This window comes from Schistocerca cancellata, chromosome 4 (assembly GCF_023864275.1).
Source record: "Schistocerca cancellata isolate TAMUIC-IGC-003103 chromosome 4, iqSchCanc2.1, whole genome shotgun sequence".
NCBI lineage: Eukaryota > Metazoa > Arthropoda > Insecta > Orthoptera > Acrididae > Schistocerca > Schistocerca cancellata.
In genome coordinates, this window is record NC_064629.1 from 488550702 (window position 1) to 489127417 (window position 576716).

Sequence of the window (576716 nt, forward strand, 5' to 3'; positions counted from 1 at the left end):
GACGACGTGGCTAGAGATATTGCATGGCAGCATGTACTGAACCGTACAATCCCCATCTTTTCAGCAACAGCTATGAGATGTTTGTTACGAGATTTTGCAACACTGTACACATTTGTTACCGACGTATCGTTTACTCTTACTCGTGTCTGCTCCTTTTGATGTCTGGTTCTACTAGTCTTCTCCTTCAGTATATCTCTAATTGTCCTAATTTTGTTATGTCATATGGGTGTCTTTCTATGAAAATGCATTTGCTTTGATGTCCGTATTACTACGTTTATTATTTTGCAATATCTCTTGTATCGAGCTATAGCATCAACAAAAGGGCAGTTTCTGACTGACAGAGAGAGATTCCCCGTCTTTTAGCTTTCCAGAGTGTCCTAAAGTAAACAGTACTGGCTTACTGACTACCCTCTTGAACTATGATTAGTAGACTTTATATCATTTCAGTATTAACATTTAACGAACACACTGCATGTCATGGTCTGGGAGGCTATTTGTAAAATAATCTTGTTCATTAGACCATTCTATAATGGGCAGTCAAAAAGTTGCCTTTCGAAGGCTGTACAGCCCAGAATCGGTATCCCAGTCAGGAAAAATCGCCGTGAGTGTTGAGGCAATCATGCTATCGGCGCGCCAGCTTGAAAATACCCGTTTAGTAAAACATTTGCCTTTATCGGGGTAGAACATAACGATCGTTAATAGAATTCCGTTGGTCGTATTGAATCTGGCAAAGAAATCATTTCAAAATAATCCTATTTGAAATGAGAAAATTACACTGATCGTCATAAAAAAAGCTGCACCTAGAACTACATAACCGATCCATCACAAACTGTGCCAATGATTACTTTCGCACTCGGGTAGTGTGGGTGGTGCTGTGAAGTCGTGACCATCAGTCGATGTAAGAGTGTTCCAATCGGCCATGCTGACCATATGGCAGCAGGTCTTGAGATTAGAGCACCACCTGAATGTGTCCTATTCCCAGTCGACACGTTCGACAGCAAGGTGTCTAGCTACAGGAGTTCGAGAGGTGCCGCATCGTTTGACTGCCAGAAGCAGGGTGGTCCCATCGTATTACTGTACACCACACAGGTCGTACGGACACCACCACAGTCCGTTGTTGATGATGTGGGATACAGGGAAGCACGCAAGTACGCCATATAAGATATGGGCAACCAATTCACATGACAAGGTGGGTGGATCGACAGTTTGTCCCCCATACGTGAACAGATCCAACGGCAACGGCAGGAGCCATTAAACGAGCTATCGAGCCTTCTATGTAATATCCCGAAAGCATCATAACAGGTGACTGCATGACAAGGGGCTGTTCGCACGATGAGCGTTACGACGCCTGCCACTGACACCCCCAAACCTGCGTCTGACTCGCCTGATGGCAGCAGCGATGGCAGACCCTGAGCACTGGCAGCGAGTCATCTTTATCAGCCAGTCCCGCTGTTGCCTTGGAGACGACGACAACCTGATCTGTGTTTCGAGGCGTAATGGAGAGCACCATAAGGAGTCGTTTCCCGCCAGTCTGGCGTGATTGTCTGGGGGTGTAGTTCTATGGTGTCCATTTATCATTAGTGTTCCTAATGGGCTCCCTGACTGTCACCCCGTATGTGGAAGAGGTCCTGCAAACACTGGTTCAGGCGTTTGTAAACGCCCACGCCCATGCCATGCTTCAACAGGTCCTCATACAGCTGTCACTCCCAGTCATTCCTTGCTGTTGATGATACTCCACTGTGGATCGATCTCTCCCTGATTGAAAACGTGTGAGGTGCAATGGAGTGTTCCTGCAGGACTCCACCTCCACCCACCCATCTACGGGAACTGCGCCCTCAGGTGCAAACGCTATGAAATGGTCTATTACAGGACTACATTCAACAGTTTGTTAGAGGTCTGCTCCAAATTCCATATTCTTTAAAAACTGTCAAGTTAAAAATCACGATTTTAGTTATGCTGTTTCCTCTATTTAAATATTTATCTAAATCCGCAAACGAAATTTTCATTTAATAAAAAAAAATTCTAATACATTTTTTCTTTATAAATATGCTCTCAAGGATTTTGTTTATCTTTATCCATGAATATAATTTTCATTTATTTAAAAACCTGATAACTATTTTTCGTTATAAATAAGCTCTCCCAGATCCTGCTTATCTTTAATCCACGAATCAAATTTTTATTTATTTTAAAAAATAAAGATTTACTGAGTTTTTCTCTTTATAAATAAGCTCTATCAATCCTCATGTATCTATGCAATCGATTGAAATTTTAATTAATAACACAAGGGTACATTTCAACTATAAGGTTTTTAATTTTTTAAGAAGTTGAATCTTTTTCTATATAAATAAAAGCACAAGAAAATGTACTCAAAAGCTGAGTTATTTCAAAACTTAGAAAATTAAAATTTCTGCTTTCTCTTCTTTGCTTCGAACGGCGTTTCCATCTGAGTTCTTAATATTCATACAAGTTGTTCTCTTTTCTCAAAAAGGTCTCCTTAATTTTCCCGTAGGCTGTATCTATCTTACCCCTAGTGATATATGACTCTACATCTTCATATTTGTCCTCTACCCTTCCCTGCTTAGCCATTTTGCACTTACTGTCGATCTCATTTTTGAGACGTTTGTATTCCTTTTTGCCGGCTTCATTTGCTGCATTTTTTATATTTGCTTCTTTCATCAATTAAATTCAGTATATCTTCTGTTAACCAAGGATTTCTACTAGCCCTCGTCTTTTTGCCTACTTGATCATCTGCTGCCTTCACTATTTTATCTCTCAAAGCTACCCATTCTTCTTCTACTGCATTTCTTTCCCCCATTCTTGTCAATCGTTCCGTAATGCTATCCCCGAAACTCTCTACAAGCTCTGGTTCTGTCAGTTTATCCAGGCCCCATCTCCTTAAATTCGCACCTTTTTGCAGTTTCTTCAGTTTTAATCTACAGTTCATAACCATAACGGTACACTCTCGAAATGGTTGTACGGGAAAATATCCACTTCATCGCTATCTGTGAGATGCTGTTTCCCATCGCTCGTGCGCCGACTATAACACGATGTTCAAACTCACTTAAATCTTGATAACCTGCCATTGTAGCAGCAGTAACCAATCTAACAACTGCGTCAGACACTTGTTGTCTTATATAGGCGTTATCGACCACAGCGCCGTATTCTGCCTGTTTAGGTGTATTAGAATACGCATGCCTTTACCAGTTTCTTTGGCGCTTCAGTGTATTTCAAGATGCTCTGACTAATTTTATGGTGGTTAAACCCATTGTCGGGTGAGATGCCGACACAGTGGAACGAGTGGTGGTTGAAAAAATTATTCCGTCAGTATCGTCAAATGATATGAGAAGTAATTTCATGAGTGAAACCATGAAAAAAGTACGCAAGCTGTTGCATACTCAAAAGATTTAGAGCACAAGCTACCACCTTCATACAAATGGAGCCTTAGGAAGATCACATCGAACATAACGGAGATGTTGCTACTCTAGGTAAATAGAGCTCAAACAAATTGGGACAGCTGGGTTCCGTTTGCCGTTTTTGTGTTTAATCCGACGCCGTATAGTGCAGCAAGATACCCACGACATGAGTTAATTTTTGCAAGAACATGTAACATTCCAAGGTCACTGTGGACGATCTGGTTGGAATGAGGTATAAATGTCATGATTATATGGCAGACCTACAGGTGCGCATGCAAAAAATGCACCGATGTGCGAGAGAGCACAATGCACTTTGTAAATATGTAAATAAAGAGTAAGGAATGTTATGATAGAACACAGGAGCCAATGGAATTTCGCTAATAGGATAAGGTTCTTTTGTATGATGAAAGCATACGACGAGGCATATCGCGTAAGTTACAAACTTAGGCCGAACACAGTAGTTCGTACAAAGGGGCCTAATGTAGTAATCTGTCTGAAACCAAATAAGTATATTACGGTTAATGCCAACATACTAAAGTAATTTCTGAAATTCCAGATGTTGGCGTTTTACTGCATCGCCGGCGTTAACCTAATGCTCCTTGGAACTGAACAGACAAGACAAGTACCGTACACGAAAGTAACGAAGTTCCAGACGCTACGCGACCTGTGTTACGATAATAGAGGAAAAATAAAAAAAAATTGTAGAGTAGCTTGGAACATTACGAGTTATTTCAGTTTGATAGAATTGAAAGAGAAATTGGCACATACTGAAGTTCTCGCGAGGCGAGCAAACGGATGTTGTAAAGACAGATTGGCATTACCGAATATGAGTGCAGCAGAGTGTAAAAGTGGGGAAATTGCGTTAAAATGGCATATTGGAAGAAATGAAAATCCCGAAAGGTCTAATTGGATAGTTAGCATGGCATAAATCCCATATAAGGAAACACGGAATCTTAAACTTTGTGCACGAGGTCAATAAGATTTTTGTCCGGAACACAAGACGAAAATGACGCTACGTACCTGAAAGCGAAGATAAATGTCGTAGAAGAGAAACAGAAATACTCGCTCAGACTTTCGAAGGAGCAAGTGGCCATAGCTAAAGCGACCTTGACTAGTTTTAATCAAACGGAAAGCTTCATAGCGAAAAATAAAGAGGTTATCACGCATGGGATGATACAATTAAGCGGAAATTTCGTAGAATTTGAGAACAGTACTGACAAACGGTGCGGAGAGTAGTCATCTTGATCAATGTTAACGAACGATTGATACCTCTGAAAGGCATTTTCAATGAGCTAGAGAGGGAGGACGATAAGTTAATATCAGCAACTATCAACGTTCAGAATATCATTCTGGAGCAGCAACTGATCAGTCGTGTAGTACCTAGAACTCATAAAAGACGGAAAGATCTGTGGAAACATCCATGCGCGAAGCATACATCATCTACAATCGTCACAACTTGTCAAAAATCTATCAGCAATCCCCAGAAAATTCTGGTCATACGTAAAATCGCTAAGCAGGTCTAAGGCCTCCATTCAGTCCCTTGTCGGCCAGTCTTGTGAGCCAATTGAAGACAGCAAAACAGATTCAGAAGTTTTAAATTTCACGTTCAGGAAATCGTTCACACAGGAGAATCATACAAACATAACGTCATTTGACCCCCGAGCGGACTCCTGTATGGACGGCGTAGAAATAAGCTTATGTGTATGTATGTATTAAACCGGGGACCTAGAAACGACGGAGAGGCTTTGTCCCGCCGTAGCACTCACCGGTTCACAACCCCATAACAGGACACAGGACTTCAGCCACCTCACCGCCGTCACACACCGAACCCAGCGTGATAGTGCGGTCTAGCCCCCAGTGGAAGAGGGGAAAATAGTGTAAAGTGTTTTCTCTTTGCCGGCCGCGGTGGCCGTGCAGTTCTGGCGCTGCAGTCTGGAACCGCGGGACTGCTACGGTCGCAGGTTCGAATCCTGCCTCGGGCATGGGTGTGTGTGATGTCCTTAGGTTAGTTAGGTTTAAGTAGTTCTAAGTTCTAGGGGACTTATGACCTAAGATGTTGAGTCCCATAGTGCTCAGAGCCATTTGAACCATTTTTTGTTTTCTCTTTCATGTATTAAAATTATAATTATATTGTGAAGCGAACATCAGTGTATCAAGTAAAACTGATTGTAAAGTTAATTGTAAAATAAAAAATGTATACTTATGCTACCAGAAAACGAAATTGCGATAATGATATGAAATGTCCCATGTTGTAAAGAGAAATGGAACCTTATTTCAGACATCAGAATGTAACATTGATATAAAACATGAAATATAAAAATGTTAATGTATTCTGTTACAGGAAAAGATTGATTTATTTGTGTTACTGTTATGGAGGACGGTAAAATATTTGTGTATCCTTTTTGAGTATTATTGTAAGAGAAATGTGAAAGCTTCCTATTAACTGAATCAAACATGCGAAAAACATGTATAAAAATTTGTAGTCGCAGAGAGCGACGCGTACAAATTTTTTTCTAAGTGGGGGAAGTGTCGCATACTAAAAAATACAACACCCGAAAGGCAACAGTGCAGCAGCTAGAGCAAATAAACTCTCTAGGGATTACTCAGAGTACAAAGGAGATGCCACAGGAAGGGCGTTGGTTCGGGCGGTGGCCGGAAATGTTACGTAGACTCACGAGGTATCACGTGAGCTGACGTCGACAGCTGTGAGGCGTGGCAGTGCGTTGGCAGTGACCATATATGGCAACACTCCAGTGTCCTCAGGGCAGTGGCTGGGAGCGCCAACGTGGAAGCGGCGACGTGGCCTACCACAGTACAAGGGTGGAAGCGGTGGCGTCCGAAGGAGTGTGCAGTTCATACAGACTGCAGGGAGGGACTTCACTGCATATGATACCTGGGGCCAATACTTGTAGTATTCGCTCTGACTCTGCTCTGTTGTCTTTCAGACGTTGCATTTTTAAATATTTGGCAAGTGGTCCCGACTGTTTTCGGTTGCTAGAGCCATTTTTGCAACTGTGCACGCTGGTTTCAGTGGAGCAAGTCACATATGGCTGATGGGTGCCATAATAATAAAACAGAAAATAACAATATGTCTGCCATTATAAAAAGAAAGTAATTGCAAAACCAGCTTACCCAAACGTAAGGATATGTGCCATCAGAGGTCATATACACATATTGCGTAGGAATTTTCACTGTAAAGTAGAGGTATGAGGAAACTTTATAAACAAGTTAGTAGATATCACACAATATTCAAAGTTGTATTCACAAGGAAAAAAGCATCTCGTCTAATGCAGATAAAAAAATAAAGTTATGAACAAGTGTGCAAATCTGTTATTTCTTACGTTTTTCACTTCCAGATTTTCCTTACACAGGTGCAAGTCATTGTGCTTCTTACTTCTGTAACTTTTGTCTGGGATGTTCATTCCTTAGAGGCGAACAAAACAAAAATCACTGTCGCTAATTATCACTTTAATTCTTTTCCGAGCCATTCTTTTGAAGTAACCCAGTATTTCCAAAACAGACACTTACGCGTAGTCCTACAACTTACTAAATAAGGGCTGTGATATGATGCGTGATGCAGCCTTTCTCTTACGATCTTCTGTTAAGATTTCGTTACTGAATTTCGTTCTGGCCGTTTGCAAATCGATTAAACAAAACAGAAAAGTATCTTTACAAATACAGTTTTCTAGCGAGGTACGAACCGACATCTTAAGCTTTCAGTGTGTCAGAGACCGACATTGTTACTGCTAGACCAACAAGACACCGTTGCAGCATAGCATATCACGTTAGTTCCTTGGTGTCGTAAGTCGATTGTTCTGAAGGTACAGGAAGAAAGCAGCCGTAGAACTTAGGGGCGCCGAACTACCATCCTGGGTTCAAGGAATGAATTTTAAATACTCAGTGTTTCGCCTTAAAATGTAATCATTCCCGATACATCATCAAGATCACAAGGAAGTATCGAGTGAACGTAGATGGATAGATCATAGCTTTGCAAAACTTTTCCCAGAATGTTGTCAGTTACATTCTACACTAGTTTCCGTATCCAAACTGCCAGTACCAAACTGGCACTGAGAGTCCCGCGAAGTGGGGAGTGACCACAGGACAGCCGTAGGTTAATTTGAGAGCTGCTCACGCGCCGGGATAGTGCTAAGTAGCTGCACGAGTTTCCCACTGAATTTATTCCCATTTTAATGACTACGCTAAGAGCGTAAATTGTAGGCAGGAATATCGTTCTTGACCTGTGTAGCAGCCTACACCAAACATTAAGAGGAGGGAAATTTTTAGTTTGCCCTTCTATGTAGTAGTGTTTACAACTGCTTCCTTCCAACTTAAGCGTACTACAAATTGGCATGGTCTTTCAACAACTTTAAAACTACCCGAAAATTCATATTTGAAAATTTGAGATGTAGTTACCACCTGTTTAATGAGGGACGATTAAAAAATGTTGACAAGAACAATTTATTGAAGAATGGAAACATGTGTAGCAGTCGGTTTCGGGGAAGATCAGTTCGGGTTCGGGAGAAATATAGGAACGTGCTGAGCAGTATTAACCTGGTGACTCACCTAGAAAGTAAAGTAATGAAGGCCAGCCGGCCGGAGTGGCCGAGCGGTTAAAGGCGCTACAGTCTGGAACCGCACGACCGCTACGGTCGCAGGTTCTAATCCTGCCTCGGGCATGGATGTGTGTGATGTCCTTAGGTTAGTTAGGTTTAAGTAGTTCTAAGTTCTAGGGGACTTCTGACCACAGCAGTTGAGTCCCATAGTGCTCAGAGCCATTTGAACCATTTTTTGAAGCCCAAATCTACAATCACATAATATGTAGATTGAGAGAAAGCTTTTGACCATGTTGACAGGATCCTACTCTTTGAAATTCTGAAGAGAGCAGTAGTCAATTACAGGAAACGAAAAGATATCTACCACTTGTACAGAAACGTAAGTGCATTAATAAGCATTGAAGGACATGATAGAAGCAGTAGTTGAGAAAGGAGTAAGACAAGGTTGTAGCCACATTCAGACAGTACATTGAGCTAGCAGAAAAAGACGTTATGGGAGAATTTCATAATGAAATTACAGTTCAGGAGTGGGAATGACAACTTTGTGGCTTTCTGATGAGACTGTAATTTGGCTGAGATAGTAATCGAGTAGAAACAGTCGATGAACGGAATAAACAATGTATGGAAAAGAGGTTAAACGATTATTATCAACAAAGGTAATTTAAGGGTTATCGAATGTAGCCACTTACGTCTGGATATCCACCTGTATATAACACGTGGTCGCACGTTTAAAAATTGCAAAGTATACTATTGCTTCCATAAATTTGGATGAGCTAGTTTGCAGTTGCTCTCTGTTTATAACGGCAGGAGTATTGTCCTTTACTATTATACTGTTATGGCAATCATCACGGTGACATATATGACATATTCCACAGAAACCGATTTGTACAGGAGTGTAGATGGTTGTAGCGGCAGAGAATGGGCAGGACCACTTGAGTGAGTCATTTCCCTGCTACGACGGAAACAAAGAATTTACCATTTTCTTTGTTTAGCATCCCCGCCAGTGGACATCGCGATGGCGACAGACGAATTTCAGTGCGTAGCATAGTGGGATAGTGTGGAAACCCGCCATGGAGAGCGCACGCAATACTTAGTATGGGCAGATCGTCTGGCGGAGGTGTTTACCTGCAGTTGGTGGTAGGACAAGCGGACCAGTGCTTTCTCTTTAGTTCGACCACGGTGGATCCCTCATAGCGTATTGTGTTGCGCCGAGTGCTTAGCCGTTAGCCGTCTGAGCCAGTCACGTGAAGAATTCTACCCGTGTTCGTCTCCACGCGGGTGCAGATTCACTGCATCCCGTAGGACAAATTACACGTCGGCCTTGTTTCCCACCCTCGGGGTTCTGTTCCCCGGTTGTTACCGACCCACCGTAGGTCCTTGCACTACTCGCGCCGATCATGTAGTGAATAGACATTGTCTCACCCATGCACATAGTAAACCTTAATTACAACAATCTTTCGTAGCACGATACTTTAATAAGTGTATAATTCAACTGCATTTTATGGCACATTTTAATCATGATGATAGATTATATGCCTCAAAGATTCTCACGCTATATGCTGCAGGAGCAGTTGTTACTCGTCATAACCCTGTCCATAGAATATGTAGTCAGATCACCTATCTGCATTTCCATCTGAGACGCACTACTACCCTTTCACTCGATGTATCATAGACTTTATGCATGAAAACTCAAACAGCAACTATTTATTTATTTTATTTATTTCATTAACAATACAGAGTAACCCACCACCTTGAAATGCAAGGTGGGTTGGATGCCTCTGAATCTAACAACAAAGATTTCTCATTGCTACAATCTTATTGATATACACTCGTTAATGCTTTTTTATAAGTAATATAAATAACATTATTTATAAGGATTTCTCTGACGACACAGCGAACTGAATGCTTAACAGTTGTTAAAATAGTTCCATATAATTTGTTACTACCTAGTTGATGAGAATACAATTTATATAATGCAAATGTCAAAGAAAAATAAAAAAAGAAAATGGAATACTACGAGTGTGGTGAAAGTAATTTGCAGTATGTAGAGGGAATTGATATACTGTATTTGGATGCGTAACATAGTCTGAGTAGCATGTTGGTTCATAATGTCCTATTTCTACCTGTTTCAGATGAGAAGGGCTCGGTAGAAGCTCAAACAATTCTCATCTCAAATGGTTTGTGCCTATATATGTTACACAGATTATGCAGATTAAATTCTGATTGATCACTTCATATATGGCATACCTGAATTTTAGCTTTACAGGAGAAATACACTTATGTTTGTAATTTGTTAGTAGAAACAGAATGTAGTTCATTCCTAGTTGAATGCATTATTCCTTAAATAACTTAATACATTACATTTTAGTGCTATACATGCTTTATACAGGAAATACTTCTGATATATAAAATTCATTGATTGTAGCTTTGAATAGAGAAGGGAATATGCTTCTGCCTGCACACAGTAAGACGACCAATACATTATTGCTTGTGTGCAGCATGCCTTAAACGCTATGCAGAATGTGATTGGGAAGGAGGAGCCTCGAAAAATTCTTCGAGTCTTCTCCTCCCAAGAGACATTACCTTATTACTACAGTCTTAGTATGTGGTGTCATTGTTTGTTTGTTTTATTGTTATGTTGTTCCACGCCCGGGTTCCCGGGTTCGATTCCCGACGGAGTCAGGGATTTTCTCTGCCTCATGATGACTGGGTGTTGTGTGATGTCCTTAGGTTAGTTAGTTTTAAGTAGTTCTAAGTTCTAGGGGACTGATGACCATAGATGTTAAGTCCCATAGTGCTCAGAGCCTTATTGTTATGTTGTTTGTGACTGTGTTGTGGCATTGTTTGGGTCCCTTACATTTTGATTCCTTCTGAGTCATGTTCTGTTAGTGTTCCTTCCCCGGTTTTGGAATCTGTGGTCGTGCTTGTGTCCTCCCATGTGGTTTGTTGTGTTGCTTGTGCTTGCCTACGCGGCCTTCCATATGAGTTTTGGCGGTTGTATTCTTCGTGCAGAGTGTTCGATACAATATCGCTACGCTATTTATTGTGTTCCAGTCATCGGTATTACGTATTATTATGGCGATGTCATTGTCGTTCTGTGTACGTCTCACTTGTGCTAGCGTGTTGCATAGCAGTGTGACATATTCTGGTGTCCCAGTTCCTCCGCAAACGCACTGTTCATAGTTAGTTAGTCCCACGCGGTTTAAGTTTACCGGATACGGCCCGTGGCCTGTCAGGAAATGGAACATCCCCCGGCTTGGGCCTACATGTTTCAGTTGTAGTCTTTTGCGTATGTCAGGAAAGAAAGAGTGTACTCGGTGACCCTTGTCGGATGCATCCCACTCTATCTACCATGTTTGAATCCGCCATAGTTTCATTTGTGTTTTGTTGATAATGTTGGTTCCCGTAATTTCGGTGACTTTATCGAGCGTGTCCCTGTTAAGCTAGTAAAGTGCAGCTCTGTAACGTATTGTTATGTCTACGGGGCAGGTCTCCATCACAACTCAAAGTGCCTCAAGTGACGTGGGGTTGAAGTTTCCGCTCATTCTCAGGAGTACACTACGTTCACCTCGTCTTACAATTGTCTTGTTAGTTTGTATGTTCAGTCTGTGAGCCCAAGAACTTGGGGCGAAGCATGTAATGGATTCAAATATCGCAGTGTGGTAGGTCCTTATCGTCTTAATAGGTAGTTTGTACTGAGGTGATTTTAGTCTTGCTAGTCTGTGCATAATTTTCGAGGCTTTGTCAATTGCCAGTTAGATATGATGGTTGAAAGTCTGTTTTTCGGCAAGATGCAGTCCTACATAACGTGTACCTTGTTTCCACTGCATGCTTGTATTGTCTAATTTTAGAATTGGATTCCTCTTTAATGTCCCTGTGAGCAGTATGTATAGAGATTAGTTGGGAGGCTATTGTAGAGGGAAGCTGATAGCTGCATTTCCCTTAACCTGCCGAAGAGGGACGCCCACCACAAGTTGTCAAAACCCCTGCTATATCGATTAGTATGACGGCCACGTATTTGTCGCTGATGATATTTGTAACTGTCAGTACTTGGTTGACGGCGTCTTCTATTGATCTACCTTCGCAGAAGCCGAATTGATGGGGTGACAGGCCGAGGAGGCGTCTGTGCGATTGTAAACGGACACACAGGAGCCTTTCCTGTACCTTGCAGAGAGAGATCGGTCGGTACGTTTTGGGGTGTGTTGGCTCTTTGTCTTGTGATTTCCTGATTATTACTGCATTAGCAATTTTTCAGAGGTTTGGGATTCTGTCTGTTAGTATTGCCTCGTTGAACATGTTTGTAAGAAATGGTGTGATTTGTGTTACTGTTTGTTTTAATGTTTCTGAAAGTATTCTGCCTGGGCCGAGTGCTTTTCGGTTTTTAAGCCTGCTGATTACCGCCGCGACTTCTTCTCTCACCAGTGACATGGTTACACTGTCACTGATGTATGATTGCCTCATCCTCTCTCTCAGGTCAGCGTAGTGTTGCTCGTCTTGTGTGGGTCGTCATCTGGGAGGAGCCTGTTCAGGAGATATTTTGCTGTGCTTCTCCATCCTCTGCTCGTTGTGCTGTCAGCTTGTTTTGGTGTTGACAAAACTATCAGTGTCTTAACTCGTTCTGTCAAAGGTGCTGTTATCTTTGGAGCTAGGCAGACGCGCGTATACGAAGCTCTCGCTAAGTTAAGTGACTAATATTGAAATAAGAGCTAATTTAGTTAATATCACATTTTAGACTAGTGTATATACTTCTTCTCGAGGCTATCTATTGAAGGTTTCGCTTTTCTGACCGTATTTAGATCGAAAAGGTAATATTTCGTAAAAGGCCGGTAGTCGCTAGTGTCGTTTACGTTTTTTAGGCGTAAATTTCTGGCGAGTGCAGATTTTCTTTTTTGACTAGAGTTATCGCTTTAAAGTCAAATTAATTCGTGTCGGTCATACAAAGTTTAGGTGGTTAAAACTTTCGGAAGTTATATAATTGCGTAGGCTTCCGCGGCCAGAGTCAGTCGACATAAAAGTTTTCTGGGTATGGTACCGCGTCATAATGTAAAAAACTACTGCTGCTGGAGAAAAACCAACGTTCCGGCCACGATTGCAGCGGCCTTCTTCTGGGTCTAATGGTGCGTTCTAGTTATGCAGTGTCCTTTATATTTGGTTGTTGGTATTCAATGCGCATAAATGCAATATATATATATATATATATATATATATATATATATATATATATATATATATATATATAATCTTGTTTCATATGTGCATTTCTTGTCCACGTGACACGTTCCACATCATAACGGATACCGCACCGTGCGATTCATCAATGGAACACGCAACCAACTAACTAACTAACTAATTAACTAACTGACTTGAATGGTTGTCCCGAGATTTCGTTATGTAGCTGTGTTTTGGCAAAACTGGTCCAGCAGTATTGCCTTGTTGTCTTTAGTTTTTGGCATTTCTGTGTAGCGTCACGATACAGGTCAAGTCTTATCTATCTTTCAGGAGCTGTCGTTGCTTGTTGGTAGTATTTTCTCTTGTCCCGTGAATCCTTCCTTAGTCTTGCCATTTCTGTCGAACTCGGTTGTTCCTGTGCCCACCCAGATTTTTCCCGTGGTATAGCTGCTTCCTGTGTGCTTTGTAGTGCCTGTGTCAGAACATGCATTTTGTAATCTATACTGTCTTGAACAGTATGTAGTGATGACGCCTTAACAATAGCTCGAACTTTTTGCCAGTCGGCTCTTCCAGTGAGTAAATGATGCTGTTCATGGTCCATGTCATGTGTATTGACATATCTATCCGTGGTTATGACGATTGCGTTTTGGTCGCTATGTGTGGTTCTATCTAACACCCTCCATGTGTTCACTAGTGGAGGAGATTTTGCATTCCCTAGAGAAAGGTCTTCGTTTCTTACAACATCGGCGTCTCCACGGTAGGTAGGTGGCTCACCCTCCCTATTCTGTATGAAGAGGTTGCATTCATTTACCACGGCAAGCAGTAGTTGCCCTCTGTCGTCAATTCTATCTGCGTTTCATAAGGAGGATTTTCCGTTGATATCAGTTAGAATGAGCAGCCTTTTTCTTTCTGAGTGTCGTACAATGTCTTTTATTTTGTCTAAGAAAGATTCTGTATCATACGAGTACTGAGCGTAAATAGACGACATGAATCGTACATACAGTCCGTCTATGATTTCTGCTGTGACAATTTGTTCAGAGCAAAACTGGGTGATCTCTGTTATTATGAGGTTCTTATTAACTACTATTATTGCGACCTTTGAATTTGGTATTCCTGCTACTGTGATGTAATTTGAGGGGAGCCTTGAAATCATTCCGCCTCGCAGAAAAGGTTCCTGAACGCAGGCGATGTCTGCTTTTGTTTCTTCTAAGAATCTACCTAGTTCCATGTTTACTAGGGTACTGCCCAGGTAATTTAGTAGTGTTACTTTCAGAAGGGATATCTCGTGAAGGAAAAACACTTGTGTGTGGTTTCTTTAAAATCCAGAAACACACGTCCATGTGCTCTCACGGATTCCTTGTATACTTTCTCTAGGTTTAGGCAGGTTCTGAATAAATTAGCGAAACAGGAAATAAAATTTAAAAAACATAACCAGTAATCTAAAGCAAAAATGTGTGTAAATTGAATCCAGTCTGTGACACTGCCATATGGTGATTGAAACATGGGCTTCGTTAAGTCCCCAAGATTAACATAATGTTCGGTTGACGAGTTTAAAAGAAGAGAAGAAGGTGGATGTGACACTTATGGGGTCCACCACGTCATGCTCAGTCTGAGAGTCAAGCCAAAGTACCAGTATTTTATACATGCAATTTGAGAACACAGTGAGTTAAAAGCGAATACAAATACAGCAAAAAAATTGAGTTCCGATACAACATGAATGGCAATTATATTACAGTAAACAACACATTAGAAAACATCAGAACCATAATTAGCGTAAGCAAGGACGTAAACAAATGTTCAAATATGTGTGAAATCTTATGGGACTTAACCGCTAAGGTCATCAGTCCCTAAACTTATACATTACTTACCCTAAATTATACTAAGGACAAACACACACACCCATGCCCGAGGGAGGACTCGAACCTCCGCCGGGACCAGTCGCACAGTCCATGACATCAGCGCCCGAGAACGCTCGGCTAATCCCGCGCGGCGGACATAAGCAAATCGGTTATGTAACTACATACTGAATAATGATGTCAGTAACTTACAAATTGAACCGTAATTTCAAACGTTATCTTGAGTATTATAAAATCGTCATTAAGGAAGAAATTTGTTCGTGGCACCATTGTGCACGATTCCATACTTCACATAGGTAACACATTATACATAAGAGATGATAGAGGTGTAAAAAAATTATTTGAGAAAAAAATAAGTTTCCTTCGGATATGTAACGTATTATTCAAATGTTGATCGATTGTTGAAAATGTTTGTGAGTCGTTTCTATTGTAATGGTGCAGAATCAAAAAAATTAAAACAGATGATAAGCAAATCTTAAGATAACTCTTGGCCATCCCAAAGTGCCAATAGATCGACAAATATGGAAAACAGATAAATGTTGTGATGACTCAGTAAATGGTTCAAATGGCTCTGAGCACTATGGGACTCAACTGCTGAGGTCATTAGTCCCCTAGAACTTAGAACTAGTTAAACCTAACTAACCTAAGGACATCACAAACATCCATGCCCGAGGCAGGATTCGAACCTGCGACCGTAGCGGTCTTGCGGTTCCAGACTGCAGCGCCTTTAACCGCACGGCGATGACTCAGTACATTTAATGTCTATTTCATCATAACTTTTATTGCAACTTCGCTCATAGGTTTCGTTTACTTCGCACAGAAATAAGCACTGTTTTCACACTCAGACGTCCTTCTGTATTGAGGTCCATAGCAAGAGGAACGGGTTGTTTTGGCAGTTCATGGGGTACACTCTCAGTTGCTGCGTGCTATCTCGCTGCTTGCGTCGCCTCTGGCATCTGTCATGCAACTCGTGGTCGCGTGGTGCGCAGTCTCCTTACGTTGTCAGTGACGTCGAATTGTAATCCGCTTTCGGGCGTCTGTGGTATCTCTGCGCAAGGGAGACGCGAACTGGATTTTCTGTGTGTCGCCCCCGGCAGCAGAGATATCGACAGAGGTGCAGTAAACTGTTGACATTAGTTGTTTTGAGCGGCACGCTCCCTCGGTACAGAACGCGCCGAATTTGGGTGGGCGTGACCGCCAGTTTAAATCCCTTGCTGCGCACACCAGCACACCGTAGGCTTCGGCTCGGTGAGGTAGCCACAACCCTTTAGCCTGCCACCTTCGTTTGGTACTGGGAAGCAGGGGGAGGGGGGATTCGACTACCGAACTAAAAATAGACTAGCAAATCAAACGTATACATCAGTAACAATAGCTACACACCGCCACACATTAATACACTCACCAGCGCCAAGTCGCTCTTAAGAGCACCGTCTTCACTCACCGAAGGTCCAGTCCAGAGTGACGAGAGCACTCTCGCCCTGCAACGAACTTCCGCCAGGCTGCCGGAAGGGACCAGAGGGGTTCTTTCTGCCATCAACTGTCAAATGACTACCGAAAGGGTGCAAATCTCTTTGCCCTGACTAAGAAAGCTACGTTGGCTACATTGTTGCTACAAGAGCAGACGCCATATGCTGGACTGTACCATATACAGGGTGTTACCAAAAGGTACGGCCAAACTTTCAGGAAACATTCCTTACAAACAAATAAAGAAAAGATGTTATGTGGACATGTGTTCGGAAACGCTTAATTTCCATGTTAGAGCTCATTTTAGTTTCGTCAGTATGTACTGTACTTCCTCGATTCACCACCAGTTGGCCCAATTGAAGGAAGGTAATGTTGACTTCGGTGCTTGTGTTGGCATGCGACTCATTGCTCTACAGTATTAGCATCAAGCACATCAGTACGTAGCATCAGCAGGTTAGTGTTAATCACGAACGTGGTTTTGCAGTCAGTGCAATGTTTACAAATGCGGAGTTGGCAGATGCCCATTTGATGCAAGGATTAGCGCGGGGCAATAGCCGTGGCGCGGTACGTTTGTATCGAGACAGATTTCCAGAACGAAGGTGTCCCGACAGGAAGACTTTCGAAGCAATTGATCGGCGTCTTAGGGAGCACGGAACATTCCAGCCTGTGACTCGCGACTGGGGAAGACCTAGAACGACGAGGACACCTGCAATGGACGAGGCAATTCTTCGTGTAGTTGACGATAACCCTAATGTCAGCGTCAGAGAATAAAGCTGCTGTACAAGGTAACGTTGACCATGTCACTGTATGGAGAGTGCTACGGGAGAACCAGTTGTTTCCGTACCATGTACAGCGGCGTGTGCAGGCACTATCAGCAGCTGATTGGCCTCCACAGGTACACTTCTGCGAATGGTTCATCCAACAATGTGTCAATGCTTAATTCCAACGTGATCAAATTGTAAATTTTCACAATCAACATGTGTAGGCTGACGAGAATCCGCACGCAATTGTGCAATCACGTCATCAACACAGATTTTCTGTGAACGTTTGGGCAGGCATTGTTGGTGATGTCTTGACTGGGCCCCATGTTCTTCCACCTACGCTCAATGGAGCACGTTATCATGATTTCGTACGGGATACTCTACCTATGCTGCTAGAACATGTGCCTTTACAAGTACGACGCAACATGTGGTTCATGCACGATGGAGCTCCTGCACATTTCAGTCGAAGTGTTCGTACGCTTCACAACAACAGATTCCATGGCCTCCACGCTCTCCTGACCTCAACCCTCTTGACTTTCATTTATGGAGGCATTTGAAAGCTCTTGTCTACGCAACCCCGGTACCAAACGTAGAGACTCTTCGTGCTCGTATTGTGGACGGCTGTGATACAATACGCCATTCTCCAGGGCTGCATCAGCGCATCAGGGATTCCATGCGACGGAGGGTGCATGCATGTTTGAAATCACGCTGGTACGTTCTATTGCTGTGTGTTTCCATTCCATGATTAATGTGATTTGAAGAGAAGTAATAAAATGAGTTCTAACATGTAAAGTAAGCGTATCCGGACACATGTCCACAAAACATGTTTTCTTTCTTTGTGTGTGAGGAATGTTTCCTGAAAGTTTGGCCGTACCTTTTTGTAACATCCTGTATATGAGAAATTGAACTTTCACATTCATTCACACATTCATACAGATGATAAAGAGAGAAAGGAAACTTGGGAGTGCGAAATGTAGATAATGTACATAGGATTGGATGCATACTCGAAAAACTGACACTTTATTGAAATTGTGTACCCCTGAATGGGGAAAAACACATTGTGCAAAACTAAATTACAAATAATCGAGCGTGACAACACGAAATACTAGTAAAATAGTATGAATTGAATCTAACAGAGACGTTTCAGCATGCATAGTTTCTAATAAGGTGCTAACAAATAAAGTAATGCAATGCGATTTCTGATTTCAAATAATATTTTCCACGATTAATGTAATAGAATAATAATTTTATCTGGTAACTTCATACTGTGCAAAACCATTCCTCAAAACAAGAAATTTGTTGTAGTAGGTTAAATTACCAAATGGCTTCTAATCGGAACAATAATGGCAAGGAGCCTCTTTACATCCGGTTGACGTGAGACTAAAAGAATACTTTGGTTGTCAGAAGCTTGCTGATAACTAATCCTATAATAAACAGCCACTTTCGCTTCCGATATCTAATTTGTATGACCTTTTCAGTCATAGTCAAATTAACTGTAACCGATTAGAAATTAAAACCGCATAGAAGCTGATTTTAGCAGTTACTTCAGTAATGTATAAATGCCATCAAACTTTTGGATTTGTTGAGGTATTGAGCATATCGAAAATACAAACTGTGTAACCAAGGCATTTGGTGACTGTCGATGCCGTCGAACAACATTAAGCAGATTCAGACATTGAACGTAGTGAACAGTGTGGAATCCACTTTCGTGGATCAGACCACTCATATAAGGTTGTGCATCTTCCGCTACAACACAATCACGAGGGTGAAAAATGTGTGTGTCAGCGGTGTGATTGATTGATCCTACTGTCTGTCACTGGTTGCCGGCCAGTTAGCACCGTATGGAGCAGAGCGCTCGGGCAATTGTTAACGTCAACGACCGCTGCTTATTTGCAGGAGACGAGCACCTTCTGTGGCGAAGTTTAGTTGTGCGGTGTAGTTCACTGTCATGGCTACATTCAACAGAGAAAACCGTATTCACTGTGTATTTGATCCTAATGCCTTGCGGCCGACACCTTCTGAAATTCATATATGGATATTTGAGAAATTAAAGAAAGCCACAGGAAATGGTATGTACATCTCTGTTAGCTTGTGGTGTCACCGCCAGACACCACACTTGCTAGGTGGTAGCTTTTAAATCGGCCGCGGTCCGTTAGTATACGTCGGACCCGCGTGTCGCCACTATCAGTGATTGCAGACCGAGCGCCGCCACACGGCAGGTCTAGAGAGACTTCCTAGCACTCGCCCCAGTGGTCCAACCGACTTTGCTAGCGATGGTTCACTGACAAAATACGCTCTCATTTGCCGAGACGATAGTTAGCATAGCCTTCAGCTACGTCATTTGCTACGACCTAGCAAGGCGCCATCACCAGTTACTATTGATTATGACTAATGTACCGTCAAGAGCGACGTTCACCATTTATGGATTAAAGTTAAGTATTCCACCAGCTACGTCAGTTTTTTTGCTTAAGTCTAATTTCCTTGACCTGTTCCAGTCCTCACGCCAGCCTGCGTGAGCTAAACCGCGTGCCTTTCGGCTTCCTCTAGTTTACCGGGTAGGCTCTCTTGCCAACCCACAACATAGCTTTCATACGAGACTTATCCGTGAAATTCATTTGTAATGAAATTTTCAAGAAATTTATCCAAGAATGCGGCGTCAATCGAAAATTTCATCATGTTCATGGGGTTGTGAGCGATATTTAATTTGCGCAATCAGGTTATCCAGTCAGAAATGTGTGGGTTTTTAACGTAACACTTGAACAACACAGTGAGTTGGTTGCTATTGCCCCCTCGCAGTAATGTGTGATTTTGTCAGTCACTAACCAGAAAAAAACGTCCGCAAAAAAAAAAAAAAAAAAAAAGAATACCACTGTCATTAGCATAGGTAGCTCCCAGGTAGGTTACGTGCATTGAGCAACCACAAACCTGCTCAATTTGTCATTCCACTGTTCCAATGAACATTTAAGGGCAAACTGTGCCCGTCAACGCCCGATGGAGCTTAGTCAAGGGAATGCTGTTAATGCTGTTAGTGGTGGTGGGAGTTTTTTTACCGTTATTGAGTCGGGTAGTTGCTGTAACTGCGTGTCACAACCACCGTAGGAGACTGTAGTCCACGTTTTGGAACAAGCAGCTCAGGAACAAATCGGCACAAGTGACAGTCGGGAACAGATGGAGGTCACTCTATATCCGTAGTCCCTGACAGATCAGATTATCTTGGATAACGGGGATGCATCACTGCCTTCCGAAAGTGGTCCATGTGAGACGCAGCTAAAGACGGAAGCCACTTTCACTCCACCTTCTCGACTAAAAATGCTCCCGATAGAAAAAAAAAGAACTGAGTAAAAGTAAAAACAAAATTAAGAATAGTAAGAATCAGAAATTACACACTGGCGAATAAATCCATGTGAGACGGTGGCAGCGAAACTGAATCTAATAACTCGTCACCGCAATACTAGATATGTTAGCAAACAGAACACCTAAAGGTATTGCCGAACACCGAGAGAGAGCAGGCTTTGATAACGGCAAAGTCTAAAATAAACCGGCAGGGCGGCACGCGGCATCTCACAATCACTCGCTGACCACAGCATCAGCCCCATGCGGTGGACAGCCGGACGCGGCTACGTTGACCGACACGGCTGCCGGTGGCGGGCAGAGCGGGTCCTGCGCACAGCACACAGACAAACACGGGCCGTGGTGGCAGCAGGGGGAGCAAGACCAGCAGTAGCTGCCCCGTCTTCGTTTGTTAGAAAACTGCTGCGGAAGCATAGGGAACTTCACAGCAAACATAAACATAGCCTAAGCCTTGCAGACAAACAAAAATTACGCGAAGCGAAATGTAGTGTGAGGAGGGCTATGCGAGAGGCGTTCAATGAATTCGAAAGTAAAGTTATATGTACTGACTTGGCAGAAAATCCTAAGAAATTTTGGTCTTATATTAAAGCGGTAGGTGGATCAAACCAAAATGTCCAGACACTCTGTGACCAAAATGGTACTGAAACAGAGGATGACAGACTAAAGCCCGAAATACTAAATGTCTTTTTCCAAAGCTGTTTCACAGAGGAAGACTGCACTGTAGTGCAGTCTTCCTCTCTTCCTTCTCTAGATTGTCGTACAGATGACAAAATGGTAGATATCGAAATAGACGACAGAGGGATAGAGGAAAAATTAAAATCGCTCAAAAGAGGAAAGGCCGCTGGACCTGATGGGATACCAGTTCAATTTTACACAGAGTACGCGAAGGACCTTGCCCCCCTTTTTGTAGCGGTGTACCGTAGGTCTCTAGAAGAGCGTAGAGTTCCAAAGGATTGGAAAAGGGCACAGGCCATCCCCGTTTTCAAGAAGGGACGTCGAACAGATGTGCAGAACTATAGACCTATATCTCTAACGTCGATCAGTTGTAGAGTTTTGGAACACGTATTATGTTCGAGTATAATGACTCTTCTGGAGACTAGTAATCTACTCTGTAGGAATCAGCATGGGTTTCGAAAAAGACGGTCGTGTGAAACCCAGCTCGCGCTATTCGTCCACGAGATTCAGAGGGCGATAGACACGGGTTCACATGTAGATGCCGTGTTTCTTGACTTCTGCAAGACGTTCGATACAGCTCCCCACAGTCGTTTAATGAACAAAGTAAGAGCATATGGACTATCAGACCAATTGTGTGATTGGATTGAAGAGTTCCTAGATAACAGAACGCAGCATGTCATTCTCAATGGAGAGAAGCCTTCCGAAGTAAGAGTGATTTCATGTGTGCCCAGGGGAGTGTCATAGGACCGTTGCTATTCACAATACACATAAATGACCTTGTGGATGACATCGGAAGTTCACTGAGGCCTTTTGCGGATGATGCTGTGGTGTATCGAGAGGTTGTAACAATGGAAAATTGTACTGAAATGCAGGAGGATCTGCTGCGAATTGACGCATGGTGCAGGGAATGGCAATTGAATCTCAATGTAGACAAGTGAATTGTACTGGGAATACATAGAAAGATAGATCCCTTATCATTTAGCCACAAAATAGCAGGTCAGCAACTGGAAGCAGTTAATTCCATAAATTATCTGGGAGTACGCATTAGGAGTGATTTAAAATGGAATGATCATATAAAGTTGGTCGTCGGTAAAGCAGATGCCAGGCTGAGATTCATTGGAAGAATTCTAAGGAAATGCAATCCGAAAACAAAGGAAGTAGGTTACAGTACGCTTGTTCGCCCACTACTTGAATACTGCTCAGCAGTGTGGGATCCGTACCAGAAAGGGTTGATAGAAGAGATAGAGAAGATCCAACGGAGAGCATCGCGCTTCGTTACAGGATCATTTAGTAATCGCGAAAGCCTTACGGAGATGATAGATAAACTGCAGTGGAAGACTCTGCAGGAGAGATGCTTAGCAGCTCGGTACTGGCTTTTGTTAAAGTTTCGAGAACATACCTCCACCGAGGAGTCAAGCAGTATATTTCTCCCTCCTACGTATATCTCGCGAAGAGACCATGAGGATAAAATCAGAGAGATTAGAGCCCACACAGAAGCATACCGACAATCCTTCTTTCCACGAACAATACGAGATTGGAATAGAAGGGAGAACCGATAGAGGTACTCAGGGTACCCACCGCCACACACCGTCAGGTGCCTTGCGGAGTATGGATGTAGATGTAGATGTCGCTACACAAAATATTACTGCATTCCCAGTATACAAATAGTGACATCATAAAATTATTACGCAGTGCAACGAAGTTCCTTTTCTTTTTATTTTCTCTTACCAACTAATGCTCTTGAAGTGTGTTATGTATTTTCGGGAACTTCGATAGTGATCCTACTTAAAGTGAATGCCGGACAATACTTCCCAACACTCCGCCTTGCTCATCCGTTTATTGCACAATCACAAAACAATAACCATGCACAAATTCGAGCAGGTGATCTACAATTGCTGATAGAGTATTTAAATGAAGCACAGCACAGCTATCCACAGTGGTACCGAAGGGTCCGTAGTTTCTGACAGCTAATGACTGATAATCATACTTAAAATGTAACTACGATCAACTTGAAGAGAATCCGTGCGCTTATATGTTTCGTTTGCAGCACCAGTGCAGAAATGGTGCTTCTTTATGCAGGGGCATATGCGATCAGTGTGTCTGAGTTTGTCTCGATTACCAACACCAACAAAGAGGCCTCAACTGGCACTCTTATTTTATTGTGCGTAGCAATCCATTTTACGCATGTGAATCGATTCCTTGGCAGAAGAGAAATATCTTGCAGAGTTAACGATATGCTAATAGTAAGATGGCAACTTACGGCGCGAACGTTCTTCGTTAATGAAAAACGAGATACCAACAGTGCTTGATAATCCTGACGGGAATTTAACCATTGGCGGCGACTTCGACTGCGTACTAAACGGGAAAGACAAGTCACCGAATTTTAACTTATGTCATGAGCTACAACACCAAAGTTTACAACTCATTGATACGTTCTGAAAGCTATTCGATGAGGGCACTGCGTACACCTGTTTAGACAGACAGTCAGCTAGTCGCATAAACACCATTTATGTTTCGGCAACCCTCCGTCCAAGCGTAATGAACTGCGACATATCGCTAGTTGCGTTCTCTGACCATTGCGCTTACCAGTCTCGTATGAATCTCCAACCTTTTGATGGATATCGAGTATCAGGATATAGGAAGTTGAACATCAGTGTATTAGACGTCCGTGCACTTGAAGGAATACATGAATCCTGGTCCAATGTTGTGCGATATAAAGGTCGCTACGGTATTGCCATCCAGTGGTGGATACCTTGTGCAAAACTTAAGCTACGGAAAACTCACGTCACACACGCCTAACAGGAGCGTGCGCGAGCTATACCAAAGCGGTAATATCTATGGTGTTGATACGTACCGCTATATTTGGACGTGCAAGTCGAAAATTATTGTCTTTCGTGGAGATGATATACAAGGTACCATTGTCTCTTCGCGACGGACGAATCATGCGGAGGATGAAATTGCATCTCTTTTTCACATTCTGAGGTCGAAAATACGCCGCCATCCTTTGATATTGACAAATATATGATAGGTTCTGATATACTTCTGCAATGTATACAGCAAGAAGGAAATAAATTTGCCCCTTTGTGATAATGTGCTCAAAAAAGTAAGTCTCTGTATGTCTAGGGAGAAGACTGATCTTGGCATACCGTTCGATAGCCATGAAATTGATACTTCCGTCAACAACGCAGCTTAACAAATGTCTACTATTACTGACGGCAATTGTGCTGAATTATGGCAGAAGTACTGGAACACCCTAGGATCTGCCCTAACCGGAATGGCGAATGAAATGTGGATTGACGATAACATCCCACATGATCTTGAGAATGGTTACATTATTCTAATACAGATGAAAGGCAACAACAACAGGATTAACCAAGTGCACTCAGATGTACTGTTGAACTGTGATTTTAAGATCATAACGAGGCCGGCCGCTGTGGCCGATCGGTTCTAGGGGCTTCAGTCCAGAACCGCGCGATTGCTACGGTCGCAGGTTCGAATCCAGCCTGGGCATGGATGTGTGTGATGTCCCTAGGTTAGTTAGGTTTAAGTAGTTCTAAGTCCTAGGGAACTGATGACCTCAGATGTTAAGTCCTATAGTGCTCAGAGCCATTTGAACCATTTTTTTTATCATAACGAGGAGGATCAAGTTAGAAAAGCAAAATATTTTAAAGTGAGCCTGAGGACACATCAGCCTGGACGAAGCATCATAAGTGCTTGCAACGTCTGAACTGATAAAAATATACTAACGGAAAAAATGGCAGAACCAAGAAAGAGTCGTGTGACATAAACGAAAATTGGTAGTTATGTTTCTACATCTGAAAAATAACGTCTGTTCGGATTTGGCTCTACCCTAGTCATGTAAGAGTGGCGCTAGAAGCGCCACAATGATGATGCCAGCAAGAATTGCTATAAATTTAAGCTGTATGGGTCGTGAGCGTTAGTTACTTCTTAGACTGGTCGTAGTTAGTTGATATTAGTTAAGAATACCTGTAAGGCAACAAAGACGCCATTATTGCGCCTCAATGAGTTTGAATGGGGTCGTGTAATAGGGCTACAATAAGCTGAATGTTCCTTCTGCGATACTGCAGAAAGACTTGGCAGGAATGTAGCTCTGTACATGATTGCTGGCAGCGATGGTCACGAGAATATACGATCGCAAGATGACTGGACTCTGGACGATTGTGTGGCACTGCTGAGAAGGAAGATCATCGTGTTTGGCGTATGGCTTTGGCGAATCGTACTGTATCTGCAGCAACAATACGATCAGCTTTTTTAACCACAGGGATACAACGAACAGTTACAAATCGATTAGTTAAAGGACAGCTCCAAGCCAGACACCCTGTAGCGTGTATTTCACTGACTCTAAATTACTGCCACTTGCGCCGGCCTCGGTGGCCATGCGGTTCTAGGCGCTTTAGTCCGGAACCGCGCGACTGCTACGGTCGCAGGTTCGAATCCTGCCTCGGGCATGGATGTGTGTGATGTCCTTAGGTTAGTTAGGTTTAAGTAGTTCTACGTTCAAGGGTACTGATGACCTCAGATGCTAAGTCCCATAGTGCTCAGAGCCATTTGAACCACCACTTGCGACTTCAGTGATGTCAAACAAGAATTCTTTGGAGGTCAGGATGGACGTCTCTTGTGTTTTATTATGAAAACCGGTTCTTCCTCGGTGCCAGTGATGGCCGTGTATTGGGTAGAAGGGGCCAGGTGAGTGCCTCATGCGAAACTGTTCGAGGTCTAGACACAATGGAACTGGAGTTATGCCCTCCGGTACAATTTCGTATTACAGCAGTAGCACTCTCGTGATTATCCCACGCTTCCTGATTGGAAAACAGTGCGTCAATCTGGTGATTCGATCTGTTTTGCTGCAATTCACTTAGAGCATTCCAGAGGGTGTCTGTCAACAGGATAAGACTCTATAAGTGGGCTGTTTAGGTTTTCTTATTGGTAACGCCACGTAGCGCTCCGTATGAAAATCACTGGCTGTGCTGTGTGCAGTCTGTGGCTAGTTTGCATTGTTGTCTGCCATTGTAGTGTTGGGCAGCTGGATGTGAACAGTGCGTATCGTTGCGCAGTTGGAAGTGAGCCAGCAGCAGTGGTGGATGTTTGGAGAGAGATGGCGGAGTTGTGAGAGCGGATGATCTGGACAGAGACAGTAAATTTGTAAGACTGGATGTCATGAACTGATATATACATAATATGACTTTTGAACAATATTAAGGTAAATACATTGTTTTTTCTCTATCAAAATCTTTAATTTGCTAACTATGCCTATCAGTAGTTAGTGCCTTCAGTAGTTTGAATCTTTTATTTAGCTGGCAGTAGTGGCGCTCGCTGTATTGCAGTAGCTTGAGTAACGAAGATTTATGTGAGGTAAGTGATTTGTGAAAGGTATAGTTTAATGTTAGTCAGGGCCATTCTTTTGTAGGGATGATTGAAAGTCAGATTCCGTTGCGCAAAAATATTGTGTGTCAGTTTAAGCACAGTCATGTACAATTTTTCTAAAGGGACGTTTCATATGTCGACCCTTAGCCGATGATACCTCACTGAAATCTTCTGAATTTTTTTTGTAGTTTGTGTAATTAGTGTAGCTTTTGTTTATTGCTAGCGCGTAATTGTAGAGAGTCTTTCATTGTTGTACAGTAAAACAGTTGTGGCATGCATGAAGATTTGCACCAAGTATTTCGCAGCTGCGCTTGCAATTAACTAGATATTATTTTCAGTGCTATGTTAATGTGTTCTCTTATTTCTGCTATTCAAATTGTGCTTTTCTGTGTTATCGTGTGAAATAATGGCGTGTGAAAAACGTAACACTACGCTCCAAAGTAAACTGAGAAATAATAGTGACGACGAGCGTAGCTTACCAGCACCACTGTGTAATGAATTAACAGACATTCAAAGTAGTAATTTGGTAACTGTGCATAGGGAAATGGAGCGGGCGCCAAATAATGGTGTAGACAGTGAAACAGGTAGTGAACAGGGAATCATTATCGATCGATCGATCGGCAACAGTTCGCCTCAGGAATCGGGAATGACAGAACACAATATTGCAAATACTGTAGACTCAGGTTTTTGGTTCTCACCGTTTTCTCAAATAAGTCCAAACACATTTTCTGCTTGTCAAAATGTGAATGTTGCCGGTGAAAATGCACTGCCAAAAAGCATAGAGAAACAGATTCCATACACTAATACATTATTATTGCGATTAATGCAACAAATGGAACAAAATCAGAGACAAAAACAGCAAAAGCTTCAAAAGTTAGACACAATGGAACAAAATCTTAGGAAGTTAGACACCACGCTTGAACAAACACGTGAAGATTTAACTACTGAGCTACATAACATTGAATCGAAATGTCAAAAAGTCTGTAATGACGTAAAAACACAAATTTGTGAGCATTTTCAACCTATTTTTTCGTGGCATGAAAATGCATCACAGAATCACGAAGCAGCCATAAAAGAACTGCAAACTATTGTTCATCAAAATCATGAGACCTTGCAAGCTAAAATTGACTCAGTTGCATCTACCGATTCTGTTACGCAACTTGCAAAAACTCAGGAAAACTTAAAGGACACAGTAGATACTCTGAAAATTGGTTCAGAAAGACATATGGAGGAAATTAGTTCATTATCAGAGAAAGTAGTTGAACTTTCGGATCAGCTAAATAATTTATCTACGAAGGTAAATGATAATCTGAATGACACAAAACCGGTACTCTTTAATGACACAGAAGAGTGCGAACAAATTTGGAAATTCAAACAAAATCCAAATCAAATTAATACGCAACACCAAAGAGAAATCCGGGAAGAACAAGATCAGCTGACACTGGTAATACAAGAATTACGTATTTTAGAGGACACTCGCGCTCCAATACGGGAAGAGGGACACAGACATACGGAACAGCCACTAAATAATAACACGGGGTACTTCGGAAATTATGAAATAAATTGGCAAGGTACACCGAATTTTGAGATGGAACCGCCGAAACGAAGTAACAATGACCGATATGCGACTCGCCGACATGATGATTTTGACTATAAGCTGTTTATTACTAGACGTAAATTCAAAACATTTAAGAATTCCGGCAACGGCATCCACCACTGCTGGCGGCTCACCTCCAACTGCGCAACGATACGCGCTGTTATGTAAGTAGGCTATTTAGGTTTTCTTATTGGTAACGCCACGTAGCGGTCTGTATGAAAATCACTGGCTGTGCTGTGTGCAGTCTGTTGCTGGTTAGCATTGTTGTAATATTCGCCATTGTAGTGTTGGGCAGTTGGCTGTTAACAGTGCATAGCGTTGCGCAGTTGGAGGTGAGCCGCCAGCAGTTCTTCCTCGGTGCCAGTGATGGCCATGTATTGGGTAGAAGGGGCCAGTTGAGTGCCTCTAGCCAAACTGTTCGCGGTCTAGACACAATGGAACTGGAGTTATGCCCTCCAGTACAATTTCGTATTACAGCAGTAGCACTCTCGTGATTATCCCACGCTTCCTGATTGGAAAACAGTGCGTCAATCTGGTGATTCGATCTGTTTTGCTGCAATTTATTTACAGCATTCCAGGGGGTGTCTTCCAACAGGATAAGACTCTTCTAACCCAATATGTTCTACAAAGTGTCCACATATGGCCTTGGCATCCTCCATCACCAGATATGTCTCATGTCGAGCAGATATGGGAAATCATCAGACGACAACTCCAGTGTCATCCACAGCCACCATTAACCGTCTCCTTACTGACCGACCAAGTGCAACAGGTATGGAACTGGATCCCACAAACTGACGTCCGGTCTGTACTACAGAATGCATATACGTTAGCATGCTTCCATTCAACATTCAGGTGGTTACACCGGTTATTAACATACAAGCATTTCACATTTGGAATGGCTTATTTCACGCTTACATTAACCTGTGCTCTCGCAATTTTAACCACTTACATATGTTACCTAGACAAAAGAATTCCAAAAATTTCTTTACTCTGCAGTACTTAATTTTTGATGTTGCAAATTTTTTCCGTCAGTGTATGTGCATATTCTGAAAGAAAAGGAAATACAGTGGTAGACTTCTTACATTTTGAGACGACGTTGACCGAACAAACCATGAGCACTTAGTCAAGATGAGATTCACCAACCGCTTGATTTGTCTAAGAGTGAAATTAGCAATGCTTCGTCAAGAGTACTGATAAACGGACATAGAAGTAAAGCAGTTACCACTTTCTTCATAGCGTATGCCAATATATTCACTGGTGCGAGGAAAAGAACTGTTGCAAGCTTCTAAGACTCACTTTGAGATTGTGCCAGATAGGGTCTACGGCCGTAACTGAACAGAACAACTCAACAAAATGAGTGCCTGTCCTGAGATTCACTCCGATGGGGAACTCAGTCTCATACAAAAAAACCAAATGCTTAATATTTCATTCGAATGTGAAATGTACTACATGACACAGATTCTACCAATCTCACACAGCATAGCTGACAATAGTCTATACAAAGAACGCTGTGCTTTATCATGAGAGTCCACATTTTAAAAATACGATCTCATATCCTAACTCTGATAGTAACGAGAGGCCGATTGAATCTCACGAACATATGGCAGCGTTGCAAGGTCCTTCGGATCAGCCGCGGATGGAAGAGACTCCGTAGCAACAATCCGAGTGTGACTACGACTTTAGCGAAAAAGTGAAAACCAGAGAATTCTGAACTCCGTGTCAGTATTGCACAGATACCTGCCCGATATCTCCAACTAAAGATATACTACTGCGACATAAGTTACACAGACAAGATTGACCACCACTGACTAGAAAATTGCGTGAGCTCGTGACATGAAATGATGTCTGAAATCATGCAGAAAAAAAATTTCCGGATATGAAATGAAACATGGTTTGGAAAAACTTCCGTAGGGGCAACCTACCTTCCCAAGTAAGATTATAATGGTACCTCAATGTCAATGACTGAATAGGGGCAAGCGAAACAGTAAATAATATTTGTTTATACCCTACAAAGACGTGCGAAATATTTGGGCAGCTGCGCGAAGTGGGCGCACGGTTTAGGCACCATGTCACGGATTGCGCGGCGTCTCCCGTCGGAGTTTCGAGTCGTTCCTCGGGCATGGGGGTGTGTGTTGTTCTTAGCGTAAGTTAGTTTAAGTAGTGTGTAAGTTCAGGGACCAATGACCTCAGCAGTTTGGTCCCGTAGGAATTCAAACACATTTTGGTTCAAGTGGTTCAAATGGCTCTAAGCACTATGTGACTTGACATCTGAGGTCATCTAGTCCCCTAAACTTAGAACTACCTAAACCTAACTATCCTAAGGACATCACACAAATCCATTCCCGAGGCAGGATTCGAACCTGCGACCATAGCAGCAGCGCGGTTCCGGACTGAAGCGCCTAGAACCGCTCGGCCACAGAGAACGGCACACACATTTTGAACATTTGACATTTTGGGCAGGTGGATACCCTCAACCATAGATTTACATGTGACAACGCATTCACTATATTGAAGTATGTACTCCACAAAATAGCGTTTATGGATCGTAGAGCTCCCGATTTCATGAATTTAATGGCTCTTAATCATCCACAGAGATTGCCATACTCACGAACGGGAAATAACGCAGTGATATGTATAAGTGAACTCACTGTGAGTCACGTACTAATGAAACAAACTGCAAGACGGATGATTACCACGCGTACCTTGAATATGAACATTATAAAACAACAGGGAAAAAGAAATATATAGAAACGAAATATGGCAACATGTCATGAAGTACGAATGATGGCAGATTTTCTTCAGTATCCCAATGTAGAGAAGAGGAAATCATATAGTTATATTTCAAGAAGAAATCTATAATTTACGACAAGAACTTTATATTAGCTATGTTTCATGAGTATGTAATTTAATTCCGAAAACGGCTAGGAGTATTTCATTGGAGGAAAAGTTAAAAAGCCACGCAGAACATTTATTTTATTTTACATTTAGTCATTCCTGCTTATGAGTTTTCTATGTGCCCACGAAATCCGGATTGAGTGAAATTTTATTTCACCTTACACAGAAGATACCAGGCTGCAATGAACTTATAATTTACGTATTTTCATACGAGAGAGCAAATTTATTATTGATTTATAACATTTCCAAAACTGATACTTGTTGGTGAAACGCCCCAAAAGAAAACACAATATTCATTTTACCTTGGCTACCTTCAGTAAAGCACAACGTTTTATATCACTTGATACAAGATCATAGGTTTATATTATTTGGCATTCCGCTAGTTAAAACGAGAGTCCACTAAGCGTGACATACTATTACAAAGAAGCTCGCCGAAGAAAGTATTAACTGTAATGAGAAAGTCAATCCTATAAGGGGAGATAAGAAGGTAGAAAAAAAAGAAAAGATCCTACTTGGGTAAGGGTGGGGTAGGGGTTCGATTCCCACTTCCGGCAATAATTGTTAAAAGGCTCCAACAGTTCTCATTCTTACAAACCGCATTAAACAAGATGCACTAAGTGATCAAAAGTATCCGCACAACCCCAAAAACGTTTTACATATTATGTGCATTGTGCTTCCACGTACTGCCAGGTACTCCATATCAGCGACCTCAGTAGTAATTAGACATCGTGAGACAGCAGAATGGGCCGGCCGCGGTAGTCTAGCGGTTCAGGCACTCAGTCCGGAACCGCGAGACTTCTACGGTCGCAGGTTCGAATCCTGCCTCGGGCATGGATGTGTGTGATGTCCGTAGGTTAGTTAGGTTTAAATAGTTCTAAGTTCTAGGGGACTGATGACCACAGAAGTTAAGTCCCATAGTGCTCAGAGCCATTTGAACCATCTGAAGAGCAGAATGGGGCGCTCCGCGGAACTCAAGGACTTCGAATGTGGTCAGGTGATTGTGTGTCACTTATGTCACACGTCTCTACGCGAGATCTCCACACTCCTAAACATCCCTAGGTCCACAGTTTCCGATGTGACAGTGAAGTAGAAACGTGAAGGGAGACATACAGCACAAAAGCGTACAGACCGAATTCGTCTGTTGACTGACGGAGATCGCCGATAGTTGAAGATTGTCGTAACGAGCAATAGGCAGACATCTATCCAGTCCTTCACAAACGAATTCCAGACTGCATCAGGATCCACTGCAAGTCTCACGAGAGTTAGGCGGGAGGTGAGGAAACTTGAATTTCATGGTCGAGCGGCTGCGCATAAGCCAGACATCACGCCGCTAAATGCCAAACGACGCCTCGCTTGGTGTAAGGATCGTAATTATTGGACGATTGAACAGTGGAGAAACGTTGTGTGGAGAGACGAATCATGGAATACAATGTGGCGATTCGACGGCAGGATGTTGGTATGGCGAATGCCCGGTGAACGTCATCTGCCAACGTGTGCAGCGCCAACAGTTAAATTCGGAGGTGGTGGTGTTATGGTGTGCTCGTGATTTTCGTGGAGGGGGGTTTCATCCCTCGTTGCTTTGCGTGGCTCTATCACAGTACAAGTCTTCATTGATGTATTAAGGATCTTCTTGCTTCCCTATGTTGAAGAGCAATTCGAGGATGGTGATAGCATCTTTCAACACGAACGAGCACCTGTTCACAAAGGACGGTCTGTGGTGGAGTTGTTACACGACAATAACATCCCTGTAATGGACTGGCCTGCACAGTATCCTGACATGAATCCTATACAACATCTTTGGGATGTTTTAGGCCAGGCCTCACCGACCGACGTCGATACCTATCCTCAGTCCAGCACTTCATGAAGAATGGGCATCCATTCCCCAAGAAACCACGCAGCACCTGATTGAATGTATGCCTGCGAGAGTGGAAGCTGTCATCATGGCAATGGGTAGGCTAACACCATACTGATTTTCAACATTACTGATGGTGGGCACCACGAACTTGTACGTCATTTTCCGCAAGGTGTCCGGCTAATTTTTGTCACATAGTGTAAATAAAGAAATGCCACCTAGGAAGCATAGGCCGAAAGAGACAGAGTATGACGTCCCAGTTACTATGCCAGAAAGTGAATGAGAGAATTTCTCGAAGCACGTCTGAGGTTGCCTGAATGGCATGATTTCAGGACGTTGGATTGGAAGAGGAGGGGCAGAAGAAGAACGACATCGCCAGTGGCCTCTCATGTCTCCAGACCTCACACGTTGTGACTTTTATCTATGGGGTTACGTAAAATATCGCGTTTTAATTGCCGTTATGACTGAAACTCTTGAAAGTCTGCGAGATCCCATTGTTGAAGCTGTGAATTCGATAACAAGAGATTAGCTGCTTCGTGTGTGTCTGGAAATGAGCCACCGTTTTGATATTAGTCGTGCAACACATGATTGTCACACTGACTGCTTAAAAATTTGAAACTTTATCTTTTCAGGAATGTTGTAATTGTGTTTCTATCCTTTGTAGTTAGGAAGGAATAAATGTTTGAAATCAGTTCCTCCTTTCTGAATAGCACTGTGTACCGAAATTGGACTCAGAACAGTCATTCTATTCAGTTGCTCTAATCTCTCTTACCATGTTCCTAAGACCTATGTGTCAGATATACAATGGTAAGACAGAATTACTGTTCAGTCTACCATGAATATCCGTTCCATAAAATTATACAGAAGAGTTTATCGAGAACTTCGTTGTCATTCTTACATGTAATCCCATTTACTGCGGCGATGAGGAACCAGCTGACGGATTGCATACCCAAATGTCTGAACAACTCTTAAACCGTTCTAGGCCACAGGAAAATGGTTGGAAATCTCACACAGATAAGGCAATGTCTTTGTTTACAAAATAAGTGTTTTCCTACTACCAGTAATGATTTCCTTGTTTTAAATATGGTGTCAGACCTGTCTAGCAGACAAATGGTCATACATTCCGTACACGCTGCTAATGACTTTATTTATAATATTTTTCTACCGTCAATACTGATTTTTTTATTTGAAGTACAAGGTATTATTTGACCTGTAAGGTCATCCCATATGTGTACCAGTAGGTGTCTGGATACTTTTGATAAGGTGGTGTATGTGTTAGTGGAGCTTATATGGGTGCAGTTATGGAGCAGAACACAGGATGTAGCTTCCCGAACTTTGTCGTTTATAGGAAAGATGTCATTCTTCCTGTCCTATCCTAGTGGTGGTGCTAGCAAAAGAAATGTGAGAAATCGTTTATTCGTGGGATACTGGTGACATTTTGTGAAGTTTTGTGTTTAACCTGTAGTGTGTATACATACTTGTCTTTAGAAGTGCTCCTATTCGGATTTCCTTAATTTCCCACTGCTTTTATATTCCCTCAGTGATGTCATGTTTGTCAGACTCCTGTTAGGCAGTCTGAGACTCACGTCATAGAGTTACAGCTATTTTTAGGTTATAAGTTATAGTAAGTGCAATGCGAAGTATTTTAACACACTGATAATGAGGGAACAAGCTCCTTACATTTCTTAAAATTTTATGATTGTGCATTAAGACTGGGCCTGTGCGTATGTGGTAGATACTTACTATATCATGTGGAGTACACACATCCACTGTAATGTTAAATTGGTTGGGCAGATACGACGTTAAATTTGGATCGTAAATTATAATAATTAATATAATTCAGCCACTAGGAAAATTCTCTGAAATTTATATCACACACATCCTGTTGTGACTTGGCCAGACAACCAAGCCACTCTGAGGAAGCCGAAAGGCACGCGTTTAAGCTCAGGCAGGCTGGCGTGAGGTCTGGAACAGTTATAGGAGTTGAGTCTAGTAAACAAGGTACGTAGCTTCTGGAATACTTAACTTTAATCCATAATTGGTGTACATCGGTCTGATGGTAAATGCATCACAAGATAAATAGCAAATGATAATGGCGCCTTGCTAGGTCGTAGCAAATGACGTAGCTGAAGGCTATGCTAACTATCGTCTCGGCGAATGAGTGCGTAATTTGTCAGTGAACCATCGCTAGCAAAGTCGGCTGTACTACTGGGGCGAGTGCTAGGAAGTGTCTCTAGACCTGCCGTGTGGCGGCGCTCAGTCTGCAATCACTGATAGTGGCGACACGCGGGTCCGACGTATACTAACGGACCGCGGCCGATTTAGAGGCTACGACCTAGCAAGTGTGGTGTCTGGCGGTGACACCACACATCTGGTCTTGAGGAGTGAGGAGAACGGCTACGGGTGACATTTTGGGTATTACATTAAAACCATTAAGATAATTGTGTCGTAATTTGGACTTACATAAACATGACACAAAAGCACAAGTTACTTGTTTGCTTATATAATACTCTGTAATTACTCTCGGCCTTGTGGCCAGTTTTTCACATAATAAAACAATGAATACATTGTGCCAGAACCGGTACAGCCGTAAATAGTGTGTGAATTGCGAGCAGTTCTGTACTTAGTGACAGACCATACGGTATAATTCCCCCTTAAGATTTAGTACTGTCTGTCAATCCAGCCACTGCCTGAATTTGTACTCGCTTACTTATACCAGTTGCAGGCCAAGTGGATGTGGGCAGCCACAGTCGAAAATGAAGAGGCTTCCACATGACGGAGTAGCACCGGGAGCTGTATCAAACCAATATTCAGACTGAAGATCACAGCACCAAAATGTTCATTTAAGGCGTTTACATAGTTCTCGAAATAAATAACTGCTATGTCAGAGGACACATCAACCTCTGTACTAAATTTTTTCGTATAATAGAAATAAGAAATTTTGGTATGACCGTGAAACTGGTGGGAAGCTAACGTAATGAGGCATATAAATAACAGTAAAAGATTAAGATGTTGTAAACATGGGGACCCTTCTGCGGTTAGGTGATACGGTCTTCACATCATGGTAGAAAACTGGAAAAGAGTCATGCTAAAATAGTGGAATTATTCTAAAACCACATTTGCTTCGTCTTCTTTACTGTTCACACAAGAATTTACATTCGATACCCTCAGGGTTTGAGTGCCAGCGAAAGCATGTTTCACTCGATTTCATTTAAAGTCCTATACTTCCTTGTGTTACATACTTAGCAGGAATTGCACAACAATTACATGTCTTCACAACTTACGTTCAGTAGCAGTGTATGTCAGTTACGAATAATTAGACACTGTTCACTCTGTTTTTAGCAAATTTGATACCATTATGTTTTAAACATATAGAAAAATCATTTTAATTCTTAGTCCAATGAAGGATACTCTCATTTTACAACGTTTTGAATACTCACATCTATTTCAGTTCATGTACGCATTACGAGGAACACACTGTGACTTCACCAGGTAATGTCAACGCCACCTCAGTATAATATAAAAAGAATCTACATATAGACTCACAAACAACCTGTTACACCAGTAACATAGAAAGATGGGAAAAATTGGAAGGTTTGCATTTTCTTTTACGTTTGTGAAAAGGTTTCCGTCATTTACTGATATACGCCCCATTGATCGTATTGATTTGCACATCATATGTTAATACCGCTACATATTCTTTCTGTTCATGTTGGTTTGCTTGGTCACCGCGAGTGCTACGGTTATACGGAATTCTAAATTGTTGAAGTAACATATATGCCCTGTTTTTTCATTGCAATCTGCCCAGAACCTGAAGAAGGAAAACGCCAAACTCTGTATAACTTTACGGTGGTGACTTGATTTTCTTCATATTCAGATTCAGTCTGGACAAGCCTCTGAGAACGCGGAAAGAACGACTGCCGGAAAGCCTCCGTGTCCGCTCGAATCTCTCAAATTTTACATTCGTGATCTCCTCGGGAGGTATAAGTAGGGGGAAGCAATATATTCGATACCTCATCCAGAAACGCACCCTCTCGAAACCTGACCAGCAAGCTACGCCGCGATGCAGAGCGCCTCTCCTGCAGAGTCTGCCACTTGACTTTGCTAAACATCTCCGTAACACTATCACGCTTACCAAATAACCCTGTGACGAAACGCGCCGCTCATCTTTGGAGCTTCTCTGTCTCCTCTCTCAAACCGACCTGGTACGGATCCCACACTGATGAGCAATACTCAAGTATAGGTCGAACGAGTGTTTTGTAAGCCACCTCCTTTATTGATGGACTACATTTTCTAAGGACTCTCCCACTTGCAGACGTTCATGGAAGTCACGTTCCGAAATAACTATGGAATTTTTATATGGATGAAAATGTCCCATGTGACTGGACCATAACTGTTCGCGATTGGTTTGAAGAACATTTTCGACAGTTAGAGCGAGTGGTCTGGCCTCCCAGATCATCCGACATGAATGCCATTGATCATTTGTGAGACATAATCGAGAAATATTTTCGGAATTATGGACGGCTATAGAAGCAGCATGGATCAATACTTCTGCAGGGACTTCAAACGACTTGTTGATTCCAAGCCACATCGAGCTGCTGCACTACACTCGACAAAAGATCTATACGATATAATGAAGAATCATCATAATCATCATTGTCATCATCATCACCATCATCATTAGCATCGTTTTCCAACTTCAGTTTCCTGGGTGTGGTGTACAAACGCTTGCCATCTCCTCTCTTCATACATCTCCTGTTCGTGTCCTTTACCCTCCACATCTGATCTTCAAGCGTTTTCTTGGTCTTCCACGTGGTTTTCTTCCTACGAGGTTCAGGTTGAAACACTTTTTGGCAGGTATTTCGTTGCTCATCCTCATTATGTGCCCATACCACTGAAGCCTAAGTTTCTTTGTTGCTCTGATTACACGGGCGTCAATATAAGCTACTTTTCTATTCACCTCATTCCTATTTGTCCTTTCTATTTGTTTGATTTATACTTTCAAAGAATCTCATGTGTGTTGGCTGAATTATGCTGAGATCTTTATTAGTAGTGTACGTGCTTTTGTACCATGTGTAAGGACTGGTACGAAATAGGTGTGGTACATAGTCGCTTTTGCTTTTTGTGCATTTTGTCATCCCGACGAAGATTTATGATTTGACTGTAAAAACTGGACGCTTTTTCAGTGTAAAGCAAACTTTATTAACATTTTACATATTTGTTCTTCATGTCTACATATTTATTTCTCAATGAGCTCACCCTGGCGACGAACACATTTCTCCGAACCAGAGACCAGTTTGTTGATACCGTCACTGGAGAATGTTTGACTTTGTTGACGGAGCTGCAAGCTCATCTCTACTTTCACCCTTTCATTACTATCCAGGTGAAATCCTCGAAGGAGTTCATTCAGTTTCGGAAACAGATGAAAAATGGATGGGAATAAGTCGGGACTGTATCAATGACAATTAATCCAAGGTGTCGGACTGTTGCAAATATCGTAGCGCTCGTGTTCGGTCTGGCACTGTATTGCTGAAGGAGAGATTGTTCCCTATGTGAAAGAACTGCACGAATTAGAAACCTGATTACGGAATGCAGTTTCTCACGCCCCTTTGTAGTAACGTTACATACAGTTATGGTACACGCTACACATCGGAGCCCTCTAGAGGAAGAGCGCTGCAGCTCGACCTCGCCCTCCCAGAGTTCCATGGTGCCCAGTGTTCTCTCAGGAGTTGCTGTGAACGCGTCGAATACACTAGTATATATCGATCTGGTAGCATTAATGGAGGTAGTTGAGTTTTTTGCAACAGTCTTGTCGGCATCTGAGTAGCTGTTATATATCTTTTAGTAAAAGACAACATGAGGAATTGTGCACTATATAAAAATTGATCGCATATAGAAGCATGTTGATAGTGATTGTAAGTACGTTACCTGATAATAATTGTGAAGAGACCTTCAGGGAACAATACATCATTTCGTTATTAGAGGACTGAATAAAAGTTTCTTAAATAAAAAACTTTTATAAAATTAAAATTTTCCTGCTACACAAAACAACTCAACAAGATGAAGTACGAAGCTAATACATGCATTACTGTGTACCTTGACAACATAGTGAAAATGGCATATCTTACAATGTCTTTCCCTTCAGACAGAGTAAAATAAGTATTACAAGTCTAGACGGGCAAACTGACCATAAATAATACTAACGTTGAACACATTTGTCTCATTAACACTGTAGGGGGAGTCCACGTAATGTAGCAAGCAATAGGGTCGTAAATACTGTGGAATATGGAGGTTCGGATTGTTTCTGTGCTGGCATAAGCTGTCGCCAGCACACCAGGCGGCAAAGAGGAAGTGTGGAGGTCTATAGTAGGCGCTGGATCAAGCATGCCTATCATGACAGAAGCCAGAGACACATCGACAAGTAACAGGCCGCCAACGCCCTCTCTACAACATGTATTTAGGCCCCCGCCGCTGACTGCAGGGGCGCACTGACTCAGGGACTCGCTCATTCCATTTTAGCGTCTGTTAATTACTTGCAGAGCAGGCTGAGTTCATCACAGGCTACGATAGTACATAGCGACCGGATTAGTGACCATAGTGGGACTAGTAGCGAGATTACAGTCTGTAATAGCAAGATTAGCGATTTTGTGTGCAAGAGGACTATTACTAATGAGATCACAACTCAACACATGAACGCTATTCAAGTTAAGTAAAAGTTCATGCGAATAAAGAACGATATTGTTCTATGTGTTCATTTGTGTTGTAGAAGGAGGTAACTGGCCACTGGTAACAACATCCTCTCCCTTGCTTCCTTGCTGTACAAGACTCTACAGTGGCGACCGGGGATAATTCAATGGCGATCGAAGTTAATGAACTCTGCCAAAGATTTTGTTTGCTTCTTTTGTATTTTAGCTTGCAGGGCTGATAATATTCAAGTTTTCCTATTTTCTATATTGTTGTTGTGTTCTGCATGTGTTCCAGGAGGGGAACCGCAGAAGTAATAATATTGTTCTTTCCTGAGGCTTTGCTAGCTTTTTGAGATAACGTATTTGTGTAAACTATTAATTCCCCGTCTCCACCATCCCATGCTCACGCGCCTCAACCGCATACGGGCAATGTCACACGTTTTTGAGTTTCAGAACCAACAAATAGAAACCTTACCAACGACGGTGAAAGAACTACTGGCAGTTTGCAAAATGAAATTTTCTCTCTGCAGCGGAGTGTGCGCTGATAATAAACTTCCTGCCAGAATAAAACCGTGTGCCGGACTGAGACTCGATTTAGTTACCTTTGCCTTTCGTGAGTAAGTGCTCTACCAAGTGAACTAATGAAGCACAACGCACGACCCCTCCTCCCAGCTTTACTTCCGACAGTACCTCGTCTCCTACCTACCGAATTTCACAGAAGCTCTTCTGTGAAACGAGCAGATACAGCATTCCTGGAAGAAATGGTGTTGCGGAAACATGGCTTATCCATAAACATCAACTACTGGCTCCACAAGTTGCGTCGGTTGCACAACCACAACCGACCAACCAACCAGTCCAACAAGTGTCACCGACCAGTATACCACTGTTCCTTCAATTTAGGAAGAGGAATGGGTCAAATACCTGACAAAGCTCCAAGCACATTTCAAGTTCAACGTGTGCAAGATCCTGTAAAGTTACAATATTTCCTTTCGATTGCTGGGTTGTCTGTGTTCAGGGTAATACAAAACCTATTCCCAACCGAGTCTCCCGACGAACTCATCTATGTGAGACCAAGTAATCGCTGCATTCACTCAACACTACGACCAGCAAGTCCATAAAGCTGCAGTTAGATATCAGTTCATACGCTTGCAGTAAAAGCTAGAACAAACGTACCGCCAGTCACGGAGTGGGCTTGCACCCCTTGCTGTTTTGCGTGGCACTATCACAGCACAGGACTACATTAATGTTATAAGCACCTTCTTGTTTCCCACTGTTGAAGAGCAATTCGAGGAAGGCGGTAGCATCTTTCATTACCAACGAGCACCTGTTCATAATGCACGGACTGTGGCGGAGTGGTTAGACGACAATAACGCCCCTGTAATAGACTGGCCTTCACAGAATCCTGACGTGAATCCTATAGAAAACTTTTGGGTTGGTTTGGAACGCCGACTTCGCACCGGGCAAAACCGACTGACATCGATACCTTTCCACAGTGCAGCACTCTGTGAAGAATATGCTGCCATTCCCCTTCCAGCACCTGATTGAACGAATGCCTGTGAGAGTAGAAGCTGTCATCAAGGCTAAGGGTGGGCCAACACCATATTAAATTTCAGCATTCCCGATGGAGGGCGCCACGAACTAATGAGTCATTTTCAGCCAGGTGTCCCGATACTTTTGATCACATTGTGTATGACCAATTAATCGCTTCATTAACTCAATGCTATGACCAGCAAGTCCAAGTAGCTGCAGTTAGATATCAGTTCTTTCGCTTGCAGAAAAAGCCAGAACAAACGTACCGCCACTAGTACACGGAATTAACTGTAAGTTCAAGTGTAATTGTGGCAACTTTTACAGTCATTTAATGATACAGGATGCAATAACATTCAATGTCAAAGATATTAGAATACGGGAACAGATCTAAAAGTACTCTGATCCGTCAGTTCCCCAAGTACAGCAAATATTTGTGCAATATAATTCGAATGCCACAGCGACTGAAAAGTTTGACCAGGCCCCGATTTTTGGGATCTAGTCGCCCCTTGTTCGCGACCACTCCAAGAAGCCACAACAACGAGCGCGTACTGTGAATTTAGTGAAGTCTTGACCTAGATGTTTTGCTTGTCATAAAAGACAGGATGACGCGTCACGTAACGCCACGTATCACATGCGTGGGAAAAAAAAAATGCCATGTCCAAGCAGTTTGTTTGCAACGGCACAAAAACGCGTTTTGCCCGTTCCAAAAAAAAAAAAAAAAAAAAACAGGCTCGTCCACATGAAGTGAACGCTGTGTTTTCAAAACCTACAACAGTTCCTGACAAATGTAAGATTAAGGTTGTGTGTCTCCTTCTCACCCTAGTCCTGTGCAACGACTTTATTACATACTATTTGTCTCATTACGAATTTCTGGCCGTTGTGTGAACTTTCAGTTACATGCAGGTGCCTCAGTAACTTTGCTTAACCGTGCCACATGTGAGCAGTTAGGCACACCAACCCTTTCTAAATCCAGCAAGCACCTCATTGCTTACAATGGACAAGCAACTCCAGTGCCGGGATAGTGTAGTTTTTTTTTAAAAAAAATTCTTTATTTATTAACCCAATATCATACATAATTAACCCACCACCTGAAATCATTAGTGGGTCGAACTTTGCTACAATTTACATTTTAGCAGCATATTCTTTATCTATTATATTTTACTATTAGTATTAACTACAGGAGTTATGTCAATCTACGAGTTTTACATTATCTGTAGGTATCTATGTGGAAAAAACTATTAAGCAATCACACTATCAACTGTACTCTACTTTCCTACTAATAACTACTTCCTGCAGCGTTACAGGTGTGCCAGAATGTATTATAAACCTACTATTTTGTGGCCATGCCCACCGAGCTAACCCCAGTGGACGTGCCCCTGGCACTGGGCTGGCCTTCTAACAATCGCTGCAGGTCTAAGAAAAAACATTTCCTACAATCTACTTCTACAATTATAGTAATAATTAATATGAGTCATAATCGGTGTGCTTTAGTCTTAGCCGGTATGGTCGCACCCTCGCCCTGATCCTGGATGCGTCGGATCCCGATCGTCATTGACGGTCGGCCAGTACGCACCCTGGCGGAATGGGATGATGCGTTATGTCGAGAAAATTTGGATCCTATCTACTCTATCTCCCTTCTGTAATCTCTTAGGATCTTGGCAGATACCTCGCCAGCCAGTTTATTAATAATAGTGAAGGTGGTAGCGTCCCTAATGAGATGATAGGTGTCTGTACAAGCAACTCCAGTGCCGGGATAGTGTAGTTTGCCTGCCACTTACAAATCTCACTGTAGGACAGTGAATTTTACTGTGTTAAAATCAAGAGACAGTGAGAACATTCTCGGTTTTGATGCCTTTCATTTATTTGGACTTAGCGTCGAAGACAGTGAAATTTCACTGTCTGCATTTGAACAAAAAAAATTGAAGGTAGCTTAAGGAATTTCCTGAACTTTATTACGAAGGAATGAGAGAAGCTAATAACTTTTTAGTGCATCTTACATTGAAAGACAATGCACAGTTTAAGTTTCTCCGGGCTCATCCTGATCCAGTTGCATTAAGAGACGAAGTACCCAGTGAAGTGCAAGAACTGCAAGATAAAGGGGTAATTGCTCCCATTAAAGCTTGACAACGGGCAAGACCTCTCGTTTGTTACCTAAGCCTTCTTGTCGCGTTCACATTTGTGGTGACTTCAAGTCTACAGTAAACCCACAGACGGTAGTTGACACCTATCCGCTACCTCGCCCTGAGAAACTTAACGACAGGCATGCTGCAGGTCCTTACTTTTCTAAGATAGATTTGGGTGACGCCTAGTCGCAAATTCCATTGGCTGAAGAATCACCAGTGTGTTAGCTGTAAATATACATTTAGATCTGTTCGAATATTTGCGTTTGACCTTCGGTAGTGCTTCCGCACCCTCCAATTTTCGGCGTTACTTCGAACAACTGACTGCGAAAGTGCCATTTTGTTCAAACTGCGTTAACAATATTGTCGTCTCAGGTCGTACACCTGAGGAACACATTGCCAATTTGTGTACTCTTTTTCGAGAGTTGTCAGAAGCAGGACTCAAGTGTTGTCTCGAAAAGTGTGACTTTTTTCAAACTGAGCTACAGTTCTTCGGTCATGTAATAAACAGTCAGGGTGTGTACCTGTTGTGGGTTGGCAGGAGAGCCAACACCGGTATGAGAGGAAGCCGAAAGACATGCGTTTTAGCTCACGCAGGCTAGCGTGAGGTCTGGCACAGGACAACGAAATTAGACTGTAGAAAAAACTGACGTAGCTGGTGGAATACTTAACTTTAATCCATAAATGTGAACGTCGCTCTTGACGGTACATGTTTTACAGCATCAATAGTAACTGGTAATGGCACCTTGCTAGGTCGTAGCAAATGACGTAGCTGAAGTTATGCTAACTATCGTCTCGGCTAATGAGAGCGTATTTTGTCAGTGAACCATCGCTAGCAAAGTCGGTTGTACCACTGGGGCGAGTGCTAGGAAGTCTCTCTAGACCTGCCGTGTGGCGGCGCTCGGTCTGCAATCACTGATAGTGGCGACACGCGGGTCCGACGTATACTAACGGACCGCGGCCGATTTATAGGCTACCACCTAGCAAGTGTGGTGTCTGGTGGTGACACCACATTCCTCCCCCGCAAATGGGCGCACGGTTGTGGCAAAAGGCTTCCGCCCGCCGTCGGGAGGACCCCACGTTGACGTATGCGACGAGGTGGGGAGCCTAACAACAGGCGAGGCTGTGCCACCTGCACCCTGCCATTCGGAACGAGGGGAGCGAGGAACGCCTGAAAACCTGCTCCAGGGTGCACGCCAACATGCGGTGTATGCGCCCGTAGAGAGGCAGGAAGGGCCGAAGGGTCGACCTCCATCGGGCCGGGCACCCGACGGGCGAAGACGACATATGGTCCGGAGCGGGCAAGAGTACCATGTCGAAGGACAACTGCTCACGGGAAGCGAACGGCGGCGCGTGACCCAGGGAGGCGCCCGGCGGTTGCAGCGACGCGTCCACTGCGGGCGTCGCCGATGGGAGAACAGGCGGCGGCGGTGGCGGCGGCGGCGGCGCGTCGCCATGGGGCAAAATGGAAGGCAGCGTTGGTAACACCTGGGGCTGAGGCGAGCCAGTAGATGGGACCCAGGGCGCTGACCGGACGGCACCGTAGCTGAATGCAGACGGGGAGCGGCAGAGCCCGTGCGACGACAGAGGCGCAGCTGATTGAGATGCCGTCGCACCTCACCAGAGACCCCCAAAACCAAATACAGAGCGCGGCCGAGGCAGCGAAGAGTGCGCCCTTCGAGCCAACGCCGTGAACCTCGATAGTTGCGGTAGTAGACAACGTCGCCTGGGGCAAAAGCAGGTGTCTGCCGCTGCACAGGAACCTGATGCGGCGGATGTGGGAAAGACATCAAGGTGCGATGAGGGCGACCGTGGAGCAACTCATCCGGCGAGCGACCATCTCGGGGCTGAGAGCGAAACGAGGACAAAAAGAGCAATAATGCGTCCTCCCGAGAATGCGACTGTTTCAACTTCAACATCTGTGACTTGAAAGTCCTGACCAATCGTTCAGCGGCACCGTTTGATTGTGGCGAAAACGGCGCGGACGTCAGATGTCGAATACCATTGGCCTTGCAGAATGACTGAAATTCTGCGGACATGAATTGTGTGCCATTGTCGGAAACAATAGTCTGTGGAAGACCTTCAATGCAAAAGATAGCAGATAACGCTTGGCTGGTGGCAGATGACGTCGTGGAAGACATTCTGACAACAAAGGGAAAATTACTGAATGAATCTACCACAACCAACCATCGAGCATTCCAGAATGGACCAGCAAAATCGATGTGTAAGCGTTGCCAAGGGGAAGTGGCTTTTGGCCATGCAAAGGATTTCCGCGGTGGTGCTGATTGTTGTTCGGCACACACCATGCAAGAAGAGCACATATTCGTAATCGCGGCATCGATTCCCAACCAAGTACAGTGCTGACGAGCAAGTTGTTTCGTTCTCACTATACCCCAGTGTCCTTGGTGGAGAAGCTGTAAGACAGAGGACTGTAACGAACGTGGGACCACGACCCTGGACTGATCATTATCAGAACGCAACAGCAAAACACCACGTCGTACAAAAAGTCTCTCCTTGTGAGCAAAAAATCGGCGAACCAACGGATCCCCGATCCGTGACTTTCACAAGGGCCATTGCGTAGCAACAAAACGCGGAACGGTAGGAAGGACAGGGTCGGCAGCTGTGGCTGTAGCTACACGACGAAAATCAATCGGAAACGATTCGACCACATCATCGGTTTCCGAATCAATGAACATGCAAGCAAGTTCGGAGGAATCGAATGCTCTATCATCAGCAACAGGCAAACGGGACAACGCATCGGCGTTTCCGTGCTTAGCAGGGGACCGATACAAGATATCGTAGCGGTACTGCGAGAGGGAAATAGACGAGCGAATGAATTTCTGCGCTGTACGTGGAGGGACAGGCTTGGTCGGATGAAAAAGTGATATCAAAGATTTGTGGTCTGTGATGATGGTAATGTGACGACCATACAAGAAATCATGAAACTTTGTAACACCAAATACGAGAGCCAATGCTTCTTTGTCGATCTGTGAATAATTTCGTTGCGCAGACGAGAGAAATTTGGACGCAAAGGCAATAGGGCGATCGTGCGAACCATCTTTGTGCGCAAGCACAGTACCGATCCCGAAATCTCATGCATCCACCATCAACAAAAGATTATTCTGGGGATCGAATGGCGTAAGGCAAGTATTGGAAAGCTACGCCGATTTCAACCGGCGATAGGCGCGTTCGCATTCCGTCGTCCAGACGAACGGAACACCTTTACGGCGTAAGCGATGAAGCGGAGCTGAAATGGAAGAGGCGTGTGGGATATAACGGTTATAATAATTAATTTTTCCCAGCACACTCTGTAGCTGCTTCAAATTCTGCGGCGAAGGCAAGTCTTGGAAGGCACGGAGGTGCTCTGTACTGGGATGTATGCCTTGGGCATTGGGTACATGTCCCAGATAGGGTAAGTCACGAGCAAAGAACACACATTTGTCCTTCCGCAAGCGAAGACCATTTTGTCGCAAGACCTGATATATTGTTCTGAGATTGGCTAAATGTTCTTCTTCCATCTGTCCGGAGATCACAATATCGTCCAGATAGTTTGCTGCAGTAGGGACCGACGCACAAAAAGTTTGGAGATATTGCTAAAACAATGCAGGGGTGGATGCACACCCGAATGGCAGTCGTTTGAATCGGGACAAACCAAGATGCGTGTTAACCACCAAAACGCGCTGGGATTCTTCGTCCACCGGGATTTGCAAGTACGCATCTGCTAGGTCCTACTTCGAAAAATATTTACCCGGGCACAGATTGTCAAAAAGATCTTCCGGGCGGGGTAAAGGAAAAGTTGCAGTCTCTAGTTGTGGATTCACTGTTGCCGTGAAGTCCACACAAAGTCTCAATTTTCCCGAAGGTTTTGGCAAAATTACTAAGGGTGATGCCCAGAGAGAAGCCTGCACACGTTCAATTACACCTTGTGATTCCAAATCGTGTAATGTTTTTGCGACCTCATCACGCAATTCATGGGGAACATTGCGCGCTCTGAAAAATTTCGGTTGCGCGTTTACTTTCAGTTCCAAATGTGCGTTATAGTTCTTAGTGCAACCGAGGCCCGGTGCAAAAATGTCTGCAAATTCTTCACATAAACGAGAAACACTGTCTGAATGCTCAGTCTCGTTCACTGATAGGACCTGATTTACTATAGACAAGTTAAAGAACTGAAATAAATCGAAACCAAACAAGTTCACTGCAGAAGAAGAACGAAGGACGTAAAATGACACAAGTTTTGTTTGTCCCTTGTATGTTGCAAGAAGGCTGCACTGTCCTAACACAGGGATCTCTTGACCTAAATAGGTACTTAACTTAACATTTGCGGCACGCAACGGAGGTGTGCCCAGCAGTTTGTTAGTGTCTTGATTGATCAGTGAAATAGCAGCCCCGGTATCGAGATGGAATGGTATCACTTTGCCGTTAGTGTCCAAGTCCACAAAATGTTTATTGTCCTGCTGACGACAAGAGCGACTGTCTCGTGCAACGTGAACTGACACTGGTACAAAATCACTTGCGACTTGACGGGAGTGCTGGCGACGTCGACGCACACTATTTTTGGGACGAACACAGTCACTGTTAGAGAGACTGGCACTGGGCGGAGTGGCATGAATTATATGAATTTCCATGGGTGAAGTGTCGCGATCCTGAGTATCCTTGGTTCGATTCCGATTCCGGCGCGAAGCAAAGGGCCTGGAATGGGTTTGAGCTTCCGATCTGAGCTTTTTCTGGCAAACACTTTGAACATGTCCTTTTTTATTACAGTAAAAGCAAATAGCTTGGCGTGACGTGCAATTCTCACGCGAATGTGCTATTGCACATGATTTTAGCACTGCATTGGCTTGCCGGCGCGGGACACGTGGCTGAGAGCCAGGCGGCAGCGATGCGGTCGGGCGCGAAGACTGTTTACTGTTCCGTGCAGCTCGCCCGGCAGGCCGGGTAACCTGACACACGGGTGGCCAAGTTGCAAATGATTCCTGAGCAAAGTCAAGTGTGTCCTGCCGAAGCCGGCCGGTGTGGCCGTGCGGTTCTAAGCGCTTCAGTTTGGAACCGCGTGACCGCTACGTTCGCAGGTTCGAATCCTGCCTCGGGCATGGATGTATGTGATGTTCTTAGGTTAGTTAGGTTTAAGTAGTTCTAAGTTCCAAGGGACTGTTGACCTTAGAAGTTAAGTCCCATAGTGCTCAGAGCCATTTGAACCATTTGTCCTGCCGATCCAATATGTCCATCACTTGTTGAAGGGAGGGATTGACTAATTTAAAAATCTGTTCACTTACACGAACATCAGAAACGTTCTGTGCAATTGCATCACGCACCATAGTATCTGAATAAGGGAGTTCACATTGACACTCAAAAGGACAATCCCTAATAAGGCCTTGCAAGGTTGCAACCCACTCCCTATTAGTCTGACCTGCCGTACGTTTTGTACGAAAGAAGGGATACCGTTTGGCAACTACATTGACTGATTCTTTGAAATATGCATCTAATGTAGACAAAATTTCGTCGTAGGACAGAGTTGCTACGTCGCGTCGGGGAAATAATTTCACTATCACACGGTACGTGTGCACCCCGACGGAGGACAATAAAAAAGGCTGCCGCTCGTTACCTTGAATTCTGTATGCGGCGAGATGGAATCCAAATTGGCGTGACCACTCCGTCCAGCTTTCCAGTGCAGCATCAAACGGACGAAAAGTTGGTGCAACTGCGTGTTGTGGCTACGTGAGCGGTGGAGCGGCGGCTGCCGCGTCGTTTTGCATTGCACGTTGACCCTGGACGAGCTGTCCAAGGGCATCCAGTAAGGCATGCGTCGGCTGATTCTTTAAGCGATAAAATTCGGACAGTACATCTGGAGATGGTGGCGAAGCCATTACACAAGTAAATCAGGGCAGTACAATTAGAACGCGCTGTGGCCTCGTCGCCAAATGTTGTGGGTTGGCAGGAGAGCGAACACCGGTATGAGAGGAAGCCGAAAGGCACGCGTTTTAGCTCACGCAGGCTGGCGTGAGGTATGGAATACTTAACTTTAATCCATAAATGGTGAACGTCGCTCTTGACGGTACATGTTTTACAGCATCAATAGTAACTGGTAATGGCGCCTTGCTAGGTCGTAGCAAATGACGTAGCTGAAGGCTATGCTAACTATCGTCTCGGCAAATGAGAGCGTATTTTGTCAGTGAACCATCGCTAGCAAAGTCGGTTGGACCACTGGGGCGAGTGCTAGGAAGTCTCGCTAGACCTGCCGTGTGGCGGCGCTCGGTCGGCAATCACTGTTAGTGGCGGCACGCGGGTCCGACGTATACTAACGGACCGTGGCCGATTTAAAGGCTACCACCTAGCAAGTGTGGTGTCTGGCGGTGACACCACAGTACCGACTCCAGTCTCATTTGCTGGCAATCCGTGACCTCGAAATGTGTTTGAAATGCAGTCAGTACTAGGCAAGATGACATACTACTTTCGGTTCATAACAAATTGCGCTCAGGTCGTGGCTCCATTGCTACGTTTGCGCCGGAGGAATGTGCCTTTCGCGCGGACCAAAGAGTGTCACGACGCATTTCAGAAACTCAAAAATGCTTTGAACGGTGACTGATGTTTAGTACATTTTGATCCTGCCAAACCAGTTGTTTTGCAAGTCGACGCTTCTACCTACTGAGTCGATGCTGTGCTTTCGCAGAGAATTGGTGCACAACATAGACCTATTACTTTTGCCTCAAATTTATTAACTCAAACTCAGTCCAGTTATTCTCATATAGAGAAAGAGGCTCTCACTATTGTGTATGGTGTGACCAAATTCCATCACTATTTGTATGGTCGCAAATTCTTTTTAGTGACAGATCGCACACCTTTGCAGTCCTTGTTCCATCCGTCAAAGACGGTTGCTATACGCACTGATCAAAAACTGCAACGTTGTGCTTTGTTGCTCCTGCTGTGTGAGAATGAAACTGTGCACACGCCTAGTTCAAAGCATGGCAACCCACACGCTCTCTCTCGCTTTTCTATTGGCCCAGACTCTGATTTTAGTGCATCTGCCGCATCTTGTTGCCAAATCGATACGCTGGACGGTAAATTAATGGAATCTTTTCCTTCCACTACAGAAAAATAGCACAGCCCACGGAAGCAGATCCAGATCTCAAGATTTTGTTGCATTACATTCTCACGTCTTGGCCTCGTTCATTGAACAGCATCCAGAACTCAGTTGTACACCGATATTTTGCACATCGTCATAACCTTTAAGTTAAACAGGGTGTGGTTCTCATTCAAAATGACAGTAGAAAATCGAGTGTGCTTGTTTCCATAGCTTTGCCCCACTAAGGACATTAGGGAATTGTTCCCAATAAACAGTTAGGGCGACGATAATACTTGGCAGAGCATGGACGACTATACTGAACAGATGAGATGACAGTGTCGCGCATGTTCGGAAAACTAATCCGCTCCGCCACAGACATTCTTAGCTTGTCCTAATACTCAACTGCCATGGCCAGGAGTGCACATTGACATTTCAGGACAATTTTTTAACATTCATTGGCTCATATTGGTAGACTATTTTACCAAGTTGCCATTGCGGTGCCTACGGATTCTACCACATCACATAGCGCCATTCAATCGTTGACCACAATCTTTTGCATGGAAGGTTTCCCAGACGTACTTGCGTCAGACAACGGGCCACAGTTCACTTCGCGTGATTTTGAACATTTTTGTGAACGAAATGGCATTCATCATCTAACAAGTGCTCCGTTTCACTTCCGTTCCAACGGGGAAGCAGAATGCTTCGTACACACTTTTAAACAACATGTGGGCAAGCTTCGCACCACCACACATGGGAACAGGCGCTGCTACTCTTACTCGTCTCCTGTCGCTCCCATCCACGAGACAGTCGTTCACCTGCGGAACTTCTGCATGGCCGCCGCCATTGGACGCTGCTACACTTGCTACACATACCGCCGCAGTATCCGGCGCAACCAACGCTCCGCAAGTATCGCTTTGCGCAGCGCAATCTTGTTATCCTTAGGGCTTTATGGAAACCGGAAACCGTGGGCGCTGGGAAAGAGGAGTGATCCACGAACGCTCTAGCTCTTTTATGTACTTGATTGCAAGTCCCGATGGTTTGCAGTGCCGCCACCAGAAGCAAATTCGTCCGTGTCATTTGCCCAGTGATTCTGCTGCTTTTATTCCCCCAGATTCAAGGTTCAGGGGACGGCGCGACCTCGCAGCCGCCCGCTGATACCAGCAGGGCACCCCACAAGGAGCGAATGGACGATGTGCCCTCGCCACCGCCGTCCCTGCTGGGCGACCCAATATACGTGGACCAGTCGTTTCCGTCGCCATCGCCATCGGCTTCATCGCGTCAGGACCCGCTATCAGGCCTGATCATGTGCCCTGGCAGCAGTTTTCCGGAGGATGTTCCTGTCAATTCATAACCAGATAGCGGGGTACAGACGGGAGTACACCATCCTCCACAATCACGGCTCCCAGCTCATCTCTACGTCCAGCGGCAACCCTTCCTCTCCGTTGTCGTTCGCGTCCTGCCTACACGACAGTGATTTAAGATTTCGACTGGGCGTGAGGGGGGTGAGCGTGGGTGCAGGGGGGAGGAACGTGCTGGCGTAAGCTGTCGCCAGCACGCCAGTCGGCAAAGATGAAGCTCAGAGATCGATAGTAGGCTTTGGATCAAGCGCATCTATCAGGAGAGAGGTCATAAACACACCGACAAGCAACACAGCACGCCGTCAACGTCCTCTAGACAGCACGTACACTCCTGGAAATGGAAAAAAGAACACATTGACACCGGTGTGTCAGACCCACCATACTTGCTCCGGACACTGCGAGAGGGCTGTACAAGCAATGATGACACGCACGGCACAGCGGACACACCAGGAACCGCGGTGTTGGCCGTCGAATGGCGCTAGCTGCGCAGCATTTGTGCACCGCCGCCGTCAGTGTCAGCCAGTTTGCCGTGGCATACGGAGCTCCATCGCAGTCTTTAACACTGGTAGCATGCCGCGACAGCGTGGACGTGAACCGTATGTGCAGTTGACGGACTTTGAGCAAGGGCGTATAGTGGGCATGCGGGAGGCCGGGTGGACGTACCGCCGAATTGCTCAACACGTGGGGCGTGAGGTCTCCACAGTACATCGATGTTGTCGCCAGTGGTCGGCGGAAGGTGCACGTGCCCGTCGACCTGGGACCGGACCGCAGCGACGCACGGATGCACGCCAAGACCGTAGGATCCTACGCAGTGCCGTAGGGGACCGCACCGCCACTTCCCAGCAAATTAGGGACACTGTTGCTCCTGGGGTATCAGCGAGGACCATTCGCAACCGTCTCCATGAAGCTGGGCTACGGTCCCGCACACCGTTAGGCCGTCTTCCGCTCACGCCCCAACATCGTGCAGCCCGCCTCCAGTGGTGTCGCGACAGGCGTGAATGGAGGGACGAATGGAGACGTGTCGTCTTCAGCGATGAGAGTCGCTTCTGCCTTGGTGCCATAGATGGTCGTATGCGTGTTTGGCGCCGTGCAGGTGAGCGCCACAATCACGACTGCATACGACCGAGGCACACAGGGCCAACACCCGGCATCATGGTGTGGGGAGCGATCTCCTACACTGGCCGTACACCACTGGTGATCATCGAGGGGACACTGAATAGTGCACGGTACATCCAAATCGTCATCGAACCCATCGTTCTACTATTCCTAGACCGGCAAGGGAACTTGCTGTTCCAACAGGACAATGCACGTCCGCATGTATCCCGTGCCACCCAACGTGCTCTAGAAGGTGTAAGTCAACTACCCTGGCCAGCAAGATCTCCGGATCTGTCCCCATTTGAGCATGTTTGGGACTGGATGAAGCGTCGTCTCACGCGGTCTGCACGTCCAGCACGAACGCTGGTCCAACTGAGGCGCCAGGTGGAAATGGCATGGCAAGCCGTTCCACAGGACTACATCCAGCATCTCTACGATCGTCTCCATGGGAGAATAGCAGCCTGCATTGCTGCGAAAGGTGGATATACACTGTACTAGTGCCGACATTGTGCATGCTCTGTTGCCTGTGTCTATGTGCCTGTGGTTCTGTCAGTGTGATCATGTGATGTATCTGACCCCAGGAATGTGTCAATAAAGTTTCCCCTTCCTGGGACAATGAATTCACGGTGTTCTTATTTCAATTTCCAGGAGTGTATTTAGCCGCCGCCGCTAACCAGAGGGGCGCACTGAATCACGGACTCACTCATTCCAGTTTGGCGTCTATCAGTCACTCGTAGAGTGAGCTAAGTTCGTCACAGGCTACAACAGTACATAGCGACCAGATTGGTGACTACAGCGGGACTAGCAGTGAGAGTGAAGTTCGTAATAGCAAGATTACTGATATTGCCTTCAAGAGGGCTTTTACGATGAGCCTGTACCACAACACATGAACTCTATTCAAGTTAAGTAACAGTTCATGTAAATAAAGAACGTAATAATCCATGTGTGCATATGAGTTGTAGAAATAGGATACCAGCCAACCATAACCACATCCTTTCCTTTGCTTCCTTGCGGTACAAGAATCTACAGTTACGTGAAAAATACATGGATAGCAGAAGTTGTTAAGACGACCGCTATTGAAAAGTTGGAAATCCGTTTGAATTACAGCTCGGTACAAAATATCATGGGACACTAATAGTTTGTCTTTCAAAACATAATACACCTGATGCCAAAAAAACTCATAATTGGCGAATGTATTTCTTAATACTGAAAAGTGACAGAACGTTATAAATATATGGTATACTGGACCAACAACCACAATCTTTTTGTTGTAATTACCTTGCCTCAGATGGAACATCAAAATGGGGTGCTCAAATGTTCAAATGTGTGTGAAGTCTTATGGGACTTAACTGCTAAGTTTATCAGTCCCTAAGTTTACACACTACTTAACCTAAATTATCCTGAGGACAAACACACATACCCATGCCCGAGGGAGGACTCGAACCTCCGCCGGGACTTGCCTTACAGTCCATGACTGTTGCGCCCACGACCGCTCGGCTAATCGCGAACGGCAAAATGGGGTTGGATGCAGTTGTATGACATTACATCACGGTCTCTTACTGGTATTCAGGCAGTATATCATCAACTGCTGTCTCTGTAATTTTGGCAAAGGTGACCGTAGTAATACATGGAGCTATGCTAAAGGGACAAACATTTGGCATAGGGGGCCCATTTCTTTTAAATTGTTTTTAAGTCTTGAGAATAGTACGGAATATATGAGACTCTCAAGACTCAGGTATTCACCCAAAAAGACAATCCACTGTGGTTGCACATAATGTTGATACTTGTTGTCACTATGTACCACAAGTCTTATACCAGCCAGCAGGAAGCATATACTGTCGTATACTTCCATGTGAAGTATTGTATCCTCGCTAAGTAGCGACAGTTATATTCCACCAGCGGACAGCGATGTGGAAATGGAATAGATTGTCTTCTCGATAGGGAACGGAGCATAGTCATTGGCGCCACGCGGAAGCAGAGGTACATAAAAGCCACATCTAAGACGTGCAAATACTTTGGTTCCTGGTGTCTTTCAATAACGATGAACTACGTTCGGAAAGCAGTTCGCACACTACTTTCATGAAATATTCCTTTACGATACATAATAGTATCCTATTGATTTCTTCGCTTTGGACTTTGATTTAGATTTGGTTACAGCTGGGGCTATTTGAAGAGTGGAATTGGAAAACTTTCTACATACCAAAAGTCCCATTTGTCAGAAGATCAAAAAAACCATATATCTCTTTTCGTACTTCACTTACCTGTATCTAAAATATCTTTAAGGTATTCTTACAGCACATAATTTCGTTTCCCACCTCATCAGTGCGAACAGCGATGAGACAAGGCAGGAAATAAATTAATTAAGAACGTTCTAAGTTTCTTGCAAGGGAACTAGTACTCAGTGCCAATAAGAGAGTTTTCATGCCAAGTCCCATTAATACAGAGGTACTACGTTTTATTTGTGGCAATAAAGGGACAGAAATAAAGCAGTAATGTTTTAACTAGTAGGAATGATTTCAACAAATCCAGTTTCTCATTCCTTTTACGTTTCCTTACAAGTTAATGATAACATTAAATTTATGAAAACTTATATTTCTTACGCAACAGCATTCTTGACACCCAAAGTAACAATGCTTGCTGTAACTCTCTGTGGTGTTTAAAAAAAGTCAAAATGGTCATCCCATCTTCCCTTTTGGCAACTGAAAAAGATGGCATATGATTCATACGCATTACGGAATGACACACACTGATCTGCCAGAGCATTATGACGACCTACCTAATAGCCGGTTGTCCATCTTTGGCATAAATAACAAAGGCGACGCATCGTGGAATGGAAGAAAGGGGGCCTTGGTAGGTCGCTGGAGGGAGCTGGCACCAATCCGGTACACACAAGTCACCTAATTTCAATAAATTCCGGGGAGGGAGGGGAAGAGCTCTGACGCCACGTTCAATCACATCCCAGAGGTGTTCAATCGGGTTCAGATCTGTCAAGTTGTGGGACCAGCACATCAAATGGAATTCACCAATGTGTCCCTAAAACCACTCTATCACACTCCTGGCCTTGAGACATGGTGCATTATATTGCTGAAAAACGCCACAGCCGTTATGAAAGATGATCGTCATGGAGGAGTGTAAGTGGTCTGCAACCATTGTACGATGCTCCTTGGCCGTCATGGTGCCTCGCATGAGTTGCGCTGGAGTCATGGATGCACTCGTGAATGTTTCCCAGAGAAAAATGGAGCCGCCGTCAGCTTGTCTCCGTCCAACAGCACGGGTGTCAAAGAGCTGTGTCCCCTGGAAGATTACGGATTCGCACCCTCCCATCTGCATGATAAAGAATGTATCTGGATTCATCAGACCATCCGACGCTCTGACACTGCACCAACATTCCAGTCGCAGTTGCCGATATCGTAGTGTTAACTTGGCACATGTGTGGGTCGTCGGCTGCGAAGGCCCATCGTTAGGAGTGTTCAGTGCACTATGTCCAGCATTAAAGTGTAATGTTAGTTCCCGCACAGTTCGCCACCTAGCCTGTTTTACCAGTCTGTCCAGCCTTCGACGTGCAACATCTGTAATGAGGGGTGGCTGCCCAACCCCTTGACGTCTGGACGTGGTTTCACCTTGGTTTCGCCACATGGTGAAGACACTCACCACAGCACTCCTCGACCACTCGAAAAGTCGTGCAGTTTCCTAAACGCTCGTGCCCCCCCTCCAGGTTATCACAATCTGTCCTCGGTTCAAGTCAGATAGATAGCGCGACTTTCCATTCTACATATGGACTGTACGCTCACTGTTACTACATGCACCGAGCATGTATCTGATTAGCAGTTATTCCTCAACCAGGTGTCGCTGCTATCGCTAACCGATAGTAAGTCGGTGGTCATAATGTTCTGGCTGTTCACTATGTGTGTGTTTGGGAGTATGAGTGTGAGTGTGAGTCTGTATATTTCTGTTGTGTGTTCACATACAGTACGTGCTTATACATACGTACGTATAAACAGAATAACATTCACTGCTAACGTATCAGTTTCAGTAAATAACGGGAGACACGCCATGGTTTCGCGGAGGTGGCACTAATTGTGTGCGGCCGGATGACTTGCCTAGGGTAGCAGTTATGCATTATATACAAAAATCGTCCCCCTAAATGGGTCTTTCTGTTAGAGAAACCGTATCAAAATCTCTACAGTGGTTCCTGAGATTATTCTTCGCATGCAGGCAGAAAGCCGTAAGTAGCGACTATGCCACGAGTCCTCTGTTACACTTGCGAACTCGTGTACTCGCTCTGCTAATCACGGTGTCTCAGTACAGCTGTACCCGACAACAGACTCAAGTGTGGTGTTATCGGTTACAAGAGCAGCGGCGGATAGTGACGAGTGGAGTCTCTAAGCACATGGAGAAGGCGAGTTCTGAGATGACGTCAAAGGAGCCGCTGGCGAGATTAGAGCGAGTTCACGAAGTGCATTTCTGGGTTCTAATATACACTGAAGAGCCAAAGAAACTGCTACACCTACCTAACATCGTGTAGCCCCCCCCTCCCCCACAAGCTCACAGAAGTACCGCAACACGACAATGGGATGGACTCGACTAACGTCTGAAGTGGTGCTGGAAGGAACTGATACCATGAATCCTGCATGTCTGTCAATAAATCCGTAAGAGTACGAAGGGGTCGAGATCTCTTCTGAACAGCACGTTTCAAGGCATCCCATATATGCTCAATAATGTTCATTTCAGGGGATTTTTGTGGACAGCGGACGTGTTTAAACTCAGAAGAGAATTCCTGGAGCCACACTGTGGGAATTCTGGACCTGTGAGGTGTCGCTGCTAGAATTGCCTAAGTCCGCTGGAAAGCCCGATGGCCATGAATGGATGCAGGTGATCAGACAGGATGCTTACGAACGTGTTACCTGTCGCAGTCATCTCTAGACCCATCGGGGCTCCCATACCACTTCAACTGCACAGGCTCCACAACATTAAGGTCTCCACCAGCTTGAAGAGTCCCCTGCTGACATGCAGGGTCCATGGATTCATGAGATCGTCTCCATACCCGTATACATCCATCCGCTCGATATAATTTGAAACGACACTCTTCTGAGCAGGCAACATGTTTCCAGTCATCAACAGTCCAGTGCTGACGGGCCCAGGCGAGTCATAAAGCTTTGTCATGCAGTCATCAAGGATACACGAGTTGGCCTTCGGCCCCGAAAGCCCGTATCGATGATGTTTCGTTGAATGGTTCGTACGCTGGCACTTGGTGATGGCGAAGCATTTAAACAGCAGCAATTTGCTGAAGGGTTGCACTTCCGACACGTAGAATTATTCTCTTCAGTCGTCGTTAGTTCTGTTCTCATGGGATCTTCTTCCGGCCGCAGCAATGTCGGAGATTTGATGTTTTATCGGATTCCTGATTTTCACGGTACACTCGTGAAATTAGCGTACAGGAAAATCCCCAATTCATCGCTATCTCGGAGATGCTGTTGCCTATCACTCGTTCGCCGATTATAAGACCACCTTTAAACTCACATAAATCTTGATAACCTGCCATTGCAGCAGCAATAACCGATGTACTACATGCGCCTGACACTTGTTGTCTTGTATGGGCGTTGCCAACCGCAGTGGCGTACTCTGCTCGTTTACGTATCTCCATATTTGTATAGTTATTCCTATACCAGTTACTTTGCGCTTCAGTGTAGATCCTTTACCTCGTCATGTTGCTACAATACACCCTTGCGGCATTCGGTACCGTGGTGGGTAGTGGTCTTAATGTTTCTGACTCGTCAATGTAGTTTTCTTCCGTCTGCTGTGAGTCCATGGATCACGACAACGCGGTACATTTAGAAAGCCACAGGCCCTTTATCAAAATGAATATCGAGACAGGCGGTAGGACTGAAAGTTCGTATATCGTCTTTGAAGCCGGGCCACTCCTATTCACGAACAGAGATATTATGTTCACCTCGCTTTTCTCGACCCAGACATTGATTCGGAACGCTGTTTGGCTTTTGTTGTTATTTATGGAGAATCCGATCTCGTTCATCGGTATTGACTCACACGTGAGGCACTGAATTGAAATGACGAAAGGAGGAAATATAAAAATGCAGCAAATGAAGCAGGGAATAGGAAATAAAGACGTACAAAATATGAGACTGGGAGAAAATATAAAAAAAAAGAGAAGTTGTGAATGGTCAGAGGACAGAGGTAATGCGTCAGAACTATTAATTACCAGGGAACGGATGGTTGCTGACAAAGGAAACATAAAGACACTTTTGGACAAGAGGGTAGCGGCCATGTGAATATCAAGAGCTCCGATGTCAAGCTGGTACTAAGCTAAGAAGGCAAGGGTCCAAGGTTAAAGGACTGTGAAGAATGGCTTTACAAATGAAATGACCATGAATACAGTACTACAGGAAGGGAAGACTAGATAAATGTAAATGCGATGAGAGAAACGATACTGCGAGAAGAATCTGACAAAACTCTGAAAGACGTAAGGTGAAACGCGTCCTCCGCCGAGATTCATGAGAGAGCCGTCCACACACACACAAAAAGAAAAAAGAAAAGAAAATCTACGTGATATACAAGTTATAAGAGGCAGTGGGATCACAGTCAGACATCAGGAAGACTGTAATAACTACAATCCTGAAAAAGATAAATACTGAAGCGTGTGAACATTACTGAACTATGTTTAATCTGTCATGATTTCAAATCACTGATACGAATTAGTTGGAGAAAAGTGGAAAAACCGCTAGACACCGCTCTCAAGAAAGATACGTTACTCTGCCATACAAATTTGCACGCGAGGCCGTATTAATACTATGACGTATATCAGAAGGATGCATCACCAATGTGACCTCATATCTTCAAAAGATTTCAGCCCCAGCAATTGATCCCGTAAGAAAATTAGGCCCATAATTTTGATAGTACACAGTTATAACCTTCTGGACGTACAACTTATAAACTTTCGTGCGGATCGATCGTTTTACAGTGAAGTAACAGATTTCTGAAATACTTTTCCCAAGTTGGAAACAGGCTTTGTTCATTGCGTCGAAGTGTGCAGTTGCTGTCCTGTAGCTGGCACCAGAGATATCTTTGCTTTGAACATTCTTATGTTGGTATTCACAAATTGTGTACATATAATTGAAACGAATGAGTATGTAATTAAATAAGTAGCTCAGCGCTGCCATCTGCTATTAAAGCCGACCAACAGGCTACAGCAGGGATACCGACAAGCAACCACACTATCCTACAGACAAACCACCTACATTACCCTAGACTGTGAATCAAATATATGACCTATCGGACACAAAATGATGATGAACCTAACTGTGGCAGGTATTCTGACGCTGCCTAAAAATCGACACCGGCACCGAGCAGCAGTTGCCGCACAACGACAGAGGTATCGATCTGCATCATTCCCACTACCAACAAAGACTACCCTTGTATGACATGTCGCAGGCAGCAAGAAAACCACTACTGCTCTTACAGCCTGACCCAACTATCGCAGAGGTGTCTTTCCTTGGCTGTTGCCTTGGCACTTTCTTTCCTCTGCCCTTTAAACCACTACCCTTGGTTCACCTTTCGACATAGTCTATGTCCAGAAGAACGCGTATTCATGGTTAACCTTAACCAGACGGGTCGAAACATCGCAGTACCCGCATTCTGCGAAACCTCACTTTAGTGAACACTAATCATTATGCAGATATGGCAGTAGACCTTTTGTGTTAACCATCATGCCCTTGTGGGTTCAGAGGGCCTCCACTGCGTTATTCGTCAACGTGAGGGGCATGATGAGATTGTGAATCGAAAATCGTCACTTTTATCTCATACTAATTCTTCACTTGCTTCGGTTTATTCATTTTGATTTTGAGGCATATATATATCCAGAAATACAGCAGCAGAATATTATTAAAATAATACTGAAGTAACATATGCTTAAGGTTGACGTATTACTCACTCATATGACTAACAGTTTTTGGTGCAGAATAATAGCGTTCTTGTGGTGTCACCGCCAGACACCACACTTGCTAGGTGGTAGCCTTTAAATCGGCCGCGGTCCGTTAGTATACGGCGGACCCGCGTGTCGGCACTATCAGTGATTGCAGACCGAGCGCCGCCACACGGCAGGCCTAATCTAGGCTCCCTAGCACTCGCCCCAGTTGTACAGCCAACTTTGCTAGCGATGGTTCACTGACTACATACGCTCTCATTTGCAGAGACGACAGTTTAGCATAGCCTTCAGCTACCTCATTTGCTACGACCTAGCAAGGCGCCATATTCAGTAATTATAATGAATTGTGAACAGACAATATTGTGAATCATGTACCGTCAAGAGCGACGTTCATCTTTAATGGATTAAAGTAAAGTATCGAACTAATTACGTTCGCTTTCTGAATTCTAATTCCTTGTCATGTTCCAAACCTCACGTCAGTATAGTTCTTCCCTCCTCACGCCAGCCTGCGTGAGCTAAAACGCGTGCGTTTCGGCCTCCTCTAGTAACACGGTGTAGGCTCTTCTGCCATCATAACATTGGCGACGAGTGTAAAAACGGTGCTATTATCTATACTGGCCTGATTTAATTGTGTAACGGCTTCGCCACGATCTCCAGATGTACTGTCCGAATTTTATCGCCTACAGAATCAGCGGACGCAGGCATTATTGGATGCCCTTGGACAGCACGTCAAGGGTCAACGTGCAATGCAAAACGATGCGGCAGCCGCCGCTCCACCGCTAAAGAAGTCACAAAACGCTGTTGCACCGCCCTTCAGACCTTTTGATGCTGCGCTGGAAAGCTGGACGGAGTGGTCACGCCAATTTGGATTGCATCTCGCCGCGTGCAGAATTCAAGGTAACGATTGGCAGCCTTTTCTTTTGTCGTCCGTCGGTGTACAAACCTACCGTGTGATAGTAAAATTATTTCCCCGACGCGACGTAGCAACTCTGTCCTACGACGAAATTTTGTCTGCATTAGATGCATATTTCAAACAATCAGTCAATGTAATTGCAAAACGGTATACCTTCTTGCATACAAAACGTACGGCAGGTCAGACTAATCGGGAGGGGGTTGCAACCTTGCAAGGCCTTACTAGTGATTGTGCTTTTGAGTGTCAATGTGGATTCCCCTATTCAGATACTATGGTACGTGATGCAATTGCACAGTACGTTTCTGATGTTCGTATAAGGGAACAGATTTTGAAACTAGTCAATCCCTCCGTTCAACAAGTGATGGACATATTGGATCAGCAGGACACACTTGACTTTGCTCAGGAATCATTTGAAACATCGCCAGCCATGTGTCAGGTTAACCGGCCCTCCGGGTGAGCCGCACGGAGCAGTGAACAGCCCTCGCGTCCGGCCGCGCCGCTGCCGCCAGGCTCTCAGCCATGGGTGCCACGCTGGCAAGCAAATGCAGTGCTCAAATGATGCCCGCAGAGCGCTACTAAACATTCGCGTGAGAATTGCACGTCACGCCATGCTATTTGCTTTTACTGTACCAAAAAAGGACTTGTTGAGAGTGTTTACCAAAAAAATCTCGGATCAGAAACTCAAAACCATTCCAGGCCCTTTGCTTCGCGCCGGAATCGGAATGGAACCAAAGATACTCAGGCTCGCGAAACTTCGCCCATGGAAATTCATGTCTTTCATTCCGCTCTGCCCAGTGCCACTCTCTCTAACAGTGACTTTGTTCGTCCCACAAATAATGTGCGTCGACATCGCCGGAACTCCCGTCAAGTCACAAGTGATTTTGTACGAGTGTCAGTTCACATTGCACGGACAGTCGCTCTTGTCGTCAGCAGGACAATAAACTTTTTGTAGACTGCGACATTAACGGCAAAGTGATACCATTCCAGCTCGATACTGGAGCTGCAGTTTCACTGATCAATCAAGACACGAACTGCTGTGCACACCTCCGTTGCGTGCCGCAAATGTTAAGTACCTATTTAGGACACGAGCTCCCTGTGTTAGGACAGTGCAGCCTTCTTGCAACATAAAACTGACAAACAAAACTTGTGTCATTTTACGTCCTTCGTTCTTCTTCTGCAGTGAACTTGTTTGGTTTCGATTTATTTCAGTTGTTTAACTTGTCAATAGTAAATCACTTCCTATCAGTGAACCAGACTGTGCCTTCAGACAGTGTTTCTCGTCTATGTGAAGAATTTGCAGACACTTTTGCACCGGACCTCGGTTGCGCTAAGAACTGTAAAGCACATCTGGAACTGAAAGTAAACGCGCAACCGATATATTTCAGAGCGCTCAATGTTCCCCACGCATTGCGTGATGAGGTCGTAAAAATATTACACGATTTGGAATCACAAGGTGTAATTGAACGTGTGCCGGTTTCTCTCTGGGCATCACCCTTAGTAATTTTGCCAAAACCTTCGGGAAAATTGAGACTTTGTGTGGACTTCAAGGCAACAGTTAATCCACAACTAGTGATTGCAACTTTTCCTTTACCCCGACAGGAAGATCATTTGAGAAACTGAGCCCTGGCAAATATTTTTCGAAGTAGGACCTAGCAGATGCGTTCTCGCAAATCCCGGTGGACGAAGAATCCCAGCGCATTTCGGTGGTTAACACGCATCTTGGTTTGAATCAATTCAAACAACTGCTATTTGGGTGTGCATCCGCCCCTGCATTTTTTCAGCAATATCTCCAAACTGTTTGTGCGTCTGTCCCTACTGCAGCAAACTATCTGGACGATATTGTGATCTCCGGACAGACGGAAAAAGAACATTTAGCCAATCTCAGAACATTATATCAGGTCTTGCGACAAAATGGTCTTCGCTTGCGAAAGGACAAATGTGTGTTTTTTGCTCGTGACTTACTCTATCTGGGACATGTACTCAATGCCCAAGGCATACATCCCAGTCCAGAGCACCTCCGTGCCATACAAGACTTGCCTACGCCGCCGAATTTGAAGCAGCTACAGAGTGTGATTGGAAAAATTAACTATTATCGCAGATATGTGCCGCAAGCCTCTTCCATTTCAGCTCCGCTTCATCGCTTACGCCGCAAAGGTGTTCCGTTCGTCTGGACGACGGAATGCGAACGCGCCTTTCGCCGGTTGCTTTCCCATACTTGCCTCATGCCATTCGACCCCCGGAAGCCCCTTTTGTTGATAGTGGATGCTTCGGATTTCGGGATCGGTGCTATGCTTGCGCACAAAGTTGGATCGCACGATCGCCCTATTGCCTTTACATGCAAATTACTCTTGTCTGAGCAAAGAACCTATTCACAGATCAAGAAAGAAGCATTGGCTCTCGTATTTGGTGTTACAAAGTTTCATGATTCATTGTATGGTCGTCACTTTACCATAATCACAGACCTCAAACCTTTGACAACGCTTTTTCATCCGAACAAGCCTGTACCTCCACGTACAGCGCAGAAATTCATTCGCTGGTTTATTTTCCTCTCGCAGTACCGCTACAATATCTTATATCGGTCCCCTGCTAAGCACGGAAACGCCGATGCGTTGTCCCGTTTGCCTGTTGCTGACGATAGAGCATTCGATTCCTCCAAACTTGCTTGCATGTACATTGATTCGGAAACCGATGATGTGGTCGAATCGTTTCCGATTGATTTTCGTCGTGTAGCTACAGCCACAGCTGCCGACCCTGTCCTCGCTACTGTTCCGCGTTTTGTTGCTACGCAATGGCCCTTGTCAAAGTCACGGATCGGGGACCCATTGGTTCGCCGATTTTTTACTCACGAGGAGAGACATTTTGTTCGACGTGGTGTTTTGCTGTTGCGTTCTGATAATGATCAGTTCAGGGTCGTGATCCCACGTTCGTTACAGTCCTCTGACTTAAAGCTTCTCCACCAAGGACATTGGGGTATAGTATGAACGAAACAACTTGCTCGTCAGCACTGTACTTGGTTCGGAATCGATGCCGCGATTACGAATATGTGCTCTTCTTGCTTGCATGGTGTGTGCCGAACAACAATCAGCACCACTGCGGAAATCCTTTGCATGGCCTTACCCCGCTTTCCCTTGGCAACGCTTACACATCGATTTTGCTGGTACATTCTGGAATGCTCGATGGTTGGTTGCGATAGATTCCTTCAGTAATTTTCCTTTTGTTGTCAGAATGTCTTCCACGACGTCATCTGCCACCAGCCAAGCGTTATCTGCTATCTTTTGCATTGAAGGTCTTCACAGACAATTGTTTCCGACAATGGCCCACAATTCATGTCCGTAGAATTTCAGTCATTCTGCAAGGCCAATGGTATTCAACATCTGACGTCCGCGCCGTTTCGCCACAGTGAAACGCTGCCGCTGAGCGATTGGTGAGGACTTTCAAGTCACAGATGTTGAAGTTGAAACAGTCGCATTCTCGGGAGGACGCGTTATTGCTGTTTTAGTCTCTGAGCCCTGAGATGGTCGGTCGCCGGCTGAGTTGCTCCACGGTCGCCATCATCGAACCTTGATGTCTTTGCTACATCCGCCGCATCAGGTACCTGTGCAGCGGCAGACACCTGCTTTTGCCCCAGGCGACGTTTTCTACTAGCGCCACTATCGAAGTTCACGTCTTTGGCTCGAAGGGCGCATTCGTCTCTGCCTCGGACACGCTATGTATCTCATTTTGGGGGCCCCTGGTGAGGTGCGCCTGCATCTCAATCAGCTGCGCCTCTGTCGTCGCACTGGATCTACCGCTCACCGTCTGCTTTCAGCTACGGTGCCGTCTGGTCAGCGCCCCGGGGACCCATCAACTGGCTCGCCTCGGCCTCAGGTGTTACCGACGCTGCCTTCCATTTCGCCCCATGGTGACGCGCCGCCGCCTGTTCTCCCGCTGGCGACGCCCGCAGTTGACGCGTCGCTGCAACCGCCGGGCGCCCCCCTGCGTTACGCGCCGCCGATCGCTACCCGTGATCAGTTGTCCTCCGACATGGAACTCTTGCCCGCTCCGGACCATATGTCGTCTTCGCCCGTCGGGTGCCCCGGCCCGATGGTGGTAGACCCTTCGGCCCTTCCTGCCTCTCTATGGGCGCATACACCGCATGTTGGCGTGCACCCTGGAGCAGGTTTTCAGGCGTTTCCTCGCTCCCCTCGGTCCGAATGGCAGGGTGCAGGTGTTGTTAGGCTCTCCACCTCATTGAATACGTCAATATGGGGTCCTCCCCACGGCCCTCGGACAATAGACGGCTGCAGTCTGTCGAAACGCGTAACGATAATCGATGCGCGTGAAAGTTTAAAAGCCGTACTTTCTGATATTCCTATCTGCTCGCTACGAGAATAATGGCACAAATAATTTTCTGGATCGATCCTATGAGCGATAGAAAACTTGTGCTTTTTTATCCATACAACACGATGTCAAGTTGGTAATGCTTCCCTATTTGCAGATCGACTAAAGACATGAAAGCCAGAATTTATAACCTGTTTAGATTTGGAGAAAGCTAAGAACAATGTTTGCCATAATACACTCGAAATTCTGAAGGTAACAGGTATATTGAAAGGAGCGGAAACTACCTACAGTTTGTATAGAAACGAGACTGTCGTCACAAAGAGTGAGAGGTTTGAAAGCATGGCAAAGGTGGAGGGGGGAGAGAAACAAGATAAATGCTTCTCCCCATGTTATTCAGTCCGTGAATTCAACAAGCAGTAAAGGGAACTAAGCAGGAATTTGGCTGAGTAAATAATGTTCAGAGAGCAAAAATAGATATTTTCTTGTTTGAAGAGAACATTGTAATTCTTTCAGAGGCAGCAAAGGCCTTGGAGGAACAGTTAAATAGAATGGATAATGTTTCGAAGTGATGTATTAAGATGAGCATCGTCAAAAGTGAAACAATGGTAGTGGAATGTACTGGATCTCTATCGAGTGGTGCCGACAGAATTATATTGAGAAACTAAACACTAAAAGTAGTCGATGGGTTTTGCTATTTGCTTTACTTTTTGCAAGAAAAGTATTTATGAACAAGAGAAGCTTTTTAACATGAAACATAAATGGGAGATTTGGGAATTCTTGCTGAAGGTATTTGTAATGAGTTTAACCTATTTCGGAAGAGAAACTGCTACAATAAACAGCACAAGGAAGAATGGGATGGCAGCCTTTGAAACGAAGTGCTACAAAGTAACGTTGAATATCAGATATGTAGACGGAATAAGTAATAAGGAAGTACTGAATCGTATTGGGTAAAAAAGAAATTTCCGGTTCGGGCTGAACTGAAAGGACACACCCAGGTTTCAAAGAATCGTCAATTTGATAATGGAAGGAACTTTCGGAGGTAAAAACTGCACAGAGAAACCTAGGCATACATATAATAAGCAAGTTCAAATAGTAGAAAGTTGTGTTAGTTTTGCCGAGATGGAGAGGTTTGCGCAGGATAGACAGGCATGGTGAGCATCATCAGCCTGTCTTCGGAATCAAGGCCACTTAAGTGATTGCCACAATTCTCGTAGTAATGGTTAGGCGCTATATTGGTTGCACGTCTACAGACTCTCACTGAAAGATACGTTTGTGGTATTATTATAAGGATGTTATGAGCTGGCTTCACTAGTGCTGATTCCTAAAAGTGTTATCCAAGCGTTCAAGTGACATCTGTTTGCTGTCTGTTACTTACTGAAATCCTTAATGAAAAATAAAACTGAGCGCTAACTACATTCTGCTGAAAGACAAATGTGAAAATCCACTGTATCCGCCTGAAGATGTTCGTTCAAATTCACAAAACGCTTCGTGAATTTAATTTAAAATTAGACTAACTCTGAAGTTTTAAATATTTTGCACGACGGGCAACATTTCGTTGTGGACGAAATATGCAGTTCAGTGAGTATGAGTGGTATTGCTCATACAAGGAGAAAACTGAGGCTCACGAGAAACTAACTTTTAAGCGGAAGTCTCTATGAGACATCTGAAAAGAATAAATCATTACGCAACTAGGGCAATATTTATCCTAACTGCAAGTTTCTATAATTCCACTGTACCCATCGGTTCACATTTACGGTCGTGTGAGAAAATATCGGGCGCTCTGTGTTATTGTCCAGAGGATCATTAGATATCAAAATTCTAGTACGAGTGATCTGCTCTAGTAGTCCATACTCCTAAGTACGAAAAACTTTCATTCGGTTTGTGGCTGGTGGAGGGGATTTACGAAGCTGAATGAAGAATGAATAAGTAATTTGTTTGTCCCTTCACCATGTTCCCCTAAGAACCGGAGTATTAAATCCCACCTATAACTTTTCTGCTATCCCGACCGCGGCCGCCATCAGGCTCAATCACGTCTAGCTGATTGACTGATAAAGAAAGAACTACAGAAGGATTCTACAGAAAAAAACATATAGATATGATATGGGGTTGCATATATTGTGTCAAGATAATGTGTTAAACTAGAGGTAGACTGTTGCACGTGAATAATGGTTACTGTTCGCCAACAAAGCTAAGAAACTGACAAAACTCGTCTTGCTGCAGGTCAAGAAACAATAATAATCAAATGGTACAAATTACGAACATAATATTGAATGGTACAACCTCTGCAGTAAGAGAGCGTGTGTCGAGAGATAGCTGAGATTGCTTTTAGGGAAGCATGATATAATTCCAGCACCAACCGTTTGGTGAACACGTTATCACGTCGCGTCAGAATTACTACCGATTAGCACGCGGTAACGGAATATTGCCCTGCTATATTGTGCCGCGCGATCAATTGTCGCTACCGAAGTAACCAGCATCCACGTACTACTCGAGGAAAATGGTCACGAATTTGCACCTACTAAGAACTGGCTTCGACTTGGGTGTCTAGAGCGTCTCCTGTCACTTTATGTCCAAAGGCACAGTGACAGTGTCTGCCTCTGCCGACAGGAAGAGGAGCTCCGTAACCAACCTGACAGGTGCGCCTCTGGCGCATTCGCTCCGGCCCGTGAAGGCAGTGTCGACGCCATCACATTAGGGACAACTGGAATAGCTGATCTTCCGCAGAAAATGGGGGCGAGGAATGTGCCCTCCGCTGCCAGCGAAGAAGAACCGAAATTCAAATTAACGTCTACATTACCCATCAAGTAATACGCCATATTGTACCAACTCTATATTAATTAAACGAGGCATCAGAAAATTATATGTTCATGAGCCAGGAGTGCTGTTGTTAGGAATGCTTACGGAGGTCCCTAACTGCCGGCGAATTTCATTTGATATAATTTATTCGACAGTTAATGAACTCGACTTGTAAGCTACTGGGCCGATCAGCTAGTGACGTATATCAATCGACTAGTAATCTAAAGACGAATCTGTCATCAGAAGTATTGATTAAATGTTATTAGTGATCTCTTACCTTGTCAGAGCCAGGGCTGGTAGCTGCTTTGCCTCCCTGTATTCTGTAGTGAGTAGCAAAGTCTATCAGTGCCACAAGTTGGCTCACATAACATTCATCGTTTCTCCCAGTTACTGATAAATTGTTTTACTACGTTGCAAAAATATCAGACACCCATTCGGTATGTATATCGCCTTTCTCGATTCGTGACTACAGGCTTACGCATCTATTACCGTTCTGATTTTGTCATGTAGTGGTGGCCTCATGGTTCAACTCACAATAACTAATTTGTATGAGGAACACATAATCATGTATCTGCTGTTCGTTCAGTAATATACTCTACGGTTTTCATCATTTTCATCTCTTTCGCTTTCAGTTATATAATCTGCAGAATATTTGCCCCCATGATTGATATCAGCACCTAATCATTTACCTGTTGCAAATGAGGAATCATACTCTTGATGAAGATTAAAGAACTTTGGTCAAATTTCTGCTGGAAACACGCCATCCAAAACAATGAATACGAAAGCACTCATGCGGCATGACTATTTTAAAAGTTCTCCAACGTATCTAATTTTCCCATCAGATTTAAGTTCTACGTAACACCGAACAACATGCTCCAGAAACGCCTAAACAAGATTTCATTGGTATCAACACTGCAGCTAATCCGTCTTACGAAATCAATTTGTGAAAGTCTACCTGAGACATAAGAAAGGTGGTCACTAGCTACTACAGCCACATCACTTGTTCAACAAAATCACTGAGTGATAGATACCATCCGAACAGACCACGGAAGGCCAACTGGTACCGCATGACCGCCATGTCATTTTCCGCCGATAGGCGTTCTTTGATGCGGATATGGAGGGGTATGTGGCAGCACAACGCCTTCCCAACCGTTGTTAGTTTTCGTGTCTGGGCTACTGATTATCAGTCAAGTAGCACTTCAAGTGGCTTCACAAGGTCTGCGTACACCCTGCTTGTCAACAACGCTCTCTGGATCCCGATGCTCACCCATGCAAGTGCAAGCCAAGCCCAACAGCCCTTAAATTCGGTGATCTGACGAGAACCGCAGTTACCACAGCAGCTACGCCGTTGGCGTTAAACAAATTGTAGTTAAGAATTACTATAAGTACGAGGTAACCCTCTTTTATCTTAAATAGAACTTATTTAACACACTGTGTTTAAAGTTTTCCACCGATGTCTATTAATTTTTTCCCTGTTCCCAAAATGAAGGTTACTTCCGTCTAAAAAACATTTATTTCTTTTAAGTTTCATATCACCTGTTGGAAAAAAATTGGGAGGCCAGTATGAAAGAGAGCGAAATAAGAAATCACGAGGTTGATACCAACATTACTCGAGAGATGGAGCTGGCGTCTCTGCTGGAAGGGCGACTTCTACTCGCTCTCAGCCGGAGGCTCGCTCGCCAGCAGCCCAGTGACAACACAAACTCGCGTTATTCTCGAGCTGTTCGTTGTGTAGTGAAGACGTGATCTATTGCTTAGTGCAGGAATATTCTCGTGATTTGGCATCTGACTACAGATATGGAATTCCTCGCTTTCTTGCTATGTATTTTTGGTAAGTACCTTTACTCGAAGAATAACTTATTTCCGCTACACCAATTTTTATTTGACACCCTAAATTATTAGTTACTGTACTTCGTCTATAAAATGACTACAGTCGATTTATTAACCTGTTGCTGCATATTTCAGTTTCTCAAAATAATTTTAATATGTAATTAATGTATTCCAGTCCTCGTGACGAAGAGCTGCTATCGAAATGATTTTGAAACTTTCGTGCAAGGATCAATGATAGAGGGCTGAGAATAAAGCAGCATAAAACATAACGCCAAACTGACGTATTTAACCTATGCATGTGATGAACTCGTCGACACCTTAAACAAATATCTTACCCCATTGTAATATAGCTCAAGGATCACTGTAATGAGAAATGTTCTCATTTACAACTTCTGTTTGTTGGTACAAGAACACTGTGAACAACTGTTAGCGAAGTGAAACACAATACCTGATTTTCATTTCGTGTGGGTACTTACAGATTAATTTCTGTTTCAGTTTTTAGCGCTGTCCTAAAACAACCTACTACAAATTCTGGGAATTTCACACCTATTCTTCCTGGATATGAGCTGCCTGACCGTCAGTATGAGTAAGTACCACTATGTCCTTACTCTTTACTACTGTTGTACTAACCTTCACAGGTTTCCAACATTAATATATGGACATTAAGATTAAGTAAATTCATTTTTTAAGTGTTCACTATTGATAATAATATATTAGACTGAGACCTGTGCAAGGGCAAGGAATTATCTGTATATTTTTGTGCTATATTACCGTGTACATTTCAGTTATTTTAGTTTATTTACGAATTTCCAATTAGCTAATAGAATATAAAGCTACCAAGTTACAACCCCCTTTTACACATTAATCAGTGTTTCATGTTACATTTTTATAATTTAAAAACATCAGATAACTACAATGAGTCATACAAATTACAAGTGACAGACACATTAAGTCATCATTACTATTTGCTTTTGTAATATGTTGGGAATATTATACATCACCATTTTCACTTCTGTCTAGTATCAGGTTTATTTGCCTATTATTACAATGAACTGCACAACGAACTGTGTCTGACAGTCACAGTTGAAATAACAAAACTGACTGCTGCATGCAAGCACATATCACAATAATTATGGAAAGCTAAGTATGGGCATACACTTCAGTTTGTGCCACCTTAATACACAGGTTGGCATGCGTGAAGCTGTAGCTGTGAAATTCATTACCAGAATTTGTCTTAGTGTAGAACATTGATTGTGACAAATACTATTAATCCTGGCAACATATTTCATCGACTGCACCAAGATACTAGGTGTGACAGTTATGATGCTGACCTATAACTGTAGCTAAATTTGTGATACTATTCTAATGTAGAATGTATGGAACGACTGCATGGGCCTATTAATGATTTCTGCTAGTACTACATTAGTTTACAGCTACATTCCATTGTATACAGTAACTTCCATAACTAATGCATAAGCAATTCTGTTTTCTAATAGTAAATCGTTTTGGTTAATTTTAAAATTAGTATTAGCATCCACTGTTATTTATTTAATATCTTTCAGTAGCTATTATGTTTTTTTTTGTGCTGTGGCGTTAAATTTTGCTTTTCCTACTTTCAGGAAAGGTCCTGGATTCAGCCAAGTACCCACAGAGTCAGTGACAGTAGATAATACTGCATTATCTAGTGATATGGATGACTTCTCTGAGCCATATGACAAGGAGAATACTGATCTTGAGTCCATGAAGAGACTGCGATCTGGAATGGAAAACAAGGAGCGTATCCAACAGTACAGCACAGAAACAGCTCAAGCTGAAATGGAATATCTCGAACAGTGGTATGAGGAGTTCAGTGTCACAACAGAGCAAGCTAAACTGGACACACATACACCACAGTCAGAGAGCAATACAACAGTAGGGAATAACACATCGATTTTCTGGATGGAAAACATACCTTTGCCTACACCTACCGCTCTTCTCAAATTAGTTAAATTCATGCTAATACTAATCATAGCTGCTCTAATTACTACTTCCATGTGGTGTATGTTGAGACACCAATCTACATTCCTCTCTGGGATTATATACACAGTGAGGTACAGAAGTGCAGATTTCGTTACTGTCAAATACAATGATACATTTGCTATTTAGAAGGCTCCACACACATATCCATCATATACCCAGAAGTAACCAACCCTCGTCCCACACATAGTCAATTCTTGTTTCTTTCTAATCTTTTATCCTTCTTTGCTATACTAACTCTCTGAGTGATTCATTGCTGCATATGCACACACACACACACACACACACACACACACACACACACACACACACACACGAATATATAAAAATGGAAAATACTCTTATCACAACAACACAGTCATAGTGGACATAATTACATTCAATTATTTTGAGATTTGTACCACAGGAGACAATTGTGCTTCGGCAATCTATATTCTACCAGCAAATTTAGATGTATGTGAATTGAATTATAAAGTAGGTGTGATTACCTGGTGGTTTCACAAGAGGTTCCAAGTATATTCCCTTGTCAATATTACCACCTTCGCCTTCTTACATTATCTTTGCCCAATTTATGAATAATGTGCAAATAGATAAACTAACGGTTTCAGGTGATAATCAGATGGTCACAAAATGTGCCTAATAAAACAAATGACTGTATCACAAGATTGGCTAACACACTGTCCTGTAAAACTTATCGATTTTGCTTTTATATTCAATGTCTGGAACGTTTGTAGAGTTGCAAATGTAAAATTTATGACGTTATCTGTAATAATTTAATAATTCAGTATATTCGATTAACAGCTTCAGTGGAACATGAGACATTTGAAAAATTTGTTGTATAGAATAAAAAGCTGTTTTACAAGAGCACTAGCTAATGGTACCACTTTTGCTTCAATGTTTAATGTTTACGATGATTGTATATTTACAATTATAAATTTGTAGTGGTTCTTAATAAAAATAAATATTATCTTTGTGATGCTTTTGAATAACTTCTGTAAACCTGAATGTCTCATCCTACCTTCGTAGTACTGTCGTGGTCTGATTGGAGTTCTTAAGAAAAATATTGCCATTCCTCATGTGTTCCAATAGAACAGACACTAAGTGTGTAGTGAATACTTTTTATGAATTTTCCTGCATGAAGGAATATAACAATTTTCTCTAATTATGCATAGAATGGATATTGCACAAATCTTCAAATTACTCTACACAGCAGTGTTACATACCAGTCATAGTAAACAGTTAGGGGGAATGGAAGGTGAGATCATTGAGTTAAAGAGTGCGTGAGTGAGTGAGAGAGAGAGAGAGAGAGAGAGAGAGAGAGAGAGAGTTGTCACTGCTTAATGAACATATCAGAGTAAACAAGTAAAGTACAGCATTAAGGTCATCTAATTAATCCTTGGTTGATGTAGAAGGTATTGATGCCATCATAACCATCTACATTCACTGAAAGCACATTTGCTGAATGATTATAGTGCATAATTGTCACCAGATAAACACATGTCTAAGTACTGTTGGTACATAATAATTAATGATCAGTTCTAGAACGCAATCACTTGCTGCAGTTGCTTTTTCTAATGCAGTCTAAATAATCTAAGTTCCATTTATTTTATTATTTTGAAGACATATTAATTTACCTATACAATAATTCTCAAATGGGATTATTATATTTCTTTACAACTGCTGTTACGAATATACCAGTTGCATGTCAGTATTCACACAACCCCAGGAACTGTTTTCCTACTCTGTAATTTCCTACTTCTCACAGAATTACCAGTCCTTTACCTGCAAGAAAATTGAAGACATGTTGTAACTTTGTTTAACTTCCACCTTTGACACATATAGCTAAGCAATGAGGACCTACGTAGTTCCAGTGTGACAAGATTAAAGGAGAATTTTTTTAGAATTCACATAAATAATCCGAAATGTAACTGGAATGATAACTGAGAAATAATTCCAATAGGAGATATTGTAAATATTACTGTATGTTTAATGTAATTTATGTGATTTAGCCAATGGTATAGAGGGAGCTTTGCCGTAATAAGTAAATTGTTAATGTGATGGTCCAAAGCTCAGTGCATACAGATCCATACACAAAGAATTATTTAAAAAAAGATTCAACTGGCTCTGAGCACTATGGGACTTAACAAAAAAATGGTTCAAATGGCTCTAAGCACTATGGGACTTAACATCTTATGTCATCAGTCCCCGAGAACTTAGAACTACTTAAACCCAACTAATGTAAGGACATCACACACATCCATGACCGAGGCAGGATTCGAACCTGCGACTGTAGTGGTCGCGCGGTTTCAGACTGAAGCGCCTAGAACCGCCCGGCCACAGCGGCCAGCCAGAATCATTAAATTGATATTTTGTTGTAATATGATGATATAATAAACCATGAGGCAATAGTTATAAAATTCTTTTAATAATGACAGAGAGCTCACTTGGAAACTACTTAGTGAGCAATCGTATGCCAAATGCAGCTCACACTGACACCAATACTGGTAGATGTGTTTTCTAGGTTCTCTCCAAATCTGGAGTTACTCTCTGGGCGTTCACTCATTCAGAAAGGAATATGGGGGGAATTTATGCAATATCGTGTTGAAGTTGTTCAAATTGCTGTTTACTGACTTTATCTAGCACATTAGTGAAAAACGTGAACAATAATGAATTGAAGAGGGTCCCCCTCCTTCCAAGAACACAGTTGTTAAAATTGCTGTTTAGGAATCTAGAAACTGACTTTATCTAGCACATTAGAGAAAAACGTGAACAATAATGCATTAAAGAGGGTCCCCCTCCTTCCAAGAACACAGTTTTGTTCTCTTTGTTTAATCACAAGTTAGGGTTCACCAAATTTGTGTCATCTTCAGTAAATTCTCTCTTATATGATTTGTCTTCTTTATGTTTAACTTTATGTATGTTTTCTGGCTCCAAACAGAAAGCAGAAACAAGTCTACGTTAATACAGCATGTCATGAGGGCTCCATACGAGCTGTCCTGAGCTGTATCATTATTTCCCTGCTAAAAGCATGGTTATAAATTTTGTTTTTTAAAGTAACGTTTCCTCATAACCATCGGCTACTTCTGGATGTTACTTTCTTTTTGGGACTTAATGCACTTCTCACTATAGATCTGCATTTCGACAATAGCAATGAGGCAACATTGAGAACCTGACGATAATTATTACGTAACATCTCTTTGAACACCAAAATAATAACAACAATAAATTTATCAGATGAATAACAAACAAGTTATACTCAGGAAATGTCAACTGTGAAAATGATTTCATGCTCAATTCATATATACTTGAGCCTGATTTCTGTCTGGAGCCACAGGACACGCAATATGTAAAAGAAGAAACAATAAAGAAAAACGACCTTTTGAAAATGAAACAGCTGTGGTTAAACATGATTGAGGATGAAAGAAATTGAAAAATAATGTGTTCTTGCAAGAAGTGGACTGTCCTTAATTCCTTATCATTTTATGAAAGGGAAGGAAATGAGACTTACAGTCCGTCTGGAAAGCAAAATGTAAAGTGGAAAGTTCCGATTTTCGAATGTCCATTTATTTGTGAAGCTCCCATGAGGTAATTTTTTCCTTTTTTTTGTACAGCATGAATGGGCGGAAAGAGGGCACAGAAATATTTCTGCCTATTTTCCATCCACAAATTGTGTTTGTGCGTCAACAATACAGTGCATCAGGACGGTGAAAAGCTAGGCACCATGACAATGTATTCCACGTAATTTCCATCGGCCAAATGTCAAGTGAATGTACTGGTCACAGGTATTAAGTGATTGCCCGTCATATACAAGAGTCATACTAGAACCTTTCATGCTCTTTCATACCTAGACAAAACATGCTGAATTTGTGTACGATACCACTCTACGAAGCATGCTGCCGGTTTGCTTTGCTACTGTAGTGTCAAAGAAGTATCCATCTATGCTGGAGGACAAGTTACAGTGGGATTCGTCTAAATTTACTAAATTTCTTCCGCACTGAAAGTCAGAGACGATTTTCACATGCCCCTCAGATACCTGCATGTGGTATGTCTGCTCCTGACAGTTTTCATGACGTACTCGTTATAAAATCCGTGAAAGAAACCGTAACTAAATACATTAGGAGACTTCAAATGCATAAATATATCGGAACTAGCAAGTGTGGCGCTAGAAGTCGTTTGTGAGAAGATGTACATTCCCTTCTAAGACCTAAATGGAAAACTTCATAGATTTACTAACAAACACACACAGCTATAACACATACATGCTCAGCTAAATATCGAAGAAGTAAGAAGGAAACCTGCACTTTAGTTAACAGATGAACTAAAACAGCTCAAGAATTTCAGAAATACTGCACATTGGGCAAACAAACTACTCCCTGTACCTGAAAGGGTGTCACGTTGTCAGTTTTCATAGTTCGTTATTTGTACTACATACAAACAACGGGTGTTATCGATATGAATCTCACTGGGCAATGAAATGAAAACGAAATCCTAGACAGAAACAGACGTTTGCTGGGCAACAGCATTTGAGGCTTCAACTTGACATGATGCTGCTGACTTTTTACTAACGTCATAAACACAACAGACCGCGAGGTCTCTCCAACTTCTCTCTCACAGTAACTGTCAAGCACATGGCTAGAGATCTAGTACGGCGCGCCGCGGAATTTGAATCCGCGCCAGACGTCATGGACGTCGAAAACCCCTAGAAGTCTCTGCACCATTGCGCCGTAAGCCGTGTCGGTGAGCGCCCCCGGGCCCACATTAAGTGTGAGGGCGCCACAGTGGAACACTTTGTCCCAGCGGCAAATAGCGGCTCCTCCGATACTGTATTTAAGCGCCTGCCTCTCGCTCAGCCATCCTGCCGCCGCCTTGATCCCCCTCACCCCCTGGTTGCTCCACTCCTCTCCCATCCCCTCCCGCTGCCAGATCTTCACTGTTGTGTCCCTCCTACCCTTCATCTCTACACCCTTCATCTCCATTCCCAAGGTGGCTTCCATAAACTCCCCCTCCCAGATGATGCCCTCTCTCCCTCCATTTATCCCTCCTATCAACTATGATCCTCACCCCCCCTCCATTCCTCAATCCTTTTCCTGGGCTCCCTCTCCCCCCCCTTCCCCTTCCATTCTCTTTTTTTCCCCACCTACCCTCTGTCTGCCCCCATTCTCTCCCCTGAGTCCTTTTGCATTTCCATCCTCTGCCTTCTCCCATTCCCTCTCGCGTCTGCCCTGCCCCTCCCCCTCCTCCCCCCTTATGAGTCCTCTCCCTCCTTTCATTCCCCCCTTTCGTTTTTCCTCTCCTCCCTCCTTGTTTTCCCCTCCATCTGCCCAGGTCCCCCCCCATCTGCCCTCGGCTATGGTGTGTTATTTTTGTGCCGACATTTTAGTAAAGTGTTTACAGTGAATGTTCAGTGTCGTGTGTCTTCTCTGAAGTGTTGCGAACGGACATCATACTGTTGCTGGGGGTGATTTTTATATTTCTTGCGAACAGAATCCAGACTGTCGCCATGTTTTTTAATTGTCTGTCTACTGTGTTGCCTGTCTGCTTCCTGTGTATTTTATTAGCTTTGCCACCCTTTTGCTTTATGTTTTAACCTTCCACAATTTTCCGCCGTTTTACAATTTCAGTCACCGTCTTATCGCCTGCTTTTATTGTTTCTTTTCTTATTTCTTACGTTTTAAAAAGTCTGTAGTCTGCAGAGCAGCGTAATAAGCAGCTGCCAGCCCGTCCCCTTCGGGGGGAATCGAAATACAACAAAGGAAAAAAAAGGCTTAGCCAGCAAGTCTAATCGTTGCGTGCGTCTTGACATATCGCCTCTACAATAGACAGCGAGTATACCGTTCTTTGTTTTCTTTGCTGGTGAACGTGTTGGATTCGTTTGGTTGTCTCTGTCACTCCGTTGCTTCTTGCGTGTTGTCGTCGTAAGGTCTCTGTCGTTCGCCCGTCGTTGTTTCGTGTTCGTTCTTCCCGTTCGCAGGCCGCTCTCGTTTGGTTTCGCCGCGCTTTCTCGGACACCCTGCGACCGTTCCGGTCGCGATTACAACAAGAGACGCTATGGTAAGGTCTCACATAAGGAGACGGTCACAAACAGAAATATTTTCTACATTAGCAGCAGCTGTACTTGGTAGGTCAGTTCTGCTTCTTGTTGCACTACGCCTTTTCTGTGTGTTAGGATGTTAAGCGGACCTGGCCTTCGCCTTAATTTGGAAAATTTCGCAAATCCTTGAAGGAATACTAGACGGTGTGTTGCTACTGATTATACGGTAAGTTATTGGAAGTACCTCGGACTCGCTCGTATTCAGAAAACAGCTCATTATACAATTTACCCTGAGAGTTTCTCCATCGAGCGCAGCTTTCTGGGTTGTTACCAGTACAATTGACTAAGGAATGTTGATACTTCCAACATTGAATGTCACTTCCCACTTGTCCACAATACCTCGTGTAACATTTGCGGAATAGCCTGTTGTTATTCATATGTTGTTTCGGACACTTTGGTTGGTGTCCGAAACGCGATTCTACTACGAGCGTCTATATTAAATCGGAGATAAACATTTTTGCAGAGCGCTTATCTATGTGACCTGCCTCTCACGAAGCCCTATTGCGACTTATTCTTTTGGGCGCTCCAGCACTTTATCAGGCATTTCGCCCCCTCTGCCTCCCCCCCCCCCCTCTAACACAACTGAACATACGTTCCCGTTCTCATGAGTCATATTTGATTTACTCGCATTTGCAAATGAATACTAACTGCGTCAGACGAATCAGACTCATTACGTATTGTCTTCTGTTGCCTTTTTTACATTACTATTAGAAAGATAGTTCTAGAAGAAAGAATAATAAGTTCCATGAGTATTTTGATCTATAGCATAGCATACCGGTGCGGGGATTATCCTGTGACATCACCGTTCCACATGCTTTTAAAGTCACGGAACTTCCTACCTACGTGATAATTTTTCTGTAACATTAGAGACGTATTCTGCGTTCCCGTGACAATGCCACACCCATATAACTTGAGGCTGCGTTACTCGCGAACCGTTCTTTGAAACTCACCGCCTTCCATATCTAGCTTCCCAGAGTCGGCACGCCTAGTGTCATTTCAAGTCCTCCATCTTATATTAATTGGAGGACAAATTAAATATTTTATTCACGTCACATTATGGATGGACCGAAATGATCTTCAAATTCAGATGGAGCCTTTAAGTTATTGCTGTTGCTGTCAAGTGCAAGCGAAAAAAAATTGGTGGATACACTTACATATTACTACTTAATGTATTGGGTTGGTGCATAAGTTCTTATCGTTTTTCCATCCAGAAACGCTGTAGTCATCATTAATACATTCTCCTTCACTATTTACAACTGTCCACCGACGCTGGGGTAACTTACTGTTTCCGTGACTGTAGAAGTCAGGTGGTTTTGAGGCGAAGAAGTCATCGAGATATCTTTGGAGACAATATTTACCCGTAAAGGAAGTTACTTAAAAGCTGTTCGACAGAGAGCGAAAAAAGTGAAAATCTTAGGGAGCAAGACAGGGTAAACAAGCTGGATGTGAAGTAACTTCCTAATCCAACTCTTGTATAATGTTCTTTGTCAGTCTAGAAGAGTGCCGGCGGGTGTTATCATGGAGTAGTATTACCTACGTAGCCTTTCTGGTCGTTCTTCTTGGATTGCGTCTGAACGGTGTGTCAGTTTTTGACTGAAAATATCAGCTGTGACGCTTACAGCTCGAGGAAAGCGAATCGTAGCACACCACACCGTCGCTGTTCCACCAGATGCAAAGCATTTCTTTCGTGGATGCACACGAGTCTTTGTACGACGGACTGCTGCTTTGTTTGGGATCGACTATTCCTTTCTTTTCCTTTTTCGTGTTGTCCACGAGCCAATTGATGACGAACAAGCAGAGATGCACATATGGCCACTTGCAGATTTTTGTGATTGGGGTTTAGAGCATGCAATACCCAGATACCCGATTGTTGAACTTTCCCTATGACATGCAAATGTCGCACGATGGTGCAATGCTCACCATTCATCATATTTGCCTGTTCTCGAGGCCAACTGACGTGGATCGTTGTGGATTAATGCGATTAAACGTTCTTTATCAAATCCCAAAGATCTTCTTGACCGTGTGAAAACGATCGTCTAATGGCGTTATCCCTGTACACAGCGTTAATGTTTCTGGCTGCCTCCACAGCTGTCACCCCTCTACTGAATTCAAAGAATCCAAAGAATATACCGGAAGTGTTCCGATATCTCCACTTGTCACTCCGTTTTCTAGCTTCCACCGCTCTACACACTATCCCCAAATGACAATACATAAACTCAAATAGCAGCAGTGAACTTGAACTAAAAGATAACAATGGATAAATAAACCCAAAGCAATCAAAATGTCAACACGCAAAACAGAAGTTTTCCTAACTTATGTAGAAACCTAACGGATCTCACGTTGTAATTGGTTCACAAAATGCCGCTGAGAGGTGTGAACCATATGATGGTAAAGAATTTTGCTTCGCTAACAGGTACCCCAAGTGAAAGCATTCGTATTTGTTTCATGTCTTAATCGATGCTTTCATTTTCTCTACTGTAGAATCTGGAGAAAGTGATTGTAGGCCGAAAGCTGTTATAATTGTCATAAAAAGCGATTGTTTCAAAAAGTAACAGACCTTACAATAAATCAATTGCTAGCTCCTGAAAAGGACTGCAGTTTTTGCTAAATATATGACATATTAGACATGGAGGGTAATAATTCTTTTGGAAACAGGTGGTACTCAATCGCATGAAAGTTGTAACACTCTCGATCAAGTTTAATGTAAACATTAGTAATTAATGTACACATATTTTTCGATTTAACCTAGTCGAATATATAGTGAACACCTGGAGTTCTATCAGAAACAAGATTCTGCCTCTTCGTTAACACTCATAATTTCATACTACTATAGGTGTAACATTTCCACATGTTTACGAGAAATTTTTTTCAGAATGTTAAAGTGATTTTAGGAGAGTAGAAATCATAAAAAAATATTGTTTTAGAATTACTGTTATCCTTTAATAGTAATTGAGTGGAAGGTTTCAAATAGGCCGGGTGATTCCCCTACATGTGGGTCTTATTGTATATGTTCATTTCCTTCGCTTAAGTTAAAAACTGATGTCGTCAAAGGGTGCTGCTCCGAAATAGCATCAATCATAAAAATTTTATTCATTTTCCAACCTTTTCTACATTCAGATGCAGCTGTAGACTTCAAGTGAAAATGATAAAATGATCATAGCTGCAGCTATAATTTGCTTTTTTAGATATCTGAGTAGTGAATGACATCACCGTAAGGAAATGGTTTTGCCATTTTTACACTGACGAAAAAAAATCACAACGCCAAAAATAACTACTAAAGAATAATGAAACTTCGGGAATACATTTGTCTACATAATATATGTGATTAACATTCCATGATCACAGGTAATGTAAGTGCGAGATACGTCACTGCATAAGTGAAATGCTGGCACATTAATAAGCGATGTAGCCGCCAGAATGTTGAATTCATTGTGTTTTACAGGTGCTGGATATCAGTTTGTGGGTTGGAATTCTACGCCTTTTCACTTGGTCGAGGAATACAGAGACTGTTGATGGTAGTTGTGGATGACTCTGGAGTTGTCGGCCGATGATGTCCCACATGCGCTTGATTATAGACAAATCTGGTGACCGAGCAGGCCATGACAGCATGTCGACACTCTGTAGAGCATGATGGATTACAACAGCGACGTCTGGGCGAACGTTACCCTCTTGGAAAGCACCTACTGTAATGCTGTTCATTAATGTCAACGCAACAGATTGAATCACCTGACCGACGTACAAATCTGCAGTCAGAGTGCGTGGGATAACAAAGAGAGTGAGCCTGCTGTCATACGAAATCACACCCCCTACCACAACGCCAGGTATAGGTCCACTGCGTCTAGCAAGCAGACATGTTGGCAACAGGTCCTCAACTGGCCTCCGAACGAACACACGGCCGTCAGTGGCACCGAGGCAAAGTCAGCTTTTATCACGAAACAACAGCCCTACAATGAGCTTTCTCTTAACACCACTGAAGTCACAAATGGCGGTGGTTTGGAGTCACAGGAATGCACGCTACTGGTGGTCTGGGTAGGAGCTATCCTTGAAGTAAATGATTTGTAACAGTATATTGGGTCACTGTGGTGCCAACTGGTGTTCAAAGTGCTGCTGCAGATGCAGTATGAAGCGACTCAACCACATGCCGAGCACGATGGTCTTCCCTCTCGGTTGTGCCACCTGTCTGTCTGGAGGCCGGTCTTCTTGTGACCGTACATACTCGTGACCACCACTGCTAGATAACATGTACAGTGGCTACATTCCTGTCAAGTCTTTCTGAAATAAAGCAAAAGGAACATCCATCTTATCGTAGTCCTATTACATGAACTCGTTCAAACTCAGTAGGTTGTTGCTATTGCCATTTTAATTACCTTAAAGGTATTGTTGAGTTACATGATCTCACCAAGTCCAATCTCAAACATAATTAACGCTCACGACCATTACAGAGTGTATTTAAAGCAAACCTGATTTGCACCCTCATAGTATGGCAACTGGCGCCGCCCTTTCGCGACGGGTGTGAAATCTGAATAGACAACGGCTTTCAGTTGTTGAAACATGCCAACCACTTCCGTTTATGTCGCACAACTCTTTCTTAGTGTTGCTGTTTGCTTTTTCCTGACAGTGCATTTGAAACTTCATACTGTCCACCGGCGATTTCAGCGTTTCATCTGAAGGTGAACAATGAAACCATTGGGACATTCCCAGAAATCAATATGGCTCACGAATAAGTTTCCCCTTCTTCTAACATACGTCATCTGCATGTTGCTCAAATGCTTGTGTAGTATTCTTCGAGTAAAAACAGATAGGATGTTTCTCTGCTGGGAATTTAGATGAATTTTATAAATTTTCAAGTTTGATATGTTTACTTTATTGCAGTTACTTGAAAAGTGGAGATTAAATTTCTGTTTGAATGCAACGCCAGTATCACATACTTAGCTGTTTCAAGAGCTGTATTAGATATAATTTTCCCACAGCCATCAATTATTTTCTGGTGTAATACCTAATACCTAGACTCAAACAAAAACCATTTTATAAGATGTTCTACGATGATATGTGTGACTTTGAGAATGATCAACGTGTTGCCTTTCCCAATACATGTTCTCCAGTATTATTTTTGACTTTTTATGTGCACTATTTACGGGAATACAATTAACATTTTGTCTTCTGGGTGGTTATAATTCAAATGACAATGGCCCGAGTGCTGCCATGTGGGCTGTGTACATTGCATGAGGCTGAAACGTCGTAGGTATGTTCATTAATCAGTAAACTCACAGACTGTATTAAAAAAATAATAGTTCCACATTCTGCCAACAGCTGAATATATAGCAGTGTCTTAGGCCGAGTCCTGCATGAGCCACAGAAGCGACCGACAGCGAGCGACTTCTGGATACGCGACACTCCAGCGACAAGCAGCAACATCGGGCGAAAAGCTCGGGTGTCCTGTGTGCGAGCGACCACGTCGCACTACAAACGGCTGCTTAGAGCCAACCAGCTGTTTCTACAAAACGGCGCCCCTAAACTGTAGAACACTGCAGCTGGGGAGTAAGGCTACAAAATTACGTTTACTTACGAAAATAAAGCGAAAAGGATTGCTGTTAATGCAATTTACAAAGAAAGGAATCTCCATCGAGAATTTCGTAGATGTCGTCAACTACGAAGATCACCATACAGATTCTTCGAATACACATGAATGAGCAGAGGATCATTCAACTAAATCATCAATAAATTAAATGCTAATGTTTTTTCATGATTGAGAACTTTTAACAGCCGATAAATACGGAAGAGTGACTGAATACATGACGGACTACCCTAAATCCATATGGAAGTTCACAGAATGAAACCTTTAAACCAGGGCTTCACAACATACGTGCTCGCGGAGCAAGCTGTGAGCAGCAAGGCGCGAGCTCGAAGCAGGGCGAGCACGCTACTCCCACTACCGAACCAGAGCGGAGAGTGGGGAGAGTCACGTGGGGCGCACAACAGCTGCCGCCAGTCAATGTAAATCCGCGGCACTCATGAATTATTACTGTTACAAATGAAACAAATAAAGGAGAATGTACAGGTGCCACATAATTTTATTAGCTTAATGTATGCCTCTACATTCGTATTAATTTGTGAGCTGTTACACAATAAAACGTGTCACTGAAGTGTGGGATTCTCTGTCATCTTGTACTTTTTGCCCTTTGCAATTGCGTCTATGTTCGGAGTAATTGTTCTTGTGCATCGTAGGCGCAGTGTGCAGTTTAAATTTCGATCAGACAATGCGTTTCTCAGGCGCATCTTGTTACATTTCATTGCAGAGAACAGTTATTCACAAACATACATGGAACCGAACATTGATATTATTGTAGCCGCCAATTTGTGCAAATGAGGAAATTTATCATGAGGGAAGTGTCTGTAAAATTCCAAAATGTTTTTCTTGTTCTGAAATTTGTCTCTGTATTCTCTGTCACACTGCAGGTCAATAATTTCTAGTTGCAGCTCAGGACGAATCTCTTCAATATTCTCTGAATATGGAGAGGAGAACAGATCAGAATCACTGTCTTCTGCTGTCAGATCTTGAAAACGTTGATCAAATTCTTCCTTAAGGGCAACTAAACTATGTGAATAACGTTCACAGTCTTTGTGAACATCTTGCATGGATGATAATTTAGGAAAATGAGCTAGATTTCCTGTTTCCAGCTGACTCACCCAAAGTGTCAATTTCATTTTAAAAGCTCGTATTCGATCTATGAAATGAGTAATTAGCAGATCTTTACCTTGTAGTGAAATGTTCAAAGCATTCAGATGGCTAGTTAAATCTGCTAAAAATGCGAGATCACATTTCCATGAAGGCTCTTTCAATTCAGGAACACACATGTTAGTTATTTCCATGAACATATTTATCTCATCTAATAGGCAAAAATTCGATTTAATAATTCGCCACGACTAAGCCAGCGGACCTCGCTGTAGTAAGGCAGGCTACCATACTGGCTTTCTACATCCTCAAGAAAGCTTTTAAATTTTCTGTGTTGTAGCCCATGCTTCCTTATACAATTGGTTGTACGAACAACAACACTCATCACATTTTTTAGAGTGATACTCTTTGCACATATGTTTTTCTGGTGGATCACACAGTGAACGCCCCTTATTTCATTCGGCACGGTCAGTTTTTGCATTTTCTCCTTCAACAGCGCAACGAAACCTAATTTTTTCTCTGTCATAGCTGGTGCACCGTCTGTAGACACTGACGCTAAAGAATTCCACGACAATCCTATATTGTCAACACTTTCTTCAACACTACTTAAAATATCACCTCCGGTTGTAGTGTTCTTCATGGCTACTATATCGAGGAGCTCCTTCCTCACCTGAAGATCTCTATTAACACCTCTAATAAATATGGAAAGCAGCGCTGTTCCAGTGATATCAACACTTTCGTCCAGAGCTAGAGACTACGCCATAAAATCTTTATAGATATTTGCAAGCTGGCTCTGGACGTCGTCTGCCATGTCCTGTATGCGACGCATAATGGTCATGTCAGATAATGGCACAATCCGAAACTGTTCAAATTGAGATGGACACAAATGTTCCGCTGCAACTACCAAACATTTTTTATTAAATCGCCATCAGTGAAGGGGCGCAGGGATTTTGCTAAAAACAAAGCAGTTTTGTAGCTCACTCTGAGAGCTGCCTCAGTTGATTTTTCTTCGTCATCCTGATCTTCTTCGGATAGCTTCCTTTTAAGTTCAATAACTTCCTGTGCACGATCTGGTCTATCACATTTTCCACTTCCGTAGTGCAAATTAAATTTCCTAAAATAATTCAACTTTTAACGTTACACAGTCGGCGCGAATTCAATAGTCACGCTGCGGTCCTATTCATACCTTGCACCTGCTCGCGAGCACGTGCCTGAGCAGACGCGAGTACTTGCGCTCAAAACCGGTTAGTTGTTAAGCCCTGCTTTAAACAGTGGCCAGATGTGGTGTAGCAGTAGTGCTACAGGTCGTCATTGCCTGCTTCGTGAAGTCCTAGGTTCAGATCTGGCGTTATTTTGTATTTTAACTGACTCAGTTATAATTCTGTATACTAAGTCTTACGTATACTGTTTGCACTGCATCGGTAAGTATATTTTTAAGGTCTTGCCATGAACTTTATCTTAAGTTCATACACACCTATCCCAGTTTATCACACACACTAAATTCCTAATAAATTACAATGAATCACGAAATTTTACAGATATTTGATGTTGTGCACGTAATTCATTAGCAGTCGGTGTTAAGGCCAAGCGTTTCAATTAATCTAAATAGTCTATAAAATTAAACCATACAGAATTTTTGAAAAGAAAGCCTAACGTTTTGTGTAACAATTTTTCTAAAAGTATGAAACAGCCGGCCGAGCGGTTCTAGGTGCTTCAGTCTGGAACCGCGCGACCACTACGGTCGCAGGTTCGAATCCTGCCTCGGGCATGGATGTGTGGGATGTCCTTAGTTATGTTTAAGTAGCTCTAAGTTCTAGGGGACTGATGACCTCAACTGTTAACTCGCCTAGTACTCAGAACCATTTGAAGTATGAAATAAAAAATATTAGGGAAATGTTTGGTGCAACTCATTTTCTATTCATGATTTCGACCATCATTCAAAGGCACGTAGAGCGTTTCTCTGACCTACTTATTTCTTTTACACAAATCGTTTCATAAAATATTTGATTTCTTTAATTTTTTATTTTCAAGTTTTATTCAGAAAGCATGATCTTACTGACTCCTCATTGGCCTTCCTAACGTACATGGTTCGAAGGAAGCCTTTTTCACAATTATATACCGCACCAATGTATCTTTTTATGTGCAAAACAGCTAGGCCCTGAAGAGACGGAATTTTTGACACTTTATTTACATAACTTGGCAGCAGCTTTTCGTGAAATATTTCAATTTTTCCTCACCTCATTAATTAACTTTTCGTTAATTACCCTGATTACTTTCAAGCAGTTACATATTTTCATACAAAACTAGACCTCACGCTGGTCACTTTGATACCCCATTTACCTGTTTCTCTCCCTTTGTTTGCCTATGAAAATTCGGACAAATCCTCATGGTGTAATTTATAGGTGGTCTTGTTTACGCTGTACTCACGCGTTTACAAAAACGTATCGACTGTTAATCATACGATAAACTAGTCCTTTCTGCGTGCTGTGATTTCCAAAGATAGTCCTTCCACTATCTTCAACCGTTTATGAGATATGACGATTTTTATGACCACTTGATTCCCGAAGTCTAGGAAAGGTTCGGAAGTGCCGCGAGCTACTCGTCCCGGGATATTACAAGCAATATTTCAAGAATGAAAATAGATATCATTATGGTCTCAACTTTAAATACAAGTTAGATATAATGGTTACATTTCGTATGCAATAACGTATGGCCTTAAATGAACTATACGGGAAGTCTACGCAATTTGATTTTACCTCTGCAAATTCATAAAAATTTCTTGCAGCCATACACTCAATTTCGTGCAACACAATAACTATGACGAATAACTAAAATAAATTCAGAACTTTATTGTTTAAAGATATCAAGCTATAAGATGTAGCAGAACCAAATTTTTTCACCAAATAGTTTTCTTAAGATCGGTTGATAAATATTTCATAGCTCCCATCGCATCTGCTCCTCTGTTTTTCCGAGAAGACACATGGCTGTCGCTCTCTGTCGCGCGTGCTCCAACGACAAGATTTAAACACGTTTAAGTTCAAACGTTGCCAGTTGCAGCGGTAGACAGGCAGTGACACACATGTCGCTCACGTAGGACTCTTCCGTAACTGTACCTGCGGTTGTGTTTTGTCCCCTGAATCTGTCGCGCGCTGTTGGTCGCTTCTGTCGTTTATCGTTTACGTAGGATGCGGCCTTACTGTGGTGTGGGTGCAGGAAGAGGGATTGGAGGTAATCATACAAGTGGTAACGGTGGTTCTGGAACGTTTATTAGGAGTTGGTCACAAGTTACCAAATGTGTTCAGCATGGTCTCCCTAGTCAGCAACTTGCCCCATCCGTAGCACGGCACATTTGACAGTTACTCGTAGCATACCCTGTGTAATCAGAGTGGTATATCATTGTATGCTACCTCGCAGATTAGGCAGAGACCGGACGAATCCCTGACAGAAACGATCTTTGAGATATCCTCGGAATCAGAAGCCACATGGAAATAGTGGTGTAGACACAGTTGCAGTCTCGCAAAGCTGAAATCACTTGTTGCATAAGGAGGTCCTTATAACGTGCAGATACCACAGTACATCTAACGGGAGTAGGAGGTGTCATTTGCTTGAAGAAAAACGGACCGTGAATGAAGGATCTTGTGGAACCGCGTCACACTCTGACATAAGCTCAGTGTAGCGGATATTCCTGCACAGAATGTGGCGGAGTAGAACCCAGTGTGCGAGAGTCCTGAGCATTCACTGCATCATACGGAATAAAACGTGAATTCCGTCCAAAGAATATTCCCCGACCACATGTCATTCTTTTCTAAACGTGATAAAAAAAGAAAAAGAAAAGAAAGATGAAAGCAAAGTCACGGTGTTGGCTGTCTTCAGGATTCATTTGGTGCACATTCCGAATTTTGTAGGAATACAGTTGCGAAGTGTGCCACAAAATCTTTTGAATTGTTGACCAGGAAGAGTCGAGCACTGGCTGCGGAAACTGAGGAATATGATGCACGGTCGGCCATAGCTACAGCAACTTCTGCAACAAGTGCCTATTTCTTCAGATTTATTGATCATAATCTTAAGCCCATCTGTTGAGATGGGGCCTCTTCGAAGCTGTTCCTATCCACGATATCCCCGAAATGCAGTGCGGCAGTTGCTGACGTACTGATGAAACAGCTTACCGTCAGTGCAAGGCCTTGCTTATCAACAGTCCTTGCGTTTCGCTCGGAAAAATTCAACCATCTTAACTCTTTACAACAAGAGGCACTCCACAAAAGAAATCAACATACGTCGCCAAGCGACAGATAGCATACGGACGTCAAAAGAGGAAACATTTCACTTTCTGACTGCTTACAGTGCCATATATTCACTTTGTGGTAGAAGATTGAGCTATCGTTCTTCAGCATCCTCAGTGAGTGCTCCGGTTAATGAACATACATTCCTCGTTCCAGCGTCCTGCTATGTACACAGCCCGCACTGCAGCATCCGGAATGCCGTCAGTTTAACTACAACCAACTGCTACTACAAATCAGTAGAAGTTCACGGTGTACATTTAGAATTAATCATTTATATTTCTCTTTAGAGCCCAGTACCATTTAAAGCGGACTATAAAATCAATAGTTGCATCGCCATCGAGTATCTCTTTCAGGTCACTCTATCTAGCTTTCTATAAAGCATTTTCTTCGACTGGTGTAACATTACCAGTCCAGTGTTACGTACATGATAAATTATTTCGTTATTGGGAAGTTACTGAATGTCTGAAGAGAGGTGAGTTTCATAGTGAATAGTTATCTCAGTATCAGTAGGTTTCGCGTATTCTGCTGCATTAACTAGCCATTCTTCAATATCTAACCGAGTCTCGAAAGGCAACAGGTAAGTGATTTCACTTTGTTTAACGACTGATATGAAACAGCTCTGAGCAAAAGACACTATAAAAGGTATACACTAATGATACTGAAAGCGAGCAACAAACTCGTCGAAAAGTACTTTTTTTTGTAGCATTGTACATCCTTCTTGACTTTTGTTCTTCCTGTCGATCACACCCTTGGGTGTCAAAGACTCAAATGAGGGGTCGCACAGGACAGAATCAATATTTACAGCTCTTTTTATTCCAGTAATGACCATATTAGTCTAGCGTGAAGCGTCAAAATAGTTTTCACTTTTATCTTCTTTCCTTTTCTTCGTTTCTACGCTTTATAGTGTTGTGTGGCGGTGAGTTTCCTTCACGATAAGGATTTTCCCGATGATTTTTTTTTTTTTTTTTTGGTCATCAGTCTACTGACTGGTTTGATGCGGCCCGCCACGAATTCCTTTCCTGCGCTAACCTCTTCATCTCACAGTAGCACTTGCAACCTACGTCCTCAATTATTTGCTTGACGTATTCCAATCTCTGTCTTCCTCTACAGTTTTTGCCCTCTACAGCTCCCTCTAGTACCATGGAAGTCATTCCCTCATGTTGTAGCAGATGTCCTATCATCCTGTCCCTTCTCCTTATCAGTCTTTTCCACATATTCCTTTCCTCTCCGATTCTGCGTAGAACCTCCTCATTCCTTACCTTATCAGTCCACCTAATTTTCAACATTCGTCTATAGCACCACATCTCAAATGCTTCGATTCTCTTCTGTTCTGGTTTTCCCACAGTCCATGTTTCACTACCATACAATGCTGTACTCCAGACGTATATCCTCAGAAATTTCTTTCTCAAATTAAGGCCGGTATTTGATATTAGTAGACTTCTCTTGGCCAGAAATGCCATTTTTGCCATAGCGAGTCTGCTTTTGATGTCCTCCTTGCTCCGTCCGTCATTGGTTATTTTACTGCCTAGGTAGCAGAATTCCTTAACTTCATTGACTTCGTGACCATCAATGCGGATGTTAAGTTTCTCGCTGTTCTCATTTCTGCTACTTCTCATTACCTTCGTCTTTCTCCGCTTTACTCTCAAACCATACTTTATACTCATTAGACTGTTCATTTCGTTCAGCAGATCATTTAATTCTTCTTCACTTTCACTCAGGCTAGCAATGTCATCAGCGAGTCGTATCATTGATATCCTTTCACCTTCTATTTTAATTCCACTCCTGAACCTTTCTTTTATTTCCATCATTGCTTCCTCGACGTACAGTTTGAAGAGTAGGGGCGAAAGGCTACAGCCTTGTCTTACACCCTTCTTAATACGAGCACTTCGTTCTTGATCGTCCACTCTTATTATTCCCTCTTGGTTGTTGTACATATTGTATATGACCCGTCTCTCCCTATAGCTTACCCCTACTTTTTTCAGAATCTCGAACAGCTTGCACCATTTTATATTGTCGAACGCTTTTCCCGATGATATGTTTTCTAATAATGCATTGTTGAAAACAAGCCATAAGGGTTTTTAAATTACATTTATGAGCATCCATAAAACTGCCGGAAACTTAGTATTTCCAATCTACATTCCAGTAGTCCACTTTTAATCTCACCAGAATTGAAAATTCTAGTCATTCTCGGTTCTTTAAAGACGAGTAAGAAAATAACGACTAACTGTGAAGGTTCGATGTCTTTAGCGATCCAGAAGTTTTGGCCGTTAGATTTAGAGGTGTCCGACTCGCATTTCATGGCGGTGAGTTACTCTGTACTGTTAATGAGAAAAATAAATATAAAAGAAATAAATACCGTGTATTCAAAAACTGTGTTGTCCCATGCAGAAACAATCTTTTAAAAACAGCGCTTGACATCGTTCAGAGCCTAAAACTTCTCAGAAGTCCATTTTGTGTAATTTACTGTTATGAAACTGATTTATAATAATTCAAAGCACAGTTTGCTGCACACCTAAAAGTGGTAAATTATAATATAGCACTTATGACACTGATTTCGAATACGATAGGTAGGGCATAAATTACCTCAGACCTAAACGAAAAAGGCATTTAAAGTATTTGACGTCACGCACAAGTTCACATGTAAGGTACGGTTCAGACTAAGGCGATAAATACGGGATGTGACTCGCGATTTAATGCAGAAACAACCTGAGTCGGCGGAGCGGATACAGACATCGTTAAAGGGACCTAACTGGAAGACACTACGATGACATCGATACGATACTGACACCTATCTGTGTCGTGTCGCCTGGTGCAACCCGGATTGCTGGTCGCTCCAAGGAACTCGTGTCGTACTAGACACAGTGAGGGATAGTTCAAGTCATCCGACATGCCTAAAACGAATTGTTTACTTAAATAAAAGTAAGGTGTATCTTACACTGTACTTGGTTTTTCAGTATAGCTTCTACATTTTGTATAAAAAATTAGAAACCACGGTTTTTGGACTCGCCCGTGGTCTCCGCTACGCTATTTTTCTCGTTTGATTTTGAGGAGACCGTAAAGGAAAAAAAAGGAGTTCTCCGAATATTATAGTATCACATCATAGGTTCATAATAAGCTGCTTTTCTTTACGTTATTTCCCATAGCGATTGTCATACATTTCAAATAGAGAAACTACTGTGCGTATTTTGAAAAGTTTGTAATGAAGTACGTAGTCGCTGAGCAGTTTAAATTAGGTGTTGAAGTCACAGGGTCAGCACAAGGGCGATGTACTTGAGGACAATATTATGGGAATGGAAGAGGATGTAGATGAAGATGAAATGGGAGATATGATACTGCGTGAAGAGTTTGACAGTGCACTGAAAGACCTGAGTCGAAACAAGGCCCCGGGAGTAGACAACATTCCATAAAAACTACTGACAGCCTTGGGAGGGCCAGTCCTGACAAAACTGTACCATCTGGTGAGCAAGACGTATGAGACAGGCGAAATTCACCCAGTCTTCAAGAAGAATATAATAATTCCAACCCCAAAGAAAGCAGGTGTTGACAGATGTGAAAATTGCCTAACTATCAGTTTAATAAGCCACAGCTGCAAAATACTAACGCGAATTATTTACAGATGAATGGAAAAACTAGTAGAAGCCGACCTCGGGGAAGATCAGTTTGGATTCCGTAGAAATAATGGAACACGTGAGGCAATACTGACCCTACGACTTATCTCAGAAGCTAGATTAAGGAAAGTCAAACCTACGTTTCTAGCATTTGTAGACTTAGAGAAAGCTTTTGACAATGTTGACTGGAATACTCTCTTGCAAATGCTGAAGGTGGCAGCAGTAAAATACAGGGAGCGAAAGGCTATTTACAATTTGTACAGAAACCAGATGGCATTTATTAGAGTCGAGGGACATGAAAGGGAAGCAGTGGTTGGGAAGGGAGTGAGACAGGGTTGTAGTCTCTCCTCGATGTTATTCAATCTGTATATTGAGCAAGCAGTGAAGGAAACAAAAGAAAAGTTCGGTGTAGGTATTAAAATCCATGGAGAAGAAGTAAAAACTTTGAGGTTCGCCGATGACATTGTAATTCTGTCAGAGACAGCAAAGGACGTGGAAGAGCAGTTGAACAGAATGGATAGTGTCTTGAAAGGAGGATATAAGATAAACATCAACAAAAGCAAAACGATGATAATGGAATGTAGTCGAATTAAGTCAGGTATTGCTGAGGCAATTAGATTAGGAAACGAGACACTTAATATAGTATAGGAGTTTTGATATTTGAGGAGCAAAATAACTGACGATGTTCTAAGTAGAGAGGATATAAAATGTAGACTGGCAATGGCAAGGAAAGCGTTTCTGAAGAAGAGAAATTTGTTAACATCGAGTATCGATTTAAGTGTCAGGAAGTCATTTCTGAAAGTATTTGTATGGAGTGTAGCCATTTATGGAAGTGAAACATGGACGATAAATACTTTAGACAAGAAGAGAATACAAGCTTTCGAAATGTGGTGTTACAGAAGAATGCTGAAGATTAGATGGGTAGATCACATAACTAATGAGGAGGTATTGAATAGGATTGGGGAGAAGAGAAGTTAGTGGCACAACTTGACTAGAAGAAGGGATCGGTTGGTAGGACATGTTCTGAGGCATCAAGGGATCATCAATTCACTATTGGAGGGCAGCGTGGAGGGTAAATATCGTATAGGGAGACCAAGAGATGAATAAACTAAGCAGATTCCAAAGGATGTAGGTTGCAGTAGGTACTGGGAGATGAAGAAGCTTGCACAGGATAGAGTAGCATGGAGAGCTGCATCAAACCAGTCTTGTGACTGAAGACCACAACAACAACAACAAGTCACAGATATCTGCATACGAAGTATAGCTATCGCATCGACATTGTTTTTAACAGTGGAAGAAGAGCGGTAATTTTTTTCATTCAGGAAGAAGTACGTCACACATATTGGAGGTTGTCCTCTACGAAGTTGGCAAGTATGCGCCACACGCGATGCTAGTGCCGCCTGTTTTGTCCTGCTATGCAGCCACACACATGCCTCGTGTTTTTCTTTACTGTATGCTGCCGATACAAGCCGTGCTGGAAACGAAAAGCTTACTGACATGAAAACACATCAGCAGTCATCAGCTGATGAGATCTGAAAGCTGAATTCCAGTTACCTCTGAATGAGCAACCCTACAAAGCAGAGAAAGTCACAGGATGTCATTCTTATCATCATGGGCTTCTTCCGTTTCTTCAATCATATTGTGCACCCCTACTCAGAGTTCTCCACCTACTGCTACACCACTGATGCCCAATAATCTCACTTCAAATACAGCAACATTGTCCCTATCGCATATAGACCGAGTAAGGTAGCGCAGTGGTTAGCTCGCTGGACTCACATTCTGGAGGACGACGGTTCAAACCCGTGGGGAACGTGAGAGTCGTATCGATGCAAGTATCGTCACAAGAACTTTATTGTATTGTGTCGTTTTCCATATCCTGTCGTCTCAGTGTGGACCGCGCCTAAATGTTCTATAAACGTGAAATCATAAGATTTTCATGTTTCACTCTTAGATGTCTGTATACAGACGAACGAGGTTCGCTATTTTGGATGCTGTTAAAATCACAGTGCATTCCATCGGAAAATTCAGCACTAAACTTTTTGAAGGCGGCTCGCACTGCTGGCCAAAGATTTCAAGTGAATAGATTCTGAGGCAGTTCTGATGGTTCTTATTCAGGGTGTTTCGAAACTCTTCGTTCAAAATAATACATTAGTCAGAGAACATGTAAACAAACATATTCCGGTAAGGAACATACGGTCTCTGAAGTCAGCTTGTAACGTTAGGTAACATTTTGGCATTGGTACTGACGTAACCTATTGAGTCGGTGTCGCTGACAAATAATGGGTACTGATGTTAAAAAGTGATTTGTGTACAGATTGTTGTATCTGAGGTCTACCTGAAAACAAACCAATTCATTCCCAAGCATCACAGCCTTGTGACAACAACGGCGACTTCCACGTAAACACACCAGTTCAGTCGTATTCATTACTACCTTGTGACAGCAGTGCACATGCATCAGTTTACATCTGCTGAAAAGGATGTAATACATCTGGTGTACCGGTCTGTGAGCGGAAACGGACGAGCTGCAGTGATAGAGTATCGACAGCGCTTTCCCAGCAGATCGGGTCAACAAGATCAGACACCCGGCCGTCTGCATCACTTGCCACGTGAAACAGGTACTTTCTGAGCGTGTGTGCACGATGCAGGTCGGAACTGAACAGTGGAAACTCCCGAAATGAATTCTGCGACATGCTGAAGACACTGTATCTACAAGTATACGATGCACTGCACGCATCCTTGGTGTCAGTCTTAGCCTTGTGTGAAATGTTACACGACCAGCTGCTTCATCCTTTTCATCCTCAGCGCATGACACCGATATCGCCTCAAGAATGTCCACAATGTGGACAGTTAGCATAATGGATTTTGCAATAGAATGTACCTCTCATTTCCTCCCGAGGTCCTGTACATCGAGGAGGCTTTGTCTACTTGTGTAGACTGTAGTAGTATATCAAAGTGGCAATCAAGGAGTTTTGGTAGTACAGGTTGCCTACATCAGGGGCATGTGTGCACTCAGGGGCAAACCTATTGTTCTCCTTTGATTGAAAGGTACTTAACCTATTGTTCTGCTATGAGGATTAAGATCCCCTGGGGATAATCCACCATTCTGATTTACAGGTTATGACCCTCAGGCGTAATACACAAATTTGACTGACAGGTCCTTAACCTATTGTTTCCCCCTCACTCCACCTCATCCTCACCACCCTTCCACTGCCTCCGCCCCCATCCCTATGGGAACTCCCCTATTCGATACAGGCACAATTTTGATATCAATTTGATTGACTAATTAATTAAATCGTTCAATTAATTATCCACTCCCCCTATGATAAAACCCACAGCCCTCTCTCACCCCTCCACCTCCCAGAAATTGTCTGGATAAAGACTCAGCTGATAGGTCATTTGGAGGGAAATCGATTGCAGTGTATGGAATATGGTTTAAACATTTTAGACAGTGTGTGGAATACTGGTTACTTAAGCAGTTTATGGGGTATAAGACTGTGCATGGAACATCGTTTATTTATTTATGTAAAGAATTTGGCAGTTGTTTAAAAAGTTTAGACAATGTGTGCAATATTGTACATTTAAGCAATTTGAGAGGTATGAGACAATATATGGTATATGGTTTATTTATTTATGTAAAGAATTTGATCTTTGGCGGGAAATCGATTCAGGTGTATGGAATACTGTTTAAACAATTTAAGCAATGTGTGGAATATTATTTATTTAAACAATTTATGTCACATAAGGTGGTATATGGAATATTTAAACAACTGCGATGCTTTTTGATTCTCATCATGCAATACCGCCATGAGAAACCCATCACACGTAAATACACAGTTATAACTGTTTCGATAGCGAATCATGCACCACCCTTCGTCCCCTGTCCACTGGACCGCACCCAGTGCCGACTCGCGCAACTGCACATGCAGCTTGATTGGTGGTTCTGCAAAGCGCCACCGCGCCACGAGTTTCGCGCACGTACTCGCTCGGGCAACACGACTGACAGACCGGTTGTCATGCTAATCCTCAAATTCTGTCCAAGCTGCAGCTGCTTGTTTCACAGTGCACCGCGGCTCCCTGGAAGGGCGGTCAACGACGAGTCGACAACCAGAAGTACCGGATTAGCTCGGATTTTTACGTGTATAATTGATTAGTCCACTTATGGATCTTGGCAGCGTCAACGACAGCTGGCGAAGAGACCAGTGTGCTGGGTGAGCACAACAGAAGCGGACATCTGTATGTTACGTGAGAGAAGATTCAAAGTGATGGACATTAGCAGTGGACATATTGACAACACCCGAATTCCTGCCACTGCAATCATCCCCAGACACCGTTTATGGCCGGGAGTGGTGCACTCTGGCATGCACGCGCACCCACAACTGCGACTGCGGCCGAGGTGGAAATTTTCACTGACCTCTTTACACTTCCTTCGTGATCACGAGTCTGAGTGATCTTCAGAATTTTTTTTCACCAGATGTGTTTTGTAGAAACACTGAGGTGGAGGAGGTTGTGTACAAGACCTCGGATATATTTTGCGCTACGATTTATTTATCATGCAGATTTCATTAATTAATTTATATTATGTTTGTGTGTGATACTCAAACACTGAAAATATGTTTTACTGCGAAGAATGATCATTGTATGGTGGAAGAGAGTGCTTAAGTGATCTATTTGACTCCTGTTATTAATTCGACAGCATAGTTCAAATGGAATATTTAACTGTATTTTTGATATAGAAACTCTGTCAGCCTTCCCTTTGCCTCCAGCATTAGCCAATAGGAATACAACATTCTCAGGAGCAATGAAAACCTCCATCTTCATGTTTGGAGCCGTTGGTCCACACAGACAAGCATGGAGTGCCACCTTGGAAGCGACAGATCGGGAAACGTGTCTGCAATTTTCTGATCGGCAGAATGCTGACATTTGATGCTTTGTTTGGAGGTCGTGAGATGAAAGTAGGCCGATATCCGGTCCAGGGTCACTGGTATTTAGTAACGTGATCTGTAATTAGGACACTGAGCAGTTCGGACTTCCGTGGCGGCACCCTGACAATAGTCACACACGCGGGAGAGCCCCAACGGTAGCTGCTATATCGCACATTATCCCATTTAGTTGTGATTACATTTATTATGTCATGGGGTGGACGGTAGGGGGATGCAGTCACGATTTCTGCTTAAGAGAGGGACATCATATTCTGCAAAGTGATTAAATAAAAAATATATACCAGTATATTATTGACTTTGGTTTGAATTACGTGTCATAAGATCCTTCTTGTCCAGCACAGAGTTAATGTTAGGGGTGGAGATGGAGGGAGCGTGGGGTAGGGACGGTGGAACGTCCTCTGATGGTGGCACCATGCACTTTACACTGAATGTCAGGATGAACACACACAGGATAATTTAGAATTAAGACAACACCTTCAATCTGCCAAAGTGCAATTACATAATTAGGACATGTAGCTGCTTGATGTGAACTTTCCCCACCAAATAAAAGTAAGATCCAGCGCCTGCAAATTGAATTTTGTAAGTAAACAGTATATTCTATGCCATATAGTTGAATTTCTCGTATTGAGATCCTTTCTCTTCTGCATAGATGGCAGATTAGAGCTCATGGTGGAATCCCTTCTCAGTCAGCAATTTGCCTTGGAATGAAGGCATCTGGCGTGCATTGGTATTCCACAGGGGTTTACTGGGTGAATTTACTTTGTTTGCAGTCTGGTCTAACCGCGACAGACGGCGCATATAGGTCTAGCAGGACATGAGGAGAAACAGAGAAAGAGTACGTGTTTCGATTGGAATTTCTCGGATGCTTTTGTTCAAGAACTAGTATGACATCTGGTCAGCCATTCACGGTGCCCTAATGAAGACCTGCGCATGGAACATAGCGCTGCCGCGAGTTTCAGAACACTGATCGAGCTGCGTGTGCGGTGGCATAAGTCGGCATTGCGTGCGGTCTAATGCACAGGGGACGGTGGGTGGTGCCTGCTATGTGATCCAAAGGTTTTTAACTTTGTAATTACGTGTGGTGTTTGTTTCATGGTGTTACTCCTTGTGTAGTCAGGACGTGAAAGCATAACAGTTGCTTAAATATTTCATATATCATGTTTTTCACGTAAATTGTTTAAATAATCAATATTGCACCCATTATCTGAACTGTTTAAACAATATTCGTAACACCACATATGATTGCCTGCCAACTGCCAAATTCTTTACATAAAGAAATAAACAATATTCCATACACAGTCTCATATCCTACAAACTGTTTAAATAAACAGATTCCGCAAATTGTCTAAATTTTTTAAATGATATTCCACACCCTGCAATGGATAGAGGAAGGGTTTAATTAAATAATCGATTTAATTAATTAGTCAATCAAATTGATATCAGAAGTGTGCCTGTATCCCGGCGAGGGGTGGTCCTGGGGGGATGGGGGAGGAGGAGGAGGATGGGGGGAGGACGAAGGGGAAGATGGGGGGGAACAATAGGTTAAGGACCTGTCAATCAAAGTGTGGATTGTCCACAGGGGTTCATAACCTGTAAATCAAAATGGCTGATTATCTACAGGGTGCCATAATCGTATTAGCAGAACAATAGGTTAAGTACCTGTCAATCAAATCAGGCTTGTCCCTCAGTGCATACTTGCTCCTGATGTGAGAACTGACAGTAACAAAACGCCCTACATCCGCTTTGCCCTACTACTGACTGTTCCAGTATCCACAATTCACATGTTTCAGCACATGTGACTCCATAAGGTACTTGACCTCGCGCTAATCAACAGCGATTAAGTGTACTGTGTGGGCTGGCATTAGTTGATACACTGACTGGACCATATATTCTACCATTCCATGTCAATGGGTGGTGCCAGATGTACTTCCAGCACGATAGGGCGACATCCCCTTTATGCATTGCTGTCAGGAACCACCTGAGAGCTAACAAACGCAAATAGATAGCTCAGCCGACGTAGCCCTTTTGTATGGGTACCCAGCCCACCACACGTCACGTGTCTGAATTTCTTGCTCTGGGAGCATATAAAGTAGTTTGTGTACTATACCTCTATGGAACATGAAATGACCTAGAAGCCAGGATTGCTGTCGTTGCTGTTGTACAAACAAACAAATGATTTAAATTTCAGAAAAAATGGTCGCCAGATCTCTCCCCAGTTGAGAACGTTCTCAGTAATATGGGCTGGGTGCTCCAAGCAGCTCGGGATTTTGACGCCCTGACGCTGCCAACTAGACAGAAATTGGAGCGAAATCCCTCTTAAAGACCTACTATAACTCTATCAATTAATGCTTAGTGGAATAACTGATTGCATAAGTGCTAGAGGTGCAACAACGCGTTATTGACTTGCTCAATTTGTGAAGCTCTTTCTCTTAAAAAGGAATCATTTGTCTGTCAGTACATGTACATCACATCTACCGATTTGTGACCAATTCGGGGAATCCTTTGGTAACATGTTGTTTTTTTGTCTTAGAATGTATATTTGTTTAGATGTTCTGTATCTCCTATATTAATCTGAACGAATAGTTTCGGGACTCACTTTATATTCTCAGTTCTGCCCGCACCACACCTTGTAACTGAACGATCGCTGCTGAAAAGCCAGCGCCCTGCTTCCTTTCTCAAAACGCACCGTTTCTGTGTACCGAATTACTAATTAATTATCTAATTTGGATCATATCGCTTCTATAAATTCTCCTGTTATAAATCACTACCTATTGAACCTATGCTTTACTTTAGCTTTCATATCTTACTAATTGTGACTGTTGAGATTATTTCAGTAGCACCTTCAGTTGGTTCTACCCTCTGAAGTGTCCCTTTTATTATCGTTGTACCCTTGTAAAATCCATTAGGTTCACTGCAATATGGCACATCGTCATTATTATCTATACAGTATATTTTACTGTATTTTATAATCTCTAAGTTATGTCTTCGCTGCTGTGAAACAAATCTCTTCTATCGAACACGCGTCCACGGTTCTTGCGGTATGCGCATGTTTATTAAATTTTTTTTGGTTCATACTACCACCTCTGAAAATTACCGACCCTACACTCATAGCAACAACAATACTGGTGCTTGTGTTCCACTATTAGAGACATCAGGACGATTTTTGTGTATATCTTTCAACTCGGTCGTTTCTAGGCCGGAGTCCCTTACCTCACATTGACAGATTTACTTTTCTCCATGATCACTGAAAGTTTGTAACGTGATCACGGAATCATCCTCAATACGGAGCTGCCGTTACTTTTCCTGACTCACCCATGAAGTCAAACGAACGTGAACCTAACCAACTAATATGTGAAATGATCACATTATAAATATATTGAACGTTGCTCAGTACATTTTCACTGTTCAGTTATTTCGCGCTTTTAGTCGTAGATATTTTTCTGTCTTTAGTTGTCGATTGCTACTAGCATAATTTGTCCTTGGAACAGTCTTTAACCCTCTGACTTCTGGTTTAGCAGGTGAATCTGATAACAGCCCGAATTGCAGTGGAGCCTGGTTGGCATGTTTAAACACACTGTGGGTTTTGTCGAACCAAGATGGTAATATAAATTTGTGGGCCTGATGGTGTGGTTCGGTGTCCAGAGCACGTCAGCGAGGTTAGGGCAGTTTGACTATGAGCCGGTGGAGCCCATTTGCCAAACTAGTTTGTTACTCATTCATAAAGATCGTGTGATTCATATGTAATTATTTTATTGGTCCACATCGCGAAGTTTAAGGCACAGAATTTCAATGAAAATTTCATCACGCTAGAGCGTGTCTCCCGTATGGAGATATGGTCTTTGTGCCTTTGTAAAGATCATAGGTTTCAATGGGTGGTACGGTATTTGATTGCTGTTAATTCTTTAGAACAGTAGAACTCTTAAAAATTCAACACTACCTACAAAGAGTTAGCTTTGATGTCTTCCGCTGCACGGAGACGTCCTTTGTCTCAATTTCATCCTTTTTTAAAACTTGTGTAACACGTGATTAACGTGTTTGTGAGCTCTAACGTTGCGCGTGCTACTGTGGTTTAATTACTCTCTAGTGATATTCATACGTGTTTTATGTTCAAGTAATTGTCAAATAATTAATTTAATTCCAACCACTTTCGTGTTTAGACGGGCTTACGACTTTCCGCTCTTAGCATTTATCCCAAAATCACTAGATGCAACTGTACTGTCTGTACTGTACTGCCTCAGCTGTGGTAGTAAATTTCTAGAATTTTTGCTGCGATCAGCATTTATGAAAAGTGATGAACATTAATCACATGTGTAACAATTAACAAGCTTGGTGTGCTATTTTGTATACGTTAGATGTGTTGCTATTCCTGATGCTGGAATTATGTTGTGTGAGAAGTTTTGGATAAGTAGAAGGTAATTTTTGACTTTAAGATCATACTTCAGTGAAACAGGATCACATTTAAGCTTGTTAGTCGTATGCACTGTTGAGCCTAGAAGTTCTGTCTTGTGCAGTATTATACACTCATCTCAGAAAATACACTCCTGGAAATGGAAAAAAGAACACATTGACACCGGTGTGTCAGACCCACCATACTTGCTCCGGACACTGCGAGAGGGATGTACAAGCAATGATCACACGCACGGAACAGCGGACACACCAGGAACCGCGGTGTTGGCCGTCGAATGGCGCTAGCTGCGCAGCATTTGTGCACCGCCGCCGTCAGTGTCAGCCAGTTTGCCGTGGCATACGGAGCTCCATCGCAGTCTTTAACACTGGTAGCATGCCGCGACAGCGTGGACGTGAACCGTATGTGCAGTTGACGGACTTTGAGCGAGGGCGTATAGTGGGCATGCGGGAGGCCGTGTGGACGTACCGCCGAATTGCTCAACACGTGGGGCGTGAGGTCTCCACAGTACATCGATGTTGTCGCCAGTGGTCGACGGAAGGTGCACGTGCCCGTCGACCTGGGACCGGACCGCAGCGACGCACGGATGCACGCCAAGACCGTAGGATCCTACGCAGTGCCGTAGGGGACCGCACCGCCACTTCCCAGCAAATTAGGGACACAGTTGCACCTGGGGTATCGGCGAGGACCATTCGCAACCGTTTCCATGAAGCTGGGCTACGGTCCCGCACACCGTTAGGCCGTCTTCCGCTCACGCCCCAACATCGTGCAGCCCGCCTCCAGTGGTGTCGCGACAGGCGTGAATGGAGGGACGAATGGAGACGTGTCGTCTTCAGCGATGAGAGTCGCTTCTGCCTTGGTGCCAATGATGGTCGTATGCGTGTTTGGCGCCGTGCAGGTGAGCGCCACAATCAGGACTGCATACGACCGAGGCACACAGGGCCAACACCCGGCATCATGGTGTGGGGAGCGATCTCCTACACTGGCCGTACACCACTGGTGATCGTCGAGGGGACACTGAATAGTGCTCGGTACATCCAAACCGTCATCGAACCCATCGTTCTACCATTCCTAGACCGGCAAGGGAACTTGCTGTTCCAACAGGACAATGCACGTCCGCATGTATCCCGTGCCACCCAATGTGCTCTAGAAGGTGTAAGTCAACTACCCTGGCCAGCAAGATCTCCGGATCTGTCCCCCATTGAGCATGTTTGGGACTGGATGAAGCGTCGTCTCACGCGGTCTGCACGTCCAGCACGAACGCTGGTCCAACTGAGGCGCCAGGTGGAAATGGCATGGCAAGCCGTTCCACAGGACTACATCCAGCATCTCTACGATCGTCTCCATGGGAGAATAGCAGCCTGCATTGCTGCGAAAGGTGGATATACACTGTACTAGTGCCGACATTGTGCATGCTCTGTTGCCTGTGTCTATGTGCCTGTGGTTCTGTCAGTGTGATCACGTGATGTATCTGACCCCCGGAATGTGTCAATAAAGTTTCCCCTTCCTGGGACAATGAATTCACGGTGTTCTTATTTCAATTTCCAGGAGTGTATTACTAGACATACATGTGCGTTTTACCTATATTAATTGTGAGTATTTGTATGTTAATATGTGAAAGTGTTAGATGAAAACAGGATTATGGATAGACTCATTGCAGTGATATGAGTGTACTGAAGAATTTGTTTGTATTCTTCTTGTAATTAAGTCGGAGTTATTCTTTGTTTCATCTATGTCATTTTTTGACGGTAATTTGCCTTCGCATTCTGTGTTTCGTGGATTACAGTTTATGTACTCACTATTGAGACATTTTCTTCCTTGACAGACAATCGTGGTGAATGTAAAATTTTAGAATATAGAGACACTTGATACTAAAGATGTGAGAGTAGGTGATGGAAAACTGATGAGTTTTGCGAGTGTATTAACCTTGTGTCAGACACTGCATATGATATGCTTTCTATCCAGGTGATATTAACAATACCTTGTAGTACAGAGGACATGCAATTCTTTTTTTCATATATGTCAATGAAAAGTGAGCTACCATTTAGAAAGCGTGCTGTAGTGTTCTGTTTTGTTATCCTGAGTGATTGTTTTCTTTATAATTCCTGGAGTGTGAAGTAAGACGGTGTATTAAATGACTGTCTGGACTGTAGAGTTGACTGTTTTAATACCGTTATATTAGAATTGTGTCTGTGCAGCAGAGCATTCTTGTGGGTGTGTTACTCATCGTTTTGCAGCTGACGACTGTATAACTTTAATTGATTTGTTACTAGGGTTTGTTTGGCCTGTTGTTGTTGTTGTTGTGGTCTTCAGTCCTGAGACTGGTTTGATGCAGCTCTCCATGCTACTCTATCCTGTGCAAGCTTCTTCATCTCCCAGTACCTACTGCAACCTACATCCTTTGGAATCTGCTTAGTTTATTCATCTCTTGGTCTCCCTATACGATATTTACCCTCCACGCTGCCCTCCAATAGTGAATTGATGATCCCCTGATGCCTCAGAACATGTCCTACCAACCGATCCCTTCTTCTAGTCAAGTTGTGCCACTAACTTCTCTTCTCCCCAATCCTATTCAATACCTCCTCATTAGTTATGTGATCTACCCATCTAATCTTCAGCATTCTTCTGTAACACCACATTTCGAAAGCTTGTATTCTCTTCTTGTCTAAAGTATTTATCGTCCATGTTTCACTTCCATAAATGGCTACACTCCATACAAATACTTTCAGAAATGACTTCCTGACACTTAAATCGATACTCGATGTTAACAAATTTCTCTTCTTCAGAAACGCTTTCCTTGCCATTGCCAGTCTACATTTTATATCCTCTCTACTTCGACCATCATCAGTTATTTTGCTCCCCAAATAGCAAAACTCCTTTACTACTTTAAGTGTCTCATTTCCTAATCTAATTCCCACAGCATCACCCGACTTAAATCGACTACATTCCATTATCATCGTTTTGCTTTTGTTGATGTTCATCTTATATCCTCCTTTCAAGACACTATCCATTCCGTTCAACTGCTCTTCCAGGTCCTTTGCTGTCTCTGACAGAATTACGATGTCATCGGCAAACCTCAAGGTTTTTATTTCTTCTCCATGGATTTTAATACCTACTCCGAATTTTTCTTTTGTTTCCTTTACTGCTTGCTCAATATACAGATTGAATAACATCGGGGAGAGGCTACAACCCTGTATCACTCCCTTCCCAACCACTGGTCCCCTTTCATGTCCCTCGACTCTTATAACTGCCATCTGGTTTCTGTACAAATTATAAATAGCCTTTCGCTCCCTGTATTTTACTGCTGCCACCTTTAGAATTTGAAAGAGAGTATTCCAGTCAACATTGTCAAAGGCTTTCTCTAAGTCTACAAATGCTAGAAACGTAGGTTTGACTTTCCTTAATCTTACTTCTAAGATAAGTCGTAAGGTCAGTATTGCCTCACGTGTTCCAGTATTTCTACGGAATCCAAACTGATCTTCCCCGAGGTCGGCTTCTACTAGTTTTTCCATTTGTCTGTAAAGAATTCGTGTTAGTATTTTGCAGCTGTGGCTTATTAAACTGATTGTTCGGTAATTTTCACATCTGTCAACACCTGCTTTCTTTGGGATTGGAATTATTATATTCTTCTTGAATTCTGTTGGTATTTCGCCTGTTTCATACATCTTGCTCACCAGATGGTAGAGTTTTGTCAGGACTGGCTCTCCCAAGGCCGTCAGTAGATCCAATGGAATGTTGTCTACTCCGGGGGCCTTGTTTCGACTCAGGTCTTTCAGTGCTCTGTCATACTCTTCACGCAGTATCGTATCTCCCATTTCATCTTCATCTACATCCTCTTCCATTTCCATAATATTGTCCTCAAGTACATCGCCCTTGTATAGACCCTCTATATACTCCTTCCACCTTTCTGCTTTCCCTTCTTTGCATAGAACTGGGTTTCCATCTGAGCTCTTGATGTTCATACAAGTGGTTCTCTTATCTCCAAAGGTCTCTTTAATTTTCCTGTAGGCAGTATCTACCTTACCCCTAGTGAGATAAGCCTCTACATCCTTACATTTGTCCTCTAGCCATTCCTGCTTAGCCATTTTGCACTTCCTGTCGATCTCATTTTTGAGATGTTTGTATTCCTTTTTGCCTGTTTCATTAACTGCATTTTTATATTTTCTCCTTTCATCAATTAAATTCAATATTTCTTCTGTTACCCAAGGATTTCTAAGAGCCCTGGTCTTTTTACCTACTTGATCCTCTGCTGCCTTCACTACTTCATCCCTCAAAGCTACCCATTCTTCTTCTACTGTATTTCTTTCCCCCATTCCTTTCAATTGTTCCCTTATGCTCTCCCTAAAACTATGCACAACCTCTGGTTCTTTCAGTTTATCCAGGTCCCATCTCCTTAAATTCTCACCTTTTTGCAATTTCTTCAGTTTTAATCTACAGGTCATAACCAATAGATTGTGGTCAGAGTCCACATCTGCCCCTGGAAATGTCTTACAATTTAAAACCTGGTTCCTAAATCTCTGTCTTACCATTATATAATCTATCTGATACCTTTTAGTATCTCCAGGGTTCTTCCATGTATACAACCTTCTATCTTGATTCTTAAACCAAGTGTTAGCTGTAATTAAGTTGTGCTGTGTGCAAAATTCTACCAGGCGGCTTCCTCTTTCATTTCTTAGCCCCTATCCATATTCACCTACTACGTTTCCTTCTCTCCCTTTTCCTACACTCGAATTCCAGTCACCCATGACTATTAAATTTTCGTCTCCCTTCACTATCTGAATAATTTCTTTTATATCATCATACATTTCATCTATTTCTTCATCATCTGCAGAGGTAGTTGGCATATAAACTTGTACTACTGTAGTAGGCATGGGCTTTGTGTCTATCTTGGCCACAATAATGCGTTCACTATGCTGTTTGTAGTAGCTAACCCGCACTCCTATTTCTTTATTCATTATTAAACCTACTCCTGCATTACCCCTATTTGATTTTGTATTTATAATCCTGTAATCACCTGACCAAAAGTGCTGTTCCTCCTGCCACCGAACTTCACTAATTCCCACTATATCTAACTTTAACCTATCCATTTCCCTTTTTAAATTTTCTAACCTACCTGCCCGATTAAGGGATCTGACATTCCACGCTCCGATCCGTAGAACGCCAGTTTTCTTTCTCCTGATAACGACGTCCTCCTGAGTAGTCCGCGACCGGAGATCCGAATGGGGGACTATTTTACCTCCGGAATATTTTACCCAAGAGGACGCCATCATCATTTAATCATACAGTAGAGCTACATGTCCTCGGGAAAAATTACGGCTGTAGTTTCCCCTTGCTTTAAGCCGTTCGCAGTACCAGCACAGCAAGGCCGTTTTGGTTAATGTTACAAGGCCAGATCAGTCAATCATCCAGACTGTTGCCCCTGCAACTACTGAAAAGGCTGCTGCCCCTCTTCAGGAACCACATGTTTGTCTGGCCTCTCAACAGATACCCCTCCGTTGTGGTTGTACCTACGGTACGGCCATCTGTATCGCTGAGGCACGCAAGCCTCCCCACCAACGGCAAGGTCCATGGTTCATGGTGGGGTGTTTGGTCTGATGCAACAAATAACTTGAGGAAGGTGCAAATTCTGAGTTGAGTGGTTATACTCTTTTCTGGAGTGAAATAAAAGATGAGGATAGGAATGTGAAATGTTTTTATCCTCAGATCCTATGGAGAATTTGAGTATGACGATGGGTACAGTTTAGTGCACTTTCACATATCTTAAGGGTGCTAAATACACTGAAATACAGAGGTGTAGCGCCTTTATTAAATTTATTTGCTCACGAAATTTTTATCTCAGGATCTGAAACAAAGACTTGTGTCATCTGTAGAAATGAGGCACTGTGGGACAATGACTGATGAGAATTGAAATACTCTGATTTCTGGTACTGGTTGTCTGTTGATTGTGGTTAATATTTAGTCTGTGTGGGTTAAAAGCACTGGTCTACAAAGTTTTGCATTTTATTATTAAAGAAACGAAAGTAGAAGTGATTTATAGATTTAAATCAGCTGACACGAATTTTGAGGTTAAAATAGTCCCCCAGTTCAGGGTGACAAATAAACTAGTTGTCTACGTTTCACAGCCGGCCGGAGTGGCCGAGCGGTTAACGGCGCTACAGTCTGGAACCGCACGACCGCTACGGTCGCAGGTTCGAATCCTGCCTCGGGCATGGATGTGTGTGATGACCTTAGGTTAGTTAGGTTTAAGTAGTTCTAAGTTCTAGGGGACTTATGACCACAGCAGTTGAGTCCCATAGTGCTCAGAGCCATTTGAACCATCTACGTTTCACATTCGGACTTATGAGACATTGTAGGAGCTACGTGCAAAGGCATTGTGGCAAGGGTTCCTCTGTCATAAGTGAGTGAGTCGGGCACTTCCAGTACAATTTGGCATCACTGCCCTACATCACGACTTCAGTCACGAGAACATTGTGGAATTTAGAAACCAGATGAGATTTCTACTGTCGTTTGTCACGGCTGCTTTCTCTAGTGCTCCGTTAGTTCACTTGTTACTGGCACGATATCGTGGCAGTTGGAAGTGAATGCATGTGAGTACTGAACTTGAATGATTGTTCTATTGTGCACTGTAACAAAAGGTTGAAATGGCTCTGAGCACTATGGGACTTAACATCTATGGTCATCAGTCCCCTAGAACTTAGAACTACTTAAACCTAACTAACCTAAGGACATCACACAACACCCAGTTATCACGAGGCAGAGAAAATCCCTGACCCCGCCGGGAATCGAACCCGGGAACCCGGGCGTGGGAAGAGAGAACGCTACCGCACGACCACGAGCTGCGGACATGCACTGTAACCTTACACAAAAATATACCATACCTGCAGTAACAAACTTGATAACTGACGTTACATCTGGGCAGATGTTATTCGTGGTTAAGAAAGGTGGCCATTGACAAAACCAGCGAAATAGGTGTACGCCTAGTTGGAGACTAAGGTAAGTCGTGGGCTCTACACGTGTACTGCACGTTGTGTTCGTGTACATTGAATGGCTGGCTGCATAGTAAAAACGTTTCCATGAAGTTTGCTGCGACAGACACCTGCGTGAACCCACAAATCATGCATTAGATTGCTACTTTTGTGTGGTGCCTTCCTTGAGGAAAACGTCAATACCAAGAAGAAGAGAAATATTTAGCTTCCTGACACACCATCTGTCATTCGCCGTGTTGACCACATGTACCACCATCAAGCACGGATACATACTGCGAAATAGTACAACCATCCGCCAGTGACACTGTCTCTACATTTAGAAGAACATCGTCATCTGTAGAAACACACGAAATCTCACAGTGTGAATTCAGTGACATGATTCGATAGTTAGATCTTCCAGGCCGTAAAGCCGAACTCTCGGTTTCATGACTGCAGGAGTCGAATCCCCTCGGTGTGTCTATGTTTCTGAAGCGTTAGAGAAAACTTAAGTGTCATTTCAGTACTTAGGGCAACATTACACTCTGCAGTGACATTGACGGTTTGTTGGAATACTTGAATATAACGTATACGTCAGACATGTGGAGACTGTTTTAAGAGGGCTTCATAACAAATTAATTGTTGGTAAGGCGGGTGGCAGGTTGAGATTCATAGGGAGAGTCCTTAGAAAATGTAGTCCATCAACAAAGTAGGTGGCTTACAAAACATTCTTTCGACCTATACTTGAGTATTGCTCATCAGTGTGGGCTCCGTACAAGGTCTGGTTGACAGAGGAGATAGAGAAGATCCAAAGAAGAGCGGCGCGTTTCGTCACAAGGTTATTTGGTAAGCGTGATAGCGTTACGGAGATGTTAAGCAAACTCAAGTGGCAGACTCTGCAAGAGAGGCGCTCTGCATCGCGGTCTAGCTTGCTGTCCGGGTTTCGAGAGGGTGCGTTTCTGGATAAGGTATCGAATATATTGCTTCCCCCTACTTATACCTCCCGAGGAGATCACGTATGTAAACTTAGAGAGATTCGAGCTCGCATGGAGGCTTTCCGGCAGTCGTTCGTCCCGCGAACCATACGCGACTGGAACAGGAAAGGGAGGTAATGACAGTGGCACGTAAAGTGCCCTCCGCCACACACCGTTGGGTGGCTGGCGGAGTATAAATGTAGATGTAGATGTTGATGTAGAACAAGCCTTAAGGGATTACTGTTCCATAATACTAATGAAAGGCCATCCATCCTTGTCGAAAATGCTGTCTTAGCTAGAGAAAGGTATACCATGTTGAAATCCGTTGCCAACTATGTTATTTAAAATAAGCTTGTGTGTTTGGTTCATGGAGATTTCAAAGATATTGCAATACTGTTGAGATTGCAAAGAGGTTGTACTAAGTACTGCTGTCACCTGCGTCAGTGGGGCAGTCGCGCAAGAGAAAAACACCTCCAGTAACAGCTCTGGTGCCTGTGTCAAAATGTATTTCCGAAAAAATCTTTTGTGAATCATACTTAAATTTTTCACCTACTGTTCACGTTAAGTTAGGACTCATGACGGTATTTGTTAAGGCTGTTTACGGGACTTAAGCATCATTTAGTATCTGTGTAGGGAGTTTCCACTACTCAATTCAGAGAACATCACAAAACGATTTTCAGTTCGCGGATTCACCTTCCGTCTTTGTAACTAATAGATGGCAGTTTGTTTATTGCCATATGCGTATTGCTTCCTTTATTTGGGAAGCATCTTCAACGGCCTGCAGGGGCCACTGAAGATGCTCCCAAATAAAACAGGCGAAACGCGTATGACAATAAACAATCTGCCTTCACTTAGCTGCATAAATGGATGGTGGTGATGATTTATGGTGGAGGGCACTAAACGCATGGATAGAAGATACCTCCACGAATTTAAAGCAATTAAAAAACGAGGGAAAACAGAAAAAATGATATTTTGCAATTCTTGCGAAGGTACTCCAGCTATTGGGAAATCTACACTTCGTGTCCGCTCTAACTCTGGATCATCTGCTTGCGTGACACTGTGTTCCTAACAAGACAACATTGTTCTTGGGAAAGAGGAGAGTCGAAAGTTTCAGGGAACTTAAGGACAATGCCTGATATTTAACCCTGAAGATGAAATTTCTTTACTCCCACATCGATATGTTCCCAGAGAACTGTGGTGCATTCACTGTCGAGCAAGGCCAACGGTCCCTCGAAGGTATTTTACTCGGCGGAGAAGCGGCACACAGAATGATGGACTACTGCTGTGTTTGCTGATTTCTGCTGGATGCCACAAAGAGATGCTCCAGACGCTTCCCATATGAGGAAGGCAAAGAAGGGTCAAGAACACATTAGTTAATGGTTCAAATGGCTCTGAGCACTATGGGACTTAACATCTATGGTCATCAGTCCCCTAGAACTTAGAACTACTTAAACCTAACCAACCTAAGGACAGCACACAACACCCAGTCATCACGAGGCAGAGAAAATCCCTGACCCCGCCGGGAATCGAACCCGGGAACCCGGGCGTGGGAAGCGAGAACGCTACCGCACAACCACGAGCTGCGGACATACATTAGTTAAGTTCAAATAATGTATATACCCTTTCGATTACGGCAGTAACATACTTGAAACGTGAAGTCAAAGCTTACTCGTAACCTTGAGCTTGCAGACAATTTTAATCGTGATATTCTTGTTCAACGCATTGAAATATACGAAAACCGTCTACTCTGTTGTCTGCAGAAAAGTACACTGTGAACCACAACTTATTAATTTCTGTATGTGACCGAGGAGAAATCCGAACGTGCTTTTGTTGGAAGTTGATCTGGATTCCCTCTTAATTTTTGAATATGCAGCTGATTCTTGAGGACTAACAATGAGTGTTATTGTCTTATGTTGTTTATTGTGTGGTGATATACAGAAGTTTTAGTGACAAAATGGAAGAATATACGTGTATACACATTAATAGGCCGGTGTTTAACCTGTGATTTTTGTTGTGTTTGGAGTTAGTGCATTTGAGTTGTATAGTCTAACATTGAGATTGGTTGATCATTGCCTTGATTATTTCAACATTGCTTTCAAAACTGTAGTGTGCGCAGGGGGTTGTTTGAACTTCTGGGAATGCCAAGACATAAGGTGATCTTGGTGATAGACTAATTAAAGCCATAAAGATATGAGGAGTATCCTATTCTAAAGTAGTTAGCGAAAAAGCCGGTGTAATTATAGAACAACAAGTGGCCAGCGTTAAGAAATTAAAACAAACAAAGTTCTGTAAGGATATTTAAGATTCGGACCAGTATGTTAAAGAAGTGTTACAACGAAGGTGTAAAGGAATCTAAAGCCGTGACTAATCACACGAAGGGCAGAAGTGAATGTAGTGGGAGCGCTGTTCTTGAGGAGAAAAGGAGCTGTAGGCCACACGTAACTGCTGATAATTGTAAATTAATTGCTTTACTTGATACAACTGTCAATTATGAAGTTACGTACTTTAAGCATTGCAGCTAACAAGAGACAGAGCGCAAGTCATTTATTAGTACTTCTCTTGTAGGAATTAATAAAAGAAGTGAAGAATAGCTCTGATGAAATAATGACTAATCGTGTAGGACTAATGAAAGATGCTCTCATAACGAGCGAATGATAGCTGATTTTGAAATGATAGGAAAAAAATCTCTGATCTTCAGGAGTCATTAAGAGTAAGAGAAAGAGCAATCAAAAGATGGGACTAGGAAATTACAGTTACAAACTGAGGTGCGGAAGGCGGATACGAAAGTTAATGAACTTAACAACTATTGTAGCCCAGCCACCTGTTGAGCAGAACTCAGTTGGCACACTTCCAGCCAGTGTTTGTGATTCAATGGATGTCACAGCTTGCCTGGAGGAGACAGTGGCTAAACCTCTTGACCACACAATAAGTGCTAAACCAGAATTGTGAGTTAAATCTGAGTTAGCATAATGAACAATAGACATAGACCATAATTTATGTCTCATTGTAATCGTGTAGTAACAAGAGGGAATGAGTACAGAATCTACCAGTGACATTATTGAGAATGAGCTATCAGTACGCAAAGAGGTAACGAATGAAGTTTCAGAGAGGAGAAGTGAGTGGACAGCCTTTTTGATCCCTTTTGTTGTAGGTGATTATGGTTTCATAGGTACTGTTCCGGTTAGAGGTAACGTTTCCGTATACATAATGCCATTTTGTGAAACATGAACTATGTCTGTTCTATTTCCAGATGAATATGAGTCAGTGACTGGGTTGGATTTTTGTGGTGGTACTAGAAAAAGTGGAATTCTTATGTCTTTGAGAGTCAATGAGTCTGTAGTGAGTGGGAGTGGTTTTCAAGTTTTCAACAGGGCCAGCAACACATTTCAAGCCATGTAGTGCCATTAGTAATAGCTGTGAAAACCAAGTGGCAGTAAGTGAGGCGCATAGGCTTAAGAAAAACTGGAAATGTGTGGTAAGGTCTTATGGGGCCTACCTACTGAGGTCACTGGTCCTTAAGCCTACGTACTACTCAGTCTGACTTAAACTGACTTACACTATGGACAACACACACACCCATGCCCGAGGGAGGACTCGTACCACAGAGGTGGCAGGGCGCCCCGTGCGTTGGGTTTAAGATTTACTGAGTTCAGTGCAGGGTTCATGTCAGAAGATGTGGAGGTAACATACTTTCTGATTTTCCTGTATTCATTATAAAATTGGAATTTGTTCTTTTTACGTGCTAGTTAAATTTCTCCATACAATCAGGCGGCTTCAAATTTTTCTTTGTACCAGGCAGCTAATGTAGTTTTTGTAAGTTAACCTTCCTGCTGATAAGATTTTTTTCTATTAATAAGTAAAGAGTTACAAGTTAGGTAGGTTCCTGTATATAGGTGGCAATATGTTTTGAGGAAATTAGTATTCTTGAGGATAAAGTTTGATGGGAATTTTACAGTGATTTTTCAGTGCTACAATTTAATAAGCTGACATGGAGTGATATAGCAAATGACAGATTTATTATGAGTGTGATTGCTATGTGCTGTATGTGTTCCTACATGTGCAATCATCATTTAATAATAATAATAATGAGCGTATGGCATTGGTGGTCGGGAGACCCCTCGCGGGGTGGTTCGACCGCCGCTCCACAAGTTCTTTAACGCCACTACGGCGACTTGCGAGTGAATGAGGATGAAATGATGATGAAAGACACACAACACCCAGTCATCTCGAGGCAGAGAAAATCCCGACCCCACCGGGAATCAATTCCGAGGCCCCGTGCGAGGGAGCGAGAACGCTACCGCAAGACCACGAACCGATGTAATTTTCCTACATGCCTTTGGAAATTCCTTCTTTGTATTGCTTCCTCTTGTGGATTTGATGAATATTGGTTGTAGTGGTACTGGACGTATTTCGAGGTTGTATGATGCAGACCTCTGACGTAGGATAAGGATTTTTTGTTATTGTTTATTGTGACTTTTGAGCTGTGACAAGTGATCATGAGTGGGTGCGGTATGTTTATAGGCATAATCTGACATATGTGAAGCATCATGTTTTTCTCCATTTTATATTTTAAATGTATGCTTAATCAGTTGTTTGGATGTAGTGACGATCATGTCCGGCCGACCGAAGTGGCCGTGCGGCTCTAGGCGCTACAGTCTGGAGCCGAGCGACCGCTACGGTCGCAGGTTCGAATCCTGCCTCGGGCATGGATGTGTGTGATGTCCTTAGGTTAGTTAGGTTTAATTAGTTCTGAGTTCTAGGCGACTGATGACCTCAGATGTTAAGTCGCATAGTGCTCAGAGCCATTTTGATGATCATGTCCTTGTATGAAAACAAGGGAATTTTGATTTTACAACTAATTGCCTATCGTGTGACACGAGTATATGACACGGGGGATGTTTTGACTGTTCCATCATTAATTAATTGTTGCGAGTAACTATGAGGAAGAATGTTAATATGATATGAAGTGAGGCTACTCTCTTCACCCTGAGAGCGATATACTTCCTGCGCTTATGATGTCCCTGACAAACACAGGATTACTCCAGTTGAGGTCGGTCATCTGTGAAATAGTGTATATGTTCATGTGAAATGAAAGGAAAATGATTAATTCAGGTGGTGTGGGCCGTAACTGTTTGTGTGAAGTAAATGAATAATTGCGAGTGAGATGCGATACGGATTGTGTTCCAGAGATGTTAATTGTTTGATAGTGTGTTCTCCAGACTGTAAAGGTGACTAGATTCTTGAAAAGATATGCTGAAGAGAAGAAAGCAATTACTTCGTTTCTGGCTGTATCGTTTAATAATTATGAGATGATTTGAAATGATTTTCTGGATTTATAGGTTCCCTGTAAGTATTAAGGATGAAACAGTGGGATTTCTTGAGTTTTACGTTGTCTTAAGCAACACTGAGAAATGCTATGTGATCATTCGTTTCTCCACAAAAGGAGAGTGTTACTGGGCGATGTCTCTTGATATAGGCCTTAACTGATATTAAGTAGTAGTTCAAAAGATAGTTCTGTGTTCAGATCTATTCTAGATATGTAGGTTTCCGATTGACAGTGGCTGAAGGAGCAACACAAAGCCCGTGTGTATAGGTGGTGGTGACCGATGAAGAAAATACCTTTGTGGTGCCTAATTGGATAGAAGCTAACCCTTTTTCGAGGTCTTTTGAGCTATTTTTCTGATGTCAGAGGCATTGAAGCTATTTATTCTGTAAAGAGATTTAACGAGAGCTCAGTTGGTTGGTACCCTCTGTGTAATGTAGTCCGCATTAGAATTCAGGACGTTTGTATCATGATAAATTTGAAGGGTGCTACTGATAATGCACTTTACTGAATATGAGTGTTCATGGTATATTTTCTAATATGTCGATGTACAAGGGATCTGATGGAAAATGAAGAGTAGTCACCATAGGGCCACTTGTAGACGTACTTACTGGGAGAATAACGTTGATTATAGAGATGGAACTTGCAGTATAAATATGAAAATGTTTCAATCGTTGCTAAGCTTTCGTGAGGTAAGGATAAGTGTTTTGAAAATGAGGTGTTCATTGGTGAGACCAACGGTGAAAAACCTAAAGTTACATTCTTTGTAACTGGGATTTTTTAGATGTTATCAAGTGGTGAAATGGATGTATGTGATCAACAAAGCGATCTATTGAGATCGTTTTTTAATAGCTTTTTCCTCCTTACTGTGGTATAAATGTGACTTAATGAACAAAAAATTTAGTCTGTTCATACATTCCTGGTTTTCCAATGATCGAATGAAGGTTTCCATGCGTTATCATTGTTATTAATGATATGATAACGTTCTTTCTAGTTGAGCCGCCAGGTTTCTTACAATTATTTGTACTTATTTGTGCTTATGATTTGTTAGCTCAAGGTCTGAATTAACGTACAACTCAAAAACTTTCAGACAAGGACCTGCAAAACTACTGATTTGTTGTTTTTCCGCTTTCAATATGACATATGCCACATATGCAAAATTGCGACTCCTGAGTGCAATTAGTTTTGTGTTATGAAGTTTGCCAAGTGATTTTAGTTCAACGTGCGCTTCATTTAAAATTTAATGGTGATTCCCAATGTGAGAAAACATGCACCAATGGTATAGTCAATTCGAAACAACCACGTAAGTGTGTAAAAGGAAAAGCATAGTACTGCCAATAAGTCTATGTATAAGTTGTTGAACTTCACAGAGATGCTTAACTTAGAAGTCCTAAGAAGTCTATTCTGGGAGCAAATTTGTAACGTAAGCTGCCAAAGACGAGGATGTGGAAAAGTACGCTATAACTTTGCAAGTGCAGTTTTGCAGAGGAAAAATGACTTCCTTGATCGAGTTTTGTTCAGGCACTTTTCATCAAAGTGGGAAGGTGAAAACACCAATGTTCGTATCTTGGAGTCGGAACATCCTCATTAACCTGTAAAACAGCAAAGAAATTCCTCAAAATTAAAAGTTTTCTGCACTGCGCCCCGACATCAAATGTACGGACCATTTCTTTCGCTCACGCTACCATCACAGGGATAGTTTACCCGGATATGATGCAAGAATGGCTCTTTTCCCAAATATTCGGTGAACTTCATAACTATATTTGGTAACATGATGGAGCCCCTCCACATTGGCGTCCCTTTGTACGAGAGTGGTTGAAGACCTAAATCCCTGACAGATTGGTTTTACAGTCAACATGATGAGACTCTTATCCGCTTCCCTCCACATCCACCAGACTTTAACGCATCGATTTTTTTCCTTTGGAGCGTTATAAACAATCGAATCTACTTTTCCCCATTATCTACTTATTTGCCAAAGATGATACACACAACTGAAGAGGGTATTGCTTCCATTGCTCCGGACTCGTTAACAAATGTGTCGAATGAATTGAATTTTGGGTTCGATGTGGCTAAAGGCGCACATACAGAACACTTGGCTAGTTTCCCTTCAGTTTAATGAATGATTTGTTGTAAAAAAAATCTAAATTGAACTGTTATAATATATTTATGAAACTGAATCATTTTTTTATGGACACTCGGTATAATAATTATAATGTATAGCGTTTAACATACGCAATATTTCCATTTTTCTTCTCTTGGCAATATGGAAGGTGAAGTGATTGCGAGAGACGTGTACATGTCAGTGTCATAAATTCATATTTTTCACTTTTTCTACGAGAGGTAAAGGAGAAAGGTAATAGGCGTCATACATGTTAGATTCATGTCTGCAGCAAGCTGACAGAGGAGTGGAGAGTACATAGCTGTAGGCTCTGAAGTAGCAATGCTGTAGCATTGTTAGTGGTTTAATGTAGCTATTTGGTACCAGTCAGTAACCAAGATGCTCTGTAGTGAAGTATATTGTGTGTGGTGGCGCGCTGAGAAATGAACGGTCCTGTGACTTAATGTTAAAGCTGTTCCATGGATCGCTAATTGTAAAAAGCACGGATCCGAAGGTTTATAAGACTACGAGTGCTGAGCTGAGTTTAAACATATACTTTGTGAATGGTTAGAACCCATTTTCTAAACATGTACTTTGTGAATGATTTAAACCCATTTTCTTGTCACTGTAAATGTCAAGTACTGTCCGCAAAACAAAACCTGATACCAATTTAACTGTAGACAATGATTCAGATGTGTGGTCTGAAGAAGAAGGCACCGAATGCATATTGTGTATCTTTGGTTCTATACAGCTCACACTGGTGGTAACGCATCATTCGTTGGCATCGAAAGCAGAAATACATGTACCACACTGTTATCAGTGCGTCTGTTCCTTTCTTAATGTAATGATTTAACTTACAGACCGTTTTGATTTTCTGTGATTTTTTATAACTACCTCATATTCTCTTATATTTGCATTATAGCACGTACTTTTAGCTTCTACACTATGCGATCAAAAGTATCCGGACACCCCAAAAACGTACGTTTCTGACGTAAGGTGCATTGTGCTGCTACCTACTGCCAGGTACTCCATATCAGCAACCTCAGTAGGCATTAGACAACGTGAGAGAACAGAATGGGGCGCTCCGCGGAACTCAAAGACTTCGAACGTGCTCAGGTGCCTGGGTGTCACTTGTGTCATACGTCTGTAGGCGAGATTTCCACACTCCTAAACATCCCTAGGTCCACTGTTTCCGATGTGATAGTGAAGTGGAAACGTGAGGGGAAGCGTACAGCACAAAAGCGTACAGACCGATCTCCTCTGTTGACTGACAGAGACCGCCGACAGTTGAAGAGTGTCGTAATTTGTAATAGGCAGACCATTACACGGGAATTCCAATCTGCATCAGGATCCAATGCAAGTCCTATGACAGTTAGGTGGGAGGTGAGAAAACTTGCATTTCATGATCGATCAGCTGCTCATAAGTCATACATCACGCCGGTAATTGCCAAACGACGCCTCGCTTGGTATAATGAGCGTAAACACTGGATGTTTGAACAATGGAAAGAAGTTGCGTGGAGTGGCGAATTACGGAACACAATGTGGCGATCCGATGGTAGGGTGTGGGTATGGCGAAAGCCCGGCGAACGTCATCTGAAAGTAGTAAAACTGGGAGACGGTGGTGTTATGGTGTGGTCGTGTTTTTCATGGAGGGGGCTTGCACCTCAAATTGCGTGGTATCATCACAGCACAGGCCGACATTGATGTTTTAAGCACCTTCTTGCTTCCCACAGTTGAGCACCAATTCGGGTATGGCAACTGCATCTTGCCATAGATCGAGCAGCTGTTCATAATGTGCGGCCCGTGGCGGAGAGGTTACACGACAGTAACAGCACAGTAATGGATGTTTTGGAACGCCAACTTTGTGCCAGGCCTCACCAACCGACATCGATACCACTCCTCAGGGCAGCACTCCGTGAAGAAATTTCTGCCATTCCCCAAGAAACCTTCCTGCACCTGATTGAACGTATGCCTGCTAGAGTGGAAGCTGTCATGAAAGCTAAGGGTGGGCCAACACCGTACTGAATTCCAGAATTACCGATGGTTCAAATGGTTCAAATGGCTCTAAGAACTATGGGACTTAACATCTGAGGTCATCAGACCCCTAGACTTAGAACTACTTAAACCTAACGACATCACACACATCCATGCCCGAGGCAGGATTCGAACCTGCGACCGTAGCAGCAGCGCGGTTCCGGACTGAAGCGGCTAGGACCGCTCGGCCACAGTGGCCGGTGGAATCCCTGTAGGGAAGACGGTGTTCTTTTCGGGAAATACCATCAAGAAAATTTAGGGAACCGGCATTTAAAAGTAACTGCTGAATGATTCTGCTCGCGCAAACATACGTTGCGCGTAAGGACCAAAGATACGAGAAATTAGGGCTCATTCGGGGTTACACAGTTCCGCTTCGAGAGCCGAGCGGGAAGGTTCTTGTTGCCGGCCCCGTTGGCCGAGCGGTTCTAGGCACTTCAGTCCGGAACCGCGTGACAGCTACGTTCACAGGTTCGAATCCTGCCTCGGGGACGGAATAGTGTGAAGTCCTTAGGTTAGTAAGGTTTAAGTAGTTCTAAGGTCTATGGGACGGATGACCTCAGATGTTAAGTCCCATAGTTCTCAGAGCCATTTGAATCTTTTTTTTGGATCTTGTTTATTTCACCTGCCACAGCGTCGCTTGTGTGAAGTTTTCCTCGTTAGTGCTGTTCTGTCTGCCGAATGAGTCGTAGCGCTTCCGCTCAGCTGTATTGCCGGTCTGTGCTAGTCTACTTGCAGCTGCGTCGGCGGCTCCGCTATTGGTTCCATCGTTTCCACGTGTATTCCACGGAAAGGTACTGTGAGCTTTACTTTCGATAAAACAACGCGACAGGTGCAGCCAGGGTCTATACTAATCCACGATTGGCTTGTCGGTGCAATTCATTTGAACTCTGATCAGGTGCACTCAGCCCATTCTCACGCCGACGAGTACCTGCTTTACGTGAAATTTATTGATCGGCTTCACGTTGAAGGATTACACTCGTGGCATAGTACTCAAGACCCGTTCAAGCATCGCTATAATTCTGTTCGTATGGTGTCAGTCGCAGATGCTGAAATTGACTATACCAATGTTCGCGTGTTCACCCTCCCGCCGGAGGTAAAGCGAGAAACGTCCGTCACGAACGTTCGTCTACTCCACATAGATTATAGTGTTATGGTGCCATTTGTTTGGTGGAAATGCATGTCAAACGCAATATTCAATCATATTTTGAGTTGTATGGTTACAGGGTTCGTGTCCTGTATATTTGTCAAAAGGGGCACTGCGTCCCATGTAACGAATGTTTACACGTTCTGTTTAATTGCCTACTAAGGACTTTTGTACTAAAGCCGTCATTAATGCAGCGTCACAAATTGAGGCTAGCTGATCTTGTCACTTCCACTCCAGACGTCGGACATACTTCTGCTTCAGGTCATAATGAACAAAAAGTCAGTTCTGATAATCGTGTAAATGAATTTCCGCCTTTACCTTCGCGTCTCGTTCAGAATCCTCTTGCCCCCAGGACAGAACCTGTAACAGTGACAAACAAGCGACGTCGCACTCAAGATGGTGAGGATTTTGCTGTTCCTATCGCCCCAACCGCTTCCGCGTCGGCTGTCCCCTCTGCTCCTCTCGATACTACGATTACTCCCGTCCGTGGTACGTGAGTGGTGAAGAAGCCAACTCAAAAATACCTCCTACTCGCGAAGAGGCTCATTCGGAGCTACCTGTGTGTGGAGAGGGAGAGGAGTCCCCCCCCCCCCCCTTCGTCTTTGTGGCCTCTGCAACAGTCAGCGACAATTCAGTATCTTCCTGATCCTTCGTCTTCAGCCGTCCACGGTTTTCCGAATTTGCCGCCTACAGCAACTTCCAAGGAGAACAAAATCAGCCATCACGTATCACCTGCTGAATTGGTAGTTCCAGAGAATGCTTCATCCTTAATGTCTGGACTTGCTTTACATGTCCCTTGTTCTGAGTGGCAGGAAGCTGTGATTATGACCCTTCCTACACCTCCCTCTGCAGAGACCGCCATGCCACGTAGCCGACAGAAACAACGCATACAACCTGACTGTGTGGTGCCACGTAAGAAACCCTTGAAAAAAGGTTATGATGATGGGGGTTCTGGTCCACCAATGTCTGATTCCTCGATGGAGACTCCGCAGTGGACCTTGACGCTCAGCTGTCTACCTAATTCTGCTCGATACGATCCGTACATCTCTGTATAGCTGTGATCAATGACCCAACCCACACGTTATTTTCCTTCAATGTTAATCGAGTGGAATCAGAATTGTGATTGACTCCGCTGTGTTAGTTCATTTATGATTCATGTGCGACGTAGTGTTCTTACAGGAGGTGTTATTTTGACATTTCTGGGGACTGCTACGGTCGCAGGTTCGAATCCTGCCTCGGGCATGGGTGTGTGTGATGGCCTTAGGTTAGTTAGGTTTAAGTAGTTCTAAGTTCTAGGGGACTTATGACCTAAGATGTTGAGTCCCATAGTGCTCAGAGCCATAGTGCTCTGAGCCAGACATTTCTGCTTGCCTGGTTTTCGTATAATCTTTAATGCAGTACCCGAATATTCTACGGGGACCGCCATCTTCTTTCTCGATGGCATTCCTGTTGCTCAGGTGGAAACGTTGGATTCCGGTAGGGGCATAGGTTGTCAACTTTTCAATCTAGCCTTGGGTCTTCTATATGCCCCTTCTGGTACTGGTCGCAGAAAAGATAGTTCGCATTTTTAAAAAGAGAAAACTGTTTATCCGTTGCCTAAGGGCCCTCTTGATATTCTGTTGGCTGATGATTTCAACTGTGTGTCGCATCCTGCAGGTCAACTTCAAAATTTTAATTTCTCTCGTGAATTACGTGAATTGGTCCGCTCCTTACGCCTGAAAGACGTCTGGATATGTAAATAGCCGACGTTAGTTAAATTTACCCACTCTACTGCGACTTCTAGTAGCAGGTAGATAGGTTTTATTTATCAGACAGCCTGAACGATAATAATCTTAATATTGAAGTTATCCCAACTTATTTTACGGATCACTGTGCTGTGACTTTAACTCTCAATCTTGAACGGCAAGCAGTCGAAATGTTTGGCCCCCGTGGATGTGAAATGACGCTCACCTAGCTGACCACTCTCTCGATGACGCGATGCGAGGCATGTGGGAGTGTACTCTACGGCCCACTGGGAAGTACACTACCACCCTTGACTGGTGGACGCAGCTGGCAACACAGAGGCTCAGACAAACTTTGATACTTTTCAGTGCTGTCAAAGCGAGAGACTACCGGAGAACTTATGAATATTACTATATCATCCTGCGCGAACTGTATGCTGCTCCGGTTCGCGCTCTTAAGCGAATTGCGTATGATAGGCGTGTAAAGGAAAAATTGTTTAATTTGAAGAGAATACAAATGGAAGGTTTGAAAGCCGCGTTCACTGGTGACGAAAGAACTGACTTCCGTATATGATTTGCTTCGGCATCAGAACAGTCGCCGACGTGCTTTTATTCATTATTTGAAAATAATGGACATATCGTAATAGCGCAAGCTGACATAGAGCGTGTCTTACACCAGTACTATGTAGACACGTATGACGTCGATTAGTCCAATGAAACCACGGAAGACAGACTAGTCAGCATGTTGGATACGACAATCGCACCTGAACATAATGCAACGCTTTTAGCTGCCTTTCAGCCTGAGAAAGTTTACAAACTTTTTGTGGGATCGCCTTCTCAAAAGTCCCCGGGTGTGGATGGACTTCCCAAGGACTTTTACGTGCGCTTTTGGCCGTTGTTGGGTGCTATCTTTATGTCCATTTTGAATGAGGTGTCACAGGGTAGAGTAGTGCAGACCTCGTTGGACCGGCTTCCCCTTATAGCTTTCATCCAATTACTTTGTTAGACTTTGATTATAAGACTGGGGCGATGGCAATTAATAGTGGGATGTCGGCTGTGATGGAGACGGTTGTTGCAAAACATCAAAGCTTCGTACCTGGTCGTACCATACTTACTCCTATTGTCGAGGGTCGTGACGTGGTTTCGGTTGCTGCTGTACCGTCCGTCCGGTGTGCCCTTGCTTTTCTAGACTTCGACAAGGCATTTGATCGTGTTAATCACGACTTTCTGCAACGGATTCTGGATTCTGGTGGTTTTACTGTTGACACACGGCGAGTGCTCTCCAATCTGTTTACGGGTATTTCGGCTTCGATGGTTGTTAATGGATAACTGACGCCCACGATAAATATCCATAGAGGAGAGCCTCAAGGAAGCCCACTGCTAACGACTTTGTTTCTGTTGTCTCTAGAGCCCCTACTTCGTATGCTAGCATCCCAGCAGAAAGGTAGGACGCTTTCCGGCGGGACTATAGCAGTTCGTACATACACGAATGACGTGATATTTCAGCTTCGCAATCCTGCTGAGATACCCCGACTGAAGGCTGTAATCAATGAATATCGTCGAAGTTTAGGCGCCCTATTTAATGAATGTTAATACAGGCTTGTTACCTTGCGATGTTTGACGACGCGGTTGTTCCATGGGCTACTGCAGTGTATCGGCGTAAGTCTCTTTTATCATCATTGGTCGTTGTCCACTCAAAATGGCGACTCTCAAGTGGAGCTTTTTACGGAAAAATTTCAGGGAGCGATACTATAACTTTAAGGGCGTTCACTTACTCTGCTCCAGAAGGTCCAAATACTGGATACATATGTCTTATGCAAAGCTTATTTACGTGACCCAAGATTATTCGCTACCCTCGATGATGGCGAAGAAACTACACCCCTGGAAATTGAAATAAGAACACCGTGAATTCGTTGTCCCAGGAAGGGGAAACTTTATTGACACATTCCAGGGGTCAGATACATCACATGATCACACTAACAGAACCACAGGCACATAGACACAGGCAACAGAGCATGCACAATGTCGGCACTAGTACAGTGTATATCCACCTTTCGCAGCAATGCAGGCTGCTATTCTCCCATGGAGACGATCGTAGAGATGCTGGATGTAGTCCTGTGGAACGGCTTGCCATGCCATTTCCACCTGGCGCCTCAGTTGGACCAGCGTTCGTGCTGGACGTGCAGACCGCGTGAGACGACGCTTCATCCAGTCCCAAACATGCTCAATGGGGGACAGATCCGGAGATCTTGCTGGCCAGGGTAGTTGACTTACACCTTCTAGAGCACGTTGGGTGGCACGGGATATATGCGGACGTTGGCCCTGTGTGCCTCGGTCGTATGCAGTCCTGATTGTGGCGCTCACCTGCACGGCGCCAAACACGCATACGACCATCATTGGCACCAAGGCAGAAGCGACTCTCATCGCTGAAGACGACACGTCTCCATTCGTCCCTCCATTCACGCCTGTCGTGACACCACTGGAGGCGGGCTGCACGATGTTGGGGCGTGAGTGGAAGACGGCCTAACGGTGTGCGGGACCGTAGCCCAGCTTCATGGAGACGGTTGCGAATGGTCCTCGCCGATACCCCAGGAGCAACAGTGTCCCTAATTTGCTGGGAAGTGGCGGTGCGGTCCCCTACGGCACTGCGTAGGATCCTACGGTCTTGGCGTGCATCCGTGCGTCGCTGCGGTCCGGTCCCAGGTCGACGAGCACGTGCACCTTCCGCCGACCACTGGCGACAATATCGTTGTACTGTGGAGACCTCACGCCCCACGTGTTGAGCAATTCGGCGGTACGTCCACCCGGCCTCCCGCATGCCCACTATACGCCCTCGCTCAAAGTCCGTCAACTGCACATACGGTTCACGTCCACGCTGTCGCGGCATGCTACCAGTGTTAAAGACTGCGATGGAGCTCCGTATGCCACGGCAAACTGGCTGACACTGACGGCGGCGGTGCACAAATGCTGCGCAGCTAGCGCCATTCGACGGCCAACACCGCGGTTCCTGGTGTGTCCGCTGTGCCGTGCGTGTGATCATTGCTTGTACAGCCCTCTCGCACTGTCCGGAGCAAGTATGGTGGGTCTGACACACCGGTGTCAATGTGTTCTTTTTTTCCATTTCCAGGAGTGTATAATAATTGTCTGACCGTTTCTTATGGAAAAAAGATATGTTTCTCTTACGGTATGAGGTGATGACGAAGCCTCGTTCTTGTGCGGGGCTGGGCCTGACTGATATACGAAGGAAAACGCAGATGATATATGTGCGTCGTACTGTTTTGACGATGACTCAAGAAAATCACACATTCACGTCTCGTTTATTTCTCTGTGTCTGTCCTGCTAGTCTTTTACCCCCTATTGATGTTGGTGGCATAAATTATAAATTAAAACACATTCATGACTTCTTTCTTGCGGTAAGCTGATTAGGAGCGGTCATTTTATGGAGACCCGTCCTCACTATGAAATTCCTAAAGACTCGTTGGGAAGCAATCCCTTGCCCCAACCTCGTTGCAAGATAATAGCGGCAAACAACGTGGACGACAGTTTGGTTCATTATCTGTCTTCTGATTTTGTCGATGCGCCTACCAGCCGGCTGCTGTGGCCGAGCAGTTCTAGGCGCTACAGGCCGGAACCGCGCGACTGCTACGGTCGCAGATTCGAATCCTTCCTCGTTTATGGATGTGTGTGATGTGCTTAGGTTAGTTAGCTTTATGTAGTTCTAAGTCTAGGATACTGATGACCTCAGATGTTAAGTCCTATAGTGCTTAGAGCCACTTGAACCATTTTGATGTGCGTACCGTCCTCTTGGTATAAGATAGTAAAACCTTGAATCCAACAAATGAGCGACTACTCCGTATTGGGCTTAGTGACATCGAGATATGTTGTCGTTGTACGTCTACAGATACGAGGCGATACTGCTTTACTTGTGGAGGTCTTATGGCAAATTGGTCTAGTTTTAGGACAGAATTGTCCTTCCTTACTCGATATTTTGAGACTGTATACACTACGGACATCATATTGCACCCAGATTCTTCTTTCTTTCTACGGTCGGCAACCCATACCATTATGTGGTTGCTGGGACACTTCGTTCATTACGTTGTAGAAGGCGAAGCGGAAGATCACGTGAACTTCATGCAGTACATGATTACGGCCCATTTGGCAATGGTTGCGAATGCCTCGATATCGAGACCTCTTCATCAACTTGTTGAATCACGTTTTTAGTCGGTAAAGTGTTGGTTAGTTACGTTTTTCTAGTTACAGTTGTTATTCTTTGTTACGCATGTTCAGATTTGCTTTGCTTCAGATTGTTCTCTCCTAGCTTCCATGTTCGTTTTGTATTGTATTTTGACTCAGAATCACTCCATTTCTTGTGTAAAATGTGTATAGATAAAGTATATATATACACATGAGCGTATAGGATCCTTTCAGTCAAATTGAGATGTAGATATAGATAAATTATGGTTCTAGAATTAGTTGTTGTGTTCTACAATTTAGTAGTAATAGCAAATTTTCAAGCACAAAGCGGTCTAGTGTGGGGAGTAACATTAGCTACTTCAGCAACTCCTCATTTAAGTTCTTTAAGTGTGTAACACTGTTACTTATAAATCCTTAGCTACTAAGGACTTTATCGAAATCAACGTTCAGTATGTCTAATAATTGCGCATCATACTGCCGAGTGATGAAATCAGCGGACAAATGATTGATGTCTGGATAGGTTATGATTCCCGCGTGTGCGCAAACTAACGTTATGGACACCCGTCTGCCCAACCCAACACTTTACCAACAGCAAAATAAATCAGAGATTTTGTCACCCAGCTTACTAGGAGTGAGTTATCAGAGCCCAAACAATCTAAGCGACCACGACCTGCAGATCTGTGCTTATGCGTGGGCAGTTATCGCCACCCGAGGTTTTCTTCGTTACCTTTGGACTCATGCTTCTGTATTTTCCTTCTCGATATGGAATTAGTGTATTTACTTCCTCGTAACCTGCTTTTCTTATGCGTGATACACTACTAAAAAAACTGCACTTTAAATTCCAGTAATTAACTGCAAATAGATTCTACTTACATTTGGCTAAGATCAAATAGGCAGTTGTATTTTCGTCTCTCGCTTTGCGGTAGGAGTAGATGTATTCTTCAAGCACACCCATTTCCCGATGCTATTTTCTATAATTTTACCGTGTTTCTCCAAATAACCACATGTCCGTTCTATGTTAGCACAATTGTCCGCTACGCTAGTTCTCCCTCGTTACTGCCATGCACTCACACCTGCCCAGCTAACGTAGGCATTTCGCTATTGGAAGTACTGTGGTGTGCCAGTGAGCTGGAGGAGATAGTTACGACTTCTTGTTCCATACACCAGCTATTACAACAACAACAGCAACACCTGACCGGAAGTATCTCACACACTGCACTACCTCTGTGGTACTACAGTGAGCTTCTCTTTTGAGGCTGCGAGCTGATATGTAGCGTCACCAGCAATGCAAAAACAGGATCACGGTATGGATTAAAGCTATCAGTCGAGACATGTCTGCCGTCAGATAGTTCGTGGAATAATCAATACAGCTCCCCAGGCGTGTCCTCTCTCTCACTCTCTCCCCCCCCTCCCTCCCTCTCTCTCTCTCTCTCTCTCTCTCTCTCTCTCTCTCTCTCTCTCTCTGTGTGTGTGTGTGTGTGTGTGTGTGTGTATGTGTGTGTGTGTCCATGTTATTTCTGTCCCCTGGCACGCGTTTCCTTAGACGTTTTAACTTTTCAGAATTAGCTAGTGCATCTGCAGTCATTAGCTGTATTCACTAATTAAGCCTGCCCGCATGTGTCAAGGAACGTTAGTTAGAGAATGATCTTACTCAATATTACCTGCAGTTCTGGAACAGAATTCAGGATGTTACTTGCCAGAGATGTAACCAAAATACACAAATTAGTAAATAACGACTGACATTTACCGCCTTTCAGATACGAAATTGTTTTCAGAAGCATTATTAATTCGTTAAAATTCGTCGATTGTTCTTTCTTCAGAACGAACCACTTGAGTTTTCTCACTTCAAAAATGGTTCAAATGGCTCTGAGAACTATGGGACTCAACTGCTGTGGTCATAAGTCCCCCAGAACTTAGAACTACTTAAACCTAACTAACCTAAGGACATCACACACATCCATGCCCGAGGCAGGATTCGAACCTGCGACCGTAGCGGTCGTGCGGTTCCAGACTGTAGCGCCTTTAACCGCTCGGCCACTCCGGCCGGCGTTTGCTCACTGATGCAAAAATAAAAAAAGTGCTTTCACGGAATCTTCCCGCGAAATAATTTCTCTGTTAGCCATTTGCAAGTCCAGAGTATTTTGATTTCTTTCGTCCTGTGAGATTAAAAGTCGGTGGCGTGGTAAAGATTTGATGTTATAGTGTCTGTTTCCCAAACAATAACGTAAATCAATTTTTTCTTGTCCCACGCACGTAAGAATGATAATTATTAAAAACTCTTTCCGTAGTATTTCCCCAGTTTCATGCAGGTCATAATTTTTTTAAAAATTATGAGTAAACTCTGTTCTGAGGAAGCTGGCCAAATATCCTGGAAGTTTCTTATATACATCAGAAAACGCAAGGGAAAATCTTTTCTGACGTGTTTGTGGTATACTGTGAAGTAAGGCGTGTCTAATCTTCTACTGTACGGTACGTATTATGCCTCGATTTGTACAGGAGTCGATCGAAATTAGTAATGAGTACTATAGTGTCTGTCTGTAGTCCTTCTGCAGTTGGCAATACTTCGTCCACCGTCGAGAACTGTGCAAATATTTGGAATTTTAACTATGAAACGCAGAAAGAATACACGTTCGAGGGAGGAGGCTCTAATGATTAATTTATTAATGAGATTACTAAGACGAAAGTAATTATTTTCTGAATGGTTTTCATCACAGACATTGAAGACCCAAAGAAAGTGGTACACCTGCCTATAGTGCATTTAAAAGTAGTTTCGACTTTGACGTTTCGGCTGACCGGAGAAGGACGTGACGCCGTTGCCCAGGTAACACCAATGGTGAGCCGGCTTTCCCTACCATGCCGCCAGCTAATCAGCTGGTAACACGCCACTGTTGCCAGACCATGAATAAATAGAATGCAATACATGCATCAACGTTCGTCAGCTCTTGTTGTAACGTCGTGTTTTCTAGGATTGGAAGTGTTCTGTAGTCGTTAAGTATTGTGAACAAGTGTTCTCAGTTGGTGCTGTACTAACAACAGTGCAGTAATGTGAATACGAGATTTTCAAGAAGTGGAGCGCTCAACTGCGCGGTTATCAGAGCTCGTACAATGCCTTAACTTTTAGACAGTATAATTTTTTCACAATGCAATCTAGTCACTGTCACAAAGGATGAATATGATGAAATGATGAGGACAACACAAACACCCAATCGCCGGACAGGGAAAATCCCCAGCCCGGCCAGAAATCGAACCCAGGGTCACGTAATCCAGAGACACCAACGCTAGCCACTAGACCACGAGCTGCGAACTTCAATAAAAGTGTCGTCCGAGAACTCGTTCGTGGGCTGGGAAGATAACGTTCTGCTGCAAAACATTCCTCAGAATTCGACAATAGTAACGAGTAAAACGCATTATCACCCTGTTGTGATGCACAAAGCTCCAATAGTACAGTGAAGCAAAGCGGATATTTTGCGGGTACAAAGAAATGATCCATGTGATGAAGGTGAACTTCGCATGTATAAGGCGAAGGTAATCGAACTTGTAGTGCTGTACAAGACAAAACTTCACTTTACCGGATCGACGAACTGGCTAACGGTAAAGGGAATAGTTTAATCAGGCTTCCTCCGTATCATGCTTATTTAAATCCGACACAGTATATGGGCCTAGGTGAAAATTTACGCTCAGCGAGGCTGAAGTGGGGACCAAAGAAGCCACTGAAAACGTTGCACGACAGGACTGGTCTTGATTTGTCAACCATACCAAGAAGGCAGTTCGTGAGACATTGATTCATGAAGGGCTGTGACGAGTATTGACGAACACGTAACTTCTCTTGTTGCCATGTTAAAATCTGTTTCTTATGTGAAAACACAGCAGAGTTCAGAAATATTCATCTCATTAACATTCTATTGCAGTTGGAATTGCGACAGAATCCTGAAATAGCGTATTATTACAGTAAGAACTTACAGCTAGTTTGTCTATAGTTCATAAAAGAGCCCATTCTTAGAATAAAAATGAACTTGTAGTTTCTTCAATTATATTGTCATAAAACGCACAGCAGTTCTAATTTCACCAGCTATTGATTTCTCTCAATAATTGCATTATTTCATTGAAAAAATCTGTAGTCGTTTGAATATCGCGATAGATACGGAAGTTTTTCATATTAATCGTACGGCAAAACACTCTCATCTCGTCGAACTATCATGTGCCAAAATATTGTTTGGATATCTCAAACCATTTCTGTGGTCGAGGAATTTATGAAAATTTTATTCTATTTTTTTTTTCACTGACTCACGAGTTCGTCACATTTTCTCGAAATTGAAAACAGACGGCGATATCTTAAACATTTAAAAAATAATTCAATATATCATCTACATTTAATATGCAGCAACATATAACCTGTCACACACCAGACACAAATTCATAAAGATACCTATTTTTCACAGCACACTAAGAATTTATTGCAGTATTTTACGTACAATCGAAATATCACAATATCTATGACCATTAACGAAATGATAGACGGTTCATCAGGAAGCTGACCAATTAAACTATAAGATGTGCAAGAATTAGAGTTTATTGGCGAATAGTGTCTTTACAAACATTTGAGTAAGGTCGCAGATAGGTCACTGCGGTCACCTGCTGACGCGTCCAGCAAACGCCTGCATCTACGCTTCCCTCCACTCGCTCCGTAATGAACTGTCAAAACTCTCAACATCTTTTAAACGTACTATAATATCGTGTAGGCCACCGCGAGCACGCAGAACTGCCGCAACATGATGTGGCGTGGATTTGACTAAGTTCTGAAGTAGTGCTGGACGAAATTTACACCATGAATCCAGCAGAAATATCCATAATTCCGTAAGAGCACGAAAGGGGGGTGGGGGGAGACCTCTTCTGAATAGCATGTTGCAAAGCATACCAATTATCCTCATTATTAATTATGTCTGGGGAGTTTGTCGGGCAGTGGAAGTGTTTAAACTTAGAATACTTTCCCTGGAGCCACTCGGTAGCAATTCTGGCGTGTGAGGTATCGCGTTGTCCTCCTGAAATTAGCCAAGTTTGTCGGAATGCTCAATGGACATCAATGAACGCAGGTGATCAGGCAAGATGGTCACATACGTGTCACCTCCCAGAGTCGTATCTAGACGTATCAGGGCCCAATCACTCCAACTGCACAGGCCCCACACCATTGCACCATTGCAGAGACTCCAACAGCTTGAACAGTACCCTGCTGATACGCAGGTTTCATGGCCGAATTATGTTGTCTCCATACCCTTACGCATCCATCCGCTCGATACAATTTGAACCGAGAGTCGTACGACCAGTCAAAATGTTTCCAGTCATCAACAGTCCAATGTCGGTATTGACGGGTCCAGGCGAGGCGTAAAGTTTTGTGTCATTCAGTCATCAAGGGCACACGAGTGGGCCTTAGGCTCCGAAAGCCCATATCTATGATGTTTCGTTGAATGGTTCGCACGCTGATACTTGCTAGCGACGCAGCAATGAAATCTGCAGAAATTTGGGGAAGGGTTGCACTTCTATCACGTTGAACGATTCTCTTCGGATGTTGTTGGTCCCGTTCTTGTAGGATATTTCTCTGTTCGCAGTGATGTCGGAGATTTGATGTTTTACCGGATACCTGACGTTCACGATACACTCTTGAAATGCCTCGGAGATGATGTTCCCCATCGCTCGTGCATCGAGTCTAACACCGCATTCGATTTCACTTAAGTCTTGATTGCCATTGTAGCAGTAGTAACGAATCTAACAACCTCGCCCAACGCTTGTAGTCTTACATAGGCGTTACCCACCACAGCGCCGATTCCAACTGTTTACATATATCTGTATTTGAATATGCATGCTATACCAGTTACTTTGGCGCTCTAGCGTATACTAGTAAATAATATTCTGTACGATGAAATTGAAAAAAAAAGTATATGGATAAGGTTTGAATTCGTACCTCCAGCGTTCTAACCGCGAACGTTAGCTCCTGTGGCCTGCACTACGCTCGCTCGGTCAAAACATAATTAACGTTACACGTATAAGTGAAATATATATAACTTCATTATAGGTTTTCTCGGTAAACAAGGGGTCTGGACAAGAAAAACCGCTCGCCAGGTACTGAAGACCAGCCCCTGCAACATACCTAGGGCTCAGAGAAATCGTTGCTGCTTATATGACCTGTGATTAAATGAGATACCAGGAGACTGCGGCTGTATTTAATAGACAGCGTACCATGATTTTTTCGGATGACTAATAAGTTTTGAATACCTTTACGACCATTACATAAATGTCAATGTGTTATTGTAGACGGCAAACGCAGTGCAGATGTCTTAACTAGTAATGCAAGTGATGTTTTTCAATAAAATTCTGAAAGCATTATTGTTGCATATTTAAAAATGCAGTGCCTGAAAGGGAACAGAGACGGAGGCGGTGGAGCCTGAAAAAAAATTCAGTTCAAACAGCCATCCAGAAGAGTCATCTGTGCATGTCAGGAAAGGGGCTTGGACTGGTAGTAATCTCTCTGACTCGGCTCACATTTGTACTTAGTCGTGTACTTCCCTCCACGGATTTTTAACGGTCAAGAATAGTGTACTTTCACTCAGGTCACTTATTCAGTTTTGCCGGACAGAGTGGCCGAGCGGTTCTAGGCGCTACAGTCTGGAACCGCGCGACCGCTACGGTCGCAGGTTCGAATCCTGCCTCGGGCATGCGTGTGCTGTCCTTAGGTTAGTTAGGTTTAAGTAGTTCTAAGTTCTAGGGGACTGATGACCTCAGAAGTTAAGTCCCATAGTGCTCAGAGCCATTTGAACCATTTATTCAGTTTTACTCAGGAGAGCATTACAGATTGTAGGTATTCAGGTTTTGCCTGATTTTTCTTATATTAACCGACCGAGTTCGATAACTCCTTCAAAATATTCAGTTAGCTTTCTCCGTGTTATCTGACTGGAGGGACTATCCTCAGGTTCCTTTGCCATTAAGTTTCTATACAGCTCGCTGGACGTGACATTGCGACTTCTACATCTATATGTACATCTGCATTTACATGATTACTCTGCAATTCACATTTAAATGCTTGGCAGAGGGTTCATCAAACCACAATCATACTATCTCCATCCCATTCCACTCCCGAACAGCGCGCGGGAAAAACGAACACCTAAACCTTTCTGTTCGAGCTCTGATTTCTCTTATTTTATTTTGATGAACATTCATACCTATGTAGGTTGGGCTCAACAAAATATTTTCGCATTCGGAAGAAAAAGTTGGTGACTGTAATTTCGTAAATAGATCTCGCCGCGACGAAAAACGTCTTTGCTTTAATGACTTCCATCCCAACTCGCGTATCATATCTGCCACACTCTCTCCCCTGTTACGTGATAATACGAAACGAGCTGCCCTTTTTTGCACCCTTTCGATGTCTTCCGTCAATCCCACCCGGTAAGAATCCCACACCACACAGCAATATTCTAACACAGGACGAAAGAGTGTAGTGTAAGCTGTCTCTTTAGTGGACTTGTTGCATCTTCTAAGTGTCCGGCCAATGAAACGCCTTCCCCACAGTATTATCTATGTGGTCTTTCCAACTGAAGCTGTTCGTAATTTTTACACCCAGGTACTTAGTTGAATTGACAGCCTTGAGAATTGTACTATTTATCGAGTAATCGAATTCCAACAGATTTCTTTTGGAACTCATATGGATTACCTCACACTTTTCGTTATTTAGCGTCAACTGCCACCTGCCACACCATACAGCAATCTTTACTAAATCGCTTTGCAACTGATACTGGTCTTCGGATGACCTTACTAGACGGTAAATTACAGCATCATATGCGAACAAACTAAGTGAACTGCTCATATTGTCTCCCAGGTCATTTATATAGATCAGGAACTTCTTAAAAAAAATAATTCTGGTGCGAGTTGTGGGGTTGGTCGTGGATTAGCATGCACTTGTCACCCCACAAGTTATGGAAATAGGTTTCGGATATAGAACTTGCTCAGCCCGAAGTCACGTAAGATGACGGAACTGCTTTGGGAACCACTTTTTCTTCAGTTAATTAACCCGAGAAGAAGAAGACGGTCCCTATCCAGCTCCAAGGAATGCACAGAGCATGGAGAAGACAGAAGAAGAGACCGGGACCATTATAGAAGACAGACGGTACCAGGGGATCGAGTGGTCATCCCAGGAGGCAGTGCTTGAGCACAGGGGCAGCGTCCACGACTGGGTGGGTCACATTACCGATGTAATCCACGCTACCACTGATGCATCTATACCTAAATCTTCAGGCCGTCACAGAAGGCATCCTTTTCCTTGGCGGAACGCTCGTTGTCGTTGAGCTATACGTGGCAGGCAGGCAGTGCTGCCCAGGTTCCGCCATAGTCCAGTTGCAGAAACCCATCGAGCATTTCGGATAGCGAGAGGCAAACCCCGACGGACAGTGAAGGAGACCAAGAAACATTCATGGGAAGAGTTTCTTAAGTTCATAATCGGTCAACTTACGTCACTGCAGTAAGAGAATCCATGAGGAGGATAACTGGAAAAGAATTTCCTGGTAACTAGCTGCCGTAAAGGACAGCGGAGTCCTGAAAGTAGCGACCGCGGATATGGCTTGTCGCGATACTTTTACGATATTAACATCGTCTTTGAGTCCAGTTTCAGGTTTCCACGCCTATCACGAAGTTCGGGAGAGGAGACGTCTTCCTTTCATTTCCAGCAGTGACGAGACTTACAATCTCCCGTTCTCCATGTGGGAATTGGACACGGAATTAGCTGCAGCTCGTGAGACCGCTTCCAGGCCACACTTTATACATTATGGTATGCTATGGCACCTTAAGGCTGCATCTAAAGAAATCTTACTTCCTCTCTTTAATAAGCTATGGAGAGAAGGGTAATATCCCGTCTCTTGGAAGGAATCCATAATGGTCCCCATTCTTAAAGCAGGGAATGATCGCACACTCCCAGGCAGCTGTCGGAATGTCGCTCTTGTCAGCTGCGTAGGATAAATGCTAGAATGGATGATCAGCTCCTGCCTAGTCTGACTCTGGATTCTCAAAATCTCCTCAGACGTGTTGTCAGAGGGATACCACAAAGTGGCTAAATGTTGGCCCCACCACAAGGGACTGGCTACTGTACTGAATATTGGCTGCAGAGAAATCCAATATGGTCGTTGGCGCGAAAGAGGACAGTGGACAATGAGAGCAGATGAAGTATCCCAGAAAGTTTCCTCTTCCAAATGGCTGAATTGCATGTGGAGTTGCAGAGACATGGCAATAACGGTTGTAGAAGGTCGAATGGCACCAAGGATATATTTGTGCATCACGTAAGATGTCCTTCCCAAAATGGTCTGCTCTACGGAATATTTTGACAGTGTGGAGGTGAAATGCTGAAAGGAGACCATAACATATTCGGCTGAAAAGGCGGAGACTCCTTTTATTCGCCTCTTAGGACAGCGAGGAATACCTCAGGTCTATTCTACATCGCAAACCCGCAGGGGAGTCCCGTCGCTGCTCCCATAACATCATTCGTGCTTCAGTACAGAGAGAAGCTTCCTTGTGGAGATTGAGAGAAGGACTTTGTTTCTTGCTGCATTACTTGCAATTAGTCCTCGTATGCTAGGAAAAATGTAAGTAAATCTACTGTTTAATGTGATATCTCTTTCGATAATCATTTCTACTCCTGTCCAGCTCTTCGACGACGGCAGTTACTGCACCACTCAGCAGTGCGTACTCTTAGCAGTGCGTACGAAGTCGAACAAAACATAACGGATCTGTCATCCAGTCTGATGATTATTGGTTTTAAACTGGAGGAATATGACTGTCGAATCATGTACAAGAGTGGAAAAATAAACCAAGTCGGCAATGCCCTCTCACGAGTGAGAGAGATCAGTATGGCTTGTGCGCGATTTGGAGGCAACTGTAGCACAGGTTAGGAAATGACCGACGCTGAAGCTGTAGCGGGAGTTAGGGACCGGCTACATTAAAACATTACATTCGCAACTGTATATATGGAAACGAGAGACAGCTGAGTCGATAGCGGCGAAAGAAATAAGTGAAAGTAGAGAGTCCGCGATAATGCAACAGTTTCATGATTCTTCTACTGGAGGACTTCAGGTTATAGGAAGAACCTACACTGAAGAGCCTAAGAAACTGGTACACTTGCTTAATATCGTGTAGAGCCCCCGCGAGCACGCAGAAGTATCGCAACACGACCTGGCATGGACTCGACTAATGCCTGATGAAGTGCTAGAGGGAACTGACACCATGAACTCTGGAGGGCTGTCCATAAATCCGTAGGAGTACGAGGAGGTGGAGATCTCTCCCGAACAGCAAGTTGCAAGGCATCCCAGATGTGCTCGATAATGCTCATGTCTGAGGAGTGTGGTTGCCAGAGGAAGTATTTAAACTCAGAATAGTGTTCCTCGAGCCTTTATGAAGAAATTGTCGATGTGTGGGGTGGCGCATTGTCTTGCCGAAATTGTCGAAGTAGATCGGAATGCATAATGGATATGAACGGCTGCAGGCGAATTGACAGGATGATTACAATTGTGCCACTTGTCAGAGTCGTATCGAGACGTCTCACGGGTTCCATATTACCCCAACTGCACACGCTTTACACCATTAAGCAGCTTGCACCAACTTTTCAGTCCCCTGCTGACATGCAGGGTCCATGGAATCATGAAGTTGTCTCCATACCCGTACGCGTCCACCTGCTCGATATGACTTGAAACGAGACTCGTCCCACCAGGCAGCATATTTCCAGGCATCAACTGTCCAATGTCGGTTTTACGGGTCCAGACGAGGCGTAAAGCTTAGTGTCGTGCAGTCATCAAGGGTACACGAGTGGGCCTTCAGCTGTGAAAGCACGAATCGATGATGTGTCGTCGAATGGTTCGCACGCTGATACTCGTTGAAGACGCAGCATTGAAATTTGCAGCAGTTTGAGGAAGGGTGGCGCTTCTGTCACGTTTACGGCTTCAGCGCTGTCGGAAATCGGATGTTTTACCGGATTCCTCATGTTCATGATACAGTCTCGATATGGTTGGACTGGAAAATCCCCAGCTCATAGCTACCTGTGAGATGCTGTTTCCCATTGCTCTAGCGCCGACTATAACACGACGTTCAAACTTACTTAAATCTTGATAACCTGCCATTGTAGCAGCAGCAACCAATCTAACAACTACGCCAGACAATTGTTGTCCTATATAGGCGTTACCGACGACAGCGCCCTGTTCTGCCTGTTTAGGTGTATTTGAATACGCATGCCACTACCAGTTTCTTTGGCGCTTCATTGTATTTGAAGATGCTCTGACGACGTTTATGGTAGTTGAACCCATTGTCTGACCAGTTTCCGACACAGTAGCACGATTGGTGGTTGAGAAAATTATTCCGAGGTACCATCAGTATTGTCAAATGATATGAGAAGTAATTTCATGAGTGAAACCATGAAAAGAGTACATAAACTGTTGCATACTGAAAAGATTCAGAGTACCAGCTACCAGCCTCACACAAATGGAGCGTTAGGAAGGTCACATCTATCTTAACGGAGATGTTGCGACACTACGAAAATAGAGTTCAAACAAACTGGGACAGCTGGGTTCCGTTAGCTGTTTTTGTGTATAGTGCGACGCCGTATAGTGCGACAGGATACACACCACATGAGTTATTTTTTGCAAGAACATGAAACATTCCATGGATACTGTGGACGATTTCATTGGAGTGAGGTATAAATTTATGATTATATGGCAGAGGTAAACGAGCGCATCCAAAAAATGTACCGATGTGCGAGAGAACACAATGCGCAATGTAAATAACGAGTAGGGATGTTGTGATAGAACACAGAAACCAAAGGAATTCCGCCTTTGGGATAAAGTTCTTTTGTGTGATGAAAGCATACGACGAGGCATATCGCCTAAGTTACCAACGCAGTGACGGAAGCCGAACACAGTATTACGAACAAAGGTGCCTTATGTGGTAATCTATCTGAAACCAAATAAGTATCTAACGGTTGATGCCAACATACTGAAGGAATTTCTGAAATTCCAGATGTTTGCGGTTTACGTTTTGCTCGTTGGGACTGAACACACAAGATAAGTACTGTACCCGAGAGTAACGAAGTTTCAGACGCCAACCGGACTATGTTACGATAATAGAGGAAAAATAAAAATTTGCAGACTAACTTGGAACATAATGAGTTATTTGAATTTGATGGAACTGAAAGATAAATTAGCACATAAAGAGGTTCTCGCGAGGCGGGTAAATGAATATTGTAAAGACAGAATGTCATTACCGAGTATGAGTGCAGCAGAATGCAAAATGTAGAAACTGCGTTAAAATGCCACATAGGAATAACTGAAAATCCCCTACGGTCTAATTGGATAATCAGCACTGCATAAATCCAGTATAAGGAAGCAAGGGATCTTAAACTTTGTGCAGGAGGTCAGTAATATTTTTTCCTGAACACTTGACGAAAATGTCGACAAGTACTTGAAAGAGAAGATAGACGTCTTCGAAGAGAAACAGAAGCACTAGCTCATACTTTCTAAGGAGCAAGCGGCCATAGCTAAAGCGGCCTTGACTAGTTTTAATCAAACGGAAAGCTTCATAGCGAAAAATGAAGAGGTTACCACGCATGGAATGATACAATTAAGCGGACAAATTTGAGAATAGTACTGACAAACGGTGTGGAGAGTAGTCATCTTGATCAATGTTAACAAACATTTGATACCTCTCACGCTCATTTTCAATGAGCTAGACAGGGAGGACGATAAGTTAATATCAGCAAGTATCAACGTTCAGAACGTCAATGTGGAGCAGCAGCTGATCAATCCAGTTCACATCGTACAGTATCTAGAACTGATAAAAGACGAAAAGGTCTCTGAAATCATAAAACATCTACCATCGTCACACCTTAGCAAAAATCTGGCAGAAATCCCGAGAAAATTCTGGTCGTACGTTAAATTGCTAAGCTGGTCTAAGGCTTCCATTCAGTCCCTTGTTGACCTGTCCTGTCTGCCAGTTGAAAATAGGAAAACGAAAAGCAAAGTTTTAAATTTCGCGTTCACGATATCACACAAGAGAACCATACAAGCATAACGCCATTTGACCACCTAGCGGACTGCCGTATGGACGACGTAGAAATAAGCTTATGTGTATGTATGTATTAAACCGGGGTCCTAGAAACGATGGAGAGGCTTCGTCCCGCCTCAGTCCTCAGCGGTTCAGAACCCCACAACATGCCACAGGAGTCCACCCACCCCACCGCCGCACCACACCGAACCCAGTGGAAGTGCGAAAAATAGTGTAAAGTGTTTTCTCTTTCATGTAATAAAATTATAATTATGTTGTGAAGCGAACATCAGTGTGTCAAGTACAACTGATTGTAAAGTTAATTACAGGAAAAGATTAATCTGTTTGTGTTATTGTTCTGCAGGACGGTAAAATATTTGTGTATCAGTTTTGAGTATTGTGGTGTCACCGCCAGACACCACACTTGCTAGGTGGAAGCCTCTAAATCGGCCGCGGTCCGTTAGTATACGTTGGACCCGCGTGTCGCCACTATCAGTGATTGCAGACCGAGCACCGACACACGGCAGGTCTAGAGAGACTTCCTAGCACTCGCCCTAGTTGTACAGCCGACTTTGCTAGCCATGGTTCACTGACAAATTACGCTCTCATTTGCCGAGACGATAGTTAGCATAGCCTTCAGCTACGTCATTTGCTACGACCTAGCAAGGCACCATTACCAGTTACTAGTGATGCTGTAAAACAAGTACAGTCAAGAGCGATGTTCACCAGTTATTGATTAAAGTTAAGTATTCCAGCTGCTACGTACGTTATTTGCTATTATAATTACCTTATCCTGTTCCAGACCTCACGCCAGCCTGCGTGAGCTTAAACGCGTGCCTTTCGGCTTTTTCCTAGTGGATTGGCTGTCTTGCCAGTCCACAACAAGTATTACTGTTAAAGAAATGTGAAAGCTTCCTATTAACTGAATCAAACATGCGAAAAACATGTATCAAAATTTGTTTTCGCTGGGAGCGGCGCCTATAAATTTTTTTCTAAGTGGGGGAAGTGTCGCATATTATAAAATACAAGCCTTGAAAGACAACAGAGCAGCAGCCAGAGCGAATAAATTCTCTAGGAATTACTCATAGTACAAAGGAGATGGCACAGGAAGGGCGTTGGTTCGGGCGGTGGCCGGAAATGTAACGTAGACTCACGAAGTATCACGTGAGCTGACGTCGACAGCTGTGAGGCGTGGCAGTGCGTTGGCAGTGACCATATATGGCCACACACAAAAATCCTCACGGCGGTGGACGGGAGCGCCAACGTGGAAGCGGCGACGTGGCCTATAACACTACAAGGGTGAAAGCATTGGCGTCCGAAGGAGAGTGTAGTTCATATGATGCCTGGGGCCTGGACATGTAGTATTTGTTTTTCACTTCCAGATTTCGTTACTGCATTTCGTTCTGGCCGTTGGCAAATCCATTAAAGAAAATAGAAAAAGTCTTGAGAACTACAGTTTTCCAGCTAGATGCGAATCAACATCTTAAGCTTTCAGTGTATCAGAGGCCGACATTGTTACCGCTAAACCAACAAGACTCCGTTGCAGCATAGCATATCACGTTAGATCCTTGGTGCCTTAAGTCGATTGCTTTGAACGTCCAGGAAGATAGCAGCCGTAGAACTTAGGGGCGCCGAACAACCATACTGGGTTCAAGGATTGAATTTTAAATACTGAGTGTCTCGTCTTAAATTATAATCATTCCGAATATATTATCAAGATCGTAAGAAAGAATCGAGTGAACGTAGAAGGATAGATCATAGCTTTGCTAAACTTTTCCAAGAATGTTGTCAGTTACATTCATCGCTAGTTTCCGTATCCAATCAGCCAGTACCAAACTGGCACTGAGAGTCCCGCAAAGTGGAGAGCGAGCGCACAAGTGCTCTAAATTAATTTGAGAGCTGCTCACGCGCTAAGTAGCTGCACCAGTTTCCCACTGAGATTTATTCCCATTTTAGTGACTGCGCTATCAGCCTAAATTGTAGGCAGGAACATCGCTTTTGACCTGTATAGCAGCCTACACCAGACATTAAGAGCAGGTGAAATTTTTAGGTAGGCCTTCTATGGAGCAGTGTTTACAACTGCTTCCTTCCAAATTAAACGTACCTCAAATTGGCACGTTATTTCAAGAACTTTAAAACCATATGAATATTCATATGTGGAATGTTGAGATGTAGTTACCGCCAGTATAATGAGGAGCGATTACAAAATTTTGACAAGAATCATTTACTGAAGAATGGATACGTGTGTAGCAGTCGGTTTCGGGGAAGATCAGTTTGGTTTGGGGAGAATTATAGGAACGCGCAAAACATTACTAACCTGGTGATTCACCTAGACAGTAGAGTAAAGAAGGCCAAATCTACAATTATATAATATGCAGATTGTGAGAAAGCTTTTGACCATGCTGACAGTATCCCACTATTAGAAATTCTGAAGAGAGCATTGGTCACATATAGGAAAAGGAAATATATCTACCACTTGTACGGTAAACTGACTGCATTAACGGAATTGAAGGACATGATAGAAGCAGTAGTTGAGAGAGAGTAAGACATGGTTGTAGCCTCCCCCCGATGATATTCAATCAGCATATTGAGTTAGCAGTAAAAGACATAATGGAAGAGTTTCCTAACGAAATTAAAGTTCAGGAGAGGGAATAAAAACTTTGTGGCTTTCATATGAGAATCTAATTTTGACTGAAATAGCAATCGAGTAGAAACATAGAATATATGTAATCAGACCACCTGTCTGCATTTCTGTCGGAGACCCACTGCTACCCTTTCACGCGATATATCATAGACTTTATCCGTGAAAACTCAAATATCAACTACATATTTATTTTATTTATTTAATTAACAGTACAGAGTAACCCACCGCCTTGAAATGTAAGACAGGTCGGATGCATCTGAACCTAATAGCAAAGACTTCGCGTTGTTCCAGTCTTATTGGTATACAGTCGTTAATGCTTTTTTGATAAATAATATAATGAACATAATATATAATGATTTCTCTGAGATTACAGTGAATTTAATGCTTAACTATTATTAAAATGGTTCCATATAATGTGTTACTACCTAGTTGATGAGCATATAATTTATATAATGCGAATGTCAAATAAAAATTAAAAGGGAAAACGAAACACAATTAGTGTCGTGGAAAGAATTTTCAGTATGTAGAGTGAAGTGATATACTGTATTTGGATGTGAAATATAGTCTATTTAGCATGCTAGTTGATAATATCCTATTTCTACCTATTTCAGATAAGAAGGTCTCGCTAGAACCTCGAGATATTCTGATCTTTAATGATTTGTGCCTATGTATGTTTACACAGATTATACAGATTAAATACTAAGTGAGCACATCACACACGGAATACATAAATTTTAGCTTCACATGAGAAATTCACTTAAGTTTGTAATTTGTTAGTAAAAATACAATTTGGTTAATTCCTACTTGAATGCGTGATTCCTTAAATAACTTAATACATTATATATTTAGTGTGATACATACTTTGTACAGAAAATACTTCTGATATATAAAATTCACTGATTGTAGCTTTGAATGGAGAAGAAAATATACTTCTGTCTGCACACAATAAGACGAGCAATACATTGCTGCTTGTATGCAGTATACTTGAAACGCAATGCAGCGTGTCATTGGGGAGGAGGATCCTCGGAATAAAAGGTCTTCGAGCCTTCTCCTACCAAGCGACATTACCTTGTTACTACAGCCTTACTATATGGTGTCAGTATTCGTTTTATGATTGTTATGTTGTTTGTGACTGTGTTGTGGCATGCAGTATCATATATTGTTGGTTTAAGTCCCTTACATGTTGGTCGCTTCGGAATCATGTTCACATAGTGTTCCTTTCCCGGTTTCGGAATCTGTGGTCGTGCTTGTGTCCTCCCTTGTGATTTTTTGTGTTTTTTGTGCTTTCCTACGTCTCCTTACATATGGGTTTTGGCGCCTGTACTCTTCATGCAGAGTGTTCGATTCACCGGGATTACGTATTATTCTGGCGATGTCATTGTCGTTCCGTGTAGGTCTCACTTGTGCTAGCGTGTTGCATAGTAGTCTTACGTTAGTTAGTCCCATGCGATTTAAATATACTGGATACGGCCCGTGGCCTGTCAGGAAATGGACCATCCACCTGCTTAGGTCGCCATGTTTCAGTTGTAGTCATTCGCGTACGTCAGGAAAGTGAGAGTAATCGGCGATCCTCGTCGGAAGCGTCCCGCTATCTCTGCCATGTCTGAATCCACCAATGTTTCATTTGCGTTTTGTTTATAATGTTGGTTCCCGTAATTTCGGCGAATTTATTGAGCGTGTCCCTCTTAAGCCACTAAAGTGAAGCTCTGTAACGTGTTGTTATGTCTACAGGGCAGGTCCCCATCACAACGCAAGGTGCCTCTACCGACGCGGAGTTGAAGGCTCCGCTCATTCTCAGGAGTACACTACGCTGACCTCGTCTTAAAATTGTCTTGTTAATCTGTATGTTCAGTCTGTGAGCCCAAGAACTTGAGGCGAAGCATGTGATGGATTCAAATATCGCAATGTGTTTGGTCCTTATCGTGTTAATAGGTAATTTGTACTGAGTTGTGTTTAAACTTGCTAGTTCGTGATTAATTTTCGAGGCTATGTCAATTGTCAGTGTGATATGATGGTTGAAAGTCTGTTATTCGGCAAAATGCAGTCCTAGATAACGTGTGTCTTGTTTCCTCTGTATGCTTCTATTGTCTAATTTTGGAACTGGGTTCCTCTGTAGTGTTCCTCTGAGCAGTAAATATACAAATTTGTTGGGAGCTATTTTTAATTTATTTTCTTTGCACCAACTGAAAATTTTCTGAAGCAGATACGTGCCTTTTGTCTCTAGGGCTGCTCTCGAGTTGGCTGACACTAATACGAGCAGGTCATCTGCGTAAGCCACTTCACCTCTTACCCTGTCGTCACTGTCCAGGGTGTTCAGCAAGGACTCGATTTCGATTTCCCAGATAATTGATCCGCAGATCGATCCCTGTGGACATCCCTTTGTTATTCTCTGGACAACCTTCCTTGTACCAGACCTCCGCTCTGCCACTCTGCCTCTGCAGTAGTAGAGTAGGCTATTGTAGAGGGAAGCTGATAGCCTCATTTCCCTTAAACTGGCAAAGAGGGACGGCCACCACAAGTTGTCAAAACACCCGGCTATGTCGATTAGTATGGCGGCCACGTGCTTGTCGTTGATGCTATTTTTAACTGTCGGTGGTCGGTTGACGGCGTCTTCTATTGACCTACCTTCACTGAAGCCGAATTGATGGGGCGTTAGGCCGAGGAAGTGTCTGTGCGATTGTAAACGGGCACACAGGAGCCTTTCTCTACATTGGGGTGAGTGTTTAAGAGACAGTTCGGTCGGTGCGTTTTGTGGTCTGTTGCTCTTTGTCTTGTGATTTCCTTATTATTACTACATTATCAGTTTTCCAGAGGTTTGGAATTCTGCCTGTTAGTAGTGCCTCGTTGAACATGTTTATCAGAAAAGGTGCGATTTGTGTTACTGTTTGTTTTAATGTTTCAGAAAGTATTTGCTCTGGGCCGGGTGCTTTCGGGTTTTTAAGCCTGATGATTGCCGTCCCGACTTCATCTTGCGCGAATGGCATGGTTACAATGTCACTGATGTATGATTGCCTCATCATCTCTCTTACGTCAGCATGGTGTTGCTCGTCTTGTGTGGGGACGTCATCTGGGAGGAGCCTGTTCAGGAGATATTTTGCGGTGCTTCTCCATCCACTGGTCATTGTGCGTCAGCTTGTTTTAGTGTTGACAGAATTGTCGGGGTCTTAAGTCGTTCTGTTTCTATCTTGAATAGTTATCCTCAGATGTCGTTCCGTAGCTGTGTTTTGACAAAATTGGTCCAGCAGTTTTGTCTTGTTGTCTTTAGTAGTTTTTGGCATTTCTGTTTAGCGTCACGAATCAGGTCAAGTCTTATCTGTCATTCAGTAGCTGTCTTTGCTTGTTGGTAGTACTTTCTCTTGTCCCGTGAATCCTTTCTTAGTCTTGCCATTTCAGTCGATCACGGTTGTTTGGTTCAAATGGCTCTGAGCACTATGGTACTTAACTGCTGAGGTCATCAGGCCCCTAAAACTTAGAACTACTTAAACCTATCTAACCCAAGGTCATCACACACATCCATGCAGGATTCGAACCTGCGACTGTAGCGGTCGCGCGGTTCCGGACTGTAGTGCCTAGAACCGCTTGGCCACTCAGGCCGGCCCACGGTTGTTTCTGTCCCCATCTAGTTTTTGCCCGTGGTGTAGCTTCTTCCTCTGCTCTTTGTAGGATCTCTGTCAGTACTTGCGTTTTGTAATCTATACTGTCTTGAACAGTATGTAATGATGACACCTCAACATATAGCTCGAACGTTTTGCCAGTCGGCTCTTCCTATGAGTAAATGCTGCTGTTCATGGTCCATGTTAAGTGTATTGACATATCTGTCCGTGGATATGAAGATTGCGTTGCGGTCGCTGTGTGTGACTCTACCTAACACCCTCAATGTGTTGACTAGTGGAAGAGGTTTTGCGTTCCCTAGAGGAAGGTCTATGTTACTTACAACACCGGCATGTCCACTATGGGAAGGTGGCTGAACTCCCTATTCAGTATGAAATGATTGCATTCATTTACCACGTCAAGAACTAGTTGCCCTCTGTCGTCAATTCTATCTGAGTTCCATAAGGGGGATTTTGCGTTGATATCAGTTAGAATGAGCAGCCTTTTTCTTTCTGAGTGTTATGCAACGTCTTTTATGTTGTGTAAGGAAGGTTCTACATCATACGAGTACTGAGCGTAAATAGACGACATCCAGTCCGTCTGTTAAGTCTGCTGTGGCAATGTGTTCAGAGCAAAACTGGGTGATCTCTGTTACTATGAGGTTTTTATTACCTACTATTATTGCGACCTTTGCCTTTGGTGTTCCTGCTACTGTGATGTAATGTGAGGGAAATCTTGAAAGCATTCCGATTCGCAGAAAAGGTGCCTGAGAGCAGGCGATGTCTTCCTTTGTTTCTTCTAAGAGCCTACCTAGTTCCATGTTTAATAGGGTACTGCCCTGGCAGTTTAGTTGTATTACCTTCAGAATTGATATCTGGGGAAGGAAAAACACTTTGGTGGGTTCTTTAAAATCCAGAAACACACGTCCATGTGCTCTCACCTAGTCCTTGTATACTTTCTCTAGGTTTAGCCCCTCTCCCCTTCGCGCACTCGCGCACCTGCCTCCCCTAAAAGCTTACATAGTTCTTTGGGGTTCGTTGGCAGATTTTCAACTCTTAGGATCATCCTGTCAGTATGTTCTGTAGTTGGGAAGCAGATTTTAACCCCGTTTTCATTCTTAGTTCATATTACATAGCGAACAGCAGCTGGTATATATCCTTGTTTTCTAGTCTGCTAAGCTGTAGGTTAACTTCTCAGTTATCATAGTTTACGTAATTAACGGTATTCAGCTTGGGATCCTTGGCTGTATCTGCTTGGTGTTTTTGACTGTTTGTTTATTGCTCCGATTTCGAGTAATTTTGTAGTGCAGCACGTCTTTCTTGCTTTATGGCTTCTGGTAGTGTGGAGTTTGATGAGTTTTCGCTGATCATTTCCCCTGATAGTGACCTGTTCTTGATCTCTACTGGGGATTTGTTAGTTACTATTGTACGTCCGTTTCTGTGTGTGTGGGGGGGGGGGGGGGTTGGGGAGGGAAGGGGGGCGTTGTGCATGGTTTTGTGGCGGTGCAGGATGTGTCTTTCTGTTCAGCTACCTTTCTATTTTGTTTTTCGTAGTGACTCTGTGTGCTACCCCCGTAGACAAAACGAACTGGTGTAATATAGAGTCTACATTAGGTTCTATCATATTCTACTTGTTGCACTGGTAGTGTACAATTGTTGTGAACTTAGTGACATCTTCATTCTCAGGATGTTCAAGGACGTCGTTATATTTCTCTGAACTATCTCGCAGTATTTCGTCTTCCAGTTTGTCAGATCGTAAAAGGATACCAGCCTGGAAGATGGCCCAATCAAACATGAGATGTTTCAGGTGCCTGGCAACTTCATATTCAATTGCACGCTGCATGCAAATATCGTCTATATAGTCGGTAATACTGAAGTCTCTAAACTGTATTGTCTCCCAGAAGTGAGGCATTACATTAGTATTAGTATCAGCATTTGTAGGTTGTAATATCCACATGTGTTGCCGCCAGCCGCTCATCGTAGTCGACGGCGATTTGTACATTTGCCTGTTTGCGTTATTAGTTATGTCTGTTCCTGTGTGTGTTAGGGGGTGGGTTTCTGACAGTTATGGTAGGACTTCTTATTAAATGACGTTGTCTAGAACATCGTACTCGGTGCGCTCTTTTTGTCTTTCGTAGAGCTGTTTGTATGTGGGACAGTCTGTCCCCCTCCCCCACAGCCTTATCACATGTTCTGTTTCTGTGTTTGCATGAGGTACAGCCTACAGTATTCTCCTGCCTGCATTCTGACTCTCTGTGTCCCGGTTTTTCACATATCCCGCTTACTGGATCCTTGTCGCAACGCTTCAATGGATGACCAAAGCCCCAACAGTTATAACGTTTTCGTACATCTACATCTACATCTACATCTACATCTATACTCCGCGAGCCACCTTACGGTGTGTGGCGGAGGGTACTTATTGTACCACTATCTGATCCCCCCTTCCCTGTTCCATTCACGAATTGTGCGTGGGAAGAACGACTGCTTGTAAGTCTCCGTATTTGCTCTAATTTCTCGGATCTTTTCGTTGTGATCATTACGCGAGATATATGTGGGCGGTAGTAATATGTTGCCCATCTCTTCCCGGAATGTGCTCTCTCGTAATTTCGATAATAAACCTCTTCGTATTGCGTAACGCCTTTCTTGAAGTGTCCGCCACTGGAGCTTGTTCAGCATCTCCGTAACGCTCTCGCGCTGACTAAATGTCCCCATGACGAATCGCGCTGCTTTTCGCTGGATCATGTCTATCTCTTCTATTAATCCAACCTGGTAAGGGTCCCATACTGATGAGCAATACTCAAGAATCGGACGAACAAGCGTTTTGTAAGCTACTTCTTTCGTCGATGAGTCACATTTTCTTAGAATTCTTCCTATGAATCTCAGCCTGGCGCCTGCTTTTCCCACTATTTGTTTTATGTGATCATTCCACTTCAGATCGCTCCGGATAGTAACTCCTAAGTATTTTACGGTCGTTACCGCTTCCAATGATTTACCACCTATGGCATAATCGTACTGGAATGGATTTCTGCCCCTATGTATGCGCATTATATTACATTTATCTACGTTTAGGGAAAGCTGCCAGCTGTCGCACCATGCATTAATCCTCTGCAGGTCTTCCTGGAGTACGTACGAGTCTTCTGATGTTGCTACTTTCTTGTAGACAACCGTGTCATCTGCAAATAGCCTCACGGAGCTACCGTAGCTACAGTATCAAAGTCGTTGATATACAAAGATTAAAACTAAATAAAAACCCTTTCTTTTTGAAGCAGCAGTAATTGTACTCTGCGCGACACTTCTAGAATATTGTTTGCTATCCTTTTACCCTTTGGTCCCATTTTAAATTTTATTTTAACCTCGTTATGGAACACGCCTTTAGTAATGTGTTCACTCAGGTTTATTTCGTAGAGCTCTTCTAAGATTTCCTGGTCAGTTAAGTATGTTGAGACATGGTGCACCGCCAGCAGGGGTCTGAACTTCTTCCTTTCTTCACACCTAATGTACTTAAGCTGTGTTGTTTTTCCTAGTAGTTTTTTCTTGGCTACTTGTGATACTGTTTCAATTATTACGGTGTTTGCTATTGACCTGATTGATTTTTTAAATTTGTCTTGCTTCGGGTTACTTATTTTAGTGATAGTTTCTCCAATGATTCTCGCATATTGGTTGATTTCTGTTTTAAAGAAAAGTGTGCTGGACTGTTTAGCTTTGGTTTGCTGAATCCGTTCCTGTAATTTGCTTTTAGGATTTTCAATCGGCAGCCGCAACCGCTACAAATGGGAGTGAGAGGAGTTTATTTTCTAACTTAAGTCTCTGATTTTCGGATTTGAGTTCCGCTATTTCTTGTACCAGGTGCTGAATGCGTTCCTGGGTATCTGGTGCGTTTGCAACCGCTAGTTCTTTTATTAGTGTGGCGTTTTCAGTTTAAAGTTCTTCATTTTGGCCTTAAAACCTTGCTTGACCTAGTGCGAGTAACCCAATTTTGTCTGTAACCTGCGAAGTAAGTTTGGTTGACGCCCTTTTTTTGTTTTAGCCCATTCAGGAACTCCGCTAAGATCTCTTCTACTGCGCTTATCATTTTAGTTTCCATTTTCTTTCTTTTGGAAATTAACTCTTCGCTGGATACCACTCGTCTTATTGCCCCCGTGCTCCTGCCCGTCGGAGTCACGTCACTCTTTCGACGTACTCCAACTGATGTGTAGCTGACATTGACTCCGGGAGCACGTTCGGCATTTTCGAAAGTAGCAGCGCCTGCCGCCAGCGTGGACCACGTTGTATGCTCCAGTGTCCGCGTATACTCGCGGACGTGGAGCTTAACTGAATCAAACCCGGTGGACGCGTCCCAAATTCTTCCGAAAGTGATGTAAAGAGACCACGCACCAGACGAAATTTGCTGTACGGCAGCCGATTCCTAAATAATTGATCCGCTGCGCATGTAGTTCGTCTCTAAACCGAGTGCAACCAGTTTCGTCAAGGGCAGTACGCTCTGTGATTTGTTCCACTGTTTGCAGCGCTGTTACTCGGTAACGCCAGGAAATAAGAGCGACACGCCAGTTGACAGTACCTGTAGTCTGCAACTTTGAGTAGTATTACATCGCCCAGAAGGAAAGCAGGGAGCAATCACTGCGACATGTAGGGAATACATGGGTGGCTAGAGGGCCATTGCCAACAGCCAGTGCCCACATCATCTGTGTTGTGGGATGACAGAAGGGTACAATGGCGTTCAGAGCTGAGCTCCCAGCCTCGATCTCCATCACGACATTATTCTTGTGGAGTGCCAAAATGCGAAATTGTGGTTGTGCTTCCGTTAGACATGTAATTGTTGTATACATGCAGAATGTAATATAGTGTCAGACATCAACGAGCTTCCTAGCGCAATTTACTACAAACCTGTATCAACTTCTGCATACTTTAGTGTGGCCAGTTGTTGCATACTGACAGACACACAGGTCTGAGGATTGTTATCTAGCCCCATAACGGGTCTGTTATGTCTTAGCCAACGCCAAACCAAACACCCTTAGCCAGATCAGTGTTTGCTCCGAGGCGTATTGTTTGTCCCAAATGCCGAACTGCTTCGAATGCTGTCGAAGTTGAGTACCTTACAAGAGACATTTAGATTCACGTAGAGATTCATGTTATGGTTCTCCGGCCACTATACATGTTTAAAAAATTGTTATGATGGCACCGCAGTTTCATTAGTAAATATCTAATCTGTGGGTAGTGTGTTCGAAATTATATATTTCTACAAATTCTAATTCGTAGTATGAGTTATTAGTTTAGGGAACAAAGTCAGCTCAGGCATTCATCTATTCACAGTGTTGTGAAATGAAATATCGTGTGGCTAGGGCCTCCCGTCGGGTAGACCGTTCGCCTGGTGCAGGTCTTTCGAGTTGACGCCACTTCGGCGACCTGCGCGTCGATGGGGATGAAATGATGATGATTAGGACAACACAACACCCAGTCCCTGAGTGGAGAAAATCTCCGACCCAGCCGGGAATCGAACCCGGTTCCTTAGGATTAACATTCTGTCACGCTGACCACTCAGCTACCGGGGGCGGACTCACAGTGTTGTATACCATTGTCTATATAGCTTCCAGTGTTCGCTGTAGGAAGGCAAGGAGAAAATGGTTCAAATGGCTCTGAGCACTATGGGACTTAGCATCTGAAGTCATCTGTCCCCTAAAACATTGAGCTACTTAAACCTAACTAAAATAAGGACATCACACACATCCATGCCCGAGGCAGGATTCGAACCAGCGACCGTAGCGGTCGCATGGCTCCAAACTTAAGGGCCTGGAACCGCTCGGCCACACCGGCTGGCGAAGGCAAGGACAAACGTTTTATAAATAAACCTCCGTTTGGCTTTGAACTTTTAAAGAAATCTCTTAGAGAGTTCTAAACAATTGAATCTTCCTAGCAGATTAAAACTGTGTGCCGGTCCAAGACTCGAAATCGGGACCTTTGCCTTTCGGGTGGAAGTGCTCTACCATCTGAGCTACCCAAACAGTACTCACGACCCGTCCTCACAGCTTCATTTCATGTCTCACAATATACTTTCTTCCAGGAGTGCTAGTTCTGCAAAGGTCGCAGAAGAGCTTCTGTGAAGTTTTGGAGGTAGGAGACGAGGTACAGGCAGAATTGAAGCTGTGGGGAGAGGTCATGGGTCGCTCAGATGGTAAAGCACTTGCCCCCGAAAGGCAAAGGTCCCGAGTTCAAGTCCCGGTCCGGCACACAGTTCTAATCTCCCAGGAAGCTTCATATCAGTGTACACTACGCTGCAGTGAGGAAATCTCATTCTAAACAGTTGTTTGTCAATCGGTTAGTGCCCAAATTTTGCAGCATTTCATTGGTAAGTAGCAAATAAGGTGACTGACAAAATAAACCTCCCTGAAGGAAAGGAGAATCGGAATTGAATTTCTCACGTTGGGAGGACATGTAATTTTATTTCAGTGATTCCAAAATCAAGTGAAAGAATAAAAATCTGGCAGTACGAGTACACTGCAGTTATGACTATGATGTTGTACTGTCAGAGGAGTGGAATGATTCAGGACCATTAGAGGTCAGGCATACGCAGTGCTGTAAACCACGGGACTATTAAATTCTGAAGTTCGTAAGCATTTCTTGAGGACGAAATTTATATTACGGTTCAGCTATAGAGCCTACAAAGACAACTGCAAGTTTTTCTGCGAGAAAGAGCGCAGCAGACAGTCTTCGCTAAATATCATTACTGGAACTTTTGTTCCACATATCACAGTTTTGGTTAGTTACTAACTGAGACCGATGTGATGTTTCCAACTGAGCAGTGACCTGCTACGTTATCAATTTGGGTACCAAAATTAAACTAATTCATCAACAATGTGAACTGAACCACGTAGAATGCTCTGATTTGAGTTTATTTCAAAGTAAACCGATGAACTTTTGTTGAATTTTCTTCCTTATGCTACTTGAAACAGTCAACTTCTACCATGTCATCTGGAAACATGAACATGACATTTAACGGAAGACTTTAACATAATGTGGCTTTGGTCAGTTTTAGCGTGCTACATTAAATGGTTATTAATGAGTGAATGGTTATGTGTCGAGTGATTTGCAAGCAGAAACTGGGGAAGTTAGTCTGTGTGAAACTCTGCACTTTACTGTAAGTTTTGTATGGCACAAAATTTTTCTGGGTTGCCACCCTATTTAATTAAAATTGGTAAAATTTAATATAAGAAATGAGTTAATCACTGAACTGGTGAACATAACTAAGGTGTTAATATTAATAAAAGGATCCAAATGAAAGTATGGAATGAGCAAATGGCAACAATTTCAGTATAACCGTTAAATATAATAATTCAGAACAAGCAGGAGAATAAGCCACAACAAAAGGAATAAGACAATCAGACAAAGTCTACAAATATAAGATCTCCTTTTGTGCTACAGAAACGCCAGGCTGTAAGTCTTGAAAATAATCCTACAAAAGCGGATGGGTTTCTCTGAGAAACAGTCTTCGCTGTTTAACATAGTTTAATAATATAAAATATCATACTGAAAATTCACAAGATAATTCTAAACTATGATCTGTCTTTGCGCGTTACGTAATTTATTAACTCACGTATATTATCATTATATTGAGCGCTGTGGTACATTACAGTGATAAATAAAAGAAAATCTTAAGCGCGAATGAGAAAAGTTCACACAAACATACACGATTCACACAAAAGACTTGAGATAAAAAGAATTTTCCCCATCGCAGTAAGTTAGAGGCTCAGAGGTTCATCCCTATCGCTATGACTGAATTAATGTGAATAAGAGTTCTATGGAACACTTTCCGACAAAGAAATTTATATGCGTCACCTTGTATATCAAACTAAGCTACGCTCACGTTAAACACCCGCAAATGTCGAGAATAGCATAATTATTAAGACTCGACAAAACCTCAAGAACACAAATATAAATCGTATAGACACAAATAGCAATAAAATGTTACGCAGAATTAAGAATAAAACTTATTCAAGATGGTACTGAAATTACACACGATGTAATTACTACCACGTAGCATGAACAGAACTATCCAATCTTAAAACTAAAACGAGACGAAATGATAAATGGAAGAAATAAAACAAATACATACGAGAAAGGTTCGCCCGTACATTCCAATTAAGAGAAAAGTCAGACAACTGAATTTTAAATCTGTGCTGGAATAACGAACTTCCTTCACCACATGTTCTCGTTACACAAAGCAAGGATCGAGAAAACTTACTAAATACAGAAAAAATACTCGTGACTGCACTCTGAAAAATATAAAAATTTCACTATCGAACTCTAAAACTGACTAGCAAATCAAACGTTTACATCAGTTACAATAGCTACACACCATCACACATTAACACACTCGCCAACGCCAAATCGCTCTTAAGAGTACCGTCTTCACTCACCCAAGGTCCAACCCAGAGTGCCGAGAGCACGCTCTCCTTTCAGCGAAATTCCCCCAGGTAGACGGAACGGACCAGAGGGTTCCTTTCCGCCACCAACTCAATTACTTTCGAATGACTACCGAAAGGGTACAAATCGCTTTGCCTTGACTGACAAAGCTACGTTGACTACACTGTTGCTACAAGAGCAGACCGCCAGATGCTGTACTGCTATCAAATATAAGACCAATTCAACATACACACTCACTAATTCATGCAGATGATAAAGAGAGAAAGAAAATTTGGTAGTGCAAAATATAGGTAATGTACATAGGATTGGGTATGTAATGGAAAAACTGTTACTTTAATGTAATTGTGCACCACTGAATGAGGACAAAAACTAACTACAAAACTAAATTACAAATAATTGAGCGTGACTGTAAGAAATACGCTCCTGGAAATTGAAATAAGAACACCGTGAATTCATTGTCCCAGGAAGGGGGAACTTTATTGACACATTCCTGGGGTCAGATACATCACATGATCACACTGACAGAACCACAGGCACATAGACACAGGCAACAGAGCATGCACAATGTCGGCACTAGTACAGTGTATATCCACCTTTCGCAGCAATGCAGGCTGCTATTCTCCCATGGAGACGATCGTAGAGATGCTGGATGTAGTCCTGTGGAACGGCTTGCCATGCCATTTCCACCTGGCGCCTCAGTTGGACCAGCGTTCGTGCTGGACGTGCAGACCGCGTGAGACGACGCTTCATCCAGTCCCAAACATGCTCAATGGGGGACAGATCCGGAGATCTTGCTGGCCAGGGTAGTTGACTTACACCTTCTAGAGCACGTTGGGTGGCACGGGATACATGCGGACGTGCATTGTCCTGTTGGAACAGCAAGTTCCCTTGCCGGTCTAGGAATGGTAGAACGATGGGTTCGATGACGGTTTGGATGTACCGTGCACTATTCAGTGTCCCCTCGACGATCACCAGTGGTGTACGGCCAGTGTAGGAGATCGCTCCCCACACCATGATGCCGGGTGTTGGCCCTGTGTGCCTCGGTCGTATGCAGTCCTGATTGTGGCGCTCACCTTCACGGCGCCAAACACGCATACGACCATCATTGGCACCAAGGCAGAAGCGACTCTCATCGCTGAAGACGACACGTCTCCATTCGTCCCTCCATTCACGCCTGTCGCGACACCACTGGAGGCGGGCTGCACGATGTTGGGGCGTGAGCGGAAGACGGCCTAACGGCGTGCGGGACCGTAGCCCAGCTTCATGGAGACGGTTGCGAATGGTCCTCGCCGATACCCCAGGAGCAACAGTGTCCCTAATTTGCTGGGAAGTGGCGGTGCGGTCCCCTACGGCACTGCGTAGGATCCTACGGTCTTGGCGTGCATCCGTGCGTCGCTGCGGTCCGGTCCCAGGTCGACGGGCACGTGCACCTTCCGCCGACCACTGGCGACAACATCGATGTACTGTGGAGACCTCACGCCCCACGTGTTGAGCAATTCGGCGGTACGTCCACCCGGCCTCCCGCATGCCCACTATACGCCCTCGCTCAAAGTCCGTCAACTGCACATACGGTTCACGTCCACGCTGTCGCGGCATGCTACCAGTGTTAAAGACTGCGATGGAGCTCCGTATGCCACGGCAAACTGGCTGACACTGACGGCGGCGGTGCCCAAATGCTGCGCAGCTAACGCCATTCGACGGCCAACACCGCGGTTCCTGGTGTGTCCGCTGTGCCGTGCGTGTGATCATTGCTTGTACAGCCCTCTCGCAGTGTCCGGAGCAAGTATCGTGGGTCTGACACACCGGTGTCAATGTGTTCTTTTTTCCATTTCCAGGAGTGTACAAGTGAAATAGTGTGAACCGAATCTAACAAAGACGTTTCATAACCCCTATGTCCCGTGAAACAGACTGTGCAGAGAATGTCCTTGCCATGCTAGGGCATTATCAGTCTACTTTAAAAAAAAAGTTACAGAGGAAGGAAGAGAAAAATAAGGAATAAAACAACAGACCAAAAAGTAGACAAGTTCTGAAGAAATTAGAGAAACAGGAAATAAAAGTTAAAAAACACAACCAGTAACCTAAAGCTAAAATGTGTGTAAATTGAATCTACTCTGTGACACCGCAATATGGCAAATTAAACATGGACATCATTAGTTCTCCAAGACTATCATAATGTACAGTTGATGAGTTTAAAATAAGAAAAGAAGGTGGATGTGACTCTTATAGAGCCCACCACGTTATTCTCGGTCCGAGAGGCAAGCCAAACTACATGTGTTTTATATCTATAACTAGAGAACACAGTGAGTTAAAGGCGAATACAAACACAGAAAACAAAATTGAGTTCAGATACAACATGAATGGCAATTATATTACAGAAAACAACACATTAGAAGATATCAAAATCAGAATTGGTGTAAAGAAGGACATAAAGAAATCGGTTATGTAAGTACATACTGAATAATGAGATCAGTAACTTAAAAAATGGAACAGTAACTTAAAAGGTTATCGTGAGTATTATAAAATCGTGAGTAAGAAAGAAATTTGTTCGTGGCACCATTGTGCACAATTCCGTACTTCACATAGGTAATAAATCATACATGAGAAACGATAGTGGTGTCAAAAATAATTTGAGAAAAAAATAAGTTTACTTTGAATATGTAATGTATTTTGTTGCGCGATTGTTGCATTTTGTTGAAAATATTTGTGAGACGTTTCTATTGTAATGATGCAGAATCAAAGATCAGATAATGAGCAAATTTTAAGATATCTCTTGGCCATCCCGAAGTGCCCATAGATCGACAAATACGGATAACTGGTAGTTGTTTTGATGACTCATTAACGCCTATTTCATCATAACTTTTATTGAAAATTCCCTCATAGGTTTCGTTCACTTCGCACAGAAACGAGCAATGCTTCGTTAAAATGGTTCAAATGGCTCTGAGCACTATAGGACTTAACATCTGAGGTCATCAGTCCCCTAGCGCTTAGAACTACTTCAACCTAACTAACCTAAGGACATCACACACATCCATGCCCGAGGCAGGATTCTATCCTGCGACCGCATCGGTCGTGCGGTTCCGGACTTAAGCGCCTAGAACCGCACGGCCGCAGCGGACGGCGAAGAAAGCTTGTGCACTGTTTCCACACTCAGTCGTCGCACTGTATTTAGGTCCAAAGCAAGAGGAGCGCGTCGTTTTGGCAGTTCATGAAGTACACACTCAATTGCTGCGTGCGATCTCGCTGCTTGCGTCGCCTCTGGCATCTATCATGCAACTCGTGGTCGCGTGTTGCGCCGCCTCTTTGCGTCGTCAGTGACGTCGAATTGTAATCCGTCTTCGATCGTCTGTGGTATGTCTGCGCAAGGGAGACACGAACTGGATCTCCTGTGTGTCGCCCTCGGCAGCAGAGACATCGACCGTGGTGCAGTCACCTGTTGACATAAGTGGCTTTGAGTTGCACGCTTCCCTGGCACAGAACGCGCCGAATTTGGGTGAGCGTGTGTGCCATTTGACATCCCCTCCTGCGGACACTGCGCCACCGTACGCTTCGGCTCGGTGAGGTAACCACAACCCTTTGGTCTGCCACCTTCGTTCGGTACTGCGAAGCAGGGGGAGGGGGGATTCGACTACCGAACTTTAAAATAGACTAGCAAATCAGTTTCACTAGCTACACACCGCCACACATTAATACACTCACCAGCGCCAAGTCGCTCTTAAGAGCACCGTCTTCACTCACCGAAGGTCCAGTCCAGAGTGCCGAGAGCACTCTGAGCCTGCAATCAACTTCCACCAGGTAGCCGGAAGGGACCAGAGGGGTCCTTTCCGCCATCAACTTAATTACTGTCGAATGCCTACCGAAAGGGTACAAATCTCTTTGCCTTGACTAAGAAAGCTACGTTGGCTACATTCTTGCTGCAAGAGCAGACAGCCATATGCTGGACTGTGCCACATATAAGAGAAATTAGACTTACACATTCACTCACTCATTCATACATTATGAGAAAGGGAGAAAGGAAGCTTGGGAGTGTCACATGTAGGTAATGTACATAGGATTGGATGGATACTGTAAAAACTGGTATTTTATGGTAATTGTGTACCACTGAATGAGGACAACCACTAAATACAAAACTAATTACAAATAATGGAGCGTGACAATACGAAATGAATCTAACAGAGACGTTTCAACATGCATAATTTCTAGTAAGCTGCTAATACATAAAGAAATGCAACGCGATTTCTGATGTCAAGTAATGTCTTCAACGATTAATTTAGTCTTAATGTAACCAATGAACGATTGGAGATGTTCGACATGAAGCTGAAATCTATTGCCTAGAAGGAAAAGGACCCAAATAATTGCCTGTATTAGGCAACTGTGATATGTATGAAATGCTTCCTGCAAGCACGCCTGCAGCAGCTGAATTAAGAAAGTAATAGTAATAATCGTTTTATCTGGTAACTTCATACTCTGCAAAACCATTCCAGAAAATAAGAAATTTGCTGAAGTGGGTTCAATTACCAAATGGCTTCGAATCGGATCTATTATGGCAAGGAGCCTCTTTACACCCGGCTGACATGGGATTAAAATAATAATTTCCTTGTCAGAATCTTGTTGATAGCTAACACTTTAAACAGCCAGTTTCGCTTCCGATATCTAATTTGTGAGCTCTTTTCAGTCACAGAGTCAGAAATTAACTGTAACCGATTAGCAATTAAAACCGCATAGAAGCCGATTTTAGCAGGTACTTCAGTATTGTAAAAATACCATCGGACTTTAGGTTTTATTGAGGTATTGAGCATATAGAAAATATAGACTGTGTAACCAAGACTTACGGTGAATGTCGATGCCGTCGAACAACATTAATCAGGTTCAGAAAATGAATGTAGTGATCAGTGTGGAATCCACTTTCATGGACTCAGACCACTCACATAGGATTGTGAATCTTCCGTTACAACACAATCACGAGGGTGAAAAATGTGTGTGTCAGTGGTGTGGTGGATTGATCCTACTGTCTGGCACTGGCTGGCGGGCAGTGAACATCGTATGGAGCAGAGCTAGAGAGATATTTATGGAATTAAAGACAAAAAAAATGGTTCAAATGGCTCTGAGCACTATGGGACTTAACATCTATGGTCATCAGTCCCCTAGAACTTAGAACTACTTAAACCTAACTAACCTAAGGACATCACACACATACATGCCCGAAGCAGGATTCGAACCTGCGAACGTAGCGGTCGCTCGGCTCCAGACTGTAGCGCATAGAACGGCACGGCCACTCAGACCGGCAAAGCACAAGTTACTTGTTTGTTTATATAATACTCATTAATTACTCCTGGCCAAGTGGCCAGTTTGTTCATATACGAAAACAATGAATCCATTGCGCCAGAACCGGTACAGTCCAAATACTGTGTGAATTACGAGCAGTTCTGTATTTAGTGACAGACCTTACGGTACAGTTGCCCCTTAACATTTAGCACAGTCTGCCAATCCACCCATTGCCTGAATTTGCACTCGCTTACTGATACCAGTTGCAGGCAAAGTGGATGTGGGCAGCCACAGTCGGAAATGAAGAGGCTTGCACATGACAGAGTAGCATCGAGAGCTGTATCAAACCAGTCTTCAGACTGAAGATCACAGCACCAAAATGTTCATTTAAGGCGTTTACATAGTACTCGAAATAAAGAACTGCTGTGTTAGAGGATACATCAACCACCTTATTGAGTTTTTTCGTATAACAGAAATTAGAAATTTTGGTATGACCGTGAAACTGGTGGGAGCTAACGTAATGAAGCATGTGAATAACAGTAAAAGCTTAAGAAGTTGTAAACATGGGGACTCTTCTGCGTAAAAGTGGTACGGACTACACATCATGGTAGAAAACTGGAAAAGAGTCATGCTAAAATAGTGAAATTATTCTAAAACCACACTTGCTTCCCCTCCTTTACTGTTCACACAAGAATTTACATTCGAGACGCTCAGGGTTCGAGTGCCAGCGAAAGCATGTTTCACTCGATTTCATTTAAATTCCTATACTTCCTTGTGTTATACACTTAGTATGAATTGCACAGCCGGCCGAAGTGGCCGCGCGGTTCTGGCGCTGCAGTCTGGAACCGCGAGACCGCTACGGTCGCAGGTTCGAATCCTGCCTTGGGCATGGATGTGTGTGATGTCCTTAGGTTAGTTAGGTTTAACTAGTTCTAAGTTCTAGGGGACTAATGACCTCAGCAGTTGAGTCCCATAGTGCTCAGAGCCATTTGAACCATTTTTTTGAATTGCACAACAGTTACATGTCTTCACAACTTAGGTTGTCCACACCAGCAGCAGCAGTGTATGTCAGTTATGAATAATTAGACAGTGTTTACTCTATTTTTAGCAAATTTGATACCATTATGTTTTAAACATATTGAAAAATCATTTTAATTCTTAGTCCAATGAAGGATACTCTCATTTTACAACGTTTTTAATACATCTATTTCAGTTCATGTACGCATTACAAGGGACACGGTGTGACTTCACCAGGTAATATAAATACCACCTCAGTATAATATAAAAAGAATCTCCATATTGGCTCACAAACAACTAGTTACAACAGTAGCATAGAAAAATGGGAAAAATTGGAAGGATTGCATTTTTTGTTTTCATTTGTGAAAAGGTGTCTGTCACTTATTGATATATGCCCCATTGATCCTATTGATATGCAGCTGATATGTTAATACCGCTACATATTCTTTCTGTTTATGTTGGTTTGCTTGGTCACCGCAAGTGCTATGGTTATACAGAGTTCTAAATTGTTAAAGAAACATATATGACATGTTGTTTAATTGAAATCTAACCAGACGCTGAACAAGGAAATGGCCAAGACTCTGTATAACTTTACGGTGTCGACTTGATTTTCTTCATATTCAGATTCAGTCTGGACAAGCCTCTGATATAACATGTTCGGTTTACTATAGAACGGCGAGCAAGGTTAATCAGTTTAACAAATAATAAGGATTGTATGAGTCTAACAATTTGTTGACGTTGAATGAATATTAAATATAGTATCTAAATAGTACCATTTTAAAGGCTTCAAATTGCTATTGTGCCTTACGTATTAAGTGTGGAAAAAAACAAAATTCGAGTTGTAATCAGTACTGCGACACCTCTGTACACGCAAAGGATCGTAATCTACTAACGCATAGGTTCGTATTTATGCAGATGCTATGTATTGTCAGTTAAGGAGCTGAAAGAAAGAAAGATAAATTAGAACCGGAAGCTCCTGCGAGTTCCCTTCAAGAAACATCCAAACCAAGCAGACTGATAAGATTAGTGTTTCTCCACCTAAAATAACTGTCAACAAGAACAAGGTGGTAGATAGCAAACGAAGATTTCTAAACGAGTGGGTATTGGTTGCGACCACACACTGAAATCATGGTTCCACGTTTCACTCGAAAAGGCAGTGTTCACCACCAAAGAGTAATTTAAATATCATCAAGCATTCTCTATAGATGAAGGCACCATTACCATCAGGATTTACCGCGACTTAATGTATCCTATGTGACCAGACTTAAAATTGACGTAAAATTATACCATCGCTCTGAAGTAGAATATCTGTACTCACCACCTCATAGGATCCGAATATCTTCATAACTGCTCGCGTGCACCTTTCTAGTAGACGCAACTTCCAGCGTCCATATTTTTTGGAATGAGAAAAATGACCGATCTGCTCATTCGTGCTTCAGAAAGCGTGATGTTTTGTCGCTGTCAAGGAAGTCGCCGTGGTCTTCTTCCCGGACAGAGGAGAAGATTCGAGACCATACTAGGAGCTTCTACAAGAAAACCTGAAGCTTCACTGAAATGTATCCTTTTTAAAATAGGTGGGACGCTTCCTGTCTGCCATTGAAGTCTCGCTTCAAGTAGGCCGAATTCGGCGCTTAGATACTTTGGGAAGTGAGAAATTTATAGATGCATCAAACAGATATGGCATTAACATACTCTTTTCAACCAATTGATCAGAAAACTATCGTGTCATCATTATTCCGGTGTCAACGAATTGTAACTCTGAAGTCTGAGACCCGATGTTAGCAGCTACAAACTATGGCTACGTCGGTGCTCATATTCGTTACACTGGTAGTAGATACTGGCGGTTGCTTATACGAGGGGGCGCTGAAAAGTAATGGCTCCGTATTTTTTGTCTGAAAACTGTAAAATGTTCTCATTTACATTGCGCTGACAGAAGTCACCGGATAGCGATATGCACATACACAGACGGCGGTAGTACCGCGTACACAAGGTATAAAAGGGCAGTGGACTGGCGGAGCTGTCATTTGTACTCAGATGATTCATATGACTTCCGACATGATTATGGCCCCACGACGGGAATTGACGGTCTTTGAAGGCGGAATGGTAGTTGGGGCTAGACGCATGGGGAATTCCATTTCGGAAATCGTTAAGGAATTAAATATTCTGCAAACCACAGAGTCAAGAGTGCCGAGAATACCAAATTTCAGGCATTGCCTCTCACCACGGACAACGCAGTTGCCGATGGTCTTCACTCAACGTAAGAGAGCAGTGCTGTTTGCGTGGAATTGTTTGTAATAAAAGACAAGCAACACTGCCAGAAGTAACGGCAGAAATCAATGTGGGACGTATGATAAATATATCCATTAGGACAGTGCGGCGAAATGTGTCATTAATGGGCTATGATAGCAGACGATCGACGCGAGTGCGAGTGCGAACCGCACATTATCGCCTGCAGCTCCTCTCCTGGGCCCATAACCATATCAGTTGGACCGTAAACGACTGGAAAACTGTGGACTGGTCTGATGAGTCCCGATTCCAGTTTGTAAGAGCTAAAGGTAGTCTTCGAGTGCGGCGTAGACCCTACAAAGCCATGAACTCAAGTTGTCCACTAGGTACTGTGCAATCTGATAGTGGCTCCATAATGGTGTAAACTATGCTTACTTGGAAATGACTTGGTCCTCTGGAAGTTCGACTACTTAGAGACCAATTGCATCCGTACATGGACGTCATGTTCAGAAATAACAATGGAATCTTTTTATAGATGACAATGTGCCATGTCACATAACCACAACTGTTCGCGATTGGTTTGAAGAACATTCTCGACGGTTCGAGCGAGTGGTCTGGCCTCCCAGATCAACCGACATGAGTGCCATCGATCATGTGTGAGACATAATCGAGAAATATTTTCGTAATTATGGACGACTATAGAAGCAGCCTGGCTCTGTACTTCTGCGGGGACTTCCAGCGATTTGTTGAGTCCAAGCCACAAAAGCTGCTGCGCTGCGCTGCGCTGGGCAAAAAGACCTATACGATATAATGAAGAATCTTCATCATCATCGTCGTCATCATAATCACCATCACCATTATCATCATCAAAATATCCACAGGTGTACTGCCGGTCTACAGTGTCCAAGGGGCTCAATATTTCGGCGATCATACATGTCGCCATCATCAGGTGAACTGACGGACTGAGCACCTGTGAACGTGCCGGCACGTCGATCCGTACGCTATGGCTGCTCAGAGGGAACTGGGTTCAGTCGTGGCGGCGGCCGATTTAAATACCCTCCGCCCGCGGCGCACTCCCTCCGCTGTCCGCGCCCCACGTCACGGTCGCGCGGTGGAACAGATTGCGACGGCGACTGAGATGACGTCGGAGTGATGGCTCTGTCCGCCGTGGTCGTCACAACTACACGTTTGCTCGATTTACTCTTGATTAACCCAGTCGCTGGTTCCCAAGCCTTGCTAAGATTATAGCCACAGTCACGGTTTATGAGGTCGTCATTGGTGCGAATTTCGATGGCCTCTCTAACATCGCTGTCCCAGTATCTCGACGTCTGTACCAGAATCCTCGTGCGTTCATACTCCATAGCGTGATACTCCGACAAAGAATGTTCAGCGACCGCCGACTTGCTCGGATACATTAGTCGAGTGTGCCTCTGGTGTTCTCGGCATCGATCCTCGACGGTACGCATCGTCTGACCAATATACGACTTCCTCAAACCGAGGTCATCTTTGGCGTTCCCCACCAGTGAACGAGTTTTATTCGGAGGACAAAACACAGTTCCGACCCGGTGTTTCTTCAAAATGCGGGCTATTTTCCCCGAGAGTGCGCCTGTATATGGAATAAACGCTGTGCCTACCTCCTCCCTCGTGATTTCATCCAGCTCCAAAGGTTGTGCTGTAGTGGCTGGGCAGAGAGCACGTTGAATCTGCCACTCTGAGTACCCGTTTTTTCGAAATACAGTTCTCAGATGTTCCAATTCCTGGGGTACACTCTCTGCGTCGGAGATAGTGCGCGCCCTATGTACTAGAGTTTTAAGAACCCCATTCCTCTGTGAAGGGTCGTGCACATGCCGTGAACCCTGTATTTTCAAAACCTACAACAGTTCCTGACAAATGTAAGATTAAGGTTGTGTCTCCTTCTCACGCTAGTGCTGTGCAACGATCTTATTACATACTATTTGTTTCATTACGAATTTCTGTCCGTCGTGTGAACTTTCGGTAGATGCAGGTGCCTCAGTAACTTTGCTTAACCGTGCCACGTGTGAACAGTTAGGCTCGCCACCCCTTTCTAAATCCACCAAGCCCCTCATTGTTTACAATGGACAAGAAACTCCAGTGCCGGGACAGTGTAGTTTCCCTGCCACTTACATATTCCACTCTAGGACAGTGAATTTTACTGTGTTAAAATCAAGAGACAGTGAGAACAGTCTCGGTTTAGATGCCTTTCTTTTGTGTGGATTTAGCAACGAAGACAGTAAACTTTCAGTGTCTGCTTTTGAACAAACAGACAGTGTAGCTAGCTTAAAGAATTTCATGAACTATTTTCCGAAGGAATATTAAAAACTAATAACTTTTTAGCCATCTTACATCGAAAGACAATGCACAGTTTAAGTTTCTACGGGCTCGTCCTGATCCAGTAGCTTTATGAGAGAAAGTAGCCAGTGAATTGCAAGAACTGTAAGATAATGGGGTAATTGCTCCCATTGAAGCTTGTCAATGGGCAAGTGCTCTCGTTTTGTTGCCTAAGCCTCCTTGTCGCGATCGCATTTGTGTTGACTTCAAGTAAAGAGTTCGTCGTTCGTCGTTCTAAGCAAACAGTCTATAAAACCATCGAGAACATCGAATTCTCAACATCTGCTGCAGACAAGAAGAAGAATGCTGTGAAGAACATTGCCGCCTCTGCACTTGTCGACGGACCTTGTGTTTTCTGTGGTTGCAAACTTAATTTTAGTATTGATCTTAATGATACTTTTTCACATGGTAATGGTTGGCTTACTGTAGCCATTGTACGTGGTGGTAGTGGTGTACCTAGTGTTGGTGGACTGGAAAGTTTTGTTGATAGAGACATTATTGCCTACCGTGTTGACTTCAAGTATAGAGTAAACCCACAGACTATAGTTTACACTTATCCGTTACCTCACCCTGAGGAACTTATGGATAGGTATGCTGCTAGATCTTACTTTTCTAAGATAGATTTGCGTGATGCCTAGTTGCAAATTCCATTGGCTGAAGAATCACCAATGTGTTAGTTGTAAATACACATTTAGCACTGTTCGAATATTTGCGTTTTCCCTTCGGTAGCGGATCCGCACCTTCCATTTTTCGGCGTTACTTCGAACAGCTGACTGCAGATGTGCCATTTTGTTCAAACTACGTTGACAATATTGTCGTCTCAGGTCGTACACCTGAGGAACACACTGCCAATTTGTGTACTCTTTTTCGAGTGTTGTCAGAAGGACGACTCAAGTGTTGTCTCGAAAAGTCTGATTTTTTTCAAACTGAGCAACAGTACTTCGGTCATGTGATAACCAGTGAGGGTGTGTACCGACTCCAATCTCATTTGCTGGCAATCAGTTACCTGCCTCTTACTCACAATGTGTGTGGACTGCAGTCAGTACTAGGCAAGATGACATACTACATTCGGTTCATACCAAATATCGCTCAGATCGCGGCTCCATTCCATCGTTTCGGTCGGAGAAATGTGCCTTTCGTACGGACCAAAGAGTGTCACGACGCATTTCAGAAACTGAAAAATGCTTTGCCCGTTGACTGATGTTTAATACTTTTTGATCGTGCCAAACCAGTTGTTTAGCAAGTCGACGCTTCTACCTACTGAGTCGGTACTGTGCTTTCGCACAGAATTGGTGCACAACATAGACCTGTTGCTTTTGCCTCAAACTTATTAACTTTAACACCGTCCAGTTATTCTCAAATAGAAAGAGAGTCTCTCACTATTGTGTATGGTGTGACCAAATTCCATCACTATTTGTATGGCCGCAAATTCTTTTTAGTGACAGACCACACACCTTTGCAGTCCTTGTTTGATTCGTCAAAGCCGGTTCCTACACGCACTGATCAAAAACTGCAACGTTGGTCTTTGTTGCCCCTACTGTGACAGTATGAAACTGTGTACAGGCCTACTTCAAAGCATGGCAATGCAGACGCTCTCTCTCGCCTTTCTATTAGCCCAGACGCTGATTTTGGTGCATCTGCCACATATTGTTGCCAAATCGATTCGATCCACTGTGAATTGCTGGAATCTTTTCCCTTGCACTACAGAAAAATAGCACAGCCCACGGAAGCAGATCCAGATCTCAAGATTTTGTTGCATTACATTCGCACGTCTTGGCCTCGTTCGTTGAACAGTATCCGGAACTCAGTTGAGCACCGATAGTTTGCACGTCAGCATAACCTTTCAGTTCAAATTTCTCATTCAAGATGACAGTGAAAAACCGAGTGTGCTTGTTCCCAAAGCTTTGCAAAAGAATGTGTTGCGGTGGCTCCACCAAGTACATTAGGGAATTATTCGCAATAAACAGTTAGCGCGATGACAGTGTACTTGGCAGAGCATGGACGCCCATATTGAACAGATGAGATCACAGTGTTGCGCATGTTCGGAAAACTAATCCGCTCCGCCACAGACATTCTCAGCTTGTCCTAATACACAACTGCCATTGACTTCTCAGGGCCATTTTTAACACTCGTTGGCTCATAGTGGTAGACTATTTTACCAAGTTCCCATTTGCGGTGCCTGTCACTTCTACCATATGACATAGCGCCATTCAATCGTTCACCTCAATATTTTGCATGGAAGGTTTGCCAGGAGTATTTGTGTCAGACAACGGACCACAGTTCACTCCACGTGATTTTGAACAGTTTTGTGAACTAAATGGCATTCGTCATCTAACAAATGCTCCGCTTCACTTCCGTTCAACGGGGAAGCACAACGCTTCGTACACACTTTTAAACAACAGGTGGCCAAGCTTCGCACCACCACACAGGGGGACAGGCACTGCAACTCTTTCTCGTCTCCTACGCTCCCATCCACGAGACGGTCCTTCACCGGCGAAACTTCTCCATGACCGCCGCCATTGGATGCTGCTACACTTGCTACACATACCGCTTCAGTATCCGGCGCAACCAATGGTCCGCAAGTATCAGTTTGCACCGAGCAATCTTGTTTTGTATAGGGCTTTATGGAAACCGTGGGAACTGGGAAAGAGGAGTGATCAACGAACACACTAGCTCTTATATGTACTTGATTGTAAGTCCCGATGGTTTGCAGCGCCGCCACCAGAAGCAAATTCGTGCGTGTCATTTTCCCCGTGATTCTGCTGCTTTTCTTCCCCCAGATTCACGGCTCAGGGAAGGGCGCGACCTTCGTAGCCGCACGCCGGTACCAGCAGGGCACCCGACGAGCGGATGGACGATATGCCCTCTCCCCCGCCGTGCCTGTTGGGTGACCCAAGGGTAAAGATGAAGCTCAGAGATCGATAGTAGCGCTGGATCAAGCGCACCTATCAGGAGAGAGGTCAGAAACACATCGACAAGCAACACAGCACGCCGTCAACGTCCTCTAGACAGCACGTACTTAGGCCGCCGCCGCTGACCAGAGGGGCGCACTGATTCACGGACACACTCATTCCAGTTTGGCGTCTATCATTCACTCGTAGAGTGAGCTGAGTTCGTCACAGGCTACAACGGTACATAGCGACCGGACTATCGGTTATAGTGGGATTAGCAGTGAGACTGAAGTTCCTAATAGCAAGATTACTGATATTGTCTGCAAGAGGGTATTACGATGAGCTTGTACCACAACACATGAACTCTATTCAAGTTAAGTAAAAGTTCATGTAAATAAAGAACCGTATTAATCCATGTGTGCGTATGTGTTGCAGAAAGAGGATACCAGCCAACCATAACAACATCCTCTCCCTTGCTTCCTTGCGGTACAAGACTCTACACTTACGAGAAACATACATGGATAGCCGAAGTTGTTAAGACGACCGCTAGCTAAAAGCTGGAAATCCGTTCGAATTGTAGTTCGGCACAAAATTTCATGTGTCTCTAATAGGTTATCTTTCAAAACCTAATACAGCTGATGTCAAAAAATTCAAAATTGTCGAAAGTATTATTTAATAGTGATAAGTGACAGAACGGTATAAATATATGGAATACTGGACAAACAACCACAATCTTTTTGTTGTAACTACCTTGCCTCATACGGAACATCAAAATGGGGTGTGATGCAGTTGTATTGAAAGGGTACAGTACCGCCCGACGTTGAAAATAGGTACAACATACTTCATTATTTTTGTCAGAACAACACATTTTTTTTGTAAAATAACTCAATTTCAATTAATACAGCGAAGCCGGATACCAGTGTAGGAAGAATGACAATTTATTTATTTAATTTATCATATGTGCACTCCTACAAAATAAATCCCTACATCCAGTTTGGTGAGATCCTGTGAAATGAATGAATGTATGGTCGTCTGCTAACCGCAGATAGTGAATGTGAATATATGATCATCTTTGAGTCGATCCTTTGGCCACCTTTGGTGGGACCAAAGACATGAAATTTACCAGAGCTTTGAGCGCCTGAAATGTGGCTGACCAATAAGGTAGCAAGGTGCTTCTCCCACTTCGACAGAGGTGCGAGAGAACCTGAATACGGCCATGTTTCAGCACTCTGCCGCTGGATCCTGTGCTGTTAACACCTGTTTTAGATGTGCTCCGTAATGACGAAAGAGTGGAGGCATGGTATGCATGTGGAATATTTAAGAGTAGTTTGAAATAATAATTTCTCTATTTCAGGAACTTTTGTGGGGAGAATTAAATGTCAGGCAGGTAATATTAATGGGATTGTAGTAATCTTTGGAAGTGACCAACGGTCACAAAGAAACCACGTGTAGCAATAAGTTGAAATACTACCGTGTGCTTAAGTTAAGCTGAATCACTAGCGTGTGTACAATAAGTTGAAATATTTAAGAAATAGCGTGTGTACCATAAGTTGAAATATTTAAGAAATGGCGTGTGCAGGACTTGAAATTAGAGACGAGTACTTCCACGTGGTGAGTACTGAGTGAGGCTCAATCTGTGTATGAGACAAAGGATAAAGAGAAGTACTCGTCCATGGTATCAGTTGAGGACTCGCGTGTGTGATGAATACAGAAATATTACATTGCGTGTGACGCTAGATTCAAACTCTGAGAGAGGAGCAAGGTGAGTCGGCCGTCTATCCAGCAACGCCACATGGCTTGCATTGCACAGGAAGACGTGCATTTACCTCCAGAGTTCACAGTAGGAAAGTAGAATTACAAAGTGGGGCAGTGTCGTGTGAAACTGGGATCAATATTAATTGAAGTGGGAAAGCTGAAAGTGATAATGTTGTAACCATTCTCGGTGTAGTATTTCATATTGTTGTGTGCTGTATGTCATGTAATTTGGGTATGTGTGGTTTCCATGGGTGTGTAGCGAAGTAGTTTCAAAAGATTAGTGGGTTATGCTTGTTCCTTCTGTACCGCTCGGTCTGGAGGGAAGTTTCGTGATGATGATTGTGAGAGTCGAAGTGTGAGAGATAATAAAAGATCCACCATCCTATCCAGAAAGTGCACTGTAGCGTTAAATAAATTACAAGACCATAATATAGAGTTCACTAATGTAAAGCCATGCCCACTGGGCTGAATTTCTCATATGTTATTGTTGTAGATTATAGAATTTGTGTGTTTAGGTTAGAGAATTTATCGGAATAAATCAGATAGTGAAAAGAAAGAGATTGGTAGACTATTCCTTCAAACTGTATGTTGTCATAATGTCCCGAATTTATAATGTGTGCGCCATTCATATTCAGTGGGATGGCCACGTGTTAATAAAAGCCGTCAAATAAAAGACAAAAAGAAAATGTGGTACTGCTTGTGCGTAGTGTACAGTCAGAGTTCTGTAAATCACTGATAGTCAGAGATGCGTTTCCGTTGCGTAGTAATCATATAGGAGGATAACTTGTAACTTAAGTGTGAGTACTAGAGCTCATATTACTCGATAACTAAGAATGAATCCACTCGCTTGGCAGACCACTCATCTTGCAGGCCTGACTGCTTGATGCCACAGTATGAGCAAGGAATGTGGGTGCCTCTCATAATTTCGACCCTGCCAGGATATTTTTTGCAGGATATTTTTTGACAGGATGATTTGGCCAGGATATATTCTGCCAGGATAATTTTGTTGCCGGGATGATTTGGCCAGGATATATTTTGCCAGGATATTTTGTTGTCAGGATTTATTTTGCCAGGATATTTTGCTGTTAGGGTTTGCTGTTAAGATTTTTTTTGATGGAATGTATGGTGATAGCGCTAAGAAGTAAATTTTTTTTCTGTTTGCGATTTCTTTCTGGATTGGTGAGGATCTTTTATTTTTTTATGTAATTAATTGCTATATCGTCCTAGGCTGGAAGATCGTGGTATAATTTTTTTGCGTAATGTCCGTAGTAACTAGGTCGCAGTCGAAAAGTGTAGCCACCATGGAGAATTGCGATTCTGGGGTGAACGTAGCAGTGCAGCAGGAAGTAGCTGATGACCATGGGTTAATGAGCGAGAAAGACAAACAGTCGGAAGGGGCTGAACTGTTCAATGGACCGCCGCGGGGTGATCCTTTATGCGGCGGGCTTTGTCCACAAACGCGGGCTTTTCCCGACGACACGGGCGAGCCGGGATTAGGTCAGGTATGCAGTGAAAGTGCAGCTACCCTTAGCGGAGCTACGGTTTCTCAGGCGCACGAGGTGAGCGCGTCGAAAGTAGCAAATTACGATGAGCTACGGCAGTTTTTACAGAGGATGGATAGAGATGAAAGGTTGAGAGATAGGGTGATTAAGGAAATATTGGAAGTCATGGATAAAGGTTATAAGGAAAGATGGGAAGCAATGGATAAAGATAGTAAGGAAAGTATGGAGGCATTGGATAAGGGAAATAAAGAGGCAATGAGGAAGGGACACACAGTTATCGATGAGCGTCTGTCCGCAGTTAATAATCGGTTAGATGAGGGGGAGAAGAATCTGGGTGCGTTGAAGCAAGTATGTGACGCCGCGAAAGAAAAAGCTAATAATTTGGAGGTACAAGTATTTGCAATAGAGAATGATACTAATGAACGTAGGGACGTGTTGCCTGATGAGCGAATCAAAGAGGTAGTGGTCAGAAAGAATACGGTTAGTGCAGATGCAGAAAAGATCAGTACAAGAGGCGAGACAGGTCTGACAGTACGCAGCGAGAGGTTTATACCGATCAGGAGGAGATACAATCACCATTACAGTTTAAAGAGGCACAATTAGAAATAAGTGGGAAACATAGTGAAGAACTACCACAGTTGCAATTAGTGTGCAGCAGCGAAGGTGACACACCACCAGGTAGATTGCAGAGAGAGAGAGAGAGAGATAAACTCAAAAAGCGAAAATAGGAAGGAAGAGGAAGACGAATTCAGAGAGTCAGAAGAACGGTTGTGTCGGATAAAACAGGTAGCAAACCCAACTGGGTATAGTCCAAGGCTTTCTCAACTTCAAGATTCATTACCTTCATCGTGGGGACCGCTCCTCAAAACGAAGTTTGTGTATAACCATTTGAGGGACAAGGCTAGAGCGAAAATGCAGGAAGACATTAAAGACTGCAGTAGTTATTTAAATGAATTCTGGTCGAAAAGTAAGCAGGACCTGGTTAAGCAAAGCATATTGATGATGCCAAATTGTAACGAAAATGGTATAAGATATCCAGTGTCGTGCTGTCAGGAAATGCTGAGACGAAACAGGTATTTGGATGTGCCATACGAAACTGTGGAGTTCATTAGGATCTGTATAACGAAGTTGCCAGTGAAATTGCGCAGAGATATAGCGATAGCAGGCAGAGGCGTAGACGATTCTGCGTCATCTCAGCACTTGTTACAGGAACTGGGTAATGAGAGCAACATTGTGAACGGAGACACGACTCATGGGTCACATAGTGTCGAGGATAGGAACGGCAGAAACTATCAGAATGACAGGAGAGCATGGAATCCAGGCATTTCATTCTTGTCATAATGCATTGAAGGACAGGAGAAACTAATCCAACATATCAGCCCTTAGCATCTTGCCTTAAAACACATACAGCTGGCACTGAAAATTGGCTATGTAGCAGACATACTCTACTAATATGTAGGAGTGCAAATACCATACTTCTGATCAGGGAATAAAACACCAGTAATGGCATCTGTTAGGCTGGTCTCTCAGAGAAAAATTTGCAAATTTTTATTTGGAACACTAAAGTAAAAGGACTGTTTACTCAAAGAAACCAGTTGCTAAAAATGTTATGTAATAATGCCAATGAGTCCAGTTTAATTAGTGCGATTTGACTATGGCAGGTAATTAACACGTAATGTAAAAAGGCAACATTGTGATCGAAGTTTTTAAATTAGATGCCATCTGATGTCATTGTCGTGGTGACAGTTATACTGAAGTGCTGTGTATGGTTGTTCGGAATCGGGTGTTAGGGAAAGAGGCCACTAGCACCTAAGTTTCTAACACTTGGGCTGCCCATTTCTCCCAGCTTGTATACTCTCTGCACACATTTAATTTTCATGTAAGCTCAGATTCCTAACTAGCGAATTATTTACTGTGTACAGTGAACCATTTAGAGTGAGGCGGATTGTCCATGAAAATGCTGTACTGATTGAGACGATCAAGGGAAAACAATCGCGTGGGCTTCATCACATTTCTAACATCCAATTATGGAAAAGTGAAGGATAGATCGAAAGTAGGCAAGTTATGGTAGATAGTCAGTGTATTTATTTGTGGTGTGTAACGTTGTGCAGGGTCAAATCGAACATAAGAATTTTCAGGCGGGATGTCAGGAAGTATGACGGAATAGACTGGTCGAATGAGTCATGAACAGGAGTCGACAGAATGGTGTATGTACGTATTTTTTGTCATATGAATAAGGATCAAGCAGAAACGACGTGATGATTAATGAGTGGATAAAGATGGTAGATAGAGAAGCGACGTGATAAATAGTAGTGGATAAAGGTGATATTTAAGGAAAGAAGCAACGTGAAGCAGTGTGATTAATAAAAAGAGATTCGACGTGATGAAACAGTGGTAAATAAAGGTGAGTAGAATTAATAATGTGGAGATGTCTTAGATGTATGTTACAGAGAGGCCTGTGTATGCTGCAATAGAGATTGATGCCAATGGCGAAGGAAGACCAGGAAATGATGGAGTAATGGACGGACGGAGAGCCGAAATACGAATGAAGAGATGAGGACAACTGCACAACGTGAAAGGACAGAAAGGGAGTATGAGATCCAGATGGCGAACGTTGTGGAATACTGACGTAAGATGTAATATATGTGTAAATCTAATTCTTACCATAACATTTGCAATATTGCAAAAATAATATTTTTGTTGTTGTTGTTGAAGCCTGGTACCAGCATAACTAATCAAAACGGTACCAAGAATGTGTACAGGTATTTTGCAGGATGAATAATTTGTGTATTTTTTGTTCTTAGATGAAATGTCGCAATTCTAAGTGATGTTTAGCAGGAGGAATAATCGGTGAAGGGAATGCAGAGGTAAGCCGATGGAGAGAGGTGCCAGAGTGAAAGGACGAATTTGGAGACTGGAAAGCTATCTCCGAAACAGCTTCATGGGTTATGTGGTTGAGTATAAGGGAGCGAAGGTATGGTATGTTGTCGTGAGAGTGGTGGTGTTATGAGTATAAGGGAGCAAAGGTATGGTATGTTGTCGTGAGTGTGGTGGTGTTAAGGTTAGCTGACTTCTAGACCTATTCTGTTAGTGTATTAATGGATTGAATGAGAAGGAAAATGTGATGTCTGGTGAGTGAGAGTCGTAGAGTAGTGTGATCAATGCGCACACTCCTGTAAAGGGGATGCTACCGATCTGTAACTAAAACATTATTGTGTATTGTTTGATTTGGATGAACCTCGATGGCAGGTCAGGATCTGACATCATGTGGATGGTTCATACATGTCCTATAAATGTTGTTATATATAATAAAATGTAAAATATATAAAGAGATACTAACTTCAGTCTGTCACAAGCACAAAGGTGCATTGTATGTTGTAGATTTAGAATCATCAGTTTCTAAAATGTTTATTGTGTTAGGATGTTAAAGTAGTTTACTACTTAATAACATGTGATAGGTAATTGTGTGCTGTGTAGATTATTTCTTATTTTTTTTGTTGGAACACTTTCAAGGGGTATTAATTTCAGTCTGTCACAAGCACAAAGGTGCGTTGTATATTGTAGTATTAGGAGCAACAGTTTCTAATATTTTCACTGTGATAGGATGTTAAAGTAGTCTACTATTTGATATTGTAATTATGAGCTGTATAGATTGTTTCTTATTCCTTTTGTTTATTTTTTTTACACTTTCATGTTTTGTATGAGGGACGACAGGTACAATCAGTAGCACAAGTATGGGCTGTATATAGAAAAGGGATATGTTGTATGTGTAGAAAACTAGGGTGTATGATTTTATGTTTTTAGAACAAAGATTCTTTTATTACCAATGTATCTAATAGATCATACATGTAATCAATGAGTATTTAAATACTGTAAGAATATCCTTTTGTCTGTAATGTTGCGAGATGCACAGAAGGGTCAGACTGATTGGGTGTCGTAGCGCTGAGGGCTACACCGAACACGCCCGTACCACATAAGCCAAGCAGACGGCGGCGACAGAGCCGCGGCACTCCCTACTCCACTGCCGGTCGAGGTACCCTCCACGCGCCCGCTACAGCAGGTCAACGGCCTGGGGCGACACGCACGTACCACTGGCCATTCATAAGTTCTGCCACCCTTTCGACTAGGGAAAGTAATCCGCGGAGGCAACAGCGGGTGGTTTCTTCTGCTCAACGGGGCGCGCAGCGGTGCCACGGCAGAATGGACGACGCGCGGCAGAGCCCGGCGGGCATTTGTTACCAGCAACTATTAACTAGTACTGGACTGTGGAGCCGTGAAACAAGACGACTGCTCATATGTCTCCATAAGGTGGAAAGTGAAGGACTGGTGTTTCCACGTTGTGAGTGGTGGAAAAGATTTTGTCTTTAGCAGACAGGACGATCGTTTTGTTTTGTCTTGACCACTGAACGGTGGGATCTTTTGGCAGTGACTTGTTAAGTGTGCTTTGTGAATTGCATGTGGGACGCTTGGTATTCTTGAGGAGGACAGTTATCGTTTGGTGACTAATTATTGTATGAACGCAAGAAACTAAAGTGGGACACTGACATTTGCGTCTGTAGTAGGAGACATTTCTTTAATTGGTGCGGGAGTAAGTGCTGTTTGTTGGAACTTACGACTTTTAATTACACCATGAACTGTAAGGACAGAACCGTGGGTAATAGTAGTTGTAGGGCCATTTTTGGACGACCACATTCGTGTGGATGGTACGCTGAGAGTGACTATGACATTTGTGTTTAATGTGAGATACAGTTTACTGTTCAGTGCGTGTTCAAAATGCCGATTTGAGTGACTTAAAGACTTTCGTCCGGGTAACCATGGGAGAGCTTTGACACCGAGACAGTGTTTCTAGGAAAACTATCAGCAACTTTTTGACCCCAAGAAAATCACAGAATGAAATGATTCCGTGTGACTCGCAAGATAGGGAATAATGTATTTGTAATTGTGTAAATGTTTTTTTTATATGATTCATTCCTGAAGGGACAGCAAGTGTAATTGTATTTCATTAACATTTGTGTTTAGAATAGTTAGTGTTTGTTTTTTGTTTGTTCTGGGTTATCAAGTTCACGTAGCATGTTTATTAGAATATTTGGTACAATGATGCTTTCATTATTAGCCAGTGGCGTGATACTAACGTAGCGGCTCTTGTTGCATAGGTCAGTAAGGTTGTCACAGGGGACAAGAGGTTGCATTGCACAACAAAAAAATCGGAATTAATTGATGTATTTTGATGTTGTGGACAGCAATGATCTTGTTGGTGTGTTGACTGAAGCCACTTATTTTCATTATCACAGTGGTGACATTTCACATTAAAGTGTAACAAGGGCTAGTCGAAATGCAAGTTCTTGTCGTCTAAATGTGTGACAACAGAGAAATGAGCAGTAGAGTAAGATACAAGAGCTACTGGTGGATTCAAGCACTTATTGCTAAACTATTTACTGCGTGTATTGATCAAAGTTGGACTGACTGGCTCAGCAGCAGGTATTAGTACTGGTGGACAAGGATAAGGTTAAACTCACTGTCGAGTAGTTGTGGCAATTGCTTAAGTGATGATAGTTAACGAGGTATGACATGATGTCTTAGGTTGACTATATTACGTAACCAGTACGTAACTTGTGGTATATTTCATTGTTTTTCTTCTCAGTTTTATTTCTCTGTACGTTTGATGTATATTTTAGAGTAATGGTATGGAGCCTGACAGTCTACATGTAACTAGTGTACGAAATTTTTTCTTCTGTTGATTTTGTTTTGTATTTAGACTTTGCTGTGTAAAGGTTTTTACAACGAAATTTATGAATGTCAGATTACTTGTTCTGTGTTTGGACGGTGAGCTATTTAAAATTTCATGAGTACAATTAGTATTTTTTTTATTTGTCATAGAATTTGTGAATTTTGGATTACTTATAAAAATAACGAAGATCCCAGTAACTAAGCCAATTTTTATCTCACCATTATTTTTTATTTTGTATGATGTGATGTTTTATTTGTCATTTGGATTGTTATAAATATGTATGTGTACGTTACTCCGGATTGTGGAGAGTACAATAACGCAACAACTGTGTCAATAATTTGGTAATGTAACGACATTTGGTCGTCAATTTGAGGTCACCAGGGGCTAAGGTCTCCTCCTGGTTATTTTGATGACTTGCTATGTTTGTTCTAATACAGTTTTCTTTAAAAAAAATGTTCGGAACTACCCTCGCATTGCAAGGATAGTACCGTGCCATTTTTTTTCTGCATGGGTAGCCGGTAGTGAAAGGGTACAGTACCGCCCGACGTTGAAAATAGGTACAACATACTTCATTATTTTTGTCAGAACAACACCTTTTTTTTGTAAAATAACTCAATTTCAATTAATACAGCGAAGCCGGATACCAGTGTAGGAAGAATGACAATTTATTTATTTAATTTTTCATATGTGCACTCCTACAAAATAAATCCCTACATCCAGTTTGGTGAGATCCTGTGAAATGAATGAATGTATGGTCGTCTGCTAACCGCAGATAGTGAATGTGAATATATGATCATCTTTGAGTCGATCCTTTGGCCACCTTTGGTGGGACCAAAGACATGAAATTTACCAGAGCTTTGAGCGCCTGAAATGTGGCTGACCAATAAGGTAGCAAGGTGCTTCTCCCACTTCGACAGAGGTGCGAGAGAACCTGAATACGGCCATGTTTCAGCACTCTGCCGCTGGATCCTGTGCTGTTAACACCTGTTTTAGATGTGCTCCGTAATGACGAAAGAGTGGAGGCATGGTATGCATGTGGAATATTTAAGAGTAGTTTGAAATAATAATTTCTCTATTTCAGGAACTTTTGTGGGGAGAATTAAATGTCAGGCAGGTAATATTAATGGGATTGTAGTAATCTTTGGAAGTGACCAACGGTCACAAAGAAACCACGTGTAGCAATAAGTTGAAATACTACCGTGTGCTTAAGTTAAGCTGAATCACTAGCGTGTGTACAATAAGTTGAAATATTTAAGAAATAGCGTGTGTACCATAAGTTGAAATATTTAAGAAATGGCGTGTGCAGGACTTGAAATTAGAGACGAGTACTTCCACGTGGTGAGTACTGAGTGAGGCTCAATCTGTATATGAGACAAAGGATAAAGAGAAGTACTCGTCCATGGTATCAGTTGAGGACTCGCGTGTGTGATGAATACAGAAATATTACATTGCGTGTGACGCTAGATTCAAACTCTGAGAGAGGAGCAAGGTGAGTCGGCCGTCTATCCAGCAACGCCACATGGCTTGCATTGCACAGGAAGACGTGCATTTACCTCCAGAGTTCACAGTAGGAAAGTAGAATTACAAAGTGGGGCAGTGTCGTGTGAAACTGGGATCAATATTAATTGAAGTGGGAAAGCTGAAAGTGATAATGTTGTAACCATTCTCGGTGTAGTATTTCATATTGTTGTGTGCTGTATGTCATGTAATTTGGGTATGTGTGGTTTCCATGGGTGTGTAGCGAAGTAGTTTCAAAAGATTAGTGGGTTATGCTTGTTCCTTCTGTACCGCTCGGTCTGGAGGGAAGTTTCGTGATGATGATTGTGAGAGTCGAAGTGTGAGAGATAATAAAAGATCCACCATCCTATCCAGAAAGTGCACTGTAGCGTTAAATAAATTACAAGACCATAATATAGAGTTCACTAATGTAAAGCCATGCCCACTGGGCTGAATTTCTCATATGTTATTGTTGTAGATTATAGAATTTGTGTGTTTAGGTTAGAGAATTTATCGGAATAAATCAGATAGTGAAAAGAAAGAGATTGGTAGACTATTCCTTCAAACTGTATGTTGTCATAATGTCCCGAATTTATAATGTGTGCGCCATTCATATTCAGTGGGATGGCCACGTGTTAATAAAAGCCGTCAAATAAAAGACAAAAAGAAAATGTGGTACTGCTTGTGCGTAGTGTACAGTCAGAGTTCTGTAAATCACTGATAGTCAGAGATGCGTTTCCGTTGCGTAGTAATCATATAGGAGGATAACTTGTAACTTAAGTGTGAGTACTAGAGCTCATATTACTCGATAACTAAGAATGAATCCACTCGCTTGGCAGACCACTCATCTTGCAGGCCTGACTGCTTGATGCCACAGTATGAGCAAGGCATGTGGGTGCCTCTCATAATTTCGACCCTGCCAGGATATTTTTTGCAGGATATTTTTTGACAGGATGATTTGGCCAGGATATATTCTGCCAGGATAATTTTGTTGCCGGGATGATTTGGCCAGGATATATTTTGCCAGGATATTTTGTTGTCAGGATTTATTTTGCCAGGATATTTTGCTGTTAGGGTTTGCTGTTAAGATTTTTTTTGATGGAATGTATGGTGATAGCGCTAAGAAGTAAATTTTTTTTCTGTTTGCGATTTCTTTCTGGATTGGTGAGGATCTTTTATTTTTTTATGTAATTAATTGCTATATCGTCCTAGGCTGGAAGATCGTGGTATAATTTTTTTGCGTAATGTCCGTAGTAACTAGGTCGCAGTCGAAAAGTGTAGCCACCATGGAGAATTGCGATTCTGGGGTGAACGTAGCAGTGCAGCAGGAAGTAGCTGATGACCATGGGTTAATGAGCGAGAAAGACAAACAGTCGGAAGGGGCTGAACTGTTCAATGGACCGCCGCGGGGTGATCCTTTATGCGGCGGGCTTTGTCCACAAACGCGGGCTTTTCCCGACGACACGGGCGAGCCGGGATTAGGTCAGGTATGCAGTGAAAGTGCAGCTACCCTTAGCGGAGCTACGGTTTCTCAGGCGCACGAGGTGAGCGCGTCGAAAGTAGCAAATTACGATGAGCTACGGCAGTTTTTACAGAGGATGGATAGAGATGAAAGGTTGAGAGATAGGGTGATTAAGGAAATATTGGAAGTCATGGATAAAGGTTATAAGGAAAGATGGGAAGCAATGGATAAAGATAGTAAGGAAAGTATGGAGGCATTGGATAAGGGAAATAAAGAGGCAATGAGGAAGGGACACACAGTTATCGATGAGCGTCTGTCCGCAGTTAATAATCGGTTAGATGAGGGGGAGAAGAATCTGGGTGCGTTGAAGCAAGTATGTGACGCCGCGAAAGAAAAAGCTAATAATTTGGAGGTACAAGTATTTGCAATAGAGAATGATACTAATGAACGTAGGGACGTGTTGCCTGATGAGCGAATCAAAGAGGTAGTGGTCAGAAAGAATACGGTTAGTGCAGATGCAGAAAAGATCAGTACAAGAGGCGAGACAGGTCTGACAGTACGCAGCGAGAGGTTTATACCGATCAGGAGGAGATACAATCACCATTACAGTTTAAAGAGGCACAATTAGAAATAAGTGGGAAACATAGTGAAGAACTACCACAGTTGCAATTAGTGTGCAGCAGCGAAGGTGACACACCACCAGGTAGATTGCAGAGAGAGAGAGAGAGAGATAAACTCAAAAAGCGAAAATAGGAAGGAAGAGGAAGACGAATTCAGAGAGTCAGAAGAACGGTTGTGTCGGATAAAACAGGTAGCAAACCCAACTGGGTATAGTCCAAGGCTTTCTCAACTTCAAGATTCATTACCTTCATCGTGGGGACCGCTCCTCAAAACGAAGTTTGTGTTTAACCATTTGAGGGACAAGGCTAGAGCGAAAATGCAGGAAGACATTAAAGACTGCAGTAGTTATTTAAATGAATTCTGGTCGAAAAGTAAGCAGGACCTGGTTAAGCAAAGCATATTGATGATGCCAAATTGTAACGAAAATGGTATAAGATATCCAGTGTCGTGCTGTCAGGAAATGCTGAGACGAAACAGGTATTTGGATGTGCCATACGAAACTGTGGAGTTCATTAGGATCTGTATAACGAAGTTGCCAGTGAAATTGCGCAGAGATATAGCGATAGCAGGCAGAGGCGTAGACGATTCTGCGTCATCTCAGCACTTGTTACAGGAACTGGGTAATGAGAGCAACATTGTGAACGGAGACACGACTCATGGGTCACATAGTGTCGAGGATAGGAACGGCAGAAACTATCAGAATGACAGGAGAGCATGGAATCCAGGCATTTCATTCTTGTCATAATGCATTGAAGGACAGGAGAAACTAATCCAACATATCAGCCCTTAGCATCTTGCCTTAAAACACATACAGCTGGCACTGAAAATTGGCTATGTAGCAGACATACTCTACTAATATGTAGGAGTGCAAATACCATACTTCTGATCAGGGAATAAAACACCAGTAATGGCATCTGTTAGGCTGGTCTCTCAGAGCAAAATTTGCAAATTTTTATTTGGAACACTAAAGTAAAAGGACTGTTTACTCAAAGAAACCAGTTGCTAAAAATGTTATGTAATAATGCCAATGAGTCCAGTTTAATTAGTGCGATTTGACTATGGCAGGTAATTAACACGTAATGTAAAAAGGCAACATTGTGATCGAAGTTTTTAAATTAGATGCCATCTGATGTCATTGTCGTGGTGACAGTTATACTGAAGTGCTGTGTATGGTTGTTCGGAATCGGGTGTTAGGGAAAGAGGCCACTAGCACCTAAGTTTCTAACACTTGGGCTGCCCATTTCTCCCAGCTTGTATACTCTCTGCACACATTTAATTTTCATGTAAGCTCAGATTCCTAACTAGCGAATTATTTACTGTGTACAGTGAACCATTTAGAGTGAGGCGGATTGTCCATGAAAATGCTGTACTGATTGAGACGATCAAGGGAAAACAATCGCGTGGGCTTCATCACATTTCTAACATCCAATTATGGAAAAGTGAAGGATAGATCGAAAGTAGGCAAGTTATGGTAGATAGTCAGTGTATTTATTTGTGGTGTGTAACGTTGTGCAGGGTCAAATCGAACATAAGAATTTTCAGGCGGGATGTCAGGAAGTATGACGGAATAGACTGGTCGAATGAGTCATGAACAGGAGTCGACAGAATGGTGTATGTACGTATTTTTTGTCATATGAATAAGGATCAAGCAGAAACGACGTGATGATTAATGAGTGGATAAAGATGGTAGATAGAGAAGCGACGTGATAAATAGTAGTGGATAAAGGTGATATTTAAGGAAAGAAGCAACGTGAAGCAGTGTGATTAATAAAAAGAGATTCGACGTGATGAAACAGTGGTAAATAAAGGTGAGTAGAATTAATAATGTGGAGATGTCTTAGATGTATGTTACAGAGAGGCCTGTGTATGCTGCAATAGAGATTGATGCCAATGGCGAAGGAAGACCAGGAAATGATGGAGTAATGGACGGACGGAGAGCCGAAATACGAATGAAGAGACGAGGACAACTGCACAACGTGAAAGGACAGAAAGGGAGTATGAGATCCAGATGGTGAACGTTGTGGAATACTGACGTAAGATGTAATATATGTGTAAATCTAATTCTTACCATAACATTTGCAATATTGCAAAAATAATATTTTTGTTGTTGTTGTTGAAGCCTGGTACCAGCATAACTAATCAAAACGGTACCAAGAATGTGTACAGGTATTTTGCAGGATGAATAATTTGTGTATTTTTTGTTCTTAGATGAAATGTCGCAATTCTAAGTGATATTTAGCAGGAGGAATAATCGGTGAAGGGAATGCAGAGGTAAGCCGATGGAGAGAGATGCCAGAGTGAAAGGACGAATTTGGAGACTGGAAAGCTATCTCCGAAACAGCTTCATGGGTTATGTGGTTGAGTATAAGGGAGCGAAGGTATGGTATGTTGTCGTGAGAGTGGTGGTGTTATGAGTATAAGGGAGCAAAGGTATGGTATGTTGTCGTGAGTGTGGTGGTGTTAAGGTTAGCTGACTTCTAGACCTATTCTGTTAGTGTATTAATGGATTGAATGAGAAGGAAAATGTGATGTCTGGTGAGTGAGAGTCGTAGAGTAGTGTGATCAATGCGCACACTCCTGTAAAGGGGATGCTACCGATCTGTAACTAAAACATTATTGTGTATTGTTTGATTTGGATGAACCTCGATGGCAGGTCAGGATCTGACATCATGTGGATGGTTCATACATGTCCTATAAATGTTGTTATATATAATAAAATGTAAAATATATAAAGAGATACTAACTTCAGTCTGTCACAAGCACAAAGGTGCATTGTATGTTGTAGATTTAGAATCATCAGTTTCTAAAATGTTTATTGTGTTAGGATGTTAAAGTAGTTTACTACTTAATAACATGTGATAGGTAATTGTGTGCTGTGTAGATTATTTCTTATTTTTTTTGTTGGAACACTTTCAAGGGGTATTAATTTCAGTCTGTCACAAGCACAAAGGTGCGTTGTATATTGTAGTATTAGGAGCAACAGTTTCTAATATTTTCACTGTGATAGGATGTTAAAGTAGTCTACTATTTGATATTGTAATTATGAGCTGTATAGATTGTTTCTTATTCCTTTTGTTTATTTTTTTTACACTTTCATGTTTTGTATGAGGGACGACAGGTACAATCAGTAGCACAAGTATGGGCTGTATATAGAAAAGGGATATGTTGTATGTGTAGAAAACTAGGGTGTATGATTTTATGTTTTTAGAACAAAGATTCTTTTATTACCAATGTATCTAATAGATCATACATGTAATCAATGAGTATTTAAATACTGTAAGAATATCCTTTTGTCTGTAATGTTGCGAGATGCACAGAAGGGTCAGACTGATTGGGTGTCGTAGCGCTGAGGGCTACACCGAACACGCCCGTACCACATAAGCCAAGCAGACGGCGGCGACAGAGCCGCGGCACTCCCCACTCCACTGCCGGTCGAGGTACCCTCCACGCGCCCGCTACAGCAGGTCAACGGCCTGGGGCGACACGCACGTACCACTGGCCATTCATAAGTTCTGCCACCCTTTCGACTAGGGAAAGTATCCCGCGGAGGCAACAGCGGGTGGTTTCTTCTGCTCAACGGGGCGCGCAGCGGTGCCACGGCAGAATGGACGACGCGCGGCAGAGCCCGGCGGGCATTTGTTACCAGCAACTATTAACTAGTACTGGACTGTGGAGCCGTGAAACAAGACGACTGCTCATATGTCTCCATAAGGTGGAAAGTGAAGGACTGGTGTTTCCACGTTGTGAGTGGTGGAAAAGATTTTGTCTTTAGCAGACAGGACGATCGTTTTGTTTTGTCTTGACCACTGAACGGTGGGATCTTTTGGCAGTGACTTGTTAAGTGTGCTTTGTGAATTGCATGTGGGACGCTTGGTATTCTTGAGGAGGACAGTTATCGTTTGGTGACTAATTATTGTATGAACGCAAGAAACTAAAGTGGGACACTGACATTTGCGTCTGTAGTAGGAGACATTTCTTTAATTGGTGCGGGAGTAAGTGCTGTTTGTTGGAACTTACGACTTTTAATTACACCATGAACTGAAAGGACAGAACCGTGGGTAATAGTAGTTGTAGGGCCATTTTTGGACGACCACATTCGTGTGGATGGTACGCTGAGAGTGACTATGACATTTGTGTTTAATGTGAGATACAGTTTACTGTTCAGTGCGTGTTCAAAATGCCGATTTGAGTGACTTAAAGACTTTCGTCCGGGTAACCATGGGAGAGCTTTGACACCGAGACAGTGTTTCTAGGAAAACTATCAGCAACTTTTTGACCCCAAGAAAATCACAGAATGAAATGATTCCGTGTGACTCGCAAGATAGGGAATAATGTATTTGTAATTGTGTAAATGTTTTTTTTATATGATTCATTCCTGAAGGGACAGCAAGTGTAATTGTATTTCATTAACATTTGTGTTTAGAATAGTTAGTGTTTGTTTTTTGTTTGTTCTGGGTTATCAAGTTCACGTAGCATGTTTATTAGAATATTTGGTACAATGATGCTTTCATTATTAGCCAGTGGCGTGATACTAACGTAGCGGCTCTTGTTGCATAGGTCAGTAAGGTTGTCACAGGGGACAAGAGGTTGCATTGCACAACAAAAAAATCGGAATTAATTGATGTATTTTGATGTTGTGGACAGCAATGATCTTGTTGGTGTGTTGACTGAAGCCACTTATTTTCATTATCACAGTGGTGACATTTCACATTAAAGTGTAACAAGGGCTAGTCGAAATGCAAGTTCTTGTCGTCTAAATGTGTGACAACAGAGAAATGAGCAGTAGAGTAAGATACAAGAGCTACTGGTGGATTCAAGCACTTATTGCTAAACTATTTACTGCGTGTATTGATCAAAGTTGGACTGACTGGCTCAGCAGCAGGTATTAGTACTGGTGGACAAGGATAAGGTTAAACTCACTGTCGAGTAGTTGTGGCAATTGCTTAAGTGATGATAGTTAACGAGGTATGACATGATGTCTTAGGTTGACTATATTACGTAACCAGTACGTAACTTGTGGTATATTTCATTGTTTTTCTTCTCAGTTTTATTTCTCTGTACGTTTGATGTATATTTTAGAGTAATGGTATGGAGCCTGACAGTCTACATGTAACTAGTGTACGAAATTTTTTCTTCTGTTGATTTTGTTTTGTATTTAGACTTTGCTGTGTAAAGGTTTTTACAACGAAATTTATGAATGTCAGATTACTTGTTCTGTGTTTGGACGGTGAGCTATTTAAAATTTCATGAGTACAATTAGTATTTTTTTTATTTGTCATAGAATTTGTGAATTTTGGATTACTTATAAAAATAACGAAGATCCCAGTAACTAAGCCAATTTTTATCTCACCATTATTTTTTATTTTGTATGATGTGATGTTTTATTTGTCATTTGGATTGTTATAAATATGTATGTGTACGTTACTCCGGATTGTGGAGAGTACAATAACGCAACAACTGTGTCAATAATTTGGTAATGTAACGACATTTGGTCTCCTCCTGGTTATTTTGATGACTTGCTATGTTTGTTCTAATACAGTTTTCTTTAAAAAAAATGTTCGGAACTACCCTCGCATTGCAAGGATAGTACCGTGCCATTTTTTTTCTGCATGGGTAGCCGGTGGTGAAAGGGTACAGTACCGCCCGACGTTGAAAATAGGTACAACATACTTCATTATTTTTGTCAGAACAACACCTTTTTTTTGTAAAATAACTCAATTTCAATTAATACAGCGAAGCCGGATACCAGTGTAGGAAGAATGACAATTTATTTATTTAATTTATCATATGTGCACTCCCACAAAATAAATCCCTACATCCAGTTTGGTGAGATCCTGTGAAATGAATGAATGTATGGTCGTCTGCTAACCGCAGATAGTGAATGTGTATATATGATCATCTTTGAGTCGATCCTTTGGCCACCTTTGGTGGGACCAAAGACATGAAATTTACCAGAGCTTTGAGCGCCTGAAATGTGGCTGACCAATAAGGTAGCAAGGTGCTTCTCCCACTTCGACAGAGGTGCGAGAGAACCTGAATACGGCCATGTTTCAGCACTCTGCCGCTGGATCCTGTGCTGTTAACACCTGTTTTAGATGTGCTCCGTAATGACGAAAGAGTGGAGGCATGGTATGCATGTGGAATATTTAAGAGTAGTTTGAAATAATAATTTCTCTATTTCAGGAACTTTTGTGGGGAGAATTAAATGTCAGGCAGGTAATATTAATGGGATTGTAGTAATCTTTGGAAGTGACCAACGGTCACAAAGAAACCACGTGTAGCAATAAGTTGAAATACTACCGTGTGCTTAAGTTAAGCTGAATCACTAGCGTGTGTACAATAAGTTGAAATATTTAAGAAATAGCGTGTGTACCATAAGTTGAAATATTTAAGAAATGGCGTGTGCAGGACTTGAAATTAGAGACGAGTACTTCCACGTGGTGAGTACTGAGTGAGTCTCAATCTGTGTAAGAGACAAAGGATAAAGAGAAGTAATCGTCCATGGTATCAGTTGAGGACTCGCGTGTGTGATGAATACATTAATATTACATTGCGTGTGACGCTAGATTCAAACTCTGAGAGAGGAGCAAGGTGAGTCGGCCGTCTATCCAGCAACGCCACATGGCTTGCATTGCACAGGAAGACGTGCATTTACCTCCAGAGTTCACAGTAGGAAAGTAGAATTACAAAGTGGGGCAGTGTCGTGTGAAACTGGGATCAATATTAATTGAAGTGGGAAAGCTGAAAGTGATAATGTTGTAACCATTCTCGGTGTAGTATTTCATATTGTTGTGTGCTGTATGTCATGTAATTTGGGTATGTGTGGTTTCCATGGGTGTGTAGCGAAGTAGTTTCAAAAGATTAGTGGGTTATGCTTGTTCCTTCTGTACCGCTCGGTCTGGAGGGAAGTTTCGTGATGATGATTGTGAGAGTCGAAGTGTGAGAGATAATAAAAGATCCACCATCCTATCCAGAAAGTGCACTGTAGCGTTAAATAAATTACAAGACCATAATATAGAGTTCACTAATGTAAAGCCATGCCCACTGGGCTGAATTTCTCATATGTTATTGTTGTAGATTATAGAATTTGTGTGTTTAGGTTAGAGAATTTATCGGAATAAATCAGATAGTGAAAAGAAAGAGATTGGTAGACTATTCCTTCAAACTGTATGTTGTCATAATGTCCCGAATTTATAATGTGTGCGCCATTCATATTCAGTGGGATGGCCACGTGTTAATTAAAGCCGTCAAATAAAAGACAAAAAGAAAATGTGGTACTGCTTGTGCGTAGTGTACAGTCAGAGTTCTGTAAATCACTGATAGTCAGATATGCGTTTCCGTTGCGTAGTAATCATATAGGAGGATAACTTGTAACTTAAGTGTGAGTACTAGAGCTCATATTACTCGATAACTAAGAATGAATCCACTCGCTTGGCAGACCACTCATCTTGCAGGCCTGACTGCTTGATGCCACAGTATGAGCAAGGCATGTGGGTGCCTCTCAGTATGACATTACATCATGGTTTCTTACTGGTACTCAGGCAGTATATCATCAACTGCAGTCTTTCTAATTGCTGGGCGAGGGTGACTGTAGTAATACATGGAGAAATGCTAGAGAATCAAACATTCGGCATGGGGGGCACATTTCTTTTAAATTGTTTTTAAGTCTTGAGAACAGTACGGAATATATGATACTGTCAAGACTGAGGTATTCTCCCAAAAGGACAATCCACTGAGGTTGCACATAATGTTGATACTAGTTGTCACTATGTACCGCAAGTCTTATACCAACCAGCAGGAAGCATATTCTGCGGTAAACTTCCATGTGAAGTATTGTATCCCCGCTAAGAAGTGACAATTATATTCCACCAGCGGACAGCGATGTGGAAATGGAATAGATAGTCTCGTCAATAGGGAACGGAGCATAGTCATTGGCGCCACGCGAAAGCAGAGATACATAAAAGCCACATCTAAGACGTGCAAATCCTTTGATTCCTTGCGTCTTTCAATAACGGTGAACTACGTTCGGAATGCAGTTCGTACACTACTTACATGAAATATTCCTTTACGATACATAATACTATCTTGGTGATTTCTTCGCTTTGGACTTTGATTTAGATTTGGTTACAGCTGGGGCTATTTGAAGAGTGGAAGTATTGTATCCTCGCTAAGTTCTGTGCATATGAATGAAACGAATGAGTGTGTAATTAAATAAGTAGCTTCGCACTGTATAATTTTAAAATAACTGCAATAAAATTTTTATCTGTTTTTTAAAAATGGCTCTATAGAAGTCAACAAAACTTACAGGATTCTGCTAGGTATGGCACAACCTCCTCTGGGAAGCTAACATACATCCACAAACAACAACATCTGCAAGCTCTTACATAACAGCAACGTTTACTGGATATGCCATCTGCTATTAAAGCCGACCAACAGGCTACAGCAGAAACACCGACAAGCTCCCACACTAACCCACAAACAAACCACCAACATTACCCTAGACTGTGAATCTGGTATATGACCTATCGGACACAAAATGTTGCTGAACCTAACTGTGGCTGGTATGCTGACGCTGTCTAGAAATCAACACCGGCACCCAGAAGCAACCGCCGCAATAGTGGGTATCGATCTGCATGATACCCACCAGCAACAAAGTCTAACCTTGCATGATATGTCGCAGGTAGCAAGAAAACCACTACTGTTCTTACAGCGCGACCCAACTATCGCAGAGGTTCCTTTCCTTGGCTGTTGCCTTGGCACTTTTTTTCCTCTGCCCTTCAAACCACTACCCTTCGTTCAACTTTCGACCTAGTCTATGTCCAGATGAGCGCGTATTGATGGTTAACCTTAACCAGACGGCCCCAAACATCGCAGTACCCGCATTCTGCGGCACCTCACTTTAGTGAACACTAATCATTATGCAGAGATAGCAGTAGACCTTTTGTGTTAACTATTATGCCCGTGTGGGTGCAGAGGGCCTCAATTGCTTTTTTTTTTCGTGAAAAGGAGATGCGTTATTCGTCAACGTGAGTGGCATGATGAAATTGTGAAAAAAATCGTCACTTTAATCTCATACTAATTCTTCACTTGCTTATGTTTATTCATTTTGATTTTGAGGTATCCAGAAAATCAGCACCAGAATATTAGTAAAACAATAGTGAAGCTACATATGCTTAAGGTTGACCCATTACTCACTCATATGACTAACAGTTTTGGTAAAGAATAATAGCGTTCTCGAGCAAGATTTCAAAACACGTTGTGCAGATGTGCCCACATCCTCCCTACTCTTCCCTCGTCTTCAACGTTCCGCGAAGGATAGGGCCCTGGTAGTCACTCCGCTGTACAGTTCTTGGCCCTCGGGCAATTGGCGGCTGCAGTCTGTCGGAACGCGTAACGATAATCGATGAGCGTGAAAGTTTAAAAGCAGTACTTTCTGAAATACCTATCTGCTCGCTATGAGAATAATGACACAAATAACTCGCTGGATCGATCCTATGAGCGATAACTTGCAAGTGTGCTTTTCATATCCTTACAGCACGATGTCAAGTTGGTAATGCTTCCCTATTTGAAGATAGAATAAAGACATGAAAGCCAGAGTTTATGATCTGGTTAGATTTGGAGAAAGCTAAGAACAATGTTCGCTACAATACACTCGAAATTCTGAAGGTAGCAGGTACATTGAAAGGAGCGGAAACTACCTACAATCTGTATAGAAACGAGACTGTCGTCACAAAGAGTGAGAGGTTTGAAAGCATCAGCCTGTCTTCGGAATGAAGGCCACTTGTCAGTGATTGCCGCAATTCTCGTAGTAATAGTCAGGTGCTATATTGGTTGCACGTCTACAGACTCTCACTGAAAGGTACCTTTATGGTATTATTATAAAGATGTTATGAGCTGGATTCACTAGTGCTGACTCCTAAAAGTGTTACCCAAGCGTTCAAGTGACATCTGTTTGCTGTCTGTTACTTACTGAAATCCTTAATGAAAAAGAAAACTGAGCGCTAACTACATTCTGCTGAAACACAAATGTGAAAATCCACTGTATCCGGCTGAAGATGTTCGTTCAAATTCACAAAACGCTTCATAAATTTAATTCAAAATTAGACTAACTCTGTGGTTTATAAATATTTTGCACGAAGGACGAAATATGCAGTTCAGTGAATTTGAGTGATATTGCTCATATTAGGAGAAAGTTGAGGCTCACGGCAAACTAAATTTTAGGGTAAGTCTCTTGCTATGACACATCTGAAAAGAATAAAAGCTAGTAGCAGCATACTTTAAATCATTACTCCATAAGAGCAATATTTATCCTAATTACAAGTTTCCAAGATTCCACTGCACCCTTCAGTTCACATTTAGGCTCGTGTGAGAAAATATCGGCTGCTCTGTGTTATCGTCCAGAGGATCATTAGGTATCAAATTCCAGTACGAGTGATCTGTCAGTCGTAAAGAAATTGGCGACTGTTGCACAAATTGAGGTGATTTTTTTCTTTATGTGCTCTTGTAGTCCATACTCCTAAGCACGAAAAATTTTCATTCAGTTTGGTGCTGGTGGAGCGGATTTACGAAGCTAAATGAAGAATGAATAAGTAATTTAATTGTCCCTTCCCCATGTTTCCCTAAGAACCGGAGTATTAAATCTCACCTATAGTTTTTCTGCTATCCCGACCGCGGCCGCCATCAGGCTCTATCACGTCTAGCTGATTGACTGATAAAGAAAGAACTACAGAAGGGTTCTACAGAAAAAAACATATAGATATGATATGGTGTTGTATATATTGTGTCAAGATAATGTGTTAAACTAGAGGTAGACTGTTGCACGTGAATAATGGTTACTGTTCGCCAACAAAGCTAAGAAACTGACAAAACTCGTCTTGCTGCAGGTCAAGACACAATAATAATCAAATGGTACAAATTACGAACATAATATTGAATGGTACAACCTCTGCAGTAAGAGAGCGTGTGCCGAGAGATAGCTGAGTATCTAAAAGTCATAAGAATTGACGAGAACAGAGTAGGCAGGGGCGTTTGAGATTGCTTTTAGGGAAGCGTGATATAATTCCAGCACCAACCATTTAGTGAACACGTTATCAGGTCGCGCCAGAATTACTGCCGAATAGCTTGCGGAAAGGGATTATTGCCCATGCTGTATTGTGTCGTGTGATTAATTGTCGCTACCGAGGTAATCAGCATCCACATCTTACTCGCGGACAATGGTCACGAATTTGAACCTACTAAGAACGGGCTTCGACTTGGGCGTCTAGAGGGCCTCCTATCAATTTATGTCCCAAGGCCCAATGACACCGTCTGCCTCCGCCGACAGGAAGAGGAGCTCCGTAACCAACCTGACATGTGCGCCTTTAGCGCACTAACTCTCGCCCATGAAGGCAGTGTCGGCGTCCTCACATTTTGGACAACTGGAGTAGCTGATCTTCCGCAAAACCGGGGGGCGAGGCGTGTGCCCACCGCTGCCGGCGAAGAAGAACCGAAATTCAAACTAACGTCTACTTTACCCATCAAGTAATACGCCATATTGTACCAACTCTATATTAATTAAACGAGGCGTCAGGAAATTATGATATCTCCATGAGCAAGGAGTCCAGTTGTCAGGAATGCTTACGGGGGTCATTAACTGCTGGTGAATTTCATTTGATGTAATTTATTCGGCAGTTAATGAACTCGACTTGTAAGCTACTGGGCCGATCAGATAGTGACGTATATCAATCGACTAGTAATCTAAAGACGAATCTGTCATCAGAAGTATTGATTAAATGTTATTAGTGTTCTCTTACCTTGTCAGAGCCTGGACTGGTAGCTGCTTTGCCTCCCTGTATTCTATGGTGTGTAGCAAAGTCGATCAATGCCACAAGTTGGCCCACATAACATTCATCACTTTTCCCAGCTACTGATAAATTGCATTACTACGTCGCAAAAATATGAAACACCCTTTCGGTATGTAAATTGCTTTTCTCGATTCGTGGCTACAGGTTTCCACATCTATTACTGTTCTCATTTTGTCATGTAGTGGTGGCCCCATGGTTCTACTCACAATAACTAATGGGTATGAGGAATACATAACCATGTATCTGCTGTTCGTTCAGTAGTATACTCTACGGTTTTCCACAATTTCATCTATTTCGCCTTCAGTTAGATAATCTGCAGAATATTTACTTCCATGATTGAAGTCGGCATAGTTTTATCTATTGGAAATGAGGGATTACACTCTTTATGAAGATTAAATAACTTTAGTCAAATTTCCGCTGGCAACACGCCATCCAAAACAATGAATACGAAGGCACTCATGCAGCATGATTATTTTAAAAGTTGTCCAACGTATCTAATACTCCCATCAGATTAAAAGTTTTACGTAAAACTGAACAACATGCTCTAGCAACGCCTAAACAATATTTTATTGGTATCAACACTGGTACTAATCCAGCTAACGAAATCCATTTGTGAAGGTCTATCTGAGACATAAGAAAGGTGGTCACTGGCTACTACAGCCACACCATTTGTTCAACAAAATCGCTGAGTGACAGACACCATCCAGACAGACCCCGGATAGCCTACTGGTAGCGGATGACCGCCATGTCATTCTCCGCCGAAAGGCGTTATTTGATGCGGATATGGAGAGGTATGTGGTCGTCACACCGCTCTCCAGACCGTTGTTAGTTTTCGTGTCTGAGCCCCTAACTCTCACTCAAGTAGCTCTTCAGTTGGCTTCTCCAGGGCCGGCCACAGTAGCCGAGCGGTTCTAGGCGCTTCAGTCCGGAAAAGCGCGACTGCTACAGTTGCAGGTTCGAATCCTGCCTCGGGCATGGATGTGTGTGATGTCCTTAGGTTAGTTAGATTTAAGTAGTTCTAAGTTCTAGGGGACTAATGACCTCAGAAGTCAAGTCGCATAGTGCTCAGAGACATTTTGGCTTCACAAGGGCTGGGTACAACCTGCTTGCCAACAACGCTCTCTGGACCCGGATGCTCATCCATGCAAGTGCAAGCAAAGCCCGACCGCCCTTGAATTCGGTGATCTGACGAGAAACGGAGTTACCACAGCAGCAACACCGTTGGCGTAAACAAAATATTAGGTAAGAATTACGAAAAGTACGAGGTTACCCTCTTTTATCTCAAACAGATCTCATTTAACACACTGTGTTTTAAATTTTCCACCGAAGTCTATTAATTTTATTCCTGTTCCGAAAATGAAGGTTACTTCCGTCTAGAAAACATTTATTTCTTTTAAGATTTATATCACCTGTTGGAGAAAATTGGGAGGCCAGTATGAAAGAGAGCGAAATAAAAAATCACGAGGTTGATACCAACATTACTCGAGAGATGGAGCTGGCGTCTCTGCTGGAAGGGCGACTTCTACTCGCTCTGAGCCGTAGGCTCGCTCGCCAGTAGCCCAACGCCTCACTTTCCAGTGACAACGTAAACTCGCGTTACTCTCGAGCTGTCCGTGGTCTAGTGAAGACGTGATCTATTGCTTAGTGCAGGAATATTCTTGTGATTTGGCATCTGACTACAGATATGGAATTCCTCACTTTCTTGCTAAGTATTTTCGGTAAGTACCATTACTCAAAGAACAACTTATTTCCAAATTTATTTGACACCCTAAGTTATTGGTTACTGTACTTCGTCTATAAAATGATTACAGTCGATTTCTCAACCTGTTGCTGCATATTTCAGATTCTCAAAATTATTTTAATATGTAATTAATGTATTCTAGTCCTAGTGAAGAAGAGCTGCTATCGAAATTATTTTGAAACTTTAGTGAAAGGATCAATGATAGAGGGCTGAGAATAAAGCAGCATAAAATATAACGCCGAACTAACGTATTTAACCTATGCATGTGATGAACTCGTCGACATCTTAAACAAATATCTTCTCCCATTATAATATAGCTCCAGGATCACTGTAATGAGGAACGTTCTTATTTACAAATTCTGTTTGTTGGTACAAGAACACTGTGACAAACTGTTAGCGAAGTGAAACACATTACCTGATTTTCATTTCATGTGGGGTACTTACAGACAAATTTCTGTTTCAGTTATTAGCGCTGTACTAAAACAACCTACTACAAATTCTGGGAATTTCACACCTATTGTTCCTGGATATGAGCTGCCTGACCGTCAGTATGAGTAAGTACCACTATGTCCTTACTTTTTACTATTGTTGTACTAGCCTTCACAGGTTTCCAACATTAATATATGGACTTTAAGATTAAGTAAATTCATTTTTAAGTGTTCACTATTGATAATAATATATTAGACTGAGACCTGTGCAAGGGCAAGGAATTCTCTGTAAATTTTTGTGCTAAATTACCATGTAAATTTCAGTTATTTTCAATTTATTTACGAATTTCCAAACAGCTAATAGAATATAAAGCTATCAAGTTACAACCTCCTTTTACACATTAATCAGTGTTTAATGTTACATTTTTTATAAATTAGAAACATCAGATATGAAAGTTAGAGCCGGCCGCGGTGCTCTCGCGGTTCTAGGCGCGCAGTTCGGAACCGTGTGACTCCTACGGTCGCAGGTTCGAACCTGCCTCAGGCATGGATGTGTGTGATGTCCTTAGGTTAGTTAGGTTTAAGTAGTTCTAAGTTATAGGGGACTGATGACCTCAGAAGGTAAGTCCCATAGTGCTGAGAGCCATTTGAACCATTTTTTTGAAAGTTAGATATCTCCCATGAGTCATAAAAATAACAAGTGACACATTAAGTCATCATTACTATTTGTTTTTGTAATGTGTTAGGAAAATTATAAATCACCATTTTCACTTCTGTCTAGTATCAGGTTTATTTGCCTAATATTACAATGAACTGCACAATGAACTATGTCTGACAGTCCCAGCTGAAGTAACAAAACTGACTGCTGCATACATAGCACATATCACAATAATGTTGGAAAGCTAAGTATGGGCATACACATCAGTTTGTGCCACCTTAATACACAGGTTGACATGGGTTAAGCTGTAGCTGTGAAATTCATTACCAGAATTTGTCTTAGTTTAGGACATTGATTGTGACAAATACCTTTAATCCTGACAAAATATTTCATAGAATACACCAAGAAACTAGTCGTGACAGTTATGTTGCTGACCTTTAACTGTAGCTAAATTTGTGATACTATTCTAATGTAGAATGTATGGAACGATTGCATGGGCCTATAAATGATTTCTGCTAGTACTACATTAGTTTACAGCTACATTCCATTGTATACAGTAACTTCCATAACTAATTGATAAGCAATTCTGTTTTCTATATATTAAACCTTTTTGGTTAATTTGGAAATTAGCATTAGCACATCACTGTTATTTATTAATATCTTTCAGTAGCAGTAGATGTTTTTTTTTTTTTTTACTGCTGTGGCGTTAAATTTCGCCAGTTTTTCTCAACATTACTAATAATTTTGCTTTTCCTACTTTCAGGAAAGTTCCTGGCTTCAGCCAGGTACCCAGTGTGTCAGTGACAGTAGATAATACTGCACTATCTAGTGGCATGGATGACTTCTCTGAGCAATATGACCAGGAGAATACTGATCTTGAGTTCATGAAGAGACTGCGATCTGGAATGGAAACCAAGGAGCGTATCCAACAGTACAGCATAGAAACAGAAGAAGCTGAAATGGAATATCTCGAACAGTGGTATGACGAGTTCAGTGTGACAACAGAGCAAGCTAAACTGGACACACATAAACCACAATCAGAGCGCAATACGACAGTGGGGAACAACACATCTGTTTTCTGGATGGAAAACATACCTTTGACTACAGCTACTGCTCTTCTCAAATTAGTCAAAATCATGCTAATACTAATCACAGCTGCTCTAATTACTACTTCCATGTGGGGTATGTTGAAACAAAATTTTACTTTCCTCTCTGGGATTATATACACAGTGAGATACGGAAGTGCAGATTTGGTTACTGTCAAATACAACGATACATTTGCTATTTAGAAGGCTCCACACACACATCCATCATATACCCAGAACTAACCAATTCTCCCCCACACATAGTCAATTCTTGTTTCCTTATAGTCTTTTATCCTTCTTTGCTATTCTAACTCTCTGAGTGATTCATTGCTGCATATGCAGACACACACATTTACACACACATACACACACACAAACACACACACACACAAACAAATATATAAAATAGAAAATACTCCTATCACATCAACACACTCATGGTGGACACAATTAGTTTCAATTATTTTGAGAATAGTACCACAGAAGACAATTATACTTTGGCGATCTGTATTCTATCAGAAAATTTAGGTGTATGTGAAGTGAATTATCCAGTAGGTGTGATTACCTGGTGGTTTCACAAGAGCTTCCAAGTATATTGCTTTGTCAATGTTACCACCTTCGCCTTCTTACACTATCTTTGCCCAATTTATGTATAATGTGCAAGTAGATAAACTAAAGATCTCAGGTGATTATCAGATTGTCACAAAATGTGCCTTATAATACAAATGACTGTTTCACAAGAGTGGCTAACATACTGTCCTGTAAAACGTATCGCTTTTTCTTTTGTATTCAATGCCTGGAACGTTTGTATAGTTGCAGATGTAAAATTTATGAGGTTATCTGTAAGAATATAATAATTCAGTATATTCGATTAACAGCTTCAGTGGAACATAAGACTTTTAAAAAGTTTGTTATATAGAATAAAAAGCTGTTTTACAAGAGCACTAGCTAATGTTACCACTTTTGCTTCAATGTTTAATGTTTACAATGTTTGTGTAATTACAATTATAAATGTGTAGTTGTTCTTAATAAAAATAAACAGCATTTTTGTGATGCAGTTGAATAACTTCTGTAGACCTGAATGTCTCATCCTACCTTCATAGTACTGACGTGGTCTGATTGGAGTTCTTAAGAAAAATATTGCCATTCCTCATGTGTTCGAATAGAACAGACATTAAGCATGTAGTGAATATTTTTTATGAACTTTCTTGCATGAAGGAATATAACAATTTTCTCTAATTATGCACAGAATGGATATTGCACAAACCTTCAAATTACTCTACACAGCTGTGAACATACCAGTCATAGTAAACAGTTAGGGGGAATGGAAGGTGAGATCATTGAGGGAAAGAATGCGTGAGTGAGTGAGCGAGCGAGAGAGAGAGAGAGAGAGAGAGAGAGAGAGAGTTAGAGAGTTTTCACCGCATAATGAACATATCAGAGTAAACAAGTAAATAATATACAGCGTGAAAGTTATCTACTTAATCCCTGGTTGATGTAGAAGTTACTGATGCGATCATAACCGTCTACATTCACTGAATGTACACTTGCTGAATGATTATAGTGCATAAGTGTCAACATATAAACACCTGTCTAAGTACTGCTAGTACATAGTAATTAATGATCTCTTCTAGAACGCAAACACTTGCTGCAGTTACTTTTTCTAATGCAGTCTAAATAAGCTAAGTTCCATGAATTTTATTATTTTGAAGACATGTTAATTTACCTATACAATAATACTCATATCAGATTATTATATTTCTTTAGAACTGCTGTTACGAATATAGTAATTTCATGTTAGTATTCACACAACTCCAGGAACTGTTTTCCTACTGTGTAATTTCCTATTTCTCACAGAATGTGCAGTCCATTACATGAAAGAAAACTGTAGACTTGTTGTAACTTCGTTTAAATTACACTTTTGACACATATAGCTAAGAAATGAGATCTTACGTAGTTTCAGTGTGACAAGAGTAAAGCAGAATTTTTTGTAGAATTCACATAAATAATCCGAAATGTAACTGGAATGATAACTGAAAAATAATTCCAATAGGAGATATAAATTACTGTATGTTTAATTTAATTTATGTGATTTAGCCTATGGGATAGCGGGAGCTTTGGCGTGATAAGTAAATTGTTAATGTGATTGCGCAAAGCTCAGTGCGTACAGATGTGTAAGCAAAGAATTATTTAAAAAAAAATTCAACTGGCACTGAGCACTACGGGACTTAACAAAAAATAGTTCAAATGGCTGTGAGCACTATGGGACTTAACATCTTATGTCATCAGTCCCCTAGAACTTAGAACTACTTAAACTTAACTAACCCAAGGACATCACACACACATGCCCGAGGCAGGATTCGAACCTGCGACCGTAGCAGTCGCGAGGTTCCAGACTGAAGCGCCTAGAACAACGCGGCCACAGAAGCCAGCCAGAATCATTAAACTGATATTTTGTTGTAATATGATGATATAATAAACCATAAGGCAATACTTATAAAATTCTGTTAATAATGACAGAGACCTCACTTGGAAATTACTTAGTGAGCAATTGTATGCTGAATGCAGATCATACTGACACCAATCTCACTCAGAAAGGAATATTGGGTTAATTTAAGCAATATCGTGTTGAGGTTATTCCAATTGCTGTTTAGGAATCTAGAAACTGACTTCATCCAGCACATTAGTGAAAAACGTGAACAATAATGAATTAAAGAGGGTCTCACTCCTAACGAGAACACAGTTTTGTTCTCTTTGTTTAATCGCAATATTGGGTTCACCAAATTTGTGTCATCTTTACTAAATTTTCTCTCATATTATTTGTCTTCTTTACGTTTAAATTTATGTGTGTCCTCTGACGGCCAACTGAATGCAGAAACAAGTCTACGTTAATACAGAATGTTATCAGAGCTCCATACGAGCTATCCTGGGGTGTATCATTATTTCATTGCTAAAAGTGTGGTTATAAATTATGTTTTTTAAAGTAATATTTCCTCATAACCATTGGCTACTTCTGAATGTTACTTTCTTTTTGGGACTTAATGCACTTCTCACTGCAGATCTGCATTTCGACAATAGCAATGAAGCTACATTCAGAACCCGACAATAATTATTAGATAACATCTTTTTAAACACCAAAATAATAACAACAATAAATTTATCAGATGAATAACAAACAAGTTATACTCAGGAAATATCAACTGTGAAAATGATTTCATGCTCCATTCATTTATACTTGCGCCTGATCTCTGTCTGCAGCCACAGGACACGCAATATGTAAAAGAAGAAACAATAAAGAAAAACGACCTTTTGAAAATGAAACAGCTGTGGTTAAACATGTTTGGGGATGAAAGAAATTGAAAAATAAAGTTTTCAAGCAAGAAGTGGACTATCCTTAATTCCTTATAATTTTATGAAAACACAGGGAATGAGCCTTACAAAGTTCCGATTTTCGAATGTCCATTTACTTGTGAAGCTCCCATATGAGGTATTTTTTTACTTTTTTTTTGTACAGCATTTCTGAGCTCTCTTCTGATAAATTATTATTATGCCTATGTCTTGTCCACTGTAGACGTTTCAAAAATACGTTCTTCTCTGAACTAAAATATCATAATAATGAAATTACTTGATGTCAAAAGCGCAGTTGTACGAGTGTCATGTAAATGTAAATGGTGTCAGTAAGGAATCAGTACGGTATGATCCTGGAGTACCTAAATCGGCGAAAAAGGGCACAGAAATATTTCTGCCTTTTCTCCATCCACAAATTGTGTTTGTGCGTCAACAATACAGTGCATCAGGACAGTGAAGAGCTAGGCGCCAGAACAATGTATTCCACGTATTTTCCATCTCCCAAATGTCAAGTGAATGGACAGGTCAAAGGTATTAAGTGATTGCCCGCCATATATAAGAGTTCCTACTAGAACCTTTCATGATGTTTCATACCAAGAGAAAACACGCTGAATTTGTGTACGATAACACTCTACGAAGTATGCTGTCGGTTTGCTTTGCTACTATAGTGTCAAAGAAGTATCCATCTATACTGGAGGACAAGTTGCAGTGGGATTCGTCTAAATGTACTAAATTTTTTCCAGACTGCAAGTCAGCGACGATCTTCACATGCCCCTCAGATACCTGCATCTGTTATGTCTGCCCCTGAGTGTTTTCATGACGTACTCGTTATAAAATCCGTGAACGAAACCACTACGAAATACATTAGGAGACTTCAAACACATTAATATATCTGAACTAGCAAGTGAGGCGCTTGAAGTAGTTTGTGAGTGACTGTCAAGCACATGGCTAGAGATCTGGTACCACGTGCTGCGGAAATTGAATCCGCGCCAGGCGTCATGGACGTCGAAAACCCCTAGAAGTCTATGCATCTTCACGCTGTAAGCCATGGCGACGTGCCCCCCTGGCCCACATTTAGTGTGAGGGCGCCACATTGGAACACATGGCCCCAGCGGCCAATAGCGGTTCCTCTGATCGTGTATTTAAGCGCCTGCCTCTCGCTCAGCCAGACGCTTTGCAATATCCTCCTCTCCATTGGATTTTACCTCGACCTGTGGAAGACTTCCCGTGTCCTGCTGTTCACTAAACCTAACAAACCCCCTTCTGATACCTTCGCCGTGACATCTACCCTTCCTCCCAACTCTAACCTCATCTTTCTGCCTTCTCCTCAGGGCTCCCTCTCCTCCCCCTCCCTTCTCCTGAGTTGTTTCCCCCTCCTACTCCCTCTCCTTCTCTTGTGCTTCCTTTCAGTGTCTCTGCACTCCCTCCTGCCTTGTCTTCCCTCTTCATCTCTTGCCCCACGTGACTCCTGGCTCTTAGTGTACACGCTGACACCCTTACACTTTAATACAGCCGCCTCCATTGCTGCCCCTTGCTCTACCATCCTTTTGCGTCCTCTCTGACCTCTCCCTCGGCAGGTCCCACCTGGCAGTTTTATTCTTCATCATGTGTGCTCCAAGTGGGTTTTATGTGTGTTATTCTGGAGTGTTTTCAATACAGTGGCCGAGTTTTAACCTGTGCATGTGCATTCAGTGTCTTCTCTGTGTTTTAAGGATCGCCAACTGTGTTTTTTTAACTTCCTGGTGACTTTTTTAACTGTCCTCCCATGAACGTCTCCATGTCAGTGTATTTTTACCTTAATTTTCTCCCACGACTCTGTTTTATGTTCCCTTTTTTTATCGCCTTATATATATGTAACATTTTATTCTTGTTTTAGTTGTCATGTCACTTGGATGATGAGCGGCGGATTGTGCCGCTGACAGACCTCCCCTGACCATGTGCGGCAGGAGAATGAAATATGAAATCACAATTAAAAAAAAAAAGCTCAGCAAGCAAGCTTAATCGTTGTGTGCGTCTTGACATATTACCTCTACGACAGACAGCGAGTTTACCGTTCTTTGTTTTCATTGCTGCTGAACGTGTTGGATTCGTTTGGTTGTCTCTGTCACTCCGTTGCTTGTTGCACGTTGTCGTCGTAAGGTGTCTGTCGTTCGTCTGTCGTTGTTTCTCGCGCGATTGTTTGTTCATGGGCCGCTTTTCGTTTGGATCCGCCGCGCTTTCTCGGCCACCCTGCGACCGTTCCGGTCGCGGTTACAACAAGAGACGCTGTTTTAAGGTGTCGCATAAGGAGACAGTCACAAACAGAAATACATTAGCAGCAGCTGTACTTGGTAGGTCCGTTCTTCCTCTTGTTACACTACATCATCTCTGTTTGTTGGGATGTCAAGCGGACCTGGCCGTCGCCTTATTTTGGAAAATTTCCCAAATCCTTGAAGGAATACTAGATGGTGTGCTGCTACTGATCAGACGGTAAATTACTGAAGGCACCTCGGACTTACACGTTTTAAGAGACAAACTCATAATACAATTTACCCTGAAAGTTTCTCCGTCGAGCGCAGCTTTCTGGGTTGTTATGAGTACAACTGACTATAGAATGTTGATACGTCCAACATTGAAAGTCACTTCCCACTTGTTCACAGTACCTCGTGTAACATTTGCGGAATAACCTGTCGTTATTCAGATGTTGTTTCGGACAATCGGGTTGGTGTCCGAAACGCGATGGTAACTCGAGCGTCTATATTAAATCGGAGATGAACATTTTTGCAGAGCGCTTATCTATGTGACCTGCCTCTCAGGAAGCCCTCTTGCGACTTATTCTTTTGGGCGTTCCAGCACCTTATCAGGCATTTCGCCCCTTTCCCCCCACCCCTCCCACACAACTAAACATACGTTTCCGTTCTCGTGAGTCATATTTGATTTACTCGCATTTTCAAATGAATGAAAACATACTAATGGCGTCAGACGAATCAGACTCATTACGTATTGTCTTTTGTTGCTTTTTTTAGATTACTATTAGAAAGATAGTTCTTGACCAGAAATATTAAGAAGTTCCATGAGTATTTTGATCTCTAACATGGCATACTGGTGCGGCGATTATACTGTGACATCGCCGTTCCGCATGCTTTTAAACTCAGGGAACTTCCTGCCTATGCGACAATTTTTCTGTAACATTGAAGACGTATTCAGCGTTCCCGTGAGAATGCCACACCCATATAACTTTAGGCTGCGTTACTCGCGAGCCTTCCCGTTTATTGAAACTCACCGCCTTCCGTATCTAGCTTCCAAGAGTCGGCCCGCCTAGTGTCATTTCAAGTCATCCATTTTATATTAAATGGAGGACAAGTTAAACATTTTATTCACTTCAACTTATGGATGGAGCGAAATGCTTCTCTTTAAATTCAGATGAAGCTTTTAGTCATTGCTGTTGTTGTCAAGTGCAAGTGACGAAAAATTGGTGGATACACTTATATATTACTACTTAATTATTGGATTAGTATATAAGTTCGTATCGTTTTCCCATAAGTTCAGTAAACACAACAGAAGCACGGTAGTCATAAATAATATATTCTCCTTCACTATTTATAATCGTCTGCCGACGCTGGGGTAACTTACTGTTTCTGTGACTGTAGCAGTCACGTGATTTTGAGGCGAAAAAGTTATCGAGATGTCTTCGGAGAGAATTTTTATCCGTAAAGGAAGTTCCTTGAAAGCTGTTCGACAGAGAGCGAAAAAAGTGAAAATCTTAGGGAGAAAGACAGGGTAAACAAGGTGGATGCGGAGTAACTTCCTAACCCAACTCTTGTATAATATTCTTTGTCAGTCTAGAAGAGTACCGGTGGGTGTTATCATGGAGTAGTATCACTTATGCAGCCTTTCTGGTCGTATATCTTGGACTGCGTCTGAAAGACTTGTCAGTTTTTGACTGAAAAATCAGCAGTGACGGTTACAGCTCGAGGAAAGCGAATCGTAGTACATCACACCGTCGCTGTTCCACCAGATGCAAAACATTTCTTCTGTAAATGCACACGAGTCTTTGTACGAGGAGCAGCTCTTTTGTTTGGGATCGACTATTCCTTTCTTTTCCTTTTTCGTGTTGTTCACGAGCCTATTGATGACGAACAGGCAGAGATGCACATATAGTCACCTGCAGATTTTTGTGATTTGTTCTTAGAGCGTGCAATACCCAGATACCCGATTGATGAACTTTCCCTATGACATACAAATGTCGCACTATGGTGCAATGCTCACCATTCATCATGTTTGCTTGTTCTGTAGGCCAACTGTCGTGGATCGTTATGGACTAATGCGATTAAACGTTCTTTATCAAATCCCAAAGATCTTCCTGACAGTGTCAAAACGATTGTCTAATGGAGTTATCCCTGTACACAGCGTTAATGTTTCTGGCTACCTCCTCAGCTGCCACCCCTCTATTGAATTCAAACCAAAGAATATACAGGAAGTGTTCCGATATCTCCACTTGTCATTCCGTTTTCTAGCTTCCACAGCTCCACACACTAACCCCAAATGACAATAATGACAATACATAAATTCAAATAGCAGCAGTGAACTTCAACTAAAAGCTAACAATGGATAAAAAACCCATAGCAATCGAAATATAAACATTCAAAACAAAAGATTTGCTAACTTATGCAGTAACCTTACGGATGTCACGTTGTAATTGGTTCACAAAATGCCGCTCAGAGGTATGAACCATATGATGGTTAAAGAATTTTACTTCTTTCACAGGTACCCCTGGTGAAAGCATTCGTATTTGTTTCATGTCTTAATCGATGCTTTCATTTTCTCTACTGTAGAATCTGGAGAAAGTGATTGTAGGCTAAAAGCTGTTATAATTGTCATAAAAAAGCGATTGTTTCAAAAATTAACAGACCTTACAATAAATAAATTGCTAGCTCCTGAAAAGGACTGCAGTTTTTGCTAAATATATGACATATTAGACATGGAGGGTAATAATTCTTTTGGAAACAAGTAGTACTCAGTCGCATGAAAGTTGTAACACTCTCGATCAAGTTTAATGTAAACATTAGTAATTAATGTACACATACTTTTCGAGTTAACCTACTCGAATATATAGTGAACACCTGGAGTTCTATCAGAAACAAGGTTCTGCCTCTTCATTAACATTCATAATTTCATATTACTATAGGTGTAACATTTTCACATGTTGACGAGCAATTTTTTTAGAATTTTTAAGTGATTTTAGGAGAGTAGAAATCATAAAAAGATATTGTTTTAGAATTACTATTATCCTGTAATATTAATTGAGTGGAAGCTTTCAAATAGGCTGGGTGATGCCCCTCTGTGTGGGTCTTATTGTATATGTTCATTTCCTTTGCTTAAGTTAACAACTGATGTCGGCAAAGGTTGCTGCTCCGAAATAGCATCAATTATATACAAAAAAAAAACTTATTCATTTTACAACCTTTTCTACACCCAGATGCAGCTGTAGACTTCAAGTGAAAATGACAAAATGATCATAGCTGCAGCTATATTTTACTTTTCTAAATATCTGCGTAGTGAATGACAAGACAGTGAGGAAATGGTTCTGTCATCTTACACTGCCGGGAGAAAAGTCACAAAACCAAAAATAATTTCTACAGAGTAATGAAATTTAGGGAATACATTTGTCTTCATAACATATGTGATTAACATTCCAAGATCACAGGTAATGTAAGTGCGACATACGTCACTGCACATGTGAAATGCTGGCACATTAATAAGCGATGTATCCGCCAGAATGTTGAATTCATTGTGTTTTACAGGTGATGGATATCAGTTTGTTGGATGGAATTCTACGCCTTTTCACTTGGTCGAACAATATAGAGACTGTTGATGGTAGTTGTGGATGACTCTGGAGTTGTCGGCCGATGATGTCCCACATGCGCTTGATTATAGACAAATCTGGTGACCGAGCAGGCCATGACAGCATGTCGACACTCTGTAGAGCATGATGGCTTACAACAGCGACGTCTGGGCGAACGTTACCCTCTTGGAAAGCACCTACTGTAATGCTGTTCATTAATGTCAACGCAACAGATTGAATCACCTGACCGACGTACAGAGCTGCAGTCAGAGTGCGTGGGATAACAAAGAGAGTGAGCCTGCTGTCATACGAAATCACACCCCCTACCACAACGCCAGGTATAGGTCCATTGCGTCTAGCAAGCAGACATCTTGTCAACAGGTCCTCAACAGGCCACCGAACGAACACACGGCCATCAGTGGCACCGAGGCAAAGTCAGCTTTTATCACGGAACAACAGGTATCCATGTATCCCTCCTATGAGATCTCTCTTAACACCACTGAAGTCACAAATGGCGGTGGTTTGGAGTCATAGGAATGCACGCTACAGGTCGTGTGGATAGGAGTTATCCTTGAAGTACACTATTTGTAACAGTTCGTTGGGTCACTGTGGTGCCAACTGGTGCTCAAAGTGCTGCTGCAGATGCAGTATGAAGCGACTCAACCACATGCCGAGCACGATGGTCTTCCCTCTCGGTTGTGCCACCTGTCTGTCTGGAGGCCGGTCTTCTTGTGACCGTACATGCTCGTGACCACCACTAGATAACATGTACAGTGGCTACATTCCTGCCAAGTCTTTCTGAAATAAAGCACAAGGAGCATCCATCTTATCGTAGTCCTATTACACGACCTCGTTCAAACTCAGTAGGTTGTTGCTATTGCCATCTTAATCACCTTAAAGGTATTGTTGAGTTACATGATCTCACCAAGTCCAATCTCAAACATAATTAACGCTCACGACCATAACAGAGTGTATTTAAAGCAAACCTGATTTGCACCCTCATAGTGTGGCTACTGGGGCCGCCCTTTTGCGACGGGTGTGAAATCTGAATAGACATCTACTTTCAGTTGTTGAAACATGCCAACCAACTTACGTATATGTCGTAAAACTCATTCTTAGTGTTGCTATTTGCTTTTTCCTGTCAGTGCATTTGAACCTTCATACTGTCGACGGTGATTTCAGCGTTTCATCTGAAGGTGAACAATGAAACAATTGGGACATTCCCGAAACTAAATATGGTTCATGAATAAGTTTCCCCTTCTTCTAACATCATTCATCTGCATGTTACTCAAATGCTTGTGTAGTATTCTTCGAGTCAAAACAGATAGGATGTTTCTCTGCTGGGAATTTGGATGAATTTTCTAAATTTTCAAGTTACTTTATTGCAGTTACTTGAAAAGTGGAGATAAAATTTCTGTTTGACTGTAACGTGAGTATTACATACTGGAGCTGTATTAAATTTAATTTTCCCGCAGCCGTCAATAAATTTCTGGTGTAATACCTTATACCTAGACTCAAACAAAAATCATTTTATAAGATGTTCTACGATGATAGCTGTGGCTTTTCAGAAAGGTTAACGTATTGAATTTCCCAGTACATTTTCTCCAGTATTATTTTTGACTTTTTATGTGCACTATTTACCGAAATGCAATTAACGTTTTGTCTCCTGGGTTGTTATAATTCAAATGACAATGACCTGAGTGCTGCCATGTGGGCTGTGTACATCGCATAGGGCTGAAACGTCGTAGGTTCTATCTTTGGAAATGACACCACGAGGAAAGGGACTATTTCATCGTATGATTAACACTCGATACGTTTTTGTAAACGCGTGAGTGGAGCGGAAACAAGACCACCTATAAATTACATCATGAGAATTTGTCCGAATTTTCATAGCCAAACAAAAGGAGAGAAACATGTAAACGGGTTATCAAAGTGACCAGCGTGAGGTCCAGTTTTGTATGAAAATATGTAACTGCTTGAAAGTAATCAGGGTAACTAACGAGATGCTAAATAATGAGGTGAGGAAAAATCAAAATATTTCACGTAAAGCTGCCGCCAAGTTATGTAAATGAAGTGTCAAAAATTCCATCTCTTCAAGGCGTAGCTATTTTGCACATAAAAAGATACATTGGTATATAAATATCAAAAGGGCTTACTTCGAACCATGTACGTTAGGAAGGCCAATGAGGAGTCAGTAAGTTCATGCTTTCTGAAGAAAACTTGAAAATAAAGAATGAAAGATATAAAATATTTTATGAAATGATTTATGTAAAAGAAATAAGTAGATCAGAGAAACGTTCTACGTGCCTTTGAATGATGGTCGAAGTCATGAGTAGAAAATGAGGTACACCAAACGTTTCCCTAATATTTTTTATTTTCGCACTTCAAATGGTTCAAATGGCTCTGAGCACTAGGCGACTAAACAGCTGAGGTCATCAGTCCCCTAGAACTTAGAACTACTTAAACCTAACAAAGGACATCCTACACATCCATGCCCGAGGCAGGATTCGAACATGCGACCATAGCGGTCGCGCGGTTCCAGACTGAAGCACCTAGAACCACTCGGCCGGCTATTTCATACATTTAGAAAAATTATTACACAAAACGTTTGGCTTTCTTTTCAAAAATTTTGTATGCTTAAATATTACAGACTATTTAGATTATTGGAACGCTTGGCCTTAACACCGACTGCTAATGAATTACGTGCACAACATCAAATATCTGTAAAATTTCATGATTCATTGTAATTTATTAGAAATTTACTGTGTTTGATACACTGGGATAGGTGTGTATAAACTTAAGATAAAGTTCTTTGGCAAGACCTTAAAATATACTTACCGATGCAGTGCAAACAGTATACATAAAACGTAGTATACAGAATTATAACTGAGTCAGTTAAAATGTAAGATAACGACAGATCTGAACCGAAGACTTCACTAAGCAGGGAAGCACGACCTGTAATCCTACTGCTACACCACAGCTGGCCATCGTTTAAAGGTTTCATTCAGTGAACCTACATATGGATTTCGTCATGTAGTCAGTCAATCTTCCGTATTTATAGGCTGTCAAAAGTTCTCAATCATGAATAAACATTAGCATTTAATTTATTGATGATATAGTTGAATGATCCTCTGCTCATTCATGTGTATTCGAAGAATCTGTATGGTGATCTTTGTAGTTGATGGCGTCTATGAATTTGTCAGTGGAGATTCCTTTCTTTGTAAACTGTATAAACACCACTCCTTTTCGCTTTATTTTCGTAAGTAAACCTAATTTTGTAGTCTTACTCCCCTGCTGCAGTATTGTACAGTTTAGGGGCGCCGTTTTATAGAAACAGCTGGTTGGCTATAAACAGCCATCTTGTAGTGCGTCGTGGTCGCTCGCACACAGGACACCCGAGCTTTTCACCCAATGTTGCTGCTTGTCGCTGGATTGTCGCGTATCCAGAAGTCGCTCGCTGTCGGTCGCTTCTATGGCTCATGCAGGACACGACCTAAGACAGTGCTACACATTCATCGAACCTACACGTCAACTAATATTTCAAGAATGAAAAGAGATATCATTATGGTCTCAACTTTAAATAAAATTAAGATATATTGGTTACATTTCGTATGCAATAACGTATGGCCTTAAATGAACTGTACGGGAAGTCTACGCAATATGATTTTACCTCTGCAAATCGTTAAAAATTTCTTGCAGCCATACACTAAATTTCGTGCAGCACAATAACTATGACGAATAACGAAAATAAATTCAGAACTTTATCGTTTAAAGATATCAAGATATAAGATGTAGAAGAATCAAATTTTTTCACCAAATAGTTTTCTTAAGATAGGTTGATAAGTATTTCATAGCTGCCGTCGCGTCTGCTCCTCTACTTTGCCGAGAAGACACACGGCTATCGCTCTCTGTCGCGCGTGCTCCAGCGACAAGTTTTAACACGTTTAAATTCAAAACGTTGCCAGTTGCAGCGGTAGACAAGCAGCGACACACATGTCGCTCACGTAGGACACTTCTGTAACTATACCTGCGGTTGTGTTTTGTCGCCTGAAACTGTCGCGCGGTGTCGGTCGCTTCTGTAGTTTACGAAGGACGCGGCCCTACTGTGGTGTGGGTGCAGGAAGAGGGATGGAGGATAATCATACAAGTGGTAACGGTGGTTCTGGAACGTTTATTGGGAGTTGGTCACAAGTTACCAAATGTGTTCAGCGTGGTCTCCCTAGTGAGCAACGTACTCCATCCATAATACGGCACAGTCGACTGTTACTCGTAGCATATCCTGTGTAATCAGAGAGGTATATCATTGCATGCAATCTTTCAGACCAGGCAGAGACCGGACGAATCCCCGACAGTAACGATCTTTGAGATATCAAATGGTTCAAAAGGCTTTGAGCACTATGGGACTTAACATCTGTGGTCATCAGTCCCCTAGAACTTAGAACTACTTAAACCTAACTAACCAAAGGACATCACACACATCCATGCCCGAGGCAGGATTCTAACTTGCGACCGTAGCGGGTGCTCGGTTCCAGACTGTAGCGCCTAGAACCGCATAGCCATTCCGGCCGGCAAGCGACAGATAACATACGGACGTCAAAAAAGGAAAAATTTCACTTTCTGACTGCTTACAGTGCTATATATTCACTTTGTGGTAGAAGATGGAGCTACCGTTTTTCAGCATCCTCAGCGAGTGCTCCGGTTAATGAACATACATTCCTCGTTCCAGCATCCTGCTATGTACACAGCGCGCACTTTAGCATTCGGAATGCCGTCAGTTTAGCTACAACCAACTGCTACTACTAATCAGTAAAAGTTAACGGTGTACATTTAGAATTAATCATTTATATTTCTCTTCAGAGCCCAGTACCATTTAAAGCGGAATATAAAATCAAAAGTTGCATCGCCATCGAGTATCTCTTCCAGGTCACTCTTTCTGGCTTTCTACAAAGCATTTTCTTCGATTGGTGTAACATTACCAGTCCAGTATTACGTACATGATAAATTATTTCGTTATTGGGAAGTTACTGAATATCTGAAGACAGGTGAGTTTCATAGTGAATAGTTATCTCAGTATCAGTAGGTTTCTCCTATCCTGCTGCATTAACTAGCCATTCTTCTAGAACCGAGTCTCAAAAGGCTACTGGTAAGTGATTTCAGTTTGTTTAACGACTGATATGAAGTAGCTCTGAGCAAAAGCCAGTACAAAACGTTTACACTAATGATACTAAAGGTGAGCAACAAACTCGTCGAAAAGTATTTTTTTTTGTAGCATTTCACATCCTTCTTGTCTTTTCTTCTTCCTGTCGATCATGATGTCAAAGACTCTAATGAGGGGTCGCACAAGATGGAATCAGTATATACAGCACTTTTCATTCCAGTAATGACCATATTTGTCTATCGTGAAGCGTCAAAATAGTTTTCACTTTTATCTTCTTTCCTTTTCTTCGTTTTACGCTTTATAGTGTTGTGAACCCCCCCCCCCCATGAACCATGGACCTTGCCGTTGGTGGAGAGGCTTGAGTGCGTCAGCGATACAGATAGCCGTACCGTAGGTGCAACCACAATGAAGGAGTATCTGTTGAGAGGCCAGACAAACGTGTGGTTCCTTAAGAGGGGCAGCAGCCTTTTCAGTAGCTGCAAGGGCAACGTCTGGATTATTGACTGATCTGGCCTTGTAACACTAACCAAACCGGCCTTGCTGTGCTGGTACTGCGAACGGCTGAAAGCAAGGGGAAACTACGGCCGTAATTTTTCCCGAAGGCATGCAGCTATACTGTATGGTTAAATGATGATGGCGTCCTCTTGGGTAAAATATTGCGGAGGTAAAATAGTCCCCCATTCGGATCTCCGGGCGGGGATTACTCAAGAGGATGTCGTTATCAGGAGAAAGAAAACTGGCGTTCTACGGATCGGAGCGTGGAATGTCAGATCCCTTAATCGGGCAGGTAGGTTAGAATATTTAAAAAGGGAAATGGATAGGTTAAAGTTAGATATAGTGGGAATTAGTGAAGTTCGGTGGCACGAGGAACATGACTTCTGGTCAGGTGACTACAGGGTTATAAACACAAAATCAAAGAGTGGTAATGCAGGAGTAGGTTTAATAATGAATAGAAAATAGGAATGCAGGTAAGCTACTACAAACAGCATAGTGAACGTATTATTGTGGCCAAGATAGATACGAATCCAACGCCTACTACAGTAGTACAAGTTTATATGCCAACTAGCTCTGCAGATGACGAAGAAATTGAAGAAATGTATGATGAAATAAGAGAAATTATTCAGATAGTGAAGGGTGATGAAAATTTAATAGTCATGGGTGACAGGAATTCGGTAGTAGGAAAAGGGAGAGAAGGAGTCGTAGTAGGTGAGTATGGATTGGGGCTAAGAAATGAAAGAGGAAGCCGCCTGGTAGAATTTTGCGCAGAGCACAACTGAATCATAGCTAACACTTGGTCAAGAATCATAAAAGAAGGCTGTATACATGTAAGAAGCCTGGAGATACTGACAGGTTTCAGATAGATTATCTAATGATAAGTCAGAGATTTAGGAACCACGTTTCGAATTGTAAGACATTTCCAGGGGCAGATGTGGACTCTGACCACAATGTGTTGGTTATGACCTGTAGATTAAAACTGAAGAAACTGCAAAAAAGTGGGAATTTAAGGAGATGGGATCTGGATAAACTGAATGAACCAGAGGTTTTACAGAGTTTCAAGGAGAGCATAAGGGAACAATTGACAGGAATGGCGGAAAGAAATACAGTAGAACAAGAATGGGTAGCTTTGCGGGATGAAGTAGTGAAGGCAGCAGAGGATCAAGTAGGTAAAAAGACGAGGGCTAGTAAAAAACCTTGGATAACAGAAGATATATTGAATTCAATTGATGAAAGGAGGAAATATAAAAATGCAGAAAATGAAGCAGGCAAAAAGGAATACAAACGTCTCAAAAATGAGATCGACAGGAAGTGCAAAATGGCTAAGCAGGGATGGCTAGAGGACAAATGTAAGGAGGTAGAGACTTATCTCATTAGGGGTAAGACAGATACTGCCTACAGGAAGATTAAAGAGACATTTGGAGATAAGAAAACCACTTGTATGAACATCAAGAGCTCAGATGGAAACCCAGTTCTAAGCAAAGAAGAGAAATCAGAAAGGTCGAAGGAGTATATAGAAGGTCTATACAAGGGCGATGTACTTCAGGATAATATTATGGAAATGGAAGAGGATGTAGATGAAGATGAAATGGGAGATATGATACTGCGTGAAGAGTTTGACAGAGCACTGAAAGACCTGAGTCGAAACAAGGCCCCCGGAGTAGACAACACTCCATTGGAACTACTGACGGCCTTGGGAGAGCCAGTCCTGACAAAACTCTACCATCTGGTGAGCAAGATGTATGAAACAGGCGAAATACCCTCAGACCCCAAGAAGAATATAATAATTCCAATCCCAAAGAAAGCAGGTGTTGACAGATGTGAAAATTACGAACTATTAGTTTAATAAGTCACAGCTGCAAAATACTAACGCAAATTCTTTACAGAAGAATGGAAAAACTAGTAGAAGCCGACCTCGGGGAAGATCAGTTAGGATTCCGTAGAAATGTTGGAACACGTGAAGCAATACTGACCCTACGACTCATCTTAGAAGCTAGATTAAGGAAGGGCAAACCTACGTTTCTAGCATTTGTAGACTTAGAGAAAGCTTTTGACAATGTTGACTGGAATACTCTCTTTCAAGTTCTGAAGGTGGCAGGGGTAAAATAAAGGGAGCGAAAGGCTATTTACAATTTGTACAGAAATCAGATGGCAGTTATAAGAGTCGAGGCGCATGAGAGGGAAGCAGTGGTTGGGAAGGGAGTGAGACAGGGCTGTAGCCTATCCCCGATGTTGTTTATTCTGTACATTGAGCAAGCAATGAAGGAAACAAAAGAAAATTCCGGAGTAGGTATTAAAATCCATGGAGAAGAAATAAAAACTTTGAGGTTCGCTGATGACATTGTAATTCTGTCAGAGACGCCAAAGGTCCTGGAAGAGCAGCTGAACGGAATGGACAGTGTCTTGAAAGGAGGATATAAGATGAACATCAACAAAAGCAAAACGAGGATAATGGAATGTAGTCGAATTAAATCGGGTGATGCTGAGAGTATTAGATTAGGAAATGAGACACTTAAAGTAGTAAAGTAGTTTTGCTATTTGGGGAGCAAAATAACTGATGATGGTCGCGGTAGAGAGGATATAAAATGTATACTGGCAATGGCAAGGAAAGCGTTTCTGAAGAAGAGTAATTTGTTAACGTCGAGTATAGATTTAAGTGTCAGGAAGTCATTTCTGAAAGTATTTGTATGGAGTGTAGCCATGTATGGAAGTGAAACATGGACGATAAGTAGTTTAGACAAGAAGAGAATAGAAGCTTTTGAAATGTGGTGCTACAGAAGAATGCTGAAGATTAGATGGGAAGATCACATACCTAATGAGGAAATATTGAATAGGATTGGGGAGAAGAGAAGTTTGTGGCACAACTTGACTAGAAGAAGGGATCGGTTGGTAGGACATGTTCTGAGGCATCAAGGGATCACCAATTTAGTATTGGAGGGCAGTGTGGAGGGTAAAAATCGTAGAGGGAGACCAAGAGATGAATACACAAAGCAGATTCTGAAGGATGTAGGTTGCGGTAGGTACTGGGAGGTAGCTTGCACAGGATAGAGAAGCATGGAGAGCTGCATCAAACCAGTCTCAGGACTGAAGACATCAACAACAACAACAACAGTGTAGTGTGGTGGTGGGTTTCCTTTACGATAAGGATTTTCCCGATGATATGTTTTCTAACAATGCATTGTAGAAAACAAGCCACAAGGGCTTTTAAATTACATTCATGAGCATCCATAAAACTGCCGGAAACTTAGTATTCACAACATACATTTCAGTAGTCCACTTTTAATCTCACCTGCATTGAAAATTATACTCATTCATGGTTCTTTAAAGAGGAGTAAGAAAATTACGACTAACTGTAAAGATTTGATGTCTTTAGCGATCCAGAAGTATTTTCCGTTAGATTTAGAGGTGTCCGACTCGTATATCACGGCGGTGAGTTATTCTGTACTGTTAATGAAAAAAAAATTAATAAATAGAAAATAAATAAATTCCGTGTATTCAAAAACTGTGTGTTCCGCCGCAGAAACAATCTTTTAAAAACAGCGCTTGACATCGTTCGGAGCCTAAAACTTCTCAGAAGTCCATGTTGTGTAATTTACTGTTATGAATCTGATTTATCCAATAATTCAAGGCACAGTTTGGTGACCGGCTAAAAGTGGTAAATTAAAATATTGCACTTATCACACGGATTTCTAATACGATAGTCAGGGCATAAACTACGTCATACCTAAACGAAAAAGGCATTTAAAGTATTTGACGTCACGCACAAGTTCACATGTAAGGTACGGTTCAGAGTAAGGCGATAAATACGGGATGTGACTCGCGATTCGATGCAGAAACAACCTGCGTCGGCGGAGCGGATAGACACAACGTTAAAGGGAACTAACTAGTTGACACTACCATGACATCGATACGATACCGACACCTTCAAGTCATCCGACGTGCCTAAACCGAATTGTTTATTTAAATAAAACTAAGCTGTATCTTACACTGTACTTGGTTTTACAGTATTACTTCTACATTTTGCATAAAAAATTTGAAACCACGGTCTTTGGATTCGCCCGTGTTCTTCGCTACGCTATCTTTCTCGTTTGATTTTGAGGAGACTGTAAAGGAAACAATGAGTTTTCCGAGTATTATAGTATCACATCATAGGTTCATAATGAGCTGCTTCTCTTTACGTTATTTTCCATAGCGATTGTCATACTTTTCAAATAGAGGAACTACTGCGCATATTTTGAAAAATTTGTAATGAAGAACGTAGTTGCTGTGCAGTTTAAATCTGGTGTTTGAGTCACAGATCTCTGCATACGAAGTATAGCTGTCGCATCGACATTGTTTTTAACAGTTTTAGAAGAGCCATGTTTTTTCCATTCTGGAAGAAGTACGTGAGACATATTGGAGGTTGTCCTCTACGAAGTCGGCGAGTATGCGCCACATGCGACGTTATTGCCGCCTGCTTTGGCTAGCTATGCAGCCACACACACGATTTTTTCTTTCCTGTATGCTGCCGATACAAGCCGAGGCTTGAAATGAAAAGCTTACTGACATGGAGATACACCAGCAGTCATCAGCTGATGAGATCTGAAAGCTGAATTCCAGTTACCTCTGAATGAGCAGCTGGACAAAGCAGAGAAAGTCACAGGATGTTATTCTTATCATCATGGGCTTCTTCCATTTCTTCAATCACATTGTGCACCCCTACTCAGAGTTCTCTACCTACTGCTACACCATTGATGCCCAATAATCTCACTTCAAATCCAGCAACGTTGCCTCTATCGCATACAGATCCAACAAGGTAGCACAGTGGTTAGCTAGCTGGACTCATATTCGGAAGGACGACTGTTCAAACCCGCTTCCGGCCATCCTGGTTTAGGTTCTCCGTGAGTTCCCTATATCGCATAAGGCAAATTCCGGGATGGTACCTTTGAAAAGGCACAGCTGATTTCCTTCTCCACCCTTCCCTGATCCGAGCTTCTGCTCCTTCTCTAATGACCTAGTTGTCGACAGGACGTTAAACTCTAATCTCCTCCTCCTCTATCGCATATCATATTATAGCAATGGGAACGTGAGACTCGTATCGATGAAAGTCTCGTCGCAAGACCTTTATTGTATGACGACGTATCGTATATCCTGTCGTCTCAGTGTGGACCGCGCCTAAATGTTCCATAAACGAGAGATCATAAGGTTTTCAGGTTTCACTCTTAGATGTCTGTATACAGACGAACGAGGCTCGCATTTTTGGATGCTGTTAAAATCACAGTGCATTTTTCCATCGGGAAATTCAGAACTAAACCTTTTGAAGGCGACAAGCACTGATGGCCAAAGATTTCGAGTGAATTGATCCTGAGGCATTTCTGAAGTTCCTTATACAGGGTGTTGCGAACTCTTCGTTTAAATTAGTACAGGAGTCAGAGAACATGTAAACAAAAATATTTCGGTAAAGAACATAAGGTCTCTGAAGTCACCTTGTGACGTTAGGTAACATTTTGGCAGTGATACTGACGTAAGCTGTTGAATCTGTGTCACTGACTAATAATGGGTACTGACGTTCAAAAGTGCTCTGTGTATAGATTTTTGGCTCTGATGTCTACTTCAAAACAAACCGATTCATTCCCAAGCATCACTGCCTTGTGACAACAACGGTGATTTTCACGTAAACACACCAGTTCAGTCGCAATCGTTAGTACCTTGTTACAACAGAGGACATGCATCAGTTTACATGTACTGAAATGGCTGTAATACATCTGGTATACCGGTCTGTGAGTGGAAACGGACGAGCTGCAGTGATAGAAAATCGACAGCGCCTTCTCAGCAGATGGTTTCAACAGACATCAGGACGTCTGTATCACTTGCCACGTTAAACATGGACTTTCCGAGCGTGTTTGCACGACGCAGGTCGTAATTGAACAGTGCGAACTTCCGAAATGGATTCTGCGACATTCTGAAGACACTCTATCTACAAGTATACGATGCAATGCACACATCCTTGGTGTCAGTCGTAGCCTTGTGTGAAATGTTACACGACCAGCTGCTTCATCCTTTTCATCCTCAGCGCATGACACTGATATCGCCTCAAGATTGTCCACAATGTGTACAATTAACATAATGGATTTTGCAGTAGAGGGCACCTCTCATTTCCGCCTAGGTCGTGTACAGCCAGGAGGCTTTGTCTACTTGTGAAGACTGTAGTAGTACGGCAAAGTGGACATCAAGGAGTTTTTGTAGTGCAGGTTGCCAGCATCAGGAGCATGTATGTACCCTGGGGTAAACCTATTGTTCTCCTTTGATTGAAAGGTGTTTAACCTATTGTTCTGCTACGAGGATTAAGACCCCCTGGGGATAATCCACCATTTTGATTTACAGGTTATGACCCCCAGGGATTATACACAAATTTGACTGATAGGTCATTAACGCATTGTTTCCTCCTCACTCCTCCTCATCCTCACCACCCTTCCACTGCATTCTCCCCCGTCACTCTGGGAATTCCCCTATTCGATACAGGCACACTTTTGATATCAATTTGATTGACTAATTAATTAAATCGACCAATGAAAGATCTCTTCCCCCTATTCTAAGTCCAACAGCCCTCCCTCACCCTTCCACCTCCCGGGAAAAAGACTCAGCTGATAGGTCATTTGGAGGGATATAGGTTGCAGTGTATGGAATATGGTTTAAACAATTTAGACAGTGTGTGGAATACTGTTTATTTAAACAGTTTATAGTGTATGAGACTGTGTATGGAACATCGTTTATTTATTTATATAAATATTTTGGTAGTTGTCTAAAAAGTTTAGGCAATGAGTGCAATATTGTACATTTAAACAATTTAAGAGATATGAGACAATATATGGAATACGGTTTATTTATTTATGTGAGGAATTTGACCGTTGGCGGGAAATCGATTGAGGTGTATGGAATACAGTTTAAACCATTTAGGCAATATGTGGAATATTATTTATTTAAACAAATTATGTCATTAAGGTGATATATTGAACATTTAAACAACTGCGAAGCTTTTCCATTCTCATCGTGCAATACCGCCATGAAAAACCCATCACACTTAAATACAGAGTTAAAAATCTTTCGATAGCGAATCATGCACCACTCGTCGTCCCCTGTCCACTGGACTGCTCCCAGTGCCGACTCGCGCAACTGCCCATGCAGCTTGATTGGGGTTCTGCAAAGCGCCACCGCGCCACGAGCTACACGCACGTACTCGTTCGGGCAACACGGCTGACGAAATGGTTCAAATGGCTCTGAGCACTATGCGACTTAATTTCTGAGGTCATCAGTCGCCTAGAAGTTAGAACTAATTAAACCTAACTATCCTAAGGAGTTCACGAGGAGTTGACAACCAGAAGTACCGGATTAGCTCGGATTTTCACGTGTGTAATTGATGAGTACACTTGGATCTTGGCAGCGGAAACGACAGCTGGTGAAGGGTCCAGTGTGCTGGGTGAGCACAACAGAAGCGGACGACTGTCTGTTACGTGAGAGAAGAATCAAAGTGATGGACATTTGTACTGGACATATTGACAACACGCGAATTCCAGCCAATGCAATCGTCTCCAGACACCGTTTATGGCCAGGAGTGGCGCACTCTGCCATACACGCGCATCCACAACTGCGACTGCGGCCGTGGTGGAAATTTTCACTGACCTCTATACACTTTCTTCATGATCACGAGTCTGTTTGATGTTCAGGATTTGTTTTCACCAGATGTGTCTAGTAGAAACGCAGAGGTGGAGGAGCGTGCGTACAAGACCTCGGATATATTTAGCGCTACGATTTATTTGTGATGCAAAGTTCATTACTTGATTTACATTATGTTTGCGTCTGATACTCAAACACTTAAAATATGTTTTACTACAAATAATGATCATTGTATGGTGTTTAAGCGATCTATTTGATTCCTGTAAGCTGTTGAACAATTAATTTGACAGCATTCTCCAAATGGATTATTTCACTTTATTTCTGATATCGAAATTCCGTCAGCCTTCATTTGCCTCCAGCATCAGCCAATAGGAATACAGTGTTCTGAGGAGAAATGAAAACCTCCATCTTCGTGTTTGGAGCCGTTGGACCACACAGAAAAGCATGGAGTGCTTTGTTGGGAGCGACAGATCCTGGAAACGGGTCTGCAATTTTCCGATCAGCAGAATGCTGACATTTTATGCTTTGTTTGGAGGCCGCGAGATGAAAGTAGGCCGATAACCGGTCCGGGGTCAGTGGTATTTAGTAACGTGATCTGTGATTATGACACTGGGCAGTTTCGACTTTCGTGGCGGCACCCTGACGATACACAGACACGCGGGAGACACAAACTGTAACTGTTATATCGCACATCATTCCATTCCATTGTTATTACAGTTATTATGTCGTGGTGAGGGAGAGTAGAGGGATGCAGTCACGATGTATGCTTAAGAGAGGGACCCTGTATGATGCAAAGTGATAAAATAAGGAATGTGTACCAGCATATTATCGACTTTGGTTTGAATTTCATGTCATAAGATCCTTCTTGTCCGGCACAGAGTTAATGTTAGGGGTGCAGATGCAGGGTTCGAGGGGTAAAGAGGGTGGAACGTCCTCTGGTGGTGGCACTGTGCACTGTACACAGAACGTCAAGGTGAACACACACAAGATAATTTAGACATAAGACAACAGCTTCAATCTGCCGAAGTGTAATTACATAATTAGGACATGTAGCTGCTTGATGTGAGCTTTCCGCAGCCCCTGCAAATTGAATTTTATAAGCAAACAGTATATTCTATGCTAAATAGAATTTCTCGTCTTGAGATCTTTTCTCTTCTGCATAGATGGCAGCTTAGAGCTCATGGCGGAACCCCTTCTCAGTCAGGAATTTGCCTTGGAAGGAAGGCATCTGCCGTGCATTGGTACTCCACAGGGGTTTACTGGGTAAATGTACTTTGTTTGCAGTCTGGTCAAACCGCAACCGACGGCGCATGTAGGTCTGGGAGGACATGAGGCGAAACAGAGAAGAGCACTTGTTTCTATGGGAATTTCTCGTATGTTTTTGTTCGAGGATTAGTATGACACTCACGGTGTCCGAGTGGAGAACTGAGTATGGCACATAGCGCTGCCGCGAGTTGAAGAACACCGATGGAGCTGCGTGTGCGGTGGCATAAGTCAGCGTTGCATGCGGTCTAATGCACAGGGGACGGTGGGCAGTGCTTGCTATGTGATCCAAATGTTTTTAACCTTGTAATTACATGTGGTGTGTGTTTCATGGTGGTGCTCCTCGTGCAGTCAGGATGAAAAAGCGTAACAGTGGCTTAAATATTTCATATGTCATGTTTTTCACGCAAATTGTATAAATAATCAATATTACACACATTATCTGAACTGTTTAAACAATATTCTTAACACTGCATTTGATGGCATGCCAACTGCCAAATTCTTTACATAAATAAATAAACGATATTCCATACACTCTCTCATATCCTACATACTGTTTAAATAAACAGATTCCATACATTGCCTAAATTTTTTAAATGATATTCCACACCCTGCAATGGATTTCCCTCCAAATGCCATCAACTGAGTCTTTTTCCGCTAATTTCCTGGAGAGGGAAGGGAGAGGGAGGGCTGTGGGTTTTACCATAGGGGAGGGGTTAATTAAATGATCGATTTAATTAATTAGTCAATCAAATTGATATCAGAAGTGTGCCTGTATCGCGGCGAGCGGTGGTCCTGGGGGTATGGAAGAGGAGGGGGTGGAAGGGGGGAGGACGATGGGGAAGATTGGGGGAACAATAGGTTAAGGACCTGTCAATAAAATGTGTGGATTATCCCCAGGGGTTCATAACCTGTAAATAAAATGGCTGATTATCCATAGGCGGCCTTAATCCTGTTAGCAGAACAATAGGTTAAGTACCTGTCAGTCAAATGAGGGCTGTCCCTCAGTGCATACGTGCTCCTGATGTGAGAAATGACACTAACAAAACGCCCTACATACGCTTTGTCCAGTTACTGACTATTTCAGTATCCACAATTCGCATGTTTCAGCACATGTGACGGCATGAGGTACTTGACCTCGTGCTAATCAACAGCGTTAAGTGTACTGTGTGGGCTGGCATTAGATGATACGCTGACTGGACCATGTATTCTTCCATTCTATCTCAATGGATGGAGCCAGATGTACTTCCAGCACGATAGGGCGACAGCTCCTTTTTGCATAGCTGTCAGGAACCACCTGAGAGCTAACAAACTCAAATGGCTGGCTCAGCCGACGTCACGTGTCTGAATTTCTTGCTCTGGGAGCATATAAAGTAGTTTGTGTACTAAACCTCTATGGAACATGAAATGTCCTCGTAGCCAGGATTGCTGTCGCTACTGTTGTACAAACAAACAAATGATTTAAATTTCAGAAAAAAAAGATCGCCAGATCTCTCCCCGGTTGAGAACGTTCGGAGTAATATGGGTTGGGTGTTCCAAGCAGCTAGGGATTTTGACGCCCAGACGCTGCCAACTAAACAGAATGCGGGTGCGAAATCGCTCTTAAGGACCTACTACAACTCTATCAATTAATGCTTAGCGGAATAATTGATTCCATAAATGCTATAGGTGCAAAAACGCGTTATTGACTTGCTCAATTTGTGAAGCTCTTTCTCTTATATTGGAATCATTTATCTGTCAGTACATGTACATCACATCTACCGATTTGTGACCAGTTCGGGTAATCCTTTGTAAACATGTCGTTTCTTTGTCTTAGAATGTATATTTGTTTATATGTTCTGTATCTCCTATATTAATCTGAACGAATAGTTTCGGGACTCACTATATTCTCAGTTCTGCCCGCACCACACCTTGAAACTGAACGATCACTGCTGAAAAGCCAGCACCCTGCTTCTCTTCTCAAAAAGCACTATTTCTGTATACTGAATTATTAATTAATTATCTAATTTGGATCATATCGCTTCTATAATTTTTCCTGTTATAAATCACCACCTATGGAACCTACACTTTACTTTAGCTTTCATTTCTTGCTAATTGTGACTGTTAAGATTATTTCAGTAGCGCCTTGAGTGAGTTCTACCGTCTGAAGTGTCCCTTCTATTATCGCTGTACCCTTGTAAAATCCATTAGGTTCACTGCAATATGGCACATCATCATTATCACCTATACAGTATATTTTACTGTATTTTCTAATCTGTAAGTTATGTCTTCGCTGCTGTGAAACTAATCTCAACTATTGAACAAGCGTCCATGGCTCTTGCAGTTTGCGTTTCAAAGCTCCCGTTCATTCAACTTCTTTTGGTTCATACTAACACCTCTGAAAGTTACCGACCCTACACTCATAGCAACAACAGTTCTGGTGCTTGCATTCCACCATTAGAGACATCAGGACGATTTTCGTTTATATCTTTCAACTCGGTCGTTTCTAGGCCGGTGTCCCTTACCTCACATTTATAGATTTACTTTTCTCCATGGTCTCTGAACGTTTGTAACGTGTTAACGGAATCATCCTGAATACGGAGCTGCCGTTACTTTTCCTGTCTCACGTATGCAGTCAAATGGACGTGAACCTAACCAACGCATATGTAAAATGACCACACTATAAAGATATTGAACGTTGCTCAGTACATTTTCACTGTTCAGTTATTTCGCGCTTTTACGCGTGGATATTTTTCTGTCTTTAGTTGTCCATTGCTCCTAGCATAGTTTGTCCTTGGCACAGTCTTTAACTCTCTGACTTCCGGTTTAGCAGGTGAATCAGATAACAGCCCATATCGCAGTGGAGCCTGGTTAGCATATTTGAAGAACACACTATGGTTTTTGTCGAGCTCGGATGGTAATGTTAATTTGGCGGCCCGATGGTGTGGTTCGGTGTCTGGAGCACGTCAGAGTGGTTAGGGCAGTTTGACTACGTGCTGGTGGAGCCCATTTGCCAAACGAGTTTGTTACTCATTCATAAAGATCGTGTGATTCATATGTAATTATTTTCTTGGTCCACATCGCGAAGTTTAAGGTACAGAATTTAAATGAAAATTTCATCATGCTAGAGCGTGTCCTCCGTATGGAGATATGGTCTTTGTGCCTTTGTAAAGAGCATAGGTTTCAATGGGTGATACGGTAATTGCTTCCTGTTAATTCTTTAGAACAGTAGAACTCTTAAAAATTCCACACTACCTACAAAGAGTTAGATTTGATGTCTTCCGCTGCACATAGACGTCCTTTGTCTCATTACATCCTGCTTTGAAACTCGTGTACCACGTGTTTAACGTGTTTGTGAGCTCTAACGTGGCGAGTGCTACTGTGGTTTAATTGCTATATAGTGATATTTATACGGGTTTTATATTCAAATAATTCTCAAATAATTAATTTAATTCCAACCACTTTCGTATTTAGACGAGCTTACGACGTTTCGCTCTTAGCATTTATCCCAAAATCACTAGATGCAAGTGTACTGCCTTGCTACAATCAGCTTCAGTGGCATTCATTTATGAAAAGTGAGGAACATTAATCACATGTGTAACAATTAACTAGCTTGGTGTGCTATTTTGTAAACGTTAGATGTGTTGCTATTCCTGATGCTGGAATTATGTTGTGTGAGAAGTTCTGGACAAGTAGAAGGTAATTTTTGACTTTAACATCATACTTCAGTGAAACAGGATCACATTTAAGCTTGTTAGTTGTATGTACTGTTGAGCCTAGAAGTTATTTCTTGAGCAGTATTATACACTCATCTCAGAAAATATTACTAGACATACATGTGCAGTTTGCCTATAGTAATTGTGAGTATTTGTATGTTAATATGTGAAAGTGTTAGATGAAAACAGGATTATGGATAGACTCATTGCAGTGATACGAGTGGACTGAAGAATTTGTTTGTATTCTTCTTGTAATTAAGTCGGAGTTAGTCTTTGTTTCATCTATGTCATTTTTTGACGGGAATTAGCCTTCGCATTCTGTGTTTCGTGGATTACAGTTTATGTATTCACTATTGAGACATTTTTTTCCGCCGACCGGTGTGGCCGTGCGGTTAAGGGTGCTTCAGTCTGGAACCGCGTGACCGCTACGGTCGCAGGTTCGAATCCTGCCTCGGGCATGGATGTGTGTGATGTCCTTAGGTTAGTTAGGTTTAATTAGTTCTAAGTTCTAGGCGAGTGATTATTTCAGAAGTTAAGTCGTATAGTGCTCAGAGCCATTTGAACCATTTTTTTCCTTGACACACAATCGTGGTGTATGTAACATTTTAGAATATAGAGACACTGATACTAAAGATGTGAGAGCAGGTGATGGAAAACTGATGAGTTTTGCGAGGGTATTAACCTTGTGTGAGACACTGCATATGATATGCTTTCTATCCATGTGATATTAACAATACCTTGTTGTACAAAGGACATGGAATTCTTTTTTTCATATATGTCAATGAAAAGTGAGTTTCCTTTTAGAAAGCGTGCTGTAGTGTTCTGTTTTGTTATCCTGAGTGAATGTTTTCTTTATAATTCCTGGAGTGTGAAATGTGACTGTGAATTAAATGACTGTCTGAACTGTAGGGTTGACTGTTTTAATACCGTTATATTAGAATTGTGTCTGTGCTGCAGAGCTTTCTTGTGGGTGTGCTACTTATCGTTTTGCAGCTGACGACTGTATAATTTTAATTGATTTGTTACTAGGGTTCATTTGGCCTGATGCAACAAATAACTTCAGGAAGGTGCAAATTTTTAGTTGAGTGATTATACTCCTTTGTGGAGTGAAATAAAAACTGAGGATAGAAATGTGAAATGTCTTTCATCTCACATCCTATGGAGAATTTGAGTATGTCGATGGGTACAGTTTAGTGCACAATCACTTTCACATAATTTAAGGCTGCTAAATACACTGAAATACAGAAACGAAGCGCCGTTATTAAATTGATTTGCTCACGAAATGTTTATATTTGTGGGACATTGACTGATGAGAATTGAAATACTCTGGTTTCTGGTACTGGATATCTGTTAATTGTAATTAGTATTTAGTCTGTGTAAATTAAGTGCACTGGTCTACAAATTTTTGCGTTTACCTCTGAAGAAAAGAAAGTAGAAGTGATTTATAGATTTAAATCAGCTGACACGAATTTTGATGTTAAAATAGTCCCACAGTTCAGGGTGACAAGTAAACTAGTTGTTTACGTTTCACAGTCGGACTTACGAGACATAGTAAGAGCTACGTGCAAAGGCATTGTGGCAAGGGTTCCCCTGCCATAAGTGAGTGAGTCGGGCACTTCCTGTACAATTTGGCATCACTGTCTTACATCGTGACTCCAGTCACGAGAACATTGTGGAATTTAGAAACCAGATTAGATTTTAACTGTCGTTTGTCACGGCTGCTTGCTATAATGCTCCTTTAGTTCACTTGTTACTGGAACGATATCGTCGCAGGTGGAAGTGAATGCATGGGAGGTAAAGTACTGAACTCAAGGGATTGCTCTGTTGTGCACTGTAAGCTTACACAAAAATACACCGTATATGCAGTACGATACATCATAACTGAAGGTACACCTGAGCAGATGTTATTTGTGGTTAAGAAAGGTGGCCATTGAAGAAAGCAGCGAAACAAATGTACGCCTTGTACTTGGGATGCCGAGTTGGAAACCAAGATAAATCGTGGGCTCTACACGTGTACTGCACCTTGTGTTCGCGTAAATTGAATGCTTGGTTGCATGGTAAAAACGTTTCCATAAAGTTTGCTGTGCCAGACACTTGTGTGAACCCACAAATCATGCATTAGATTGCTACTTTTCTGTGGTGCCTTCCTCGAGGAACGAGTCAATACCAAAAATAGAAATATTCAATTTCCTGAAATCCTATCTGTCATTCGCCGTGTGGAGCAGCGGCACACAGGATGATGGACTACTGCTGTGTTTGCTGATTTCTGCTGGATGCCACAGAGAGATGCTCCAGACACTTCCCATTTGAGGAAGGCAAAGAAGGGACAAGAATACATTATGTAAGTTTAAATAATGTATATATCCTACTGATTACGGCAGTAACATACTTGAAACGTGAAGTCCCAGCTTACTCGTAACCTTGAGCTTGCAGACAATTTTAATCGTGATATTCTTGTTCAACGCATTGAAATATACGAAAACTGTCTACTCTGTATTCTGCAGAAAAGTCACTGTGAACCACAACTACGTATTTAATTTCTGTATTCGTCTGAGGAGAAATCCGAACATACTTTTGTTGAAAGTTGATCTGGATTCCCTCTTAGTTTTTGAATATGTAGCTGATTCTTAAGGAATAACAATGAGTGTTATTGTCTTATGTTGTTTATTTTGTGGTGATATACAGAAGTTTTAGTGGCAAAATGGAAGAATATACATGTATGTACATTAATAGGCCGGTATTTAACCTGTGGTTTTTGTTGTGTTTTTGAGAGAGTGCATTTGAGTTGTATAGTCTAACACTGATATTGGTTGATCATTGTCTTGTTTATTTCAACATTGCTTTCAAAACTGTAGTGTATCAAAGTGCTTGCGCAGGGCGCTGTTTCAACCTCTGAGAATTCCAAGACATAAGGTGATCTTGGTGATAGACTAATTAAAGCCATAATAATATGAGGAGAGTCCTGTTCTATAGCAGTTAGCGAATTAGCCGGTGTAATTACAGAACAAGACGTGACCAGCATTAAGAAGTTAAAACAAAGTTCTGTAAGGAAATTTAAGGGTCGGACTAATATGTTAAAGAAGTGTTACAATGAAGGAGTAAAGGAATCTAAGGTCGTGACTAACCACACGAAGGGCAGAAGTGAATACAATGGGGGTGCTGTTCTTGGTTAGAAAAGGAACTGTAGCTGACCAGTAACTGCTGATAATTGTAAATTACACTCCTGGAAATGGAAAAAAGAACACATTGACACCGGTGTGTCAGACCCACCATACTTGCTCCGGACACTAAGAGAGGGCTGTACAAGCAATGATCACACGCACGGCACAGCGGACACACCAGGAACCGCGGTGTTGGCCGTCGAATGGCGCTAGCTGCGCAGCATTTGTGCACCGCCGCCGTCAGTGTCAGCCAGTTTGCCGTGGCATACGGAGCTCCATCGCAGTCTTTAACACTGGTAGCATGCCGCGACAGCGTGGACGTGAACCGTATGAGCAGTTGACAGACTTTGAGCGAGGGCGTATAGTGGGCATGCGGGAGGCCGGGTGGACGTACCGCCGAATTGCTCAACACGTGGGGCGTGAGGTCTCCACAGTACATCGATGTTGTCGCCAGTGGTCGGCGGAAGGTGCACGTGCCCGTCGACCTGGGACCGGACCGCAGCGACGCACGGATGCACGCCAAGACCGTAGGATCCTACGCAGTGCCGTAGGGGACCGCACCGCCACTTCCCAGCAAATTAGGGACACTGTTGCTCCTGGGGTATCGGCGAGGACCATTCGCAACCGTCTCCATGAAGCTGGGCTACGGTCCCGCACACCGTTAGGCAGCCTTCCGCTCATGCCCCAACATCGTGCAGCCCGCCTCCAGTGGTGTCGCGACAGGCGTGAATGGAGGGACGAATGGAGACGTGTCGTCTTCAGCGATGAGAGTCGCTTCTGCCTTGGTGCCAATGATGGTCGTATGCGTGTTTGGCGCCGTGCAGGTGACCGCCACAATCAGGACTGCATACGACCGAGGCACACAGGGCCAACACCCGGCATCATGGTGTGGGGAGCGATCTCCTACACTGGCCGTACACCACTGGTGATCGTCGAGGGGACACTGAATAGTGCACGGTACATCCAAACCGTCATCGAACCCATCGTTCTACCATTCCTAGACCGGCAAGGGAACTTGCTGTTCCAACTGGACAATGCACGTCCGCATGTATCCCGTGCCACCCAACGTGCTCTAGAAGGTGTAAGTCAACTACCCTGGCCAGCAAGATCTCCGGATCTGTCCCCCATTGAGCATGTTTGGGACTGGATGAAGCGTCGTCTCACGCGGTCTGCACGTCCAGCACGAACGCTGGTCCAACTGAGGCGCCAGGTGGAAATGGCATGGCAAGCCGTTCCACAGGACTACATCCAGCATCTCTACGATTGTCTCCATGGGAGAATAGCAGCCTGCATTGCTGCGAAAGGTGGATATACACTGTACTAGTGCCGACATTGTGCATGCTCTGTTGCCTGTGTCTATGTGCCTGTGGTTCTGTCAGTGTGATCATGTGATGTATCTGACCCCAGGAATGTGTCAATAAAGTTTCCCCTTCCTGGGACAATGAATTCACGGTGTTCTTATTTCAATTTCCAGGAGTGTAATTGCTCTGCTTGATGCAACTTGGAATTTTGAAGTCACGTACTTTAAGCACTGAAGCTAACAAGAGACAGAACGCAAATCATTTATTAACACGTCTCTTGTAGGAATTAATAAAAGAAGTGAAGAATAGCTCTGATGAAATAATGGCTAATCGTGTAGGACTAATGAAAGATGTTCTCATAACGAGCGAATGATAGCTGATTTTGAAATGATAGGAAAAAAATCTTTGATCTTCAGGAGTCATTAACAGGAAGAGAAAGAGCAATCAGAAGATGAGACTAGGAAATTACAGCTACAAACTGAGGTGCGGAAGGCGGTTACGAAAGTTAATGAACTTACAACTATTGTAGCCCAGCCACCTGTTGAGCAGAACTCAGTTGGCACACTTCCGGCCAGTGTTTTTGACTCAGAGGATGTCACAGCTTGGCTGGAGGAAACGGCAGCTAAACCTCCTGACCACACAGTCAGGTGCTAAACTAGAATTGTCAGTTAAATCTGAGTTAGCATAATGAACAATAGACATAGATCATAATTTATGTCTCCATGTAATCGTGTAGGAACAATAGGGTTCAAATGGCTCTGAGTACTAAGGGACTTAACATCGTGAGGTCATCAGTCCCCTAGAACTCAGAACTACTTAAACCTAACTAACCTAAGGACATCACACACATCCATGCACGAGGCAGAATTCGAACCTGCGACCGTAGCGGTCGCTCGGCTCCAGACTGTAGCACCTATAACCACACGGCCACTCCGGCCGGCGGAACAATAGGGAATAGATACAGAATCTACCAATGACATTATTGAAAATTAGCTATCAGTACATAAAGGGTTAACGAATAATGTTTTGAGTGGAGAGGTGAGTTGACATCCTTTTTCACCCCTTTTGTTGTAGGTGAATATATTTTGATAGGTGCTGTTCCATAAGAGGTAACATTACCGTATATGTAATGCAATTTATGAAATATGAACTGTGTCTATTCTATTTCCAGATGAATACGAGGCCGTGACTGAGTTGGATTTTTGTGGTGGTACCGGAAAAAGTGGAATTCTTATGTCTTTGAGAGTCAATGAATTTATAGTGGGAGGTTTTCAAGTTGTCAAAAGGGCCTATAGCACATTTCAAGCCATGTAGTGTCATTAGTAATAGCTGTGAACACCAAGTAGCAGTAAGTGAGGTGCATAGGTTGAAGAAAAACTGGAAATTTGTGGTAAAGCCTTATGGGACCAAACTGCAGAGGTCATCGGTCTCTAAGCCTACATACTACTCAGTCTAACTTAAAATGACTTACGTTATGGACAACACACACACCCATGCCCGAGGGAGGACTCGAACCTCCGAGAGGGGGGGGGGGGGAGCCACACGAACCATGGCAAGGCGTCCTAGACCTCGCGGCTACCCCTTGCGTTGCGTTTAACATTTACTGAGTTCAGTGCAGGGTTCATGTCAGAAGGTGTGGAGGTAACATAGCTTTCTGATTTTCCTGTATCCATTATAGAATTGGAACTTCTTCCTTTTATGTGCTAATTAAATTTCTTCATACAATCAGGCGGCTTCATTGATTTCTCTGTACCAGGCAGCTTATAATTTTTTTTAGGTTTACCTTTCAGGTGATAAGATTTTTTCTGTTAACGAGTAAGGAGTTACACGTAGGTAGTTTCCTCCATATAGGTGGAAATATGTGTTGAGGAAATTAGTATTCTTGAGGATAAAGGTTGATGGGAATTTCACAGCGATTTTTCAGTGCTAACATTTAATTAGCTGACGTGGAGTGATATAGCACATGGCAGATTTGTCAGGATTGTGATTGCTACGTGCTGTACGTTTTCTTACATGTGCAATGATCATGAAATTTTCCTACACGCCCTTAGAAATTCCTTCTTTGTATTGCTTCCTCTTGTGCATTTGATGAATATTGGTTGTAGTGGTACTGGACGTATTTCGAGGTTGTGTGACGCAGACCTCTGACGTAGGATAAGGATTTTTTGTTATTGTTTATTGTGACTCTTGAGCTGTGACAAGTGATCATGAGTGCGTGCAGTATATGTATAGGCATAATCTGACATATGTGAATGATCACGCTTTCTTCCATTTTCTATTTTAAATGTGTGCTTAATGAGCTGTTTGCATGTAGTGATGATCGTGTCCTCGTATGAAGACAAGCGAATTTTTATTTTGCAAGTAAGTATCTCTCGTGTGACATGAGTATATGACACGAGGGATGTTTTGACTGTTCCGTCATTAATTAGTCATAGCGAGTAAATGTGAGGATTGGCAGTGCCTGAAGGAACAGCACAAAACCTATGTACATTGATGGTGGTGATCGATGAAGAAAATAGCTTTGTGATGCCTAATTCCATAGAACCTAAACCTATTTCGAGGTTTTTTGAGGTATTTTTCTGATGTCAAAGGCACTGAAGTTATTTATTCTTTAAAGAGATTTATCAAGAGCACATCTGGTTGGTACACTGTGTAATGTAGGCCACATTAGAATTCAGGACGCTTGTATCATGATAAATTTAAAGGGTGCTACTAATAATGCACTTTACTGAATATGAGAGGTCATAGTATATTTTCTAATATGTAGATGCACAAGGGATCTGATGGAAATTGAAGAGTAGTCACCATAGGGCCACTTGCAGACGTACATACTGGGAGAATAATGTTGATTTAGAGATGGAACTTGCAATATAAATATGATAATGTTTCCATCGTTGCTAAGCTTTGGGAGGTAAGGATAAGTGTTTTGAAAATGAGGTGTTCATTGGTGAGACCAACGGTGAAAAACCTAAAGTTACATTCTTTGAAACTGTGATTTCTTAATTTTTATCAAGTGGTGAAATGGATGTATGTGGTCAACCAAGCGATGACTTGAGATCCTTTTTGATTAATTTTTTTCCTTCTTACTGTGGTATAAATGTGACTTAACGAACAAAAATTTAGTCTTCAAAATTTCTGGTTTTCCAGTGATCGAATGAAGGTTTCCATCCACTATCATCGTTATTAATAATATGATAACGTTCTTTCTAGTTGAGCTGCCAGGCTTCTTACAATTATTTGTACTTTTTTATGCCTATGATTAAATTTTTGTTAAAAGAGTTGCCTTTAATGACTGTGATGCGATTTTCATGTGCTTTCCATGGTCATGCTCCTATTCTTTCATTTTTTCTTCACTATTCCAAAGAACATCTTCTGTTGCTTAAGTCGTGTTAGTTGTAAATTGTGTTTCTGAACCTTTTTACCTTGTGTGTGTTAACATTTGGTTATGAAGTACAGAAAATTTTTTCCTTGTTTGAGTACTGCTACTTACAGATACTGAGGTTATCAACATCTTGTGTTGATTGTTTACTGTTTGCTACGGGTGATGAGTATACCCACATGGTATGATTTGTGTTATGTGTGTAAATTAGTTACAGATGCTGAGACTGTGAGTCTGAACATTTTGTAGTTGTGGATTGAGTAGATAAGGGGGGGGGGGGGGTGTGGACCACCGCAGGAGTGGATATAATGTGCCATTATTTCATGTACGGTGTTTACGTTGGTTTTAATATTCTTCATGGTGTCCACCAAAGAATGTACCAGTTGCAAATTTTGGTAGTATCAAGTATAAGCGTCGTAGAGAGTTAGTTGAAGGTCTCAATTCAAGTGTAACTCAAAAACATTCAGTCAAGGACATGCGCTACTACTGCTTTGTTCTTTTCCCGCTTTCAACATATCATATGACACATACGCAAAATTGCGACCTCTGAGTTCAATGAGTTTTGTGTTACGCAGTTTGCCAAGTGATTTTAGTACAACGTGTGCTTCATTTAAAATTTAATGGTGATCCCCATGTGATAAAACATGCGCCAGTGGTACAGTCAAATCGAAACGCCCAGACACGTGTGTAAAATGAAAGGCATAGAACTGCCAATAAGTCTCTGAAGAAGATGCTGACCGTCTTAGAGCTTCTTACCTTAGAAGTCCGAAGAAGTCTATTGTGGGAGCAAATTTGGAACGTAAGCTTCCAAAGACGAGGGTGTGGAAAAGTACGCTATAACTTTGCATGTCAAGTGTTGCAGCGGAAAAAATGACTTCCTTAATCGAGTTAAGTTCAGGCACTTTTCATCAAAGTGGGAAGGTGAAAACACCAATGTTCGTATCTTGGAGTCGGAACATCCTCATTAACCTGTAAAACAGCAAAGAAATTCTTCAAAATTAAACGTTTGCTGCACTGCGTCCCGACATCAAATGTACGGTCCATTTCTTTCGCTCAAGCTACCGTCACAGGGATAGTTTACCCGGATATGATGCAAGAGTGGCTCTTTTCCCAAATATTCGGTGAACTTCATAACTATATTTGGTAACATGATGGAGCCCCTTCACATTGGCGTCCCTTTGTACGAGAGTGGTTGAAGACCTAAATCCCTGACAGACTGGTTTTGCAGTCAACACGATGAGACTCTTATCCGCTTCCCTCCACATCCAGCAGACTTTAACGCATTGATTTTTTTTCCTTTGGAGCTTTATAAAGAATCGTGTCTACTTTTCCCCATTATCTACTTATTTGCCAGAGATGATACACAGAACTGAAGAGGGTATTACTTCCATTGCTCCGGACTCGTTAACAAATGTGTCGAATGAATTGAATTTTGGGTTCGATGTGGCTAAAGGCGCACATACAGAACACTTGGCTAGTTTCCCTTCAGTTTAATGAATGATTTGTTGTAAAAAATTCTAAATTGAACTGTTATAATATATTAATGAAACTGAATCATTCTTTTATGGACACTCGGTATAATAATTATAATGTATAGCGTTTTACATACGCAATATTTCCATTTTTCTTCTCTTGGCAATATGGAAGGGGAAGTGATTGGGAGAGATGTGTACATGTCAGTGTCATAAATGCACATTTTTCACTTTTTCTAGGAGAGGTAAAGGAGAAAGGTATTTGGCGAGATACATGTTCGATTCATGTCTGCAGGAAGGTGACAGAAGAGTGGAGAGTACATAGTTGTATGCTCTGAAGTAGCCATGCTGTAGCGTTGTTAGTGGTTTAATGTAGCTATTTGGTACCAATAGGTAACCAAGATGCACTTTAATGAAGGATAATGGTGGCGTGCTGAGAAAAGAACGGTCTTGTGACTTAACGTTAAAGCAGATCCATGGATCGCTCATGGGCAAAAGCAAGGAAGGATCCGAAGGTTTAGAAGACTACGAGTACGGAGATGAGTTTAAACATGTACTTTGTGAATGATTTAAACCCGTTTTCTTGTCACTGTAAATGCCAAGTACTGTCCTCAAACCAAAACCTAATACCAGTTTAACTCTAGACAATGATTCAGATGTGTTGTCTGAAGAAGAAGGCACCGAATGCATATGCTATATCTTCGGTTCTATAAAGCTGACACTGGTGGTAACGTAACATTCGTTGGCATCGAAAGCAGCAACATATGTAGCACACTTTTATCAGTTTGTCTGTTCCATTCGCAATGATGTTCTGTGATTGTATATATCTACCACATATTCTCATATATATATATATATACATTATAGCACTTAATTTTAGCTTATACACTATGCGGTCAAAAGTATCCGGACACCCCCAAAAACATACGTTTCTCTCATTAGGATCATTGTGCTGCAACCTACTGCCAGGTACTCCATATCAGCGACCTCAGTAGGCGTTACACATCGTGAGAGAGCAGAATGGGGCGCTCCGCTGAACTCAAGGACTTCGAACGGGGTCAGGGGACTGGGTGTCACTTGTGTCATACGTCTGTAGGCGAGATTTCCACAAACCTAAACATCCCTAGGTCCACTGTTTCCGGTGTGATTGTGGAGTGGAAATGTGAAGGGAGACGTACAGCAGAAATGCGTACAGATAGACCTCGTCTGATGACTGACAGAGACCGCCGACAGTTGAAGAGGGTAGTAATGTGTAATAGGCAGACCATCACACGGGAATTCCAAACTGCATCAGGATCCACTGCCAGGCCTATGACGGTTAGGCAGGAGGTGAGAAAACTTGCATTTCATGGTGGAGCACCTGCTCGTAAGCCACACATCACGCCGGCAAATGCCTAACTTCACCTCGCTTGGTATAATGAGCGTAAACATTGGACGATTGAACAGTGGAAAAATGTTGTGTGGAGTGACTAATTGCGGTAGACAATGTGGCGATCCGATGGTAGGGTGTGAGTATGGCGAAAGCCCGGTTAACGTCATCTGCCAGCAGCGAAATTCGGAGACGGTGGTGTTATAGTGTGGTACTGTTTTTCATGGAGGGGGCTTGCACCTCATTGTTTTGCGTGGCAACATCAGAGAACAGGCCGACAGTGATGTTTTACGCACGTTCTTGCTTCCCACAGTTGAAGATTCTGGGGATGGCAACTGCATCTTTCAACACGATCGAGCAGCTGTTCTTAATGTACGGCCCATGTCGGAGTGGTTACATGACAATAACATCACTGTAATGGATGTTTTGGAACGCCGACTTCGTGCCATGCCTCACCGACCGACATCGATACCTCTCCTCAGCGCAGCACTCCGTGAAGAATTGGCTGCCATTCCCCAGGAAACCTTACAGTACCTGCTTGAACGTATGCCTGTGAGAATGGAAGCTGCCATGATGGCTAAGGGTGCGCCAACACCGTACTGAATTCCAGCATTTCCGATGGTTCAAATGGTTCATATGGCTCTAAGAATTATGGGACTTAACGTCTAAGGTCATCAGTCTCCTAGACTTACAACTATTAAATCTAACGACATCACAAACATCGATGCACGGGGCAGGATTCAAACCTGTGAACGTAGCAGCAGCGCAGCTACAGACTGAAACGCCTAGAACCGCTCGGCCACAGCGGACGACATTACCGATGGAGTGCCCAACGAACTTTTAAGTCATCTTCAGCTAGCTGTCCGGATTCCTTTGGTCGTATAATTTATATATTTACTATGTATTGTTTGGATACTGTATTTTAAACTGTTGGTGTTTTGTTAAGTCATTGTCTGTATGTTTATGCCTGCTACATCGGTAGGGGGAGTGAGGGTGGAGGTGTCCCGTCTGTCAAAGACCGTTTAGAGTACTTTTCATGGTTGTTGCTCTCTTGCAGGCCACTCCAAATAACTTTGTATCAAAAACAAGGTTACTACTTGACTCCGGCTGTCGGGCCACCAGGTTCCTGTTTCTTGACGATAATGTGTTTTAAGATATCCCATGAATACCACAAGTTAGGCTGTATTTAATGTATGGAATCGGGTGATCAAAAGATGGGGAGGACAGGGTTTGCTCTTGCTTTGTATATCACACGAACGTGATATGATGCCCATCGAGTGTTATCACAACAGAAGTTTCACCAACAGGGTTCACAAAGCTCACAAAATTGTGAGATGTCTTAGGAAAAATATGAGTCGGAATCCAGCTATTATGATGATAAACTTTAGATTACGACCTGAACTTGTACACCCATTATGTATATTCCTGTGCAGATCAGATATTACACTTGAAAATCTATTGCCCGGTATCGGCAGACAAACGTGATTATTATGATTACAATGCAAAGTTCCTTTCGACATGCATGCATGTCCTAAGGAACAGGCGCTGCAGCGACTACAGACGTTATGAATATAATAACTGGAAGTAGGAGCAGTGGGAGAAAAAAAAACAGTTCTACACCGTGAGGGGGACATAGTTTGGTTCACCGATGGGCCGAAATCAGACCAAGGAGTTGGGGCAGAGGTGTATGGGGTTCAGCCAAGACTGGAGGGCATCATCTCTTTAGGAACACTGGCCTCTGTGTTCGAAGCTGAAATGACAGCAATCAGGGAATGTGTGGAGGTGAATATGCGTAGACGCTGCAATGACCGTAGCATCTACATCTATTCAGCCACACAGGAAGCCCTCAAATCCGTGGCAGCTCCTCCAACAAGGTCTAACATTGTTGCAGAATGCCACAGGGCTCTGATGGAGCTAAGGGGAAGCAATAGGGTAAACCTAGTGTGGGTCCCTGGGCACTCAGGGATCTATGGCAATGATTAAGCCGACAGATTGGCCAGGATGGGGCAATGACTCCATTTATTGGACTTGAACCTGTCCTTACAATCACCAAGGCTATGATCAAAGAAGGTCTCCGGAACTGGCTTAGGAAACAGCACGAAGAATATTTGACCAAGGTTCATAAATAAAATGATGGTAAGGTAATGATGCCCAAGCCATGCTTGAAAAGAAGCTCTGTAATCCTAGGATTGAACAGGAAAGAGATCAAACTCATGACTGGGAATTTCAAAAAACACCAACGCACCGTGGGTATAACGGAAGAAAACCCTAAATGTAGGATCTGTGATGGGGGCGAAGAAACTGCATCACACCTAATCTTCGAATGGATCGCATTGGAGAGAAAAAGATGCAGAATCTTCGGGACAGCTAGATCTGAAGAAATTCTGTCTAATAAAAATCTGATAAAGTGACTCCTTGCACTATTCAAGGGTGTTGGTTGGCTTTACTGGATCTACAGGGAGCGATACCGCACAAACTCTGTTTCGGTGCGGGCAGTGGTGGGTTAGACCTAAGCTGTTTTAGCTTCCCTGTTAAAATCAAATCAAGTGCAGAAACTAATAGTTCAAAGAAAGTCTGTGGAGACCGTTGAGTAATAATTAATTGCTGTTCGTTGCCCCGGTGAACGAGGGAATTACTATCATCTGTCACGAAGGACGACCTATAGATATCGTGCTCCGAGGCAGAAGGAAGTTAAAATTTTAAGGTGAATGTCGTACATGTACGGTTGAAATAGAGAGACAGTCCATTCATGTAATACGAATTAAAGTCTCTAGTAGTGGCATTGTCCCAAACTTGAGCGTGGATATAAAGGCTGCATACTAAGTAATAGGAAGAATATAAGTGAATTTCAGCTAGAATTACCAATACAGTCTCCAGCTAGGGCTCTAGATAACCTAACAGTTGCAGGACATAAGCTAGATAAGATGCAAAGTGAAAGTGAGTACCAGGAGAGAACTGCCTTCAGGAACTTTAAGTCATTTCTCTTTCTCGAGTTTCATGGGCTCTTGTGTGGTGATATTAACTATTACATGTTGTCTACGTAAATACCGTAAATATTTCTGAGGCTGTTTTAAGTTTGTTTTCAAAACAGTGTGTGACGATTGTTGTACGAAAATATGTATTGCACTGTCTTAAATCAGGGACCAGGGAGAGATGTAGTCAGCAATCGTCCTACTAGAACGACATCTCCCGACAGTAAAGAGATCTCTTGATAAATCTCTGCTGCCTGTAGACACATGTAGAGCAATGTTAGAGGTGATGTTTATCAAAGTGTTCAAGCAAACACGGAAAAATGCTGAAGAATGATAACACTGGAACGAAGTGTGAGAACTAGTGTAAAGTGTTTTCTCTTTCATGTATGAAAATTATAATTATGTTGCGAAGCGAACATCAGTGTATCTAGCACAACTGATTGTAAAGTTAATTGTAAAATGAAAATGTATACTTATTCTACCAGAAAACGAAATTGTGATAATGATATGAAATGCCCCATGTTTTAAAGAGAAATGGAACCTTGATTCAGATTTCGGAATGTATCATTGACATAAAATATGAAATAAAAAATGTTAATTTATTGTATTACAGGAAAATATTGACTTATGTGTGTAATTTTTGTGGAGAACGGCAAAATATTTGTGTATCTGTTTTGAGTATTACTGTAAAAGAAATCTGAAAGCTGCCCATTAACTGAATCAAACATGCGAAAAACATGTATAAAAATTTGTAGTCGTTGGGAGTGGCACCTACAATTTCTTTTAAGTGACGGAAGTGTGGCGTATTAAAAGATACACCTGAATTTAACAGAGCAGCAGCTAGAGCGAATAAATTCTTTAGGAATTGCCACATGACAGGCGTTGGTTCGGGCGGTGGCCGGAAATGTTACGTAGACTCACGAGGTATCACGTGAGCTGACGTCGAGAGCTGTGAGGCGTGGCAGTGCATTGGCAGTGACCATATATGGCCATACACCAGCATACTCGGGTGGTGGCCGGGACCGCCAACGTGGAAGCGGCAACGTGGCCTGCCACAGCACAAAGGTGGAAGCAGTGGCGTCCGAAGGAGAGTGCAATTCAGACAGCCTGCAGGGAAGGACTTCTGTACATATGATGCCTGGGGCATGGACTTGTAGTATTCGCTCTGGCTCCGCTCTGTTGTCTTTCAGGCGTTGCATTTTTAAATATTTGGCAAGTGGTCCTGACTGTTTTCGGTTGCTAGAGGCATTTTCGCATCTGCGCTCATTGGTTTCAGTGGAGCAAGTCAGATATGGCTGATGGGTGCCATAATAAAATAGAAAAGGACAATATGTTAGCCGTTATAAAAAGAAAGTAACTGCAAAACCAGCTTACCCAAACGTCTCAACATGGGCGATGAGAGGTCATATACAATTAGCATGTAGGAACCCTCACCGTAACGTAGGGGTAGGAGGAAACTGTATAAACAAGTTAGTAGATATCACACAATATTCAACGTTATATTCACAAGGAAACTATCTCGTCTGATACAGATAAAAATATAAAGGTATGAACAAGCGTGCAATTCTTTTATTCCTTATGTATTCACTTTCTGATTTACCTTAGATGCTGGTCACTGTGCTTTTCTCTTCTGTAACTGTTGTCTCGGATGTTCATTCCTTAGATGACGAACAAAACAAAAATCACTGTCGCTAATTATCACTAATTCTTTTCCCAACCATTCTTGTGAAGTAACCCGATAGTTCCAAAAAAAAACTTACGCGTAGTCACACAACTTAATAAATAGGGGCTATGATATGATGCAGACTTTCTCTTATGATCTTTTGTTAAGATTTCGTTACTGAATTTAGTTCTGGCCGTTTGCAAATCGATTAAAGAAAACAGAAAAATATATTGAAAACTACAGTTTTCCAGCGAAATACAAACCGACATCTTAAGCTTTCAGTGTGACAGAGGCCGACATTGTTACCGCTAAACCAACAAGACACCGTTGCAGCATAGCATATCACGTTAGTTCCTTGGTGCCTTAAGTCGATTGCTATAAAGGTACAGGAAGAAAGCAGCCGTAGAACTTGGGGACGCAGAACAACCGTTCTGGGTTCAAGGAATGAATTTTAAATACTCAGTGTCTCGTCTTAAATTGTAATCATTCCAAATATATCATCAAGATGTCAAGAAAGTATCGAGTGAACGTAGATGGATAGATCATAGCTTTGCAAAACTTTTTCCGGAATGTTTTCAGATACATTCTACACTAGTTTCTGTATCCAAACTGCCAGTACCAAACTGAAGAATGGAAACATGTGTAGGAGTCGGTTTCGGGGGAAATATAGTAACGCGATAAGCAATATTAACCTGGTGATTCACCTATAAAGTGTGAAGAATGCGAGATCTACAGTCATATGTAGATTGAGAGAAAGCTTTTGACCATGTTGACAGGATTCTGAAGAGAGGAGTGGTCAATTACAGGAATCGAAAAGATATGTACCACTTGTACAGAAAACTGACTGCATTAATAGGAATGGAAGGACATGATAGAAGCAGGAGTTGAGATAGGAGTAACACACGGTTGTAGCCTCCCCCGATGATATTCAGTCAGTACATTGAGCTAACAGGAAAAGACTATGGCAGAATTTCCTAATGAAATTGAAGTTCAGGAGAGCGAATAAAAACTTTGTGGCTTTCCGATGAGATTGTAATTTTCGCTGAGATGGAGATCGAGTAGTAACAGTAGATGAACGGAATAAACAGTATCTGGAATAAGAGGTTAAACGATGATTAGCAACAACAGTAATTTAAGAATTATCGAACGTAATCCACTTAAATCAGGATATCTCCCTGTATATAACACGTGATCGTACATGTGAAAATTGCAGAGTATACTATTGCTTCCAGAAATTTGGATGAGCTACTTTGCAGTTGCTCTCTCTTTATAATGGCAGAAGTATTGTCCTTTACTATTTTACTCTTATTGCCAACATCAGGGCGACATATGTGACATCTTCCATAGAAACCAATTTTTACAGTTGTGTAGATGATTATGGCGAATGTAGAGAATGGACAGGACCACTTGGGTCAGTTATTTCCCCACTACGATGGAAACAAAGAGTTTACCATTTTCTTTGTTTAGCATCCCCACCAGTGGACATCGCGATGGAGACAGACGAGCTGGAGTGGGTAGCATAGCGGCATAGTGTGGAAACCCGCCATGTTAAGTGCACGCGATACATAGGTTGGGCAGTCCCTCTGGCGGAGGAGTTTACCTACGGCCGGTGGTAGGCCGGGTGGGCCTAGTTCTTCCCGTGTTCATCTCCACACGGGTGCAGATTCGCTACATCCCGTAGGACGAATCACAGGTCGACTTCGTTTCCCATCCTCTGAGTTTTGTTCCCCGGTTGTTACCGAGCCACCGTGGGTCCGTGAACTATCCGCGCCGAACATGTAGTGAAGCGGCATTGTCTCATCTATGCAGATAGTAAACCTTAATTATAACAAACTTTCGTAGCAAGATACTTTAAGTATATAATTCAGCTGCATTTTATGGCACATTTTATTCATGATGATATATTATTTGTCTCAAAGATTCTCACGCCATATGCTGCACGAACAGTTGTTACTTGTCGAAACCCTGTTCATAGAATATGTATTCAGACCACATGTCTGCATTTCCATCGGAGACGCCCTGCTACCCTTTCACTCGATATATCATTGACTTTTTCCATGAAAACCCAAGTATCAACTATGAATGGTATTATATCCGCCAAAATAAAATCAGCGAGCAATCACTGCGACATGTAGGGAACACATGGGCCGCTATGGGGCCGGTGCCAATAGCCAGTCCCCACATGAACTGTGTTAAGGGAGGACACAAGGGGCAATGGCGTTCAGGACTGTGCTCCCAGCCTCGATCTCTGTCTCGAAATAATTTTTGTGGCGTGCCAAGATGTGAAATTGTGGTTGTGCTTCTGTTACACTTATAATCGTTGTATACATGCGGAATGTAATATACTGTCTGACATTAACGAGCTTCCTAGCACAATTTACTACAAAGCCCACTACTGTTAAACCATTGACTTTCTATAACTGAAGATAACATTTCCTGTATCCACTTCTGCATACTTCAGTGTCGCCAGTTTTTGCATACTGACACACAGGCCTGAGGATTGTCATGTAGGCCCCATAACGGGTCTGTTATGTCTTAGCCAAAGCCAAACCAACCACCTCACCTGTGTCTTAGCCAGAGTAGAGTTTTCTTCGTGGCGTGTTGTTTGTATCAAATACCATACTGCTTTGAATGCTGTCGAAGATGAGAACCTTACTAGAGTCATCTAGATTCACATAGTGATTCATGTTATGGTTCTCCGGCCACTGTACATGTTTAAAAGTTATGTGAGTTCATAGTCAGTATCGTAAAACTCCTTAACATTCCTGTAGGCAGTTGTTAGGATGGCTCCGCGGTTTCATCAGTAAATATTTAATCTGTAGGTAGTGTGTTCGAAACAATATATTTCTACAAATTTTAATTCGTGGTATGAGTTATTAGTTTAGGGGATCAAAGTCAGCTCAAGCAGTCATCTATACACTGTATTGTATACCTTTGGGTATATAGCTTCCAGTGTTCGCTGTAGGAAGGCGAGGACAAACGGTCTCCATCGTTTACGTATTCTAAATACGCCTCTGTTTGACGCTGGACGTTTAAAGAAATCTTTTAGATAGTTCTAAACAGTTTAATCTTCCTAGCAAGTTAAAACTGTGTGCTGGACCGACACTCGATTTCGGGACCTTTGCCTTTCGCGGCTAAGTGCTCTACCATCAGAGCTACCCAACACGACTCACGACTCGTCCGCACAGATTATATTCATTTCTCCGCAATATCCTTTCATCCATGAGTGCAAGCTCTGCAAGATTCGCAGAAGAGCTTCTGTGAAAAATGGCTCTGAGCACTATGGGACTTAACATCTATGGTCATCAGTCCCCTAGAACTTAGAACTACTTAAACCTAACTAACCTAAGGACAGCACACAACACCCAGCCATCACGAGGCAGAGAAAATCCCTGACCCCGCCGGGAATCGAACCCGGGAACCCGGGCGTGGGAAGCGAGAACGCTACCGCACGACCACGAGATGGGGGAGCTTCTGTGAAGTTGTGTAGGTAGGAGACGAAGTATTGGCAGAGTTGAAGCTGTGGGGACGGGTCGTGAGTCATGCGTAGGTAGCTCAGATGGTAGATCACTTGTCCACGAAAGGCAAAGATCCCGAGTTCAAGTCATGGTCCGGCACACAGATTTAATCTTCCAGGAAGTTTCATATCAGTGCACACTCTGCTGTACAGTAAAAATCTCATTCTAAACAGTTGTTTGACAGTCAGTTACTTACCAAATTTTGCGGCATTTCTCTGGTAAGTAGCAAATAAGGTGACAGACAAAAAAAAATCTCCCTTAGGATCTATGATGTAGCACTGTCAGAGGAGTGAAATGATTCAGGGCCAGTATAGGTCAGGCATATGCAGTGCTATAAACCACGGCACTATTTAATGCTGCACTTTGTAACCATTTCTTGCGAACGAAATTACTAATACGGAGCAGCAATAGAGCCTACAAAGAAAACTGCATGTCTTCCTGAGAGAAAGAGCACGGCAGACAGTCATCGCGAAATATCACTATTGTTCGACATAGCACATTCCTGGTTAGTTACTAAGTGTACGGTCACTGAGTCCGATGTGATGTTTCCAACTGTGCAGTGTTATGCTACGTTGTCATTGTGGGTACTAAATTTAAAGTAGTTCATCAAAAGTGTGAATTCAACCACGTAGAATGCTATAATTTGAGTTTATTGCAACGTAAGCAGATGAACTCATGTTATATTTTCTTCCCTCTACTACTTGAAACGCAACTTCCACCATGACACCTGGAAACATGACCATGACATTTAACGGAAAACTTTAACACAATCTGGCTTTGGTCAATTTTAGCGTGCCACATTAAGTGGTTATTAATGAGTGAATGGTTGTATGTCGAGTGATGTGCAAACAGAAACTGGGGAAGTAAGTCAATGTGGACTCTACAGTCTACTGTAAGTTTTATATGCCACAAAATTTTTCTGGGTTGACAGTATTTAATTAAAATTTTTAAAATGTAATATATGAAATGAATTAATCACTGAATTGGTAAGCATAACTAACTTGTTAATATCAATAAAAGATCAAAATGAAAATATTTAATAAGCATATGCCAACAATTTCAGTGTAACCGTTAAATCAAATATATCGGAGCACATAGGAGAATAAGCCTCAACAAAAAGAAGAAGACAATCAAAGTCTACAAATATGAGACTTGCTTATTGCGCTGCAGAAGCACCAGGTTGGATGTCTTAAAAGTAATCTTACAAAAGGGGATGGGTTTCTCTGAGAAACAGTCGTCACTGTTTAACACGGTTTAATAAAATAACATATCATACTTAAAATTCACAAGATAATTCTAAATTATGATCTGTCGTTGTGCGGTACGTAATTTATTATCTCACTTATATTATTGTAATATTGAGTGCTGTGGTGGATTGCAGTGATAAATAAAAAGAAAATCTTCGGCTCGCATTGGAGAAGTGCCCACAAACATACACGATTCACACACAAGACTGCAAATAAAAAGAATTTTCCCCATTGCAATAAGTCAGAGGCTCAAAGGTTCATCCCTATCGCTATGGATGAATTAAAGTGAATAAGATTTCTATGGAACACTTTCCAACAAAGAAATTTGTCTGCGTCACCTTGTATATGAAACTAAGCTACGCTCGCGGCAAACACCCGCAAATGTCGTGAAAAGCCATGAACAAAGCAAAATTATTAAGACTCGTAAAAACTTCAAGAACACAAATGTAAATCGTATAGACACAAATAGCAATAAAATGTCACGTTGAATTAAGAAAAAACTTATTCAAGGTGGTACTGAAATTACACACGATGTAATTACTACCACGTAGCATTAACAAAGCTATCCACTCGTAAAACTAAAGCGAAACGAAATGAAAAGTAGAAGAAATGAAACAAATACACACGATAAAAGTTCGCCCGTACATTCCAATTAAGAGAAAAGTCAGACAACTGAATTTTAAATCTGGGCTGGAGTAACGAGCTTCCTATATCATGTTCTGGTTACACAAAGGAAGGATCGGAAAAACTTACTAAATACAGAAAATATAATCGTGGCTACACTCTGAAAAATATAAAACTTCTACTGTCGAACTTCAAAACTGACTAGCAAATCAAACGTTTACGTCAGTTACAAAAGCTACATACCATGACACGTTGACACACTCACCAACGCCAAGTCACTCCGAAGACTACCATCTCCCCATCTCCACTCACCCAAGGTCCAATGCAGAATGCCGAGAGCATGTTCTCCCTTCAACGAAATTCCTCCAGGTAGACGGAACTGACCAGAGGGTTCCTTTCCACCACCAACTTAGGTACTGTCGACTGATTACCGAAAGGTTACAAATGAGTTTGCCTTGACAGAGACCTACGTTGGCTACACTGTTGCTACAAGAGCAGACCGCCAGATGCTATACTGCTATCGTACATAAGACAAATTCAACATATATGCTGACTAATTCATAATATAATAAAGAGAGCAAGGAAATTCTGGAGTGCAAATTGTAGGTAATGTAGATAAGATTGGATGCATACTGGAAAAACTGATACTTTCAAATAATTGTGTAGCACTGAACGAGGACAAAAACGAAGTACAAAACTAAATTACAAATAATTGACCGTAACAGCACGAAATACAAGTCAAATAGTATGAATCGAATCTAACAAAGACGTTTCACAACCACTATGCCCCGCGAAAAGACTGTGCACAGAATGTACTTCCCATGTTAGGTCATTATCAGTCTTTTTTTTAGAAAAAGGGGAAGAAATAAAAAAACAAGGAATAAAAAAGCAGACCAGAACGTAGACAAGTTCTGAATTAGCGAAACAGGAAACAAGAATTAAAAAATATAACCAGTAATCTAAAGCTAAAATTTGTGTAAATTGAATCCACTCTGTCACTCTGCAATATGGCAAATTAAATATGGACCTCATTAGAGCCTCAAGATTAAAATAATATTCAGTTGACGAGTTCAAAATAAAAAAAGAAGTTTGATGTGACTCATGGAGCCCACCACGTCGTGCTCAGTCCGAGAGTTAAGCCAAAATACAAGTATTTTATACGTACAACTTGAGAACACGGTAAGTTAAAAGCGAATAGAAACACAGAAACCAAATTGAGTTCAGATACAACATGCATGGCAATTATATTACAGAATACAACACATCAGAATATATCAGAATCAAGATAATCACAAGCAAGGACATAAATCCGTTACGTAAGTGCATACTGAATAATGAGATCAATAACTTAAAAAAATGGGTCAGTAGCTTCAAAGGTTATCCTGAGTATTACAGAACCGTGAGTAAGAAAGAAATTTGTTCATGGCACCATTGTACACAATTCCATACTTCACATAGGGAATACATTATACAAGAGAAATGATAGTGGTTTCAAAAAAATAATTTGAGAAAAAATAAGTTTACTTTGCATATGTAATGTATTATTCAAATGTGGCTCGATTGTTGCATTTTGTTGAAAATATTTGTGAGACGTTTCTATTGAATGATGCAGAATAAAAGAAATAAGATGAGATAATAAGCAAATTTTAAGATATATCTTGGCCACCCCAAAATGCCAATACATCGGCAAATAGTTGTTTTGATGGCTCGTTACATTTCATGTCTATTACATCATTACTTTTATTGAAAATTGCTCATAGGTTCGTTTACTTCGCACAGAAATGAGCAATTCTTATGCATTGTTTTCACACTCAGTCGTTCCTCTGCATTGAGGTCCAAAGCAAGAGGAGCGCGTCGTTTTGGCAGTTCATGAGGTACACTCTCAGTTGCTGCGTGCGATCTCGCTACTTGCGTCGCCTCTGGCATCAATCATGCAACTCGTGGTGGCGTGGTGCGCCGCCTCCTTGCGTCGTCGGTGACGTCGAATTGTAATCCGTCTTCGATCATCTGTGGTATCTCTCCGCAAGGGAGACACGAACTGGATCTACAGTGAGTCGCCCTCGGCAGCAGAGACATCGACCGAGATGCAGTCACCTGTTGACATAAGTGTCTGAGTTGCACACTCCTTTGCCACAGAACGCGCCGAATGTGGGTGGGCGTGTGTGACAGGTGACATCCCCTCCTGCGGACACCGGCCCGCCGTAGGCTTCGGCTCGGTGAGGTAACCACAAGCCTGTAGTCTGCCACCTGCGTTCGGTACTGGGAAGCTGGGGAAGGGGGGTATTCGACTACCGAAATTTAAAACAGACCAGCAAATCAAACGTATACATCAGTTACAAATGGTACACACCTCAATACATTAATACACTCACCAGCGTCAAGTCGCTCTTAAGAGCACCCTTTTCACTCACCGAAGGTCCAGTCCAGAGTGCCGGGAGCACTCTCGCCCTGCAATGAACTTCCACCAAGTAGCCGGAAGGGACCAGAGCGGTCCTTCCCGCCATCTACTTAATTACTGTCGAATGACTACCTAAATGGTACAAATCTCTTTGCCTTGACTAAGAGAGCTACGTTGGCTACATTGTTGCTAAAAGAGCAGACAGCCATATGCTGAACTGTACCATATATAAGAGAAACTGAACACACATTCACTCACTCATTTATACAGATGATAAAGAGAGAAAGGAAACTTGGGAGTGCCAAATGTTGGTAAAGCACAAAGGATTGGATGCATACTGGAAAAAGTAATACTTTATTGTAATTGTGTACAACTGAATGAGGACAACACGAAGTACAAAAGTAAATTACAAGTAACTGAGCGTGGCAACACGAAATTCTAGTTAAATAGTATAAGATTAATCTAACAGACGTTTCAACATGCATAGTTTCTAGTAAGCTGCTAGTAAATAAAGTAATGCATCGTTATTTCTGATGTCAAGTAATGTCTGCAACGATTAATTTAGTTTTAATATAATCAATTAACAACTGAAGATGTCCGACATGAAGCTGAAATGAATTGCTGTGCACGGAAGGACCTAAATATATGCCTGTTTTAGGCAACTGCATATGAAACTTACCAATATGTATGAAAAACTTCTTTCAAGCCCGCCTGCAGCAGGTGAATTAAGAAAGTAATAGTAATAATCGATTTAAACTCTGCAAAACAATTCCTCAAAATAGGAAACTTGTTGAAGTAGGTTAAATTAACAAATGGCTTCTAATCGGAGATATAGCCTAATGGCAAGGAGCCTCTTTACATCCGGTTCACATGAGACTTAAATAATAATTATATTGTCAGAAACTTATTGATAACTAACCCTTTAATAAACACCCAGTTTCGCTTCCGATATCCAATTTGTAAGGTCCTTTAGTCAGTGTCAAAAATTAACTGTAACCAATTACCAATTAATACCGAATAGAAGCTGATTTTAGCAGTTACTTTAGTAATGTAAAACTACCATCGATCTTTTAGATTTGTTGAGGTATTGAGCATACCGAAAATACAGACTGTGTGAATGTCGATGCCGTCGAACAACATTAATCAGATTCAGAAAATTAATGTAGCGAAGTGTGGAATCCACTTTCATCGACTCAGACCACTCATATAGGGTTGTGCATCTTCCGTTACAACACAATCACGAGCATGAAGAAAGTGTGTGTCAGCGGTGTGATGGATTCATCCTACTGTCTGCCTCTGGCTGCTGGCCAGTGAACACCGTATGGAACAGAGCACTTGGGCCATTGTTAACGTGAACGACCGCTGCTTATCTGCAGGAGACGAGCAACTTCTGTGACCGAAGTTTAGTTGTGCAGTGTAGTTCACTGTCATGACGACATTCAACAGAGAAATCCGTATTCACTGTGTATTTGATCGTAATGCCTAGCGGCCGACAGATTATGAAATTCATATGGATATTTGAGGAATTAAAGGCAGCCGCAAGAAATTTTACGCACGTCTCCGTTAGATTTCATACAATATTTATTTGTGAAAATCATTTGTAATGAAATTTTCAAGAACTTTATGCAAGATTGCGGCGTCAATCGGAAATTTAATCATATTCACGGGAGTGTGAGTGATATTCAAATTGCGCTATCAGGTTATCCAATCATTAATGTTTAGGTTTTAATGTACCACCTGAAAGCCGCAATGAGTTTATTGCTCGTGCCCTCTCGCAGTAAAGTGTGATTTTGTCAGTCACTTATGAGAAAATGTCGACTGCCTAAAAAAGAAGATCCCACTGTCTTTGACAGTGGTAGCTCTCATGTTACATCCATTAAGCAACCACAAACCTGCTCAATTTGCCACTCCACTGTACATTTAAGAACAAACTGCGCCCGTCGAGGCCCGGTGGAGCTCAGTCACGGAACCGCTGTCAGTGGTGGTGGCAGTTTGTTTACCGTTATTGTTTCAGATAATTGAGGTAACTGCATGTCACAACCCCCATAGTAGGCTTAAGTCCACGTTTTGGAACAAGCAGCTCAGGAACAAGTACGTACAAGTGACAGTCGGGAACAGATGGAGGTCACTCTACATTCGCTATCCATGATGGATCAGATTATCTTGTATAACGGGGTTGTATCAGTGCCTTTAGAAAGTAGTCCATGTGAGACGCAGCGAAAGACGGAGGTCACTTTCACTCCACCTTCTCTACTAAAAATGCTCCCTGTAGCAAATAAAAAAAAGTTTCTAAAAGTAAAAACAAAGTTGATAATGGTCAGAATCAAAAAATACACACTGGCGAATACACTCGTGTGAAACGGTGGCAGCAAAACAGAGTCCAACAGCTCGTGTGGCAGCACAGCGGGAACTTGTCACCGTAATACTAGATACGTGAGCAAACAGAACTCCTAAAGATGTTGTAGAACACAGAGAGAGCATGCTTTGGTAACAGGAAAGTCTAACATAAACCAGCAGGGCTGCAAGCGGAATCCCGCAGTCACTCGCTGGCCACAGCATCAGCCCCATGCGGTGGCCAGGCGGACACAGCTACGTCGACCGACACGGCTGCCGGTGGCGCGCCGGGCGGTCGTGCGCACAGCACACCGACTAAAGGCTGGTTCCCACTAGGGCTGCCGCGCGTCAAAACCGCGGGTCAGCGGCACGGCGCGGCGGGCTCTGCGTCGCGCTTTGACCATGTCGAACCGCTTCCGCTGCCGCATGACGCTCTCCAGGTGCGCGCCGCCAATCACAGACCGCGCTGAGCGTGACGTCAGGTACGCAACCCCGGGCCACAAGAACTTTGGCCGAACCGCTGGCGCGGACGCGGCGGCAGCTATGAAATACTTATCATCCGATTCCAAGGAAATTATTCGGTAGAAAAATTTGATTCTTGGGCATGTTACAGCCTGGTATCTTCTCTCGATAAAGGGCCGAATTTCTTTTCGATATTCGTCGTGGTTACTTGCTGTATCGCATTTACGTAAACCTTTACACGAAATTTTAATGAGTGTGCAGAGGTAAAAACGCATTGCGTGGACTTTGCGTACAGTTCATTTTAGGTAATACATTATTGCGTATGAAATTTAGTCAACATATCGAAATTGCTTTTAAAGCTGAGAGCAGAACGATAGCAATCACCGTTCGAGATATTGAATGATATGTCGGCGGATGGGCTGTGCGGTGAGCGCGCACAGGTCGCTCGCGACGCGACCAATACTTCGTCCTGCTCGTTGTAAACCATGTGGTTGTATCAACTGCAAATTTCGTAAACGGTTCAAGAAATCTCAAAGAGTTTTTTGCAAACGGTAACTTGTAAAAAGTCATGTATTTCGTCGCATGATAAATATCCAAAATCTGTTTATCTACTGAGATATGAAAGAAACTACAGTTTTTCAGAAGGGATAGATGATTTTTTTAAACAGCATTTAATAGCGTGTGGAATGAGAAGTTAAACAGAAACTAATTTGCTGGTATGTCATAAGATGTAATTTGCTAAGTATCTACAGCTATTGATTATTTCCTTTGGTAAGTAACAAAGGTTTTTTTTCTTTATCGAGTGTACTTTGTTTCAAGACGCATTTCACCTTTTACTTGAAGGCATTTTCGGTGGAATCTAGAATGAGTCAGTTTTGTTTTAAATGCGTAACTGATTACTTACAGTGAATAGAGTTTTTGGCGGACATATACGTTTCCCCTCACCTGGTCACATGCTGGAGGTTGAACTAAAACTTAGATTATGGAACATAAGCACATTTTCATGTTCGCTCTTTTTTCTTCTGTCACTAGCTGTAGACATTTTACCGAAAACACTGATTTGAAGTCGTAACTACAGTGTGTTCACCTCATGACCCTTCCTGCTTGTTTTGTTGATGTACATGTTGCCAACCTAAAGAATTATATGCTGAAATTGTTTATTTCTGTTCTCCTCATATCTGTATATGTGTGGGGCTAGCCAGTGATGGTTATAGAAAGTTGAAAGTGAATGCAGTAGTTGTCAGACAGTGGTTGAAAGGTTTGGTGTGCAGCTGATTTCAGTTTTGGTTTAAATGTTTTGTGGAGGAGTGCATGGAAGACTAAATTCACTGCTTACATTAACAGGTAAAATAGTAGAATAGCGTTTGAACGAATGATTATTATCAGAATACTATCACCCAACCCCTTTGTCCTCACTCTTTGACACCTCATAATATGTCCTGTCAACTTACCCTTCTTGTAGTCAAAGTTGTGCCGTAATTTCCTCTTCCTACTCTATTTAATTCCGTACCTCTTCTTTAGTTACACGATCCTCATATCTAATCTTCAGCATTCTTATTGATCACCACGTTTTGAAAGCGTCCATTGTCTTCTCGACAGACCTGTTCATCACCCACGTTTCACTTACAAGGCTGCACTGCACACAAATACCTTCGTAAAATAGTACCCAATCATTACAATTTATATTCCATGTGAACGAATTTTCTTTTTCAGAACGCTTTTCTTGCTATTCACAGTCTTCATTTTATATCCTCTCTACTTCTGCCTTCTCAATTACTGCTTCCCTTTCAAGTCGTTGAAGTCTTAGAAATGCAGTTTGGTTTCTGTACAAGTTGTAGATAATCTTGTGTCCCAGTGTTTTATCGATGACATCTCCAGAGCTTCAAAGAATGTTTTAACGAAGATTGTCAAAAGCTTTCTCTAAACATGCAAGTGCTATAAACACAGTTTCGCTGTTCTTCAGTGTGTCTACTTAGTTAAGTGGTAGGATCAGTATTGCCTTGCGTGTTCAGACATCTCACAGGAATCTAACATTGTACTTATGTTAGTTTGTACAAACCATCCCCCTCTCCTGTCTACATATTCCTTCCACTATGTAGCCTTCTCTTATTTGCTTAGTTCTGGCTTGCCAAATGAGTTCTTGAAAGTTGCTTCTCCTTTGAGCAAAGTTTTCTTTGTTCTTTCTCATTTTCATTCCATTATGTTTTCCAAGTGAAAAATCACGTTGCAGTTTTGGACTTTGTCAACGTCATGTTTAGACATTTCTATTTCCAATGGCCAACTTTATTTGCTGCATTTTTATATTTTTCCCTCTTGTCAGTTTTAATATTTCACGTTTTATCTAACGATTTCTACTGTACCTTCTTCCCGTTCTCATACTCAGCTGCATTCACCACTTCTCTCAAAGATATCCATTCATATTCTAGCGGATTCCTTCCTCTGTTTCAGTCAGTCGTTGCATTACACTAACTTTAAGATTATCGAAAAACTGTGGGTCTTGACATATTCAAGTTCCAATTCCTTAATTTGCTACCATTTACTGTCTCTTTAGTTGTAAACTGCAGCTCGTAACTAATAAAGTATTGTAGGTTTGCGTCTGCACCGGGAAATGTCATAATTTAAAATCTGGTTTCGAAAACTTTGTTCCAAATATGTATTATTCTTTCATGATTCTTAAGCAATGTGCTAGATAGTGAACAATGATGAACAGTAGTCATGAAATCTGTTTATGGTGAAATGAGAAAACATGCATAATGGAATATGTAAAAGAGTACATTGTACAGAAAATGAAAAATTGGTATGTATTCACCCAACTTCGTCTTTCCTCCATGTAGGTGTAAGATATAGTTTTTCAAACGCACCGGGAGTTTCAGTGGGTCCCGACCCGTACCTCAGTAGCTGTCCGTCATTGGCTACCGCTAGCGTCTGCCGCTTCCAGATGGGAACGCCAATTCCGCGAGCCGCCGCGTCAACGCGGAAAACTCTTGCCGCTGCCGTTGCCGCACGACGCGCTGCCGCGCTCTAGTGGGAACCGGCCTTAACACAGGCCGTGGCGGCAGCACGGACAGCAAGAACAGCAGTAGCTGCCCCGTCGTCGTCTGTCGCTACACAAATTGCATTCCCGGTATACAAATAGTGATATTATTAAAGTTCCTGTTTTTTTTTTCCATTTACCTTACCAGCTATTGCTCTTGAAGTGTGTTATATATTCTGGGGAAATTCATACAGTGATCCTACTTCAAGTGAATGCCGGACGCTAATTCCCAACACTCCGTCTTCCCCATCTGTTTATTGTACAATCAGAAAACAAATACCATAAAGTATTTAAATAGAGCACAGCGCAGCGATCCATTTTGCCTTATCGGTGGTGTGGAAGGGTCCGTAGTTTCTGACAGCTAATGAGTGATAGTCAAGCTTAATATATAACAACGATCAACTTGAAGAGAATCCGTGTGCTCATAGGTTTCCTTTGTAGCACCAGTGCAGACATGGGGCCTCTGTAGGAGGGGATGGATGAGATCAGTGTGTGAGTGTCGATTACCAACACCAACAAAGATACCTCAACTGGCACTGCTATTCTATTCTATTGTGCGTATCAATCCATTCCACACACGTGAACCCACTCCTTAGCAGCAGAGAAGTTTCTTGCAGAGTTGACGATATGCTAATAGTAAGATAGCAAATTATGACGTGAACGTTGATACAGGAGAAAAGCTATTCGATGAACGCATTGCGTACACCTGTTCAGACAGACAGTCAACTAGTCGCGTTAACAGCATTTACTTTTCGGAAACCCTCCGTCCGAGCGGAATGAACTGCGACATAGCGCCAGTTGAGTTCCCTGATCATTGCGCTTACCAGTCTTATACGAATCTCCAAGGTTCTGATGAATATCGGGCTACAGAATATGCGAAATTGATCATCAGTTTATTAGACGTCTGTGGGATTGACGCAATGCTCGAACCCACGGCCCGGGTTTTGCGATGTAAAGGTCGCTACGGTATAGTCACCTTTGTGCCAAAGGTAAGATACGGTCCACTCATGTCAGACACGCCTAACGGGAAAGGTTTCGGCATAAAAAAATATGGAATTTTTCTTTCAGTGTCTGCGCGAGCTATACCATAGAGGTAATATCTACGGTGTTGATACGTATCGCTGTATTTGGAGCTATAAGTCAAAAATTATTGTCTTTCACGGAGAAGATATTGAATGTGCCATTGTCTCTCCGCGACGGACGAATCATGCAGAGGATGAAATAGCATCTCTTTTTCACATTTTGAGATCGAAAATACGCCACCATCCGTTGGTATTGACACATAGATGAAAAGTTCTGATATATTTCTGCAATGTATACAACGAAGGAATAAATGTGTCCTTTGTGATAATGTGCTCGGAAAAGTAAGTTTCTGTATGTGTAGAGAGAAGACTGATTCTCTTGACGTATCGTTCAATAGCGATGGAATTGATACTTCCGCCAACAATGCAGCTTAACAGAAGTCTGTTATAACTGACGGCATTTGTGCTGAATTATGTCAGCAGCACTGGAACACCCTTGGATCTGCCCTAGCCGAACTGGCTAATGAAATATGGAGTGACGATAACATCCTACATGAACTTGAGGATGGTTACATTATACTGATACTGGAGAAAGGCAACCACAACTGGATAAATCAAATGCACCCGGACATACTGCTGAACTGTGATTTTACGATCATAACGAAGAGGATCGGGTTACAAAAGCAAAATATTTTCAGAATGATCCTGAGGACACATCAGTACAATGCTGTGCCTGGTCGAAGCATCGTAAGTGCTTGCAACGTCTGAACCGATAGATATACACCAACTGAAAATCATCGCAGAATCAAGAAGGAATCGTGTGAAATAAACTGAAGTTGGTAGACGTGTTTCGACATCTGAAAAATAAAGTATATTCAGATTTGGAACCGGTCGCGCGAGAGTGGCGCTGGAAGGGCCACAGTGATGATGCCAGTAATATTTGCTTAAAATTTACGTTGTAAGCGTCGTGAGCGTTGGTTACCTCTGAGACTGGCCGTGGTTAGTTGATATTAGTCACGAATACCTGTAAGGCCACAAAGACGCCATTATTGCACCTCAATGAGTTCGAATGGGGTCGTTTAATAGGGCTACTAGAAACTGGTTGTTTCTTCTACGACACTGCAGGAAGACTTGGCAGGAATGTAGCACTGTACATGATTGCTGTCAGCGGTGGTCACGAGAAGATGACTGGGCTCCGGACGATTACGTGGCACTACTGAGAGGGAAGACCCATCGCTTTTGGCGTATGGCTTTGGCGTATGGCTTTGGCGAATAGTACTGCATCTGCAGCAGTAATCTGATCACACTTTTTCAGCACAGGGACACAACGAACAGTTACAAATCGGTTCCTTCAAGGACAGCTCCAAGCCAGACACCCTGTAGTGTGTATTTCACTGACCCTAAATTATTACCACCACTAGCGACTTCAGTGACGTCAAACGAGAATTCTTTCGAGGACAAGGTGGAAATCTCTTGTGTTTTATGATGAAAACCGGTTCTTCTTCGGTGCCAGTGATGGCCATGTATTGGGTAGGAGGGGGCCAGGTGATCGTCTGCAACCAAACTGTTCAAGGTCTATACACAATGGAAATGGAGTTATGTCCTCCGGTGCAAGTTCGTATGTTAGCAGTCTCGTGATTATCCCATGCTTCCTAATTGGAAAACAGTGCCTCTATCTGGTGATACGATCTGTTTTGCTGCAATTCATGAACAGTATTCCATGAGGTGTTTTACAACAGGATAACGCTCTTGTAACCAAATATGATCTACAAAGTGTAAAGTGTCCACATATGGCCTTGGCCTCCTCCATCACCAGACTGTCTCCAGTTGAGGAGATATGGGCAATTATCAGACGACAACTACAGTGTGATCCATAGCCACCACTATCCGTTTCTGTACAGACTGACCACGTGCAACAGGCATGGAACTGAATCCCAAAAACTGACATCCGGTCTGTGCAACACAATTCATACACGTTAGCGATTTTGTATTCAACATTCAGGCTGTTACATCGGTTATTAATATACAAGTATTTCACATTTGCAATGGCTTATTTCGCGCTTACATTAACCTGTGATCTTGCAATTTTAACCACTGACGTATGTTACCTAGGGAAAAGAATTCCCGAAATTTCATTACTCTATATAATTTTTGATATTCCTATTTTTTTCCGTCGATGTATGTAAATATTCTGAAAGAAAACGAAATACAGTGCCAGACTTCTTACATTTTGAGACGCCATTGACCGAATAAACCATGAGCACTTAGAATCGGAATCAACCGCTTGATTTATCTAAGAATGATATCATCAATGCTTCGTCAAGAGTACTAATAAACGGACACAGAAGTAAAGCAGTTAACACTGGGCAATGAATGTGGCCGAGTTGCTCACTGGCACTGCACTTTATACCAGTCCTGTGGAGCCGTTGTTAGGCAACATCAGGGACGGAATATTGGGAATCATAGTACACTTCACTGTCACTTCCTTGATAGCGTATGCCAATATATATAGACTGGTGCGAGGAGAAAAATGGTTGAAATGGCTCAGAGCACTATGGGACTTAACATCTATGGTCATCAGTCCCCTTGCACGGATACCTGCCGGATATCTTCAACTAAGGATATATTACTTACACATAAGTTGCACAGATAAGATGGACCACCACTGACTAGAAAATCATGCGAGCTCATGACACAAAACGATGTCTGAAACGTGTCTAACAAAAATTGTCGCATATGTAATGGAGCATGGTTTGGAGTAACGTCCGTAGGGGGCAACGTACCTTTCCAAGTCAGAAGACAATGGTACCTCATTGACAATGACAAATTAGTAACCAGCTAAATATTAAATAATATTTGTCTATACCCTACAACGACGTGGGAAGTATTTGGACAGCCATGCAGAGAGGCCACATGGTTTGAGGTGCTATGTCACGGATTGCACGGCTCCTACCGCCGGAGGTTTGAGTCCTCCATCTGGCATGGGTGGGTGTTTTGTTCTTAGTATAAGGTAGTTCAAGTAGTGTGTAAGTCTAGGGACCGATGACCTTAGCAGTTTGGTCCCTTAGGAATTCACACACATTCGAACATTTCTAGGGACCGATGACCTCAGCAGTTTGGTCCCCTAGGAATTCACACACATTTTGATATTTGGGCAGGTGGATACCCTCATCCATAGAATTACATGTGGCAATCCATTCAATATATTGAAGTATGTACGCCACATAATAGGGTTTATAGATCTTACAGCTCCCAATTTCATCAATTTAATGGCTCTTGTTCATCCACAGAGTTTGACATACTCACGAATGGGAAATAATGCAGTAACATACATAACTGGACTTACTGTGAGTCACCTAGTAATGAAACAAACGGCAACATCCGAGGCATACCATGCATATCTTGAATGTGAACATTATAAAATAACAGGGAAAAAGAAATATGTAGAAACGTAATACGTCAACATGTTATGAAGTGCGAATGATGAGCAGTTTTTCTACGGTATCCCAATGTAGATAAGAGGAAAACAGTTCTATTTTAAGAAGATATGTATAATTTACCACAAGAAGTTTATATTGCCTACATTTCATGAGTATATATAGATTCGGGAAATGACTGAGTATTACATGGGAGGAAAAGTAAAAATGTTATGCAGAACATTTATTTAATTTTTATGCATCCCCACTTTTCAGTTTTCTACGCACTCACGAAATCCAGATATTTACTTTTCAGGTTGAGTGAAATTTTATTTCACCTTACACAGAAGATACCATGCTGCAGTGAACATATAATTTGCGTCTTTTTCTGTGAGAGAGCGAATTTCATTATTCCTTTATCACATCTCCAAAACAGTTACTTGTTAGTGAAATGTCTCAAAAGAAAACAATATTCATATTACCTTTCATACCTTCAGTAAAGCACTATATTTTATGTCAGTTGATACAAGATTAATTTTTACATCTAATATTTAGCATACTGAAGTTAAAAAGAGTGCACTAAGCTTGTCATATCATTGTATAAGGTGTCTGGGTATTATGGAGTGTACATGAACTTGATGCATAACGATAGTACAATGCAGTATGAGATATCCTCAGCAAATAATAATTACTTTATATCATGTACCAAAAACTAACAGTACAATATCTGCCAACAAGGACAGGGGCATGAATAAATAAGTTAAAGTGAAACATATTTTGGAGACGAACCAAGCAGTTTGTTAATGGCATCAAAAAACCCCACTTAACAAGAGAACGGCGACCTTCAGCGCAGAAAGGGGTAAGGAAAGAACAATACATTGTTCGTGTTAACGTAAATACGCCCGAGACCGAGGGTAAGTGGCTGGATGGCTTTAACTGGGCTAGGCTGGGAGCCAGCAAGAAAAATAAAATTCATCTCTAACGAGATGGTGATTGGCTGAAGCCATACTGGGTGTCACAGATGCATCACAGTGGGGATATCCGCTTAGTATAAAAGCATCTTGAGAACTAAAATTTCTAGATATCACTCTTGTCTCACGGCGGACCGCACAAGTGTATGGAAAATAGCAACGGCGTTGAGAGCTTTGCTTTATACGAAGTGTGGACGACACACTTCACGTATCATGGTGACAGATAGCAGAGAGGCAGGTAATTATTCCTGCTGCAATTTCTTTGGGGAAAGAAATTATCCGAGTCACTCCAACCCTTAGCGCGTGTGCAATAGCCATTATTTCCACTAGGGAAAAATTAACGTGCTACAGAATGCAGGTAAGTTGAGACTGAATTCAGTCAAGACAGAGTAGGGAATTAGCGTTTCAGATCCAGCACAGATACAACGCCGTTGCAGATGCTGCTTGGTGAAGTACCATTGCGCAATAGGCCACAGTAAATGTTGAGTCAAAATTTGACTCACTCCAACTTGCGTACACTTTGACCATTGAATATAAAAAGCTAGGATACTGACCTACCCTCACATTGAGTACATGAGAGTTTTTTCATTGGTTCAAAAAGCAAATTTATTCTCCACCAACTTAGTCCATTGACCAACTATGACATCGTAGATGTAAATAAGCTAATTAAGATTTTAATCATTCTTTCATGTGACAAACAAAATTTTCATACATAGAGATAACAATCTTAATAATCATAAATTCAATATGTCCAGAAGTTAAATAATTTGTTGTTGCATGTTGAAAGTAATTGAACATGATTGTTTATCAGTTGACCCTTGAAAGCACAGTTGATAAATTATATGTAGAATAAAAAAGAGAATAGCTGTTTTGTGGTTCTAGAATAGGTGCCTAACTTTCACTATCAAAATAATTCAAGCATTCCAGTTAAGTGACAGCAGCACTTAATGATTTTTGTTACTATCCCCACCTGATATTACAGGTACATATTTATATAGAATGACTGTTTAACACCCTGGGGTTGAGAGGACAGTTAACATGTTTTGTCCATTTCCGTGCTAAGTGGTAAGCTAAGTTTGCACACATTAGTCCACTCGCTGTACAGATACAAAGTGTGGACAGTCTCACAATTGCAAAGAAGCTCGCCAAGAAGGTATTACCTGTAAAGAGAAAGGCAGGTCTGTAAGGGGAGATAAGAAGATACAAGAAGAAGAAAAGATCCAAGTAGGATATGGGTGGTGTATGGGTTTGATTCAGTCATTAAACTTTATGAGAGCAGAATGGGGTGCTCTGCGGAAGTCACTTCGAACGTCGTCAGGTGATTGAGTGTCACTTGCGTCATCCATCTATATGCGAGATTTCAACCCTCCTAAACTTCCCTAGGTCCAATGTTTCCGATGTGATAGTGAAGTGGAAACGTGAATGGACGCGTACAGCATGAGAGTACAGACCGACCTCGTTTGTTGACTGACAGCGACCGCCGCCAGTTCAAGAGGTTCGTAATAATGTGCAATAGGCAAATCTATCCAAATCATAACACAGGAATTCTAACGTGCGCCAGGATCCACTGAAAGTACCGTAACAGAAGGGAGGTGAGAAAACTTGGATTTCATGGTCAAGCAGTTGGTCATAAGCCACATGTCAAAATGGTAAATGCCAAACGACGCCTTGCTTGGTGTAAGGAGTGTAAACATTGGTCGACTGAACAGTGGAAAAACCTTGTGTAGAGTGACGCATCACGGTATACAATGTGGCGATCCGATGGCAGGATGTGGGTATGGCGAATGCACGGCGAACATCATATGCCAGCGTGTATAGTGCCAACAGTTAAATACGGAGGCGGTGGTGTCGTGGTGTGGAGGGGCACCCCTTATGGTTTTGCGTGGCACTATCACAGCACAGGTCATAAGCACCTTCTTGCTTCCCACTGTTTAAGAGCAATTCGGTGATGGCGATTGCATCTATCACCACAATCGAGCACCTGTTTATAATGCAGAGCCTGTGGATAAGTGGTTACGCGACAATAACATCCCTGTAATGGACTGGACCGCACAGAGTCGTGCCTTGGAACGCGGACTTCGTGCCCTGAATCACCGATCGACATCGATACCTCCTCTCAGTGCCGCACACTGTGAAGAATGGGCTGCCATTCCACAAGAAACCTTCCAGCTCTAAATTGAGGGAATGTTCATAATGGACAATGGAATACGATAAAAAACTGACTGGCGCTTATTCCAGCTATCTACCTCTAATGGATGCAAGTTGGGCCTGGGAGGCCCCCGAGGAACATGCTGCCTGAGAGAGGTAAGCTGAAGGCCCGTCTTACGGTCTAAAGGTGGCTGCCAAATCAGTGCCAGGCTCGCTCTCGCCAGCAACCCCCTATGTGACTCTTCATAGCCCTCTAACTGGTTGGTAGAGGATATGTTGGAAGCATTGCCTCGTCAGCAACGCCTCATGAAAGCGTACCTCGCCAGCGTTACTTGCTGTGATGACGGTAAGCACGTGGACGAGGCATGTTCTTGCGATGTTATCCAGTCTTAGCCGGTACCAAACAAGACGTGTCTAGCCACAACTCTACAGTGAAACAGTTCAGCTGTATATGGAACTAAAGTAAAAAATTAAGAATTTTGATCAAAGAAAGCTTTTCCTGCTCAGTCCGTCAGACCACCATGCGTAAGTTTTCCATCCACCTCCCCTAGCAGCAGGTTACTGTTCTGAAAATTGCAAATGTGATATTCGAATGATAAAAAATGCTTCTTTGGACAGGTTACACTTAGTAAGTGGGAGAGTGGTAGCCCTCTTTGACTAATACAATATAAATTTGTGTCCAGTCGAAGTGTTTCGCTGATGCGGTGGCGTGGCAGCACAAGGACATCGCCAGGTGCAGTGTATTGATCTGGAAGGCCAGCGCAAGTATTGCCTAGAAATTGCTGTTTCTGTGACACTTCAGTGCATATGAGGTGTCCAGAAAATAGCCGTAGTAAGGAGGTGGTGGCGGAAGAATGATGGTGGGAATTACCTCAAATTAATTCAGGTATTGTTTTCGCCCCGTTAACGATTACACGATCATCGGAAACTTTAGATACTTTTGATTTACTGTAAGCTATATAAGAAAAAATAGCAATAAACAAAAGAGTTTCAAATCGCATGACTAACGGCCTCTTGATCATCTAAAATCGATAAGGTATGTGTGAAATGTATAATACGTGGCTATTTACGAAATTGTTCGATAAACAAAGTTTCACAACGTGCATTACCCTCCTGGAAATGGTGTCAAAAAAGAACAATATATAATTGTTTACACACCATTAGGGGTGCGATCACTATATTACGGTACTGATGTGACCAAAATACGTGAACCGAATATAATACACAGACACTGTCGAATTTCTCAAAAAAAAAAAAAAAAAAAACTATCAGCGAATGAAAATCTAAAGAAAATAGAATAAACGTAAAGTTTCATACATCTCAACTAACAGTCGTGTGGCCATCCAAAATCGATCAGATGAGGCAAATATGGTTTTTGATAAACAGTTACGGATATTTTTCTTCACGCCACTGCTATTTTAGGAGAATTAACACTGACATTCAAAGAAGGAAACAAAAGGTTTACACGAAAATAACGTTACGCAGTTTAAGGCTATATTACTAACAAACTTGAACAAAAATATTTTACGAAAACTGATATGAATTCTACCGCTGTACTTCACAGAAAAGAATTAGCTCTCACACTCACACGTAGAAACGATCCTTATGGTATGAATTACGGAGTAAACATCCCCAAAAAAATTTTCGACACGCTCAACACTTCAAATAGGGAATATTTTTTACTTTGGCGGCGGAGGGGGGGGGGCGATGGCGTGAATCGTTTTACATACACTCCTGGAAATTGAAATAAGAACACCGTGAATTCATTGTCCCAAGAAGGGGAAACTTTATTGACACTTTCCTGGGGTCAGATACATCACATGATCACACTGACAGAACCACAGGCACAGACACAGGCAACAAAGCATGCACAATGTCGGCACTAGTACAGTGTATATCCACCTTTCGCAGCAATGCAGGCTGCTATTCTCCCATGGAGACGATCGTAGAGATGCTGGATGTAGTCCTGTGGAACGGCTTGCCATACCATTTCCACCTCGCGCCTCAGTTGGACCAGCGTTCGTGCTGGACGTGCAGACCGCGTGAGACGACGCTTCATCCAGTCCCAAACATGCTCAATGGGGGACAGATCCGGAGATCTTGCTGGCCAGGGTAGTTGACTTACACCTTCTAGAGCACGTTGGGTGGCACGGGATACATGCGGACGTGCATTGTCCTGTTGGAACAGCAAGTTCCCTTGCCGGTCTAGGAATGGTAGAACGATGGGTTCGATGACGGTTTGGATGTACCGTGCACTATTCAGTGTCCCCTCGACGATCACCAGTGGTGTACGGCCAGTGTAGGAGATCGCTCCCCACACCATGATGCCGGGTGTTGGCCCTGTGTGCCTCGGTCGTATGCAGTCCTGATTGTGGCGCTCACCTGCACGGCGCCAAACACGCATACGACCATCATTGGCACCAAGGCAGAAGCGACTCTCATCGCTTAAGACGACACGTCTCCATTCGTCCCTCCATTCACGCCTGTCGCGACACCACTGGAGGCGGGCTGCACGATGTTGGGGCGTGAGCGGAAGACGGCCTAACGGTGTGTGGGACTGTAGCCCAGCTTCATGGAGACGGTTGCGAATGGTCCTCGCCGATACACCAGGAGCAACAGTGTCCCTAATTTGCTGGGAAGTGGCGGTGCGGTCCCCTACGGCACTGCGTAGGATCCTACGGTCTTGGCGTGCATCCGTGCGTCGCTGCGGTCCGGTCCCAGGTCGACGGGCACGTGCACCTTCCGCCGACCACTGGCGACAACATCGATGTACTGTGGAGACCTCACGCCCCACGTGTTGAGCAATTCGGCGGTACGTCCACCCGGCCTCCCGCATGCCCACTATACGCCCTCGCTCAAAGTCCGTCAACTGCACATACGGTTCACGTCCACGCTGTCGCGGCATGCTACCAGTGTTAAAAACTGCGATGGAGCTCCGTATGCCACGGCAAACTGGCTGACACTGACGGCGGCGGTGCACAAATGCTGCGCAGCTAGCGCCATTCGAGGGCCAACACCGCGGTTCCTGGTGTGTCCGCTGTGCCGTGCGTGTGATCATTGCTTGTACAGCCCTCTCGCAGTGTCCGGAGCAAGTATGGTGGGTCTGACACACCGGTGTCAATGTGTTCTTTTTTCCATTTCCAGGAGTGTAGAATAAAGCGAAAGGTGTACTCCTCATGCAGCGCGTGACATGCCACGTCTCACCCCATCATGGGTTCGTAACGCCGTCCAACCAACGTCTGCCATTGCCGCTGCTTGACAAGAGACCGTGAACAAGCGTCCTTCTCCCTAATCTCTCTCACGATAGCTGCGCCTGAAGTACGACGGTGGCGATGAATTTCTTCTCAGAGTTTCGTGTGGAATACGTTGTGTACTTACGTAACATATTCATGTTTTAGTAAAGTGTATATATTACATCTCTGTTTAGTGATGCGATGCCTCCAGCAAAAGTTCCATGTATCGTTAACAATCTCTAAAGGAAGTAATCTACGGCCAATTCCACGATATAGCAAAGTATAGGAATACCGGTCTACTTCACACCAATGTCATGTGAGGTAGTACGACTATCTCCGAGATTTTAACAATTCTTGCGTAGCTTAATTATAATGAAAGATACGTAAAGGTTTAATGTACTGTCCAGTTTTTCATTCGATACGCAATGACGCCGACATAGAATTCAAGCGCAGGGGGATGTATCTACTTCGTCTACTGCAGTAAACTTAAAGTAATTTCTTAAATAGTGATTTGCCCACGTCCATTTGACACACTGTCACATTTTAATAAGACAAATAACAAGGCACACAGTCATAGTGGCTGTACCAAGGATCCACTGCCCCTTCAATCAATCGCTAAATTTGTGATACGACAATTAGAGAAATATAACTGCTGACGACACTTAGATAAAGTTTCATTTTCAAAAATAGAGAAAACGTAAATATATTTAGTGTTTTATATACGTAAACAGCCTTCCAAGATGTTTAAGTAGAATCGTTTTATTAGAAGCGTCTTTTTCATATTTTTCGCACTTACTGTTATTCGAGTGTGGGAGGTGCATGTGTGAACTTTATTTTCCTTGCGACTACTAGTAGGTTTCTCGTCGACAGGGCTCCAGATAAGCCAAAAGCCAGCGCGTTAGGAATGATACATTGTTATTAACAAAACATCATCCTGACATGCTCTTCCTAGTGAGGTTCTTCAGTATAAAAAGCGTGACTGGTCTGTGCAATAAGACATACTGATTTGTATGATTAGGGCAGTGAGGACTCCGATATACAGGGTGAAGCGAAATTCGTGCACATGGGCTTCGTAGGGAGACGAAATTTTGTGACATTTTTTATCGCTGGCATGTGAGGAGTTGTGCTGGGAAGCCAGAGTGCTCGAATGTCGCTTCACCCTGTATACCTGTGACCATTAGCACCTGTTGTGGATAGGTTCCTTCAACACGCGATTATCACGGAAATGAGGATCCATGGGAAGACAACGTTCTTTTTGCGATGCATCAGTGACGAAAGTAAGGAAACAGGCATTTGCGGATTTCCTGCAGAATAATTCTACTGCCACCAAACAGCGTTTCCAGAAGACAGGAGAAATTAGGGATAATATGGAACGACTGGTAGCTCTGCAAGGTACCCTACACAACAGCTTGCAGCGTATATTATCCATCTAGAGGTAGTTGTGGTGCTCTAAAATTTCTAAGTAATAGCTAATTTACAAGCAAAAAGTATTCTAGTGTGCGGAGCAGCATTACATTCTTCAGAAATTCCTCGTATAAATTCTTTAAGTGTGTGAAGGTATTACTTAGAAATCTTCACGTGTTAAAGTTTTCTCAAAATCATCGTTCAACATCTCTAATCATTTCTCTTGATACTGTCATGGGAAGAAGACTACGGGAAAATGGTGCTTTTGGTATGTGTGAATGTCGGGAGGGTTCATGGTTGCCAACCGTGGGCAAAACAACGTTATGGACTCCCATCTGCCCTGCTCCACCAACCGCAGAATTAAGTTCAAAATGGCTCTGAGCACTATGGGACTCAACTTCTGAGGTCATCAGTTCCCTAGAACTTAGAACTACTTAAACCTAACTAACCTAAGGACAGCACACAACACCCAGCAATCACGAGGCAGAGAAAATCCCTGACCCCACCGGGAATCGAACCCGGGAACCCGGGCGTGGGAAGCGAGAACGCTACCATACGACCACGAGCAGCGGACAAAGAAGAAGGCTTGAAGGTAGATAAGATATGGCGATCGACTTTGTACCAAAGATGTGACAGTCTATTACCTTCGATCGAGAGTAATGACGCCAGCCAGAGATAGTTTTACTGTTGACAACACGTGACGAGTGGTGGCGCCCTCTACGCGCTCTATATAAACAGGACCTCCACGGCCTAGCAGCCAGTCGTAGACTCACCTCAGATGATGTTGCCCGCAGCTGGCAACGAAACGTCAGGGAGAAGTATTTCTACTATTGGACCACGGCGTCTTAGCCCGGAAGTTTTAATTACTATCGAAGAAAAGATAAGCGGATCAATAAAATAGAACTTGAAAACAAAGATCAGTTTGAAAAGCTTTGAACGGGGTTGATACACACTATCGAAGAAAAGATCGAAACCGATTACACCTGTAACGAAACAACTGATACGTCAGGCATTAATTCAGTACATGAACACGCTCCGTCTAAGAAAATTCAAGTAGAACAAAGATCAGAAGTAACACTCGCGCATAAATCTAAACAGAAGACCCCGATTAAAGTGACACATGACGCCACCGAACCAGGCACAGTGTCTAGAAAAACGGGACACACAGTCAGCCGATAACAATGGGAAGACAGGCGACGGAATCAGTAAACCCGATGACACAATATAACAGTAGAACAGGTAAAGTACCGCGAACGACGAGAGTAGAGACAAACGAATAACACTTTTGTTCATCAATGTTACGATATGATGCGAAGATGGGGGTCAAGAAATTGAGAATATGCAGACAGGCAGTGGATTTCCAGAGAATAGGCAAGACGACAGTAGCAGTGGCAGATTGTTTGAATCTATGAATCAGCCACAACCCGGGCTTATGAGTAGATACGATACAGATCAATTTTCGCAGTTAGAAATTTCCAACATTTCAAGGAAGGAGGCGGTAGCTTGCATGCAAGCACATTCATCGATCAGTTTCAGGTAGGCTTGCTAAATCATTGGAGCTTGGCTCACAAACTTTATTTTATTTGTGCACACATGTCACGGCCGGTAGCGGAGGTATTGCAAAGGATCACTACTACCTGTACGTCTTACCTACAGTTCAGAACAGCATTTCTCGAGATATTGGTGTAAGGAGGCACAAAACAAAATTAAGTACGACTTATGTCAGATGCCGCTATATGACAACTCAGGGGAGAAAAGCGTTGTTAAGTTCTTTCAAACAATGGACAAAAAGAATCAATGCTTAGATAAACCATACAGCAACGGACAGATGATACGTCTATGTAGGATGAAGTTACCGGTAAAGTATCAACAGGCGACCGTTGGAAATAATGAAAATACCGAGGCATTCAAAGAGGTCTTAAGGGAGCTCGAATTCATGTTTAAAGAAAACCAGGCTAAAGAAAAAAAAAAGGCAAGGGAACAGCAAAAGGAGAGGAATAGGAACGAATATCCTAACACTAATAATAGTAATCCCAATAATAATTTCAGGCAATTTAACAGCTCAGGACAGTGTCATAATGGAGGTGATGGGCATAGAAACGGAAACCAGAATAATTGGTACCGAAATAGTAATGGTAATGGTAATGGACACTCATACAGTGCTGGATATGGGTTGAAGAATCAAAATACGAACGGTCAATGGTACTTTGGAAGAGGTCACGATGCCAGAAACAGCGACTTGCGAGACCAGGGCGCGAATAATTGCAGAGTAAATCATGGTCCACAGAGGCAAGAAGAACAAAGCAAAGGGAAACCAGAAGTTGAAGTTAGGCCACCGAATCCTGAAAAACTTAGAGATTAACTGGAAAATACGGAAGAAGTTAGGCAAACTAACGTCCACCCATTAACTCAATCAAAAGAGAACATTCATATCTTCGAAGTAGAGATATCAAAATTAGAAAAACTGACAATAGCAACAATTCAGATAAACAGGGACTTCCGAAAATTTCCGATAAAGAGTCAGCACCACATAGTACCACAACTTATCCATCAATTACAATATTAAAAAATATAGATCCACCAGAAAAAATGAAAGAAATCATTAAATTTCCAATGATCCCCGAGAGCAACACAGACAATTCGTCGCTTCTGCCTTATGGAACATTCGCTCAGCAGCAGTGAGACGTAAGATCAGCCTAGACAAGTCTGCCATAAAGAAACGCTTCATCTCGAGCCAGAAAGTATTCGTAGAGACTCATTACCTTTCACACAAGAGCCAAAATAAATAATGTAAATTTTTTGCCATCTATAAAGGGTCGATAATTTCCAGAATCGTTCACAAAACGGCCGTAGAGCTAACGAACCCTAAAACATCAACTGTATTGGCATCTACTATGTGAGTCATTTAAAAGCATGCGAATGAAAAGAACGGTAACAAAAGAAAAGGAAAGATACAAAGGGGCAAAAGTAATCTCAAATCCTATACTAATCACTAAATAGAAGATAATTAAATAATCAACAAATTAACACATTAATTGAAAGAAAGAAAGAAATACAAAACAGACTAACAATTTTCATGTATCATTGACTACACCGCAACATGCTCACAAACAATAAATGATACACAACTAGTAAAAAAATGAATAAGTGGTAGGCTATAAAAAAGATATATATATGCTTTAGATTATCTTTTTGCAACTGTCAGTAAATTTTTGGATTGTGTTGGGTCATAATTTGTTGCAGATATCAATTATAAAAGCCTGTAAAACAAGAAAAATAAATCTTGTCATCAGACAGATATAGCCACCAACAGCAATGGCCAGCTCCGTCAACACCAGATGCTTTGAGATAGCGACAGAGAGGGTACAGACATGTTGAGATAGCACTTAGGGCAATGTTAACAACGTGAAGACCAACGCGATACTGGAAATTCGGGGAAACCAGGTTGGACTTCAGGAGGACAATGCACAGCCCAGACATTTCATATGCCACGACACTGCTACTCAACGGACGAGCGTGGTGAGAATGTTACGACGAGACTACAAGGAAGGTACTAGAAATACTAAGATCTACAAACTCGTGAAGTAATATTTGGGAAAGGCAGTCAGATCCTACAAATCCTGTATCACTCTTACATTAAAATTCACATATTCCTAGCCTAAGAAGAACAGAAGAATGACAGAAGGAAGAGAAGACCAGGAGATGCAAGATGAAGAAAGGCAGAAAAGAGCAAGAAACCTCTCTCCTATCTTAAAGTTATTACAGACGTCTTTCCATGAACTTTGAGGCATGGTAACCACTACAGCCATCTCTCAAATTATAAATCTTGCATAGTCAAAAGAATGCAACGAATGTCAAACAGCATGTTAATCTTGTACCAACAATCATTATCAATAAATGGATTAAGCTAAATGAACATCAGTCTCCCTACCACATCACTGAACTGCCATACCGAACCAAGTGTGGAGTACCAAGACATCACTGCACACATAATGGGTGACAGTCGTCGGCAATCATCAGCTTACTACAATCATCGAACTGCCATACCTCACCAGGTGTGACAGTAAAGGAGTTTAAGAACATCACTGTATATTCAGTAAACCAGTCATCAACAACAATCTGTTAGAAGTACCACTTCATGATGACAACGTCAACAAATAAGACCTGGCATCGCATGCTTTAGTGCTTCTCATATGATTTGTGACACCCATATAAACGAGTCAATGCCTTCCAATACTTCTATGGGGATCATCGAGCACAGAAACTGACAGAGCAGCACAAAACGAAACGACTATTTCGAAAAAAAATTCTCTCTATACTAAAACAAGCTTAGATTTATGAAAATTATATACATTTGCAATAAGATATTTATTCTCTTTCTTTGTAAAAGTAATTATTTTTATTATATATGTAAAGCTCATAATTTGTATATACCTTAAAAATTTTTGTAAAGAAACGTAGTATAGTTATATAATCTCACAAATTCATGGAAAGTCTATTTCTTTTATATGTAAAATTAGAAAAGGATTTATGCAGGAATTTTCTTCTTTTAAGTAATATTCAAAAACACTATTCTGGGGTAATAATATTAATACTGAGGACAGAATTAAGAGGAAAAACTTCCTTATTGCACAAGAAAAAAAACAGTGACTCACAATAGAAAAGATAATGCCTAAATAAATAAAACAAAGTAAAACAACCGATTTTGCGAACTGTTGTGGATTGGCAAGACAACCAACCCACTATGACAGGAAGCCGAAAGGCACGCGTTTTAGCTCACGCAGGCTGGCGTGAGGTCTGGAACAGTTAAAGGAATTGAGACTAGTAAAAAAAGTACGTAGCTGCTGGAATACTTAACTTTAATCGATAATTGGTGAACATTGCTCTTGATGGTACATGTTTTACAGCATCAATAGTAACTGGTAATGGCGCCTTGCTAGGTCGTAGCAAATGACGTAGCTGAAGGCTATGCTAACTATCGTCTCGGCAAATGAGAGCGTAATTTGTCAGTGAACCATCGCTAGCAAAGTCGGCTGTACAACTGGGGCGAGTGCTAGGAAGTCTCTCTAGACCTGCCGTGTGGCGGCGCTCGGTCTGCAATCACTGATAGTGGCGACACGCGGGTCCGAGGTATACTAACGGACCGCGGCCGATTTAAAGGCTACCACCTAGCAAGTGTGGTGTCTGGCGGTGACACCACAAGAACACTTACTCAAAGCCTAACTACAGAAAAGGGATAACCACAACAAGACGTAATACACTGTACACTAAAGAGTTTAGATAAAGAAATGATTGTAAAATAACTTATGACAATGAAAAAGAAAAACCGGGACACGTAATGGCAATCGCAAAGAAAACTAATTTTTGTAAAGTCAATTTCTGCCTAGCAACACAACTCAAATTATATAGTTAGAAATTAGAAACAATAGTTATAAAGGAATAATTGCAAAAATTGTTAACAATGGCTGAGAAAGTTAATTGGAAAATCGGAAAGAGCAATTTTTGCCTGAATTTGTCAATGTTTTCCTCAGCGTTCACCAACCCCAGAAACCCAGACCAAAATTTTGTCAAAAGGGGGGGGGGAGGGACATGTAAGGTGGCGTCGTGGTCTCCTGACCTTCATTTCTTACATATTCCGAACTCACCATCGTATTCTGCGTATCAAGACGTTTCATTCGAGCCCAAGCTCGAAAGCGTAGAGACAGTTTTACATATTTCCATTTAATTGATAATAAATAAATCGCAAGTGCGCACTGAGATTAAAAAGTCGAGGCTGACGTACACAAACATTTAAGACACGCCGGCCACAGGAGTTTTTGATCCACGGACACAACCAGCCCGCCGGAAAGTCCATAGGAGAAAGTCCATAGCTGTGCCGGCCAGCCAACCGTACAGGGACCAAAACAGTTTTTGCCAGAGAAAAGGGATAATGGCCTGCGTGTTCACCTGAAAAACAAAACCCGCTGTATTGTTTGGGAGAGCCCCAGCATGTACATTTTTTGACAGACCTAGTGTGCAGTTTGAGAGTTCTCAGAGGTGGACAGAAAATGCCTAACGCAGATGCTATATATTGCTGTATATATTGGTCATCTAAAACAGAGCGCCATTCTCCCATTTGTTAGAGTCACGCTGATTGGCGGACTATTTCTGCTGCAATGAGCTGGAGGAGTGTGGGAAAGACAGCTGATGTTATAGCCATAAGCTTTTTGTGTGGAGAGCGGTGGTTCCGGTGACGCTCTTGAAGCAGGAACACGTATGCGAGCGAGTGCGCCCGTGCATGTACACAGAGAACGAGGATCAAAGTCTCTACTCATTATTGCACTGAGAGAGCACTTCTGTCACTAGCGAATCGGAGTGATACTCTATACTGAGTCGCTCTCGATTAAGCGTTTGTTCACTGTGTTGGCCGCGACACGTAATGTGCGGTGTGAACACAGACACAGTATTATTTAGCGCCTGCAAGCGAACACTGAGTGGCATCGCAGTGGCCCGCTTATCTGACCGTTTTACCACGCCAATAGTTACATTAGGGGTAGATAGGAGTCCTTGACTTCATCAAGGCGTAGTGACATTTCGATTGGTGAAGTTCAATCCAGACAGAAAGAGATAGTTTAGTTAGTTTTCAGCGGCGAGCAACGCAGGCAGCAGTCGTCGCAGCTCACGGTATTGTGGGCTACAGCGTAGGCGAGCCCCATCTTCCCTCCATTAGAAATAATGTACTTCATTCACGTCACTCAATTACATTTCTCACGCGACAGCCTCGACCGTACTTAGAAAAATTCAATAGCATAATTATTCAAGTTGAGCAGGCGCGGCTCTCAGCCATCTGCCGAGTAAATAACATTCTTAAAGAAAGGGGATAAAAGAGCTTTCTCACACTTTGTATATAAATTTCATTAGCAGGATTCCTATTCTTAAGAGGTAACCTCCTATTCCGAAAAGAACCCGGAAACTTGTATATCAGTTAATAAATAAAAGTTCACTTGATTTTCTCAGAGTGTCCAGTAAATAATATTTTTCGTTCGTTTAATGTTTTTCTTACACTAACGAGCAGTACTCCAGTACCCAAGTATCCCACTAGTTACTTAAGAAAATAAAATATTTTTTGTGTCTTTTCCTTACAGCGGACGATTCCAGGAGATATCTATTGGCGAAAGTTTTTCAGGCATTTCTTTTTTGTAAGTTAGGAGCGTCTGTCTGACTTCTGTAGTAGTGTGGGGTGGAAATTGCTTCTTGAAGGTGCCAAAGGGTACCTGTCAGATCAATCCGTTGCGCAACTCGTCAACATAACACCCACACACATACATATGTTTTTCTGTGGTATGTCTGCATTCCTTTCCTTTCACAAGCGTTGAAGTCTCCCACTGGTATTTTGACTTCATGTGCAGGAATTTTCCTTATAGTTACTTCCATTGTCGTCCAGAAGTCATCAATTTCGTCCTGGTTTTTCCTGTTGTAGTCAATAGTCGGTGCATGTGCGTTGTATATTGTGTATGATTTGTTGGCTTATTTCACTGTGATGGTGCTGATTCTTTCGTTTGGTGACTAAAAGCCGATTATGCTGTCCGTAATGGACCTGTGTACTGCAAATCCTGTGCCAAAACGCCGTAGGTTTTTCAGTTGTCTCGAGGGTTTTCCTTTGTATATTCTAAAGTTCTTTGTGTTGAAATGGTCTTCGTCTGTGAACCGTGTTTCTTGGAGTGCACATATCTTGGGTTGGCATTTTTCGAGAGTGTGTGTGAGTTGTTGCATCCTTCCTGTCTTCATCAGTGTGTTGACGTTGAATGTGCCGATGTAGTGTTTGCGTTTGGTCTTGAGGGAGTTTGAGTAGCTCCGATTCTTCTCATGATGTCCGTGAGCCTCCGAAATCCGATGCTCACGACGATCATATTTTATTGACTGGGGCCCGGGGTAATGAGATTTTTACCGTTGTACAATCATGATGTTTAGTAGTTCGATATATGGCATGCTGCCGAGTACAACCTTACTTTCCAGATCTGGAGGTTGGTAGAGACCGCCACTTACATGTGGAACAGACATCTTTTGCAGCTGCCCACTGTGGGAACAAACGCTACTAGTAGCTTTGGTCCGCCCCGAGTATTTCATTTTAACGTTACCACCTATATATAGGAGGCATTCTCCTATCCGCCACCTCGTGAGGCGCTCGGCTGCGGGTCTACTAACCGCTATATATATATATATATATATATATATATATATATATATATATATATATATATATATATATTGCTACCTCTGGATCACGGGGTCCCGGGTTCGATTCCGACCGGGTTGGGGATTTTCTCTGCCCCGGGACTGGGCGTTTGTTTTGTCCTTATCATTTCATCATCCTCATAATTCGTGACTGTGGCTAGATTGGACTGTGAAAAAATTGGGACTTTGAACGGGTGCTGATGACCGCGCAGCTGAGCGCCCCACAAACCAAACGTCATCATCATCCCCTACACCAGACAGAACAAGATTGCATTGGAACGCGGAGGCATTGATGCGTTCCGAAAGTAGTCCAAGTGAGATGCAGCAACAGATGGTCACTTACAGTCCCGTTGGGATTCCACATACAGTTACAATTACAAATGAACTATTTTTCAGTTTAAGTCACAAGGTCACACTTACTAGGGCTGATCGGTACAAACCTAATGGCCCCATATTTCTGAACATGTGTTCGGACTTCATATATGTAACAACTCCTCCTGTTCCCATACTAGTTCTGCAAGTGTAAGTTGCCAGAGTGCAATCGTTTGTATGTAACGTATTTAGCCCATTGGTTACGTAGTGCTCAGATAGGCATAGGATGTCTTTATTTCGAGAGCTCTCTAATTTTTCCTAACAGACAAGATGCCCATCAACCTTGTTACCCAGTTCTCTAATATTTTCGTGAACTAAGGTTACTTTATGTTTCTGAGAATACTGAATTTTTGGGTCTCTCCTGTTATTTCGACTTTTTTTGAAACAGTGTGCCTGAATCCTGATTCTGACATGAAAAATGGCCTCTCTGACACCAGTAACCCCAGGGCTCTTGCTTTGTGTGATGATAGTCTCCCATATATTATCCGCAGTGAGCTCTACCAACCTATCTTTCCCTCTCGTCTTCAGGTGTAGGCCATGTCTAGTATAGCCACATCTCTAAATTGTAGGAAATGCGCTAATATGAGATTCCAGCTCAGCCAGCAGCAGCCTGCTCAACTCACTGTTCATATGGCTCACTGCAGTGTAAACCCAGCGCTGGTCATGACGCTGCAGCACCTCCACAAAACTCACATTTGTGCATATATCCACATCAAAAATGGTTTACATCACCTCGGTTCCGACAGTTCCGGAACCTGTACAGACAATTTGAATAGAGATCAACATAAAAACCATTTCCGCTCTTTTTATTGCTCAAGAAAACCACGCATTGCATGTTGTACCACCATACAGCGAGACCTTCAGAGGTGGTGGTCCAGATTACTGTAAACACCAGTACCTCTGATACCCAGTAGCACGCCCTCTTGCAGAGATACATGCCTGTATTCCTCGTGGCATACTATTCACAAGTTCATCACTTTTGGTCCAGATTGTCCCAGTCTTCAGCGGCGATTCGGCGTAGATTTCTCAGAGTGGTTGGTGGGTCACGTCGTCCATAAACAGCCCTTTTCAATCAGTCCCAGGCATGTTGGATATGGTTCATGTCTGGAGAACATTCTAGCCACTCTAGTCGAGCGATGTCGTTATCCTGAAGAAAGACGTGAACGATGGAGGCGCGAACTGTCGTCCATGAAGACGAATGACTACCCAACATGCTGCCGATATGGTTGCACTATCGGCCGGAGGATGGCATTCACTTATCGTACAGCCGTTACGGCGCCTTTCATGGCCACTAGCGGCGTACGTCGGCCCCACATAATGCCACCTCAAAGCATCAAGGAACCTCCACCTTGCTACACTCGCTGGATAGTGTGTCTAAGGCGTTCAGCCTGACCGGGTTGCCTACATACATGTCTCCGACGATAGTCTGGTGGAAGACATATGAGACACTCATTGGTGAAGAGAACGTGATGTCAATCCTGAGCGGTCAATTCGGCATGTTGTTGGTCCCATCTGTACCGCGCTGCGTAGTGTCGTGGTTGCAAAGAGGGACCTCGCCATGGACGTCGGAAGTGAAGTTGCGCATCATGCAGCCTACTGCGCATAGTTTGAGTCGTAACACGACGTCCTGTGGCTGAGCGAAAATCACTATTCAACATGATGGCGTTCCTGTCAGGGTTCCTCCGAGCTATAATTCGTAGGCAGCGGTCATCCACAGCAGTAGTAGCCCTTGGGCGGCCTGAGCGAGGCATGTCATAGACAGTTTCTGTCTCTCAGTATCTTCTCCATGTCCAAACAACATCGCTTTGGTTCACTCCGAGACGCCTGGACACTTCCCTTGCTGAGAGCCCTTCCTGGCACAAATTAATGCGGACGTCATCGAACCGTCTAGCCATGGTTGAACTACATACAACACGAGCCGTGTACCTCCTTCCTGGTGGAATGACTGGAACTGTTCGGCTGTCGGACCCCCTTCGTCTAATAGGCGCTGCTCATGCATGGTTGTTTTGATCTTTGAGTGGGTTTAGTGAGATATCTGAACAGTCAAAGGGACTGTGTTTGTGATACAATATCCACAGTCAACGACTATCTTAAGGAGTTCTGGGAACCGGGGTGATGCGAAACTTTTTTGGTGTGTGTAGCTGCTACTCCTATTTCCTTGACCACTATTGCTGCAATTACTAACCTTAGCCAGGATATTCTCTTCTCCACCTACTACAATATCCTGATTCCCTTTGTCAAAACAGCTGCACGAATTCCCTATGTCCTTTGTCACCTGCCAAAGTCTAGCACTTTGCTTCATAGTACTTGTGACTTGGTGCCCTGCTCATAATTTGTTCCGTAGCATCTGGCCTACACCCCTCTCATGACTAGTATCTAGAAATCTAGAAGCAATATTCTTCTCTTGTTACTCTCTTTTGAACGGCCGGTGTGGCCGTGCGGTTCTAGGCGCTTCAGTCTGGAACCGCGTGACCGCTACGTTCGCAGGTTCGAATCCTGCCTCGGGCATGGATGTGTGTGCTATCCTTAGGTTAGTTAGGTTTAAGTAGTTCTAAGTTCTAGGGGACTAATGACCACAGATGTTAAGTCCCATAGTGCTCAGAGCCATTTTACTCTCTTTTGTTATTGACATACACTGAACTCCTTTGCTAAAAAGCTGCGGCACCCTACTGTAACCTACAGCCGGATGACGCTCTTCCCGTTCCACTTCAGGTTAGAAGCCAACTTATTCGATACTGTAAGCTCTAATGTAGATGAAAGTGAAGAGCTGTTCGCCTTTCACCTATTGGTTGTTACTTTTACCCAGTTCCTACTGTCTTTTTCGCCAATCAAAGTATGTAGCTCAAATTTCGTACGTTCTAGCTCTACCTGAAGGGCACAAATCTTCTTCACCTGCTCACAGATTATCTTGTCCTTTTCGCAGAGCCTAAATTTCCATATGAGACCGTCGCTGATGTCCGCATTCAGTTCTCCATACATTGAGTCGATTGAAATTCTAACCCTCATTCTACTCGTACCACTCCCTCTTTGACTATCCTACGACAACATCCACACTTACCACGAATTTTAATACAGGACACACGCTTAAATAACAAAACAAACAAAAAAAATAAAAATTAAAAAAAAACAATTAAATCATTTGCCACAATTTACACTAGAATAATTTTCATTATTTACAAGCCGCGAAGATTAGGCCGAAAGGTTAGCACTACTGATGTATGGGGTAACGTAAAAAGTTAATTATACCCGCTTACAATAAGAACTCAGTACTCAGTTAACTTCAGTATCATTTAATTATCTTCATCACAATAGGCTGTATCTTCTAACGTAGCTTTAGCGTACGCAATCAAAATGGCTCAAATGGCTCTGAGCACAATGGGACTTAACATCTATGGTCATCAGTCCCCTAGAACTTAGAACTACTTAAACCTAACTAACCTAAGGACATCACACAACACCCAGCCATCACGAGGCAGAGAAAATCCCTGACCCCTCCGGGAATCGAACCCGGGAACCCGTTCGTGGGAAGCGAGAACGCTACCGCACGACCGCGAGATCGTACGCAATCTGTATGTAAACAAAGTGCTAGTGTGAAAGTTTCTAAACCAAACAAGTTATGATTTTAGCTACTTTCCAGAAATATGAACTTAATAATGAATGGGTACGTTGTACTTAACCCTTTCGCGGCTACAAGGGCCGAGCGTCCTGGCTGCCCAGCCGGCTGACGGGAGGAAACGCAGTGTGCGCCTGGCCGGCGGGCGGCTAACTCAGCCCTGTGGTCGCTATAGGCTACGGCCACTGCAGGCTTCCAGCACGATCCGGTGCGAACATAACGACTGTCAGGCAATGTCCTTCCCAAAAACAATGTACCCTGTATAGTCACAGTGGTTATAGTTTCTGATAACCACGAAAGAGAGCTTCGAAACTAACCAACAACTTCAGTTATCGTATGTTTATTATGAGCTGAAAAACAGTTGGTAAAGAAAAACGATGGGAACTTTTTTAATAGTAGTTCCTGTATCTTGAGGCTTGCACAATCGATGTATATGTCTACAACATATCAAAATTTCATTAACATCTAACGAATGAGTTTCTAGATATATATAGTTTTAAAGTGAGTAGTGCGTAACGAAAACGCCCAAATTTCGAACAATTCTGGCTAGTATCAAATGTAAAAAATAATTACAGAAATGTAAAACCAAATTGTATTATGTATTCTGACTGAAAGATAAATAAAGAATATACCTGGATAACTCATTTTCTGATAGACACATGGCTTTGTTTGTAATTTTATTAAAGCCTAAAGTCGATTCACCACAGCTCGTCACGTTAAAAAATACAGTACGGTTTACTTGAGTGGTTTCCCATCCTCATTTTTGACTTAGGCTTTGTGCTGCTGCTGGTTGAGTTAAAATCTATTTTTTACTTTTATTTACTTTTTATTTTTATTTTTTGTTATTACTTTCCTTTACTTGAAACGTGCACAGTTGCTAAAACATCCTAATATTTCTTTAGCGTGTGATATTTTTCGAAACATGGCACCATGCGGAGAGCCACATCACACTTTTTGCATCTTACGTGTGTCATTTTTCGTTGTAAATGAGCCGTACATACTACACAGCGTCTCTTTGGAATCACATTTTTCTCCGTTGCTACGAGGAAACCTGGATAATGTCCCTCTTTATTCTGCAGTCGGAAAGGGCTTCCTTCTTTGGTTTTCCGTGGAATCGAACTTTTACACGTTTGACTATGGAATTTATCAAGCAACTGACGGATTATTGCCCAGTGATGTTTCGTTAGCGTTATCTTCTGTTGCTTTTGTATTTCAAAAACAGTTTTTGCATTAAGCACACACAAGTCAGAAATGAAAGGATACTTCCTCGTACCATTTCATTGTCTTTCGGATGCACTGTACAGAAGATAACAGCGTGTCTGTCTTAAAAATGGGCCCATTGACTTATTATAGCTGACAACACAGGTAGGTTTCAATTAGTTTTGGCCTGTCCTATGTTCTTTTTCCTCTGTCTCCACGAACTCTGGTCCATTTAAGGTGGAAAGCATGCAGACTTCTTTCTCCTGCATCTGTTTTAGTTCCATCAAAGTTCCACAGGACTTGAACTGTATTCCCCCATTTTTCAGCTTGTCTGGCAATGGTAGTAGATGTTTCCTGTTTTTCTCACTGTTTTGACGGCGTTTGTACATTTATCATGGAGCCACAGGAATAATTCGGCGCTCGAATACGAATTGTCTAAATAAATGGTATGACCTTTGTTGAGGTATGGCAATAACAATTCACAACAATATTGCCTGATTTTCCCCAATCAGCATTTCCAGATTCTATTTCCGTGGCGGCACCAGTGTAGACAATATAAACCAAAATATATTTGGTTTGTACGTCACGAACGACGAAAATTTTAATGCCAAAAAGGCTACGTTTATTTGGTAGGTACTGCTTAAATTGGAGCCTTCCTTTGAAAAGTAGCAGACTTTCGTCGATCACTAGGTTTTCAAAATGTACTACTGTCTCGATGAATTTATTTTTTTGTGAGATCTACAATCAGACATATTTTTACAAGAGGATCTTGAGATGCGGTGGAATCGTCACAGAAGTGCAATAAACGCAAGATCAACTTATATCCGTCCCTGGCCATTATGTTAGAAAATATTGGTGTTTGAAGCAAACAATTTGTAGGCCAACATTCATTCACTTCTAACGTTTTACTTCTAGACATAAGTAGAGAACTTGCTAGGAAGCAAGGAAATTCTGCTGGCTCTATATGCTTCTAGCGTTCCAATCTCCTGGGTACTGTCGTCAATGTTTCAGTAATAAATTTGTAATAATTACTGATCTGTGTACAGACGGCAGAAACGAATTCCATGGACATGAAGTACAAAAACATTCTAAATGACTTGCTGAGCCTTCGAAGTCTGCTTTTAACCCACTTCATGTGTTCACAAAAAGGTATCGTTTCGTCACTGGATGATTCTCCGTCCAGTCATACTTACTTTTTCTTGACGCAGTATCACTTACCTCATTTTATCTTCCGTCTTCGGAGGAAGAATCTTCTGTTTGTGATGTCGAGGATTCAGCAATGCGTCCAGCAGACGCATCCAACTCTTCGTCGGAAGAAAGCTCCGAAGTATCACTACAGGCTTTGTTGCTACTATTCATAAGAATATCCATGATTTCCTTGTCCGAGAAATTGTGTCTTGACATGGCAAAGGCTACACACACGAATGCTGTCGTCTCACCAGAAGCGAAAAGAGGACCGGTCGAATGTTAGACTCGTAAGCAGAATGGGCCCAGGAGAGTTGGAAAATAAAGCGTATTCCTACATTACAAAGAAGACCAGATAATGACACTCTTGTCAGAAATACCACAGCAAACCAGCTTTACGATCTTTCCCCGTTTTCTGGACTAAAACGCAGAGAAAAGCAATACTTTCAATAGTTAGCTTGAGAAGCGGACTAATACCCGTAACTACTGAGTCCCAGGTACTAAACTAACTGTTATTACAGTCTAAGTAACTTATCTTTACAAAGGCGCAAAAAGACGGACGTCTCGCCTGGCGTATTGTTGCCAAGTGATGTGTACTAGAAGCTATTTTAAACCAACACTCTAGCAATAATTACACAACTGACTTAGCTAATCTAAGATATTGGTAGTTGATGCTGGGTTGCCTTAACAAGAAATACAATGCGTCACACACTTTGTTGTGGTCTTCAGCCTGAAGACTGTGTTGATGCAGTGCTTCACACTATCCTATTCTCTGTAATCCGCTTTACCTCTACATAACTCTTTCGTCTTACATTCATCGGAATCTGCTTACCGTTGTTAAGCATTGGTCTCCATTTTCAGTTTTGCTTCCATTACCGAAATGATGATTCCTTGATGCCTCAGAATATGTCCTCACAGCCAATACCTTCTTTTATACAGGTTATGCCATAGTTTCCTTTCTCTCCCCACATTAATTCAGAACCTGTATTCATTATACCATCTGTAAATGGAATCTTTAGCATTCTTCTTTAGCACAACATTTACAAAGCATCTATTCTCTTTTTGACAGAACTCATTATGGCCCATGTTTCACAGTCATACTAGGCTGCACTCCGCACAAATACCTTCACAAAATACTTCCCAACATTAAAAGTTTTATTCGATGTCCACAAATCTTTATCAGAAATCCTTTTCTTATTATTGCCAACCTGTATTTTATATCCTCTAAACTTCCACTTTCTCAACCACTACTTCTCTTTCAAGAAATTGAACTCCTTGAACAACAATCAGGTTTCTGTACAAGTTATGGGTATTCTTGTGTTCTATCCCTGATACCTCCAATCTGCAGCTTCTATGACCATAGGTTTGCCTTTCTTCACTCTATCTACAGCAAGTTGAAAAAGAGAGTGATGGAGAGAAAGAGAGTGATATTCAAGGTGGTCGGAAATGCCCGTAACAAACTTCTAGGATTTGTAGAGGGGAGTGGGATAACGACGAGAGTTTTCTCGTTGTCATACGAAATCGCACCTCATACCAGAATTCCAGGTGTAAGTCCAGTGCTGGCTAGGGTGGCCGAGCAGTTCTAGGCGCTTCAGTCTGGAACCGCGCGACCGCTACGGTCGCAGATTCGAATCCTGCCTCGGGCATGGATGTGTGTGATGTCCTTAGGTTAGTTAGGTTTAAGTAGTTCTAAGTTCTAGGGGACTGATGACCTCAGCTGTTAAGTCCCATAGTGCTCAGAGCCATTTGAACCATTTTTTTCTTGTGCTGCGAAGAGTGTAGGGTTGGTAACTTTCAGTGGTGGTAGTGTGGACAAAAACGAGAAAAAATGTCCAATAAACGTGGGCTCTTAAGTGCGTACCTTAACAGCTATGAACACTTGCTCAGTAGAGGAGATGTGTTTCACATTAGCGTCGATGAACGAATGGTCATAGCTCCTCAAGTAACACTTTCTGTACTAATTACATTATTCTTTGAATAGTAAAGATTTTCAATGTAGCATTATGGTGCATCTTTACGTTATTGGTAGTCTTTCGTTAATTTAGAATCTACTATTTCTGCTATAATACTCTATAGCAGTCCACTATCTCCTAGGAAGGTTTCATTCACAATATATTATACTGCTGTTAAGCTGGTACCGGCGCACTGCCGTCCATTGAATTCAGCAAAATATTTCGCGTTAAGAATTTACATTGTTATTTACTTTTGGCACATTTCCGTTATTTAAACTGACCAACTGCTACATCACTACTATTGGCACATTGCCATCCTTTCAGTTCAGTGAAACATTGTCGACACTTTACACTTCTCCTCACTGTTATGTCGGCACCGTGTCGTCCTAGACTTATTTATGTTTGAATGCGTCATAAAGGCATCCACTTCACATGGTTGCAAAAAAAAAAAAAAAAAAAAAAACAAACAACTATGCATGTAACAAATATACAGAGACGGAAGAACTTTACACTCACACCTTTTACCAGAATATAAGCAGTGCACCCACAACCGCAACTCATATTAATGGCTCTGTTGTCCATGATGTGGTCTTGCGTTATGAAACTCCAGGCTTTCCGAACTGGTGTTGAGTTCAACAACTGTCAGCCCATGCTCACATCTCTAACCTCAGCATACAGTTCCAGTACAATATCATGAAAAAATATAAAAGTGCCCTAAATTAGTTTCCTAATAATTTTCAACAAATCTTAAATAAACATGTTTTCATACGCTATTACAGTATAAATACATAATATTTTGTTTTGATCTTGGGCGTTTATAAACAATACCATTGTTTACATCATACTATGACAGTCATTCATCAATGTTTTTGTTTGAGCCACAGCTCTACGTACATACAGCTGGGACATTACCCGTCACACTCTTTAAGAGGCCTGTGCTTGCTCGCACCATATGTTACTGCTCACCCGTTTCGGTAATGACTTACGCCAATATCGGGCGTCGCCTGCTCTGTAAATCGTACCTAAGGAGGCTTAACATTGCAATTCACAGATACCTCGAGAGTAACTTCTAGAACCTTTCTTTAAACATAATGCACAAACACTCATTTATCAGATCGTTGCTTCAGTCCAGAGTATGAGGTATCATTCCTTGTATATTTGTGTGTCATTGTTACTACAAAAAGTGCTAGTGGAACTCTATTCACGTAATGACTGTGTATTTTGAACTGACTCTCATATAAGAGCATTATGTGACTTTGTAAAGTGCAGAGAATTATGATCTTGTTCTTAGATACACCATTATTCTATCTTCCTTACATTTTTAAAAACCAGTGTATGTTTTTACTCTCTGTACTTCATATTACGTGGCGTTCTGTTTAAATCTTATTTACTACGTTTATGACTTTTATGAGATTTCCATATCAGTGTTGTGTCTTATGTAGACACTACCGGTTGGTTGCAACTAAACTTTCCCTATTTACATGTTACAACAAGGAAACTATTTAGCATACGAGTATCAAACTTTGTAGCATTAACGGCAAGGACATGGGGAAGAGAAGAAATGCGGAATCAATTCATTTTAAAAACTTGTAATATGCTGCTGCTGTACATCATACCATTATATACCGGTAGCATTACTGATACAAAAAGGGCTCAATACGGCGCCCATCAGTGTCCAGGAGAGTCTGAAAGCGCAAGATTTCATTCTGCACAGCAGAATGAAGCATGTTCGTAGGTATGCTGGCTCCCTCTCTGGATATGATGCGCTTCAGATCAGCACATGTGGCATTGTTCCCCTGGTAAACCCTGTCCTTCAGCTAGCCCCATAACCAGAAATCACTGGGAGTGAGATCAGGTGATCGTGCCGGTCAAGCATTTGGAAACCATCGACTGATAATTCGGTCGTTTCAAAATGTGTTTCGGAGAATCAAGTGAACTTCACTAGCGATGTGCGGTGTGGTCCCATGTTGCGTGAGAAATGTTGAGTTCAATCAGTCTTTCTCCTGTAGGGCGCGTTTCACATACTGGCGAAGCATATTGCAGTAACGCTTGCCAGTCACACTGCACGTCTTAGGTCCTTGAGCGCCAACCTGTTCAAAAAAGAATGGGTCAATGATGAACGTAGCCGTGAAGCCACACCATAAGACGACACGTTCACCATAAAGAGGAACTTCATGCACAGTGACTGGAGATGAAGATGGCCACACTCGGCAACTTTGTGTGTTCATCTTACCCATCATACAAAAATGAGTTTCGGTAGTCCATGGGATGGTCCAGCGTAGTCAACACGTCGTTGTGCGTCCTGTGATGCAAGCTGCTGTACGAGAGGATCTTGTAAGGATACCATTAGAGAATGGTTTGAAGCTCGTTCCGTACAGTAGACCACGGGATGTTCAACTGCCGTGACACACCACGCTCACTGTCTGACGATCGGGAATTGCGCGCAGCGTTATCTGCCATAGCAGCAGCAATTTCATGAAACATCTGTGGTGCGATCGGTCTTTGGCCTCTTCTCGGAGCGACGCACAGTTCTCCTGTTGATTCCTACTTCTTCACCATGCTCCGCACAGCAGGTGTAATCCTTTCACTCGGCGATATTCTCGAAGTACAGCTGCAGCATTATTGATGTTTTGATAATAAAGCTGCACCAATATTGTCCTGCTACTTTTGTCAAAGCTGATGTTGACACGTCAACAAGTGTACTGCGACTGATCAGGTTGTGAGACTATGAATCACGATGACTGATCACGGCACCTGATCGCCATAGTTGTAACTGGACGGCGGCGCTTTGACGCATGAAAATCATACACCTATACACTGGACAGTAATCCTACTAAGTTTGTTACTCGTATGGTAGTTAATTTCCGTGTTATAACATTATAAATAGGTAAAGTTTAATTATAACCATCCGATACGTCTACTCCCCTGTACTTCATAAAATAGTTGGCGGAATCTACTTCGCTCATATATACGTAACGGCTGACTTAGACGTCGCCTTTTGCCTTTCACCCCTCACTCCCCGTAAATGATTGGCCAACTTTCCTGTCGCCTAACAACAATACTTGATCTTTTCTTTCTATTTACGCAATTGGGCCTCTTTTCTGCGCCTAATAACCGTAACTCTCCATTTACCATAAACCTCTTTGGCAGGATATCCCTAGCCTTTGGCTGTATTATAATTCGTTACAGCGTAAACCACTTCGCAGTTTCAATTCCTACTAAAGTGTAACGATACATCTGTTTTAGCTCAATCTGTACATCACCTCAAGACAACATTTAATTATTTCCATTATTTTTCGCCACCACAGTTGCTTCTATTGTACATTGTCGTGTTCACTTACCTCGTTTACCGTCGTCCTCTTCTTCTGGGCTTTCAGCTTATTTTTATACGATATTTCATCTGTGTTGTGTATATATAATAGGCGTCGTCTTGCTTTCATGTTCTTAAAATATTTTCAGACATAAATGTTTATGCATCGTTGTTGCAAACATTTAAAAATTCTTCCACTACATATTTTTTGCTACGTGCGTTAATATGATACTGGTATCTAGTTGTGATTATATACTGTGTTATCTTGCCGGTGTATCTGCAACCCTATACTTCGTATAGTGTTCACATACATACGGTCAAAAGTATGTTTTTTCTATCCGTGATATGCAGATGTTCATTCTGCCGGATTAGTTTGTGGCCTAGCTTGTTTCTTTGTTCTCACGTTCAGTGTCAGAAAATTTTCTATTCTTAACCTTGATACTGAAGAACGTTGACGGAGACAGTTACGGTTCTGAATGGAAGAACTAACAATAGCAAAAGAAAGTGAAGTGTGCTGTTCGTTAACTCAGGCACCCAGTAATCGTCAGTTACCTAGCAATAAAAAAAAACGTTATTGCCCCCTGAGGTTAGTATTCATAAAATTTATTCATGTCACTGACTGACATTTTATCTAATAATTGTTGTGGCGGTATTTCTTGGTAGAATGAGGCACTTCAATCACAACTTTCTCAAATTCAACCACGTAAGTTACCCCCATAAGATACTCCTTAGAACTAGAATGATAACTTCGTCTCCCATGGACGAATGCAGTATACACTTGACCACTGTTTGCTAGCGACCTCTGACGGAAGATGGCTGTAAAACCCAAGTTTATTGATATCTTGACGCTTCTGAACTTCGGTACAGGACCTTCTAGTACCTTACTCCTATCAGTTTGTGTTATAATGGCATTTTCATCGTCAAACCATCTGTTCAAAACTACTTCAACTGCTGCTCTGTTTTGTGTGCTCCAAGACCCGTCTTGATTCACGAACGCTTGAACGATTTCTTTATATGTTTTGGAAGTGTTACTGACTCTTATTCCCTATGATTTTGCTGCTCGTTCTAACATACCGGCAACGAATTAGATTTTTTGTTGTTCAGTCATGTTTTCGGGAATGACGCCCTAAAACTGTCAGCTTAATGCTACCTGGTGTATAGTTTCCTTACAAGAGAAATGATGGAATTTATACGCATCAGAGTGATTTGCAACGTCACTTGCATGAACAATACCTTTCTTTCTTTCTTGTTCACACCAAATTTCTACATTTGTTTAACTTCGTTTTCTGTCGTTTTCTATTTTACCTTATGTCTCAGGAAGTACTTTCTCCTCTATTTCTCCTATTTAACCTGAATCGCACTTGTGCAGCATTTACAAGAGGATTGTACATGTGAAATATTACTGCTAGGTATTTCCTGGTCATTTTTGATTCGTAAATTACTCGTGATACTTTTGCTTTGCTCTTGTCTTACCTTACTAACGTCATTAATTGTTGTTTGTATTCACCCATTTTGATCTTGGAAATTCTTATCTGACTTCTTTATTTCATGGTCAACCTTTGGATATAATTCTGTTTTACAAACTTCAAAGTTTTCACCCAATTCTTTTGTTCCATAATCTATTTTCTTAATACATCACTCAGTTTTAAATTCAATATTTGTAGCCTATTGTTCCAAAGCATCGAATTTACCCTTAATTTCAGCTATTAATTTCTTTTAACCCCTTATCTATTTTGTTACTTAATTCCTTATCTATTTTCTCTATTTTATTTTGAGTGTTTCTTAATTCCTCCTTATTTTATCTTCCTTGTTATAAAATTAATTTTAGCATAGCCATTATATTCTGACCATCCTGAATTGGCAAAGTGTTAGCTGATGCTGTACTGTGTCTTCCTTCTTTTCCCCTACACATTTTACTAAAATGTTCCAATTACAAATCTTAGAAAATTATATTCAAGCGCAACACTTGCACTGCTTTTCTTCCTTGGCGTATTGCAGCTGGTTCTCGTAGCTGTCAGCTGTACCTTCGGTTGCAACTTCGCTGTCAGGGTGTGCTGCAGCTGGCACTTCTACCTCTCCGTGTAATATAAACTGCACCGGCCGCTGCTAACTGCCGCAGCACATGTTGTCTCTGGCTGCCTGGGGCTGCTTTGCACGCTGCACCGTCTCGTACCATGAGGAATATTGAGGTGATGGTTTATAACGTAATCCCATGGACCTCAACCACAACGTGAAATTTTATTTTCGTTGCACTTCAGCATTTCCTATTCCTGAATTACTGATACTCTTTTCATGTGACGGAAAATATGACTTTGTGGCATAAGATGTTATACTTCAACTAAGGTTCAAAAACCGTTCAGATACAGTTCAAAGCCTACTTATCACAGTTCACATGTATTTTTCTCGTCATTCATAGTACACCTGTATCACAGTCCTTACACAGTTCGCTGATCGGCTACAGTTCATATTTCTCGCTAATAAAATCTAACCTCATCATTCCAGAGCACTTGGACATCAAAGATTATTCCCTACCATGGCAGCCATGTACGGGAAGTAGAATAAGAGACGAAGGGAGTGAGGGAGTTGGATGTAGACGTGCCTATGATAAATCACTTTCCTCGAAAATTTCTCTCCTTCATACATCCTCTGCGTTACCACAGATAAAGTGTCTCATTTGTACTAAGACTGCAGTACACGCGAGGTGCCTATTTGTTTCCACCACCCAGAGTGGAATACACAAGTTCTAATGAATGTTCACCATCCTGCAGAATTCTATACTTATTGTCTCCTGCACAGAAAACAGAACGTAGGTCGTTAATACGTTAAAGAAAGTCTTAGCGAGGAACTGGTATTACGTGAAAAAATAAATTTCCACTTAGATTGTTTGTATGGGATGTCACTAATTTTTTATTAGCAGAACACGAAACTCTGGAAAATTAAATTCCAGTTTAGACTCACAAATAATTTCCATTCTTCGACAAAATAATGACTTGCGTATTTCCGTAATTACTATCCCACTGTTCTCAACTACATGTCCAAATAACCATATATTGCTGATAAAGTCTTGACACCGACTGCGACAGACACGTAACTGTCTTCCGAGGCTACCCAACCGGCTCTCCTTTACAAACTAGACATTGCTAACTAAGTGTTAAGTGAAACTGACGGCGGTAGAAGACATGTCTGTAATTCGAGACTGCCGAACCAGCTCTGATCTTACAGCCGAACCACTTCGTCCGCCACCCAAGTTAGGCGCGATCCGAAGACCACCGAAGTGCCTCGTCTCCCTTTTCGTTTAGCAGTGGTCTATTAGTCTGCTGGTTATTAATATTCGTGAAATAATGGAATTATAACACGCTATTGAGAGATGCTTTATTATGAAAAGCAAGTATATAGCAGAAGATTACCATTTTCACGTGCAACTTCTGAACGCAGCAGCTAATCGCAAATAAGAACGACAATTGAGGAGTCTTTCTCATGATACCTGTAACGAACAAACCATCTGTCATCGGTACCTCACACCAAATTATGTCATCTTGCCACTGCTGCTTTGTCAGCTTCTCTAAGAAGAGCTTGTGGTAGCCGAATATTGAGGTTGTAAAGCCAGAAATATTATATATCTACTAAAATAAACAGTAGGATCAGTATTGCCTCGCTTGTTCACATTTCATAGGAATCTAACAGTGCGCTTAAGCTCGTTTTTACAGCCCCACCCCACCCATTGTACCCGCTTCAGATCCTGATATTCGTATGATTATTTTTCTTTGCTCCAAAATGTTTTGTTTAATTTTCCAATGTGCGAGCTCTGTCTTTGCCACGTGCACAATCTCAGAGAGAATACATAGGATTAAAATTTAAGACTGTTTCAATAGCATGGACTTTTCCTCCTGGCCATTCATGATTTGCTCTGTTGCATGTTATCTCAATGTCATTCTTTAGGCATCTATATTCCATGTTCCCCACTTGATTTACTGCATTGTTATATTTCTCCTGTTGTCAGTTAAATTCAGTATACTGTGTGTCGTCCATGTATTTCTACTGCACCTGTTTCCCACTTTCATCATTAGATGTCTTCACTACTTTTTCTCAAGTTACCAATTCGTCTTGTAGTGTATTCCTTCTTCTATTTCCGTCAGCCGCTACCTAATAATGTCACGAAAATTATCGACAACCTCTGGGTCTTAATTTGTTCAGGCCTTAACTGTTTGATTTGCTACTGTTAGCGACCTCTTTATAGGGTATGTCAGAACTTTAGAAGATTGAAAATTCTTACTGATTCATACGACTTACAGACTTAGCCTTGGTGCCATCTTGAAGGTGAGCAGAAACAGTTTTGAGTGTTTCATAACACGTCCAGGGTTTCTGGTGTGGGATCCTACCCACTCGTCTCGTATAGGCTGCCTAAAGGATGCTGCGTTCTCGGTATGCTATATAACAGTTCAAAAAAATCACATTATTAGTTTCTATTAAAATAAAGAAGACAGACAACATGTAAATTGGTATTATAAGAAAGTGTCGCAAACGATGGGCGACAGGCAAACAGTCAGTGTTTTTCTCTGTACACGGGGTGTTCAAAAAGTCTCTCCGCAGTGACGTTTGATGGTTAGCCGCGCGCGCCGTATGCCGCAGTGAATATACCGAAATGAAACTCAGTGAAATACAAGTTATTAATTTACTGAATATACAGTTTTACTTACAAATTTTCACATTAAGTGTCCTCCCTGTTGTTGAATACACAATTCAGTTCATCTAATCATGTTTCCAAACACAAGTTGCCACATTTCTTCTGTATCAGAAGCAGCGAAAGTGGATATTGCAGTTTTCAATTAATCGATGAAGTTTGGATGGTTTATATACACAGTTGCTTTCGCTGCATCCCAGAAGAAAAAGTCAGTAGGTGTTAGGTCAGGTGATCGTGGAAGCCAAAGTCCCTGTTAAATTACGCGATCACCAAAAATATCAGCAAGCAGTGACAATGAAACGCGAGCTGTATGCGCAGTTGCACCGTCTTATTGAAAATAACTGTTCAGTATTTCACTTAACACAAGTTCTCCTATGAATGGGTACAGAAGATCAGTGCAGTATCGTTGTGCGTTTATTGTTTCGTTGAAAAATATCGGATCCACAATCCGACGTCTAGAAATTGCAAAAAAATGGTTCAAATGGCTCTGAGCACTATGGGCTTTAACTTCTGAGATCATCAGTCCCCTAGAACTTAGAACTACTTAAACCTAACTAACCTAAGGACATCGCACACATCCATGCCCGAGGCAGGATTCGAACCACGACCGTAGCGGTCACGCGGTTCTAGACTGTAGCGCCTAGAACCACACGGCCACTCCGGCCGGCGCTAGAAATTGTAATCCAAACTCCTATTTTCATAGAATGAATTGGTTCCTCAGGAATATACAATGTGTTTTCAGTACTCCACATACGAGAGTTTTGCGATTTCATGCACCCAGATAAAAGAAACCATGCCTCATCACTGAAAAACGTTTCATTAAAAATACCCCTTCCATTTTGTTGAACGAAATTTTAGAACCGTTGACAATAATGCAGTCTCTTGTATTTTTCCGTTCTTGCACGACTGTCACTTTGTATGGGAAAAGTTCGATTTTTTTCCTTACTGCTGTGTCGGCCGTTCCGACACTAACATCGATTTCCGGGGCGAATTTTCTTACTGACTTGTTCGGACACATTGACAGTTTATCGGTAATATCCGAGTAGTTTCAAAAAATGGTTCAAATGGCTCTGAGCACTATGGGACTCAACTTCTGAGGTCATGAGTCCCCTGGAACTTAGAACTAGTTAAACCTAACTAACCTAAGGACATCACAAACATCGATGCCCGAGGCAGGATTCGAACCTGCTACCGTAGCGGTCTTGGGATTCCAGGCTGCAGCGCCTTTAACCGCACGGCCACTTCGGCCGGCTCCGAGTAGTTTATCCTCAGACAAAACACTAGGACGACCACTTCTCGGTGCTTCTGTCACTGAAAGCGTACGTCGAAATTTGTTAATTAAACCTCGCGCTGTATCGCGATGTGGGATTGTGGTCTCCGGAAAAACTGAATTAAATGTATGACGAACTGAAAATGTGTATTTACCGCCAGCCTTGAACACTTCTTCGACTAAAAGCACACGTTCTTCAATGGTTAGCATTTTAACAGTGACAAAAACGAAACAAACGAACAAAGGAACTACACCTAAACGTTCACGTCAACACGCAACGAAACACACCAACGATACTACTGACGCTGGCTGACATAAACGAGCAGAGGAATGTTGAGGGAGTCCACTTGAAGGGAAGTAACCCAGGCAAGCGAACAATCATACTGTACATGCGGCTAACAATCATACGGCACTGCTGAGAGACTTTTTGAACACCCCGTACTATGTCCATACAATCAATGGATATGGATCACTAATAGCTGATATTGGAGTGCTCTCCTAGTGCCGGTCTAATATCGCGCGGCCGAGGCTGGCAGGAGCGGCGCTTATATTCTCTTCTTGTAGAGGCCGTTCCTGTCGTGGCGCAGTCGTATTCTGCGGGCTATTGGCTGACGTCGTCTCACACGCCGCTCTGCTGTTGTGTTCTTCATCTTCGTGCCAGCGCTTGATGATGCGCCGGAATATCCGGAATGTCTAGTTTCCATCTAAGTGACTAGGTCGATGTGTGCTTATATCATAGCTCCCACGTTCACTGTACCTGACACCTGTTGCCTTTTTCTAATGAGGTATCATCAAGGGTAGCTTGTCTGCTCCACCCTTAACACATTCTCTGTCAGAGATCAGTGCTAGAATCTACCTCGTAACTGAGCGAGTCACGCCTTTCATGCTGCAGCGAGTGTGGCAAGAAATAGATTTCACAGGGGATTTTTTCCACACAACCAATGAAAGTCACTTGGTTATATATATGGTAATACTCTGATGTATTTTGCTTTAAAATGGCACCTAAAACATGTCAGGAGCCTAAATTAATAAATGTCCTTTTGATACATCATAAAATCTTCAGTCCATAATCAATCAAATATCGTCAGTGTGCATCTGCACCTGAAAATATCTTACAATCTTATAATGTAAAACTTGGCTTCGAAACTCAATTCCAAATATGCATACTTCTTTCATGACTCTTAAACAAAATGCTGGTGATGATTCAATTCTGCTCTGTGCAAGATTCTACCAGGTGGTTTCATCTTAAATTGTTCAAATGGCTCTGAGCACTATGGGACTTAACTGCTGAGGTCATCAGTCCCCTAGAACTTAGAACTGCTTAAACCTAACTAACCTAAGGACATCACACACATCCATGCCCGAGGCAGGATTCGAACCTGCGACCGCAGCGGTCACGCGGTTCCAAACTGAAGCGCTTAGAACCGCACGGCCAACCGGCCGGCTGTTTCATCTTACATTCCTTCCTCTGAGACCATCTTCCCATACTATTTTCCCGTCTTGTCACTACTGTCAAATTCCAGTCTCTCATTAAATATTAAATTTGGACTCCATTAACTATTTGAATAATTTCTTCCGTCTTATCGTACGTTATTTAAATCTGTTCATCTGTGTTGGTGGCATTGGCGTAAACTTCTACGACTGTTAATCGCAGTTTAGAGCTGGAGATGAATATTGTGGTACTACTACACTGATTGTTTCAATAGGTAACACTCACGGAGTGTCCAAAATATGTGATCTTAATCCTAGAACACTAAAGTGGGGGAAATGCTACATAGCTACTAAACCATCATAAACTGAACTACTCCAAATTTAATTCAAAGTATTTCATAATTTACAGTAATGCATTAGTTAATTACAGTTATTAGATATCAAGCGATAAGTTAAATACCAAATTAAGTAAAAAATGTTCTGTTTTATAACTAACTGCAATCTTAATTTTTATAAGGGTTTAGTGATATGGGGATAATATATCAAATACTGAGGAATAAATGTCAGACACTTTCAGCTATAAATTATGAGAGTCATAGCAAGTTTTTGTTCTGGGGCGATCAATTTTCGCCGGAGTGGCCGTGCGGTTCTAGGCGCTACACTCTGGAACTGGAGCGACCGTTACGATCGCATGTTCGAATACTGCCTCGGGCATGAATGTGTTTGATGTCCTTGAGTTAGTTAAGTTTAATTAGTTCTAAGTTCTAGGCAACTGATGACCTCAGAAGTTAAGTCGCATAGTGCTCAGAGCCATTTGAACAACTTTGATCAATTTTCTAAATGTTCTCGACTTCATAATGAGTTAGGGAACAATCACTAACGACACTTCATCAAATCTGTTAATGGCGAAATAAGAAAACATGAGTAAGGAAACATATGAAAGAATTTGTCGTAAAGAAAATAAAAGCTTGCTATGTCTTCACCCAACTTTGCCTTGCTTTCGTATAGGTTCATGGTAAAATCAGTCAAATGCATTCTGTGTTTCAGTGGCTCTCCAGTCATATAGCAATGGCGGTGCGTCATGTGTTGCCCTTAGCGCTTGCAGCTTTCACTGGGAACGCCAGTTCCTAGAGCAACCGAGTCAACGCTAAAGACGCCCGCCGCTGCCTTTGCCACATGCCGCCCTGCCGCACTCTACTGAGAATCGGCCCTCAGCCCTGCATTGTAGCCAGGCGGGCACAGCCACGTTGACTGATAAGGCTGCCGGCGGCTGGCAGGGCGCGAACTTCAAGCAGCACACCGATATGCAAAGGCCGTATTGGAAGCAGGAAGAGGATCAGCTGCAATAGCTGCCCCGTCGTCACCTGTACCTACACAAAATAGTATTACATTCCCAGTGGACAAATAGTGACATCTTTAAAGTTCTTATGCACTGAAAGGACGTTTTCTTCTTTTGCGAACTAATTTCCCTTAAGTGCGTTATACACTGTAGGTACTTCAACATAGTTCTCATTCTGAAAGTCAATGGCACGTGTTAATTCCCGACACCCAACATTTGCTTTCTTTTTATAATTCAGTCAGAGGTCAATAACCATGCTCAAGATTGGGGCAGCTGATACAAAACTGCCAACAAAACGTCTAAATTATGTCAGGGCGTCTGTCCACCTGTCGCGCAGTTCAGAGATCCATTGCGGCCTTATGGCGGTACGGAGGATTTCGTAGATTCTGACACTTAGTGAATGATACACTTACAGTACCGCTACGACCAACGTGAACTGAATCCGTATTGTGGTCAAGCTGCGCGCTTGTATATTCCCTTTACAATACCACTTTACACATTACGCTGCTGCACTAGGTTACAGATGAGAAGGTGTGTCTGGGTTTGTCTCGATTACCAACATCAACAAAGAGACCTCAGCTGACACTGCAAATTTATTGCGCGAAGGAATCAATTTTACGCATGTGAACCATCTCCTTAAAAGGAAAGAAGTACACTGCTGGGTGAAAGACACGCCATCAGTTAACTTGTACGCCCCTTCCGGTTGCACCTTTGAACGCAAACGATCTTCGTTCTTCAAAAATGGGACAACGAAATTGCTTAACAATCTTGACGAGGATCTAATCACTTGCCGCGACTTCAGTTGCTTAGTAAACGCCAAAGACCAGTCACCGAATCTGAACATATGACAAGTAGTACAACATCTCGTTCAAGGTTTACAAGTCATTGATACGCGGGAAAAGCTATTTGGTGAATGCAATGCGTAGTGTAAAGAGACAATCGGCAGTCGCAGGCCAGTGTGGACGAGCGGTTCAATGCGCTACAGTCTGGACCCGCGCCACCACTACGGTCGCAGGATCGAATCCTACCTAGGGCATGGGTGTGTGTGTGATGTTCTTGGGTTAGTTAGGTTTAAGTAGTTCTAAGTTATAGCGGACTGATGACCTCAGAAGTTAAGTCCCAAAGTGCTCAGAACTATTTGAACCAGTCTTTGAATCGGCCAGTCGCCTGGATAGGATTCATGTTTCTCCAATACTTAGCCCGCGGGCAATGAACTACTATTGCGGTAGAGGGTATTGGAAACTTAACATCAGTTTATCAGAGACTCTGCACCTGACGACGGTAATCACGAGTCTGGTTCAAATTGTTCAAATGGCTCTGAGCACTATGCGACTTAACTTATGAGGTCATCAGTCGCCTATAACTTAGAACTAATTAAACCTAACTAACCTAACGACATCACACACATCCATGCCCGAGGCAGGATTCGAACCTGCGACCGTAGCGGTCGCTCGGTTCCAGACTGTAGCGCCTAGAACCGCACGGCCACTCCGGCCGGCGTCACGAGTCTGGGACCAGGTTGAGCCATGCTAAGGTAGTATCACCCAATGGTGGATACATTGTGCCAAACGTCAGTTATTCTCTACTCATATTACATATGCGCAGCGGAAACGATTTTGGCGCAAAAAACTATAAAATTATACTTTCAACGACTGTGCGAGCTGTACCAAAGCGGTAATATCCATGGCGTTGATACGTGCCGCAATAGTAAAACGTACAAGACAAAAATTATTGTATTTCGCGGAAAAGAAAGGGAAGGTAGCACTGTCTGATCTCGACTGACGGCAACTGCAGAGGATCAAACAGCATCTATTTTTCACCTTCTGAGTTCAAAACGCCACCGCTGTGCTTTGATAGCGGGGGTCATAGGTGAAGGAGGAAATAAGATCACTGTTCTATGCGGTACAATATCTACAGTTCACTGCTACCTATACAGTAAGAAGGAAGTAAATATAACCCTTTGCGATAGTGTGCTCGAGAAAGTAAGCCACCGTACGTCTGAGGAACAGAATGAATTACTTGACCTACCGTTCACCACTGAAACTGCGTATACACTGTAGCTAAAAGGAAGTTTCTTGGGCCTGAAACAAGAGAAAATTCAGCGTTATTCTTCTCAGATTTTGAGAAGGCATTTGACCAAATAAACCATGACTACGTAATCAAAATAATGGCCAATATGGGATTCAACAACCGATTCATGTCTCTAATTAAGAATGTCATCGACATTGCTTCGTCACGAGTGGTGATTAGCGTGGTCAGTCAGCACTGTAGGTTTGTTCAGTTCCATATGCCCGTGCCGTAGAGCCACTGTTAGCATCATGGACGGAATGATGCGCATCACAATTCACTTCATGGCCACCTCCTGTACAGCATATGCCGATGATATAATTATGTATTACATTATGTAGCGAACAAGACTTGCTAACGACGAGACTTTTTCTGCAGGAATTCACAGCTGTGACAGAAGCTAAGCTTAGTACCATGAAGACGACTTTCTTGTAGGTTGGTAATAGTACTGGTGACACGAGCTGCATCGACTGCTGCGAGGAAAAGTACTGCCGCGAATCCTTAGGACCCATCTTTGAGGCTGTGCCATATAGGATGTACACCCATAACTGGACAGACCAAGTCAACAAAATGAGAGCCACTCTCACTAAGACAAAAGCTCCTGAAGCTTAAAGTTTCGGTCGAAAGTAAAATCTGCAACATGGCACAGTTTCTGCCTATCAGTGATAAAATGGTTCACAGTATAAAGAGCTCTGGGCTGGTTTGTGATGAGAGGTCATATTTCCAAAATAGTATTTCATACCCCAAGCCTCGCGTTAACAAAAGGAGTATTGAATCTCACGAACGTGCGGCAGCAGTGTAGACTCTTCGGATCAACCGCGTAAGGAAGAGGTTTCACAGCCATCATCCACGTCTGACTACGACTTTAGAAAAAAAATGGAAACAAGCGAATTTTGTACCTCCTGTCACTGCAAACCGTGTAGTAGAAATATAGCCGGATATGAAATGGAAAATGATTTGGAAGAACATCCGTAACGGTAGTGTACCTTCTCAAATCAGATAGCATTAGTAACTCACTGTTAACGACAAAATAGCGACAAACGGAAAATTAAATAATATTCGTTTACGCCCCCTGCGACGTGCGAGATATTTAGTCAGGTAGATAAACTCGTTTGTAGATTTACATGTGCCAATGCGTTCGCGATACTGTAGTTGTACGCCATAAAATAACTTTATAGATCGCATATCTCCCAGTTAGATCAGTTTAAAGGATCCTGTTCATGTCCAGAGACTGAGATACACACAAATGAAGAATAACGCAGTAACACGTATAACTGGGCACACTCTGAGTCACATGAAACGCACTGCAAGATTCGAGTATTACTATGCGTACCTTGCATGTGAACTTCACAAAATATACTGAAGAGCCAAAGAAACAGGACCACCAGCCTAATATCGTGTAGGGCTCCCGCGAGCACGCAGAAGTGCCGTAACACGACGTGGCATGCACTCGAATAATGTCTCCAGTAGTGCTGGAGGGAAACGACACCAAGAATCCTGCAGAGCTGTCGATAAATACGTAAGAGTACGAGGAAGTGGAGCTCTCTTCTGAACAGCACGTTCCAAGGCATCTCAGATATCCTCAGTAATGTTCTAGTCTGAGGAGTGTGGTGGCCACTGGAAGTGGTTAAACTCATAAGAGTGTTTCTGGAGCCACACTGTAGCAATTCTGGACGAGTGAGGTGTCGGGTTATCCGGCTGGAATTGCCCAAGTCCGTCGGAATGCACAATGGACATGAATGTATGCAGGTGATCAGACAGGATGCTTAGGTACGTGCCACCTGTCAGTGTCGTATCTAGACGTATCAGGGGTCCCATATACTCCAACTGCACACGCCTGACACCATTAAGGAGCTTGCACCATCTTCAACAGTCCTCTGCTGACATGCAGGGTCTCCATAGCCGTAAAGGTCCATCCGCTCGATACAATTTGAAACGAAACTAGTCCGACCAGGCACCGTACTTCCAGTCATCAACAGACCAGTATCGGTGTAGACGGTCCCTAGCGAGGTTTGCAGTAGTGAGATCGTCTCCATACCCGTATACGTCCATCCGCTCGATACAATTTGACACGAGACTAGTCCCACCAGGCAACGTTTTTCCACTCATCAGCAGACCAGTGTAGCCAGTGTAGCCACACTAATGCTTTTCGTGCTAGTCATATATGGCCTCACAAAGGGAAGGTGCGAGCACGTTTTGTTATTATGCAGCGTTACCTCCTAATACTTTGTAGTTTCGCCATTCACGCTATATATACTTAAAGCGTTCGATTTAAAATGAAATTCCTCATTTTTGAAGTTTTTCAGGTGAAAGGGTGCTGTTAACGCCTGTTTTATACAACTTCAGTGCAAGGATAGCAAAGCTAGTGATATTAGTTTCCGCTCATGCACCATACGCCTTGCGTGATACTGAAGTGTATAATTTTCCATAACGATTACAATTTCCGTAAAATCCAAACCAATGAAACACTCTCTTTGATAGTTTGAAAGGAAAGCTTACTTCAGTGGAATAAAATCATTGGTAATCAACGCAAGACACGAAACAGTAAGATATCAAACACTTCGCACTTCGAAACCGACTGCATTTAAGAGCCGTCTTGACGAATAGAATTTCTCGACTATCAAGAGAATACAGAAGTACGATGATGGGAATGGAAACAAGAAGAAACATATTTCACTAATTGCTCTACGCCATGTAGTAACCAATGAATTTAAGGATTCAGAATAGAAGAGACAGAAAATTACGTTCATTAACACAAAAACTAAATTCTAAATGTCCGCGAAATGCAATTCTGCGTCTTCATACGTGCAAATCTTGTGAGGTGGCGCAGTGGTTGGCACACTGGACCCGCATTCGGGAGGACGACGGTTCAGACCCGCGTCCAACCATCACAATTTAGTTTTTCCGTGATTCCTCTAAATCGCTTCAGGCATATTCCTAGATCGTTTCTTCGAAATGGCACAGCCGATATCCCTTCCACTTGCGATAGGACCGATGACCTCGCTGTTTGGTCCCCTCCCCCAAATCAACCAACCAGCCATATGTGCAACAGGATGATTCCGAGCGACAGCATTCCGACAGCGTGAGGACAAATGGCAAAGCCAACAATGGAAGTGTCCATCATCTACCAGCCCAAAAAACTATACTTGTTCACTCACGTTCTGGTAAGGCAAAGATGATCTCCTTCAACTGCAGAGGCGCTCTGCTCGTCGAGTTTCTTGAGCTTTGAACCACAATCGATGCGCAGCGCGATGAAGACACTTCTTAGAAACGGTGACGCAGCATAATGGCAAAACGCCCAGGAATGCTGTCAGACGGAATCATTTTGTTCTGCGGTAACGTCCGCTCCCACACTGCCAATCGGGAAAAGGTTACACCTATGCGATTTGGTTAGGAAAAAACAGCCCGTACAGTTATGATCTTTCACTGTGTGATTTTCACATCTTTTGCAGCCTGAAGAAAGCCATGGGTGGACATCGATTTCAGGCGGACGAGGAAGTGCAAGAGTGGGTGCGGTTGTGGATCCGTCAGCGGCCGACCGCGTATTACGAAATAGAAAGTAATCGTCTCGTCTCCCAGTTGGAAAAATGTCTTAACGCATTTGGTGATCACTTTTCAATGTAAACATTACATGGTCCCGTTGTCGTGGGTATCTGGTATTCCTTTGATTGCCCCTGATATTACAGACCAACATGTTTGAGAGATAAAACCACTCGTCACTACTTATTGTATTTGAACTTACTTTCGCAAGACTCTCTGACTTAAGCACCAAGGCCACCCACAGCCCTATGACGCTTCAGTTGGTCAAGATTCTATGTGCGCTAAACCATATTATTGTTAAACAAAATTACCTAATTAAGAGAAGCAATTTGTCGTGTTTTACTTGGTCATCAGTAAAATAAGATAGTGTCATGGTACAGTTTAACATCTAATGAACGAGACACGTTCACTCCCATTCTGTCGCATCTTTGCTGCCCTGCATAGGACGGTTAATATGAAACTAAAGATATCAAACGAGATTAGAATTTACTATATGGACAAACACACGGTATCCAACATAGAGAGCACTTGGATCCACTGAAGCCGCACTCTGATCCATTCTGTCAGCAGAAGGCTGTTTCCCCTCTAAGCTGCGGACACCTTACAGATCCATCGTAATCAAACAAGTATGCATATGATAACGGAAGGAGGTTTCCAACTCAAACAAATGGACACTGAATCGGCCAAGATTTCGAAAACAAATTATTGTCATGTTTCTTGGGTGGTTGGTTGGGGGGGGGGGGGGGGGGGAAGGGACTACTTGGTCATCGGTCTCTTGTTCCTATTAAAAAATTCCACAAGGGAAAGAATAAAACAAACGAGATTTACAGCACAACACCGAGAGGAAAGAGAAGCCACAAGAACGACAGAAGGGCAACAAACACTGCTAGGAACAAAATAGGACAAGAAAACTACAAAGATACGCAAGAAACAGGTAGAGGAGATTAAAACAGGAGAGCAGATTAGTATGGCTGGCTGACCACGAGAATAAAGGGATAAACCAGCCACTCTGCAATCCATTAAAACCTCCAGCGTAAAAAACACACCCTCACGTATAAGCCATAAAACTAAATCAGACGATAAGGCTTTTTTTTTTTTTTGCTAAAAGTAGCCTTGACGAGTCCGGTAAACGAGGATTATGTCGCAGGGCAGCCAAAGAAGGACAGCTTAACAGTATATGGGCCACTGTCCACCGCTCGCCTCACCGACCAGGAGGTGAGTCTCCACGGCGCAGGACGTAGCCGTGGGTCGCCCAAGCGTGTCCAATGCAGAGCCGGCAAAGACCCACAGAGTCCCTGCGAGAGGCCCGCCTGGAGGACTTCTACACAATCATAGACTCCTTAATGGCACACAGTTTGTTGTGCGTACTGAGAATACGACATTCCGTCTCCCAGAGCCGAAAAACCTTGCGGCGTAATAATGAACGCAGGTAAGTTTCAGAGATGCGCTTCTCCAGAAGCGGTTTCCGTGTAACCTGTTTGGCCGGCCTGTCGGCAAAATCACTTCCTGCGATTCCGACGTGACCTGGGGTCCAGACAAACACCACTCAACGACTGGACCGTCCAAGGGCATAGATGGACTCCTGGATGGTCTCTACCAAAGGATGGCGAGGGTAGCACGGGTCGATAGCTTGTAGGCTGCGCAAGGAGTCAGCACAGAAAAGAAAAGACTCGCTAGGCCAAGAACGGACGCGCTCAAGAGCACGAATATGGCAGCCAGCACTGCAGTGTAAACACTGCAGCCATCTGGCAAGGACTGCTGTTCAGTACGTCCCCTGTGAACATAGGTGAAGCCACTTGACCGTCAGCCATCCAGCCGTCGGTGTAAACCACTTCAGAGCCCCGGGACATGGCAAGAATCGAGAGGAAGTGACAGCGGATAGCCGCGGGATTAATTGAGTCCTTAGGGCCACGCGAAAGGTCCAGAAGAAGTTTCGGCCTACGTTTACACCACTGAGATGTACGTGATTGGATCGCGATTAGGGGTTATAAAGGGAAGGACTCCAGTTCAGACAGAAGGAACTGGACGTCAACCGCAATTCTACGCCCCGACCTGGGTCGCCGATGCGGGAGATGAACCGCCGTTTCTGGGAAAAGAAGACGGTAATTTGGATGCTCAGGAGAGCTACGAATGTGTGCAGCATAACTGGCTTGAAGTTGTGCACGTCTGATCTGCAACGGAGGGATTCTTGCCTCCACTAGTACGCTGGTCACCGGATTCGTCCTTAAAGTTCCCGTCGCTAGTCGAACACTACAGCAGTGCAGTAGATCGAGTACACGCAACGCTGAGGGCACCGCCGAATCATAGACCAGACTCCCATAGTCAAGGCGGGATTGAACAAGGGCTCTGTAGAGTTGCAGCAGCGTAGGACGATATGCTCTCCAGTTGGTGTTGCTCATGTAGCGGAGGGCTTAAGGTGATGCCAGCATTTCTGCTTAAGCTGACGAAGATGAAGTATCTAAGTCAATTGGGTGTCGAAAACCATTCCTAAGAATCGATATGTCTCCACTACCGTGAGTGGATAGAACATTAAGATAATGTTCTGGTTCCAGATGAATGGCACGATACCGATAGAAGTGCATGTCACAGGCTCCACTCAGCTACAACAATACTTTAGGAGCAGTAGGAAATGGCAGAAGTCGTCTGCATACAGAGTACGTGAGACGGACGGCCCTACAGCTGCTGATAGACCGTTAATGGCCACTAAAAATAGAGATACACTCAATACAGAGCCCAGCGGGATCCACTTCTCCCGGATATGGGGGGAACTATGGGACGCACCAACTTGGACACGGAAAGTACAGAGCAAAAGGAAATTTCGGATACAAATAGGGAGCGGGCCTTGGAGACGGCAATAAGGAGTTGGCACCTGGAAAAGAATGTGTGGATGGCAGACTTGAGGGACACTAGATTATAAGTGGTAGAGGGACCCTGGCGGAAACCGCCCTGGCATGGAGCAAGTAGGCCATGTGATTCCAGGAGCCAACACAATCGCCGACTCACCATACGTTTTACAGCTTACAAGGAACGTTGGTGAAGCTGATGGGCAGATAGCTATCCACATAAAGCAGGTTTTTACCGGGTTTGAGCACTGGAATGATGGTTCTTTCCGCCATTGCGATGGAAAAGACGCCATCGCTCCTGATCTGGTTAAATATGATGAGGAGATGTCGCTTGTAGTCGGACGACCGATGTTTAATCATCTGACTGTGGATACGATCTGGTCCAGAAGCTGTGTCGGGGAAGCGTGCAAGGGCGCCGAGGAGCTCCCACTCAGTAGATGGAGCTTATTGGGTTCACTGTGACGTTCAGTGAACGGGAGGAGTTTCCCTTCCATCCGCCATTCGGGGGTTCTAAAGGCTGCGGGGTACTTCTCCGACGCAAGACGCTCGAGCATAGTGCTCGGCAAAAGTGCGCTGCAATTGCGTTTGGGTCGGTAGATAACACGCCATTGATGTTGATGCCAGGGACACCTGTCGGGGTGTGCTACCCAGAAACACTTCTCATCTTCGTCTAGACTTGGGAAGGTGACGTTTGGCACCGAATGGTCGAGAGGTACCTCTCCCAACACTTCTATGTCCGTTTTTTTATAAGCTGGCGAACGTGGTCACGGACCCGTTTAAAGCTGTTGGGTGTCCCAGGGAAGGGTGCCACCTATGTCGCTGTAGAGCCTGCTTATGCTCTTTAATGGCCTCAACAATTTCCGGAGACCACCAAGGTACTGTCTTTCGCCGGTGGCACCCTAAGGAACAAGGGATCACGTTTCTGTCACAGAAACGATCGTTATTGTGACTCGCTCAACCACCACATCGATGTTACCATTTGGGGGAGATTCAACGGTGACAACAGAGGTGAAATTTTCCCAGTCTACCTTGTTTAAAGCCCATCTGGGTAGGCGTCCGTGGGCATGACGCCGGTGGAGTGACAGGAAGATGGGGAAGTGGTATCTACCACACAAGTAATCGTGGGCTCTCCAGTGGACAGATCGGAGAAGTCATGGGCTGCAAAGTGATAAATCAATGGCCGAGTAAGTACCATGAGGCACACTGAAATGTGTGGGGGCCCCAGTATTTAAGAAGAAGAGGTCGAGTTGAGACAGTAAATTTTCGACCAGTAAGCATGGTGCCACCCCACAATGGATTATGGGCGTTAAAATCTTGCAGAAGTAGGGAAGATCTAGGGAGTAGATGAATCAGTGCAGCCAATACTTTCAGGGGTGCTGCACCATCTGGAGGAAGATATACATTGCAGACGGTTATTTCCTGTGTCATCCTTATCCTGACAACCACAGCTTCAAGAAGAGTTTGAAGGACCACAAGTTCACTACAAACCGAGTTCAGGAAATAGACGCGAACTCCACCTGACACTCTATTATATCTATTACGGTTCTTATAGTATCCTCTATAACCATGGAGGGCGGGGGTCCGCATTGCCAGGTTTCCTGGAGGGCAATGCAGAAAGCAACTGTAAAGCTTAAACGTTGTCATTGCTCAGCCAGGACGTTATCGTGAGGCTGAGAAGGCATGAAGCGGGCAAGGAGGCAGGTTAGGCCACAGGATCACCTTTAGCCACTGATTGAGTATTTGTATCCATTCCTGTTGTGGATGAGGCATCAGTGAGATGCAGGTCCTCAGGGGCCACTAAGTTCTCCACCACATCCTCAAACGCAGAACTGGTAGGGAGTGGTGGTGTTGGAGTCACTGGAGGGTCCTATTTCTTAGCAAACTTCTTCTTCGTATGAATGCCCCTTCGCTTCTCTTTAGGGGCTTGCTGGGAGGACTTCTCCAAAGTAGCTTCAGTCATGGAGGAAGACGGTGAAGCTCTTCGTCCTGCAACTTTTGGCTCCTTTAGCTACTTGCGAGTGTCCGCTGTGGCATTAGTGGAGACCTTGGAAGACAGGGTCAAAGGGACCCCATCCGCGCAAAAAGAGTCGAAGGAGGCTGTTGATTCTCTCGACGAGGGGGAGGAGACCGATGTCCCATGCGTTTTGGGGGGCCTTGCTCCCAAAGTAGGAGCTTTGGGAGCAACGGAAGAAGATTTTCCCCATATCACCAATGGGGTGAATGTATTCTGGCGGCTCTAAGGGCTCACTGTTCGTGGCACAGGGTGTGGAACTACTGGCACTTTGGACAGTGATGTAACCTAGCCGCAGAATATGTGGACATCAATTGAATGGGGTGCAATCGTTCAAATTTACGTATAGCCTCCTGGTAAGTCAACCAGTCCGGGGTCTTGTACTCCATGAGTTTTCGCTCCTTTAGGAGTATTGTGTAGTCTGGCGAGCAGGGGACCGGAGCTCTCAACAGTTGATATAAGTGGGTGGAGGCGCACGTGGAGTATCTGGAAGCTATGGACGTCCACAGTCTCGACCTGTGGTACTGGAAATGCTGCGGGAAGACATATGCCCGAATTTCCAGCACTTGAAGCACTGCACAGGGGAAGCGACGTATGGTTTAACGTTACAGCGGTAAACCATCACCCTGACGTTTGCAGGCCATGAAGCACGCACAAAGGACAAAATGAAGCCCGGTCAAAGGACAAGATGAACGCAGCAGGAGCAACCCTAATGTCTTTAGGTCCCCTATAGTTGCATACGGAAGAACTGAACGCTTGTCGTTCTAAATCGGCGCGTAGCTCGTCGTCGGACGGCAACAGGATGAAAAATAATTCCCCAGACCATGTAGAGGCTTTTTTGTGGAGTGACCAAAATAGGAATATCATCCAGCTTGCCAAGGGCGAGTGACGTCTGGGACTGGGCTAGGGATGCCATCTCAATCAGGGCTGACTTACTGCACATTCTGGACAGCACTGTCACTTCCCCAAACTTATCCTCCAGGTGATCAACACAAAACAGAGACTTCGTATCCAGAAAAGTGTTCCAACTGGTTCTGCTGCACAGCAAATATTGAGGCGAATATGGCCCTCTTCTTTCCGTAGTCGTATGTTCCTCCCATCTTGTAGCTAGGGAGGGAAATGACTTGGGATGAAACGTCGTGGCACTGTATTGTACCTTCGCTTTCTTAGAGCCTACCGGGGCCATTCGGTCCCCAGTAATAGATGACTTTGTCCGCTTCGTTGTGGGTCATCTGCCCTGATGCCACCGTCTCCATTTACGGGCTCTCCCAACAAGCGCCTCCCAGCCAAATCAAAAGCTACCTGGCGCGACCGTCGTTGATTGGAGCCCCGGTGTCCCAAGACCACGGGCATCTACTCCTTGGCATACGTGGGAACGGTGCATCTCAGGATATCAGTAGTGCGATCCCTGTGTAGTCAGATGGCTACGACCAAGAGGGTATATGAAGACCCCACCACGAAGGTCAGGCTACCGTGATGGGAACTGTGTGTGAAGAAATCCAGTATTGTCATGCGGCAAAAGAGGACAGCGGACAATGGATGGAGATTATGCACCACGTAAGATGTCCTCAACCAAATAGCTGGAATAGTGGTGGAGTTGCAGCGGCATGATAATAATGGGTGCAGGAAATATTAATGCACGAGGGATAGAAGATGCACCACGTAAGGCGTCCTTCCCTAAATGACCTGCACTTCGGAAAATTTGATCAGTGTGTAGGTCAAACCCTAAAAGGAGACCATAACGTATGAGGCAGAAAGGTGAGAGACTCCTATTAGTCGTCTATTACGACAGGCAGGAATACCTCGGGATCGTTCTAGGCTCCGAAACCACAAGGGGCGTGAATGTCATTGAGTTTGTTCACAGTATCAGTGGTGTATTAAGTACTTCTGACAAAGACCAGTGATATCGATACTATTCTAACACCGATGAAATATTACGACATTATTTTACTAAATGCCAACGGCCTTGCCGCAGTGGTAGCACCGGTTTCCGTGAAATCACCGAAGCTAAGCGCTGTCTGGTTGGGTTAGCATTTGGATTGGTGCCCTTCCGGTCTGCCGAGCGCTGTTGGCAAGTGGGGTGCATTCTGCCCTTGTGAGGCAAAACTGAGGAGCTACTTGACTGAGAAGAAGCGGCTCCGGTCTCGAAAACTGACACACGGCCGGGAGAGAGGTGTGCTGACAGCATGCCCCTCCATATCCGCATCCAGTGTCGCCTGTGATCTGAGGATGACACGGCGGCCGGTCGGTACCATTGGGCCCTCCAAGACCTGTTAGGACGGAGTATAATTTTTTATGTTACTTAAGTATAATTATCCTTTCCAACGTTTTCCTAGAAACGCTTATTTCATTTCTGTAATATTTTGACGCCTGTTCTATATCTGTTTTCATATTTAAGCGCCGTTCAGAGAAATCATCTCATCTTCTTATTCTGTTTGCCTTTACTATCGTCTCAGACTCGGAAATTTGTCGAAAGTTTGTATGTGTGAAGGGCAATGCAATTGTTTGTTTTTCTCTGAATAGAGAGGATATATTACTATACATTTACAGATCAAAAAGCAGTCCTCGAAAACTTTGTGTTGACGTATTTGTGTTAACATATTACCACACACAAAAACACACAAAAAGTTTTTTGGAAGTTTTTGGTAAGGTCTTCTGGCACCAAACTGCTGAGGTCATCGGTCCCTAAGCCTACACACTACTTAATCTAACTTTAATTAACTTACACTATGGACAACACACACACCCATGCCCTAGGGAGGACTCGAACCTCCGTGGGGGGCAGCCGCACGGACCGTGACAAGGCGCCTAAGACCGCGCGGCTACCCTGTGACGACAGAAGAGACGGGGATTAATATTCTTGTTGCCGTTGCAGTTGATCCGCACGTTAGCTCCCGCGCAACCATATCAAGAAGTGGCATGAGTCCGGCAAGTCTCCTACGCATTCTCCATTGATACAGGTTCCATCTCTATCACACCTTTCTCCATTGAGTGCTGCATGGAAACTATTATGATAATCGTGTTCACCTCTATTCACGGCCATTAAGACAGGATACTCAAAATGTATCATGTACCTTGTATAGCGATGACTCCACATTTACCTATTCAGGCCAGGTAAACCGCCGAAACATGCACTACTTCTCTGTTGACAAACCCCGTTGGCTTCTTTACATGGAACGTTTGCGTCCATGAAGCGCAAAGGTGTGATGTGGGGTAGTGAACCATCAGCTAACAGGCCAATTTTTCGTACACGGAACACCGAACGCGCACAAGTATTGCAGCCGCCCGACACACCGTCTTCCACGGATGCTAGAACACGGTCCTCTGCAGACTAAGAAGAACATGTGGTGCCAACGTGATGGCTGTCCAGCCCATAATGCACGAAGTACTGCAGCGTATCTTCACGAATTGTTTTCAAATCGTTGTATCGGACGCAGAGAACATGTGCCTTGGCCGGCCCGTTTTCCCGATTTGACGCATGTATGCTTTTTTTCTGCGCGGAAAGCTGAAAGGCGTTGTCTACAGTAACATACGAACTGCACCCGATGATCTGCAACGACGTAAAGTGTAGCCTGCTCGAATATTTCCTCTGAAATGCCAGTAAGTGTGCAGCGATCGTTCCATACCAGATTGGAAGCGTGTAATGACACTGCCCACTGGTCAGTTTGAACACAAACTGTGATGGTCAGTTGCCTCGTTACAGGTCAGAATCCCCATACCAAGCGTATGCACTTGTATTGTTCGTTTTTCCAAATACGATATCTCGTAAACGAGTCGCACTGGAATGCTGCAACTAACATCACTCACATTCTAATTTACCCTACTTTTAGTTTGTTAATGCCAATGATCATTGTTACATTTAAAAAGTGTATGATTGCGTAAGAAAAACTTTCTGAGCTTTATTACAGTCTATTCATTGGATAACAATACGAGCCCCTGACTACCAATCCACTCTATGAAAACCGCACATCAGTAGCACTTTCCATTTCCGCAATATTTGCGACGCAAGCTTAAGGTGTATGCGTGTGTGTGTGTGTGTGTGTGTGTGTGTGTGTGTGTGTGTGTGTGTAATTAGTTACCTATGGCCGGACGACTTGTCTTTCGCCGAGGCAATACATTATAACACAATTTGTCCTCGTGAACGAAACTAAACGTTAGTGTAACCGTATCAAAATCCCCACAGACGTTTCAGAGATTATTCTTCACATAAAGGCAGAAAACCACACCGAGAAAGGGGGCGCAGCGGTTAGCACACCCGCCTCAGGCCATCCTGATTTAGGTTACCCGTAACTTACCTAAATCGCTGCAGGCAAATGCCGGGATCGTTCCTTTGAAAGGGCACGGCCGACTTCCTTCCCCACCCTTCCTTAATGCGATAGGACCGATCTTCTCACTGTTTGGTCCCCTCCTCCAAATCGACCTACCACCACCACCAGAAAACCACTTGTAGTCCTCGGTTACAGCCACTCTCCTTTCTGCGCTGGGACAGTACAATTGTACCCGACAAATGGCTCAAGTGTCGTGTTGTCGGGTACAGGGGTAGCGGCGGAGACTCGCGTGTCGATTCTCTGAGCACACGGAGAAGACGATTTCGGAGATGACGTCAGTGAACCCGCTGAAGTATTTAAAGCGAGTTCACGAAGTACATTTCTGATATTTACTATACATTCTTTACCGTCTCTCGTCGCTACAACGCACCCTTGCGGCGTTGAATACCACGGCTGGCAATGGTCGTAATGTTTCTGACTCAGCAATGTAGTTTTCTTTCCAGTTGCTGTGATTCCATCAGTCATGACAACAGATCACATTTACAAAACCTTTGGATTGTTACTGGAAACGAAAATCGGGCCAGGCGGGTGGACTGAACGTTCGAATATCGTCTTTGAACAATGAACACTCCGATTCACGAATACAGCTATTACTGTTATTTCGCTTTTCTGGACCTTGACCCTGATTCGGAACATTGCTTCATTTTTGTAGTTGTTTACGGTGAATCTGACATTGTTAATCGGTACTAATTGACAGCTGAGGTACTGAATATGCACCAAATTAAGCAGGGAAAAGGAAATGAAGGCGTATAAAAATATGGAGCTGAGTGTAAGTATAAAAAATGGCAAATTATGAATGGCCAGAGAACGCCCACGAAACAACAGTACTATGCATCACCGGGGAAAAGACAGTTTCCGCCTATAAGCAACTTAAAGAGTCCTTTGGACCAGAGAGGAGCAGCTGCCTGAATTTCTAGAGCTCGGGCGCCAAGCTAGTACTAAGTAAAGCGGGGAAGACAGGAAGGTGGAAGGAATGTATAGAATGGTTTTGCAAAGGAAATGAACTTAAAAAACGCGACTATAGAAGGGGTGGATTAAGTAAATGAAGATGCGATGGGAGATGTGATACTGCGAGAAAAATGTGACACAGCTCTGAAAGACCTAAGTCGAGAAGAATTATTGAGATCCTTGAGAGAGACAGACACGAAAAAACTTTTCCACCTGATCTGCAAGGTATGTGAGACACGTGGATCATCCTCAGACATCAAAGGAGAGTGTAATAATTTCAATTATGAAAACGAAAACTACTAAATTGTTGAACATTACCGAATTATGTTTAATCAACCACTGATATGAATTACTTACGGAAGAGTGGAAAAAAATTCTCAGACGCCGGACGCAGGGCAGATTAGTTACTGTGCCCGACAAACGTGGAAACACACGAGCCAATGCTGACGCTACGACGCATCTTACAAGGAAATATCACCAATGTGACCTCATATTTTAAGGAGAAAAAAGCACAATTGGAAGATGTCAGCCCCTGAAATAGATCCCGCACGAAAATTTCAGCCACAATAATGCCAGTACGAAGCTATGACCCCTCTGATGGTACAACTTATAAACTTTCGCGGGCACCGATTGCTTTACAGGGAAGTAACATGTTTCTGTAACCGTTTTTCCACATTTGTAACACGCTTTATCCATTGCACCAAAGTTTGCGGTTTCTAACCTGTAACTGGCACCAGAGATGACTTGATTCGAACATTTGTAGGTTGCGATTCATCAGCGCAGTGCAAATAGATGAAACAAATGAGTGTGTCATTAAATAAGTGGCGTAGCGCTATCTCTATTATCAAACATGCAGTTGCATATTATTTAAAAAACTCTCACTATTAAAGGCAACCAAATTTGCAGGAGATGCGCTATTCTCCAACGTGAATGGCATGATGAAATTGTAAGTCAGAAATCGTGAGCTTCATTTCATACTAATCCTTCAGTGGCTTAGGTTTATTCTTTTATATTTTGATGCATTTGTCACCAGAATATAAAACTCAGAATATTTTTAAAATAATGTTGAACTTGCATGGGCATAATGTTGACGTGTTACATACTCCTATCAATAACTAATTTTAGCGTAGAATAATTTATATTCTCGAAATGATTTCAAAACACGTTGGGCAGATGTGTCCACATCCTCTCTACTCTTCCCTCGCCTTCAACATCCCGCTAATAGTAAGGCTCTGGTCTTCACATCGCTGTACAGTACTTTACGTTCAGACATTAGGCAGCTGCACTGAGAGGACCGAGTAACCAACAATCCGTGCGCGGTGAAGTTTAAAAGCTGTAGTTTCGAAAGGTCATAGCTCTGTACTATGAGAATAATGACCCAAATTTCACTCGGTATCGATTGCTGGGGCTGGGGCCAATGTCTTGCCAGTGTTCTTATTACTCCTTACAATATTAGGTCACATTGGTGATGCTTCCTTATTACAAGATCGACTGGAGAAATGAAAACCGACGTTTATAACAACTGTAGATTTGGACAAAAATTAGGACAGTGTTCGTTATGATACAATCGTTGAAATACTGAAGGTAGCGCGTATAATACAAGAAGTGAAAAGTATCTACAATTTGAACAGAAACGAGACCGCTGTAACAAGACTGACAGCATGACAAAGACTCAGAAGGCAGTAAAATATTATTGTGGCTTTTCTCCACGTTATTCAGTCTGCACATGCAACAAACAGTAGAGAGAACGACAGATAAATTTGGATAACGAAATAATGTTCAGAGAGACTTTGTGTCTTAAAGACGATATTGTAATTCTGTCAGAGGCAGCAAAGGCCTTGGAATAGCAGTTGAACATAACGGATATTGTCTTGGAATGAGATTGTAAGATGAGCATCATCAAAAGTAATACAAGGGTAAGGGAATGTAGTTGAATTACATCAGGTGGTGCCGACAGAATTAAATTAGGGAACTAGACACTGAAAGTAGAAGACGCGTTTTCCTATGTAGGTTCTACTTCACTAACATTAACAAAATCATTTTTGAGCAAGAGAAAATTGTTGACATAAAGTATAAACTGAAGTTTTAGAAATATTTGCTGATGGTACTTGTAATGAGTTTAATTATATTCGGAAGAGAAAGTTGGACAATAATTGGCTCAACAATGAGAGAATGACAGCCTTGGTAACAGAATGATAACCATGCAGTTTCGTCCCTTTACTCTACAAACCAACCAACCTTAAAAACGAAATGCTACAGAGTAATGTTGAATATCTGATAGGTAGACGATTAACTAATAAGGAAGTACCGAATCGTATTGGGTAAAAAAGATATTTATTGTACAGGTCGACTAAATGAAGATATCAACTGAAAGGGCAAATTCGGACTTTTAGAAATCGTCAATTTGGTAATGGAAGGAAGACTGCGAAATAATTATTCTAGAGAGAAACCAAAGCCTGAACATAATAAGCAAATTCAAATGGAAGAAGTTGGTATAGTTATTCTGATATGAAGATTCTTGCGAAGGATAGACAAGAATGGATAGCTTCATCAACCAGCCTTCAGAATGAACTCAACAACAACTCTCAGATTAGCTCACGTTACTTGTATTCGTAACGTTCGCTCTCTGCTGTGTTTTCGTCTATCAAATTTGCATCGAAGTTGGAGCCCACACGCTGCGTTATTCGCAGAAGTGAACAGCGTAGTTTGGGTCCGGCTACGGCAAAGACACAATATATTTGTGTCGTTGCCAGACATGCAGAGCAACTTGGCAGTGTCGACAGTACATTGTCTTACGGCTATGAGTCACCAAGAGACTGCCTAACTGTTGTAGAAAGGACAGGTGTACTGGTTGCGTGTCTTCAGACACTCAATGAAATGTACCTGTGTCGTATGTTTATAAATCTATTTTGTGCAGGATTTACTATTACTGATTTCTAAAAGCGTTATACAAGTGGGCAAGTGATATTTATTGCTGTGTGCTGCTTACTGGAATCCTTAATGAAAAAGCAAACTTTTCACTATTTACATTCAGCTGGAACACACATGTAGAAAACCACTGTATCCGCCGGAAGATATTCGTCCAAATAAGCAATACGAGGAGTGAATCTTAATGCAAATGAGACTGATTTAGTGGTTTTCAATATTTTGCGTGATGAGCTTGGTTTTCCAAGAAAAATTTCACTGCCGCGTAGGGTGGCCGCACGATTTGAGGTGCCTAGTCACGGACTGCGCGGCACCTCCCGCCGTAGGTTCAAGTCCTCCCTCGAGCATGGTTATAAGTGTTGTTCTTAGTAAAAGTAAGTTTAAGTAGTGTGTAAGTCTATGGACCGATGACCTGAGCAGTTTGGTCTCTTAAGAATTTATAGACATTTGAACATTTTGAAACATTTCATTGTGGATGAAATAAGGAGCTGAGTGACTGTGATTGATATTGTCCATGCAAGGAAAAAAGTGAGGCTCAAGCCTGAGTTTTAAGTGGAAGGTTCTCAGTATGTTATGTGTGGAAAGAAAGCAACCTAACTTCGGTATACTTTAAATCATTGCTTACTTAGAGCATTATTTACCCAAACTGCTAGTTTCCAAATTTTCACTGAACACATTTACGCTCGTGTGAAAAAAGGTGGCTGTCCAGTGTTATCGTCCAGATGGTCGTTTGATAGTAAAATTCTTGTACGAGTGATCCGTCGATCGTAAAGAAATGCGCCACTACTGTATAAATTAGGATGGACTTTTTTGGTCACGTGTGCTTATGGTCTACACCCCTAGGCAGAAAAATATTTCAGTCAGTTGCCACACATGTCATGAATCCTTTCTCCCAGTTAAACATGTATTTGCTGTTCGTTCAGTAATAGACTATGCACTTGTTCAATAGTTTCACCTATTTCTCCTTCATTGACCATCCTATACTTAGATAATCTGCAGAATAATTATCCTCAGTGGTTGAAGTCAGCTAGCACTCTCTTGCCTGTTAAGAATGAGGAATTACACTCTTTAAAACATTCACGAACTTTGGATGAGTTTCCACTGGTGACAGAACACCCAAAACAGTTAATATGAAGCCACTCGAACAGTATGAGTACTTTGAAAATAGTTCAGTTTATCAAATTCTAATATCATTAAAACTTTTTATAACACTGAAAAACAGACACCATTAATACGTAAACAATATTTCATTGGTGTAAACACTGCAACTGATTCAAGCTACGAAATCTGCTTTTGAGCGTCTATCCGTTAACACGAAACATGGAAGATATTCTTTTTTTCCTCACCGGCAACAACAGAAACATGACTTGTTAAACAAAATCATAAGTAACAATACCGATAGTTACGAATTAACCATCTTTTATCTGAAACAGGTCTCATTTAACACACTGTGCTTAAAGTTTTCCACTGATATCTCTCAATTTTATTTCCTTCCAAAGCGCAAGTTAGTTTCGTCTAAAAGCCATTGACTTCTTTTACGATTCATGCCACTTGTTGCACAAAAGTGGGAGGCCTGTATCAAAGAGAGTGCTTGAAGAATTCATGTGGTTGGTACCAAGATTATTCGAGAGATGGAGCTGGCGTCTACGCTGGAAGGGCGATCTCTACTATCAGCCGAAGGCTCGCTCGCCAGCAGCTTAACGCCTTACTCGACCTTGACAACGCAAAGCCAACTCGCGTCATTCTCGAGTTGTCCGCTGTGTGACGTAGATGTCTGCTGTTGTTCAGTGTTGGCATATACTTGTGATCTGCTATCTGACTACAGACATGGAATTCTTCCCTTTCTTACTAAGTATTTTAGGTAAGTACCATTACTCAAAGAATAACTTCTTTCCGCTACTCCAGTTTTGATCTGACTCCGATTTATTGGTTGTTGTACACGGTCTGTAAGATGATTTCAATCGATATCTCAAAATACTGCTGCATTTATCAATTTCTGAGGCTCATTGTAACGTGCAATTAATGTTTTCCAATGCCAGAGAGGATGAGCCGCTATTGAAATAATTTTGAAACTTTGGTGACAGGATCAGTGGTAGCAGGCAGAGTATAAAGCCACACAAAATATAACGCTGAGCTAACTTATTTAAACCTATGCATGATCGATGCCTTAAACAATTATTTCTTCCCGTTATTTTATAGCTGAATGGTCATGCTCATATGTAATCTACTTACTTGAAGGATAGGCCAGTTTATGAACCCCTATTATGGACAATGTTTGTACTTACTGTTTGTATTTGTTGCTACAATAATATTGTGACAAATTGTTAGCAAAGTGAAACATGGTACTTAATTTTCATTTCCTGTGGGTACTTACAGATTACCATCTGTTTCAGTTTCTACAGCTGTACTTAAAGAACCGACCAAAAATCCCAGGAATTTCACACATGTTGTTCCTGAACATGAGCTGTCTGATCGTCAGTATTAGTAAGTACTACTATGTTCTTACTCTTTGCTGTCGTTCCACAAGCTTTCGTATGGATGATTCTAGATATTACACAGGAGTGAATGGACTTTGAGGTAATGGGAATGCATTCTTTAAGTCTGCTCTACAGATACTAAGTATAAGGATCTGTAAGCACAATGAATTCGCTGTATATGTAGACTTTTGGTAATTTTATTCAATTATGAATCGGTATTTGGATAGCAGGCAATACAGGTAACGAGTTACAACCTCCTTTTACAGATAATTCAGTGTTACATTTATTTATAACTGAACAACAACAGAAAGTGAATTAGATTATTACCATGCTTTACAGAAATTATAAAGGACAAGTGATACAGGAGGTCATCAGTATTATTTCTTACTGTAGTATGTTAGGGCAATTATATCCACCAATTTTCACTTCTGTATAGTACTGGCTATATTTGCCTAATATTACAATGTAATGCATGACAAATTGTGGCTAATTGTCACAGGTGAGGTGTATACTAAAAGTAACAAACTGATTTCTCTTTACATATCACAAAACGTAGTAAAACTAAGCATGGACATATACTTCACTTCCAGTCATCTTAATTTACTAGCTAACATGGGTGAACCAGTACCTGACAAACTCATTTCCAGAGTATGTCATGGTTTGGCATATAGATTGCGATATGTACTTTTAATACTGGCAACATCTTTAATAGAATGCATCAATAAAGACAATGAAGTTAAGTTGGACTGTAATGGTGGTGATCTCTTAGCATAGCTACCTATATTGCACTATTCTTGCTTACAACATGTGAAACATTGCATAGGACTATCATTTAATCTCCTAGTGCTACATTATTTTACAGCTATATGACATTTTATACAGGAACTTCCAAAACTATTGGATAAGCAAATCCCCTAAGTCTTCTTTGCTAATTGCAAAATTCGCATTATCTCATCACTGTTATTCATTTAATATTTTTCAGTAGCTATTACGATTTTGATCTGCTGTGGCATTAAAATTAGCTAATTTCTGTCAAACATTAGTAATAATCTTACTTTTCGGGCTTTCAGCAATGGTCCAGACTTCAGCCAAGCACCAACAAGGTCACTGAAAGTACATAATGCTGCATTACCTGATGACAAGGATGACTCCACTAAGCTATATGATGAACTTGATTTGACAAAGGAGAATACTCATCTTGAGTCCATAAACACACTGCAATCTGGAATGGACACCAAGGAGCATTTTCAACAGTACACCACAGAAACAGCTGCAGCTGAAATGGAATACCTTGAACAATGGTATGATGAGTTCAGTGTGGCAACAGGGCAAGGTGATCAGGACTCTCGTACACCTCAATCAGAGCTCAATACAACAGTATGGAATGAAACATCAGTATTGCAGGTGGAAAAGACGCCCTTGCCTACAACTACCATTGTTTTTAAAGTAACCTTTGTCATGCTAATATTATTCAGTCTTGCTCTAAACACTGCTGCTATGTGGATTATGTTGAGCAAGAATTTTACATTCCTCTCCATTAAGTACAATGCTACATTCAGAATGGAGTACAGTAGTGCAGAGCTGCTTACTGTAGAATACGAGGATACAGTAACTGTTTAAAAAGCGCAAACCTCCTCCTCCATAAACATATCGATCATACACCAAAAACCAATTTCCCCCCCCCCTCCTCCTCTGAGCCCCCAAACATAGTCAGTTTTTACTTCCTCCTCATCATCTTCTACCACCCCCCATCACCCCTATCTGAGTGTTTCATTACTGAATATGTAAACACACACACACACATATACATGAAAATGGAAAATCTTCTTCCCTCAGTAACACTGTCATAGTGGATACAGTGATGTTCAATTGCTTTGAGGTTTGTACCACAGAGTACAATTGTGTATCAGAAATCTATGAATTCTTGCCGCAAATTTAGGTATATGTGAAGTGAATCGTACACTAAAATGTGTGACTACCTGGTGGTTTCACAGGAGCCTCCAAGTATTTTTCATTGTCGATGTTACCACCTTCACTTTTATATGTTACCCTTGTCCATTTTTATGAAAAAGGAGAATTTCAATAAAATAACAATTTCAGGGGACTATGAGATTGTTACACAATGTGGTGTACAAAGCAAATCACTTTTTTGCAAAACTGGCTGAATATATAGTCTTGTCAATTTTATCACTTTTGCTTTTGTGTTCGATGTATGGAAATTTTTTATAGTCACAGTTGTAAAATTATATGGATTGTATATCAAAATATAATAATGCAGTGTACCTCACTAATAGCTTCATGAGAACATGAGACTGCTTAACAATATGTTTTATAGAATAGAAGGTTGCCTTACCAGAGCATAAGGCAATGGTACCACTTTGGATTTTATATTTAATGTATACAACGTTTGTGTACTTACACTTATCAATTTGTAATGGTTCTATAAGAAAATAAATAGCTTTTGAATAATTTCTGTTGACTTAAATTTCATATTTACCTTTCTAATACTGTTACTATCAAATTGCAATTCTTATGAACTGTATTACCATTACTTATGTGTTCCTATGAAAAAGGTATAATACATTTTCTGGGCACTGTATATGAATTTCCTTAAATGGTGAAATATAGCATTTTTCTCCAATTATAGACTGTTGACTTAAATTTCTTATATACCTTTCTAATACTGTTACTATCATATTGCAATTCTTATGAACTGTATTACCATTACTCATGTGTTCCTATGGAAAAGGTATTATACATTTTCTGGGCACTGTATATGAATTTCCTTAAATGGTGAAATATAGCATTTTTCTCTAATTATACATAGAATGGACATTACACAAAGATACAGATTAGTGGCTACATCAGTGTTATAAATAGTTATAGTGATCAGTGAGGCAGAACGGAAGGTAAAGCCATTGAGGGAACGAGTGAGAGAGAGAGGTAGTTGTCACTGTATAATGTGTATCAGAGTAAACATTATACTGAAGATAAAACTTACATCAGTGTAATAAATAGTTATAGTGATCAGTGAGGCAGAATGGAAGGTAAAGCAGTTGAGGGAAGGAGTGAGAGAGAGAGTTAGTTGTCACTGTATAATGTGTGCCAGAGTGAACATTATACTGAAGATGATACTTACATCTTCAGTCCCTGGGTCACGTATAAGTTAATGATGCCATCGTATCTATCTAAATTCAGTGAATGTACATTTGCTGAATAATTATAGTGAAGAAGTGGCACACTTGTCTATGTACTTACTCCAAAATGCATCTGTTCTATAATGCAGACGCTTGTTACAGATGCTTGTTTTAATGTATTGGAGACAATCTAAATTACATTCATATTATTGATTTGCAGACATAATAATTTACCTATACAATAAATCTCATATTGAATTATTATGTTTCCTTTACTTCTGCTGTTACAAATATAACAGTTTGCTGTCAGTATTCAGAGTACTCGGTGAACCGTCTTCCTATTGTGTACTTCCTTTTCCTCATAGGATGACCAGCCTATACCTGAACGAGAACTGTAGGCCTGTTTTAATTTAATTTTCATTTTATTTTATGACATATGTAGCAAATCAATGGGTTTGTATGTTGTTTCATTAGGAGAGCATTAAAGGAAATTATTTTAAGAGTACACATCAATGATCTGAAATTAAATGCGAATGGTAAGTGAAAAATAATTCCAATACCAGTTAATCCATATTACAGTACGTCAAATGCAGTTTATGTGATTTTTACTACAGAATAGTGGTAGCTTTATCTTGTGATGTTTGAATTAATAAAGTGCTAATTTGATGGGACACAGGTCAGTGCATACAGCTTCTGAAACACAATAATAATAAACTTACATTTTATTTTAATTTGGTAGTATATTAAACCATGAAGTAATAATCATGAAATTTTATTACTGACACTAACAATGGTAGATGAATTTTCTAGGTTCTTTCCTTGTCTGGAATTACTATCTGCTGGTTCACAAAGAATATTTGTAGCTCAGAAAGGAATTTGAGAATATTTTATGAGGTTTAATATTAGAGTTGTGCACATTGCTGTTTATAAATCTAGAAATTTTAATCACTAAGAAACACAAACTCTCCTACAACAGTTGGTTTTTAGTGGTAGGGATTTAATAATCGGAACTGTAGTGTTAATTACTCCCACTCCAAAGAGAAAAACGCCATTCATATGTATGATAACATATTAATTGCTGAGGTTGCGCTTTCTGTAGTGCATTAATGATAAATGTGAACAATAGTGAATGAAATAGGTCCCCTCCTTGCTAGCAAACACTTTTGTTCAATTTGTATAATTCCGAAAGATCGTTCACCAAATTATTGTCATATTCAGTCTCTTTTATTGTTTCTCTTCTTTATTTTAGACGTTATGTTTCTTCTGTGGCTGCCAGCAAAAGGCAGCAAATAGCCTTAGTTTATGCGGAAGGTCATGATGATTGCAGATGATCTGTCCTTAGCTGCATTTATTATTCGCCTGCTAATGTGTTGTAATAAATTTTATATTTATAGAAGCATTTCCTCATGTTTCCTCATGACGTCATGCACTTCGTATTGCAAGTTTGTATTTCGGTCACAGGAACGAAGCAACAATCAGAACTCATAAGTAACCATTAGATAACGCCTTACGAAATGCTAAAATAATAACAATAGTTTATTTATCTGGCAAGTAATAAACGAGTTCTACTCGGAACAGCTGATCTGTGGCAGTGATGACATGCTCTATTAATTCATTCTTGCGCCTGATTTTTGTTGGCAGCCACAAGACTCCTGTTATGTAAACAAAGAGAAACAATCAAGAAAAAATCTATTCTAGATTAAACAACTGTGGTCAAAACATGTTCTGAGACCAAGCAAATTGAAAAATATTGTGTTCTCGCAAGGACAAGTTCTTTAATTCATCACTATTTTGTGCAAGCAAAGAGAGTGAGCATAAAATTCCATTTCGATAGAAAAGTGTGAAGCGCAATATTCTTATTCTTGAATGGCCATTTACTTGTGATGCTCCCAAGTGGTAAATGTCTTTCCTTTCTCTGTACAGTATTTAAGAGTACGCCTTCTAGTACTTAATTATTATCTACATATCTTGCTCACTGTTGTTATTTCAAAAAATACGTTCTGCTATGGACTAAAATATCACGTTACCGAAATTACTTGATACAAAAAATACAAATATACGAACGTCATATGAATGTATATCGTGTCTGTAAGAATTCGGTATGACACGATTCTGGTGCTCCTAAATGGGTGGAAAGGGGGTAGGGCTACATTTCTGGGTACTCTCCAGCCACACATTATGTTCATACATGAACAATGGAACCACAGTAGTTTTCATCAAGCGAGTTTGAGGCAGGTGCTGCAACATTATTTTCCAGATATTTTCCATCAGCGAAATGTCAGGTGAACGTACAGGCCACAGGTATGACAATATTGATCTCCATATATAACAATCTAACTCTCAAGTTTCATGCAGTTTCATATGAAAACGAAATACGTTGCATCTGGCCAGGACAACACTGAACAAATCAGGCTGCCAGGTTCTTTTACCAGAGTAGTGTCGAACAAGCATGCATAAACAGCGTACGACAGGTTGCAGTTGGACTCGTCTAACTGTACTAAATTTTGTTGCAGACTGCAAGTCATGAACGATGTTCATGTGCTCCTCAAATATGACACAATTTTCATGATGTGTTCACTAGAAAGTCCCAGAAAGGAACTACAACTAACTGTATACAGAAACTTCAAACACATAAATCTGTCTAAACTTACAAGTGAGGCGCAAGGAATAGTGCGTGGGACGACTTCATGGTTTCACTAAGAAACATATCCCGCTGTAAGATAAATACGCTTCCCAAAATACCGGAAAAGTAAGAAGGAAACCTGCTTCGTGGCTAACTTATGAATTAAAACAGCTCATGAATTTCAGATACTAGACATTGGGCATACAAACTATGCCGTACACATGAAAGACTGTCATCTCGTCATTGGCCATAGTTCGTTATAGTTGGTAATTATGAACAATGAGTGTTATCGATACGCATTTCACTGACCAGTGCTATGAAAGCGAACTCCTTGTCAGAAACAGACATTTGCAGGGCGGCAGTGTTTGAGGTCTGCACTTAACAGGATGCTGCTGATTTTGTATTAGCGTCACAAACACAACAGAGCAATAGCTCACCCAGATTTCTTTCTCACAATAACTGTGAATCACATGGTTGGAGCCGATGTTGTAGGTGTCACAAAGGGAAACGGTTTACCTGGTAGATCTGTTCTTTCTCGTGTCACAGTACGCACGATACCCTCTTTGTAGGATTTTCAGGGAACCTTGCCTTTGTCTCAGCTTAGAAAATTCACAAAATCTGGAAGGAAAATGAGGCTGTCTGTAACTCACGGCAGCTCGAACTCATACTTGTTCTGAAACTAGTTCAGAATAAAACTGGAGATGGAATTTTACTCGTCATGTGCAGTTCTCTGCGTTGTTTGCAGTCTGGATCACTAAAGAATTGGTACCTCGCGTATTCAAAGTCACTTCCTTCTCGTACACAACACTGCGTGTAAGATTTGCGGAATAACCTGTCACTACCCAGATGCTGTTTCGGACACACGGAGCAGTGTCCGAAAAGCGATAATAATCCGAAAATACTACACTACATCAGAGACGAACATCGTTTCGGAGCGTTCATCCCCGTGAAGGCCTCTCAGGCAGCTCTGTAGCCACGTATTCTTTCGGGCGAGCCAGTACCTTATATGGCAACTTCCTGCCCCCCTTCCTCCTTACTAAACATATGCTTCCGTTCTCGCAAGCACATTTCATTTACTCTCTTTTGAAATTGAATGAAATCATACTAACAGCGAGAGAGCACTCTGACACATTTGGTATTGTCTTCTATTATCTACTTTAGATCCAGAATGAGATTTTCACTCTGCAGCGGAGTGTGCGCTGATATGAAACTTCCTGGCAGATTAAACCTGTGTGCCGGACTGAGACTCGAACTCGGGACCTTTGCCTTTCGCGGGCGAGTGCTCCACCAACTGAGCTTCTGTTAAGTTTAGGACGTAGGAGACGAGGTACTGGCAGAAGTAAAGCTGTGAGGACGGGGCGTGAGTCGTGCTTGGTAGAGCACTTGCCCGCGAAAGGCAAAGGTCCCGAGTTCGAGTCTCGGTCCGGCACACAGTTTTAATCTGCCAGGAAATTTCATCTACTTTAGATTACTGTAAGAAATAGTTCTTATACCGAAGGCTTAAAAACTTCCAGAAGTATTTTGTGTCATTTGTGATATCTCGATCTATTGCACAGTGAACTAGTACGGTGATTCCCCTTTGACATGGCCGCTCCATACGCTTTTAAGCTGACGGAATGGTCTACCTGCGTAAAGACTGTTCAGTGTTCCCGCGTGAATGCTACACCTGTATGATTTCCGGCTGAGTGACTCTCGCCCCTTCCCTGACCTGGCAACTCACCGCCCTCCATACCTAACTTCCAGACGCTCGCCTGCGAGTGACATTTCATGTGCTCCCTCCAATGTTAATTGGAGTACAAAGTAAATAGCTTATACATGTCGCCCTGTGGGTGCCGTGAAATGCTTTTCTTTAAAATTAGATGAAACCCTTAAATTGTTACTATTATTATCAAATGCAAGAAAAACTAGAAATAGTGGAAGATAAATTTGCACATTACTGAGTAATATCGTTGCTACGTTGCTATTCAGAAATTGCTGTCCATAGGAATGTACCATATGTATGTTAATAGTACTTTATTTAACTCACAATTACACCTAGTGTAGGTATTCTATTTGTATCATGTCCTAGTTTAAGCTTTTCTTTTCTGTAGTGTAGCATCTAAAGATGGCCATTATTGTCCGAGACCTGTTAAGACTGTATCTTTAAAAAGTGATTGTTTCAAAAATTGAAAGTTCTTATTGTAAGTCAGACACCATCTCCTTAAATAGAATGTAATTTATTCTAAATTAATGTTGTGTTGCTCACGAAGGCTAATAATTCTTTTAGAAATACGTGGCAGTCAACTGTATTCAAGTTTTAACACTGTCTATGAAGTTTATTAAAAACGCCAATTATTAACGTACATATAAATTCGACTTAATGCAGTTGAACATGAAGTGAGCACCAGCGGTTATAGTAGAAACACTAACTACAACTTCTGCGTTTTCATTAACACTCTTGACTCCACAGTCTTTGAACTATAAAATTGTCTCATCTTCAAGGAAAATTTCTTTCAGCATGTCTAAGAGCTTTTAGCATTCTGGTCTTCACGAAGAAAGCTAGTGTTTTATGAGTAATCTTCTCCTCTAATACTAACTGAGTGGAGCGGTTCAAAAGTTTGAACGATACTTCTATATTGAGGCTTTATTGTATATGTTCATTACCTTTACTAAGTTCGAAAACTGATGTTGTCAAAGGGTGTTGCTCAGAAACGGCGTCGGTTGTCCAAATTTTATTCATTTTCCAGTCTTTTCTATATCGACCTTCAGTTGTGGCCCTCAAGTGAAAATTATCAAATGATCATCGCTGGAACTATACATTACTTTTGTATCTGGGAACGCTTTGATTTGTATGGGGTTGACAGAAATATTTCTATACCTGAGTCATGAATGACAAAGCAGCAAGCTGTTGTATCTGCTAGAAATGGTTCTCTCATTTCTGTTCCAGCACTTCATATTGACGACCGAAATTTTCAGTGTTCCATCTCCATCAGAACAATGAAACATTGTTGTTCATGAATGAATTTCCTATTCTTCTTCTTCTAGCGTGAACTGAAACGGAGAGTCATACTCGCTTCTTTAAAGAGGAAAAGAAATTAACGATGAAACAGTAAAAGTTTACTGTTTTCAGAAATCAAGCATATTCAAGTACTCTCTTGTTTTACACAGAAACAATCTTTTAGTAACACCACTTGGCACAGTTCGTAGCCCAAAAACCCTCAAAATTTCATTTTATGTAAACTACTGTTCCAAAGCTAATTGATCTAATAATTCCAAGTACCGTTTGCTAGTCGCCTGAAAGTGGTAAATTATAATACTGCACTTTCCATGTGGAATTCGAATACGATAAAAAGCGTACAAATCACGTGAGGCCGAAACAAAAGAGACATTTTAAATATTTGACGTCACGCGAGAATTCACATTTAAAGCCATTCCCACATGGTATGTGGCAACTAATGTTGTCGCGTGCGCAGACAGTATGTCCAGCACCATGAGATACGGCGCCGTTAGCATAGGGTCTGAGTTTGGTTAAAGTAATCTTGAGCTCTATTACAACATATATTTCCTTTCTTTAGCATATGCTAGTGTCGTATATAAACGCAAACTTCAGTAATCGCGAAAATGTAATACCGGGTCAGGCACGGCGTGCCAGACTACAGGCGTGCAGTGTGTGCGCTCCGTGGGTGGCTGAAGGCCCGGCCTGTCACTCGGCTTTGCTCAGTCCTTCTCGGAAGTACATGGAATAGCGTGACATTTCTTTTAGCATTGCGGTGTGGCATTTTTCGGTCAGCTCAATTCTCTGAGTTCGGCAGAATCGTGGTGTCTGCGCTGAGTACCTTTCATTTTTTATTTGTGCTATGAAGGACGTTTACAGGTTCAGTGGCTGTTTGCACAAAAAGAGGCAGTCTAGCGATATGTCGTCTCAATCCACTAAAATAAATGGGAGTGACATATGAGAGGGATGAGAATTCTCAGTTCGTATAAGTAACGAATACACATTTTGATATGGAACGACATTACAATACCATCCAGAACGAATTTAAATATTTTGATGATCGAGGAGTAAATAATTACGACGATCGACAGATGTGATTCGTTGTTCTTCACATCATCAAGACTTTGTGCAAAAATTGCAGGCATGCAGTACGTGACGTAATTGGTGGTGCGAATAGTAAAATTACTGATGTCGCACACATTATTCTATTATCAGGTGCAAGAGTTTTGAATGGACTCGTTACTGGAATGATTTTTCGATTTAAAACTCACTATTGTTGAATTTATGAAGGAAAAGGAGTTCTAAGAACGAATGTTAGAACATCCGTAATGGGTTGCTGACTTGGAATTTTAAGTGGACTTGACTGCTTACTGTCCAAAATAAAGTACTGCAAGGTAACTTCTGTCATATTTGAAGGGCATGCAATTAAAGAGAAAATCGAGTTGAAGAAGGGACACATTCCGACAAAGACAGTCCAGTTCCCTAAGCTCACAGATGTTAAAGCAGACGTGAGGACTGAAGAATTCATTCTAGCCATAAAAGAATTGGAATGATAGTTTTACAAAGGTTTTGTGCACACCGTCAGTTTTACCTCTGTTTTCGAGCTGTCCTTGATGCCAGTGGCCGTTTCAGTTCAACGCGCCCTTGTGCGTGTGCAGGTGTAGCTGATCTGCAAGGCAACCCCAGTTTCATCGACAAATACCTTTAACGTTAAAACTGTCCAGGATGTCTACATCGCTTTCTTCAGATAGAGTTTCTAAGTCTCAACAATGAGCTTGGAGGAGTACTACATTATTTCGATCTATATATTTGTGTAAAAGACCGTTTTTCGATTATGAAACTAAATAAGTCTCGATTACTTGACGACTTGAGGGTGATTCTCTGTGAAATTGTCTGTGTCTGTCCAAATGCCGATTGTTTGTACCAGTAAAAAGTACGCTATGTCTTCATCGAGCCCAAATAATTAAATAATACGGAAAATTTGTTTTGTTTGCGATGTCTGTTGTTGAGAAGTGTCAAGTACAAAACAAAGTCGCATGTCATTTAAATGCTGTATTTCCTCTTTTCCACTCCTCACGCTCAGACTGCGTTGCGTGGTGGTGGATGACATGTGTAGCGATACTGAGCGCATTGGCACTCGTGCCTGAGCATGACTCACGGGGTAAAATCTTGACTTTCCCTGGTGTAATAAGAACACGTGAAAGACAAATGTTCACTCAGTAATGACATCACCTTATAAAAGCTCACCAACTCGAACAAACCACTTCTGTCGACAGCAAACTATTTACATAAAGCCAAATAATACAGAAATTATTCCTGTTAATTTCGTAGGGAACTACTACAACATTTTATAAAACGCGAAGATAAAAAGAAAATAGCATACAGTAGGACACAAACCTATCACCTACTTACATTCAGTTCCCTAATGCTGTGTCTCAATCAACTATGCTATGTTGCAACTCAGCCTCAGATAATTTCATATTCTTTATAATGGGCTTCTACAGTCTTGAAACACCGAAGTATTATTGACATATAGCTACAGCAAATCCTAACAAGAACGACATATTTTTATGAATCTTCTTCTGCATTCCTTAAAAGAGCTTACTCTTATAACACGCGAGTGATAACGTGAAAGTGACTAAATACAAAAATTCTTTAATCAGCAATATGACGTTTCCCGCCATTTTACTGTAAAAAATCTTATCAATAACGATTAGTTCTCGAGACATTCAATTTGCTGGTGCTTTGAAAAAGCATCTATTCATAGGGTGTAATGCATAACAACAGTCCACCTCATTTGGACTTCTGCCGAACGCGACAAGTACAATATGTCGTCTTACTCTCTGCTTGTGATGTGGGGAGCCTTCTTGTTTCATATTGGTTATGACTTACATGGCACGTTGCCGAAATATCGCAAAGCTTATTTTTTATTTCACTTGACGAAATGGCTCCTCAACAAGGAACAGCAGGAAACGACGTCACAAAAGTTATACAGCACCACGACAACGTCAGCTAACTCGTCCCGTGTGCCGAAGGCTTAAGCAGCGTTACAGGCAGAGGAAATACAATACGCGATACTACTCGCCATTCGACACAGAAGTAACCAGCGTCAGCGGAGTGCACAGAGGCAATGTTGTAGCTGCTTAACAGGTTTATACTACGGCGGCATCAATACAACAGCGACACGTATCTCTGTGAAGTCGCCCAGTGCAACACGGGCTGCTTGTCGCTCCGTACAACTCGTGTCGTACGAGACACAGTGAGGGGCATTTTAAGTCATCCGATGTGACTAAAAACAATTGTTTATCTAGATAAAGCAAATTTGGCATGCCATTGAAATAGTATAATAAGCAAGTAGCAAGGTGTACTAATTCCGAGAAAATCTTAAGAGAAGTTTTACTCGTATAATATGTAACTGAGGTACACGTTGGTCTAATGACACTCGGCTCCCAGGCGTGTTGAGGAGTGGACGTGCGCGGGACTTTGTGTGGCGCTCCGTGAGCGGGTCGTAATTTACTCAAATGTTCAAATGAGTGTGAAATCTTATGGGACTTAACTGCTAAGGTCATCAGTCCCTAAGCTTACACACTATTTAAACTAAATTATCCTAAGGACAAACACACACAACTATACCCGAGGGAGGACTCGAACCTCCACCGGGACTAGCGGCACAGTACATCACTGTAGCGCCTGAGACCGCTCGGTTAATCCCGTGCTACGTTATTTACTAGCGCGGGTAGTGGTACGGAAGTGTAAACAGATCACCTCGAACGCCGATGGCGCTCTCTTATAGAAAGAACACAATTAAATTAATATTCCACGCCCAGTACGCACGAACTAAGGAATACGAAGCAGAGCGTTTCCTGCGTGAAGTAATGCACGTCTATCCACAGGAACTTCTCGGTATGCATCTTTCGATTGTATCCAGCCCAACTTACCTGAAATTTGTCGATGAAGCAGCGTGCGAACAGCTTATTCATCGTTTCGGCGATGGAAATCGTTTCCACCACTCGGACGGCAACGTGCGTGTAGTGACTGTCGATCATGCAGGACTCGGCGTTTGGAACATACGAATCTTCGAGCTGCCGTTTCAAGTTCCGGCCATGCTTGTCGTGAACGCGCTACAGCCTTATGGAAAAGTACTTAGTCATGTGGAACAAATGTGACGTACGTTCGAGACTTAGTCTGTTCTGGATGTAGTGCATCAGGTGCGAATCGAACTACACAAACATATCGCGTCGTGCGCGACGATCGGTGGTTGTCGAGCGATCGTTATTTATGACGGTCAACCGCGAACTTGCTCCATGTGCGGGCAGGAAGGGAAAGTTCGCCCTGAATACCTGCAGAGACGCATCGTCCAGATACCGCGTGCACACACGACGCCTACATCACAATCAACGACACTGCCTATTACACAAGTTGGGGCAGCGAGGAACATGGACGCGGACGTTGTTTCGTTCCAGTTAGGAATCCCTGCGGGGCCGATTTACGAATCCACGACGACGCTGCCCGCTTCAGAACGGTCGGCGTGCTCGGCAGCAGCGGCTACGTCTGCTCTTCAGCCATGTGAGGAAGGACAGTGACGGTCAGACGGGCGACGTGGCGCTTACTGGATTTAACGTCTGCAGAATACGTCATCGTACAATCCAGTGACCCAGGTGTATCAGACAGGTGCTGTCAATGTCAACGGTTTTCGCTCCACGATTAGTGGGGTAGTATGGATGATAGGGGCCAACGCCTGATTTGGAAGAGATCTAGGGAGAAAAAGGAAATAAAAAAGCAAAAAAAAAAGAAGTAGGTATAATAATAAAAAAATTTGGTTAGCGTTCGGGCACCGTAGAACGAAAAGGGATGGGGTGACAATTCGACTCCCATTCGCACATGAATTTTAATCTACATTGTTTTCATCGCTGGTCGTATTATTTAATTTGTGTGTTATTTTAGAGGTAATATAATTAAAAAACCTCGTGGTTTTGCATGACGTTTTAGTGAATATCATGTTATTTGACTTTCCGCCATTTTTAATTAAATTAAATTTTTAGAACAAACATATTCATACCTATCTACAAGTGATCGAGGAAATACATAGCCTTTTCCTGAAAATTTATGTGTGTCGTAATTTGCGAAATCCCTATACATGCAATCTGGGAAGGTACGTGAAACCTTTTTTCACATTGTAGCATCGAGCTGCAGACAGGGAGGCGGCCCGTTTTGGCTATTAACCTGCGTAGCGGTGAGACGTTACTAATGTAGGAAGAAAGAATAGTGTAGGCGCAGATTTATTGGATCGCACAGAATTTACACTTGTACTAAAAAAATTAAAGAGGGACCCTGCTTTTCGACTACTGGTGATAACGAATGTGATGTGATGCTTAATGCACTTACAGCACATCTGTTAAAAGATGCGTTCGTATACTATGAAAGTCTTCTTCAAGAAGCGTACCTCATTGATACAGAGCAATCACCGACGGTTTCTGCACATGAAATTGCGACTGGAGAAGTACTGTACCATTCTGTTGTCGTAATGTTAGGAGCAAAGAGACTTATTACTGACGGGGAAGTCATTCATTCCGACGAAGTAGATGAAGACTATCTATTTCGTGAAGTTGACGATATTTATGATTGGTTGCTTGGTTTGGGGAGTACAGGTGCCAAACTATAGGGTAATCATTCCGTTTTCCTCACGCAAACAAGTCTCAGGGTAAAACAATTCGCCAAAAAAGTCGGGGAAAGTAAAATGGCGAAAAAATAATGGTGAACAATTCTGAGAGAGGAATTGAAGGAGACTAACCAAAATAGAAAAACGTACACTAAGAGGAAAATAGTGGAAGGTATTAAAATAATATAGCAGCTGGCCTAAGGTGTCTGATCACAAGAATAAAAAAGGGTGAACCAGCCACTCCGCAACACTCTAAACCTCCAGCTTAAAGGACAAAGCGAGAGGAACACACATAGGGAAAAGACGAACACTAAGGCAAACAAACAGCAAAGGAACAGTAAAGAAGAATTAAAATGGAGGGAGTGTGGAGGCATGGGAGAGAAGGCTAGATGCCAACCCTTAGATTGTGTGATAAAAACAACCCTCACAAATAAAACGTTAAACTAAATAAGCCGTTGAGGCACAGTCGCCCAACTCCGGAGGCAGGATGCTGGGAAGGTTAAAAGAATGCCACAGAGCGGCTAAAATTAGACTGTCCAACAAGATATGAACGACAGCCAAGAGGCAACAACAGTGACATTGGAGTGGGTCCTGCCGATGGAGTAGGTGACCAAGGGTAAGCCAAGTATGGCCGATGCAGAGTGGGCAGAGGACAACAGATTCCCTGTGAGTGGCTCACATCGATGGCGGCAACACATTCGTTATCTCATTGACAACACGGAGTTCATTTGTTGTACTGAGGGTTGTCATTCTGTATCCCAGATCCCTAAAACTTTGCCGTGTAAGAGCGATCACAGTTCATACTCCGACAGTCTAATATCTAGAGATGGGTTACCGGTAGCTTTTTGGCTAGTCTGTCAGCAAGTTAATTGCCCATGATCCCAGCCGGCCGCTGTGGCTGAGCGGTTCTAGGCGCTTCAGTCTGGAACCACGCGACCGTTACGGTCGCCGGTTCGAATCCTGCCTCGGGCATGGATGTGTGTTAGGTTAGTTAGGTTTAAGTAGTTCTAAGTTCTGGAGGACTGATGACCTCAGATGTTAAGTCCCACAGTGCGCAGAGCCATTGAACCATTTTGAGCCATGATCCCAACTTGTCCTGGGGTTCGAATGAAGCACACTGAATGTCCACTGTTCAAATGGCTCAGAGCAGTATGTGTCTTAACATCTGAGGTCATCAGTCCCCTAGACTTAGAACTACTTAAACCTAACTAACTTAAGGACATCACACACATCCAAGTCCGAGGCAGCATTTGAACCTTTGACCATAGCAGCAACGCAGTTCCGGACTGCGAAAGAAGCTCTGGTCGAGAGTTTGTACGTTGTTTCAGGAGCCACTACAGATGACAAAGTACTCACTTGTGCAGGAGTGGATATTCCCTAGAGCCCGAGAGAGGGCTACCAACTCTGCAGTGAAAACACTGCAGCCATTCGGCAAAGAATGCTGTTCAGTATGGCCAGCGTGAATGTAGGCGAAACCAACGTGACCATCGATCATCAAGCCATTAGAGTAGACAATTTCTGAACCCTGGAAGTCGCCGAGAATAGAAATAAGGCGCCAGGGGTCGGCATCAGGTGTAATTGAGCCTTCTGGGCCTTGCAAAAGGTCCAGACGAAGCTCTGGCCAAGGCATGGAGCATGGAGGCGGTCGAGAGTGGACTCGCAGGGAAGGTGGTAGAGGGAAAGTTTTGAGTGCATTAAGAAGCGACTGGACATGGACTGCTATTGGAATCCATGATCTTGGCCTCCTTTGTGGGAGAAGGATTGGCATGTTAGGGAAAAGAAGCAGGTAATGTGGATGGTGAGGTGGGCGGTATAGTTCGCAAGTGGTTGCTGTCACATAATTCGCAATGGAGGAACGCCAGATTATATGAGCAGGCTGTTCACTGGGCTGGTTCAGAATGCTCTCGACGCAAGCCATACTCCACAGTGTGTAGTGTTCAGCAGCTGCAACGCTGAGGGCGATGTGGAACCATGCACCAGGCTCCCATAGTCAAGATGGGACTGCACAATGGCTTTGTGCAGCTGGAGCGGTGTTGGGCGATCAGGATCCTAGTCAGTGTGGCTGAGGCATTGAACAATAATTAAATGTCACCAGATCTGTTCCTTAAGCAGACGAAGTTGGGGAAGCCAAGTGAAGTGGGCACTGAAGACCGATCCAAAAAATCTGTACGTCTCTACTACATTAATTAGTTGATCATTGAGGTAGATTTTCGAGTAAGGGTGGACAGTACGATGATAACAGAAGTGCAAAACGCAAGTTTTAGTGGCTGACAACTGAAATCTATGGGTGAGGGCCCACGAATGTGCCTCTCATATTGCTCACTGCAGTCGACATTCAGCCTCACCAAAAGAACAGGAGGAGAAGGAAATACAAAAATCGTCAACATATTAGAGGGGAGATACAGAGAACTCCACTGCTGCTGCAAGACCATTAACAGCAATTAAAAAGAGCGGGAAACACAGACAGAGCCCAGCAGGACCCCATTCTCTCGAATGTGGGGCGAACTGTGTAAAGCAATAACTCAAACTCTGAAAACGGAGAGCGACAAAAAGTTCCACGTTAATATGAGGAGTGGGCCCCAGAGAAGCAAATCATGCACAGTAGTGAGGATACGGTGTCGCCAAGTGGTATTCCAGGGTTTCATCAGGTCAAAAAAGCAAGCAATCTGGTTTTGACGCCAGGTAAAGGCCGTTTCAGTGGCGTACTCCAGGTAGACCAAGTTGTCATTGGTGGAGTGACCTAGCCAAAAACCGCCAAGGGAGGTAGCCACAAGGCTCCGAGACTTGAGGAGCCGACATAACCGTCGACTCACCATATGTTCGAGCAGCTTGCAGAGAATGTTGGTGAGCCTGATAGGACGATAGCTGTCCACATCTAGCAGGTTCTTACCAGGCTTTAGCACTGGAACGACGATATTTTCCCACCATTGCGACAGCACTTTCGCCATTACTCCAGATGCTGTTCAAGACGGAGAGGAGGAGGCACTGGTAGTACGCTGACAGATATTTAATCATTTGGGAATGGATGCTGTCTGGTCCAGGGATTGTGTCAGTACAATCAGCAAGGGCACTGAAAAATTCCCACTCACTCAAGGGAGTATTATATAGATCAGAGTGGCATGGAGCAAAAGATAGGTTTTGACCGACCGCTGTTTTAGGAGACAAAAGCTGAGGTGATAATTCACAGACACAGAGGTGCAAGCGTAATGCTCGGCAAGAAGCTCTGTGATTACGTCTGGATTGGGAGAGACATCTCTATGCGTAGAAAGTCCAGGTGTTCCTCCAGGGGTCTGATTTCTAAGCTTTGTCCAAACCTGCGAAGGAGATGTATGTGATCCGATTGTGGACATGTATCGTTACCAAAACTCCTGCTCCCATCAACTGATGAGCTGACAGACCTGGGTGCAGAGCTGTTTGAAGGCAATGAGGTGCTCGACGGATGGATGGCGCTTACGATGTAGGGTGGTCCCCCTACAGTCAGTAATGGCCGCAGCGACATCTGACGCCACCAAAGCACCGACTTCTGTTTGGGGCAGCCGGATGAATATTCAGTTGCAGCAACAATGGTAGTACATCTACATCTACATCTACATTTATACTCCGCAAGCCACCCAACGGTGTGTGGCGGAGGGCACTTTACGTGCCACTGTCATTACCTCCCTTTCCTGTTCCAGTCGCGTATGGTTCGCGGGAAGAACGACTGTCTGAAAGCCTCTGTGCGCGCTCTAATCTCTCTAATTTTACATTCGTGATCTCCTCGGGAGGTATAAGTAGGGGGAAGCAATATATTCGATACCTCATCCAGAAACGCACCCTCTCGAAACCTGGCGAGCAAGCTACACCGCGATGCAGAGCGCCTCTCTTGCAGAGTCTGCCACTTGAGTTTGTTAAACATCTCCGTAACGCTATCACGGTTACCAAATAACCCTGTGACGAAACGCGCCGCTCTTCTTTGGATCTTCTCTATCTCCTCCGTCAACCCGATCTGGTACGGATCCCACACTGATGAGCAATACTCAAGTATAGGTCGAACGAGTGTTTTGTAAGCCACCTCCTTTGTTGATGGACTACATTTTCTAAGGACTCTCCCAATGAATCTCAACCTGGTACCCGCCTTACCAACAATTAATTTTATATGATCATTCCACTTCAAATCGTTCCGCAAGCATACTCCCAGATATTTTACAGAAGTAACTGCTACCAGTGTTTGTTCCGCTATCATATAATCATACAATAAAGGATCCTTCTTTCTATGTATTCTCAATACATTACATTTGTCTATGTTAAGGGTCAGTTGCCACTCCCTGCACCAAGTGCCTATCCGCTGCAGATCTTCCTGCATTTCGCTACAATTTTCTAATGCTGCAACTTCTCTGTATACTACAGCATCATCCGCGAAAAGCCGCATGGAACTTCCGACACTATCTACTAGGTCATTTATATATATTGTGAAAAGCAATGTTCCCATAACACTCCCCTGTGGCACGCCAGAGGTTACTTTAACGTCTGTAGACGTCTCTCCGTTGATAACAACATGCTGTGTTCTGTTTGCTAAAAACTCTTCAATCCAGCCACACAGCTGGTCTGATATTCCGTAGGCTCTTACTTTGTTTATCAGGCGACAGTGCGGAACTGTATCGAACGCCTTCCGGAAGTCAAGAAAAATAGCATCTACCTGGGAGCCTGTATCTAATATTTTCTGGGTCTCATGAACAAATAGAGTGAGTTGGGTCTCACACGATCGCTGTTTCCGGAATCCATGTTGATTCCTACATAGTAGATTCTGAGTTTCCAAAAACGACATGATACTCTAGCAAGAAACATGTTCTAAAATTCTACAACAGATCGACGTCAGAGATATAGGTCTATAGTTTTGCGCATCTGCTCGACGACCCTTCTTGAAGACTGGGACCACCTGTGCTCTTTTCCAATCATTTGGAACCTTCCGTTCCTCTAGAGACTTGCGGTACACGGCTGTTAGAAGGGGGGCAAGTTCTTTCGCGTACTCTGTGTAGAATCGAATTGGTATCCCGTCAGGTCCAGTGGACTTTCCTCTGTTGAGTGATTCCAGTTGCTTTTCTATTCCTTGGACACCTATTTCGATGTCAGCCATTTTTTCGTTCTTGCGAGGATTTAGAGAAGGAACTGCAGTGCGGTCTTCCTCTGTGAAACAGCTTTGGAAAAAGGTGTTTAGTATTTCAGCTTTACGCTTGTCATCCTCTGTTTCAATGCCATCATCATCCCGGAGTGTCTGGACATGCTGTTTCGAGCCACTTACTGATTTAACGTAAGACCAGAACTTCCTAGGATTTTCTGTCAAGTCGGTACCTAGTATTTTACTTTCGAATTCACTAAACGCTTCACGCATAGCCCTCCTTACGCTAACTTTGACATCGTTTAGCTTCTGTTTGTCTGAGAGGTTTTGGCTGCGTTTAAATTTGGAGTGAAGCTCTCTTTGCTTTCGCAGTAGTTTCCTAACTTTGTTGTTGTACCACGGTGGGTTTTTCCCGTCCCTCACAGTTTTACTCGGCACATACCTGTCTAAAACGCATTTTACGATTGCCTTGAACTTTTTCCATAAACACTCAACATTGTCAGTGTCGGAACAGAAATTTTCGTTTTGATCTGTTAGGTAGCCTGAAATCTGCCTTCTATTACTCTTGCTAAACAGATAAACCTTTCTCCCTTTTTTTTATATTCCTATTAACTCCATATTCAGGGATACTGCAACGGCCTTATGATCACTGATTCCCTGTTCTGCGCTTACAGAGTCGAAAAGTACGGGTCTGTTTGTTATCAGTAGGTCCAAGATGTTATCTCCACCAGTCGGTTCTCTGTTTAATTGCTCGAGGTAATTTTCGGATAGTGCACTCAGTATAATGTCACTCGATGCTCTGTCCCTACCACCCGTCCTAAACATCTGAGTGTCCCAGTCTATATCTGGTAAACTGAAATCTCCACCTAAGACTATAACATGCTGAGAAAATTTATGTGAAATGAATTCCAAATTTTCTCTCAGCTGTTCTGCCACTAATGCTGCTGAGTCGGGGGGTCGGTAAAAGGAGCCAATTATTAACCTAGCTCGGTTGTTGAGTGTAACCTCCACCCATAATAATTCACAGGAACTATCCACTTCTACTTCACTACAGGATAAACTACTACTAACAGCAACGAACACTCCACCACCGGTTGCATGCAATCTATCCTTTCTAAACACCGTCTGTACGTTTGTAAAAATTTCGGCAGAATTTATCTCTGGCTTCAGCCAGCTTTCTGTACCTATAACGATTTCAGCTTCGGTGCTTTCTATCAGCTCTTGAAGTTCCGGTACTTTACCAACGCAGCTTCGACAGTTTACAATTACAATACCGATAGCTGCTTGGTCCCCGCATGTCCTGACTTTGCCCCGCACCCGTTGAGGCTGTTGCCCTTTCTGTACTTGCCCGAGGCCATCTAACCTAAAAAACCGCCCAGCCCACGCCACACAACCCCTGCTACCCGTGTAGCCGCTTGTTGCGTGTAGTGGACTCCTGACCTATCCAGCGGAACCCGAAACCCCACCACCCTATGGCGCAAGTCGAGGAATCTGCAGCCCACACGGTCGCAGAACCGTCTCAGCCTCTGATTCAGACCCTCCACTCGGCTCTGTACCAAAGGTCCGCAGTCAGTCCTGTCGACGATGCTGCAGATGGTGAGCTCTGCTTTCATCCCGCTAGCGAGACTGGCAGTCTTCACCAAATCAGATAGCCGCTGGAAGCCAGAGAGGATTTCCTCCGACCCATAGCGACACACATCATTGGTGCCAACATGAGCGACCACCTGCAGATGGGTGCACCCTGTACCCCTCATGGCATCCGGAAGGACCCTTTCCACATCTGGAATGACTCCCCCCGGTATGCACACGGAGTGCACTTTGGTTTTCTTCCCCTCCCTTGCTGCCATATCCCTAAGGGGCCCCATTACGCACCTGACGTTGGAGCTCCCAACTACCAGTAAGCCCACCCTCTGCGACCGCCCGGATCTTGCAGACTGAGGGACAACCTCTGGAACAGGACAAGCAGCCATGTCAGGTCGAAGATAAGTATCAGCCTGAGACAGAGCCTGAAACCGGTTCGTCAGACAAACTGGAGAGGCCTTCCGCTCAGCCCTCCAGAATGTCTTTCGTCCCCTGCCACACCTTGAGACGACCCCCCACTCTACCACAGGTGAGGGATCAGCCTCAATGCGGGCAGTATCCCGGGCAACCACAGTCGTAGTCCGATCGGGGGATGCGTGGGACAAGCTGGCTGTCCCCGACAAACCCCCATCCGGACCCCCACAGTGATGACCATTGGCAACAGCCTCAAGCTGTGTGACCGAAGCCAACACTGCCTGAAGCTGGGAGCGAAGGGATGCCAACTCAGCCTGCATCCGAACACAGCAGTTGCAGTCCCTATCCATGCTAAAAACTGTTGTGCAAAGAACGTCTGAACTAATCTACAGAGAGCGCAAACAAATCGACACAAAATTTAAACTGTTATTAAAATACAAGATTGCCTAGTAAATGCAGTAATGCTGCCACTTGTGCACTGCTGACACACTGCTCGGCGGCGGAAGGAGACTACGCGATTTTACACTATTCAGGTACTAAAATGCGATGCTGCAACTCTCAAATACTATAATACGCCCAAATTTATGAATTAAACAATGCAAGTACCAAAAACACGCAACGAGATTAAGAATTAAACTATGTAACAAATGAGTGAGCTAGGAGTATACGACTTGCTGCTGCAGCTGCTTATCCAACGGCGGCAGGGAGCACACTGACTGTGACCAACGGACACTGGCCGTTCAAAACAAAAACAGAAGACAGACGACTACGCGATTTTACACTATTCAGGTACTAAAATGCGATGCTGCAACTCTCAAATACTATAATACGCCCAAATTTATGAATTAAACAATGCAAGTACCAAAAACACGCAAAGAAATTAAGAATTAAACTATGTAACAAATGAATGAGCTAGGAGTATACGACTTGCTGCTGCAGCTGCTTATCCAACGGCGGCAGGGAGCACAGTAGTGCTGGTCTGGATCACCTCATCGATGTTACCACGCAGTGGAAATTCAACTGTGGTAAGGGTTGTAGCGGAGGTGAAACTGTCCCAGTCAGCCTTAGTAAGAGTCCATCTGGGTAAGCACTCAAGTGAGCGATGCTGGGGTATGGACAGGAAGAGTGGAAGTTGTCACTACTACACAAGTTGTCGTGAGCTCTCAAGTGGATAGATGGGAGAAGGCAGGGACTGCAAACCGAGAGATCAATGGTCCAGCATTTGCCATGTACCACAGTGAAATGAGTGGGGGCCCTTGTATTTACTATGCAAAGGTAGAGCCTCAACACTTTACCATGGCCGGAATTCTTGATTCCACCCCATAAAAAGTGATGAGCATTAAAATTGCCCAGAAGTAGAAAAGGTTGGGGGAGTTGGGAAATTACTGCAGCCAACACATGGTGCAGCACATCACCATTTGGAGGAAGGTAGATGGTAATTTCCTGCGTTGTCCTCACACTGACAGCCACAGCTTCTAAACGTGTTTGAAGGGTCACAGGTTCGCTACAATCAGAGGTAAGGACACAGATACAAACTCAAGCCTAACAGTCTGTCACAGTCAGAACGGTTTTTGTAGCACCCCCTGATAGCCACAAAGAAAGGGAGTCTGCATCGGGGGAAACTATGTTTCCTGAAGGGCAATGTAAAAAGCAGCTGTAACACTTAGAAGTTGTCGTAACTCAGGAAGGTGGGAGAAAAAACCGCCTGATTTCCACTGGAGGATGACGCTTTCTGTCTTCTGAAAAGGCATGAAGGGACCATGGAGGCAAATTATTCCTCAGGGTACCTCCTGCATCCCGTGGATATTTGTATTCATTTCCATTGCGGATGAGAGGTCGGCGATAGACAGGTCCTCAGGGGATGCTAAAAGCTCCCCCTCACTCTCAGACGCAGAACTGGTAGGGAGTGGTGGAGTTGGGGCCACCGGAATTTCCTGTTTCTTAGCATACTTCTTGTTTGTCTGCTCGCTTTTTCGTTTCTTTTTAGGCACTTGGTGGGAGAACTTCCCTGAAGTAGCGTCAGGCACAGAGGAAGACCTTGAAGTCCTTTGTCCAGCAATCTTTGGCTCCTTCAGAAACTGGTGAGAATCCACTTTTGGATCAGTGGAGACCTTGGAAGGGAGAGTCCCAAGGAACCTATTCTGTGTGATATTAGCTCTAAGCACTATGGGACTTAACATATAAGGTCATCAGTCCCTTAGACTTAGAACTACTTAATCCTAACTAACCTTAGCACATCACATACACCCATGCCCGAGGCAGGATTCGAGCCTGCGACCATAGCAGCAGCGCGGTTCCGGACTGAAGCGCCTAGAATCGCTCGGTCAAAGCGGCCTGCCATAACGCCATTGGCATCATTATCTATCGAGGTTTGACTTCGGCTTGTCTCTCGTCCTTGAAACTTCAATTGAAATAGTAAATATGAAATTCCCTACAACTTCATGAAAATGTACGTGGTTTCTTTTTGTCATTATATTAGCTCTCAAATGTCATATAAATTAAATATTGTGACCAGTGATGAAAAAAAATTGGATTAAAACGTAAGACTTAACAAGACTCGAACCGTCGCTTCATCCACAACACTTCTCGGTGCGCGAGAAAGGTAACCACTTCATCACACTGACTTCATGCAGGTGATGTTTTTGCACAAACGCGCGTAAAACTTCTCTTACAATTCTCTGTGAACTGCCTGAGTAGTACAATTTACTAATTCCACATTATATTGTTTTGATGTCCTGCTACAGTTGTACGAAGTTTGAAGTAAATCCGTGATGCCAACGTCGTGGCCTTCCCTACAACTTTTACATTTTGCACAAAAAATTAAAAACCACAGTTTTTTGGTTCGCGCATGTTCTCCGCTATGCTGTCTTACTCATTCAATTTTGGGGAAACTATTAGTTTAAAAAAGCGATGATTTTTTTGAATATTGTAGTATCACATTACAGGCTGATGATGAACTACTTTTCTTTACAATATTTCCCATTATTGTTTTGATACTCTGCGAATACGTGAACTACCGCGCATGTTTTGAACAGTTTTCAGTAAGGAATGTAGTCGCTGGCCAGTTTAGGTTTGGTGAGTCTTACGTCATGGATTTATGCATACAAAATGTAGCTATCGTATCGAATTTGTTTTTAACAGTGGATGAAAAGCTATATTGCTATCCATTCTCGAGGAAGTACACTATGTGATCAGAAGTATCCGGACATCTGGCTGGAAATGACTTACATGTTCGTGGCGCAGTCCAACGGTGATGCTGGAATTCCATATGGTGTGGCCCACCCTTAACCTTGATGACGGCTTACACTCTCGCAGGCATACGTTCAGTGAAGAGGAGGAAGGTTTCTTGGGGAATGGCAGCCCATTCTTCCTGGAGTGCTGCACTGAGGAGAGGTACCGATATCGGACGGTTAGGCCTGGCACAAAGTTGGCGTTCCATAACATCACACAGGTGTTCTATAGGATTCATGTCAGAATTCTGTGCAGGCCAGTCCATTACAGGGACGCTATGGTCGTGTAACCACTCCGCCACAGGCCGTGCTTGACGAACAGGTGCTTGATCGTGTTGAAAGATCCAATCGCCATCCCCGAATTCCTCTTCAACAGTGGGAAGCGAGGTGGTGCTTTAAACATCAATGTAGGCCTGTGCTGTGATAGTGCCACGCAAAACAACAAGGGGTGCATCCCCCTCCATGAAAAACACGACTGTTGTTGTTGTGGTCTTCAGTCCTGAGACTGGTTTGATGCAGCTCTCCATGCTACTCTATCCTGTGCAAGCTTCTTCATCTCCCAGTACCTACTGCAACCTACATCCTTCTGAATCTGCTTAGTGTATTCATCTCTTGGTCTCCCCCTACGATTTTTACCCTCCACGCTGCCCTCCAATACTAAATTGGTGATCCCTTGATGCCTCAGAACATGTCCTACCAACCGATCCCTTCTTCTGGTCAAGTTGTGCCACTAACTTCTCTTCTCCCCAATCCTATTCAATACTTCCTCATTAGTTATGTGATCTACCCATCTAATCTTCAGCATTCTTCTGTAGCACCACATTTCGAAAGCTTCTATTCTCTTCTTGTCCAAACTATTTACTGTCCATGTTTCACTTCCATACATGGCTACACTCCATACAAATACTTTCAGAAATGACTTCCTGACGCTTAAATCTATACTCGATGTTAACAAATTTATCTTCTTCAGAAACGCTTTCCTTGCCATTGCCAGTCTACATTTTATATCCTCTCTACTTCGACCATCATCAGTTATTTTGCTCCCCAAATAGCAAAACTCCTTTACTACTTTAAGTGTCTCATTTCCGAATCTAATACCCTCAAAATCACCCGACTTAACTCGACTACATTCCATTATCCTCGTTTTGCTTTTGTTGATGTTCATCTTATATCCTCCCTTCAAGACACCATCCATTCCGTTCAACTGCTCTTCCAAGTCCTTTGCTGTCTCCGACAGAATTACAATGTCATCGGCGAACCTCAACGTTTTTATTTCTTCTCCATGTATTTTAATACCTACTCCGAACTTTTCTTTTGTTTCCTTTACTGCTTGCTCAATATACAGATTGAATAACATCGGGGAGAGGCTACAAACCTGTCTTACTCCCTTCCTAACCACTGCTTCCCTTTCATGTCCCTCGACTCTTATAACTGCCACCTGGTTTCTGTACAAATTGTAAATAGCCTTTCGCTCCCTGTATTTTACCCCTGCCACCTTCAGAATTTGAAAGAGAGTATTCCAGTCAACATTGTCAAAAGCTTTCTCTAAGTCTACAAATGCTAGAAACGTAGGTTTGCCTTTCCTTAATCTTTCTTCTAAGATAAGTCGTCAGGTCAGTATCGCCTCGCGTGTTCCAGTATTTCTACGGAATCCAAACTGATCTTCCCCGAGGTCAGCTTCTACCAGTTTTTTCTGCAGAGCTAGTTGGCATATAAACTTGTACTACTGTAGTAGGTGTGGGCTTCGTATCTATCTTGGCCACAATAATACGTTCACTATACGACTACACTATAAGAAAACCGCCTCCAAATTTTACTGTTGGCATTACACACGCTGGCAGATGACGTTCACCGGGCATTCGCCATAGCCACACCCTGCCATTGGATTGTCACATTGTGTACCATGATTTGTCAATCCACACAACGTTTTTCCACTGTTCAATCGTCCAATGTCTACTCATTCCACACCACGCGAGGCGTTGTTTGGCATTTACAGACGTGATGTGTGGCTTATGAGCATCCGCTACACCATGAAATACAAGTTTTCTCACCTCCCGCCTAGCTGTTATAATACTTTCAGTGGATCCTGATGCAGTTTGGAATTTCTGTGTGAAGGTTTGAGTAGATGTCTGCGTATTACACATTATGACCCTCTTCAACTGTCGGCGGTCTCTTTCAGTCAACAGATGAGGTCGACATGTACGCTTTTGTGCTGTACGTGTTTCTTCATGTTTGCACTTCACTATCACATCAGAAACAGTATACCTAGGATGTTTAGGAATGTTGAAATCTCGCGTACAGACGTATGACACAAGTGACTCCCTATCACCTGACCATGTTCGAAGACCATGAGTTCCGCGGAGGGAACCATTCTTTTCTCTCACGACGTCTAATGACTAATGCACCTAATATGAAAAACGTATGTTTTTGGGGGTGTTCGGATACTTTTGATCAGATAGTGTACGTGAGATGTGCTGAAAGCTGTCGCGACGAAGTTGGCAGCTGTGCGCCACATGCTACGCTACTGCCGACTGCTATGTCCTGCTATGCGGAGTGAGGAGCTGCCTTGTGTTTGTATTTTTTGCGTACTGTGCGGAAGGTGGAAATGAAAAACTTACTGACATGAAAAGACACCTTCAATCATCAGCTGACGGGATGTGAAAGCTCAGTTTCTTTTTCCTCTGAATGAACAGCTGGACGGAGCCGAGACGGACGTTTCGGATATTTTTCTTATCATCATTGGCTTGTTCCATTTCTTCAAACACACTGTCTGCCATTACTGAGAGTTTTCCACCCACCGCTTCACAACTAATGTTTACTAATTTCAAATCAAATCCAGCAACGTTGCTTCTGAATACTCCACAAGCTGAATCATATAATACTTCGTGAATCTGAGCAGTTGTAGTAATACTATCGTACGTTTATTAATATGTCTCCATTAGTTAAATACATACGACACTGAATAACGCCACTCAACCTCTTGCACCTATCTACCCTCATGTGTAGCTTCTCTGCAGGAGAAGTTGCAAAACATCTGTCCTACTTTCCCAAAGTAGCTGATGCTATTTCCTCCCAAAAGAGGAAACGTTGTGGACTCATTTTGTAGAATTCGTGGAATTTGTGCTCGTATTTGGAGAGCTAATGAGGAAATTACATTTGAATTATGTCTGATATCTATAACATTGTACAGGTGCACCCAGTCTTCCTTTTTTTCAGTGCCTTCAGCTTTTAATAATGATAAGTCGCAACAACATCCTCATTAGAAGAGTTCCCGATTGCAGCTGATAATGAAATAGAAACACGATTTGTGCTGCCTTGTTGCCTGTTCTATGTGGAATCACATCATATATTGTATCGCACAGTAGGAACATGAGAGTCGCATATGGAGATGGCAGTGCTGGGAAACTTTTGATATCAAATTGAAATACCAATTATTTAAAATGATCAATTAATTACCCCCAACCATGACCACCCTCAACCCCCACCTTGGATGTGTCCTGTGTTTTTATCACCCTGCACGTGGGTACCCATGGCAATTTCTTTTCCCAGAGCTGTGCTGAATTCCCCCCACCCACACCCTGGCCCTGGAATTGGCGGGAACATAAACCTAGTGGTGCCCTTTCTGGCACTCGACCTAGGTCCTTCTGGATGGAAAGTCCAAGTAAACCCTCCCCCCCCCCCCCCCCACCAACGCATGGAAACTGCCCAAATGCAGGAGAGGAAGGCTAGGTTAGTGTACTTTATTTATTTTGTTTGAGAAACAGAAGTAGAGATCGGTCCTAATTACGAAATTAATCATAAAGATCGGCAGTAATTACACAACTATATGCATAGGCCTACACAAGGACTGCCTAAAATCTCATGACGATGCCATACAACTGGTGTTATCCTGCTGGGAAGAAAATTCACAATACCACACAAAACTAACTGGCCGCTGTGGCCGAGTGGTTCTAGGCGCTTCAGTCCGGAACCACGCGGCTGCTACGGTTGCAGGTTCGATTCCTGCCTCAGGCATGGGTGTTTGTGACGTCCTTACGTTAGTTTGGTTTAAGTAGCTCTAAGTCTAGGTGACTTACGACCTCAGATGTTAAGTCCCATAGTGCTTAGAGCCATTTGAACCTTTTGAACCACTCAAAACTAGTGGCAGACACTTTCAAATTCTACCCTTCACCTACAAGCTGGCAGGAAAAGGCTGGGATGCAAGTTACTATCTTTATTTTTTTTTCATGTAAGATATATTCAACTGACGAGATGCTCGTGTTGGGAAAAGAGTAAATTAATAAGTGTATTACCTGTAAGCATACAGCTGATGGCTGTATCTATCGCTGTTTGATGCCAGATTTCGCTACAGACGCCTGCTTGACAATCACCTTGCAGGCCAGATAATCAAAGCCAATACATGCTACAGCAGCTGATGGAAAATTCATCACAGATCTAATTACACATCAAAACTGTCATGAAAAAATCATCATTCATAATAAGCACATCATAACGAAACACATTTACTAGGGAAAATCGTTGTTCCAAATAACTGCAGAGGGGCTGTAGTTGAACGTGCATACTCCTCGATGAGAGTACATGAACTAACTGACTTGGAGGCAGTCTTACCCCCCTCCATCCCCAGTGACCTCCCCCTCCCTACCACCCTTCCTCTCCTCACTGTAGGTACAGACAGAAGCCTTTTCCATCTTCCTGCTGGCGTTCTACAAAGAGATCCTTCTGGTGGCATTGATATACCGTCTCCAGTCCTTGGAAATCAGGCACAAATAGACAAAAGGCAAGAAGAGAACGCTTGTTGCAACCTCTTCAACGTATTTCTCAGAGACACTGGACCCCTCTGGAACAACAACGAAATTCCAGATCGCTTTTTCAATTGTGCAGATTGCCTCCGCCTCCACTGCAGACCACAGGCCCTGTTGTATCTGAGAGCAGAATCTTCCCTGGCTGTGGCCCCAGGGCAGGGCACATAGCGGGATGCTCAGTTTCACGGTTCTTCGCTAACACAAAAGGGAAATGTAGTATCACTGTCCCACTCTACATACAGCCCTTCTGGTCAGGCGCAGCTGTGTCAGAGATCTCAAACACACTGGACCGTATACACACCGCCAACAGAAGCAACATCCATTCTGCGATGGAGAACACTTTTATTTTATGCAAACGCATCTCTTATAATTGAGCATCAATTAAAGCTTGAACACAGATGTGACGATGATAAACTTCCTCTTTCCACGAAAATAAGCCCAGTCCATTTTCTTTTCGTTTGTGAGTAAAGTTTTCATGATTGGCTGCAGGATACATTTCGCAACTCATTATTTGGCGACACCCAACAATGTCCACCGCCACCGATTACATAATACCAACAGGATCAGAGGTCAGGCATACAACCCCTATACACGTCTTTCCTGCATAAAACTGGGAAAAAAATCCACTACTTTCCTGCAAAAACTAGCGACCATAGCAGGCTGCCATCATTATTTCGAAACCATCATGTGAGTAAAGAAAAGGCGAGAACCTAAACTCTAAAGAAAAACATCTATGTTAAACAATTTCTTTCAGCTTCATGTACAAATTACATGACCTGAGAGTGTCTCTTGTGTTCAAATCAGTGTCTGTAATTAAACTGTCATGAATGTGAGTATTACAAACTATTCAGACAGATGAAATAATATTACAGAATACAATATATCAACCCATTAGGTCATATGTCAGAAAACCACAATCAGTTCACGATCAACAACAACAAGTATAAGGAGTCCGGATTTTATGGACCTTATATGAGCTTGATCCATAGCGACAGTATGGTACAGTATGACATCCTCGAAAATAATAATTATATTATATCAACAAAAAGCAATTGCAGTTATCTCATGTACCGAAAACTACCAAAGCAATATCTGCCATTATAAGGTTAGGGACATGCATAAGTACGTTAAAGTGAAACGCATTTTGGAGATGAACCGAGCAGGTGGTTAATGGCGTTGAAAAACCCCACTTAAGAAGAGAAAAGCGAGCTTCAGTGCAGAAAGGGATAAGGCCAGAACAATGCATTATTTCTTTTAACGTAAATATGACCGGGACCGTGGGTAAGTGGCTGGATGGCTTTAACAGGACAAGGTGGTGAGCCGGCAAGAAAAATAAAATTCACCTGTTACCAGACAGTGATTGGCTGAAGCCATACTGGGCGACACAGATGGAACACTTTGGGTAGATGCCCAATATGTAAAAGAATTTTGAGTACCAAAATTTCTAAAGAATCTCTCTCATCTTGCGGTGGACCACACAAGTGTGGAAAATACGTTGAGAGTTTCGCTTCTGAGAAGTTTGGACGATATGCTTCACGTATCGTGGCGACAGATAGCAAAGAGGTGGTTAATTATTCCTGTGGGAACTTTTGTGGGCAAATAAATTGTGCATGTCGCTCCAACCTTTAGGGAGTGTGCAATAGCCATTATTTCAACTAGAGAAAGATTAACGCTCTACAGTACGCAGGAAAGGTGACACTGAGTGAATTCAGTCAAGGCCAGAGCAGAGAATTAGCACTTCAGATCCAGCAAGGAGAAACACCATTGTAGATACTGCTTGGTAAAGTACCATTGCGCATTAGGTCATAGTAAATATTGATTTGAGAGTTTGCTCACTCCAACTTGCGTATGCTTTGACTATTGAATAGCAAAAGCTAGGGTACTAACCTACCCTCACATTGAGTACATGAGAGTTTTTCATTGGTTTAAAAAGAAAAATTATTCTCTACCAACTCAGTGCATTGCCCAGCTACACCATTGTAGATGTAAGTTAGCTGGTGAAGATTTTTAATCATTCTTGCCTGGGATAAAAACTTTCATACATAGAGATAACTTTTTCAATAATCGCCAGTTCAATATGTCCAAAAGTTAAATATGTTGTTATTGAGTGTTGGAAGTAATTGAAAATGATTGTTGTGTATCACTTGAACCCTGAAATCGCAGTGATAAATTATATGTAGAATGAAACAGGGAAAAGCTGTTTTGTTTTTCTACAATGAATCTCAACCTTTCACTTTTATTAATTTATGCATTATGGTTACGTGACAGAAGCAATTCCAATTGCACCTGATATAAGCTCCTTTACAGAACCAGGTTAATATTTATCTACAACGTCTGTTTAACACCCTGGGCTTGAGAAACAGTTCAGATGTATTGTCAATTTGCGCGCACATCACCCGAACTATAATGCAGGTGGTCGTTGCCATTTTGCACCCTGTGGCATTCCCATTTTACCACTGTGAAAGTATATCATACTTGAGTTGACAAAGGAAATCGTGAGAGTCTGTCTTGCAATACAACTTCCTACAAGATTTTACGATGTCTCTCTCTTCTGATACATCGAAAAATCTAATACTGTCTGTGTGTTGACATTGAGAATTTTACATATACATATATTGCTCCTTGGGAGTGCAAGTCCAGTGTTTTAAGTCACTTGCACAGATCTGCATAATGTTTTGTCGACTGTACTGGAGAAAGACCATACCCAACAGACTATCAATCACAACAGGGTCGTTCCTCTACTGGTCTTTCATAAGCCGTTTAGTACATTAGATTTTAGGCTCTAACACACCCAAGCAACATACGATTACAGCTTTGTACACTGCCATACACTTTGTTTTTCTACCATGAATTCGAGGTCTGTGCCAGCCGCTAGCCTGACATTAACACATTTCGATCCACTGACGCTGACAGATAGCTTTACATTGCATGTGTAAACTATGCACCTCCCACACCATACAGTTTGTCTGAAATAAAACATAGAGCGATGTTTATCATTGACAAAAATGTGGAAGACATCGCAATATTAGGAAACTGGAAATTCTTGCAGCGGTGTGGATTGTTTCCAAGAGCTATCCAAAGATAATGACCTATACAGTTAAACTCATCTTCCACAGTGATTGGGCTGTGGATGTCTTGGTCTTCTGTTTCGAAGAACATTGTTTCCTCAGTTTTCAGTCAGGTACATGATTAATGTTCTGGTGTTAACCATCTTCGAAAGATGTTCTTCACAACATACACTAGCTAGTAGAAATAAAACAGAGGTACTTTTACATTATTAGGGAAAAAATAAAAACACATTGAGGGCATGGGAATAGGACGAGACTGCAGCATTGAGGAACGCTTCCAAACAACTGTCTGCAGGTGATGACCTTTACATTTAATCCCATGCACATGCACAGTAGCAGAGGAAGTAATAAGCACCATGATACGTAGTCCAAGGATCTGTAACAGTCTTATTGCTGTTTACAATAGCATCACCACAGCTCTGGTAGCATTCCTCTTGTACAAAGGAGTCCTGGTTTGATGCTAGGTAGTTTTGCTCATGTGTAGGATAATAAAGCAATTTCGTCCTAACACCCCATCTCTTGAGTACACCCCCTCACACTATTGAAGGTGGTGTATATGACATCGGTTCGCTCCTCTATAGAACACTCTAGGGAATGGCATAAGTCTGAAAAACGCATAGATTTTTCTCCTTAACACTTTAGGAATAATATTGTTGATGAGAACCAGCACTAATTCGGTAATATATACAGGGTGAGTCACCTAACATTACCGCTGGATATATTTCGTAAACCACACCAAATACTGACGAATCGATTCCACAGACCGAACGTGAGGAGAGGGGCTAGTGTAATTGGTTAATACAAGCCATAAAAAAATGCACGGAAGTATGTTTTTTAACACAAAACTACGTTTTTTCAAATGGAACCCCGTTAGTTTTATTAGCACATCTGAACATATAAACAAATACGTAATCAGTACCGTTTGTTGCATTGTAAAATGTTAATTGCATCCGGAGATATTGTAACCTAAAGTTGACGTTGAGTACCACTCCTCCGCTGTTCGATCGTGTGTATCGGAGAGCACCGAATTACGTAGGGATCCAAAGGGAACGGTGATGGACCTTAGGTACAGAAGAGACTGGAACAGCACATTACGTTCACATGCTAACACCCTTTTATTGGTCTTTTTCACTGACGCACATGTACATTATCATGAGGGATGAGGTACACGTACACACGTGGTTTCCGTTTTCAATTACGGAGTGGAATAGAGTGTGTCCCGACATGTCAGGCCAATAGATGTTCAATGTGGTGGCCATCATTTGCTGCACACAATTGCAATCTCTGGCGTAATGGATGTCGTACACGCCGCAGTACATCTGGTGTAATGTCGCCGCAGGCTGCCACAATACGTTGTTTCATATCCTCTGGGGTTGTAGGCACATCACGGTACACATTATCCTTTAACGTACCCCACAGAAAGAAGTCAGGAGAACGGGCTGGCCAATTTATGCGTCCTCCACGTCCTATGAAACGCCCGTCGAACATCCTGTCGAGGGTCAGCCTAGTGTTAATTGCGGAATGTGCAGGTGCACCATCATGTTGATACCACATACGTCGACGCGTATCCAGTGGGACATTTTTGAGCAACGTTGGCAGATCATTCTGTAGAAACGCGATGTATGTTGCAGCTGTTTGGGCCCCTGCAATGAAGTGAGGACCAATGAGGTGGTCGCCAATGATTCCGCACCATACATTTACAGTCCACGGTCGCTGTCGCTCTACCTGTCTGAGCCAGCGAGGATTGTCCACGGACCAGTAATGCATGTTCCGTAGATTCACTGCCCCGTGGTTTGTGAAACCCGCTTCATCGGTAAACTGGTAGAACTGCAACGCATTCTCTGTTAATACCCATTGACAGAATTGCACTCGATGATTAAAGTCATCACCATGTAATTGCTGATGTTGCGACACATGAAACGGGTGAAAGCGGTGACGATGCAGTATGTGCATGACACTAGGACTCAGTCCACCGGCTGTCGCAATGTCCCGTGTACTCATGTGTGGGTTGATAGCAACAACAAAATGGTTCAAATTGCACTGAGCACTATGGGACTTAACTTCTGAGGTCATCAGTCCCCTAGAACATAGAACTACTTAATCCTAACTAACCTAAGAACGTCAGAAACATCCATGCCCGAGGCAGGATTCGAACCCGCGACCGTAGCGGTCGCGCGGTTCGAGACTGTAGCGCCTACAACCGCTCGGCCACTCCGGCCGGCCATGGCAACAACAGCTAACACACCAACTGCACCCGCTTCTCCTGTGACGGGCCTGTTACGGACCCGTTTGCGTGCTACGACCATACCTGTTGCATACAGTTGGCGGTAGATGTTTTGCAATGTGCGGCTCGTTGGATGCTCTCTTTCCGTGTACCATTCTGCATACACCTTGCAGGCTTCAGCTGCATTTCGTCGACACTCGCCATAGATGAGTATCATCTCCGCCTTTTCAGAGTTCGAATACACCATGATCACAGTTCCTGCAACACTACACTATCACAGACGTTTGGTAGCACGGTGTACTACAGTTGGTCTGCGTGCGGAGATGAATGCAGAATAACAATAGCAGCAAGCGCTACATGCGGACACTGCGACAGCTAGACCAAACCACAACAGTGCACTACAGTCACACTCGTAAACACGGTCTTCATCGTAAACATGTCCCTGCAGATGCTGCTCGCCGACCGTGGCCCGTGTTTGTTACAAAACGCAAATGAACGTCGGAGGTTTCAAGCGTCAACTTTAGGTTACAATATCTCCGGATGTAATTAACATTTTACAATGCAACAAACGGCACTGATTACGTATTTGTTTATATGTTCAGATGTGCTAACAAAACTAACAGGGTTCTATTTAAAAAAACGTAGTTTTGTGTTAAAAAACATACTTCCGTGCATTTTTGTATCGTTTGTATTAAACAATTACACTAGCCCCTCTCCTCACGTTCGGTCTGTGGAATCGGTTCGTCAGTATTTGATGTGGTTTACGAAATATATCCAGCGGTAACGTTAGGTGACTCACCCTGTATATTCGACCGCATGTGTGAGAACTCATTTATGGATTGGGATGCATATGTTTTCCCTGCTTTAAATGTGGTGCCTCTGTGTAACTCTTATGTCGCCTTTGTAGGAATATGTGTTACGAATACCCACTTAGTTTACAGCGAGAGGTTTAAAAGTGAATGCGAGTCCAGAGTGCAATCCACTGCGCCACCTCGCTCGGTATTTCTCCTCTGGAGTCATATGAGGCAGCAACCGTTGTGTAAACGGAAGGAGACTTCGTCGCCAGATCTGCCGTCGCTGCTGGTACTGTTTTGGACATACCAGAATTCTTCGAGCAGACATGACAGTCGACTGTTCGCGCATTCGAATATTTTCGGAACATTCTGTATAGCCACCGTTGCTATTAAAGTAGACTTCTAATAAACCAGTGTGTTTTTTCGTCTGACGAAAAACTTATGTCATTCCTAAGTAACCTAACGGTTCCGGCGCTGTGGACCGCGGAACTGAACGATCACTACTAGAACACAAGCGCCCCTGCTTCTGTTTTAACTTTAAGATCAAGGATAAAATTAATGCACTGAGGTTAGAAGTACTCTCTTGTTCTGCATTGTCCACTCATTAAACAAAATATTACTTGATACACATGCAGATTTTTACCTTTAATACTTGTATGTAGGTCAATACGTTTCATGAAGTCAGGTCTGTGGATAGACCCGCTGCAATGATAAGAGTGTGATGAGACACTTCTTTGCAGTCTTCTTTCGAAAAATTTGGAGTTAGACATCTTTTTGTGTCATATTGTGACGGGAATTTACCTTTGCTTTACGTATTTTGTGGATTAGAGATTATGTAGCCACTGTTGAGATCCTTCTTTTCTTGACGAACAGTCTCGACGAATGATTATAAACAGAGCAACATTGCGGAATAGGGCACTTGGGAATCTTGTTAGAAACCACTGTGATATTGCTTTGAAGATAGGTGTATGGAACACTGCAGATTTTTTCGAGGAAATTTTCCTTCTTTGAGACACTGCATATGTTTGAAACATGTATTCTAATCAGGTGGTGTTAATAATATCCTTTTATTCAAATGATTTTAATTCTCTTTTTTTCATCTGTGTCAAAGGATAAGGAATTTTATTTTCGAAAGTGTACTATATTTTTATCCAAAGGGGTAGTTTTCTTTATAATTCCTGGGATGTGAAACATTACTGGGAATTACATATATCAGATCGTCTGCAAAGTAGGGTTCAGTATTTTAATGTTGATATATTAGAATTGTATCTGTGCGGTAAGATACTCTTACAGATTTGTTATTTATTTTCAGCCACTTAACGAGTAGTAGTTTTAATGGGATTTATTATTGGGTTTCATTTGGCCTCGTGAAACAAATAATTTCATTATAATGGAAATTATGAATCGATTTTGCACTTATATTTTGTAGTTAAGTGGAATGTTAATTGAGACTGGAAATTTAAAATATCTTCCACCTGCCCCCTACGCTAAATTTGAATATGATGATGCATATACTTGAGGGCAGAATCATTTTTACGCATCTTAAAGGTGCAAAATTACCTGAAGTACACAGGTTTTCATTAGATCATTTTGTTATGGAAAGTGTACTCAGGCTTTGAAAAAATGTTTGTGGTATATATAAATATGAGGTACTGTTGAACATATATTTACGAGAGCTGAAATATTCTGGCTTCTGGTACTGATGGTCTATTGACTGTGATTAATATTTAGCCTGTGTGAATTGATTACACTGGTCCACAAATTTTCAGTTTTTATTTTTACAGAAACGAAAGTAGCCGTGATTGATAGACATCACCTTTGTTCTTCCCCCTTTGGCCCACATGTACCACCACCAAGCAAACCGAAAAGGTGCGGTCATCTGCCAGTGACAATGACCCTATATTTACATTAATATCGTCATCTGGAGAACCACACAACATCACACAGTGTCAACTCAGTGATCTGATTAGGGAATTAGATCCTCCAAATACAAAAAGCTGCAATCTTGGCCTCATGACTGCAGCGGTGAAATCTCCTCGCTGGCACAGTATGTGTGTCTATGTTTCTGAAGCACCAGAAAAACCCTGTGGGTCATTTCAGTACCTGAAGCAACATTATTCTTTGCAGGGCCAATGGCGGTTTGCTGCAAGACCTGAACCTTATATACAAACCGGAGACTCTTTATAGATGCTTCAATAACAAATTGAAGGCATTACTCTTGAAAAACAGTAATGAAAGGGCACCAATCCCTGTCGCATATGCTGCCTGCATAAAGAAAGTTATATCATGTCGAAATTGTGTTAATTACAATAGACTTGAATGTCTGGTTTGTGGAGATTTCAAAGGTATTGAGATTCTGTTGGGTTTGCAAGGAGGTTACACCATGCACTGCTACCTGCGTGAGTGGGACAGTCACGCAAGAGAAAAAATCTACACAGAGAGGGAATGGCCTCCACGAACAGTCTGGGAGCCTGGGTCAAAAAGTATTGAAGAAGAACGTCTAGTGAATCCAAACAAAATACACTCCTGGAAATTGAAATAAGAACACCGTGAATTCATTGTCCCAGGAAGGGGACACTTTATTGACACATTCCTGGGGTCAGATACATCACATGATCACACTGACAGAACCACAGGCACATAGACACAGGCAACAGAGCATGCACAATGTCGGCACTAGTACAGTGTATATCCACCTTTCGCAGCAATGCAGGCTGCTATTCTCCCATGGAGACGATCGTAGAGATGCTGGATGTAGTCCTGTGGAACGGCTTGCCATGCCATTTCCACCTGGCGCCTCAGTTGGACCAGCGTTCGTGCTGGACGTGCAGACCGCGTGAGACGACGCTTCATCCAGTCCCAAACATGCTCAATGGGGGACAGATCCGGAGATCTTGCTGGCCAGGGTAGTTGACTTACACCTTCTAGAGCACGTTGGGTGGCACGGGATACATGCGGACGTGCATTGCCCTGTTGGAACAGCAAGTTCCCTTGCCGGTCTAGGAATGGTAGAACGATGGGTTCGATGACGGTTTGGATGTACCGTGCACTATTCAGTGTCCCCTCGACGATCACCAGTGGTGTACGGCCAGTGTAGGAGATCGCTCCCCACACCATGGTGCCGGGTGTTGGCCCTGTGTGCCTCGGTCGTATGCAGTCCTGATTGTGGCGCTCACCTGCACGGCGCCAAACACGCATACGACCATCATTGGCACCAAGGCAGAAGCGACTCTCATCGCTGAAGACGACACGTCTCCATTCGTCCCTCCATTCACGCCTGTCGCGACACCACTGGAGGCGGGCTGCACGATGTTGGGGCGTGAGCGGAAGACGGCCTAACGGTGTGCGGGACCGTAGCCCAGCTTCATGGAGACGGTTGCGAATGGTCCTCGCCGATACCCCAGGAGCAACAGTGTCCCTTATTTGCTGGAAAGTGGCGGTGCGGTCCCCTACGGCACTGCGTAGGATCCTTCGGTCTTGGCGTGCATCCGTGCGTCGCTGCGGTCCGGTCCCAGGTCGACGGGCACATGCACCTTCCGCCGACCACTGGCGACAACATCGATGTACTGTGGAGACCTCACGACCCACGTGTTGAGCAATTCGGCGGTACGTCCACCCGGCCTCCCGCATGGCCACTATACGCCCTCGCTCAAAGTCCGTCAACTGCACATACGGTTCACGTCCACGCTGTCGCGGCATGCAACCAGTGTTAAAGACTGCGATGGAGCTCCGTATGCCACGGCAAACTGGCTGACACTGACGGCGGCGGTGCACAAATGCTGCGCAGCTAGCGCCATTCGACGGCCAACACCGCGGTTCCTGGTGTGTCCGCTGTGCCGTGCGTGTGATCATTGCTTGTACAGCCCTCTCGCAGTGTCCGGAGCAAGTATGATGGGTCCGACACATCGGTGTTAATGTGTTCTTTTTTCCATTTCCAGGAGTGTAGTTCTGCTGTCGCACATGAATTTAGGACTCTTGGCAGCTTTTACTAGGTCTGTGCACAGGAGTGAAGCAGCATTTCAGTATGTGTGTAAGGAATTTCCACGACACTGCTCAGAGAAGGTCACGAAGCGGGTATTTACTGGTCCTCAGATACTCCAGCTGTGGGAAGACGCACACTTTGTGTCCACTCTAACTCTTGATCAGCTGTTCTTATGGCACTTTTTTCGTAACAGGACAACTTCCTTCTTGGGAAAGAGGAGAGTCGGAAATTACAGGGACCTTGTGGATGAACCCATTCATGCTTATAAGATCGTTAGCTGCAACATGACCCTGAAGATGAAATTTCTTAACTCCCATATCGCTGTGTTCCCAGAGAACTGTGGTGCATTCAGTGATGAGCACGGCGAGCGGTCTCTCCAGGATATTTCACTCGTGGAGCAGCAGTATACAGGACGATGGACTACTTCTGTGTTGGCTGATTTCTGCTGGTCGCTACAGAGAGATGCGAGATGCTCCAGACACCACCCATATGCGGAAGGCAGAGAAACGGTGCGAATAAATTAGAAAAGTTCAATTAATTTATTTGTCCTATTGATTATGGTAGCAGTATGCACCGATAAGCCGGAACATTATGACCAATTCCCACAGCAACGTTGCATACGCCTGGTGGCGTTGCGGGCACGTGACGCTGTAAGATGCAGCGGAGCGGAAAAGGATATGGGATCACTCTACAGAAGATATGCATTGCTAATGGTGAAAGTCATTGAGACAAGCGACTTATTATTAAGCAGAGCTTGTGAGCGAGTATCTCGAAGCCGGCAAAGCTGGTCGAATGTTGACGTGCTACTGGCATCAGCATTTACGGAAAGAGGTAGGAGGAGAGAGAAACTACCACTAGTTGCTAAATGGTTGATCGTCCACGACTCTTCACAGAACGTGAGGTTCCGAGGCTAGCCTCCTCCGTAAAGTAGGACAGATGGTGACCTGTGGCATCTCTGCTGAAAGAACACAACGCTAGTGCACGAACAAGTGTTTCACAACACATCGTCATCGTACATTATCGAACATGGAGCTCCGTAGCAAAGCACCCCTACGTCTCAAATGTTGACGCAACGACATCGTGCAGTGGGCATGGGACCATCGGAATTCGACCGTCCGTGTCAGCTCTTCCGGTGAATCATATTCTAGCTACACTTGGTTTCTGGTCGTCTCCACAAACGCCGATATCGAGATGAATGGCAGCGATGTCATACTTCGGCAATATAATTGTCCGTGTCTCGGAGCCAGAACCGTGCTACATTTGTTCGAGGAGCAATATAGTGATTTCACGTTGATATCTTGGCGACCAAATTCACCTGAAGTAAATCATATGGAACCCACCTGGATCGCTATCGGGTGCCAACAGCGTGTACGCAAATCAGCGGCCCGTTACTTACGCAAATTATATGAGCTGCGCGTAGATATCATATATCACATACCTCCACATACCTACAAACAAACTATCGGATACCTGATAAGCAGAATCAGTGACGTATTTTTCTCCAAAGATTGCCAAATAAGCTATTAAATAGGTGGTCGTATCTTTTTGGCTCCTCATTGCACGTAATACGTGAAGTCCCAGCTCACACGTAACGCTGAGTTAGGAGACAATTTTATCATGATATTAGTTTTCTGCAAAAAAAAAAAAAAAACGTTTACTTTGGTTTCCGTAAAACAGACTAATGTGGACCACAGTTATTTAGTTAATATACGTGTCTGACGAGAGCTTTGAACTTTCTTTTGTTGCCAGTTAATCAAGACTCCATTGTAGTTTTCGAATTTCCTGCTGATTCTTGAGGAAAAACTTCAAATGTTATCGTCTTTTGTTGTTTATTGTATGATGCTGTACAGAAGGCGGCAAATGTGAAGGTCAATTTTTTATAATTTTCAGATGTTTACCATGTGATTATTGCATCTGAGAGGTTTAGTCTAACACTGAGGTAAGTTAATCATTGTCTTGATTATTTCAACACTTATTGCAATAGTGGAATATCTCAAAGTGTTTCAGCCTCTGAGAATTCAGTGACTTCTGGTGAGTTTGGTGGCAGAATAATTTGAGCCATAAAGATATGCGGAGAGCACTGCTCTGCAACAATTAATGAAAAAGTCAGAGTAATTACATACAAGACGTAAGAAATTAAATAGTGTTCTATGAGGAAATTTTAAGCTGAGACTAAAAAACTGAAGGAGTGTTACACTGAAGGGGTAAAATAATCTAAGGTTGTGACTAAACATACAAAGGGCACAAGTGAATGTAGAGAAGATGGTGTTCTTGGAGTAAATAGGAACTATACCCAAACAGTAACTGCTGACAATTCTAAACTTCATAGCACTACTTTATACAACTGTAAATTGTGAAGTCATGTACCCCTCAAGCTAACAACAGCCAGAACACGACTCATTTTTTAGCACATCTCTTGTAAGAATTATTAAAAGAAGTGAGGAGAAGCTGTGAAGGAATGATGGATAATCGTGAAGGACTAGTAAAAGATACTCTCATACTCTACATGTTAGGTGCGTTATATTGCACGTTAAGACCATGGCTGCCAAGGGGGGGGGGGAGACAGCCAGCGTCATTCCGTGTGCATACGAGGTGGAGTCATTTTAGATATGGAACGGGTCCTTCCGAATGCCATGAAGAGCACAGCATGCAACAAACTGCAGGTAGTAGCTCATGTCGGTACCAACGATATGTGTCACTCTGGGTCGGACGAGACCCTTTCCGGTTTCGAGAGAGTATCTGAAGTGGTAAAGGATGCCACTCCTGCTTGAAAGATGAAAGCAGAGCTCATCATTTGCAGCATAGTCGACAGAACCGATTGCGGATCTCTGGTAAGGGCCGAGTGGTGGATCTGAATCAGGTGCTCAGACGGTTTTGCGACCGTGTAAGCTGAAGATTCCTCGACTTCCGGCAGAGGGTGGTGGGTTTTTGGATTCCAGTCGTTCTTGTGAGATGAAAGCAGAGCTCATCATTTGCGGTACGGTCGACACAACCGATTGTGAACCTCTAGTAGACAGCCGACTGGAGGGCCTGAGTCAGAGGCTGAGACGGCTCTGCGACAGTGTAGGTTGCAGATTCCTCGACTTCCGCCATAGGGTGGTGGGGATTCGTGCTCCGCTAAGTAGTTCAGGACTCCATTATACGTAGAAGGAGCCTACACAGGTAGCAGGGGCTGTGTGGGGTGGAAAGGATGGTTTTTAGGTTAGAAGGTCTCGGAGAAATCAGAAAAGGGCTTCAGTCTGAAAGGGTGCAGGTCGAACAATGAAAGAACGTAGATATAGGAACCACAGGTATAACAGCTGTAAGCCGGCCGGGGTGGCCGAGCGGTTCTAGGCGCTGCATTCTCGAACCGCGTGGCCGCTACGGTCACAGGTTCGAATCCTGCCTCCGGCATGGATGTGTGTGATGTCCTTGTGTTAGCTAGGTTTAAGTAGTTCTAATTTCTAGGGGACTGATGACCTCAGAAGTTAAGTCTCAGAGTGCTCAGAGCCATTTGAAGCAATATAACAGCTGTAAATGGTCGTAGCTTTGTTGGAAAAGTACCAGAGCTCCAAACTCTAATAGAAAGCACTGATGATTAAATCTTTATAGGCACTGATAACTGGCTAAAGCCGGAGATACGTTCAGCTGAAATTTTAGCGAAGGGCCTATGATAATTAGAAATGATGGGCTAAATACTGTTGGCAGTGGCGTTTTTGTAGCTGTTAGAAGTAGCTTATCTTGCAGTAAAATTGAAGTAGATAGTCCCGTTGAGTTAGTATGGGTAGAGGTCATTCTTGGCAACCGAAACAAAATAATAACTGGACCCATTTACCGCTCACCCAATTCAGATGATATAGTTCTCGAAAGGTTCAAAGAAGAACTGAGTCTAATTTGAAGATTGTAACAGAGTTATAAAATTATAGTTGGAAGTGACTTTAATTTACCTTCGATGTGTTGGGGAAAATACCTATTTAAATCAGAAGCTACGCTTAAAACATCATCCGAAACTGTGCTAAACGCGTTCTCCGAAAATTATTTCGAGCACTTACTTCATGAACCCACTCGAATTGTAACGATTGTGAAAACTCATTTGACCTCTTAGCAACAAACAACCCTGAACTTATAAAGAGCATCAAAACGGAAAAGGAGCTTAGTGAGCACAGGGTTATCGTAGCGAGGCTAAGTACCGTAACTCCTAGATCCACCAAAATCAAACGAAAAATATATGTACAAAAAAAGCAGATAAAAATTCGCTTGACACTGTCCTGAGAGACCATCTCAATTCCTTCCAAATTAACAATGTAAGTGAAGGCCAGATGTGGCTAGAATTCAAGGAAATAGTACCGGCAGCAATTGAGAGATTTATGGCTGGCTCTGAGCACTACAGGACTTAACAGCTATGGTCTTCAGTCCCCTAGAACTTAGAACTACTTAAACCTAACTAACCTAAGGACATCACACAACACCCAGTCATCACGAGGCAGAGAAAAGAGATTTATGCCGAATAACTTAACAAAATTGGAGCTGATCACCAATGGTACACAAAACGTATTAGAACACTGTTGGAGAAACAAAGAAAAAAGCATGCCAAATTCTAACGAACACTAAATCTCTAATATCTGCAATCTTCTAAAGAAGCTCTAAATTCAATGTGCGACGCTTATAATAGTTTTCACAACGAAACCGTGTCTCGAAATCTGGTAGATAATCCCAAAAGCTTCTGGTCATAGGTAAAGTATGATGCCGGCAAGACACAATCAATGCCTTCTCTGCGAGGTAGCAATCGAAATGCAATCGATAACAGTGATGCTAAATCAGGGATACTAAACACAGCCTTCCGAAATTCCTTCACCAAATAAGACGAAGTAAACATACCAGGATTCGGATAAAGAACATCTGCCAATATGAATAACTTTTAAGTTGGTATCCTCGGAGAAGTAAAGCGACTTTAATCACTTAATGAAAGCAAGTCTTACTGTCTACACTGCGTACAAATTTGGTCCTTTTCAGAGAATGCTGATGCAGTAGCTCCGTAATTAACAATCATATACAATCGATCACCCAAAAAAGATCCATACCCAAAGATTGGAAAGTTGCACAGGTCACAAGAGTATTGAAGAAAGGTAGTAGGAGTAATCCACTAAATTACAGGCCCATATCGTTAACGTCGATATGCAGCAGGATTCTGGAACCCGCATTCTGTTCGAACATTATTAATTACTTGTAAGAGAACGATCTATTGACACATAGTCAATAGGGATTTGAAAACACTTCTTGTGAAACGCCAGTAGCTCGTTACTCACACATAGTGTTGAGTGCTACCGACAAAGGATTTCAAATTGATTCCATATTTCTAGATTTCCAGAAGGCTTTTGACACTGCACATCACAAGTGGCTTGTAATCAAATTGCGTGCTTATGGAGTATCGTTTCAGTTATGCTACTGGATTCGTGATTTCCTGTCAGAGAGGTCACAGTTAGTGGTAACTGATGGAAAGTAATCGAGTAAAACAGAAGTGATTTCTGACGTTTCCCATTGCAGTGGTATAGGCCATCTGCTGTTCCTTACCTACATAAATGATTTGGAAGACAACCTGAGCAGCCGTCTTCGGTTGTTTGCAATTGATGCTGTCATTCGTCGTCTAATAAAGTCACCAGAAGATCAAAACGATCTGAAAAATGGTTTAGATGAGATATCTGTAAGGCACCAAAATTGGCATTTGACCGTGAATAATGAATGTGTGAGCTTATCGCCTCCTAAAGAAAGTACCTACGCTACTTTTGCCCATTCTCTTTTGGAGTACTGCTGCGCGGTGTGGGATCCTTACCAGATAGGCTTTTCGGAGTACATTAAGAAAGATAAAAGAAGGGTAGCACGTCTTGTATTACTGAGACACAGGGGAGAGAGTGTCACGGACATGATAAAGGATTTGGGATGGAAATTATTAAAGCAAAGACATTTTTCATTGTGGCGGGATCTTCTCACGATATTTCAATCACCATCTCTCTCCTTCGAATGCGAAAATACACTACTGGCCATTAAAATTGCTACACCAAGAAGAAATGCAGATGATAAACGGGTATTCATTGGACAATTATATCATACTAGAACTGACATGTGATTACATTTTCACGCAATTTGGGGGCATAGATCCTGATACATCAGTACCCAGAACAACCACCTCCGGCTGTAATAAGGGCCTTGACACGCCTGGGCATTGAGTCAAACAGAGCTTGGATGGCGTGTACAGGTACAGTTACCCATGCTGCTTCAACAGTATACCACTGTTCATAAAGAGTAGTGACTGGCGTATTGTGATGAGCCAGTTGCTCGGCCACCATTGACCAGACGTTTTCAATTGGTGAGATATCTGGAGAATGTGCTGGCCAGAGCAGGAATCGAACATTTTCCGTATCCAGAAAGGCCCGTACAGGACCTGCAACATGCGGTCGTGCATCAAACTGCTGAAATGTAGGGTATCGCACGAATAGAATGAAGGGTAGAGCCACGGGTCGTAACACATCTGAAATGTAACGCCCACTGTTTAAAGTGTCGTCAATGCGAACAAGAGGTGACCGAGACGTGTAACCAATGTCACCCCATACGATCACGCCGGGTGATACGCCAGTATGGCGATGACGAATACACGCTTGCAATGTGCCTTCACCGCGATTTCGCCAAATACGGATGCGAACATCATGTTGCTGTAAACAGAACCTGGCTTCATCCGAAAAAATTACGTTTTGCCATTCGTTTACCCAGGTTCGTATCTGAGTACACCATCGCAGGCGCTCCTGTCTGTGATGCAGCGTCAAGGGTAACCGCAGCCATGGTCTCCGAGCTGATAGTCCATGCTGCTGCAACCGTCGTCGAACTGTTCGTGGAGATAGTTGTTGTCTTGCAAACGTCCCCATTTGTTGAGTCAGGGACCGGGACGTGGCTACACGATCCGTTAGAGCCATGCGGATAAGATGCCTGTCATCTCGACTGCTACTGATACGAGGCCGTTGGGATCCAGCACGGCGTTCCGCATTACCCTCCTGAACCCACCACTTCCATATTCTGCTAACAGTCATTGGATCTTTACCAACGAGAGCAGCAATGTCGCGATACGATAAACCGCAATCGCGATAGGCTACAAACCGACCTTTATCAAAGTCGGAAACGTGATGGTACGCATTTTTCCTCCTTCCACGAGGCATCACAACAACGTTTCACAATGCAACGCCGGTCAACTGCTGTTTATGTATGAGAAATCGGTTGGAAACTTTCCTCATGTCAGCACGTTGTAGGTGTCGCCACCGTCGCCAACCTTGTGTGAATGCTCTGAAAAGCTAATCATTAGCACATCACAGAATCTTCTTCCTGTCGTTAAAATTTCGCGTCTGTAGCAGTTCATCTTCCTGGTGTAGCAATTTCAATGCCCAGTAGTGTATTTTTTTTTAAGTCGACCTACCTTGAGACAAAAAACGATTATTGTCATAAAATTAGCTAAATCAGAGCTCGCGCGAAAAGACATACATGTTGCTACTTCCTGCACGCTGTTTGAGAGTGGAATAACAGAGAATCACTGAGAAGGTGGTTCGATGAACCCTCTGCCGGGCACTTACGAGTGATTTGCTGAGTAGCCTTGTAGATTTAGATGGCGATGTAGGTTGTAAAATGTTTGGAGGGAAGAGTGAACTGATGGCCGGCAATCTTCATGAGTCAATGAGAGGAACAGAAACTCAGTCGAAAGATAGGACCAGTGAATTACGGGTACAAACTGAGGTGCAGAAAACAGTTAATGAAGTTAATGAACTTGCAGCTGCTGTAGTCCACCTGACTATTGAGTAAAGCTCAAGCTGGACAGTTCCAGCCAATGTTTATGATTCAGTGGGTATCGCAACGTGTCAGAAGGAGACTATGGCTAAACCTGCTGACGATACAGTACATGCTAAACCAAATTTGTGAGGTGAATCTGGGTTAGGATAATTTACTCTAGATGCAGATCGTAATCTGTGTGCCAATATAGATGTGGAGGAACACGTGGAGCTAGGTATAAAACCTATCAGTGATATTATAGTAAATGAACTGTCATTATGTTAAGAGGTAATGAATGAAGCTTCAGGGAGTATAAGTGAGTTCACAACTTAAGAGTTTCCGTTTGTTGAAGGTCAATGTCGCTTGCTAAATACTGTTCCAGTGAGGAGTAAAGCTTCCAAGTATGAGCTGTGTCTATTCTGTTTTCCGATGAGTATGAGGCAGTAACGGAATAAAATTTTTGTGGTGATACCGGGAAAATTTAAATTTTTATGTTTTTGGGAGTCATTTAGTGTCCCGTATGAGGTATTCAAACTTTCAACAGGGACTACACAATGTTTCAAGTCATATAGTTCCATTCGTAATAGCTGGGGAAACCATGTGACGAAAAGTGAGGTGTACAGGTTTAAATTTACTGAGCTTAGGGCAGGACTCAGTGTCAGGAAGTTTGGAGGTACCGTACTTCCTAATGTTCATGTTGTAATAATAAAATTTCTATTGCTTTTGTTTATATGCTACTTAATTTCGGTGTAAAAACCGGCAGCTCTAGTGTGTTCTTTATACAAGCCAGTTTTTATAGTATTTCTAAGATTATCTTTCAGGTGATTAGATTTTTTCTATCAACAGGGCAAGAATCAGATCGTTTCTTCCATATAAGAGGCAATATGTGTTGAGGAATTTAGTACTCTTGTGGAGAGTGCAGTGATTTTTCAAACTTAATGTTTAATGAGCTGGTGTGGAGTGCTCTAGAACATGACAAATTTATTATTTCTTACACTGATTTTTGTTCAGTGATTAAGTAATTTTACTACATGACTCTGGCAGTTATTTCTTTGTATTGCCTCGTCACGCGCTCTTGATGAATATTGGATATAATGGTTTTGGATTAATTTCGAGACTATCTGACATAGTGAGTAGATACAGGATGAGGATATTCTGTTGTTGCTTATTGTGGGTCTTGAGCTGCAACAGGTGATCATGAGTGGATAGTTTCTAAGCAGTGATTTTTAGTACATGATGCAGATGTGTTTAGGCAGGATGTGACCCGTGTGTAGGTCCATATTTTTTCTGGTTTTCTGTTTTAATTATATGACTGTTCAGTTATTTGGTCTAAGTGATAATTCTGTCCTAGAATGTCGACAAGTTAATTTAGATTTTGCAACTGGTCGTTTCTTGTATGATATGAGTATATGACTTGAAGGCTGCCGTGCCTGTTCTTTCATTAATGAAAGACTGTGAGTAAGCTGTGAGAAAGAATGTGAATATGACATGAAGTGACGTTACTGTCTTAAACCTTAGAGGCACATATTTACTGTGCATATGATGGGCGAGACAGCACTCAATTACTCCAACTAGGCAGTGCATAATCTTATGTTTTATATTCGTGCTGTGTCCTTACCAATGTTTGATCATTTGTCTATGAATGGATCTCTTACGATTAGAGTGGTGGGTGTCAGAATGGTATGAAGAGGTTGTTCATATGTAAGATAGTGCATATGTCCATTCGAAATTAAAACAAAATGATTAATTTATTGCGGAGGCCATAATTACATGTGTGAAGAAAAGGAGTGTTTGTGAGTGAGATGTGGTACAGACTGTGTTCCAGTGATGTTAATTGTTTTAGAATGGTTTCTCCAGCTTCTAATGGTGACTAGAATGATTGTAAAGATATTTTGAAGAGAATTACGTGATAACTTCGTTTCTGGCTTTATCACTTACCAGATTATTCGAAATGATTTTCTTTCTTTTTTTTTTGGTTTCTGAATCCCTTCAAGAGCTGAGAATGAAACAGTTTGATTTCCTGAGTTTTACGTTGTCTTAAGTTTCAGTGAGGGATGCAATGATGATCATTGTTCTCATCACACGCGTCTCTTGTTGTAGTCCTGATGATGAAAATAGCATTCTGATGCCTAATGGAAGAAAATCAAATCCTGTTTTGAGGCTTATGAGGTGTTTTTCTGGTGTTAAAGGCATTTAAGTGATTTGTTGTTCAATAGGATATAAGGAGAGCACAGTTATTTGATAGAACAAAGCATCCCTCTTAATAATGTACGCATCGGTAGGTTTCAGAACCTTTGTATCATGATAAATTTGAAAGGCTACTAATAATAATGTAGTTTACATAATATGAGAGGTCATAGTATATTTTGTAATATGTAGATTCAGAAAGGATCTGATGAAAATTGAAGATCAGTCAGCATAGCGTCACTTGTTTAGGAACCTTTTGGGAGAAAAGTGTTGGTTAAAAAGATGGAGCATCTAAAATAAATATTAAAACATTTCTCTGCTTCGTAAGTTTTGGTGAAGTATGGATAACTGTTCTGAAAATGAGTTATTGATTTTCTAGACAAAAGATGGAACCCCTGAAGCTGCATTTTTTGACACTGGGATTTTTTAAAATAATCTCCATTGGTGAAATGTATGTACGCGATCAACCAGGTGATGACTCAGATCCTATCTGAGTAATTTATTTCCTTCTTCATGTGCCGTCATTGTGGCTTGATATATCAAAATGTTAGTCTGTTCATAAATTTCATATTTTTCATTGACTGAATGAATGTTTCCATGTGACACAAATGATGACGATGATTTGATAATGTTCGTTCTTCCTAGCTGAGCTGCGTGGTTGCTTATAAATATTTGTACATTTTTATGCTTATTGTTAGATGGAGCTACCTTTCATGACTGTGATGTGATTTTTATCTGCTTGCCATGGCCATGTTTCTATTCTTTCATCTTTTCTTCAATGTTCCCAGGAACATCTTCTCTTGTTTATGTCACGTTGGTTGTTAATATGTTTACGAATCCTTTTACCTTATTTATGTTCAGGTACCAGTTATAAATTTTAATAGTATCAGCTGTAAACGTTGTAGAAAGTTAGCTCAAGATCTCGTATAAAGAAAATCTCCACCCGTTTCAGGTAAGTACATTCGCTGCTACTGCTTTCTTGTTTTCGCGCTTCCAGCATCACAAACGCCACATAAGCAAAATACTGCTCCTAAGTATAATGAGTTTTGCGTTCTGCACTTTTGCCATCAATGAGTCTGTGATTTCAGTTTAACATGCGTTTCATCTGTCCGCCGCTCGTGGTCTCGAGGTAGCGTTCTCGCTTCCCGAGCACGGGGTCCCGGGTTCGATTCCCGGCGGGGTCAGGGATTTTCACCTGCCTCGAGATGACTGGGTGTTTGTGTTGTCCTCATCATTTCATCATCATCCAGGAAAGTGGCGAAATTGGGCTGAGCAAAGGTTGGGAAATTGTACGGGCGCTGATAACCACGCAGTTGAGCGCCCCACAAACCAAACATCATCATCATCATTTGCGTTTCATCTAAAATATAATTGTAATCCTCCATGAGCCAGAAACATGCGCTAGTATTATAGTCAATTCTAAACGACTAGATGTTTGTGTAAAAGAAAAAGCACAGGACAACCATAAAGTTTCTGAAGAGGATGGTGACTGTGTCTAAGCGTCTTACTTTCGAAGTCCTAAGACGTCTGTTCTGAAAGCAAGTTTTGAACGTCAGTAGCCAAAGACGGATGTGTGGAATTGTACGTTATTGCTTAGTAATAGAAATGTTACGGCGGGAAGATGACTTTCCTGATTGTGTTTCGTTCAGTAATGAGGCAATTTTATATCTAATTAGGAAGGTAAATCCCAATAATGTTCGTATCTTGGTGTCAGAACATCGCTATGAGCCTTTGAAATATCAAAGAGTTTCCGCTAAATTGAACGGTATCTTCTCTGTGTCCCGACATCATGTGTACGGACCATTTTTTCTGGCTCAAGCTTCCTCTCAGAGGTGGCTTATCCGGATATGTTGCAAGAATGGCTCTTTGCCCTAATAGAACACAAACTTGAAAACTGTATTTGGTTACAAGATGGAGCACCTCTCCATTAGCATCTCTATGTACGAGAGCGGCTAAATCTGTAAATCCCTGACGGTTGTATTGGCCTTAGGTCAACACGACAGAGCTCTTACCCACTTGCATCCACGTCCACCATGCACTATGGCATGCGCGATTTTTATTTCGGGCTTTATATAACACCGCATCTACGTTCCGTCACTACTCAGTTATTTGTCAGAGCTGTTACACAGAACTGAAAAGTCTATTCCTTCCATTACTCTCGACTTGTAACCATATTGTAGGATGAATAGAATTTTAGGCTGCGCGCTTGCCGTATAACTAAAGGTACACATACTGAACATTTGAAAACAAATGGATTAATTTCCCTTCAGTTTGATGTATGATTTGTTGTAAAAAGTCCGAATTACACTGTCACAATATACAGTTGAAACTGTGTTATTCTTTCATGGACACTTTGTATGTTAATTTGAATGTGTAGCACATTACATAATAAATAATTTAATTTTTCTTTTCTAGGCAGTATTCAAGGAGAAATGATTGAGGGAGATGTGTATATGCCAATGTCACAAATTCCCAATATTTTCACTTTACTATATGAGGTACAGGAGCATTTGGCTTGACAAATGTTAAATTCATGTCCTCAGGAAACTGGGTGAGAAGAGAAAAGTCTCTGAAGTTGCCACCCAGTTCGCCAAAACACTTATGTGCGGAAGCAAGGACCCGAAGGTTTAGAAAAATAGGTGTACTGAGTGAAATTTAAAACCATGCTTTGTGAATGGTTTGAACCTATTTTCATGTCACTATAAATGTCATGTACAGTAAAAAAACAAAACTGTTCGCATGTCTTGAAAAGTTGGCGTACCTTCAGCTGTGTAGAGTTCAAACCAGTGAAAATGTACTGGCGCCGACAGCAGCACCACATGTGACATACTTTTACATCTACATCTACATGAATACTCTGCAAATCACATTTAAGTGCCTGGCAGACGGTTCATCGAACCACCTTCACAATTCTCTATTATTCCAATCTCGTATTGCGCGCGGAAAGAATGAACGCCTATATCTTTCCGTACGAGCTCTGATTTCCCTTATTTACTGTGGTGATCGTTCCGCCCTATGTAGGTCGGTGTCAACAACATATTTTCGCATTCGGAGAAGAAAGTTGGTGATTGGAATTTCGTGAGAAGATTCCGTCGCAACGAAAAACGCCTTTCTTTTAATGACTACCAACCCAAATCCTGTATCATTTCTGTGACACTCTCTCCCATATTTCGCGATAATACAAAACGTGTTGCCTTTCTTTGAACTTTTTCGATGTACTCCGTCAGTCCTACCTGGTAAGGATCCCACACCGCGCAGCAGTATTCTAAAAGAGGACGGACAAGCGTAGTTTAGGCAGTCTCCATAGTAGGTCTGTTACATTTTCTAAGTGTGCTGCCAGTAAAACGCAGCCTTTGGTTAGCCTTCCCCGCAACATTTTCTATGTGTTCTTTCCAATTTAAGTTGTTCGTAATTGTAATACCTAGGTATTTAGTTGAATTTACGGCTTTAAGATTAGACTGATTTATCGTGTAACCGAAGATAACTAGTTCCTTTTAGCACTAATGACTTCACATTTTTTGTTATTTGGGGTCAACTGATACTTTTCGCACCATTCAGATATTTTTTCTAAATCGTTTTGCATTTTGTTTTGATCTTCTGATGACTTTATTAGTCGATAAACGACAGCGCCATCTGCAAACAACCGGAGACGGCTGCTCAGATTGGCTCCTAAATCGTTTATATAGATAAGTAACAGCGAAGGGCCTACAACACTACCTTGGGGAACGCCAGAAATCACTTCTGTTTTCCTCGATAACTTTCCGTCAGTTACTGCGAACTGTGGCCTCTCTGGCAGGAAGTCGCAAATCCAGTCACGTAACTGAAACGATATTCCATAAGCATGCAATTTTACTACGAGCCGCTTGTGTGGTACAGTGTCAAAAACTTTCTTGAAATCCAGGAATACGGAATCGATCTGAGATTCTTTGTCAATAGCTCTCAGCACTTCATGCAAATAAAGAGCTGGTTGTGTTTCACAGGAACGATGTTTTCTAAACCCATGTTGACTGTGTGTCAATAGAAAGCTTCGTTCGAGGTAATTCATAATTTTTGAACACAATATGTGTTCTAAAATCATGCTGCATGTCGACGTTAACGATATGGGCCTGTAATTTAGTGGATTACTCCTACTGCCTTACTTGAATATTGGTGTGACCTGTCCTACTTTCCAGTCTTTGGGTACGGATCTTTCGTCGAGCGAACAGTTGTATATGATTGTTAAGTATGGTGCTAATGCATCACCATACTCCGAAAGGAACCTAATTGGCATACAGTCTGGACCAGAAGACTTGCTTTTATTAGGTGATTTGAGTTGCTTTACTACTGCGAGGATAGCTTACTCATGTTGGCCGCTGTTCTCGATTCGAATTCTGGAATATTTACTTCGTCTTCTTTTGTGAAGGCATTTCGGAAGCCTGCGTTTAGTAAATATGCTTTGGCAGCATTGTCTTCATTAGTATCTCCATTGTTATCGCTCAGAGAAGGCATTGATTGTTTCTTGCCGCTATCAGACTTTACATACGACCAGAAGTTCTATGAATTTTCTGCCAGGTTTCGAGACAAAGTTTCGTTGTGGAAACTATTATAGGCGTCTCGCATTGAACTCTGCGCTAAGTTTCGAGCTCCTGTAAAGAATCGCCAATCTTGGGAATTTTGCGTCTGTTTCAATTTGGAATGTTTCTTTCGTTGTTTCTGCAACAGTGTTCTAACCCATTTTGTGTACCAAGGAGGATCAGCTCAGTCGTTTGTTAGTTTATTTGGTATATACCTCTCAATTGCTGCCAATAATATTTCTTTGAATTTAAGCCACATCTGGTCTACACTTATATAATTACACTACTGGCCATTAAAATTGCTACACCAAGAAGAAATGCAGATGATAAACGGGTATTCATTGGACAAATATATCACACTAGAACTGACATGTGATTACATTTTCACGCAATTTGGGGGCATAGATCCTGAGAAATCAGTACCCAAAACAACCACTTCCGGCCGTAATAACGGCCTTGATACGCCTGGGCATTGAGTCAAACAGAGCTTGGATGGCGTGTACAGGTACAGCTGCCCATGCAGCTTCAACAGTATACCACAGTTCATCAAGAGTAGTGATTGGCATATTGTGACGAGCCAGTTGCTCGACCACCATTGACCAGACGTTTACAATTGGTGAGAGATCCAGAGAATGTGCTGGCCAGGGCAGCAGTCGAATATTTTCTGTATCCAGAAAGGCCCGTACAGGACCTGCAACATGCGGTCGTGCATTAAACTGCTGAAATGTAGGGTTTCGCACGAATAGAATGAAGGGTAGAGCCACGGGTCGTAACACATCTGAAATGTAACGCCCACTGTTCAAAGTGTCGTCAATGCGAACAAGAGGTGACCGAGACGAGTAGCCAATGGCACTCCATACCATCACGCCGGGTGATACGCCAGTATGGCGATGACGAATACACGATTCCAATGTGCCTTCACCGCGATTCCGCCAAACACGGATACGACCATCATGATGCTGTAAACAGAACCTGGCTTCATCCGAATAAATGACGTTTTGCCATTCGTTCACCCAGGTTCGTCGTTGAGTACACCATCGCAGGCGCTCCTGTCTGTGATGTAGCGTCAAGGGTAACCGCAGCCATGGTCTCCGAACTGATTGTCCATGCTGCTGCAAACGTCGTCGAACTGTTCGTTCAGATGGTTATTGTCTTGCAAACGTCCCCATTTGTTGTGTCAGGGACCGGGACGTGGCTACACGATCCGTTAGAGCCATGCGGATAAGATGCCTGTCATCTCGACTGCTACTGATACGAGGCCGTTGGGATCCAGCACGGCGTTCCTTATTACCCTCCTGAACCCACCACTTCCATATTCTGCTAACAGTCATTGGATCTCGACCAACGAGAGCAGCAATGTCGCGATACGATAAACCGCAATCGCGATAGGCTACAATCCGACCTTTATCAAAGTCGGAAACGTGATGGTACGCATTTCTCCTCCTTACACGAGGCATCACAACAAAGAACACGAGGCAGCGCCGGTCAACTGCTGTTTGTGTATGAGAAATCGGTTGGAAACTTTCCTCATGTCAGCACGTTGTTGGTGATGCCACCGTCGCCAACCTTGTGTGAATGCTCTGAAAAGCTAATCACTTGTATATCACAGCATCTTCTTCCCGTCGGTTAAATTTCGCGTCTGTAGCACGTCCTCTTCTTGGAGGAGCAATTTTAATGGCCAGTAGTGTAATTTGGAATGCGTGGAGATTGTCTCTCAAGAAGGCGTAAAGTGAATTTTAATCTGCTTTTCTGAATAGGTATATTTTTCGCTTATTTTTCTAGGATTTGGGGATTACAATATTCAGTCTCGCTACGACAACCCTGTGTTCACTAATCCCTATATCGGTCTTGATGATGGTTATTAACTCAGGATTATTTGTTGCTAAGTGGTCAAGTGTGTTTTCACAACCGTTTACTATTCGGGTGAGTTCATGAACTAACTGCTCGAAACAATTTTCAGAGAATGCGTTTAGCACAGTTTCTGATGATATTTTATGCGTACCTCCGGAATTAAACACCTATTTTCGCCAACATATCGAGGGTAAATTAAAGTCACCACCAACTATTGTCGTATGAGTCGGGTATGTGTTTGAAATCAAACTCAAGTTCTCTTTGAACCTTTCAGCAACTGTATCATCTGAACTGGGAGGTCGTTAAAAGGTTCCAATTATCATTTTATTCCGGTTGAAAACAATGACCTCTGCCCATACTAACTCACAGGATGTATCTACTTCAATTTCGCGACAAGTTAAACTACTTCTAACAGCAATAAACACACCACCGCCAACTGTGTTTAGCCTGCTTTTCGGAACACCGTTAGGTTGTTCGCAAAAATTTCGGCTGAGCTTATATCCGGCTTTAGCCAGCTTTCAGTGCCTATAACGATTTGAGCATCAGTGCTTTGTGTTAGCTCTTGGAGCTCAGGTACTTTCCCAACACAGCTACGACAATTTACAACTGTTATACCAATGGTTCCTTTATGTATCTTCTTCCTGTGTTCACCTGCACCCTTTGTGACTGAAGCCCATCTTGTGTTTACCCGAGACCCTCTAACATAAAAAACCGCCTAGTCCACACCACACAGACCCTGCTACCCGTGTAGACGCCTCCTGCGTATAGTGGACACCTGACCTATTCAGCAGAACCCGAAACTCAAGCATACTTGGGCACGAGTCGAGGAATCTGCAGTCTACATGGTCGCAGAACCGTCTGAGCCTCTGATTCAGACCTTCCACTCGGCTCTGTACCAGAGGTCCGCAATCGGTCCTGTCGACTATTCTGCAAATGGTCAGCTCTTCTTTCTTCTTGGAAGCAAGACTCGCAGACTTTACCACTTCTGTTAGCCGTTCGAAACCAGAGAGAATCTCTTCTGATCCAAAGCGACACACATCATTGGCACCGACGTGAGCAACCACCAGCACTTGGCTGCACCCTGTGGTCTTCATGGCATCCGGGAGGACCCTTTCCCCATCTGGAATGACTCCACCCAGTATGCGAACGGACTGCACATTGGTTATCTTACCCTCGTTGTCAGCCAAGTCCCTAAGGGGCCCCATAACGGGCCTAACGTTGGAGCTCCCAACTACCGATAGTCCCACCCACTGCGATAGCGCGGATCTAGTAGGCTGAGTGGTTTCCTCTGAAACAGGACAGGCGAAAGCATACGGATCAGTGACAGTGTCAGCCACAGACACCACCTTACGTGCGGCCACCTTGGAAGTCTTTCGACGTCTGCTTCGCCATGGGCCGACCTCCCACTCGACCTCAGGTGAGGTGTCAGCCTCAGTGCGAGCAGTAACTGGGTTGGCCACCGGTGAGGACCGATCGGAGGACTCTGACGTGCTGGAAATCCGATGGATCCTCAAGGCCGGCCCACGACAGTGGTGCCCATCCACTGCAGCCTTAATCTGTGTGACCGAAGCAATCTCAGCCTGAAGCTGAGAGCGAAGTGTCACCAACTCGGCTCTCATCCGCACAAAACAATCGCAGTCCTTGTCCATACCAAAGACCGTAGAAAACCAAACTATGCAGATAAACGGACTATCGGCACGTGCTGCGCAACTCTAATGCAGACCCTGATGAAAACGCACGAACTGTGCCTAGTAAAACGCAGATATTCAAGAAACTAACTACCGAAGCACTCAGGTGAAACTAAATAATTTGCCCCTGATAAGGAACTTCTAATATGCCACAAAATCGATTTACGTTCTGACGCAAACGAAAACGCGAGAGCTGTAGCTATTAGATTTTAAATTTACGCTCAGGAACTCAAGAAACTAAACTATTAAAGCACACAGATGATATAATAAAATTTGTTCAATGTTAGGGACTTGTAAATGTCACAATGGCGGTTTACTTATCTGTTGCTGCGTCTGTCGCGGTCGGCTACTACTGCAGTTTAGCAGTTGCAAATTGCGACTACAGAGTAAACCACATACTTTTTCAATAACATTATTGTTGTAGGTAACGATCAGCTAAGTCAGATAACAAGCTACGACGAGAAATTAGGCTTCGCTGAGATTATTGAGAAAACAAAAAAAATTATTTTCAAGGATCTGTGTTGTTTGTAAAGACTACGCTCACTGGTTTAAGGTTTAGCAGTATGGCCCTTTTAAACGACATCTTCCCTTACGTCATAGTAGAAGCCATAGGTGATAACAATGTGTAGTTGTTTAGACTGTTAGAAATTAACCTATTGATTTAATATATACTGTGATGTCATTCTAAAATTTTGCTAGTATGGTGTGGCACTGTCCACGAACTGTGTACTTATTATGTGTTTAAAGTAAAAGAGAGATCTCGCAGAATAAGTACACAGTGTATGGACTGTTGAAATTAGGTGAGGAGATAGTAGCAGTTCTGGAGGAGTGTCTCACAATGTGGGAGGCGACGAACTGCTATCCAATAGCTGTTGTGGCAATGTAGTTTCTGTAGTATTTCACAGACCGGAATACAAATGACGCATCGCAGTGTGGTGTGCGACAAGTCGTACGAGGCCATTTAATGTTTACAAACGTCTCAGGCATTTAATGGCCTGAGAACTGGAAGGGAATATTGTGTGATTAGCATCCAAGTTAGTGTTGAGATCATTAATCACTTAGATATTTTATATTACTGTAATTTCATCTCTCTTTTAGGAGGATTGTGATGGTTTACGGGTTTAATGTTTGAACTGTTTAATGTATGATTCGTGTTTCAAGATGTTCGATAAGAGCAGAGGATGGATGCCAGAAACACCGAAACGGCATAGTCAAATTGTGAATCAACAGATGAATCTGCAAGTAGCCACACAGTATAAACGGGTGGACATGACGTGAGAATATTGTGAGTCTTGAACATGAAAATTAATGGTTTGTGTATTGAAAAGAAATCGCTAAGCAGTTGTAGCATTATCTTACAACAGGAATATTTTAATTATTTAATTATGTGTATATGTTGTTTTATATAGACGGCAGGGACGAGCGCCTTAGACATAACGAATTTTGAAATATTGAAATCAAAATAGTTGAAAAATATCTTGTAACTGTCCAGATAACGCCATATTAAGATTGGAACTGTTCGTATTTCGTAAATTTTATTAAAGATACGAAATATTTTTAATAAATTTGATGCGGAATATGTGGCATTTATGCCACATCTCGAGCTACATTTCATACATTTTTCCTAGTACGTTCTAACGTTCTGTATTGGAAGACTCCTGTCGCTGTAACGTGGAAGAAGGGTACACGACATGTCATGGGACAGACGGTCTCGGAATGTGGGAACGGTGAGATGAGTGGGAACCATATCGTGCTGGAACCTACACAGACTGCAAGGATTCACCTGCGACGCTTGGCGCAAAACAATATGCCTTTCTTCAGTAATATTTTCTACTTAAACATCTCAGCCATGCTTATGACGTTACTAGCAGTGACATCTTATTAATAATAATTTCAGTAACTTTAAATCCACACGTAAAAATAAATACGAATTTTGGTTAATGTTGACAATGGTTAAAACTATAGACCTCAGGAGCGCCCAGAGCGGGCAGGTGCCAAACTGTTACGATAGCTCATTATGAGTCTATGATTGTTTTCTGAGGAGGAAATATGTGAATCCGAGTGTGAAATGTGATCTCGTGTTAAGGTGGGATAGATTATTAAAACTGTTGAGTGGTACTTAAGTTAATAAATCAGTGAAATCGAAGTGAAGTAGAAATTAGAATATAAATGAAAAACTTGGTTTAGTTTAGAGGGTTACATACTGGCAAACAGCGGGCAGAACAGCAGAGACAATGACCGTGAAGTCAGCAAGTTCCACATAAGCGGGCGCTGTCGATTCAGCCGTCAGGGCATCGCCCGACCGGCTCACGTGTTTCTCAGTTGACGCATGTGAGCAAAGGCCCTCGCCTACATTCCAAGAGCCAATGATCAACGTTAAGAAGATTCTTCGAGAAGCTTTTCAACGTGACGGAAGAGGCAATGACCGGCTCACGTGTTTCTCAGTCGTCACATGTGATCAAAGGCCCTCGCCTACATTCCAAGAGCCAATGACCGACGTTAAGAAGATTCTTCGGGAAGCTCCTCAACGTGACAGAAGAGGCAATGACCGTGAAGTCGTTCACCTCCAGTAAACTGAAGTGAATAAATACGTGAGACGCAGTGGGCCCGACAGACGGAGACGAGAGACGAAGAAGACAAAGAAGTGAAGAAGCGTAGCAGTAGTTTTCAGTCAGTTTCGGTGCTGAAGACCGTCATGCAAGAAGAGACTACATCATGCACAGACGCACCAAGTCCGCCGCTGTAATGGAATAGCAAGCAGCAGCCTCGGCGCCAGAAGACAGAAGTTAAAAGGTATTTGAAGTTTGATTTTTATGTACCCGGGTGACTCGTGAGGATGGGAAGGAGATGGCCTCACATCAGCAGTCACCTGTGAGCTGGGATGAAGATCTGACAGCCGAAGACTGGCAAGCGGGAGTCCGTTGTTCGAGTCCGGGACACTGGCCTTCCCCCACCGCGCCGCTCCGCTGGCCGACGCACAACACACGTGGCCGCTTAGAGAAGAGAAACACTGGGACGCCACATTCAAGGTATCACCATCCGATGCAACAATTAACGGGCCACCTCGCGCTGCGCGTCTCCGGTCAGCTGGGCGAGACGGCGACACGAGATACACACGGCTACGCGTAATCAGACGCCGCCGCCGCCGCTGCCGCAGCAGAAGTATACGCAAACGACACAGCTGCCGTTCTCCGAACCAGAACACCCAGTAGCATACAGTTGTACGAAACTTTCAGTAAAAGTTATCTTATGTAAAAATGCTGTTTCATTCTACCTCATACCCGAGCCAAGGAAGAACCCACCCTGCCCACATGTTGTTAAGAGAGAGAAAGTAATTTATTTAGTATTTTCACCCTGACATAGTGCTTTAGAATCAAATGGCCTTTTCAGTAATGCTCACCCTGACAATTGACTAGCATCAAAAGAGAAAACCCAGTTGCATGTAGTATCACAACTGTTACAAAACTGTCTCGGATGACGTTTTTCTGATATCTTGTGGCACTCTCAGGTGAATCCGAAGGACGGGTGGAGCTTTTAATTGTGACTTTCACAGTGCCCTAAAAATTTCAGGAAACTTTGGAGTGAATAATGATCGAACATCTTTTTCTTTTTTTCGGTCCTACACTATTCCTGGGCGTTTTGATAGAGGATCGCGATCTCCACAAAGTGTATTCATAGTATTGCGCATTCACTGTAATTCCATACTCGAGCTACTCGATAAGCAGAGGGCTCCTGCATTCCAAGAAGGAGATCTTTATGACTTGAAAAGAACTAGAACAGCTCTGGATATTCTTACCATGAGCGATATGGGATGTTTCCACTGTCGGCTGTGTCATCTGCCCTCACTTGGTGGAATGCTGTCGGAATGAATAATACCGTTGCATGATAACGTCCGTTGCCACGCTGTGAATCAGATGAACGCTACGCTTCAGCGAATCTGATGGGAAACAATGCAACATCCTCCGTGAAGCCTGGATATTTAATAGTGTAATTCTCACATCTTTGTCGATCTGAAGGAACTAATACGTGAACATCAGTTTCAGTCGGACGAGGAAGTGCAATATTACACTGAAGAGCCAAAGAAACTGGTACACCAGTCTAATATCGTGTAGGGCCCCCGCGAACACGCAGAAGTGTCGCAACACGACGTGGCATGGACTCAACTAATGTCTGAACTAGCACTGCAGGGAAGTGACACCACGAATCCTGCAGAGCTGTCCATAAATACGTAAGAATACGAGGAAGTGGATCTCTCTTCAGAACAACACGTTGCAAGACATCTCAGATATGCTCACTAATGTTCTAGTCTGAGGAGCTTGGAGGCCAGCGGAACTGTTTAAACTCAGAAGAGTGTTTCTGGAGCCACTGTGTAAAAATTCTGGGCTTGTAGGGTATCGCATTATCCTGCTGGAATTGCCCAAGTCCGTCGGAATGCTCAGTGGACATGAATGGATGCAGGTGATCAGACAGGAATTTGACGTACGTGTCATCTGTCAGAGTAATATCTAGACGTATCAGGGGTCCCATATCACTCCAGCTGCACACGCCCCACATCACATAGCCTCTAGAAGTTTGAACAGTCCTCCGCTGACATGCAGGGTCCATTGATTCATGAGGTTGTCCCCATACCCGCACCCATCCATGCACTCGATGCAATTTGAAACGAGACTCGTCCGACCAGCCAACACGTTTTAAGTCATCAACAATCCAATGTCGGTGTTGACGGGCTCAGGCGAGGCGTAAAGCTTTGTGTCGTGCAGTCATCAAGAGTACACGAGGGGTGCTTCGGCTCCGAAGGCCCACATCAATGATGTTTCGTTGAGTGGTTCGCACGCTGACACTTGCTGATGGCCCAGCATTGAAATTTACGGTAGGGTTGCACTTCTGCCATGTTGAACGATTATCTTCACTCGTCGGTGGCCCCGCTCTTGCAGAACCTTTTTCCGGCCGCAGCGAAGTTGGAGATTCAATGTTTTACCAGATTCCTGATATTCTCGTACACTCGTGAAATTGTCATACGGGAAAATGCCCTCTTCTTCCATACCTTCGAGTAACTGTGTCCCATCGCTCGTGCGCCGACTAAAACACCACGTCCAAACTGCCATTGTAGCAGCAGTAATCGATCCAACAACTTCGCCAGACGCTTGTTGTCTTACACAGGCGTTACCGACCGCAGTGCTGTATTCTGCCTGCTTATATAACTCTGTATTAGAACACGCATGCTTATACCAGATTCTTTGGTCCTTCACTGTGTGATACGGTTGTGGAATCCTCAGCGGCCGACCGATTTATACTAAACAGGAATTGACCGTTCCGTGCCCCAGTATGGTAAATGGCTTAACGCATTCCTGATAACATTTGAATGGAATCATTCCATGTTCCTGTGTGGCGTGTGTTCAGTTTTCATTTGATTGCCCTCCACAAAATTATGTAATTGCGGGTTGTCTTCTCATCAGTATGTTGCAGTGTTGTACTGCTATTAAAATTGTGTATTCCAATCACGAATGCAGAATTAGAGTAAAACCTGATGCAGTAAAGTTCCCAGAAACTTCGAGAACGCTTCAAATCGAGACGGATGTGTGGATGCAGTAGTGAAACTCAGCAGGTATCTTTTTCTCAAAGAGAGGATTCTGGTTCCTCTCGGTCCCGAGTCCTGCAACTGCAGCACCCATGTGTCCTCTCCAAAAAATACAACATAGAAGCCCTAACTGAGTAGTGTAGGCATTAATAATGTCAGTGGCAGCTACTTGGGCGTGATGAGTGCCACGTCATTGTATTATTAAATTATTTCAGCTGTTTTAGGTGGAAAATGTTTAGAGCCACCCAGTTAAAAGTATAAATTACTCTTCTGTTTGGGTGGAATTTAACTACTATAGTATTAGTGTAAGAGAAACTATACCTCTGCAATAGATGTAATGAGTACTGCAATGTAAAGTATAAAATTTTTTTTTCAATCAGTGCTATTACTTTTTAAAAATTTTGAACTTTAAATTTAAAAAAATTCTAACAGTTTCAAGAACTGAATTTAAAAGCAGTATTACTTCGTGTACCGAGGAAATAACAAGATTTGTGGATGTAAAGCTGTATAACTACTGTGAGTATTTATGTCTGAATAAAAAATTGTTATTCGTTACCATACGTCTTTGTTCTTATTTCACATATCCCTACTCTTACAAATGAATATAAAAGCTGTGAAAGATGTACAAGATATTAGTTTAAAGCATGACGCGGGTGACGTTTAAGACGGATTTACACAAAATATATGTAATGATTGCATGGGATTTCGCCTATGGTGCTGGACGCATAGGTTTTTTGGAACTGGCGGCTCGTGATAGTTTGCGCTGCCAAAGGCATATAGCAAATATATCTAAATTTATATCTCCTGTGCTTGAACAAAGCCACGGACATAAGATCTGGGCAATGCTACGTGGAATCTAAATAGGAGCTAGGTAGAAAGAGACAAAAAACAGAATGTGAGGTGAAAAATTCATTTATTTTCATTAATCTAGATTAAAAGTAATTTTACATTTTCATAAGCAGACGCAACACTATTTTCACACATCTTCTTCTTCTTCTTCTTGAGCTTATGGATAACAGGTCACCCGTAGAATTCCAGGTCTTGAACAGATACAAACTTGAAGATTCGCAGCATCCATGCTATCTTCTCCTCGCCTTTGATGTAGATGATGGTCTCAGGATAATAGAATATTCGAAGTGACGTCATCATTTCTTTATAAGGTATACCAGGATTGTCCAAGTGCAGTCCACGAAAGAAACGTGTTAGCAACTTTGCACTCCTCCGTGGTTTAGCACAGTTCACATAATTGAAAGGCCTTGATGGTACAATTCTTGCTGAAAATGTCTCTATTATACCAGCATCATCTCTGTATGCTATGAGTGCAACATCTTTAAATACGAATTGTCTACACTTATCATCACAGAAACCTTGAATGACAGCGACGACGTTGAGGCAGCAAGTTGTCATTGCGAAATGCTCTAGGCATGCTACAACACTTGGTCATTTGTACCGCACGCTGCACAACACCAGTAAGTGGGCAATAGTTAATCACATAGTCAAGTAGAACTACAGTTTACACTGCAGTGTGTTCTGGGAAATTTGATGAAGTTTCAAATTCGATTCGTACATGTATTGGTCCTGATTTTATTATCTCATTATCTTTAGAACAGTCTATCATGATGATTGGTGTCAGCTTCTTGAATTTCCGTGTAGTGAGTAGGCATCCTTCCTCTTCAGTACCTTCATAGTAAGAAGCACGGTATCTTGCATGAATGTCTAATGCTAGACTGTATATATTCCGATCCCACTGTAGAAGTGAATTGTCATACGGATAGAATTCGAAATTCAAGTAGACTCTGGCATTAGTTAAATTACAATTTCCAAGTACGGTGGAATCATTTGCTGAACTACTACCGGTCTGGAATGCAAGTGAATCTTGGTGTTTCCAGCTGCACTGAGGTTTTAATAGCCCATGTTTGTCTGCTCGCTGTCGGTAGCACCGGTTACCCAAAAACCTCCCATGAGCTGAAAGTTAGTGGCAGATAAGTACGGGTATTCAGAACTTTTAAAAGCTTCAAGTGCTCCTCGTCTGCCACAGTGATGTGCGGCATTTTCAAAATAATTTTATTGGTGATGATCTGATTCTCCTCTTGAGCTCCTTGAATGTATGAGTTGCTATCTGCTGCGCTCTGTACCGGAACAAGCTCCTGTTTAGCATTCATAGTAACTCAGTGCATGTCCTCAAAGTATCCCATAAGCGTTTTTAGTGGTATGCATGCAATAAATCGGCGATACTCTGCTGCTGTTCTGCCCACATGCTCGTCTATGAACCATCCTGCATTTTATAAGCCATTCACATCCGAGGGTGATGATGAGACATAAGTTTTAAGGGTTGATGCTATGCCGACATTACCTGTACGATCAATCTCTACCTCATTAAGTTCATAACATATATCCTGGAACAGGAATGCCAAAGCATTACGTGTTAGCCTTGATCCCACAGTATGAGTACCATCCTTTTTCTTATAGGATCCATCCAAATACATGGAACTCTTGCATGGAAGAGTTAAAGCGTCTTGATGCTGGATCACAATCCTAATTTCATCGTTCTTGTTAAATGTCGTTGAAGCATAAGGTTTATGCGAGAAGTATTCCTATGAGATATATTGAGCGACGATGTCATTGCGAGGTTTCAAGCCTACTGATTTAAGAAACTTGTAGTTAGCACGCTTTATCAGCTTGCGGTTCTGCTGTGAAGTGCTGAGCTGTGCGCTGCGTGCGCTGGTTTTATACCTTACGCCCATCTTATCACAGATGTAGTCGTACAATGATTTCCTCACCACGAAAGTCAACAAGTTGGTTATTCTGCACCACAATACGCAGCTCCAAATAGTCCAATGTCTGAACTGTCACTGGAAGCTGTACAGGTGTGGTAGGAGTCTCAACGATCTTATACCCTAATCCAACTGATGGGAAGAATCCGTAAATTGAAAGAACCATTCGATCGTTGAGATGTGAGTTCGTTACACTCAACACGGATTTTACTGACAGGGAGAATATCCACTGTCTGATCCGATTTGTAAAATTTATTGGGATCCGTCTTCAAAACCTGTCTCCTTGTGAAACCAAGTAGTGGGCGTATTGAACCTTTCTGCTTAAAGTCAATCGAAGCATTCACCGTCCTTATTTCAAATTTAAGTGTAGTGATGTTTCCAAGCAGCTCATTCCCGTTTCGAAACTGTTTTAAAACTACGTTTAAATTGTCACTATCGTATGCACCAGTTACAATTTCTACGATTTCTTCTTTACCATTTATTTTCAGATGCAGATTATTCTTCGCCTCTGTGATATTTGGTATGGTGTTGTATGTCTCCAGTCCAATCAGCGCGATGCTCCAATCTCCAACGCTTAAATCAATTTGTGGGAAGTAATTCGCACGTAGTAGAGACGATCGTTCTTTTAATGTCAGAGTGTACGACACTGCATCTAAACGACTATTGAATGGGTGCTTAATACTAGGCCTTATAAATCATTCGTCAAAGTCAGAAGGAACATGACGCATAGATGAACACACAGGAATGCATCAAAGTCTTGGTAGCGTCTAAAATTGTAGAACACATGTCTTCTGCCTGTGCAGTATCTTTGTAACTCTTCTGGGGGTTTCAGGCCGCCGAATGAGTCGAAATAGTAGACGTTATTTGTATTTTTTTTAATATATGCTGTCCAGTGCATTTCAGGTCCTCTAGCTACGTCCAAATTCACAGTTCCCCACTCTCCTGATTTCCACATAGTCTTTGGTAATGTATTCCGCATAAAAGCATCTCGGAATCTCGGAATGTAGAATTTCTTCGTAACAAAATTACGCAGATCAGAATTTGTAAGCGTCCTGTCTGGTAGGAATGTTAGGGGGGTCCTTTTTTGTTTATGAAGGGACGTAGTCCTTTCTTGTATGGTTTCAAGTATAGCTGTCTCCATCATCCGGTTATGTCTTCGTGCCTCCTGCAGTTGCTCCTGAAAGCTTTGTGAATTCTTGACTGTCATGCCAATTGCCGCGGCACCCTCAATCAGCACCGCTAAGAAACCGGCTAAGGCAGGAATAAGGAAGGGAATAATTCCACCCGACGTCTTGGGTACTGGTAAAACCCTGGGTGGTTTGATCGATCATTGATTTCTCACTCCTTTCTGCCTCAGGGTGCTTTTAGTTGCATACAACGCTGTCAGGATACAGTTTTTCATGCACCCTTTGTTTTTAATCTTCTACCTTAGCGCTCTACGTGCAGCGCTCATAACTTTGCTGAACTTCTTCACACCCAAACCCAACTTAACTTCACCACGCATAGTTTTTCCAACTGCAAATGCTGCAGTGCGTTGACCTATACCGCTATCCTTTCTTGCACGTATTGCCTTCGCTTTATCAGCTAAAATTTGATGGGCAGTGTGACGATCTTCATTTGCTGCGTAAACAATGTCGTGTTCTATACGCGCGTCGTCGAGTAGGTTTATTCCCTTATCACGGCGAGCCAATCGTTTTTGAAGTTTTTTTTCCAGGTCCACCGTAGTTATATCCAGGAATGTGTAATTAGATGGTAGTTTGTCGAGAATTCCGCCTCCTCCTCTAATGCGTCTCCTATCACGCTTGTTATGCTACTGAGGTGCTTGCGGTCTGCGCTTCCTGTTATGTAACAAAACGTCAGCGTCGATACAGCTGTTTCGTGATGCGGGAAAACCAAGCCATTTAACCAATGCTCTATTCCCTCGACTCCGTATGACCCTCTCTACGAGATACACATCTAGTTCCGAGATCTTCTGTAACTCTTGTGTGTAAAAGCATCCTACAATTTCAGTACCACTGCTGTCCTTTAAGCGGTAGGTTCTAGGATTCGACGCTACCAAGACTTTGATACATTCCTGTGTGGAAATCTATGCGTCATGTTCCTTCTGACTTTTACGAATGATGCACTTTGGAAAGTGTGAATACCTCTGTTGACCAGTTTGGCATGTATGATTTCTCAAACGTTGTCTTGTGCTTTGAAATACGTACTAAATTACCTACATTAAATTGCTGTTTGCTCGGATCTACCATTTCAATACGACTGAATACTGTACCTATAAGTTTATTATCACGAACATCGATTGGTCTCATTTTTATTGTGCGATGTTTGGTTCGATTATACTGTGAAATTATTTGCGAGAAGACGTCGATCCATTTGTGTGAGCCACGAAGGTTTAATTGCATCCACATCTGAGTTTTCACTGTTCTGTTCCGACGTTCCGCGATACTCGTCTTCATATGGTTGAACGTCGAATAGTGATGTATTCCATACCACTCCATCACAGCTTTGAAATATTTATTGTGAAACTCAACGCCGTGATCTGTCTGGACGTGGTGTGGGCTTCAATTAGTCCCCGGCTGCAGCAATCCATCAAACACATGCGCGACTTCCTTCCAAGTTTTCGCTTTCACAGGCAATACCCAGGCATATTTACAGTAGGTATCAATGACCACTGAAATATATTTGAATCCGTTATTCACACGTCAGTATTCTCTCATGTCGACAAGATCCGCCTGCCACAGGTCGTCCAACCCTTAAATCCTTAAAGGGTATGTTTTGCATGCTGGTTTGTGCAGTTCTCGAACGACAGTGTCCAAACTTATGCGATGATACCTCTCTCTCTAAGCTCAGAAATTATTGAAACAAGTTCATTGGAATGAGCTGTATTACCAGGGGCAGCTAATGTCATGACCAGTCGTAGCCGGTCTATTAGTTCATTGGTCGTCGTAATATATATATACTGCGGGAGTCGATTGCTCACTCTTTTATGCTGAATGTCAATACCATCACCACTGCTATTTTTTTCACCATCCAGAATAGATCTTATAATGGATTTGAATTTCACATTGCTTCGACTTTTTTCATTCTTATGCAGATCAGTTAAAAGCAATATTTCACGATCCATTTCCAGATCTGTAGGGGAATAATTTAGAGTTTTGTGATGCTTAGGAAAATAAGGTTCAGTGGACCGGGTGTTCTATGAAATTTTTTATTGCCGATCTGTATCGTTTTTTCATTTAAAGTTATAGGCTGTGTGCCCAACATGTATGGTGTCTCACCACCAACACCGAATCTTTTGTCTATCCTAGCGCCGCCGTGACTGTTAATGAAATCGGCAATAGCGTCATCGTCGTTGTTGCGGAATTTCGCTGAGAGTTCATCGAGAGATTCAGAAACTGGTTAGAAAGCCGGCCGCGGTGGGCGAGCGGTTCTAGGCGCTACAGTCCGGAACCGCGGGATTGCTGCGGTCGCAGGATCGATTCCTGCCTCGGGAATGGATGTGTGTGAAGTCCTTAGGTTAGTTAGGTTTAAGTAGTTCTGAGTTCTAGGGGACTGATGACCTAAGATGTTAAGTCCCATAGTGCTCAGAGCCATTTGAACCATTTGAACTGCTTAGAAGGTTTCTCGCAGTGTCTGCTCCCGCTTCGATTGACTTAACCTCAGCAACCGTAACTTCTCGCGAACGGCCTTCCGTGCCTCGATGACTTTATGCATAGTCGACCTCTCGGTATATACTAATCGGACTTCTGTGCAGCGTGAGGTTTTATATATCCAATTTTCTACTTCTTATGCTGCTCTCCCTTCTCGGTAACAGCTACTCTCCCTTCAATTAAGTTGCGTATTTTCTTTTCAATTGCGTTAACCCATTCGTGCAATGTCCTTTTCTCAACGAAAGCTATCCTCCCTTCATTTAAACCGTTCACTTTCTTCTCGACTGCATTAACTCGATCATTCAGTGTATTGTTCAGTCTCAGAAGGGTTTGAAAATACGTCTCGAGTTCCTTGCGTACACCTCCAACTTTATGTTCAAGAGTTTGAATTTTCCCGTGCACGTACAAGCAAATGTATTGTCTATGTACACCCATCCTATCAAATTGAGCTCCCGACATGAGTGGGAATTTATCCATGGTGATGCGTATACTGAAGTACTCACTTTTTGTTTTATCAATAACGAGAAACAAATACTGTGATTGATTCCAACAACCTGCACGTATCTTATAAAGTCATTGAACATGTCGGTTCCTACATGAGCCTGGTAAATGTGTTTTAAATTCAGATTGTCCTGTTTGAATGCTATAATTAGATTTGAATTATCTCTCACTAGCAGTTTTGGGATTGTGGAATATGTCTGACTCAGATAAAATACATCAACAGCCATATGGCGACCGAAACAGAAATATCGCCTAATTTGATCTTGGTTTTCCACAGCAACATCGTCAAATATGAACACTGTGTTTGGCTTTACTTTTTCCGGTGGAGGGATATCGCTGCTCTCACTGAATGTCGTGTATGTCACACTATCTACACCCCGCAGAATCTCCTGTAATAGTTGGTATTTCGGCTGAAACAGTGTTTCTGAAAATACACATACATGCTCAAAGCGGACTCCATCCGGATATGTTAGCAGTGACAGGAGAACATTTATCTTGTCGCAGTTGGATGGACGTACAATTATTGCAGGTATGTTGTCGGGAAGAAGTGAACCATTCTTCTTCTTCCGGTCTTCTTGCGCACCGTCACAGGGCCAGTCGCTTACAACAAAGTCTTGGTGCTTCACCCACCCTGTCATGATACCTACTACGTCAGGTACTGGCGTGCAATGGGTTTTTATGGAGAATTTAGTTAAGTGACATAATATTCTGCTGTTGCATGTTTCCAGTGAAAATACTGGGCAACAGCTTTAGTACTTGCAACATAATAAGAGATAGGAAATAAAGAATACATACACGTTTATATACATTTTTAGTTCAGTAATCATACACAGGATGCACTACATCAACCGGTTCTTTCTTTATCTTAACGCCAGTACAGAATGTAGAAAATATAGCCTTCTTGTATGCACAGAGTTCAGCACGTATTTCTCTCAAACTTATTGGCATTACATTAGTTTTCACCAGCACCATAATGACCCACTGTTCGAAGACGTATACATGCATACATGCACACTGTTCATACTTAGATATCATGCAATGACTCTATACACAGCTTTAAAACAAGGCATCCATCTGTTCAGTCTTTCCAACACAATGGATAATACCATCTGTAGATCGAAAAAATTTGTAACGGTGGAGTGCTGTAGATAAACGGATGTGTCACCTGATTTCACACTGAGTGCAGGGTCGTTGTACACTGTTGTAATGGATAGCGTTAGAGCTGCAGTAAATGTCTGGAGGAGGACGGCTCAGGTGATACTCGGCGGTCAACTGCTGCTTGATATACGCTTTTGCACGACAGAGTTCATCCCATTCCACGTCCGTAAACCGCACTTTAATACTTTTAGCTGCATTCTCGATCTCTATCACAACTCGCCACTCTGTCTGTGGATGCTTCTGTACCAATATCTAAACGTTTGGAACCACTAGCAGTTAAATTATACACTGAAGAGAAGAGTAGTGGTGCACAGGGCTTGACTGGTATCTTCTCATCCACTACATGCTCACTCTGTCCATGCTGTATCACTAGAATATTTTGTGATAGTGCGTATGATGGAGGCCAGTACTGACCTGCGTCATGCTGATTAGGAACTCCTCAGTGAGTCAGGGGCTGGTTGGGTGTCTTCAGCCAACAATAACAGCTGACTGTCCTACTCCATCAAGCTGACTTGGTGCACGACAGGATCCCAGCATGCTGCCGCTGCTGCGGGTCCCGACGGGCTGGGACACGTCGCTGTTGCAGACCCCAACAGGCTGGAGGACGTCACATTTGCTGATGCACAAAGAAGAAAAACCGTTACAAGCGGTGATAGAAGCACAAGGACCCTCACACGGCAGTAAACGCAGACATTAAGCAGGGGCTACTTCCTCTTCCGCAGCATCTTCGTACTCTGATGCTGCTGTAGTGGCTGGACGGTGTTGAACGATCGCGATTGGCGCTTCATTCTGGGCGACTGACTGCAACTGAGGCTGCAGAGCTGCTGGGCCGCCTTATATGCCCGTTGTCATGGGATCCTGCGTTCCTATTGGCTACTACCAATTCCAAGCGCCTCTGGCGGTTTAATTGTAGTGGGGGGTGCACTTGTGGTTTCTGCCCAGGAAAAACCAGGGATCGAGTCCCAGAAAGGGTACTACCAACTTTTAATTTCCCTCCAGTTCCCGGGTGGGGGTGGGGAGGGATGTCAGCACAGCCCTGGGAAAAATAAATTCCCGCCAAAATTCGAAATTCCCGACAAAATTCAAAGTATCCACGAATAGGGTAGGTTTGGTGCAGGGAGGGTGGAGTTGGAGTGGGGAGAGGAGGGAAGGGGGATGTGGAGGCTGGGCCACACGTGTAGCTGAGATAAACACGTGACGTCATCCGGGGGCGGGGGTGAGCTAGGTCGAGGGCGGGGGTGGGCGGTGGCGGGCGGGGGTGGGCGAAGGTGGGCGTGGGTGGGCGGGGGTGGGCGGAGGAAGGCGGGGTTGGGGGTGAGGATGATTAATTGATCAATTTAATTTATTTGCATATCAATTTGATACCAAAAGAGTGCTACAAACGCCAACTCCCTACCACTCATGGTATCACATATTTCCAAACAACCAGTATGTAACGGTAATGTCAATGCCTGTAAGTAAACTGAAGCAAAACTGTAAGAGCCGCATACTGATGTATTGTATTGAACTGGGGACCTAGCAACGACGGAGAGGCTTCGTCCTCCGCCGTAGGCTCAGTGATAGACAACCCCACAACAAGCTACAGCAGTCCACTCACCCTTCCGCCGGCCCACACGCAATCCAAGGTTATTGTGCAGTTCGGCCCCCAGTGGCCCGATGGAGCCCAGAAGAGAAGCCTTGAAGAGAAAGACAACCCAGAGTACAAATGTTGTGCCTTCTGAGGAACTGACATAATGAAAAAAGTTATGTTGAACTTTAAATTGCGTTTCCTGAAAAGTTTGTTTTTTAAAGTTTATTTAGCTTTTCCTCAGATTCTATGAATGTTAGAATTATGAAATTTTCTATAAACCGAATAAACGTTGTCTCAAGAGCAAATTTTGAAGTTCAATTGCAAGCAGAGATATGGTGCAAAGCGCTTGGAATTTCGCATGAATTTTAAATTGTACTTGTGGAGTTATAATTAAAAAATTATGAACATTTTCCTATTTGATGTATTCCAAAAATCTCATGAGTGAAGCTTACAATATATAAAGATATGAAACAGAGATATTTTTGTAGATATCTCTTGAATACTTTCTGAGAAAAAGGAACATACATTATTTTAGGATAATAAAATTTCAAATTTCATTTGAAAGTTAAATATATATAATCAAAGTATTTTATGTGTAAATGTGTTACTTTCATGTAAGTCGTGGTACAAAATTTCATTGCCATATCTCCAAAACTGTGGATTTAGTGCATTTTTGAAATAGTGTGTGTTTTCATCAACGTCTCTCCTTAAGTAGTTCTAAGTCTAGGGGACTGATAACGTCAGATGTTAAGTCACATAGTGGTTGGAGCCATTTTTGAGCCTATAGCACCGTGAACAAAGCACAAAGATTCCGCTAATGTTTATTTGTGGAAGGACCTCAGACCACAATGTCATCCCGTTAGTTAATGGACACTGGTACAGAGGCCACCAGGTGCTCCAAAAACCGTAGGAAAATGGCTGTCGTGCTAGCCACGCCGAATTGTGGGCGCTAGTATTGATACAACCCGAAGGGGATATTCATTATAACTACACGTTTGGAATCATCATCCAGGGACGGTTTTAAGTGGCCTTCTGACAAGTCTATTTTGGAAAAATATGGCCTCTCGAAAACCGTACTATGAGTTCATCCTGACGGGGTACGGAATATGTGTCAATAATAGACTGTCAATTTATAAAACCTTTAAAGTCACCACTGAGCCGAAGTTTAACGTTGGGATTTTTGACACGTGTCAACGGTGTAGACCATTTACTTGAGGAAACAGATGTGGTAACACCCAAAGACGCAAGTCGATGTAGTCCTTATTTAACTTACTCCATCATCCACTTGTTGCGAAACACTGTTTACATCCAGGCCATGCTTATGTCTGGTGAAGAAGGCTGAGTGTTACACACAGACGATATATGTCCTTTTTTATTTTATTTTTTTTTTTTTTTTTACAATGGTTGCAGGTCGCTCAACGCTTTCGGCATGAGGCACTCCCATGTTGTACAGAGCAATAAGGAAACGATGGAAGAGAAGTACACGGCCGCAGGTGTAACGCTGTAGTGCAGCGCTGCCCAAAGCGGCGTGGAGGCTGTGGTTGCACCGTCGCGACGGCGTTTACCCTCATGAGGTAACCGACGTCGGCCAAGCAGGAGAGGACGCAAGGCGGATACTTTACACCATGATTCTACCTGATATCCTGCTGCCCTAGACACTTCTAAAGACTGAGCACTGTACAGAATATCTGACAGAGAGAGATTTTCACGTCGTAAAGCATGTTGACGAGCTTTCCAATCAGGAACCAGGAGTATTATAGCCTCACGAATCACCGCTTCAGCATGTGACTCCCGGTGAGACTCAGTAACAAACTGGCGACGTGGCGAAGTCCGTGAAGTTCCGCTGCCCAAGCTGTCTACGAATGCTGCGGTCGTTTTTGACAACGGTAGTACTTAACGCGAGCGCAATAACATGAGTACACTTGAAATGATAATTAGAGATCAACTGACACGTTTCATCAAACAAGAGACTGGCAGATTGCTGAAGAGGAGCTACTTAACAGAAAACGTGATACACAGGAGGATAAATCCATGACAAAAATAAAGCGTCACACAAGTTGAGGCCGACAACTGCAAAAACTTGGAAAAGTTGCCCAAGGTGTTTTTCATGTGTGTCCCAATCTTCCGCATAATCATAATACGAAGGGAACGGTGGGGTTGCTACAACGGCGGTGTGACCTGGGGCGTCGATGATTCTGACAAATTGCTTTGTGCCATAGAGAGAGCTGGCTGGTGGTCGGTGAGAGCTCGTTTTGTTGAACAAGAGATTGAAGAGTTTCTTCTAGTGACATGTGCGGTATCGGGTACTATCCGATCGGCCGTACTTTTAAATATGCACGCTACCAACTACGACACCACGTTTTCTACAGTTGCGACCACTGTCCGAGGGCCCTGCCACGAACGATCATGCCGCTGCCAATGAGATGCAAGCAACTCCTCTCTGGAGCTTAAGTGACGGGTGCACTTAAGTTCGAACATTCATTCACAGAGCCCATGTTTGTCAACTAAATAATATTTACAGACTTGCGTAGTGGCCTGGACTTGACATCGTCTGCATAGGCCGCCAGCAATGACCGAACAGTTCTAGGCGCTTCAGTCTGGAGGCGCGCGACCGCTACGGTCGCTGGTTCAAATCCTGCCTCGGGCATGGATGTGTTTGATGTCCTTAGGTTAGTTAGGTTTAAGTAGTTTTAAGTACTAAGGGACTGATGACCACAAATGTTAAGTCCCATAGTGCTCAGAGCCATTTGAATCACTTTGTTAGCAACTGACGCTGCAACTACAGCATCAAGTTATGTATTGTTTTTACTATTTGTTAATATATGTAGAATAAGTTAATATCTGAATGAACACCATCTGTTTCTATTTCCTGTATCCACTGAACAACCACACGGCGTGCAAAGGAAGTTATGACATTTGGGCTGTTTATCGAACCAAGAAACGAAACACGCGTAGTACAGTACCGTCCTCGTCGCCGAGTAACTTGTAACGTTGTACAGACGCAACATCAGAAATAACACCAAAAAAAGTTTCATTCTGCTTCTATATGAAGAGATTCACAATAACACAGTACGAATACAGAATGGTACAAAGCCTCATAACTACGGAACAAATCAATATACAGTCTCGTACATGAGCATACAATCAGTAAGAAAACATAAGTGTGCCATCTGTCCAGGTTGCGAGGCGACCTCTCTAGGATGGGCGTGGAGGCACTAGTTTCGCGCGCTGTTTTAATGATGCACGTTCCCACTACAGGGCTACAACATGAACCAATGTTCATGTAAGGGCTCTTAGTTAATTTGAACTTGAGACGCTGAAAATGTTTATTTGGACTGGAATGCGAATTTGAATCATCCCTTTCATCGTAATCGACCGTCTCTGGATCATACAGTTCCATCATCATATTCCCTACCCATAATGGTTAACTCAAGGTCGCCAAGAAAGACACGTATCAGGGTTGAAATCCTCGTCCAGCACAAGAATATTCAGCACGATGTTTGAAGCCATAGCACGTACGCACCATACTAATGATGGTAAATCATTTCCATTTTTAATGCTCTTTGTGTGACGATAAAATATATTGGTAGGTGCTGGTAGTAGTAGGGAGATGGAGCTCTTGGAGCAGTTTTGATATCAAAATGATATGTAAAATTAATGAAATTGATAAATTAATCATCCCCCGCCTTGACCACCCCCATCCACGAACACGCCCACCCCCACCTCTGACCAACCGCATCCCCAATGACGTCACGTGTTTTTCTCAGCCTGCACATGAGACCCACAGCCCTTCCCCCACCCTCCACGCCAGCCCCCCCTACCCCTTTCCTAACCTAGGATATTGGCGGGAATTTAGGATTTCGACAGGAATTTCTAATTTTGGGGGTAATTTCTTTGAATGAGGGCTGTGTTGACAACCCACCCCAGCTGGGAACTGAAGAGGAGTTACAAATGGCGGTGCCTCTTCTACGTCTCGAAACCTGGTATTTCTGGATGGAGAGCCCAAGTGCACCCCTAACATAATTATACCAAAGAGGCGCTCGAAACTGACGGGAAATGAAGAACAGCAGTGCCATTTCCGGGACTCGAACCCTCAATTATTCTGTAGTGCCCTAGCAACTCCTCCACACACCAGGCGGCACATCATTGATATCAATCTGATAGGCTATGAAATTAAATTGTTCATGAGAGTCTGTTTGCACGGTAAGTAATTTTTTTCAGTAGTTGGATTACGATCGGCAGGTAGCTCTAATGGGAATCCAAGGAGGGAAGATGTTCTTTTCGAGGAACGCTATTGAGAACTGACATTTGAAGCTGACTGCAGAGCAATTCTGCAGTCCTCACCATACATTTCGCGCAACGACTTAACTAATGAAAACATGATCGTAGCGACTATCTTACTGTCTCCCTGCATAAAAAGCGGTCTTGGGTCTATAGGCACACATGAGTCGCTGATAACGTCACGCTTTGTGGTAGAAATGTAGTCTGTCATTTGGAATCAAGTCTATCTACTCTACCACATACTTCTGTTGGATCCCGTAGAGATGTCTTTTAATGATTACAGCTATTGGTCAATCATATTCGTGACATTCTCATATCTCTAAAAGGGTCACCTTTCTCGACACTATCTGCTACGGATCTCATACATCAAAAACCACAGCGCTGTTTTTTAGACAGTGCCTCTGCATCTTGTAACATTTCCACAGTCTCTGCTCCACTGTCACTACAGCTTCGTCCGTGTGATCGTGCCAGTTTAAGGCAAATCCAACACCTTCCATGAAAACCCTGACATGACAAGCAAATCCAGTAGTATGTCACATAGCTCCGAATCAATCGTGACATTAAATTAACCAAAGTAATACGAGTAACGAGTGAGCAAATGGAATACCACAGACCAACACAAGAATGCCTAAATCCATGTAATAACTTCCCACCGTGAGACAGACGCAGTTCCGAGGGGAGAAACGAGAACAGAAGCCGAGAGCAGAACCGTGTTAAGTTGGAAGGCCCTACGATAAGGAACGGACGGACACCCACGTCGCCAGCTAACTGCTAGGACCACACCACCCGCACGTTTTAGCGTGAGACTTTTTCGCGTCTCTGTTACGTCAACACCACCCCCCAGCCAACGTTAAAAGCTAGAGCCCTTCAGAAGAACAGTATAGATCTTACGATAACACAAAAAGGGCTACACCACCCGCAAGTTTTAGCGTGAGACTTTTTCGCGTCTCTGTTACGTTAGGACCAGCCACCAGCCCATGTTAAAAGATGGAGCCCTCCAGAAGAACAGTATAGATCTTACGATAAAGCTAAAAGGACAACACCAGCTGCAAGTTTTAGCGTGAGACTTTTTCGCTTCCCTGTTACGTTGCAAACTTTAAAAACATTGCCCCACCGCGAAAAGTATAACGTTTCTTATTGGATAGACAGAATTTTTATAGGCGGAGCTTACGGTTAACATTGAGACCCTGATTGGTCAGATGAAAACACAGCCAGATAGTTTTTTGAAACCAACTTCGGAAAATTATAGTAAGGAGAAGTTAGGAGAGAGTTGCTGGAGAGTTACTTCCAAGACGGCGAGGTGAGCGGAGCTGCGCCGGTCGCCGCCCCCTGACGAACACCGACAAGGTAATGAACACACGCGATGCCGCATTTTTGAGCGCATAAGGCTTCACTCAGAACTGCAGAAGTCTCATCCGTTACATCCCCTTTAACGTAATACTAGTGTCGATCGTCAATTAAAGCTCATGGTGTTCACATTTGTCACTTGAATAAAAATCTGAAACGCGATGATTTTTCTGTTATACAGTTATTGAGAAGCCACATCAGCCACTGTAATTTACGACAAGTTAGATAAGTAATTAAAGATAATTGAGGGTCACTGTAGACCATTTTGATAGTTTTCTCTTTTGTGAAACTTAATTTAAACCTAGATTATAGATGTGATATGGCATAGGTAATCCTTCGATCCATTGTAGAACTTGGAAACCCATTCAGGGAATATTCGTTCACATTTTTGTTGAACGCAGTTGGTTTTTACCATCCTGTATTAAAACATTTCCTTTTATCAATAGTGCAATTTAGTGCAATTTATAAACGATGTTTTGTGAGTAGAGTAAAATTTCCAATGGTAAACTTAACTGCTTTTTCGACGTTATTTTACCAGCTAACTAAAAATAGGAAAGCCTTGAACCCCTTCCACTAAATTTAGTTAGTATTAAGATTCTTTTACAGGGAGTGCAGTGGAGCTGACGCTGAAATCATTAAGTATTTGGTTATATCATCGCTAGTCTCACTGAACTCTTCTGAATTCTACATGTAATGTGTGGTCTGGCATCTCCTTACCAGCAACAGGTCCCAGGTTCTAACTATTCAATTCCCTAAAAAACACCCTCAGAGCGTCGTTGCGCGAAAGTGGTAGGGGGACACGATATAGAACAAAGAGACACCACGCAGAATGTTTAGAAAATGGCGACCCTGCCAGGATGGTATAATACCATGATTGAAGGTCGACCACATGCCTAACTAGGTCAGAAAAATATCCTGTTGAAAAATTTTCGTAGTAAAAAAAATTTTTTACCCTAAATTTTTAAATACTCGAAAACAGTAGCTGCAGCGATAGATAGTAAGAAAGAGTAAGAGACAATAACATAATTAAGTTGTGAATTTTAATATTGTTAGAATTAAGTTTTCTCCTCAATGCAAGCGCACAGGTGGCTGATACATCGTTGACAAGTTGGTTCTGACCCAACAGGTAAGTGAATGGATTGTCAGTCTTGGTAGTGTCACGTCGTGTGAACAAAAAGTTTATGAAACGCGTGAGATCGTAGGAGCGCATGTTGATTCGAAGTAGGGCCCGTGAATTGCTTTTAAAACAGAAAATAAGGGATTCGGAAAGATTAGCAATGGCAGATCGAGACCTTGACCGAATTGAGGTAGAGACCTAGCATGAAAATGGACAGAGAATAGAGGACAGTACAACAGACGATGCAGGATCGCGAGAAAAAGGACATATAACGCACCATACCGAGGATAATGTACGTCAAGGCATAGAAAACGTAAGTCAGCATACGACAGAGGAGCAGGAGAGTAGAGAGACAGTCGATAGGGATTCTAACTTGCGTCTTGAATACGTAGAACCCATAGTACAAGTAATCAGAGCTCCCACACCACAGAGTACAAGGAATGCGAGCAGAAACGTGTCACCGCACAGTTCAATGCAATCGGTTGCAAACCAACAATTGGGCGAAAACACAGAGCGTAGGACGTCGGAAGAAAACGCAATAGGACCCACCAATCCGGAAGAATTACTACAACAAATTACGGAAACCATGAAAAGACAAAATAAAGACATAGCGAACCTAATTCAAATTCAGAATGCAGAAACCACGAGACAAATGCTTGAGATTAAAGAACAAAACAAAAAAATTCAGTTACACCTAAGTCATATTGAAGACGAGGCAAAAGAATCTCGAGAAGTGATATTAAACTTAATAACAGGTTACAATCAATTGAGAACAGACATTGACAAGGTACAAGTGGACGTACAAACATTGTGTAATGACACTCTGGACGAGATCAAAACATTACGTAACAACACCCAGGGAGAAGTCAAGAAACTAGAGAAACATATAAACGTAATTACTAGACAAGCAGCAGGTACAGCGCGTAAAATTGTTGAAAACAGTGTGTTACACAAACGTATCACAAAAGCAGCGCTGAAAAGATACGATAACCGCATAGTCAAAATAGAAGCGCAAACGAAGCGACAATTTCAGAAATTGCGAACAGAGTTGTTGCAAACCATTGAAGAGCGTAGTGAACAGGATCGAACAAGCACAGAGTCTGCAACCACATCCGTATCTGTAACAGCACCGGAAAAACAAGCAATTAACGAAGATATTACGCATTTGCGATTCCAATCACAGGCGGAAAGTAACATACGTGACAATTGAAAGCCAGGTCGCGAAGAGTACAGTACAATGCATTCAGCTATACGTTCACAACCGGTGGAAGAAAATTATTGCGTACCACTCCAACGATACTACGCAAGGGTAGGCGAAAGTTACAGTGGACAATATCCAATGGATCTACCACAACCGGAAAGAACGACGGGAGAAATGATCAGAAACAAAAATGGCGAAGAATCGCGAATTTCATATGGAACTATGACGAAGTACGACAACGATCATTTCCTCACAGTCAGAAAATTTCGACACCTTCGAGAGGGAAACTCATTACATCCAAGAAATTTTATTGATCAATTCCGAGTAGGATTACCAGAACACTGGACGTTAGCACACAAATTAGACTTTATATGTGCACACATGTCAGGAACATCCGCAGAAACCATGCAGAATGTTGCAACGACATGCCGATCGTACGAAGATTTCAGAGAGAAGTTTCTCTCACGATATTGGTCCAGCGAAGCACAGAACAGAGTGAAGTACGAATTATTACAGAACCCATATTTTGAAAATTCAGGAGAGAAGAGTCCCGTGAAATTTTTCGAATTAATGGCAAAGAAAAATCAATGCTTAGATGTACCATACAGTGACGGAGAGTTGATTAAATTATGCGCGATGAAGCTACCATTGAAATACCAGCAATCATTAGTAGGTCGCGGAGGCAATGACGTCGAAGCATTTAAAGGTGTTCTAAGGGAACTAGAGTTCATATTTTCGGAAGATGACGCAAGAAAAAGACGAAGCGCACGTGAAAACGAAAGCAAAAAAACAGTGGAATCCACAAGACACAGTACGAAGAAACAATAATTACGAACCATGTGATAACTTCGCACCAAGAAACGACAATAGATTTCAACAAAGAACCGGTTATGGATTTAGAAGAGAATATGGCAATAACTGTAATTCACTCAGGAACAGCAACAACTATTACAGAGGGAATAACGCCAAGCGGAACGGGTACTGGAGAACCAATGGACCGACAAATTATCAACAAAGAAACCACTATCAACAAGCTGAACAAGAAAAGAGAATACCGATAGAAGAGATGGAGGTAAGACCACCAAACCCCGATAAACGTTCGAATTGACAGCTAAGCGCCCATGCCAAAGAGAATGACACACCGACCCAGGACAATTGCAGCACCTTGAACAGAGAAGTAAAAATCTTATCACGAGAAGAGATGAAGGAAGAAACAGATCCGCAGGGACCAGATGAAAACGAAGACAAGAAAATAACAATATCTTGGGTGGGACGAAATTAATTGGGGGAATAGTGACGAGGAAGATGAATTACCAGAGGCATGCACAACGAATGTAGGAGGAAAGGCCGAAGTAATGAGTATTGCAGAGCTATTTGAGATGGAAACCAGGGAAAGCGAATTCAATGAGGATAATGCGCAGTCGACAGAAGTTGAAAATAAGTTACGAGTGGGCACACAACCCAACGCATATAATGAAGGAAGTTATGAAGCGATAATTAGAGCATTTAGATGCGATTATGTGGAAGTAGCGACGAAGGAGGAGAAGATAGACGAGGATGAGGAAAAAGTAGAGGATGTTGAAGAAAGCGTAAATGAAGGAAGAAATAGAGAAGAGGAAATAAAAGAGAGAGAAGTAGCAGTCGAAGCATATCCTACAGAAAGTTCGAATTCACAAGGGAGATTCCTAAAAAGACTCATGTATGATTCAGTGGATGATTCGTTGATGCAAGAAGAAGAAGAACAGAACCAACTCTTTAAAATTCAACCAATTGTGAATGCCTTGGTAAAGCATATCCCAGTCAATATTGTAATTGATAGCGGAAGTGAACTGACTGCGATGTCAGAAAATTTATTCATGCAGTGTAATGCCAATGAGGAATTGCCAGTTCTGAAAACATGTAAGATTAAAGTAAGAGGTCCTATTAGAAACAATGTGGCGGAAGTTACAAAGGAAACAAGGTTAACTCTTTCATGTCAAGGTCAAAAGATCGAAGCCAACTTCGTGATTATACCTAAACTAACTGTAGATTTGATTATAGGTGCAGACTTTTTAAATGAGAGACGAGCGATAATAGATATGGGGAAAGGTACCGTAACATTCGGGAATGTAACACTTCTCTTTGAGCAAGTGCTAAAATTAGAAGAAATACCAGTTATAAACAAACAATTAAGAATGAAGCGAGATAAAGAGGATGAAGAATTAGAATGGTATGTACAAAAGGGGGAATCGCCTCAACTCATGTTAGAAGTCCATAAAGAAATCGACGAAAAATTGCAAGAAGTAATAAATGAAATGCCACATAGCACTACACTACTACATCCAGTTACTGTACTTAAAAATATTGAACCCCCAAACATAACCAGAGAAAATGTTAGATTTCCTATTGTACCATGTAGACAGCACAAACAAGTCATAGCAACAGCACTCTCCAACATCAGAAAGGCAGCCATTAAAAGAAAAGAAAGAGGAGATAGAACAGCAATTAAAAGATCATTCTCAGTAGGCCAGAAAGTATTTGTAAAACCACACCATATCTCCTGCAAACAGAAACACAAAATACATAAGTTTTACACTGCATACAAAGGACCTGTCATAATTAGCCGAATTGCTCATGATAATGCTGTGGAACTAATGAACCCAAAAACAGGCAAAACCTTAGGACTTCACCATGTAAGCCATATAAAAAAGTTTGAAGAATAATTTTATTACTGGTAAATAATCAGCACAATATTTCAAGATTATGTTGCAGATAAGATCGTCAGGTGTAAGAAGAATGAAGAGAGAGGAAGGTGGGAAAAAGGAAGTAGTTTCAATAATAACACCAATAGTACCATAAATGAAGGTGAAGGGATAAATCGTAGATAGTCTAACAGCATGAAATACTAAAATGCTACACAACACCACACTACACAAAAAATAAAAAAACGAATTTGAGGTTTCTTGTATAAGTTAAGACTCAAAATATCTTAGAATTGTAACATGGAAAGGGCGCGGAAATTAGTAAAGCTTTTAAGAAGGCGTAAAACAATATAGGTACTAGACGTATGTTAGATGATTATAAGTAAAACTTTTTGTAAGAACCATTGTAAAATCTCCAGCAAAGACCAGATGCAACGACCCACAAGTTGCAACGCTAGGAGTATCAAGAAAGAATAGGACGTAATTAGCAAGGCACGATTCCTACAAGGCAGAAGCGTCGAAAGAAGGGAAAGGACAGCGAGACCAACAGAAGGCCATTGTAACTGAAGTGGGCAATAAATTTGACCGCTAGGCGGGACCCTGCTCGAACGAACACGGACCCGCACAGTAGCGGAACCCTGCAGTGACGCAACGGGACGCCAAACGCCGAACACCGAACGCCGGAAAGGTCTCCTAGCGCCCCTACTCAGCTGAGCGAGCAAAATAACGGCCTGACGAGAAGACCGCTTGGGCAAGCCACCACTGGCAAAAAATATGTGTAAAAGTCACACTACCGCTATTAAACAGCACACTGATGCACGAAACTGAAGAAAACGTCCACAAAGTAGAAATGACATTTCCAAACCATTTATCAAACTGTTACTAAGAGGAGAACTTCAAAGCGACTAGTTATCAATAAATATTTCCATATACTGCCCAGAGATGAACCAATAAGCAAGTAAGAAGCAGAGAAAAAGCAGGAGTTGAAGATTCGCAAGATTGAGGCCAAGAAAGAAGATGGGTGAAGAATAGACGACATACCTTCCCAAATCCCTATCCTATGGTAAACTAGTCGTCTGCAAAGCATTACAACGAAAATCGACCGCTTTAAGCGACACATAACGATGACTTTCACGCATACAAAGCCAGTAAACCACGAGATTCTGCATTCACAGCTCCATTCCATTATGGGACCTCCACAACAGCAATACACACTTGCAAAGCCAACAAGGAACGACGAACGAAGCTGTACATCAAATACTTGCCCACATCCATCTCGCTCAAGTCCATCATCTTCGTGCAAAAACATTCGCCAACCTCATGCTTAAACATTCATTGGATTGTGTTAATGTGTGAAATCAAATTATGTGATGTAGGGATTGTGAAAAAGAAACGTGTGAAAAACTAAATAAGTTAAGCACACCAGACAGCTAATAAACTACAAAATAACAGTCATTGACTACAGACTTAAATAAAAAATAGACTATCGATAAAAATGAGTCATTAATTCTGAAATGGACAGTATATAAAGAACAAAAGTAAGGCATAATAAACACTAAAACTATATGCCACTTATTTTCTCCTCATAAAAATAAAAGAATAACTATATTTTAATTATTTTCTTCTTATAAAAACAAAGAATAAAAATTATCTTGTTGGATGTTTTCCTTTTTTTTTAACATTTGTACCATTTGTTAGGATAAGATCTCAATACTTGTGTATGTATATTTCTTTGTCAAAGCAATTCTTGTAAATAATTCTTATTTGTTAGTGTAACAATGTTGATATGAGTGTCTAGAAACAAAAACATTTTATGTTTAGAAAATGTGTTAGGAATAGATTTTACTTAATTACTACATTTATAAAAACAATATTTCTAAGAAAATCGATGTGAATGACTCCTCACTTTCGATAACAAACTTCTTAAAAAGCAAACTTCACACTTAAATAAAGAAAGAAAATAATTAAGAAATTAATAATAGCATAAAAATATTCTTGTCTTGTCATTTTTAAGAATAATATGGAAGAATATAAAGATATAAATTAGTAATACAAACTAGCATAGAACAGAATAACGTGGCTGAACAGTAGGCAACAAAACATAGACAACAGAATAATTTTTGACTGACTTAGACAACGATTCAATCATTGCCTAAATTCAGCGCCTAAATTCAGGCAAATCCAACACCTTCCATGAAAACCCTGACATGATAAGCTAATCGTGACATTAAATTAACCGAAGTAATATGAGTAACGAGAGAGCAAATGGAATACCACAGACTAACACAAGAATGCCTAAATGCATGTCATACCGTCCCACCGTGAGACAGACGCAGTTCCGAGGGGAGAAAAGAGAACAGAAGCCGAGAGCAGAACCGTGTTAAGCTGGAAGGCCCTACGATAAGGGACGGACGGACACCCACGTCGCCAGCTAACTGCTAGGACCACACCACCCACACGTTTTAGCGTGAGACTTTTTCACGTCTCTGTTACGTTAGGACCACCCCCCAGCCCATGTTAAAAGATAGAGCCCTCCAGAAGAACAGTATAGATCTTACGATAACGCTAAAAGGACCACACCTGCAGCACGTTTTAGCGTGAGACGTTGCCGCTTCTCTGTTACGTTGCAAACTTTATAAACATTGCCCCACCACGAAAAGTATAACGTTTCTCATTGGACAAACAGAATTTTTGTAGGCGGAGCTTAAGGTTAACATTGAGACCCTGATTGGTCAGATGAAAACACAGCCAGATAGTTTTTTGAAACCAACTTCGGAAAATTATAGTAAGGAGAAGTTAGGAGAGAGTTGCTGGAGAGTTACTTCCGAGACGGCGAGGTGAGCAGAGCTGCGCCGGTCGCCGCCCCCTGACGAACACCGACAAGGTAATGAACACACGCAATGCCGCATTTTTGAGCGCATAAGGCTTCACTCAGAACTGCAGAAGTCTCATCCGTTACATCCCCTTTAACGTAATACTAGTGTCGATCGTCAATTAAAGCTCATGGTGTTCACATTTGTCACTTGAGGTAAAAATCTGAAACGCGATGATTTTTCTGTTATACAGTTCTTGAGAAGCCACATCAGCCACTGTAATTTACGACAAGTTAGATAAGTAATTAAAGATAATTGAGGATCACTGTAGACCATTTTGATAGTTTTCTCTTTTGTGAAACTTAATTTAAACCTAGATTATAGATGTGATATGGCATAGGTAATCCTTCGATCCATTGTAGAACTTGGAAACCCATTCAGGGAATATTCGTTCACATTTTTGTTGAACGCAGTTGGTTTTTACCATCCTGTATTAAAACATTTCCTTTTATCAATAGTGCAATTTATAAACCATGTCTTGTGGGTAGAATAAAATTTCCAATGGTAAACTTAACTGCTTTTTTGACGTTATTTTACCAGCTAACTAAAAATAGGAAAGCCTTGAATCCCTTCCACTAAATTTAGTTAGTATTAAGATTCTTTTACAGGGAGTGCAGTGGAGCTGACGCTGAAATCATTAAGTATTTGGTTATATCATCGCTAGTCTCACTGAATTTTTCTGAATTTTACATGTCATGTGTGGTCTGGCGTCTCCTTACCAGCAACAGGTCCCAGGTTCTAACTATTCATTTCCCTAAAAAAACACCCTCAGAGCGTCGTTGCGCGAAAGTGGAAGGGAGACACGAGATAGAACAAACACACACCACGCAGAATGTTTAGACCATATACAACAGACTATCAATCACATGAGATGATTCCTGTATTGTTCCTTCATAAGCAGTTTAATACATAGTTTCTTTCGGTTGTAACACACCCAATCAGTGTAGACCGCCATACACTATGTTCTTTCTACCATGACTAAGAGGTTCGTGTCAGCTGTTGCTAGACCCTAAATCAATATTTACACGTTTCGATCCTCTGGCTCTCACAGAAAGCTGAACATCGCATACAATCTCGTGTTCTGTGTGTGATATCAGGCTGTGCCTACATGCGTCCTGCTTCGACGCATTCCTCTGGACGAACGAAGATTTATGCAACGAAGTCCATTCCCCTGCGCTTCTTGGGCACCAAATCGGGTCTTCAGTTTCTTAACTACGGTGATTCTACGTTAGAGACAGGCGTTGGTGAGATACTACAATCCCCATGTATACATCGGCTTGACATATGTTTTGTTTATGGAGTTAGTGGTGGCATGACGTGTAATTTCACATGTCAAACACCGCTGCTACGTGTTTGTCTCTTTCTTTGTAAGAGACTTTCTCCGTTGCTAAGGATCGTTTTATATAGGACTGATACGAGCATAGTATAATTTCGGAACCGTGACTGGATGTGAATAGTGGAGGCTGTACAGCTCTAGAAAGCTATATTGTACATGTATCACAAGGAATCAGCCGGCCGGTGTGGCCGTGCGGTTAAAGGCGCTTCAGTCTGGAACCGCGTGACCGCTACGGTCGCAGGTTCGAATCCTGCCTCGGGCATGGATGTGTGTGATGTCCTTAGGTTAGTTAGGTTTCAATAGTTCTAAGTTCTAGGGGACTTATGACCACAGATGTTGAGTCCCATAGTGCTCGGAGCCATTTGAACCATCACAAGGAATCGATGTTTTAAGGAAGTAGTTCCTCATTTTACAACTTAGCACTATAGTTTATCCTAGAGAAACCTACAAGGAGATTGTATGTCATGCGCTGGAAATATCTTTCTTAGATTTAGATAGTAACAGCGCTGCATTCCATACGACCAACAAGTCCGAAACTGCAACGACCTAACATTATAGCTTGTTGTAAGTGCAGAATCTTGTGGCCTTAGGAGTGCATGTGTTTATGTCTTCTCTTGCCAATACCTTCTTGGTAATGACCCCAGACACTAGAGCAATACCTTAGAATTGGTAGCGCATTCTATTTACGAAAAGGCTGCAAACTCCATCCATCTGAATCTCTATCATGCATAAAAAACACCCGTTTCTTGGTGTTAGCTGTGTTATGTCGTCACAACAGATTCATATCTACTATACAGCGATAATAGGTGCTAACCTACTCGACATTCGCGCATCTGGAGAGATCTTGCGTTCTTGGATGGGTGCGGGACAGCAGTTACAGCCTCGGTTTGCACTTTTCCTACACGAAATATGAAATGTAGTGGTCTACTTCTTGTCAACTGCTAATTAAATCGCTGCCAGAGTTGCAGGGAGCGTTAAAAATGGGTCTGAGCACTATGAGACTTAACAAAAATGTTCAAATATGTGTGAAATCTTATGGGACTTAACTGCTAAGGTCATCAGTCGCTAAGCCTACACACTACGTAACCTAAATTATCCTAAGACAAACACACACCCATGCCCGAGGGAGGACTCGAACCTCCGCCGGGACCAGCCGCACAGTCCATGACTGCAACGCCTAAGACCGCCCGGCTAATCCCGCGCGGCTGGGACTTAACATCTGAGGTCATGAGACCCCTAGAGCTGAGAAGTACCTAACTAACCTAAGGACATTACACACATCCATACCCAAGGCAGGATTCGAACTTGCGACCGTAGCAGTCGCGCGGTTCCGGAATATAGCGCCTAGAACCATGTGGCCACCATGACCGCTGCGTGGAGCGTTAGTCAAAGACAATGCGAGGAGATATTTTGCTCTAACTTTATACTAAGAATGTGAGAATACGCTGTGACTCCCATCCACACAGAAAAAGATCGATAATTACGCAATATGATCGAGGTGCTAGAGATATATATGTCGCTGTCTTGTATACTTTGGTGTATATGTTTGAGAATTAACAACGAATGAACGTACTGCACAGTCACCTATTTACACTCGCAATGGTACTAGCAGAGTAGTGGATGGGCTGTTTTAGCGATGATATAGAAACTGGTAAGCATTCTGCCGCTTCATTGGTCGGTGTTGAAATTACGATAACATTGATAAAGTTGATCGCACTATCAACTATGATGCTTACTATTACAGTCCATCAATGGTGTCTTTTCAATCCCAACCGTTCACTGGTATGCTGTTGATTACCACTTAAAGATCGACTAACATAACTTCTTTGAGATCGAGAAAGAGTCTTGGTGGGGGGCCAGCCGAGTGGCTGAGCGGCTCTAGCCACTTCAGTCAGGAACGGCGCGACTGCTACTGTCGCAGGTTCGAATTCTGCCTCTGGCATGGATGTGTGTGACGCCCTTAGGATAGTTAGGTTTAAGTAGTTCTAAGTTCTATGGGACTGATGGCCTCAGATGTTAAGCCCCATATTGCTCAGAGACATTGGAACCATTTTGTTTCTTGGTGGAGGGTGGAAAAACCTTCCGGGGATGGCTAGCACCAAAGCAGTGATCACGTGCATGGCAGCAATATGAGGAATCAATGACACGTAACACAGCGCCATGAGCTATCCCATAACTGTGAATGATGCATTTAAATGTAGAGGTTGTCAGTCACCTTTGGACAGCAGTTTAAAAACGCTCCACAAAACTTCAAAACTACTTCAGATTCCTTATGTTGTGACTGTCTTTTATTTAAGTTATCCAGTGTCTGGGCGTGTTGTGGGAACAGCACCACCAACGTGCAATGTCTACTTTTCTGGTGGAGCCAATGGACCAAAACGTGTTAATGTCAGTCTAGAACTTGACACAGATGTCGAAGTAGTGGCGGAAAAAAAAACAAAATGTGTGGCAGTGTACAAAGCGCGTTACAGGAGAAAAAGCGGTGTATAAAGCAAAGAAACAGGGGCTCTCTCTTGCAATGGATAATCAGAGGAAGATGGTCCTCATACAGTACAGGTGATGAAACTTTGCAATGGTCTGTGTAAGCGACGTCAATCACTGGCCACCTGCTCCAAAGGATAAATTCCTTTATATTTTATAGGATAGCAGCACATGCTCGATACAGGCTTCAGACAGTGTTTCTTTTTATATATCTGATGACAGAGCTGCGGTAAAAATCTATCAGATGAAGTTAGCGGACCTTATATAGTTCGTAATTTTTCTTTGTTGGATGGTACAGAATAACGATGATAGAATGTTCGAGTGATAGACGTGAATGGAACTTGAGGGACATGGATCTGCTTCAGACTGCAGTACCTGTATGATGTCGAGTCTTCCTAATTTTCCCGATAAGGAACACCACCGTTACTGTTTGTTTTATTATACTACGTCGTGCTACAAGAGCAAGCTTCGTTTGGCGCTAACCTTACGCAACATAGACAGTTGGCAGAGCTACGGCATGTTCCCATTTCCACCGAGTGGTCAAAACACGGTTCTTTAGCATTAACTCAGCTCACTCTGTTTCTATATAGGTTGCAGAATTTGGCAGGGTTAGGTGTGTGTTACAGTACATTGTCCCATATCGATGGTGTCTTTCTCATCCCAAGCGTCCACTGGGTACGCCGTTGATTACCGACTAATGACTGTCTGCCGGCCGGAGTGGCCGAGCGGTTTTAGGCGCTGCAGTCTAAAACTGCGCGACCGCTGACTTGGAGCCAGTTTGACCAACATGTTCCCGTTTCTTCCCGACTGGTCAAAACGGGCTCCTCTCACATTGACTCAGCTCGTCCTGTTTCTCCACGAGATGCAGAATGTCTTAAATGCAGTGCTCTCCGAATTCAGTTCAAGTCTGACTTAAATTGGGATGATCACTTGGATAAAGCTGCAGGGGTGGTGGAGCAGAGACTACGGAAAACTTAAAAAATGCAGAAGGACTGTCTAAAAACATCGTTGCGGTTTTTGATATATGGGATCCTTAGCAGATAGGGTCGAGGAAGGTGACTCGTATCGAGATGTGAGAATGTCACAAATATGATTGACCAGTGGCTGTAATCATTAAAGGACATGTCTACAGGATCCAACACAAGTATGTGGTAGAGTGGATAGACTTGATTCCAAATCACAGACAGCGTTTCTACCAGAAAGTGTGGCGTTATCAGCAACTCGTATGTGCCTGTAGACTTAAGCCGCTTTTTTTGCAGGCATAGACGCTAAGATCGTGTTGTTAATAGCATAGTCATTAATTTTAAAGTTCAAACTTGCTAACTAACATCATCATTTCACGTCTAACTATGGCGACCGACAGTGAAGATCGTTGCCATGAGCGAAGCTCCGTCAGGTAAAAAAAAAAATTGCTCGATTAGCAATGGCTATTGGTGCCGACTGTGAATCCAGTTCCGAAAGAAAAGCATTCACCACGTCATTTAAAGTTCAGACATGTGCACGTGAGTAGTGGGACAAAGTATGTGTCACCCCACTCTCCATTGATGCCAAATTTATTCAAGATGTCGGCGATGACGTCATCCAAAATGGCGGCATGTAGACTTCGCAACAGCACATGACATCATCCAAGATGGCGGCTGTTGGCGGGAATATAGACCAATTGTGCTATGTCCACTAACCTAACCTCCAGAAAAAAAGGCGGGTAATTTTAATTTTGGCGGGAAAATAGACCAACTGGGCTATATCCACTAACCAAAGCCTCCAGAAAAAGTAGGCACGAAATTCAACTTCCAAAAGGATAATGCATGCAAAACCGTACTTGTCTTTTATTATTATTTATAATTTATTATTATTATTATTAATTGCCTACTTCCACTAACATAGAATCAAGATGTTCGATTTCCGTGGTCAGAAAATCATTTCCTTTACCCTCACAACAAAAATCTGTCCCAATTTCAAATTCCAACACTATAATCTATCACACATACGAAATTGCCCCCATTCGCAATCCCTTAGATTTTTTCACTGCTAACCTATCAAAATCACGTCAAATAATAATAATAACTATAATAATAAATTGCTCTTGTACTGACGTAAGTCACCTCCTGTGAATTGGCAGGAAAAGAGAATGGAAGTCTTTATTTGAATAAGTACGGTCATCACTTGTTGTCCATTTTACTTAGTTCTCCATCTCACTTAGTACACACATCACCCAGTGTGCTCACCACGACGTTCACACAGGAACTGGTTTAGCTGAAATCGTCGCCAGCAGAGGGACCTACTCCTACCCGCCACAGTCGCCGCAGGTAAGGGAGAGGCAGTGTATTCCCACGACATGGCCGGCCCAGCGTTCTCGTCAACAACAACAACATATTTTCCCAGACAGGGGGGTCTACCCCCTGGCCAAAGCAACACATTGAAACCTGCAGACGTCTATGAAAGAAAGAAAGCCATGCCACTGTTTCCCGCCAATTTTCTTTGTGCAGGACACGTTGCACCCTGTCCATACCTACCCCACGACAGCCCTTGTAAAAACTTGTTTTTCTCAGAAATGCTGTCTACACGTTTAACGCCAAAATTGTTTTTCCCAAACAAGTTAGTACCTGCCAAGACCAACCGTTCACCATCTACCATGTGTATTTCTTGGACAAAGAGCACACTGCCATGCTTTTCGCGCCAAAAGCTATTTCCTTCCACAACGGCATTTGTGTTCGTCCCTAACTTAACGGATCACCCTAAGTTCATTATCCAAACAATATCCTTCCATTACCAACACACTTCTGTACACATGAGTGATCGCACGTCCCAAGTCGTATGTGTTACCAATTTAATTTAACACAAATTGCCCATCACTACGTAATTAAATCGACCAATTAATTAACCTCTCTCATCCGAAAATGCAAAGTCCACATCGACCTCTAATCAATTTCCGTCCACCTGGACTTCGAATGAAATAGTTTAACTCTCTACCGACAACTACGTCCCCTTAATGATCCATGTTCATTCGCTAACAGATGCCCAGTGTACTCCACTTCTAGCAAACAAAACCACTAACCTAAGTCACCTCTGCCTCTCTATCTCATGCCACGAGCCCAAGCCTGCCCACGTCACAGTCTCCACCGTTATACTCTCGACCGACATACTCCTCTGTAAATATTCTAACTATGAACCGAATAATGTTGTTCAGTCCACGCAGTCTAGGACATGGCCAGAGCACGCCTTCAAGTACCTAAGCTGAGAATATCGCTCATCCCCACATGTAGTTAACCGCGAAATACTGCAATCCTTCGAGAGCTCGTAGCTACTCTCTTCCGCAAGTCGAACCTGAAGTTTGCAGCTCAAATCCACATCTACACAAAATAAGAACTCAACCAAATTCTATATATCTGCTCTCAAATACCTAACCTTCTCTTTACCAAGAAAAAATATAGCTAACAATATTCATCTCCAAAAACATTTCCTTCAGCACCATTCTTAATACAATCTACATCCAATTACACCCATATAACATACTTTTAATAATAAATCACCCATCCTAACAAACTTTGTGATCTCAAATCCTCAATTCACTCTCCATTCCAAATACGATCAATTATTTTTCGATAATTTTGTAAGATGCTCAGCTCTCCCCCATGTCCTGGAGGCATCTGCGTAGTTCAGCTATCAGCCACCAGAGTTGCTAGTGAACTCATTCACCACCCCCACAGAATCCTCAACCCCCATTCGTTCCTCCTAAAATCACATGATATTATGTAATCACACTTATATAAGGAGTCAACCCCTGCTCATCTTTCTCACTCGTCCGTTGTCTCCCGCATCGTTCGTTTTTTTTTTTGTTTTTGTTTTTGTTTTTCACAGCTGAATAAGATGAAGAGAGCTATCTCAACCAGATTCCCCCATCAGCCAAGAGGTCCAGGGTCCACAATACGCCATTACGAAGTAAGAAAATTATTTCTATTTTCTCATTATCCATTTTCCTGTAATCTATTGCTCGCATCTCGTGGTCGTGCGGTAGCGTTCTCGCTTCCCACGCCCGGGTTCCCGGGTTTGATTCCCGGCGGGGTCATGGATTTTCTCTGCCTCGTGATGGCTGGGTGTTGTGTGCTGTCCTTAGGTTAGTTAGGTTTCAGTAGTTCTAAGTTCTTGGGGACTGATGACCATAGATGTTAAGTCCCATAGTGTTCAGAGCCATTTGAACCATTTTTATCTTATCTATTCTCCTTATTAATTGTATATCTCGTTGTTATAGTGGATCTCCCACATTTAATCATCGATTGCGAGGAATGGACTGGAGTGCAACAGGCTTCACAGCCCCAGCCTCCTGTGCTCCACGGTCAGCCGGACTTGCCTTGTGAGTATAATTTTAATTCTAGCCTGTTCACCGCTTATATTAACCACTTAAAATTTGGTTATCTTATTTCGTACTTGTTATTTTTTTCTTTGTCTCTAGATCACTTAAGGCATTTCCAGTTAGAGGTAGAGCTCGGGACTGTCCCACGTAGCCCCCTACATAATTGGGTTCAGCCCCCAGCTGTAGAACACCGCCGCTCACGTTAGTATACCGAAAAATAAATCGCGTTTCACTCTAGCTATCCTTTCTCTCAACATAACTAAAAGTTGTATCTCGTTCTGTTACAGGAAACCCGATTGATGATCTTATGGCCGTTGATCGTGAGATCGAGGTCATTCAACGGCAATTAGAGCAACAACAACAACAGCTGACTCGTAAGTTTTTTTTAAAGAAAACCTGTCTCTAACAATAATATTAATATTCTCATATCTTATTCTCTAACAATTCTATGTATAAAATATCTTATTTGTTCTTGATGATTATACACAGTTAATGGACGATGGGTTCCATGAATTTTTTGAAGGGGCCGTAGACTGCCGCGATGAATTGTACACGCCGTGAAGTCAGTGTCAAAAAGGTAATTAGCCGCTCTCCTTATAACCATTTGCATTATTGTTGGATTTCACGTACGTATACAATGTACTTATTTACCTTATCTGTACAGAGATCGACTCTCAGCACGCAATTGCGCGGGTGCCTCTCGCGGCGGCTAAACCGGGTGGTCAGTATCGCCCCCGGAGACATGCTTCGCCGGTCAAATCGCCCATGGTCGCTGTGCGCGAGGTTGCTGCTTCTGTCAAGGCCACGGAAGCAGTGCCTGACCGCTTGTGCGCTATGACTCGCCCCAGGCCACCACGTGCGTCAGCTACCGCACGGGAAGCGGCTACTACCGCGGCTATCAAGGTCACAGAGCCCGCCCCCGGCTGCTCTCACTGGGTCACGCGCGCTGGTCCCTCACAGCGGCCACCACGTGCATCACCTGCATCGTGCGAGGTACAGCACACCTCACCTAGTTATACCTCTAGTATTAGTGATTCTGTGGCTAGTGGAAGTTCTCTCTCCTGCTCTTTTGGTGAAGTAGATCAGGTCGGTGACACCATACCACAGTTACAGTACGTGACGATTCCTGACACTTTTGAGGAGCGGATGTCGGTCACTATGATCGAAAATCATCAGGGGGGGGGGGTACTGAAATCCTGTTGTATTTTTAAACACGTGCCTCCCTGTCCTGGAAACTGAGCTCCTCAAGGTTTTCCATAATCCGCATTATCCCGCCGATAAGTGCAGTGCAGTGCTCTGCATTATGTTATCGCACCGCCCCCCCCCCCCCCCCCCCCCAACGATCAAAGATCAGTCAGGTAATGGAAAGACCAGCATTCATTGTCTTTGGGGGGATAATGGCGTGATACCGTGGAGCACATTGATCGCCGAGTGGTTTCGTAAATCAACCTTCAGTGTCATATTGGGCCGGTTTTCCGAGATGGAATTCAACGGCTCTGCTAAGTCACTCAGCCGAATTCTAACCTGGATGTCCATATTCATGTCCACGATCCGTTAAATGGAGGGTCCAGCTATATCAGAACCCCTAAAGATATAGCTAACAAGAGGGCGTGCATTAATGTTGAAAATAGAAAGGATCACACTTGTTTTGCATGGTCAATCCTGGCTTGCCAAAAAAACTACAATTACACAGATCATCTTGAATGTGCACGTACATACCATGTAGGTGATAATATTCATTCCTGTTATAACTTCAATGGTATTGAGTTCCCCATCAAGATCTAGGACATACCTAAATTCGAGGCACAAAATACCTGAATATCAGTACACGTTTATGGCCTGGAGAAGAAAAACAAGTCAGACGAGCAAGACAAGCATATCGTAGTCGGCCCCCTCCATTTCTCAAAATTTGCCGGTGAGCGAGAGCTGTATGTAAATATGCTTCTCTTTTCTGAAAGTGATAATTATCACTATGTCTGGATCAAGGACATGTCCCGACTACTTTCTTTCCAACTGTCAACTAATTGTTGTGTAAAACATATTTGTTTAAGGTGTCTCAATTATTTCTCATCTGAATAGTTATTAGCTACGCATCTAGAAGACTGTACCTCCAAGGATGTGGTACGTGTTATCATGCCTACCCAGGAAAACGAATTCATAAGGTTTAGCAATGCTCACCACCAGGAGCGGAGTCCGTTTGTAGTATATGCCGACTTTGAATGCCTCCTCGCTGCTGTGAGCCGCTGTGAAGGCGATAGTTCGTCCTCACACACTACCTTTACAGAGAAACACGTACCATATGCGGCAGCATACCAAATTGTAACGTCATATGACTCCAAACTTAACGGATAAAAATCTTATGTCGGGGCCCATCCATCGATTTGGTTGTTCTCTCAACTTGAAAAACTTTCACACGAAGTAGATACACTGTACAACGACAACTTTCCCATGACCAACTCGAAGGAGAGTGAAGATTTGTATAATAACACCACAGAATGTCATATTTGTAGGATGCCATTAGACAGAAAAGTGGAAACTCCACATAGGAACCACTGTCATCTTACAGGGAAATTCCGTGGTGCAGCTCACAATGCGTGCAATTTGAAGTACCAATTACCTAGGCACATACCTGTTTCCTTTCTTAATTTAAGTGGGTATGATGCTCATTTTCTAGTTGAACACTTGGCAGATTTCGGTCTGGAGAAAGATCAGGATAGTGTCCTACCTGAGAGCATCGAAAAGTATATTTCATTCTCCAAATGAATGACGCCCAGAATTACGCTCCACTTCCTCGATACCCTACGTTTTTGCAGGCACCACTTCAGAAACTTACTGAAACTCTACCTGCGGCGGATATGCATATCACTCGAGCAGCATTTCCCGACAAGGAAAAGTGTCAAGTTGTGACTAGGAAAGGGGTTTTCCCATACGAGTATGTGGATAGTATGGCCAAACTCGACGAAACCAGGCTACCCAACATAACTGCATTCTCCAGCAACCTCACAGGTGACACCATAACGAATGCAGAGTATGAGCATGCCATGAATGTCTGGCAGGAATTCAATATTTCTAATTTAGGAGAGTATGCACGTTTTACATGGACACAGATGTGCACTTGCTTGTGGACCTATGCGAGAAGTTCCGGAATCTATGCATGACAACATATTCTCTGGACCCCGCGTTTTATTACACGGCACCTGGGTTGTCTTGTGACGTGATGCTCAAGAAAACGAAGTGCAGTAACGAAATATTGACTGATTCTGACATGCTTCTTTTCTTTGAGCGAGGGATCCGTGGGGGGCTCTGCCAATATATTCATAGACACGTGAATGCAAATAACCTGCACATGGGCGACAGGTTCAAAGCATCCCTTGATTCAAGTTACACAATGTATCTAGACGTCAATAATATATACGGGCACACTATGATGCAATCGCTGCCAATTGGCGAGTTTACGTGGCTGTCCGAAGATGAATGCAAGGGATTAGGTGGAAAAACCAGTGGGGTATGGCAGCCAATTTTGATGTAGGGTATGATGTGTAGGCAGAACTCACATACATTATTAGTTTGCATGATTTGCATGCTGATTTGCCGCTGTGTCCAGAGCAACTAGTTCTCCGAGCACGTTCCACACCGAAACTGATGACAACGCTGGGGGATAAGCAGAGGTATATCATTCACTATTGTAATCTCCAGCAATGCCTCAGCTCGTGCATGGAGCTGGTTAAAATCACCTGGGCCATCTCCTTCAAGGAGTCCCCCTGGTTGAAGGAGTTTATTGATCTGAATACGAGACAAAGAACTTCAGCGTCGTGTGACTTTGAAATAGATTTTTATAAATTGATGAATAATTTAATTTTCGGTAAAACTATGGATAATTTGAGGGAACGAGGTGAAATTTTTATTATAACGCAATGGGTTGGGCTTTATGGTCTAAGAAAATGCATTGCCAGACCAAATTTTAAACGGGTCACCATTTTCAATAAGAACGTTGTTGCTGTGAAGATGGCTAAAATTGCAGTAGAGTTTACTAAACCTATCTATGTGGGGATGTGCATACTAGACCTATCCAAACTCCACATGTACCGCTTTAATTATGATTTCGCGAAAACTCATTTTGCAGATACTAACTTACTTTATATAGATATAGATAGTTTCATCTACTGGGTGAAGAACTGCAATCCATATGAAGTAATTAGGTACCACGCCAATGAATTCGACATGTCTTCATATGCGGCCGATAATCCTTATGGTATTGTTCCACAAAACAACAAGGTTATTGGTCTCATGAAAGACGAGTCAAATGGATTGCCGATTGTAGAGTTTGTAGGTCTTCGGTCCAAGATGTATGCATATCACACATTGGAAGGTCCCACTCAGAGACAGGCTAAAGGGGTACGATGTATGGCATCACGAGCTCTGTCTATCAAAGAATATTTGCAGTGCCTGTGTGGTGGTGTTCGCGGTGCTGAGCTGCAGCTGCCGCACATGGTCTGGCAAACTAGTATTTGATTGATAGCGCACGACGGTTACACTTGGCCGCAGTTTAAAATCGGTCTGTCGCCTCATGATGATAAAAGTGTCATCTGCGATGACGGCATTGAAACTCGCCCATAGTCACACTACTCACTTGTAGCGAGAGAATGGGTGGAGGACTCTGATAAAGAGGGAGAGAGAGATAGTGACAGAGAGAGAGATGGAGAGAGGGAGGGAGAGAGAGATGGTGAGAGTGTCTGCAGAGTAGTAGTATGACCCTTTTATCATAGTGTAAATACTGGATGAGAGTGTTTTGTAGTGTGTATCAGCTTCCGTACTTCGGTGTATGTCTGAGTGTGTGAATGTGTGCGAGCCTGTGTTAGGTCTGTCTGTGTGTAAATATAAATATTATTTATTATACAAAAGAAAAAAGTCATAAAAACGCAAAAAAATTTATATATATTTGTATGTATTTCTTGACGAGTATTACTAATTAATGTATATATGAGCAAATATATAAAATTTTAGACCATCAATTCCTCCTTTTATAATGAAGAAAAAGAAAATACAATTTCACATGGTTCATATCTCCTTCGATCTGAGTAGTTGTTATACATTTTAGTTTATAAGTTTCACCTGCCACTAGCCATCCAGTCAGAATTAGTTTTAAGTATGTGAGTTCCACAAATTAAATGCATTATATATATATATATATATATATATATATATATATATATGTATGTATGTTCATTTTATTGGATCAAATGTTTATAACGACCCATATATGTTCATATGGTTGTTGTAGTGGGGAAAAAATGTTTAGACCAACTTACCTGAATGAAATGTATTCTCAGTTGGTCTTTATAGTGGAAAATGTTTTAGAGCCACTAACTTGAAGTAAAAATACGTTTGCCATTAGTTAAAAAAAAGTCATTCCCGTGGAACTTCACTAGCGATACTATTATTTACCTTGTAAGATACTGTAATCAACTTGTGATACCTCTGCTTTAGTTGTAATAAATATGTATATTTAGCTCTGCACTCTGCTTATGAATAATGTAAAACACGTATCTGCAAACGAGCACAAATTTAATTTTTTTCGTGAACAGAAATAGTGTATATGTAAACTCGTATAACGTGAAAATAAACTCTATGATTGTACTGATATTTCGCAAACAATGTAAACAAAATTCTGAATTCGGAAAAAAACTAAATTATTTTATTATAAAAAAATTTCTAATGTTCTTATTATTTCATCCTCATCATGATCATCCTTTTCTATTAAAAATGATAAATATATACGAAACGCTGATAGAGCCACAGTGCACTGCAGAGAGAGAGGTATAATGTTTTAAAGACAGAAATGAATTCTGAATGACAAGTCCAGTACCTTATCCGCCGGTCGCAAACAGGCATCGGCACTCTATTTCAGGTCTTGTCACTTTAAACGGCAGACGTCTGATGAAGTGGACCCTACCACTTTCCCTCTTTCAGGTCTTGTGACTTTCATCGCCGAGCAGGAGAGGTGGAAGCAAGTAAACTGGCTCAGACAGCTCCAGTGGGATGTGCTTCACACACAGTATCACCAATAAAGTTACTTCTATGGATGCAGGTGTCACAGAAAGAAAACAACAAGAATTCTTATGGAGAAAAAATTATTTATTTATTTGTGAGTCGTTTTAAAAGTAATTTTACATTTTCACATGCAGACACAAAACTATTTTTTCCTTCGTCACACGTTCGCTGTCTAAGTTTATGGATAGGTGGATAATTATAGTATTCCGGGTTCTGGATAGCCGCATATTTGAAGACTCGACGCAGCCAGCTAATCTTCTCATCGCCTTTAATGTAGATGATTGTCTCCATGTGATTAAATACTCTCATAACTTGCAGCAAATGTTTATAAGAGTTGCCAGGGTCATCCCACTGAATCCCACGATAGAGTTTTGTTAGCCATATCGCGCTTCTGACTGTCTTATTGCACTTGACGTCTTTCAAAGGTTTTGGTGATTCAACTCTTGATGCAAATGTTCCTATCACTCCATCACGTTGAGTGAATGCTATAAATGCACAGTCTTTAATTATGAATCGCCTGCGGTCATGGTATAAAAATCCCTGAATATCAGCTAGGATCCTCACACCTTGAGGTAAAATTGTGATCTGTCTTAGAGCTAACAGAGTGCGTATTAATTTATACAACTCATTGCACTACATCCGTGAGCGGGCAGTAGTTAACAAGACGATCATGCAGAACGAGAGCATACACCGAAGTCTGATCGGGGAAGTTTGCCCCATACGCCTCCTGATTTTTCTACCTAATCCCTTGCATTCATCTTCGGACAGCCACGTAAACTCGCCAATCGGCAGCGATAGCATCATAGCATGCCCGTATACATTATTGATGTCTAGATACATTATGTAACTTGAATCAAGGGATGCTTTGAACCTGTCGCCCATCTGCGGGTTATTTGCTTTCACATGTCTATAAATACAGTGGCAGAGCCCCCCACGCATCCCTCGCTCAAAGAAAAGAAGCATGTCAGGATCGGTCAATACTTCAATACAACACTTCGTTTTCTTGAGCATCACGTCCCAAGACAACCCCCATTCAATGTAATAAAAGGCGGGATCCACAGAATATGTGGTCATACATAGACTCCAGAACTTCTCGATACCGTCCACAAGCAAGCAATCGACATATCGACATGCTCCCGCGTTACCACGCTATTATACCTTTTAAGACAATGAATGCTGGTCTTCCTCTCACCAGACTGATCTTGGGGGGGGGGGGGGGGGCGATAACACAATGCAGAGCACTGCACTGCACTTAATGGTGGGATAAGGCGGATTATGGACAACCTTGCGGAGCTCAGTTTCCAGGACCGGGAGGCACGTGTTTAATAATCCAACAGGATTGTGGTATCCCCCTGCCGGGTTTTCGATCCTAGTGACCGAGATCCGCTCCTCGAAGGCGTCGGCAATCGCCGAGTACTGTAACTGTGGTATGGTGTCACCGACCTGATCTACTTCACTAATAGGGCGGGAGAGAGAACTGCCACTAGCCACATAATCACTAATACTAGAGATATAACTAGGTGAGGTGTTCTGTACCTCACATGATGGAGGAGAAGCACGTGTTGGCATCTATGAGGGACCAGCGGGCGTGCCCTACTGTGAGCAGTTGGGGGCGGGCTCTGTGACCTTGATAGCGGTGGTGGCGGCCACTTCCTGTGTGGCAGCTGACACACGTGGTGTCCTGGAGGGAGTCGTAGCGTGCAAGCGGTTGGGCACAGCTTCTATGGCTTGAGAGAGGCGGTAGTCCCCTGCGCTGCGGCCATGGGCGATTTGACTGGCGATGAACGTCTCCGGGGGCCCTTCTGATTGCCCAGTTTATCCGCCGCGAGAGGCATGCGCACCACCGCGTGCTGAGAGTCGATCTCTGTACAGATAAACTTGATAAGTACATTGTATACATACGTGAAATCCAACAATCACACACATGGTTATAAGGAAAGGGACTAATTACCTCTTTGGCACTGACTTCACGGCGTGAACAATTCATCGCGGCAGTCTACAGCCCCATCAAAAATCTCATCAAACCGATCATCCATTAATTGTGTATAATCATCTAGAACAAATAAGATATTTTTGTAATAGAATTGTTAGAGAAAAAGAAATTAGTATATTAATATTATTATTAGAGATTGGTGTTTCTTCTTTTAAAAAAAACTTACAAGCGGGCTGATGTTGTTGTTGCTCTAATTGCCGTTGAATGACCTTGATCTCACGATCAACGCCCATAAGATCATCAATAGGGTTTCCTGTAACAGAACGAGATAAAAATATTAGTTGTATTGAAAAAAGGATAGATAGAGTGAAAGACGGTTTATTTTTCAATAAACTCACGTGAGTGGCCGTCTTCTGGAGCTGGCGGCTGAACCCAATTATGTAGGGGGCTATGTGGGACAGCCCCGAGCTCTGCTTCTAACTCTAGCTGGAACTGCCTTAAGTGATCTAGAAACAAAGAAAAAAAAATAACAAGTACGAAATAAGAAAACAAATTTTTAAATGGTTAATATAAACGATGAGCGGGCTAGAATTAAAATTATACACACAAGGCAAGTCTGGCTGTCCGTCGAGCACAGGAGGCTGGGCTGTCGTGCCTGTTGCACTCCAGTCCGTTCCACGCAATCGAGGATAAAATGTGGGAGATCCACTACAACAACGAGATATATAATTAATAAGGAGAATAGATAAGATATACAGGAAAATGGATAATGAAAAAAATAAAAATTATTTTTTGCTCCGTAATGGCGTATTGTGGACCCTGGACCTCTTGGCTGATGAGGAGAAGCTGGTTGAGATAGCTCTCTTCATCTTATTCAGCTGTGAAAAACAAAAAAACAAAAAAAAAAAACGAACAATGCGGGAGACAACGGACGAGTGAGAAAGATGAGCAGGGGCTGACTCCTTATAATGTGTGATGACGTAGTATCATGAGATTTTAGGATGAACGAATGGGGGTTGAGGATTCAGTGAGGGTGGTGAATGAGTTCACTTGCAACTCTGGTCGCTGATAGCTGAACTACGCAGATGCTTCCAGGACATGGGGGAGAGCTGAGTATTTTATTAAATTACCGAAAAATAATTGATCGTATTTAGAATGGAGAGTGAATTAAGGATTTGAGATCAAAAAGTGTGTTAGGATGGGTGATTTATTATTAAAAGTATTTTATATAGGTGTAATTGATTGTTGACGGTATTAAGAATGGTGATGAAGGAAATGTTTTTGGAGATGGATATCGTTAGCTATTTTTTTTTCTTGGTAAAGACAAGGTTAGGTATTTATGAGCACATATAAAGAATTTGGTTGAGTTCTTATTTTGTGTAGACGTGGATTTGAGCTGGGAACTTCACGTTAGTTTGACTTGTACAGGGGAGTAGCTACGAGCGTGCGATGGATTGTAGTATTTTGCGGTTAACTACAATTGGGGCGAGCGATCTTCTCGGCTTAGGTACTGGAAGGCGTGCTCTGGCCATGTCCTAGATTGCGTGGATCGAACAACTGTACTCGGTTCATAGTTAGAATATTTGTAAAAGTTGTGCTACTAAATGTAACTGGGTTTTCTCTTTTGATTCTGTCAATTGTCAGGATGAGCATTCTCAAGCATTCTGTTAGGGTGAAAATATTAAATAAATAAACTTTTCTCTCTTAACAACATGTGGGCAGGGTGGGTTCTTCCTTGGCTCGGGTATGAGGTAGAATGAAACATCATTTTTACATAAGATAACTTTTATTGAAGATTTGTGCAACTGTATCTTACGGGATGTTCTGGTTCGGAGAGCGGCAGCTGTGTCGTTTACGTAGCCTTCTGCTGCGGCAGCGGCGGCGGTGGCGGCGGCGGCGGCGGCGGCGTCTGATTACGCGTAGCGGTGTGTATCTCGTGTCGCCGTCTCGCCCAGCTGACCGGAGACGCGCAGCGCGAGGTGGCCCGTTTAATTATTGCGAGCGACGTCGTGCATCGGATGGTGATACCTTGAATGTGGCGTCCCAGTGTTTCTCTTCTCTAAGCGGCCGCGTGTGTTGTGCGTCGGCCAGCAGAGCGGCGCGGCGGGGGAAGGCCAGTGTCCCGGACTCGAACCACGGACTCCCGCTTGCCAGTCTTCGGCTGTCAGGTCTTCATCCCAGCTCACAGGTGACTGCTGAAGTGAGGCCGTCTCCTTTCCGTCCTCTCGAGTCACCCGGGTACGTAAAGATCAGACTTCAAATACCTTTTAACTTCTGTCTTCTGGCGCCGAGGCTGCTGCTTGCTATTCCATTACAGCGGCGGACTTGGTGCGTCTGTGCATGATGTAGTCTCTTCTTGCATGACGGTCTTCAGCACTGAAACTAACTTAAAACAACTGCTACGCTTCTTCACTTCTTCGTCTTCTTCGTCGCTCGTCTCCGTCTTCGTCTTCGCCTTCGTCTTCCTCTCGTCTTCATCTGTCGGGCCCACTGCGTCTCGCGTATTTATTCACTTCAGTTTACTGGAGGTGAACGACTTCACGGCCATTGCCTCTTCTGTCACGTTGAAAAGATTCTCGAAGATTCTTCTTAACGTCGGTCATTGGCTCTTGTGATGTAGGCGAGGGCCTTTGCTCACATGCGGCAACTGAGAAACACGTGAGCCGGTCGGGCGATGCCCTGACGGCTGAATCGACAGCGCCCGCTTATGTGGAACTTGCTGACTTCACGGTCATTGTCTCTTCTGTTCTGCTGTTTTGCCCGCTGAATGCCAGTATGTAACTCTCTAAACTAAACCAAGTTTTTCATTTATATTCTAATTTCTACTTCACTTTGATTTCACTAATTTATTTACTTAAGTACCACTCAACATATTTACAGAGGAGTATGTCGGACGAGAGTATAAAGGTGGATACTCTGACGTGGGCAGGCTCGTGGCACGAGAGAGAGAGGCAAAGGTGACTGAGGTTAGTGGTTTTGTTTGCTAGAAGTGTATACATAGTACGTGTTAGCGAATGAACATTGATCAGTAAGGGGACGTAGTGGTCGGTAGAGAGTTTAACTATTTCATTCGAAGTCCAGGTGGTCAGAAATTGATTAGAGGTCGATGTGGACTTCGCATTTTCGGACGAGACAGGTTAATTAATTGGTCGATTTAGTTAAGTAGTAATGGGTATTTTGTGTTAAATTAAATTGGTTTTACACACGAGTGGGGACTTGCGATCGCTCAAGTACACAGGAGTGTGTTGGTAAAGGAACGATATTGTTTGGATAATGAGAATAGGGTAATCAGTTAAGTTAGTTCCGAACATACGAGCTGATGTTTCCTGGCTTAAGAAAATAGCTTTTGGCGGAAAAGCATGGCAGTCCATTGTTTGTCCGAGAAATACACCTGGTAGATGGTGAATGGTTGGTCTTGGGTTCGGGGAAAACAATTTTGGAGGGAAACGTGTAGACAGCATCTGTGAGGAAAACAAGTTTTTACAAGGGCGGTCGTGAGGTAGGTATGTACAGGGTTCAACGTGTCCTGCACAAAGAAAATTGGCGGGAAACGTGCGGCATGGCTTTCTTTCTTTCATAGACATCTGCAGGTTTCAACGTGGTGCTTTGGGCAGGGGGTAGACCCCCTGTCCGAGAAAATATGTTGTTGTTGTTACGAGAACGCTGGACCGGCCGTGACGTGGGGATACGCTGTCGCTCCCTTACCTGCGACGACTGTGGCGGGTAGGAGTAGGTCCCTCTGCTGGCGATGATTTCAGCTAAACCAGTTCTTGTGTGACCGTTGTGGTGAGCGCACTGGGTGCAGCTGCCATCTCCAAGATGTGTGTACTAAGTGAGATGGAGAACAAGTGATGACCATACTTATTGAAATAAAGACTTGCATCCTCTTTTCCTGTCAATTCACAGGAGGTGACTTATGTCAGTACAAGCGCAATTTATTATTATTATTATTATTATTATTATTATTATTTGACGTCATTTTGATAGGTTAGCAGTAAAAAAAAGTGATTGCGAATGTGGGCTATTTTGCACGTGTGATAGATTATGGTGTTGGAATTTGAAGCTGGGACAGAGTTTTGTTGTGAGCGTAAAGGAAATGGTTTTCTGACTGCGGGAATCGAACATTTTGATTCTATGTTAGTGGAGGCTGGCGAATAATAATAATAATTAATGATAAATAATAATAAAAGACAAGTACATTTTTGCATGCATTATCATGATGGAATCTGAATTTCGTGCCTATTTTTTCTGGAGGTTTAGTTTACTAGACATAGCCCAATTGGTCTATTTTCCCTCCAAAATTCAAAATTCCCGCCATTTTTTCTGGAAGTTAGGTTAGTGTACATAGCACAATTGGCCTATTTTCCCGCCAAAAGCCGCCACATTGGATGACGTCATGTGCTTTTTTGCAAATCTACATGCCGTCATCCTGGATGACTTCATCGCCGCCATCTTGAATAACTTTGGCAACAATGGAAAGTGGGGTGACACACTTTGTCTCACTACTCATGTGTGACACAGGGTGTTCGGAAATTGCCCTTGCAAACTTGTAGGACTTGTAGATGGGAGTGAGTTGACGATAATTTGATCTGGAACCCACGTCCGGAAACGCACCGTTTCCGTGCTACAACCATTTGAAAACATGTTGGTAACACAGTAACTATTACAAGTAACTGCCTAGGCGTGACGCAGTATACCTCATTTGTTTTACATTCCCACTCATTAATAGTCAAAGAAATTACTCGTGTACTCGTTGACGGGTTCACTTCAAGGTGATGCAGTACGCTTCTTCCAATTCGGGTGTACGGCGCTTCCTTATGGCACAACAGCCACACTTGCTGACGGTGATGTTACCCTTTCTCGAAGCTATTGTATAATTGTGGGAAAAGGGTAATCGTTATGGTTGGACGTTGTGGAGAATAATCCATTCCTCTGATCTTCGATATTCAGAAGGATTATGTCCGTGATTTTTACAAATTTGTACCTAACCATGTTGCTCCAACAATCGCAAACATGTGTATGAGGCTCATACAAGAGACCTGGTTCCTAACGAAAAAAATTGTGTACTCACTTCCTTGTACAAGTCCTAGAAGTTCGTGACGAGAATTTCCGAACACCCTGTATGTCACGAATCGTGGGTATAGTGAAATTACTGGCGGGACGCTATTAATGTTGAGGTTTCCATAGAGCACCTGCGTTTGCAGCTCTTGATCTAGTGGATAGCGTTGCTGCCTCTGGATCACGAGCTCCCGGGTTCGATTCCCGGCCGAGTTGGAACATTTCTCAGCCAAGGGACTGGGTGTTTGTGCTGTCCTCATCATTTCATCATCATTTGGGACAGTGGTTAGATTGGACTACATAAAAAATTGGAGTGCGAAAAAAATTGGGACTTCGTACGGGCGCTGATTACCGCGCAGTTGAGCGCCCCACAAACCAAGCATCACCATCATCATAGAGCACCTGCACCCAGCTATAGCGTTTTTTAAACTGTTCAATAACCAGTTTAAGCAAAACCACCAGCCACAGGAAGGCCGTTTAACAGATTGTGAGAAATCCTTTTCAACAGCTAAAATTCTCGAAGTATTACGGAGCTTTAAGTGTCTAGATATGGACTCAAAATCCTTTGCTCATGCATACATTTAATTTTCGTTAGGGATTATAGAATGATATACATGAAAGAGTGACAATACTTTTGCAATGTCACTTATTGTAATAAAGTTGAGTTTAGGAGCGGTAAAGGCTGTCTCATGTCTAATAATACGTTTCTTAACATTTGGAACGTCGTGCTATTAAGTTACATCTGGATTATTGCCATACTGATCAGTTTTCTCAACTGGTCGGTTGTGAGAACCTAATTGTATAGTGAAACGACTGTACCGCTAAGAGATTAGAGAACCTACAAGAAAGCTATGTTACGTGGGATCCATTAAATAAGGCGAAACGCAGTTCAGGTTGGTTCGACACTTATGAGCATGATAGTATATCAGCCAGAGAAAGATTATTTGCCAGTTGTCGCATCCAAGCGCCACTGTGCAAAACTGAGTAACGAGCTACATTCAAGTAAATAAATAGATCGTGTTCGTAAAATATGTCACTAAAAGTTCGTTTTGATGTCCACGTACGAACACGAAACTTGCGAAGCCAAGATATGCCAACCTGTAAGGGAATTACTTCGGGACTGTGCTCGGCCAGGTCACTTAACTTTAACTACCGCCTATGTTCGAGATCAACGTGCAATAACCACTCACAGATGGCAGGTGGTAGCACTACCAGTGGTGGGTATGTAAATCGTGCTGGGTGGACACGGAAAACAATTCAGTCGTCATAATGCGGAAACGGAGCGATTTATGTGGTGTCCACAGGGGGTATTATGATTGGCTATGGGGTGAAGGGTGAAAGCATTTCTGAAACAGCTAAGTTTTTCAACTGAACGCGTAGCGTCATGGTTAAGGATTAAAGGATACCGCGCTTGGCAATATTTAACACCTTCGCTCAGGTAACTAGGTGCTTCACAGGACATAGATTACAGGGGTGAATCATGGCTGTAGGGGTGTGTCCGATATAATGGGTATGTAACTGTTGAGCAGCTATGGACCAGATAAACGTAGGGGCTACCAGCAGTATCTCCTCAACTACCATTCAGCGAACGTTTCTGGGCGTTTGGTTCATGCACCCATGCTTACTGCAGTTCATCAGTGACAAAGGCTGGAATTTACACGCCAATAACACAGCTGGCTGTCCATTGAATGGCAACATGTGGCCCTTTTAGACAAATCACGTGCCTTCAGGCATCGCCTGGGGGCATCATAGCGCTTTGCCTTTGTAGCTCAAGGCTAAATGAAACACGTTATACCTTGCAGCTTAGTTTCCCTAGCTACTCCTGGCCAGCATTACCGCCTCTACTACTTCTTGACCACAGCTGCCTCACTATCCTGGGTAACTACACTCCTGGAAATTGAAATAAGAACACCGTGAATTCATTGTCCCAGGAAGGGGAAACTTTATTGACACATTCCTGGGGTCAGATACATCACATGATCACACTGACAGAACCACAGGCACATAGACACAGGCAACAGAGCATGCACAATGTCGGCACTAGTACAGTGTATATCCACCTTTCGCAGCAATGCAGGCTGCTATTCTCCCATGGAGACGATCGTAGAGATGCTGGATGTAGTCCTGTGGAACGGCTTGCCATGCCATTTCCACCTGGCTCCTCAGTTGGACCAGCGTTCGTGCTGGACGTGCAGACCGCGTGAGACGACGCTTCATCCAGTCCCAAACATGCTCAATGGGGGACAGATCCGGAGATCTTGCTGGCCAGGGTAGTTGACTTACACCTTCTAGAGCACGTTGGGTGGCACGGAATACATGCGGACGTGCATTGCCCTGTTGGAACAGCAAGTTCCCTTGCAGGTCTAGGAATGGTAGAACGATGGGTTCGATGACGGTTTGGATGTACCATGCACTATTCAGTGTCCCCTCGACGATCACCAGTGGTGTACGGCCAGTGTAGGAGATCGCTCCCCACACCATGATGCCGGGTGTTGGCCCTGTGTGCCTCGGTCGTATGCAGTCCTGATTGTGGCGCTCACCTGCACGGCGCCAAACACGCATACGACCATCATTGGCACCAAGGCAGAAGCGACTCTCATCGCTGAAGACGACACGTCTCCATTCGTCCCTCCATTCACGCCTGTCGCGACACCACTGGAGGCGGGCTGCACGATGTTGGGGCGTGAGCGGAAGACGGCCTAACGGTGTGCGGGACGTCATGGAGACGGTTGCGAATGGTCCTCGCCGATACCCCAGGAGCAACAGTGTCCCTAATTTGCTGGGAAGTGGCGGTGCGGTCCCCTACGGCACTGCGTAGGATCCTACGGTCTTGGCGTGCATCCGTGCGTCGCTGCGGTCCGGTCCCAGGTCGACGGGCACGTGCACCTTCCGCCGACCACTGGCGACAACATCGATGTACTGTGGAGACCTCACGCCCCACGTGTTGAGCAATTCGGCGGTACGTCCACCCGGCCTCCCGCATGCCCACTATACGCCCTCGCTCAAAGTCCGTCAACTGCACATACGGTTCACGTCCACGCTGTCGCGGCATGCTACCAGTGTTAAAGACTGCGATGGAGCTCCGTATGCCACGGCAAACTGGCTGACACTGACGGCGGCGGTGCACAAATGCTGCACAGCTAGCGCCATTCGACGGCCAACACCGCGGTTCCTGGTGTGTCCGCTGTGCCGTGCGTGTGATCATTGCTTGTACAGCCCTCTCGCAGTGTCCGGAGCAAGTATGGTGGGTCTGACACACCGGTGTCAATGTGTTCTTTTTTCCATTTCCAGGAGTGTATAAAGGCGGACTGCAAATCTGAGTCTAAGTGTTGATCACACGTATTATTTTCCGTGTGGCATATGACACGTAGTGACGATTTATTGACATATACATTGTCAGAGTTGGCGCTGTTAGAAGCTAGCGATTGCACTCAAGGAGAGTCAATGACAGATGCAATGCAGAAAGCACGCAACAATGTTATCGTTTAGGTTTCCGGAGGTGAACAGAAACGGTAGAAGCCTGCGAACTTGCAGATGCTCCGGCCAATGGTCGTTGGATGGAAGCGGCACTTCAGAGAAGTAACTGGTAGCTTCATACACTACCTGGATGCTGTAGCTTGATATTTGATCCTGAGAACAGCAGTATCAATTAGTTTACTCAGATTGGAGTAAGACGGGAAGCGAGTTAACTTCTGCAACAGCATTCATCAATAATGAGAGTCCTGAGGTGGTTCCAGGTGACCTAAAGCACTGTTTTTGCTAGCCATAGTAGAAAGCGCTGTGACTTGTAGCTTTCAGGAAAGCGTAATACCGCTTAGCTTTCAACTGAAATCAGTTGCTACCAAATCCTGAGTTTCTTTGTGTAAAAGCAAGGAACATTCGTAGCAACAGTGTAGCAGACGGTGAAGTACCTGAATGTGGTTGGGCGAATACACCCTGGAGGTGTAGAGCCCCACGTCATCTAGGACGATGTCGGTAAAGTGGAGGTGAACTGGCGGGCCGACTATACGGGATATGAAGGGTATAAGTGAAGATAGTTTTCTATGTTGTGCCTTAATACACACACTTGTCTGTGTTTTGGCAGCACCCTTGAGCCATGCACTTGGAGGTACTAACCAACCTAAAAACATATGGTTTCTGTAGCTATAACTATTAGTCTGCAAATGACGTAAATAACAGCGTAATATTGTTCAGTACACCGTCCTCAGTCACCAGTTGACGTATCAGTACTTATACGCGTTACACCACGTAGACAAAGAGAAATATTGCACCACCACAGTCCTTTAAGAATCCTGTATTTTCGTACTCAAGGTAGTTCTCATTCAGATCGTTGGGAGTCTACTCTGACTCAATCTTCACAAGTTTTCGGTTAAGATCTGAGTGTCTATTTTCACACTTGGATTACTACTGTCACTATTTGTGCTTTAGAATGCTGCTAGTGAATACTACTTTCGTTAAATCTGACAGCAGTGACTGATATACTGGCTTCTGTTAGGTAGCCAGCCGCATCCTTTGTTTTTCTAGTGCTTTTAATTATTCTGCAGTTTAGAAGTTACTATGAACGAAATAAATACGTTATTCATACCCCTGCTTCCCCTTAGTTGCGTGCAAGTATCTTAATGGGTCCTAAAACCTGCAACCCGCCTGGGTGTCCTTTGACAGTCTTTGGCGCTGATCCAATCAATGAACCAGTCATCATAGGAAGTTTGTCTTCCTGCATTTGCTCCTAACTGCTCGAGAGTTGTAGACTGATGTGTAATCCCCTTTTCCCCTCTACACTATGCTAAGACACGACATACGTAAAAAAAATACGTTTGAGGTAACGGGCGAGTTGTGGCGCCCTGAAAATATTCTAAGTTCGAAGATGGCGTGGCCGCACGGCCCGCTCGTCAAGCCCGCGGCTCGTCAGCAACCGCGTAGTGCCGAACAGTAGCCGGAGCAAGAGGGTGCGAGCTACTACGGACAAGAAATACCCATTTGCGAGCTTTGCTGGGTCGAGAAAACCATTTGCGACGTGCTCCAGTTTCTCTCTATGGACGAGATCGGGAGAAACACACTGGTTGCACTGAGTGATCACAATAATTTTATTTCAAAGTCAGTTATCTAGTAGAACTAAATGTTTCGAGCCCCCATGTGCTTATGCACGAAAAAACAAAAAAAATAATTATCACCCAAGCACCTACATAACATGCATCTCCTTGGGGTTCCGTAAAATGTGGTTGGACTTATTAACTAAATTGGTTACGTTAGGTCTGAGGGTTGCCAACTAAATCAGCTGCACTATCCCCAGCAATTTCAAACTAATGTCAAGTTTATAACATTCAATGTTAGCAGGCAGGAATAGCTTTAGTGAACACAACACAGTTTTATCTAACTGGTGTGTAATTTAACTTGTTCAGGACACATTTGACTGAAATACTGTTAAGTGTTCTTGATTTGACCTCAGATATTTACCGAGTTAGTTCAACAGCGCCACTTAAATATTAATCACAATCATTCAGACATTATTCACATACTGTTTCTTTTTAAATAGCCGAAACCCCAAGACGAACAAAGTTCCGAGCGGAGAATACTTCCCAAAAAATAATAATAAACCAAACACCATCTGAAGTCCAGCTGCAAGATGAAATCATTATGCCCCACAGTGGTTGTTCACAGTTAAAGTTCGACACGATTTCGCGGTACGAAAATATTCTAAGTTCAATTCGAGCGTGAAATTTTCTACTAGTGTCACAGGCGCACCACAGAGAATACTTCAAAGTCCAGCAGCACCCAACTGCTGAAAATCACAATTTCCACGCGACTTCGCGGTCCCAAAATATTCTAAGTCCAATTCGAGGACGGATTTTTGCCAGTGACACATGCTACCCCTTTCAGCTCACCTGAATGACTGCCACCTAACATAGAAAATGGCTGCCCTTAAAAGCCCTAGGTTTGAACACTCTGAAGTCAAATTAAGTTTGTTTGCACATAAAATCCACTGTTACACTTAATATAGATACAATAAAATGCATGTAACAATTCTGTCCAAACGGAAATTTTCCGCTGAATTCAGGTTAACCATCAGAATTTCTGTACGAGATCTTATCCTGTTATTAAAATTTATGTGTTCTTCATGTAGAACTTTCCATTGTTTAAAATGCTTTCAATGCACAAATACCTGATATTATTATTGTATTACCTATTTACTTATGTCTAATTTTCAGTACTGCCGCTATCTTTGTAGTTCCTATTTCTTATTTATCAAAATTCTACATTTTTAATCAGGAAAACAGGATTCCAGCTCCTAACTTGAATTTTTAAAACATGTAAAAAAAGTTACATAGATATCTTAATACTACTCATTCAGACCTTTCATTTGACACCTCGTTCGTAAAATTTTGTCAAAGCTTCTCCAAGATGTCCAATTTACAATCTTACTTAGTTATTAAAATATTCAACCTATTATAATTCAAAAACTACCAAGGCGACAGGAGGCACGTTTATATGAGCACAACTGGCTAATTTCCTGCTTTAAAATGAACCTACAAGCTCCTTTGTGCCACATTGGGATCAGTTTTTATTTATTTCTACATCATACATTCACTTTAGCTCTATGCTAAAAGCGGCCCAGAGAAAGCTCGCCATTAGCCAGCGTGCCGGTCATTGAGTTTTCCCTTCACGTGCCTGGACGTCAAACTGACCATACTCATTTTGAAGCACCGCCATATGTCGGTCATTGCCGAAACTAGGACGGTTCTGCTGCTGTCAAGACGGCTGACACACACCCATCTTAGATGTAAACACGGCAGATTCTCGACTGCCACTTTGCCGCGATTTTTGCTACAGAAACTGCGGTCTTCACATCCGCCCCCTGAAACCTGTCACCTCACCAGGGGTAGCCCCAGCGCGTCGTCCAGGCCGACCGCGTGGTTGGGAATTCCATGTTGACGCTCTGTCAAGGAATAGGCTTTGTGTCAATGAAGGAGATTTGTATGCCGGGAGTGCCAAAGATGGCGGACCTTGTGAAACCATAATGGTACACATGTCACAGTTCATTTAGAAATTAATAAGAGCCAGAGGAATCATAATAATTTAAAAAAAACAACATCTACATTACCATAATTTGTACGACAATTCTGATGGTGTAATCAGATTTTCAATATCTTTATTAGTTAAAAGTTTAGCATCTGACTGTAAATTATACAAGTAATACCCAGCAATGAATTACCAAAATGTAAACGGCTCACCCGAATTTGTCGATCGGCATGTCTTTAGAAAGATATTAGTGTAAACCTAAATTGGTATGCTTTACACGCATGTAACTTGACTTGTATATGAGTTACTGGAGGTCAAAGTGGCCTATTGCTATAGGTCATGTCAGGACATAAGCACTCCACAGTTACACGGAAAAACAGTAGCAGCACGCCAATAAGTATATTTATTCATCTGTGTCTTTGTTTATATCAGATATTTACTATTCATGAAGAAATTGGTGAAATATTTACTGTGTTTTAGAAAGCACAGGGACATTAGGCTACTGGCATACATTTGTTTCTATTCCTTTTGTATATGTTTACTGGATTTTTTTATATATTTAATAATGTGTATTAGAGGGTGTTTATGATCCAGCCATTGGAATATTTACTTAATTGCAAGTTATTTATATGTAAATCCAGTATGTCGTATGTGTTTCAATGTGTCTGTGAGTGTACTTTGGCTTGGAGACATGGTGGGAGCGCTCTGGCCAATCACAGAGCTCGTTACTACGTTAGGCGACTACCGAAGTCAATGGAGAGACTGTACGGAAGTGGGGGAAAGGCATTGGGTCGCACAGGACGTGGGGGAGTGCTGGACGGGAATGCGAGATGGATGGTCCCAGGAAATACGTGGAGAGTGTTGAGCAGTTTGCGCGTGGTCGCGGGAGATAGAAATAGTTCGTATTGCCGACTGGTGTATTTGTGAGAGTTCCGTGTTTTTTGCAGTGAAGACGGAGTATGAATTTAGAAGTGAATATCCCGCGACCTGTGTTGTTGCTCATAACTAATTGCAGGATCCCTGTTATTCAACTTACATTTTATTTCATTTCTGTACCATCGACACCAATGAGTGTTTTGAAGCAATAAATGGCATTCTTACTTCTGCTGTTGTACTCATCATTTAAAGTCGTTAAAATAGTACATGCAGATTTTATTTAATTGCAATCTTTAATTTATAAATTTCTATCTTACATTCAAAATTCGCAATTACCGACCTCACGACAAAGTGGAGTCTCTGGGAATGACAACCAGACAGAGCAATTGATCACAACCCTGAGAGGACCGTCATGTCATCAACTAGTGGAGGCCGGGCAGTTCACCAGCGGAGAGCGCGAATTGCCTTCGTGAGCTTCAGAGGCAGCCATGCGGACTGCGAACAATAAACAACTACGCCGTGGGCGTCACGTAGTCAGTCTTGCTCAACAAAACACAGTAGAGTGCATTCAGTGGCGGCGCTATCTCATCTTGTCTCTGCACAATTAAACGGTTCAAATGGCTCTGAGCACTGTGGGACTTAACTTCTGAGGTCATCAGTCCCCTAGAACTTAGAATTACTTAAACCTAACTAACCTAAGGACATCACACACATCCATGCCCGAGGCACGTTTCGAACCTGCGACTGTAGCGGCAGCGTGGTTCCAGACTGTAGCGGCTAGAATCGCTCAGCCACTACGGCCAGCTCTGCACAATTAGTCAGTAACCAAAGTAAGTCATGGTATCATCTAAGAAGGCAGTTGTCAGTTATGTAGCAGCATCTAGTATTAGCATTCGGGAAGGTTTTAAATGAATTCCCCAGGCTTTCCATGGTACAAAAGCAGCATTAAGTGTATTTATAAATAATGTGGATATAGCTCATGAAGCATGAAGCAAACCATCCAATACCAATAAAGTTTCTAAAAACCCATATTCAGGATCCTGCACAGAGTAAATGGATCGTATATGAATGATCTTCCACATGGGAAGAGGGAATAAATATTTCGTTTGAAAATCACGCATTTTACGCTACCTTAGAGATCTGCACCTGTAGAACGTTTTCCAGTGAGGTGTCAAAGGAAGAATCGATTTTACATTTGGTTGTTAAAGTAGATTCTTTCGAAATGTACTTCGTGAGGGCTTAGTCACTAGCAGGAAAATTAAGCAGAGCATTATTCATGCATGGAATCTCTGTTCGGCAATCACAGACAATTCTATGAGGAATAGATGATAACATAATCCTCACTAAGATAGCTGAGGTAGCTTTGGTGGAACAGTCAGCAGTTGTGTCTAATATAGGAAAATGGATGGTGATAAAAGTCAGCAGGGCAAAAAAGGGAAAGTTTCCATCAGCTACGAAGTGCTTGTCTTGTGCACATGTACGGCACACGTCTATGGATAACAGAAGTAATTTAAGTGCAAAATATCTGGAAAATCTGAGCATTTAATGTGAGACTGTCACTCTGAGGAAAGAATTTGATACATCGAATTGGCCAAACAATGCCAAGAGTCAGAAACTCCATAGCCAATCAATGGTGAAACTTGAAATATATTGGGACTTAGACATGCTTGGAAGAAACTAATGCCAGTTGTTTGTTTCATGTGCCATAGGCCAGGGCACATGGCCAGAGTGTCTGTGGAGAATGCTGATGGAGTATGCTGGCTATTCCATAAGAAATAAGAAACAGAGAAATGACAGAAAAATGGAAAATTACAATCACTTTCTGCTGAACTGGGAAAAATATTTAAAGTGAACTGCAGTATTGGGGCAAAGTTTTTTTCTGATACACTCTGCATTGATGTCAGATGTATCCAAGATGGCGGCATGTACACTTGGCACCAACACGTGACATCCTCCAAGATGGCGGCTATGACCACACCCAAGATCGCGGATTTAGCGGGAGGATGGGTCAATTGGGCTACCTCCACTAACCTAACCTCCCTCCCCTCCCCTCCTCCAGAAAAATGATGTGAAGTTCAAATTCCAACAGGATGATGCATCACACCACAATTATCTCTGCTAACCTAAGAACATGGCGGGAAGGAAAGGCCACCTCCACTAACATAATTCACCCAAACTCCACCTCGTCCTAGAGATCAGCAGTAAATTTGAATTTTGGCAGTAAAGAAAGGTCACTTGGGTTATCGCTACTAACCTAAGAAAATGGCAGGAAAGAATGGTCACTTGGCTTACCTCCACTAACCTATGTAATCTGATCACCACCCCTTCCTAGGGATTGGTGGGAAAAGGACTTGAACAGAGCTGGATGCAAGTCTTTATTATTTAGCATTCACCATTTTATTCAAACAATTAGAGACACTACCACAATCCAGTGAGGTCTCTATGCGGTCCGGACTCCAACTGAGCTAGTACACAGTACCACTGCCAGAGGGCCCTCTCATCTCCCCTGTGATGTAATTCAAGATGGTGGTGGTAAATGGTGGGAAACAGTGTGGTTGCCATGGGATCCAGACTCCAACTGGCCTAGTACGCAGTACCACTGCCTGAGGCCACTCTCATCCATGATGTAGTCCAAGATGGCTGCTATTACGTGAGTACCATTATCCAAGATGGCGGGAAACAGTGTGTTCGCCATGAGGTCCAGGTCTAGTACACAGTTCCACCACCAGAGAGCTTTGTCATGTGTTCCATGATGTAATCCAAGATGATGGTCTGGGGTGGGGCAAATGGCAGTAAAAGACTGCCTGTGCTGGACATAAGTCTTTATTTTACAGACAGTGTCTCCACAATGAGACCTAGACTCCAAATGACCTAGTACACAGTACTGCCACCAGAGGGTGCTCCCAGCCCTCCTGTGACGTAAAGCAAGATGGTGGTCTAGAGGGGGAAAATGGTGCAAAAATGACTCAACATGCACTGGGCTTCTGGAGAGAGTAAGGAAGGAGGGAACTTTATTAATTTTGGAACAATTTATTAAGGGATGGATTATATTTACCACAGTGATATAAAACACATGCTTTGACATGCTTGGGGTCATGCCACGCAGCCCACAGATCTGTAAACTACTCCTAAATAATGCTCTGCAGACACACAACCAACTCCTAACTTAGCAAAATAATTTCAGTAGAGACATGCAAACTCCTCCTAAATATAGCAGTACACACATGTGCTGACACGAAATCAACTTGTAAACTGTCCAAATAGCACATAGCCCAGTCCACAGACCCGCTCTCAACATAATGCAACAGACACACAAACAACATAAGCAGACACCGCCAGCCCTGTCCACTAGACCACACAGGCGGCTACTGACAGCATGCGATATTGTAGCAAACCATGCGAAATTAGGTATATTCATCTAATCCCAGAGTCTGGAGAAGGGTGTAGAAAAGTGAGAAAGCAAGCAAGAAGGTCCGGACGAGAAACAGTTATGTGTTTGTGTCGAGGGGTGGAAACAAGGCTGAATTAGTAGAACTGTGCTGAGAGTGACTTAGAACCACTGAGGGCACTCTGGTCATGCATTGGGGTTGGATGCCAGCCTGACCTCACTGTAAATATCTACTGGTGTGAGTATACGTACTGTGCTGTCTGTCTTTGTGGTATATTTACAAATGATGTCAAAGGGTTGATTCTGTATGGTGCAGGATACGATTGTATATTTACTACATCGAGACAGTAGGCTGGATTGGAGATTGGTTTCATGCTCTAATATTCCAACTCCTGTCCTCAGTGGGAGAGCAGTGTAATAGAGTAAGAATCTTTCCGTATTTGACGATATGTAGGGGCACTTTGCAGGGTTTAATTGTCGGTGCAATATGGCGATCTGTGTAAAATAGCTTTCACCTCTGAAAGTCACATCTACAGAAAGAAAGAAATGGTGGATGGTGCTTTGATACCGGCAGCATCAGAAATTTGGCAGGTACATTCAATAGGCGCCAATCATAATGCTCGATTCATTCACAACACATCCTTTGATCTGAGATATAGGAGTCTGTACTTAGCGGAGGGAACGTTTGTGTGTGTTGAACGCAGGAACGGTAACATGTGCTGGATGGGTTATCATGTTAGGACCACTAGGAAGAGTGCACTCGATGTTATTCTACGCTATTTTCGTAAATAGGTTCAGTTAGGGCAAGAATTTACGTGCATACAAGCTGAGACATCATGAAAACTCCTACAAAAGCACACGTTAAGTATTTCTGGGACACTATGCAATTTACTAGAGTTCGACTTGATTATTATTTTACACAGCCATGTGGCTTCATATGGATAAGAAAAGGTGTTCGCTACACTTTCAACTACCTAGTTTCAGCTACATTTCAAGGTCATATGTATTTAGAAAGGAGGAAGTGGGTGATTGGATAAATGTAGCACAGTCGCCAACACATATCCCAAATACATAGTATAGCGCTGTACTCGATTGTATCCAGTCACTTCCCCATTTGGAGAGTGTTTGCTATATTTTCTGTATGTCTGTGTATATACATGTGCTGAAGAAGGCTCCTGGAGCCCATTCTCCCCACTGGTGGACCAAACCTCAAAAATAGAGCATGTATTCGTACATTGTGTGTGATTGGTCCACCTGTAAACCCTACCCCAAATGTGACGTGTGGTGGATCTGCCTCCAAACATCAGTCCGGATATATAGTCTGTGGTGGCAGGGATGCCGTCACTCATCCATCACCGCAGCATTAGGATATTTCCAGACCAGTAGCTGTGGAGTAGCGCAAATTCGCGTCATTTTTCTCTTCTGTAGGATAGAGTTTGGATTTATGTTTGCGTAATTGTTCTGATTTCCCTCCCCATCTGTTCTTAGACCACGCTCGCTTTCCAAACAACAATAATGGTCCAGAATGAGATTTTCACTCTGCGGCGGAGTGTGCGCTGATATGAAACTTCCTGGCAGATTAAAACTGTGTGCTGGACCGAGACTCAAACTCGGGACCTTTGCCTTTCGCGAGCAAGTGCTCTACCATCTGAGCTACCCAAGCACGACTAACCCCCCGTCCTCACAGCTTTATGTCTGCCAGTACCTCGTCTCCTACATTCCAAACTTAACAGAAGCTCTCCTGCACAAAGTTAGAAGATGGGGTACTGGCAGAAGTAAAGCTGTGAGGACAGGGCGTGAGTCGTGCTTGGGTAGCTCAGTTGGTAGAGCACTTGACTGCAAAAGGCAGTTTTAATCCGCCAGAAAGTTTCAACAATAATGGTGGTTTTGCGAGTGTGGGCCGACATGATGAGGACTTTTAACGGTGTGAACGTTTTATGTGTATGTTGATAGCAGGAAGGGAAGACGCAATGTCTCATTAGGATTGCTAGGGACAAATCAGTACATGTTACACCTGTTAGATAAGTATGCATGCGCGGCCTACACAGCTCTCGCATACCACCTTAGAAATGTGAAGAACAATATGCGTTGTGCTATCCTGGAAGCATTGCAACACCTCTCTCTCTACACTGGAGCACAGGTAGAGCGAGGGGTCATGCCAGCAGCGATGAACACGTGGAGCTTATTTACATAGAGATGTGACGTCAGTATCCGTAGGAATCTCATCAGCAACAGTAAACACACACATCCACCGCCCAGAGAATGATTTGGCATTTATTTAGGTAGATACATGATGTTAGTATAATGCTCGGAGAACTCTAAATGTATGCGTGATAGCGAAGGGTTGCACTGGCTTGTGTCCAGCAGTGGCTCACAGCAGTGTCTTCGCTCCCGTCTGGTCACGTCAGCAACGGTGCCTAGGTGAACGTATATTTAAAGAGTATTTCTCAGGTACCAAGTACGAAAGGGGTGTCGCCACTTCATGCATGCGGGACCTGAACGAGCATCAGTGTGTGGTTTGACAGCTGATGGTTGCATCACTTCGTGGGGCTGTCGGTAGCCTCCTGTGCAGTCTAGTGGACAGGGGACGGGGGGGGGGGGGGCAGGTGGTGTCTGTGTATGTTGTTTGCATGTCTGTTGCATTATCTTGCGAGCAGGTCTGTGGGCTACACTATGTGCTATTTGGAAATCTTACAAGTTGATTTTGTGTCTGCACATCTGTGTACTGCATTATTTAGGAGGCGTTTGAATGTCTGTAGTGAGATTATTTTGGTAAGTTAGGAGTTGTTTGCGTGTCTGCAGAGTGTTATGTTGGAGTAGTTTACAGATCTGTGGGCTGTGTGGTGTGACTGCAAGCACGTCAAAGTGTGTGTTTTGTATCAGTGTGATAAGTATACTAGATCCCTAAATAAATTGTTCCAAAATAAATAAAGTACACTTCTTCCCTACTCTTTCTAGAAGTTCAGTGCAGGCTTTTTCGCGCCATTTTCCAATTTCAAACCACCATCATGGATTACGTCACAGGAGGGATGACAGTACTGTGTACTAGGTTGGTACGACTCTAGATCTCATGGTGGAGACGCTGTCTGAAAAATAAAGACTTATGTCCAGCACAGGCAGTGTCCTTTCCTGCCATTTCTCCCAAACCAGACCGTCTTCTAGGATGACTTCACAGAACGGACAACAATGCTCTCTGTTGGTGGTACTGTGTAGTAGACACAGACCTCATCACGAATGCAGTTTCCTACCATCTTGGATAACTGTACTCACATCATGGCGGCCATCTTGGAATTATGCCACAGTAGAGAGCGTGGTACTGTGTAGTAGGTCAGTTGGAGTCTGGACACTATGGCGACCACACTGTTTCCCACCATTTACCCCCACCATCTTGGATTACGTCAGAGGGGGATGAGAGCAACTCTGGTGGTGGTACTGTGTACTAGGTCAGTTGGAGTCCAGACCCCATGGTGCCCAAATTGGATGGTGATAGTGCCTCTAATTGTTTGAATAAACTAGTGCATGCAAAATAATAAAGACTTATGTCCAGCCCTGGCCGAGTTCGTTTCACACCAGTTCTTAGGAAGAGGTGGTGGTCGGATGGCATAGGTTAGTGGAGGTACTCTAAGTGACATATCTCTCCCGTTATTTTCGTGGGTTAGTAGCGATAGCCCAATTGACCCTCCTTTAGCCAAAATTCAAATTTCATGCCAATCCCTAGGACATGGTAGTGGTCAGGTGACTAAGGCCTGTTTCACACTGGGACACTAGTTAAGGTCGCCATCGATGGTGACTGGTGACTGTGGTAAACACTCCTGGATCTCTGGTGTCCGATACCGCAGGTATTGCCAACTGATTAGTTAGTGAAATTGTCTCGTACAGGGGTAGCAACCAAATTTCGCTAGAGTCTTATGGTCCCAAAAATAAGGTGTTAAATTTGAAAAAAAGAACATACAACTTACCAATTTAGTTTATCTCATCCATGATCTTCTCATTGAAATCAGGTACAAACTTAGGTATAGTTTCTTACCCCGCATTCGTTTTCTCCATTTCGTTGCTATAGTCATCGCTTTTCATATTCCAAATAGCAGAACGACTTTCTACTTCACTTTTAAAATCTTTTGTGTTAATCAAATCTAAACTCATAGACACAGTGTGGACAGTATAATGTACAATGAATGTTTCGTGTCACTGTCTCAGAAGTAACTGCCTGTCATTTGGCAAATCTGCAGCCCTGTGTCTGTGATCTGTGTCTCAGTGTGAACACTGGAATTCATACTAATGCATATCCGGCGGTGAATGCTGCGAACACAGTGACCTTGTTCATCACATGTGGCGAGGGTGAGTCACTGCTGGGTCACAGTGTCTCAGTGAGGCAGTGTACTGTCCTGTTGTGAATCCTACAGTTCAAGGAAATGTATCTCTGTTGGTGACCATCGCTGGTGACCGTCACCAGTGTCCCAGTGTGAAACAGGCCTTAGGTTAGTGGAGGTGACCTTTCTTTCCCAATATTTTCTTAGGTTAGTAGAGACAGCCAAATTGATCTATCTTCCCACCAAAATTCAAACTTGGCGCCAGTTTCTTGGGAGAGGTGGCGGTGGAATGACTTAGGTTAATGGAGGTAGCTTAAGTGACCTATCTTAACGCCATTTTCTTATCTTAGTAGAGATCACTGTGGTGTGATGCATTATCCTGTTGGAATTTGAACTTCTCACGATCTTGGGTGGTGTAATGCATTGTTGTCAAATCTACACGCTGACATCTCTGATGAAATCATCGCCGCCACCTTGGATACATCTGGCAACATTGCAAAGTCCACCAGAATGAACTTTGTCTGAATACTAACTGTGAAAGTAAATGAATTGAATTGATAATGGATTTCGAAAGTCCGTTGAAATTGCTTTTTCGTAATGGAGCACCGGTTGGTTTGTGTAATATGAAGTATTGGTAAAGCTGGGTCGGACATGCACCTGATGAAATCATAAGAATTAAGGGTATTACAAGCCTGGTACAAAGAGGGAAGCAGTTTCAGATATTGGAACAGATCAGGAATTAAAGGCGAAACACAAGTTTCATGTGGTGGTAGGGGAATTGCATATTCCCTACGCAGGTAATTGGTAGAGTCTTCCTTACGAAGCACAGTGTAGTAACTGATTACGACAAGGAAGCACTGTGGACTGGAGGCAGAAGAGCAAGGCTCAAGTGCAAGTGTGCAGGGTAGTAGGAAGATATTAACAGATTTATAAAATGCAAAGTGTGAATGCAGTAAGCTTCATAGTTCACTGAATTGCTTAGTGGAGTTAGTAAACAAAAGTACGCCGAAGAAACGGAGAAGCAAAGAAGTTATTGAAATAGGAAAGAGACGCTACAGAGCCTAAAGCAGGCCCGCTGGCTAAAATAACGTTAGTTCCTTGCGATGAGAGAGGATAAAAGTTGCAGATACTAACCTAAGGCACTGTTGAGAAAAAAGAGTTGAAGGGTGTCATGTACCTAACACAGGCGCTTGTGAGAGTACGAGAAATATATTGCTGAAAGAGTGTGTTAAGCACACAAGTTGAGGCGGTTTCTATTGAGATGACTCGTGTTAAAGTGGAAGAAGTTCTTCAGTTTATCACAAGTCTGAAGCAAACTGCTTAATCTATAAAAGTTCTCGAGTGAAAAAAAGCGAAAATTAATTTTTTAAGGGAGAAATTACGCTAAGCTCATTTCACTACCATAGAGAATCAGTCAGTAATAAAAGTGCGTTCTGCGTGCCATGATATATTTTATATAGCAGGAGATAAGTCGCCATCAAATAAAATGTATTCCCAATGCAATGGGACGAGTTATTTGCTCTCGATTTTACAGAACAGCAGAAGCACAGAAAGAAGCGTCACAACAGGAGATAAATCAGATGTTGGCGGATGATATAATAGTGCTTTCAAATAGCTCCTGGAAATTGCTTACGAATAAGGTAGATGAATCTGGCAAAAAGAAATGGAGAGTGATAGCTGATTACTGCAAACAAAATGACGTTACTGTCAACTCCGTCGCTCCAGTCCAGTGTATTGATGAAACAGACGGGTCAGGCAAGGCCAGTTATTTTACAACGCTTGACTTTGTTAAAGGGTACGATCCTGTGTTATTAGATGAAAAGGACCGAGAACTCACAGCTTTTAGTGGACGTACGCCTATTACATGCATAAAAGAATGTCAATGGAACTTCTGCATCCTCCATATTCAGAAAATTGATGCGCTCAGTACAATTGGGTTTTCAGGGTGAAAAAGAATTACTTATGCAGACGACGTAGCAATTCTCGGTTCATCTCTGAGAGAACACCGTGCCGCATTTGGCGATGCTTTCGAGAGGCTGCGGAAACATAGTAGTAATTTGCAGGTTGGTAAATGTCAATTCTACAGAAAAGAAATTACATATCTTGAACATAACTTAACCGACGACCGTTTAAAGCCAGATCGAGACAGGCTAAAAATAGTGACTAAATACCCCCAGCCCAATACAACAAAATCCTTAAAGCGTTTTCTCGGGATACTCCGGTACAATGGCCGTTTCATTGGTGACTTTAGTTAAGTGGAAGAACCACTATATGAGTTATAGAACAAAGCTGTTAAGTATGAATGTGTCGACAAGCAATATAATATGCTCCAAGTGATAAATGGCAAGCTACTTAACGCACATATTGTTATTTTTACTGTATTTACAATTTATGGCCTTCATCGGACAACTCTAGCCAGCTTTGTACAAAGAAGTTTTCAGTTTCCTGTCAGACCAGTACTTCTTCATTCTCTCGGATCTCATCCTTGTTTCTTCATTGCAAATTACCCTTCCTATCGTATATTTGTTGATTCTCGTTTGCAGTGTGGTTTGTTTGTCTGTCAGTTTCCTGATTTTGTCACTTTTGTTTCTTAGGTCTTCCTATGTAACCTGTAGCTCATCCATATCATCCTTGATTACTGTAATCCTCTTAATGTTGTACTTACTATTCCACAATTTTTCTATTATTTTCCTGATGATCCTGTTCTCCGGTGTTCTGATTAGATGTCCGAAAAATGAAATGCGTTTCTTCCTGGTTGTACTCATTACCAGTTCTATTTCTTTGTAGACTGTTTCATTTGTAGCTATTCTCCAGTGTACATCTTCCTGGTACGATTTATTGATGCACGTTCTGATGATTTTCTCTCTATTCTGAGTGTTTTGTCTATTTGTGCACTGTTAGTTGTTTTGAAGATGGTTTCACTTGTGCATCTTATTTCTAATTCAGTGGCTGTTTTGTAGTGATTCAATTTAGTTGCTATTGACAGGCTCTTTTTGGTGTAGGTGTTCTTGGCGATATATTGTGCTCTAGTCAAATTATTCTGTTACGCGGCTTTTCATTGAGGTTATATGTTATGATTTCTCCCAGATATTTAAATTTATCTACAATTTTGATTTCTTGGTTTCCTATGGCAATTTTGTTCATGAGTGAATCAGTTAACATTATGGCTGTTTTTTCAAAGGATATTCCAAGACCAATTTTCTGTGCTATTGCCTGTAGTGAGGTAATTTGTTGTTTTGTTTCCTGAATACTGTTGGACAAGAGAGCAAGGTCATACGCAAATCCTAGACAGTTTAAACTCATGTAGTCTTTGGGTCTTCCAATTTGGATGTTCTTTGGATTAGTCTTGTACCATTCCCTCATTATGTATTCTAAAGCACAGTTGAACAGCATGGGTGCCAAGCAATCTCCGTGTCTTAAACCTGTTTTTATGATAAATGGTTCAGAGAGTTCCCCCATGAACTAGAGTGTATTGGATACAGTCATATGCTTTTTAAAGTCCACGAAGGTTATTACAAGAGGTTTATTTCGTTTCTTGTAATATTCTGTGGCTAATTTTAATGTGATGGCTGTTCTGCACAGCTTCTCCAAGGTCTGAAGTCTCCTTTATGTTCATATGATTCTTCCTCTAGTTGCCCTTTGATCCTCTTGTACAGGATTATGGTGAAAATCTTGTATGTGCAGTCTAAGAGAGAGATACCTCTGTAATTATCTGATTTGCTTTTATCTCCTTCTTTGTGGAGTGGTTGGATTATGGCTGTGGTGCAATGTTCGGGAAACCTTTCTGTTATCCAAATTTTTTTAAGGCTATGTGTAAGGATGTTCGAACTGTATCACTGGCATATTTCCACATTTCTGCAAAAGCTTGGTCATCTCCGTGTGCATTATAATTTTTCATCTCTCTGAGTGCCGTTTCCACCTCTTGGATTGTTGGAGGATTTGTAAGATAAGGTGGAGTCTTCATGGGCGTGTCTGTATTAATTGCTAAAAGTTCCTGGCGTTCTTCACAATTCAAAAGTTTACTAAATGCCTTTGCCATGATTTCTGCATTTTTCTTGTCATTATGTGCCATTTTGCCATCTACCCTTTTCAGCATTAAAGTGGGAGGGGTAAATTTTTGTAATTGCCTTTCCTACATTTTGTAAAAGTCTCTGGAATCGGTTTTGTGGTAATTTTCTCCTATTGAGTCGATTAAATCTTTCTGTGATTGTTTCTTGGTACGCCTGACAATTTGTGTGAACTTTTTCCTGATATTTTTGAGGTTGGTTGCATTTTTTTCTCTTTTGCGTGTTTGAAATTTTAAGCATGCATGATGTCTTTCTTCATGAATTTTGTCACATACTGAGTTCCACCAGACATGTCTTTTACGTGAATCCAACGGGGCTAAATTTTCTGCTTGTTTCCTGAGAATTTGAATCAGTTCTTCTAAATTATCTGTCAGCTTTATGTTTTGTGTGACTTCTCTTTATTTATCATTTCTAATTAATTGGTGGCGATCGAAGTTCCACTTTCGTTTATTGCACTTCGGTTTCTTTTTCAGTCGTGGTAACTTAATTTTCATTTTAACAATGTAATGCTCTGAACTTGTATCGACCCCTCTTAATGCCTTAACATTGTAGATTTCTCTGTGGAAGAATTTGTCCACTAATACATGATCCAGTTGCCACTTTCCTTTTCTCCAATCAGGATGTTTCCACGTTTTAAGTTTTTTGGTCTCCTTTGGAAGTATGTGGACTCTGAGATCAGTTTGTGTTCCCTACAGAGTTCAACAAGTCTTCGACCATTCTTATTTGTTTAGTTATGTGGAGCCCATTTTCCAATGATATCCCGGGATTTCCTTTCTCTTCCGAGTTGGGCACTGAAGTCCCCTAACAGGATCTTAACATTGGTAATATTTACTTGGTTTATTGTTTGGTCAAGGAGACTTTTCCACTTCTTTCACAGTCTTCATTAGAAAATTCTTCTCATTAGTAGGGGCATGGGCATTAATGACAGTATAAATTTTGTTGGATGCTTTTAAACTCAAAGTTACAATTCTAGGGGAGATGGCTTGATAATCGAATCTATTATTTTCGCATTGAATATAAACCTAGTTCCAAATTGGTGACGTTCTTTCATAACCCTTATTCCAGGTTTCCCATCGTAAATTCTGAAGCCATGTGATTCGAATGGTTCTTCTGTAGTATTTCTCATTCAATGCACCTTTATTACAGAATCCACATTTTTTCAAAAAGTTTGTATTTACAACTGACGTTAACCAGGATGTGACTAGCTTTGTTGTTACCCAAGGGGACGTACGTAGACTTTCAGCAGCATTCGCTTCCAGAACTCTAAACAACGCAGAACGAAATTATAGTACAACTCAGATAGAGTTATTGTCAGTAGTTTGGGTAGTCATACATTTCAGTCCGTATGTGTTTGGCAGTATGTTAGCACAAGATTATAAATTTTAGCGATCCATCCTCACGTTCAATAAAGTTGAGATTGAAATTAGAGGACTATGATCACGAAATTGTATACCAAAAGGCCGAAAAAACAAGGTAGCAGAGACACTGTCACGAATAAGGGATGTACAGTTAACTGATAAGAAACTAGAGCAAACGAAAGTGAGGAAATGCCGACGGTCAAGGTAGTACTGGAAGTTTTGACTCTTGAAATCCTTTGCTGTAACATAGTTCACACCTGTCTATTTGTTGTTTTCACTTGTGCAACAGGCCGATGTGTCATCTGGCCTGCTGTCACTACTCATCACATTTACTTGCGACGGTAAAATATACTTACCACATGACTCATATCCTATTACCAATGTACAGTATGACAATTGCCATGACTACAGAAGGGGAAGAGACACGTCAATGACCGGACGGAAATTTCATAAGTTTGTGAAAAAAATGGGGTATGAGGAATGTTTGAACACGTATCTCCTGTTTCGGAGCCCAACACCATGAGCACATAACCGTCAGGCCACGGTTATTGCAATTCGGTCGATGTTGCACATCTTTAACTTGGAACGTTCATTGTTTCTATTTTGCTTCTTTTTTCACAGTTCACTACACCTTCTTCCTGTTTTACGTTTGATCTGTTCAGTTTTTGACGGGCTATCTATAGGGCCATTTTACGACTAAATCTAAGGGGGTCGATGGGAAGATTTCCTTTTAAGATGCGTCCACTAGTGATTCCCAACGGTCACGCCTACACACAGTATGACAAAGCTAATGCCATCACCGATGTGTTCGAGCGCAACTTCACACCAGTGGAGGTTCCCATACATCAGGAAAAAATTCAGCTAGCAGAAGACAGACTTCAGGTCTACCTCGAAGCAGACCCTGAGGGAGCAGAAGTCCAAGATCAGGAAGCTATCAGTGAAGAAGGAATCAGCCAGGCACTTCAGTGTCTTCCTCGTCAGAAAGCACCCTAACTTGACATCATCACTGCTACAGTACTCCGAGAATGACCACCGACCGCCATCGAGCAAGTAACCCGCTTGTTTAATGGTATAGTGCTCCAGAAAATGTATCCTGATGTTTTGAAGACAGTAGTCACGGTTGCGGAGCCTAATCCAGGATAGAATAATACAGAACCAACCAGCTATCGGCTATCAGCTTGCTCTCAACTCTCAGTAAGATATGTGAGAGAGTTCTGCTCCCCCGACTAACCGCACACCTCACTACTGAAGCAATATTGTCACAGAAACAATATCGTTTTCGTAGCAGCCATTACCCCGCTCACCAGCTCTTACGAGCTGCCGATAACGTCATCCAGGCTTACAAAAATAGGGAGATCTGCATCATGGTTCTCCTCGATGTTTCACGAGCTTTTCATACTGTGTGGCACCGAGGACAGATTTACCAGCCTTTCTCGTATTGCTTGTCGAGCCACATGGTGCACCTACTTGCTGTTTTTCTGGAGATGAGAACCTTCGTTGTGCGAGTTGGAGAAGCCACCTCCATGACTGGCTTGCTGGAGTCCCGCAGGATTATGCGGTGGGCCCTGTCCTGTACACATTACTTCTATATCTAGACGGAAAATACCAAGGATGAGTTTAAACATGTCGAAGGAAAATCCGGTGGCGTTAACAGCACTCGCATTAGCACAGATCTGCTGGTCGGGGTAGTTGTGAATATTTGGATTTCGGTAACTCTCTCCTCGGAAGCAGGGCGGCAATGTCAGTGTTTTATTTTCGGTACGTGTTGTGTTGGCCTGGGCAGATGGGTATCTATAACGTTGTTTTACACACACTCAGCAATCATAACCCCTCCAGTCATTCACGGCCACGGAAACATGATTTGTCCGTAGCCTTCTTCCCATGGTAGTATAAGCGCAATAATTAGTGATACTGAACGTTGCTTTCGAGAAAGCCTTTAGGCCTAAGGATTTCTAAGTAATAACCTAACACATTTGGAGAGTTTACACGAGGAACTGCTCATTATATATAACTAATCTTCACACCAGACCACATTATGTTTGTAAACTGGTTATTACACCTACATTCTATAGCACAACTACTCCTTCTAAATGCATACTGTACTAAGCAAGCTAGCGTGGGACGTTTGGTGGAGAGTACCTTGAAAAGCTACTAGTAGTTCCACCCGTTAAATAGTGCTTTCATACATCCCTTAATTTCTAATGCCTTCACAAAATGCATTTTGCGGCAGTAGAATCAGTCTGCTAGGCAGCTGAAAATACCTGTTCTCTTAATTTCACCATTAATACTTCACGAAAAGAACGTTGCCTTCCCTCTGGGGCTCCTCATTTATCTAAGACCCGCATGTTGATGGAACCTACCGATAATAAGTGCAGTTTTCACAGGTATGCAAGCACGTCCTTATTGCTCTAACGGTACAAGAAAGTGTGTGCCCTATTGCGGAAATCTAACAGATTTTTTTTATTCGGAAGAAGGTCAGTAGGGAGAGAATGTCAGAATGAATGTTAATAATAATGTTGCTGTTGTTGTGGTCTTCAGTCCTGAGACTGGTTTGATGGAGCTCTCCATGCTACTCTATCCTGTGCAAGCTTCTTCATCTCCCAGTACTTACTGCAACCTACATACTCCTGAATCTGCTTAGTCTATTCATCTCTTGGTCTCCCTCTACGATTTTTACCTTCCACGCTGCCCTCCAATGCTAAATTTGTGATACCTTGATGCCTCAGAACATGTCCTACCAACCGGTCCCTTCTTCTTGTCAAATTGTGCCACAAACTCCTCTTCTCCCCAGTTCTATTCAATACCTCCTCATTTGTTATGTGATTTACCCATCTAATCTTCAGCATTCCTCTGTAGCACCACATTTCGAAAGCTTCTATTCTCTTCTTGTCCAAACTATTTATCGTCCACGTTTCACATTCATACATGGCCACACTCCATACAAATATTTTCAGAAACGACTTCCTGACACTTAAATCTAGACCCGATGTTAACAAATATCTCTTCTTCAGAAACGCTTTCCTTGCCATTGCCAGTCTACATTTTATATCTTCTCTACTTCGACCATCCTCAGTTATTTTGCTCCCCAAATAGCAAAACTCCTTTACTACTTTAAGTGTCTAATTTCCTAATCTAATTCCCTCAGCATTACCCGACTTAATTCGACTACATTCCTTTATCCTCGTTTTGCTTTTGTTGATGTTCATTGATTTGTTGATGATAATAATGTATCATTCCTAATTCCATGACTTTCGCTTTATCTGGATCCCTGTCAGCGAGAATGTTACTGGTAGCTAGATAGGAATCAGGTTCGCACATGCACTTTCCATACTCGAATAATAGTACCTGGGAAAAATAGAATTTTTCTGCTTAAACATCTTGGAAGGCTACAATATGTACCCTGTGTGATGCGTTGTGCGTGTTGTTATTCTTTTTGGGGCATGTACTCCAGAATTGATCTCTGTAGGGCTTGTTTTTGCGTATGAGTGTCAGTGCTTATTCTTTTCGTTAAAATATAGCAGTAATCTTTTGGATAGGGTGGATAGCAATGCGCGGCTGTTTGCTGATGATGCTGTGGTGTACGAGAAGGTGGTGTCGTTGAGTGACTATAGGAGGATACAAGATTACTTGGACAGGATTTGTGATTGGTGTAAAGAATGGCAGCTAACTCTAAATATAGATAAATGTAAATTAATGCCGATTAATAGGAAAAAGAATCCCGTAATGTTTCAATACTCCATTCTTAGTTTAGCGCTTGACACAGTCACGTCGATTAAGTATTTGGGCGTAACATTTCAGAGCGATATGAAGTGGAACAAGCATGTAATGGCAGTTGTGGGGAAGGCGGATAGTCGTCTTCGGTTCATTGATAGAATTTTGGGAAGATGTGGTTCATCTGTAAAGGAGACCGCTTATAAAACACTAATACGATCTATTCTTGAGTACTGCTCGAGCGTTCGGGATCCCTATCAGGTCGGATTGAGGAAGGAAATAGAAGCAATTCTGAGGCGGGCTGCTAGATTTGTTACTGGTAGGTTTGATCATCACGCGAGTGTTACGGAAAAGCTTCAGGAACTCGGGTGGGAGTCTCTAGAGGAAAGGAGGCGCTCTTTTCGTGAATCGCTACTGAGGAAATTTAGAGAACCAGCACTGGAGGCTGACAGCAGTACAATTTTACTGTCGCCTACTTATATTTCTCGGAAAGACCACAAAGATAAGATAAGAGAGATTAGGGCTCGTACAGAGGCATATAGGCAGTCATTTTTCCCTTGTTCTGTTTCGGAGTGGAACAGGGAGAGAAGACGCTAGTTGTGGTAGGAGGTACCCTCCGCCACGCACCGTATGGTGGATTGCGGAGTATGTATGTAGATGTAGATGTCTTTATTTTTCAAACTTTCGTTCTTTATACGACAGAACTGTGTTTCACTCCAGAACCGTGGTTAGGTATAGTTTTGCTTGTTACCGGGCAAGACTGGACATCGTTGCCAGCGCACACATTTTTCAGGAGCATCCCATTCTCACAGCGAGTAACGTTGACCTGCTAGGCTTGGATGAAACGCTGCTGAACAGGGAATGCTTCCAAAGTACCCTATACCAACCAATTCCAGCTTTGGGAAGGGTCACATGGGGTCTGCGAAGCGGCTCGGTGAAAGTGAGCCTTACGCTCGCTTGGCAGCCGACTTTAGATCGTGTCAGACATGCCTTCTGCATCCGTCTCAGTTTGTTAGCTGCCTCCCAGGGGCCAGTTGTGCCCTTTACAAGTAGATTTCTGAATAAAGGCCACTTAGTTTCGTATACGTATTCCACTGTTCTTTATAAACATTTCCTCAATTTAGATGCACTATCAGGCGCCCACATCCTGAAATAATCTCGCCCTTTGTAAAATCTGAACATATCATGTTTAGCGTGGTTTCCAAAGTACGGTGCAACCTGACGTGGTTTTACTAGAGGCGAAGGACATGTGTTTGTGCCTGTTAAAAATTGATGCCCGAAGTGGAAATAGAACCCATGCAGCTCCCATATAATATTGGATTTTTTTAAATTTGGCCTGCCATCCTCCCTTATAGACCTTCCATATCCCTTCAGTACTCTCTTTGGCTAACTTATGATATAACGTGCTTAGTGCAACTTTTCTTTTAATTAATGGAATGCTAAACACCGTGCATTAGTCACAAAACTATAACCTTCTTTGTTCCAGGATAAAATGATGTCCTCTACTGAAAGAAAGAAAGGTGAAATGAATTTTACATTTCTATATGAGACATTTCACCAACAAATATCGGATTTGGAGACGTGGTAAAGGAATGATCAAGTTCTTCCTCTCACAGAAAAAAATTATATGTTCATTGCAGTCTGGCATCTTCTCCATAAAGTGAAATTAAATTTAACTCTGTCTGAAAAGTAATTCTTGTGACTGCGTGAGGGCGTAGGAAATTGGTAGGCAGGAAATCGTGAAAGTAAAAAAAAATTCCTGCGTGACTTTTTTTTCCTTTCATCCCTTTTAGTAGCACAGTTGTTTACGGAACTAAAATATCTTCTCAAGAAGTGCAAGGAACATAAAGTTTTTGCGGTAAATTCAAGATTTCTTCTTGGTGTTTTCTATATTAAGACGATGTAGAAAAACTGCACGTCAATCGTACTTCGTAATGCATTGCCATACTATGTTTCTGCGTATTTCTTTTTCTGTGTTGTTCGGTAATGATACTCTTAGTAATCCTAGAATACTGCACTGCGTTTCATGAGTATGTGACTCAGTCTAGCTACACATGTTACTGCGTTACGCTTCGTTCGTGGTTATGGCAATCTCTGGTGACAATAATAACGAGCGTATGGCATTGGTGACCGGGAGACCCCTCGCGAGGCGATTCGGCCACCGCCCCACTACGGCGACTTGCGTGTGAATGAGGATGAAACGATGATGAAAGACACACAACACCCAATCATCTCAAGGCTAAGAGAATCCCTGACCCCGCCGGGAATCGAACCCGGAGCACAGTCCGCGAGCAGCGAGAACGCTACCGCTAGACCACGAGGCGCGTACATCTCTGGTAATGTTCCATACCCATTAAACTACTTCAACATCGTGAATCCGTTGCTACATGTAAATCCATGAATGTGGCTATCCACCTGACCAAGTATATCGCATACCACTGTGGGACATAGACGACTATTATTTAATTTTTCGTTTGTCTCTATTTTGTCTTTGACAATGGAATACTACTAAGATCTGACTTGGGAATGTAGGTGGGCTTTTCGAACGTTACCCCAAAACATGTTCCACATCATAGCAATCCATATTTCTTCTGAACAATTTCTCACATCGTTTTGTGTCATGAGCGCGTATAACTCTGAAGTCTGTGGTGGCTAATCATGTCTCTATAGATGAACTCTAAGTGATGTACTCTACGTTGACGATAAATGGCTGAGGTCTTTGCAATACTGGCAGGAAATTCAGCATTCGTTGGTTTCCCCAAAAGTCGTTTTCGGACTTGGATGCTGCCTACGAAATCTCTTCCCTGCGCTGTTTATCAGGAAGGCCTTGCAACGCTGCCGTACGTTCGTGAGATTCAATACGCTTTCCGTTACTGGTATGTATAGTATGAACAAACTGAAGTAAAGCCTTCTTCATGGTATAGGTACCAACAACCTGCAGTAAAGTCGTCTTCATGGTACTGAGCTTAGCTCCTGTCACAGCTGTGAATTCCTTCACGAAACGTCTCCTTGCTGCGAGATCTTGTTCGCTTGTTAACGTAATACATACGGTATATCATCGGCGTACGGTGCACTGTAGGTGACAATGAAGTTAATTGTAATGCCCATTATTCCGTCTCCAGTGCTGACTAACACTGACTCCACAGGACTTACATGCAGTGCCATGGAAGTGAGCAACCCTGCCGTACTGATTGCCGAAAGGTAACTGCTTTACTTGTTTGTCCGTTTACCAGTACTTACCACAAAGCATTGCTGATGCCTGTCTTAGCGAAATAAAGCAGTTACTCTATCCCATCTTCGGCATTATCTTCATTAAATAGTCATGTCTTACTCGGTCAAATGCCTGTTCTAAATCTAAGAGTAGTATCGCTGCATTTCATTTTGTTTCAGAATATGCACATATAATATATGTCTGTTGACACGCCACTTATGATGTTTCGCCCAGGCCACTAATGTACTGATATGTCCGCAAGCTGACTTTCAAAACAGTTGGGATTCGTAACTTCATTCCCCTCGTTTTGATCTTAAAATCACATTTCAGCCATGTGACCGGAAGTGTTTTATTAAGTCTGTCGTTGCTGCCTTTCTTAGGTAATGATAAAGTGAAACCATCCTTAATTTCATGTGAGATATTAGCGTCACTCCAGAATTCATTCGCCATTTCGACTAAGGTATGTTTAAGGATGTTCCAGAAATGCTGTCAAGCCCAGGAGACTTCCCATTGCCTGCATTTTTTGCGGCAGTCTCAATTTCATCACTACGGAACGATAGTTCAGGTGATTCAGTCTTCTTATTACTCCAGAATTTTCTATATTATACTGCACTGTGCTGTGTGATTTAATTCAAAGTTTCGTCTGTGGCATCAACTATTAAAGCATGATGGAGTCTTTTCTACCTAGGAAGGTGAAAATGAGATGCTATTTCTACCTGTGCAATGAACTTCTGTCACGAGCAGGCTATGGTACTTAACACGTAACAACCTCGTGGATATTACCGTTATGATATAGCTCACGGAGCCATTGATAGCAGCCGCGCGGTGTAGCCGTGACTGCCTAGGGCGTCTTGTCACGGAACGCGCGGCTCCCCTCCCCCCCTTCCCCGCCGTCGGAGGTTCGAGTCCTACCTCGGGCATGGGTGTGTGTGTTGTCCTTAGTGCCATAGTGTAAGATAGTTTAAGTTAGATTAAGTAGTGCGTAAGCCTAGGGACCGATGACCTCACCAGTTTGGTCCCATAGTCCTTACCACAAATTTCCAAATTTTCCATTCATAGCAAAATTGTTTAATTTTTCTTGCCAGTATACTCTGAAGAGAAAGAAACTGGTACACTTTCCTAATATCGTGTAGAGCCCGGCGAGCAAGCGGAAGTGCTGCAACAATACGTGGCATGGACTCTATTAATGTCTGAAGCGGTGTTGGAGGGAACTGGACCATGAATCCTGCAGGGTTGTCCATAAATCCCTAAGGGGGTGGAAAGCTGCTCTGAACAGCACGTCGAAAGGCATCCCAGGTACGCTCAATAACGATGATGTCTGGGGAGTTTAGTGGCCTGCGGAAATGGCTAAACTCAGAAGTGTTCCGGCAGCCATTCTGTAACAATTCTGGACGTGTGGGGTCCTCTTGGAGTTGCCCACGTTCGTCGGAATCCACAATGGACATGAATGGATGCAGGTGATAAGACGCGATTCTTACGTACGCGTCACCTGTCATAATCGTATCTAGACGTAACTACCGCACACACCCCAAACCATTATAGAGCCTCCACCAGTTTCAACACTTCCCACTGAGATGAAGGGTCCATGGATTCATGAGGTTGTCTCCATACCCTTACGCGTCCATCCGCTCGATGCAATTTCATACGAGACTCGTCAGACTGCGCAACATGTTTCCAGTCATCAAAAGAACATTGTCCATGATGACGGGCCTAGTGCAACTTCACGAATTCCACATGCCATACTCAGCGACCTCTAATGGACAGCTGTAGAGGTTTCCTTAACCCTTTCCACCCTTTCCACCCTGAACGCTTTTTTTTAAAAAAATGGTGAATAAAAGTTGAATTCTCTGTATACTTGGGCATAGTAGACACTGGGAAAAATAATAAAAAAACTCTTCCATAAAAAATGTAGCGGGAAAAAAACTAGCACAATCGTGAGGGTCAGGTTTTATTTCACCAAAATTATTCTCTGACTTCTGGCTATTTGTTTGATATTATAAGTTACCTGAGGAACAGTTATGAATAAAAAAATATTCTTTCATAATTTTTACTTATTAGTTATTATAAAAAATATTACATAGATTGCAAATCATATTCTGTGGGAAAAAAATTAATAATAATTTTTATTTATTTATCTTGTAACACAAAGTCATAGTTCAGACTGCTTCACTTTTCGTGAAATAATTTGAAACAATCCTTTCCTTTTGCAAGGCATAAGAACTGATTGTATTTTATGCACTTTGTCTTTGTTCAGGAACTGCAGCGCTCATACTGACATGTTCGTGGTGACAAAATATCACCCACTGTCGGCCAGTGATCATACCCATCATATCGCCTGTCCAAACCTGGTTTCGGATGGGGTTTGTAAACTTTTGCCTTTGTGGAGGTGCTTAACGTATCATCTAACGGTGTTTCAAACTCTTCAGCTCTCAATACTGTAGTAGTTAAAGCTACGTGGCAAACTGTGACATCTTCTTCTCACTGTGTCGATCACTGGCTGAAACTTATAGTCTATTAGTTTTAGCCTCTTCAGATGCTTTTATAGTATCAACAAAGTGCACATTATTCCTGAGCGCAAGGAACCGGTCTCTAAACATAGTGTCACTAATAGCTGATATAAAACAGATTTCTTCCAGTACATGGGTAGCCTAGGATACCTCATGCACCCCATCATTAAATTTATCCCAAAAACCACCTTCAGTTCATGAGCTGTAGTCCCTAGGAATTTCTCTGCCTTTGCAACACTATACATATTAGTATATTTCACTGCCTCTTCAAAAAACTTTTCACTGAAATATTAACAGAAATATTCAACAGGAGTTCCAATCGGTGAAGGACTCTAGAATTAAATAGAAGATATTTTAGTAAGAAAATGGGAATGATACACGAAATAGGTAACTCAGATCGCGCCTCTTTGTCACTGACGTCAACAGCACTGTAATTAAGGTTTGGTGGATGAAACTTCTGAACAAAATTTGATCTCCGAAAAAGCAGTGGTCTGACACCTTCTGTGACACTGTGTGAACTCTGGCGCTCTTCAGGAGCTTCAGGAACTTCTTCGGCACTCAAATCATCATCAGACGAGTCGCCTGCCTGCTGAATATTTGAAGGACAAGGAACAAACTCGTCATCTTCATCTGACGGAATACCACTCAAATCCGAATCCTCTAATACAAAACGGATGTGATTGTTTGATAAAGTTGCACACAATAACGGGAATGTGCATTAAAACTGTCTCATTCAAAAGTGTATGAAAAGCAGTAACATAGGGAGGCCAATGACACAATCAACAACACCCACTCGACGATGAAGTTACTCAGTCAACACCTAACCCGCACAATCGTGCTAGTACAAATTTAACTCACAATTACTGTGCAAAGATATGAAGCTACTAATAATTACCAATATCACAACGTTGTACACACTATTACAAATAACCAGACCCAGCAAATCGCCGAAACAATTCAATTTAACTTTATTATGAGCTACTAATCAGGCGCCGGCATAATGCTCATTTCTCGATCAACTTAAACAACATGTGCTGCAATCTGTTGGCGCCGAATGACAACATAAACATGAGAAACGCGTTGCGCACAACCTGCACGATCGTTGCAGGTCGGTTGGAAGCAAGGCAAGAGATTCAGATTGTCGTAAAAAAATAAAAACCGCACCCGCACGATCGTGTGGGTTCCGGTGGAAAGGGATAAATACGAGTAGTTCATTCTGTGTCTTCCTTTACAGTTTTTACCCTCTGCAGCTCCCTCTCATACTATGGGAGCACTTCCATGGTGTCTTTACGGATATCCTATCTTCCAGTCCCATACTATTTGCCATAAATTTCATTTCTCGCCGATTCTCGGGGAGAGTCCTCATTCCTTACCCCATCAGTCCACCCAGTTTTCAACTTTATTCTCTAGCACCACGTCTCAAATGCTTCAGTTCTGGTTTCCCCACAGTCCATGTTTCACTATCATACAATACTGTGCTCTTAACGAACATTCTCAGGAATTTCTCCCTCAAATTAAGGCTTATGTTTGATAGCAGAAGACTTCTCTTAGTCAGGAACGTCCTTTTTTCCAGTGCTCGTCCACTTCTTATGTCCTCCATGCTTCGTCCATCTTGGGCTATATCGCTGCCTAAGTAGCAGAATTCCTTAACTTTGTCTACTTCGTGATCCCAATTCGGATGTTAATTCCCTCGCTAATCCCTTTTGTGGTAGCTCAGATTACTTTCGTCATTCTTCATTTTACTCCCAGTCCATAAGCTATACTCATTGGTCTGTTCGTTACGCTGAACACATCCAGTAACTCATCTTCACTTTTATTAAGGGTAGCAATGTCGTCAGTAAATATTATCATTGATATACTTTCACCTCGAATTTTAATCCCACTCTTGAACCCTTTGCGGCGGCGCTGTTCCAGTCTTCCTTTACCAGCACATACGTGTGAACTCGTTGCAGCAGATCACCGGTAATAAAGCCGAGCAGAAACCTACCGTATTGCAACTCGCACCAGGCTGCATACAACGTAACTATTCCAAGAATCGGGAAAAGGTCTTAATCTTGAATGAAAGGTGGAAATATTGGCCAAACTCTCGAATGTTTTGAACTTTGATAGTTTACACGTTCATTGCCAAGCCCGTGCTAATCTTATCACAGTTATGCACAAACCCTGTCATTCACGTTAGATAGTTTATCATAACATATTTGCAGAAATCTGATCAGCTACAAAGCACGAATTGTTCTCAAATGAAAATGCTCGCCATACTATTAAGTTTATCGGTGTCTAACGCACTCAAGTTTTTAGTCACCGGTCTGCTCAATATGTCACGTGCAATCACTGACCTTTCTCAAGCATAAAATTACTTAAAAATCCGTACTTTCTAAAAAATACACTGGAATAAATATGCCTTCACCTTAAAACACTTTTGGAACAAGTACCACAACTAAAACCAGGAAATAATAACTTTCTTCGGAGCTCGTACTACACCGACTATTTTAGACTGCTTTAAGAATTCTATGTCTCCAAGAGAAAAGACACACAAAGAATACTCCGTTCTTATTGCTCAGTTTTCTTTAAGGCCAATAGAGAAACATTATTCTCCCGCGTTAGTCAGCGCTTTTCATGACTGACCAATGAACAAATAACACGCCTTAGAACTGTACTTTTTCCCGAAATAAACATTTAACATTCTGATATTTTGATTATGCTGTACGTTATTAACTATTTTCATTTGCACTCGAATTACCTTTCTTTTTACCATAAACTTACTAAACATATCACGATGCAAAATTCCCCATCGTCTGTATTCACACTGTCTTAAAATTTTCTCACGCTAGTTCATACAGGGTTTATCGGTAAAACAACGATCTACATATTTACTTTAGATTACATTCACGCATTATTCATACTACTAAAAGCATATCCAAAAATGTACAAAAATAAATAAACAATAAAACCTTCAAAAAATAAACAGAACAATTCACGAAACATCTGTTCACCTATTTTCTTAATGTCTCTGTGCATTACTGGACTCTGGTGAATGAAAATTAGAACTACATACTCGACTGATGTCACTTCAGACCATCTCTCACAGTGCACGCATAAGTCATTCTTCTGATACACAGGCTCTAGACAGGAGCGATATAAGGAACAATGCCTTATATCCTCCTATGATAATGAAGTTGTTTTCCAAAAACTTTCGAAATCTACAAATCATCGATTCTGGTTTCAAATTTTAAAGCTTTCAAAAAATTCTTATTTTTATAAACTAAAATTACAAATTTCTTACTCCAGACTTGGCAGTCTACAACTAATCTTTTATTTTCCTTATGAAAAATCATTTCGCATTTGACTAAACTGATGCACATTTTCAAAACAAATTTTCAAAATTTTAATAACTTTTTCAACTTTTTTATATGCATGTTTCATTAAAGTCATTTGAATTAAACTACTTGTCCACTTTTTTGTTTAAAGGCACAGCTATTTGTGTCCTTCCATTTAATAATGATACTTTATTCTACCTTAGCACCAGCACATCACTGTTGTCATTTTGTCACACACATTTACCTTTTTTTTTATTATGGCACCTTTACATTGTAGCGTCTGTAGCATTCTTCCACTCTCCACATATCTGTCCTTTCAGGGTTTACATGTAACGTTGTCCCTGAAGCCATACTTCCGTCTAAGACTACTTTCTTTACATACATCCTAATACACAATCACTTATTATTACAAGAAATTATTTACAAATTTAACATTTCGTTTAACTTGACTTCAAATGAAAGTAAATTAAAAGAGTGTTGCTTCTTTATTTTACTTTAATCAGCAAGATCAAATGTAATACAAAATTTTTATTCAATAATTAATTTCCTGTAGAAGACTTCATGGGTTTTTTAATAAAACTAGTTGCTATTGAAAGCAAAACTTATTCTTTACTTTAACTCAACTTGACAAGGTTTAATTGTGAAATAACAAATTGCACACAAATCAATTATCTACAAACATTTTATAATACATAGTTACCATTTTTATGCAGTGTCTCTTAGCATCACATCTTCTTCATATGTTTTACCACTATTCAGCAGAAATCAAAAACTTTTTATTTACAATAGATATGTATCCCTTTCTATCGTTAGGTTTACAGCACACCTTTGCCTGACCGTTACAATTTAATGCTCGTCATAAACATCTTCTTTACTAACCACACATGACACATCCATTACTGGCATTATTACAAGTTCATTTCTATTTGGCATCGATTTTAACCAGATTTTACTCACAGCACATAAATCACTGCCACTATCTGCTAAACACTGTACTTCTTCGTTACACACTTGCGGACTAATAACTGGCTGACTCAACAGCTTCCTTTCATTTCTAGTGTCAGAACCCTCCTCCAACAAATCGTTCACAACGTCCCTTCTATCTAAATCTTCCCTGTTTCCAGAAATTACACAGATTTTTGCTGAATTACCCTCATCACTTCTCTCCCCCATACTAACTATTCCGTCCACTAATAACACCTCAAGTTTTTTTCCGGCGTTTCGCCATTGTCCCTTTCCTCCCTCTCTTCCCTTTCTCCACAATTAATTGGCTAACCCCCATTTTGGTTACCATTTTCCTGCCTCTCCCTTATAGCCTAACAAATGACATCATTTATAGACGCTAGTATTTCTTCGAAATTGACATCACTAATGCCCCGTAATTCTGCTGCTTCTATGCTTTCTCCTTTCCCAGAACATGACTCGACTTCAGCTTGGTTGCTGAAGACTTTGTGGCAATCAGGTTCTTTCGCATTTTACGAAAATGCATCACCCATTTTGTCTGCAATACAGTGGTTACTTTGTTTACGTGTGTCCACAAAATCCCCTAAACCTTAGTTAAATGCACAGATTTTTATGTAGCTCGTTTCGTCTGTTGTTACTACCTTCTTCTGCTCCTCACTTTTAATCCCTGTGTGTTTAGTGCTAACACGTACAAATGGTTTTACTAGAGGGTTCAGATTACTACTTCCCGTCTTGTAAACGCTATCTGTTTCACAGACGGCATTTAGCTTAACGTATTCTGGGATACAGTAGCATTTCTTACGTTTACCCCTATTTGCTGTCGCCTTGGCTCAACATCAACCTCTCGCACCGGAGAATACGACTGATAATTGTGCACCTCGTCCCCATTATTTCGCCTATCATTTGCTGAATAGCGCCACCTCCCGGCACGTCTGCTCCTGCTGTTTCCGTAGTACGTGCCAATTCTGTTAGCGTTTACATTCTGCCGCGGTTCTGCATTATTTGGTGGTCTGACATTACGATTTACGTGGTCGTCCTCATGCAACAGCTTCTCAACACTTTCCTAATAATTAATGAATTTATGAACGTCATCCCTCGGATCTGCAGATTTTTGTTTCGCCAGTTCATGGACAGTTTACCTTTCAGGCCCATAACAATTAGTTCTGGCTACACTTTATTGTTTTAATATGACAAATTTTTCATCCACTTTAACGCAAACATTCTTACGGTTTCCTTTATGGGATTAAAATTTTTCCCAACCCAGAAGCTATTTATCAGCTCAATTTTTTTGCTTGCCCCAATATTCCTTAAGAAACGCCTCTCTAAATTTATCTAGAGTATCGTACTTTTCAGTAGCGATAACCCCCCCAAGCTCTAGCCTCTACTAAGTATTTAGACGTTAAAAACCCTATTTTTGGTCTATCTGACCACAAACGTGGTAGAACACCTTCAAAGCCATTCTAAAATTCTTTTTAGGTGCACATTTCTTGTTGGATCACAACGTAAAATCTGCCCGTTAGTGACATATGATATTTAAGACGATTTTACTACTAAACTACACCCACTGCTGTTAGTACCATGTATGAGGTTAGTTTCAACTTGGCATAATCTACTGCTGTGCTCATTCAGCTTATTTTCAGCCTCTTCTACCTGGTTAGTTAGCCGAAGAACATTTTCTTCAGACACACCCACTCGGTCAGACACACTTTCTACTTCATTCAAACATTTCGCATATTCAGATCTGATTTTACTGTCTAACAATTTGTTATCACTTACACATGTAGATTCTACCGCCTCTATTTTGACCTCTACTTTCTGCACACTTTCTTTTATCAAATCTACCCTTTGTTTGGTTCCAATAGCAACTTTTTTCAAGACATCTGTTTATTCACTTTTCACAATTTCAATTGGTTCTTGGTGGTTATTCTCAAGTTTAGAAGTTTTGCGATACACTTTACTTTCTAATGACTTCAAATAAGTTTTCCAGATTTCTTTTAAAACGACAGTCTGCTTTTCAAATTTTTCATTAAAATCAGTACTTTGCTTTTCAATTTTATGACCAACTGTGTCAGTGAAATTGGTATGGCAATCTTTTATAGAACTCATTAATGCTGCAAACATTTCTTGCATACTTCCAGGTTCTATTTTCTGCATTACTGTTTCCTTTTTACTTTGATCCACGGGTACTATAACAAATTTGGTATCCACATGTGACAAATTTGGTGCAGTAAAAATAGCCACACTGTCACCAAAGAATCAGTTGTTACCGATTTCATGCTTAATATCACTTTCAGGAGTTACATTAACCCCACTAGTCACATTAACTGATATACATGAAGGACATTCTACTCCACTGTCCGTAAGTAACACAGAAATATCGTCAAAAAGCTCCTTTTGTACTTTAACGTCTACTCCTTCTCTCTGTTCGGGCGTGATGTTTGTGAAGCACTTACTCTGAATGAAAGTCCTTCCTCTTTTTTCGTATTTACAAAATCTTTATCACTTTCCATGTTGATCAGTCTCGCAGCACACACACAAAAAATGTAAGGAACTTATCATTCGTTGAATGCTGCCGCCTCGGCGTGCTGAAACTGTGAGTCCGACCTCCTTCGTCTGCTGTACCAATTTCAGGGTCCCTGCTCGTCGTGTAAAGGCCGGTTCCCACTAGAGCACGGCAGCAAGGCGTGCGGCAACGGCAGCGGCAAGCGTTTTCCGCTTTGACGCGGCGGCTCGCGGAATTGGCGTTCCCATCTGGAAGCGACAGATGCTAGCGGTAGCCAATGACGGACAGCCACTGAGGTAAGGGGCGGGACCTACTGAAACGCCCGGTGCGCTTGATTAACAATATCGTGCACTTCCAAGAAGAAAAGACAAAGCTGAGTGCAGACATACCAATTTTTCATTTTCTGTACAATGTACTATTTCACATATTTAATTTTCATTTTTTCTCACGATTGTTCACTATCTCATAACAAGTTGAAACAGTGTACGCTAAAAGAGATTATTCAGATAGTTAAGCGAGACAAAAATCTAAAATGTGATACGGTAGCACGTACAGGAAGAGAAAACAGTAAGAACACGAAGGTTTGGGGGAAGGGATGAAAGGGGTAGCCACCTCATAGAATTTCGCACAGAGTATAATGTAATCATCGCCAACACGTTGCTTAAGAATCATGAGAGAATGATATATATTTGGAACAGAGTTATCGAAACCAGATTTTAAATTGTAAGACAATTCTCGGTACAGACGCAAACCGACAATAATTTATTGGTTACATGCTGCAGTTTACAACTAAAGAGACAGTAAACGGTAGCAAATTAAGGAGATGGAACTTGAATAAGACCCACAGTTTTTCGATCATCTTAAAGGTACCGTAAGGCAACGACAGACTGAAACAGAGGATGGAATCCACTACAATACGAATGGATATCTTTGAGAGAAGAAGTGGTGAATGCAGCAGAGGATGTGATTGAGAAAAAGGTACAGTGGAAATCGTTGGATAAAACGAGATATATTAAATTTAATTCACAAGAATGAAAAATATAAAAATGCAGGAAATAAAGTAAGCCATGGGAAATAGAAATGTCTAAAAATGACGTTGACAGAGAGTCCAAAATCGAGTCGGACAACATTGGATAATGAAAATGCGAAAGAAGAAAGAATACTTTACTCAAAGGAGAAGCAACTGTCAAGAACTCATTTGGCAAGCCAGAAGTATGCAAATGAGAGAAGGCTATAAAGTGGAAGGAATGTGTCCAGAGGAGAGGAGGATGGGTTATACAAACTTACATGAGTACAAAGTTAGATCCCTGTGAAAAATATGTATGGACACTCAAGGAGAGCCGGCCGGAGTGGCCGTGCGGTTCTAGGCGCTACAGTCTGGAACCGAGCGACCGCTACGGTCGCCGGTTCGAATCCTTTCTCGGGCTTGAATGTGTGTGATGTCCTTAGGTTATTTAGGTTTAATTAGTTCTAAGTTCTAGGAGACTCATGACCACAGAAGTTAAGTCGCATAGTGCTCAGAGCCATTTGGAACTCAAGGCAATACTGGTCGTGCCACTTAGCTAAGTAGAAAGACTGAGGAACGGCAAAACTGTGTATATAGCATTTGCATGTTTAGAGAATGGTTTTGGCAATCTTAATTGAAAAACGTTCTTTGAAGCTCTGGAGGTATCGTCGACAAGAAAATGGTTCAAATGGCTCTGAGCACTATGGGACTCAACTTCGGAGGTCATTAGTCCCCTAGAACTTAGAACTAGTTAAACCTAACTAACCTAAGGACATGACACACATCCATTCCAGAGGCAGGATTAGAACCTGCGACCGTAGCGGTCTAGCGGTTCCAGACTGCAGCGCCTAGAACCGCATGGCCACATCGGCCGGCTCATCGATAAGACACATGGACATAAGATTATATACAACTTGTACTGAAACCAAACTGCATTTCTAAGACTTCAGTTACTTGAAAGGGAATCAGTAGTTGAGAAGGCAGAAGTGGAGAGGATATAAAATGAAGACTGTCAATAGCAGGAAAAGCGTTTCTGAAAAACAAAAATTTGTTCGCATCGAATATAAATTTTAATGGTTCGGTACTGTTTTATAAAGGTATTTGTGTGTAGCGTAGTCTTGAATATAAGAGAAACGTGGACGATGAACAGTTCTGTCAAGAAGACAATGGACGCTTTGAAAACGTCGTGATAAATAAGAATGCAGAAGATTAGATACGAAGATCTTGTAACTAAGGAAGAAGTACTGCATTAAAGAGAGGCACAACTTCGTTACAAGAGGGGTTACTTTGTAGGACATATTATGAGGCATCAAAGAATTGTCAGTGTGATAATGGAGGCCAAATCGTAGAGTGAGACCAAGGCTTGCCAACGGTAAGCAGATTAGATTGGATGTAGAATGCAGTAGTTACGTAGAGACGAAGAGGCATGCAGAGGATAGACTGCTGTGGAACACTGTACCAACACAAAGACGAATCGTATTTCTTGTTAATGCAGCCCAACAGCAAATAACATCATTTTTCATTAGGTAGGTCAGTTGCGTATTTACTGACAGAATATTTCTTTAATGCAGCCTCTAGCGCATATATTTGTGATGTATTTGTGTATACATTTCTATTAGTCTCTGCAAAGAGCCTTATGTTAGAGAAAAGTTCAAACTTGAATGCAGTTGTCTTATGGCGACTGTCAGCAAATGATGGTTCAAATGGCTCTGAGCACTACGGGACTTAACTTTTGAGGTCATCAGTCCCCTAGAACTTAGAACTACTTAAACCTAACTAACTTAAGGACAACACACACATCCATGCCCGAGGCAGGATTCGAACCTGTGACCGTAGCGGTCGCGCGGTTCCTGACTGTAGCGCCTAGAACCGCCCGGCCACCAAGGCCGGCTCAGCAAATGAGAAAGTTTAGTTACTGTTATGGCCACCCTGCCATTTGTAGCATTTTCCATAAGACATGTATTCCTTCATGAAACAACAACCAACGACTGATTACGTATTATCCAAGACTTTAGAATGCACGTTTGTCGGGGAAAGCAGGTTAATCAGAAAACAAATACTGCATTTTGGCAACCAAATATGGAATCGGCAATTGGATTATAACTGTGAGAGCAATTATTATAACTGGTACTTCATAACGACTTGCAAGACTGTGATCAGTGAGACTTTATGGATATTGAAAACGATTCACATAATATTATATTTAGTGCACGTTTCGATTTCTTGAACCGTTTACGAAATTTGCGGCTGATACAACCATATGGTTTACGACGAGCACAACGCAGTACCGGTCGTATCGCGCGCGACCAGCGCGCGGCAACCGCACAGCCCGTCCGCCTACATATCATTACATATCTCGAGAACGGTGATAGCTATCATTCTGCTCTCAGCTTTAAAAACAGTTTCGATATGTGACTAAATTTCATACGCAATAGTGTATTACCTGAAACGAGCTATACGCAAAGTTCACATAATGCGTTTTTACCTCTGCACACTCATCAAAATTTCGTGTAATGGTTTACGTAAATGCAATACAGCAAGTAACCACGACGAATAACAAAAATAAATTCGGTCCTTTGTCGAGAGAAGATATCAGGCTGTAACATGCTGCGAACTCAATTTTTTCTACCGAATAGTTTCCTTGAAATCGGTTGGTAAGTATATCATAGCTGCCGCCGCGTCTACGCCAGCGGTTCGGCGAAAGTTCGTGTGGCCCAGGATTCGATACCCGACGTCACGCTCAGCGTGTTCTGTGATTGGTGGCGCGGACCAGCATCGCGGCACGTGGCAGCAGCAGCGGTTGGACATGCCCAAACTGCGACGCTGAGGCCGCTATGCCGCGCCACTGATGGCGATTCTATGGCAACCACGCCGCTGCCACGCGGTTTTGACGCAGCCCTTGTGGGAACCGGACTGAAGTTGCCAGCGCTCCCCCCTCGTACTGCTGCCCGTTGAAAGCGCTATGACGCCGTTGGCTGTTTCAATGCGCCCTCGTTGTTATTGTCACTGTTTAACATCTTCTTCTTTCTTGCAAGTCTCTTCGGCGCCTCGAAACAGATTCCCTTCAAAATTCCGTTTGTACCGATTTACTAAACTTGTCATTATTGTTCACTACACGGACTTTCACAAAATTTCTCTTAACCAAGGATTCAATGTATTAAGGTTTGAACTGTTTTCCTGGCACAGCTTCACTATTTCCAATGGTGCGGTTCTGCTCTTCCTTTACCTGCACCTACCTGTGAACTAGTTGCAGCTGATCCACAGTAGCAAAACCGGGCAGAAACCTACCGTACTGCAACTCGCACCAGGCTGCATGCAAAGTAACTATTCCAAGAATCGGGGAAAGGTCTTAATCTTGAATGAAAGGAGGAAATACTGGCAAAACTTCTGTATATCTTGAACTTTGATAGTTCACACGTTCATTGCCAAGCCCGTGCTAATCTTAACACAGTTATGCACAAACCCTTTCTGCCACGTTAGCAAGTTTATGTTAACATATTTCCCAAAATCTGAACAGCTACTAAGCACGGATTGTTCTTAAATGAAAATGCTCGCAATACTATTAGGTTTCTCGGTGTCTAACGCACTCAAGTTTTTAATCACCAGTCTGCTCAATATAACACGTGGAATTACTGTCTTTTCTCACACACAAAATCACTTAAAAATCCATAATTTCTGTAAAACACACCGGAATGAATATGCCTTCACTTTAATACACTTTTGGAACATGTAGCACAACTACAACCGACTAATTATAACTTCCTTCGGAGCTCATAATGCGACCGACTCTTTTAGACTACTGTAAGCATTCTATATCTCCAAGAGAAAAGACGCACGAAGAATACTCCGTTCTGATTGATAAGTTTACTTTAAGGCCAATAGGAAAACCTTATTCTCCAACTTTGGTCAGCTCTTTTCATGACTAACCGATGAACAAATAACACGCTTTAGAACTGTACTTTTTCCAGAAACCAACATGTAACATTCTGATATTTTATTTATGCTGTACATTATTAGCTATTTTTATTTGCACTGGAATTATCTTTCCTTTTACCATAAACTTACTTAAAATATTACGATACAAAATTCCCCGTCGTCTGCATTCACACTGTGTTATAATTTTCTCATGCTGGGTCGTACAGCATTTATCAGTAGAACAATGATCTACATATTTACTTTAGACTACATTCACGCATCATTCACACTACTAAAAGCATATACAAAACTGTACAAAAATAAATAAACAATAAAGCCTTCATGAAATAAACACAACAGTTCACAAACACATTCTCTTGACCTGTTTCTTGAATGTCTTTCGTGCATTACTGGACTCTGGTGGATGAAAATTAAAACCACGTTCTCGACTGGTACCACATCACACCATCTCTCTCTGTGCACGCATGAGTCATTCTTCCGATATACAGGCTCTAGATACGAGTGATATAAGGCGCAACGCCTCACCTTCTTTTATTTCTGTCAATTCTTCTTCGACATGTAGACTGAACAGGAGGGGCGGAAGACTATGTCTCTGTCTGACATCTTTTTTAATCCGAGCTCTTTGTTCTAGATCTTCCTGTGAAACTGTTCCCTCTTAGTTCATTTACATAACGTGTATTACCTGTCTATCCCTACAGCTAACCCTTATTTTTCTCAGAATTTCGAACTTCTGCGACATTTTAATTGTAGAGCACTTTTTCCTGGTCGACAAATCATATCAACGTCTTTAGTTTTATCTTCAGTGATGTTTCCATTATCAACTTACTGCCATCTAATAGAGTATCAATTTTCTTTTCCATTCATCTGTATATTATTCTTGTCAGCAGCTTGGAAGCATGCGCTGTTAAGCTGACTGTGCAACAATTCCCGCACCTGTCGGCTTTTCCTGTATGCAGAATTGTGTGGACGACGTTTTTCGGAAAGTTTTTTGGTATATCGCCAGTCTCGTACAATTTACAAACCAACGTGAATAGTCGTATTGAGGCCACTTTCTCGAATGATTTTCACAATAGCATTGGAATTTATATTTATAGCTTTGGCCTTATTTCGACCTAAGTTATCTCAAGCTGTTTTAAATTTGGATTCTAACACTGGACCCTATATCTCTTTACTGTTGATTCCTGTTTCTCCTTTCTGTCTCATCATGAGGCGAGTCCTCGCACTCATAGTGGCCTTCATTGTACTCTTTCGACCTATTCATTCTCTCCTCTACGTTTAACAGTGCCATTTATATTGCACTCTTAGTGGTACCGCCTTTGCATTTTTAATGTCACCTAATGTTGTTTTGACTTTTCAATATGCCTAGCCAGTACTTCCGATAACCATTTTTTTCGATTTCTTCACATTTTCCTTATAGCCGCTTCGTCTTAGCTTCCCTGCATTTAGAATTTATTTCAGTCTTTAGTCATTTGTAATTCTATATTCCTCAGTTTTCCCAATTGAAATATTTTTCTGTTACCCATTGTTTCTTTGCAGTTATCTTCCTTGTACCTGTGTTTTTCTTTCCAACTTCTGTGACTGACCTTTTTAGAGCTGTTCATTCCTCTTCAACTAAACAACCTGAGCTATCCATTATCACAAGATCTATAGCCCCAGACAACTGTACGTTTGGCTCCTCACTCCTTATTACTTCCGTATCCCACTTCTTTACGTATTGATTGATTCAGAATTGTCTCTTAAACTTCAAACTGCTCTTCATCATCACTGAATTGTGATCTGAAATTATATTTTCTCCTGGGCACACCTCACTATCGAGTGTCTGATTTCGGAATCTCTGCTTGAACGTGATGTAACCGAACTCGAATGTTCCCGTATCTCCCAGCGTTTTTCGAGAATATCTCCCCCTCTTTTGATTCTTGAATAGAGTATTCGCTATTGCTAGCTGAAAATTACTGCAGAACGTATTTAGTCTTCCTCGTCTACCATTCTTACTACCAAGCTCATAGTCTTCCTTAACACTTTCTTGTACTCCTGCCTCTACAGCAACATTCCCATCCCCCATAACTACTAGATATTTGTCTCCCTTTACGTACTGAATACTTGTTCAATATCCTCTTATACTTTCCGTATCTCTTCATCCTCTGCGTGCGACGTCGGCATGTATGCCTGAAATATTATTGTCAGTGTTGGTTTGTTATCGAATCTAATGAGAAAAAGCCTATAATAGAACTGCCACAGTAACTCACCCTCACAGAGAGAGGTGGCGTAGTGGTTAGGTCACTGGACTCTCATTCGGGAGTATGACGGTTCAAACACGCGTCCAGCCATCCTGATTCACGTTTTCCGTGTTTTCCCTAAATCGCTTCAGACAAATGTCGCCATGGTTTCTCTCACACGGAACGGCCGACTTCCTTCCCCATCCATTATTTATACGATGGGACCGATTACCTCGTTGTCTGGTCCTGTCCCTTCAAATCAACCAACCAACCAATCAACTCACCCTGTTCCCTACATGTCAGTTCATAACGAATCCTATGCTGTTATATTCTATCTTCTGCTGCTGTTGATATTACCCTACACTCGCCAGAGCAGAAATCATTGTTTCAGCTGTTGAACTGGAGTGAATATTCGGGCTGTAGGGCAGTTAGAATAGAATGAAGTTAGCGACATTGGAAGCTGTAATCTCATGACTAACTTTAAAAAGCTGAATGAAGCTGTGTGTGTGTGTTATGTACGTTCATCATCCAATAATAGTCTTTTAAATTTTTTTCAGGTGCCGTGAGCAGGTACGTTTTACCGATGCCATGCTGATAATAAATCCACCGGCACCATCTCTATCTCCTCCAACACCGCTGCTACCGTACCTGGTTGACTTTCTGCCTCATGATATGGAATAAGTTTTATGAATGCAAACAACATGACCACCCACAGTGGAATATGGCGATGGGAGTGATAGCACTGATGCAGTTTTGATGCAATCAGTTGAGCACCAGCCGGAGATGCAATGGGTCCTCCCATCATCTACAATATTCAACTGCACTCGCCTCACCATAGACCATGATAGTGATGACGATGGCACTACTGAAATATCATCATCAGATGATAACGCAGTTTTATTATTATAATTGAATAGTTGGTTAGCAAATAATGTCTCAGAATGTTTACTGTATTTCGCCAACCCTATATCATATTTTCTGGTTTTATGTCATGGCACATGAATGATCTGATGAACTGGTGATAACATTTTGCGGTGCACCTGTGTGGTAAGTAAAAAAGACTCGTCCGAGCTTTCCAAGTGATTTATTGTTTGCAACTACAGTGCCGCGCTCCCCTCGGTATGTGTCACCAGGTCCCACAATGCTGCGGACGCAACCTCAGCAACCCGTCAAGCGCTCTGCAAATGTGTCGGCCTTGTACGACCGCGTTGATATGATGACACCAGGGCTGCACTGGCAGCCGACTCAGCAGCTTTCGTCCTGAGCTGCCTCAGCGCTGCTCGCTGATAACGCCAAGGTGGCCTGCACCGTGCGACCTCACTGGTGTGGCTTGGGTCCCAGCGACAACAAGCACCGGTGATCTGGCAACTGAATCTGCGGCCCTCGTTCTGGATGTCTCCAGTGTGTGCTGGGAGGCAAGACAACTGCCCGCAGCAGCGACCAATGGAGTGGCCCGCTGCTGGCTGGCTACGGACCCGGCGTCAGCCTCAGGCGGTCGAATCAATGACCTGCTGTGAACTGGAATGCTGGTGTTCTATCTGCTTCTGTGTGTAGCCGGTGGTGTGACATGCCCCACCATCTAGGACAGCTGCCACACTTGAATGCTTCTTTAGTGAACCAGTACCTATTTATACGCAACTGCGCCCCTCAGTTTTGCTAAACACACTGCTCCGCATCACGAACTCATAACACTTAGGTTGAGCAGTGGGCTAATTCTGCCTGTGACTTGCGCCTTGCATACTACTGCGTGTACTTTTTCCGATGGTTCAGCGACCCTGTGGCCTCAGTTTTACTTCGGAACTACTGGTGAGTGTAACTCACTGTAAAGAGGCCTGCGCCTGGCTGTAACTTGCGTGCTGAGAAATATTGCACCAAAACTGACTTTTCCTATCCCAAACAGTAGTGCCACTATAAGAGTTATATGTTTGCACCTATTACTGTCCATCAAAGTAGTCACCAACGTTGTGTAGAACCTGTTGCCAGCAATGTGGAAGGCGTTGTATACTGTTAGCAGACCCAGTTCTGTTGGTGGTGCGAATGGAGCTGTCTGATGCCTGTCGAATCTCTGGAACAGTTCTGAAGCGAATGCCATGAAGCCAAAACCGAAACGCCAGTCCAACTAATGGCGTCATTATGGGTCGCCGCGAAAGTCTGAAGTGCGTCAGAGCCCCAGTACTGTGAAAGTTATGGTGATTCTCGTGTATGACTGTGATGGTGTTATCCTAATGCATTACGTTCCTCCATGGCAGACCATATATGCACAGTATCACTGTTCATGTTTGGAGCATCACCTTCAACCAGCTTTGCAAAGAAGCGGCGACACTTTCTGCACAGCCCACCCATCATATTGCATGACAATGCGTGGGTGCATACAGCGCAAGCTGTGGCTGCTCTGTTTGGTCGCTGGGACTGGGAAGTACTGTACCATCGACCATACTCCCCAGACTTAAGTCCTTGTGACTTTGATTTGATTCCGAAGATGAAGGAATCACATCATGGCATTCACTTCAGAACTGTTCCAGAGATTCGACAGGCAGTAGACTGCTCCATTCGCACCATCAACAGAACCGGCTCTGCTAACGGTACACTACACCTTCCACATCGTTGGCAACAGGTTATACACAATACTGTGGGCTACTTTGAAGGACAGTAACATATGCAAACATGTAACTCTTTTTTATCGGTTTTGAATAAATAGTTGTCACTGTTTAAGTTCCAATCCCAGTATATCGAGCCACCGCTGTATATTTAGTCCTTCGCTCAGATTTACGTTTTAAGACGGCCGCTTTCAGTGGCCCCTCCCTCATAACCCTCTCCTGGCTCCTGCTCAGCCCCTGCCAGCCTCACGTGAAGCTTCTATCAAGTTCTTGGCGCGCCCTCGCCTAACCCATGCTAGCCTTTATCTGCAGCCCCATATCTTAGAGTTTCCCAGTTCTGCCAGCTTATGCCCACACTAGGGATTGCATCAGCACCTCATCATGAAATTTCTCCAACGAGACTTTCCCCTAGTAGTGACACTTGTAACCAACGCTATGAAGGACTCTAGGTCATGCACTCAGGATCAGGACGATCTTTTAGTTGTGTTATTAATCCGCATTCTGTTTGAACTGTGCTTAGTTGTGCTTAGTTGTGTGGTGCAGCAATACAGTGTACTTGATAATCACATGGTTTTAAGCCCTGTGGACCAACAGAATTAGTGGAAACAGTAAGAGTTTATGATTCTTTTTCCTTGAGGCCTATGAAATAACAAGATGCACGAAGTCCAATGCACCACATGCTGACACAAAGTAACCATCCTACGAGGTGCATTCAAGTTCTAAGGCCTCCGATTTTTTTTTCTAATTAACTACTCACCGAAATCGATGAAACTGGCGTTACTTTTCGACCTAATCGCCCTGCAGACGTACACATCTTTCACAACGCTGACGCCATGGTTCCATGGCAGTGGCGAAGGCTTCTTTAGGAGTCTGTTTTGACCACTGGAAAATCGCTGAGGCAATAGCAGCACGGCTGGTGAATGTGCGGCCACGGAGAGTGTATTTCATTGTTGGAAAAAGCCAAAAGTCACTAGGAGCCAGGTCAGGTGAGTAGGGAGCATGAGGAATCACTTCAAAGTTGTTATCACGAAGAAACTGTTGCGTAACGTTAGCTCGATGTGCAGGTGCGTTGTCTTGGTGAAACAGCACACGCGCAGCCCTTCCCAGACGTTCTTGTTGCAGTGCAGGAAGGAATTTGTTCTTCAAAACATTTTCGTAGGATGCACCTGTTACCGTAGTGCCCTTTGGAACGAAATGGGTAAGGATTACGCCCTCGCTGTCCCAGAACATGGACACCGTCATTTTTTCAGCACTGGCGGTTACCCGAAATTTTTTTTGGTGGCGATAAATCTGTGTGCTTCCATTGAGCTGACTGGCGCTTTGTTTCTGGATTGAAAAATGGCATCCACGTCTCATCCATTGTCACAACCGACGAAAAGGAAGTCTTATTCATGCTGTCGTTGCGCGTCAACATTGCTTGGGAACATGCCACACGGGCAGCCATGTGGTCGTCCGTCAGCATTCGTGGCACCCACCTGGATGACACTTTTCGCATTTTCAGGTCCTCATGCAGGATTGTGTGCACAGAACCCACAGAAGTGCCAACTCTGGAGGTGATCTGTTCAACAGTCATTCGGCGATCCCCCAAAACAATTCTCTCCACTTTCTCAGACCGGCTTGTGCGAGCCCAACGTTGTTTCGGTTTGTTGTCACACGATGTTCTGTCTTCATTAAACTGTCGCACCCACGAACGCACTTTCGACACATCCATAACTCCATCACCACATGTCTCCTTCAACTTTCGATGAATTTCAATTGGTTTCACACCACGCAAATTCAGAAAACGAATGATTGCACGCTGTTCAAGTTAGGAAAACGTCGCCATTTTAAGTATTTAAAACAGTTCTAATTCTCGCCGCTGGCTGTAAAATTCCATCTCCCGTACGGTGCTGCCATCTCTGGGACGTATTGACAATGAACGTGGTCTCATTTTAAAACAATGCGCATGTTTCTAACTCTTTCCAGTCCGGAGAAAAAAATCGGAGGCCTTAGAACTTGAATGTACCTCGTATATTTAAGCAAAGCCAGGTAGCAGTTTCGGATTCTCGGCAGCACATACACGCTAAGACAAAAAATACAACGCACAACAAAGGAATTATGCGAATGGAACAGTAATCTACAGATGTGACATACATATACAGAGAGACAAATGATAGCAATTTCATAAAAAAAAATTCTAAGATTTATTCGAGGGAGCTTCACTAACTGAACAAATCAATAATGCGTGGGTATGTCTCTGGCCCGTATGCAAGCAATTATTCGGCTCGGCATTGACTGGTAGACTTGTTGGATGTCCTCTTGACGAATATCTTGCCAAATTCTGTTCAATTGGCGCATTAGATCGTAACAGTCCCTAGCTGGTTGTAAGATTCTGCACATGATGCTACAAACGTTCTCATTTTGGGAGAAATATTGCGAACATGCTGGCCAAGAACGAAGAAAAGTGGTAGAAACTCTCACTGTGTGCGGGCGGACATTATCTTGGTGAAATGTAAGCCCTGGATAGCTGACTTGAATGGCCACAAAACGGGGCTAGAATGTCGTCGACGCATGACTGTGCTGTAAGGGTTCCGTGCATGACAAACAAAGAGGTCCAACTATGAAATGAAATATCCCCAGGCCATCACTCCTGGTTGTCGGACCATATAGCGGGCGACAATCAAATGGTTATACCACCACAGTCAGTATCGTCTCTAGACTCGTCCTCGCTCATCATAGGGTCTCAGTTGGAAGCAGGACTCATCACTGAAGACAATTCTAATAGAGTCAGTGAGAGTCCAAGCTGAAGGCGTAAGATACCCCTGACAGATGTGGGATACCACACGTGAGTGGCTTCCGCCATACAACCTCACAACCATGCGAGGGTCTGGGGTGCCATTTCATTTCATAGCTGGACCCCTTTGGTTGTCAAGCATGGTACCCTTACAGAACACCGGTATGCAGACGATATAATACGGCCTGTTTTATTGCCTTCATGATAAATCATCCTGAGCCTACATTTCCGTAAGAAGATGTCCACCACCAAACGGCGGGAGTTTCTACAGTTTGTCGTCTTCCTTTCCCAACCCTACGTTTGCTACCAAGGTTGCTGGGTCTCTTCCCATTTGAGAAGGTTACGAGCATTAAGCGAAGGCTCCTCTAATGCGTCAACAGGGTGGCTGGCTCAGCCAAGTTTCTTGTAAGTGGTCAGCCAATCGCGATCTAACGCGCCAACTGGACAGAATCTGGGATGGTGTCCCTCAGGAGGTCATTCAGTAACTATATCAGTCAATGCCAAGTTGAATAACTGTTTGCATAAGGGATAGAGATTGATCAACACTTGGTACTGAAACCAGTTGGCAAAGCTCTTTCTCTTTAATAAATCATTCACTTTTTTTGAAACTGTAATCATCTGTTTTTCTGTACACATACGTCACATCTACCGATTTCCACCGCTTCCGATAATTCCTTCGTGGTGTGCTTTTTTTTCTTTCTTTTTGTCTTACAGTGTATGAGCTGCCGAGAATCCGAAATAACTATATGGATCTAGTTAAAAAATATATGGTTATATTGTGTCTGCTTGTAGTGGACTGTACTTGGTGCATCTTGTTATTCCATAGGTCTTAAGAAAAAAGAACCTTAAACTGTTACTGTTCCCACTAACATCTGCTGTAGGGATTTTGATCCGGTTTTCACTAATACACTCCTGGAAATGGAAAAAAGAACACATTGACTCCGGTGTGTCAGACCCACCATACTTGCTCCAACCATTACGAGAGGGCTGTACAAGCAATGATCACACGCACGACACAGCGGACACACCAGGAACCGCGGTGTTGGCCGTCGAATGGCGCTAGCTGCGCAGCATTTGTGCACCGCCGCCGTCAGTGTCAGCCAGTTTGCCGTGGCATACGGAGCTCCATCGCAGTCTTTAACACTGGTAGCATGCTGCGACAGCGTGGACGTGAACCGTATGTGCAGTTGACGGACTTTGAGCGAGGGCGTATAGTGGGCATGCGGGAGGCCGGGTGGACGTACCGCCGAATTGCTCAACACGTGGGGCGTGAGGTCTCCACAGTACATCGATGTTGTCGCCAGTGGTCGGCGGAAGGTGCACGTGCCCATCGACCTGGGACCGGACCGCAGCGATGCACGGATGCACGCCAAGACCGTAGGATCCTACGCAGTGCCGTAGGGGACCGCACCGCCACTTCCCAGCAAATTAGGGACACTGTTGCTCCTGGGGTATCGGCGAGGACCATTCGCAACCATCTCCATGAAGCTGGGCTACGGTCCCGCACACCGTTAGGCCGTCTTCCGCTCACGCCCCAACATCGTGCAGCCCGCCTCCAGTGGTGTCGCGACAGGCGTGAATGGAGGGACGAATGGAGACGTGTCGTCTTCAGCGATGAGAGTCGCTTCTGCCTTGGTGCCAATGATGGTCGTATGCGTGTTTGGCGCCGTGCAGGTGAGCGCCACAATCAGGACTGCATACGACCGAGGCACACAGGGCCAACACCCGGCATCATGGTGTGGGGAGCGATCTCCTACACTGGCCGTACACCACTGGTGATCGTCGAGGGGACACTGAATAGTGCACGGTACATCCAAACCGTCATCGAACCCATCGTTCTACCATTCCTAGACCGGCAAGGGAACTTGCTGTTCCAACAGGACAATGCACGTCCGCATGTATCCCGTGCCACCCAACGTGCTCTAGAAGGTGTAAGTCAACTACCCTGGCCAGCAAGATCTCCGGATCTGTCCCCCGTTGAGCATGTTTGGGACTGGATGAAGCGTCGTCTCACGCCGTCTGCACGTCCAGCACGAACGCTGGTCCAACTGAGGCGCCAGGTGGAAATGGTATGGCAAGCCGTTCCACAGGACTACATCCAGCATCTCTACGATCGTCTCCATGGGAGAATAGCAGCCTGAATTGCTGCGAAAGGTGGATATACACTGTACTAGTGCCGACTTTGTGCATGCTCTGTTGCCTGTGTCTATGTGCCTGTGGTTCTGTCAGTGTGATCATGTGATGTATCTGACCCCAGGAATGTGTCAATAAAGTTTCCCCTTCCTGGGACAATGAATTCACGGTGTTCTTATTTCAATTTCCAGGAGTGTATATGCACTGAAAATGAGAAAGGTTTGTCTGTACAATTCGTAGATATTTCGTACAATCTACCTTAATTATGATGAATTAAATTTATGTGGTGAAAGTGAATAATTGCATCCTAACGAATAGCCGCCATAGCTCGAGTGACCAGTGTGTTAGGAACTTATGGGCCACAAACGTCGACGCCATCAGCGCCCTTATACTTATTAAAACAACCGAGTGTGGAGATGAACTAAAATTGTTGTACACTCGAGCACTCGAAATGACCACACGGTCACTCTGTCTCACATGCACTCTCACATGCACTGAAACCAGTTAGGAGGGAAGATAGCTAATCACAAAATTAAAACACAGAGAAAACAAAACACAGAGGAGCTAGAAGAAAAGCACAAGGAAATGTGACTGGCTGACCACTTACAAGAAACTTGGGTGAGCCAGCCACCCTGTTGACGCATGAAGAACATCTCCCTAAGATCTGGTTAAAAATATTAGACAGTTCACATTACATTAAAACTCGATTCACATTCGTTTGATCATTACATAAAATAGACCGCAGATCCGTCGGCAGATCCATCGCAGTCCGCTGGTCGGCAAATAAAATGAGGCGCACCGTGATCTGCACGCCACAACCACCACACGTTGGGGACTCCTCTCGCTGGAGGAAGAATTCATGCGTCATAGGGCTGTGGCGTATGTGAAGACGAGTAAGAAGGGCCTCGTCCTGTCGACGTGACTGGAAGGAAGTACTCCACGGCCGAGTTGTGGGCTTTACGACACAGATCTTGTTGTAGGTCACTTCCAACCACTCGTCTTCCCATCGAAATAGGACTTTATACCTGAACAGCGAGGTGAGAGCAAGCAGGAGGATAGCGCACCGAAACACCTGAGGATCACACAGCCTCATTGGCAGCTCGATCCACCCTTTCGTTCCCCACAGCTCGCATATGCCCTCATACCCTGCAGAAAGACACTTCATTCCCCGGTCGTTGCTGCTGGAGGCGGACACCCTGGATATTCTGGGTTACTTTATCTGCTGGGTAAAAAAATTGTGAGAGTGAAGGGCGCCCAGAGAATCGGAACAGACGATAAATCTAACCCAGGGAGAACGTCACATCTGCTCCAGTGCCCACAAGATCGCATATAATTCTGCGTCTAAGGTTGTAAATTATGGAGGCAGTCTAACGTTGAGGACGTGAATCGGGAAAACGACACAGCAACCAACGGAGTCCCCATGTTTGGACACATCTGTAAAAACAGCTACATGGTTATCATGCTCAGATAAAATGTCAGAAAATATCACATTAAAAACGGAAGCAGTAGTGCTATCTCTCCTGTACCACACCAAATCTAAAATCACTCTGGGCCTCTCCATAACCAGGGCGGCAGACGGTAAAAACCCTGAATTTCGAATCATACAGGCTCCACACCAAGTGACTCCATTACACACTGCAATCGGATCCCAAATAGCATCATGGCCCTTTGACGGTTGGAAAAAAAGCACTCCAGATGTGGACAGGAAACAGTATAGTGTGAGGGTGAAGTTGAAGCTGTGAGGGACTTACACACTTGACTCACCATGAGGAGCTGGCGCCGAATGGTAAGTGGCGGTTCCCCCGCCTCAGCACAGGGGCTGGGTAAGGAACTGGTCAGATAAGCACTCATGGCCAGCCGAATTCCCTCGTGGTGGACAGCATCAATGATCCACAAATAAGAAGGCCTCGCTGAACTATACAACATGCACTTACAGTCCAGCTATGAATACACGAAAGCCCGATAAAACTGGAGAACGCTCGCTGTCAGCACCACAACACCTGTGGCTAATGCACTTGATGATGTTCAGTGCCTCCAGAGTTCTGGCTTTCAAGTCTCGCAGGTGTGGCAACCAGGACAATCTGGAGTAAAAAATGAGGCACAGAAACCCCACTGTGTCTAAAATTTAGGATGGTGTCCCCCATATTCAAGGCAGGCAAATTAAAAAGACTACAAGAACGATTAAAATGAACACCCACACACTTATCAGCAGAAAATGGAAAACCCGTCTTTGCAACTCACTCCTCTGACCTCCATACTGTAAGTTGCAACTGACGGCTTGCCGTTGCAACACTGGAGGAAGAACTGAAAATCGTCCATAAATAAGGAAAACTGTAATGGACTCCTTACCGTAGACATGGTACTGTTGGTGGCTATGGCAAAGATTGTAACGCTTAAAATACTACCCTAAGGGACACCATTCTCTTGCTCAAATTGATAAGACAGTCTGTCACCAACTCGGGTCCTAAAAAACTGCAGAGACAGGAAAGACTGTTTAAAGATGGGGAGGTGGCCACAAAAGCCCCATTGCCAAAAAAGCCCCATTGATGCAACTATGTGTCAATACTGTGTCTTAATGAAGTATCGTAAGCCTTACTTATATCGAAGAAAATGCCGATACAGTGATGCTTACGGAGGAAAGCCTGCTGAATAGGCACCTCTAGGAGGATCAGGTTGTTGACAGTAGACCGAAATCTTCGGAATACACACTGAGAGTGGCTAAGGAGTTGCCTGGTCTCTAACAGCGAGACCAGACGACAGTGAACCATTTGCTCCATTGCCTTTCCTACACAGCTCGTTAAGGTGATGCTCTGATAAATACTTGGACACTTGCAGTTCTTTCCTGGTTTGAGGAGAGGGATCAAAACAGCCCACCTCCATCAGTTGGGGAAGTTGCCTGTCTGCCATATTAGATTAAAACATTCAAGGAGGAATTCCTTTGACGTCGCTGGCAAATGTCGGATGTGGTTATTACTGGGTACAGTGTCATAAGCCTCAGTCAGTGCCGATTCGAGCTCCCACATGGAGCTCCCCTTGAAGTCCAACTTTTCCTTCTCGACAGTCGCACAGTAGCTACGAAACACCAGATTGTGGCTTGTATTGACAGTTGTTGTTGTTGTTGTTGTCTTCAGTCCTGAGACTGGTTTGATGGAGCTCTCCATGCTACTCTATCCTGTGCAAGCTTCTTCATCTCCCAGTACTTACTGCAACCTACATCCTTCTGAATCTGCTTAGTATATTCATCTCTTGGTCTCCCTCTACGATTTTTACCCTCCACGCTGCCCTCCAATGCTAAATTTGTGATCCCTTGATGCCTCAGAACATGTCCTACCAAGCGGTCCCTTCTTCTAGTCAAGTTATGCCACAAACTCCTCTTCTCCCCAATTCTATTCAATACCTCCTCATTAGTTATGTGATCTACCCATCTAATCTTCAGCATTCTTCTATAGCACCACATTTCGAAAGCTTCTATTATCTTCTTGTCCAAACTATTTATCGTCCATGTATTGACAGTAGTGTGCAAAATGCTTCGTCAGTGTCTCAGCAATGTCTCTGGGTGTTGACTGTAGGCACCCCTGTTTCAGCACTGCTGCTGTCGGTAAACGGCGGTGTTTACCAGAAATCCTTGGGATGGCTTTCTATACTTTTGTGGAACAAGTGGAACGGTTGATGGAGTCCAGAAACTCTTTCCGTGCTCCTTTCTTGCGTTCTTTAAGGACACGGCGAGCCTTGGCTCTCGCGATTCGAAAGGCAGTGAGGTTGTCTGCTGTTCGGCAGCATTTAAACTGTCGAAGAGCAGCACGCCTGTCCAGGATGGCTGAATGGCACTCGTCTTTCCACCAAGGTACAGGTCGCCTTTGAGGAGGGCTGAAAAACTTTGGTATGGGTAGGTCAGCAGCATGATGGATCGTATGTGTGATGTGATCAGGCCATTCCTAGACGCTGTCATGGTGTTCAAACACAGCCACAGAATCGGCGAGGGCTGGAAAGCAGAGACATAGATCGATGGTACAGAAAAGAGTCGCAGTGTCAGTGTTTAGGATGCTCAGCTCTTGAGATGTCCGGAGGCTCTCCAAAACTCGACCCCGAGGGCAAGTAATGGTTGAGCCCCACAGGACATGATAGGCATTGAAGTCTCCCAGGAGGAGGAATGGTCAAGGGAGTTGTTTCATAAAAACTGTGAGAGCCTCAGAGTCTACTGCATTCAGTCGAGGTAAATAAAGAGAGCAAACTATAATCCTCCGACGTGTATGAATTTCAACTGCAACCACTTGCAGGTCGATATCCAGGGGCAGAGAAGAGGATTCGTGGCAATTATTGACAAACACGGCGACCCCTCGTTTGGCCTTTTCTCCAATCAAGTCATCCGTACGATATAGCGTGTAGCCCCGCCGTACAGGAGCATCAGATGCCTTTAAATGTGTTTCCTGTGAACACAAGCACAGGGGCGTTGCTGTGCTAGGAGTTTCAGTTCCTCCACTTCTGTCCTGAAGCCATTCATCTTCCGTTGTATAAAGGGAGCCATGTATCAGGGTGATAATACCTTCATCCTGACTTTCTGCCAGGAGGGGAGCCAACAATGGGTGGAGGCTCAGTTTTTGGGCGAGATGATTGCCCCAGTCTGACATCAAACTCCATCGCCTTTGAAGAAGATTCGAGAGAGACGTCAGATAGAGTGACATTGACATCATTGGACTGTGTACCTCCTGTCACCCTCAGCGCGCGAGTCTTGGCCTTTGATTTCGATTTTTTGGATTGAGGCGTCTTTGGATCCACGAACTCAGAAGTAGTAGGGGGTGTAGCAGCGCTGGGCGGTGCACGAGACTTGACCTGTGGAGGAGCAGAAAGGTCCACGATGTCAGCAATCACGGCCTATTCTGTAGTTTGGGGATGGGGAGGGGGGCGGGATTGTGGCTTGCTTCAAAGGAACCACAGCAGCACATGTGCTAGTGCTGACAGTACCAACCTCCGTTTGTGTAGCGGCATCAGTTTTCAGGACTGGCTGTTTCAGAGAAGGAGGCAGCGAATGTGTGGGGCTGCATGGACTTGTATAACTTCTTGACTTCACCATACAGGCGGCGCTGTGTCATTTTGATCTCCTGTATCTTCCGCTCATCAAGGAAAATTCTGCAGTCCCTGCTTCACACATGGTGATCCCCAGAGCAGTTGACACATTTTGGAGGAGAGGAGCAACCAACTCCGTCATGTGCGGCTTTATCACACTTATCGCCAGTGGCTTCTTCTTTATAGTGTGCCCAAAGTGCTGGCATTTAAAACACCACATTTGATTTGAGTAGTAAGGTCGTAAACTGAGGCATAGGAAACCTGCCTTCATATGTTCTGGTAATTTGGTGCTGTTAAAAGTAAGGATAGACGAGTCTGATTTTACGAGATCACCATCCACTCGTTTCATAACGCGTTGCACGTAGACAGTTCCTTCCTGGGGCCATTCGGATTTCAGTTGATCTCGGGGAATGTCACCTACATCCCCGCAAGTCATAATAACACCTTTACTCTAGTTCAAGGTGTTGTGGAATTTAGTTTCTACCGTATACTCCCCGAGGCATTGAGCTCTCTGAAGGGTCCTGACTTTCTGGGAGTTAGGGTCCCATTTTGCAAGCGCTTAACAGGTTTTAATATATCAGCAATGCATTCTAAGCCTTTTTCAAAGATCCCCTCTTTTCTTTAACTATAAGATACATATTCTGCTATACAGCATGCATTGTGTTAATACTGACTGAATCAGGAGGACTGGATACACTAGTCCTCTCGTTAGAGTAGGTGCTGGTACCTTCAAGCGGCCCACCCTCTCCGCTGGGAGGGCTAAAGAAAATTTCGGAGGATCTGTTTTGGTCCCACGAACAGCTAGAGAAATAAGTGTCCACTCAGAATGAGTTCCGGATGCCTGATTAAGCCTTATACAACTGAGGTGCTGAAGATTCCCCAGAGGTTGCTCACTCACGACTGTTCTACCCAAACAGCCATGCATCCCATCAGCGGGCAGCACACCTTGAGACTGATGGTATTTTTGATAGAGGTTTATTCCGTCCTCGCGATCCGGGCGATCAAGCCAAGATCCCCGTTCACTGAGACACACGAACTTCTACAACCACGCTGCATGGTGGTCGCTGAAGCATGTCCAGAGCTTACGGTGACAGAGGACTGACGGCGACTACCAGTGCCCAGCTCAAGGACCCCGGGGTTGCCAAGCCCGTACTCAGCAAACAAATGCTGAGCCTCTGAGGACCACTAGTCCGATGTAAGTGTCATTCCACTCTCTAATAACAGGTGCCAAACATTAACAATGTGCATATTTAAAAACATAAATGTTTAATTATCTCCTTGTTCCGTGTGTAATATTGTTAAGTGATGCAGAATTCAAAAAGAACTCTCACAATGGGGAGTGACCGACCGCATTCTATGAAACGGGAGTTGATTGTCTCGTCTCCCACTGGGATAAATGTGTTAACGTGTTCGGTGATTAGTTTTGAATGGAAGCATTCCGTGGCCCCGTTGTGAGAGGTCTTTGATTTTCGTTTGTCTGCCCTTATACTACAAAACACTGTACATGGCGGAGAGTACTTGGTACAAATTTTAGCGGTTTGCTGCCCTATACACATATTGGGCACGGAAAAGTGATTGTATATACGTGTTCTAAAGTTTCTCATCATGTTCCTGTGGACTCTTTTTCAGATATACGATGGTGACAGTAGAATCATAGTGCAGTCGATTTTGAAAGCGCATTCCCTAAAATTACGCAGAAGACTTTAGGGAGAGCTACTTTGTCATAATTCCATGGAAGCCAATGTACTGTGGAGATGAGAAACCAGCCAATGGATTGTATATGCAGATATCTGAACACGTCTCAGACTGTTCCCCCACCATCACATTGTGGTGCCAGCCACGTTTCAAAAATAATTCCTCACTACATTACCGACGTGATTTGTACAGTGGCTGCTGGCCTTCATAGCGAGCACAGCACTACAGCTGCGGTGGTGAAGACCTGGCTTTGCTTGAAATGGTATCTATATGGGTTACGTTGGTGTGGCGCATATGGGTGTAGTCATGGAGCAGACCACAGGAGGTAGTTTTCCGAATTTTCCTTCTTTATATCATAAAGTCATTATAATTCCTGTCATACCCCGGCAGTGGTGCTAGCAGTACAGCTGTGGGATATTGTTTAAACTTTAGCTATTAGTGCAATTTTGCTATGTCTTGTGTGTCACCTGCACTGTGTGTACATACATGTCTGTAGAATTGCCACTACTCGGATTTCCTTAATTTCCCGCTACTTTTATTTGCCCACAGTAATGTCACCCTGGTCAGACATCTCTTAGGCAGCCTGACAATGTTAAGGCCATATTTATAGTAAGTGCAATGTGAAGTATTTTAAAACACTGATAATGGGGGAACAACCCTCTTACACATTTTTAAAAATTATGACTGTGCGTTACCTCTGTGTCTGTGTGTTTTGAGGCAGATGCGTGCTGTGTCATTTGGAATTTATACATTCAGTGTTATGTTAATCTGTCTGGGAAGGCATGACGTCAGTTTTGGATCATAACTTATACTAATTAATATAATGTATCCAACAGGAAAATTCCTCACCATTTATACGTCACCACTTTGCCTCGAGGAGTGGGGGAGGATGGTGGAGGAAGGGGAAGTTGGACCTTTTTGAGTCATAAATTATAACCATTAAAATAACATGGTCATAAATTAGAAGTAAACAAACATAACGAAAGAGCACATAATGATCATTAAATTATTCTCGGCCAAGTGGCCAATTTGTTTACGTAACGAAGCAATGGATCCATTGTGCCAGAACCAGTACAGGCCCAAATACCCTTTGAATTGCTGTCCATTCTACACTTAGTAGCTGATCATACGGTATAGTCGACCCTTAGTTTTTAGTGCAGGTTGCCCGTCCAGCCAGTGCCTGGATTAGTTCCTGCTTATCGATATTACTTTCTGGCGAAAATGGATGGTGGTTGCTGTAGTCAGAAATGAAGAAGCTTCTACATGATAAAATGGCGTTGGGAGCTGCATCAAATCAGGCTTCGGATTGAAGACCAAACCAAGATAATGTTCCTTTGAGGGACGTTACATAGTTTTCGAAATAAAGAATTACTGTGTTATAGGGTGCACCAATCTTTATAATGAAATTTTTCGTGCAATAGAAAACTATAAACTTCAATATGTAAGTGAAACTCATGGGAAATTAACATGCTCAGGAAGATGAATAGTAATAAAAAGTGAAGATATTGTAAATATGGTTATTCTCCTGCGGAAAACTAACACGAACTTAAAATTAAGGTGCAGAAATTGAAAAAAAAAGTGTTAAAACGGAGGAATTTTATAAAATACACTTCATGTTAAAGTCATAGTACACGTCTCCTCCCTTTATGTTCACACAATAATTTACATTCCAGACCGTGAGGTTTTGAATGCCAGCGAAAGCATGTCATCTTGACTTGGGTGAAATTCATACATTTCCTTGTGTTGTGCACTTGGAAAGAATTGTACAACAGTTGCATGTTTTCGTAATTTGCAACATCAACACCAGCAGTTGCAGCGTTTTGCAATACGAAGAATTAGACAGTGTTCTTCACTATTTTCCACAAATTTCATACCATTTTGCATTCAGCACACTGTAAAATCATTTTAATTCCTGGGCCAATGAAGGGTACCGCCATTTTATGACATCTTCAACACTTAAATCTATTTGAATTCATGTGCCATTTTAGAGGAACACCTTTTAGTCTTTGTTGTGGCTTCACCGGGCAATGTTAAATGCCACCTGTGTGTGCATCTTGTAACGTACAGTCTACGTATTGACTCAAAAAAATCCAGTTGCACCAGTATAATAAGAAGATGTGAAAAATACTACGTTTGCATTTTTATTTTTGAGAAAATAAATGAAAGTTGAGGAGCTGATAATGTGAAAGCGGCTCTAATATATTTCTATCTTGAGAGGGTCTAATTTGTTTAAACTAGGGGGATGACCAATTGGATATATGTAAAAGTAGATTCCAGTTGTGAACAGGGATCCATCATTCACTACTATCTACTCCGTTGATATGCAGCTGTTTTGTTAAAACCCCCACATGTTCTTTGATTAATGCTTGGTTGCTCGGTCACAACAAGTGCTATGGTTACACCAATTTCTAAGTTGTTGAAGAAACATCGATACCCAGTCGTTTAACTGAAAACAACCCAAGCTAAACCTGTACATGGAAAACGCCACAACTTGGTATAACCTTACGGTGAAGACTTGATTTGCTTCATATTCAGATTCGTACTGAGCAAGCCCCTGATATGGCATGGCCTGTTTACTGTAGGATGGGGAGCAAGAGTAAAAAGGTTAGCAAAGAATAAATCATGTATGAATCCAACTATTTGCTGCACTGAATGAATATTAAAAAGAGCATCAGAATAGTATCATTTTTATGGTTTCAAACTATTAAAGACCCTTACGTATTCATTACGGAAAACAAATGCAGTTTGCATTGTAATCGGCATTGGGATATCTTTGTACACTTAAGGGACTGTAATGTACTAACGCAAGGGTTCCTATCCTGGCAGGTCTATGCATTATCAGTTAAGCAGCGGAAAGAAAGAAAGAAAGAAAGAAAGAAAGAAAGGAGAACCAGAACTTGCAGTTTCAGCGAGTTCCCAAGAACAAACATTGAAATGGGGCAAAGTGATGAGGCACGTGTTTCTCAACCTAAAATCACTGTTAACAAGAACACTGTGGACTACTGCAAACGAAGTTTTTCCACACGAGTGGGCCCGCCGATGTGACCGAGCGGTTCTATGTGCTTCATTCTGGAACCGCGTGACCGCTACGGTTGCAGGTCCGAATCCTGCCTCGGGCATGGATGTGTGTGATGTCCTTAGGTTAGGTAGGTTTAAGTAGTTCTAAGTTCTAGGACTGATGACCTCAGATGTTAAGTCCCATAGTGCTCAGAGCCATTTGACCCACACGAGTGGATATTGGTTCCTGCCACACAGTGAAGCCATGCTTCCAAGCTTCATATGAAAAGACAATGTTAACCACCGAAAAGTAATTTAAATTATATCAAGCACTCCCGGTACCTGGAAACTTTGGTATCATCACAATTTAAGGCGGGCTGTATGGCCAGACCTAAAATTAGATCTTCGCTCAACAGCAGAAAGTATGTACTCACTAGGTCGCAGAAGCCGAGTTTCTTCATAGCCGTACGTGTGCAATTTTCTAGCAGACCCAACTTTTAGCACTCGTATTTTTTGGAAGAACGGAAGTGACCAAAAAGCGAGATATGTTGATCCAACTAGGGCCTGTAAGAAAGAGATGAAGGAAGTCACCATGCTCTTATTCCTGAACAAAGGAGAAGTTTCGAGAACATTCTCGAAGCTTTTAGTAGGAAACCTGAAGAGGCAATGAAATGAGTCTCTTTCAAAATAGGCCGTGAACCTCGTTTCTACCTTTGGAGTTTCACCTAAGGTGGGCCGAATTCGGCACTTAGGTACTTTGACAAATTAGAAAGTTATAGAATTATGAAACAGTTACGAGATTCACGTATGTGTTTCAACTTCTTGATCAGAAAACTACAGTGTCCTCATTGCTCCTTTGTCGATAAACTGTACCTCGAAAGCCTGAGGCGGGACGTCAGCAGCCATAAATTATGGCTAGGTCGGTACTCATATTCGTTCCACTGGTAGTAGACGCCTGCCTGCAGCAAAGTAATGTCTCCGAATGTTTTATGTGACAATTCTTAAAGCTTTTTAATTAAAACACAATTTATTAACTTTCTAGATCTTTTTTCTTCATGTCTACATATTTATTTCGCAACACAGGCACCCTAGCGACGAACACATTTCTCCCAACAGTTTGTTGATGCCTTCACTTTACAGTTTTTTCCTTTGTTGACGGTGCTACAGCCTCACTTTGCTTGCACCGTGACCTTACGATGAGTTGAATATAGTAGCATATCTCGTTCAAAAATGGTTCAAATGGCTCTGAGCTCTATGGGACTTAACATCTATGGTCATCAGTCCCCTAGAACTTAGAACTACTTAAACCTAACTAACCTAAGGACATCACACAACACCCAGTCATCACGAGGCAGAGAAAGCATATCTCGATCTGGTGGCATTAGTCGACGTAGATGGGTAAGCCAGCAATGTTCTTGTCGGCGTCTGAATAGCTATTAGGAACTTTTAGTAAAACATGTTATGGAGAATTGTGCAATATGTAAAATTTGCGCGCATGCTGAGGCATGTGATATTGACAGTAAGTAAATTGTCTGATAGTAATTTCAAAGAGACCTCCAGTGTACAATATACCATTTCGTTATTTGTGGACTGATAACGAAGTTCTTACTAACAAAAGTTTTCATGATTTCAAATCTTCGAGATCATACCTGCTTGTATGTAGAAAGATTCATTGTAAAATAAGTCCTACATGTCTAGACGGGCAAATGGATGATAATGATACTAACTTTAAACAAGTTTGTCTCATTAATCACGTTGCGGGAATCCAGGTAATGTAGTGGTTAAGATGATGGCTGGCGAGAAGAGGGTGTTGCAAAATTTGTCATGTGACACCGACAGCTAATTTTTCAATACCTAATTCGGCTGATATCAAACAATTCCCAATTGGCGAATACAATTCTTAATAGTGATAAGTGATACAGCACTTGGTTCAAATGGCTCTGATCACTATGGGACTTAACTTATGAGGTCATCAGTCCCCTAGAACTTAGAACTACTTAAACCTAAATAACCTAAGGACATCACACACATCCATGCCCGAGGCAGGATTCGAACCTGCGACCGTAGCGGTCGCGCAGTTCCAAATTGTAGCGCCTAGAACCGCTCGGCCACCCCGGGCGGCGATACAGTAGTATAAATATATGCAATACTGAACAAACAACCACACACCAGGGGTTGTAATTACCTTCTTCCATACAGAATATCAGAATAGGGTTTAATACAACTGTATGGCATTACATCACGACCTCTTATCGGGGTTCAGTAAGCGCTGCATGAACTGCAGTAACTCGAGATGCTAGGCAAACATGACTGTAACCACACGTGGACTAGTGCTAAAGGGACGAACCGTCGACTTGATGTGGTCCATTCCTGTCAAATCGTTTTGAAATCTTGAGAACCGTATGGTCGGCTTTCGTGTATGATATCCTCATGATTGAGGCACTCACCCAAAAGGTCAGCTCAGTCTGGTCGCAAATTATGTCAATACTTGGCAGCGCTATGTGCCACAAGTCAGACACCAACAAGCAGGAAGAATATGCTGTTGCATTCCATGTGAACTGTTGTATCCCCACGAAGTTGCGACAAAGATATTCCACTAGCGGGCAGTGAAACGGAAGTAGACTTGACAGTCTTCTCGTTAGGGAACGGAGCATAGTCATTGCTCCGCGCAGGTGCAGAGGCAGATAGAAGCCACACCTAAAATACACAAATCCTTCGGTTCTCGATGTCTTTCAGTAACCGTACACTGCGGCTGGGAAGCAGATCACATACTTACATGAAACATTTCCTTATGAGTCGCAAATTGTATTGTTTTGGACTATGGTTTACATTTCGTTAGAGCTAGGACTGTTTGAAGAGTGGATGCGGAAATGTTTCTAAGTGCTGTATCTCCACTTTATTAGAAGAATAAAAAATAGTATATCTCTTTTGTACTTACCTTGTGGCAGAAAAATCTAGAAGATATTTTGGAAAATTTGGAAATTTGTGGTAATTTCCTATGGGACCAAACAGATAGGTCAGAGATTCCTCGGCTTATACACTGCTTAATCTAACTTAAGCTAACTTATGCTAAGGACAACACACACCTATGCCAGCGGGAGGACTCGAACCTCCTACGGGGGAAGGCGCGCGAACCGTGGCAAGGCGCTTAACACCGTGCGACTACCCCGAGCGGCGAAGTTATTTTGTTAGCACATAATTATGCTGCGCACCTCATCGCTGCAAAAAGTAATGAGACAAATTAGAAAACAAGTAATTATTTAAGAACATTCTACGTGCCGTTGAAGGGAACTAGTTCTCAGAGTCAATAAGAAACTTTTCGTTCCTAGTAACATTAATACCAAAGCACTAAATTTTATTTATGGTAATAACGCAGTAATAACTTATCTAGACTACTGTCCACAAAATCAATTTCTCATTTCTTTTACGTTTCCTTGTAACAGAATGACAACAATAATATAATGAAAAAAAAAATTTTACACGACTCCATTCTTGGAATCAGACTCTCCAAAGTTTACTGTAAAACACTCTGTGCTGTCGAAGAAATGGCTACATCGTCACCAGGTCTTTCTGTCTGGCAACTGAAAAAGATACCTGTCCTTTCACACGAAGTACGGAATGGTATTCATCTACCATGCCCTTTACTCTTTTCAAGACATTGACACTTTTCCTTCCATCTGCTTCAGAGTAAGGATTATTAATAGCCATTACAGATGGATCGATGCGAGGCACATTGACCATACTGCATTTGGAGGTCTTACACGCATTGAAAATAATGTTTCAGCAGCATCTTTAAAATCAAAGAAGTCAGTTTCATTTATTGGAATGACATGGAATGGGATGATAGCTTTGACTGACGGAACTCCTCAGAGAAACACTGGTGGCACAAAGACCATTCACCTTCTAGTAATAAATGTTTGAAACATTTTCTTCGCCATTTGACATTTGGAACAAGTCCAAGGACTTACAACAGGGTATATTAAACACAACGGCGCTGAAAACGCGTTTTAAAAAAACGGTAGTTGTACATTGCTTGCGACGATCTTGTTATCCGTGAAGGTATTTATCTGCCTGCAGCTTACCGAGTGAAGTCACGTGTCGCCGTTTCCCGACTTGTATCGTTTGCGAATGTGATCTGCATCACTTCGAGGTTTATTCGGAGCACTGCGTAGCCGGGTCGACTATCATGCTCATAAAGATCAATTTGTGTTTGTATCTAGTGAGATATAAAAGCAATATGAGATCACACAATACAAAATATCGTATCGCCATAACGAGACTTTTCTACAGTATTGGTATACTGAACAGTGTTGATTGGAGGTACAGAGTCCGCAGCTCATGGTCGTGCGGTAGCGTTCTCGCTTCTCACGCCAGGGTTCCCGGGTTCGATTCCCGGCGGGGTCAGAGATTTTCTCTGCCTCGTGAGGACTGGGTGCTGTGTGCTGTCCTTAGGTTTGTTAGGTTTAAGTAGTTCTAAGTTCTAGGGGACTGATGACCATAGATGTTAAGTCCCATAGTGCTCAGAGCCATTTGAACCATTTTTGGAGGTACAGAAGACCAGACGGCGAAGATCACTGTCTACGAAAGACTGTTACATACCTATGAACAAGACACCATCTCGCAGCTATTGCATCTAGTCTTGACGTGTAGGATACCCATTTTCGAATGCCACACGTGTCTAATAGCTCGCCATTCCTGCCACATAGAGGCCGACCCTGGGAGTAGAGGCGGTGTACACTGTCCAGTCATATCAATGTGATCGTCTATCAAAGGCCAGAATAACCACCTTTTCCAGCGCGGACCGCTGCGAAAATACCTGGAAGAGAGTCAATGGCGCTCTGGAAATTCCCGACAGAGATGTGAAGCCATGCCGACTCCAGTGTTGTGGTCAGTTTTTAGTTGAGGATGCATAGCGAGAACAATCAAATCGAGGTGGTCCCATAGATTCTCGACTGGGAAGTTTGATGGCCAGGGGAGTACGCTGAACTCATCCTAAAGCAATTCTTCCCACGCACGTACACTGCGAGCTGTGTGACACGTTGCACTTTCCTGCAGGTGGGTACCATCCTGCCACAGAGAAATAAATTTAATGTAGTGGTGGACATGTCCCCAAGGACAGATGCGTAATAACGTTGATCCACTTACAATCTGGAATGACGAGTTCGCCAAGGAATTTTCATGAAAATATTCCCTCGACCTGGACCCTTCCTACGATTGTTGCAGGGTAATTAGTTTTACACATTTTACTCCCTAGACGACAGCGGCTATCCGTCCGATAGTGCATAAAGTGTGACTCATCTGAAAAGGACTCCCGTGGCACGCAGTGGACGTCCAGTTGCGATTTTCGAGTCAAATTCCAGCCTCTTGTCGCTAATGGACAGTAGGCAGCATGCGTACATAAACCAGTAACCTGCTGTGTACGCCAATACGCAGCAACGTCCGATGAACGGTCGTTGAGGTAACACTGATGGTAGTCCTGTCGTTTATCTGGGCGGTCACCTGCCGAACAGTTGCGCGTCTGTTTCCCCTTACGTATCTCCGCAACTGTCGTTCATCCCTGTCATCTATGCCGCGTGGTGCACTACAGTTCCTTTGGCGCCGCCCTTGGTTAGCACCATTTTGTCATGCACGGTATATTTTAGCTACTGCAGCACGCGAACAGTTTACAAACTTGGCCATTTCAGAAATACTTCCACCCTTGCACTGAAAGCCAATTATGATGCTCTTTTGGACGTCAGATAAATCGCTCTTTATTCGCATTTCGACAACGACTGTACTGTTTTTCGAGTGGCCCCGACCAGGTTCATTTATCCTCCACTGCTACTGCTGCCGCCTGCCGTATGTGGGTGGTTGTTGCAAGCTGACGTCGAACACAGTGGTGGTCACATTAATGTGACTGAACTGTTTATCTGTGTGGCATTCATTAATCAATAAAAAGATTGTGACTACAGAGGTAATAGTTTGTTGGTCAACATTTGAAACGCAACAGAACAGCGATTCGGCATGACATGGACTCGAATATTCCTTCGTAGGATTCCGGGATATGCGGAACTACATGTTTACTCATAGGTCACGCAAGTCCCGTAAATTACAGGCCACTGGTTTATGGACTTGCAGGTGACCGGCATTAGCATCGCTGGCGCGTCCGCTCCGATCAGGCTAACTTTCTGGACAAGATATCATCCGGAGCTCATTATAGTGCTCCTGAAACCAGTGCAGCAGGAATCTGGCCTTGTGACTCGTACGGGTATCGTGCTTGAAGATAACATCACCGTCGTGAAGACATTAAGCAGGATTTCGGCAATAAAGTTTACAAATTCCAGAGCTTTCAAGGTGTCTTCGATTACCTCAGCATTTCCCAGGTGTCTCTGGTGTATGTCCCTCATTCAATTGTTGGCCTATATCCCTGGTGCGATGTATGCTTCCAACAGCTGTCTGGCTGTATAATGGCATAATAGACACATAGACCTAAAGTAAAAAGAAATGTGATTCATCCAGCGAGGCCACTCGTTCCCACAGTCCCATGACCAGTCTTGATGTTCCCAACGCAACTGTAATCGAAACTGACGAAGTAGTTGACTCAATATAGGATCAGGTAGGGGCGTTATGCTCGGAGTCCCAGGACTGTACTCCGTCGTCATATTTACCACAGACCGCCGCCTGTCCTGATATACAGAGCGGAAAAGCTTCAAACCTTCACTCCCAATGGCGAGGTGTGGACGTCCAACGCTTTCTCGCCTGATCTTTTCCGAGATGCTCGTTCCAGGCACCGCGCGATAATAATCCGCCATTTCTCAAAGTCGCGTATGTAAGAACGTGTTTCCATCCCTTAACGTCGCTAGATGATTTCCCACTCGTTTCTGCTACGCTAATATAACTGACGAAAAAAAATCGCAGGGCCAAGAAATAGACGTGTGACATAAACTAAAGTTGGTAGGCGTGTTTCTACATCTGAAAGATTATTTCTATTCACATTTCGCGCCACTCGCATAAGAGGAAGAAAAGCAGGTTTGCTTCAACTACAGGCTGTAATGGTCGTGAGTGTTAGGCCGCTTTCACACGGAGCCTCTGAATAGCACTTCTCGGTGGTGCTTCAGCTCGCAAAGTATTGTAACGGGCGCCATCACGCCGTCGCGCTTCTGTGGCGCTCACGTGTCAGTGGCGGGCTACCGACACCCGTGGCGCAGAAGCGCCACTGGGCCACCACTGGCTTCCAACAGCGGCCCTCACTCACCACACGGTGCGCTGCTGACCGGCCAAGCAGCGGGTAACGCCACATCTAAACAGATGGCTCGAGTGCTCACTGTTATCTGGTAGTACCGTCGTGTAGCTAATACTGTTGGCTAGAAACTGAACTCAAAACAGGAGAATTCATCTGTGAAGCTAAAAAAATCCATCGATATGCAACATGGCGAGTGGGGAATGTTCAGATGAACTGCAAGTAATTAAATATTTCAACGGACGCTGGAGGCAAACGTTCTTCTCAGAAGAATATGATTGGGGAGTGTCACTAATTTTTCGTCCCACTTGTGTTGGGTCTGTTGACATGTCATGTAACACACAAATACTATTGTCTTCAAATTTGTATCCGTCTCGATAACGAACAAAACTGTGCAACACACAGACATTTTTAATGATAGTTTCAGCAAATTTTGGAGATACATTCGAGGGCCGATAAAAAATTCTGCTCTTTTGGCAAGAAAGCCAAAATACATTTAATGAATCTTCTGGCACTCCACAGACTGTGTATGAAAATTCACTCGAAAGAAATTGTCTCCGTATTTACGCGGTGAGAAAGAAGACATACCTAAACCTTATCCACCAACGATTACAAGAGAAAAGTAATCACAATCTTTACACAGCTGTCACTTGAAATAAGTTTAGTTTCACTGTTAATTAACTTGTTATGAAGAAATAATTTATTGAGCACAGATCAACCTCTCGATCTTCTACACTGGCGGAAAAGAAATCGTAACACCAAAAAGCAATTAATGTAGCGTAATGAAATTGCAGGAATACATCTGTCTAGGTAACATATTTAAGGGATTAACATTGTACGACCACAGGTTAAACTAAGCGCGAGGTATTACATTGCAGATGTGTACTGCTGATACATCATTAACCGCTGAAACCGCCAGAATGTTGAATGCAAGCATGCAAACGTGAACGCATTGTGCTGTACAAGTACCAGATGTCAGTCTTTGGGATGAAGTTCTACTTCTGTTCCTCTTTGGTCGGTCTGTACACAGATTTGTAATACTGTCTATGGATGACACAGGAGTTACGTCTGCTGCTGTCTCGTACGTGATCGATTGGAGATAGATGTGGTGATCGAGCAGGCGAAGGCAACATGTTGACATTTTGTAGAGCATACCGTGTTACAACAGAGGTATGTGTGCCAGCGTTATCCTGTTGGAAAACACCCCCTGGGATGGTGTTCATAAATGGCAACAGAACACGTCGAATCACCAGATTGAGGCACAAATTTGCAGACAAGCTGACCGTGATAGTCACGAGAGTGGTCTTGTTGTCAAACGAAATCGCACCATAACTTCAGGTGTAGGTCCACTGTGTTTAGCACGCAGACAGGTAGGTTGCAAGCCATGGGCTGGTCCTCTTCTGACTATCAAATGGCCGTCACTGGCAGCGAGACAGAATCTGCTTCCAACAGAAAACACAACAAACCGCCACCCTGCCCTCCAAAGAGCTCTCTCTTGACACTACTCAAGTCGCAAATGGCAATAGTATGGGATCAGCGGAATGCACGCTATAGGGCGTGTGGCTCGGTGCTGTCATTGACGAACCAATTTGCAACTGTTCTTTGTGTCGATGCTGTGTTCGCTGCTGTTCAGATTGCCGATGCAGATAGAGCACGACGCACCAGATCCCTACAACGAGCAAGATCGTTTTCCTTCTGAATAGTCTCACGTGGGCTCCCGGAGCATTCTCATGATCATCGCTGCCAGCAGTCATGTACAATGGCCACATTTCTGCCAAGTCTTTCTGCAGTATAGCAGAACGATCATCCAGTTTGTCGTAGCCCTATGACATGACATCGTTGAAACTGAGTGACGTATTGAAAAGGACGTCTTTGTTGCCTTAAAGGCATTTTTGCCTAACATCAATTCACCACGTCCAAACTCAAAGATAACAAAATCTCTCGACCGTTACAGCCTGTATTTAAATAAAATCCGATTTGTTTCCTCATAGTGGCACTACTAGCGCCACTCTTATGCGACTGGTGAGAAATTTGAATATACATCATCTTTCAGATATAGAAACATGCCTACTAACCTTCTTTTATGTCGCACAACTCCTGGATTTTGCGATTTTTTCCATCGGTGTATTTTCGCCAAAGTTGGTGAGAATCGTACGTTGTCAAAATTCGATAAAATATTTTTGTTGTTGTCATAAAGCGATCCACAGTCGTCTGCCTTGATGACAGGTATACGTTTCCCATCCATAACCATCATACAGTTCAATAATTTCACTGTTTATTTGTAAACGAATAACGACTCTTCTTTCAAGAAATAGTTGCATCCAGGATTTACTTGTAAATTAGCTCTTTTCAATTTTCGTAGCCGGTAAGAGAAGTAAAAGAGAGAAATTCATCTCACCAAACTCTTTGACAGAAGCGAAACCCGGAGACCTGGCAGCGTCGGAAGCAGCGGCGGCAGATGAAAGCGACGACAAACGAGCCGCTTCTATATCCACCAGCGCCACACTGCGCAGTGCAGTGCCAATGCTCCGTGCGCTTCTGAGAATGGTCCCTTGTCCACGACAAGAATATTCGCCGGACCGGCGTTTATGCCGGCCGGTAGGAAACCGGACGCCCTTGTCCACGGAGACTGTATACTGCAGTCGAGTTGCATGCAACGGAGCAGTAAGATGGATAACAACGAACTTTGCACTCTCGTTGCACTGCATTTATTTACAAAAAGAGACAGCGTCGTCGTAGGAAGTATTGGGTGCATCTTGTGCTGCACGAAAAACTACGACAGGACGACAGAAAGCTCTTTAATTTTTACAGGATGTCAAAAACAACGTTTTACAAATTACTGTCAATTTTACAAACTCATTTGCAACATGAAGACACCAATATGCGAAACTGCATATCTCCTACAGAAATACTTGCAGTCACACTGAGGTAAGAACACAATTGAAATTTACTTATTACAAATTACTAATTTGCTGTACCAAAAATTAACACCACAATTTAAAGACGCTCTTGATGAATAAAGTAGAATGACAGTCATTAGGGTTTTCTTATTTTCATTAAGATGAAAGAAACAATGTTCGATTCAGAATTAGTTTCAAAAATCAAATGTCTCGGAAATGTTCGATACGGTGGATGGAGGACTTTCATACGTTTCCAAAGACGTTTTCATTAGGTGACCTTGTACAAGTTGACACTTGATAGTGTTCTGCAGAGGAGTACGCCGAATAGTTGCTATCTTGATTTGGCCTTGGTGTATGGAACGATGATGTACCACCAGAAGTTTGGTATTCCTGTGAGGCATAGTTCCAAGGATCTTGGGCAGTCTGCTGATACATGTTTCTGTATTGTCATTTCGACATAATTCTTTTTATAAGTTTCATGACTTCGTACTGGAAGTCTACGATATCATCATCGTTAAATTTATCTACAGTTGGGGCAATTCCCCTAAAAAAAGACGTACTTCTACTCTGGCCCTGCTCAATAGAGGCGTCAATGATAGTCATAATTTTTTCTGTCCAACTCATTTGTAGCTGTTTTGTTTTTCTGCGGCTTTTCTTTAACTTGGTAAGAATGTTTTTCAGACTGATTGTCAGCGGGGTTTACGTCGTTACTATTATCCAGCATATTTGATGAAGTTTCTAGTCTGTCTACTATTTTTTTTTTTTAGAAAATGTAGCGGCTCATAGAGTACGTATTTCCGCTACTTACTTGCTCCAGAACCGCTCTTATTTCCTTCCTTTAATTTCCTGTGGCATTTCATCCAGTTACGTCTTATGTTTGCCCATTTTCTTACTACCATCACTCCTGAAAAGGAAAGAAAGACGGAGTAGAATCAAACCCATATGTTTTTTCTCATTTCAAGTACCTTGCAACTGGAACTACTTTCACCGATCACCATTACAGTTTCAGACTGGGAATAAAAACAATTACTAGAATTCTACGTGAGGTTTGTACGAAGATGTGGTTGTTATTGCATAACACATATACGCCCATTATGGAGGAAAATGACTGGCTGAATATAGAGCGTCAGTTTGAAAATATTGCAAAATTTCCAAACTGCGTAGGGACCATTGATGTTAAACATATCAGAGTTATCAAAAATGGTTCAAATTGCTCTGAGTACTATGGGACTTAACTGCTGTGGTAATCAGTCCCCTAGAGCTTAGAACTACTTAAACCTAACTAACCTAAGGACATCACACACATCCATGCCCGAGGCAGGATTCGAACCTGCGACCGAAGTGGTCGCGCGGTTCCAGAGTGTAGCGCCTAGATCCGCTCGACCACTCCGGCTGGCTCAGAGTTATCAAACCACAAGAAAGTGGATCAACGTTTGTTCTATTATAAAGGCTATTATTCGTGAGTCCTGATGGTGGTAGTGGGTAAAAATTATAATTTTATTTATGTGGATGTCGGTGCTTATGGTAAAGATTGTGACTCAATTGTTTTGAAAGAAACGTCTTTATGGAAAAAGTTGCAGACAAACAGATTGAACCTACCTACTCCTAGGGTAGTCCAAAATATTCCAGGGTAATTGCCTTATGTTATCGTTGCAGATGAAGCGTTTGCATTGCATAATAATTTACTTCGTCCCTATGGTGGGTGAGATCTTGATATCATTAAACGTATTTTTGACTATCAAAAATGGTTCAAATGGCTCTGAGCACTATGAGACTTAACTTATGAGGTCACCAGTCCCCTAGAACTTAGAACTAATTAAACCTAACTAACCTAAGGACAGCACACACATCCATGTCCGAGGCAGGATTCGAACCTGCGACCGTAGCGGTCTCGCGGTTCCAGACTGTAGCCACCCCGGCCGGCTTTTAACTATCGCTTAAGGAATGCAAGACAATTTGTAGAGTGTGCTTTTGGCATAATGGCCAATCAATGGAGGATTTTTCACCGACCTTTAAATGTCTCCACTGATTTTGCAACTGAGATAGTGAAGGGTTTGCACTGTTCTACAAAATTTTATCCATAAAGAAGAGGGTCTTAATACTCTGTGTGCGGATACGATTATAGATGTGGACTCTGACCTGCGAGAACTGCCAGATACACAAGCAGTACGAGGTGGCGTGCCAGCGAACACTATCAGAAATCAGTTCATTAATTACTTTGTTTCTGAAAATGGGAAAATTCTGTGGCAAGATAAGTTCGCCTAATGTATTCATAATTTATGTGAAACAAACAGTAGTACAGAGACAAGGAATGTGGTGTGTAATGAAAATGAAACAAAATAAATTTGAGATGAAGTCAAACTACATACCTATATCAATTCTTTTATCTCCAAGCGTTTTAAAATCTTCCTTAAGCTGTGTACACACATCCTTCCACACTTCCAAAGTCAGTCGTCTATCCTTATATTCTTCGGTTGTCTTATCCCACAGGACTGGTCGCTTCTGCACCAATGCAATCAAAACTTCACAATCAGTATTCAGTTTAGCATTCATCTTGAAACTCAACAGGTAGCACGTATGACGGCTCCAGGCACGACTAAAATCTCCCGGCACCCGGCGAGCTGTAGGTTCGTGGACATGCAGGCATGTTTCAATTGAGAACCCGGCGCACCGTCCGGCTTACGGCTTTGCCGTGTCGTCCCGTGGACAAGCCCTCATAAGAAACAATGTGCCACTAAAAACCCGGCGAATCTGCCGGACTGGCGGCAGGCGGATATTCTTGTCGTGGACAAGGGCCCAATGGCGTCTCGGTGGCTCCGGTTGAAGGCGATGTCAGTTCTCATTGGAGGGCAGGGTGGTGGTCTAATGAAAGCTTGTTCTGCATCGGTGCCACTGATTGCTGTGTATTGGTCAGAAGGAGGCCAGTTGAGGGTCTGCAACCAACCTACGTGCTAAACACACTGGATCTACACCTGGTGCGATTTCGTAAGACAGCAGGAGCATTCTCCTGATTGTCCCACGCACCCTGACAGCATATCTGTACGTCAGAAACATACGAAGCCCACACCCAATCCAGTTATACAAGTATATATAACTCCGCATATGATGAAGAGATTGAAGAAATGTACGACTAGATCAAATTATTCAGGTAGTTAAGGCAGACAAAAACTGTTAGTGACAGGGGAGTACAATTCCATAGTAGGCAAAGGGAGAGAAGGATAAACAGTAAGTAAATATGAACTGGGAGAAAGGAATGGAGAGGAAGCCGACGGGTAGTTTTACACAGAGCATAACTTACCCGTCGCTAGGCCTCATAATCATAGAAGAAGATTGCATCCGTGGAAGAGACCTGCAGACACCAGAAGGTTTCAGATTGATTACGTATTTAATGATATGACAGACATTTAGGAACAAGATTTTAAATTTTAAGACATTTTCAGGAATAGATGTGCACTCGCATCAGACTTTATTGATTATGAACCGTAGATTAAAACTGAAAAAGATTGGAAAAGAGTAGGACTTTAAGAGGATGGGACCTGGATAAATTGAAAGAACCGGAGGTTACTGAGAGTTTCAGAGAGAGTATCAGGCAACGGCTGACTGGAACAGGGAAAAGGTGTACAGTAGAAGATGAATAGGGCTGTAAGAGACGAAATAGTGAAGGAAACAGAGGTTCATATAGGTAAATAGACAAGACCTATTAGATATCCCTGTAGAAAACAAGGGGGATTGAATTTAACTGATGAAAAGAGAAAATATAAAAATGTAGCAAGTGAAGAACAGAAAAAAGAGAATACAAACTGTAAGTCGGCTGTTTAGGTTTTTATATAGGTAACGCCACGTAGCGCAATGTATGTAAATCACTGGCTGTGCTGTGTGCAGTCTGTGGCTAGTTTGCATTGTTGTCGCCCATTGTAGTGTTGGGCAGCTGGATGTTAACAGCGCGTAGCGTTGAGCAGTTGGAGGATGTGGGGAGTGGATGTGGGGAGAGAAATGGCGGAGTTTTGAAATTTGTAAGGCTGGATGTCATGAACTGCTATGTATATTATGATTTTTGAACACTATTAAGGTAAATACATTGTTTGTTCTCTATCAAAATCTTTCATTTGGTAACTATGCCTATCATTAGTTAAAACCTTCCGTAGTTTGAATCTTTTATTTAGCTGGCAGTAGTGGCGCTCGCTGTATTGCAGTAGTTCGAGTAACGAAGATTGTTGTGAGGTAAGTGATTTGTGAAAGGTATAGGATAATGTTAGACACGGCCATTCTTTTGTAGGGATTATTGAAAGTCAGATTGCGTTGCGCAAAAAATTTTGTGTGTCAGTTTAAACACAGTCATGTATGGTTATTCAAAGGGGACGTTTCATATGTCGACCCTTAGCCGAGGATACCTCACTGGAATCTTCTGATTTTTTCTTGTAGTTTGTGTAATTATTGTAGCTTTTGTTTATTGCTAGTGCGTAATTGTAGAGAGAATCTCCTTTCTAGTTATAGTCTTTCATTGCTGTACAGTAAAACAGGTGTGACACGCATGTAGATTTGCACCAAGTATTTCGCAGCTGCGCTTGCAATTAACTAGATATTATTTTCAGTGCGATGTTAACGTGTTCTCTTATTTTTGCTCTTCAAATTGTTTTTTTCTGTGTTGTCGTGTGAAATATTGTGACAATAATGGCATGTGAAAAACGTAATACTAGGCTCCAAAGTAAACTGAGAAATAACAGTGAAGAAGAAAGCAGTGTGTTAGCGCCACCATGTAATGAATTAACTAATGTTCAAAGTAGTAATTTGGTAATTGTGCATAGGGAAATGGAGCGGGCTGCAAATAATGGCGTAGACAGTGAAACAAATAGTGAACAGGGAAGCATTATCGATCGATCGGTCGGCAACAGCTCGCCTCAGGAATCCGAAATGACAGGGCACAATCTTGCAAATACTGTAGATTCAGGTTTTGCGTCCTCACCGGTTTCTAAAATAAGTCAAGACACATTTTCTACTTGTCAAAATGTGAATGTTGTCGGTACAAATTCACTGCCGAAAAGCACTGAGGAACATTTTTCAGACACCAGTGCATTGTTATTACAATTAATACAACAAATGGGACAAACACAGCAAAAGCTTCAAAAGTTAGACACAATGGAACAAAATTTTCGAAAGCTAGACACAATGGAACAAAATCAGAGACAAACACAGCAAAAGTTTCAAAAGTTAGACACAATGGAACAAAATCAGAGACAAACACAGCAACAGTTAGACACAATGGAACAAATTCTTCGGAAGTTAGACACCACACTTGAACAAACACGTCAAGATTTAACTACTGAGTTACATAACATTGAATCGAAATGTCAAAAAGTCTGTAATGACGTAAAAACACAAATTTGTGAGCATTTCCATCCAATTTTTTCGCGTCATGAAAATGCATTACAGAATCACGAAGCAGCCATAAAAGATCTGCAAACTATTGTTCATGAAAATCACGACACCTTGCAAGCTAAAATTGACTCAGTTGCGTCTACCGATTCGGTTACGCAACTTGCTAAAACTCAGGAAAACTTAAAGGTCACAGTAGATACGATTTCAACACAAATGGACACTCGAAACTTGGTTCAGAAAAACACACAGAGGAAATAATTTCACTATCGGATAAAGTAGCCGAACTTTCAAATCAGTTCACTAACTTATCTACAAATGTAGATGATGATCTGAATGACACAAGATCTGTAGCCTTCACGGACACTGAAGAGTATGAACAAATTAGAAAATTCAAACAAAATCAAAATCAAATCAATACACAGTACAAAAGAGAAATCCGGGAAGTACAAGATCAGTTGGCACAAGACACTCACGCTCCAGTACGGGAAGAGGGACATAGAAATACGGAACAACCACAAAATAATAACACAGGACATTTCGGAAATTATGAAAGAAATTGGCAAGGTGCACCGAATTTTGAAATGGAACCACCAAAACGACGTAACAATGACCGATATGCGACTCGCCGACATGATGATTTTGACTATAAGCTGTTCATTATTACACGTAAATTTAAAACATTTAAGAATTCTGGCAACGACATTCACCCTCAAGCGTGGCTCCATCAATTATCTCATTGTTTTCCTCCCATCTGGTCATTAGAGCACAGATTAGAATTTATGTGTGGCTACTTGGAGAATGAACCAGCTGTAAGAATGCGATCGGTCATTCACGATTGTCACAGTGAAGGAGAATTATATCATGCCTTCCTCTCAGCGTATTGGTCTCAAGCTACAAAAGACCGAGTAAAACATAGCATCATAATGATGAAACGTTTCGAACAATCTGAATTTTCCAGTCTTATGAAATATTTTGAAGACATGTTGCATAAGAATCAGTATCTTTCAAACCCATACAGCCCCTCAGAACTCATCCGCATTTGCTTAATCCAATTACCTGAACATTTACGACATATTATTTTGGCAGGACGTTGCAAAGACGACATTGGAGCTTTTCAGGGGCACTTACAAGAACTGGGAATTGACACTGACAATCGCGGGACGCAAAAACAGCAACACAACAATTACAGGTCACATCCGTCACAATTCCGTGATAAAAGAATTAATAACTGGACACGACAAGGCTATTCTCACAACACAAATCGTGACATAAACGACACCACCCATATGACAACCGTTGGCAGAGTAGTAATAATTACAGGGAAAGATCACCTCTCCGCGGTAGTAACAATCACAGTGACAATCAGAGAAACAGACAATTTGGGAACCAAAATTATTATTATCGAGGGAGACAGAATAACTTTAGACGCAACGGTCCAGCGCACAGTTACGATTCAGGGAGAAATTCTCCACCACGTGACCGACAAGAAAGAAACTATGGAATCTACCGACATGACGACAGACGATGTGATCGTAACGACAGACCTGAATTGCATCAGAACTGGCGGGATTCAAACACAGCAGGGCCCTCTCAACAAGGTCAATTTTCAGAAGTTAGGTCTCCAAATCCCAATAACGACGCGCGCCAACAAAGACAGAATAGGCAATGACTGATACCGCTGGCAGCCACAAAACGTGCTTATGAAACTGACGACGCAGCTGCCGTAGCTAGTAATTATGTAAAAATGGAAGACATTAGGGCCATCTTACTCCAGGAACACGACGTAAAACATAACATCATTGCATATCCTGTGATTCACATTACTGTAAATGACATAAAATTTACGGCAGTACTTGACTCTGGCAGTCCCATTTCAGTAATTAGTGAAACAGCTTTTAGCAAATGCAACAAATCGAACGATTGCCCCACACTTCCGTTACGTAAGATTAAATTACAAGGTGCAATCATTGGAAAAAGTTTAGATGTACGCCAACAAACCAACTTAGAATTCTTTTGTCAAAGCCACAGCTTCTCTATGAACTTTCTTATTGTTCCATTATTGTCGACGGAATTTATATTGGGCGTAGACTTTTTGAATGAATACAAAGCAATCAAAACTTTCACGATACTGAAATAAGTTTAAAGATAGAAGGTAAGTCAATAGCAATGAAATTTGAAGATTGGCTCTCAAACCATGACGAAGAAATTAATTGGCATTACCTCCTGTTAGACAACAGTTCGGAATTTTCGACGGAACTTGAAACTAACAATCACTCAGCAAGTACTGACAGGGATGATATCGACGGCGCATTTCATATTAATGAGTTAATTCAGAATAAAATCCAAACAATTGAGAATTGTAATGACACTGATAGGCAAGACCTTTATCAGATTTTACAAGCACATTCCACAGTTTTTAATCACAAAACAGGAACAATCAAGGGCTTTCAATACCAATTTCGTGTTCGTGAGCATACTAAAGTTTGTGTTAGACCATACGTAATTCCGGCACATTATAGGGACCGTGTTAGAACAGAAATACAATCTATGGTTGACGAGGGCATTATTGAGCCTGCAGTTAGCTCATACAACAATCCATTACATGTCGTTGAGAAGAAAAATGGATCGATCAGGCTTGTCTTAGATTCGAGACTAAACAATACTATCAACATTCCTGAAACAGACAGGCCGCAAACGTTAGAAGAACTTCTTCAAAATTTTAATGGTGTGAAAGTGTTGTCTTCTATTGATCTCAGATCCAGCTTTTATCAGATCGAACTTCATCCAGAATGTAGAAAATACACAGCTTTCCTTTGTTTCGGCGTTTGTTATCAGTTTCAGAAACTTCCTTTTGGTTTGAACATTTCTTCGGCAGCATTCATTCGCGGGCTAAATTCCATATTACCTGAGTTCTTAAAACGTCACATAACCTTATATGTGGACGATATTCTGATAGCAGAAGCCTCATGGGAACTACACAATCGCATCCTCAACAGCGTGTTACATATTTTTGCAGAAGCTGGAATTACAGTTAACTTGGAAAAGTCTGAATTCGGTAGGTCAAAGGTGAAGTTGTTGGGACATATTATTTCTTCTGAAGGCATTCAGCCGGATCCTGAAAAGTTAGAAGCAATCAGAGCCATTCCAGTTCCATCCACAAAAAAACAAGTCCGCAGTTTTCTAGGTCTCGTAAATTTTTACCGTCGTTTTCTGAATGTGCTGATTCTTGTTACACCAAAACTTTGTTCTCTCACTGGAAAAAAATACTATTTGGAACTGGGACGAACAAGCACAGTTGGAATTCAATTCTTTGAAAGAATCGCTACTTAACGCGCCAATACTAGCTCATCCAGATCTGTCACAAGATTTCTGCCTCAGCACGGATTCTTCTTAAGTCGGTCTTGGTGCCCATTTATTTCAAGAAGCCACAGAAAATGACACTACTGTTCAGAAAACCATTGCTTTTGCTAGCCGAGTGCTAACAAAATCTGAAAAAAATTATTCCGTTACTGAATTAGAAGCTTTAGCTATCGTTTGGGCATTTCACAAATTCCGTTTCTTTCTTTCTGGTAAGCACGTAAAAGTATACAGTGATCATCGTGCATTACAATTTCTTATGTCTTCAAAATTAAATCATGACAGGTTAAAACGTTGGGAATTGTTTCTGCAAGAATTCCACTTCACAATAGTCTACATTCCCGGCAAGGAGAACATTGTTGCGGACGCACTGTCACACGCACCGGCTGGGCTTGAAAAAAGTAACACAGAAGGCAACCTCGAGAAAAATTTCAGTATTCTTTACATTCAGAAAGTCGCCTTTGAAAACTTCATCTCCACATCTTTGAAGGACATTGCTCATAAACAAGATAAAGATCCGATTTGGAAAGACACAAAAGCAAATGGCATAAAAAGGCACACACACAGATTCGGCATTATTATCTGGTTAGAAACAACATACTGTTCAAACACTGCACTGTTGATGACAAGCTGTGGGTACTTTGCATTCCTGAAGATTTTGTTAATAAGCTCATTTGGTACATTCATTTCAGCTACGCACATTTTGGCCCACGAAAATGTTATCATATTCTTCGGACGACTTGTTATTTTAACAATACGGAAAAGAGAATTCGAAGAGTGTTGTCCATTTGTAAACTTTGTCAAAAGGCGAAACCATCTACTATCTCACATCGTGCTCCGTTGTTTCCAATCATTCCTTCTAAATTAAAAGAATTTGCTGCTGTTGATCTCTTGGGACCCCTTGTCAGAACATCGAATGGATTTTCGTACGTACTAGTCGCTGTTGAACTTACTTCAAAATTTGTTTCCTTCACACCGTTACGTAAAGCCACTGGACGGTCTGTATCCAACGCCTATGTTAAAAATTTCTTACGTGAAGTTGGACACGTTAGTAAAGTCATTTCAGATAACGGACCGCAATTCAAATCTGCTGTTTGGTCACGCATGCTTCGGAATCATAAAATCAAACCTGTTTTTATCTCATTGTACTCACCACATTGTATCCCGTCTGAACGGATTATGAAAGAAATCAATAAGCTTTGCAGACTTTATTGTCACAGAAAGCATCAGAATTGGGACAGATATTTACACTTATTTCAAAACGTGCTGAATGAAATGCCTCATGACTCTACTGCTTTACCACCTACTCTTGTACTGAAGAATGAAGAACCACCGAACAGAATCAGAGAGCTTGTACCTTTCCCGAATACACGTAAACTTCGACACAAAGACATAACTGATTTGGCTATTAAAAATATAAAATCTACAGCAGACAAAAGGAGAAAACTACACGGTAAAGCAAATGCAAAGAAATTATATATTGGTCAGAAAGTTCTCATTAAAGCTCATTCATTGTCACATAAGAAGAAACACTAGGGTCACAAATTCTTTCTAGTTTACAATGGACCTTACAGAATCCGATGTAAACCACATGATAGTTGCGTTGAAGTTGAAACTCTGCGTACTAGGAAGAGTAAAGGTTTACACCACATTTCACTTTACATTACTAGTATACTTTGTCAGACTTAGAATCTGTTAACATGCAACAATGTTTGAAGTTAAATATCCAGTCAAGAACCAAGAGAACTTATTTAGACAGAAATTACGAATGTATTGCTATTGTGAACAGACGACACAGTGTTATTGTGTGTATATATTCTTGCTTGTTAGTTGCACGATTACGTAACGACTATAAGGCTCACATACTTAGAACATTTACCAGTACTGCTAATGAGATTTTAATGCAACATTTTGGTTTACTTGAAAATACATTCTGAATTAAAGTACTTTCTGTGAGATACCAGATGAGACAGTAGTTAGTTCATGGTACAGCTACACGATTTTATCACGACGCTACTAATGAGTGACAGTTTACAATGTTGCTTTTGCAGTGTTTCTGTTTTATATCTGCACAGTTTTTCTGTATTATTCTGGAAAGTAAAACATGTTTTAGTAGTAACTTTTGTGGTATAGCTACAATGAGACTGCCTTTTCCGTAGCAAAACAATACGTTACAGCACAGTACTTTCTTCATCACGGCAATAAGCGTAATAACTAAGATATCTATACGCAAAGCATTTCACTTTTGTTTATCATGAGGTAAGTACATTGGCTTCTGCAGAATTTAGCATTTGGAGGACGATAACTACGACAGTGTCACAGAGATTATATTACAACAAGACGCACAGTTTATCGCTACAGTACACGTATTTGAGTGATTAATTTTGCACTTAAATCATTTATTTTTAAAGATATTTGAAGTACAATGATACAAAGGTTTTCCGTGATACATTTAATTCCATTGCTGTAATCTGTAACACCTGAGGGTATAATTACATTAATCCTCAGGGGTTACACGCCTACTTTGTGTACCATGTGTTTGGCAAGCACATGGTATTTGCTTAAACAACTTTACACATCGGTACCATATTTCTCTAACACATCAATTACACAGCTATCTGATCAATTAACTGAGAGAGACAAAATTTTTTTTTTTTTTTACTACATCAGTGACCGATGTATACGCAATTACACAGTTGGATAACTTCACACTTACGAAATTGTATTTTGTCTGTACTTTGTGAACTGTTCTTATTACTTTTTGGAACCATTGTGATACTATGAGAGCTTTGAATGTCGCATTTGGTATGGGGTCATGATTTTTAAAATACGTTTGAGGTATATGACACTATTGAAATGAGCAGAGAATTTTCTTTAGGTTTTGAAATTATTGCAGACAGCTATGACGTTTTTGAGATTTGGCTGAGTTTTTATGATATTATTATTATTATTATGGCAATGTGTATTATGCTGTTGAGGTGTGTTTATGATCAATAAGCTGATGCTATATGAGGAATTTGATCATGCTATGTATTTATTATGATGAAATATTGAAGAAGTGTCGACGAATATGTATATGTGTAATAAGGTACGGAACAATGGGTAGTGGTTAGGGACTATGACTTGTGAAAAAGGATGTTGGAAACCAAGAATCGTACTTTAGAATTATGAAATGTGTGTACATGTGTGCCGGCCGTGGTGGCCAAGCGGTTAAAGGCGCTACAGTCTGGAACCGCGCGGCCGCTACGGTCGCAGGTTCGAATCCTGCCTCGGGCATGGATGTGTGTGATGTCCTTAGGTTAGTTAGGTTTACGTAGTTCTATGTTCTAGGGGACTGATGACCTTAGAAGTTAAGTCCCATAGTGCTCAGAGCCATTTTGTGTACATGTGTGGATGTATGACAATGTCAGTGAACATTTTTTGGACATTGTTGTATTTATAGGATTTTGTTTCTACAGATTTGTAACGCAAATATTTCGACCTGTGAAATTTTATTTGTATCAAACTGTCACTGTGGTGGAAACTGATGTCGTAAATATTTCGGTAAGGAAGGTAGGTCACTGTAAGCACCCAGCCCGCGCGATAGTCGCCTGGGAAAAAGCCTTTAGTGCGTGTCTTTCAGAGGCACAGGGGGAGAAAAGAGAGAGACCATTAACCTTGCTATTGACATTCCTTTGTAGAAAGCATCGCAAATACGACACGCTCATTACTTGGAAACATATCATAGTTTGTGTTACTTACTGAAATGCTTATGAATTGATGGGAAATATTCTTACATCTGCACACCTGATTATGACAAGTGTCTTTCTACGAGAATTGAGAGAAGTTCTACTAACTTATGAAATGCAACATAACTATTGAACGATATTTTGGTGCTTTGTACATAGTTGCTTTTTTCATTTGATATCTGGTTTCCAGCTGTGTTGCAGCATTGGTTTTATAAAATAAAATTAAATGCATTTGCTAATGTGAACACTTTCTGTCAACAGATCTATTAAATAATAATTTTATGATCCACATTCTTCGAAAAAGGAGCACTTGGAAAGGAAAGAACAACATGAAGGAACTGATAACTGTAACTGCATATATAATTTTCTTTTCAAGTACTTGGTAATTTTTTGTAGAATAAGTTTTTGTGGTGCACCACTTTAATTACATAGACATTAAGATGTGAATAGACATTTCCCTTATATGCATTGTTGTCTTTAGTGTACTATTTTTTCAGCTTGAGCTTTGTCATGTTTAGGTATTAGTTATAGCATTTGCTGCTGCTGTTTGCCATGCATAGTGCTACAGAATGTCACTTTGTATTACTCTGTTAAGCCAGTTTTACTACTGATTTATTTTTCTTGTTGCTGCAGATTGGCTCATATTAGTTGTAATGTTGCATTAGCTCTGCTAATTTAGATTTTAGTGCTGCTTGCTTTGCCAATTTGAATTTCTTTTGTCATTGCTGTTTGTGTTAATTGTTTTGTGCTGCTGCATTGCCTCGTCCCTTAGTTTAGCATCTGAGCTCAGTAGATTTAAGTTGGCTTAAAATGGGGTAGGCTATATATGAGAACGAGTTGTGATGAATTGGATGAAATGTATTGAGAAGCTATAAGAAAATGGTTTGGCCAAAAAAGTAGTGTATAGTGGAGAAAAACTATCTTTGAAAGAGGATGTGAACAGAATACAGAAAGCACGCTTGTATAGGATTTTTTTTTTTTTTTTTTTTTTTTTTTTTTTTTTTTGCTGGAGCAAATGTCGAAATAAGAGGAACGATCTATGGAATGAAGTTTTGGGTTGGATTGCAGTACCAAATATTACACTGAAAACAAACCCTGTCCTTTCCTTTTGTGTTATCCCACTATGTGTTTGTGTGCCCTTGTGTATTTGTTTTCTTCCTGTCTCTGTGTAGTTTCATAGAATTTTTTTCTCTTCAAATACTAAGCTACATTCACTATGATGAGGAATACTGTTATCCTCAAATATAACTGGCATTAATAATATGTTATTTACCTTGTAAATATGCTTAGACATTATATATTCTGTTTTGTTTTAATACTCATGTGTGAAGTTGATGTTTCCAAAGTTATTCTGATCTTTTATGTATTTACTTATGTTATAATTCCTGTAACACTGATGTATATGTTAGATCGATTCTTTTGTAAAGCCAGTACTGCAAATGTTATCTGTATTGTTATGTTTTTATTGATTTATTTTGTACCTTTGTTATTGTATTCTTATGTTATAAAATTGTAATTGACACCAGTTCATCAAATTAAGTAACTTGTAAGTTACATTTCACTGCACACGTTTCTGTTGGTCATAGTATATGGACAATATGTGAGAAGTAGGGACTGATAGTGTTTGCACGTGTGTTAATAATTCAGCAAGGGACTGGATAACAGCATTGCTGGTTCGAAGGACATTTCAAAAAGAATTTTTTGAATGCACAAGTGGTGGTTCATGGACTTGCTATATTATCCGCAAGACTCTTCAATGGTGATTGTGCACCTGCACAGTCAAATTGATGGCTGCTGGCCATCTCAACAAGTCCTACAGTGGGTCTGTATCTTTGATGGCCCACCAATACCATTATTTCTACAAGGAGCACAGTGGGTCTACATCTTTGATGGCCCACCAATACCATTATTTCTACAAGGAGTACAGTGGATCTGCATGTTTGATGGCCCACCAATACCATTATCTCTACAAGGACTGAAGTGGGTCTGCTCCTCTGGTGGCCCACCAATACCGTACTCTCTACCAGGACTACATCACTTCCTCTGTGATGACGTACCTACCAATATTCTTCAAAACTTCGACTGACTCTGCTGTGGGTTTGCTCTGTTGTGGCCCATTACCTGTCTGCATGTCAAGAGTCAGCACTGTCTTTCTGTTGGAAGGACCACAGTACTTCTTCAAGACGGCATGGAAATCCACTACTTCCGTGTGCATTTTCTTTTACTGCTCAGACTTTGAGAAAAACACTGAAATTTTACTGTGATGAACGATCAGGACTGTCTTAATGGACTGTGAGAAAATTTTAGCTTTTGACCAACATTGTATCAATAAGTGTGAGCATTTGATTTCTTTGTCATTGTAATTATGAAAAATTTTTCAAATCTGTATTGGCCACTGCCCAAAACAATTTGTAAAATTTTTTGTGGGGAGCATGGGGGCTATGTAAGTAGGCTGTTTAGGTTTTTATATAGGTAACGTCACGTAGCGCTCTTACGTAAATCACTGGCTGTGCTATGTGCAGTCTGTGGCTAGTTTGCATTGTTGTCGGCCATTGTAGTGTTGGGCAGCTGGATGTTAACAGCGCGTAGCGTTGGCAGTTGGAGGTGAGCCGCCAGCAGTGGTTGATGTGGGGAGAGAAATGGCGGAGTTTTGAAATTTGTAAGACTGGATGTCATGAACTGCTATGTATATTATGATTTTTAAACACTATTAAGGTAAATTCATTGTTTGTTCTCTATCAAAATCTTTCATTTGGTAACTATGCCTACCAGTAGTTAGTGCCTTCCGTAGTTTGAATCTTTTATTTAGCTGACAGTAGTGGCGCTCGCTGTATTGCAGTAGTTCGAGTAACGAAGATTTTTGTGAGGTAAGTGATTTGTGAAAGGTATAGGATAATGTTAGACACGGCCATTCTTTTGTAGGGATTATTGAAAGTCAGACTGCGTTGCGCTAAAAATATTGTGTGTCAGTTTAAACACAGTCATGTATAATTATTCAAAGGGGACGTTTCAAAACATTTAAAACATGAGATCGACAGGAAGTGTAAAACGGCTAAGCAGCAATGACTAGAGGACAAATGTAAGGATATAGAAGCATACTTGATTAGGAAAAAGGTACATACCGCCTAGAGGAAAGTTAAAGACACCTTTGGAGGAAAGAGAAGGAGCTGTATGAATATTAAGAGCTCAGATGGCATACCAGTCCTAAGCAAAGAAAGGAAAGCTGAAAGGTGGAAGGAGTATATAGAGGGTCTGTACAAGGGAGACGTTCTTGAAGGCAATATTATAGACAGGGAACGGGGCATAGATGAAAATGAGATGGGAAATTTGATACTATGTAGAGAATTTGACAGAGCTCAGAAAGATCTAAGTCGAAACAAGGTCCTAGGAGTAGACGATGTTCCGTCAGAACTACGGATAGCCTTGGGAGAGCCAGCCATTGCAAAAGTCTTCCATCTGGTGTCCAAGATGCATGAGACAGGCGAAATACACTCAGACGTCAAGAAGAATATAATAATTCTAATTCAAAGAAAGCAGATGGTGACAGGTGTGAAAATTACCGAACCATCAGTTTAGTAAGTCATAGTTGGAAAATATTAACAAGAATTCATTACAGTAGAACGAAAAAACTGGTGGAAGTCGATCACGGAGAAGATAAGTTTGGATTTCATAGAAATGCAAGAAAACGCGATGGAACACTGGCCCTACGACTTATCTTAGAAGACAGGTTATGGAAAGGCAAAGTTATGTTTTTGCCATTTGAGGACTTGGAGAAGGCTTTTGACTGGAATACTCTCTTTGATACTTAGGTGTACAGCAGGTGTAAATTACAGGGAGCTCAAATGTTCAAATGTGTGTGAAATCTTATGGGACGTAACTGCTAAGGTATCAGTCCCTAAGCTTACACACTACTTAACCTAAATTATCCTAAGGACAAACACACACACCCATGCCCGAGGGAGGACTCGAACCTTCGCCAGGACCAGCAGCACAGTCCATGACTGCAGCGCCTTTGATCGCTCGGCTAATCCCGAGCGGCTACAGGTAGCGAAAGGCTATTTACAACTTCTACAGGAAACAGACAGCATTTGTGAACGAAATGGATATTGTCTTGAAAGGAGGGTATCAGATGAACATCAACAAAAGCAAAACCAGAATAATGGAAAGTAGTAGAATAAAATCAGGTGATACTGGGGGAACTAGATTAGGAGAGACACTTAAGGTAGTAGATGAGTTTTGGTATTTGGCCAGCAAAATTACTGATGATGCGCGAAATAAAGAGGATATAAAATGTACGCTAGCAATGACAGAAAAAGTATTTCTGAAAATGAGAAACTTGTTAACAACGAATACGGATTTAAGTGTAAGGAAGTCTTTTCTGAAAGAATTTGTCTGGAGTGTAGCCATGTACGGAAGTGACACATGGAGGATAAACAGTTTAGACAAGAAGAGAATAGAAGCTTTTGAAATGTAGTGCTACTGAATAATGTTGGTGATTACGTGGGTAGGTCACATAACTAATGAGGAAGTACTGAACAGAACTGGGGAAACAAGAAACTTGTGGCACAACCTGATAAAAGAAGAGATAGGTCAATAGGACACATTCTGAGACATCAAGTGATCACCAATTTAGTATTTGATGTAGGTGTAGGGGAGGGGGGCAAAAATCGTAGAGGGAGACTAAGAGATGAATACAGTAAGCAGATTCAGAAGTGGGTAGGTTACAATAATTCGTACATGAAGAGGCTCGCGCAGGATAGAGTAGCATGGAGAGCGGCATCAAGCCCTTCTTCGGACTGAAAACCACCACAGCTACAACATTAACCTGCGATCTTATAATGTAACTCAAATATGTTACCTAGACAGATGTATTCCTGAAATATCATTATTCTACATTAATTATTTTTTGATGTTGCAATTTATTTCTGTCAGTGTATATTAGTGATCAGGAACGGACTGGGTACGAATCCCAAGTTGAGGGCTGCAAATAAAATGAAGCCACTGCTGTTACTTCAGTGTACTACCCGCTCCCTCCGTTCCCGCAGAATTCCGTTTGTATGACGAGTCTGAGAATAGTGCTGCATTCGCTTCATACACGTTCACTCTTTCTCTCTTTTTGAAGCGTGCGGGATTGTAGGTCCAACTTGACGTTATACGGAACCTCAGTGCACGATCTTTCTGTGTTGTATAGCACAAACATGGCGACAATGATTGACTCTAACGATGCTCTGGTTTCTGTGACTGTAGAAGGTATAGAACGAAAATTACTTGATGAAGTGTACATAATTTCAAATGTGCTCCAGAAGAGAAGGAATGAGGTCAGGAAAAAGTTCGACGCTGTGTTTCTTACGCTACAGACGGAAATCATGCGAAGTTTGTACAGTAGAAACTTAATCGTCGCATTCATGGTTCAAATGGCTCTGAGCACTATGGGACTTAACATCTATGGTCATCAGTGCCCTAGAACTTAGAACTAATTAAACCTAACTAACCTAAGGACATCACACAACACCCAGTCATCACGAGGCAGAGAAAATCCCTGACCCCGCCGGGATGTCGCATTCATGTTTATTGGCTTCCTTCATGAGGAAGCACACACCATGTGATCAAAATTATCCGGACACCTGGTTGAAAATGACTTACAAGATCGTGGCGCCCTCTATCGGTAATGCTGAAATTCAGTGTAGTGTTGGCCCACCCTTAGCCTTGATGACAGCATCTGTACAGTCCGTTCAGTCAGGTGTTGGAAGGTTTCTTGGGGATGTCAGCCCATTCTGCACGGAGTGCTGCACTGAGGAGAGGTATCGATGTCGGCCGGTGAGGCCTGGCACGAAGTTGGCATTCCAAAACAGCCCAAAGCTGTTCTAGAGGATTCTGGTCAGGACTCTGTGCAGGCAAGTCCATTACGGGAATGTTAATTTCGTGTAACCACTCGGCAACATGCTGTGCACTATGAACATGTGCTCGATCGTATTGAAAGATCCAGTCGCTATGCCCGAATTGCTCTTCAACAGTGGAAAGCAAGAAAGTGCTGAAAACGTCAATGTAGGGTTGTGCTGTGATAGTGCCACGCAAAACAATAGGGGGTGCAAGCCCCCACTAGGAAAAACACGACCACACCATAATAACACCGCCTCTGAATTTTACTGTTGGCATAACACACGCTGGCAGATGACGTTCACCAGGCATTCACCATACCCACACCACGTCATCGGATCGCCACACTGTGTACCGTGATTCGTCACTGCACACAACGTTTTTCCACTATTCAGTAATCCAATGTTTACTCTCCTTACACCAAGCGAGGCGTCGTTTGGCATTTAGTGGCGTGATGTATGGCTTACGAGCAGCCGCTCGAACCATGAATTCCAAGTTTTCTCACCTCCCACCTAACTGTCATAGTACTTTCAGTGGAATTCCTGTGTGATGGCGTGGATACATGTCTGTCTAGTACACATTACGACCCCATTCAACTGTCGGCAGTCTTTGTCAGTCAACAGACGAGGTCGGCCTGTACGCTTTTGTGCTGTGCGTGTCCCTTTACGTTTCCACTTCAGTATCACATCTGAAACAGTGGAGCTAGGGATACTTAGGAGTGTGGAAATCTCGCGTGCAGGCGTATGACACAAGTAACATCCAATCACATGACTACGTTCGAAGTCCGTGAGTTCCGCGGAGCACCCCATTCAGCTCTCTCGCTATGTCTAATGACAACTGAGGTCGCTGAGATGGAGTACCTGGCAGTAGGTGGCGGCACAATGCACCTAACATGAAAAACGTATGTTTTGGGGGTGTCCGGATACTTTTGTTCACATAGTGTACGTGTTCCAACAGGAGAAGACCGGAAACAGACCAATGTCACTCTGAAATCCCTATAACCAATAAGCGCACTGTCTGTGATTCAGTGGCGCTCATATGCTGCTAAGAAATTGGACTATGTAGTGTGATTCACTGCACCGGCTTCAGAGATGTAGCGCAAGAACCTATGTCTGTAGGAGTTAAAGAGGGTTGTGAGGTTGATGTGGAGGCTCTTCTACCTCACCAGACCACGGTCAGCAATAGATTAACTGCAACAGACAGATGTGTATAGTGTTGCAGAACTTTTTAACAAACATTTTATAACTGTTACTGAAAAGATGGGGTTGTCAGGTTCGGTAGATGCGGCTATGGATTACCTTAGACCAGACATTTCAAGTAACTTCCATAATATGAATTTGACCCTCACTACCGCAACAGAAATAATGTCCATCATAAAATCTTTAAAATCAAAAACATCTAGTGGGTATGATGAAATATCGACAAAGTTAATTAAAGAATGTGATTCTGAGCTAAGTAACATATTAAGCTATCTGTGTAACCAGTCGTTTATCAGTGGAATATTTCCTGAATGGCTGAAATATGCTGAAGTTAAGCCACTGTTTAAGAAGGGAGACAAAGAAATAGCATCAAATTTCCGTCCAATTTCACTGTTGCCAGCATTCTCAAAAATTTTCGAAAAAGTAATGTACAGTCGTCTTTATAACCATCTTATCTCAAATAACATTCTGTCAAAGTCACAGTTTGGATTTCTAAAAGGTTCTGATATTGAGAAGGCTATCTACACTTACAGTGAAAATGTACTTAATTCATTAGACAAAAAATTGCAGGCAACTGGTATATTTTGTGATCTGTCAAAGGCATTTGACTGTGTAAATCACAATATCCTTTTAAGTAAACTAGAATATTATAGTGTAACAGGAAATGCTGCAAAATGGTTCAAATCTTATATCTCTGGCAGGAAACAAAGGGTGTTATTAGGAAAGAGACATGTATCAAGCTATCAGGCATCATCCAACTGGGAGTTAATTACATGTGGGGTCCCACAAGGTTCCATTTTGGGGCCCTTACTTTTCCTTGTGTATATCAATGACCTTTCATCAGTAACATTACCAGATGCCAAGTTTGTTTTGTTTGCCGATGATACAAACATTGCAATAAATAGCAAATCAAGTGTAGTCTTAGAAAGATCAGCCAATAAAATATTTGTGGACATTAATCACTGGTTCCTAGCCAATTCTTTGTCACTAAACTTTGAAAAAAAACACACTACATGCAGTTCAGAACTTGTAAGGGGTGTCCCAAGAGTATATGTCTAACATATGATGACAAGAAGATAGAAGAAGTGGACAGTGTTAAATTCTTGGGATTACAGCTTGATAATAAATTCAACTGGGAGGAGCACACCACAGAGCTGCTGAAGCGTCTTAACAAATCTCTGTTTGCAATGCGAATTTTGTCAGACATAGGGGATATAAAAATGAAAAAGCTGGCATACTATGCTTACTTTCATTCCATAATGTCATATGGGATTATTTTTTGGGGTAATTCATCAAGCCAAGCTAAAGTTTTCCGGGCACAAAAACGTGCAGTAAGAATTATATGTGGTGTGAACTCAAGAACATCCTGCAGAAGCCTGTTTAGGGAACTAGGGATACTAACTACAGCTTCCCAATATATTTATTCCTTAATGAAATTTGTCATTAAAAATATATCACTTTTTCAAACCAACAGCTCAATTCATGGAATCAATACTAGAAATAAGAATAATCTTCACAAGGATTTAAAGTCACTTAGTCTTGTACAAAAAGGTGTGCATTATTCAGGAACACACATTTTCAATAACTTGCCAGCAGCCATAAAAAGCTTAACAACCAATGAAATTCAGTTTAAGAGAAGCCTAAAGGATATATTGGTGGCCAACTCCTTCTACTCCATTGATGAATTTCTTAGTAAAACCAACTGATTTGTATATAAGTACAACATAACTTCTGCACAATTTCAGTGCAGTAATGTGTTCACCGAAAATTTGTGTGTCTGTGTGTGTGTGTGGTTGTGTGTAAGTATAATCTAACTTCTGCACCATTTCAGTGCAGTAATGTGTTCATTGTAAATAAGTATTTCAGTAGTTGTATTACATGTATATTACCTTATAAATAAATAAAAAACTTTTTTATTTTAAATTCAGTGCATTAGTATTTGTAAAATGACTCTTAGTGTTCATTAAAATATGACGATCATTCCACTTGGGACCTGTGGAATGGTACATTAGCTTATTTGTTTTAGTTGTAAATATTTGTCATGTATTGTTGTTTTTCTGACATGTTCCACATCCTGGAGGACCTCCTCACTACGGATCAACTGGAATTAAAGTAAATCTAATCTAATCTAATCTAATCAAGTCAAGCACTATTAAACAAGTGTCGGTTTCACTGGTTATTGAGGCCATTACCGAGAAAAGAGTCTCTTCCTACACCGATGTGTGGAGTGAAGATACACGTAAAATAATGTACACTACAGCGACTGTGTCCACTATTAACGAAGCATGGAACATAAACAACAGTGTACTGTTTATGCCCCATTGCCTGATGAGGAAGAAACATTAGTTACATTTTTGGCGGAGCTTCTTCGCCGTTTCAACTCCCTTATAATTTCTGAAGACTCAATGAGGTTAGCATCTTTCGTAAGAGATCAACGTTATAATATGGTGCAACTCTGACATTTTAGAAATTTGTCATAAGATTCTATGGGACCAGAAGTCTGGATCATACAGACAAACACCACACCGTATCGTACTGCCTCTACATCAACGCTACCTAAAGTGATGCAGAGACAGTAACTGATTCTCTTTGATGGTCGAAATAACATGAAACGGCACTACTGTATCTGGCACGTGTAGCTAAGCGTATTCTAGATATTGAAGCCACAAATGGATCTAGTGAGAGAAACTTCAGTACTGCAGGTTTGGACGTTACCGAACGTCGCTGCCGTATGAATCCTAATATTGTGGATGACATGTTATTGGTTCACAGTTACAATAATCTGTTAAATACTTCGGACGTAGGTTAACTGTTGTCGATGCTATTCAGGTATTAAAGTAATATTATGACGTTATGTTATTTGAATGCCACAATATTTTCCTAAAGTTTCCTAGAAACGCATAGTCAATTTTTGCAATTTTTCAACGACTGCTCGAAATTTATTTTAATACTTAACCACTATTCACAGATACCACCTCATCAGATATCTATATATAGTGTGTGTGTGCACATAAGCATAAATGTGTATACATATGTAAGTAAAAAAGCATAATATTAACTGATAACAGATCCTTATCAGTAAATTATAGCCGGCCGGGGTGGCTGAGCGGTTGTAGGCGCTACAGTCTGGAACCGCGCGACCTGCCTCGGGCATGGGTGTGTGTGATGTCCTTAGGTTAGTTAGGTTTCAGTAGTTCTAAGTTCTAGGGGACTGATGACCTCACAAGTTAAGTCCCATAGTTCTCAGAGCCATTTGAACCATTTTTGAAGTAAATAATAATTATCTATGACTGGAGACTTGTCTGACGTAGCGGTAATGCATTATATACGCAAATCGTCCTCGAGAATCAGTCTGTCTGTTAGTGATACAGTTAAAATCTCTGCAGTGGCTGCAGAGATTATTCTTAGAGGTGTGCAGTGATCGTAATGTTTCTGATTCATCTGTATGGTTTTCATTCCAGCTGCTGTGACTCCATGGATCACGAAAACGTGTCACGTTTACAAAGCCAATGGCCTGCTACAGGAAACGAATACTGGGATAGAAGGGTGGACTAAAAGTTTGTATATCGTTTTTCAAGCCTGAACACTCCGATGCGCGAATATAGCTATTACTGTCACGTTGCTTTTCGGGACCTAGACCTTGATTCAGAAGATTGTTTAAATTTATGTTGTTGTTTAAGGCGAAACCATAAACAACATGGCGAACCCTCCCCCCCCCCCCCCTCCCATGAATCATGGATCTTGCCGTTGGTGGGGAGGCTTGCGTGCCTCAGCGATACAGATAGCCGTACCGTAGGTGCAGCCACAACGGAGGGGATCTGTTGAGAGGCCAGATAAACGTGTGGTTCCTGAAGAGGGGCAGCAGCATTTTCAGTAGTTGCAGGGGCAACAGTTAAGATGATTGACTGATCCGGCCTTGTAACACTAACCAAAACGGCCTTGCTGTGCTGGTAATGCGAAGGACTGAAAGCAAGGGGAAACTACAGCCATAATTTTTCCCGAGGGCATGCAGCTTTGATGTATGCTTAAATGATGATTGCGTCCTCTTGGGTAAAATATTCCGGAGGTTAAATAGTCCCCCATTCGGATCTCCGGGCGGGGACTACTCAAGAGGACGTTGTTATCAGGAGAGAGAAAACTGGCGTTCTACGGATCGGAGCCTGGAATATCAGATCCATTAATCGGGCAGATGGGTTAGAGAATTAAGAAAGGGAAATGGATAGGTTAAGGTTATATATAGTGGGATTTAGTGAAGTTTGGTGCCAGGAGGAACAAGACTGCTGGTCAGGTGAATACACGGTTAGAAATACAAAATCAAATGGGGGTAATGCAGGAGTAGGTTTAATAATGAACAGGAAAATAGGAATGCAGCTAAGCTACAAGAAACAGCATAGTGAACGCATTATTGTGGTCATGAAAGTACGAAGCCCAATCATACCACAGTAGTACAAGTTTATATGCCAACTAGCTCCGCAGATGACGATGAGATTGTTGAAATGTATGATGAGATAAAAGAAATTATTCAGTTAGTGAAGGGAGGCGAAAGTTTAAAAGTCATGGTGACTTTAATTCGATAGTAGGAAAAGGGAGAGAAGGAAACGTAGTAGGTGGATAAGGATTGGGGGGAAGAAATGAAAGAGGAATCCGCCTGGTAGAATTTTGTGCTGAGCATAACTTAATCATAGCCAACACTTGGTTCAAGAATCATGAAAAGAAGGTTGTATACATGGAAGAAGCCTGGAGATACTAGAAGGTATCAGAGAGATTATATAATGGTAAGGCAGAGATTCAGGAACCAGGTTTTAAATTGTACGACATTTCCAGGGGCAGATGTGGACTCTGGCCACAATGTATTGGTTATGAACTGTAGATCAAAACTGAAGAAACTGCAAAAACGTGGGAATTTGAGGAGATCGGACCTGGATAAACTGAAAGAACCAGAAGTTGTAGAGAGCCTCAGGGAGAGCATTAGGGAACGATTGACAAGAATGGGGGAAAGAAATACAGTAGAAGAAGAATGGGTATCTTTCAGAGATGAAATAGTGAAGGTAGCAGAGGATCAAGTAGGTAAAAAGGCAAGAGCTAATAGAAATCCTTAGGTAACAGAAGAGATATAGAATTTAATTGATGAAAGGAGAAAATATAAAAATGAAGTAAATGAAGCAGGCAAAAAGGAATACAAACGTCTCAAAAATGAGATCGACACGAAGTGCAAAATGGCTAAGCAGGGATGGCTAGAGGACAAATGTATGGAAGAGAATGTAGATGAAGATGAAATAGGAGATATGATACTGCGGAAAGAGTTTGACAGAGCAATGAAAGACCTAAGTCGAAACAATGCCCCGGGAGTAGACAACATTCCATTAGAACTACTGACAGCCTTGGGAGAGCCAGACCTAACACAACTCTGCCATCTGGTGAGCAAGATGTATGAGAAAGGCGAAATACCTTCAGACTTCAAGAAGAATATAATAATTCCAATCCCAAAGAAAGCAGGTGTTGACAGATGTGAAAATTACCGAACCATCAGTTTAATAAGCCATGGCTGCTAAATACTGACACGAATTCTTTACAGACGCGTGGAAAAACTGGTAGAAGCCGACCTCGGGGAAGATCAATTTGTATTCCATAGAAATGTCCGAACACATGAGGCAATACAGACCCTACGACGTATCTTAGAAAATAGATTAAGGAAAGCAAACCTACGTTTCTAGCGTTTGCAGACTTCGAAAAAGCTTTTGACAATGTTGACTGGAATACTCTCTTTCAAATTCTGAAGGTGGCAGGGGTAAAATACAGGAAGCGAAAGGCTATTTACAATTCGTACAGAAACCAGATGGCAGTTACAAGAGTCCAGGGGCACGAAAGGGAAGCAGTGGTTGGGAAGGGAGTGAGACAGAGTTCTAGCCTATCCCCGGTGTTATTCAATCTTTATATTGAACAATCAGTGAAGGAAGCAAATTCGGAGTAGATATTAAAATCCATGGAGAAGAAATAAAAGCTTTGAGGTTCGTCGATGACATTGTATTTCTGTCAGAGACAGCAAAGGACTTGGTAGAGCAGTTGAACGGAATTGACAGTGTCTTGAAGGGAGGATATAAGATGAACATCAACAAAAGCTAAACGACAATAATGGAATATAGTCCAATTAAGTCGGGTGATGCTGCGGCAATTAGATTAGGAAATGAGACGCTTAGAGTAGTAAAGGAGTTTTGCTATTTGGGGAGCAAAATAACTGATGATGGTCGTAGTAGAGAGGATATAAAACGTAGACTGACAATGGCAAGGAAAGCGTTTCTGAAGAAGAGAAATTAGTTAACATAAAGTATAGATTTTAGTGTCAGGAAGTCGTTTTTGAAAGTATTCGTACGGAGTATAGCCATGTATGGAATTGAAACATGGATGATAAGAGCCGGCCGAAGTGGCCAAGCGGTTCTAGGCGCTTCAGTCTGGAACCGCACGACCGCTATGGTCACAGGTTTGTGTGATGACCTTAGGTTAGTTAGGTTTAAGTAGCTCTACGTTCTAGGGGACTGATGACCTAAGATGTTAATTCCCATAGTGCTCAGAGCCATGGATGATAAATAGTTTAGATAAGAAGAGAATAGAAGCTTTCGAAATGTGCTACTACAGAAGAATGCTGAAGTTTAGATGGGTACATCACGTAACTAATGAGGAGGTATTGAATAGAATTGGAGAGAAGAGAAATTTGTGGCACAACTTGACTGGAAGAAGGGATCGGTTGGTAGGGCATATTCTGAGGCATCAAGGCATCACCAATTTCGTACTGGGGGACAGCGTGGAGGGTAAAAATCGTAGAGGGAGACCAAGGGATGAATACACTAAACAGATTCTGAAGGATGTAGGTTGCAGTAAGTACTGGGAGGTAAAGAACCTTTCACAGGATATATTAACATGGAGACCTGCATCAAACCAATCTCTGGACTGAAGACCACAACAGCAACATGGCGAAACCGACCTTGTTTATCAGTACTGATTCACAGGTGACGTACTGAACGTAACCAGTGAAAGGAGAAAAAATAAAAATACAGCAAATGAAGTAGGAAACAGGGAATGAACAAGTACAAAATATGAGATTGGGCGTAAGTACAGAAAATATAAATTATGAGTGGTCAGAGGGCAAATGCCAAGCGTCAGAACACCACATTACCAAGGAAAATTGGTTGATTCTTATAGGAAACGTAAAGAGACTTTTGGACAAAAGAGAAGCATTTGTATGAATAACAAGAGCTCAGATGTCAAGCTAGTAATCGTACTAAGCAAAGATGCGAAGGCTGAAAGGTTGAAGCAATGTATATAATGGTCTTGCAAAGGAAATGAACTTCAAGAAAATACTATATAAAAGGAAGAGGAAGTAACTGAACATCCGATGGGAGATGTGATACTAAGAGTAGAATATGACAAATCTCAGAAAGTCGAAACGTGCATTCTGAAGCAGAGGGCATTCTATCTGAATTACTGAGATCGTTGAGAGAGGCAGCCACGAAAAAATTATGGCACCCGATGTGCAAGATATATGAGACAGGTGGTTCATCCTCAGACGTCAAGAAGGATGTAATAATTGCAGTTGTGCAAAAGGTAAATGCTGAAGTGTGCGGACATTACCGAACTATGCCCACTCAGTCACGATTAAAAACAACTGATAGGAATAACTTCCAGATGAATGTAAAAAATTCCAAGACGCCGCACCCAGGGAAATTAAGTTACTGTGCCGGACAAACGTGGGAACAAACGAGGTCATACTAACGCAATGACGTATCTTACAATGAAACATTACCAATGTGACCTCATATTTTAAGGTGAGAAAAGTACACTTGCAAGATATCAGTCCCCGCAGAGAAAATTAGGGCCATAACTGAGACACTACGCATTTATGACCTTCTGAAAGTTCAGCTGAGAAAACTTGGATTTCATGGTCGAGCGGCTGCTCATAAGCCGCACCTCACGCCGGTAAATGCCAAGTAACACCTCACTTGGTGTAAGGAGCTTAAACACTGGACGATTGAACAGTGTCAAAACGTTGTGTGGAGTGACCAATCACGGTACACAATGTGGCAACCCGATGGCAGGGTGTGGGTATGGCGTCCGTAGTGCCAACAGTAAAATTCGGAGACGGTGGTGTTACGGTGTGGTCGTGTTTTTCATGGAGGGGGGTTGCACCCCTTGTTGTTTTGCGTGACAGTATGACAGCACAGGCCTACGTTGATGTTTTAAGCACCTTCTTACTTCCCATTGTTGAAAAGCAATTCGGGGATGGCGATTGCATCTTTCTACACGATCGAGCACCCGTTCATAATGCACGGCCTGTGGCGGAGTGGTTACACGACAATGACATCTCCGTAATGGACTGGCCTGCACAGAGTCCTGACCTGAATCCTATAGAACACCTTTGGGATGTTTTGGAACGCCAACTTCGTGCCAGGCCTCACCGACATCGATACCTCTTCTCAGTGCAGCATTCCGTGAAGAATAGGCTGTCATTCCCCAAGAAAACTACCAGCACCTGATTGAACGTATGCCTGCGAGAGTATAAGCTGTCAACAAGGCTAAGTGTGGGGCAACACCATATTGAATTCCAGCATTACCAGGAACTTCTAAGTCATATTCAGTCAGCGGTCCGGATACTTTTGATCACATAGTGTATTTCTTTGAATTCAAGCCACATCTAGTCTATTCTTATATTATCAATTTGGAAGGAGTGTAGATATTCTCTCAGGAAGGCGTCAAGTGAATTTTTATCTGCTTTTTCAAATAGATTTATTTTTCTCTAGTTTTTGAGGATTTTGGGATTACAATATTTATAATTTTCGTTTATTTTTGGAGGATTTGGGGGTTACAGTATTCAATCTCACTATGACAATCCTGTGTTCACTAATTCCTGTCTCCGTTTTGATACTCGTTATTAACTCAGTATTATTTCACGGCAAGAGTCAAGTGTGTTTTCACAACCGTTTACTATTCACGTGGGCTCATGTACTAACTGCTCGAAATAATTTTCAGAGAATGCGTTTAGCACAATTTCGGATGATGTTTTATGCGTACCTCCGGAATTAAACATCTGCTTTCGCCAACATGTCGAGGGTAAATTAAAGTCACCAACAACTATAACTGCATGAGTCGGGTACGTGTTTGAAATCAAACGCAAGTTTTCTTTGAACCTTGCAGCAATTGTATCATCTGAACTGGGAAGTCGGTAAATGGATCAAATTATTATTTTATTCCGGTTGCCAACAATGACCTCTGCCTATTCCAACTCACAGGAACTATCTACTTCAATTTCGCGACGAGATAAACTACTTCTAACAGCAGCGAACTCTCCACTGCCAACCGTGTTTAGCCTATCCTTTCGCAACCCCATTAGGTTCTTCGCAAAAGTTTCGGCTGAGCTTATCTCCAGCTTTAGCCAGCTGTCAGTGCCTATAACATTTAGAGCATCAGTGCTTTCTACTAGCGCTTGGAGCTCTGGTACTTATCCAACACGGCTACCACAGTTTACAACTGTTATACCGATGGTTCCTGTATCTACGTTCTTCCTGTGTTCGGCCTGCACCCTTAGTGACTGAATTCCTTGTTTTCTCCGAGACCCTCTAACCCAAAAAACCGCCCCGTCCACGCCACACAGCCCCTGATACACGTGTAGCCACCTCCTGCGTATAGTGGACACCTGACCCATTCAGCGGAATCTGAAACCAAATCACCCTTTTGCGCAAGTCTAGGAATCTGTAGCCCGCACCGACACAGAACCGTGCGAGCCTCCGATTCAGGCCTTCCACTCGGCTCTCTACCAGAGGTCCGCAATCCGTCCTGTTGACCAATTGGCAAATTTCTAGCTCTGCTTTCATCTTGGAAGCAAGATTGGCTGCCTTTGACACGTCTGTTAGTCGCTCGAAACCAGAGAGAATCTCATCTGATCCGAAGTGTCACTCATCATTGGTAACGACGTGTGCAACCAGATGCAACTGGCTGCACCCTGTGCTCTTCATGGCATCCGGGAGGACCCGTTCCACATCTGGAAAGACTCCATCCGGTATGCACACGGAGTGCACATTGGTTTTATTTCCCTTCTTGGCAGCCATGTCTCTAAGAGGCCCCATAACGCTCCAAACGGTGGAGCTCCCAACTATCAATAATCCACCCTCTGTTATCCTCCGGATCTTGCAGGCTGAGAGGTTTCCTCTAAAACAGGACAGGCGACGTCATCTGCCTCAGCGACAGTGTCAGCCACAGACAGAACATGGAACCTGTTTGTCAGACAAACCGGGGAGGCCGTAAGTGCGGCAGCCTGGGAAGTCTTTCGCCGCCTACTACACCCATGGGCGACCTCCCACTCTACCACAGGTGAGGGGTCAACCTGAGTGCGAGCAGTAACTGGGCTGGCCACCGGTGAAGATCGATCCCAGGACACGGATGTGCTGGACGTCCGTTGGATCCCCACGGCCGGCCCACAACAGTGGTGTCCATCAACTGCAGCTTCAAGTTGGCTAACTGAAGCCATAACTGCCTGAAGCTGAGAGCGAAGTGTCACCAATTCGTTTCGCATCCGCACACAACAATCGCAGTCCCTGTCCATACGAAAGTAAGTGGAAAACTAAACTATGCAGATAAACGTACTATCGGCACGTGGTGCGCAACTCTACTGTAGATCCTGACGAAAACGGAAGAACTGTGTCTAATACATTAGATTATTACGCAGAGTTTCAAGAACCTAGCTACCGAAGCACTCAGGTGAAAACTAAATAATTCGCCCATGTTCATGAAGTTGTAGCCGGCCGCGATGGCCGTGCGGTTCTAGGCGCTCAGTCCGGAACCGCGTGACTGCTACGGTCGCAGGTTCGAATCCTGCCTCGGGCATGGATGTGTGTGATGTCCTTAGGTTAGTTAGGTTTAAGTAGTTCTAAATTCTAGGGGACTGATGACCAGAGTTGTTAAGTCCCATAATGATCAGAGCCATTTGAACCATTTGAAGTAGTAATATGCAACAAAATCGGTTTACTTTCCGACGCAAACGAGAACGCGTGAACTGTGGCTCTTACATATTAAATAAACACACAGAAACTCAAGAAACTAAAGTATTAAAGCACACAGATGATGATATAAAATTCGCTCCTGGTTAGGGACTGGTAAAAGTCACAAAATCGGCTACTTCTCAGTTGCTGCTTGTGTCTCGCCGGCTGCTGATACGTGAAATTAGCGCTCATAGGAAGGCATGTAGGTTGTCTTTTTAAATTTGTTCTGTTTGGGAGTGGAATAGGAAATGAAGTGTCAAGTAGTGGTAGGGGATACCCTCCGCCACACACCGTACGCTAGCTTGCGAAATAAGCATAAAGATGTAAATGTAAATATAGTCTAGCTGTCACTTCGTCAGTCCATCCATTTATAGGCACACAAAACTCACGAAAGAGTTTTGTTTCTTACTTAACGAGAAAACAAAAGAGTAAACTTCCGCTACTTATTGTGTCTCTGGTTCAAATGGCTCTTAGCACTATGGGACTTAACTTTTTAGGTCATCAGTTCCCTAGAACTTAGAACTACTTAAACCTAACTAACCTAAGGACATCACACACATCCATGCCCGAGGTAGGATTCGAACCTGTGGCCGTAGCGGTTGCGCGGTTCGAGACTGTAGCGCCCAGAACCGCTTGGCCACCCGGGCCGGCATTGTCTCTCTGTAGACACCATCGTATTAGCCCCTAATTTTCTCATTGCAGTCACTTCGTGAGAGGTATGTCAGAAGTTGTACTATGTTTGCACACAATAGCCAGAAGAGCTTACCTCTCAACTCCCTTCTGTCGGAGTATCGCTTACCTGCCGTATTCTTACGAATCTTGCAGCCTTAGATATACTACGTTTGAACCCATCCGATTTCGACGATCAAGAGAATTCCCACACCAGGTTACAGACCTGGGCTAGTACTCTCGAAATCGCAACAGTTTCTGAGAGAACTGTTCCATTACTTCACAAGTTTGAGAAATAGATAGCTATAACAACAAGAAAAATAGCACACTAAAATACAGGAAGAAATTCACAGCCATGCAGAGTATACGCGGACTGCAAAAAGAAATTCAGTAACAAAACAGCTACAATATATCGATATCAAATGATAGTCTATGAAAATCTCTCTGTACGTGTCCTAATCAACTTCATTGTGTTGCTATAGTTATCACGACAGAAAAACGAGTGTAATTGTGTCTGAAATATCATTGATGGTACAGACTCTCTCTCTCTCTCTCTCCCACTTCATAATTTTTGCAACATCCAACAGAGTAAAATTAAGAACCACAAGAACCTCGTTAACGTCTCCTGGTGCAGAAATCAATAAGATTTTACAGTGACTCTCTCTTCTGGTATATTGGGAAAGAAGACCGTTTGCATGTTGACATCGCTCATCTGTCGTGATTCCATTATACATACATGTATAGGTCCACTGCAGCAGGCGATCAGTGATCAAAGTCACTTAGACGGTCTTGTGTAAAGTTGTATCGCCTGTACTGGGGGAAGACCACATCGACTATAAGTCACAAGGAGAGGGTTCTTGTGTTCTTGTTTCATAAGCAGTTCGATGCATTGCTTTCTTGTTATGACACATCGAATCACTGTATGACTACAGCTGTATACTCTGTCATACATTCTGTTTTTCTACCACAACTCAGAGGTCTGTGTCAGGTGCTAAACCTACATTAACACGTTCCAATCCATCAGCTCTCTCAGAAAGCTGGACGTCGCATGATGTAAAGAATGATTTATCCGCAACACACAGGAGGGTTGAAATAAAACACACAGACAGTGTTTCTTATTGACAAAAATATGAAAAACCGCCCAACAAATGGAAACTGGAAGAGTGTGCGGCATTTTGGAGCTTTTCCAAACAGCTGTGCAAAGGAGATGACCTCTACATTTCGTCTGATCTTCCACAGTGACAGGGTAGGAGAGGTCTCAGGGTTCTGTTTTGAAGAGATTGAGAGTATTGATTCTTCTTGTTGCAGGAATGTGTGCGATCACTGTTTTTTGCTGAGCATCCCCAGAAGGTCTTGATTCCACCAAGACACTCTCCATCTCAACTATTGTGTGGTAATCAACAGGGTTCCAGTGGACAAACGGGATGGAAAAGACACCGTCGACGGGACGGTGTAATGTAACAAGCATCACAGTTGATAGTGCGATCAATTTACGCAATTTTATCAGTTCTTCCGTAATTTAGACGCCAACCAATGACATGTCTGCATGCGTTTCAGAGTCTGCAACATCAATAAACCACTTCTCCACTACTTGGCAAGTACCGCATTCTAGATTGAGAATGTAAGACAAACACTAGATAAGTTTCCAGATGTGTATGACTCCTGCTGTTTGCAAAGTTCAGGGACGATTACGGTTCGAAAATTGTTATATGCTCGTAACAGTCCTATAAAATTATCATCAGCAGCTGAAAGTGCGTTCGAAGAAAGAGCTACATCATTCGAGGAAACAAACACCACAATCAGTAGCCAGAGGCGTGTAATAGTCTTCTCGCAGTTTACCACCGCCCCTGGTAACCCTCGTCTTGCACAAAGTCATGGCATGATGTTAGGCTGTACTGCTCATGTCCAGAATAATACGGCCGTTTCGCCTTGACAACACGTCTCTAGAAAGCCTCGTCTTTCCACTATTAAGATGTGAATATATACCATCAGTCCACTATCCTTCAGAAGACGCAGATTTGTTGATTTCGGTCATTACTCGTTTCATGGTATTTTTTCTCTAACTTAATATACTGTCAGTCAATTTCCTCATAATAGCCTTGCTTCAAATTTAACCCATATTATGTCCTTTTCATTTTTTTTCGACAGGTTTCCATATGTGTATGGCCATATTGCTGAGATACCCATGTGTTGTTTGACTTTCTACGAATGTATTTACGCGTCTTATACACCATCCTAAAAGGAAAATCGTAAAGCTTCCCCCCTTACCGATGATCCACATGCATAATTTGAGATAGGAAAACCATGAAAAGTATAGTAACAGTTGCTTTGTGTCTATAGGAGGCTCACCGAATGGTGCAGATGATTGATGTATGAGAAACTCGAAGTCTGGAAACAATTCAGTGTACTGCTCCGACCCATTAGAGAGTCTGTCTGGAGATTCTTGTAGTGCTGCACTTGATGGAAACTCAAAGTCTGGAAACAATTCTACATGTTCATTTGACTTCCCCTCCATCGTGTAGGGATCTGCAATAGGGAATTCACATGTGTGCAGGGTTTATTTCTGGTGCTGCTCAGTTTTTCCCCTTAAATATATGCTCTTATTGCTTACAAGATGTGCTTCGTAATTTCTGTTTATACCTTCCAAATCTGATCCGTACCCAGAACCCTGTCGGGACATCTACGAAACATAGATTTCGGGTATTTATTTTTATTACCCTAGCAAAAAAAAAAAATGGTTCAAATGGCTCTGAGCACTATGGGTCTTAACATCTGTGGTCATCAGTCCCCTAGAACTTAGAACTACTTAAACCTAACTAACCTAAGGACATCACACACATCCATGCCCGAGGCAGGATTCGAACCTGCGACCGTAGCAGTCGCGCGATTCCGGACTGAGCGCCCCAGCAACAAGTTATTCGTTAGTTGATAGAGTGTTGACTGCAGATAGCTTGTTGGACCGTTAGAGGTCCCCTTTCTCTCTCTCGCCCTCAGGGGCTCAGCATTTGTTCACTGAGTACGGTCTTGGCGACCCCAGGGTTCCTGAGCTGGAGACTGGTTAGCGTCGCCAGTTTTCTGCAACCGTAAGCTCAGGGCATGCTTCAGCGACCACCACGCGACGCGGCCGTGGGACGTCGTCTGCCCCAGGGAACGTGGATCTAGGCTTGACCGCCCGGATCTCGAGGATGGAATAAACCGCTATAAAAAAAATAAAAAAAAAACTCAATCTCAAGGTGTGCTGCGCGCTGATGAGATGGATGGCTGTTGAAGTGGAACAGTCGTTAGCGGGCTAACTCTGGGAAACCTGCCGCACCTCAGTTGAATAAGGCTTACTCAGGCATGCAGGGCCCTGTGTGAGTGGATCCTTAATGCCCTAGCTGCTCGTGGGACCGAAATGGATCCTCCGAAATTCTCTGTACTCCTCCCAGCGGAAAGGATTCCAGACACATGTTGAGGAACTGAGACTCTTAGCACAGTAACAACCCCTGTGCTTGTGTTTACAGGAAACACATTTAAAGCATCTGATGCTCCTGTACTACGGGGCTATACACTATATCACAAGGATGACCTGACTGGGGAAAGGGCCAAAGAAGGGGTCTCTGTGTTCCTCAATAATGACCACCATTCCTCTGCTCGCCCCCTGGATACTAACCTGCATATGGTTGCAGTTGAAATTTATTCAAGTCGGAGGCTTACAGTTTGCTCGCTTTATTTACCCCCTCTGTATGCAGTAAACTTCGAGGCTCTCACAGATCTCCTGGAACAACTCCCCTGACACTGGACTCGCATTCGGGAGGACGACGGTTCAATCCCGCGTCCGGCCATCCTGATTTAGGTTTTCCGTGATTTCCCTAAATCGCTTCAGGCAATTGCCGGGAAGGTTCCTTTGAAAGGGCACAGTCAACTTCCTTCCCCATCCTTCCCTAATCCGATGAGACTGATGACCTCGCTGTCTGGTCTCCTTCCCCGAAACAACCCCCCCCCCTTCCAACTCCCCCACCCATTTCTCCTCCTGGGCAACTTCAATGCCCATTAAGTCCTGTGGGGCTCAACCTCTACTTGCACTTGGGCTCGAGTTTTGGAGAGCTTCCTGACATCCCAAATGTTGTGCATCCTCAACACTGGATCTCTGACTCATTCATTTGCTGTTGCTGGGTCATTATCAGACATCGACCTGTCTCTCTGCTCTACAGTCCTCACTGACTCTGTTCACTGGGAGTTCACTGACGACCTTCATTCCAGCGATCACTTCCCCGTCCACATTCACCTTCTGGGTGGTGTGTTGCTGGAACTGAAACTACCAACATGGATGATTGGCAACGCTAACTGGCTTTTGCTCAGTCGGTTGGCTGTCTTTGAACGCTGCAACAGCATTCAGGGATGGGTGGATCAAATCACACATGTGATCCACCATGCAACCGACCTGTCCATATCAATGTCTCTCGGCCCTCGTAAGTGGCGACCAGTACCTTGTTGGACAAAAGAGTGTAATTCAGCCATCCGGGACAGGCATGTCGCTCTTCGACGGTTTAGATGTCGCCCAACAGTGGATAATCTCACAGCCTTTCGAATCGCGAGAGCCAAGGCTCGCCATGGCATTAAAGAGATCCCAAAACGGTCATGGAAGGAGTTCCCAGATTACATCAACCGTTCCACTCGTTCCACAAAAGTATGGCAAGCTATCCAGAGGATTGTTCAGACGCTGGTCGAGCATTTTGCACAAACTACTGCCAATACAAGCCAGGATCCTATGTATCGTCGCTACCATGCAACTGTAGAGAGGGAAAAGTAGGACTTCAGGTCCAATCGTTCTGAGGCCTAAAACTCCCCTTTATCCATGTGGGATCACGAAACTGCAGTTGCTCAGACTGCTGACACTGCACCTGGTCACGAACACATCCAGTACTGCGTGCTTCGACATTTGCCAGCAGCGTCCCAGGAAATACTCCTTGAATGTTTTAATCTAATATGGCAGACAGGCATCTTCCCCAACTCGTGGAGGGAGGCTATTCTGATTGCTCTACTCAAACCAGGAAAGGACCGCAAGTCTCCAAGTAGTTATCGGAGTATCGCCTTGACGAGCTGTGTAGGAAAGACCCTCGTCTGGTCTGGCTATTGGAGACCAGGAACCTCCTTAGCCGCTCTCAGTGTGGATCCCGAAAATTTCTGTCCATAGTCGACAACCTGACCCTCCTAGAGCTGGCTATTCAGCAGGTTTTCCTCCATAAGCATCACTGTATTGGTATTTTCTTCGATATAAGTAATGCACACGATACTACTTGGAGACACTGTATACTCGCGCAACTGCATGAATGGGGCTTTCGTGGCCACCTCCCCATTTTCATTTGGTCTTTCCTGTTTCAGCGGTTTTTTCGAACCCGAGTTGGTGGCACACTGTCTGATCTGTTTGAGCAGGAGAATGGTGTCCCCCACGGCCGTGTTTTAAGTGTTACCCTCTTTGCCACATCCATCAACAGTATAACATCTACGGTTTGGAGTCCAGTACAGTGCTCCTTATTTGTGGACGACTTTGGTGTTTTCTGTTCCTCCTCCAGTGTTGATTCGGTGAGCCGCCAGTTGTAACTTACTGTGCGGCAGTTAGAGGAGTGGGCCGCAAAGATAGGTATTCATTCTTCTGCCAATAAGTGTGTGTGTGTTCAATTTCATCGTTCTCGTCGTCCTTTCAATTTGCTTGCCTTGCATGTGGAGGACACTTTCCTACATTTCAGAGATACTGTGCTGTTTCTGGGCCTGATTTCTGACTCCAGATTCTCATGGGTGCCACACCTGTGAGACTTGAAAGCCCGTACCCTGAAGGCACTGAACATCCTCAAGTGCCTCAGCCACAGGTCTTGGGGAGCGGACAGGGCGCGTCTCCTCCAGTTTTGTAGGGCTTTTGGGCGTTCACAGCTGTACTATGGGTGCACACTATATGGTTCATTGAGGCCCTCTTATTTGCGGATCCTTTACACTGTCCACCATGTGGGGATTCGACTTGCGACAGGTTCTATCGGACCGGTCCCATACCCAGTATCTGTGCCAGGGAGCCGCCACTTACCATCTGGCAGCAGCTCCAATCTCACCCGCTCACCATGTTGTGGTTCATCCACCTCTGCACTGTCTTTTTACCCACCATCCACGAACCACGATGCCGTTTGGGATCAACGTGCAATGTGTGCTGGAGTCCATCAGTGTGGAGCCTGTACAGCCCAAAATCCTGGGTTTTATCCGCCTGCAACCCTGGTCGCTGGAGAGGCCCAATTTCATTTTAGATTTTGTGTGTTCCAAGAGAGATCGGACTCCTACCACCGTTTTTAATGCAATGCAACATTTTCTGCAATTTTATCTGAGCACCGCCACTATGCAGCTGTTTTTACAGGTGTGGGTTCTGTAGGTTGGTCTGTTGTTTTTCCGGATCGTGTTCTGAAGGTCCGACAGCCTCAGGCGTTTGCTGTCTTTGATGCAAAATTACGAGCACTGGAGCAGATGGGATGTTCTTCCTGTCCTAAATTTCTTGTCTGTTGCGGCTCACTAAGTGCCCTTCACTCATTGCAACCTCTGTATCCAGCAGATAAAATAGTCCAGACCATCCAGGATGCCATCCTCCAACTAAAACGACTGGGGAAGGAGGTGCTTTCTGCTGGGTTCCAGGGCACGTCGGCATTGCTGGGAGCGAAAGGGCAGATCTCGCAGTCAAGGAGGCGTGTCTCGGTCCACAAGTCTTTCAGTGTGTCATAACCTTGCATGCTATCACCTCGCCGTTGAGATCACGAGTCAGTGGGAGAATGGGTGGCAGTAAATGACTGACAAAAGCTCCGTTTAGTGAAGGCCACAACGCGTACGTGGAGTACTTTCTTCCAGCGCCGTAGACGGGACAAGGCTTCCCACATTCAGCTTCGGATAGGCCACAGTCCTGTTCCGGCGAGAGGACCCTCCAATGTATGGTGCTTGTGGCGGCTAGGTCACTGTGCGCTACGTTTTATTGGATTGAGTTTTATTTTCTGACCAGCGGTCCACGGCTGACTTGCCGGCGGATCTGCCATCTCTCTTAGGAAATACTCAAACGAATGCAGTTAAACTTTTAAAGTTCTGTAACTTGTCCAATGTTTTTACCAAGATTTTAGGGAGAGGGTTATAATTTGTTCCCAGGGCGACTGGTTCGCCCATATTTTATGTAAGTGGCCAGCCAGTGACAATTTCCTGTGGCATCCTTAACGCTCCTGTTCGTTTTCCTTACGTTTTATTTTCTTACATAGCATTTTTATTTTTTTCCGCTTTCTTTGCATGTATGCTTCCATTTTACTAAGTTTTTCCATACTCGTCTCTTTTAATGTGTGTCAGGGCGCTAATGACATCGACGTTGAGCGCCTATAAGCCCCAACACACACACACACACACACACACACACACACTTCTCTCTCTTCACCTACAGAGTGTGTCTCCTTAGCAGCGTTATTAATAGATTAATAGTTAGCGAGTTACGCGTCTGAACCGCAGCCATCCACCGATGACAGCTCTACACAAATACACAAAGAGACTCCTCACACTCCACTCACCAGTCGCTCAGGTGGGTGGTAACGTGCTAGCCTCCAGTGCAGCCAGCCAGGGTTCGATGCCCGGTCGCGTTGGAGATTTTCTCCGCTCGGTGACTGGGTGTTGTAATGTCCTCATCATCATTTCATCCTCATCATCAGCACACAAGTCGCCCAATGTGACATCGACTGAAGTAAGACTTGTTCTCAGCGGCCGAACTTCCCCGGGTGGAGCCGCCGGCCAACTCTGCCATATGCTCATTTCCACATTTTTAATCAATCGCAAAGTCTCGATTTCAATCACTTGTATGTTATTTTCGACAGTGCTACAGCACCTTCAACCTCTGTCAGGTGCTTTCTCGTACGAGTACGCAGCATCTTCGCGTCCTTCACAGCGATTACTCACCGTCTGAAGCTGTTCACGACCCTCCTTCCCCCAATGTTTTTCACTTTCTGACGCGCCAGTAATAACAGTTCCGTTCAATAATATTTTAGTGAAAGATATCTCGGCAGGCTGTCGGCCTTTGAACGTCAAATGAGTCAGACTTCCCCAGAAGCTACTTGCTGTGGATGCCGGCAGCTACTGCAGCCGCTGCGCTGCTTTCCTTCTCCCTGTGAAGAAAGCGTCAGCCACCGATTATCGCTATGGAGAATATCGAATGGTTTACTGTTGTTGACTGATGCTTCAGAAAAGATGTCTATGATTAACGCTTCACTCTTGATGCAACGGAGACAGACGACCAGTTTATATATGATGAGTACTGATTTGCACTAATACGTAAGACATGGACAGGATTAAAATTAATTTTATAGTTAGTGATCCAATCAGTCCTTTTAGAAGCGATTCTTCATACGAGTTTAGCGTCAGTAATTCTTAAGTTTTCATAAAGCCGAGTGTCTGAGGTGTGATGAGTTTTGCTATCATTTCATGAGTTCTAAAGTTAAATTTATGCTATAAACTGTATGACTATCTGACTGAATGCTGTATAGCAACACGGGCACATTGCTCATTCGGAAGTGCACGTATGTATTCATGGAGAACTTAACACTGATTGAAAGTGATATTTAATTTATTTAATTTCAATTATACCAACAAAACTGCCTATTTTTGAAGCTACTTACAGTGGAAGGAAGTTGATAGAGCCAGTGTCAACGTACGTTTACAGTGGTGTCCAACTGATATTAAACGCATTTTGTACAGAGAAACTGCACACATAAAAATAAAAAAGATTTGCGTCACCTCGGTTCCGAGAGTTCCGGAAGCTGTACAGAAAATTGGAACAGAGATCTACATAAACATCATTTCCGAACTTTTTGTTGCTCATGAAAACCGTACATTGCATGTTGTACCACCATACAGCGAGACCTTCAGAGGTGGTGGTCCAGATTACTGTACTCACCCGTAACTCTAATACCCAGTTGTGCGTCCTCTTGCATTAATGCATACCTGTATTCGTCGTGGTATACTATCGACAAGTTTATAAAGGCACTGTTGGTCCAGATTGTCCCACTCCTCAACGGCCATTCGTCGTAGATCCCTCAGTGTGGTTGGTGGGTCACGTCGTCCATAAACAGCCCTTTTCAATCACATGTTCGATAGGGTTCATGTCGGGAGAACATGCTGGCCACTGTAGTCGAGTGATGTCGTTATCCTCAAGGATGTCATTCACAAGATGTGTACAATGGGGCCCAAAATTGTCATTCATGAAGACTAATGCCTCGCCAATATGATGCCATGATGCCGATGTGGTTGCACTATTGGTCGGAGGATGGCATTCACGTATTGTACAGCCGTTACGGCGCCTACCATCACCACCAGCAGCGTACGTCGGCCCCACATAATGCCACCCCAAAACAGCAGGGAACCTTCACCTTGCTCCACTCACTGGACGCGGTGTTTAAGGCGCTTAGCCTGACCGGGGTGCCTCTAAACACGTCTCCGACGAGTGTCTGGTTGAAGGCATATGCGACATTCATCGGTGTAGAGAACGTGATACCAATTCTGAGCGGTCCGTTCGGCATGTTGTTGGGCCCATCGGTAACGCGGTGCATGGTGTCGTGGTTGCAAAGATGGACCTCGCCATGGACGTCGGGAGTGAAGTTGCGCATCATGCAGCCTCTTGCGCACAGTTTGAGTCCTGTGGCTGTACAGAAAGCATTATTCAACATGGTGACGTTGCTCTCAGGGTTCCTCCGAGTCTTAATTCGTAGGTAGCTGTCATACACTGCAGTAGTAGGCCTTGGGCGGCCTGAGCGAGCATGTCATTGACAGTTCCTGTCTCTCTCTGTATGTCTTCCATGTCCGAACAGCATCGCTTTGGTTCACTCCGAGACGCTTGGACACTTCCCTTGTTGAGGGCGCTTCCTGGCACAAAGTAACAATGTGGACGCGATCTAACCGCGGTATTGGCTGTCTAGGCATGGTTGGACTACAGACAACACGAGCCGTGTATCTCCTTCCTGGTGGAATGAGTGCAGCTGATCGGCTGTCGGACCCCATCCATCAAATAGGCGCTGCTCATGCATGGTTTGGGCCGATTTAGTGACATCTCTGAACAGTCAAAGGGACTGTGTCTGTGATACAATATCCACAGTCCACGTCTATCTTCAGGAGATCTCGGAACCGAGGTGACGCAAAACTTTTTTTGATTAGTGTATACTCACTTCCTAACTATTCCCTTGACATATAGGTCTTACGTAACGAACAAAACTTAAAATCATGTCATTGGCGGTCGAGACGAAGTTCTTCAGAGACGTTTCGTAGTTAAGAAACACAGTATTCACAAAACGGACATATACGAACATTAACACAGCGTAATACGTCGAGGTTGCGGAAAGACTTAATCTCTTGTACCGCGATACGAATCGACAACTCTCGCTCCATTTGAAAAAAAAAAAGGCTCTGAGCACTATGGGACTTAACATCTGAGGTCATCAGTCCCCTAGAACTTAGAACTACTTAAACCTAACTATCCTAACTATCACACACATCCGAGCCCGAGGCAGGATTCGAACCTGCAACCGTAGCGGTCGCGTGGTTCCAGACTGAACCGCCTCCAACCGCTCGGCCACACCGGCCGGCGCTCCCCTTGCGTCACGAGACGTGTGTGAAAGCACTGAAATAACGAGAAGCTGCTGGCAGCTAGTCTTTTCATTGCAATATTAGCCGCTGAGCAACGCTGAAGATAAAAACAGTAGTTACTTGTGTGAAGTATGGTATTTCTGGAGTATGAAAATTAAGTTTTGTGTCTCAGTGTCTCATCTTAGATGAGAATTATGCAGAATAAGTCATCGAAGTGAAAAGAGAATGCCAAGTGAATTTAGTGGAACAGTTCAGTACCACATTGAAACTTAACAGTCCATTGATACCGACATAACAATAAAAGCACGTATTTTTCGACCACAGACAGTAATTTCTGACGTAGGGGTGTAGATAAACATGTACTTGTGGAATGGATACAAAGAAACCAGTTACTATATTATAATTGTTATGAAGGGTGTAGGTCCTGTAATTGGTAGGAACTTTCCCCGAACCATGAACCTCTTTTAATTAATAAAAGTAGTAAAAGGATTGTTAACACCACATGTCTGAGCATTTATACACGGTTAAATTATTATATACTTGAAAATTCAATATTGTATTTACTCTATAAGAGCTATTGTAGTCGTCGAAATGTGTCATTGGTTTTAAAATGAGAGCTTTAATTGTAATTTTGTTAAAGAGCACTTTTTTAACAATACCCAGCATGAGGATTGTTTGGAATCATATATATATATATATATATATATATATATATATATATATATATATATAAGGGCAGCCATGTTAGCAGAGGACATCATTGTATGAGATGAGTTTGTGCACGTAACATGTACGTCTTCTTTTGAGTTAAAATAGTTATCTGAAACAAAAAACAGCTTATTTGGACTTAACAGTCAAGTAAAGTAGACAACATGTGCCACAGGACGATTTGCGGTGGCGGATCAAGACACTAAGGATGAGTAAACCCAGTTATTATTTATAACAATATAAATTAATAGTAGCTTTTTCATGATAGAAACTTTTCAACATGCGTAATAAAATGCACTGTGGCAGGGTTGCCAAACATTTGTAACCATGTTGGCAAGTCCTAGTTGTGCTATGGACAGCCATGTAGCGAAGTACTTGTCGTTGTCGTCTTGAACGGAATCTCAGAGGAAAGACACAAGCGCGTTTGGTTTTTATACAGCTTTATCTGACGATACTTTTTAACGTCACTTTTCAGGCTATCTGTATTTAAGACATTCGATTAGATTTAATCTAAAATTACTCATTCTTGAAGTTTTTCGGCAGAAAGGGCTGTTAACGTCAGTTTTATATAATTTCAGTGCAGGGATAGTAAAGCTATTAATATTACTTCCCGCTCATGCAGCATACGGCATGTGAGTTATTGAGAAGTGTAATTTTCCATCAAGACTAAAATTTCCCCAAAATACAAATGGGTAAAGTACTATTTTTGACAGTGTACAAAAAAAAATTTCTGTGGAATAAAAGTTAATGGAAGTCAACCTTCCCTTACACGTCAGGAAACAGTCAGATATGAAACACTTTGCACTTCGAAATCGACAGTATCTAAGTGCAGTCTTGACGAATAAAATTTCACGACTCTCACGAGAATACGGAAGTATCATGATGGAGATGGAAGCAAGTAGAAACACAGTTTACTAATTGCTGGACATCACGTAGCAATCAATGCATTTGAGGTTTCAGAACAGCAGTGATTGAAAATTATGTTCATTAATACAGAAAATAAACTGTAAATGTGGGCAACGTACAATTCTGCGTCTTTATATGAGCAACAGTGACCGACAAGGGCGGCCGGGGTGGCTGAGTGGTTCTAGGCGCTACAGTCTGGAATCGCGCGACCGCTACGGTCGCAAGTTCGAATCCTGCCTCTGGCATGGAAGTGTGTGATGTCCTTAGGTTAGTTTGGTTTAAGTAGTTCTAAGTTCTAGGGGACTGATGACCTCAGAAGTTAAGTCCCATTGTGCTCAGAGCCATTTCAACCATTGGATCGATGCCAACATTCCGAGGGATTGAGAGCAAATAGCAAAGCCGACAGCGGAATCATCCAAAATCTCAACGCAAAAGAAATCCATAGTTGTCCACACAATTTCGTAAAGCAATGAGGATTTTCTTCTTCGATTGTAGAGGCCCTCTGCTTGTCGATTTCTTTTAGCGTGGAACCACTATCAGTGCGCAGCCCATTGAAGACACTTCGCAGAAACTGTGATACACAACAAATGGAAAACGCCCAGGAATGCTGTCAGGCGGAATTATCCTGTTCTACAATAAAACCCACCCCCACACTCCCAATCAGACAAACGTTAAACTTCAGCGATTTGGTGTGGAAATACTGCACCATCGTCCGTTCAGTCAGGATCTTTTTTTAATCGTGTGATTTTCAAATTTTTGGTGACGTGGACGTCGGTTTCGGTCGGACGAGGAAGTGCAAGAGTGGATGCGGTTTTGGATCGATCAGCGGCATAGTGCAGCCTACGAAATGTAAATTCATCGTCTAGTCTCCCTGGTGGTTAAATGTCTTACGCATGTAGTGAATGCATTTGAATGGAACCATTCCATGTTTCCGTCCACAGGTGTACACATTTCGCTTTTAACCTATCTATGCTTGCCTGTTAGCCAGGCAGGCAAGCCACCGTACGTTATTAGCAGAATTGGCAGGGGGCTTTACTCCCGTCCAAGCCAAGCTATGCCCAAACCAAGCAACTAAACGAGTCTTGCTGCCTTCCCGTGTTCCCGCAGTGCCGCGCTACATGGCAGATTATCCTTTACGCTTCCATTCTAGTGTTATGAGCAGGGTTCGGAAGTTCATGGAAAGTTTTTTTCACACGACTATCACACGACGAGGCTCAATCGTAAGACAAGATTCAAAGAAATACGTTTTCATTTTGGGTCATTGTAGGCTAGAAAGTGGTGGGATCTTTTGTGCTTTTTTCCTTTTCGGTGTTTTTCAGACTTATATTTTTATTTCGATGCGAACGACTTTCTCTACAATGTAACCCTCTTGCGACTAGAACTGGCTACTCTGAGTTATAGCTGTCATCAGGCCTCCTCTAATACACGTTTTCTGTAATAATCAGAACTACCTCTGAAAGACGAGATCCTTTGCACCTTAGAATATGAAGATGTCTATTATACAGCAACGGCAAGTAATCCTAGATTTTGGAAATATAGTTTCTGTAACCTTAGTATGTTCAGCCAAATATTACCCCAGTTATACCCAGTTTAATTACTTTTCCCAGGATATGTATTACGGGTCCGCTGAATTCATTTTAAGAGGCCAAAATAGTTCATTCTAAACTTCTCAAATGAATTGTAGGAAACACGAAGTTCATTTTTCATGTTATGTTAATCTAACAGGTAAATGTCTGAAAGAAGTGGCTTTTCCTTCATATTAAACTTTCTTTGCACTCCATTACGTACCACCAAAATGTGGTTTTTAACATTCACTGAGACATAATGTATTCCTATTTCAATTAATGATTACCCAAAATTTAGAAAGCCTTTATATGCTGCTAAATGGCCTCATGTCCTTAGCACACATTTTCACACACTTGTCAGCAAATAAGTCAGTGTCGGCTTTCGAATTAATTATAGAGTGAGGGGACTACTTATCAAATGTATTAACATTTCGAAACATACTCGAAGTTTCCGAATGAGTGTGTGGTGATGTTATATACAATTTTCATTGCGAGACGCCTACCAATTTATTTGAAGCTCCCTCACAAAGACACGAAATCATTTCCCGTACTGGTTTAGGGCTCTATTTCGTGACTCGTATTTATTCCCAGATTCTTAATTTCTGGTCATTCTCCTCTTAAGTGTGGTTTGTTCATTTTGCTGCTCCCACCGCTATGATGAATGAGCTACAGTGAAACTTAGTACTCCAATATATCACGTTGCACTGATAGCGGTACCTGCTGTCATGCTGTCAGCTGCAGCAGGGTAAACGGGTCCCGTGGCTTGCGTGAACACAACATGGCTGCCTTAACCACTGTGCTTCAGTACAAATGTACTCTTATGTCGCCGTTGTGTCAGGGTCAGCAGCTTTAATGGTTGCGGCGGAGACAGCGCCAGGTAATCTGGAAGGAGGATTTGTACACCTCAGGTTCCGTTGTGTCCTCATTGTCCATCTCCTCCCGCCTCCCTAATTTCTGTCCATCTCTGCCTCCTCCTATCTGTGCTGATCTCCTCCTGCCCTTCGCTCTCCAGGTAATCACACCCCAATAGGAAGCTAGTGATTCTTATCGCTGTAGTATTTCATTCAAAATTGTACTAAATTTGATTGGGACCGTTCTAGTTGTTTAGATGAGTTTTTACCCGTGACCTTTCTCGCACACGCACGTGTGAAATTTATTTTATCCAAATTTAACATGTTTCGTATTTGTACACGTATTTCACCTGTACGCTAGCGAATTTCACCCTGCAGGTTCATTTCCACGCAGCTTAATATCTGTGACATCTTATCTCCTGAACTGTGTGTCATGTAATCATATACACTGAAGCGAGGAAGAAACTGGTATAGGCTTGCCTATTCAAATACTGAGATATGTAAACAGGCAGAATACGGCGCCGCGGTCGGCAACGCCTATAGAACACAACAAGTGCCTGGTGCAGTTGTTAGATTGGCTACTGGTGCTACAATGGCAGGTTATCAAGATTTAAGTGAGACTGAACATAGTACTATAGTCGGCGCACGATCGATCGGACACAGCATCTCCGAGGTAGCGATGATGTGGCGATTTTCCTGTACGGCCATTTAAAGAGTGTACCGTGAACATCAGGAATCCGGCAAAACATCAAATCTCCGACATCGCTGCGGTCGGAGAAAGGTCCTGCAGGAACGAGACCTACGACGACTGAAGAGAATCGTTCGACGTGACAGGAGTGCAACCCTTCCGAAAATTGCTGCAGATTGCGATGCTGCGCCATCAGCAAGCGTCAGCATGCGAACCATTCAACGAAACATCGTAGATATGGACTTTCGGAGGTGATGGCCAATCTTGTACCCTTGATGACTGCACGGTACAAAGCTTGGCGCCTCGCCTGGGTCTGCCAACACCGACATTGGACTGTTGATACTGGAAACATGTTGATTGGTCTGATGAGTCTCGTTTCAAATCGTATCGAGCGGATAGACGAGTACGGTTATGGAAACAATCTCATGAATCTATGGACGTTGCGCCGCGCGGGATAAGCCGAGCGGTCTCGGGCGCTGCAATCAGGGACTGTGCGGCTGGTCCCGGCGGAGGTTCGAGTCCTCCCTTGGGCATGGTTGTGTGTGTTTGTCCTTAGGATATTTAAGGTTAAGTATTGTGTAAGCTTAGGGACTGATAACCTTAGCAGTTAAGTCCCATAAGATTTCACACACATTTGAACATTTTTATGGACGTTGCATGTCAGCAGGGGACTGTTCAAGCTGGTGGAGGCTCCTTAATTATGTGGGTAGTGTGCAGTTGGAGTGATATGGGACCCCTGATACGCCTAGATACGACTCTGACAGGCGATACGTACGTAAGCATCTTGTCTGATCATCTGCGTCCATTCATGTCAAATGGGCATTCCGACGGAGTTTGGCCATTCCAGCAGGACAATTCGACACCCCACACGTCTAGAATTGCTACAGAGTGGCTCCAGGAACACTCTTCTGAGCTTAAACACTTCCACTGGCCAACAAACTTCTCAGACATGAACATTATTAAGAATATCTTGGATGCCTTACAACGCGCTGTTGAGGAGACCTATCCATCCCCTCGTACTCTTACGGATTTATGGACAGTCCTGCAGGAATCATGATGTCAGTTTCCTGTAGCACTACTTCCGACATCAGTGGAACCTATGGCACATTAATATGTGCCACATATGCGTGCTCGCGGGGGCCTTACACTATATTAGGCTTGTGTATCAGTTTATTTCCTTCTTCAGCGTATTTTTTCTAGGTACATTCACTAGAATATGTGGAAACTATCGGCAAAATATATTGCGAATAGACACAGTAGCAAAGAAGTATTTATATCATTGCATACTCCACTGCACTGTGAGAATTTGGCAGGAGACGACGTACAGTAAAACTGCGAGGATGGTCTCGAGTCGTGCTTGGGCTGTTGATACGGCCAGTTCGCTAACGGTGTTCAAACAGTGCGGGCGAAGCTGTTTATGTCCTCGTCGCGGCGTCAGCCTTGTGGTTGTTTACGTCTTGGTGGTATTCGCGCGTGTTACGATCAACAATAGAATGGCCAACTTTTACCGTAAAATCACTTTGAATTTCTCCTTTTCGAACGAATATGCGTGCCCAAACGCATTCGTCGTTGAACCATTTCTACGTGAAAAAGTGAATACACCCAGTGAAGAAAAGACCGGAATACACCAGTCCATGGGTAGAAGCGTGGTTTACTTCAACCTTACAAACGATGCAGCTCGCGACAAGATTTTAGAACGGATGAAAGATGGCCTCAGATTCCGGCATTCTCGACGGCCACATCGACCAAGTAATTGTTGACCATACCGGCCGGCGATTATGCAAGGTTCGTATCTTCGGACTTGCATTCGAAAGCCGGCAGAAGACGTGATGGCGGCGCTTAGCCGTTATGGAACACTACTCGGGTATGTATCAGAGAAATGGGCACACTTCATTACATACCCAGTTTTGAACGGATTGCAGGGAGCCCGCATTGAGCTAAAGAAGCATGACGCGTCCTATCTGTTCATTGGCGGTTGCGGGTCCATGATCATATACGATTTTCACTCAGCGCACACTCCGCTGCAGAGTGAAAATCTCATTCTGGAAACATCCCCCAGGCTGTGGCTAAGCCATGTCTCCGCAGTATCCTTTCTATCAGGAGTGCTAGTTCTGCAAGGTTCGCAGGAGAGCTTCTGTAAAGTTTGGAAGGTAGGAGACGAGATACTGGCAGAAATAAAGCTGTGAGTACCGGATGTGAGTCGTGCTTCGGTAGCTCAGATGGTAGAGCACTTGCCCGCGAAAGGCAAAGGTCCCGAGTTCGAGTCTTGGTGGGGCACACAGTTTTAATCTGCCAGGAAGTTTTACAATATAGCAGGTCAGCAACTGGAAGCAGTTAATTCCATTAATTACCTGGGAATAGGCATTAGGAGTGATTTAAAGTGGAATGACCATATAAAGTTGATCGTCGGTAAAGCAGATGCCAGATTGTGATTCACTGGAAGAATCCTAAGGAAATGCCATCCGAAAATAAAAGAATCAGGTTACAGTACACTTGTTCTCCCACTGCTTGAATACTGGTCACCGGTGTGGGATCCGTACTAGATAGGGTTGATATAAGAGATAGAGAAGATCCAACGGAGAGGTGCGCGCTTCGTAACAGGATCATTTAGGAATCGGGAAAGGGTTACGGAGATGATAGATAAACTCCAGTGTAAGACTCTGCATGAGAGACGCTCAGTAGCTCGGTACGGGCTTTTGTTGAAGTTTCGAGAACATACCTTCACCGAGAAGTCAATCAGTATATTGCTCCCTCCTACGTATATCTCGCGAAGAGACCATGAGGACAAAATCAGAGAGATTAGAGCCCACGCAGAGGCATACCGACAATCTTTCTTTCCACGAACAATACGAGACTGGAATAGAAGGGAGAACCGATAGATGTACTCAAGGTACCCTCCGCCACACACCGTCAGGTGGCTTGCGGAGTATGGATGTAGATGTAGATGTAGAATTACGCACCTATGGACCGACGAAGCGTCCTCACAGCATTACTTCTGCCAGTACCTCGTCTCCTACCTTCCAAACTTTACAGTAGCTCTCTGCGAACCCTACAGAACTAGCACTCCTGAAGGAAAGCATATTGCGGAGACATGCCTTAGCCACAGCCTGGGGGATGTTTCCAGAATGAGATTTTCACTCTGCAGCGGAATGTGAGCTTCTATGAAACTTCCTGGCTTTTCTAAAACTCTTTCTGACCTCTTTCTAAACTTCCTGGCTTTCCTTTATTGTACTACTATTTGTAAAGCCCCGCATATTTACAAAATTGTTATTGTTACCACGTTTCTCCTACATTCAGAAATTTTTCTATACAGGTACGGCCAAGCTTTAAGGAAACACTCCTCACACACAGATAAAGAAAAGATGTCCGGAAATGCTTAATTTCCATGTTAGAGCTCATTTTAGTTTCGTCAGTATGTACTGTACTTCCTCGATTCACCGCTAGTTGTCCCACTTGAAGGAAGGTAATGTTGACTTCGGTGCTTGTGTTGACATGCGACTCATTGCTCTACAGTATTAGCATAGAGCACATCAGTACGTAGCATCAACAGGTTAGTGTTCATCACGAACGTGGTTTTGCAGTCAGTGCAATATTTACAAATGCGGAGTTGGCAAATGCCAATTTGATGTATGGATTAGCACGGGGCAATAGCCGTGGCGCGGTACGTTTGTATCAAGACAGATTTCCAGAACGAAGGTGTCCCGACAGGAAGACGTTCGAAGCAATTGTTCGGCGACTTAGGGAGCACGGAACAATCCAGCCTATGACTCGCGACTGGGGAAGACCTAGAACGACGAGGACACCGGCAATGGACGAGGCAATTCTTCGTGCAGTTGGCGATAACCCTAATGTCAGCGTCAGAGAAGTTGCTGCTGTACAAGGTAACGTTGACACGTCACTGTATGGAGAGTGCTACGGGAGAACCAGTTGTTTCCGTACCAGGTACAGCGTGTTCAGGCACTGTCAGCAGCTGATTGGCCTCCACGGGTACACTTCTGCGAGTGGTACATCCAACAATGTGTCAATCCTCGTTTCTGTGCAAATGTTCTCTTTACGGATGAGGCCTCATTCCAAAATGATCAAATTGTAAATTATCACAATCAACATGTGTGGGCTGACGAGAATCCGCACGTAATTGTGCAGTCACGTCATCAACACAGATTTTCTGTGAACATTTGTGTAGGCATTGTTGGTGATTTGGCCCCATGTTCTTCCACGTACGCTCAATGGAGCACGTTATCATGATTTCATACGGGATACTCTACCTGTGCTGCTAGAACATGTGCCTTTACAAGTACGACACAGCATGTGGTTCTTGCACGATGGAGCTCCTGCACATTTCAGTCGAAGCATTGGTACGCTTCTCAACAACAGAATCAAATGGTTCAAATGGCTCTGAGCACTATGGGACTTAACATCTATGGTCATCAGTCCCCTAGAACTTAGAACTACTCAAACCTAACTAACCTAAGGACAGCACACAACACCCAGTCATCACGAGGCAGAGAAAATCCCTGACCCCGCCGGGAATCGAACCCGGGAACCCGGGCTCAACAACAGAATTGGTGACCGATGGATTGCTAGAGGCGGACCAATTCCATGGCCTTCACGCTCTCCTGACCTCAACCCTCTTGACTTTCATTTATGGGGGCATTTGAAAGCTCTTGTCTACGCAACTCCGGTACCAAATGTAGAGACTCTTCGTGCTCGTATTGTGGACGGCTGTGATACAATACGCCATTCTCCAGGGCTGCATCAGCGCATCAGGGATTCCATGCTGCGGAGGGTGGATGCATGTATCCTCGCTAACGGGGGACATTTTGAACATTTCCTGTAACAAAGTGTTTGAAGTCACGCTGGTACGTTCTGTTGCTGTGTGTTTCCATCCCATGATTAATGTGATTTGAAGAGAAGTAATAAAATGAGCTCTAACATGGAAAGTAAGCGTTTCCGGACACATGTCCACATAACATATTATCTTTCTTTGTATGTGAGGAATGTTTCCTGAAAGTTTGGCCGTACATTTTTGTAACACCCTGTATAAATTACCCTCCACTAAAACGAAGCACACCTAAGTGACCCCTCACAGTCCTTTCTTTGGTTGGTAGAGGCTATATTTCAAGCGTTCTCCTCTCAGGGATTCTTCACCTAAATGTCGCATCTTCAGAGTTACTCACTGTGAGAATGGTGTGCTCATGATCATGGCTTGTGTTGGCACCGATATCCTATGCTAAGTAGTATCGAATCAGCCACTACCTAGCCACGGCTCTGTAGTGAATGACAGTTAGGCTGCTCGAAGAAACAAAATTTGAAGAAATGAAAATTTGCTCAATCCCTTCATCACCGTCTGCTGCAGTGCCAATTTAAGTTACGTCATGACAGAGTCCGAAGTCGAGGAAAACAAAAAAAACCTATCAACAGTAGGCGTACTTCCACTAGAAGTTTTGTTTTATGGTCACATAAGAGCGCTTATTTGAATTGATCTTGAGATGATGAATAATATGATTTGTACTGGGATTCCAATATGGATCTCTCCTTTGATGGTATCTCATTCTGTCAGGGTTATACAGTTCCATCAATTCGTTGTTTCTCCAAGATGCCAGACTTGTCTAAGTTTCTACGAAGAGCACGTTTCTGAGTTCAAAGCCAGATCCAGCACAAGAATACTCATCACTTCATTTTGAGCCCTAGCATGTGCACATCTACGTACTGGTGACAAAATATTTTCATTGTTAAATCTCTTTTTTTGATGTCAACATTAACGACTGGTGCTCGTTTCAGCTTTTAGTCATACAGTGAAGTGTTCATCACATAATTTCAAATTAAAGTACTCCACTTCTTGCTACTGATTAAATATAATTAGATGATAAACGACTCTTCCTTTATAGTTAGCAATGACAATGTGTCCTGTGTTCGGCTCTCAGGCAGCAACGAATATCCCATAAAATCATTGAAATTTCAGGAAAGTCATACCTAAAAAGAGAATTTTAGAGGTAACATACCTTTGTTGACTTTTCGTCGCGTTCTTTATGCTCAGGCATACGTGATCTCGTAATTGGTGAACAAACAGTCGATATTCAACATGAATTCATGGATAGAAAACAATAGCGAAAAATGCGTGGTTCGAATTCCCGTCAGGTAAAAGTAATTTTTTCGTCATGTAACGTTCAAACACCTCGCTATATGTGAAAAAATTCGATATCTAACATGTAATTTTACTTACTTACCATCTGTTTAGTTGCTGGAACGAAAACATTAGATTATGACATGTCAGTTTTATACACGTGCATATTTTGCTACCTGTTAATGAAATAAGAAACAGAAACTCTCTCTTGGTTAATTAGCAGGCAGATAACGGTCGTATTAGGATTACCAGTCCAGTACAAAAGCTTTCGTTAATATTCTAATTCAGACTTTATAACTGATACTGATTAAAACTTCGATCTGTCACGTCTTCTTACCTTTACCGTGACCGGGTCTCGGTCAGGCACGAAAGCTTTGTACGGACAGCAATGACTGTAGGTGCTGGGTTTGAATCCACATCTAGAACAAAAATGTTCATCATTCAAACAATATAAAGTTTAAACATTTACAGAAGTAATATATCACGAATCATGGATGCAGTGGAATTACTGTAAAGGTGCTTATAATGTTGAAGTTTCCATAGAGCGCTGACCGCTTATGACCGCATTCCTCTTAAAGGGTTAATTTATGCAAACCCACCCGCCACTTGTATGTGACCTGCAGTAAGGTCATAGTTGTCAGACTATTTTTGGGCGACCTGAGAGTGACATCATAGACTTTACGTTATTTTTAGGTCACAAATTATAGTAAGTACTATGCAAGAGAACGCCCCTTACATTTTTTAAAACTTATGACGGTGCATTAGGTTTGTTTCAGAGGGTTTTCATGTTGTATCATTTGGAATTCACACATCGACTGTAATTTTACAGTGTTTGTATTGCCGTGACGTCAATTTTGGTTCACAAATTATAGTAATTAGTATAATTCGGGCAAAAGAAAAATTTCCCACTATTTCAACGTTACGCAACTGACCTTGAGGAGTTGGGTAGAGGGGAGGAGGAGGGTGAAGATTGAGGTTTTTAAGCTATAATCTATAACCATTAAGATAACTGGGTCATTAATTACATATATCTAAACATAACACTAGAGCACAGGTTACTGTTTTCTGTACATAAAGGTCATTAAATCACACTCGCTCATGTGGCCAATTTGCTTACATAAGAAAACAATGGATCCATTACGCGAGAACCGGTGGAGTCTGAAATACTTTTTGAAATGCAAGCTGTTTTGTACTATGTGCCATATCATACGGTATATTTACCCTTCAGCTTACAGTATTCGTTGCCTATCAATCTATTGCCTGGATTTGTAATCGTTTATCTTTACAACGTACTGGCCAAAGTGCATGTGAATTGCCGCAGTCGGAGGAAATGAAGAGGCTTGCACAAGTAAGAGTAGAATCGAGAGCTGCATCAAACCGATCTTCAGACTGAAGACCACAACGACAAAATGTTCCTTCTAGGGTGCGTTATATGGTTCTGAAAATAAAGAATTACTATGTTGCTGGACGCACCAAACATTGCACCGGAACTTTTCAGCAATTGAAAACTGGAAATTTTAGTATATCAATGAAACTCATTCGAAATTAACAAAATGAGCAACGATATAAGAGAAAATAAAGGAGGAATTAACGTAATGAGCAACGATACAAGAAAAAAAGTTTAAGTGTTATAAATATGGTTATTCTCCTGCGTAAAACTGAGCCAGATGTTATATTATGGTGAAAAAAGGGAAAAAGCAATACTAAAACAGTTTAATCATTCGAAAATCATACTTGCTTCATGCCGAAATTTTAGGAACACAAGCTCACAATACAAGTACTTTCCCTTCATGTTCACACAAGAATTGACATTCGAGGGTTTGAGGGTTCGAGTGCCACCGAAAGCAGATTTTATTGATTGCAGTTAAATTCCCGTACAGTGGAACCTCGCTTAACGAGCACCTCCCATAACGCCCAGTTCGCATAACGAGCAAAACAAATCGTAAAAAATGACTGTCTTGAAGAGCAATGTTTCACATAACGAGTGACAACGATTTAGTGTGACACCACCTGCTGTTCGCGTGAGACGGGGAAACGTTCAACAAAATGAACACCATTCACTGTCGGCAGCGTTGTGAGGCACGGCGAAGCAGCCACGAAGGCCACGAAGGCAGCAGGGAACTTCATCAGCAACTTACAGATGCTCGTAGATTCTGAGGGTTGTCTGCCGCAATAGGTTTTTAATTATGATGAGACGGGTTTTTTCTGGAAAAAGATTCCGAAGCGTACATTTTGAACAATTTCTTTACTATGTACTGCAGTCTGGGCTTAGAGCTCAGTCTACTGACATCTTAGTGCAGTCTGTGATCACACATTTTTCTAAACATGTATTTACACAGTGTTTTTATGAGCAAATTTTAATAACCTTCGTAGAAATGTCCCCGAAAATAAAGCCGCAAGAACACAAATAAAGAGAATGAAAAGAGAATTGAAAAGCATGAACATGGTGTGAGCGTTGCTGATTTAGCACGCACATACAATCTGTCTACATATACTATTTGCTCTATACTCAAAAACAACGACAAGATTAAGGAAACACATGCCTCAAAGAGAGTGACACGAATATCTTAACGATGATTTCGTATTCTGGACAATGTCGAAATGAAAAGTAATTGGAGGGCGACGCTATTAACGAGAATATCATTTGTGAGAACGCGAGAATGTTTTTCGCCAGCCTCTGACGTCAGGACCTTCAGCGGCCGAAGAAGTGTTTATGGAGGCCGTGGGTGGTTCAAGAAGTTTAGGTGAAGAACCGGTATCCACAGCGTTGTGAGGCACGGCGAAGCAGCCACGTAGGCCACGAAGGCAGCAGGGAACTTCATCAGCAACTTACAGATGCTCGTAGATTCTGAGGGTTGTCTGCCGCAAAAGGTTTTTAATTATGATGAGACGGGTTTTTTCTGGAAAAAGATTCCGAAGCGTACATTTGTAACAGCAGAGGAGAAGACATTGCCCAGTCAGAAGCCAATGAAAAACTCTCTCACACTGCTATACTGTGGCAATTCAACCGGTGATTTGAAAACTAAACTGTTGCTTGTTTACCATTGGGAAACTCCACAAGCCTTCAAGCAGTGTAAAGTCCAGAAAGGCAGGTTAAATGTGATGTGGAGGTCCAACAACAAGTTTTTCGTTGGACGTGATCTCTTTAGTGATTGGATCAATGAAATGTTTTGCTATTCAGTGAAAAAATATTTGCTTAAGATGAATCTGTCACTGTATCTCTTGATTCTAATGGACAGCGCTCCTGCCCATTTTCCAGGCCCTCAGGACCACATCCTTGAAGAATTTCAGTTTATCAGAATCCTGCTTCAGCGTCCCTTACTCTAGCCTATGGACCAGCATCTTATTTCTAACTTTAAGAAGCTCTACACTAAATCCCTCCTCGAGCATACCTTCGCGTTGACTGACGCTACCAATCTCTCTCTCAGAGGGTTTAGGAAGTACCACCTCAACATCGCTACCTGCGTCAAGATAAGTGAAAATGCGTGGGAACGGATTACCAAGAGAACTCTCGTTTCTGCTTGTAAGAAGCTTTGGCCGTGGTGCGTTGTCGAATGTGAATCTTAGGCATTTGGGTCAGTACCTGCGGAGCCTGTTGTCAATGAGATTGTGTCTTTGGACAAGGGCATGGGACTAGAAGTGGATAACAATGTTATGAATGAGGTTGTGGAGAGGAGTTCAGAGGAGGGAAAGGAGGAGGAGGAGGAGGAGGAGGAGGAGGAGGCAATAGCAATGCAGTAATCTTCTGGTGCAATGAGAGAAATGCTTAAAGGATGGGAATCGATTGCATCGTACATTGAAAATCATCATCCCAATAAAGCATTGACTACGTGCACTACAAATTTATTTGGCGATAGTGGTGCGTCGGATTTTCTCCAAGTGTTGAAGTGTCGACAGAAGCAATGATTATAGATAGCTTCCTAGTGAAAACAGTTAGTTATATATCATGAATAATAAAATACAAAGTACTGTGTGTGTAATTTTCTTTGAATAAATATCGTGAATACTTCAAGTACTTATTCTGCATGGACTGCATTATCCTATTTTACATTAATTTATATGGGATAAATTGCTTCACTTGACGAGTGTTTCGCTCTACGAGTAATATTCTGGATCGAATTATGCTCGCTAAGCGAGGTTACACTGTACTTTCTTATCTTGTGCACTTGGCAGGAATTGCGCAACAACTACACGTTTATGTAGCTTGCGTTATCGACACCAGCTGTACCTGTGTTTCTCCATTATGAATAGTTCGACATTGTTCTCAGCTGTTTTTCTTAAATTTCATACCATTCGCCATGCAGAACATTATAAAATATTTTGACTCCTATGCCAATGAAGGGTACTGTAGCTTTACGACGTCTTAACACTTAAATGTATTTCCGTTCATATACACGTTATGAGGAAAATCTGTTTGTCTTTATGCTGCGACTTCACCAGGTTAAGAACTACCTGCGTATCTCATAACAAATAGTCTACATGTTGACTCACAAACAGTCAGTTAAACAAGTAGCATAGGAAGATGGGAAAATGAGGAAATTTTGCATTTAGGTTTTTGAGAAAATAATTGATAATTGTAGAGCTAATAAAGTAAGAGCTACTCTAGTATATTTCTACTTTGAAGCAGTTTAGCTTGTTGAAGATAGGGGGTGACTAGAAGGATATTTATGAGAGTAGTTGCCAATTGTGGAAAGGGGTCTGTCATTTACTAATATCTGCCTGGTTTATGTGCAGCTAATATATTAATATAGCTACATAATCTTTCGTTATAAGCTTGGTTGTTTGGTCACTTCAAGTGCTATGGCTACGTAGTGATGAGATAAACCGAGTAAAACAACCGATGCCTTCGGATGTTGGAAAACAATCTTCTCATTTGGTTGTAGTTCCATGTATCAGCTGAATTATTCATTCATTCTTTTCATTGAAACTAGTCTCTGGTATCAACCGAATGAAGACTGTCGATTAAGTCAGTCGGACTACTCAATCATTCTTTTGAATGAAATCGGTGTGTGGGAGCAACCGACAGAAAACAGTCGTGGAGGTTTACCTATCGGTCGGATTATTATTTTTTACTTTATTCGAGTGAGAGCAGCCAGTGGTTGTAATCGAATGAAAAGATTCGACACCGTTGTAGCTTTGTACATTGCCTGAATTATTCAATCCTTCTTTTCGAGTGGGAACCATCTGTTGATCTCTGTTCATTCTTTTATCCGAAACCACTCTTTAGTGCTTCAGATGACTCATCTATCCATTCATTCTACTGAGTGTAACCAGCTTGCAATAATTTAGTTAGTTGAATTAAGGCAATGCTACATTATACGACAGAGGCTTGTCGTAAGTGAAGACGTATCTCAAGCGTATGCCATCGTTAAAATAAGCAGTGTACATGTTCATTTATTTAGGAACTGAATGGAGTAATTTTTCTTTTCATCATTTAAAATTAACTTATGTATTGCTGAGGATGAAATTGTTACAGGTGCCATTAACGTGTAACTAATTAACTTGACCTATCACTGGCGTAGGTCTGTCATCCCTTCGATTGCAGACCCCAAACAAAAACATCTAAAACCGCAGTCGTCTGAGTGAAATTTGATTATTTTTCCGGACACAAACTGTCTGTAGATGATAATATGTTCGATGACCACAATTTTGTGGGAGGAGCGGGGACATGAGAGGTGGAATGCTTTCTCGCTTGCGTTTCAGTGCCAACAACGCCAGTGGGTGCACGCCTCCATCCGCCCAGCAGATATAAAATACACGTGAGAGTGCCAGGGATTTATGAAAAGGCATTATAGAGACCTTCATGTTTAGCCGTAGCACTAATTTGCTATAAGGAATATGAACATAAATGAAATTAATTTTACACAGCTCAATGCGTAGAAGGCAAGTAACATTTAAGATATTCAGTTGTCTGATTGACGGGTCGGCCTCACGGTGTAAGTGATCTCTCATTGTCGACGGCCTCTCATTGTCAGCGGCTTTTCACTGTCTCAGTAAAGAAGCATGGAGAATACAAGGTGTACCAAAATTGTCTTTACAGCTTCGATCACATATACACTCCTGGAAATTGAAATAAGAACACCGTGAATTCATTGTCCCAGGAAGGGGAAACTTTATTGACACATTCCTGGGGTCAGATACATCACATGATCACACTGACAGAACCACAGGCACATAGACACAGGCAACAGAGCATGCACAATGTCGGCACTAGTACAGTGTATATCCACCTTTCGCAGCAATGCAGGCTGCTATTCTCCCATGGAGACGATCGTAGAGATGCTGGATGTAGTCCTGTGGAACGGCTTGCCATGCCATTTCCACCTGGCGCCTCAGTTGGACCAGCGTTCGTGCTGGACGTGCAGACCGCGTGAGACGACGCTTCATCCAGTCCCAAACATGCTCAATGGGGGACAGATCCGGAGATCTTGCTGGCCAGGGTAGTTGACTTACACCTTCTAGAGCACGTTGGGTGGCACGGGATACATGCGGACGTGCATTGTCCTGTTGGAACAGCAAGTTCCCTTGCCGGTCTAGGAATGGTAGAACGATGGGTTCGATGACGGTTTGGATGTACCGTGCACTATTCAGTGTCCCCTCGACGATCACCAGTGGTGTACGGCCAGTGTAGGAGATCGCTCCCCACACCATGATGCCGGGTGTTGGCCCTGTGTGCCTCGGTCGTATGCAGTCCTGATTGTGGCGCTCACCTGCACGGCGCCAAACACGCATACGACCATCATTGGCACCAAGGCAGAAGCGACTATCATCGCTGAAGACGACACGTCTCCATTCGTCCCTCCATTCACGCCTGTCGCGACACTACTGGAGGCGGGCTGCACGATGTTGGGGCGTGAGCGGAAGACGGCCTAACGGTGTGCGGGACCGTAGCCCAGCTTCATGGAGACGGTTGCGAATGGTCCTCGCCGATACCCCAGGAGCAACAGTGTCCCTAATTTGCTGGGAAGTGGCGGTGCGGTCCCCTACGGCACTGCGTAGGATCCTACGGTCTTGGCGTGCATCCGTGCGTCGCTGCGGTCCGGTCCCAGGTCGACGGGCACGTGCACCTTTCGCCGACCACTGGCGACAACATCGACGTACTGTGGATACCTCACGCCCCGCGTGTTGAGCAATTCGGCGGTACGTCCACCCGGCCTCCCGCATGCCCACTATACGCCCTCGCTCAAAGTCCGTCAACTGCACATACGGTTCACGTCCACGCTGTCGCGGCATGCTACCAGTGTTAAAGACTGCGATGGAGCTCCGTATGCCACGACAAACTGGCTGACACTGGCGGCGGCGGTGCACAAATGCTGCGCAGCTAGCGCCATTCGACGGCCAACACCGCGGTTCCTGGTGTGTCCGCTGTGCCGTGCGTGTGATCATTGCTTGTACAGCCCTCTCGCAGTGTCCGGAGCAAGTATGGTGGGTCTGACACACCGGTGTCAATGTGTTCTTTTTTCCATTTCCAGGAGTGTACTTACGATGGAGCTCTTCTAACCACGCATGCTGTGTGACACTTAGAATTTTCCTGCAGGTAGGTGCCATCGACAAACAAACTAAATGTAGGGGTGGACATGCTCCAGAATGATAGATGCACACGGAAATACGAGATCACCCAGGAATAGCCACCAAAACATTCCTCAAGTGTGCACTCTTCCGACAATTGCTGCACTGTGTTTGGTTTTAGACGTGTTTCACGTCCTCCACAACAACAGGATCGTGGAAGTCAATGAAATTCGCCAACAGCCGTATGACTTATGATGTTATTTTATCTTATTTTGTGATATACAGCCATATACAACCGTAAGTCACTGGATGTCGTTGCTATAAGTCTTCTAATGGAGCAGTAGTGTAACGAATTCACGACATTCAGTGAATTATGACTGAATATCGCATTTTAATTCATTTGGAGAAGTTCATATGGGACCTGAAGATGGAGTAATGAGATGCTGAAACTGGTAGCCTTCCAAATAAAAATAAAATAACATACTAAGTTATATGGCTGCTGGTGAATTTCAATGACATTGACAATTACCTAACCAACCTATGTCCCCTGTCCATAACGGACCAACGGAGATTGACAACAGCGATCTGTTCAATGGGGGGTAAAACATCAGTCATCTTAAAATGCGACCTGCCACCACGCAGCGGATGTTGAGTTACGATTTTGGCGTACAAATTACAACCTTTTGTCGCTGACGAACGACAGTCAGCATTGATGCATGACCCAGTAACCTTCTGCGGAGGCCCATATGCAGCTAAGTTCGCCAAACGGTCGTTGAGGATACACTGTGGGTAGCCTCTTGTTTATCTGGGCGTTCAGTTGCTCATTATTTTACCGTCTATTCGCCTCTTTATATCTCCGCAGCCGTTGTTGTTCCCTGTCATCTACGCCGTTGGTGCACCATAGTAGCCTCGGCGCCGATGTTGGATAGTGACATTTGGTCACGAATGGTATACTTTAACCGCAGCAGCAAGCGGCCAATTTACAGTTTTAGCCTTTTCGGAAATTCTTGCACCCTTGCCCTACAGGCCATGGTCATCCCCTTCTGAACATCAGAAAAATCACTCCCTATGCACATTAAGACAACGCCTGTACTGTTTTCCATGTCCCCCACCCCCACACATGAATTATGTACCGTCCATTGCTAGTGCTGTTACGTGCCCTCTTTGAGTGGTTATTGCAAGCTGATGTCGAACTTAAAGGTGGTCACATTTATGTGACTGGAACTTGTATCTGTGTGGCATATTCGCTAATCAACCAATAGATTGATGATGATGTTTGGTTTGTGGGGCGCTCAACTGCGTGGTTATCAGCGCCCGTACAATTACCCAATCTTTGCTCAGTCCAATTTTCGCCACTTTTCTGGATGATGATGAAATGATGAGGACAACACAAACACCCAGTCATCTCGAGGCAGGTGAAAATCCCTGACCCCGACGGGAATCGAACCCGGGACCCCGTGCTCGGGAAGCGAGAACGCTACCGCGAGACCACGAGCGGCGGACAACCAATAGATTATCAATATAGACAGAACAGCTGGTTGGTCTACCTTTGCAACGCAATAGAACAGCGATTCCACGATGCATGGACAATAATTCCTTCGTGGCTTTCTGGGTTTTGCGGAGCGAGATTTCTACCCACTGGTCTCGAAATTCCCGTACGTTAGAGGCCAATAGAGTGTGTACTTGGAGGTGGTAGACATTAACTTCCTAGTAGCGTTCCATCAGATTCAGATCAGGCAAATTTGGTGGCCAAGATATTACGGTGAGCTCATATCGCACCCTCAAACCAATGTCGCAAGAATCAGGCTTTCTGACTCGGTCAGGTATCCTGCTCGAAGATATTATCACCGCCGTAAAGACATCAAGCGTGATGTCCGCAATAATGTATACGAAGTCCAGAGCTTTCTTGGTGCATACGATTACTATAGCACGTCCCATAGAAGCCCAGGTGTATGTCCCCCAAAGCGTGATACCCCTCCAGTTGGCCTACGTCCGTGGTGCTGAGAAAATTTCGAGCTGCAGTATGCCCGGATGGTGGCTTATTAGACACTGACGTACAACTAATATAGCAAGATAAGTGATTCATCCATAGGGGACACTCGTTTCCATTTACCCATGATCCGATCTCGATGTTCCCCTCCGCACTGCAGTCGTAATTGACGATGTGTTTTGGTTAACATTGGGGCATGTATGGGCCTTCTGCTCGGGGTTCCAGGATTGTACTCTGTAAAGCATATTTGACACAGATCGCCCTATCCTGTTTTACAGAGTAAGATAGACTCCAACCATCACTTTCTACCATGAGGCGTTAAACATTCAACAACACTTCGCCTGCTCCTTTCCCACATGCTCTTTGCGCATTCTCAACGTAGCAAATCGCCCTTTTTTCAAAGTCGCATATGTCAGTCATGTTTCCATCCAATGTCGTCACTAGATACGATCCCACTAGTTTCTGTTCTGCTTATACACACCTACGGAAAAAAATCGCAACATCGTGAAAGAGTTGTGTGACATTAACGAAAGATGGTATACGAGCTACTACTTTTGAAAGCTGATTTGTATTCAAATTTCTCGCCAGTCGCATAAGAGTAGCACTAGTAGCGCCTCTATGAGGATGCAAATTAGGTTTGCTTCAAACATACGCTGTAACGGACGTGAGCGCTTGTTACCTTTGAGACTGACGTGGCGATCTGAAGTTTTTGAAGAACATCTTCTAGGAGACAAAGACGCCACTGTCAGAACCTGAGTTCCAGCGAGGTCGTATAAGAGGGCTACGAGTAGCTGGATGTTCCTTTTGCGATACTGAAGAAAGGCTTGGCATGAATATAGCCACTGTACATGATTTCGGAGGTCAAGAGAATGTACGGACACGAGAAGACGGGCTGCGGACGGCCACGAGGCACTACCGAGAGGGAAAACCATCGCGTTCAGCGTATGGCTCTGGCACATTGTACGGCATCTGCGGCAGCAGTTTGAGCAGTACTTAGCACCACGGTTACACAAAGAACAGTTACAAATCGATTATTTCAAGGACAGCACCGAGCCAGGCTCACTGTAGCGTGTATTCCACTGAGGCCAAACGTCCGCCATTTACAGCTTCAGTGGTGGCAAGCGAGAGCTAACTAGAGGGCAGAGTGGAGGTCTATTGTGTTTTCTGATGAAAGCTAGTTGTGCCTCCGTGCCAGTGATGGCCGTATGTTGTCTAGAGGGCGACTAATTTAGGGCCTTCAACCAACCTGTCTGTTTGCTAGACGCCTTGGACACACACCTGAATTTACGGTCTGGAGTGTGTTTCTGAACACAGCCTACTAATCTTTGCTGGTGGAACATGATTACAAGTAGATGTTGTCACAAACGTAGACACTAGTGGCTGCTAGTTACCCGTGGCGCACAAAAAACAGGGCCATCGAAACTGACACAGCGGTCAAAGCTCCAGAGGTCTGCGAGAAGTCTGGACAATATGGTCTAACACCACAAAGTATCGTAGTTCCTCTCAATCGCCGCTACCTAAAAAATTACAGAAATGGAAACTGATGTTACCGGATGGAGGAAAGAACATAAAACGACAGTACCGTGACTGTAACGTGTAGCTAAGACCATTCTGTGTGCTTCACCTTCAAGTGAATGCAGTGAGTGGAATTCAGTACTGCATATTTGGTTGGCACCGAACGGCACAGAAATGTGGACCCTGATGTTGTGGATGTTATTTTATTGGTTCACAGCAACAATAACCTGTTAAATATCTCTGATGTACATTAACTGATGTCGATAATATTCTGATATTAAGGAAGTATTTCGGAATTATGTTACTTAAACTTAATGAGCCTTTCAAACGGTTTGCTATAGACGTCTAGTTCATTTCTGTAGGTGTTCGACGACTGTTCTCTGTTCTAAATTGTTTTAATACTTAATGAATATTAGAGAAACCATCTCATCCTCGAATTCTTTTTGGTTGTGCTTTCGTCTCAGACTCAGTAACTTCTCGATAGTTTGTGTGTGTGTGTGTGTGTGTGTGTGTGTGTGTGTGTGTGTGTGCGCCTATGTCACTGCAATTCTTGGTCTTTCTCTAAACAGAGAGAATATATCATAAAACAATCACAAAATTAAAAGCAGTCTTCGAAAACTTCATGTTCACACCCACACACACACACACACACACACACACACACACAAACACACTGGTGTGAACATGAAGTTTTGGAAGACTGCTTTTAATTTTGTGATTGTTTTATAACATATTCTCCATTGATCGTGACCGGGCCAAATATCTCACGAAATAAGAGTCATACGAAAAAACTACAAAGAACGAAACTTGTCTAGCTTAAAGGGGGAATCCAGATGGTTCTATGGTTGGCCCGCTAGATGGCGCTGCCATAGGTCAAACGGATATCAACTGCGTTTTTTTTTTAATAGGAACCCCCATTTTTATTACATATTCGTGTAGTACGTAAAGAAATACGAATGTTTTGGTTGGACTACTTTTTTCGCTTTGTGATAGATGCCGCTGTAATCGTCACGAACATGTGGCTCACAAAGTTTAGACGAAGAGTTGGTAACAGGCAGGTTTTTAAATTAAAATAAATATAGGAAATATAGGAAATACCCCCCCCCCCCCCCCCCCCATGAACCATGGACCTTGCCGTTGGTGGGGAGGCTTGCGTGCCTTAGCGATACAGATAGCCGTACCGTAGGTACAACCACAACGGAGGGGTATCTGTTGAGAGGCCAGACAAACGTGTGGTTCCTGAAGAGGGGCAGCAGCCTTTTCAGTAGTTGCAAGGGCAACAGTCTGGATGATTGACTGATCTGGCCTTGTAACAATAACCAAAACGGCCTTGCTGTGCTGGTACTGCGAACGGCTGAAAGCATGGGGAAACTACGGCCGTAATTTTTCCCGTGGGCATGCAGCTTTACTGTATGATTAAATGATGATGGCGTCTTCTTGGGTAAAATATTCCGGAGGTAAAATAGTCCCCCATTCGGATCTCCGGGCGGGGACTACTCAAGAGGATGTCGTTATCAGGAGAAAGAAAACTGGCGTTCTACGGATCGGAGCGTGGAATGTCAGATCCCTTAATCGGGCAGGTAGGTTAGAAAATGTAAAAAGGGAAATGGATAGGTTAAAGTTAGATATAGTGGGAATTAGTGAAGTTCGGTGGCAGGAGGAACAAGACTTCTGGTCAGGTGACTACAGGGTTATAAACACAAAGTCAAATAGGGGTAATGTAGGAGTAGGTTTAATAATGAATAGGAAAATAGGAATGCGGGTAAGCTACTACAAACAGCATAGTGAACGCATTATTGTGGCCAAGATAGATACGAAGCCCACACCTACTACAGTTGTACAAGTTTATATGCCAACTAGCTCTGCAGATGACGAAGAAATTGGAGAAATGTATGATGAAATAAAAGAAATTATTCAGATAGTGAAGGGAGACGAAAATTTAATAGTCATGGGTGACTGGAATTCGAGTGTAGGAAAAGGGAGAGAAGGAAACGTAGTAGGTGAATATGGATTGGGGCTAAGAAATGAAAGAGGAAGCCGCCTGATAGAATTTTGCACAGAGCACAACCTAATCATAGCTAACACTTGGTTTAAGAATCATGATAGAAGGTTGTATACATGGAAGAACCCTGGAGATACCCAGAGGTATCAGATAGATTATATAATGGTAAGACAGAGATTTAGGAACCAGGTTTTAAATTGTAAGACATTTCCAGCGGGAGATGTGGACTCTGACCACAATCTATTGGTTATGACCTGTAGATTAAAACTGAAGAAACTGCAAAAAGGTGGGAATTTAAGGAGATGGGACCTGGATAAACTGAAAGAACCAGATGTTGTACAGAGTTTCAGGGAGAGCATAAGGGAACAATTGACAGGAATGGGGGAAAGAAATACAGTAGAAGAAGAATGGGTAGCTTTGAGGGATGAAGTAGTGAAGGCAGCAGAGGATCAAGTAGGTAAGAAGACGAGGGCTAGTAGAAATCCTTGGGTAACAGAAGAAATACTGAATTTAATTGATGAAAGGAGAAAATACAAAAATGCAGTAAATGAAGCAGGCAAAAAGGAATACAAACGTCTCAAAAATGAGATCGACAGGAAGTGCAGAATGGCTAAGCAGGGATGGCTAGAGGACAAATGTAAGGATGTAGAGGCTTATCTCACTAGGGGTAAGATAGATACTGCCTACAGGAAAATTAAAGAGACCTTTGGAGATAAGAGAACCACGTGTATGAACATCAAGAGCTCAGATGGAAACCCAGTGCTAAGCAAAGAAGGGAAAGCAGAAAGGTGGAAGGAGTATATAGAGGGTCTATACAAGGGCGATGTACTTGAGGACAATATTATGGAAATGGAAGAGGATGTAGATGAAGATGAAATGGGAGATACGATACTGCGTGTAGAGTTTGACAGAGCACTGAAAGACCTGAGTCGAAACAAGGCCCCCGGAGTAGACAACATTCCAGTAGAACTACTAACAGCCTTGAGAGAGCCAGTCCTGACAAAACTCTACCATCTGGTGAGCAAGATGTATGAAACAGCCGAAATACCCTCAGACTTCAAGAAGAATATAATCATTCCAATCCCAAAGAAAGCAGGTGTTGACAGATGTGAAAATTACCGAACAATCAGTTTAATAAGCCACAGCTGCAAAATACTAACACGAATTCTTTACAGACGAATGGAAAAACTAGTAGAAGCCGACCTCGGGGAAGATCAGTTTGGATTCCGTAGAAATACTGGAACACGTGAGGCAATACTGACCTTACGACTTATCTTAGAAGAACGATTAAGGAAAGGCAAACCTACGTTTCTAGCATTTGTAGACTTAGAGAAAGCTTTTGACAATGTTGACTGGAATACTCTCTTTCAAATTCTAAAGGTGGCAGGGGTAAAATACAGGGAGCGAAAGGCTATTTACAATTTGTACAGAAACCAGATGGCAGTTATAAGAGTCGAGGGGCATGAAAGGGAAGCAGTGGTTGGGAAGGGAGTGAGACAGGGTTGTAGCCTCTCCCCAATGTTATTCAATCTGTATATTGAGCAAGCAGTAAAGGAAACAAAAGAAAAATTCGGAGTAGGTATTAAAATCCATGGAGAAGAAATAAAAACTTTGAGGTTCGCCGATGACATTGTAATTCTGTCAGAGACAGCAAAGGACTTGGAAGAGCAGTTGAACGGAATGGATGGTGTCTTGAAGGGAGGATATAAGATGAACATCAACAGAAGCAAAACGAGGATAATGGAATGTAATCGAATTAAGTCGGGTGATGCTGAGGGTATTAGATTAGGAAATGAGACACTTAAAGTAGTAAAGGAGTTTTGCTATTTGGGGAGCAAAATAACTGATGATGGTCGAAGTAGAGAGGATATAAAATGTAGACTGGCAATGGCAAGGAAAGCGTTTCTGAAGAAGAGAAATTTGTTAACATCGAGTATAGATTTAAGTGTCAGGAAATCATTTCTGAAAGTATTTGTATGGAGTGTAGCCATGTATGGAAGTGAAACATGGACGGTAAATAGTTTGGACAAGAAGAGAATAGAAGCTTTTGAAATGTGGTGCTACAGAAGAATGCTGAAGATTAGATGGGTAGATCACATAACTAATGAGGAAGTATTGAATAGGATTGGGGAGAAGAGAAGTTTGTGGCGTAACTTGACCAGAAGAAGGGATCGGTTGGTAGGACATGTTCTGAGGCATCAAGGGATCACCAATTTAGTATTGGAAGGCAGCGTGGAGGGTAAAAATCGTAGAGGGAGACCAAGAGATGAATACACTAAGCAGATTCAGAAGGATGTAGGTTGCAGTAGGTACTGGGAGATGAAGAAGCTTGCACAGGATAGAGTAGCATGGAGAGCTGCATCAAACCAGTCTCAGGACTGAAGACAACAACAACAACATAGGAAATACGTTTGAACATTTTATTTCGGTTGTTCCAATGTGATACATGTATCTTTGTGAACTAATCATTTCTGAGAACGCATGCTGTTACACCTTTATTACCTGTAAATACCACATTAATGCAATAAATGCTCAAAATTATGTCAGTCAACCTCAGTGCATATGGCAATACGTGTAACGACATTCCTCTCAACAGCGAGTCGTTCGCCTTCCGTAATGTTCGCACATGCATTGACAATGCGCTGACGCATGTTGTCAGGCGGTGTCGGTGGGTTACGACAGCAAATGTCCTTCAACTTTCCCCACAGACAGAAAAATCCGGGGACGTCAGATCCGGTGAACGTGCGGGCCATGGTATGGTGCTTCGACGACCAATCCACCTGTCATGAAATAAGCTATTGAATACCGCTTCTACCGCACGCGAGCTACGTGCCGGACATCCATCATGTTGGAAGTACATCGCCATTCTGTCATACAGTGAAACATCTTGTAGTAACGTCGGTAGAACATTACGTAGGAAATCAGCATACATTGCACCATTTAGATTGCCATCGATCAAATGGGGGCCAATTACCCTTCCTCCCATAATGCCGCACAATACATTAACCCGCCAAGATCACTGATGTTCCACTTGTCGCAGACATCGCGGATTTTCCGTTGCCCAATAGTGCACATTATGCCGGTTTACGTTACCGTTGTTGGTGACGCTTCGTCGCTAAATAGGATGCGTGCAAAAAATCTGTCATCGTCCCACAATTTCTCTTGTGCCCAGTGGCAGAATTGTAGACGACGTTCAAAGACGTCACCATGCAATTACTGGTGCATAGAAATATGGTACGGGTGCAATCGATGTTGATGTAACATTCTCAACACCGACATTTTTGAGATTCCCGATTCTCGCTCAATTTTTTTGCTACTGATGTGCGGATTAGCTGCGACAGCAGCTGAAACACCTACTTGGGCTTCATAATTTGTTGCAGATCGTGGTTGACGTTTCACATGTGGCTGAACACTTCCTGTTTCCTTAAATAACGTAACTATCCGGCGAACGGTCTGGACACATGGATGGTGTCATACAGGATACCGAGCAGCATTTGCAGCACACACCCGTTGGGCATTTTGGTCACAATAGCCATACATCAACACGATATCGACCTTTTGCACAGCTGGTAAACGGTCCATTTTAACACGGGTAATTTATCACGAAGCAAATACCGCCCGCCCTGGCGGAATCTTTTGTGATACCACGTACCTATACGTTTGTGACTATTACAGCGCCATATATCACAAAGCGAAAAAAGTGATCGAACTAAATCATTCATATTTCTTCACGTACTACACGAATATTTAATAAAGAAGGGGTTCCTATTTTAAAAAAATGCAGTTGATATCCGTTTGACATACGGCAGCGCCATCTAGCGGACCAACCATAGCGCCATCTGGTTTTCCCTTTCAACATAGATGAGTTTCGTTCTTTGTAGTATGCTCGTTTGATGCTTATTTCGCGAGATACTTGGCCCGGTCACTATCAATGGACCACCCTCTTATATATATATATACTGAAGCGAAAACGAAACTGGTATAGCCATGCATATTAAAGTACAGAGACATGAATATACATAGAATACGGCGCTGCTTTCGGTACCGCCTGTATAAGACAACAAGTATCTGGCACAGTTGATAGATCGGTCATTGCTGCTACAATGGCAGGTTATCAGGATTTACGTGATTCTTAAGGTGGTTTTATAGTCCGAGGTAGCGGTGAAGTGGTGGTTTTCCCGTACGACCATCTCACGAGTGTACCGTGAATATCAGGAATCCGGCAAGAGATCAAATCTCCGACATCGTTGCTGCCGAAGAAAGATCCTGCAAGATCAGGACCGACGACGACTGAAGACATTCGTTCAACGTGACAGAAGTGCATTCCTTCCGCAAATTGTTGCAGATTTCAGTGCTGGGCCATCAGCAAGGGTCAGGGTACGAGCTGTTCAGCGAAATATCATCGATATGGGCTTTCGGAGCCGAGGGGCCCCTCATGTACCCTTGATGACTCCACGATACAAAGCTTTACGCCTCGTCTGGGCCCGTCAATACCGACGTTGGACTGTTGATATTGGAAACATGTCGCTTGGTCTGATGAGTCTAGTTTCATATTGTATCTAGCGGATGGACGTGTACGCGTATGGAGAAATCCTCATGAATCCATGGAACCTCGATGTCAGCAGGGGACTGTTAAAGCTGGTGGATGCTCTGTATGGAGTGGGGCGTGTGCAGTTGGAGTGATATCGGACCCCTGATAAGTCTAGATACGACTCTGACTGGTGACACGTACGTAAGTATCCTGTCAGATCACCTGCGTCCATTCATGTCCATTGTGCATACCGACGGACTTAGCCAATTCCAGCAGGACAATTCGACACCCCACGCGTCCAGAGTGGTTTCAGGAAAACTTTTCTGAGTTTAAACACTTCCGCTGAGAACCAAACTGCCGAGACATGAATATTACCTAGCATATCTGGGATGCCTTGCAACTTGGTGTTCAGAGGAAATCTCACCCACTCGTACTCTTACGGATTTACAGACGGCCCTGCAGGATTCATGCAGTCAATTCCCTCCTGCACTACTTCTGACATTAGAAGAGACCCTGCCACGTCGTGTTGGGCACTTCTGGGTGTTCGTGGGGTGCCTACACGATATAAGGCAGGTGTAACACACACACACACATATGTATGTATGTATGTATATATATGTTTATGTATATAGACATATGACGTCATAAGCCTTTATGGTTTATTATATATGAGTATGTGTGTGTTTATGTGAGAATGTGGGTCACATATGTGCATGGCGGATACTCGCGTGTCCAAAGCACACGAAAATAACGAGTTTGGAGATGATGTCTGAGGACCCGCTAGCGCATTTAAAGCGAGTTGATGTAGCGCATCTATAATGTACTCCCTTCTCTATGTCACGTTGTTACAACACACCACGGTGGGCAGTGGCCACAGTTTTTCTGACTCACCAAGTTTTCCTTCCAGCTTCTGTTGCTCCATGGATCACGATATACGTCTCATTTACAAATCCATTAGTCTGTTCCGGGAAACGAATATCGAGCCAGGCGGTGTTATTGAAAGTTTGGATATCGTCTTCCAAACCTGCATATTCCTATTCAAGAATATAGCTACAACCGGTATCGCAGTTTTCTGGATCTAGAACGTGATTCGAAACATTGCTAGTAGTTTTGTTGTTTTTTATGCCGAATCGATCTTGGTCCATCGGTACTGAATCAAACGTCACTTACTAAACCTAGTTAAGGAAAGGAGAAAATACACTCCTGGAAATTGAAATAAGAACACCGTGAATTCATTGTCCCAGGAAGGGGAAACTCTATTGACACATTCCTGGGGTCAGATACATCACATGATCACACTGACTGAACCACAGGCACATAGACACAGGCAACAGAGCATGCACAATGTCGGCACTAGTACAGTGTATATCCACCTTTCGCAGCAATGCAGGCTGCTATTCTCCCATGGAGACGATCGTAGAGATGCTGGATGTAGTCCTGTGGAACGGCTTGCCATGCCATTTCCACCTGGCGCCTCAGTTGGACCAGCGTTCGTGCTGGACGTGCAGACCGCGTGAGACGACGCTTCATCCAGTCCCAAACATGCTCAATGGGGGACAGATCCGGAGATCTTGCTGGCCAGGGTAGTTGACTTACACCTTCTAGAGCACGTTGGGTGGCACGGGATACATGCGGACGTGCATTGTCCTGTTGGAACAGCAAGTTCCCTTGCCGGTCTAGGAATGGTAGAACGATGGGTTCGATGACGGTTTGGATGTACCGTGCACTATTCAGTGTCCCCTCGACGATCACCAGTGGTGTACGGCCAGTGTAGGAGATCGCTCCCCACACCATGATGCCGGGTGTTGGCCCTGTGTGCCTCGGTCGTATGCAGTCCTGATTGTGGCGCTCACCTGCACGGCGCCAAACACGCATACGACCATCATTGGCACCAAGGCAGAAGCGACTATCATCGCTGAAGACGACACGTCTCCATTCGTCCCTCCATTCACGCCTGTCGCGACACCACTGGAGGCGGGCTGCACGATGTTGGGGCGTGAGCGGAAGACGGCCTAACGGTGTGCGGGACCGTAGCCCAGCTTCATGGAGACGGTTGCGAATGGTCCTCGCCGATACCCCAGGAGCAACAGTGTCCCTAATTTGCTGGGAAGTGGCGGTGCGGTCCCCTACGGCACTGCGTAGGATCCTACGGTCTTGGCGTGCATCCGTGCGTCGCTGCGGTCCGGTCCCAGGTCGACGGGCACGTGCACCTTTCGCCGACCACTGGCGACAACATCGACGTACTGTGGAGACCGCACGCCCCACGTGTTGAGCAATTCGGCGGTACGTCCACCCGGCCTCCCGCATGCCCACTATACGCCCTCGCTCAAAGTCCGTCAACTGCACATACGGTTCACGTCCACGCTGTCGCGGCATGCTACCAGTGTTATAGACTACGATGGAGCTCCGTATGCCACGGCAAACTGGCTGACACTGACGGCGGCGGTGCACAAATGCTGCGCAGCTAGCGCCATTCGACGGCCAACACCGCGGTTCCTGGTGTGTCCGCTGTGCCGTGCGTGTGATCATTGCTTGTACAGCCCTCTCGCAGTGTCCGGAGCAAGTATGGTGGGTCTGACACACCGGTGTCAATGTGTTCTTTTTTCCATTTCCAGGAGTGTATTAACACGCAATATATGAACTAAGGAATAGGAAATGAAGTTGTATAGTATATGAGGCGAAGAGTGATTGTAAAAAATGACAAACTATGAATGGTCAGAGGACAAATGCAAATTGCAGAACTATACATTACCAAGAAAAAAGGACTGCTTCCTGTTGGAAACGGACATAGACTTTTGAGCCAAAGAAGAGCATCTGTAAGAATTGGAAGACCTCAAATGTCAAGCTAATACTAAGCAAAACAAAGACTGAAAGTCTGAAGAATGTATAGAATGGCTTTACAGTGGAAATGAACTTAAAGACAATACTACGCAAAGGGAAGAGGAACAAAATGCCGCGAGTAAACTATTCCACCTAATGTGCAATGTATATCACACAGGTGGATATGCTCAGACAGCAGGAAGGAAGTAATAATCGCAATTCTGAAAATGGCAAATACTGGAATGTGTAAATATTACCGACCTAGACGCCGCACTTGGGGAACATAAATTACTGTGCCGGACAAATGTAAGAACACACTAAGCCCTACTGACGTTACGATGTATCTTACAAGAGGACATCACCAACGTGACCTCATATTTTAAGGAGAAGGAAGCTAACTTGCGATGTATCAACCCCAGGAATTGATCTTTCATATAAGTTTTGGCAATAACAAATACAGTACGCTATTATGACTTTCTGAAAGTGCAGTATTCAAACTTTCGTCCTTATCGATTGATTTACAGTGAGGTAACACATTTGTGAAATAACTTTTCCTCCCACGTAAGATGCTCTGTTCACTGCGTCAAAGTAAGCAGTTCCTAAACCGTGGCTGACACAATACTTCTCTTTGTCTTGAACATACTTGTGTTGTGGATCACAAATGTAGTGGATGTGAATGAAACAATTGAGTCTCTCATTAAATAAGTAGCGTAGCGCTATCTGATTATTAACATCACTGTCTCACAAATTTTTTTTTTTATTCTAAAGCTGACACTGCTGACGCGAACAAAATCTGTAGTAGTTGCGCTATTTTTCATCATGAATGGCATTATGAAACTATAAATAGAAAATCACCAATTTCATTTCATAATAATTCTTCACTTCTTTTGGGTTATTCATTTTGATTTCGAGGCAAGTACCACCAGAGCATCAATACGAGAATATTGTTAAAATAATATTGAACTTAAGGTTGAGGTACCACATACCCACATTAGTAACTACATTTTGCGTACAATAATACAGCACTCGAACACAATTTGAAAACATGTAGAGCAGATTTGTTCACATCCTCTCTCGACTTCAACATATCACAAATAGGAGGTTTCTGGCTGTCGCTCCGCTGTATAGCACATCACGCTCGGGCATTAGGCGGCTGCAGTGGGATGGAGCGACTGACAAACAACAGGTGCGCACTAAAGTTTCGAAGCTCTGGATACGGAAGGCAGTAGCTACCTACTGTCAGAATAATGGACCAAATTTCACGCAGATCGATTCCTAATCCTGGTATCTTGTAAGTTTGTAATACTTTCTTTTTGGAAGATCGAGTGGATAAATCTCTTGTTCTTGTTAGGATATGTTATAACTCAATGTCATGAATGTTTCTCTGTTTAAAGCCTTTAGAAGCCTATTACATATAATAAAGCGTCGTTGGAGGCTGAGTTTCAGTAAAGCATACTTCGCTGAGGTGCCATTGTTATGTAACCAAAGATGGATAGGTAGTGGATTCGCGTCCTACTGCACTCACTTTTTCCATCTTCGCATTTTCTAAAGGATTGTGGAGTTTCCTATGGAATTAATAGAAATCATTTATGTAATATTTGATGTTACGTAAACATAAGGTCACGCTCTATGAGGAGTGAATTTGTTCGGTTTTGTGAACTTTTTAAGCTGAAGACCTTACTAAGTGGACATGAATCTTTCACCTTTGTCTTATTACACAATTGTAGATACTGAAATTTTGATTATGTATACCACAGATAATACAAAATACAAGACGACTAGTCAAGATAGGAAATGTGCGTTTTCATAGAGCTAACGTAGGAATTCTACAAGCGTCCATTTTCGAGAACAAACTGCATGGTCTGCAAGCCAAATAAAGCGCACAAGAGCCAATGGAGAGCGCTGAGAGCCCCAAATCACGTTAAACTACTCGGACAGGAAGTTAACAGCGCCGTACCTCGTGACGTTGGATATTGCCTCTTCGTAGCTCACAACGTGAAATGCCACGACTCTTGTGGTAACTGCTTTAGATGTGAGCTTTCACCTGATGTCAAATTTTTTAAAGTCTTCTTTCGTTCCACTCTAACGTGCTTTGTGCGCTCTCTATCATATTCGAAATATATGTGGCAAGTGCGGTACTAAAATCTCACTTTTAGGCGAGCAAGTAGCTGTACTTTTTAAATTGATAGGTTTCACAACAGTAATTTACATAAAACGGAATTTTGAGGAGTTTTAGGTTCAGAACTGTGCCATGGGCTGTTATTAAAATATTGTTTCCGTGTCAAACTATAGATTGCTTGAATGTACTTGACAGCTGATAACAGTTTCACCTCTCATTTCCTTATTCCTGCTTAAAGAAGGGCGTATGATTTGATTTTTTGTTTTGGAGAGTTAAAATGTCGTCTATTGAAGTGTAATTTGTGGTTATTTAGATTCCGGCTGTTTCATGGATGCTCATAAACGTAATTTACAAACCCTTGTGGCTTGTTTTTAACAATCCATTATTAGAAAACACACCATCATCGATCTTCTTATCGTAAAAGAAACCCACCACCAAAAAACAATATAAAGCGCAACATGAAAAAAAGAAAGCCAAGATAAAAGTGAAAGACTTTTTCATAATCACTATAGAAAAATACTGTTATCACTGAGATAGTAAGTGCTACAAACACTGATGAGTCTTGTGCCATCCCTCATTGGAATCCTTTAACTTCTAACTGTGTGAACAAGATGAAGAAACAAGATAGAAAGAAAGTAGAATGTAACAGAAAAAGTACTTTTCGACGACTTTGCTACTTGTCTCCAGTATCATACGTGTAAACACATTAAACAGGCATTTTCTCAGTGATTCTTCGTATCCGAAGTTACCCGAAATGAAGTTACTTGCCTGTTGAGAATCGGATGGATATTAACAAATGGCTAGTTAACGCAGCACGATAGAGGAAACCTACTGATGCTGATTTAACGATACACTATGAAAGTCACCTGTGCTCAAACATTCAATAATGTCTTAATAATCAAGTAATTGATAATGTGCATAAACCTGGAATCATTAGATTAATGAGAGGGCTATGCTCCATTTACACCTCATGAAGAAATGGCTATGGACTTCTTAATTCTTTTATTCGAATTTAAATGACTCTAGACTTTGAATAGGAATATAAAAATATTAGTTTTGAGTGTTGCATGGGGCTTAACTAAAAATATTAATGAATAAATGCAATAATTATAGTAGCTGTGTGACCGGTTACGAAGTCTCGTAACCGGTTTGCCCTGACTAGTACTAGCACGCAATCTGACTGCATAAAATATAAATAAAGAATGACTAGGAATTTCCATTAACACAATTGATTAATTAAGTCCCCTGCAACTATAAAAGCTACGAAACAACAAAGCACAAGTGTAACTGTTCTGTGTGTGGTAGTGTGACTCAACGTACATGTATCTGCACCTGTGAGCAAGAGGCATTGTCATTAAAGAAAACTGTAATACCTTTTTACCTCATATATTGACGAAAATTTTCCATTACACCAGCATCATAAATCAAAAACCTATCTCCTCAATTACACTCTGACTATTGCAAGTTCTTCCATCAATACATTACATCAACCAAACAGCATCTACTCTCTCTCCCAGCAGAACAACAACCACTGTCGTCGACATCCTCTCAACTACTACTGCACTAGTGGAGATGGCGCAATAATAATCTTTGGCGCAATCTCTGGCGCTGTGACTCAGTGTAGCCACCTTTCACCGTTCACAATCAACTCTAACTGCTTCTTAGTACCTGGTGTTTACAATTAGGCTTACAGTGTTGCGAGTGCTGCAGTGGTCGCTGTATACTTTCAGGCCACTGAAACATCGTAGGGGCGCTCGCGGAGTAAGCTGCAAAAATAATAGTTTCACCTTCTACTACAAGGTGAAATTATCACGCTATAAGCAGGCAGGATGTCTAATTTCCCTTGCTTTGAAGCCAGTATGCTGTTATTCGCTTGATGACGCGAATTGATTACTGTTTTGAAGTCACTGATGTTGTAAAGGGTTTACAGAGTTAAGTATTACGCATGAAACGCAATGGCTTTAGATACAAAAGATTGCAAACTGCTGCTAACGTTGTTTTTCCAGAACGGCAGTAATAGCAGTCATGCGCTGCGGTAATATCGCTGACAAACAGCTGTGTAGTGTCACTATGCCAATAAATGGGCTAAAGAATATGATCAAGAAAAAAGGTGAATTTGGGTGTGCAACAGGAAAAGGGAGGAGGCCATTTTCCACTGCAAATCTTGATGAAGTTGCTGTAGCTATGGTCCAGAGTGCGGCACACTTCTCAAACTCGGAGGCCAGTGCTGGAGCTTCGTCACGGGAAATGTCTTCTCACTGGTCAACAGTTCTAAGTATTTTGTGGTGCGTTTTACCCTGCTGTCCCTACAAGTTTCATCACAATCACCAAATAAAGTCACAAGATAGGCTACACATCCGCCACTTTTCCCTTCGCCTTTTTTCACATTTGAAAATGGATTTCATGTGGTCGGGAAGTATTCTTTGGATAGAAGAGACACGTTTTATTCCGTACAGTGTCTTGAACGCACAGAACTGTCACAGACGGGGTGTACTCCGTCACATGTTGTGCAGGAACGTCCATTGCTCTCAGTTTATGTGCTTGTGGCGTGGTTTCACATGCTCTTTCACTATTGGTCCTTTTTTCCTTCAAGGGGATGCTACCTCGTGGGCTTCTTAGGTGTACAGTGATAGCTACACGTTATAGGGACCTCTTCGTGCAACACGTGATTCCATGATAGCGAGACTGCATCTCTGTGTACACATCTGTTTTCATGAATGATGATACGACACCACAGGTCACTTGCCAGGAGAGAAAGATGTTGTCCGAGAAACCTAGGATGACGCCCTTATCACCTCTTAGCAATTTCAAGATTAGTGCCCTTCCACATTCCCCTGACAAAATCCATGTGATTTCTGGTTGTGGGGATACCTTAAAGATCGTTTCTATTGTGGACGTACGCAGACTCTTCCTGATCTGAAAGGTGACATACAATGACATATCTTGCGGATTACACTGGATATGCTACGAGCTGCTCTCGACCATACTGTGTCACTGATACAGTATGTTACTGAGTCGGAAGACCACTTTGAACACATGTGGTAACTTGTGACCGTATCCTAATAAACATTACAGAACCATCGTTTTCTTGTGTTTCATTCTTGCTTCCCTTTCCTTGCTCCCATACCACATTATGACTGCTTACAGAGATATATTTTCACCTGGTGTCAAAAATGGGAAGTATTATTTTCTTAATCATTCTCCGTAAACTCTCTGATAAATGAATAGACCCACGATGTTTCAGCGTCATGCGATGTATACAGCTTTCACTGCAACATTCGGAGTACCGTGAGTTTAACTCTAACCAGGAGGTAGACAAAATGTTCAGCGCATTGTCGCAGATAGTGCATATATCAGGTAAAAATTATACTGGACAAAATGTACCGGGAAAATCAGCACGTTATATTTTCTGAACAGCAACGAATGAGAACGTAGGCTATTTCAGAAAATGACTTTAATCTGACGATATAATTTCATCAGTAGGGTGGTGATTTGACGCATTACGCCAGAAATCAATTCATGGATATGGAAAATTAAATTTAATACAGTTCTCTGAATTGCCAAGTATGTATTGTTGACGTCTCAGTCAAAAAGAAATTTTATTTCCACTTTTTAACTAATTTTGATAATGTAAACATATATTATTAGAAAGTGTTTGCAAATAGATCTAAATTTTTAACGAAGAACTTTGCAGTCGATTATGACATGAAAAATACTGCAAAAGGATTAGAAATCTATGTCAGGAACATGGTGATGTCGGATTTAAGAAGAAGAGGAAGTTCATCAATGAACCATACTGAATTCCAGAAACGTCCCATTTGTTTTTAGTTCATATTAAGATCAACAATGAAAACCTCGGTCGGCAATTCCACTTCCAAAACGTACGGTACCTTACTATCATGTCATTCACGAAGATGCAGAACTAAAGTTTAGGTGCACCTATGATCATTTTCATTTGAGTGGTACAGCTGAAGTTGGATGTAGAAAAGGCTGAAAATGATTAAGATTTAGATACTTCATGCCATTACTGAGCAATACCCATCGACAACACCCGTTGTCAATTTAAGTAGAGGAAATGAAGATATACAATAAGCCCTGAATATAGAAGCATCGTTAAAATTATTCAACTTCCCATTCTGTTAGTACTACAGAAAAACAGCAATTAAAACAGTTTTGTCATTTCGGGTACTATACTAAAAGCTGTTACACACTGAGATATAAATTGTTCCTGAGGATGCAAAAAAAGTTACGTTTCAAAGAGTGTTAATGAAAAAGCAGAAGTTGTTGTTGTTTCTATCGGAAATGCTACTCCTCATTTCAAGTTAAATTGGATTCGGAAAAAATATGTATATACATTTTTAATATTTTTGATAATGCTAAAACTTGAATATTGTTGACTACTACTTGTTTCCAAAAGAATTATTAACCTCAGTGTGTGTCATGGTATATATTTAAGAAAAACTATATTTGTTTAAGGAGATGGAGATTGACTTACTAATGGTTCTACAGGAAAAAATGGAAAGCTTATGTTAACTCATGAAACAAATACAAGTATCTTCACTGGATATACTCATTCGCTAAGGACTATTAACACACGTGTGGTTGAAACCTATGGGCAGCATTTTGTGAATAAATTGTAACGTACCAACTACACTACGCACTAGTGTATAGATGAATCTTTCGCTGTTTTTCTTTTAGATTGCATTTGGTGATAACAGTAATAACTCAGAGGCTTCTTCTAAATTTAATGAGGAGCATTTCGGGTCTTTCGTAAGGCGACGTGAAATCACTATTTACGTTGTACTTCAGTTGATATACCGGGGGGGGGGGGGGGGAGTTCATATGACATTAGGCAGGTGGACGTCTGGAAGTTATGTATGGAAGACGATGAGTTGCCAAGAGAAGGAATGTGCGAAAATAACGCAGTCACAAGATCTACAGGTGGGGCAGTCACACGGGGACACAGAACACGTCCACAATGTTTGTGAACAATCTACGCGTACCTAGACACTTCAGTAGAAGAGCGCTCCCAAAAAATCCTCATCTCCGATTTCATGTAGTACCTTAGGAATGCCTAGACACTTCAGTCAGCTTAAAATCACGAGAACCGAGGTACATGTTCAGTGGCTGGTGGGTGCCAGATAAGCTGTTGACGCGCCCGGAAACCTGCCTGAGAGGCAAGTCACGTAGAAGAGCGCTCCCAAAAAATCCTCATCTCCGAATTCATATGGTACCTTAGGAATGCTTTCGGCCTGCGAGTGTGGCCTTGCTGTTCTAGGCGCTTCAGTCTGGAACCGTGTGGCCGCTACGGTCACAGGTTCGAATCCTGCCTCTGGCAAGGATGTGTGTGATGTCCTTATGTTAGTTAGGTTTAAGTAGTTCTAGGGGACTGATGACCACAGATGTTAAGTCGCATAGTGCTCAGAGCCATTTGAACCATTTGAATGCTTTCGCTTTTCGGATACTACTCCAAGTGTAGGTTCTTCGGATACTACTCCGATTGTACGCTCTTCGGATACGACTCCGACTGTACGACGCAGCAGCTGGGTAGTGACAAGTTATTCCGCTAGTATTACGTGCAATAATTCGTACGAATGGCAAGGGAATTTGGTGTTCTAGGTCTCAGTTCATTAGCGATTGATGCTGCTAATAGCCCAGGGAGCAACGCAAGACGAAGAGATTTTCTTCGCCAGTTGTATTATTAGAATTATAAGCTTGTTTCAGAACAGTTGCGAGACCGAGCTGCCGTAAGTTACATACTGTTTAATTTGTCTAATATTCCTTCAAGGATTTGTGAAATTTTCCAAATTGATGCAAAGGCACATTCAACTCAAAATACTAACAAATAGTGTGTGGTATGTACTGCGACAAGAGGAAAAACAGACCTACGAGGTAATGCTATTACAAATATAGTAAATGTTCCTGTCTGTGAAAGTCCCTTTTTGTGACATCTTACTACAGCGTCACGAACCACATGCTTGACTGTTATTGTCAAAGAAAAATCGGAGTTAATCTCTATTGTGTTGTGTTTACGAGGTTAGTACACAATCAGGAGCGTTTTTTACGTCCATACCTCAAACGCTGCTGCCCTGCAAACTTCTATTTCCGACAAGCACTCCGTTTTCACTGCACTCGCAGTTAGAAGAGTGTCGATAATACTCGTTGTTTACAAGTACTGGCAATAACTAACGTTGACCAACGGTCAGATGGCCTTTCAGGTGTAGGGCGTAGTTTCTACGCCCGCTGTGCGGCAGCTCTGCAGTTCATCAGTTACCTAAGTACAGGCTAGTTTCTAGTTTTTTCCGGTGTGTAGGGGAGTTTATTCGTCTTATAATTCACTATTTGTGTTAATAAATCTATGAAATTTTCCGTTTAGGTCAGAGAGGGATACTGAAATGGTCCCACAAACTATTTCTAGCGCCTCACTTGCAAGTTCTTATAAATATTAATGTGTCTGAAGTTTCTGTAGGAAATAAGTTTCTGTTTGTTTCTCGGACTTTCTAGTGAACACGTCATGAATGTTATGTTACTGGCATACATACCAGATGCAGATATTAGAGACGCACGTGAATATGGTCGTTCATCTGAAGTGAAGAGGAAAACCGGAACTATTAGACGAACAAAATTGCAACTTGTCCTTCTGAATTAATGTATACCGGTTCGACGCTAGTCTACTGATAACAAAGTGGCGGCCTGCTTTCTTAAGTGTTATCGTGGACAAATACAACGTGTAAGATATTGGTATGAAACTGCATGACACTCGCGAGTTCGACTCTTATTTATGGTGCACAATTATCATATCTGTGATTTGTACATTCTCCTGAGGTTCCGCCAATGAAATTTATCTGGAATTTACTGTTGCGACACCAAGCTCTTCACTCGCCTGACGGTGGTGTTACATTGTTGACGGAGTAACACTACGTGGAGAACAGGGAGAAATATCGTCATAGTCTATTTCCATTCATTTAGGACACCAGAATCATATTTTTTTCAATTTCTACAGACACCTAATACAATGGTCAAATGCGTGTGAATTTCTACGGGACCAAACTACCGAGGTCA